This window comes from Tiliqua scincoides, chromosome 7, assembly GCF_035046505.1.
Source record: "Tiliqua scincoides isolate rTilSci1 chromosome 7, rTilSci1.hap2, whole genome shotgun sequence".
Classification (NCBI taxonomy): Eukaryota; Metazoa; Chordata; class Lepidosauria; order Squamata; family Scincidae; genus Tiliqua; species Tiliqua scincoides.
Window position 1 is genome coordinate 51,546,510 of NC_089827.1, and position 443,013 is coordinate 51,989,522.

Here is a 443,013-nt window from a genome sequence, read left to right on the forward strand (position 1 = left end):
TAAACTGGCCCTTGGTGTCAGTGCTCTTGTTTTTCACAGGGGATCTTTAACATTAATGAAACATGCTCAGGCCTATAGGTCCCTCATCCAGACCTGGTCATATGCTGTAATAAGGAATGCTGAATGAGAATGTGCGTTGACATCTGTATTTTAAAAACATATACAGTCCATTCAGTGGGACCCAAATGAGGACTGCAGTATAAATGAAGATGTACATCAACTTCTCTCCCTAGCTGAATTTAGGGAATGATCTACTTTTGGTACTTGGACACTGACCTTTCTGTAGCTTGCATCAATAGGGAGCTAGTTTGAATTGGAGCAGCAATGCCAAAAGGAGATGCTTTAAATTCACATGGATGTAAAAAGAAGTGACATTTTGCTCACTGTGTCATTCCATCAGCTGGGCTCAACTGGAAGCTAAATGACCCACCTGCATGTATCATAATTTTTTTCACAACTTTCTCCTAAACCAAATGAAGATTAAAGCTATTAAGAGAGCGCATGTATATCCATAACCAACTGTGCAACCAAATTTGAATAATTTCATGTTTATCTGAATATTTCAATGTTTATTAATTTTGGTGTGAAGATTTTAAAAATGCTGCCATTTTTGGCATAGCATCAATAGTTTAACCACAATTTATGCTACATAGTTATATTAGGAAACATGTACGTAGGATAGGCACAAACACAAAATTTAAGGTAACTTTAAAAAGTTCTGATACCCCCAAAAAAGCGAAAATTATGGTTGGAATCAGTGCCACTGAAGTATATAAGAAACATAAAAAATTCAACTTAAACCATTTTTGTGTTACAGTGTTATGCTTGTAGAATGCCCTTCTGAGAAGGGAACCAAAGCATTGTGTGGTCAAAACCCTAGAACAGCCATTTTCAACCACTGTGCCATGGTACACTAGTGTGCTATGAGTGGTCCACAGGTGTACTACAGGAATTTGGGGGAAGATCATTTATCAGTAGGGCCAATGGAGATGCGATCCCCCCACTGGCAGCATGGTGTGCCATGTAAACCTGATCAGTCAAAAACCTGATGGTGTGCATTGACAATTTTAGTGCCTTGTCAGTGTGCCACAAGATGTAAAAGGTTGAAAATTGCTGCCCTAGAACAATATCCATAATTAGGAGCAATTGATAACATAAGCAATCTTTCTCAAATATACTTTGGTGCCTCTAAACTAGCAGTTGAGCGATGACCGAGGCCATAATTACAGAAAGCTCTAGCTTATCTTCATCACACAGTTTTAATTAGGAGGTCAGATTAAAATATCCAGCTGATGCAGATCTTAATAAGTCATTCATAAGCATACATCTCAGATTATTATATGAAATTTATTACAGATAAATCATGCATGGAAATATAGGCATATGAAACTGGAAAAAATGAGTCCAGTAAAATCCATATTTTATATTTGCTCTGAATTTACTATGTTCCCTTCTTATATAGACTCATGCCAGTGTAACTTTATGTAAAAAGCACTCCATTGCATGCTCAGTGCAATATTGGCCTGACAGCTTTAATATATTTCACAATTAACAAGGCTGGTTTGCCACTAAATATGCTCTCCGAAGGGAACCTTCTCCCTAAGCCACTCTCAATTCCTTGTTGAATGTATTGTTATGTTTGTGTTGAATTCACATATGAAATGTCAGTAGGGTTGCAACAGTTGGTTGAATGGTAAACCTCCAGAAAGAACACCTTCATTGACTAAAGTTTCCCCTAGTTAAAATAGCTGCAGCTTTAAACAATATATTGAACAAAAATACTTCCATAAAATCTGCAGAAGGCATGCACTATCTTGGAATAGACATTCCTTCCTGTGTGTGAAAGAGGGGGAATTCCTCTTCTCAATTGATACTTACTAGGTATGCACCATCTGAAAACAAAGCCATGGGTGCGGGGGTGTTCTAGAACAGAAGCCCTGCAGTTATGGGGGCATGCCTTTCTCTTTAGAATTATGGGCCTTTCAAATACTCAGATTTAATCAACTCGCATCCCAATCCTATCTGTGTGATATGTTGGCAGACTCTGAGGTCTGCTGTCACTGAGGTCTGCAGAGCACTGCCACCAATGCAAAGCACTGCCCTTGTGCTGCCAGGAGCACCCTGCAAATCAGCCCCCAGGTCAGTTTTGTTGGTGGAGCTAACTAGCAGCTGCCAAAACCTATACTCCCATCCGAGGCGTGGCATGCCCTTTCCGTCTAACAGATCTATGCCAGCAAAAGAACTGGCATAGATCTGAGTAGGTCCATAGGGCAGCAGGCAGTGACCGGAGAAGTAAGTAAAAATTTTCTTCATTTACCTTTCTGTTGGCATGTGGGATGCAGCGGCTGCTGAATAGGCAGCCCTGCATATCAGCATGGGATAGGATTGGGCCATAAAACTTATATGACTGATCAACTAAGATTTCCTTTACTGGGTGACAGACTTAATACTTTGGTATGTGGGTTGTGCCTCATTATCCACTGGAGTTCTTTTCCAGAATCCCAGTGGATAAGAAAATCAGTGGATACCAAATCAGTGGAAAACTATTTAAGAAGGTCTATTTAAAGCTATAAGGCCCACTCCCAGGTTTCCTGCTCCTCTGTTGTTGAGCTAGAATGCATTGGTATAGACACTATATCGCATTCAGTCACTAGATGAGGTAAATAATGGAATGAAATTATAATTATTTAACAGCATGATGGTATGAAATGGGATTTTGGTGCTTTTTTCCTTGTTACAAGGCATTTAAAAGTGGACCTCGGTATCAGTGGTAAGTCAAATCAGTGGATACTGAGGTCCCACCTATACACTGTAGTTAAACATGCAATGTATTATGCAACCCACCCACCTCCCTGCCTATACTTGGACCAGACTCAGGGCAATCCTATCCAACTTTCCAGTGCTAATGCAGCCCCAAAGTAAGGGAACAAACATTCCCTTACCTTGAGGAGACCTCTGTGACTGGCCCCCACTGGATGCCCCATTGGCACAGCTGCATCAGCTCTACCTGTGATTATATGACTACCACCTAGCACTAGAAATGCTGGGGTGAATAGAAATTGCTGTAGAAGGTAGTTTCAGGTTCTGTTCTAATTCTTAGTTACAGTGTACTGAAGATCAGTGCCATCACCAAGTTGCTGGGGATTCTGGGACAAAACTCTGTACTGGATCACCTATAGCACCTGTTACCTACACATTCATAGTGCTTTGGGCACTATTGCTGTGTCTGATATTGAAGATTCAAGGGCCAGCCTAACCACGTGGGCCCTCTAATGGGCATGGGCTCTTGGCCAGTGTCTGACCCAGCTGCCTGCTGATACCACCCTTGCTTTGAGTGCTGTTGGAGGGTGAAAAAACACCAAAACTGCAATCCTAAGATACTCCTGAGGGTTTGTCAGGCCCTAATGTAAATTAGAGGATTCTTCTGGTTGCACCTGCTTGTATTTCCTGTCCATAGCCTCCAGGAACAGGAACATCTTGGAAAGCTGGTATATGAAGAGAACAGGAATACTCTGGCTGTGTCTATTTTTTTTTTTTCATAACAGTTCTTCCGACCCTTAGGGAGGGCACTCCTTCATTTTATAAAGCCTGCACAATTTTAATAGTGTCCTCTGTAAGTCAAGAAAAATGCCTGGGGAAGCAGCAAAACCAGCTCTGCATCTGTTTCAGTAGTTTTCAGACCACGTTCTGGAAAAGTCAAATCAGTCAGGGCAGGCGTGTTTCACTGAAGGCAACTTGCCCATCACTACTGATCTTTCCTTGCATTGCACTACCCAAGTTGAATATGGGGTGTGTTCTAGAGTCTCCTTCTAACTTGCATGGGGCTAAACAGGGCCCTATCTGAACTTTGTGTATGGGGTTTAGAATATGCCTCCAAATCCTCTTATATGCAGGGGCTCCTTAGCAGACAAATTGCAATGGAAAGGGGTTCTTTTTCTTGTGTGCATGCTGATCTGTACTATGACTGTAACTGCTGGGTTCTGTTCTAATAGTTTCACACCAGCTTTGCAGCTTCCCTTGTGCAATTTTCTAAAACCCGATCATTGGATTTAGGATCAGTCTACATTAGTACTTCCCAAACTTTTTAGCACCAGGACTCACTTTTAAAAATGGCAATCTATTATGATCCACTAGTCAAAAAAGAGATCTAGAAAGAAATTAACAATATTTAATAAATTATTAATTAATATTTGGGGTCCTGTGCTCCTGAGGCTGTTGGAGATCTTACATAAAGAATGTGCACATAGGCTTTTGCTTGGCTCTCCCTAGAAATAGAGTTCAAGGACCCTTCCCCCAAACCTTTACAGTCATTACAGCATACTCAGAAGGTTAAACTAGAGAACAAGATGTGCAGTTAGGGACTTCCAGGCCAGACACACGATTTACGGCAAGCCAATTACTAGAGAAAATAAGAAAATGTGGCATTTTCATTTGGGGGTATGGAGATTACTTAGTTACTGCCAGCTAACAATTTTCTTTTCCAAACTCGGCAAGGGTGCTTGCAAAGTGGTTTTTTAATGTTTCAAAACCTTTCTGCAACCCCCTAAAAATCAGCTTGTGACCCACTGGTGGGTCCTGACCCTCAGTTTGGGGAACACTGCTTTGGGAAACACTATACTTGCCAAGTATAGTGGTAAACAGCATGTGGTTTTATGGACTATACCAGTGGTATCAAACATAAGGCCTGAGGAATGGAACAGCCGCACACACAAACCAAATTCTAAAAACTCATATATTGCCTTAAAATGGAAGAAGCCCAGTATTAATCTTAAGACTGGTTTAAGACAAAACCAAGCACAAGTTACCTGAAGACTCTCTCTAATAGCCTGCGTGGGCCTAGGATTGTTCAGGACCATGAGTGAGTCATATAGGTCTGACCACTTCACAGGCTTCTGTAGCAAAACTGAAACTGTTTCTCTAGTTCTCTCACATGGCCTTTTCATCCTGAGCTCTTTTGGGCTTGCCTCTTAACACATACAGAACACTGTTGGTCATTCTATTTAGAAGGCAGCGTCAGTAGTGGCAGGATCCAACGTGGAGCATTCATGTGCCCCCCCCCCACAGTCCCCCACTCATCATGCAGCTGCTGAGCATGTGGTGAGCCAAGTGTGATGACACCACAGTCAACTGTTTCCATCTTGGGCCATAGGGTCAGATTTGCTCACAGGAGCAGACGCTCCACTTGTCACACTGGCCTCCTAAACTGCGAGATCCTGGCTGCAGCAGTGGGCAATCCACTTGCTCTCCCTGCATGGGGGGCCCCCTAAAGTGCAGGGCTCAATTCAATGAAATAGCATAAATTGGCTTAAGGCCAGCACTGTAAGAAGGCAGCGAAAGATGGTTGGCTATGAAACATAATAAAAACTGACCAATGTGGACTGCACTAGTCCATGAAGGCTTATGCTGAAATACAATGAGTTCTACAACTAAGTTGAGAACTCTTCCCTAAGACCTTGGAAAGTTGCTCTTGGACAAACCAGAAAGCACCCTGATTCCTTATCACCTCTTCAGTCAAAGATGTTGGCTGCTTGGTGTGTTTCCCTCCATGGCCAGCTCAAGATCTTCTGATGCCTAAGGTGGCATGCCAAATGCTGCCCCCCCTTTACCAGATGCTCCTTGCACTCTCCAGCATTCTACCTCAGCACTCTCCCTCCACATTTCCTCTTCCTTCTCCTCCTTTTCTAATCCAAGGTGTGGAAGGAGGAGGAGTGGCTCAGTGAAGGCAAGTAGGCAGACAGAGACGGGCATCTCCTCCACCACACTGCTAACTGAGGCAACTGCTTCAGTTGGCATCATTGATGGGCCAGCCATGCTTCCCTCCTGTTCATCCATATTCTCAAATCTCCTCGGCATCTCTTCTCTGTGTCTTGCCATTGGTACATGAAAACCAGAGGAAGTACTTGAAATCTAGGTGATGTGCAAGATCTTGTACAAATAGGAGGCCTGATTTTAGTTAAGTGTGGGAAGGCAAAGTAGCAGAACTTGAAATGGATGTGCTATTTGTAGGCACTGGGCCCACCTGGAGAAGCCAGAAGCAATAAAGGAACATGAGAAGGTGGTGTTTTGTAGTGACTGCTAAATATTCAGGTCACAAGAGGTTTCTTGTTTGCTAGGACCTTGAACCTCAGCTGGCTTCTGAGGGAGTGGCTGTAGCACAGGGACAGGCAGATCTAGCAGCTGCTTTCCATCAACTAGTTTTGGCTTGAGGCCCACCACTTGCTTATCATTGTGTTTTTTTTTGCAGCATCCTCTGTTTTACAGTCACTTGCTTCATTGTCTAGAACAGGGGTGCCCAAACCCCAGCCCTGGGGCCATTTGCGGCCCTCAAGGCCTCCCAATGCGGCCCTCAGGGAGCCCCCAGTCTCCAATGAGCCTCTGGCCCTCTGGAGCTTTGTTGGAGCCCACACTGGCCCAACGCAACTGCTCTCAGAGTGAGGGCGACTGTTTGACCTCTCAAGTTAGCTGTGGGCTGAGGGCTCCCTCCACTGCTTGTTGTTTCACATCTGTGATGCAGTAGCGGCAGCAAAGGAAAGGCCAGCCTTGCTTTGTGCAAGGCCTTTTATAGGCCTTGAGCTATTGCAAGACCTTCATTCATTCATAGAAGTTCATCTTTAATATATTCATTTATGTAAACATATGTAAATTTATTCAAATTTTAAATGTAAATTAATTCTTCCCCCCCCCCCCGGCCCCTGACACAGTGTCAGAGAGACAACGTGGCCCTCCTGCCAAAAACTTTGGACACCCCTGGTCTAGAACTTGACTATTTTCTTTACCGTTGTCACCATGAAGAGTACAAGTGGACTGGTACAAACCATTTTTTTTCTGGAGATGTATGCAGCACAAAGTTCTGCCCAGTGCCCAGCACGTAAGGGAAATAAAGACTACCCTGAATTTAGCAAGTCTGATTATTGAACCTTAGCCAACTTCTCCTAGCCAATTGGAAGAAAGCCTCAGGTTAACCAACAGTTGACTATGCTTTATGAACTGAAGAAGCCACAGGGAGAGCTTAGAACAGAATAATAATAATAATGAAAGCTTGCAGGAGTGGTAAAACCCTTCAGCCACAAGGCTAAATGGTCTATATTGAGACACCTTAGAAAAAAATGTAGAAGAGAGCAATATAGATTCATGGTGTCACTGTAGTGGAAATGAACAAGTTCATTTATGTGTTAATAAATGAACATAGTGATCTGGAATTTCAGGGTTGCAGAAGCAAGCACACAAACAGGCACTGGTAGTTCCAAAATAATAACAGTCTAGAGTACATGGCAGCTTACTGTGGGTCAAACTGAAACTGCTCATATTCAGCTCTCCCAAAATAGCATAGATAAATACAATGAACAGACTCACAAAAAGGTCAGGATCATGGGTCTGAAACATGGTCAAGCTCAGAACTTAGATACAGGATCACTATCAAAGGGAAAGCAAAGAAAAATACACAAGCCAATCTGGCAAATGGCTAGACCAGTAACCAGTCATTTGGCAGGAGAAGAAACGGCTAGTAGTGCACCTGGGAGCCATCAGAAATCATTGGGGAACTGCAGCATCCTAATACTGCAGCTTTAATTTATACTGCATCTTGCACTGAAATAAATTAAGCAGTGCCAATACCCACCAAGTTATTCTTGAGCAAGGAAAATGTCAGTGCCTACCTTTCTCAACCAGGATAATTCCACAGTTGTAGCCAATTGAAAGAAATGACTGGGAAAATATTTTTTATTATGACAGAGTCAAGAGGGCAGTGAGTACGATCAGGTAAAATCAGTGGTCCTTAAAAAAATCCTAGGGAATAATGTTTTGGGACCAGCTGAATGCTGCACATAAATGTTTAACCCCTCAGGTAGGCTGATCCTACAATTTGGCTTCATTTCCTGCAGTACCTTTCCTAGCTAGATTTCATCTTGGCTTCTGTTTTTGTTCTACATGTAATTTTATACCTAGTCTTTGGGAATACTAATTTTAGGAATGCACCCAGTTTACTTTTCATACTGCTTTTAAAGGCTACAGTTAGCGGTCGTCTAAAGCAGCTTGAATCAAGTGCATATTGACAACCATTTGCCCAAGTTGCACTAGAGGCTCCAAGTGCTTGCAGAGAGTGTCTATCCAGAATCACAGTGCGGATTCTGAGCCAACAGGTCCACCACTGATATGGTATTCTCCGTTAGACAGCTGCAAGAGAAATGCAGGGAACAATGACAGCCACTCTTTATAGCCTTCATAGATCTCACAAAGGCTTTCGACCTGGTCAGCAGGGACGGCCTCTTCAAGATTCTCCCCAAGTTCGGATGTCCACCCAGACTCCTCAGCATCATTAGGTCTTTCCATGAGGACATGAAGGGCACTGTAGTCTTTGATGGCTCAACATCAGACCCTTTTGACATCCAAAGCGGAGTGAAGCAGGTCTGTGTTCTTGCGCCGACCTTGTTTGGGATTTTCTTCACTGTCCTACTGAAGCAGGCCTTTGGAACTGCAACAGAAGGCATCTATCTCCGTACCAGATCAAACAGAAAGCTCTTCAACCTCTCCAGACTGAGAGCAAAGTCCAAAGTCCAGCTGAAATGTCTGTGTGACTTACTCTTTGCCGAAGATGCAGCTGTCACCGCCCACTCAGCCAAAGATCTTCAGCAGCTCATGAATCATTTTAGCAAGGCCTGCCAAGTCTTTGGACTAACAATCAGCCTGAAGAAAACACAGGTCATGGTTCAGGATGTGGACTCACCTCCCTGCATTACAATCTCTGCGCATGAACTGGAGGTTGTCCATGACTTTGTGTACCTTGGCTCAACGATTTCCAACACTTTCTCTCAATACCAAGCTAAACAAATGCGCCGGTAAAGCAGCTACCACGTTTTCCAGACTCACAAAGAGAGTATGGTCCAACAAGAAGCTGACAGGTCTACAGGTCTACAGAGTCTAGTGATCCAGGTCTACAGAGCTTGCATCTTGAGTACACTTCTGTACTGCAGTGAGTCATGAACTCTTCGCACGCGACAGGAGAGGAAGCTGAACGCTTTCCACATGGGCTGCCTCCGATGCATCCTTGGTATCACCTGGCAGGACAAAGTTCCAAACAGCACAGTCCTGGAATGAGCTGGAATCCCTAGCATGTATGCACTGCTGAAACAGAGACGCCTGCGTTGGCTTGGTCATGTCATGAGAATGGCCAGATCGCAGAGGATCTCCTCTATGGAGAACTTGTGCAGGGACAGTGCCCTACAGGTAGACCACAGCTGCAATACAAGGATATCTGCAAGAGGGATCTGAAAGCCTTAGAATTGGACCTCAACAGATGGGAAAACAGATTGGCCTCTGAGCATCCCGCTTGGAGGCAGGCTGTGCAGCATTTCCTCTCCCAGTTTGAAGAGGCACTTGACCAATGGACTGAGGCAAGGAGGCAAAGGCCACAGCCAGGGAGATAGACCAGGGACAGACTGCACTTGTTCCCAGTGTGGAAGAGATTGTCACTCCCGAATCAGCCTATTCAGCGACACTAGACACCGTTCCAGAACCACCATTCAGAGCGCAATACCATAGTCTTTCGAGACTGAAGGTTGCCAACAATAAAGGATATGAATGAGTGTGGGGATGGGCAAAGCATTGTACAGTATTTATTTTGTAAACACTTATACAATATAGAGACACTGTTATTCCAAACAACTACTGATTAGATTTCCAGACAACAGAAAATATAATTGCAGGGTTGCCATCATTTTTTTTTACTTGTCTCTGTCCTTGTTGCAATATCTTGATCACTTGCAAGTGATAACCCTTACCACTGTGCCATGAGAAATCTTCTGTGGCTGATTTCTGCAGATCTAGTTGATGTTAAAAGCATAAGAGCCTATTCTTTTTTGCCTCTGGTAACCTTAAACTGATGCTTATTGAACATTCAGTTCCAGCTGTGAGAGCTTAAAAATGTTACCTGACTTTTCTGATGTCCTACCCCACAAAGAGGTGCACAATTCAGTAAAGATCAAATTCTGAATTATTTCTTTCTATATGATACATAATCTGACTTTCAGACAGCCCATTGTTTCAGGGCACAAGACCTTAACTTTCTTCAGGTTTACTCCCTTACCTAAAAGTACAATTTATCATTCTTATACCAAGTTCCCTTCTTTTGCCAGCAGGATATCCTTTTGCTGAAATGAGGCAGTAATTCTAAAGTGCTTGCAAACTACCATGTGAGTAAACCATCTTGTACATAACATCTCAGTACAACCATCTTGTACTGAGAGGTTTAAAGGCATAAGATACAAAATTTACAATGAAATGTATTTAAGTGTTCATACTAATTTGAGATACCCAATATTTGTTTTTTCTTTTTCTATCATGCTTAATTTTCAAATTTCAGTTAAAAGGTGTATCATAAGACATTTGAAGGATACAATTATTGTGTTATAGATGGCCTTGTAGTTTGATTCATTAAAGTTTTAGAGAAAATTCAAAGCAACATATTTTTTTCACCTCTGTATAAATTGCCATTAGTTGACTTAGAGATTATACAACATTATACAACAAAATATGAACATTTTGTTCAAGACAAAAACTGAGCAACTCCCTGGTTTGAATCTTGCCTCCACAGAAGCGAGAAGGATCTCTGTGTACATAGGAAAATCCTAATAGGATAATAAATTATGCTTTACATATTTCCTTCTTCAGATTGGATCAGCCATTATGAGTTGTTTACCTGGGGCAGAAGTGAGAGTTTTCATGCCTATTTTTCTCTGCTGGCTATTTTATCATTATTTAACTAGTTTTTTTATGGATTGCTTCTAAACTGGCATTATGAACCATCTTGAGGTTCATTTAATAGAAAGGCAGGGTATACATATTTTAATACATTTACAAATAAGCAAACTATTTTTGTGGGTTCAAGATGTGTTTTTTGTTTGAATGGTGGTTTTCAGTGCCCATATGACAAAAATTGTTCTTGCAACTGTGAAGAGTGTTTGAAAAACAAGGTCTGCATCAGGGGTCGGCATCATTGGACTGCTGCCAATGACCTACTACTAATTCCTGAGGCCACCTCCATGTTCGTAATCTTTGTGTAGTGGTAGCAGAGCAATTTTCTTGAGGCTTAGGGCCCAATCCTACCCAATTTGCCAGTGCAGGTGCAGCTGTGCCAATGGGGCATGCATTGCATCCTGTGATGTGGAGGCAGTCACAGAAGCCTACTCAAAGTATGGAAACATCTGTTCCCTTACCTGGGGCTGCATTGTGGCTGCACCAGTGCTGGAAAGTTGGATAGGATTGGGCTCTTACTCAGGTATATGGGAGGCATGTCCAGCCGTTTGCTAAAAGCTGTAGTCCAGACCCTTTGGCCATTGAAACCTGAAACCAACTGTGTTTGAAATTGACAACGTACCTGGGACTTCGGTTTGATGAGAAAGTCATGCAGAATATAAATCTTTTAAAGAAAAAAATATTTGAAGTCATTTATGCAGGTCTGCTGTTAAAATTCAAAAATTTTACTTGCCCTATATTGCCATGAGCTATATGTAGAGATGGAAGGGAAAAAAACTATTTTAGAAGTTAATTAAAAACTAATTAATTTAAAGTTAATTAAAAACTAATTAAATTAATTTAAAAACTATTTTAAAGTTAGAAGTGCAGAAAATGGTGTTATGTGTTTTCATTCAAAATTTACATTATAATTATAAATTATAATCACTTTAAATATGCACTGGGTAGGTGATATAGTGTCAGCAGTTGCAGCCACAGAGCCCAATCCTGAGCTTGGCGGCGCCTGTGTGCACTGTCGCAAAAATGCCATAAGGCACATCAGCGACAGTTACCGCCGGGCTACTGCCTGTGCTAGCCCAGCACCGGTCACTACTGGGCTAGTGCCAGGCTAGTGCGGGGTGGGTGGCCATCCTCCACCACTTGGCGGTCTCACGGACCGCTGAGCCACGGTATGCTAAGCAGGGGCGGGGAGGGGAGTGGGGAGAGGCTGGCGGGCAGCGGGGAGAGAGCGGGCAGGAGGCATGCTGGGGGAAGGGAGCAGGGAGACAGGAGGCAGGTTGATCCAAGGAGTTCGTGTCTGGCTCAGCACCCTAAATGAACGCCTTTACCTTACCACCAACCTTTTAGTCGGTGGTAAAGTGAGGAGCCCCATTGCAGGGCTGCTTCCCTTATCCTCCCGCGGTAAGGCTGAAGCACGTAGGATATGGCAGCAACCATCCTTGGTGCTGCTGCAGCTGCACACCCTGGGCAGCTCAGGATTGGGCTGATAGTCATTACACACACACACCCCTTCATTAAATACTAAATAAAAACCAAATTAAAACAGTTTTAAGTTTTTGTAGCTGGTTTTTTTTGTTTTGTTACAGAAATAAGAAGTGCAAAAAGCAATGTTATGTGTTTTTATTTCATTGTCCCAGTTTCCTCCGATCTCTACCTATATATGAGTTTAAATTGCTCTTTGAATCCCAGCCAAGGTCATAAAGTTTTTTGTTAAAAATAAAAATCACAGGCTTGATAATTTCATCAATTACACCTGCTCAGCTATCAGCTAAGTTAATGGTAGTTATACATAGCACACAACCAACCCCTGTCAAAACTTACATATGGATGTTTGCTTCCAAATTATGTCCTAAATTTTAGAACTGCTGCAAATCTCTCATTAAGTTCATCTCATTATGTTGGTAACTTCAAATTTGTTTCTGAATGTCAACCCGCACAAGTGTCTGGAAGCCTGATAATAAAATCTGATTAATGGTGATTGTATGCTACAATCAAATAGTCTCAGACTATAGAGCTATGGGCAGGCGGAGGAGTACGTAGGGGTCTTGGGGAAGGGGACTGAGGTTATGGAGAAACTGGTACAGTATCTACGAGACATTTAAATTAAGTATATTACTTATGGATTGTATCCAAACTGAGTGTGACAAGTTCTAGTGATTTCATCTTTCAGGTTAAAAATGATTTTACAATAATTAAAACAACATTAGATAGCATGTTGAAAAGTGTGTTCCAGATTTAGGGCCATCATTTCAACAAATTGTGGGTGTAGCTTGTCAGCCTCAAAATGGCTCCCCTAGTGGGCTTTTGCTCCTTACTTTCCACAGGGAAACCTCACCTATTGGTAAGTAGTCTGAAGCTACTATAGATCCTACAGCGGGGTCGGGAGAGAAAGCTTAGGCAGGTCTTGCAATGGCAGCCATCAGTGCTGGTCACACTTGCTGTTCTTGCTGTTCTACTATGCTCATATGAACAAAGTATTGTCTCTTAATTAATTTCCCCAGATATATTTGCATAACCTACATTGCAGAGTTCCTTGTTTCACTGCACCTTGCTTAAATGCCTGCTGTTCACACAATTGCTCACACAAAGGAACCTGTCTGGGAAGAAATAACTGGCTTCCCTTTAGCTGAAACTGCTTTGAATTTCTTGGTAAAAATAGGTAGGAACTGTTGTTTCACTGAGCATATCTACCTCTTGAGTGTGTCAGCAAACCCTAATAAGGGATGGCTGCAAGTTAACTCACATGGGATACACCAAAGATGTGCCAGAGCCACAGCACCAAGATTTGAGTTGAGTTCCAAGTCTCCACCCCCTTGACTTGAGTTGCCCAGGAGTTATAATGGCAGCCAACTTGTCCAGAGCCATTTTTCAAGTCACTTTGCCTCGAGTGAGTCTTTTTGAAACGTGAGTCAAGCCATGAAAGCAGTAAAACAAAACAAAACAAAACAAAAAACAAGCAAGCACCAGCTTGGGATGGGATCGAGTCAGGTGATTCAAGTCTGAGTGACAAAAAGACATGTTTTTTGCTGACTCATTTACACTCTAGTTGCCCATGTCGATAATTCAGGCACTGACTCGAGTCTGAGGCCACTGACTCAGCACTTAGTCCCCATGAATACAGACTCAAGTCGGTCTGTGTCTGGGTGTGCTGGGTTACTTTTTTGTGGCATGAAAGACCTTGTGGGGCCATCATTCAGATTGGGTGGGCAGCAGGGAAATTCCAGCCAAGGGCAGGAAAGGGTTAATGTTTTATTTTTGCGGGGTGAGGCAGGAGCAGGCTCTTTTCCTTCTCTGAAGGAAACAATGATCATTGGACGAAGGATGGGTGGTCTGATTTTTTTCTTTGGATGCAGTAGGGCAGAAGGAGAAGCCCAAGGGGTTCTTGCCTTAGAATTGGCTAGAAAAGGCCAGGGAGAGGGAGGCGGTTTGTAGCGATCACACTTTCCAGCTACATGGCTCCTGTGGGCTCCATTGTTACTTGGGAGGAGGAAGCCTCATTGAACAACTGGCAGGAATGGGACTACTTCTGAGTAGAGCTGCAAAGGTTAGGGTCATACTGGTAAGCTTCCCAGCTGCTGCATGTGACCTCAACCCTCTTGCCGCTTCTGTCCCCACTCTCACGGTTCATCCCACCCCCTCCTGCCTTGTTTATAGTTGGGATGGGGCATCAGAGGGCTGTTTAAAGAGAATTGCTCTGCGCACACACACAACCCAGCAGCAGCCCCATTTTTTTCAACAGAGCCACGGCTGACTTAAAGGGAAAAACTCATGACTTGAGTCTTTTTGAGTCACGAAAACGCTCTGGGAAACTCAGAAAGTCTTGTTTTTGGACTTGTTTTTGAGTTGAGTCATGGGGGGGTGGAGACTTGTCTCAACTCAAGTCATGCTGCATTGGACTTGCCCATCCTTGGCAAGCACACACATAAAACAGAGCCGCAAGCACTCACAAAAGTGCACCTTGACTCAATTCTATTTGAGTCTTTTCTTTTTTAGGGTAAAGTTCCCAAGTCAGTGCTCAAGTTTTTGACATGCATGACTCAAGCCCAAATGAGTTGTGAAAAACATGTGTTTTCACGATTCATGTCCGAGTCATCCGAGTTGCAGCCCATTCCTGGGATACACTCAATATATGTTCATATGTACATCCCAACATGCCATCTTGTAACTATTTTATTAGTCTTGTTGGCTTTTTGGAAAATTTCTGTTCTGCCCTTCGACATTACTGGTGCCAGCAGGGCAATATATAAGTGACTCCTAGGGCTAGCTATAATCTGCAGGGATTCCTATGATAGTATAAAAAGTATGTGCATAGAGAAAAGTGACTGAGTAGTTATGTCGTAGATTATTATAGTGATAAAAGTCGAGACCATTTTTAGATTATTTTGTCTTGATCTGCTTTTGGATTGAGTGGTGAAAAATGAAGTGGCTGCTATTTGGAACACTTTGAAGGCTTTGAGATATTTGAGAGAATTACCGTATTTTTCGCTCCATAAGACGCACCTGACCATAAGACACACCTATTTTTTAGAGGAGGAAAACAGGAAAAAAAATATTCTGAACCAAATAGTGTAATAAAATATTTAATAAACTATAGCAGAATAACATTTGAACCGTGTAAAGTGAACAGCAGTCAACAGTGGCATTAAGAACCATTATCACTGTCATTAACAAATGGAGAGACTTAAAGGTTTGAGTACTCTAGTTTTCTGGAAACCCCAAGAACTCATCATCGAGTTAGAATTTATGAGCTCATTTGCTCACAATCACTGACATCACTTTCTTCGCTGTCTTCATATAAGATACCATCTTCACTTCCATCTAAGGCATTGCTAATGCCACATTTTTTGAATGACTGTACAAGGATCTCCTCCTTTACTGAGTCCCATGATGTTTTCACCCATTTTTTCAGAAGTCCTCCAGGACATTTGGACCACACCTTTTCTACCCATATTCTCATTCCATTTTCATCCATCCATCCTGGCATGAAGATCCCCCCCTTCTTAGGGTGAATGTGAGCATAAACTGGCATAAAGATTCCCCCCTCCTTAGGGTGAATGTGAGCATAAACTGGCATGAAGATCCTCCCCCTTCTTAGGGTGAATGTGAGCATAAACTGGCATGAAGATCCTCACCCTTCTTAGGGTGAATGTGAGCATAAACTGGCATGAAGTATAACATAACGTGCACTCTTTTTTGCAGTATTCGCTCCATAAGATGCACACACTCTCCCCCCCCTTTTTTGGGGGGAAAAAGTGCATCTTATGGAGCGAAAAATACGGTAAGCAACAGTGTTATAAATGGTATCCATTCTGTTCTATGGGTTGAAATAGAAGATCTGATTAATTATCACAAGGGCAGTGTGGCAGCAGTTTAATGAATGATGGAATGTGATGGCTGGTGTCACAGTGGCTGATTCTATTACTGCTTTTGCTCAAGCCGTGCCTTTTGGGTTTTGAACATAAGCTGGATGGAGTGTTAGCTTTACTAAATTATTTTATTTCTTTGCAAAGGTTGCAGGCTTACTGCCCATTATCTTCTTAGATGGATATTCAAAAGTAGCCTCATTTGCATAGTCCGATGCATCACTTACAATACTGCCAGAGGAAGGGAAACTAATAATCCTCACCAACTAAGATCAGTCAGAAAAAAGCCTAATAGCATGGCTGAAAGAGCTTATTGTTAGCACTGATTGACTGCCTCCCCTGCTCTCAGCTATGATGTTACATCCTTGGTACATCAGATTAGAAATCCCTAAGAGAGCCAGTTAATTTGTGGTTTTCAGCAGGTATGCCTCCAATGGGATGGCTTGGTGCTTAAAAAACAAAAACAAAAACTCAGTTGCACTACTTATCAATCAGAAGAAGATAACTACAACTCAGTGAGCAGTTTTTAGGAGATGGGGCTATAGGTCAGTGGGAAAGCATGTGCTTTGCATGCACAGGGTCACAGGTTTTAATCCCTGGCCTCTGCAGGTGGGACAGGGCAAGACGCTTATCTGAAACTCTGGAGTGTTGCTGCTAGCCAGTGGACAATGTTGAGTTGGATGAGCCAATGGTCTGACTCACATAAGGCAGCTTTATAGGTCCTAGATGATAACTTGCTTGATTTGTAGCATTGATTGGGACTAATATACCCTTGGCAGAATATTCAAGCATGTAGAATGTGGCAAGGCAGTTCTGCAATTATAATTGACCTTCCTTCCAATCCATCCAGGATACCTGCCTTTCACTTTTTCTTCAGGCAGCCCTCCGGCAAAAATATCTTTTTTCCCCCAAAGGCCCTAGCAAATATTCACATTCTTCTTCATTTTCACTTACACTGGATGAGGAAGAAATAGTTAGCAGTGGTAACAAAGGTGGGATTAGGGTGACCCAGATGCAGAGGAAGTTAGGGCTAAAGAGTCAAGCAGAGGGTCCTTTTAAGCAACATCCAGTCTTCTCACCCATGTTTGACAAAGCTGGGCCAAAATGCTCGTGTTCTATACAAGTGTTATATCACAAGCCTTGTGCTTTTATCTCTGGTTATCCTACAGGGAATTTAGATACTGTCTTCCCGAATAAGTCCAAAGTGTGATCTTACCCACTTGCATGGGTTTTCAACAGACACCTCTATTGGATTAAATCTCAGCATTAGATGGATTAGATCACTGGTTCTCAGCCTGTGGTATGGGTACCACCAGTGGTACTTGAAGTGGTGCCTGGTGGGACCTCTGGACACTTTCTGCCTGGCAGCAAGACTCGCGACATGACAAACAATAGTAGGAGGCTTGGCTCAGCAGGCAGAGCTCCGAAGCATGTTTTTCAGGCATTCGAGAAGCCCTCCCGACCACCCAGAGCCTTCTACTGGTGTTTGTAGGGTCACATTTGGTCTTCCAACCCAGATGTTACTGGCAATGACATCATCAACAGTTACTTCTGATGGTACTTCTAATATGTGGACCATGCAAAGCAGTACAGCAGGGGACAAATGTTGAGAAATGCTGGATTAGATCCCTTGCTTATTAGGCTTGATCCCCTGATTATTTCAAGCAGTATGGAACAGAGGAAGGAAGTGGTGCTGGAGTTCAAGGTAAGGGCAGACACTGGATTGTTGTGCTCTACTTCACTTCACCCCTCATCTCCCCCCCCCCCGCTGCTTTCCTAAGCTGCAGGGAGAGAGAAGAGGAGACAGTGATGACGGTAGTGGTGTTGGCAGCAGAAGCTTTTTCTTCTTCCTTCAGTGCCACCACCCCAATCCTGTTCCTGCTCACTCTCAGTGAGCAAGAAGAGTTTGGAGAGCTGAGTAAAGTGGCTTGGTGGGTGACAGACTTAAGGGGGGCAGCAAGCAGATGTGGGCACAGAGCACCCCTCATCAGATGACTGTCCCCCCAAACTTGCCACTTGATATGGCTGCTTCTGTTGGCCTTATTAGGGGGTAGCCCTGACCCTGGCCATGAAGCAAACACTGGGCTCCTGATGCCTTACCAGGAGCAGCCCAGCCATGGGGCTGACCAAAGCACCTGCTTTTGAGCCTTGAGTTGGGGAAAGTAGTGACCTGGCAAGGGTTACCTTTTACCCCTTGTCTCCATGTCTGGCCATGTCTGTCCAGATACATCACTTGGCCACTGTCCTATTCTCTTTTCCCTTTTTTACTAAGGAAGCAAGCAAGAAGATTGGGGGGGGGGGGCTTATGGAGGGCCACCAAGAGCAGGTTTGGGCTCCTGTGGAAAAATAATTGTGGGGCCCCCAGTAAGGGTGGACCAGCTAAAAACTTTATACAAGACAAAACCTAATGCAACATAGTCAGGCCCCAGGTCGCCTTCTGAACTGCTGGGTCCTGGTAATTTGTACTGCCCCCCCCCATCAGCCCTGAACTGACCTTCTCTTCTGACATCTCTGCCAAGAATCACAGCTGCAGAACTGGAAGAGAAGGTAGTGGTCTCTGTAATCCTGTTCCTGTTAGCATTCCTGCCAGGAGCATCATTGGAAACATGCCCACTTCTTACATCTTCTCCCTTTATTGTCTGTTCAAGATAACCTGGCTGAGGGAGGATCTTTTCCATGATTCCACCCCTATCATGCTGATCAGTTTCAAATACAAGCCAAAGGGAGGAGAGGTAAGGGGGGGCATGGTACTATGGTGTGTGTGCGTGCGTGTGCGTGCGTGTGCGCGCATGCGCGCGCATGCAGTAGCATAACTAATGAATGTGTAGCCCAGTGCAGAGCTCAAAATGATGCCCCAGAAGTGATGTCACAACCGGAAGTGACATCACACCCGGGCTTCTTAAAAAGTGCGAATTGGGGGAAAACCTGCCTCCTCCATATTAACACCTTATTGGTTCCATGCTGTATAATAACATCTCATTGGCTCTCAGAACAATCAGTCTCATAAGTCAGTTTTGGGTTAAAGAAATCCACTTTTTATTCCTTAAGGCATTTGAATTTTCATTTTCTGGTTAATTGACCATAACTTTTGATAGAATACAGATATTCTAATGTGGTTTGTTTCATTGCATTCTGCATTAAATTACCTTTCCAATTATATATAACATGATGGTATTATTTGTACATACCAAGATTTTCACAATTTTGGCCACTGGTGTCAAGCTCACCTTGTTGCCCCCTAAAGCTTGTTGCCCAGTGTGACTGTTACCCCCTTCGCCCCCTTAGCTATGTCACTCTGTGTGTGTGTGTGTGTGTGTGTGTGTGTGTGTGTGTGTACATGCAGTAGCATGCATCCAAATAGCACAGAGGGGCAATGAAATTGGGCTGCCTCAGGCAGCAGGCAAACAGCAGCCATCCTGTCTCTTACTAAAATCACTGGTCCTGCCTCTGCTACAGTGGAGCATACAGCTGTGTAGACTTCAGTACCTTCATTTTCCATGCACCTCTCACTAGAGTTGTTTAGCACTCCTGAGGCATTCCTTTTGGGCAATAAGCTGGAAATTGAATTAAAATTGTGATTCTACACCTTTTAAATATAGTGTTATAATGCTCTTCCCTGGGGGTTAAGACGTCCACTCACAAACACTGTTCAAGCAAAGGTCCTCGCAATTTGAAATAAAACTGTGTGGTTTGCAAGTTCAGTCAATTTTATTGCTTCTAATAAAAGGGAGCTAAGGGATTACTAAGCAGTGCTGACACCAGCCTCTGGCAGGACCTCCCCATCTTGCTCATACGTGCATGTGTATTTACACTGCCCCCTGGAGTGGTTGGATTCTGCACCACCTGGATACGATCTCCACCACCTGGAGGGAGTAATCTCTGACTGTTCTTCCCTTTTCCTTTCTCATCATTGAGATTGAGAGGAGCCATGTCTGGATGCTCAGTGTCATCTTCCACCCTCTGTGAATGGGCTTTCTCAGAGAATCAGGGGCTGCCAAGGAAACCCAATTGTGGGTGGAGAGGATTCTGCCTGCTGCACTGGGGGGGGGGGACTTCAGGGGTTGGATGGCTGGATCCTCAGGGCTAGTGCCTGATTTGCCTGAACTCTGCTAGTGAGTTATTGCCCCATAATAGCCTTTTTATGACACTTGCACTGTATCAGTTTCTATTGGATGGCATGTGTCTTCCACTTATTTCCTCTCTCTTTTTTTCTTTTCATGGAAAAAAATTCTATCTTGCCAATTTAAAAAGTAAAGAAAAATATCAAGAGGAAATCACTAAACAAAGATTACCCACCCTTGGAATAGAAACTGACATGGGGCAAGTCACAGGCAGACTATTCGATCAACTGCTCACTAACCCATTTGCCAGGATGAACAGAAAACAATGGAACAGACCAAAGCTGCAAAGAGGACATGTCTAATTTAAAGGCAAGAAAAAGCCTTAGTGTAGTGCTTTGTTCACACTGACAGACTGGAGCTGCAGTTGAATTTTATTATGAAAAAACATCCTTCAATCAGGCCAGTAAGAATATGGGAAGGGAATCCAGAAAATACTAGATATCAAGGATTTGGAAATATCATTTAGATGCCCTGGAAAAAAAGGGAAGGTGAACCAAAGATAGCAATTCCAGAGAAAAGGTATAGAGGCACTTCAGGAAAGGAAAAAGGCCAGGATCAAGTCTGCTGAACCTGACACAGTGCTTTCTCCCATTAAATGGGAGAAAAAATGGCAGTGGTGGACATGTGTTATGCTGAATAGAGTCTAAAGATGAGCCCTCTTTAAGGCTGTACCTAGATTTTTGTATCCCCTGGTGCCGGCCATGTGCCTGTGAAATATTCAGGGGCATTTATGGAATATTGTGGAACCCATTGTGCATCGCTCCTGTGCAATACACTATAGCATTACAGCACTCTATGAATTCCAGCTGTGGGGTTGTGGCTTCACCAATTTGCTCAAGAGTCTATATTGAAAAAATGGAAGTTATGCATACTAATGAAGAAGCATCTATGAGAAAAAACCTGGGGGGGGGGGATGATTAGTATTGTGGTTCTGCCTGATCTTTATTCCTTTGATGTGAATGTGATGGGACTAGTTTGTGAATGTGATGGGACTAGTTATCCCCTGGGAGCTGGGGATAAGAATAGGCCCTCCGTTTGGCTGTACTTGTCGTAAGAGGCGACTAAACAGCCACTGGGTAGATGAGGCTTGTCAGACTGGGAAGGCAGCTCATCTGAGAGAAGGAAAACTCTGATCCCAAACCTCCACCGCCTTGTGGCTACATCCAGTTATGGAAAAGGCTTCAGGAGTCAACCTCGAGGCAAAATCCAGAGCTGGAGTCCCTGAGGCAGTTCATGGCTGAACACAGTCACGTTCTGGCAACTCCTGCGATGTCACTGGAACCAACTGTATTGGCTTCTGCCTTTCCATTGGACCATTTCAGCGATGTGGAGAGGGGGGATTTGCTGCATGGATAACAGTCTATCCTCCATATCTACCTTACCCAGGCTTCGCGCACTGGAGAGGACACTCCATTCCAGAACACTATTCAGAGCGCGATACCATAGTCTTCCAAGACTGAAGGATGCCAACAAGTTTGTTCAATGGGTTCACTACTCCCAAGTGGGGAACTGGGTTTGTATTATGTGGGTTCTTCTTTCTGTTGTAATATGTCTGTTTTTAATTGCTAGCAGAATTGTGCAAGATGTAAACAGAAAGTTTTCATGGCACCTTACCTTGATGCCTTTAAAAGGGCATTGGACAAATTTATGGAGGAAAAGTCAGTCACAGGTTGCAAGTCATGATGACAGTAGGCATCCTCAGAGTTTTAGAGGTAGCCTATCTCTGAATGCCCAGTGCAAGGGAGTGGCAACAGGATACAGGTGTCTTGAGTGCTTCCAGAGGCATCGGGTGGGTCACGGTGAGATACAAGAAGCTGGACCAGATGGGCCCTTGGCCTGATCCAGCAGGGCTCTTCTTATGTTCTTACATGAGTGTGGGTTACACTAACCCAGTAACCCTGTGACTTAGATTCGGCTGAGAGCCTATTGAGCTTCATGGCTGAGTTGGGTTTTGAACCTGAGTCTTTCTGGCCAACGTCTAGCACATTGCAGACTAACTCACCTCAGTTATTCTAGCAAACACCTTTGCAGCAAAAGTCTGTTAATGTGTCATCCTTGCCATGGATTGGTAAAGTACAGGTGGGATTTGATTTCATCTGACAGATTTAGAGCTCCTCACCTGATTCTGAAGCTTTTATTTTTTCTCTCTCTCAGAGAAACAATTTCTCCCCAAGAATTCTGCATTAAACTCAGCTTGTGATCCCCAGAATGATGCTTGAGGGAAGAAATGCAGCCCATAAGCATTGTGGCCCAAAGTTTGGGCTCTTTTGAGTTGTGCATCTGTAATGGAAGATCAGAAGATCATCAGGTGGGTGATGTGGTGTTGACAGGAATTCCCATGTTTTGACAGCTGGTTGACAGCTCTGGGAAGGGCAGGGCTGGCTCCACAGCTGTAATCAATCAAGGCCAATGGAGACCTGGATGGACACCTGAGCTTCATTTGGCCTTGATGGGACTTTGAATGAGCTAACGAGGTAGCTCACAGCTGAGCTGCATTTGGATAATGGGACATACAGGAATAAAAGGCAGCTTCAGAAAGTGCAAAGCCCAACGGGACCCTGATCCTGACTCAAGATGCTACCTGACCAAGAGCTACCCTGACCCCAGACCTACAGGACCCCAGACCTATGGGAGAAGGGAACTGCCAGGACCCTGCTGAAGGAGACATTCTGCTGAAGAGAACCAGAGGAGGGACTCTGCTACAGGGAAGACTGGACTGTGCTTTGGAGACTGGATTGGACTTGGACTGGAGGCTTTGGACCTTTACCCACTGAGTTAAGTGGAGTTTTGGGGAGGGAAAGCCTCTGGACAAGAGGAAGTGCAGGGAGTGTATGTGTTTGTAGCAATAAATTCTTGTTAATTGCTCAAACTGATAAGGAGTTGTGTTCATTTCTTTGCACAACACAGCTGTTGTTCTTGGAAAAGGAGGATGTTAATTAGCCCAAAAGCAGGCAAATGGAGTTGGAATATTTGGATGGGACAGCATCCCTGATCTGTAGTGCAACCATATATGACCTCTTAACTCTCCCTAGTGACATCTATGTATAGTGTCTGCCTTCTCGTGGTGCAGTTCACTCTTCTGTGCAATCTGTGCTGCTCCTGATCAGTGTGATTAGTTTCAGGCCTGTTTAATACCCTTACTACCTCACAGTTCCAGTTATATTGCCAGCTTAAAGACAGTAAGTGGAGTATCGGACACACTAACCCTCCTTGTAGCATAAGGCTGATAGCTACAATTGACTTCAAGAGTCTCGTGAAGATTAAAGGTTCTCTTTGCCACTGACAGCCCATTCCTAATTGTCCCCCATGCCAATTCAGTGGCACCAGCATCTGCTGCAGCTGCACTGCATCCCATGGGGGGATTTTGACTGCTGGGGATTTCAGGGGTAAGGGAACATTTGTCCTGGGGTAAGCTCCAGCAGCCTCAACAGGTCAACTTGGACCTGTACTAGCTATATAGCCATGACGATCTGTGTTGGTGGGTCACACCCACCGAGGGGTTTAGGATACTGCAGCCACCAGCATTGCTGATCCCATCTTCCTCCTGGCTCCAATCCACCCACCCACCCACCCACCCCATGACTGCCATTCCCTGCCCTGTTCCACCCCTGCGCTGGACTTACCTATTCCGGCAGCATCCCTGTGTGGCACCATTGGGAAGGCTCTGGCCTTCCTGCCGGCACTACTAGAAGGCATATTGTTGCAAAGTGTTTTACAGCGCTTTTGCTACAGTGCATGCCAGTGGTGCGCGCACTTTGCCAGCACAAGGCAAGGATAGGATTGGGCCAAAATGTAGTTGCTTCGCTGGTGGTGGGTCACTCAGTACTAGGGTATTTGCATCCTGGACAATTGTGTCCTGGTCAAATGCATCCGTCATTGGCATCATTGGCATCACATTCAAATCTGGTTTTTCTTTTTTGTGTCCTGGTCATTTGCATCTCACTATAACTGGGCAACAAACCCCATTTTACATATCCCAACCCTAAACCATGCCTTTTTATTTTAAAAACTAAAAGGTATATCTAATATAAATACCCATATATCAGGATGCAAATGTCCAATTCCGGGACACCATTGTCCAGGGTGCAATGGTCCTGTCGCTTTACAAGGTGCAATGCAATGTCACTGTGGTAAATATCCCGGTAGTCTCATATCACAGTACTGTGTATATGGAGTTAAGGCTCAGCTCAGTACTGTTCCCCATTTCCATGCATGAGTGAAAATTGGAAGCACCTTAAATGTCATCTTAAAATTGAAGGTTTTAAAAATATATATTTGACTACAATCAGTTCTGATAGTAAACCCATTCCTCTGCATTTGAGTACTGTGACTCTGACAGTGAGCTCACTCCACTTTTATCAGAAGGTTTTATTAAAACACTAGCACTGAAATGCAGTTTGAGGGTTTTGTTTCAAGTGCCAACCGTTTTGGAGCCATAGTGTTGCAAAGGAGAAAGTAGATCCCCTCCCCTCACTCAAACACACTCTGCCACTCTAGTGCTCTCCTCATACTAAGCCTCTAGGCATCTGTGGACGTATTCATCAGGTTACATTATTCATTTAAGTTATAAGAATTGGAATTGGCAGATTGGTAGATCGTGTTTCTTAAAGTACATGAAACTCCATTTAAGTCACCAGCTGTGTAAAGTGGATAAACCACAATCCATTCCCATACTCTAAATAGTTTGCTACTGGTATGTAGGGGTGGGGTGGGATTTGGGATTCTCACAGGGCTTCCAAAGGGGAGAAATCTACTACTTACATGTACACCCTCTCTCTCCAGCCCATTTCCTCCTTGGTAAACAAAACTCTTAGGCTTAATCCCCAAACTGCTTCTTGATTTACCAGGGCAAATTGGGGATGGGGGAAAATGGCATATTCTCAAAAGAAAACTCTGGAAAAGATACTGGGTATGCTTCTGAAACATATGTGCATACTTCTTTTGGATCCCAGCCCAGGGTTATAAAAGACAGTGACAGCAAACAAGAAGCTGATCTGCTATAGCTCTGATCAGCCAGTTAATGCATCAAATTATTTTCTGTGCTCACAGGCTGCCTTGTTCTTGCTTTGTTTTCCTTGTATCTATTGCTACAAACCCAAATCTAACTTCCACTGCACTTCTGTGGCCTGTTTGTCAGACTTGTGGCTTAATCATACAATCCATTTTGCCACCTAACAAGTGTTTAGGAGAGGTATTTATTTTAGGTGTTTATACCCCATCTCAGCACTTCCCAGACTTACCCAGTTTGTGATGCCCTGGAAACTGGGAAAGAAGAGGTGATGATGCAAAACGCATCACACAGTGACACCACTGCCACTTACTTGTGGGTTTTGAGGCTGTAATAAACCTCAAAATACCAGGAAGAGTGTCAGAGTGGAGGGAGGTTTTTGCATGGTCTCCCTGCTGGGCAGCGGGAGGTTTGCAAAGCCGTGACAAGTGCCTTGTGTGTGTCAGTGTAGCACACGTGAAGCCCTGGACATCTAAGACCTGTTATTGCTCAATTTTGAGTGACTGAACGCCACTTGTCCCTCTAAGAAAAGTTTAGCGTAACAATCCAGTTTAATCCGATTTCACTTTGGCTGACTTTAAAATGAGAAATTAATCATAAGATGCCTTATGAGACAGAAATTTTCAAAGCCCATTTTGAAATGGGAAAAGAGATGGCTTTGTGTGTCTCCCAAGGGAGAGAATTCCACAACTCTGGAGCCATCACTGAAATGCCCCTGTCTCTGGTACCAGCCAGTTGGAGCCAATTGGGTCATAGAGCAGAGCCTGTGAAGCTGATCTTAGGGTAGATTCCAATAGACATAGGCAGCCCTCAAAATAACCTGGTCTCAGACCATTTAGGACTTTACTGTTTAGTGCTAGAATTTTAAATTGAATTAAAAACCCGTTCTTCTTCTTCTTCTTCTTCCTCCTCCTCCTCCTCCTCCTCCTGTGTGGTGGCGGGGTCCACTATCAGTCTAATCATTGTAAAATTACTGTAATATGTGCAGATCATCATGCTCCTACTAGCATCTGATAGCTGCATTTCTCATCAACTGATGTTTCCAATCAGTCTTTAAAGTCAGCGGCATGTAGAAAGAATTACAACAGTCTAGTCTGAACTAGTGCGTGAGTAAAAAACGGATTCTGTATCAATAGTGTGGATGCCCTGACAGAAGATGTCATGTCGTCACAGCAGTGCAGAGCAATGCTACCACACAGGCAGCAGCTTCTTTTGCCAGAAATAATGTTGTAGCATTGTACAACACAATTGCATGATGCAATATTAAGAATAAGAAGACAAAATAGTATTAAGAATAAGGTGGACAGAATAAACATAAGAAGATCCCTCCTGGATCAGACCAGGACACCATCTAGTTCAACTTTCTGTATGATCTTCTAGAGACCTGGGGTGGGGGCAGGAGGGTAAAATCCCTGTCGCTTGGGCTACTAGGGGGCCTGGGCCATGACAAAACAAACTATAAAGTATAAAACAATTTTATTACAAAAGAAATTTGGGCACCTCAATTCAGCCTATCCAGGGCTGCATTTCCACTACAGTTTTAATCTACTTTTAGTGTACTTCTATTACCCCAGTACATTCTGGAGATAGTACATTCCTGTACATTCTATGAATGGGGGGAAGCAGTAAGGCATTTGCCATGGGCCTTATGCCAGCTCACAGCTTTCCTGCCTACCAGATACCTCTGGAAGCACAACTCGAAAAGTGCGTTGAACACTGCCAGTGGATCAGGAATAGCCAGCTCAGACATGCCCTCTATGGGAGGGGCCTTCAGCCAGTGTCTTGTGCTTCTTCCATAGTACAGGTTATACCAACCTCTTTCAGATTTTGTTGTTTTGGTGGGAGAAGGGAGTTGTCTCTAGCTGCATTTATTCCCCCGTTTTACTGCAGTGGTCTCTATCCTCTGTTTTCCATAGTTCTGACCAAATTATGATACATAAGAAACAATTTGACAGTAGTGTAATGTTCCTCCAGATGTGCTTCCTAGATGCTCCCACTGAGTCTGTTTGCTGACTGGCTGTGTTTGTCATTTGAAATGCTTGACTATATTCTTTCTAGCACTGATCAAAATAAACTTTAGGAAACTAATACTATTTAGATTAGTTGCATTCATCTTCTGCTAATACAGCTTGGAGTGTCTGGTATAGATGAATTATATCAATACTACCTCCTGTGGAACTGTGGATGTATTCCTGGAAAATAAAGCACTGTGTGAAAGAGCACTACAGGAGGTAATTATAACACTGTTCTAATGTAGATGTGTTCACAGTGCTGTTCTCTGAGTAATTGGCCACTGCTAGTGTCACTTCTCCTACACAGCAGTTATGGAAGATGACAGGAGGAGCTCTTCCCAGGAGGATGAACTGGGTTTTGACTAGGGACATGTGGTGTGGGGATAGCAGGTTAGGCAGAAAGAAGCACCCTACCATACAGAAAACTGCAGCAGCAGAAATTAGACCCCATGCAGAGTCTGAAAATAGGCAGAGTGTATGTGCAGTCACAGAGGAGGCTGCAGCTATTTTCTATAGACTACAATAGGGTGGTTCTGCCTCACCTGTCACTCCCTCACCACACATCCCTGGTTGTGACTCATCCTTGAGAACTACAGGCTACTTCTTGAAGAAGGTATCTAGGTTAGGTTGCCTTGTTTTACTGTTTCATGTGTGAAGCATTTCCTGGGAGCAAGTGGTTTGCCCTGTGCTAGCCAGAACACACCACTCTCATTGGTACAACACTAGCCACACAGCTTCGGTTGGCTGAAAGCACAGCTGTAATTTTCTGTACCAGACTTTTGAATGGTTTATGGATTTTGACCTTTTACTCTTTTATAATAAACAGTTACACCTACAATGAAGAGTGCTATAACTAGACAACATTATAAAAAGCAGTGTTATAAGAGGTATTATTGACTTAATGATGAATACAAATGTTGAAAACATGTTCCTTAGGATTGTTTATCAGGAAATATTTTCCTTGAATGTTTCTATCCCTGTATTCTACCTCTTTTTTGTTACTTTGATCTTAAAAATAAAGTAAAAATTAAAAAAAAATCCCCAAGCAACACAAATTATTGTTGGAGTCCTCCTGACCCTTTCCACTAATTCCACTTGTTTCAGTGTGACAGAGGTAGCATCCATTTTGTTATGAATTTATGAACCGAATACAGTATTTTTTAAAAAATGGTAAGACATTTCATGTTCAGTGATCACAGCTGACAGCCCAGTCCTGAGCTGCCCGGGGCACCCAGCCTTGGCGGCACCGAAAACAGCTGCTGCTGGATCCTGCATGCCTTGGGCTATCGCAGGTGGCACCTCGGGAGAAGGGGACTTTCTGCAATGGGGCTACTCACTTTACCACCAACCACAAGGTCGGTGATAAAGTAAAGCCATTCGTGTAGTGCGCCAAGCCCTGCACAAACAGACAGGATCCAGTGGAGCAGAGCTCCACCGAACCCGCCTCCTGCCTCCCTGTTCCCTCTCCCGTCATGCCTCCTCCCGCCCTCTCTCCACCCCCCGGCCTCCCCCTCTCCCTCCCCAGAATGTCTCCTCCCCGCCCCCACTTACCATGCTGCAGCTCCGCGGTCTGTAAGCCCGGCGCTAGCCCAGCAGCAGCCGGCGCTGGGTTAACACGGGCAGTAGCCCGGCGGTGAGGCTCACAGACGTGCCTTACATCACGTTTGTGATAATGCACAGCAGCACAAAGCCACAGCACCGAGCCCAGGATTGGGCTCTGAGTATTCAAGAGGCTCTATACTGGAAAAGACCCTGAGTAGTCTTATGAGCGCAAGTAAGCTTTACCCATCACAGAATTTACCAGGGATCGAAAGTCACCTAGGTAACAACAAAAGGTATGGGTAGGGCATGTTGCAGCAGAAGAGGCTAGAGACAGGGTGACGCTTGTCTTATTTTACTTATAGTCCAGAAAGAAACAGAAGAAGGGGGAGGTTTAATGGCAACAGGAAACAGAGTCTTGGCCCTTATAGTTTCCTTCATCCACCTCCCCCCTTTTGTGGTCTGCACTCATGGCCATATATATATATATATATATATATATATATATATATATGAAAAATGGAAATATATAAATATATATAAAAAATTTCCCTCATGTCCATTTAATTGCAATGTTATGGTCAGAAACTCTTCAAAGTCATTTTTCTAAAGCCTATCACTCACTGCAAGTTTTTCATGTTCTGCAGCATATCCCAGGAAAGGTACAACGGAAAGGGTCAGTGATGGGTGGGTGAACGTGGTTTTGAAGAATTGCCAAAACCCACTTCCTGGTGTTTGTTTGCCTGCCTGCTATGGTGAGGGAGGCATGGCCTTGTTGCAAACTTGCCTCAGAATGCATAGGGCGATTTAAAAGGCAAGCTGAAGTCACTCTATTAATTGATCTATTTGTGTATAAGTAAACTAGTCTACCATTTGTGGGGTGTTGTAAAAAAAAATGACACTGCATGGTTATTGGAATACATTGGTCCAGGTGGTCATCAGAATACAATGAATATAAGAATGGTCATTGGCAGTGGCGTAGCTAATGATTGTGTAGCCCGGTGCCAAGCTCAAAATGTTGCCCTGGAAGTGATGTCACAACCGGAAGTGACATCATGCCCAGGCTTTTAAAAAAGTGAAAAATTGGGAGGAACCCACCTCCTCCCCCCAGCAGTTTGCCACCCACTTGCTCTGCTGCCTCCCCCTGTTAGTGGCATAGCTAAGGCATCTATCTGCTACCTGGGGTCAAGGAAGATTTATAGCCTCCCCCAAACAAAATCAAATTTAATTAAGTAAATAAAAAGTGTGCCCCTGATTGGTTCAAGACACTTGAACCATGGTTCATGATAATATGTCATTGCTACATGTCAATAACATAATAACATGTCATTGGCTTTCAGAACAATCAGATTCATAGGTCAGTTTTGAGTTAAGCAAATCCACTTTTTGTTCCATAAGGCGGTTGTGTTTTCATTTTCTGGTTAATTGGCCATAACTTTTGGCAGAATACAGATATTCCAGTGCAGTTTGTTTCACTGCTTTCTGCATTAAATTACCTTTCCAATGATATATAACATGATGGTATTATTCATACATACCAAGATTTTCACAATTTTGGTCACTTGTGTCAAGCTCACCTTGTTGCACCCCCCCGGTGCAACTGCTACCCCCTGCACCTCCTTAGCTACGCCACTGGTCATTGGAATACACAATTAAACCGACTGATTGGTTGCTTGTACAGTGACTATCCCCAAATGCTGAATATTCTCCTTCTGTTTGACAGCAGAAATGCATTGAGAAGGCTGAGAGAAATGTGTGAAACATCAGGATTTCCAGTGCATTTTGTGTCATTCTATTTAGTATATTTCCCATGTGAGCCTTTTTTAACCCAGAGCTGAATAGTGTGAAGTCAAATAGGGGTGCCCACTGGTCTCCAAAAGCACGACCAAATGGTGCCCCAGGTGAAGAGTGCCTTCAGGGCTCCCTCCATTGGTTTTTTTCACTACTTTCTTTTCTTATTGCATTTCATGACTTTGATGCACAATCTGCACACATCATGATAAAGTTGCACACCAGGATTCTGTACATCTCTCCTTATTCATGCTACATGTGGGAAAACATAAACCACACGTATGTTTTGTATGGAAGCTTTTTAAGAGTAACTGAAATGCTCGATGCGGCCCCCCCCAAGCCCTGTACCCTAAATGGTCACTTGGTTTACTTACCACAAAAGCTGGCCCTGCTCCCAGTGCCCAGTGTCTGAGTACAGCCCCAGTGAGCACCCATACTATTCTTTTCGGTGGCAGTCATAATAATAACACCACCTCCGGTTCAGTTAGTGTTGCGTACCAGAATCTCTGAACACATTCCACCCTCCTTGTTTTCAGATACGTGCTCCTGCGCCATCTGGGCTCACTCCTTCCCATGGATCGATGCGGGAGCTCACCTGCCAGCCAGCTCTATCCGATTCTTCTACGTACAGTGTATAAGCCATTAAATAAGGGGCGCAAAAGCTCCTCACCTGCAGAGGAGATGCAAGCGCTCCCCCCTCTGGGTCTGCTTGCTGGCTTGTTGCTCTATCAGAACTGGAAACCAGTGGGGGGGGGGGGAGGAAGAGTCTTGCAAGAATCTGCAGCTGCTGCAGCCTCTGGGTTTCTAATTTTTACTACCTGCTCCACAAACTCGCAAGCCTGCCTGGAATTTTTTTTTTTTTTAGGCTTGTCTTTGCGACGACAATCACTGCCCCATTCATTCCTTGAAGTGTGTCCAGCCTATTTTGGATCAGCTAAATTTATCCTGCGGCGGGCACTTCTTTTTCTTCCTTTCCAACAGCAGAGTAAAACAAAAATCACCGACCTGGGATTAAGAGCCTGACAAAGCAACCACCACCCCATCACCACCCAGTTCCTGCCTCTAAAACACCCCAAGGCGAGTTGAGGAGAGCAGCCTGTGGATCCCCATTACGAATGCTCCAAAAAGTGAAGCTTGGCCATTGCAGCTGCTGGGGAGGAGGAGGAAGAAGGTGGCTGTGAAATTAGCATGAGCCATTCCCATTGGTTCTAGTGTGGGGGTGTTTTTGCATATCTCCTCCCACTCTCTCTCCCCCTTTCGCTGTCTGCTTTGGGTTTGCGGGTTAGTGCAGTGCAGGCAGGAGTCAGAGAGGCGAGGAGGGCTGGTGCGCTTGGGACTTGGAGAGCTCGCTCGCTGCGCTTGAGGCTTTGGGGGTGCCTCTCTGATCCGTATGCGTGCCAAATAAGGAGCTTGGGAGAGAGCAAGAGCGAGCGCGAGAGCAGGAAGGCAGCTCCTGAGTATCTTTCCCCACTGCTGCACTTCTTTCTTTCTTTCTTTCTTTCTTTCTTTCTTCATCCCTCCCTCCCAAAGTTTCCTGCTTGGTGCAGCATGAAGTGCAGCGATGGCAAGGCGAGGTAAGTCGGTGGTGAGGACGCTGGAAGACCTGACTCTCGACTCGGGTTATGGTGGCGCGGCAGACTCCCTCCGGTCCTCCAACCTGTCCCTGTGCTGCTCCGATTCCCCCCCGACGGCTCAGCCCTATGGAGGAAACGGCTGGCAGCATCTAGCAGACTCCATGCACAGTAGACACAACAGCTTGGACACCGTCAACACCGTCCTAGTGGAAGACTCCGAGGTGCTGGACTGCTTCGGGCAGCACTGCTCCAGGCTGCTGCCTGACCTTGAGGAGGTCCCCTGGAGCTTCGGCGAGGTGGAGGCTCTGCTCCTGCTGCAGCGCAAGGAGGCCAGGGGGCTGGTGGGCAGCGCCAGCAGCGCGGCCAGCTCCGCCACCCTCAGCAGTGGGGGCGGCGGGGGCGGCAGCCCCCCTCCCAAGGATGCCCTGGCCAGGCTCTCCACCCTGGCCAGCCGGGCTCTCGTCCGCCTGGCCAGGGAGGCGCAGAGGCTGAGCTTGCGCTTCGCCAAGTGCACCAAGTACGAGATCCAGAGCGCCATGGAGATCGTGCTGGGCTGGAGCCTGGCCGCCAGCTGCACGGCTGCCGCCCTGGGCGCCCTGTCCCTCTACAACATGAGCAGCAGCGGGGACGACCGCTTCAGCCGGGGCAAGTCTGCGCGCTGCGGGCTCACCTTCTCGGTGGGCAAGTTCTACCGCTGGATGGTGGACAGCAGGGTGGCCGTGCGCATCCACGAGCACGCGGCCATCTACCTGACCGCCTGCATGGAGAACCTCTTCCGAGAGATCTACTCCCGGGTGCTGCAGCTCGGCACCCACCACCACCACCATCACCACCACCAACACCACCCCCAGGTACAGCCAGCACCGCCACCAAACCCCCAGCAGCAGCAGCTGCCACCGCCTCCACCACCGCCTCCTCCAACACACCACCACCGGGGTCCGGGCTCCAGCAGCGGGTCTGGCACGAACGTGGCGGCCACGGCCACTTCTCTTCCTCCTCCTCCTCCTCCTCCGCCTGCTGCTGGAGCCGCCGCAGACAACAAGGACCGGGAGAGCAGCAGCGGCAGCAGCAACGCCACCACCTGCGAGGCGCCCAAGTTCACGGCGGAGTCCCTGGAGCACACGGTCAACAACGACTCGGAGCTGTGGGGGCTGCTGCAGCCCTACCAGCATCTCATCTGCGGGAAGAACGCCAGCGGTGAGTCAGGCAGGCTGCGCAGGGCCCTGCCCACCTGTTGTTGTCGCCAGTGCCAGCCAGCCAGCCAGCCAGGGAAGGAGGGAGCGCTGGCTGGCTGGCATGCGCCTCTGCCACCCCAGAGGAGGTGTGGGTGCCCTGCTGCACCTCCAAGGGCCGGGAGCGAAAGGGCTCTCCTGCCCCAGAAGGGGGCGTGGGCCTTCTGTTTGGCAGAGAAGCAAACCCAGCGCATCCTCTGAGTGCAGAGAGATCCAGGCTGTCTCACACTGGAACAAGTGTGTTTGCCACCAGCAGGCTGCAGCCCTCTTGGCCAACTCCGTCCAACTGGGCAAGCTTAACTTCAGAATGAGTTTGCCCAGGGTTGGACTACACAATCCCCTTGCGTAAGCATGAATGACACCTCTGGGGGAATGCCGGAGAGCCCACTCAGAAGTAAATCCCATTTTAGTCAATGGGGCTTACTCCCAGGAAAGTATGCATAGGGTTGCAGAGTTCACTGATTTTGATATTTGGTGTTTTTTTTAAGTGATGGTAGTGTTTTGATGGGTCTTGTTTTTCTCTTTGTAGGGTTGGTTTTACATCTGTGTTGCTAGTGCTAAAGGAAAATGAAGAAATAGATTGGCTTGACTCAGGGCCCAATCCTGTTCAACTTTCCAGCAAGGATGCAACCATGTCAGTGGGGTGAGCACTGCATCTTGTGGTGGAGAGGCAGTCACAGAGGTCTCCTCAAGGTAAGGGGACATTTGTTCCCTTAACTTAGGGCTGTATTGTGGTTGCATCAGCACTGGAAAATTGGATAGGATTGCGCCCTCAATTTCTAGTTTCCCCATACCAATAGAGTTACCAGTATAAGCTATTGGGGCTTTGTGTTGACCCCCCCCTTTCCCCCCCTGGGAGGGCTTCTATGCTGCATAACAGGCAACAATTCATCTGCTGAATTTCTGCCTATCACTGACTCCCCTGGCAGGGAAAAGGTGCACCAGCTGAATTTCTGTCTGACATGAAACAGTTAAATTAAAAATTGGCAACCCTTGTGATGATGGCTACCTACTGTTTGCCCACCAATAGTGTTTATGGTGGCTACTGTTATTAGCAATGTTGGAGCAGGCAGTTCTTATTGCTCTGTTTTTGGTAGAGAGAGGTATCCCCTGGCTGGCTTTGGATAAGGGTCTATGCTACAGAAGGCGTAGTTATTGTATGGTGCTGCATCCTCTGTCCACTGATTGTGTCATCTTTGGGGACAGCTGTACTGCAAGCCTGAGACCCATTTTCAGTAGAAAAATGTGCCCTGCAGTGTTGCTGTGGAGGTGTAAGGTTGTGCAATATGCCTACATATACTGCCCACTGCTGGGGGTTGTATGCAGTGCCCAGCCATCTTTTGCACAACCCTGAAGCAGGGTATATTCTGTGCCTTCCTCTTACGTCAGACATTACTTTTTTAAAATATCTGCTTGTGTTGTTTATATCGTTGTTGTGCTTTAGTGCTAAGGTGAGAATTGCACACCTGAATACTCCGGAAAGATTGCATCTTGCTCTGCTTGTGATGCAGACTCTGAGAATTGATTTATACTGCACATTGTACAGTTGCACTGTACCCTTGTAGTCCAGCTTTAGTGTGGCAGGTGGCTGCATCCCATGCCCACCTGCAAGGCAGGTAGTGAGTCAGGAAAGTTTTTCATAATGGATACAATACTCAGGAGAGCTAGGAACTCTGGGCAAATGAAATGACTCCATTCTGTGCTCACCTTGCCACCCCTGATGAGAAGTATTTTTCTCTCTTATCTCACATTTTCCTCCTGTGTTTCTTGCACCCTTTTGTTGACATGGTCTGTTTAAAATCCCCAACCCAAATCAGACTGTTAGATTTGTTTTTCTGATTTTTCATCTCAGTCTCCCTCAAGGCCTCAAGATGTTTCATGGGCAGCTCTTGGGGAAGTTGAGTTGCATCCCCTTGGACTTTAAATTCTTGCCATGTGTGCCACAGCCAACCAGAAGCAGCCCACGTGATATGAGGGTATCAACCCTCAGCTTCTTGGGGCCCTCTCATAAATGTCTTCATTTGTTTCAAACTAGCATTAGCTATCACTGAGGAATTTTGACATCACCACTACTCTAGTTGATTCATAGTAATCTCTCTTTGCAAGTGACATAATTGCAGATATACTGCATACTCCCTCTGTCCACAGCTTCCCCTATTGCAATGCTTGCCTTGCTACTCTACCAGCTGGGAAAGATCTTTCCTTGTTCCTAGAGGTACAGCTCTGTCATAACCAGTGTGGATGGAGGACCAATCATATGTTTCAAGTACAGCACATGTCGCATAGCACATAATGAGTGACATATGGAGGTAAATCCATCTTCCTGTGAATCTAAACATGGAATTCATCTACTTTCAGAACTGCATTGCAGCTATTCACCAGTGTGCAAACATAACACAAGAGGTGAATAGTTGTCTCCCAAACTGCCAGACAAAAACCGCTTCAGTACATAATTAATTTGTGCAGTTCATTGCCACAAGATGTGGTGATAGCCACTGACTGTGATGGCTTTACAGGGGGGGTTGACGTGTTAGTGAAGGAGCAGTTTATCAGTGGCTGATAGCCATGGCAGCTGAGCAGAATTTCAGAGACAGAGAATGTTTAGAGACAGTGTGCTATTGAATATCAGAAGCAGAGTAGCAGCAGCCTGGGAGAGCTATTGTTTTCCTATCCTACCTGTGAGTCTCTTGGAGGTAGCTGATTAGTCACTGTGAAACAGGATGCTCAGCTAGATGGGCCTTTTGTTCTGATCCAGCAGAGCTCTTTTAATGTTTTCTAAAGTGGACTCCAGCTTCCTTTCTTCTCCTCTTTGGTGGCTTAGGTCTCTTGCATAGAGTTGTGGCTGCTTCCAGGTTTGGGCCTGGGGAAGTTGTGAATAAGCACAACCTGCTGCCTTGCCATTCCAGCTTGCTGGTTCCCTCTTCATTCGGGGATGTGGGCTGCAACACTTACCTGAGAGTGAGCCCCATTCAACACAGTGGAACTTGTTTCTGAGTAAACTTGCATAGGATTGTGTTGTAGGTGGCTTTTGGGAGGAATCATTCTTAGAATTAACCTTCCAGCCTCGTCATTCTAAATGTCAAGGCTTTTGTCTTTTTACCTCAACACTATTTTAGTGGAACATGAAAAGTCTGAGAATCTGGAATTGACATCAACCTCTCTTAAACTGTGACCCCCTTCTCAAGCCACTTTTTTTCCACTAATCCTCAGACATCTGTGTGCGAAGCACTGTGCTGTAGGATCTCCATAAGGCTTTAATCATACAGAGCTGAGGGGGAGAGAGAGATGGGGAGCCAGAGTTTTCCTTGTGCGTCTCCCAAAATGTGCACAATTTTATTAAAGACTGGAGGCAGTGGAGGGGGAGGGGATTTCAGACATTCCTGTATTTTGCTTGTCTGTAGGTATGTGGTGGGGGTGATAAGGTCTAAAAACCATATGTAGTTTCTCCCTCCTCCTCAGGTCTGCAGCTACGATAGATTGGGGGGGGTGAAAGAGTGGGAACTGGGGAGATAGATTGAGAGGGACATCTCTGGGCATCATTTACAATAAACATCTGCAGTGAACTTCACAATGGAGTGTTTGGCTGAGTGGCTTTGTTTTGTCTCTCCCCCCTCCCACCCCATGTGTGTATTTTTGTAAAGACTTCTCATATGCTTGAGCTCCATGTTATATACACACACTTCAAAGGCCTTCATTTTTCCACAGGAAATGGTAGAAGTGTAACTGAAGCTGAGAGAAAGAGAGAGGGAGAGAGAGAACTTTGTTATATATGCAGTGGTTTGGCTAGCCACAGCCTGCACGGTGGGAGCTGTGAAACGTAGCCTTTTGCTGGGGCGATTCCATTCATGTCGCTGCTTGTTTACTGAAAGCTTGAGGCAGAAGATGCAACCAAGATGATGCATCAGCTTCCCTGGGATCAGTTTTACAAGGTCTCCAACCAAACTCAAATTCTTCTCTGCTGGCAAATCTAGAGATCCTCAGAAGGGAAAGTGCAAGTGTGCATTTATGATGTTATACAGAGAACATGCACAGCACAGGTAAAATGGAGCAGGGCTGCAGTGTGTTGTTAATGTTCAGCAGACTCCAACTCTGCCTGCGTATTATGTGTCTCTCTTTGCTGAGAGATGCATACTCTGTTATAAGCTCGGAGGCGAAACCAACATCAAAACAAGCTGAGAGCCTGCTGAAATCCAAAGAATCAAATTGAAGCAGCTTTTCAAGAAGCTCTCTTGCTCTGTTCCCTGTGAGATGTTGCCTTTTTATTTTAAGACACTTTTAAAGGACACAAAGTGATATTTTATAAGGAAAGGATAGAACTACAGCCCATAGCGCTGTATGAAACAAAAGTCACAAAGGAAAACAGATGAATTTTTTTTCCTTTTAGACTCTTGTTTCATACTATTTAGATGCATTTCTAAGGTTTGTGTAGCTGCACATATGGGCAGTACAACCTAAATCACAAAGGCTGAGCATGGGCAGTTATTCTTCTGTTCATCTTTTGTTGCCCTTGCCTCTCCCATTGTTGACATGTAGTAAAAGCTCCCTGGAGCATTTGCCCCTATTTATTATATCCTGTTGTTACATGGAACTTTTATTTTAAAAATGGACTAGTGATCAGATACCAAACTAGTTAGACAAGAATCAGAAACCAAGAGCTATGCTAGTGGCCAGGCTAAGTGAATCTGTGTTGCTAACTGGTCAGATAAATTGCTCAGGGCTCAAGCCTGGAGCCACTGTTACATAAAGTCAGTCAGGCCACTGTAGGATTCTTAGGTCCCCTGGGCTGAGGAATTGCAGTACCAGCTCCAGCCATTATAAAGGTGGTGTTGCAGTACAGCAGAGACCAGGCCATTAACTCCTTCTGCCTGGGAGCTCACTTGGTGGTGCAGGAAATAAGGTGCCTGAGTCCAGATACTAAGAAAATTTAGCCCTGTACACAATTGGTTCATCTAGTTTATGTTTTTAATCTTCTCCCATTTAAGTGAATGGCTGCAATTCATTCTTATGGAGAAAAATGAAGTGCTACACACTTGTCCACCACCATCCTTGCTAATTGGTAGCCTGGTCATTATGGAGAGTGAATGGTCTCTGGAGTAGATGGGACTGAGAGGTATGAAGGAAGTGGAACTGAGGAGAGAACTGGAATGTTTTGTCGTTTGCTGCAAGGATATTTGATGGCCTTTAAATAGTATGAAAAATCAATATATCACACTAAAAATTAGTCAAGTAGGAAGCATGTCTTCCACTGACCACTGTGAGCATCCTATATATTTCAGCTGTAACTAATTGATTGATTGATTGATTGATTAAATTCTCAGGACTGTGCTAGTTGCTGTAAGAACATAAGAAGAGCCTTGCTGGATCAGGCCAAAGGCCCATCTAGTCCAGCTTCCTGTATTTCAGTGGCCCACCAAATGCCTCAGGAAGAACACAAGACAACAAGAGACCTGCATCCTAATGCCACTCCCTTGCATCTGGCATTCTGAGATAGCTTACTTCTAAAATCAGGAGATTACAAGCCACGATGGGTATGTGCAATCTGTGATGGATGTTTCCTCCAGAAATCTGTCCAAGCCCCTTTTAAAGGCATCTAGACCAAATGCCATCATCACATCCTGAGGCAAGGAGTTCCACAGATTAATTTCACACTGGGTAAATAAATATTTTCTGTACAACACACAGAACTGACCCAGATCAAGCTGAAGCAGTTTACTGCTGTTACAACATATAGCTGTGTCCAGAGTTAAACCCCCCCATTCCTGTATAACTAAAGAATATCACTTTTTGTTTCTGTATTGCTTGCTTCCTTCTGCTTATCCTTGAAACAGCTTGATTTTCACACACCATAAAGATGTGTCCTCCAAGCTCCAGGTAGTTCCTGCTTTTGGCATTCTGTTCAAACCATTTGGCAGTTAAAATAAGATTCTTCCTGTATAAAGGTATGACATGGTCACTCATTCATGGAATCAGTGCTGAATTGAAAGAGCAGGCCATGGTACCTTGACAAAATGCTGAAAAGGTATGCTTGGAAAAAGATATCTGTGAATCAGAAGAATTGAAGGAAGGAGGAATAGGATGCAAAGGAAGTAGTGTAGGAAAAAGCACCTCCAGTTTCCTGGGTGAATGTATTGTGGAAAAAGTGGTGGTGGAGACTGGAACATATTCATTTAGAAAGTCATTTTTATCCCACCTTTCCATCCTGCAATGATGCCTGCTAGGCTGAGACCCCTTAAACACCTCTTGTGTTTCAGAGTTCTCATCTTGGTGGATCCTGGATGGAAGAGTTCTTAAAGAGAGGATGAATTAGAAGCTGTCGGAGACAGAATACTAATATGCCTCTTGACTTATTTCTGCAATTTTGTAGGTGTATGAAAATTAGAGCTCATATAGGAGACAGTGCCAGTGTCATGCGTATAAATTTTATAAATGCGTACAGTTTGCTCAGAGAATTGGAGAGCAAAAGGTATTTTAACAAACATATCACTGTCACCAGACTACGGAAGGAATTGCTCTGTCTTGACAGAAGCTTGTAAAGCATATTCTTATAGAGATCTAGAATAGAAAATGCTGGGAAACTGGTTCTGACCATCATTACACTTAGAAAGATGCTTCAAATATTTGACCTAAATCTAATTTCCTGTAGCTTAGATCCCTTTCTTCTTTGTTCTACCCAGCTGGTAAAGAATCAGGAGGGCAGATAAACACAGGCCAACACACATTTTGGTTCCTTAAACGTTACATCAATTCCTGGGTATATTTGGGGTGCCGATTCCAAAAATGGCATCTGTTTTGCTCTATCATGTCTAGTTTTGGAGATATAGTATAGCCTCATTAGTGAATGGTTCAAGCAGCTTCCTCAGGAAGCTTTATATGAAGCTTTATTTGAAGGTATGCTTTATATGAAGGTATGTTCTGTAGACAAGTGAATGTGAATGGTGGTTTTACAAGTAGGCTACCTCAGAATGCCAGATGAAAGGGAGTGGCAATAGAATGCAGGTATCTTGTTGTTGAGGCATCTGGTGGGCCACTGTGACATACAGGAAGCTGGACTAGATGGGCCTTTGGCCTGATCCAGCAGGGCTCTTCTTACGTTCTTATGAGGTTGTTACTGGGTGTGCTTTTAAACATGTGTTAACATGTGTGCACAAGGGAAAATTATCTCATGTACTAGGATCCAGTGTAGTAGCCAATGGCATAGCTAAAAGTTTCAGTGGGGAATGAAGAGGGAGGCAAGAGTGAAAGGTACAACAGACAAACTTTTGCTGTGGGGATAATTGAACAGTAATAAGGAAGGGAAATATAGCAATTAGACAAAAATCACACACACAGAAAGAAGATGATGGAAATACTCAGCATGTTATCAGTTGCCTGAACGTGAGATGAGCAAGGAAATGGGGGAATTTGTGGGTCAATAGCTTGGCTGCGCCAAGAACTAAGATTACCTGTCTGTTCCTGTTGGTTAGGGTGTGATACATTGCAGGAACTGTGGGGCAAGTGTGTCAAGTCCTGGTGAATCCCCTGTTTGAAAGTGGAGTTTGAAAAAGCCCAAAAAACTAAGTTTTTGCTCTAATCGCTATACTAACGGGCTCTTCATCAACCTTTTCTTATTGCATCCACCTGTGTTTGGCATTATGTTTACTAAACAACACAACTCTATCTTGTGGTAACTGAATAATTTTTGTTCAGGATGCTGAAAATGTAATGCCTTTTTAAAACTTTAGATAATGCTGACAAGAAAAAAAAAACCAACAGTGGAAGAGGCATATAAGATTAAAAAACAAGGAGGGTAGATTTCAGTCTTAAATTGAGCTTGCATAGAGGTGAAATGAGCTCATGTGCTACTGTTTCTTCTGACTGGAGAAGGGGTTTTCAAACTTTCTCCCTTCAAAATATCCATTTGTCTGCCATGAAACCCTAGTGGCATTATGACATATTCTATGGTGGAACCTTGGTCCATACAAAATCCTATCTAGGTCTGTTGGGATTCCCATACAAACTGTAGAACAGTGCAGATAATAATTGAACATAGATATGAGTAAATGAGGATTGGGATCCTGTTTGCTTGCCCACCTCCTATCTCATGTGTTCAAAGTTCTCCTCTATTCATATGGGGACTTGATGCGTGTATTTGTGTAATGGCCCAATCCTATGGGGGTCTTATGGTGGCAGATCTTGTTACCTGTCACCATAAAGCCTGGGACGCTGGTGCAAAAACGGTGCTGCTGTGATGTGCTTCAGGGCCTCCAGCACAAATGGCCACATGAAAGAAGCTCCCGGGCGCCCTGCCAGAGCAGGTAGGCTGTGAGTGGGGGTGGTTTGGGGCAGGAAACAGACTGGGTAGGGGATGAAAAGAGGCAGATCTTGGCAGCAGTGGCTCATGCCATGATCCTATCCCCCTTTTCCAACCCTGAAATGCCCCCAAGTCTCCTCAGACTTATGTCAGCAAAGTAGCTGGTGCAGTATTGGAGGTCAAGTGGCCTATGGGGAGGGAAGTAAGGAAAAATTTTACTTGCTTTTCTAGGGTTGGCTGCTTCCCCTCTACATGAACCAGAAATAATCAGGTCAGGTGGAAGGATGAACATGAGGTGGCAGAACAAGAACTGATTCAAAAAATTTAATTGCATGAACTAAGGTCTCAACAGGGGCTATGAACCTCTCATTATAAAACCTGATGGAACAAATAAAGGTGAATCATTTTATAAAGATACTAGCAAGGCAGTTCTTTTTAAAACGCTAACAGTTGCATCATACTTGCTGAATTGTAATCTTTGGATGAAGCGAACTGGATGGAATCTCACGCTTTTATAACAAAACATGTTTGTCTTTAAGGCTCCAACAATACCAAATTATTCTCTTATTTAATATCCATAAGACAAACTGGGTGGAAAAGCAGCAGAATTTGTCGGTAGAACACTGAGATAATACATTGTACTGTAGCACTTCAGGCTACAGGTGAGGGATATCACTTCTGAATGCTCCCATTTGCTTATCTCCTTGTAAGCAGAAAATTAGCACAGCAGGGAGAGGGGTGTCCTTCTCTCTCCCCCTGAATATGTTAGCTTTCTAGTTACATATAGTAAGTATGGGGAGAGAGATTTCAAAATGGTACTTCCTACCTTTAGTCTGAAGCAATGCAAGATGGATGGACAAAACATGATTCTCAGTCTGGAGAACATGAGGAACAGAAAAGAGTGTTCCTGCAAGCCATGGGGGAGGGGGCAGTTCCAGTCTGCATGTAGTAACTGGTATTTGTGATGTGTGTTCTTTAGCTATGTTAATAAATGAAGCTGGAGTTTGCATCCACAGGATCCAGTCTGAAGTATATTACACCATATATGCCTAACAAAGGTTTGTTGTATGTTGTTGTTATATTACACCATAGGGAGTTATTGAAGAGATATAATTTCCTATACCCTATAGAGGTCTACAGCAGTGTTTCTTAACCAGTGGTACACATACCACCTGTGGTATTTGAGGTGGAATCCGGTGGTAAACACAGTAGTGAGATCAGCGATGCAACACAACAAGCAGTGGTAGGAGGCTTGGTGGGCAAAGCTTCAGGGCATGATTTTCACATGCTCCAAAAAAGCCCTCCCCTCCTTTCTTAGCCTCTTACTGATGTTTGCTGCATCATGCCTGGCCTCCCAACCCAGAAGTTGCTAGCAATGACATCATCACTATTTACTTCTGATGGTACTTCCAAAGTGGACCATGCAAAGTGGTACAGTGGAGGACATATGAGAAACACTGGTATACAGTAATGATGGCATGTGGAGGATCTGATAACTATGCACCAGATACAAGGTGTATACTGTATTTCACATCTCCTTCCAGGTAATGATTTGGAGAATGTGCACCCTTCTTCTCCAGTTCTGTGCAGCAAGAGAGTGGGGCTTATCCTTGTTTCAAACCAGCAGTGAAAAGAATCTTACCTGTTCTTGTTCTTTTTGAATGTTTCCTTTGGTCCTGTAGGGGCAGTGAAGTGAAACTAATAATAATGGACAGTTTCATTCTACAGCTGCCGCTGAGACCCCCAAGGAACAGCTGTATGCAGTAAGAACAGAAAAAGGAGCAGTTTTCTTGAAAGAAAGAAATTGAGATTTGATACAAGTGAACTAGGATGACACTGTGTGGATTGAGCTGACTTGTGGTGAAACAGGGACATGACTCATGAGGTTGTGGTTCATATCTTGAAACTTGGTGAAAAATCCAGCTCTGGTCATGTGGATAAACACAAGTAGTTGTGTGTTTCTGCATGCGCTCAGACACACACTCTGAAAATCGCACATTCTACTTTACTTATAAGAGGATTTCCCACCTGAGGCTGTCTGTGAAGAAAACTACATGTTACATCAGGTGAAGGGTAGAGAAGGTGTCTTCTTGCTTTTTGGCAGTGCCAACAATGTGCATACAGAAAGGAGCAGTGCTTGGGTAGTTCATTTCAGAGAAATAGAGGAATGGTTTATTATAAGTTTGGGGATGAATTTAAAAATCCCCGGTCTTCATGACAACAGAAGGAAAGATTGCCTCAGGCAGGCAGACTGTGCAGCTTTTTCCAGCCCTTAGAGAATGATGACATTGGAAGCTAGCAGAACCTCTAGGGCTATGTTTCCACATCACATAATCAAAGTGTAAGTGAGCCACTGTTATTAGGATGTAGTCAAGCGCTTCTGAAAATGCCAGCTAGGTTAACCCTGCAAGTCTCATACAGCCAGGCCTTTCCTTGAAGGAGTTCAAAACATTCGTGCACCAAGACACAGATTCTCAATATCTGAAACTTATGAAATGCCCATAAAATGATGGGCATGTGTGTGGAAATGTATTAGCATATGACATGGGCCATAGCCAAGTGGGTGGATGAGTACTGTTTCTGTTTCTCTTCACTTCTGATTTTGCTCTATGTTCCTTTCCATTTGCTCTTACTTTTCCCTCTCTGTCTCTTGAGATGCTCACCATTGCCCTGACTTCCCTCAAGTTGTGTTTCCAGACAGTAAGTGTGCTGGTTGTTGCCCACTTCCTGTAAAGTGCCCGTTTCGTTTCTTGATCCTTTGCTTTGAAGCCATAGTAGTCTTTGTCCCTCCTCCCATACATACCCCAGTGCAGGCAAAACAGCTCAGAAGCAGTTAGATGGACCTGTGGAGGTGTGAGATGATGTTGTGAGATTTTTGTCTTGGCAGCCTCACCGCAATAGTTGATAATATATTGTGTATAAGGCATGAAAACAAGGTTTGTTTGTTTGTTTGACTGACCCAGTGCTTGAAGAGGCTTCGTAATTTTAGCAAAGTTAGCATAAAATAGGCAGAAACAGGCTACTGCAGTATATATCGAGTGCGTTCTTTGCTTTGAAGTCAAAAGACAATTGGCTTAATTTTGAGCAAGTGGATTTTTTTTAGTGTTATCTGCTCCTCTTTTCTGATTTCAGTTCTTTCTTGACTTTCTTAGCAGGTGTAAAATGCACAGTTCAAGTATGTCCTTTCAGGGCAGCATTACATATTACATTTAGTACTGAGAAGCCCCCCAGGACCTTCTGAAACACCGATTTGAAGGCTTGGGAGACTCTCAAGGGATGGTGCAGGGTAGTTGACAGAAAATTTGGCTCTCCCTTGCAGGAGCAGAAAAAGTTTCTTTTTAAAAACTTTTTAAAAGTTTTTAAAAGTGGGGCTTTTAAAAGTGATCCAGTGGGGCTGTTCTTATGTTCTTATGTTAAAAAGACGTTGTCAGCATTTCCCCATTTTACTTGGGACAGCTTTACTTAGGGACTGCCCCTAGTAAATAGAGACAATTGAAGGATATTGAGCCAAACCCTGGCATATCTCACTTCAGTAGACCGTAGGGGTCATAGACTTAGAATTGCAGCAATATCTGTCAAAGCTGAATTCAAATCTCTTGTGCCACTTGGATTTCATGAGTTTGTCTTTAAATACTTCTCTGCTTTTACCAGAGCTATAAAGAGAAGAGGTGGGTGATTTGTGGAGAATAAAACCTGCTGAGCCACTTGCAGTGAAGAGCAGATTGGCAAACACTTGAGGAGTTGTGCAATGCTTCCTTTGGTGCAAGATTGCAGAGTTTTCAACAGCACTGAAAAGCTGAAAAATACAGAATAGTTGCTTGTGAATCTTGGACAATATTAAGAGACTGACTGGAAGAGAAGATTTTTACATTATGGAGTCTTGTTTTTTGTGTCAACACATGTTGCAATGGAGAGAAAAATCATTGGCTGAAGCTGATTTATTTTTATGGTTTATTTTGTACATTACTCAGACAAAAAGCAAGCAGATGTGCTAAGCATTCAATCCTCTGCACACCTACCTGCAAGTAAACCCTACTGAACACAAGTTGACTCTCTTCTAAGGGTGTATGCATAGGACTGGAATGCACAAATTGCAGTTATTGAATCTGAAGTGTAGCTTTATTGAATCTGAGGCGTAAAAGATAATTGGTACAACAGACGATGCAAAACTTTACAAAAGTTTTGTCCTGTGCTTGAATTGAGAGGTGGGACAGGAACAAGGTTGAAAACCCGAATCGGTCCTTGCTTTTTCATCATTAGAATGAAATGCCACTTTTCTAGGGTTGAATTTTCCAAAATGTAGTTCCCATTACACAACTGTAGGGAGAGCAAAGGGTGTGTGTCTCTGTGTGTAAAATAAGGCATAAAAAATAAATGCTTAAATTAAGATTTACCCCCCAAATTCAAAAACAATAAATTTGAGCTCAATAATTCCTTAATAATAGAAACACTCTTTCTTGAAATTTTAAATATATATTCAGATAACTAACCCAGCTAATTAGCTAACTCGGCTAATTGAATGGGCAAATAACTACTAAAAATTGAAATAATAATAATAATAATAATAATAATAATAATAATAATAATAATACAGGTATTTATATACCGCCTTTCTTGGTCTTTATTCAAGACTTTATTCAAGGCGGTTTACATAGGCAGGCTTATTAAATCCCCGTAGGGATTTTTACAATTTGAAAGAATGTTCTATCTTACAAGAACCACAACATTCAGGTGTTACTTTCTTGATCTGGTTTAACATTCTGGCCTCCATCCTCCCACGCTCAGAGCAGATGGAATAACTCAGCTCAGCTTGCCAGCTGCTTCAAGGTCGCACGGTTCCGGTGGCCTCGAACTGGCAACCTTCGGATGTTATCTTCGGGCAAATGGAGGCTCTACCCTCTGGACCAGACCTCCTAATTAAAGTAGACATGCAGTAGACATTATTGTAAATACTAATTGAAGTAGACATTGTCCCTCCCATTGCATAGAATTGTCTCTCCCCCTGACTCCGCCCAGCTTCCAGCACTTGCTACAAAAGCGGGCACAGACCAGCCCCAGCCTTCGCCCGTACTTCTAATTACCACTACTTTTGCAGTGGGTTCCTGCCATAGTGCTTGCTTGTGGCGGCAACTTGGGGAGGAAAGAAATGAGTTGCAGGACACTGCTGATACCAGTACCCAGGGCGACCGCCTCAGTTGCCCTGCCCAAGGGACTGGCCCGGTCTTATAAGTGGGGAGGAGTGAGCTTCTTTTTTTATTGCAGCAGAAAGGAGACCCCACCACTGTCTTCTCAGAGACTATCACGCAGACAAACAGTACAGACAAGGACAATCAAAATGACCAGGGGCCTTTCTTAGGAGGAAAGGTGTCAACATCTGAAGCTTTTTTAATTTCGAAAAAATCAGTTGGAGGTAGACATGATAGAGGTTTATATCATGGTCTTTCCCAGCACTTGATATGTGAGGGCTTTTTATTTGGAGTTTGAACAGGCGTTTGAGCCATGCGATATCTCACTGAACTATGGTCCCTCCCCAATGATACAGCTGGGTTATGCATGGCCAACAAGCAGCAGAAGTTCCACAGGCAGCAAGAGCTTGTGTCACTCTTAGAAGGAGGCAAGGGCTGTGGAACGCAGCCAGGCTTATTCTCATCAGCACTGTGCTACTGCCTCCTTTCTTGTTCAGATAGACCAGGAGCAAAACCATCCTCAGTCTGTGGGATAGTTAAGGGTTTGCATTGCACTCTTTCATACTTTGGATTTGACTGACTTGTTTCTTTTTAATCCAAGGCATTCAGGGCAGCATACAAGGTTGTCCCCATACTCCCTACCTATTTTGTCTTACCCTGCCTTGTGAAGTTGTTTGGGATGAGAGTCAGTGACTAGCTCAAGGTCACCCAGTGAGCTTTGTGACTGTGTGGACATTGGAACCTTGGTCTCTTGAGTCTGCTGCTGTAACTACTACTACACCATATTGGCTCTCCTTCTGGCATTAAAAAAAATTGTCCACTGTGAAGCTAGACTCTGAATTAATCCAAAGCATGTCTTCTAGCTGATGGATTTGTTTGTTTGTTTTGCACAGAGTTAATTGTGAAACCTCTAATATTATTTTTACACCTTAGAAAGGAATAAAGAACCAGATCATAACTTTAACTGAGAGAAAGCTCCTGCTGATCTCACATCAGTGGGCCCTGAGCTTGTCTTCTTATCTTAAACAGAGAAATAACAAGGAATACATTTATAACACAGTGTTTTATCATCGCCCTTTATACTGCACTTTGAAAACTGATCAGTCAGTTTCCGAACAGAATTCAGGTGGCACAGATCTGCTAGAGGGTAACTTTTTTTCTTCCTTTAATGTTGAAATAATAGCTGGACCTTTACTTTTAATTTGGTCTAAAAGCAGTCAGGCGACACATTTAGCCACATTATGGGAGGACATTTTTGTAGCATTATATTCTGACTTTGTGCACAGCAACCTGGCATGAAACTCTGATGCTCTCTGAGGATCAAATGTTTGTTTCCGGCCTTTTGTTTCTTTGTTTCAAAATTCAGAAGGAGACTGAATGAGATAATAACACCTCATATGCTTATAAAAGAGACTTGTGTATGGGCAACAAAGACTGCCATCCTGCGGAAGCCCACCAGGAAGTTAATCCCATTGAACTCAGTTGGATGTATCTCTGAATAAACATGCATACAATTGCACTGCACAACTACCTGTTTCTGCATGTGACTGGCAAATGGGGATATGAACTTTTACATCAAGGCTTAAATGTTACCAAGTTTATTGTTAATTCCTGAGCATAGATTTGTGCAATGTGATATTGATTCAGTTCCATTATTTTATTCTTTAACTATTTCAAGTCTAACCCCAGTGAGCACATTTTCTATTCACAACTAGTCCTGTTAACATAGAATAGTATTAGTATTACCCTACCCCACAGATTTTTCCCTTTCTATGGGAAATATTTCATTATGTTAGTTTTATGTAGTCTGCTCGTAGGCAGAATTGTACAACTAGGTTCTGTATTGTATTTAAGTAGGTGACCTTCAACCTTTTTAATGCCACAATCACAACAAATAAATAAATAATGAGACTGCTGATCCTGTCTCCCTACTGGGACCTGATCCCCCCCGCCCCTGCCTACCCCATTTCCCCCATCACTTGTCTGTTCACAACAACCCAGTGAGGTAGCAACCTGAGCAGGGCTGGCTTAGGAGCTGCAGGACAAGACAGCGAGAAGTGGCTGTGCAGGATTATATCAGGAACGCACTTTTGATCTGTTGGCATCCTTCAGTCTCGGAAGATTATGGTATTGTGCTCTGAATGGTGGTTCTGGAACAGTGTCCTCTCCAGTGCACGAAGCCTGGGTAATGTAGATATGGAGGATAGACTGTTTCCCATGCAGCAAATCCTCCAGATCGCTGAAATGGTCCAATGGAAAGGCAGAAGCCGTTATGGTTGGTTCCAGCGGCGTCGCAGGAGTTGCCAGAGCGTGACTGTATACAGCCGCGAACTGCCTTAGGGACTCCGGCTCCGGATTTTGCCTCGAGGTTGTCTCCTGAAGCCTTTTCCATAACTGGATGTAGCCACAAGGCAGTGGAGGTTTGGGATCAGAGTTTTCCTTCTCTCAGATGAGCTGCCTTTCCAGTCTGACGAGCCTCATCTACCCGGTGGCTGTTTAGTCACCTCTTATGACAAGTACAGCCAAACTGAGGGCCTATTCTTGTCCCCAGCCCCCAGGGGTAGATATGGCAATACCATTATTGGATTGGATCTAAGCCCTCTCTTGCACAGGCTTGCTGTGCAGGGGGGTTGCTGCGATCCCCCGAATAAGGTTTCACGACCCCATTAGGGTCGCAACTCACAAGATGAAGAACAGTGATTTAAGCCATGAATTGTCAGTGTTAAATCTGGAGCTTGTTTGAGAAGCTATTGTCTAGCTCTGTAATTACTGTACACTTAGAGTTGCTGGGCCATCCATCCGGTGTGCTTCACACCTGCATCTGCTACACAGTGCTGACTGTGATACTTTTGTTTGCAACAAGGCCAAAGCATAACCTTGAAAGTGGTTATGAACTGATATGAATCAAGTTCAAGTTTATTAGGTTGATCAGCACATAAGCCATACACCAATTTATCTAAAATCTTAAAACCAGAGTTTAAAACCACATAGAAACAGAATTTGGCTATATATCCACAACACACTCTTTGCAAAGACTCCTTAACAGTAATTTCAATCTTAAAGAGTTTGAAAGCATAGAAAATTTATGTGTCCATTTCTTTAAGAATCGATCTCTCCCTGCTGTATATTTTGGGCATCGGAAAAAGATATGCACCGGGGTGTCTAATTCAGTTAAGGGACAATCACAATAATGCTGCTCAGGAGGGATCCTTTGAAAACGACCCTTCATTTGTGCAGTTGGTAAAGCATTACATTGTGCAATCATATAAGCACGCCTCAACTTGGGAACCGTCATGATATGAATCAAAAATACGAAGGTCAGACATGCTTTAGCACTTATGCATGAAAGCCTGAAAGGTGTTTTGCATGTTCCAGCACGATCAAACACACAATAGGTGCAAAAAAGGGTAACCTAAATGATCAGGGAGTTGGAGCTCCTTACTTTGGAGGAAAGGCAACCATATTTGGGGCTTCACGGTTTGGAAAATAAAGACAACTAAGGAAGGACATGATAGAGGTGTATATAATTATGCATAATGTGGAGAGAATTAATAGACATTTTTTTCCTTCTCTCATATCACTGGAACTAGGGGTCACCAATGGAACTGATTGACAGGAGATGTAGAGCAGACAAGAGGAGGAACTTCTCCACACAACATGCCATTCACTTGTTGTGATAATAAGTAGTGATGATAACTGGCGTAAGAGCCCAATTCTGTTGTTCCCCCCTCCCAATGCAGCAGTGCCAAAATGGCTCCCGCTGAATCCTGTAGTCGGGGGCAATCCAGGAGGTCTCCTCTGGGTAAAAGAAGAATCATAAGCCTTCACTGCATGAGGTGGGGGGGTTCTACTTAAATCTGCACTAACTAAATAGCTGGCACAGGTTCCTGTAGACCCTGATGTGGGATCAGGTCCGGAAGGCAGTTAGGACTCGGGGGCTGTCTCTGATAGCAAATCCACCCCCTTCTTGGAGCTGTCACCACCCCATTCCACCCACCCCCATCATATCCTCATTCTGCCCTCCCTCATTCTGCCCTCCCACTAGTCCTCTTGCCTCCCCTCCCATCTTACCAGGATTGGTGAGTGGCTCCAGATCTTCTGGTGCTAACAAGAAGGCTCCAGCCTTCCCACCAGCATCTCCGGCATCAGGCTGAGTAGCGCAGTTCTGGAGCTCCTTTTATGTCTAGTGCTGACTGCTTTACGGTGGTCAACATCAGTGAAAGAGGTGCAACGACAACAACCGGTAAGCACAGGATTGGGCCATTTGTTAACTTTAAAAGGGGATTCAGCACATTCATGGAGAACAGGGCTGCCAATGATGGCTATGATGCTGTATGATGGCTGTATGCTACCTCCAGGTTGAGAGGCAATATGCCTTAGAATAGCAGTAATTGGGGAGGAACGGGAAGAAAGGAGTATGCCTTTATCTCCTGTTTGTAGGTTTCCCAGTGGCATCTGGCTCTCCAGTGTGGGAAACAGGATGTTGGACCCAACTTTGGTCTGTTCCAGCAAGGATCATCTTGCATTCTGAATACCTTAAACTAGCCTCCAAAGGAAAGTTTAAGAAGTCTGGGACTTTGAACAAACAGTAATCTGTGACTTGTTGCAGCTACCTGGAGCAAGATAAAGACTTTCAATAAGACCTGCCTTGAGAAGTGTTCAGATGAAGTGATGGAAGTTATAAAAGCAAAGGTAGTGGCCTAATTTTTAAAGAACTCTAGTCAGTAAGGAAAGCCGTATGACACTGTACAGAAAGGTAATGAACTGACCAGTATCAAGAAATACAGTGTTTGGCTTTTCTTCATGTATGACTGGAGTTCCTTGGAAAAACTTGTTGCACTGCTGCCTGCCACCAATGTTGTCCCTCCAGCAAGGTGATCACAGACAAGGACAAGCACAGTACATAAATTCCCATCTAAAGCATAACTTGAAATGGGCGTTTCTTATACAGTGATCAGTGCACTGCCAGCAACAAACTTGATATGCACTCTATATAGAAAGAAGAGCTAATCTCGCCCATAGACTCCTTTAGCAAGTACAAGGCACCTGAAAAGGATGGTATGCTGGTAGAGAGCAGCCTCTGTGATACTTGCAGGAAATGTGATGTCTCCAATATACAGGGGGCACCTGTATCTGCACATCCAGTATCCATGGTTTTAGTTAACTGCATGGCCTCTGCTCATGCCCCCTTTGAAAGCAAGGGGATCTTTGCTCCCCTTGCTCCTGGAGGGTGGGGAGGCATCCCCCCAAATCCGCGGATCCTCGTATCTGTGAGTTCCGTGGAATGCAGTCCCCGTGAATACAGGGGCACACCTGTAGCTACAAATTGCAGGGAGCCACAAACAATTGACAGCACCACCCTGAAGTGGTTGTTGTCAGATGTATGCTTTTAAGAACCACTTATTACATTTCTGGCCACCACTATCAAGAAGATCCCTGTAAAAGAGCCATTGTTCATCCTCGGCGATTTCAATGCTGGAGTTGGTGCTGATAACAGTTCGTGGCCCACTTGCTTATGTCAGTTCGGCACTGGGAAGATGAACGAAAATGGCCAACGCCTGCTAGAGTTTTGCTGTCTTCACGGTCTCTGTGTCAGCAACACGTTCTTCAACACAAAGCCCCAACAGAGTCTCCTGGAGACACCCAAGATCAAAGCACTGGCACCAGCTCGACCTGATTCTCACCAGACGCTCCAGCCTTCCCAGCATCAAGATTACACGCAGCTATCAGGGTGCTGCTTGCGACACCGACCATTCCCTGGTGTGCAGCAGAGTGAAACTGCAAACAAAGCGACTGTACCACACAAAAAAGGAAGGAAGACCTCGCATTGATACCAGCAAGACCCGGGATCAGAGAAAAGTGGAGGAATTTGCACGAGCGCTTGAGGAATCTCTTCCAGGCCCGGTCGATGCAAACGCATCCAACAGATGGGAACATTTCAAGAATGCCGTTTACAACAACGCCTTGTCCGTATTTGGCAAGAAGACCAACAAGACGGCAGACTGGTTTGAAGCCCACTCTGAGGAGTTGACACTAGTCATTGAGGAAAAGAGGAGAGCTCAAGCAGCATACAAGGCCTGTCCCAGTGAGCGCAACCTGCAGGTCCTCCGAGCTGCTCGCAGCAAAGTCCAGCAGACTGCCAGGAGATGTGCTAACGACTACTGCCTCCAGCTCTGTTCCCAGATACAGATAGCAGCTGACACGGGCAACATCAAGGGGATGTATGATGGTATCAAGCAGGCCCTAGGTCCAACACAGAAGAAAATTGCCCCTCTGAAATCTGCAGCAGGCGAGGTCATCCAGGATCGGATGCAGCAGATGGAACGCTGGGTGCAGCACTACTCTGAGCTATATTCCAGAGAAAATGTAGTCACCGAAGAAGCGCTGAACAACACCGAGTGCCTGCCTGTGCTGGAGGAGCTTGACAGTGAACCAACCCTAGAAGAACTTCACGTGGCCCTGGACTCCCTTGCCTTTGGCAAGGCACCTGGAAAAGACAGCATCCCTGCTGAAGTCCTAAAGTGCTGCAAAGAGATCATCATCGCTGAGCTGCATGAAATTCTCTGTCTCTGCTGGAGAGAAGGTGGAGTACCTCAAGACGTGAGGGATGCAAACATCATCATGCTGTACAAGAACAAGGGCGACGGGTGACTGCAATAACTACCGTGGCATCTCTCTCCTTAGCATTGTAGGAAAGTTGTTTGCCCGAGTTGCACTAAAGAGGCTCCAGGTACTTGCAGAGAGCGTTTATCCAGAATCACAGTGCGGATTCCGAGCCAACAGGTCCACCACTGATATGGTATTCTCCCTTAGACAACTGCAGGAGAAATGCAGGGAACAGCGACAGCCACTCTTTATAGCCTTCATAGATCTCACGAAGGCCTTTGACCTGGTCAGCAGGGATGGCCTCTTCAAGATTCTCCCCAGGATCGGACGTCCACCCAGGCTCCTCAGCATCATCAGATCCTTCCACAAGGACATGAAGGGCACTGTTGTCTTCGATGGCTCCAGATCAGACCCCTTTGACATCCGAAGCGGCATGAAGCAGGGCTGTTTTCTTGCACCAACCTTATTTGGGATTTTCTTCGCTGTCCTTCTGAAGCATGCCTTTGGAACCGCAACAGAAGGCATCTATCTCCGGACCAGATCAGATGGAAAGCTCTTCAGCCTCTCCAGACTGAGAGCAAAGTCCAAAGTCCAGCTGAAATGTCTGCGTGACTTCCTCTTTGCCGACGATGCAGCTGTCACTACCCACTCTGCCAAAGATCTCCAGCAGCTCATGGATCATTTTAGCAAGGCCTGCCAAGATTTTGGACTGACGATCAGCCTTAAGAAAACACAGGTCATGGTTCAGGATGTGGACTCACCTCCCTGCATTACAATCTCTGCGCATGAACTGGAGGTTGTCCATGACTTTGTGTACCTTGGCTCAACGATCTCTGACACTCTTTCTCTCAATACCGAACTACACAAACGCATCGGTAAAGCAGCTACCACGTTTTCCAGACTCACAAAGAGAGTCTGGTCCAACAAGAAGTTGACGGAACATACCAAGATCCAGGTCTACAGAGCTTGCGTCCTGAGTATACTTCTGTACTGCAGCGAGTCATGGACTCTTCGCTCACAACAGGAGAGGAAACTGAACGCTTTCCACATGCGCTGCCTCCGACACATTCTCGGCATCACCTGGCAGGACAAAGTTCCAAACAACACAGTCCTGGAACGAGCTGTAATCCCTAGCATGTATGCACTGCTGAAACAGAGACGCCTGCGTTGGCTCGGTCATGTCGTGAGAATGGATGATGGCCGGATCCCAAAGGATCTCCTCTATGGAGAACTCGTGCAAGGAAAGCGCCCTACAGGTAGACCACAGCTGCGATACAAGGACATCTGCAAGAGGGATCTGAAGGCCTTAGGAGTGGACCTCAACAAATGGGAAACCCTGGCCTCTGAGCAGCCCGCTTGGAGGCAGGCTGTGCAGCATGGCCTTTCCCAGTTTGAAGAGACACTTGGCCAACAGTCTGAGGCTAAGAGGCAAAGAAGGAAGGCCCATAGCCAGGGAGACAGACCAGGGTCAGACTGCACTTGCTCCCGTTGTGGAAGGGATTGTCACTCTTGAATTGGCCTTTTCAGCCACACTAGACGATGTTCCAAAACCACCTTTCAGAGCGAGATACCATAGTCTCTCGAGACTGAAGGTTGCCAACAACAGGCAGCATGATACAGGTACATGTATGAAATTTCCTAAGATGCTTGAGAATGGAATGTCCAATGTGTCATCATATCTCAATGGCCTCTTACTCCTGGAGGGAAGTAGTTATTCCAAGGACAGGCATAATGCTAACATGCTTATATTGTATAAGAACAATGGTGACTGTGGTAAAATTATGTGGCAAAGCCCAGAGGAATATATATGCAGCATTCTACAATTGTTGGCTGGTTTCCCTTGGGAATCCACAGTTGTGGTTGTTTGCAAGGCTACTCCCCCCCCCACTTCCCTCTCTTGCACCAGAGTAAGAGATGGAAGTGAGGGGGTCTGATGTTCGCCACCCTGGATGCCTCAACTGAGCTCAACCAATGATGCCCCCTGCTCTGAAGCAGGAAAGCTCTTCTGTTTGGGTATGCTCAGCCAGCGCATCCATGGGAACCTTGGCCAAGCATGACCAATTCCCCCCACCCCTTCCTGCTTCCCTTTTCTGGACATACTTCCTCTCCTAGAACTGAAGAGGAAGGCATGGAGCTAGACTGTGCTCTGCCAGGGCAAATGTATCTATTATTATTATTATTATTATTATTATTATTATTATTATTGATAATGATAATGATAATGATAATTGGCCTTATTATTATTATTATTATTATTATTATTATTATTATTATTATTAATAATAATAATAATAATAATAATAATAATAATAATAATAATAAGGCCAGGCTGTGCAGCATGGCCTTTCCCAGTTTGAAGAGACACTTTGCCAGCAGTCTGAGGCAAAGAGGCAAAGAAGGAAGGCCCATAGCCAGGGAGACAGACCAGGGACAGACTGCACGTGCTCCCAGTGTGGAAGGGATTGTCACTCCCGGATTGGCCTTCTGAGCCACACTAGACGCTGTGCCAGAACCACCTTTCAGAGCGCGATACCATAGTCTTTCGAGACTGAAGGTTGCCAATATATATACGTATTATTATTAACAGTATTTATATACCGCTTTTCAACAAAAAAGTTCACAAAGCGGTTTACAGAGAAAAATCAAATAACTAATGGCTCCCCATTCCAATAGGGCTCACAATCTAAAAAGATGCAAAAGAACACCAGTAGGCAGCCACTAGAAAAGACATTGCTGGGGTGAGGAGGGCCAGTTACTCTCCCCCTGCTAAAAAAAAAAAAAGAGGAGCACCCACTTGAAAAAGTGCCTCTTACTCAGTTAGCAGAGGTTAGCAAAGGAAATAATTCCCTTTTCCCCTCTCAAACATCCTGATCCACCCACCCACCTCCTTCAGGATGTGGTGTGTGTCTTTATGGAGCAGCTACATTGGGGAAAGGATAGGATTGAGCTGAGGAAAGCAGCCTTCATTATCTTCAGTCCATCAATCAAGGCCATAGTTATGGTTATTTTATAAGATCAATTTGCAGGAGTTAACTTTACCCAGTGGTTACCCTATCACAAGACTATGCTTAATAGGATTTTTGCTCAGGATCAAGCATTTATAATATCAAAACAGAAACAAAAAAAGAAAGAATTATGATTTAATTAGCTAAGGTTTAAGTGACTGCTGCACAAATATTCCAATGTGGTCAGCAGAGTTGGTGGGGCTGAGAAGTAAGGTGGGAAACATGATAGGAATGAAATAGCAAATTAAGCAGTTACTCAGAAAAGGTGAATGATGACTGAGTCACAGTAGTAGCGATTTAGAGGATAGACTAAATCAGGATATATAAAATGAAGTTATGAGACTGAGTAACAAATGAATGGGAGGGTGGGTTGTTCGATACAAGAAGGCAAGGTAAAGGAAACTATTGGAGCGATAACAACAAAGCCCTTCCTGAACTTTCCTCTCCTGCTCTGGAACAGGAAAGGACAGGGCTTAACTATGTTCAGCAGAAATTTTCAGGGTACCTCTGTTGAGCACAGTCAGTTTGCTCACCCCACTTGCCAGAGGGTACCAACTTGCTTGCCATGTTGAGCAGGGCACCTGAAATTCTGGAGGCCTGTGTGTGTATGGGTCTGGACTTGATGGAGAAGTGGGTACACCTGCATCCGAAAGAAACCTCTGAGCCAAGGAAGATCACTGATCTCACAGACACTTCCATCTTAGCAAAGCAACACATTTTCCTTTTCATAGTGATCATTTATTGTTTTTCCTTCTGTTGCATGCACTGCATGTGTGATACTTTCAGAAATAAAGTGATGCTTGAAATTCAGGTTTCTCTTTTCAGGATGATCTTTAGTGACTTTACTTTTTTGTTGCATTGCGAATGCCTCTATTGGAGGAGGATAGTCTCTGAAGTGATATGCACTTAATCTTTCACAAAATGAATGACTGGCACTAGGCATAAGTACTTATTATAACAAAACTTTAGTATCTCAGTCATCTGTAGCAATTTTCAGATGGATGCTTTCCTCACCCCGTAAGTGTGCCCTTCCTATCAAATGGCACAATAACCTGTTGCTGTCAAAACTGCTTGCAAAATTTCCCTCCCAAGTATTCATAGTTTTAATAGACTCACTGCCTGAGGGCAAGGTATACACTATAAGCTAGTTAGACATGTGCATTGTACAAAGGTAACATGGTGCTGGATGGAGAACAAGACTGAATGTGGCTCATGTTGAAGTGATCGACTGAATGCTGTAGTTAAACTCAGGGCAGAATGAAAGTATAGAAAATCTGCCAATCTATAGGGGAATCTATAGAGTTCCAATCTATAGGGGAAGGTGACACCGCTACTGGCCAAAATTGTGAAATCTTGGTATTTTTGAATAATACCATCATCTTATATATCATTCAATGCAGAATTTCATGCAGAATGCAATGAAACAAACCACATTTGTAAATATTTGCATTCTGTATAAAAAGTTATAGAAACATGACCAGAAAAGGAAAACAACTGCTTTATGTAACAAAAGTGGATTTTCTTAACTCAAAGCTAACCAATGTGTCTGGTTGTTCTGAGAGCCAATGAGGTTTTATTATGATACAGTTGGGAACCAATGAAGTGTTAGTATGAGTCAGCTCTCATTTCCTTATATCAGAGCCAATACTAGAACTCTTTATTAAGTTGTGTGAGTTCCATTAAGTTGGCCACTGGTTTTTTGTAGATTGCTGATTTGTTGTGTGACCTGTACTGTTATACATATAAATGAATAAAGTTAATGGGGATGACACAAACCCAGATGATGCCACTGCATTTAGGCTGTGTGTATGATATTGTAATTTATTCTGTATGGTATGGTATGGGAGGAATAATGCAATGAGTTCTCATACCAGGTGACACAGACCCTAGTGACACTATTGTTTGTAGCCCACAGTACAACTTGGGCTCTGCGGATGTTTCTGTTGAATAATTTTTTAAAATATAAATGTAAGTTACATATGCAACAAATGGATGGCATTGTAACCTTTTCCAGTTTACTTTTCAAATGGCTTTAATGTTAGAGAAAAGCCAAATTTCTGTGCCTTGGAGCAGAGCAGATAATGGAAACTAAATGGAAATTAAACTGTGCTTGTTCCAGCTGTTTTATGTAAGAAGACACTGCAGGAGGAAAGAACATTCTCTTTCCAGTCTTGTGAAATTGCTGGACGATCCTCTGCCCAGGTGGACCTGTTTAAGAATTGAAGGTGGAGCAAAGGCTAAAGGGCCTATACTCCTCTTATAGAGCTTTTTCTTGTGTTTGTTCAGTAGTCAGAAAGGCAGCATAAGAAGCCAGCTAGGACAAAAATAAAATCTGCACTCCATAATTCTGTCTGTGATCATACTGAATTCTTGCTAAGATGATTGACCATGTGGAGGAAGCCCTGAACCTGAGGACCAGGGGAAACTACAAATTCTAACCAGATCCTGTCTTTTCTGGTCTGCTGAATCTGCTTATTGGAAATTTAGCAAAATCTTTCTGCTTTAAGCAGTATTAATTATATGATCTCCCAGTGTGTGGCAGGGAGAATGTCTAAAGAGCACCCCTGTGAGAAATTAAAGTGTGTCATGAGTTTGTTAAGAAGTAATGTGATCACGAACATGTTCTTCCACTTCCAAAAAAAACCTTCCATCACAGCAGTTAAGTATCATATTGTACCTTATTAACAATAGGTCGGAAGTAGGATTAGCAGTCTGAAAGCCAGTGAAGGCCTTTTCTCTCTTTTAAATTAGCAAGCAAGGGGTAGGGGCATGATTGAGAGAGGTTACTGTGGTGGGGCAGTTCTAAAGCTCCTGAACTTGCCTGCTGCAGTTCTACTCATTTTTGTGGGTACCCAGACCACAGTTTTCTGTTTGTTTTTTAAAAAACAAATTCACTGGAACCACATTACACATTTGGGCAGACATCACTTGGCCCTATACACATTTTGGCTGGATTTTCCTATGCAGTTGTTGATGGAATTTTACAGTTTTGTTCTTTCAAACTTTCAGTAAGGGTTTTTTCCCTCTCACACTATTGTTTTTTCCATGCAAGATTTAATCCTCAGCTTGGATGATGTTTTATCTAAAAATAAAATAAATTATATCTGCTAGAAGTCATATATGGGCATGCCTCTGTATCTTCAGGGTTGCATTTCGGAACCTTCTGTGGTTACCTGAAACCGCTGACATGGGTGAATGGAGCTCCTCCTGGAGCTGAGAGGAGTTTCTCTCTCCTTGCCTCCAGAGGGTCCTCTGAGCCCAGCAGAGGCTGCGGATGTCTGTCCGCGGCTTCTGCCGGGCTCATACTGAGCACTAGAGCTCAAACCACATGACTTCTGGGTTCACAGAGCCCTCCAGGGCTTCCCCAGGCCTCCTAATGCCTTATAAGGCATTAAACGGTCACTTCTGGTTTCTCAGTGAAACCAGAAGTCACTTGTTTTGAGCTCTAGCATTCAGTCTGAGCCCGGCAGAGGCCATAAACAGATGTCTGTGGCGTCTGCTGAGCTCAGGGGACCTTCTGAAGGCGAGGGGTGTGGAGCTCGCCTCTGGAGGGGGCATGTGGGGTTTGCATGTGGGGGGGGCCATGGACTCAATTAGCAGATAATTGAATCTGCGTATGCAGGATCTGCAGATACAGGGGCCTCCTGTATTTGCTATTGTTTTCCTACTATTTACTTCTTGTCCAATCTGCATTTAGTTTATTGATTGTTGCTTTGGTGCATATGAATGAAAATTCGGTATTGCTACAGAAAGTCTAGGCTCATTGTTTTTTGAACAGAGCTAGTATTTGCCAAATATACAATGCTGCATACCATACATTGCATGGCATGTTACTAATTATTCCACAGAGGCAGCAAGCAACCCCATTCCATACATTCTGTCTTTCCATTTGTTATTAATTCAAATCCCTGCTGCTTCTGGATTCAGACATTCTTTGTATACCCACAGGACAGGAGGCTGATAGGAGAAGATTCCAGCTGCATTTTCCTTCCTTCCTTCCCAGCACCCTGGTTCAGTTCCGACTTCTGTCACTTTGAACAATTTGCAAAAAAAGGCGTGGAAGCCTAGACAAAGAAAATTACTCGGAGTTTTGATTCATAATATTGATCCAAAGGAAACTCAGGAACAAAAGGCCCAATCTTAAATAGGTATTTTTGCCAACTTTCACCAGCCTTTGTTTCTCTGCCTTTAATAAGGTTACCAACCCTGATTTACCTATTTCTGGAGAATTCCCCCCCATGTGATGTTGGAAATTCTTAGGATTGCTTTCAGTAGCCACTGTTACTTCATCACACTGCACATAATTAGCCTGTGGAATTCATTGCCACAGGTTATGGTGATGGTCAAAATTTGGATGGCTTTAAAGGGGGATTGGACAAATTCATGCTGGACAGGTCTATCAATGGCTATTAGACTTGATGGCTAATGGCTACCTCCAGATCTAGCATCAGTATCTCTCAATACCAGCTGCTGGGGGACAGTGACAGGAAAGAGGTATGCCTTTTTCTTCTGCTTGTGGACTACCCAGAGGTAGCTGGTGGGCTATTGTGGGAAACAGAACACTGAAGTATAATCCTAATTCAGCGGTGTTGTTTTTATGTTCTTATAGAGATTGATGCTGATTCCTTAATTCAGTCTTGGAGGGCTTGGTCTTTAACAGCTGTTTGATCTGTAGTAATTAGCATGTTATAAAACTTATCTTCATGAGAAGCTTCGTCTTCTGATTTTTGCTGATCGACCTGCTGTTAAAGGCAGAAGAGCGAGCCAGGATTTTACGGATGCATTGGCAGCCATAATCATAACTGAAAGAAAGTGTAGGAAATAAAGAAATGTGTGAATAAAGGGTTTGTTCTCAAAGGCGGCCTGCAAAAGATTTGAATTATAAATGTTGGGGTGCTCTTCATTCTAACTAGAAGAATGGAGAGGCTGATGTGATTCATGGAAAGAAAGAGAGGTTAAAATGAAAGTAACTAAAAAGGGACTCTAGCAGCAGATGAAAAAGAGAAGACAACATCTCCCAGTCCAGGAACAGGCTAAAGTTTTCAGGCTAAATCTAGGACTCAGATCCCAACTCACTAGTGTCATTGGAGTGACCAAGTAACTATGAGGAGCAGAGACTAATCTGTACTAAGTTGTCCATGGTCACTCCAGTGGCAACTAGTGAGTTAGGATCTGAGTCCTAGATTTAGCCTGAATGCTCATATGAAGCTGCCTTTATATGGAACCAGACTATCGGTCAGTGAAAGTCAGTACAGAATTGTCTGCATTGACTGGTAGTGACTTTTCAGGGTTTCAGACTGGGGTTTCCCCAGCTCTGTCTGTGGATGTTAGAAACTGAGCCTGGGACGTTCCCCATGCAAAGCAAGTAACCCAGATTCCCGCCTTCAGAGATTGGGAAGATGGTGATTGGACAACAGTCCTTTCTGCTTGTGGCCACCACCTTAGGTGCACACTTTCCAGGGACGTTTTCCTAATGTCTGCTTTGTTGCCATTTTAAACACCAAAGACTTAAAAAAAAATTATTCTGGGTGTTTTAACTGAGTTTTAGATCCAAGTATATTTAATGCTCCAATTTTATGTTTGTGCTGCTACTGTTTTGTCATTGTTTTTATTGACTGTTCTTTGTATTTTTATATTGTTTGCTGCTTTGGGGACATATGGGTTGAAAAACAGAATATAAATTATATAAATAAACTAAGAAAAGGAGGGCAGCACTCATGTATCTCTTCCCATTGTGCAAGGCGAACTGTGTGTGACTCATAGAACCAAACTAGACGTACATGCAAGTGTATGTAAGAGGCATGCTCCAAACTGGAAGTACAGGCTGCCCTTGTTATCTATGGACTCATAATTTGTGGATTCTGAACTTGCAGAGGAGGGCCCACCTGGATCTTCAAAAGGCTACCAGAGCACAGCTCCAGTCACCTTTGGAGGTTTTCAGGTGGATTTGGATTTCACTCAAAATCCATGGATTCAATACAGAGGGCCAACCTTCTTTTTGTGTTTAAAAACAACTACAAGGGCAGTGATGCTGTGTAGCATTTCAGTGTGGGATTTTCCCCCCTCAACCTGTTTTCCAACAGAAATTCTTCTAAGTGGTTTTTGCAGAAAATAGTTGTGCACTGGGAGTAGGGGAGTTGACCTCCGCATGTGCCGCATTCCCACTCAGGATTAAACACCACTAAGGAGAGGCTCTTCCATTTTGGTGCAGTTCTTTTCATCATATATTTGTGTGCACCTGGTTTTATCCTTCAAACTATAAGAACCCTATCCTCTTATGTGTTTGACTACCCTAATCTCCTGATTCTTGTTCATTTAATTTGTTGAAATTAATTTAAAAGTTCCACCAGCTGAGGATCCATCCACCACCAAATATATTGAGCCTTACAAAATTAAATTGTGAAGAGTTGGCAACTCTGTATCATAGAAATAGACATCTGGGAAGCAAATAATGATTAGCATAATTCATTCAATACGATATTGAAAAGCGTTTCTATTACAAGAGGTCCTGTGCCCATCCAGAGCTGACTGGAGGACTGGAGCATGAGTGTCATTTTAACTGCTCTGTTCTTTCTTCCATTTAAAGGGTGGAACAAAGGAGACAAGCATCAGTCAGTCATTAAGAAGCTCCCACGCATATTGCAAACACTCTGCAACACATATCAGAATGACTAAAACCTGCCTATTATCGTGTAATTTTCCACTATAAACAGTAATTGTCCCAGGAGAACATGGCTGTATTTTCTCCCTCTTTTGAAGACACATTCTCTCTCTCTCTCTCTCTCTCTCTCTCTGTCTTTTAAAAGATTTTGACACGTGAGACTGTGAATTTTTTTTTCTTTTCAAATAAAATTCTTGGAAGTACAGAATAATTTATAAAACTATATTTTGAAATGTTTCCCTAAAGTAAAAGAGACAAGATGCAATGAAGAATCTTACTCCTTTAATGATTGTCTGCAAAAGGGAATTTTGTCATGTAAGAAAAATCTTTGTAACTGGCCACCCTATCTGAATTCAAATGTGCAAATGTATGTGAAATTAAATATCTAATAATTTTCCTGTCCTTTATAGGGTGGACTCGGGGCAGGTGGAAGGGGAGTAGGGGACGGGTCTTGGACCCAGCTGTTATGCTGGAGCCCAACCCCATTCCGTGAGCAATGTGGAGTGGCTTCAAGTCACTCCACTCTCCTCTGACTTATGCCACCTCTGGAGGTGGAGCAAGTCCGAGAACACCCATTGGGGCTGTGTTGGCTTACCTGCCTTTGGCAAGGGGAAACTCTTACCAAGGGGAAGAGTTTCCCCTTGCCTCTGGCTGAGCCACTTCAGGCCCCAATCTTGTGCTAGATACAGCGCAGTCCTCCTGGCCTGTTTGTTCCCACATAAGATAAGATTGCACTGCACGTTGTATAAACCACTCTGGAAATACACATATTGAGGGGAAGGATATAAACAAATAATATTAATTGTCCATGAAAATGGTTGAACCTTAAAAATGAAAGGGGAAAAAATTGTTACAAAAAAACCTGATCTGCTTAAAGGGGTCAAAACCTTTTTCCAAACAATTTTTTAAAAAAGAACAAATATTCCCATTTGTTGTTCTTTTGATTTACAGCTACTGAATCAAGACATGTCTAGCTTTTGTAAAGAATAATTCTATTTCATGTAAGTCATAGGAGCTATAGAAATGAACCCTGGAGTTATAATTTCTAATGTCAAGCTTTGACAGTGCAATCAATATTTTTGTTATCAACAATCCACAGTAAACGAAAGGATGATATGTGGATACAGTCTCTAGCTGTGTAGATTAGCTGCCAGCTATCATGAAGTACATAGACCCAGTGCAAGCTTGTTTATATATAGGCAATTTCTGTGGTTTTTTAAATGTATGGTGTATTATTATATATTAATGCCTTGACTGATAACAGTGGACCCTTTTGACATTAAAACATTCTGTATAATTTGAGGGGATCATTTATTTATTTATTTATACAGGTATTTATATACCGCCTTTCTTTGGTCCTCAGATTTCTCCTCAGACTTTAATCCAAGGCGGTTTACATAGGCTCATTGTTCTAAACCTATGTTGTTCTAAACCTCAATAGGGATTTTTACAATTGAATAGGATCATACTGTAAATTTTTTAAAGATCAACTGATTTCTTGAAGAGCCACAGCCAGTCAGTACGGATAATACCCAGCTTGATGGATATTGATGGTTTGACTCTGTGCAAGGCAATATTATATATATTTATTTTTCTCAGTTTTATACTGTCTTCCCTCCAAGGGTCTTAGGGTGGTGTACATGCTTCTTTTCATCCCTTTGTCCTCACAACAACCCTGTGAGGTAGTCCAGGCTGAGTGATAGGTGACTGGTTCAAAGTCACCCAGGAAGCTTCATGCTGAGCAGGGGTTTTGAACCTGGATCTTCCAGGTCTAAGTCCAACTCCAGAACCACTGCGCCATCCTAGCTAGCTTTGCTTCACAGTTGCTTCACAGCACAATGAGCTTCTTTTCAATTTGTTATCCACTCAACACCCCCAGAAACCCTTTCCATCATTTCTGTTGTCTAAGCAAATGCCACTCATTGTACAGTTGTGGAGTGATTTGTTTTCCCTAAGTGTATCACATTACATTTATCTTAATGAAATCTTGTCCTATTTGAATTTGCCCACCTCTCCCTTAGATCTCCAAATCATTTTGTGCTTTCAGTCTTTCTGCCAGTACATTGGCAAATCCCTCTGGTTTAGTGTTATCTATAGATTTGATCAAAGAACAATGTACTTTTTCCTCTGGGCTGTTAATGAAGGCATTGAACAGAAGTTATAACAAACACTGGATCCACTCTTCTGCTTTGAGGTCATTTAACCAGCTTTGCAGGGGAATATTTTTAACTAGAGAATATCTAATATGCTGAACACTTGGGAAATCCTGGAAATGAGTTGGGCCGGCACATGTTCCTTGCGCTGGCCCAGGAGGGTTGCAAATGTGCCATAAGGCATGTTTGCGCCTCCTCAGGAGGAAGCTCTGTTGGTGCATGGAGATGCACTGACACACAGATGCTGAATCCAGCCTCTGTGGCGGCTTCCTTGCCGAGGCTTGTGTTGGCCCAGCTGGGCCAATGCAAGCAGCAAAGGCGGAAGGAGGCGTTCCTGGGCGGGGGTAGGGCGGGCAGGTGGGGAGCAGGATGCAGGGCTGGAATCTGGCAGTTATGCCAGATCCCAAGCATTTTTTTTCTAAACTATGCATTTTTTTCATTAGCTGATTTTTATTCATGCTTTAGAAGATTTGTTGTCTTAGAAGTCTTATTTTTTAAAGTAATATTACAGTTGATAGGCTGCTAAGTCTTGAAGGTTGAGATGGGTAACTATGATCTAAATAATACATTTTCATATGAATTAAATTGATACATTAAAGACAGATAAAGTGAAAGAATGGCAATTTGAGATTAGCTTGAGACATATCTGGGTCATGGTCATATATTGTGTCATGCCAGTATGTCACTGATTTTATTTGAGTTTCACAATGGGAGAAAATTAGCTCATTAATTTCAAAGAGCCATTCTTTCACTTTATTACTGATTCTTTCCCTTGTTCTCATAGATTGTGAATTGCATCTAATATGTGAGAGTTGTACATGTAGCCCTCTCATCCTACCCTTCACTGACTAGAAGGGAGACTAAGGGCTCCTTTGTAAGTTACTTGACCAGTTTGGGAGCTGCTGCAATGTGTTCCCCTTCTACGTCACTTTGGTAATGTCGGAAGATCAAGGGCCTTAGGACAAGCCTAGAATGTGGCTTCTTCATGCACCAGCATTGGACTTTTTTATAGGAGGTACAACACTGACATAAGTAAATACTTTTTGCATGCACTTCTTGTTGCCAGCGTAGCACAGATGGGGCATGCTCTGGGAGCCAGCAGCAGTGGGGAGGCATTCCAGGGCTGGGGGAAAGTGGGGAGGGGGTGAAACTAGGGAGGGAGAGGGCTGGCAAGAGGGCAGTTCAGGTCTGGGAGGGGGGCAGGGATAGCAGCAGAAGCTGTTGCCAGATCCTGCCCTCCCTCCTGTGCCTCAAAGCCCTACATATACCTACTCAGTTCTGTGCCAATGATTGAGCTGGCACAGATCTGAGTAGGCCCATAGGGCCTGCCAGGCTCAACACAGGGTAAGATGTTCCCTTATCCCAAGGAGATGTCCAGCTGCCTCCCTGCCTCCACAGTTTACAGCAGCAGCCGTTTCAGTGCTGCTGTACTGTAGGACTGGCAGCCTGGTTAGAATTGGGCTGCCCATCACCCTGTTCTGACAAGCAGGGTGTCTGTGATTCTTCAAAAGCCTCCTGCTAAAAGCACATCTAAAATGATTATCAAGTTGCTGAATCCATACATTATGAGCAAAGTGTGTGCATGTATGCCTGCTGATGGCAAAAATTAATATACTTTTTGTCAGTTAGAGCTATCACTGGAAGTTTATGGGTTGGCTAAGTGCATTGCTTTTTGCCACAGGTAAAAGACAGGTAATTTGTGTTGATGGAGTCTCAAGTCCCATGCCTTATTTACCTATTGATTTGCTTGTTGCCTCAGCATCTTCACACTCCACTCCTTGTCAGTGCAAATGACCTTGTGCCAATAAATGACCCAGTGATGGCAATGTGCAGTAGAATTTGTGATTCCCGGACTGAGAAACCCTGTCAACCAATAGCATGGTGTTTGAAAGGTTTGCCATTTAGTTAATGTCAGTCTGTAAGGTACCAGGAACACTGATGGCACAAGTATCAACAAAGAATGCTGTTCAGGCTTCTGTTACTATCCTGTTCAAATGTAGAAACCACAAGACCTGCTCTGCTGGAAGATGGAGAGACATAAAAAGTACTGTTCATTAACCAGGGAGATATAAAGGTGCTTTAGACATCAGACTGCTGAGTGAGACTATGAAGGTGAGATCCCTTGGAATGTTCTGGAAGACATGTACCATGAGGATAGGGTTTACCGCTAATAAAATTAGTGGTAGTCTTTCATCTATTTTGGAAGACAGAATTTTGCTGTTCTGTAGCAAAACTTTCCAAGGTTTAAAGGCTGGATACAAAGGTGTTCATATTGCAGAAAGAACTATGTTCCCCGCTTCCCCTATTTCTCTATTTCTTCCCTTCCTCCAAGAGGCCTCCTCCTCCAGTATATAGCCTTTGCCTTTCCTTCCTTCTGCCATAGTTTCTCCATCTGTGGCACTGCTTCTTTAGCTAATCCAGTGAATTATCTTACCCATCTAGCAGTTGGCAGTGGAAGTGGTAGAGACAGCTGCTATTTTGAGTTTGCAAATCACAGTTTTGATTTGGCACATTTTCATGGTCTTTTCCTTTCACTTTCCACCCCTTTTCTCCATAGCTTCCTTGGTACCAGGTTTTGATGAATATACTACTGTGTAGGGTTGCATGCTCTCTCATTGCTCTTCAGTGCTCCTTTGCTACTCTTTGCACATTTCCCTTATATGTGTCTCTTCTTCTTATTGAATTCAGTAGAGGTCCTGATTAATACATTCTACTTTCAAGAGACATCAATTAATTATATAGACAGCTTTGATCTATGTAAAATAGTTCTAGGATCCCAGGCTTCTGTTTTTAATGGTGTAAATCACAAATGCTATACATGCACACAGAGCAATATAGGTATAGGCAGTTGTCAGCTCTATTATGACAAGAATGTTTTTTTAAAAATAGGATGAAAGGAGGGGGAAGCTTGAGAAATCTTTGCAAGATAGTGCAGCAGCCGCAATTGCGCAAAGCCATAAATGCTCCCTCTCCCTAGCACACTAAAGAGAGAGGTGCAGGAGAGTGAGAATTGCCACATTGGATGTTTAGTAGAAAATTAGTGTTGAAGAAAACCAGTTTAAAACTCTTGTCATGGAGAAATTGGCACTAACTTTCATGCAAAACAAACAAAAACAGGCTGGAATGAAACTCTTTTCAGGAATAATTTGGGTGGCATCTGCTATTCATGACACACACACGCAGAGTGAGAAAAAAGACAACTGCCTGTAGTACTCGTATATGGACATATTCTTGTTCCTTTCCTTTAAGACAATGTCTTAAATTGTCACTAACTTGGATGGTTTCTGAGCCACAGTTTGCAACTCCTCTCCACTAGAGATTGTTGTAAACTAGGACATTGAGACATGAGACATTGGCTAGATCAGCCCCCAACCTACCTAGGGTGATTCCCTGAACCCTCCAGCACCAGTGAGCTGCTACAGATTATCTTTCATTCACTAATAGTGCTGCTGTCACATGTCTCCAATATGTCTGAGGGGTAGTTCAGGGTTTTGCTCCACCGTCTCCAGCAAGTTGCAGATTTCCTCCACCGATTGCAAGTTCTAAGCTATTCTGCAATTATTATGCTGAGTACGAAGGTGTCATTTTCAGCATAGACAGACATCCACTGATTTTGTAGTTGCAAATGAAGACTTATTTTATGAATAAGCAGCTCAGCTTAAAAGGCCAGCAAACTCCATGTAAAGATGTGCATGCATTTGGGGGAGGCAGGGAAAGAGCTAGGATTCATTCACTGATGACATTAACCTTTTGATCTTGCTAAATGCTTTTGATATAGTTTTGTAAATTGCAGAGCGTTATGTAAAAGTGCTTAATAATGTACCAGTAATTAGCCTGGATTTGTTGGCTTGACTTTTGAAATTCAGAAACCTCTTATAGGAAAAAAACAACCCCTCAATAATTGTTTTGTTTTAAGCATTCCAGTATGCAAAATTTTAAAAATTTAATGCATTTATCCTTTCAAAACACATTAATATTTTTTTCTAAACATATTAATGGGTGAGTTACTTGGAATATTGAAACATGATTTTTGTGGCAAGGAAAAAATTGGAGCTGCCAAGGTTGTCCATGTGTTATTTATACATAACTTGGGAGAAGTAGTTCCAATTTATACCACAATAACAATCTCATTTTCTGGTGCTGTACAATTAGGAGAGATTTAAGGCCCGAGGCATCAAAACTTGGAAGCAGCAATGGTATGCTAAGAGGTTAGCTCAATGGACAAAGGTCAGCAATACTGGGATTAACAAAGCCATGTACAAACATCCCTTCATTTGTGGGGAGCAGATAGCTGGGAGATATCATGAAAAGACTGAGGTGTAGTCATGTAGAGATCCAGCCTGAAGACACTAATGCAGAAAAACAGAACAATACAATATTACAGTATTGCAAAACAAGCACATGAAACATTTTCCAAGTTCCTGCTGTGGTGTGCTTTTTTTTTTTTTAAAAGCCCATGAGTACAATAAGGAGGTTTCCCCAGCCGATGCAATAAACCACTATTAATTTGACAGTGCATTTAAGGTTCACAAATAATTACATAAGATAACAGTTTAAAACAGGCCTGTACAAAGCCCAGGAGTCCTGTTTGGCAATGGTGGTCTAACAGAGACTCAATAAACCTCATTTAGCGTTTGTTGCCTGAATCTGCAAAAAGTAGAGGGGGCGGATTGTAAAGCCCATGGGAGGCCACAGTGGGCCAGTCCAGATACAAACCATAGTTTGCTAAACTGTGAATGCAGTTGGAGGCTTTTCAAACCCACACACTTCCTCTTTCCCCCTTTCTCTGTCTACACTGCTGCAGAGCTGTGATGCAGACATCCTGGTGTGTTTAAACCACAACTCTGCGTGTTTTAGGGATGCAGGAGCTGTGGTTTTAACTGTAGTTTAGAAATTAGAATATGAAAGTGGAAAAGGGCTGACCTCCAAGGGGACTGAAAACAGTCCCCAGCTGTGCAGCTAACCAACTTTTCCACATTTAGTAAGATCCAGCTTACTACCAGCTTTCCTAACAAACTTTTAATTAATTGTTTTGATTCATTTGCTGACTTTTGTTTGTAATGGGGTTTTGTACATGGGGGCTGTTTTCAAACCTTACTGTAAACATTTGGATAAAGCATGTCATTTGCTCCTCCCTCCACACATTCACATAATATCCAAAATAGGCTGGTAAATGGGCTGGAAGTGCAATAAGATAAATTGTGATTTCTCCAAAGGAATGTGTATCCTTTGCATTTTTGCCCTGAACAAAAGAGAGCTTCACTAAATTATAGTGGAAAGAGAAGTCTGACCACACAGATGCTGGAAGGGTTTTCCCCCTCTAACCATGAGAAGTCCTTTCCTTGCTTCTATTGATGTGTCTGTTTTATGTGTGTATTATGTAGGCAGCCACCGAGCAGTATACATAATGTGAGAAGCTTTCCTAAGAGAGAAGAATTACTACAGTATAATTTCGTGTTTAAACCTGCAATCTTTTCTTATACATTTTATGGAAATACCAATGCAAGATGTCTGTGGATATGACAAGGGCTATACAGTGTTGTAATCACTTTGCACTTTTCCGGTCAGAAGGGAATAAAAAAGTGGAAAGAATCTACAATTGAAGAGTCTGTTTAAGAGAAAATCAGAATGTATCCCTGAAAGTTTAAAACAAATCACACAATCTTTCTCCTTATTGATATATTCAGTGCATCCATTAAAATTACCACAGTTGCTTACAATCTTTTGGTTCTGCTTTTGTTAGCAGTCTTCTCCAAAAAAAACATGGAAGAGATGTCCCCCAAGCTATTTAGCATCTCTATGAAGCTGCTGGAAGTCTTTACCAGGATTTGGAGTTTGGTATCATCAGTATACTAATGATACTTGATGCTATTTCTATGTTTGTCATCAGAGGCCATGCTTCCTACTGTATAACTTGCTGATAGACAGTAGTGGAGAAGTGGAACAGGGCTTTCTTGGTAGTGGCACTTAAATCTGTGGTTCCCAAACTTTTTAACAGTGCGACCCACCTGAAAAGAAAGTTTCACTTTAATCGCCCTGCAAGGCTCTGAGGCTATAATGGTGATTGGGCAGCAGTGCTCCCCACAATTAGCAGGCTGTTTAACCCTTGATGCATGTAGCCTAATCTATACTGTCAGTTTCATGAACCACCAAAATTGGGTTGTGACTCACTCACTGGTGGGCCACGGACCCACAGTTTGGGAACCACTGGTTTGTAATACACTTTGGAGGTCTGGCTGGCCCAAATGCTGCCAGTTTTTAGAAGGGCAGTGAACAAATATTTGTTTTGTCTAGTTCTTCTTTGATTCTGCTCTTCTTAATTCTGCTCAAAAACTTCTGTTTTTGTTTGTTCTCCTATCTCGACTCTGACTTTGAATTCCTAAATTGATTCTTACTTGTTTGCTTCCTTTTTTTTTTACTTTCTTGTAATTATTAATTGTTTGCTTTGACAAATATTTTGTAGTATTTTCCATATATTGTGTATACATACATACAGTGTGTATACATTCATATACATACATCTGTGTGTGTGTGTGCACGCATGTGAAAAGGCTTTGAGTGGAAAAATATCCAGCAGCGAGAAGGTATAAATCACTCACCCACTTGCTTTCCTACTTAAAATTGCAGCCTTGTGGGGCTGCTATTTAAGAAAATAAAACATCAGGCTTCGTTATATGCATTTACATGTAGTGTGTATCTGGTCCCTGATTCTGCTGTTTCCAACTCCTGTGTTTGTATTTTGTTTTTAAACCTAACCCAAGAAAATAGAAATTTTTAAAGCTCTTTAAGGAGCCTGTAAACTCAGTTCCTGTTCAAGTTAATGTGTGAATTGGGCAGCCAAATCCTCAAGGTACATTTGAAAAAGATAATCAAGTACAACATCCCAATATTATGTTTATGTGTTGCCATAAGGATGCAATTTAGAAATTGATGTGCAAGGGAATTGTGGTCCCCACAATTGTGGGAATCACCAGGGGAAGGTCTGTGTCAATAGGAAGATGAGGATAGGAAACATTTTCAGTGCCAGAAGTCCCCCCTCTGACTATATATCTATCCTTGTGGAATGTATTTCCTGTTCATTTTTCCCCCAATTAATCCATTTGTCTGATGACAACACTTTTATACCAGCAAAGAGACTGTTGTCTTTCACAGCAACTTCATTTGTCCTCATCCTTAAAGCACTAGGAAGTTGATTGCCTAATCTTGTCTTTATGCTTCTTGAGACAACATTTTGAACCATGTTCCCTTAACATCTTTCCAGCCTATTGTATCAAAAGTGTCTCAGTCATTTCCTCAATGTGTTAAGTTGTACAGTCTCTGGCCAGGCATCTTTTCTGCTGGTGTCAGAGGCTAGTCACATTGGTCAGGGGCTGAAAGCTTGAAAACACCCTCCTGTCTGCCCTGAGGCTCTTACCTCTCACCAGTGTTTATTGCATTGCATCTGGCCTCCCAACCTGAAGTAGCTGGTGATGTCGTAATCTAAAGCAAGCCTAGGGAGCTAAACAATTGCCTTAGTTGGTTCAAAAGCCAGAGCTGCTTTCTCAGACAGAGTGGCACACTGTGAAGTGGCCCATGAGAACGATGGTCCAACTTGATTGAATTTAGCTATGAAGTCAGAGGCAGTCCTGGGGCTTTATCCAACAGGGGCTGCCTCCAACTTTGATGCCCCTACCCCTAACCCAGAAGTAATTGTGGTGACGTCATCACATCGTTGCAGTCACTTCTGGAACTGCACCAGGAGTTGAACCCACTTCCTGCCCAATTCTGCACCGCTCTGAGTTATTCCCCTTCCTCTCCTCTGAGTAGAGGAAAGATGCAACTCGGAGTGGCACGGAATCGTGCCAGAAGTGCACTCTGGATGCACTTCTTTGCCACTCTGGTCAGCCCCCCTCCTTTATAGGAGGCCCAGAATGGCAAGAAATAGTGCGAAAAGTAGCTGCAACTCCCAGTACAATGCCACTCTGGACTGTATCGTTCCTCTCCTGGGGCAGACAAAAGTGGTGAGGAATTGCGCCCAGAGTGGACTTGCAACTTGCAGCCTCTCTCAGCTCAATTCTGGGTTTCTGTCATCAAGAGGAGGTTTTCTTAAAAACAACAACACAAAAAGCAGAAGAAAGCCTGCATTGCTACTGACGTCTTTCTCTTTAAAAGAATAAAAAAAGATAAAGAACAGATAGCGAGGGGGACTGAGGCTAGAGGTGCCACCTTCGCAGATGTGACACCTGAGGCATTTGCCACCCTTGGCCCCCTAGGTACTCCACTGCATGAAGTTGGTGAGGAGCGCTAAGGTTGGGGATCCTGAAATCAGGCGAGGTCCCACAGAGATTATACAGAGGAAATAGAAATCAGCAAAAACTGGAGTCACTGAGATGTAAAGTTTTAAACAGAATGCTGCAAGGCAATGGGAGTCATCTTAATACATGCAGTCCATAAATATGCTGTGTGAAGGGATTTCAGTGGCCATGAGCGGCGCTTGTCAGTTCTTTCAACCCAGTCTCAGAAAAGAGCTATTTGTGTATGGTTGTGTGGCATTTTTAGGCCGTCACAACTAATCTATGCTTGTCATATTTAAAAAATTTTAGGAATAGAAAAATAAACAATTATCTCTGTGTTTCTACCCTTTAATTCTGCTGCATCTGACTGTCAATGTAAATTCTGAAGGGGGTTGGGGTAAAAATATCAAATAAGTGTTTGTTTGGACAAATGTTGCTCTTCTAAACCTTTGTAGTTTTCTTTGATTATCTCCTAAAAGTGTGTTTGTTCCAGCTAACTCACTCCTTCAGTGATTTCATTATCACTTGGAACGTGATGGAAAGGATGTTCAAATCCCTGAAGTTCTCCCTTCTAGAGTGACTGAGCAATAATTTATATAACCTTGGAAAAAAGTGTCCTATAGTTTTATTTCATTTACTGTGAGGCAGAATGAAAAAAAAACATATGAAAAGTACAACTGAATCTCTTCTTTAGAAAGTGATTAGTACAAAACTCTCCATATTTTCACAGATATGGCCTTTCTTTCAGTTGAGCCAGTTATCTGTCAACACAATCCTAGCATATCTACTCAGAAATAAGTCCTGCTGTGTTCAGTGAGGCTTGCTCCCAGGAAAGTGTGTATAGGATTGCAGACTAACAGCTCAATCACCAGCTGGCTGCCCATGCACTGCCCTGGGAATGACTGTTGCAAAAGTGCCGTAAAGCACTTTGCTTCTGGCAGAGGCCAGTATCTGTCATTCTCCACATCGGCAGGTGCAAAAGACAAGTGCCCAGTGGTAAGTGCTGCTCGGTGGGACAGGGAAAGGTGGGGAGTGGGCAGAACTGGGCGAAGGGAGAGAGGGAAAGAGGGTGGATTGGGCCCAAGAGGAGGGGCAAATCCTATACCCTCTCCCGAGCTGCGGAGACCCACACAAGTCTCCTTGGTTCCGCACTAGCTGAAAAGCTGGCGCAGATCAGAGTACTCAGCAGAGCTCTACACAGGGTAAGGGAACATCAGTTGCCACAGACACCTCCGGCAGCTTCTGCAGGATACAGCAGCAGCTATTTCGGTGCTACAGTACTGTGCACACACCAGCCCACAGGATTGGACTCTAAGTGTGTTGAAGCTGACTCCACCACTATGCAAATATATTCTTGCTTGTGCTGGTTCTGGAAACTACTTTTTAGAGTTAACTAAACTCTGATATTGCTTCTGGAGATCTTTATATTTTGCAGTGTAAGGATAATTGCATGGCTATAACTTTTCATCCCAGAGTTGAAAAGCTTTGTGATTTAGAGGGTGGGTGTGGAAACTGCTGTCATTGTATGCAGACCTGCCAGGATAGCCCCAGCTTGTGGGAATCCATGATGTTGAAAGAAATACTCTTCGTGTCACAGAAGAAAGCAAGTTGCTGGAATGTGTTGGGTGTACAAAGGCACATTATTCACATCACATGCCATTATGTTACCTTTATAACACATCTCTTTGGAGTACATCTCCATTTTTCTTTCTCTTTTGCTCTGAGTGGAACCCCCTTTTTCCTTTTTTTCATTTTCTGTGTTGCAATATTCATGCACCTGTGAAAATATAATGTTGCCGAAAATATAATGACCTGGGTGTGGTGGGGCTTTACTACAGCATAGGGCTCTAATATTATTTGCCAAGGCTCTTATATGTCATAGCCTGTACAAGGAACAGGTGTATTTGCATTAGGAAATGCTCCAAATGATCTTAAAATAAATTTTTCTAGAAATTAGAGTATCTAGCTTTTCATAACATTTTCTGTCAGCTTTCGTTTTTCTATTTCTAGGTATTCCCCACGATCAGTGAATACTTCTGCCTTTTAGTTGTGCTGGTTTTCTGTCTAGAGGGCTTTTATTTATGTATCCTTCTCCTCTGACACCATTATCTTGAGACATGAGTAGTCCTCAGGATGCCTTGCCTTGAGTTGGTGGGGGAATCTTCTTACTTAGATCTTCTTGTTTAATCACGAATCTTCTGCCAAATGTTAAAGAAGTGGGATAAAATTCTGCCTGGGATAGTGTAGTAGTCTATCTACATTGTAGTCATTCCTTCTCCTTAAGAAAATCTTGGAATTGTGGTTGTGGTGGGAAGGGGACACAAACTACAGTTTCCAAGATTGGGAGGGGGGACCCAAGATAAACTAGACTAAAATGAGTATAAATGTGTTGCATTGATATACTTTCACTCTATTTCTTTTTCCTTCTTCCTTGTATCTCTTTTGTTCATGTTCTTCTGCAAAAGTAAAAGGAAAATGCTATGGTTCAAGTGAGGCTGTGACCTACCTCTGAGTCCCAACCCACTAAGGGTTTAATCCAAATGAATCCTCTCATAAGGTTGGGTCAGACTCATGCTTTTCTGGGCTATGCTTCTGTTCAATATTGTATTTTTCCCATATCTTTTATTTAAAACTGAAATTAGACTCATGTGGCTTTCCATTTGTTTAATGAGAATTAATTTTGATCTTTGGAAATAAAAATGAAGGAGCATGTACATCTAACAGTTTGATATTATGGACAAAGGCTTGCTCTGAATAACTTACATCAACCCATTCCATTGGGGCAGAATTTGCCAAAGCAGTGGCCTATCCTTCTCCCTTGCCAGTGCAGCCATGAGGAAAAGGCATGCACTGTATCTGGAAGGATGAAGCGGGATCCCCCTTTGCCCTCTCTAAGCCTCCTGCAATGGGTCACCTCAGACTTGTGCCAGCTATTTCGCTGGCACATGTCCAAGGAAATAGAGAGGCAGGGAGTCTGCAGGTGGAGCGTGCTATTGCTGCTGGATCCACCACCTCCTGCAGCCTCCCACCCCTGTTCCTCAACTCCCCGCACCCAGTTTTGCCCCTCCTCACTCGTACCACCCTCCCCAACCCCCTCCAACCTCCTGTGCTGGCTTACCTGCTCTGGCAGGTGACCAGTGCAGGGTGACACACAGAAGAAGGCTCTGGCCTTTTCTGCCAGTGCTCCAGCAGTGTGTACCACTAGAGTGCACTTTATGGCAACCAGTTTTGGCCAAACACTAGTTCTGCTAGTGGGGAAGCCCACTGGGCTGCCCATTTCATATCTAGCTTGCACTGTTTGATGAGTGTGTATATTAGAAGAATTGACAGAAACACGCTTACGCTTTTTTTGGTTAAATCTTTTGCAGGCAGCATGGTTTGGGCTCTTTTAAGAGCTTGAATGTTAACATTTCTCTTTTTTTAAATTGTGATTTCTAAAAACAATCCTGTGTGCAAAACAAGGGTGTATTTCTGTTTGGGATTTTGTTGCTATTTTAAGCCACATGAGCAGAGCCAAGGACATTTGTCAGTGGACTCCTAAAATGAGGTTCTTTGATAGCATAAATAGCGGAAGAAATGGAAATTTCAGCTTCTACTTCATGTTCAGAACAAAATAGTCTTATTTTTTCTCCCTGAAATCCTTCTCTTGTTTTTATCTTCTTTGGGCCAGCCTCCAGAGATAATACAGTCAGATTATTGACCATGATATACCCTACATGGAGCTCTGCAGATTTTTTTTTATCAAGAGCAATGCTCCAAATACCTTAGAGCAGTTTCACCTTTCTAAAGAGTTGAAATTATAATAAAGCTTTTCCTGTTAATAATAATAATAATAATAATAATACAGGTATTTATATACCGCCTTTCTTGGTCTTTATTCAAGACTTTATTCAAGGCGGTTTACATAGGCAGGCTGATTAAATCCCCGTAGGGATTTTTACAATTGAAAGAAGGTTCTATCTTTCAAGAACCACAACAGTCCAGATGTTTCACTCTGATCTGGTTTCACATTCTGGCCTCCATCCTCCCACGCTCAGAGCAGATGGAATAGCTCGGCTTCAGCTTGTCAGGTGCTTCAAGGTCGCACGGTGCCGGTGGCCTCGAACTGGCAACCTTGTGGATGTTATCTTCAGGCAAATGGAGGCTCTACCCTCTGGACCAGACCTCCTGCCCTCCTCTAGACCAGACCTCCTGTTAACCAATCAGATTCTACTATCTGGAACGTTTTTCTAACCAATGCTTGCAAAATTTGGTTGCTGTTATGGTTACAACCACTACATGAGTTTAGGGTTCATCCTATTCAACTTTCTAGCTCCAACACAGTGGAGGCATGTGCTGCATCCTGGGGTGGGGAAGGCAGTCACAAGACCTTCATCATGGTAAGGAAACATTTGTTTCCTTATCTTGAGGCTGCATTGTGGCTAGAAAGTCACATCAGTGCTGGAAAGTTGGATTGGATTGGCCCTTTGGTTTAATAGTTCTGGATATTAACAATATTCAGCTGGATCATTCTTGTTTAGAAAATATTGTGACAGAAAGTAAGATTCAGTGTTATTGCAATCTGAATTCAGGTTGAATTCCATGTGATATACTTCCAAGTAGACATGTGTAGCATTATTGCACTGAATATTGATTATGATTCTTTTGCAGTAGAAATATACAAAAAGAAAAGTGCATTCAACAAAGAAAAAATTAACCAGTTTATGCTCCATTATAAGCACATGGTTTTACAACTGGACTTATTGTAAATATAAAATATAAGTGAAAGAGTTGAACAGATAAATACAAGCTAAGACATGTCTTAAGGCGAGGGTGTCCAAACTTTTTGGCAGGAGGGCCAAATCATCTCTCTGACACTGTGCTGGGGGTTGGGAAAAAAATAATTAATTTACATTTAAAATTTGAATAAATTTATGTACATTTACACAAATGAGTATATTAGAGTTGGAACTTTTACGAATGAATGAAGGTCCCACAATAGCTTAAGGCCTATAAAAGACCATGCATAAAGCAAGGCTGGCCTTTCCTTTAGCTGCTGCTTCAGACGTGAAACAGCAAACAGCGGAGGGAGCCCTCAGCCCACAGCTCGCGTGAGAGGTCAAACAGGGGGCTCTTGCGCTGAGAGTAGTTGCATTGGGTCAGCACAGGCTCCAGCAAGTCTCTGGAGGGCCAGAGGCTCATTGGAGACTAGGAGCTCTCTGCAGTCTGAATTGGGGGTCCCCAAGGGTCACAAATGACCCCCAGGCCATGGTTTGGGCACCCCTGTTAAGGTATAATTATGAAACAGTCATATCTTAATATATAGCTGTGCACATACAGTATATTGTGAAGGAGTATGCTCTTTTTCTTCTGAGAGTTCAGTGCATCTAGATAATTCATGTACAAGTGTGGTATTTATTGGTTTCTGAATGCTTAATTTACATTAACAGCTCATGAGCAGCACAGAAGCAAATAACACAGTAAATGTTGAACATAAAACTAGCAAATGGGATGCAATTCTCCAAACTTGTACCAACTTGCCAAATGAGTTGCACCCTGTAAATGTTTTCTGTTAACCCTCTTGTCATCTTAAAGCATTTTAATATTATTTGCCAGTTGAACTCAGGTTGTTTTGTATCAACATTAAAAAAACAACACTAAAGTGCGTTGGCTTAAACACAGTGGTAATGACATCTTTGTCATAAGAGAGTTCACATTAAACTCACTTATATGTACTATGTCCTGACATCAGAACATCATATTGACATAACTAACTGTTCACCTGAGCATCTTACTCAAATCACTGGGAGGAATAGTTTGTGGCTATTATGGAATATGCAATGAATTTGCTAATCATAGTATTGAGCTTCCTAGTAGGAAGTTGCAGCCTGAAATAGGCCCAGTTTAGAGATCCCTATATCCTTTTCTGTAAGTGTATGATGGATCCCTACACTTCAAAGATTCATAAATGAGTTTTCTATTAATATCTGTGCATCAAGGCACAGTCTGAAGCTATCACAAAGGGCTTTGGTGGCAACGGCACCCCGTTTGTTGAATATCCTTCCTAAAATGGTATGCCTGGTGTTGAGCCTGTATTCAGTTTGGTGCCTGGTGAATATCTTATTTTTTGGCCCAGTCTTTAATGTGTTGAGTATTTGCTTGGTTTTGTCTCCTGAACTTGTTTGTATTGTTATTGTTTTCATATTGATATATTTATTGGGCTTGCTGTTTGCTTTTATTATTGTTAGCTTTTCTGGAAGTCTTACTGATGGATGGGATAGAAATCCAGTACAAACAAATATAGGCAGACAGACTAACTCCCCCCTCCCTGCCTCATCCATCCACATTACTGAACCCTGACTCTACTACTATTCTACTACTACTATTACTGTACTATTACTAGTACAGTAATAGTAATACTGTACTATTCTTGTGGTCTTTAGTGAAATTGACACTGTTTTTGCTTCTCACACTGAGCTAAAAAGCAAAGCATGTCATTCCAAGAGGTTAAAAATTCAACGTACTGTTCTAAGAGTTCTGTTCACTTCCACATACACATTCATACATGTGTGCCTAATTTTTAAAAGAGCTTAAACATTAAGTGAGTGAAATATAAGATCTTGGCCTCAGTTACTTTTATTAGATTATAGGAACCGCTTTACAAGTTTTTCTTGGGGCTTTTTACATTACTGTAGCAAATACGTTTAAAGTTTTGTCCCAAATTAAACCACAAACATCACTAAATTGTTAGAAATTCTCCCTTTCCATATCTTTCATATCAAAACAGATCTTCGAGATGACTCAGCCAACTTCTATCATAAGATAGGCATTCATGCTGCTGCCACACCCTCCCATCCAGAAGGGTTTGGTTTCTTATTTATTTATTTTTTTACTTCGTGAACTCTTGACAGTGCATTCCTAAGGGAAGCACACTGCCTTTTGGAGCCAGTTGGTAGACGTTGACAGAATGCTTTGAACTAGTAATTCCTTCAAGTGCATATTTCCCTTGAGTCATCATACGCTATCTATGAATCTGTTAAATGCAGATTTACCGCACGCACCACAGTCCTTTTCCAGACCGGGGACTCCTGTGGCTACTATTTAGCAAAAATAAAATAAAAGCAAGGGCTATACTACCAGATTTCTGGGCCTGTTCTTAAAGTTGTAGATTCCAATGTTTGTCATCCAGTGACTGCTGTGAGCTTGTGGAATGTTCAAGAATCTGCAACCAGGATGATGGCTGCACTACGTAGGAAAATATCAGAAATGGAGGTTCTATGAGAATTGCTCATGGAATGGTACTTGTAAAAATTCCTTTGGAAAATGAGATTGATGTTCATCCTGCCTATGTAAACTTTCTTGAGTCTATGAGAAAGCTGGTATATAAATACCATAGAACAGTGTTTCCCAAACTGTGGGTCAGGACGCACCAGTGGGTCGTGAGCTGATTTTTGGTGGGTTGCGAAAAGTTCTTGAAAATTTGCAAGCAACCTGGTCCAGTTTGCCGAAGAAAATCATTAGCTGCTTCATAATCTTCATAACCCCAAATTAAAATATCACATTTTCCAATATTCTCTAGTATTTGGCATGCCATAGATAACGTGTTAATCCAAATTTCAGACTTTTGTCTGACCTGTAAGTCCCCATCTACATAGCTTGCTATCCAGTTCAGCCTTCTGGGTAACCTAGAATGATTGTAAAGCGGTGGTTCTCAACCTTTAGTGGCTCTTGGACCACTGAGAAAAAAATTGGAATTGTCGTGGACCACATGCAATCCCCCAGCGCACAAAAATACAATTAAATTTATAATAATTAGAGAAGATTTATTAGATTTCTTTATTATAAAAAAGATGTGTGGGTTGCTGCTTTTGTTGCCGACTGTGGGCAGTCTGTTCTCCACCCTATTTGGTGATCCGTGAAGTATCTCCTTAGCGAGCGCTCCCCATGGACTACTTGAGAGGGAGGAGAATGGACTGCCCACAGCCACAGCTAACATTTCAGTTCCAACTGCAACTATGGGCAGTCTGTTCTCTGCCCTCTCTGATGGTCCATGGGGGAACGCTCACTCTGCAAGACGCTGGAAGTGATTGAAGGCTATTTTTTTCTGAGACCTCAAAGACTATTTCTCAGAGTCTAACGGACTACTGGTGGTCCACGAACCACAGGTTGGAAACCAGTGCTGTAAAGGTTTGGGAGAACAATCCTTGAACTCCACTTTGCATTCAAAAAAGATACTCTTAAGATCAGTGCAATGAAGGCATAGTCATTATTCTCTTATAGCATAGTAAATAGATCTTTAAAAAAAATGAAAACCATGTCTAAAGGAAGCATTCGGTGTTGGAGGAAGATCATCAGTTACTAAATATTTATTCATATGGATAGTTCAAGGCTGTTTGTATGATATTCAAACACACACTGAATACCCAACTTTCCCCATATGTCTATTTGTTTAAATAATTTATATTCTGCCCAAAACAGAAGGTTAACTGAAGTGTTTAGGGTCATGTGTCTAGTTTAACCCTCCATTAATGTTGGCAACCTTCAGTCTGGAAAAACTATGGTATCGCGCTCTGAATGGTGGTTCTGGAACAGCGTCTAGTGTAGCTGAAAAGGCCAATTCGGGAGTGACAATCCCTTCCACACTGGGAGCAAGCGCAGTCTGTCCCTGGTCTGTCTCCCTGGCTATGGGCCTTCCTTCTTTGCCTCTTTGCCTCAGTCTGTTGGCCAAGTGTCTCTTCAAACTGGGAAAGGCCATGCTGCACAGCCTGCCTCCAAGCGGGCCGCTCAGAAACCCTCCATTAGTGGGAAACAAGTGGGAAACCCATTAGTGGCTATGTTATACCACCTTTCAATTTCTAATTTGAATATTGATTCAAGGGTAAACAGAGGTTGAGTTGAAAGAGAAGACTGAAAATCCTGGTAAAACCTGGAGCTCTTGACTTGCCTCTTTTTCATCTCTGGATAAGTTATCATGCAAACAGTAGCAAGTTTTGTTATCTCAGCTATGAAGAGGTGATGGGAATTCTCCTTCAAACACAGAATGACCTGTAAATGGCTGGAGCAAGCAGTTGAAACAAGCTGAAATTCTATGTCATATTATATTAGAATCAAAGACTCCAGTGTCACTTAGTGGAGCTTCACTTTCATGCTACGTTATATTTTTATACTATTGTTGACTTTGTTGGTGATCATGCTTTTAACTATTTTTTATATTCAGTAAGCTGCCTTGAATATTCCCCCTTTGGGAGGGGAAAGGCACGCTACAAATATTTTAAATGAATAAATAATTTTAGTAAGTTGTTTATTTTTAGTTGTCCATGGGCAGGGTTGGATCTGTTGCTCCCCTGCAGCTGCACTTATCCCTGCTGATTCAAATGCCTTAGATCAGCGGTTCTCAAACTATTAGCACTGGGACCCACCTTTTAGAATGAGAATCTGTCAGGACCCACTGGAAGTAATGTCATGACCCAGAAGTGACATCATCAAGCAGGAACATTTTTAGCAATCTTAGGCTGCAATGCTACCTACACTTACCCAGGAGTAAGTCCCATTGACTATCATTGTTAAAAGCATATACATAGTAGCCTGTTAAAAGTACAAATGTGTAACATTTCCCCAAATGCAGTCACATACCAAGGTAGCATCAAGAATAATATATGAAAAATAGTATTGAAATGAATGGGGTCCCCCCCCCTGAAATTGGTTCGCGGCCCACCTAGTGAGTCCCAACCCACAGTTTGAGAAACACAGCCTTAGATTGAAGTGTATTTTTTCCTGTGTATTCCTCCTTCTTTTTGCCAGCTTTCTTGTCTCGTTCGTCTCTGAAGGGTCATCAATCAGGGTTTCCTTCTCCTCAGTATTCCTTTCCCCCCTGCTTAAATAGCCTGGCACAACCTGAAAAAGCATAGGCAGTCAAGTTTCAGTCTTGAGAGAGAAGTGCCGCGTGTGAGGCTTCTGTGGGAGAGGACTTGGCAATCGTGCTGGCCATGGTGCTCTCATAACCTAATCCTCTCACAGCACAAGGTTGTGTGGAGAATAACAGCCCAATCCTGAGCTTCCCAGCATGTGGGCCTGCAGCAGTGCCAAAAATGGCTGCCGCTGCATCCTGCTCCCTCAGCGGGCAGCGCTGGCGGCTCCTCTGGAGAAGGAGAAGGAAGGCGGCTCCTCGTCCCCTTCCCCCAGGAAAGGCAAGTACCCCGTGATGGGGCTACTCAGTGCTACAGTGACCCAAGGGTCAGCGTAGAATTAAGAGCCTCTGTGTTGTGCAGGCGGCCCGACACAGGCTCAATATCTGGTGAAGCTTTGCTCCTGTGGTCCTGCCTCCCTTCCTCAGCATGCCTCCTCCCCGCCCTCCCTCTGCTTCCCCCTGACCCGGAACGCTTCCTCCCCACCTCCCCCACACCCCCACCTACCTCTCGGCTGCCCAGCAATCCATGTGACCGCCGAGCGGCAGAGCTCCGGTGCTCTACTGGCACTAATCCAGTGCTGGCCTATGCAGAGCTAGCACCAGCACTGAGGGCCACAAACGTGTCTTATGGCACATTTGTGACCGTGCACGTTGGCAGTGAGCCAGTGCACACTGCATAGGATTCGGTCCTAAGTGAGTTAACTAGCAGTTAACTAGTTAACAGGTTAATGGTGCTCTCTAGCAGTGTCTTAAAGGACTTGTAGTCCCATCACCACTCTCTTCCTTGCTGTCCCTTGCAGCTGTGGAGGGATGGACCCCCTCCATCCTCCAATAAACCCACCTTGTGAGGCAGTAACAGCCAGGTCTGGGCAGCATCCTGGACATTAATTTTTTTCAAAATTTATATCTTCTGCTATCCTGGGGGCGGGATATGACTTTAAGATGGTAAATTGGAAGACCCCCATTTATTAACACACAAAAAACCCCAAGAACCTTCAGTCAAAACTTTAGGCATATACTGAGGGGCAGTTGTTCAGTGGTGGGGTGCAAGTTTTGCATGCATGTTTTACTTCTGCCATCTTCAGCTAGGGCTAGGAAGACTCCTGTTTCAAACCCGGAAGAGCCACTACAGTTGGTATACTGAGCTAGATGGACCAACAACCTGACTCTAGAAAGCAGCTTTGTATGATGCACCTTCCACAACTGAAGCACATGGGGCTGCAAACTAGAGGCATAATGCCTGAGTTTGTAAGAGGGGACCTGCATGGCAGCTAAAGGAATGGGGTTTAGATTAGGAAGGGTATTGGTGATTTTCTGTCTTATCTTTTTCAATATATATCCTATGTGCAATGTCAGGACAGGAATCTTCATTAAGTATGCTTAGAACACTTTTTGGTATACTCAGTGTTTTACTGTGTTTAACTCACGTATTCTCCCCACAACCCTGTGCTGTGAGAGGATTAGGTTAAGAGAGAGCATTTGCCCAAGGCTGTCTAACTGAGAAGACATTGAAACTTGGATCTCTAATGTTTAGACACTCTCAATGGTCGCATTGTAGTTGCGCGATATACTTGTCCTAAGCCTCAATAGGCAGGGTTCAGAAGTCTCTGCAGATTAACAGAGAGGCTGGATTCTGTAGGCTGGCATCTTAAACATCAGCCAGGCCCAGAGTCCATCTACAGCTTTTTCTGCCCCCTCCTCCTAGAGCAGTGATATCGAACCTTTTGGGTTTGATGTGTCAAAAATTTGGAGAATGCCTAAGTTGACTCTACTGGTGTATCAACCACTCACCCACCCCCACACCCCGGAAAAAAAGAGAAACAATTCTTTACATATTCATTTGTTAAAAAAAAAATTATCATTTGTTACGTATTATATAAAGAAATGTCAAATTACAAAAATGAAACATGAGTAAAACAAACTCAGTTGTTGTTAGGTGAATACTGGTGTGTCACCCAAAATGTTGTGGCATGTCACCTTTGATATGTGTGTCATAGGTTCGCCATCATTGCACTAGAGGAAAGGGCCTGGAACCTCAACTGTGTCATTAACTGCAACCGTGTCTGCTGTATAACAAGCTCTGCCCTGATGTATCACTATTATCTTATCTCTGTGTGTATTTAATTGTAAGCTGCTAGGTTGAAAAGCGTTGAATAAATATAATAGATAAGTGACACTTCTGTTGTGGATCTCCTCTTCCAGGAAGGGTGACCAGACTCATTTTATTTCACAAATTTAGGACACCAGCACTACATCCATACACCACTGCTGCACACATGCAGAGAGGGTGGTTGTTTAGCTAATCAGCAGCCTGAAGGTGTTGCTTTGAAGTTTGGCATGATGAGGCTTTCTGAGACAAGGCTGTAATCCTTCCCACCCATGCCCTTTCCCTGCTGTATAAATCCTGCTCCCAGTGCCTCTGTTAGCTGCCAGAGGGGGCAGGGAGAGACAAAAACAGCCTGTGTACCTTTTTATTTTTTGTCCATACCTCACGGAGCTAACAGTGGTTTGGGGGGAGCAATTTATCCTGGGGTAAGGCTATGGGAAGAAGAGTTTTAAAATTAAAACTCTCTCAGAACTCGACATCCTTAGCTTCAAAGCAATGGGCTACTAATGAGCAAAAAACCAGCAGAAATTCTACTCATATCTGGTTTGGCCCTTAGAAAGTAGGCCAAAGCGTCTTATTCTGGAAGAATAAATGCTTTAAGTTGTCTTCTGCTGTGTTTAATTGTGGTTTATATTTATCACTGACCTTGGTTTTGTAGGCCTCTCTGTGGAATGCTTGGTCAAAAAGTGGCATAGAAATTGAATTAATGAAGTTTAGGCAGGCAGGCAGGCAGGCAGGCATGTGCTTGATTCACACCTTACTGGAAATTTTCCCCGTGTCCTTCTCATGCCATGTGATGCATGTGGAGCCAGTAGCATGGATCAGTAGCAGGTGGAGCCATCCAGCAATGTTGAAATGATGAGGAGTCACATCATTGATCCTGGATGCAGATGTTAGTGGAGTTGCATGACACAATCTCTCAGTGAAACACATCCTAAGTTGCCACCAATAATATATGAATCACCTGTACCCAAAGGTGAGAGCCTTTGATCTCACCTGATCAGTGAGATCAAGCTCTGCATCCCTCTCTAGATCCTCTGGCAGCAAACTCTTTTTTTTTTTAATTTGCAACCAGCAAACACAGGTGAGATCAAGCTCTGCAGCCCTGACCCAGAAATCATTGAGAAATCCATCAAAGTGGAACTGAGATGCAATTTTGCCCTCAGCTGAATGAACAATGTTCTCATATAGGCTGTATAGTTTTCATATTGTTCCAGATGTTTCATATACAATGTAGCAGCTGTGAGAAGTTGGCAGTAGCTAACTTGTGCATATACCTGGAGAACAATGAATAAATATCTCGCCCTGTTGTCTCTTGTTAATGAATGAGTCCTGAGAATAGAGAGATTAATTTTCAGAGCAGATGAGTTTAGAGTCCAAATCTTTCTGGCTGTCATTTTTTCCCCAGCATTTTCATATACAAAAAAGAGGTAGTTAAACAGGCATTTGAGATTAACAGAAGCCCTGTGTATCAGTATAATTTTTCATATTAACAACATTAACCTTTTGCTAAAGAAGAAGCAAAGCTATTTAGCACCTCAAGATATTGACTCTGTCCTTGACACAACATAGGCATAATTAGCTATGAAATTAGACATGACATTGGAGAGAGCATTTTGGCACTTGGAAAAGTCAGCAGTGGCATTGGATGCAGTTTTGTCTGAAGCTTTTGCAGAGTGACGTAAAGCAACCAAATCCTCCCTTGAGGCTTAATCTCAAACGGAGCAATGATCCTCACCAGTATACAGTGCTGTAGGAAACTCAGACAGAATACTAATGATGGAGAGATGCAGAACAGAACCTTAGTTCTTGGAGGGGGGACCCCCAAAAAACAAATCAAGAACATCATCAACATGAATTTATTCAACTGAAGTTTTGTTGGTGATGTTAATAATTTACACGTGTGGGCGATATCATCACATACAATAGCGATGTGCTCCAAAGGCTCCTGTTGTGATTAAATATGCATGAAACTGCTGGATGAGATTTCAGCGTAATTAGTGTGAGGAAAGGACCGGTGCCATCAATATGTAGACTCGCTCACCATAGGTCGGCATTCACTCCTGTGTTGTAGGGTTTTGTTGGGGGATAATTCTTCCCCAGCATCCTCCAATTGAAATGATGTTGTTTTTAAAAGCTAAGCTTTGTTGGCTCTTTTGATGTAGTTGTACAGGGGAAGATGGATCGTGCAAAGCGATAGAAATGTCATCAGTGCAGAGACAGGTTTATAATCATTAACCTAGCGCAGTGGGAGAATGAACTTGTTCAAAGGCATGCCCTCAGTTCCATGGAAAATTCCTGTTCTGTTTATGACAATGGCCAGAAGTCCTTAAACAGAGCTGTTTAAGCAGATGCGACAGCATGCAGTCTTAGCAAGTGTCGTGCTTTGGCTAACAGTCAGGACAGGCTGTGGTAGGGAAGTCCAGTTCAGGCAAGGGTAGCAAGAAGTGAAGAACTTAAGGCTGGAAGATCTATCAAAGATGGACCAGGGATGAGTGCAGAGTTACAGTCTAGCACAGGACAGTGGGCAGGAGGTGTAGACAAGGCCAGGTAGGGATCAAGTGCCGAGTGAAACACTTAACTACTGGTGGCTGAGGGAGGTGAGGTGAGGTAAGGTAAGGCAGCTGTGCTGCTTTGATGAGTTGCTCAAGACTATGGGGTTGGCCAGAGACAAGGGTTTTATAGAGCAAAGAGATCAGATTTTCAAGCTGATGTTCAGCCTTGCATTGTACCCCAGAAGATGCCCTTGATCAGTGAAGATTTACAAGTCGTGACTCGTTAGCCATTGGGGGTTCCATTCTGGAACCCCCACTGGACTAAAAAAAAATCAGTGGATACCAAAGCAGTGGAAAAATAACTTTAAAGACCCACTTTCAGGTTTTTTGCTCCTCTACTTTTGCCCCAGAATGCATCAGTATAGACGTTAACCACATTCAACCACTAGACGGAATGTAGAGGAATGAAATTATAATTATTTAATAGTAGTTGGATTGGCTTACTATTGGATAAATAATTGTATTTTGGTACTTTTTCCTTGTTACAAGGCATTTAAAGGTGGACTTCGGTATCAATGGCAAGTCAAATCAGTTGATCGCAAGGTTCTACCCATATTCCCTTTCCCTTCCTAACGAACAGGATGTGAGTGGAGCAGAAGGTCAGGTGTTGGAGACTAGCTGCTGGGAGACCCCATCCAAGACTATTCCCCCCTCCCCCGCACCATACTTAAAAGTGCTGCTAGCGACAAGTGGCAAGCATAATTAAAATAAATAGAAATTACATTATAACAGTGCTTGATGGAGGGTGGCCCCTCACCCCTGATCCTGACTCCTCTGGGTAGGTTCTGATGCTTACTGAATTTCTGCACATATTCTTGTCCCCATTGATTTCAGCAATAGAGAGTCAATCTGTATCTGGCCACCATTAGCACAGGCTTGTAAAAAGCTGCTTACCTGCCCTCCTGTAGCAAGTAAGAATCCTTCCAGATGGCTAGACAGGAACACTTTTGTTTGGAATGGCTTTAATGTGGGTTGAAGGCTGCTTCTGCTCAGGGCCCAGGTGGTCCCCATGTGTACTGTTTTGAGTTCCATGGAGGAAAGCTATTGGTTTGGGAGTTGGACGTAGACCTTGGAGATCTAGGTTCAAATCTCTGCTCAGCTACAAAGCTTCTTGGGTGACCTTGGGCCAGTCAATGTCTATCAGCCTCATCTACCTCACAGGATTGTAGTGATGACAAAAGGAGGAAAGGAAGCATGTACATGACCCTGAGTTCCTTGTAAGAAGGGCAGTATAAAAATGTCACATGTCACAAATATATATATATATGTTTTCCTTTTGCACTAATGAAAATCCTGCATGTAGAAACTCAGCAAATTAGGGAGAACCCTGTGCTAAACCTTTCTTCCCATGTGCTCATTTACTACATTTACTACATTCAGGGCACAATCCTGGATCATCCTTGATCCGGTGCAAGTCCCTTGTGTCAGTCCAGGAGTGTCGCAGACATGCCATAAGGCATGTTTGCGCCTCCTTTAGAGTCAGGGAGGCTTGCGCAAGGATACGGGCCAGTCTTCCCATGCCTCTTCCCTGAGTTTGGCTGTTGGGTTGTGCCAGCTGAAAGCAGCTGGCAGAGGGGGCAGGGTTGGGGAGGGTGGAACAAAGGCATTCCAGGACAGGAGGAGGGAGGACGGCGGGCAGATGTGTAGGAGGAACTCATTTATCTTTTCAGAATTTTCCCATTTCTCCTTGGGAGGATCCCTGAAATTTATTTCAGATTTCACATTATCAAAATGTTGGAGCTAATCCTTGTGAAAGTTTGGAGTGCCTGTTCTTTCAGTGCATATGTGTAGATCAGTGTTTCTCAATCAGTGGTACGTGTACCATCAGTGGCACTTGAGGTGGTGTCTGGTGGTATTTGCAGGACCCCTGTACACCTGCTGCCAGGCAGCAAGACCAGATATGCGACACAGCAAACAGCAGTAGTCGTCTCCAAAGCTAGCTTTTCTGTGTTCGAAAAAGCCTTCTCATTGACCCTGAGCCTTTTACTGGTGTTTGTCGCAGCACATCTGGCCTCCCAACCCGGAAGTAACTGGTGATGTTGATGTCATCATGGTGGTACTTCCAATAGGTGGACCATGTGAAGCGATACAGCAGGGGACAAACGTTGAGAAACACTGGTGTAGGTGAAACGTTAGTCTTAAAGGTGTTATAGTTGTATGAAAGAGTGATGGTAATGATGATGTTATAATGCCACCTATGCGCATGGTGCTTAAAAGAAATTAAAGAAAAGGCAATTTAAGAAGGAATTTAAAGATGGTAAGAAGGAAAATTGTGCAGGTTTTTAAGCGGCAGTTCAAGGTGTGAGGGGCAGCAAGGGAAGAAAGGATGGAGCTGTTTGAGGGAACAGGAGATCTTCAGATGGTTGAGGATGGAAGAACTGGTGGACCAGTCTTGGAAAGGCAGTTAATCAGGCTACAAGAGCCGAGAGGTAGTGAGGGGCAGGGACAAGGAAAACTTTGAAGTATGCTGGCTATTCCTGATTATTTTGTCTGGAGTAAAACAATATGACAATTTGTTTCCTCTTCTGTCAAGCTTTTGGTTAGTGTGACATTTTTGGCTCTGATTTTTTTTTTTTAAATGACCGCTGTAATTGCTTTGTAATTTATATTATTTAGTTTTATTATGTTATTTTTTAATTGCATACTATGAACAGTTTTGAATTCCGATGGAACGGGAAAGGTGGGATATAAATCTTTTAAATAAAATCTTGTACAGTTATGTGCTTTCATAGGTGTTGTTTTTTTTTAGGAAACATCTGTTTCTCTATAGGAAAACACACTAGCAGCAGTTGTATTCATCTTCCTTGGCAAGTCAGTGGGAGACAAACCTAAACAACCTTCAAGATTCTGAGGTCACAGTATCAGTGCTTTGATGTATCTGTGTAGTGAGGATTTGTGTTTGTTTCATGGGAGCTTTGTTGGATTAATAAATGTACGTTTGTGGAATCATCTGAAGATTTTTTAAAAAAATCTCCTTTTTCATTGTTTTTTAATTATTTGCAATGGTTTGGCTGCTACTGCATGGAAAAATAAACATTCTTTAAATGTAAGGCAGTGTCCCAATAGTCTGCCCATTGTCTACCGCTCCCTGTAAAGTAATAAAGCAGTGTGTTTTTTTTGCAGCTGTTGCCATTGGAAATATCATCCTGCCTTGGTACAGGTCCCCAGGACAATCCTGCAACCTTTAATTGTTAGGAGTTGCAAGAAAGGATTCTGGATGAAGTGACAGGCCATCACAAACTGCAGCTTTTCTCAGATGGGACAATGCTAAGCTCTGAATAGTTACGTTCATGTATGAAGCGAGATGTCATAACTTTGTGCTTAGAGTGCAGAGTATAGTATATTATCAAAATGCTGTGGCCTTCTGGGGCATTACGTTGAGGCATCCATTCCCTGTATCTGTGTCCTTGAACCACATGGCAAAAAATGAATTTATCAACTAGATCACCCATGTCAAAAAGTCATGCATGCATGCAATTACTTCTTGGGTAGTGCTGCTTTCACCAACTGTTCCCATTTTACAATTTAATGTGCAGAGTGCTTTGTCTGTACTTTTGTTTGTTCTCCCAATGATGATTTCCAGAAGAAAATTACTGTAGCGCCAAAAATTGTCTCAGTTCAGACATCATGTAGAGTGAAAATTGGATCCTGGTTTTGTATAATATTCCCTAACCTGAGATTGTATCCCAGCTTCAAATCTTGGTTTATTTGCCAACCAAGATCACCTGCTTTGACTATCACAGCAAATCCTGTCTTGTCCTAGGCCAGGACTGAAAATAGAGTCCTTCCCCCCATGCTCAAATGGGAAGGGAGAATGTGTTGTAGGTTAGGAGGCATGGTTCAAAGCCAAGATTCAGTCCTGGCTACGTGCAGTCTTGAATCAAGTCAGTGTTACTCTCTGATAAGTCCAAGGGTGTTTGCCTTTTTCCAGAGAGTGTAGACCAGGGGTGCTCAATAGGTGGATCGCGATCTACCGGTAGATCGCGAGGCAAAATGAGTAGATCGCAGAGTGCCAACCCCCCCCCCTTCAGGTGCCTCTGGGAGGAAACGCCTGGAGTAAGGCCCATTGTACTCAATGGGCCTTACTCCCAGGTAAGTGTGGCTAGGATTGCAGCCTCACAGCCTAATCCTAGGCATGTCTACTCAGGAGTAAGTCCTGTTATACTCAGTGGGGCTCAAGGTACACCAACATACATTGTACACATAAATGTTATATGTTATGATGGCGCGAACATTGTAAAAAAAACTCTGGTAGATCTCCGGGCCTTGCTGGGTTTCAAAGTAGCTCTCGAGCCAAAAAAGTGTGAGCACCCCTGGTGTAGACACTTTCATTTCCATTTTAGTTGTGATTGCTTGAGACTACAAGGTAGAAATTTAACCAACCCCCACCCTTGTCGTTAATAACTTAACTAGGGTTTGAAGACAGGGTTCTCAGATCAAAGTACATCATGCTAACTGTTAGGTCATACTATAAACATGTTTAGTAATTACAGGAGTAAGGGCCCAATTCTGCAAGGCAGGCACACCAGTCAAGCGCCCATAGCACCTGCTATGGAGATTGCTGTTGTGAAAGTGCTGTAAGGCACTTCATGATGGCTTGGTAGGAGGAGATGGCAGCATGAAGCCTGTGCAGGCCCATGCAGCCATGTTGTGTGGCAGAAGAGTCCCCAGGGTGCACAGAGAGGTAAGCCCCACCCTGAGTGGTATGGAGATGTTCCAGGGTGGGGGAGGGCAGGGCAAGGCAGGGAGGGGGTGGAACCAGGCAGGAGAGGCAGGGATGGGGGTAGAGGATGGGTGGATCAGGCTCAGGAGAGGACCAGGAATGGTGGCAGAGCTCCTGCTGGATCCTATCCTGCTTTGCGGCCCTGATCCACTGACACAAGGCCACTCGAATTTGCACTAGTGGTTTTGCTGGTGCAGATAATGCATAGTCTCACAGCAGCTGCTGGGGCGTTTTCCCCGAGGCAAGGGGACAAATGTCCCCCTACCTTGAAGAAACCTCCAGCAGCCCCATCTCCTGCACTGAATACAGCGGTGGCTGTTTTGGTAGCACTGTATAGCATCACACCTTTGTTCTTGTACAGCGTGATGATGTTTGATCCCTCATGTCTTGAGTTACTCCACCTTCTCTCCAGCAGAGACAGAGGATTTCATGCAGCTCAGTGACAATGATCTCTTTGCAGCACTTTAGGACTTCAGCAGGGATGCTGTCTTTTCCTGGTGCCTTGCCAAAGGCAAGGGAGTCCAGGGCCCCGTGAAGTTCTTCTAGGGTTGGTTCACTGTCAAGCTCCTCCAACACAGGCAGGCACTCAATGTTGTTCAGCACTTCTTCGGTGACTACATTTTCTCTGGAATATAGCTCAGAGTAGTGCTGCACCCAGCGTTCCATCTGCTGCGCCCGATCCTGGATGACCTCGCCTGCTGCAGACTTCAGAGGGGCAGTTTTCTTCTGTGTTGGACATAGGGCCTGCTTGATACCATCATACATCCCCTTGATGTTGCCCGTGTCAGCTGCTATCTGTATCTGGGAACAGAGCTGGAGCCAGTAGTCGTTAGCACATCTCCTGGCAGTCTGCTGGACTTTGCTGCGAGCAGCTCGGAGGACCTGCAGGTTGCGCTCACTGGGACAGGCCTTGTATGCTGCTTGAGCTCTCCTCTTTTCCTCAATGACTGGTGTCAACTCCTCAGAGTGGGCTTCAAACCAGTCTGCTGTCTTGTTGGTCTTCTTGCCGAATATGGATAAGGCGGTGTTGTAAACGGTATTCTTGAAATGTTCCCATCTGTTGGATGCGTTTGCGTCGGCTGGGCCTGGAAGAGATTCCTCAAGTGCTCGTGCAAATTCCTCCACTTTTCTCTGATCCCGGATCTTGCTGGTATCAATGCGAGGTCTTCCTTCCTTTTTTGTGTGGTACAGTCGCTTTGCTTGCAGTTTCACTCTGCTGCACACCAGGGAGTGGTCAGTGTCACAGGCAGCACCGTGATAACTGTGTGTGATCTTGATGCTGGGAAGGCTGGAGTGTCTGGAGAGAATCAGGTCGAGCTGGTGCCAGTGCTTTAATCTTGGGTGTCTCCAAGAGACTCTATGTTGGGGCTTTGTGTTGAAGAACGTGTTGCTGACACAGAGACCGTGATGATAGCAAAACTCTAGCAGGCGTTGGCCATTTTCGTTCATCTTCCCAGTGCCGAACTGACCTAAGCAAGTGGGCCATGAACTGTTATCAGCACCAACTCTAGCATTGAAATCACCGAGGATGAACAATAGCTCTTTTACAGGGATCGTCTTGATAGTGGTGGCCAGGTCATCGTAGAATTTGTCTTTGGCTTCTGCTGGAGACGACAGAGTTGGTGCATAAACACTGATGAGTGTGACAGGTCCTGCTGATGACTGGAGCTGCAGGGACAAAATTCTTTCACTTCCCACAGTAGGTGGGATGATGGATTCCAGCAGGGTATTTCTGACCGCAAAGCCAACGCCATGTTCCCTGGTTTCGTTTGGTGGTTTTCCCTGCCAGAAAAATGAGAAATTTCTCTCCTTGACAGATCCAGAATCTGGCAGCCTTTTCTCTTGAAGGGCGACGATGTCCATCTGCAGTCTGCTCAGCTCCATGTTGATGACAGCTGTTTTGCGTGCATTGTCTATTTCTTGCAGGTCCACAGCTAGGTCCACAGCTGCGATACAAGGACATCTGCAAGAGGGATCTGAAGGCCTTAGGAGTGGACCTCAACAAGTGGGAAACCCTGGCCTCTGAGCAGCCCGCTTGGAGACAGGCTGTGCAGCATGGCCTTTCCCAGTTTGAAGAGACACTTGGCCAACAGTCTGAAGCAAAGAAGCAAAGAAGGAAGGCCCATAGCCAGGGAGACAGACCAGGGACAGACTGCACTTGCTCCCGGTGTGGAAGGGATTGTCACTCCCGGATTGGCCTTTTCAGCCACACTAGACGCTGTGCCAGAACCACCTTTCAGAGCGCGATACCATAGTCTTTCGAGACTGAAGGTTGCCAGTACAATAGCATCACAGGCGGTTGGTTAGGATTGGGCTGTAAAACCCATGAAAGTTCCTCTGGGAACAGTGCAGCCCAACAGTGTCTCCGGACCACACTTCCTTGTTGCATTTCATTTCGCTTTAGGTCGAACTAGACATGTGGCCGACAGTGTCAATAAGCATCACATGAAGAAAAAGAAGCCCCAAAATATATGCGTAGAATCACCCCGAGTACTGTTAAATGTGTAAGCGTATTCTTGGTTTGACACTTTGGATAGATGGCAGAAAAGGCCTGACCATTCACCTTCGCAATTTGTGTACATGGCTGGAGATTAGAATGATCAATAGTGACAACAGTTCGCTAGGGGAAAATGGTCATGAAATGTACTAGCTTTTTGCTAAGGGAATTTAATTACTTTGGACTAGCAACAGGTTTTTAGAGAGGCAGTCCAAAGCCAAATAAATTGCTACATTGAAAATGGATCTGTAAGAAAATGGTCTGTAAGAAAAGACTGTCCATATTTTGCAAATTACAGTGCTAAGCATTAATTGATAGAGATATAAAAAAAATATAGCAATTAGTTTATTGTGGAGTGCTGAATATACAGAAGAGCCAAGAGAGATGACAAGTTCTGCATAACATCTTTTATAGTGTTCTTCAGCAAAGGGAATATGTAAATCATTTTTTCGTTTAATTTTTAGCTTTTGGGCTATTCAAAGACTCAGAGCAGGGTAAACTATGAAACTAACTCCCATGCCTCAAAATGAGAAGTACGGTTTCCAAAGGGGAGCACTGGTACACAGGGCTTGTATATTTAATAACGTAGCTGCAGCAGTTGGAGGCACCTCTTCAAAGAACTGAGTAGGAGAAACAGATATCTACAGTCTTTTAGTTACGTTCTTGTGATAAGAAAACTATCTGGATGGTATGTGACTATCTAGTAAATATTATTTATCCTTTGATCTTGCCAGAGCAGGGTGATCTCATGGCAAAATCCAGGTTATCATGGATAGGGTCTGAGAGTTGTAGGTTTACAAAACATTTGCAGTTTAGTGGAGTTTCCCACCAAAGCTGGAGGCTGTTTTTGATTAACCAATTATCCTGAGCCCCTTGAGGAAGATTTTGAGGACTCTGAGTGGGAAGAGAGGATAATGTGGGTGGATGAATATACAAGTTTGTTCACTGCAGAGCTGTCCAAAGGCAGCGTTTGGGCTATAACCAACCTACTGTATAATGCAAATTTCAAGGATCATGTGAAATGTGTTGAAATCAGACATAAAATCACACCTGTCTTTTTGTAAGGCAGGAAGCACAATTTTCAGAAGCTACATCTGATACTGGATGCTACAGGAATTTTTCAGAAGCACTTTGTTGAAGCTAAACTACACTAGGTCTGGTCAGAGCATGGATGGATGGCCACCTGGAAACTCCGCTTAAACAGCCTTGGAAAAAAGATGGCGTACATATTTAATTAATAAATAAATAACATTAAAGTAATATGAAATAAGTGTTTGTTGGCATACTCACCTCTCTTTATAAGTACTCTCACAACACAGATTTACGTACTGCACATTAAGATCATTCCTCTTTATCCATAAGGATTTTTGATATAAGGTTCGGGAATAGTGTGCGGAGGAGGATGGGCAGCCCAATCCTAAAGGTGCTACTGCCGCCGGGTACAGCGGCACCAAAACGGCTACTGCTGCATCCTGCGGCCCCACAGCAGCTGCTGGAGGGCAGCTGCTTCTCCTTGGGGGAAGCCCCAAGCCCCGCAGTGGGGCTTCCCAAATCTGCACTGGCTATTTTGCCCAAGCAGACTTGAGAGACTCCATGTTGGGCCTTCTGGCCTGACATGGATTTCAGGATCCAGTGGAGGAAGAGCAGGGCTCTGCAGGTCCCACCCTCTCGCACCCTGGTTCCTGCCCCCCCGGAATGCCTCCCCCCGCCCCTGAGGCCATTACCACCATTCAGAGCTCTCACCTAGTACCAGGAGGCATCCAGCCAACACTTGGCTCAGCGCCAACTGGTGCTGCACTGGCACTGGCTCGGTGCAGGGTGTTGTGGGTGAGCCTTACAGCATATTTGTGACACCCAGCACTGGTGGTACACACGTACAGCAGGCACTAAAGAGCTCAGGATTGGGCTCCAAGTGTCTCACAGAGTTAAGGTCCACCTCCCATTTTACCCATTGGCTACATCGCCTCCACTTTGAATTCCAGGATCGGAGAAGGGGACAAATTTTCCTCTTGTACCCAAGAAGGAGTTGCAGGAGGTTGGACTGAATTTTGGATTTCCCCCCTGGTAGGACAGAGGTCTGGAACCTGGTGCATGCCAAACCCAGTCATATTGTTCTCAGGGGAATTCAGGCAAAAAAGACACACAGTACACAAAATGACATGTCTGCTTGGTAATGTAACCTTTCTGCAAATTGCACTGATGTCAAAGTTACTTAGACAAGTTTATTTTCTTTTGAAAATGCTGTGGCTTTCCTCATGTGAAAGCCACAGCAAGTCGCATGTGAAACACATGGGGAAAAAGAAGGGAGTGAAGGGAGCTCAATCATCACAGCTGTGCATACGTTGTCCACAATAATCCAAATGCTGCACTCAGAGAACTATGTAGGTAAATTAATGTGGCTTGTTTAGTGTATTCTGCTTCAAAGGCACAGCTCTTCCAATAACTTGGAACTTGTTAACAAGAATTGGGATGGCAGAGACTAAGAGAAGTGGAGAAGGAAATAATTGGGAGGATTGAATTGGAGCATGAGAGGGTATAACATTTGAGGGGAAGTTCCATATCCTGCCTTTGGACCACTTTGGACCACCCCACCGACACCACTCAAAGATATGTTATTTCTGTCTCTCAGGCATAAAACCAAAGCTTTGAAAAAGCTCTGTTCATAAAACTTCCTTCAAGCTGTAGCTTGAAGTTGACCTGAAATTCTCAGGATGCCAAATGTAAAGCCCCTGCTAACTGGGTAATGAGGCACCTTTTAAAGGGTGTCATACATAGCAAAGGGAAGCAACTGTTCTTCTTCACCCAGCATGGCATCTTGCTGGGTGATAATCCAGCATGACACCCAGCATGGCATCTTCACAACAGCATGGCTGTTGCCCGTGTCTCTCCGGCATCTCTTTTTAGACCTCAAGTTCTCTGAGGATAGGGAACCATTTATTGATTTTATTTTGCTGTGTCCATTGCTTTGTGCACTACTTTTGCTGAAAAGTGGTGTCTAAATACTATAACAACAATAATAACTTTATTTATTATAGAGTTGCAGAAATTGTGTAGCCCCTGCCTTTGACTGAGTGAGAGAAAGTCAGAAATGATTTCCTGCATGATTTTTTTGTTCAGCTGAGTAGGATCTCTTTTGGAGATAAAGGGATTTATTTTACGCCTGCGTTTGTAATATACCTGTTTTAGGACATGCCTTATATTGTCAAGGATGCCCAAGGTGATTTTAGGGGATTGTCATCTACTGTCTTTTGCTACCCTGGCAGGTCACTTACTGTGAATTCAAAGCTTAATGTATCTCTATATACAACAACAACAACAACAGGTATTTATATACCGCCTTTCTTGGTCTTTATTCAAGACTTTATTCAAGGCGGTTTACATAGGCAGGCTTTATTAAATCCCTATTAAATAGGGATTTTTACAATTTCAAAGAAGGTTCTTTCTTTCAAGAACGACTACATTCAAGGTGTTTCATTCCAATCTGGCTTCACATTCTGGCTTCCATCCTCCCACGCTCAGAGCAGATGGAATTGCTCGGCTTCAGCTTGTCAGCTGCTCCAAGGTCGCACGGTGCCGGTGGCCTCGAACTGGCGACCTTGTGGATGTTATCTTCAGGCAGACGGAGGCTCTACCCTCTAGACCAGACCTCCTGCCCATATATAACCAGATTATCTATAACCATACTACCCTGAATGCACCCGATCTCATCTGATCTCAGAAGCTAACTAGGGTCAGACGTGGTTTGTACTTAGATATAACCAGATCGTGACCTCGATGTTACTTTCACTCAGTTATCTTGAGTTGAAAGAGAAATTAAGCAAGGACTGCATTTTCTAGAAATTCTTTCCTTTGCCTTTAACTCCAATCAGCTTCCTATTAACTCTTTGATAATATAAACCAGTGGTTCTCACACAATTAGCATTGGGGCCCACTTTTTAGAATGAGAATCTGTCAGGACCCACTGGAAGTAATGTCATGATTGGAAGTGACATTATCAAGCAGGAACATTTTTAACAATCCTAGGCTGCAATCCTACTCACGTTTACCTAGGAGTAAGCCCCATTTACTATCATTGATAAAAGAATATATATAGATTGTTAAAAGTACAGGTCTGTAACATTTCCCCAAATGCAGTCACATACTACGGTAGCATCAAGTCTAATATATTAAACATAAAATATTGAAATGAATGGGGACCCACCTGAAATTGGTTTGCGACTATGGGTCCCAACCCATAGTTTGAGAAAAACAGGTATAAACAACTTTGCAGATTGAAGAGGGGTTAAAGGTTATCTCTGGATAACTGATCGACTAAATATTTGATTGCTAAATTTCTAAACAAGCCCTTACACATTTGTTTACATTTATATACATATTGTACTCCAACATTAACTGTGTTCTCTAGTCTTCATCTATATAGGTGGGACATGTATCAACACTACAGTCCTACAAACTACTCAGATACCCAGTGTTGTATGGAAGGGAGGTAAACAAAAAAAGAAAAATGCTTCTGGATGACAGTTCAGGATGCTGCTTAGTGCCCTCTGTGTCTTGGGACCCTCTGTGTTTTGTCAAGCCCTTTGTGTCTTGGGACCAGGGTGTTACCTGAAAGCATTACCTGAAGGTGCGAGTTAAGAAATGACACGGACAACCGGAGGCAGCTTAACTGTTTACTGCATCAGGACCAACACCTAGCAAAGCTACTCAGGGTGTGGCCCTGAACAAAGACACTGGCTTGCTTTTATACTTTTAGTCACATGGTTATGTGAGTGTGCTTTGTGCTTGCGATATGGTTGATCCTGCTTAAACTCACCCCTATGGTCAAAATGTGAACACTGCAACTGGGACATACATTCCTTTATGTGAGTGTGTAAAAGGGAGGGGGAATAGGTAGGAAAAAACAAATTTTAATTTCCCCCTTTTTACTCTCAGGCTTCAATGGCACCCGATGAACAGCCTCTTATATCAATCTGCTCATACACTCTGTTCATCATTTGAGGTCCTGCTTTACATCTTCCTGGCTGATTGAGGTATGGTTGGTGGTGACTTGCGATAGGGCCATCTTAGTGGCAGCCATCAGATGGTGGAATTCCCTCCCCCAGGAGACCCAGCTGGCCCTCCCCCCACCCAAATTTTATGGGCAGTGAAAACTTTTCTGTTTCATTTGGCTTTCTTTTGTAGATTTTTTTCTTCCACTGTTAATTGTATGTTTTTTGCTCGGTGTTCTGATGTGATTATTCTTGACAGTTGTTTTGATTTTACTGTTAGATTATTAAAGTATTGCACGCTGCCTTGATGGTATCTTCAGTGGAACTGAAAGGTGGCCTAACAAAGTTTTAAATACTACATTATTTATGGCACTTGGGTTCTTTATAAGGTAGTAGGAAACCATCTGTGTTGATTGCATCTAAATTTGACATGTTACAAGATTACTTTGGGACTATTTGTTCTTGTTTGGTCTGGCCTAGGAGCAGAGGCAAAACTCTTCTGAAATAAGGTATTGGCGCTTGTTTCACTACTGTTAATTTAGCCTACAAACTAGAAAATAGCAGTTAAGGAGTGTCAAACTAGAAAAGAACATGTTACATAATTGACAGCATCCTAAGAACAACATCCAGCCTTGGAGGGAAGGGAGCATATCTGATGTTTCCTTCTTTATGGTTCTGACTCAGAGATCCATCCCTGCTCATGACATAAATTGATCATTATTGCAATCCTCCAGGCTTCAGGAGAATTTAAACACATTCTTAACTAAACAGATTTGTTTTTGCAAAACTGTGGGCCCAATCCTATCCAGCTTTTCAGTGCCGATACAGCCATGTCAACAGGGCATGTGCTGCATCCTGCAATGGGGAGAAAGTCACAGAAGCCTCCTCAAGGAAATTTAACCTTTGTTCCCTTACTTTGGGGCTGCAATGCAGCTGCATTGGCACTGGAACCTTCGATAGGATTGGGCCGAGAGATGGGCAAGAGCATACGTTAAAAAAAAATTCTTGGTGCTTGTGTTTTTCTTTCTTAATGTAGGTTGAGCTGCCAACATTGTCATTCCAGTTTACTAGCTGCTTATTTTCATCTCTCATTAAAAACAAAATCTGATTTAATATTTTTTATTCTGAAGGTGTACCATGAATAAAAATCCTCGCACGGGTGAGACCCCTAAAATTCTGGCTAGAATGCAAAGTGATTATCACCTTGGCTTTGCATTCTCTTTACATTCTTTCTAGCAGGTGAAGGGAGGAATCACTTTCCTGAGAGAAAAAACCTTTCTAGGTGCCTGGAGAGAGAGAGAGAAAGAGAGAGAGAGATTGATTGTATTTATTTATTTATACAGGTATTTTTATACTGCCTTTCTTTGGTCATCAGATTTCTCCTCAGACTTTAATCTGAGGATTCATCATACAATTTTAATCATACAATACTTTAATTGTATGCCTGCTTGCTTGCTGCCACGCTTCTCCAGTGGGATCTCCATGTCCCAACAAGGACATTGTTTTTTAAGTTGATTTCATTTAACGTGATTTTTGGCATCCTTGGAGTTCTGGGAACGGAACCCTCATGGATGCCAAGACTCAGCCTGTAATACTAATGGTATTGATTGAATACAATCAGTGTTACAAATACACATAAACGAAGAATAGAGTTGTTAGTAGTGGTAGTTGTAGTGACCATGCAGAATGTTTAATTATACCTACCGCTATGATTGAAGTTTCGTAGACCTCTGGTGGAAGAGATGTATCGCCATACTTGTGACTGGTTATTGTTTGTCATGTGGCACCAGGATTTTTCACACCTGTAAAGGAGAGTATGCGCAACCAGTGCTTCTGATGAACACTGGTGGTATATCATCATGGTTAATTTTACCACTGGTCTCAAATGAAGTGTCTCCTATCAGTTACTATTTCTATTTAATGTACTCTTTCACTATTTCCTTTCCAACAATGAGCATTAGTTGTGCCTTTATGCACATTAAAAAAGATATGTGTTTTTTTCAGACAGAATGCTTTCCATTTTTCATGGACAGGCTCCTTAAAAGTGTCTTGGGCTTAGCTGGCAGACTTTAAAAAAAAATGCTTGCTAGCCACAACCTATAATTACATCTTAGGTAGTTCATTCTGCCTTACCAGGATGTCAAAATGCTGTCTTTTGTTGAAATCTGTGTTTCAACAGGCTGGCATATTAAGAAGAATTTAGCAGCAAGTGATCAATGCAGTTAGAAAAAAAGTAATAGCACATGCTAAAAGAAGCTAAGAATTGGATTTTTAAAAGGGTAGTAGAAAGAGCATACTGAGAGTTGGGTATAATTATCTGTAACTACATGGGGATGGAAAATGATGGAGAGCAAGGATGCACAATCTGTGCAAATGAATAGCAAGGGTTTTGTGAAAAAACAACCTGAGACGGGATAGAGAGAATTATGATGTCAGGAAAGAAACAGTGGTAGAACTTACATTGGTAGTGGGAGGTACAAGGCAATACATGACTCATAGTAGGATGGATTACTTCAGGCTCCTTGCGTTTCTGAATCTTCTGCATTATCCCCCACTTTGCCGCTATTTTGCAGAAAAATCTGACCTGATGTAAAGTGATTATTTATTCATTGACCTTTCCTAACAATGCTATTGCAAATTAAGCAAAACAATCTTTACAAAAGCTAAGAAGCTACAATATACTGCAACCAGAGAGCCATTTAAGCTTTGCAAGCCATCATCTGCAAGTTGATTAGGGTTTCCCAACCCCCCTCCCTCTGTGTCCTCACACAAAAACACTTAAATCTAGGATTGTGTCTTAATATATGTTCAAGTGAGGTGCTTCTGATCACCACAACCAATCATGGCAGATCCATTCATTAAATTCAGAGCTGACTCACAGCCTAATCCTGAGCTGCCTGGGGTATGGGGCTGCAGCAGCACTGAAAATGGCAGCTGCCGCATCCTGCACACTTTGGGCAAGAAGACTTTTGACAATGGGGCTACTCAATTCACCGCCAAACAAAAGGTCGGTGGTGAATCAAGAGCCTCCGTGTTGGGGAGTGAGCCCAACATGGAGACTTTGGATCTGGTGAAGTGTTGCTCCACCTGTCCTGCTTCCCTCCCTCCCTGCCAGGACACACTGTGTGTTGATGCCAGCATTTTAGGAGTGCTGCCACAATCAGCAGTATGGGAGGACCACTGCCAGACCCAGGAAAGTCAGTCTGATGATAGCTAGGAGGTGATAGGGTCAAACTGGGAGAAGGGGTGAATCAAGATCAGGAGAGAGGCTGTATTGGCAGCAGCGTAACTGCTAATATCCTATCCCCCTTCCAAGTCTCACTTTGCCTTCTAATACAGTTCTGAGTAGATCTGAAAGCCATGCAGGCGGCAGAGGCTTTCCCCTGGGCAGAGGAACAAATATTCCTTTACTTGGAGGAAACCTCTGGGGCTTGAAACTCCCCTGTGGGGTACAGCACATGCCCCGTTGGCATGGCTGCAACAATACAGGAGGAGTTAGGTAGGATTGGACTACAAGTCTGAAATAATGAAACCACTTATTCTGGAACTGCATAATTTCTTTCTGTGGGTGACCATCAGAGTAAGTAGTAGGAATATGGGAGATTATATATAGTTTAAGATTAAGGGAAACATTATTTGTATGTAAGACATCCAGTAATGGAAGTGTATGGACTGAGAATTACTGATTTATTCAGAACACTTGGCTTAATCAAATTTCATTTAGAAGGAAAAGAATGAAGACATTGGAAGATTAGGTGACAATAGTGTAAATTTGTGCCAAAAACAAAAATTGTATCCTTCTATTCTGAGTGGAAATCTGCAGTACAGATTTAGCCATAATTAAATCTTATGTTTTGCAGAATGAATGAATACAAATCACTCATTTAAGTTATCAAGGCTGATTACTTCTCATGCATGGTTTTCCTCTGAAAAGATTTCTAATAGCATCTTTTCATTCTGTCACTGCAAATCTGCAGTTTTCAGTTTGCACAAACAGATGTTCAGAAATCTGCTGATCTTCTTCCTTTCCAACTCCAGCACCTGTTTGATTTAAATGTCATATCTCAACTTGGTGTGCTTTTAGATGTAATGTTTTGCAGATGATTGGCACTCTGGCCCAGAGCACCAACCACTTGTATTGTGTACATTCCTAGTGCTAATCCCCATGTTGATCACTGTTGTTCCACAGTTTACAAAGATCAATAGGAGTGGTACAGCTATTATAGCTCCCTAACAATAATTGTAGCTCTGTACTCCTTCAACAGGAAGTACATCACCTTTGGCATATACCGTTTTGTGATTTCTGTTCCATGCTCTTGACTTATAATGATCTGTTGATAAGCACTTGTGCACTAGGTAGAGATGATGATAGAGCTGAACTATTTCTCTGACTGGGAGCTTTCCATTGAAGATCTGCTTCTGTTTCATAGCCCGTGTCTTTTTGTCTTGTGCTTTAGGCGCATAGTGTGCATAATTATAAGGTCTGCAGTTCTTTATTATTTAGTTTTTCAGCAACTAGAGTGGGTGTTCACTGAAACTTACTCCTCCACTGTAAAACTGAATTTGCAATGTATCTGGCCTAGTTATGTAAGTGATCGGAATCCCTCTGAATCCTTTATAGTTGCTGTGTCATCAGCAATGTAATTGTGATGTAGCTGGTTTCTCCAAAGTAATTTGAAAAAAGTTGCAGACAGGAAAAAAAAGAAGAGAAGGATATTGAAAATTTGGTGCATAAATGGAACGCTTTTTGCTCTTTGTCGGGGGGGGGAGGCAGGAATAGAAGGTAAGAAAATGGTAACTAATATCCACATCACAGCTGGCCTGCTGGAAATAAAACCTAGAAATAAAAGAGCTGCACCAATGCATAGCATAGAGGAAAATGTCTAAAAGTGCTATAGAATATTTGCAGTTTTATTTTCAAGAAAATGACTCGATGCCTTTCAGGCTTGCAGTTCATTTTCCTTTAAAGGCCAAACTGCACATTACGATAAATGAACATGTCCTATAGGCCCCAATATCCTTGAATTTTCTTTATTCAACTGGAGCTGGACAGAGGAGGCAATCTCAACTGGGCTGAAAGTATGGGTGAATGGGGTTTTGACCCTTTGCTTCTACTTTGGTCATGTTCTGAACCAAACTCCCCCAGCTGCTATTTGGCACCAATAGGAGCTTCCCTTCTGGGATAAATAGCAACCATAGTGGTTAGTGGGACTGTGACAGGGACAGAGTTAAAGTGACCCTTCCTCATGGTTGGCATGAGGAAAGACTATGTCTCGAAAGACTCGAAAGACTATGTCTCGAAAGACTATGGTATAAGCCTACAGCACCCGGTATTCCCAGGCGGTCTCCCATCTAAGTACTAACCAGGCCTGACCCTGCTTAGCTTCCGAGATCAGATGAGATCGGGAGATAGTGCTGTGCTTCCAGTCCTGCTGCCCCCAGCTCTTGTTTAGGAAAAAAGTTAAGCATATCAGGACAATGACATGCTTACCAAAAAGCATCCAGCCTTGTGCTTTCACACAGGCGTAATAGCTCTGAGCTGGCAAGAGCTGGACAGACAGCTGAATCAGTGCTTTTGTGTCAACACTGTCTGGATGGCTTTTTTGTGCTTTCATGTCGATTTGATTGCACTTTTCTGATTTATTTTTTTCTGAATTCTGTGCAGACACACAACTCAGCCAGATGTATCCTCTGCAGGTTTGATGTTCAAATTCTGGTGCTGGCTCTTTTGGCTGGACTTCTCTTTATATAGTTTGAACCAAGGGATAGTTCTGAAAGGCACTGAGGGATTGGGTGTTCTTCCTGTACTTAAGGCACACAACCATGTATGGGATGTTCCTTCTTGAGTGCAGAACTGTCGACAAAGCTCTGAAGCTTCTGAGGTCAGCTCTGCGCATACACAGAACTCCACTACGCATGTATGCACAGACAACCACTCACAGGTAAGCAACCAATCCTTAACTGGTTGAGTTGTTGTAAGGATTAAATCACGGAAGTGCACATTGCACATGCAGAAAATGTTATACAAATGCTAATTATTATTATTCACGAAGATTCCATGAGCTGTTGGTTTGTGGAGAAATAGGGGTGGGCCACGTGCTGTCCCCTCTGCATAAACTGACTGCTGCTAGCTTGAGAATTGTGCACAGGGCTCTGGTCTCTCTGGAAAGACTTGCACAAGGAAAATACCCTTAAAAAAATATCCAGAAACTCAAAGCATGTTGGACCATTTTCTAAAAGAAATAGAAAACCAATCCAGTACTACATTTGGATATTTTCCTCTTGTTCTTGTGGTTGGAAATGAAGCAGTCTTCCCAAATCCGCAGTGTTGCTTGTTTGCAGTTGAAAAGTCAGAAATCTGCATTTCTAACTTTCTAGCTCAGTGCCCAAATCAGTATAGGCATACTAACAGCAGACAGCTTTGACAGAATCACCTAGAAGGATTTCTGCAGTGAGATACAAGCCTAATTTCCTCTCTTGGGAGAAGATGCTGACATATCTTCAGCTGGGCTTGCACAATTAAGGGGGGAAAAAAACTTGTTTGGGGGCAAGGAAGCCTTGCCTATTCACCCTCAAGATAACTACAGTATAAAGATTCTGTGCAGTGACTGTGTAATGCAGAAGGCCTGGAGTATAGAAACCTGAAGGAATGATCAGAATGAAACAGATGGCTGCACTGGACAAGAGGCTTATAAAAGGTCTTAGATCAGCTATAGATTTTCTGGGTCGGATAGCCAGACACTAAGAATTTGTTTGGACAGTACAAGATTTTACTGCTATGTCCACCGCATGTTCTTCATCCTCTATGAATAATACCCAGGAACATAAGCACATATACTGTTGTGATGGCTCAGAAAGGATTCCAGTCTCCCCCACCATTTCGCCTGTTGCTGTTTTTCCTGCACAGCACCTGCTTTCAACTACCTGTTAATCAGGAAGCCAACAAACGTGTCCTTCGCCTATCTGCTAATCTCTGCACCAGTGTGCACAGCAGCAGTGTGATGGTCTTGTGCCAGATTCTGACATTGCCTGTTGCCACATGGGAAATCTTAGTTGGTTTCCCTTGTTTGGCTGATGCCAAGGAACCCTGAAGCCTTGAATGTGGAGGAACCAAATCTCTGCAACTCCCAAGTGTGTATAATACCACAGTCCCAAACATATGTTTACTCATATAAATGGTTGGCAACCTCCAGTCTCGAAAGACTATGGTATAAGCCTACAACACCCGGTATTCCCAGGCGGTCTCCCATCCAAGTACTAACCAGGCCCGACTCTGCTTAGCTTCCGAGATCAGATGAGATGGGGCATGGGCAGGGTCTTCTACAAGTGCCACCTCTACCCCAAGTAGATTTGTACTTATTTTGAGTACTTAAGCTTGGGATTCCAGTCCAAGGATGTTTCTGTATTAAGCTTGAGTATACGTGTGTGAGAAGATCAGGTAGGCATGATACAGGCATGGTATGCAGAATTCATCCCTGCTGTCCATTCATGCTGAATCTTGGTTTGTGCTGAGCTCCTGCTGGGGTGGTGGCAGGGCTGGTACCGGCTGGGGACTTACTTCCATCAGGAGGTCCAACTGGTCGTGCTGGACCCTGAGCTCTTAGTGCCAGTGGCAGCAGTAGTACCCAGTCCACCAGCAAGTAGCAGGTAGGGGTCCCAATAGCCTGGTGCTGGCACTTGTTCCCACCCATGATTCAGGCTGATGAATGGCAAACATAAAACTAGAATGAGGGGTGCCAACATAGGTTGTCCACACCATATTGAGCTGTGCCCATGCCACATTGCATCTGTGTACACCACTAAATCTGGTGCCACATTGTACCTATGTTCTGGAGCAATTACTCCTGATTTTCCAACTATGTACTAGATTGGTACTGCAGAAACATGTGTCCTCAATAACAGTGACAATATCATCCTTTGCAACAGCATTGCAGTTTGTTTTTTTTAACAGAAGAGCACTGAGCATCTTGGCACCTGAACCCCATGATGCCCCCCAACTACTGCATCTTGGTCAGACGGTTGCTGCTTTGCTGCTTGAGTTGCTGCTTTGCAAGCTGGACTCCAGCTGCATATCTTTAAACCCCCCCAATGCAGCAGAGAAGGAGGCAGTCATGGTTACTCCTGCCAGTTGCTTTTCCCATCATTCCCTCCCCACCTCCTGCTACCACTTCCTGGGAAACCTGCTTGTCACCGCAACTTGGAAGCAAGGGAAAATTCTCAGGAAGCTTTGCCTAGCAGAATCAGGAGATTTAGGTGTGCTTTGCTGAGGTTGTTAAACCCTGTTTCTGATATATCTGTGGGAGCATTGGTAGGGATACTCATGAATACTAGGTGTCAGGGATCAGACTGGCTAGAAAGTTTTTACCTTCTCTTTGTTGGAAGGATGAAAGAACACCTGCACAATATCAGGGCATATGTGTTCATCCCCACCAGTAAGGGGAACCATTACCAATTTTGTTCCTGGTTTAAAGGCATCTGTGTTGCTGTCTCCTACTTTGATTAAACTTCTCATTATCTTTCTATTCTTGCCTTGTTGTTTCATATCTCCCAGCCCAAGCAGCCACGACCAGTTTCTCTTGTTTATTGTGATATGTCAGCTCCACGGTGAATGCGAAGTTTTTTTTCCACTGTTCTGCTAACTCTTCCAGTTTTCTAGGTAAAGATATATTTTTCTAATATTGAAGTGCATTCAACAATATTCCCTTCCTCCCAGCAGTGTGTTGTGGTACAGCTCAGGCACTGCTTTATAACCTCAGTAAGAACTGGCCTTCTGAACTAGGTATCAGGTGGTCAGGATGCAAGGTGACTTCCCTAAAGGTGACTTTTTTTTTGTTTTTGCTTTTTTAATTTTGAAAAATGGGGGTAATGCCACCCTGAAATACAGGGTGACTTGGCAATTTGTAAGCAACTCAGAACACAATCCTAAGTTGCAGCTTTGCTGGTGCAGTGGACATTGCGCCAGCAGAAGGTGTCACAAATGTAAGGCACATTGTAACACCCGGTGAGTAAGCAGTGCCAGTGGGGAGGCCTGCACCGCCCTGCTGATGCTGCATCCAAAGGATCAGCTGCTAGAGGAGGTGAGTGGAGCACTGGGTGGCACGAGGGTAAAATGGAGATGAGGGGTGTTTTGGGCCAGGGGAAGGCAGAATGCGGAACCGGATCAGGCCCTGGAGGGGGGCAGGATCAGTGGAACAAACCTCTGCTATATTGTAACCCTCGTCCTGAACTCCTGATGTTATACTGGACCACTTGGACCTGTGCCTGTGGTTTAGCAGGCACAGATCCAAGTAGCTGGGTCAGTAGGCTGGACCATTACTCAGGGTAAGGGGAAAATATCCCATTACCCTGAGGAGACCTCCAGACTGCTCCTGATGAATGCTGGCTATGTGGCCCCACTATTAGGAGTGGGCTGTGATATCACTAGGATTTATGCCACTGCTGTAAAGGGTTCATCTTTATTAGGGAATATGTATCAAAGGTGCTAGATTCTTAGATGAAAAGTGTTGTAGAAACTTCGGATAGCTCATGTTCTTAATTAGACTCATGTACTATGCACAGGGATCTAGGGCTCTTGGCCTAGATAGAAAAATAATCAAAGGTACATTACATGAATTTTTTTTTAAAAGACACTTCTCTCCTGTTTTTGTTTCTTGATCTGCTTCCCCCCTCCCCAATTTTATGCTGGGTTTTGGCTCTTGATTTTAATATGTAGATGATGTTAAGGATGGTTCTTATTATATTTAAAAACATAGGTGAGCTGTTAGTCACAAAGGAGCTGTAGCATGCATGAATATGTAATACATGAATGATAGTGCATGTCCGGGTAGATGGGACTCGTCAGCCTAGGAAGGCAGCTCATCTAAGAGAAGGAAACTCTGACCTCAAACCTCCACTGCCTTGTGGCTACATCCAGTTCTGGAAAAGGCTTCAGGAGTCAACCTCGAGGCAAAATCAGGAGCCGGAGTCCCTTAGGCAGTTCATGGCTGAACACAGTCACGTTCTGGCAACTCCTGCGACGCCGCTGGAACCAACCGTATTGGCTTCTGCCTTTCCATTGGACCATTCCAGCGACGTGGAGAGGGGGGATTTGCTGCATGGGTAACAGCCTATCCTCCATACCTTCTTTACCCAGGCTTCGCGCACTGGAGAGGACACTCCAACTTCGCCATACGGCGTCGGCACAACACGGGAAGCAGCAGTTTACCGGTTATAAGTCTTTGCTCGATTGGCGTAGAGCATGACGCCAGGGGCTGCTTCCGACGGTGGGAGAGATCATTGCATCTCATTGGGCAGCTACCGCCCGCCTTAAGCTGGGCAGTCCCCAGCCAGTAAGGTGTTGCCTCGCCACGGTCCGTTAACCTCATGGGGTGCGTGGGGTTTAGGGTGAAAACCGACAAGCGGATCGACAACTCTGCACCATGCAACAGAAAACAGAAAACTACTGCCCTAAAGCTGGGCACCTGGAACATTAGGACAATGACACCTGGCTTCTCTGATGACCTGCAAGAAATAGACGACGCACGCAAAACAGCTGTCATCGACATGGAGCTGAGCAGACTGCAGATGGACATCGTCACCCTTCAAGAGACTAGGCTGCCAGATTCCGGATCTGTCAAGGAGAGAAATTTCTCATTTTTCTGGCAGGGAAAACCACCAAACGAAACCAGGGAACATGGCGTTGGCTTTGCGGTCAGAAATACCCTGCTGAAATCCATCATCCCACCTACTGTGGGAAGTGAAAGAATTTTGTCCCTGCAGCTCCAGTCATCAGCAGGACCTATCACTCTCATCAGTGCTTATGCACCGACTCTGTCGTCTCCAGCAGAAGCCAAAGACAAATTCTATGATGACCTGGCCACCACTGTCAAGAAAATCCCTGTAAAAGAGCCATTGTTCATCCTCGGCGATTTCAATGCTAGAGTTGGTGCTGATAACAGTTCATGGCCCACTTGCTTAGGTCAGTTTGGCACTGGGAGGATGAACGAAAATGGCCAACGCCTGCTAGAGTTTTGCTGTCATCACGGTCTCTGTGTCAGCAACACATTCTTCAACACAAAGCCCCAACATAGAGTCTCTTGGAGACATCCAAGATCAAAGCACTGGCACCAGCTCGACCTGATCCTCACCAGACGCTCCAGCCTTCCCAGCATCAAGATCACACGCAGTTATCATGGTGCTGCCTGCGACACTGACCACTCCCTGGTGTGCAGCAGAGTGAAACTGCAAACAAAGCGACTGTATCACACAAAAAAGGAAGGAAGACCTCGCATTGATACCAGCAAGACCCGGGATCAGAGAAAAGTGGAGGAATTTGCACAAGCGCTTGAGGAATCTCTTCCAGGCCCGGCCGACGCAAACGCATCCAACAGATGGGAACATTTCAAGAATACCGTTTACAACACCGCCTTGTCCATATTCGGCAAGAAGACCAACAAGGTGGCAGACTGGTTTGAAGCCCACTCTGAGGAGTTGACACCAGTCATTGAGGAAAAGAGGAGAGCTCAAGCAGCATACAAGGCCTGTCCCAGTGAGCGCAACCTGCAGGTCCTCCGAACTGCTCGCAGCAAAGTCCAACAGACTGCCAGGAGATGTGCTAACGACTACTGGCTCCAGCTCTGTTCCCAGATACAGATAGCAGCTGACACGGGCAACATCAAGGGGATGTATGATGGTATCAAGCAGGCCCTAGGTCCAACACAGAAGAAAATTGCCCCTCTGAAGTCTGCCACAGGCGAGGTCATCCAGGATCGGGCGCAGCAGATGGAACGCTGGGTGCAGCACTACTCTGAGCTATATTCCAGAGAAAATGTAGTCACCGAAGAAGCACTGAACAACATTGAGTGCCTGCCTGTGCTGGAAGAGCTTGACAGTGAACCAACCCTAGAAGAACTTCACGTGGCCCTGGACTCCCTTGCCTTTGGCAAAGCACCTGGAAAAGACAGCATCCCTGCTGAAGTCCTAAAATGCTGCAAAGAGATCATCGTCACTGAGCTGCATGAAATCCTCTGTCTCTGCTGGAGAGAAGGTGGAGTACCTCAAGACATGAGGGATGCGAACATCATCACGCTGTACAAGAACAAAGGTGACAGGGGTGACTGCAACAACTACCGCGGCATCTCTCTCCTTAGCGTTGTAGGAAAGCTGTTTGCCCGAGTTGTACTAAAGAGGCTCCAGGTACTTGCAGAGAGCGTCTATCCAGAATCGCAGTGTGGATTCCGAGCCAACAGGTCCACCACTGATATGGTATTCTCCCTTAGACAACTGCAGGAGAAATGCAGGGAACAACGACAGCCACTCTTTATAGCCTTCATAGATCTCACAAAGGCTTTCGACCTGGTCAGCAGAGACGGCCTCTTCAAGATTCTCCCCAAGATTGGATGTCCACCCAGGCTCCTCAGCATCATCAGATCTTTCCACAAGGACATGAAGGGCACTGTTGTCTTTGATGGCTCCACATCAGACCCTTTTGACATCCGAAGCGGAGTGAAGCAGGGCTGTGTTCTTGCACCAACCTTGTTTGGGATTTTCTTCGCTGTCCTGCTGAAGCAGGCCTTTGGAACTGCAACAGAAGGCATCTATCTCCGGACCAGATCTGACGGAAAGCTCTTCAACCTCTCCAGACTGAGAGCAAAATCCAAAGTCCAGCTGAAATGTCTGCGTGACTTCCTCTTTGCCGACGATGCAGCTGTCACTACCCACTCTGCCAAAGATCTCCAGCAGCTCATGGATTGTTTTAGCAAGGCCTGCCAAGATTTTGGACTGACAATCAGCCTGAAGAAAACACAGGTCATGGTTCAGGATGTGGACTCACCTCCCTGCATTACAATCTCTGAGCATGAACTGGAGGTTGTCCATGACTTTGTGTACCTTGGCTCAACGATCTCCGACACTCATTCTCTCGATACCGAGCTAAACAAGCGCATCGGTAAAGCAGCTACCACGTTTTCCAGACTCACAAAGAGAGTCTGGTCCAACAAGAAGCTGACGGAACATACCAAGATCCAGGTCTACAGAGCTTGCGTCCTGAGTACACTTCTGTACTGCAGCGAGTCATGGACTCTTCACTCACAACAGGAGAGGAAACTGAGCGCTTTCCACATGCGCTGCCTCCGACGCATCCTCGGCATCACCTGGCAGGACAAAGTTCCAAACAACACAGTCCTGGAACGTGCTGGAATCCCTAGCATGTATTCAGTGCTGAAACAGAGACGCCTGCGTTGGCTTGGTCATGTCGTGAGAATGGATGATGGCCGGATCCCAAAGGATCTCCTCTATGGAGAACTCGTGCAAGGAAAGCACCCTACAGGTAGACCACAGCTGCGATACAAGGACATCTACAAGAGGGATCTGAAGGCCTTAGGGATGGACCTCAACAAGTGGGAAACCCTGGCCTCTGAGCGGCCCGCTTGGAGGCAGGCTGTGCAGCATGGCCTTTCCCAGTTTGAAGAGACACTTTGCCAACAGTCTGAGGCTAAGAGGCAAAGGAGGAAGGCCCATAGCCAGGGAGACAGACCAGGGACAGACTGCACTTGCTCCCGGTGTGGAAGGGATTGTCACTCCCGGATTGGCCTTTTCAGCCACACTAGACGCTGTGCCAGAACCACCTTTCAGAGCGCGATACCATAGTCTTTCGAGACTGAAGGTTGCCAATATATAGTGCATGTGCACTTTTCAGAAAGAGGGGTCAGGTGAAATGCAAAATTGAAACATAGGGAAAAATAGCAGTATTTATGGTGAAGCCCACTGTGGGTCAAGGTAGCCCATAAGTTCCAATCTGTTTTGAGCGGATGGCTTGAGCTGTTCTAAGCTGTTCCTCACATGCTAATCAGAGCGCAAGCCTGATTTATTTTCCATAAGGACCATGTGTCATAATAAATGGACTGGACCATGTCAAGGAGTACATGGAAGGATAAGGCTGGGGAAGAGTTCTGCAAATCAAAAGCTTCAGTGTGGGAGAGGAGTGCAGGTTTCCAGCCTACCGTACAGGTTGGAAGCAGCACATTGACAATTTCAAGTTATCACCACAGCTCAAATTAAGGAGTATCTATGCACATCCACAGTTATTTCCCTCTGTAGTTATGCTTATTGATTCCATGTCCTGTGGAGACTCAACTGCTGGGAGAGGTGTTTATGAAGTGGTGTTGGTTGAGTGAGGCCCACCTTGTATTATTTTTCTGCAGCTCTGAATTTTCAGTCTGTGCAGGAACCATGTGGTCTGAATTTGGTAAGCACTACACAATGACATCCATACATTTTTAACTTCAAGAATAAGATAGAGTGTCTGGTTATCAACCTTCAGTCTTAAAAGACTATGGTATAAGCCTACAGCACCCGGTATTCCTAGGCGGTCTCCCATCCAAGTACTAACCAGGCCTGACCCTGCTTAGCTTCCGAGATCAGATGAGATTGGGCATCTGCAGGGTAACAGAATGCCTAATAGGATAATTAGGAGAAAAGGGGGCTTAGACAAACTTTCTCCAGCTATCCTTGCTGTAGCAATGACTGATATGACACTATTGACCATTCCTGGGTTAGATGGGAATGAAGTTATAAACAAATTAACAAAGTGAAAGTCATTATCAGGAAAGCATTCAGCTATGACCTTGAGCAAAAATTTAATTGGAATTGAACTCTATTATGAATGATGCTTCTGGGTCATTTTGTAGGAGCAAATTATCTTGTGTAAAATTTGATGCCTTTTTGTCATTTGTATGATACTCCTTAGGCACACTGTGGGGTTAGAGGAGCTTCATGGGGAAGATGGAAGAGAGGAAAAGCCTATCACTTGGTTTATGAAAAAATAGACATGAGGTTTCTGGGAGAATTAACTTCAGGAAGGAGGCTAGGATTCAGTGGCTGCCACTGCCTCAAAACTTCCTGGAACCAATGAACTCTTCCTTCACCCCCATTGCCTCCCCATTCTACCCTCCCCAACCCCCATCACCACCTCATTCAGCCCTCCCCTGCTCTCCTTCTGTCTCCCTCACTCCATCCCACCTTCCCCATTGTCCTACCTGTCTTGGTGGGTCCAGGAGGATCCTCTGGTGCACGTGGGATGGCTCTTGCCTTCACACCAGGCAGTGTGCAACTCTGACTCCATCCGCTGTTGGAGTGATCTGCCAGCACTGAAGCACAGTAGGATTGGGCTGCCAGCATGTTTAACAGAATTAACTTCTGTGCTGTGACTTGTAAAGCATTTGAAGAAAAGTATCCTGTAAAAAGGCATCCAGAAATCCTGGCTGTCCTTGGCAGCCAAGATTTCCAGTTGCCACTGAACTTTCCTTGAGTTCTCTGACATACACTGAGGATGCAGGTCTCATTTCTGACTTCTTAGTGCTGTCAGAGCCATTCAGAATATGTTCAAAGCTCAAGGTCAGAACAATTCCATTTCTTCAGTGCAGGCTGAGTTGTTAAATTTCACTGCTCAGATTGATGGGAAAGTGTTATTTTTTTTTTTTTAGTAGATCACAGATTAGAGAGCTAAAAATATTTGTCTTAATTTTTTTAAACATTGTATTGTGGAAATATAAGATGGTCCTTCCCCCCCAGAGAGAGAGAGAGAGAGAGAGAGAGAGGCTGATTTGCAACACCCTATAAAACAGCTACAACCAATTTGTTCAGCCGCAGATAGAGCTCCATTTCCAAAATTGCTCTGGTGCCTGCACAGCCAGAGTTCAGTCCGGTCCAGACTGATTAGACTACTTCGGGCTCAATCCTAACTAGGCTTTGCAAAGTCATAAAGGTATATGCAACAGCATACATGTCTTTACACATCACAAACAGCGCAATGCCAGTGGCTATTTCAGGGATCCCACAGCAAATGGCAGCGGTGGTCCCAGCAGGCTGCCAGAAAGGGTGCCTGAGGCAAGTAAGCTGTCACAGGAAGCAGGTGATGGGCAGGGGGGCAGAACAGGAAGGGGAGGAACAGGGGAGTTTCTGGTCAGGGAGTAGGGACAGTGGAAGGTGGAACGGATGAGGGAGAGGGTAATGATTCCCGGTGGCAGTGACTTGCACCGGATCCTAACCCTGTTCCCTCTCGCTTATTCTCCTTGGTCCTGTGCCAGCAAAATGGCTGGTGAAGATCTGAAGAGACCCATTTGGGCAGCAGAGGCTTGCCCTGGGGCAGGGGTGCCCAAACCCTGGCCCAGGGGCCATTTGCTACCCTCAGGGACCCCTAATCTGGCCCGCAGGGAGCCCTCAGACTCCAATGAGCCTGTGGTCCTCCAGAGATTTGCTGGAGCCTATGTTGACCTGACACAACTGCTCTCAGCATGAGGGTGACTGTTCAACCTTTTGCTTGAGCTGCGGGCCGAGAGCTCCCTCTACTGCTTGCTGTTTCATGTCTGTGAAGCAGCAGTAGCAGCAAAGGAAAGGCTGGCCTTGCTTTGTGCAAGGCCTTTAATAGCCCTGAGCTACTGTGAGATCTTCATTCATTTGTATAAGCTCCACCTCTAATATATTCATTTATGTAAATTTATTCAGATTTGAAATGTAAATTAATTCTTTTTTTCCTGGCCCCCAACACAGTGTCAGAGAGATAATGTGGCCCTCCTGCCAAAAAGTTTGGACACCCCTGCCCTAGGGTAAGGGAACAAGGGTTCCCTTACCCCAAGGGTTCCCTTACTCCAAGAGGACGTCCATGACTGACCTCCTGCAGGTTACAGTGCGCACTCCACTGGCGTGGCTGCATCAATGTGTGCGTGTGGGGGGGGGAAGTTATGATTGGTCTTTCACTTCTTAAGGTTGCCACCTCTTACCAGGAACACTGGGAGCTGCTCTGTAAATCTGTGGTTCCTGCGTAGCTCTTTCTAACCACTTCCTCTGTGCTTTAATCTCTCTCAGTCCTACACAGCAGATGAAGGAAGTGCACAAAAGAGTGAGCAGGATTCAGGAGATGCCATTAAGGAGTGATGGCTGCCTCTCCTTCTGCTTCAAATGGCTATTTAAAGGGCAATAGCCAGTGTCTGGGACAGCAGGTGGCAAATTTTATTCATGAACAGATAATCTGTTGCTTTATATGTGACTGAACTTTACACCCACAATTTCACACAGTGGCAAATCCCTGTGTATGGATGAAGAAAAGGGAGGGAAACTTCTCCCCCCCCCCTCCAGACAGGACCTGCCTAGTGTGATTGCACCCTAACAATATGAATTGCAGACCAAGCCCTTGACCTATTTGTCCATATTTTTCTTATTAAATTTGACAAGCCATTAATAGGTTGAGGTTGAGTTGTTGCAGTGACCCTGTTTTTTAGCTAATAGCAAGAGGAAAAAGCATCTCCAAGCTGTTCATTTGCTGTCCTTGCACACCCCTTCTAGTCTGTGAGGGAGCAGAAAGTGCCTGCAGCGATTCCCTGCTCAGTCCTCACCCCATTAGCTGTTGGATTCTAATGTGGGGCTCATTAGCATAGAAAGGTCCTCACTCTTTGGAGGCCTTTTTTAATAGTAATTCATGACCTAAGGGAGGCTGTTGGCAAACAAGACAGGCCCTCTTAGGGTCAGAGGAGTAAGCCAATTGAGGAGCTAAGCTTTTCAAAACAAAAAATGCAAATTCCCCCAGAAGGAGGGAGAAAAATCAATTGCTGCTGGCTGGACTAATGAAATTCCTCAGGGAGATGCCAGCTGCAGTTGATATATGCAAAATAAATAATGGTGCTGCTTCAGAACCAGGTCTGTTTAAAAAAGACCCACGTACATACCTTTTAGCACTGGACTCCTTGGAAGATTGTTTTGGAGGGAAAAGTAAGGATCCATAATTTTATATTCATCCCTTAAGGATGCTGGATACAGATTCTGAGAGAACTTCTGTACTTGTAAGACTTGCTGAAACAGGTGAAAAGAAAGAGAAAAGAAAAACCAGAAATAGGTGGTGATACATAGAAAATACAAATACAACCTGACTGGGGAGAAACAGAAGGAATACCTGCATAAACCTGCTCACTTTGCAACCTATTAAAGGTATAGGAGCCTTCTCTACCTCTGGATCTGGCAACCCAACCAATAAATTACCTTTATTGTATTGCTTGTTTTTGCTGGTCCAGTGTGTTGGTGTAACCTTTTTCAGTTTTGAAAATACTTGCATCTTATTTGATATATTTGAACAAAAAAATTGCAGATCATTTATCCCCCCTCTCTTTTTAATACTGAAGAGAGACATGCTTTTGATGGAAAGACTCTGCCTTTGAAAGCCTACATAGTTTGAACCATTGGAGATATTTTCACACTGGTTGATGTATCAGACAAGCAACTTCTAGTCCATACCCAGGGCCGGCCCAGCCATGAAGTAGGCTGATGCAGTTTAAGGGGACAACAATATCTCTTTAGATAAAACTGGAAGTCTCACACTTCCTGGTTGCAAAAACTGTGACGGAACATGGTAAGGGGCTTTTCTCACTGCATCAGAGATGGCAGCAGACCTGGGATGGTGTGGTATTGAGCAGCATCCCCAGTTGTGCTGACTCTAAGCATACCTCCCAATTTCACAAATGAAAATAGTTGTCATATCAAGGATCATTACCCAAGCCCCTCTTCGTGTTACAAATGGCTGAGGGTTCTGTTCTGCCCTCTGTATACTATCTTCATTTAATCTGCAATCACTTCTCCTTCACCAATTTAAATAACAGGATGCTGTTTGCTCATTTGTTGTGAGGCTTTAAAAACACCAACATAATTGTTCCATAATAGTTTATCAGTAGTTCAAAATGTACCCTGTTTGCTGCAGTGTGCCAGTGGCAGGTCATGCAGTGCTTGGGGCCTTAGTATTTGCATGTGTTGTTGCTGGAGACAATGCATCTGCTTCCCACAACTCTGACAATTCTAGCTAAACGTTTTTCATAAGGCATCCCCAAAAGGCAAAAAGAGAGACAAAATAGGGGCAGGGTTTACCAGATCAGAAAACGGTAATACTTGCTGGTAAATAGGAACTGGGGCTATAACTAGCCCTTACACAGCCATGGGGGGAACGTCGCGGCATTGTAAGCCCAGTAAATTCCTAGATGAGGGAAGAAGAAAGAGGTTTTTTTCCCCCAACCTGATGTAATGTTAGAAGTTCCTAGGGATGCTGTTACAGTCTCCAGGATTGCTTTCAGAAGTAAATCAGGGAATTGATGCTGATTACTGGAGACACCAGGCCAATCCTAGAGGGTTGGAAACCCTTGCAGGGTTGTTGTAAGGATTGCATCAAGATAATCCATGTGAAGAGCTATGTGCGCTCAGAAAGTACTACACAAATGTTAAGTATTATTATTTTTATTATACTGCCACTTGATTGCTTACTACTTGCTAAATCGTGACTGAACTGACAGCCCAATCCTGAGCTGCCTGGAGCACAGGGCTGCCAGGGTGCCAAAAATGGCTGCCGCGGCATCTTGAGCACAGCTGGGCAGCTGCCGGTGGCTCTGCGGGGGAAAGGGATAGTCAGCATCCCCTGGGTAAGGTAAGTAGCTCCACAATGGAGCCACTTGACTCTGTGGCAGCTCTGAAGCTGCTGCAGAATCAAAAAGTTCCATGTCAGGCCGCACGACCTGACATGGAGCTTGGGATCTGGTGAAGCTGAGCTCCACCAGTCCTGCCCTTCTCCTGCCCTCCTCCTTCCCCCTGCAGAGCCCCTCCCTGCCCTCTCCCACCAAGGAACACCCCCTCCCCCACGCCCCCACCTACCTCTCCGCCACCCCACAGTTTCAGCTAACACTGAGCGGTGGAGCATCAGTTGCTAGCTCTGGTGCTGGGCTGGCGCTATGCCCTGCAAACATGCCTTATGACATTTTTGCAACAGTGCACACCAGTGATAAGTGGGCATGCAGAGCTCAGGATTGGGCTCTGACTCAGCTGAATAGAATTGTGTTTGAGATGATGTGATGTGATATTGAAGTTGGGTGTTTGATCCGTGATGGCTCATTCAAACAAGCAAGCTGTCACTTGAAGCCACACAGTTGTAAAATGTTTAATGTGGATGTGTGAATCGGCCCCCTACTTATTCTGTATTGATATTCAAAATGTTGACATTTGCGTTGCATCAGTTTGGGTTAATTTCATGAGATACAGTGTTTGTGTGTGAATGGATGGGTGAATTGATAGAGTGACAGTCCTCCTTTGAGGCAGGGGAGGTATTCATCATAGGAACTTAATCCATTTTTGCTCAGCCCACTAGTGTACACATTTGGTCCCTGTCATGTATATGCAACATTGAGCATAAATGGCTTAATGGGGACATGAGGCATTACTAAGTCTTCACATGGGAACAGTATGCATTCTTTTCAAAGCTCCAAAGCACCAAAAGATGAAATAAGAAAGAAACTCCCTGATTCTGAATGAGATCTTATTCTCATTCAGTGGGAAGGAAACACTTCGCAGATATTTCACCTGGAATGCCTATATTTTGTCATGTGAAAATGCCAGAATTAAGTTTTGACTTCAATTGGTAAATGCAGTTTACAGAAAGAAATTAATCATGAGCCACATACTAAAAGGTGATATGTATAATCTACCAAGGTAGCTTTCTTACAGAATTTTTAAGGATGCATACACCTCTTTCTTTTCCTTTTTTAAACCAAAGACTGCTCAGAAGATTGCTTTCCAAGCACAGTACCCAAGTGACTGTGGATAGATAGTGCTGAGAAATTCAGTACTTGGGGGAGAGTATATTGGTTTGGGTGAGTCATCCATTGCTGAAAAACTGGATGACACATTATTGCAGTAACAGATTTGAGAGAGCAAGTTTTGTTTCCTTAAGACACAGGCTGCAATAGAACATATCCTTTTCTTTTGCAATGGGGGCCTGCAGTATGACAACACTCAGTCAACCCCAACAGGTGCTGTAAAGACACATATCAAATACACATTTAATGGGGCTGCCTCTATTCTGGTCTTAAAAGGTCTTGTGTATTTTCTTGTCATTCCTTTGTTTACTATACTTTGCTGTGAGATGTCACAACCTGCTTTCCATGACCTTTCATTTTAGGTATTATTCTGAAATCAAGGAGAGTATTTGTAGAATTCTGACCTTAGGGTGGGTTGGGACAATCCATTGTCTCATTCAGGTGGTCAGTGCTAACACCAGGGTTTGGGGTATTTCGGGTCATACCCAGATCTGGGAATCTCTAGTGCTTGTGTGTGTGCTCCCCTCCCCCATAGAGCAATCTCAGAAGGTACCTTATGGATACTGAGAGGCATCTTCCAAGATTGTTCTTCTCAATTTCCTGGACCTGGTCAGGGGAATGAAAGAAGCTATCTCGGGTGGGGGGGATGCTTTCCCTCAACACTCTGGCAGTGCCAAAGAGGAGACAACTTCCACCATTGCTCCACCTTTGCTCCACCATTGCTACACCTGATCATTTCCACCTGGAAATGATCCTGGATCCTGCTGCATAAAAAGCAGATATTCTGCCACTGAACTATCCCACTACCACTGAGCTATGGCCCAATTTGAGGTCATATCTCCTGTCCAAATCCAAGACTCTTTCCTGTTGGTCTTTCTGACTCCCAGAATATGATCGCCGTGATTGATTTAACTCATGGCCTTAAACACTGTGACCCCCAAATCTGGAGGAGCCAGTACTTCTCATACATTCTAGCTGTCATGTATGTGCTTTCTGCGCCAGTACATGCTTAATGATGTGCCAGCTGTGCCTTATCACAGATGGGATAGAGATGGGAAGAGAGGAAACCTATTTGGAAATTTAGCACCTTATGGTAGGAGAATAACCAGTCTTATTAGCCTGTCCAAACTTGTCAGAAAAACAGTACCCACAAAGGGCAGTTCCTCAGATGATATGAAGATTAGAATGAAATAGTGAGTGAATTGGTGCAGCAGCACTTTCAAGCTTTGAAAGAGACATTCTGGATGCAGAAATAAATTGCTTCTCTTAACATCGAAGGGTGCAATCAGTCATTGCCCATCTTGGAATGCTTGAGAAGTTGATTCTGATGCCCAGACACAGTGCCTGTCTTGGCAGTACCATAAACAACATGTGGAGGATGACTGAGAGCATTGCAAGTTGAAGGTTAGGAAAACCTTGTCTAAATTTCGTTGCAGCTGCTACTGCTACTAGATATTTTTTTGGTTGTAGTAGAGTGCTCAAGCTCTTTAGGAGTGACACAATCTGCAGTGATGTCACTAGGGGGTGCTGCCCACACTGTCTTATGCGCACAGTGGGGTGATGTTCAAGAGAGGGTGATATCTAGTGACCAAAATGGCGGTTTGTAGGAATAATACCATCATGTTATATACCATTTGATGCATAATTTACAGCAGAATTGCAATGAAACAACTGGAGTGAAATATCTCAACTCTGTCAAAAGTTATGGCCAAAAAACAAAAATGCAACTGTCTTACATAACTAAAAAGTACATTTCATTAATTCAAAACAGACCAAGGAGACTGATTGTTCGAAGAGCAAATGAAATGTTATTATGACACAGCATGGAACCACTAAGGTGTGAGTAAGGTGATACCCTTGGGGGGGGGGAGAGGTGGCACTACTATTGACCAAAATCGCTAAAACTGTGGTTTCTAGGAATAATGCCATCATGTTATATACCATTCAGTGTGTAATTTACAGAAGAATGCAATGAAACAAACCACTTTGAAATATCTCTATCAAAAGGTATGACTAAGGAAAGGCCTTATAATGCTATATTGCCATTTTTAGAGGCATCTCCTCAGTAACTGCATGTTTGTTCATAAGTAGAGGTGGGAGAAAATGGTTTTATTTCTTCTTGAATTTCAGTGTTTTCGAAAAGTTAGAAGTGCAGAAAGTGGCGCTATGTGTTTTTATTCAAAATTTACAAAATTTCCCCATGGCTTATAGAATGATTAAAAAAAAAAAAAAGATTCACAACCCAGAAGTGGGTTGCGATCTTTTTTTTTTACATTCTACAAGCCTCAGAGAGCCCTGCAGAGGACTCCACAGGGCTTCCTGCACCCAGCAGCCTTAGTGCTGGAAAGTTGGTTAGGATTGCACCCAAAATGAACAGAAGAATAGACTTTTTCAGTCAAATGGCACAAATGTGTTTCAAAGGTGGTATAGCAAAATTTGTGGTGGATTTTGAGGGTTAATAACCAATTTCACGAGTCAACTATCAAATTTAATATTTGAGTTTCCAATGCAAGCTCTGATCATGTAAATTAAATTTATAGTATCTGGACCTTAGACTTCAGTGACACAGATTTGCAGGTGTATTTTGAATTAAGAGAGTTTATTTAATGGCTACTATAAATGCTACTTATTCTAGAATACAGCATTTTTGTGGATACTTTAGAATTCACTTTGTAGAATAAAACAATACAAAACAAAACCAAAAAAACAAAAACAAAAACCCACAGTCTTTTTAGTAGTACCACAAATGTCAATTCCCATATTAATGTAGAATTTTAAAAATGAAATCAATGCAGGTTTATTATTGTAGTTTTTAAACTCTGTCATGTTGTTGTGGTTCTACTGTTTAGTTGGGGTGGATGGTTTATTTTGTTTGAAGGAAGAGCTTCTTTTGATTCGGTCTGCGTATTGGAGTGTGGTGTTCCATCAGCATATATTGCTGGTTTGGAACAATGCCTTCTGTATAACTTTGGGGGGTGGAGGTTGTTTGGGGAGCTTCAACTACCAATAACTCATTTCTAAAAAGACAGTTTTAAAGGCTGCTGTAAATTCTCTGCCTGTTGGCATTTCAGACTTGAAAAAAGATTGAACATGGAGTTTTATTAACTGTAGCCATAGTAATTTCAGATGCTGGTTATGCTGGAAGCTTTTTTGACACTTTATATTCGTAATGTTCTGAGTGTGTCCAAGGCAATGTGATCTATAGCTTTTAATTAGCTAATGGGTTGAATCCCTCAATAAAAATTCTAACTGCATCCAATCTTTTTAGAATAGAAACTGTTTTCCTTAATTTGAAATAGGGCTGCAAAAGTTTCAGGCTAAAGCTCCAAAGGGATGCCAGACCTCTCTACTGACACAAATAGCATAGTGAATTTAGAAAAAAGGACCTTATTTTATTATAAACTATCTCACAGCCCAATCCTATCCCCCCCCCGCCACAGGCAACTTGTGCCGGTGCTATCCCCTCCAATAACCTCCGGCACACCCCTTTTCTCTCCTCAAAATTTTACCAGCGAAGGAGCTGGTGCAGGTTTGAAGAGACCTATTGCTAGTCAAGGGGCTCACAGATTATTTAACCCCACACAGATTCTAACTTTTCAGGTTATTATCTTCTGCTTGTCAAGCAGAGAGATTTTTTTGTGATGGTGAAAGAGCAGAGTTACATTAGTTAAGCGGAAAATTCAGCTTTCATCTCTGGAATCAGAGATTGGGCAGGAGTGACACGCATTTACTGGCTTCTAGCTACTTCTCATTGGTCAACGGCGCAAAGTCATTTCATCTCACTGTTTACCATGCAATGTGCTTGACAGCCTCTCTCTCAGGGGGAGGACGGACTGATGCGCTAGAAAAGAAGGAGGAACAGGACAGGAGTGCCCTCTGAGGGGAGCCTGCAGGGAGGAATGTACAGGCCAGCTGCTTGTTTAGCTAATTTCAGTGCTATCTGACCTAACATTTCATCTCGTGTTATTTTGTTAAAAAGGTGGAATAGTATGGCTACATAGATTACAAGAAAACAGTCGACATTTGAGTTAACACCTAGGTAATAGCATATTCTTAGTCACTTTATCTGCAGCATTGTTTTAAAGTGTCAGTTCCTACATATACATCAGATATAAAGTGCAAGTCTACAACTTTTCATGATGTTCAGATATTTTCAGTCACTGTATCTGCAGCATTTTTAAAGTGTCATTTTCAACATATCTAGTGTATATGGTTTCATCCAGTCTTTTCACAGAAACTTAAAGCCACACTGTTATATTTAATGTTTACCCTTATTTTGTGTATCAAGCCCTTTAAGTGCATATAATGCCATTTTCATCTAATAAGAGACATATTCCAAATACGTCTAGATACAAGATACAAATGCTGGACGGATGCAGTAATTAGGGGATTGTCCACACAAACCTGAGGCATCATGCTCCAACTTCTTTGTGGTTTGTGCAACCTTTTAAAAAAGTACATTCATACAATAGATCAGGGGTGTGAAACTCGTTTCATATAGTGGACTGAATAGCATTCATGGCATCTGCTGAGGGCCTGAAGTGACATCATTATGCAGGAAGTGACATCATTAAGCACATGTTGGCCAGAAATACGCACTTTGTTATCCCATAGAAACTCATTAGCTGCAAATGATGGAAGGGAAAATGTGCAGAACTTTTCATAATTTCAAGATACAAGAGAGCTCATTTATCAAGCTGGGAGAGCCTAATTATAACGGGGTCCAGATAAATTGCTTCTGGGGTTCACATTTGGCCCATGGGCCTTATGTTTGACACCCCTGCTGTAGGTAGCTTGGAACCCAGGTATCTGAATGACAGGGATGGGAACGTGAGACAGTGATTCAGACTCACGTCGCGAAAATGCACATTTTTTGGTGACTCATTGACTTGTAAGTTGCATGCATGGAAGACTCTGTAAAACACTCAAATCAAGGGTCCCCTGACTCGGCACTCATACCCACACTTGCAGACTTGAGTCTGCCTGTGCCTGGGTGTGCTCGCTTACTGTTTTCACAGAGTGAAAATCCTAGTGGCGCCAGCATTCAGACCGGGCGAGCAGCAGGGAGTTCCAGCTTGAAGGCAGGGAAGGGTTAATGTTTTCCTCTTGCAATGAATAGAAGGATGGAGGCAGGAGCAGGTCTCTGACAGGAAGGAAGGAACTGTTGGACGAAGGAGAAGGAGCCCAAGGGGGTTCTTGCCTTTCAATTGGCTGCAGAACCCCAGGGAGGGAGAGAAAGGTGGCAGGGAAGTTAGAGGGGACGGAGGCAGTTTGTAGCAATCACACTTTCCTCCTCATGGCTGTTATTTGAGCAGAGGAAGTCTCATTGAATGATCGGCTACAGTGGGACTACTTCTGAGTAGAGCTACCAAGGATCAGGTTGTCCTGGTAAGCCTTGCAGCTGCTGCACGTGACTATCCTCCCTCTTGCCACTTCTGTCCCCACTCTCTCGCAGTCCCTCCCATTCCCTCCCACCCTTTTTACAAGTGGGATGGGGCAGCAGGGGAGTCTTTAAAGTGAACCTCCCACATAAGAACATAAGAACAGCCCCACTGGATCAGGCCATAGGCCCATCTAGTCCAGCTTCCTGTATCTCACAGCAGCCCACCAACTGCCCCAGGGAGCACACCAGATAACAAGAGACCTCATCCTGGTGCCCTTCCTTGCATCTGGCATTCTGATACATAGCCCATTTCTAAAATCAGGAGGTTGCACATACACATCATGGCTTGTAACCTGTAATGGATTTTTCCTCCAGAAACTTGTCCAGTCCCCTTTTAAAGGCATCCAGGCCAGATGCCATCACCACATCCTGCGGCAAGGAGTTCCACAGACCGACCACACGCTGAGTAAAGAAATATTTTCTTTTGTCTGTCCTAACTCTCCCAACACTCAATTTTAGTGGATGTCCCCTGGTTCTGGTGTTATGTGAGAGTGTAAAGAGCATCTCTCTATCCACTTTATCCTTCATGTGCATAATTTTGTATGTCTCAATCATATCCCCCCTCAGGCGTCTCTTTTCTATGCTGAAGAGGCCCTTCCTTTCCTCATAAGGAAGGTGCCCCAGCCCAGTAATCATCTTAGTCGCTCTCTTTTGCACCTTTTCCATTTCCACTATGACCTTTTTGAGATGTAGTGACCAGAACTGAACGCAATACTCCAGGTGTGGCCTTACCATCGATTTGTACAAGAGCATTATAATATTGTTTTGTTCTCAATACCTTTCCTAATGATCCCAAGCATAGAATTCGCCTTCTTTACAGCCTCCGCACATTGGGTCGACACTTTCATCGACCTGTCCACCACCACCCCAAGATCTCTCTCCTGATCTGTCACAGACAGCTCAGAACCCATCAGCCTATATGTGAAGTTTTGATTTTTTGCCCCAATGTGCATGACTTTACACTTACTTACATTGAAACGCATCTGCCTTTTTGCTGCCCATTCTGCCAGTTTGGAGAAGTCCTTCACAATCACCTCTGGTCTTTACCACTCGGAAAAGTTTGGTATCGTCCACAAACTTAGCCACCTCACTGCTCTACCCTGTCTCCAGGTCATTTATGAAGAGGTGGAAAAGCACCGGTCCCAGGATAGATCCTTGGGATCACCGCTTTTCACCTCTCTCCATTGTGAAAAATGCCCATTGACACCCACTCTCTGTTTCCTGGTCTTCAACCAGTTCCCAGTCCAGGTGAGGACCTGTCCTCTAATTCCCTGAGTGTGGAATTCTTTTTCCACACTTTTCAAATAATTCTAAAAGGTTCGTTAGGCAAGAGTTACCCTTACAGAAGCCATGCTGATTCTCCCTCAGCAAGGCTTCTTCGTCTATGTGTTTTGAGATTCTATCTTTGATAAGGCATTCCACCACCTTACCCAGAATAGATGTTAGGCTGACCGGCCTATAGTTCCCCTGGTCCCCCCTCCTTCCTTTTTAAAAAATTGGTGTGACATTTGCTATCCTGCAATCCTCTGGCACCATGACTGTTTTGAGGGACAAGTTACATATTTTAGTTAAGAGATCAGCAACTTCATTCTTCTGTTCCTTAATAACTCTTGGGTGGATGCCATCTTGGCCCAGTGACTTATTGATCTTTAATTTATCAATGAGGTCTGAAACATCTTCTCTTTTAACCTCTATCTGACATAATTCTTTGGTCAGGAGGGGCCGTTCGGGCAGCGGTATTAGCCCAAGGTCTTCTGCTGTGAAGACAGATGCAAAGAACTCATTTAATTTCTCTGCCATCTCTCCTTTTATCTCCCCTTTGCCTCCCTCACCATCCAGAGGGCCAACCGCTTCTCTGGCGGGTTTCTTGCTTCTAACATATTTGAAGAAGCTTTTATTATTCCCCTGAATGTAGCTGGCCATGTGTTCCTCATAGTCTCTCTTGGCCTCCCGTATCACCTTCTTACATTTCTTTTGCCACAGTTTATGTTCCTTTTTATCCTCCTCATTAGGGCAAGACTTCCATTTACAGAAGGAAGCTTCCTTGCCCTTCACAGCCTCTCTAACTTGGCTGGTTAGCCATGCGGGCACCCTCATGGACTTAGTTGAGCCCTTCTTCCTTTGTGATATACACCACTGCAGGGCCTCTATTACTGTTGTTTTAAGCAGCCTCCATGCACTCTGGAGAGATTGGACTCTTTTTACCTTCCCTTTCAACCTCCTAACCAGCCTCCTCATTTGAGGGAAGTCTGCTTGTCGGAAGTCAAGGGCTTTTGTGAGAGATTCGCCCTGTATTCTTCCCCCAACGTGCATGTCAAAACGGATCTCAGCATGATCACTGTTCCCCAATGGCTCAGTAACATTGACATCTCCAACCAGGTCCTGAGTACCGCACAATATTAAATCCAGAGTCACCTGTCCTCTGGTGGGCTCCATGACTAGTTGCTCTAAGGCACAGTCATTTAGCATGTCAAGGAATCCTTTTTGTGACCAGAACACAAATTGACCCAGTCAATATGAGGATAATTGAAATCCCCATGATTACAACCCTGTCCCTCCTTGTCACCTCTCTAATGTGTTTCCTCATTCCGGTCCCCTTCCGGTTTCTGGTCTGGAGGATGATAGTACGTTCCCAGTATTACATTACTCCTCAGGCCAGGTAATTTAACCCACAGAGATTCTATGGTGGAGTCAGACCTGCCTTCAATCTCTACTTTGCTGGATTCTATCCCTTCCTTAATGTAAACGGCCACCGCATCTCCAACATGCGGCTCCCTGTCCCTCCTGTAGAGTTCATAGCCCGGGATTGCGGTATCCCACTGATTTTCCGCATTCCACCAGGTTTCCGTTATGCCCGCTATGTCAATGTTTTCCCTAGTCACCAGACATTCCAGTTCTCCGTCTTTGCTCAGAGTCTTCAGGTATTTGCATAAAAGCATTTGTACATGAAATGCCCCAGGATGGGCTTATTGGCTCCTTTGTCCCTGCATCCTCTCATTGTGCCAAACCATCTATCACATCACACATACACAGAACCTGGCAGCAGCTTTGTTTTCTCCTCAGTGGGCTTTTTAAGGGGGGGGGGGCTCAACTTGAATCCTTTAGAGTTGCAAAGGGTGACTCAGCAGAAAGTGCTCCTGTTATTACTCTTTTTCGAATCAAGAAGTCACGGGGGGGGGGTGTCTCTAGACTCAACTTGAGTCAAGTCCCGCTGGATTTTCCCATTCCTGCTGAATGACTACCTGACAGTAGCGGAGCGAGGGGGGTGGACCTGTAAGTGCTGGACGGCTCAGAAACTTGCTATGTAAGCTTCCCCTCCCTTTGCTCTCGGAGCCTGTCTGGGGGTGAACGCAATGTGGATGCGATGCCTGCATTACTCTTGCTCCTCTGAATGGTCCCAGGAGCAAGGTGGAGGGGCAGCTTACAGAGTCTCAGAGCTGTGCGAGACTTACAACTCTGCCCGCCTCCGCACAGTAATTGCCACCTGATTTCACCTGCTCAAATACTAAGATCATCTAAGGCACTTCTCCTAGTGGTACTCTTGCAGAGGGTAGTTGGTGACTGGAGAAAATGTCTTCTCTACTTGATGTGAAATATTTTGTGATTTTGTGTAGGCACTGGGTAAAGATTTATTTACTCAGACTTAACGTATGAACGTTTGTAAGGTAAGGGAACATTAATACTGCTTTTGTATTTTGACCGTTGTAGTCTGCCCTGGACGTTTTCTAAACTGAACTTAGAAATGAAATGTAAATATAGGTATTTCATTTCTTGATATGATACATAGAAAGTATCATGCCTTCTACAGAGTCGGATCATTGATCCATCAAACTTAGCACTGGTTATACTGACTGGCAGCAGCAGCTCTCCAGGGGTTTGGCCAGGGGTCTTTCCTGAAATATTTCAGCCATTCTCTTCTGAAGAGCACAAAAAGTCAGCATCGCATTGATCCCCACTCACCTGGGGGCATTAAATTCTTCTAGGCAAAAATCTTGTCAAATTGATTGTTCAACTGTCCTATGACTCATATAAGTATGCAGTATGTAGGTGCACAGATTAGAAAGTTGGAGAGGAAAGGGTTATTTTCCCTGAAAATATATAATATTATATAATAATATATTTTATATTATTATATAATATATAATAACCCTGAAAGGGTTATTTTCCATTCTCCCCAAGCAATGGAATAAGTCCTGACCCAAGCTTTCATATGAACCCAGAACCATGGCAGTGGTGGTTTCTATTCCTTTGAATTTTGTTGCCATAAATACCAATCTGGGAGGTGGGGAGAGCATTGCTAGGGAATGTGCTGCCACAAGATGTGGTGACAACCACCAGCTTAGATGTCTTTAAAGAGAATTAGAAGATTCATAGAGGACAAGTCTATCAATGGTTACCAGTCATGATGGTATACTGCTCTCTTCATGTTCAGAGGTAGTGTGTCACTGAATATAATTTTCTGGAGGGCAATTGTGAGGAAGGGCTGTTTCCTTTATGTCATAAGAACATAAGAACATAAGAACAGCCCCACTGGATCAGGCCATAGGCCCATCTAGTCCAGCTTCCTGTATCTCACAGCGGCCCACCAAATGCCCCAGGGAGCACACCAGATAACAAGAGACCTCATCCTGGTGCCCTCCCTTGCATCTGGCATTCTGACTTAACCCATTCCTAAAATCAGGAGGTTGCGCATACTCATCATGGCTTGTACCCCATAATGGATTTTTCCTCCAGAAACTCGTCCAATCCCCTTTTAAAGGCGTCTAGGCTAGATGCCAGCACCACATCCTGTGGCAAGGAGTTCCACAGACCAACCACACACTGAGTAAAGAAATATTTTCTTTTGTCTGTCCTAACCCGCCCAACACTCAATTTTAGTGTATGTCCCCTGGTTCTGGTATTATGTGAGAGTGTAAAGAGCATCTCCCTATCCACTCTGTCCATCCCCTGCATAATTTTGTATGTCTCAATCATGTCCCCCCTCAAGCGTCTCTTTTCTAGGCTGAAGAGGCCCAAACGCCGTAGCCTTTCCTCATAAGGAAGGTGGCCCAGCCCCGTAATCATCTTAGTCGCTCTCTTTTGCACCTTTTCCATTTCCACTATGTCTTTTTTGAGATGCGGCGACCAGAACTGGACACAATACTCCAGGTGTGGCCTTACCATAGATTTGTCCCGCTTGTGAGCTTCTCAGAAACAGTTGGTTAGCCTCTGTGGGATACAGGATGCTGGACTAGATACATTTTTGGTCTCTTTCAGCAGGGCTCTTCTTATGAGAAAATTTAGTATCAGATCAGATGGGATTTTTAGAGCAGGGGAGGAACTTCCCAGCAGGTCTAATTATAGCAAAATGCACTTCTGATGTGTTTGTCTATACCTTTGCAGTTCAGGTTTGGTGCCATGCTATAAACAGATTTGTTTGGTAACTGTTCTTATTTCTGAATTGTTTTCTTACTCCTGAAGCTTTGCATAGTGATGATCAGAAGAGCCTCATTTCCATTATTAGTTCTGTCATCAGCTGTTTCCTTTCATCTTTGACTTCACACTTTTGAAGCAGTGCTTTAAAAAAAAATCAAACTGTGTGTGTTGTTGACTTGAGTTTTAGGAAATGACAGGTCGATGGAAATAGCAGAGGGTGTATGAGGTTGGGCTTGGAGTATGTGAAACGGTCTTTCCATTTATTACATAGTAATGTTAAAGGTCACCTACAGTGACTTAAATCAGCGACATAATATTTTGTGCTTGAAATGCCTTCAGGTATGACTGGTAAGTGCATGTTCAGCACATTTAGTAATACGTTAAGACAAGAGTGATTTTGGTGGAAGGTCTTGACCTCCACACTGACTTCCTCTGAATTCTCTGTGATACTCTTGTGGTTTGGTATTGCTGATGCCAGCATGTTCACCTTCATAATGTTGCATGCTATAAGACCAACACCTCTTGCTTCCCTGAGATTCAGAGGTGTTAAATCTGTCTCTTCTTATTGTGCCTCCTTCCAGTGCAATATCTAGCAGTATGTGCAGCTTTAAGCCTTACACAACTTTGAAAAGGTAGTTTTGTTTTTTGAAGTACTGTAGTCGCTTTTCTACGTCTATGTAAATGAGCATATTATTAAACAAGCATATTAGCTGATTTTCACAGATGCATGGTACCCAACAAACCCATAGGCTGTGTTGGGATTTCTCTGGCACTTCTAAAAACCAGACTTGATAAGGCATATTAACCTTAAGAACAATAGATCTTTGTATTTAAGGACACATTCAAATGTTCAAAAGTGCTTCACATGCATTATATCTGTAATTCTTACAGCACTTCAAGAGGGCCATCTAACACTCATTGCCCTTTGAAGAAGCAGGGAGAGAACCAAGCAAAGTCTTGGTTTGCTACTCTACCTACTCTATACCTATACCTACTCTAACTTCAGCCTGACTGGTTTTTAATTAAAATGGAAGGCTAGTGGGTCTGTTGCATCTTCTCAATATTCTGAGCCTCTTTGGGGACTTTGGTTGGAAAGCAGGACAGGAATCTACAAAATAAATAAAGTAAGCCCTGTAAGGCAGATCCCTGTAGTAATTATGCACAAGCACTGGCCTTAGAAATGCTTTAGTATATTTGGCAACATAGCAGACACATCCGCTATGTATGCAAAGCACACTTTGCTAGCCTTGGTAATATACTGAGTGTCTAAAGCCCAGTGCCTGTAAACAACAGAATGTTATGAAGAAGCGCTTATATCTAGGAATGTGTATTGCGGTTAGCTAGAGTCAGTCAGTCCTAGCTAGTTGTAACTAGAAGTTTTATCAGTATTGCCTCATGTGTTTGAGACTCAATAAAAAAGGCTTGTTGGGGGCTAAGCGGGAGCTTCTTCTTCAGCTCCAGCTCTCCCCCTGCATCTACATTTGAATTCATGCCTGCCGTCTCTTCATTCATTGCTCCTGCTCCTTGCTGCTCCAGTTCTGACTTTCAACCCTTCAGTGCTCTCTGCACTCCCTCAAGCAACAAGGCCCTAAGCCTTGTGTGCATCCCAAGTAGCGTAAAACTGCTACAGATCCCCAAGAAGTAAACTTATTTCTATATTCCAAAAGGGCAAACGTTCTGAGAAACTGATAAGCTTTAGATCCTTATTTTTCAATTGTCTAAAATTGCATTTACTTCATTCATATATAATTTATGTAAATAGTTTTAAACAGATTCGGTCACCTGCATTTGTGTACTGTCTGTAATGATTCCCTGGCTCACATTTCTGATCACATTTCTGGCTACTTACTTTCATGGTTCATCATGGTTTTAGGTCTGCTGGGTGTCTTATCTGCCCCTACTGGTCATCCTTCTTTGTTGCTCAGAGCTTTCTAGTCTCCTTACACTACAGTAATGGGTTCTCTGCCTTTCTTCCAGCATCTGAAAAAATAACAGAAAGCATGCGTGCCCAGATGATACAGGGCAAAAGAAAGTCCTTTCATCTGCAGTTGCTTTTGAAGCAAGAGTGCGTATTCTTACAAAGTGTGGCTTTAGGTCATAGCTACTCTTATAAGCCACTTTGGGAAAATGGTTTGGTGGGGAAGTGGGATAGATAGATAGATAGATAGATAGATAGATAGATAGATAGATAGATAGATAGATAGATAGATAGATACTTTATTTACAGTCATCCGACCAGCTCGTGAAGTGGGATAGAGATGATGATGATGATGATGAAGAAGAAGAAGAAGAAGATGATGATGATGATAAAAAAATACCATCACCTACCAACAAATCAGATCTTTGTGAAGCTAAGAAATGTTGGCTGCCTGGGATTGCAACAAGAGCAGGAAGTTTGTGCCTGAGGCATTACAGCGATCTAGAGATGGCCCATTCAGTCATTCCCACCTGCCTTATGTTCAGGGAACGCATGAGGGGGAAGTGATAAAGCACATGCTGGCCCTTGACATCCATGAGTTCATCATTCGTATGCAACACGTAGGGCTCTTCTTCCCTAGTCTTTCACCATTTCCAGGTGCATGGAGGAGTCCTATGTGCATACATCTGTACATGTGTATATCACCTTTCCACTAACATCTGTAGATGTCAGGGGACATAACCAGTTCTACCATCAGGGGTGGGGCCAGCATACAAGCCCTGTTTCCCTTTCACACCTTCCTTGAAGGTGTGAAAGCAGGTGAATGGCCTTATAGTTGGAAAGCTGTTGAATGAGCTGCCCTCATGTAGTGTTTGCCCTGAGTATAAGGAATGAGGTGAATTAGGAACTTAATAAAAAATCCAACAAATAAAGCTTTTAGTTTAACTTGCTCTTATTTCTGCAATTGGTTAGCACAACCAACCAATTAATCAGAGGCTAACATGAGTTGGAAGCAAGCAAAAGCGTTCCTTGTCAATTAGGGACCCATAGCATCCTCTTAGGATTCTTCAGGGGTGAAGTGGTGAGGCCAGTGAAAGCATAGTCATTATTTCAGGTATGTAGAGGTGGAAAGAGTTCAGAATTCCCTACAAGCTAATGGTGATCTGTAGGTGACCTGAGAGAGGAAGCAAGCAGATGTGTTTACCGCCATGGTAATAATAGCTGAACTATCGATAGCTGTGATGGTGTTAACAAGTCCCAAGAATGTGTGTTGCAACAGTGTCCTGATTGTAATACCAATTATTTCATTTAAAGCATGTTTCGTAAGCTTGGTACTGCATGACTTTCCCATTTTATTCCCTACCCTCTTCCTTTTTTCTTGGGTAGTGACTTTCCCCTGCTTTGTCCATTTATCCAACTGCTGTTGTTGGTCATCCAATTGCAGTCAGAGTAACAAGATCTGAGAAAAGGATATTTAAATATCTGCATTTAAAGTAAGCACACATGGTGTCATGTGCATGGCAGTATTGGAGGAGGTGACATTGGATTCAGTTTACAACAACTTCTTACAGTTGTTTGTTGTTCATACAGTTGTTCCTATAGTGCATTGTAACAGTGCAGAGAATGGTGACTACACGATCAGTGTACACTGTCGCTTTTTGTGTATCAGATGACACACTTGGAATCTGAACAAAAAGTACGTACTTCCTTAGAGTATCCTGTTTGTCCTGCTTTGCATTCTGCTTTTTCTTGCAAGCATCAAACCAAGTGTATGGGAGAAGCTGTTATCTGGATTTTTGCCCACACTTGCTCCATGAATCATAGAGAGATTCATATTTATCACGCCTGCCAAATCCATAAAGTTTTAATGTATAAGCAGAATTTTCTTCCACAGCGGTGTAGATTTTGGCTGTACTAGTGGTGGGCTTACTTAACTGGCTTTGGATCTTTTTTTTTTTTAAAGATGCTTTACAGCCCAATCCTAACTAAATTCCCATGCAGCGGCACCAGCACAGACTATGCTGCATCCCGCAGGGGGAATTTGTTCCCTTGCCCTGGTAAGCCCCAACAGCCACAATGGGTCAACTTGGACCTGCACCAATGATATCGCTGGCACAAGTCCAAATTGGTCCATGCAGTCAGATCAGAACAAATCTTCCACCACTGTCACTCAAGTCTACCCTGTTGCTTTACCATCTGCAATTCCTTAGTAAACCAAGGAGCTGCTATGAGACTGTGACAGGGTAGTGATTGTTCAGGAGTGATATGCTCCACTGCCCTGGCCATTTCCCTATTCCAGAGAACATCCAGGGCTTCAGGTGAGTTGCTTGACCCCCAGAAAATCCTCCACGGCCCTCAGAAAACCCTCAGGATCCATTAAGTTGCATGGGCGGACCATGCAACCCGGTCCCTCACCTCTACAGATGTTAGACATTGGGATAAGCCGAAACCTTACCAGGAAGTGGTTTAGTGGGTTTAGGCCATCAGGCCCCTCCCAGAAACATTTCCCTCCACCCTTCTCACTCCTACTCCACAACCACCCACCCTCACCCCCTTCTCACAGAAGTTCAGACTTCACTCTCTTACCTCCCCTACACCAAACTCCACAGCAAGATTTTTGGAGAGCCTTTTAAATTGCCTGAGAGCCTTTTAAATTGCCTGAGGCTGACCCAGGATTTTATGCCTTTAAAGCATATGCTCATCTAAAGTTTTTCTCTGTAATATATATATGTATATATAAGCAATTGCAAATGAAGGAATGGCCATTGTGACTTATTTGCCAGGTCAAGCTACGTGGCATCTGACTTTGTTGACAATGGTTCTGTGGCAGAGGATGTTAAATTGCAAAGATCTTTGCTTTGGCTCAGTGGTTGAAAATTCAGTGTGCCCTGAAGCAGATGCTTTAAAGCAGGTGTGGTGTGTCACTTTCGGTACAGTTGGCATATTGAAACCCTAAATGAGTTAGCAGATGGTAGCGTATAGCCACATGTAGTATAGCTTTGTGCTTCTAGACACGTGTAATATTGCTTTATGTTTCAATCTGCAAACATTGCATTTTAGTTATATTGTTCATGCTATTAATTGTTATGCTATGACAATGAACTAGTGATACAGAAAATAATAATCCATAATAACAAATATTTGTATTGTTGAATGCCTGCAGTTGGCAGCCAGAACTCTAAATTACCATAGCAAAGATAGTATCCCATGCATAACAGGTAATATGATTTATTTTTAAGACCATTTAGGAGAGTGGCCCTCACCATTTATTGTGGCATAGAATTAACAGTGTGCTGTGCACTTCCATTTGTATGTCTTGAATCTCTTGCCAGTCAGTTTGATTGGATGACCCTGAGTTCTAGTGTTATGGAGATGGGGACAAATGTTTCTTTATTCACTTTCTTCAAATCATGCACAGTTTCCTAAACATCAGTCATGCCTCCCCTTACTGGCTTCTAAATCCTCTCAATCTACTCTAAATGTTTTCTTACCTCAGTGGAAATTTAGAGTGAAACAAGTTTAAGGTTTATGAAATGTTGAAATGTTAGGCTAAGTATCAAGAAGGGTGGATTCTCATGTCTCCAGTGTAGTTTCATGCCTCTTGGCACCTCTAGAGGCTCTGTGCAAACTACAAGGATGCTCCCTCCCCTAGGAGAAAGCAGTCCCAAGGACTGTGCACAGAACTACAAATAAGCCTTTAATTTGAAACTGCCTTTTACATTTTGTATGAATAAGCTTATTATAATAACCCATTTACTATGCACCAGTCTCTCCAGCTGCTCTGGAGCAACATTGAAGCATGTTGTTATTTTGACCACCTTGTCAAAGAGAGCATCTGTTTTAAATTAATTAGGTTCAAGGTTTTTTTTGTTTTTAATTAAGAGGCTTCTCAGTCGTTTTCCTTTGCTTTCTTCCCAATCCTCTAATTCTTTGTGTGTGCTGATTAAGAGGAAGTAAATCACCTGACAAATAAAAAGCATTGTCACATTGGAGTCGAACTACAGTGCATCATGCCTGAGACCAGCAGATTTGCCCTCCATCTTTTGACAGCATAGCTGCCAAAAAAGAAAAAAGAAAGAAAAGAACAACACCACAGCCTGCTTTTACTGCAGTAAAAAAGTAAGCAAAACAGCATGGCATGTTTTTTGGTGAGAGGGAAGAGGGCAGGAACCAAAGCAAAAATAAGGAAATCTGTGTATTTCAAAACCTAGTCAAATTGGCAACTCTGCTCTCATCAAGAATCTGCGAAACAGTCCATGTATGTTCCCCCTCCCGAAGGTCATGGGGATATGGGAAAGTGATATGGGAAATGGGCTTCCTCTCAACCTGTCCTCAAATGCAACCCCCTTCCTTCTCATCCTGTTCAGTTTTTGCTTTCTTATTGAGAGTGTCCTTCTGCTGAAGTTAATAGATATGCACTGGCTTCAGGATTGTCAGAGCTGAACTGTAGGCAGCCATCAAGGGTAAGTGGAGTCATACCAGGTATAGAGCCAAAGAGTGTCAAACCAGAGAACAAGCTGGGAGTCAGAACAAATTGAGGGCACAATCCTAACCAAATTTCCAGCCCTGAGGTAAGGAACAAACATTCCCTTACCTTGGGGAGACCTCCATGACTGCCAGGAGGTCAACTGAAGGATGCAGCACACGCCCCCTTGGCACAGCTATACCAGTGCTGGAAAGTTGGTTAGGATTTGGGCCTAAGAGAGAGTATTGTTGCTCAGCCAGAACAGGTAATATTTATAGCCCTTCCCGTGGAGGAATGATTGCCTGCATGGGTGGAGTGTTAATAGTACCTTTAACTCTTCACTGCCTAAGGAGATTCTCCAACTAACAGCTTTGCAATAGAGCTCTGGGTTCCTGATTCTGGCGGCTCCACAGAAGGACAAAGCGGGAAGGGGAATTTGGTTTGTGCAGTTTATTTTTTCAGCAAACATGCAGTGTCTCTCATGACTCCGGGTTTCCTTGGCTGAACTCACCCTCATCCCCTGTACAGTAGACCTGAAGTTGCTGGCTGTACATGCATCAGGGAATGTGAGATCTGAAATGAAGTCAAAAGGATTTCAAGAACGGACTGTCCCTCTGATTCCTGATATTAATCTCAGATCCAGAATTTTGAAAATGTGGACAAAACATTAGAAATACTATGGAATATTGTGGAGTCAGTGGATATGGTGGGTTTCTTTCACTACGTGGGAGTATTTTTGGGGTTACTGCATGGATTGGAGGTCCATATAGCATTCCTCAATACAAAGTTAAGGTCTTAGAAAAAGTTTCTTTTTTCATATCCTCCTAAGTTATACAGATATAGCCCTGTGGAGTGTGGCAGAGGAAGGAGGAGCAATTATTTAAAATACTTTTAATCTTTCTTTAATTAGAAGACATGCTAATTTAAAAGGCCCAAGAGTGATCCCGCAGATGTCGGCTTACTGTGAGATATTAATTGGTATAAGGAGCTAATGTGCTAAGCTGAATATCTGAATTGTTGTGCATGTACATACAGTATTAACATTTCAGCCAACTTGACCTATATACAGTTCATGCAGTGCATTGTTCCCTGCATCCCCTATGCTGATATTGGGCAAGTCTTCTTTAGAAACTAACAAACAACCCTGCAATTCATAATCTCTTCTTTTCCTCCTCTAAAGACCATATCCCTTCTGAACCCTTTTGAAAAACAACATTCTATTATTGCAGCATTGTTGAGAGGGGGACTAATTAGGATACATCCAAACAGTATAGCATCAGAGCCAGATGCTCATACAAAAGTTGTGCCCCTTGCTTTGAAAATGCAACCAGCCTATTAATTGCTTGTGTAGCAAACAGCAACAGCAAAAGTTATTCTGGCACAGTCAGTGATGTGTAGAATTCAAATGCCCCAGCCAGTGGCATAGCTGGTTATTTGACGCCCAGGGCCCATACATTTCTGTCAGCCCCCCTTATCACAAAATTAATTTGTCAGTGGGTAAGGGTGCCCGCCAGGATGGGAAGTGAAATTGGGCACCAGTCGGAATGGGAGCCCAGGTCGACCCGGCAGGTAGATCTGGGCTCCAGGTCCAGACAGGAGCTGAGGTTTACCTTGGCTCCAGAGGGCAGTCAGAATGGGAGCCCAGATCTACCCAGCAAACCTTGGCCACAAAGGTCAAAGTTCAACCAGGAGACCAGGTCTACCTGCATGGTTGACCTGGGCTCTGGAGTTAAGGTACTACTCATGCCCCTAAATACAAACACTGGACCTTGTTAGCACCTTATTGGCTCCATGCTGTGACATAATAACATCTCATTTGCTCTTTGAATGATCAGTCTCATTGGTCCATTTTGAGTTAAGGAAATTGTACTTTTTGTTAAGTAAGAAAAATTTCATTTTTGTTTTCTGTTTTTTTGGCCATAACTTTTGATTGAATGGAGATAATTCACTCTGGTTTGTTTTGTTGCATTCTTCTGTAAATCACACATTGAATGGAATATAACATTATGATATTATTCCTAATGACCATGGTTTTAGCAATTTTGTAACTAGTGGTGTCTCACACCCTCTGCAAACCGCCCCCCCGCCAACTACACCACTGACCCCAGCCTAGGTTGAACTGAATGTATTCCCCCGCCTCTTAAATTTTGTTCCAAGCTAGCTGAAGAAAAAAATCAACAAATTTTGTATAGATGGCAGCTTGCTAAAATGAGGCCCAAGATGGTTGTGACATAGAGACTGAAGAAGATGTTTACTTCCCTGGAAGATTATCTTTCTTAGACAGATGGAGGAACACAGGAGTGAGCAAGTCTGTATGTCTCTTAGTATAATTTATTTATTAATACAAATGACTCCAATATGTTCCTTGTCATTTTTTTCCTTCTTCAACAAGCACAAGACCCGCTAGGTAACTCAGTACAGATATAAAAGAACAGGGTATATGAAATCTGAGCCCATAGATCCCCCAATTTTCATTCCTTTGTCCTGGGTGTGTGTTTGTATGCATGTTTACTTGTTGGCATAATGGGAATTGAGAGTGTGACTGTCTTTTCTAAACAGGGAGCATTGAAGAGGTATGTGAGTGAGAAGGAATTTCATGTTCCCACTGTGCTGCATAGCCTTACCTGCAGAAAGCACTCTAGAGAGACATGTTCCTGGATGTTTCACCTCCCTTGGTACACCTACTTGGTATTCCCAGTGGTACCTTAAAACTAGACATTGAGTGCACAGCAACATCCTTAACAGCACTGGGAACTCATTCGTACACAGCAGGGAATGACAATATAGTCAGAGTAAGCCGAGTTCTACTATGGAAGAATGAAAAGTTTTGTACTTGGGATATAATCTTATGCATATAGATTTATCTTTCTTATTTAATAATATTTTCATGCATCGTATTTTGAATAGTTAAAATGACTTTTCTCTGTTGTATCTGCCAGGAGATGTTTTATCATGCTCTGATGAGCTCATTTCATTCTGAAGATCAGAGCTCCAATCTCTTGTCATTCAAGAATTACTTCTGCACCTGACAAGATAACAACCTTTTTAAAATCAGGAGAAAATAGAGGAGAAAAACTTTCTTAGATATGGACAGGATGGTTATCCTGAAATAACCATCTTTTTGTTTCTTGCAGTCAGGAATTGCAATTCTCTGAATATTTTATGGGGGGGATTTAACTTTTGTTAAAGAAATATATTGTAGCAAACATATGCCTTTAATAGAGGGCATGTTCCTTTGTAATTTGAACTTAATTGCTTAGCATGTACCATCAGTGAAGTTACATTCTGACCCATTTTGAATTGGGAAATTGGAAAAATTAAAGGCTGCTATGAAAATACTGTTGGTGAAGACTTAGGGCCCAGTCCTTTCCAATTTTCCAGTGTTAGTTCAGCTGTACCAATGGGGCATGCACTACATCCTGTGGTGGGGAGGCAGACACAGAGGCCTCCTCAAGGTATGAGAACATTTGCTCCCTTACCATGAGGCTGCATTGCGACTGCACCAGTGCTAGAAAGTTGGATAGGATTGGGCTCTCAATGAGCAGACAAGGAAAAATGAGAAAAAACAGTAATCTGGTTTCTTGCTTTGGTTTGCATCAGTAATAATTCTTTCAGCTTAAGCAAAGTTTACTTTAGGAGTTAGGATATCAGGGAAGAAAGAACCAAGCAGGTATATTAGAATTCTCATCCCCTCCTTTAAGTGGATTCTGGTATACATTATGAATGAAGCGAAATTGTTGGGCTAAGGGGTGTGTATTACTTTTTTACTCCCTGCGTTGTGTTTTCAACCTCCTGTGGTCTACCAGTATGGTGAAATAGTCATCAGAATTTTAGGTTTCAAGGTCTTTGTTTTGTAGTCGCTCCTCCAGCAATGCACACTGTGACATGGACTGAATGAACATTTTTGCAAGTGTTAGTGTCTGCACAAATCATGTTAAGCCCATGTTCCGGAGGTAATGAAAAGACTGTGACATATGGTTGCATAAAATCTACATTGCTGATTTGTGGTGAATAAATTAAGGTTGGGTGTGCAATTTGAGGGGAAAATAAAATCAAGAAGACACATGCATTGCAAAATAGTAAAGATGTAGACTGTTATCATGGGGGAAGGGTAACTACTAACAGGGTGTCAAGTACAGCTATCCACTTTGGGAGAGGTGAGGTTTAGTTAGGGGTGTTAATATGTGTTGTTGAGTGCAAGGGCACCATTGTATTAATGGCAAGACAGCCGGCAAGAATAGGTACTTTTCCTATTCCTATTCCAGATTCCCAGTGGAATCTGTGTGCACAAACGTTCTCAGAATTTCACAAACGCTCTCGGAATATTTCTCCAAACTCAAAGACACAAAAGAATATCGTGAACTGACATCAAGAGTTCTTCCAGCAGTGGCCTCTCTGATAGAGACCTCAAGCCAGAACTGCTTCGGAGGTTCCACAGATTCTGGAAGCATAATCTGAAAGGGAACACACTGTAGACTTCTCTCAGGAGGAGAAAGATGTTTTGCGAAATACTGAAGTCAGGATTGTTAATTCAGACTTTGTGGAGTCTGAATCAGACAACCAAGCACTCAAAGCTGCCTACTCTCCATAGGTATGTCTTCCATTCAGAGCAGATTTTCAAGCCAAAATATTCATGGCACCTTCACCGGAGGGGTGATGTAGTCCTCAGGTCTATTTCGAATTTTGCCAGGCGAGTACCTCTTGTCCCTAGGAGCTCTTCCAGGTCATATAGAACCTTATTCTAACTTGCTGCCTGGAAAGCAGATGAGAAAACAGAGTCTTTTTCTGACCCACTAATCCAGGGCTTTTCAAACTGTCACGACGCTGCAGCCTGCGGGCCCTGGCCCCTGCCCCCTTAAGGGGTGGGGGCAGCCTGGAGGCAGAGAGGAGGCAATGGCGTGATCCCCAGGACCTACAGCAGGACTACAGCGACCTACAGCAGGACTCCCTGCAGCAGTGAAAGTAGATGTGGAGTGAATGCGCTCCACTTCCGAGGCAGGGCGCAATCGCTCCGCATCTACTTTCACTGCTGCGGTGAGCCCTGCTGCAGGTCGCGCTGGGCTCCCCACACCCCCAGGAAGCTACAGGGGCTTGGGTACGTGTACCCAAGCCCCTGCAGCCCACCTGAGCAGTGCGATCCTGGGGATCACACCGCTGCCTTCCCCTGCTGCCTCCCCCCTCCCGCCCACGCAAGAACTTAGTGGCTCTCAAACTCTCCCAGAGAGTTTGAGAACCACTGCACTAATCTGTTAAAAAAAAGCAAAAACAAACAAAACCTCTTCCCTGCTTTATCTGGTTTTTTGCTGCCAGTCACCTGCTGCCCCAGACTGTTTCCCTTCAGTATTTGACAACCTGTGTGGCTCACAGTCTAACAAACAGAGTAAGAATACAAATGAAATCCTCTGCAATAGCAGGAGAATGCTGTTATTTTTATGCCTTGTTGGGCGCTTCCTGAAAGCAACTGGCTGATCGTTGAAAAAAACAGAACACTGGACTAGGCAGACTTTTGGTCTGCTCCATATGGGCTCCTATCTTGCAAGATGTTATTTCATATAAAGAGTTATTGACCCACACAATAAGATTCCCAGATGTTTTCAGTAGAGGTGATGAAGATGGAGTTCAGGTTGAACACCCTGGTGTTTAGATATTGAGAAATTTTGTCTGATATTTGGTGAAACAGCTACTGCAGCTGAATCTTTAAGATACACCAAGATGCATTCTTGGTGGCAACACTCTTCATGTAGAAAATTGTCAATGCTTAAGCATTTTTTCTTAGAGCATGTGAATTTCAGTCTTCCCTTACAATGAAGGTGCCTTTTCATGAAACATTTTAAATGATTGCTCCGAAAACCCTGCTCTCTGCATGTGGTACACTGGGATTGTGTAAGATAGAATGTGGGAAGATAACTATTGTTGGCCAGTGTTAGACTAGATTAACTGATTTTGTCATTTCACAGGCAAAAATGCTATATGTGGCTGCCCCACTATCAACTACCAGGAAATAATCTGAAATCAGATGTGCATGCAGTGCTTTTGTAGGAAAAAAAATGTGAACCCGTTCAGAAGATCACCACACATGTCTTTTCACTGTGTTTGGGGGAGGGAAAGACAAACTATTTTCTGTCATTTCCTGGTAAAGTGCTAGTGCTAACACATCCCAACTTGAGTGGAATGCTCCTGATTTACCACGACAAACTGAAACTACAATCAACCTCAGGGCATCAACAGGTTGCACTGCCAGATAATGAAGCATTGAGGATCAGGAATGGTTTTAGAATTCCCCATTTAGGTAGCAAAGATTAAAAGTATCAAGTCCGCAATGCATCTAAAGTCCTGGGGGAACAGTCTGCTTCAGAAAATGGCTTGACTTTTGCAGGAAAGAAGAAAAGGTTACAAAAGGAACACTTTATCGAATGCCTTGATGGTTGAGCTGTGTGGTCCAGTCTTTCACCTTTTCTCCTTCTTTCCCGAAAATTGCAGGCTAACTAAAACAAGCTAAAAACAACTTTTAAAGGCACAGAGCTAAAACACTTAAAAAAAGAAAAGAAAAAACCAACTCAAAGTGAATGGCTTCTTTTTTATGAACAGCAGGAATTGCATATATGATCATTCAGGGCAAAAACTGCATTTATCTTGCATACCATCTGATAGATAAAAAAAATCTGGAAGGCAGATTTTGAAGCTTTCTTAGCTTCAAAGGTAAAGAAGTGTTTTACCACACAATTTTATGCATGTCTACTCAGAAGTAAGTCCCGTTGTATTCATTGGAAGTTACTGCCAGGAAAGATGTATAGAATTGTGCTCTTTTACTCTTTCTCAGCATGGTATGTCTCAAGTATGTTGCACAAAAGTACATTTGTGTTTTATACCTATAAACATTTGTTCTCTTGCCCCAGTGTGAGCCCCTGCTGGACTGGAAGGTTTGTTTCACTGCAGCAGTGATATTGCTGGTGCCAGTCTGTGTGGACCTCAGAAGGCGGATCAGGCTCAGGAGTGGTTTAGGGTTTGGTTGGCACCGCTACCACTGAACCCGCCCTTTTGTGGGCCCGATGCATCTCCTTGGCCCATTGCCACCCCATTTCACCCACCCCTCCCTCCCTCCCTCTATACGGTCTTACCTGCAGAAGTGGGCAGTAAGTGTCCACTGCCATGAGGAGCCTGCCACTCATCGCTCCTGGTAGCGGCCAGCATTCTTGCTCCAGCAGGTTGCATTTTGTGACTGCCGGAAAGCACATTGTGCTGCCAAAATGCTTGTTCCAGTGACACAACATGAATAGAATTGGGCTGTTAAGTTACAGTTCACATTCTAGGCAACCAAGAGATCTTAGGATTGGGTTCCATTCTAGTTTGCTAGAAAAGAATTCTCTGAAATTGGGTTTGGGTTCATAAGAACATAAGAACAGCCCCACTGGATCAGGCCACAGGCCCATCTAGTCCAGCTTCCTGTATCTCACAGCGGCCCACCAAATGCCCCAGGGAGCACACCAGATAACAAGAGACCTCATCCTGGTGCCCTCCCTTGCATCTGGCATTCTGACATAACCCATTTCTAAAATCAGGAGGTTGCGCATACACATCATGGCTTGTACCCCATAATGGATTTTTCCTCCAGAAACTCGTCCAATCCCTTTTTAAAGGCGTCTAGGCTAGACGCCAGCACCACATCCTGTAGCAAGGAGTTCCACAGACCGACCACACGCTGAGTAAATAAATATTTTCTTTTGTCTGTCCTAACCCGCCCAACACTCAATTTTAGTGGATGTCCCCTGGTTCTGGTATTATGTGAGAGTGTAAAGAGCATCTCCCTATCCACTCTGTCCATTCCCTGCATAATTTTGTATGTCTCAATCATGTCCTCCCTCAGGCGTCTCTTTTCTAGGCTGAAGAGGCCCAAACGCCGTAGCCTTTCCTCATAAGGAAGGTGCCCCAGCCCCGTAATCATCTTAGTCGCTCTCTTTTGCACCTTTTCCATTTCCACTATGTCTTTTTTGAGATGCGGCGACCAGAACTGGACACAATACTCCAGGTGTGGCCTTACCATAGATTTGTACAACGGCATTATAATACTAGCCGTTTTGTTCTCAATACCCTTCCTAATGATCCCAGGCATAGAATTGGCCTTCTTCACTGCCGCCGCACATTGGGTCAACACTTTCATCGACCTGTCCACCACCACCCCAAGATCTCTCTCCTGATCTGTCACAGACAGCTCAGAACCCATCAGCCTATATCTAAAGTTTTGATTTTTTGCCCCAATGTGCATGACTTTACACTTACTGACACTGAAGCGCATCTGCCATTTTGCTGCCCATTCTGCCAGTCTGGAGAGATCCTACTGGAGCTCCTCACAATCACTTCTGGTCTTCACCACTCGGAAAAGTTTGGTGTCGTCTGCAAACTTAGCCACTTCACTGCTCAACCCTGTCTCCAGGTCATTTATGAAGAGGTTGAAAAGCACCAGTCCCAGGACAGATCCCTGGGGCACACCACTTTTCACCTCTCTCCATTGTGAAAATTGCCCATTGACACCCACTCTCTGCTTCCTGGCCTCCAACTAGTTCTCAATCCACGAGAGGACCTGTCCTCTAATTCCCTGATTGTGGAGTTTTTTCAGCTCAGCTCTCTACAAAGAACCTAGCTTTTGAAATCCAGCCTGATTCCTTAATCTCAGTTAACAACTCCATTGACATTTACCTGCAGTGTCTATCCCAGAAGACCACTGCAACCCCCAAATGCATTCTCTTAGAAATATCTCCTAGAAAGTCAGGCATCCGTTCCTCCATCTGCACATTTGTTGTGTGAAGTTAGTGCTGAAGTTTGCACAGCCTGTTTTGTGGTTTACAAGAAGCACAGATGGCTAAATATTGATCCGCTCTATCTACAGATGACACTAACAGCATAATCCTATATGTTTATCCAGAAATGAGTTCCACTATGTTCAGTGGGTCTCACTCCCAGGTATGTGTGCATAAGATTGCAGCCTAAGATGTATTTTAGGTGCTTGAGAAAAGAAAAGAAAAAACACAACAAAAGCCTGATTGTATTACATTTTGACTCTGCCCACCAGTCATGTCTCAAGACTATGGCTCAACATATTGATAAGGTTTCAGGATTAACACATGACAAAACTCTCTATCTAATTAATTCCTTCATTAGCTCCAATGCAATCATTAGCAATCCTCCATATAGTTAGTATATAGGCTATTTAGATCTCATGGGATAATGATCCTGTACCCAGGACTTTAGCTATATAACTTAGGCTGCAATCCTAACCTCACTTTCCTGGGAGTAAGTTCCATTGAACACAATAGGACTTATGAATAGACCTGGTTAAGATTGTGCCCTAAGCCTCTCTGTTTCTCAACATTATATTTTAAAGTTATGAAAATACAGGCAGAAGCAATAGAATGCTTTTGTGTGGTTATGTAAAACAGAAAATATTTCAGATTTTAGAAGCTCCGTTCACTCTGCCAGATTGCACCATGTAAAATTCATCTAGAACCAAGAAAACACTATGGATCCCATTTGGGATCAGCTATATAATAATCATAATTAGTCATTTGTTTCTGGATGCCTGCTCACTTCCTGGAGAGAGGAAGAGAAGGTTGAATTATATTCTGTCAAGACAGAATAAAACCCTTACATCTGTGGGATCTTTTGGCAAGAATTGCATTCCTGTTAAACACATGGGTCTTCACTCTCTCACTGACAATCACTGACTGTGGAGGGGAGAAATATCTCTGAGAGATGCTGCAACAGAAAAGTGACTGTGGGAAACAGAAAGCAACATTCACTAGGAAATTCTTCTGAGCAAGCCCCTGAAATTAAAGGGAGACACACAAGAGCACTTAGTGACAGTAGTTCCATTTCTCCCCCAATTTGGCTCTGGCCACAACAAGGTTCCACAGTTCAATTCACTATCCCATGACACTCTGATGAAGGTGACAAGAGGAGCCCTACCATCCCCTCCAGCTTGGAGCTGGGGAAGCTATAAGGGTTGTTTGTCTCTGTGCATTTCACCGGCAGGGGACAACGACTCCAAACTGGAGTGGAAAGTTAGGGCTGACTAGTTTATCAGCAAGTGGCAGAGATGCTTGGAGTCCCTCTGTTGACTGCCTTCAAAACCCCTAGCCTTTTTCTACGGTTCCTGAGGGGAAGGTTAGGGTTGGCCATTTTGGCAGTGGGAAGCTGCAGCTCTTGGAGTGCCTTTGCCCAGACTTTCCCTCCTGCTTGAAGTTCAGAGCTGGTTGGCATGTTCATCTCTGCAGTGGTGTTTGGATTTTGAGCTCCTCCAAAGTCCAGCACAGATGTTAAGCTGCTGCAGAAGATTGTTCCTTATCTCAAGTGGAGGCATACTGGCAGTTAGCCCCATAGAATACAATTGGAGCTGACTACTGAGCAAACATGCATAGAATTGCACTGACAGAGAGGGTTAGGGTTAGGAAGATCACATAGTTTGATTTGGCTATCAGAATGTGTGGAATCCTGATGATCAGTCTTGGATTTTCTGACAGAACTGTTTGATTTCTATTTCTTTAGGGCTTCCTCCTACCCCATTTGCCCCGATTGGCTTTCTGCCCTATCCTTGCTTCCCTTTCCAGTCCATTTTTTGCTCCTGTCCTCTGCTGTATAGTATTTTGATGTTGACTCTGGTGTAGGGTAACCAGATACAATGGAGGACAGAGTGCCTATACCAGGGGTGCGCACACTTTTTTGGCTCGAGAGCTACTTTGAAACCCAGCAAGGCCCGGAGATCTACCAGAGTTTTTTTTTACAATGTTTGCGCCATCATAACATATTTATGTGTACAATGTATGTTGGTGTACCTTGAGCCCCACTGAGTATAACAGGACTTACTCCTGACTAGACATGCCTAGGATTAGGCTATGAGACTGCAATCCTAGCCACACTTACCTGGGAGTAAGCCCCATTGAGTACAATGGGCCTTACTCCCGGCGTTTCCTCCCAGAGGCACCTGAAAGGGGGGGGGGTCGGCACTCCGCGATCTACTCATTTTGCCTCGCGATCTACCGGTAGATCGCGATCCACCTATTGAGCACCCCTGGCCTATACCTTTAACCATTATATAGAAGAGGGGATTTTGGCAGGTGCAGCTCAAGGTGGAAGGGTTTAAAAAGATGCATCTGCCAAATTCCCTCTTCTGTTCAATGCTTAAAGGTATAGGCACTCTGTCCTCCACTGTATCTGGTCACCCTGTGTCTGGTTCAGCTACCTGACTGCAGGTAATTGTTTAGTTAGTCCCATAATGCAGGAGAGACTAGACGTATTTGCACCTGCTACCATATTGCTACAAACTCAACTCTGAGTCATAATTTACTAGCACAGCAACTCTTAGGACAGAATGCTTAATGTATAACATCCACCAGTTAAAGTGAAATCTGAATCTAAAGTAAAACATTTTGTGCCTATACCATTTTCAAGCCACCATGCAGTATCTAATTCTGCCCTTCCGTACTGTGCTACTTTTATTTGCACTCAAGACTGGGTCCAAATAGAATTTTATGTAAAAAAAAAAAAATTCTCAGTCAGAGAAACTTCAGGTTCATGGGGTAATTCTAGCAATTTAGCATAATGCAATGGCGATCTGCCTAAAGATAGGTATTCTATCAGAAAAGTTCACTATATGAGAGCAGACAAATATTAGACTCTAGTTCAGGCTAATTGAATTGATATTTGGAGAAAGCTAAATCCCTCAGTACAATATTACATCTTTTATTCAGAAGTACTTAATTCTCATTCATGATGAGATTTTTATTTAAACAAGACCGGCCCATCCGTGAGGCCATAGTGTAGGCTATTTAACAAGGAAGCTTCTTGAACAGTATCTATGCAACTGGACATGATAAGGTAAAACCGATGCTATTTTTGAAATCAGCACTCCGGATACACCCAGGAGAAGGTCTAAGTTTTAAAACAGTAAAATGTGTGCTGGCCTGTGTAATCAAGACATCATGTGGATATGGTCAGTTATGACGTGGTTAAATACAGATTATGTACAGATAATGAGCAAAAAGAAACAAATAGAATTTGGAGATGAGATACTTTGAGCCCAAATACGTCCCTCTCCTGCCAATGCAATGGCACCAAAATGACTGCCCCTCCATCCTGTGGTGGTGAGGAAAGGTGAGGTATACCTTTCCAGTCCAGGAGGTATCTTCTGCATAAGGCTGAGGTTCTCAAACTGGGGTGTCACAATGCCTCTGCCTGTGAGCCTTAGCCCCTGGCACCTTAAGGAACAGGGGAAGGGGGAAGGCAGCGACGCAATCCGCAGAATTGTGTCGCTAATGGGGGCAAAGGGTTTTTTTTTAACTTACAGGGGGCTGGCACGGAGTCCTAGAAGTGTGGGGAGCCCTGCAGAGTCATCTACAGGGCTCCCCAAGTCATAGAATACTGAAAATAAGCGATTGGAAGCCACTTCAGGTTTGTGATCACAAAACCGGAAGTGGTTTCTGATCGCTTATTTTCAGTATTCTAAGACTTGGGGAGTCCTTCAAAGGGCTCTGTAGGGCTCCCTGGACCTGCTGGACCTTGTGTCAGCCCTCTGTAAGTAAGCCCCCCTTCGCCCCCATTAGCGACGCGATCCTGGGAATCATGTTGCTGCCCCCCCCCCCGCAAAGACTTAACTTGGGAGTTTTACTCTCGAGAAGTTTGAGAACCTGTAATAGCTTAATAGCCAATGCAGGTCTGCATGGACCCTCACTGTGGGATTGGGTCTGGGAAAGGGGTTAGGATTCGGCAGCTAACTGCTGCCGCCAAATCTGCCCCCTTTCCATACTTGATCTGCCCAGCCCATCACCATCACTACCCCATTTCGCCCTGCCCCCTGCCCCACCAACAATCACTGCCCCTGCCTCCTCCGCCAACTCCATCATAATCTCTGGAGCATGCAGGAATTCTCTGCCATTTCCCCTGGTGCTGACTGCTTTACTGTGCTTTACGGTGCTTTACGGCTGCTTTACGGTGCTCTTCTACTGGTGCTTTACGGTAGTCAGCACCAGTGGAAGAGGAGCACAGCCATGTCTGGTGAGTATAGGATTGGGCTGTTAGAGATGTTATTGGTCATTGTGGATTTAATGTATGGGGAAAAAATCAACATGTAAAGGTCTCTTTCTCCATTATTAGTCAGAGAGGCCTTTGTAATATCCCCACATATTTTTAATGAAATAAAAAGATATTTGACTTTGGGACTTGTTGGGGGCTGCAGCAAATTCTAAAGGTTTTATTTCAGAATTGTGCAATTTTTTCCTGGGTACATTAGACAAAGGAAAATAAAATTATATGTGTTAAACTGGGAGAAGGACCTGGAAGTGGAAATAACCAAGGAGAACTATGCTGCTCGATGACAAAAAAACACATCCATTTCCTTCCTTAATCTCACAGTTAATGATAAGATTTTGAACAGATGGTATGAAATGCCCATGCAGATTCGACACATATGTAAAAAGGGTTATAGAACTTGTTGGAAAAAAATGTGTGTGTGTGGGGGGGGGGGGGTCTCTTAAACACATGTGGTGGTCTTGTAAATTTTAGAAAAAAGAGTGGAGCAGATTAAAAAGATCACAGGCCATGATAGCCCCTAAACCTAAAATTAATCTTGCTAGTGGTTGTTTAAAAATTATGGAAATGTATATGTAACAAGATCTTTTAATTTTATTTGTGAATAGCAACAAAATTACTTATGGCATGATATTGGGAAAAATATTGGCCTCTCCCAAGAGGCATGCAAATGAGGGTACATAGCTATTATGCAAAATCTAATGACTCTTTTGCAGATAGCTCACTGTCCTTGGGAAAAAAGTAAATGTATTGATAATTGGTCCTTTTTTCTATGTTATAAAGAAATGGCTAGAATGGTTTAAGAGACATGTTCTAAAGAGCGAAGATTCTTATTCTGGTTGTTCATAGTGCAGTGCTTCTCAATGTTTGTCCTCTTCTGCACCACTTCATATGGTCCACCTATTTGAAGTACCACTGTAAGTAACTGGCAATGACATCATCACCAGTTACTTCTGGGTTGGGAGGTCAGATACGATGCAACGCGACAAACACCAGTTACAGGCTCAGGATAGATGGGAGGGCTTTTTTGAGCGTGCAAAAGCATGCTTTGAAGTTCTGCCCACTGAGCCAAGCTTCCTACTGCTGCTTGTTGTGTCACATTCATAAGAATATAAGAACAGCCCCACTGGATCAGGCCATAGGCCCATCTAGTCCAGCTTCCTGTATCTCACAGCGGCCCACCAAATCCCCCAGGGAGCACACCAGATAACAGACACCAGATAACACCAGATTTCACTGCTGGGCAGTAGGTGTCCAGGGGTTCAGCAAGTATCACCAAGCATCATCCCAACCAGTGGTGGTACCCGTACCACTGGTTGAGAAACACTGGCATCGTGGATTGTATTAAATTATCTGACACATGTAAGCCTTTGGGGCGATGGGATTAGAAGGATTAATATTGTTGTTGCTGCTGTAATTGTGTTCCTTTTATGTTTGCAAGCATATTTTTCAGAAGAAAAATCAATAAAATTGTAAATGCATAAAAAATGGAAAGCAGCATTTAAATTGACTGCAGTATTGCAAGCACAATTCACAGGTTGTCAAAAATTATGTAAACAAATGCATTGATTCTCGAATGGGAAGTTCAGCAAGTTTTAAAAACAGAGGCCAAGGCAATGTTGGTCTGTTAGGTATGTTTACTCAGAAGTAAATCCTGCTGTGTTCATTGGGTCTTATTCCAAAGTAAATTTGCTTAGAATAGCAGCCCTAGAAAAATAAAGGGCTTGACAGAGTGGCACATGAAATTTTTTTGACACTGAATAGGTGCAAACCATATGGAATCCAGATGTTCCCTATGTTTTCTGTAAGGTAGCAAATCCAGAGTTAGTGAAAAAGGAATTTCAGACTAAACAAATGGAAAACTCTGATACTGAAGACAACAGGACTTTGAAGAACAGGCATCATTTCTCACCTTGCCTCCCTCATGCCTCTGAGAGCCAGATTACCCATGATGTTGGACTTTCATGATTGGAGTTCCCAGTGTAATTTTCTTCTTGAAATAACAGCCAGGGGCCAATTTGGAGTGAGCCTACGGCATGGTTTGGGGAGGGGTTTCAGCCCTTCCCACAATGCATCAATTTCCTAATGCCTGCCTATGGTTTCTATTACCCAGGGAGGGGAAAATATACGGGCACAGTCATTATACCTGTAGCTTTCCCCCTTCGTGGCCATTAGTGGCATCATGAGGACTGCAGCCATGACACTAAGAGAAGAAGGGCACAATCCAAACTGCTGTAAAGCATGTTTGCTCCTCCTCGGGAGGAAGCCAGGCCGGCGCTCTGGGAAGTGCCGGCCTGCGGAGGCTGACGGAAGCCTCCCCCCAGCTCAGATGAGCCAATGCAAGGACCAAAGGTAGGTGTGGGGGGCGGGAAGGAGGAGGGAGGGAGATGTTCCTGGGCAGGGGGAGGGAGGGTGATGGGCGGCCCCGGGGGCAGACGGGGAGCAGGAGGCAGGGCTGAGATCTAGCAGCGATGCCAGATCCCAACCCCCATTCCCAGGGAGTTCGGAGCAGCTTCAAGCCGCTCCACTCTCCTCTGCCTTGTGCCACTTCAGGAGGTGGCGCAAGTCCAAGGAGACTCATTGGCGCCAGCAGCCCTTACCCAGGGGTAAGGGGGAAAGTTTCACCTTGCCTCTGGCTAAGCCGCTTCTAGCCGCAATCCTGCGCTGAATACAGCGCTTGAATGTTCCAGCACAAGTTAGGACTGCGCCTAGTTGGTTCCCCCCTTTTCCAGCACTGTGGTCCTGATCTGAATTAGCCTTATGACCACCACTACCCTGGCTGCTTTTACAAAAACAAAACTTAAGTTGAAGTTCCAGTCATAAAGCTCCAATATCATATGTAGCCTCCAGATTCAGAAGTTATTTTTTGTATAAATACACACCAATGATCCTGCTCTTGGTAGGCAAGTGAAATGCTGCTTTGCTTCTCTACCATTTTGTTAGCTTTTTATAGAAAATTGTCAGCCAAAGACAATAAGGAGGACAATAAAGAATAACAGCAAAAAAAAAAAATTGCCTCATCACTTCTCACAGTGAGTTTGCAAAGTGTATTTCAATCTGTTTGTCTGCCAGCCTGTCCTCTTTTCTTTGTGTTTTCCCACAGCTTCTGCTAAATAAATCCTTCAAGAGGTATTGTCTTCAAATGATGAGTGCTAATTGTTCACTCCTTTCAATGACTGGTAATTTGCATTGCAATATTCAAGCGCTCTGCAAAGCGTGTTACAGCTTGGTGAGCCCAAGTCTGAAATTCAACTACTTATATTATCACCAACAACAATCCAAACATAGAGCCCAATCCTATCTGGGCCTTGGGCTGCCGGAACCCGCTTTCCAACAATGCTAAGCCCTTTGCAGTAGTGCAAGGTCCATTGCATCATTGGGCACTTCCAGACCACTGTAGAAAATGTGTATACGGGTGGTGCACATGCCAGTGGCTCCAGGAGGCTGTTGGTGCCAGTAAGTTGGTTTGGTGATGTTCTAGTCGAGGAGGCGGAGGAATGGATTTCAGCAACAGTGACTTGCATCAGGATCCCTCTCCTTGCCAGGCTGCTGCGTCCCCTTTCTCTCCTTGGACTTGCTGCTCCTTGGACTTGCTGCGTCCCCTTTCCCTCCTTGGACTATCTGGAGCATCCAGATAGGCTTTAAAAAAAACACCTTGCATATTCATGTTTGAAGGCCTTAATGAATACAGGACACAATCCTAACCAGGTCTACTCCGAAGTAAGTCCTATTTTGTTCTACATAGCTGGCATGGATCTGTGGAGACCCATAGGTGTTCAAAAGGCCTACCCAAAAGTAAGTAAAAAAATATTTACTTGTCTCTTGTTAGCCTTCTGGTTGCCTCTCCATCATTGGATGCAGCACATGCTCTGTTAACACAACTGCATCATGGACAATGTTTAGGGGATAGGATTGGGTCAAAGTTAAGCAATTTTTAGCTCTATTGAAATAAGTGGAAGAGGCTTAATAATATGTAGGAGAGACTTAAGCTTGTTTTCCCCATATAAATAAATCAGTGGAGCTTAATGTTAATGGTTAAATTTGACCGGAATGTATTGTACTACAGTTTCTTTCTACCTGATAGCTTTAGAAGTGATTCAATAAATTAATGGGGGACAGGTCTATCAATGGGAACTAGTCTTGGGGCCAAATTCTATCCAACTTGCCAGCACTGATGCAGCTGTGGCAACAGGGCGTGCGTCATATTCTGCAGAGAGAGCAGTCACGGAGGCCTTCTCAAGGAAAGGGAAAGTTTGTTCCCTTATCTCCAGGTTGCTTTGTAACTGCATTGGTGCTGGAAAGTTGGATAGGATTGGGCCCTTGAAGTTTGTATGGTTTCTCCAGGTTAGAGGCAATATGCCTCTGAATACCAGTTGATCATGATAGAAAAGGGCTATTTTGTTGAACAGCCCAATCCCCTCCTTCGTTGGTTGAGCTGCACCAAAATCACACGCACTATAGACAGCGGGAGGGTGGGCAGATTGGGAGGCTTTGGAAGGGAAAGGGGGATTTAAAGACTCCCGCGCAGCAATGGGTCTCCTTGGAGCTGCGCCAGTGATTTTGCTAGCGCAATCTGAGGAAAGAAAGTGCAGGCTGCCTCCAGAGGGGATAGAATCTGCCTCATCATCGCTTCTCGTTCCTCTCCCTCCCTGCTCCGTTTCACCCTGTCCATGCCTCGTTCTGGCACTAATGAGTCTCACGAGAGGTGTGACTTCTTAGTGCAGTTGCTCTGGCCATTCTTCTAACAACATCTTGCCCTTCTTGCTCTCCAAATAGAACGGCCTGAATCAGAATACCCTGATAACATTCAAAGGATTAGGTGGATGGCTTTTCTGGTAAAGAAACTATTTCTGTACCCAGCGTGTAATTAATCTGTGGAACTCTTTGCCACAGGATGTGGTGATGGCATCTGGCCTAAATGCCTTTAAAAGGGGATTGGACAATTTTATGGAGGAAAATTCCATTACAGTTTCCAAGCCATGATGGTTGTACTTCCTGGTTCTAGAAGCGGGCAATCTCTGAAAGCTAAATGCAAGGGAGTGGCAACAAGGTGCAGTTATCTTGTTGTCTTGGGTGCTCTTTGAAGCATCTGGTGGTCCGCTGTGAGATCCAGGAAACTGGACTAGATAGGCCATTGGCCTGATCCAGCAGGGCTCTTATGTTCTTATATTGGTGACAGCATTGCTCTTGGCAGTGTCCTTAGTAGTGACAGAGGTCTTGGTGATGGTTCTAGGTGTGGTGACACCTCTGGACACAAGGTCTTAGGCAGCTGTATGGCGAGGTAGGGGTAGAAGGTTTAAAAAATTCTGGAGATGCCCAAAAAAATGTGTTGGGAGATCATAGCTGATCTGTTGTTTTATATGATATTGGCATCAACTCATCAGTGTACCATGTGGTTTGCATGCGGAAATTCCTAGTTTCAATTCCTGGCACTCCAGGTAGGACTGAAAAATATACCTGTTTGAAACTCTGCTGCCAGACAGAGAATACAATACTGCTATATTGATGTGACTTGGCATCAAATAGTTTCTTATGTTAGTATCCAGATAGGCTTTGTGCAGGGTCACTTTAAAAAAACAACACCTTGCATATGTTTGAAGGCCTTAACGAATACAGGGCACAAGCCTAACCAGGTCTACTCAGAAGTAAGTCCTATTTTGTTCTACAGGGCTTACTTTCAGGAAAGTGTGGTTAGGATTGCAGCCACAGTGTACTCCACCTGGTAGAGCCATACTACTTAGTACCAGCTGAGGTTTTGTCCCATGGGCAATATATATTTCTCCTTCCATACAAAACGACGTTATTGCAAGAAATCTTGGTTGGCTGCAAAAGGAGACTGAAATAACATTCCAGATATTTCAGCAACTGATAAGGGTGTGGACAACTAATTTGGAGAATGAAATTCTTTGTAGCAAAAAGAAAAAGTGTTAATGAAAGACATGGTTCTTCTGTTTGAGAATTAATGACACAGTTTATAAATGTCACCCCTGTCAGCATCCTCATAAATTTGAAGCAAATCTCTGTGTAGACTTCTGGGCATTAATATTTGGAAGGTTCTTGGAAGCTTGGTGCTACTTATTACAGCAAAGAACCTTTAAATTGACCTTAAAGTGTGTGATATAATGAGATGGCTTTTCATTAGAAGAATACATTCTAAACGCCAGCAAAGCAGAGGGAGAGATGTATTTTCAGCATTTCCCCCCCCCCATTTTTTACCAGTTATTCAGCTGCCCTACTTACAAGAGAGAAAGCTTTTGCCTTGGTTAAATGGCAGCTCACAGAAGCGCCTTTTGTGATTGCCTTCAGACACCTTGGCAATACAAAGCATACATCTCGAGAATGGAAGATAATTTTTGCTACCCCAAAAGAAGTTTGGCCATTTCTTCAAATTCACAAGGAGTACTGGCAGAAATGAAAAGGAGCACCCCCCCCCACACACACACACAGAGCCAACAACAACACTGATTGAAGTTGGGCAGAATGTAGCAAAGAGGTGCTTCATCTCTGCCGTGAAGGCTCCACAACCAAACATAAGAAGAGCCCCACTGGATCAGGCCATAAGCCCATCGAGTCCAGCTTCCTGTATCTCACAGTGGCCACCAGATGCCCCAGGGAGCACACAAGACAACAAGAGACCTGCATCCTGGTGCCCTCCCCTGCATCTGGCATTCTGACGTAACCCATTTCTAAAATCAGGAGGTGGCACATACCCATCATGTCTTGTAGCCTGTAATGGATTTTTCCTCTAGAAACTTGTCCAATCCCCCTTTAAAGGCATCTAGGCCAGATGCCATCACCACTTCCTGTGGCAAGGAGTTCCACAGACCAACCACACATTGAGTAAATAAATATTTTCTTTTGTCTGTCCTAACTCTCCCAACACTCAATTTTAGTGGATGTCCCCTGGTTCTGGTGTTATGTGAGAGGGTAAAGAGCATCTCTCTATCCACTCTATCCTTCCCGTGCATAATTTTGTAAGTCTCAATCATGTCCCCTGTCAGGCGCCTCTTTTCTAGGCTGAAGAGACCCAAACACCATAGCTTTTCCTCCTAAGGAAGGTGCCCCAGCCCAGTAATCATCTTAGTCACTCTCTTTTGCATCTTTTCCATTTCCACTATGTCCTTTTTGAGATGCGGTGACCAGAACTGGACACAATACTCCAGGTGTGGCCTTACCATCAATTTGTACAACGGCATTATAATATTAGCCGTTTTGTTCTCAATACCCTTCCTAATGATCCCAAGCATAGAATTGGCCTTCTTTGCTGCCACCGCACATTGGGTCAACACTTTCATCGACCTGTCCACCACCACCCCAAGATCTCTCTCCTGATCTGTCACAGACAGCTCAGAACCCATCAACCTATTTGTGAAGTTTTGATTTTTTGCCCCAATGTGCATGACTTTACACTTACTTACATTGAAACGCATCTGCCATTTTGCTGCCCATTCTGCCAGTTTGGAGAGATCCTTTTGGAGCTCCTCACAATCGCTTCTGATCTTCACCACTCGGAAAAGTTTGGTGTCTGCAAACATAGCCACCTTGCTGCTCTACCCTGTCTCCAGGTCATTTATGAACAGGTTGAAAAGCACTGGTCCCAGCACAGATCCTTGGGGCACAACTGCTTTTCACCTCTCTCCATTGTGAAAATTGTTCATTGACACCCACTCTCTGTTTTCTGATCTTCAGCCAGTTCCCATTCCATAAGAGGACCTGCCCTCTAATTCCCTGACTGGTATGTAGAGATGTTAGGTTGGACCAAGACATTATATGTTACTAAAACTAGCCACCCTATTTCCTTGTCTCCTCTTTTCCTCACCAGTGACTATTGCAAAATACATGACATGATGACCTCGTAGCTCATGTTTCCTTGTTCTCACAGGTAGTTGCCAATGGAGAGAAGCAGGGTTAGGGACATTTTCCAGCCATGTGACATTGTGAACACAACCCAGCGCAGTTAGATGCACTAAGGGACCAGTTGTATGCTGAGTCAGCACCAGTAGCTTGCGCACTGCCCCAGCAACTGCTGCTGTGCGAGTGCTGTAAGGCACTCATGGCTAGTTGTAAGCCAGCTGCACCAGCAGAGAGGCCAGCACAGGAAGGAAATGCTGCCAGAGTGCCAGTCGATGTTGCCCCACTGGGCAGCAGGGAGGGGTTTTGGGGTGGGGGAAGGTTGGGGAGGGAGGAACTGAATGGAGGGAGGGGGACAGGGGAGGATGGGCCCAGGAGGGGGGGCAGGATGGTGGCAAAGTCTGCCACTGAATCCTATGCCCCTTCTCACCCCTGGAAGCTTGACTCGGGCCTCCTTGGTTCTATGCCTGCTAAATATAGCAGGTGTGGATAGGAGGAGACCGATTGCCAAGAGCGGAACTTGACATGGGGTAAGGGAACAAATGTTCCCTTACCACAGGGAGACTCCAGTGGCTGCCCCTACATTTGTGATGCATTTATTGCAGTTGTTTGTTGCAGTTGTTCAGCTGTTTGTACCTATAAATAAATACCAAGTGAACCAATGACAATAGGGGTTGTAGTTGTTTTCTTTCCCCAAAGGCACTGTATTTCCATTTCTAGGTCTTTATATGTATTTTGTGATCTATTCCAATTTTTTCTCCTCAATTAAATTATCTCCTAGAATCGCCACATCAATAAGCAACATTTGTTTCTTCTCAAACACATTTATCTGGTGTGTTCTATTCCAATTCTTTATCTGTCTGGATTTTGAAGTCCAACAAAATTTTGACCTGTTCAATTCTACCACCTTTTCAGGCTTATATTCCCACCATTTCTTTAGTGATGTTATCTCATATTTCTTGCACAAATACCTGTGGAGCATAGCAGCAACTTTATTCTGGTGTTTTTTGTAGTCATTCTGTCCAATTTTGCTGCACTCACTTACAGTGTGATCAATTGTTTCACCTTTTTCTTTACAGAGTCTACACTTTGCATCATTCAAGATCATTATTATTATCTGTGATCTAGATCAAGATCATTATTATTAACTGTGATCTAGATTCACAGTTCAGTCAGTATACTACATCAACTCTCATCCGCTTATGGTAACTTTCTAAATTTTAACATCATGGAAACCTCTTGCAAAAAGATAATATACTTTCAAAATGATTTCAAAGTCAAATTGTGCTATTAGAAGTTCTTGTATTTTTGAATTGTAGAACAAAGCTAGAAGGGGCTTTTAACTCCCTCAAAGTTCATGTTAGACATCCACTCCAGTGGGTAGCCCCTTTACTTTGTGAATCACTTTAAAGTATTCCTTAGGTGTTTGCACAATTTTGTGCAACATTCAGTCCAAAAAAGATCAAACACTGCAAGGAGACTGATTTGTCCTGCTCCTTTGGGTTTCCACATAAGAGAGGCTATCATATATATTATGACTACTGGTGTTTGTACAGACATGTAATGTAAGAATAAGAGTTCATGCTATGCTAACTAAAGTATATAGTTGTTCTTTCATTTGAGGCAGATTGGATATCATATTGCCTATATTACGACACGCTTAGTAAAACGGGGTATATAATAGCCCTATTATTTATTTTTTATTTTAATTATTTTTACCTGGCTTTTAAGCACAAGGCAATAAAGTAGCTTACAACAAAGAAAGTCCAATAAATATATCATATAAATAAATTGAAATATAGACTTAAAACAACATCAAAAATACAGTGAAAACAGAACTTACTTCAAGAAGCAAAAGCCTTTTAAGAATACAGGTGTGCCCCAGTATCCACAGGGGATCCATTCTGGACCCCCCTGCAGATACTGGGGGTCTGTGGATACTGTGAACGCCCCCATCCCCTGTGTCCCCCATGCCTATTACACCATTTGAAACACTTACTGGGGTGAAAATCAACTCAATTTTCACCCGTTTTTGAAGCAATATAATGGGAATGAGTGGGGGTGAAGGCAACCCCCCCCCCAAGCTGGGGAGCAAAATTGGGCACCAGGAGAATGCACACTGGGTGGGGCACTGGTGAAATTGGCTAGAACGGGAGCCCAGGTCTACCCAGAAGGTAGATTTGGGCTCCAAATCCAGGTGGGAGCCCAGGTCTACCAGCTGGGTAGACCTGGGCTCCCATTCCAGCCAACAGCTCAAAATCCAGGCAGGAGCCCAGTTCTACCCGCCCAGCAAACCTTGGCCATGGAGACCATAAGTTAAATCAGGAGCCCAGGTCTACCTTCCTGGTAGTGCTCATGGTGCCCCCCCCAAACACGAACACTGGATCCACCCCTGGTTATAGCGTACCTCTGTAGGAATTGTATTTACCTTAGATCTACACTACCATGACTTAAATTGCACAAATAAGACTTATAATTCCAGTAAAAGAAAAGTAGCAAGTCAGGAAGAAACTAGATTAATTTAAAATGAATGTTCTCTAACACAGATAACACTTTGGATTTGTCACTCTTGACTGCATCTCATTAATGATTTTTAAAAATATTTCATACAGTATTTTATTTGTTCTGATTATCAATATTTCTCTTAAGATTTGACCATGGAATTCTATCCATCTTAAAAAGAAAAGAAAAACTTGTAGTAGCAAGACTGAATGAGCTTTCCTTTAACGGAAAAAGTGATAAAGGAGAGTGCCAAAATTTAAGCAAAAGCAGATGACTATGATAGATTGTTTGGAAGGAAATATAAAGAAGCACTACTTCGAAACTCTGACTAAGTAGCTCAGAGTTACTTAAGGAGCAACACACAATAATTTTACCAACAGGAGTGTTTGTGAAGCAAACTTTTAAAACTAACAGACCTCTCTGCTAAAGTGCTTTAATTTACTCCTGCATAGTGCTAGATGGGTTGATTAAACTCATACTTGTTTAGAATAGTGTTTTTCCTCTTTATTTAGTGGTTGTCATCAAGTTACATGAGGACTTTACAGGCATCAGAGTCTGAACTGACTGCACAACTATCTCTAATTTGTCTGGCGACATTGCCCCAGCAAGCACTGCAGTTGTTGGGAAATCAGTTTCCAGTTTTCAAACCACTATCTGAACTTGTTGGGAAACTAGCAGTTTGTTCCCAAGCAAGTGTAGATATTGTGTCTGTTTTTACAGTGTGCTTGTGCTTCCACTATCATAAGCACCTATTGGTAGTGTCTAATACAACCATTTTCAACCAGTGTGCTGTGGTACACTGGTGTGCTGCGAATGGTCTGCTGGTGTGCTGCGCGAGTTTGGTGAGGGTCATTTATTAGTAGAGCCACTGGGGGATGTGAGCCCCCCACCAACAGCATGGTGTGCCTTATCAATTGCCAAAAAACCGATGGTGTGCCTTGACAATTTTAGCACCTTGTTGGTGTGCCACAAGACAAAAAAGGTTGAAAACCACTGGTCTAATACATTGCTATCAAGTATGTATCAAGGTCTCACAAGGTCTCACAATGAGACCTTTCCCCTACCTTTTCTTTTCCTTTTATTTTATTTCCTTTCTTTCATTATTAGATGTGCCCTCACCTTTTTGGTCTTTGTGTCCACACCTGTTACAGTTTGAAAGAAAAAACACATACACACCCAAGCACAGCTATCGTTTTCCCTCTTCTCTTACATAAAAACATGGACTGCGTCCAGTGGATAACACTACAAAGCCCATGACAGAATTATCATCACTGCCCCAAATAGACACCCAAACCAGTGTATTTTAAAATTCCTCACTTGCCGTCCAATCCTAAGCTCCCCGGAGCTGCTGGGTGCAGAGGTGCCAAAATGGCTACTGCTGTATCCAGTGAGGCTACCGAACATCTCCCTGGGGGAAGGGGACTTTGTGGGGGAGGAAAGCTGCATCCTGCAATGGGGCTACTCACATCTGCACCAGCTATTTTGCTAGCGCAGACGAGAGAAGCCATGTCAGGCTTTGTACCCTGACATGGGGGATAGGATCTGGCAGAGAAGGCCTCCTCCAGTCCCACTCCCTCCTAGGCCAGTCTCTCCCTGTCCTACCCTGCTTCCCACCCAGGAACACCTCTTCCTCCCCAAAACTGCACTGCCACTCAGTGGTGCTGCTTACTGCCAACAGCTCCTCCTCCTCATGGTGCTCTCTCCTCTCCATCGTAAACTTGTCGTAAAAATTAACATCGTTAATGCCGTAAAATTTCTTTACAGCATATTTGCAACACCCACCACTGGCAGTACAAGTGTACTGCCCTTAAGATTGGGCTCTAAATCACGTTCATGTCTATATTAATACAACAAGGAAATTGCTATTATTGCGCTGACTTGAGGACTGTTGCTTTAAATATTTGTTTCCAACTCAAACCCTACAAAGTCAAAAGAAGCAAGTTAGAGATATTTTTAACATTTGCTTATTGTTCATTGCAAATCTCATTAATGTGCATGGCTCATAGGCAAATCTAGATGTGAGAGCATATTCAAATTTGCCAAGCTGAAAGGAGTCGCTCCTTCTTCTGGATGTATTGAGACATTAGAGGGAAAAGAAGGTGTATTTCTTGATTTGCCTGACTGTGATAGGATTTGTCTGAATGCTGTTGGGTATAAAGACAAGTTCAAGTTTATTTCTTCATCTGCATTTGCAATTCTAGATACATTTTTCAGCCAGACATTGAAAGGCAAAGATATATTTCCCCCCAGATAGTCAAATTTAGTTTTTCTGTTTCATTTTTGATTGCATCTAGCTCTGATGAAATTTAACTTCGTCTATAATTATATTATTTTATATTTATTTATAAATGTCCCTGTTCAAAAATAGATTTTTGTCAGATCTAGATTTGCAAAGCAGATCTAGAAATACCATCTTCTTCAGGGTATTTTGAGAGATTTACATATAAGGAGGGAAAGGAACTAGGTAATGCCATGGCAAATTGTGAAATAAATTTGCTTCAATTTTGACTTTGATCAGATTTTCTGGTCAGCATCTTGCAACAGCTAGATTTCGCTAGATCAGGCATATCAAGAAATGCCCTATTCAGTTCCTGGAATTCTCTATAATGTAGGAGTTGAAACACATCTTTCATGCCAATTTTCATGTCTTATAATTTTGACTGTCCTTGTGGTGAAGGGCATTTTCACATGTGAGGCTTTAAATAGTTTTTGCATGAATCAGTCTAAAACACAAAGTAAAAGCTTTGGCTAGAATGTAAATTTGATGGACAAATGGCTCCCTTCTGCTTGGAATTATAATTAATTGCAGGTGAAACTTCTTGAGCTTTCATTTTATCCCATCTGCTTTCTAATATTCACATGTGGCATGCACACCACAAGAGAGACTCACTGGAACTTTAAAGCAGCTACCATGTTTTCCAGACTCACAAAGAGAGTCTGGTCCAACAAGAAGCTGATGGAACATACCAAGATCCGAGTCTACAGAGCTTGTGTCTTGAGTACACTTCTGTACTGCAGCGAGTCATGGACTCTTCGCTCACAACAGGAGAGGAAACTGAATGCTTTCCACATGCGCTGTCTCCGACGCATCCTTGGCATCACCTGGCAGGACAAAGTTCCAAACAACACAGTCCTGGAACGAGCTGGAATCCCTAGCATGTATGCACTGCAGTAACAGAGATGCCTGCGTTGGCTCAGTCATGTTGTGAGAATGGATGATGGCCGGATCCCAGAGGATCTCCTCTATGGAGAACTTGTGCAAGGAAAGCGCCCTACAGGTAGACCACAGCTGCGATACAAGGACATCTGCAAGAGGGATCTGAAGCCTTAGGAGTGGACCTCAACAGTTGGAAAACTCTGGCCTCTGAGCGGCCTGCTTGGAGGCAGGCTGTGCAGCATGGCCTTTCCCAGTTTGAAGAGACACTTGGCCAACAGTCTGAGGCAAAGAGGCAAAGAAGGAAGGCCCATAGCCAGGGAGACAGACCAGGGACAGACTGCATTTGCTCCCGTTGTGGAAGGGATTGTCACTCCCGAATTGGCCTTTTCAGCCACACTAGACGCTGTGCCAGAACCACCATTCAGAGCGCGATACCATAGTCTTTCGAGACTGAAGGTTGCCAACAACAAGAAAGGAAAATGGGAGAAGTGGAAGTGGGGAGTAGAGGAATATGATTTAGCTACTTTTTCTGGTGTAACACAGTGATTGACTGTGTAATAGTCGTTAATTGCTCTCAAGATGTATGTTACTGTGCATATATGCGGTAAACATCGTTAATGTTGCTTCCGTTATTACAGCTGTACATCTCACTTTATGTTCTTTTCAAGCAAGATGTTTAATCCTCCTGCAATAAAACAAAGGCACCAATGTACTTATCAAATAGAAGCATTATACCACTTCAAATTATCAAACAAACCGTGATACCATCTCCAAAGTACTCAGCTACTCCCCCTTGTCTCTAAAGCCAGAATATAGTAGTAAAAGCACCATTACTAGAGACAGTGCTTATTGTAGCATTGGGTGATACTAGTATCTCTTGAAGGTTAGCACTGTGCTGCAACAGCAAACACTTTCCTTGGGGAATGTGCTTCTGCTGCTCTAGAAAATGGAAATGAAAAGAAGGAAGCTCCCGATACTGTAGGGAGGCGTGGAGGGATAGTAATACACAAAGAATGTTTCCCAGCCACTGGGAGAAGCGAAAAGCAGGGAGTCAAGCAGGTTTAGGCCTGAGAGTGAGCTGGTGTTGTGTGCAGGTTATCATATGTGCCATTTGTGGAATGTACACCTTATGGCATGTATATTACAAAATGATACCAAGATCCAGGTCTACAGAGCTTGCGTCCTGAGTACACTTCTGTACTGCAGCGAGTCATGGACTCTTCGCTCACAACAGGAGAGGAAACTGAGCGCTTTCCACATTAGGAAGGGTATTGAGAACAAAACGGTTAGTATTATAATGCCGTTGTACAAATCGATGGTAAGGCCACACCTGGAGTATTGTGTCCAGTTCTGGTCGCCGCATCTCAAAAAAGACATAGTGGAAATGGAAAAGGTGCAAAAGAGAGCGACTAAGATGATTACGGGGCTGGGGCACCTTCCTTATGAGGAAAGGCTACGGCGTTTGGGCCTCTTCAGCCTAGAAAAGAGACGCTTGAGGGGGGACATGATTGAGACATACAAAATTATGCAGGGGATGGACAGAGTGGATAGGGAGATGCTCTTTACACTCTCACATAATACCAGAACCAGGGGACATCCACTAAAATTGAGTGTTGGGCGGGTTAGGACAGACAAAAGAAAATATTTCTTTACTCAGCGTGTGGTCGGTCTGTGGAACTCCTTGCCACAGGATGTGGTGCTGGCGTCTGGCCTGGACGCCTTTAAAAGGGGATTGGACGAGTTTCTGGAGGAAAAATCCATTATGGGGTACAAGCCATGATGTGTATGCGCAACCTCCTGATTTTAGGAATGGGTTAAGTCAGAATGCCAGATGTAGGGGAGAGCACCAGGATGAGGTCTCTTGTTATCTGGTGTGCTCCCTGGGGCATTTGGTGGGCCGCTGTGAGATACAGGAAGCTGGACTAGATGGGCCTATGGCCTGATCCAGTGGGGCTGTTCTTATGTTCTTATGTTCTTATGTTCTTATGCGCTGCCTCCGACGCATCCTCGGCATCACCTGGCAGGACAAAGTTCCAAACAACACAGTCCTGGAACGTGCTGGAATCCCTAGCATGTATTCACTGCTGAAACAGAGACACCTGCGTTGGCTTGGTCATGTCGTGAGAATGGATGATGGCCGGATCCCAAAGGATCTCCTCTATGGAGAACTTGTGCAAGGAAAGCGCCCTACAGGTAGACCACAGCTGCGATACAAGGACATCTGCAAGAGGGATCTGAAGGCCTTAGGGATGGACCTCAACAAGTGGGAAACCCTGGCCTCTGAGCGGCCTGCTTGGAGGCAGGCTGTGCAGCATGGCGTTTCCCAGTTTGAAGAGACACTTTGCCAACAGTCTGAGGCTAAGAGGCAAAGAAGGAAGGCCCATAGCCAGGGAGACAGACCAGGGACAGACTGCACTTGTTCCCGGTGTGGAAGGGATTGTCACTCCCGAATTGGCCTTTTCAGCCACACTAGACGCTGTGCCAGAACCATCTTTCAGAGCATGATACCATAGTCTTTCGAGACTAAAGGTTGCCAATACAATTACAAAATGATGCACAGGTGAAGTTGACACACAGGATTCACACACGTTCCTAAACAAAGGTGACTTTCGCACATAGGAGATACTGTATATGAAGCAGTACTTAGAGCATGGGCTTACCAGAGATTGAATTGGGTCTGGCGTGCACAATTCATTGCACTCTGTTCTCATTGATCACATTAGATTATATTGCTTGCAGTTTCTCTCTTTCTTACATTTTTATTTATCTAATTCATGTTCTGCTCTTTCTTGAGAAAGGTCAGAGCAGCTTGCAGGAGGGGGCTGCCTGCAGCCTCCCATCCAAACACAAATCATGCCACTTTAAATTTCACCATTGATTTTGACCCCAATCAATGGTGCCACTATCTGAAACACTGCCTAATGCTGTCTCGAGCCCACTGCCTCTGCGCTCAGCTGTGTTTCCTATAATGATTACAGGGACTATGCAGAGCCCTAACAAAGCTGCATGGGGGGGGCAGCTCCAGAGCACTTGGCAGTGACATCATCATCATCATCATCATCATCATCATCATCATCATTATCATCACTGAGTACTGGAGTGCTGAAAAAGAAGCTTCGCAGTGTTCTGATTCTCAATTCAAGGCCACACGGCCTTACAGACCTCTTGCAATGTGCCTCTGTTGCAACTTGCCCCTCATTGGATGGGCTGGTCCTGACCCCAAAAGGCTCCAAAACCAATCACTAGACCAACAGCAGATAGAGAGAATCATGGTCTGTGCAACCCACAAGAAAGTACCCCAAACTCATAGCACAGTCGGTTTCCATATAAATGTCTTTAAGGAACAATGCAGTACCAATGGGATGCAGATGAAGATCTGACAAATTAGGACCAAGGTAAAAAAAAAATAGAGTTATGTGCATTTTTAAGAATAGTTCCCACTACTTATGGCAGGCTGATGTTTACAGTGAACAGTGTGGTATGTCTTTTTTGCAGTAGGAGCTGGCTCTGTCAAACAAGTTGGCAGAATTCTCACTGAATTAATAATTCTCTCCTGTATACATAGACAACCCTTTGGACTCTTGTTTAGGTTTAAAAGAGGCATTTATTTTCCTGACTATCTGGTGTAGCTGAAAGACATGTCAAATTACTGCTTCCCTTTGTTTCCATGATGTGCAGAAAGAGAAAGTTAATATCACCCTTCTTTGTGTATTATCCTACCATGTTTCTTCTCCTCAGTTTTATCTTATTTGAATTTCTGCATGCAAGTGAAAAGTGTGTTTTCCTGTCTCCATGTTGGTGTTTTTCATAAGATATCCTTCTGTGCTGACATTCTAGTTATGTGCTTTTGTAACACCACTTCAGTCATAATTGCGTTCATCCATGAAAAACCTTCACCCTGCATGTTTCTCAGGGTCCAGGAGAAATCTCAGAAAGTCTTTTCAGCTCACTTTTCCTGTCACTCTTCAGCCATTACCCACCTATATTCGTCATATTTTCCCCTTTACTTTTCCCCTCTGCTGAATACAGTCTTGGCGTTTTTATGCTGCTCTATGAAAATATTTTCATATTGTCATTCATTTGAATTGCAGGTTTCTTGTCATTTTAATCAACTTTCTGGAAGCTAGAAAGAAATGTGTGTGTGTGAGCTGTTGGGATCCCAAAGTCTTCTAGCAGAGCAGATGCTTCCAATCATGCAAAACAAAAACCTTCTCCCTTTCAGTATATCTACCCAAGTGTTTCTCCAACTCTTTATAACTGAGACTGGAGGATAGTTGTTTTTTCCCTTGATCAAAACTGGAGGCTAATTGTATTCTTTACACTAAAAATGCATCTGTATATTTTCGTGATGAATTTCCAGGACAGGTCTCCTCCTTGCAACTGAAAGATTCCTCAGTTAATATTGCCTGCTGTCTTCTCCTTTGCCTAATCAGTCAGGGCTTAGAGATGGGACAGTACTTTGGGCAATGGTGATAGGATTCCAGGACTGGTCTAGATTAGAGCCCCAGGAATTAGTATCAATCTCCAGGTAACTACTGAGAGCGGTGCTGGAGATTTTAACAGGTTCTCCTTATCTTAATGATATTAATGGCCCAATTCTGTGTGCATGATTCTGTGGTGGATCTCATGGTCTGCCATCTCATCCTGTGGGCTGCTGGCACAGCAGCAGCTCCACAGAGGTGCCACCAGCGCAAAGTCCAGGAGGCTGTGTGCAAGCAACAGCAGCCCACAGAACCTCCACTGTACCAGGTAAGTTGGTGACAGGGGCAGATCAGGATGGGGAAGTGGGCCAAGCCCAGGGGTAGATCAAGCAAGGATCTCAGTTGTGGCATCATTTGCAAGATCTGGAGCCCCTGGCCCAAGTCTGACACGCCCCTTTGGACCCACCAGATTTTGGCCAGCAAAAAAGCTGGCATAGATCTGAGTAGGTCCAGTGAGACTAGGGAGCAATGGAGGAATCAAGTTTAAAAACTTTTTACTTACTTCTCTGCTGTTGCCTGGAACCCAGCTAGCCTGTGGGATGCAGCAGAAGCTGTGTTAGTGTGGCTTCACCCCACAGACTGGCCAGGGATGGGATTGGGCTGTATGTCATGTTGTGGAGAAGAAGAAAAAAACCCTGCAGGAATAGCTTCAGTCAGAGATGGCAACCCTAAATGGTAATGTTTATGGAATCCCTCTGCACCTGTCCACCATAGCATGGGCTGAATCAGGGAATCCTAATACAGGTTGGGCATCCCTTATCTAGAATTCCAAAATACAGAGTATTCCGAAATATGAAACTTTTTTTAAAGTTCCAACATGTCTTCTTTTTTTTTTTTAACTTTTTTGCCTAAAGAAATAAAATTACAAACTGTGTTTCATGAACAAACTTTGTTTCTTGCACAAAATTATTAAAAATGTTATATAAAGTATAATGAGTCTATGTGTATCGGGGGTATATGAAGCATAAATGAATTTTGTGTTTAGACTTGGGCCCCGTCTCCAAGATCTCTCATGTATGTGCAAGTATTCAGAAATACAGAAAAATCCAGAAGCACCAAAAGTGCTTCTGGTCCCAAGCACTTCGAATAAGGGATGCCCAACTTGTGTTCCCATCCATCTTGGAAAAATGTCACTGCCTATAAATTGGTTGGGATGGGGAGAGAATGCTACATAGAGCAGTGTCTTAATTTTCCAAGGCACACTAACTCTTCTTCAGGCATGCAGTGGGAATGTTTCTGGTCCACCCAGATAAGTTGTCACTCACTCCATTCCATACTGTAAGGCAGCTGCTTGACTTCCAGCACCAACATCTTAATTTAGGGAGTCGGGGCTAGAGACATATAGGAACATAGCCTCCCAAATAAGGCAGGTGTTCTCTGCTTCCCTCTTTGCCTGCATATTCCTTCTCTATCTTAAACCTCTTTAGCTAGTGTCAGTAAGAAGCTGGAGAACTGCACAAGGACAATTGGGCTGAGTAAAGACAGAAGAATAGGGAAAGGAGAAGGAAGGAGGCATTTATGAACAGCATTTAGCAAGCCAGGTACCAGTTTTTTATAGGCACAATTTGTCCCAGTGGCTGATAGCTGTCAATCAATAAGACAAAGTTACTATCAGTTACGTTAGTATAGATTCTACTTAGAGTTTCTGGGAGTCAGATGCCAAAACATACTGTTCCTAGAACCATAGTGACATCTGTGTGTGTGTGGTCAGTGTGCTGTGTCAGCATCAATGGGGGAAATCTATTGATAGCAAGGTTCTGTGGGGCATGTTTTGATTATGAGGAAGGAGGTTCAAGTTCAGGGCCACTGCATTTCGACAGAAAAGATAGACATGTTCTACAAGGCAGGTAAAAATAGTGTGCTGCAATGTCTCAGAGCCTCCAGATGTGTTGGGTACCTCCTAAAAATAACTTCAATGACACTTTCTTCTGCCAGTGGTCCTTGTAGGCAAGGATGAAAATAACCTGGGGGAACTATTTGTGAGACTTTGGAAGAACTAAAATAGAAACAGTGCTGTCTGTAATACCAAAATATCATTTGCCAGGTCCTGTAATAAGTACAAAACACAACATTGACTGGCTTTGCCTTACATACTACATTACAATGTACTTTGCATCTCTTTCCTCCCCCCGACCCTCCTGGTTAAAATCAGACATGGAGCTCTTGCTGATGTTTGAAATTCAAAAGGATAATTTGGTTATAAATGTACATACCAAGTTTCACTATGGTATCTCACATCAGTTTGTTTTCCTAACCTGGCTTTGAATGCACATATGTGGGCAGGGCCTAGGAGAGGGGAGTAAAGGGGGAAATTTCCTGGGATCTTACATTTTCCTATCTACTCAGACTTATTGCCTGCATGGGATGCTGGGGATACTACCAAGACTGTGTGGCTGCAGCTACTGCACCTATTGGCAAGCCATATATGCTGGACCAAGGAATGCATACATGACACTCCTTAACAGTGTCAAATCTGGGAGGAAACTGGTCTGTTACAATAGCTCTTCTGCTTGTGGATCCACTTTGCGTGAAGGAGTGTGTAGGAGCTCAGGGACACAGCTTCAGGACTACAGCTGCTGCAGAAGCACGTTTTGGTACGCATAGGACACTTTCCATTCTAGTGTGAGCCTAAATATGATGATGCTAATTTTCTGCATGATTTTCTATATTGAAAAGATTTTAGAGAGACTTAGAAGTGCGTTTGCTTTTCCGTATTACTGTACCTAGCTACCGATGCCACGTGGGTGGGTAGACCTGGGCTCCAAAGACTTTTCCAGCTGTCTCCACCTTCCCCCCACCCTGTTTTGACCCTCCCTGCCTCCATTCTGCTCATCCGTCACCAACCTCCCCCACTCTGTTTCACTCCCTTTGCAAAGGGGTGCCCAAAAAACTTTGTACTCCCTGATAAAATTCCTCTCAGTGGCCCCGTATGTGGGGCTGGGGTAATGCTGGAATTTAAAAAGAGAAGGAGGGGAGCATGATAGATAAGTGGTTCCCAAAGTCCTCCTTAGGAGGAGGGAACCAGATAACTATTTGCTGGGGCAGGGGGATTGCATCAATGTGATCCCCAGGATCATGCTGCTACTGGGGACGAGAGGGCTTTTTTTTCACTTACCTCCAGCCAACACTGGAGTCCTGGGAGGTCCTGGCACTTTAGGTTTTGTTGTGAAACTGGAAGTGCTCATTTTTTCTTTTTTTCACAATTATAGAGGCTTGGGGAGACCTGTAGAGGGCACCCCAGACTCCCTGGATTTCCCAGGACCCCTCCCATCCCTGGCAGCAGTGTGATCCTGGAGATTGCCTCAGTACATCCTTTGGTGGTGTTTTCACATAGGTGTGATAGTACTGGGCCAGCAAGAACCAGATGCTTCAATGATTGTGCATTTTTACCCAAGTACAGAACCTTGGAACTTAGCCTATACTTAAGTAGGGGAGTCGTGTTACAGTGTGGTAGGATTTTTCTCTCTTTCATGCTAATGAACAATTTATCTCCTTCCACTAATTGGAGCATAGCTGAAATGGCAAAACATTTTTATCTTTGAATAGAATTAGAAATAAAGGGAGCTGATTGAAGCACTTGCTGGTTTCTTAATCATTGATGTATCTGCTATTACAGGATGCTTTATTCTGGGCAGGTTTCAAAGGTTTGTCAATCAAACACATTCTTGGAGTTCATGGCACTTTTTAAATTCAGTGGAAAGGACTGCCTGTTTAACCCATGCCCACAAACAAAATCTTCTGTTTGCAGTGGATGAATTAAGTCCTGTTACTGAGTAAATCTTAAGGCATTGCAAGGCAAATGGGGGCAGGCATTATAATACAGATGGGAGTTTTTTCTTTTGCCAGCTGTGATGAACAAATACCAGTTTGTGCTGTTGTAATGCAATCATAACAGAAAACCCCACAGGTTTTATATTTATATGAAAGAGACAGAGAGAGAGTCTTATTCCAGGCATCTGTCAGCTGTGAGGAGCATTTAATAAATGCACTGTAAGCAGTTACTGGGTAGTATATGGCAATTCTCCTACTGCTGGAAAGAAGTGATTTAGCCACAGAATTCACACACTGTTGCGATCCAGTTTGGACTACTGTGACACACTCTATATAGGACTGCTTTTAAAGACTGCCTGGAAACTCCAGTTGGTGTTGAATGCAGCAGCTAATGTATGATGTAGGCAGGTTGCCTGGAACATATAACACTAATTCTCCAGCAACTGCATTAGTCATCGGTGGGTTTTTAGCTCCAAGTCAAAGGACTGGTTTTAACCTTTAAAGCCCAAAATTGTTTAGGTCCAGGAGTCTTTAAGGAGTGCCATCTTCCCTAAGGAACTATCATCCCATTAACATCTTCCTCACTGTCCAATTCTATTGAGCTCTTACTTCAGCTGACCATATGATCTGCCACCATGATGCAGCACTGCAAACGTGGCATCACTGCCACATCCTACAAAACCACCAGTAGAAACAACCAGTGGCTCTGTGCATGCACCAGCAGCTCCTGGATGCTGTACTAGAGCAGCTAGGAATGGGCCATTAGAGACCCTTCTCTGGGTTCCTGATTGCCAGAGGTATAGTGCCTGGTTATTCAGGACGATGTAGTCATCTTAGTGATGACATCACAATTTTTGAACTCCCTGCCTCAGGAATTATGCCACATTCCTGCCCTTCTGGCATTGCTTTGCCAAAACAGTGATCTGGAGGACTTCTTGATGGTGTTACGCAGTGGCTGCATTTAACGCCCCATGATTATTCTGATGCTGCAGCTCTGTTATTTGTAGAAGCTGTTCTGATTGTTGGTTTAAGATTGTGTTGTGGTTTTAAGAACATTGTCATTGTGGACTCTTGAATCATAGGCACTATTTTATACTTTTATGTATTCTCTCTGTATTTTTAACAATATTGTAAGCCATCTTGGATGCCTTTTTTGGGGGGGGAAAGGCAGGACATAAATCAAATGAATGAATCATTTAATGAAATAATGATTTATTGACACAAATTTCTGAAATAAAATTCAAAACAACAAACTGGACTGCCCCATCCATGTGGTGAAGTAAGAGGGATTGCTTCAGACAGCGGATGGGTGCAAGCTACACTCTGCACCCACCGACCTCTTCCACAGCCACCCTACCTTGCCCCACTTCCTTCCTCTGTCTTCATGCTGCTGCTCTGTTTTAAAATAGAACAGCAGAGCAGTCAGAATAGGGAAATCAGGAGAAGCACTGTCCCACTTCCCAAAAAAGAACTAAGCATCCCTTTTTGGAAATGGGGCAATTCTTCTCTTGACTTCCTTATTCCGAACTGCTCTGCTGTCCTATTTCAAAACAGAGTGGCAGAAAAGAAGACCGTGGAAGAGAAAGGTAAGAAGAGCTGGAGGAGGAGGAGGAAGTTGCCATGTCACCCAGGAATTCCTGCCACAACTGAGCTGCTTCTTCTCCTTTCTCAGGTCATCTGAGCTGGTCAGGCAGAGCGAATCCAGCCGACACCAAGGCAGTTGTAGACCTGCCCCTCATTGCATCCCAGGTGCAAGTCCGCGATGCCGCCCCCTTCATCACGCCCACCCACCCAGATACCTACACAGTGCAACAGAGCCTCACACAGCATTGAGGATGACTCGGAAAGCCTTCTGAAGCTGCCCACATGGTCTTAGTACTTCTGGGAAATCAGAAGTACTGCTTAAGACCATATCAGAAGCCTCATAAGGCTTTCCAAGCAGTCCTGAACACCACGCAGGGCTTCTCCTGCTCGCAGAACAGCTCCGGAGGGCAGGCAGAGGTGGCGCAGCAGGCTGAGGCAGCAGTGCAGCGGGTGTGGTGGTGCCACTCCCACAAGGTCCACAGGTGCGGCGCCTGGAGCTTCCCCCCCCCCACTTGCCTTCACTGTGCAGAGAAGGCAACAGTGGTGGGGTAAAAAGGGGGACCAAATTAGCACATATCTTCAGGTGCTCAGAGCTTGTGTGTGTGTGTGTGTGTGTGTGTGTGTGTGTGTGTGTGTGTGTGTGTGTGTGTTGCCTGGTGCTGAGTGTCCTGGCATGTACACTCTGGCAGGTGACATTGGAATCTGAGAGTGGGGCAGCGTTCAGGTGCCATTTTGTGTGGCAGATCAGCTTGGGGCACTCCTGACAGCAAATAGGATGTTTAGTGTTCTCTTCTGTTCACAGATACCACAGGTATCTAAATATTGGTAAGAGCTTTAATGCTGGTTTAGGATACTGAGACGTAGATCACAACAAATCATGCTGTTGTGCCAGTTATGTGAGCATTGTGATTTATCCTTACTGGCTATGTTAACTGTGGGCAGTTTCTGGACATTTAGAAAAATCCCAGTTTTTTGGTTGTGGGAATATGCAAGGAACATGTGCCAAACAAAATCTTTGCATGAATTTTGAAACAAATCCGCTTCTAACCAATCTTTATGTTTCCTCTGGGAAGGAAGATTACCCAGGAAATTACATACCAATATTTCTGGAGGGATTCACTCCTTGGGTTGATGTATAAATTCACTTAAAACCAAAGCACTTTTTTTAATTACGCACAGAATGGGCACAAGCTGAATGTTATCTGCTAAAGTAGGTGTCGTCTAGGGCAGATCCTAAGCACTTACACAGTCTTTAAGAACCTCTGTACTGCGAACAACCTCAGCTGTCTGTGCTGATTGCTGAGGGTGCTATAAGAGGAGGGCGGGGAATGGTTCACTTTGGCCCTTCCAGAGTGTTTGACAAACTTCCAATAAATCCTTCTTGAGTGTAGTTATGGGCCTGAGGTGATTCAGACCCTGTCTATAGTATGTAGTTAAATATCTTAGGGTACAATCCTAACTGCACAATTCTAAGTCCCTTATGCCGGCCTGGGAGGGTCGCAAACACACTATAAAGCAAGTTTGCGTCTCCTTCAGGGAAGGCCATGCTGGTGCATAAAAGTGTGCTGGCCCGTGGAGGCCCAATCAGCAGGCGGGCCTGTGGACGGGCTGTCGGGTGGGGAGCAGGAGGTAGGACCAAGATCCGGCAGTTATGCTAGACCCTAGCCCCATTCTTGGGAGGGATGGAGTGGTTCCAGGCCATTCTGCTCAGATCTGTGCCACCTCTTTAGGTGGTACAGACCTGAGTAGACCAATTGGGGTCACTGTGGCTGTACCCGGTGTAAGGGGAATTTTTTCCCCTTGCTCCAGGCTGAGCCTTAACCAGTCTGAAACTTGTGCTGAGTACAGCACAGGCCCACTGATCTACCTGTTCCAGTGCAAGTTAGGATTGCGCTGCCTGGATCTTATTTTTTTTCCAAAGAATTACAGCACCACAGTTGCAAATAGTTTCAGGTATGAAGCAATATACAGTAAGTAAGTATGGGGAATGGATTTGCTGAGGAGACTTTTTTTTTTTTTTTTGGCCTTAACATACTTCTCCATATGCTCAAGAGACGGAAATTCAAAATTATTTTCAAAACACAGCAGGTCAGTGGTTCATAAGTGTTACCCACATAAATTTACAAGTCATTGTTCCAAGTCATGCTTAGTCACTTGTTGGTTGTACAGTTGTGGTTTACTGTGTTCTTTTTATTGGGCCGTTTGTTTTTTTTTTACCATCATTGCCTTCTTTGTGATTCTCATTATGCTGTATTTCTCAACAGGAAATTGTCAGTTTCAGTGTGACCAAGGTAGGACGTTTATGACAGAAATGTAGTATAGATGTAACCAAGTTGTTTCATCTCAAACAAGCATAAGATGTTTAGATGGTTGTTCCTAAAACAATAGTTTTGCACTGTTCAGTTCATTGAGTGAACTTAGTCATCTCTGAAATTTGCTTCAGAGATCAGGAGCAAATGGCAACTCACAATACTCCTTTCCATTCTCTCTTAACTTGTTTAGAGTTATTTTTTTTTCCACTCCCTCCCTTTCATATAACATGAAAGATTGGGTGCAAGTCATGGTTAACACAAGGCATGGCTCTCTCATAAACTGAAGATTGAAACCATGGTTTGTTTGCAAACCATGGTTTCAAGCAATCCAGTTTATACTGACCACAGTTTGCATCTGTGTGTATATAATGCAGAACCATGGTTAATGATAACCATGATAACCAGTGATAACCATGGTTAATGACCTGGGGGCTGGGGATAAGAATAGGCCCTCAGTTTGACTGTACTTGTCGTAAGAGGCGACTAAACAGCCACTGGGTAGATGGGACTCTTCAGCCTGGGAAGGCAGCTCATCTGAGAGAAGGAAAATTCTGATCCCAAACCTCCACTGCCTTGTGGCTACATCCAGTTATGGAAAAGGCTTCAGGAGTCAACCTCGAGGCAAAATCTGGAGCCGGAGTCCCTGAGGCAGTTCATGGCTGAACACAGTCACGTTCTGGCAACTCCTGCGATGCTGCTGGAACCAACCGTATTGGCTTCTGTCTTTCCATTGGACCATTTCAGCGACGTGGAGAGGGGGGATTTGCTGCATGGGAAACAGTCTATCCTCCATATCTACTTTACCCAGGCTTCGAGCACTGGAGAGGACCCTCTGTTCCAGAACCACCATTCAGAGCGCGATACCATAGTCTTCTGAGACTCAAGGATGCCAGCATGTTAATGATAGGAAGGAAAGGTGCATTATTAAGAATATTGTCAAGAATTATTAAGAATATTTATATACCACTTTTCAACAGAGTATTTCACAAAGTGGTTTACATAGAAATAAATCAATAAATGGTTACCTGTTCCCAAAAGGCTCACACTCTTAAATAAAGTACAGATGAGACATCATCAACAACCACTGGAAAAGACACCATGCTGAGGTGAAGAGGGACAGTTGCTCTCCTCCCTGCTAAATATAAGAGGACACAACTTTGAGAGGTGCCTTTTTACCCAGTTGGTTGGCAACCTTCAGTCTCGAAAGACTATGGTATAAGCCTACAGCACCCAGTAGTCCTAGGCAGTCTCCCATCCAAGTACTTTACCCAGTTAGCAGGGGTGTAATAAACAGAGGTTAGAACCTGTTTGTATGAAGTTGGCTAGAATTCAAACTACAGGTTCCCTCTAGAACCGTTTAAGTTTTTTAAAAAATGCAGGAAGTGCAGGATGGTTTGAAATTCTCTTGCAGATGACCAGAAGAAAGGGAGAGGAGGTGAGCAGTTCCAACATGTATGTAAGGGCAAACTCCTAGCCATTCAATGTGGGGAGTTGGAGCTGCAACACAATTTGAGGGAAAGATTGCTACCAAAGTGTCATTTTGTAAATAAATCCAGTGGCATTTGAGGAGCTGCGTTGTCTCTAATTCAGTTCTGCCCTAATTCTCGCAGGGTGCCTGGTTACTGGAAAGAAGGGTCCCTAATCCTTCAAGAAAGTGCTTCCCAATCTTCGGCATCCTGTGCTGCCCCCATACGCTGCAAACGCAGCACATGGCTCCTGAAAGTGACTGGTGATGATGTCATCACCTGTTATTTCTGGGTTTGGAGACAGCATGGGATGCTACAAATGGAGGTAAGAGGCTCAAGGCGGGCAGGAAGGCCTTTCCCAGGATACAAAAACCATGCACGGGAGTTCAGGCTGCTAGGCTGAGCTACCTACTGCCATTCGTAGCATCCCGCACAGTCTTGCTTCTGGCCAAACTGTAGCCCACAACACCCCAAGGTGTGCCTCACTACCCTGCAGGGCATCATGACACAGTTTGGGAACCCCTACCTCAAGGCCTTGCAGAGAGTGTAGGAGATCTATAAGTAGTATTTCTATTCAAAGGAATCCTGCTCCTGATCAGGAAGATTCTGCTTAACTAAAAGACAATTGCTACAAAGTATCGCTGAACTGGGAGCCTGTTCTAAAGAGAAGCAGGACTCTACTAGAGAGCACCACCACCTATTTCTAGCATACCAGATGGACAGATAGTAAGTACACGAGCCTTGCAAGTTAGTCCATATAAGTTCCTAGTCCACATGTGTCTAGAAATACTTTGGTTATTTATGACACATTACTGGCAAAGGAGGGGGAAAAAAGAGTTACAGAATTATCCTTCCTAGTCATCTAGACAAGGGGTGCCCAAACCCCGGCCCGGGGCTACTTGTGGCTCTCGGGGACTCCCAGTCCAGCCCACAGGGAGGTCCCAATCTCCAATGAGCTTCTGGCCCTCCGGAGACTTGCTGGAGCCCATGCTGACCCAGCGCAACTACTCTCAGCATGAGGGTGACTGTTCACTTGCATGAGCTGTGGGATGAGGGCTCCCTCCACTGCTTGCTGTTTCACCGGGGGAGGGGGGGGATGCAGCAGTGGCAGTGAAGGAAAGGCCAGGCTTTCTTTGTACAAGACCTTTTATAGGCCTTGAGGTATTTCAAGACCTTCATTTATTCATATAAGTTCCACCTCTAATATATTCATTTATGCAAATTTATGTAAATTTATTCAAATTGGAAATGTGAATTATTTCTTCTCCCCCCACCCCCAGCCCCTCACACAGTGTCAAAGAGATGATGTGGCCCTCCTGCCAAAAACATCCCTGATCTAGACCAATGTTTCTCAACCAGTGGTATCGGATGCCACCAGTGGTACTTGAGGTGGTGACTGGTGATACTTGCAGGACCCCTGGACACTTACCATCCAGCACAGAGATCAGGAATGTGATGCGACAAACAACAGTAGGAGACTTGGCAGGCAGGAAGCTGGACTAGATGGGCCTATGGCCTGATCCAGTGGGGCTGTTCTTATGTTCTTAATGCATGCTTTTCCACGCTTGAAAAAACCTTCCCATCCACCTGAACCTCTTACTGGTTTTTATCACATTGCATCTGTCACATTCCAACCCAGAAGGAACTGGCAATGTTGTCATCGCCAGTTACTTCTGGTGGTACTTTGAATAGGTGGACTATGTGAAGTGGTACAGTAGGGGACAAGGCTTGAGAAACACTGATCTAGAGATATTGCATACCCTCCACACTTGATCCAGAGAATTGTTCTTTAGATGCCTAGATTACATTATGATAAGACTGGTATACATGCTGCAAAGTATAAAGTGCGTATACTATAAGCTAGAATGTTTCACTTGAGTTCTGGTTCACTGGTACTGCGGTTCACTGGAGCAGCACAGAGACCCTGAAGATCCGAGCAGGGAGTATTCTTCCCAAATGAATAAGGTACAGTCAGACCATTGGTTCATCCAGGTCATCACACTGTCTACACTGGCAGTAGCTTTCATAACAGGAGTCTTTCCAACCCTCCCTGGAAGGAATCAAGCTGATAGGCACAAGCCTAGAGTTCAGGGAGCATCTACTACTCGGTTACAGGACAAACAAAAGAATGAACATTTATTAGCATAATTTCCCAGTGACACATGAAAACAGATTCTGCAGCTAGAGTTTATAGAGATGTTGTGTGGAATTCTTTGATTCAGAATGACAGGCAAAAATACAGCAATAATAACCAGGGAAACAGAATTTTCCCTCTTCCTGATTCATGCTACAATAGCCTGAGATTTCTGCCTCCTTGTCAGTTTAAATGGGGTGTCAGAAGCAGAAAAAAATATACAAATTAAGATTGTATTGAAATAAGAAAGACTTTGATCTGAGAGCAGGCATATGCAGTGATAATAACTTCTTCAAGGTTGCCAGGCTTTTCAATAGGTCTGCTTCCATCATATAGTTTTGCAACAAGAGTCAGGTTGTAGTCCCTGGATTCTGATAGACGTCGTCTTACATTCTGGCCCCTGGTGAACCGAAGTGCTTCTCTTACTCATGCTTTTGTTCTCACAAACATGGGAAGTGGGGGAACTAAAATATACCTACTTAAGGGATGATTCACATAACTTTCTGGATTTCTTTCAGTCTCGGCAGCTTTTTCTGATAGTCATCTATCTCTTTATGACAAAACTGGGCATGCTGTGACTCAGTAAGGCAAACTGATCACCAAGCATGTATTGTGCACCCTGTGCGGTGTTCAACAGCCTCTCTGTTTTTGCAGTTCCAGGCAGACACCAAATCTAGGAAGTTAATGATGGGCCACCACACATAATTCATGAAGTGGTTGTCCATGCTGCGCAGGCTTGCTTGTGGATTTAACAGCATAATTCATAAGTGAGTAAGGTTGCAAACCTTTGTATACTTTCCTGGGAGTAAGCTCCATTGCATATAATGGGACTTATTTCTGAGTAAACATGCATAAGCTTGTGCAGTGAGTCTATTCTTTAATTATTCTTATTAGTCACATTTGTATGCACCCCTTCCTCTAAAAAGCCCAGGGTGTCATACATCAGGTTTATAACTTATCTTTACAGCAACCCTGTAAAATGGGATAATCTCTAGCCCAGAGACTATATGTCTTTCAGAAGTCTCATGAATTTATCGTACTGTTTTGCACTGTATAGTTGCATGCACAGTTGGCACCAGAAATATCCCCTCCTGCAGCTTGAGCATAAAGGGGTAGCATTAATTTCACTTTTCTCCCTCAGAGGTCAGTAGAAACTTAGTAGATATCCTGCATTGCAGTTATGGCACCAGAAAAAAAAGTTGGGTGGACATAGGAGTTGGGTAAGGGGAGGCTTTATGCCACATGTTAGACTCTTGTCTGATGGAAGTTCTATTGATTGAAACTGAGTGAATTTCCAAGTGAGCATGCTTAAGATTTCAGGCTAATTTAAATTTCTGATTTAGCAAGAGGTTCTGCTGCGAAGGGATGATGGGGAGGTACTTCTGTGGGGCTGGTTGCCTCTGGCCTTCTCCGGCACTACCTATGTTTCAGAAAATATGAACGTGTGTTAAGGTATATCTCACAGTTGTCTGCAAAGTACAGGAATTCTATCTGATGCATAGTTTCAGCAGATAAAATGTTGCCAAAGTGATTGTCTGAAGGCAAGATTTTTGAAAAATACTGAAGCTAATGAAGGACTATACTGGAGTGACCTGGCAAAACTAGGCTTGTGTGTGGCTTGTTCAGTTCTTACTAATGGTTTGCAATCCTAATCCAGCCAACACAGTCCACAGATCCTTATCTTCTGACAGTAGTGTGATAACTGTAAGGCAGGAATGCTTTCATCTTCTGTTTAAACCCGAACTATACACATTGCCTGCATTGCCATGTGCAACCAACTTTCTCACAGGCAGCAATACTGACATTTTCATCAGGTAAAGGTCAGGGATTTAACAGGCCAAGGAAAATGAATTGCTCCTTCTTGATCAAAACCAAGAATGGGGGACATTAATGAGAAGAAAGGGTATGTGAGAGGAGGAGCTGAATTTGTTTTGTGGTGTATTTTGGGGTTTCTCTTTTCTGCTATGGAAGTTAGACCCAGTCTCGCATCATCTTAAGATGTTGTGTGTAGGAAAGTAGCTGGAAGTGGTGATTTTTTTGTAATTTGGACATAAAGATGTATTCACACAGGTATTTGGCTCACCATTTTCTTAGGCATACATGCAGGATGAATCATGTAAGGATCAGAGTGCAACTCTGAGCCCTCTGGTAAAATGTGTCTTCTCTGTGCAGAAGATCCTAGATTTAGTCCTTGGTATATGTAGATCAAAAGGGATCTTGTGCATGTTGGCTGGAAAAATCTCTCCTTTAAGACTCTGCAGAGACACTATCAGTTCAAGAATGGACCAGCAGTCTGACTCAGGCAGCTTCATGTCTTCAACAACTCCCTTTAGAAATTTTCTCTTTCAAAAAAAAAATAAAAAAAAAATTAAAAGCTGTGCTTGCTGAGATTTTAAAACCACAGTGAACATTTTTCTTTTTCTTCTCTTTCAACTCCAGGTGTTCCTTGCCTGCCAGAAACTCTGAATCTTCACAAAGACCAGCAAAGGTCAAATAAACCAGGGGAAGTCCAGATGTTTAGCCAATCAGAGTTACGGACCATTGAGCAATCTTTACTTGCAACGCGTGTGGGAAGTATTGCAGAGCTCAGTAAGTGCAAAATCATTTCTAGCCTTTTTCTTGGTAACATCTATGAGTGATTACATTCTAGCTTACACACACATTGAGGTTTGGGAAGGCTGTAGAAGGAACCTGCTGTGACAGGAAGGTATAGAGCAACTTTGTACACTGCTGGATAAGTGGTTTGTAACATAAGTTTGAGTAATGGTTAACCACTTAGCAACATAAAAAGTCCAAGCCCAGGATATAGCCAGACATTTTAAAGTTCCTGTCAGGTGGCTATGAGTGTTAGGGCCTAACCAGACATTAGCAAATACACTTGTGGTGGGGGTGGGAGGAGATACAACTTGGATGTGTGACTTAAGCGGGGAAACAGTTAGTTGGGAAAGCCTATGTGTGTCTATCCTCAGGGCAGGATTCGGGACCAGATGACCTAGGCAACTGCCTCGGGCACTGGACATTCCTGTTTTTTCTTAAGTTAAGAATATCTAAGAGTCAAGAAGATAAATTGGTAATTATCTTATATGGCATTAATAAATACAAATTTACAGATCCATATGTGTAAATATGTGCAAATTGTCTTATAAGAAAGGGGATAAATCATACATTGCAACAAACTTTTGAAAGGGGCTACAAATGCAATAAAAAAGTAAGGTATTCCAGAGTTGAATAAATGAGAGGATGGATGCTGAAGATGTTCATCACCCGGAATGCTACTTGCTTTAAGGCTGTCCCTGTATGTTTGCCTAGTTTCTCTACTCAAAATTTCCATCTTCCAAAGCTGCTTTTCATAGTTACTTGAGTTTGCACACACCATGTAACTTGAGTTTGTAGCACCATGTTGCCCCTTGGCCTCTACTGTTGATTAACTCAAATTTGTTTATTTATTGCAATTTTATCCTAGTCTTCTGTTGTCTGTTACACTTATATTAAGTGTACATGGATGCCAGGTGAGCATGACTTCGACCAGTTCCACAGCCCTTTATGTGGCTAATGGCAAGGAGGCCTGAGAGAAGAGGTCAGACTTAGGCTCATTAGAGCAATCCCACCTGCCCCCCCCCTTGCTGGCTGACCTGAGGCTAATCTGTGGGTTTCCCCTTTAAATGGTGAAAGATAGAACAGAAATTCTGGACTCCAACACACACAGCAAATCAAGGGAGAAGGGATAGAAACACCAAGCATGTCATCAATTTGACTACAGACAAAACATAGATAATGTGGTGCCAATGGTCTGGGACGCCAAAGGCTAAGGTTACCTGCCCATATCTGCTGTTATGATGCTTGCATGCACTCTAGTTGTCACCCCTGCTGCCCTTGTTGTGTGCAGTTATCCATTTAACTAGGAAACTACCGGTCAAGAAGTAGATGGCACCTGGAACTACTGTCTTATTCTTATTCCAAGATTCCACCTGGACTTTGACAGAACGACTGGCAATCAGAACCTAAGAATTATCTGGTTCCATTAGCCTTCCAGAGCAGACTGTCGATCCATCACCACTGCAGAAGTTACAGAGAGCTGCATACCTAACCTTGCTGATGTATTCATGACAAAGCAGTCAATAATAGCTCCACCAGCCACGGATTGCTCCCATATTGTCCAGTACATAAAACCTGATCTAAAATGTGACTTTATAAGACCAAACACAGTAATAGGGCTAATACACAATTGCTTCCTTTGTGCCAAACCTCATGCTACATGTGTTTATTAAAAAGCAGCATTGGAAGAGATGGGATAGTCAGTGGAGACATGCGGGGAGCACTTTCCTGCCACAACTGCCAAAATATGATTTCACATTACATGTTTGCAAGGATATGCTTATGTGGAGTGGAGAAATGGGGAGCAATTTGGAAAGTTTGGAAAATTTGTGGCTGATTTGATATTAGTTTGTGGTCAGATTCTTATTTTTTTAAAAAAACAAGACACCAGAAAATGGACCACGTGCCAGGTGAAAGATAAACTGTCCTATTCCACCTCTGTATAAGCAGAAACAAAATAGAATATCTGAGTAGCCTGTTACCTTTTTTGCTGCCCCTTCTAATTGCCATTGAAGGCCTCCTAAGGACTCCCTTCATCACTGAGCCACCTATTCACTGATGTGCTGATTCTACATTTCTTAAAATAGGCAAATGAATTGGCATGTTTTGTCAGAAGCTGCTGTCTCCTGAAGTGCTGATAATAGCACTGCTATTCAGTCCAAAGCATTCAGAATGTATTTGGATGCTCTGTGTTCTTGGAGTGTTTGTGTTCCTGCAAGCATGTTAATCAAATGAACTGGGCAGGGGGAAGAGGAAGCAGGAATTAATGGAGCTCATTTCTTTCCATGTTGTATCCTCTTGGAAGCTCTGATCTTGTTTGAACTGGTCCGCTCTTGTGCCTTCAAGGAAAAATCCGTACAGGGAAACTTAGCAATGAAAAGTTTTCCTAGCATTTTATAATTAAGGATATTTACTGATTTAAAATGATACATTCTTGAGGTGGTTTATATAGGAAAAGAATAAGGCATGGAGATAAAGTGATAGGAAAAGGCACTTGCTGAATTAGATACCTGCAATAAATGTTGCAGCATGCAATATTTACAAAATGATAATATGGGTTTATAAAATGAAGTAGGTGTAATTCCTGATTCTTATCCCTGAGGAACTCTGGCATGAGACCCACAGCCCAATCCTGACTAGATTCCCCAACAGCACAATGAATGTTCTGCAGACAGAGTCAGCAGGATTCAGGCAGAAGTGCCTGGTTCCTGCTGGAAGTTGCATAGTGGTGTTTCTTGCTCTGGGACTTCTGGCCAGCATAGTGACTTCTGTTGCTAGTGGCCATACATGTGGGCCAGTGGTCAGGCCATCTGCTAGTGAAAGGTGAAATTAATGTGAAAAAATAAATTAGGGTGCAGTGGGGGTGGGTGGCAGAAGGAACAGGGTTAGGAGGAGGAGGAATGGTTCCAGGGTGGAGTGGGGAAGGAGGTGGAACTAGGGAAGGAGAGAGCAGGTTTGGTGACATGACTGTGGCCAAATCCTATCCCCCTCCATTTCTGCCACCTTTATATGTCTCGGTCATGCACCAGCAAAATAGCTGGCACAGGACTGAGGAGTCCCATAGAGACTTTAGTTTTCCCCAGGACAAATGAAAACAAAAGTTCACTTACCCCAAAGAGACCTCTCAAACTACCCCCCCCCATCATAGGATGCAGTAGCACCTCCTTGGCACGCCTGCATCAGCGGGGTGGGGTGGGGGGAATATAGGTTGGATTGGGTTGCCAAACACTTAGCAAGATTTTTGGACTCCTTTCCCAGGGTTAACACCCTGGCTCTTTGAAGTCAACAGTATCGTCTCTGAACTTGGGCCCCCTTCAGATACAAAGTATCTGAACCTCCAAAACTTACCAGCAGCCATGGTGAATGAAAGGGGAAGCCACACTTCTACAATTGCAAATAAGATATGTTTTTCTTAACTCTAATTTTGCAAGCAATATGCAGTTGCAATATAGCAGTGAATTTCCTCACCCTCCATTCCCTTCTGTGTTATGAATGCTATTTTTTGTTCTTTTATTTTCCTTTCATGAAAAGATTTTCCTGTTTCTGTGGTGTTTTGCTTTACGTTTAAGTCCATGTTGGATATCCCTAGGTGATACTGTGGCAGTTGAAATGAAAGGCTACCACTCAAGTGGAAACAAGAATTCTATTGTATGTGCCAGTGCATTTATTTCATGTGACCGCAAGCCTGAAAGCCAAGCAAATGGTGAAGGAGAATGCCACTTCCTTTACTTTCTCATTGCAAGAAAAAGGACAGAATATTCTAAGAAATAGAGCTAACAGCTGTGCATGCAGCTTTGCAAAACCCGTGATTGGTGATCCTCTCTCACTACAATACTTTGTTCTCTAATGCAGTGGTTCTCACACTTTTAGCACCAGGACCCACTTTTTAGATTGAGAATTTGCCAGGATCCACTGGAAGTGATGTCATGACCGGAAGTGTTGTCATCAAGCAAGACAATTTTTAGCAGTCCTAGGCTGTAATCACCACACTTACCCAGGTGTAAGTCCCATTGACTGTCATTGCTAAAAGCATATACATAGCAGCCTGTTCAAAGTACAGATCTGTAACATTTCCCCAAATGCAGTCACGTACCATGGCAGCATCAAGTCTAATATATAAAAATAAAATATTGAAATGAATGGGGACCCACCTGACATTGGCTCACAACCTGCCTAGTGGGTCCCAACACTGCTCAAGAAACACTGCTCTAATGAATGACTCTAATGTCACTAGACTTTAATGAGTCTTCAGGTTCATTCTCCAGTTTTATTTTGTTTTATTTTGCTTGTTTCATATGTGGATTAGTTGTTTATAATATAAACCAGTTCACTTACAGCATTCCCCCCCCCCCCACACACACACAGACATACAGGTAGCTCTCAATGTACATGAGGGTTATATTTCTGCAAGATGGCATGCAATCAAACACACGTAAATGAAAACCACTTTGGGTTTAGGGGAATGGTCAGTGAGCACTCACTTTAAGGAATAGTGTTTACAGAGGAAGCAGGAGAAAAACACTGGCTAAAATTACAAGAAGCCTCTTAGCAGTAACTGATTAGCAGCTAATCAACTCCTTTGCTTCCTAGCATTCAATGGGAAGCTTATCTTATTCATGCAGACTCTCAGTTTATTCAGGAAGTCATGGGCTGCAAGTGGTGGTTAGCATCCTGAACCTCTTCCAGTTATGCCCACAGTTGTCACAATCTGCACACCAAAACTTCACAAAAACAAATATAAAAAAATCCCACAACCCCACTCCTGCCAGCTCATTCAATACACACAAGGCAGAAGGAGATTATAGGAGCCAAAGACATATGTAACTTTAAGGGTATCCCTTTCTTGCATTTGCTGTTATTCAGGGAGGAGCAGCAGGCTTTGCATCAAAGGCATTTTCATTAAAGAGGACTTGAGGAATGCAAATGATTCAGGAGAATCAGTATCACATGCACAACAATAAACCCACTTTGCAGTTTATACTGGTGCCAGCCACACAAATTAAGAGCAAATTAAGATTTCAGAGAGAGATGGAGATCCATTTGAGTGAACATAAGTTAACAGTACCATGGTATAACTGGCTGTTAAACACCTTGCTTTCCTAGCTCCCCTGAAGATGGTAGAACACAGGGAGCCATCAATCAGCATTTTTATCTTGTCAGTGGAGTTGAGAGGGAGGAAGGGTGCACTCACTCTCAGTTACTGTGTGGCTATATAACCACCCAATCCTAACTGAATTCACACATAGTGATATAGTGGCACCAGAGTGGGCTACACAGCATTCTGTGGGGGAATTTTGCATGCTGGAGGCCTCCTCATGGTAAGCCCCAGCGGCTCCTATGGGTCAACGCAGACCTGCACCAGCTATATCGCTGCCACAAGTCCAAGTTGATCTGTGTAAGTAGATTGGACCCAGGAAGGGGGAGAGGATAAACTGATCTCCCATCGCCACCTCCCCTTTCCCCATTCCACCCCCTCTCTGCCCTCCCCTCCCCGGACTTACCTTGTCTGGCGGCATCCCTGTGGCTGCTGATGCCAGTGAGAACGCTCTAAGACTTCCTGCTCGTGTGCTTACTAGAAGCGCTGTCACAAAGCACTTTACGGTACTTTTGCAACAGCGCATGCTGGCAAAACACAGGCCCAGGAAAGGAGTGGACCATAAATAAACGGGGATGCAGAATGTCCTAATCCGTGCAGCTTATTTTATTTTTATTTTAATACCTTATTTATTTTTATTTTATTTTAATACCCTTTAAAGTAAAGATTTAAATTTTAATATTTTAATATAAATTTAATAGTTCATACTTTTAAATATTGTCCTGTAATCTTTTGAGAAAGATAGATAGGATCCAAGTTTGACAATGAATGAATGTTAGAATGAGAAACTGGAACACTGGTCAGACCTGGGTCCTTTTAGTCCAGTGTTGTCTGTGTGAATTGAAGCTCTGGGGTCTTGGACAGTTACCCTTCGCAGCCCTACCTGAGGATTCCAGAAATTGAACCTCAGACCTTCTACATGCAAAGCAGTTGTCCTTTCACTGAGCCACAGCTGCTTCTCCACTGCTGGGGCACCTTTGTGAAAGTCACCCTGAGAATCTCTCTCTTAAACTACCAGTACACACAAGCTCTCTCACATTTCAGTTTTGTAGCACAATGTCCTCCTGATCAGCAAAATTTCCCCCATCATACCGCTGAGGATGAAGCTTCTCCTCACAGCTGCTGACCCCTGCTATATTCTTGTCAGTTCTAGTGAGCCTAGTTTGCTTTTCTCTAGTAGCAGAGAAGGGGGACTTCCTTCTATCACACTAAACATTTAAACAAGGTGTTAAATGTGGGTTTGGAAGCAAAGGTGCTTTTCTGACAGGGTGACCAGATGTCCTCTTTTTCCAGGACATGCCTTCTTTTTTAGCTTTGTATCCTGGAAAAGAACTTAAATGTCCTCCTTTTCTCTGCAAGTGGGCCCCTGCAGGGGAGTGTATAGCCTATTTGTAATTAAAAATTATATGTGATATAGTCTTAATAAATAATATAGGGTTTAAATTAACCACATGAAATCAATATATGAGTGTTTTTAGATTTTATGTCACGTCCTATATTTTTCTTTGATGTCCTACATGTCCTGGTAACCATACCACTTCGAAGTGCCCATAGATATGCTTCTTCATATTAAAATAAAATGCAAATAGAAAGCCAATATGTTAGAAAGATGAGTTATAGCCTAGACTTCTCCCGAACCTGACCCCTTTTTGGACCCAATCCACCCATCCCTGCTCCCGTTGACTCCCCATTCCACCGCCTCCTTATGCGCTCCTCTGCCCCATTCAGCCTTTCCCCCACGCTGTCCCACCTCCTCTGCCAACTTGCGTGCCTTGCTGGGTCCAGGGGGGATTTGCCTATGCATTCAGAAAGGCTCCAGCCTTCCCCCGGCAGTGCATGCTTGCACATGCTGTTGGAGTGCATTTTACAACTGCTGTAAGGCAGTTGACTCTGGTGGAATGCTCTATTCCTTTTTTGCCATTCACTGCAGAACCGAATCCTAGCTGCTGTATCCAATACTGAATTTCTTTGCCTTGGGACAGTCTTCTTTCATAATTCTTCTTATGTTGTCTTAACTGTGCACTTAATAGATTATTTTTTTCCTGGTCATTGAATGATGAATACTGATTTCATTCATGCTTTCCATATTTCTGTTCTTATTGGAAGTAGCAATCAAAGCAGCAGATGTGCATCAAGAAAAGATATACAGAAATAATAATTTACTCTTTGTACTTCAGTATTTCATTTGGTATATGCTCCATTCTTGATTGGGGACCTGCTGTTGCTAGGCAACCCATAATAGGAACTGGTCCCTGCTTCAGATCACTTGGGTACTAAACAAACCAGACTAAAGGTAGGAAGGGAAACAGAGGCAGGAAAGGGTGGATTTGGAATAATAACCAGGACTCTTCGGGCCCCAGCCATTGTTTTCCAACAGTGTAGTGTTGCATCTCAGTAATGAAAAAACCTATGCACTTATAACTGTCTACCACCTCACAACTTTAGGATATAGATTAGTGTTCATAATGTCTGTTTTGGAAAATGTTTCCAAAATAGGTGCTATCACAAGCAAAGCATATAAAGGCAGAACCCCTAGTTGTTTGTTCCTTAGACACTGCACTTGAATATGAAGGCTTCTTTTGTGGTCAATAGCTACTGACAGACCTGTCCTTCCATTAATTTGCCTAGTCTTTTAAAGCCATTAAACAAGTGGCAATCACCACATCTTGTAGCAGGGAAGCATCTTGTAGAGGAAGAAAAATTCAGTCACTCCACTTTCTCCACACCATGCATAATTTTATAATCTATCATTTCATCCCCCCTTTGTCATTTTACCCCCTTTTATGATCCTTCTCTCTTGTATTATCCAGTGTCTATTGTATGAAATTGCATGCACAAAAATTGTATTATGTATTGATTAATCCAGATAACCATCATACTCTTATTCCATGCTCTTATATATATTTAGTTCCATAATTCATAGTGAGTGTTAGGTCCCCATTTCACCCTGAAGCTTTCTTTTTAACCAGTCTGATTATAAATATAGAGGAGCAGTTAAAGGATTTTAAAAGATAATTAACTCGTACCAAGTAATCTCTGGTATGCAGGCTTACATGGAGAATAGTAGCTCCTTATTTTCCTTAATGTTTTCTATATTTTGCTGAAAGTTGGGTAATGAAATGTTTCTAGAAAATGTTGTATGCCTGCAGGGATTTGTTATGCAATGGCAAACACATCCGTTTGGATCTGATTTTGCAGGGTGATTGCACACAGAACCCATTCCCTCTATTTCAATGTAGTGAGAATTATAATCATCTGAGAGATGTAGGGTTCATTCTGATCATAGTCATTTCCTGACAGCACAAAAAAAAGGAAAATTCTTTTTTCAAAAATGAAAGCTTTGAGTCGTGATAATATTGTAAAGCAAGCAAAAAATGGCAATACTCTGAAATCATGGTCTCTGCAGATTTTTTCTCCGTACCAGCGGTCAACTTCTGTCTTCGGTTTTAAGACTGGTGTGTTTTTTGGACAGTTGGTCTCTGCCTTTAGTTATTTTTGCAGATTATTGCATCCAAGGCAGCAGGTTTTTTTGTACCCATCAGGCTGCTCTATTGCAGTGTGTAGACTTTGGTAAACCTACTGGAAAACCTTGCCATTCTATTCAGGTATTTAACCTGATCCCCTGAGCAATGGTAGAGTAAAGCATAGTACGCATGTAATGGAAAAAGAAGGAAGGAATCAAACTGCATGGGGAAAAAACTTGTTTCTAATAGTGGTGAAACTGACTAGCCCAGATCATGAGGCTTAAGGGCTAGTCAATCTTGGTTCTGAATTCTTAATATGGATAAATAGTAACACAGTTTAGAGGTAGTGCTGGCTGTATACCTTGCACTCCACTGAGGTCTTTCTGTGTGCAGTATTTTTCCTCTTTGATTTCTTATTAATTTCCAGCATGAGCTCTCCATTCTTCTGATTCTTTTCTTCTTATTAAACCTAAAACCTCATCAAATATAGCCTTAGTCACTTTGGTGCTTAAGCCAAGAAGTCCAAGTGGTGTATACCCATGATCATTACAATAATAAATTAAGACCACAGCCCTATGAGTACGTACCTGGGTGTAAGCTCCATTGAACTCATTGGGACTTATCTTTGAGTAAACACGTACATTACTGGGCTGTAAATAATTTGCTTTCTGTTCAATGGTACTCCAGAATCTGAGTTCCTCTTAGCACAGCCAGTTCTGAATCTTTTGTTCCTTCACACATCTTTATCCCTTCTTCCCACACACACACACACACACACACACACACACAAAATTCTTTTCTCCACCCAGTTGATTCTGATCTCCTTAATAGCCTCTTTGCGAGGAGATGGTCATAAGACCAAATCAGACTCCTGCTCAAAATCCTGGAGATGGATTGTAGCCAGTGGACTTTGTCCCTTGTCCCTCATACTTGCTTAACTATTATATTAGTGTCACAATTATTCTGAAGCTCATTGCAACTGCACATATGTTCCTGTTAAATACCAGGAAATATCAGTTATGCAATCATAGCTCTCGAAAGATGATTAGTGGAGGTATAGCGGAAAAGAAGAGAGTTTCTGCTTCTTGAAAGAGAGGCGGAATATGAGCATATGCTTTCCGTCACAAGGAAAACAAATACTGTGTGCTGGAATGAATTGCTTGCCAGGAGCAACATGTTGGAATGTGTCTGGCTCTTTTTGCCAAAGGAAGTCATCTGATTCAGAAACTGTGGCTTTTGATTTGGTAGAACATATGCTCCATCTGCAATACTGCTATTTCCTAGTGAGAAAAAGAGCAACAGCCATTTCAGTTGATGAGGGCATCTTTAAAATATGCGTAAGTGTAGGAGACTATATTTTGCTGCTAGACTGCTGACCAAAGCTCTTTTTTCCCCCGGATCACAAAACAGTTATATTTTACCAACTTGACTAGCTCCCAGTTTGTTTCCAGGCGCAAATCAAAGTGCTGGCTTTAATCTTTAAAACCCTAAATTGGGATCCGACAGTCTAAATCAGCCATTATTAACAGGAGCCTTATGGCCCCCTGGGGAGCCCTGGCACATTTGAAGGGGGCCACAGACTGAAAACTGTGAGACAGGGATTTTATGTTATCTGTTTTATGTTATTTGTGTTGTATTCTTGTTTGACAGGGTGGCCTTGGTACCTGAGAAGATCTCCTAAAGGGCTGTTGCAAAAGGGGGGGGGGGGTTGAAAATGACTGGTCTAAAGAACTGCCTCTATGAACCTGCCTGTAAATGTCAGCCCCTAGTAGAGGCCATGCACCACCACCATGTTAGATACAGTTGGTGGGCCCAGATACTTGAACTCACTGCTGCAAAACATGCTGTAAGGGTATATCAGTCTGTACACCTTTGTGTTTTATTGGAGCAACTACCACCCACTTTGCTAGCCAGGAAAGCCTCTCTGGAAAAATTCACAAGTGGCCGCATCTCGATCTACCATTCTATTCAGGCCTGCAAACAATATCACAATTCTTGGAGCTTCCTGACTTTGAGATAAACAGAATGATTTGGGGTCACTCTGAGTGCTCCTGGTTTCCCCTCACCAACTTCATTGACAATTGAATCAAGAGCCTTATGCTAATCAAAACACAGGTCTCCTGAGTGATCAAAGAGCACCCAGTCATGCCCCTCCCAAGGGATGACGAAATAGGTCATGAGCATCTCCTTGGCAATCAGAAACCCATTAAGAACTAACTCTGAACAAAAGGGTGGTCCAGAGCAACCGCCTCTGACAACAGACTCTGTTAGTCTATGGCAGTGGTCTCCAAACATTTTGGCCAGAGGGCCACATCAAATATCTGGCATGGTATTGAGGGCCAGAAAAATAATTTAAATATAAAATTTAAATACATAAATTTGAGATGGAACTTAGATGAGTGAATAAATGAATGAATGGGCTCATTCATTCAACCTCTCTGGCCCTCAGAACACCCTCCAGACACAATCAGAGCACAGTTCTGGTCATGTTCAGTTGAGTGGGCCAGAGGCTTTCAGGGGACAAGAGGTTGGCTGCTGGCCATAGAGGCTTGCCATGGGCTGCATCTGGCCCCCAGGCCAGGGTTTGGAGACCCCTGGTCTATGGCAAAAATTCTTCTAAAAGGTGTGGCTATTGACCACCAATATATGCATTTTCCTTCCCCCTAATGTGGTGTGTCTGGGAGTGGCTGTAAACACTACCATCTCATCAGCAACCAAGGAATCATTGTAGCTCTCCCACAACAGATATTTGCTTCTCCTTCTAGTCCCCTTCTCTTGCCTTCCTCCCCATGCTTTTCTTCTGAACTGAACAAGCTGCAGCTCAGCACACCTGGAAAGGTGCCATCTTCTCTCTTGACTGCTGCATTCAGTCAACTTCTTCTACCTGTATCCTGGAACTCTCTGTTTTGAATGTTCTTGTTATGGTAGAGCACAATTTCTGATGGGCTCCAGCAAATCTTAGAAGATCAGATAACCACAAACAGAAAAGAGGGGAATAAATTCTGCATAAACACCCTTAAATAAAATCAGCACTATATGCACTTATCTTATCCTATATGCACTTATCTTTAAGTAAGCCCCACCGAATTCAATGGAGCTTACTTCAGAGTAGACTTGAATTGCGTTGTGCTGTTAGTCTGGCTTCCTTTTTCATGATAATAGACTTGCAGCTGAATCCAGGCCCCTCAGAATGTTCAGTCCCAAGTAAAGTGTCCCTAGTTCTCGCTTAAGTTCAGTTTGTGTGTAAATGGTACAGAAGGTTCACTGTCCTGGATAAAGTCTTCAAAACAACCTAACTCTGCTTGCTTTTGTTTATGTGATTGCTGCCTGTGTATTTAATGATAGCCATTTATACAGAAAAGGGAGCTCAGATCTATCAACGGCTACTAGTCTTGGTGGCCATGTGCCACCTTCAGTTCAGTGGCAGTCTGCCTCTGAATACCAGTTGCAGAGGAGCAATGGAGGGGAGGGGAAGCATTCCTTTCTCTCCTGCTCAGGGCTTTGTAACAGTATCTTGTAGGCCATCATGGGAAACAGAATGCTGGACTGGATCTAGCAGGGCTTTGTTAATATTCTTAAGGATATACGTATATTCTTAAGAAGATATGGCAACCACAGCAGTGATCCTTCTTCTTTTGCAGGTGACCTGGTATCTCGAGCCATGCATCATCTGCAGCCGCTCAGCTCAAAGCAACACAGCAACAGCACTCCCATGCACCACAAGCAAGGGTCACTGTACTGGGAACCAGAAGCGCTGTACACGCTCTGCTATTTTATGCATTGCCCACAGATGGAATGGGAGAACCCAAATGTGGAACCTTCCAAGGTCACACTGCAGACAGAAAGGTAATGCCTGTTTCATGAATAGATCAGCCCTTTCTAATTTGTTATCAAATGCAGGCTAGGCATTTGAGTCTTCTCTGCTCTGTTTTGATTACGATTACTTTTCTGGTTGGAATAAATTTTGCCTGCCATTAAATGCTCTGTGGCTGACCCAGAATATATCAAAAGTGACACCCAGTGGCTACATGCTGCAGAGTGGTTCCAGATGTGTATTTTGGAGTGATCTTCCTCCTCTGATCCCACTCCCTTTGTCTCTTGGCTGCTCTGTGTTTTGGAAAGGAAAATTAGTGGTTCTGTTTGTTACTTAACAGGTTTGGTTTTAAGTGTGTTTTTTACGAATTTATTGGGTTTCAGTAGCTGTAATTTGGGAAATAGAGACTGAATCAAAGATCATATGTAAAGGACATACTGCTGAATATACACTGTATTGTGCAGTAGCCATGTTGACTGCTTACTAGTAATGCCTGTTGACATTCAGAAGCAAATTGGAACATACTCATCTCTTGGACCACCTTAAGACATTCTTTTGGAATAAGAGAGAATCTTTTGGAAGCCACTGAAGAGTCTTAGTCTTTCACTATAAGACTCACATATAACCCAGAATGGCTAGAAGAAAATTGTGATTACAGTGGGCCCTCCTCATATGCAGGCTTGGCAACTGAGGGTTGACTGCAGTACTACAGGACAGTATTGGGCACTCTTGGAAGCCACTTCCTGGTCATGCCAAGGCCTGCGATCCACTCCATTGGCCCTTGCGTGCATCCAAATGCATCGGGGAAGTGTTTCCCAAACTGTGTGAAAGGCTTCTACTAAGCCACAGTCCTTGGAGTGTTCTGATTTTGAGATAAACAGGACAATTTAGGGTTGCAATGAGAGTGCCTCTTCTTTCCCTTAACCAACTTCTTTTACAACTCAGTCCAGAGCCCTCTGCTAATTGATACCCCCCAAAAAGTGTCTGGTCACCCCTTTCCCAAGATGCAACCAAATAGGAAATGGCCATCGCTATGAGGGATTGATGATAAAAACCCATCAAGAGCTGTTTTGCCCAAATTCTCCCTATCCTGCCGACTATGCCAGTTTGTCTTGCAATCCTGCCTGACTACTGCCAATTTGTCCCGTCCAAATATTCCAATTCCCTTCTAATGCCCACTTTTTGGCTGATTAACACCATCCTTTTCCAAGAACAACAGCTGTGGTGTGCAAAGAAATGCAGAACTCCTTATCAGTTGAGCAATTCACAAGATTTTATTGCTACAAACACATACACTCCCTGCAAGTCCTCTTGTCCAGAGGCTTTCCCTCCCCAAAACCCCACTTAACTCAGTGGATAAAGGTCTGAAGCCTCCAGTCCAAGTTCAATCCAGTCTCCAAAGCACAGTCCAGTCTTCCCAATCCAGTGTTCTGCAGCAGAGTCCCTCCTCTCCAGCAGTGTCCTCTCCAGCAGAGTGTCTCCTCCAGCAGTCCTCTCTTCTGGATCCTCCAGCAGAGTCCTGGCAGTCCCCTTCTCCCATAGGTCTGGGTCAGGTAGTTCTGGGTCAGGTTCCCTCTGGGTCAGGGGTACCATCTGGTCAGCTCTTTGGTCCTTCCGAAGCTACCTTTTATCCTGAAGCCCCTTGTTAAGTCCAAATGCAGCTCAGCTGTGAGCTACCTCGTTAGCTCATTCAAAGTCCCATCAAGGTCAAATGAAACTCAGGTGTCCATCCAGGTCTCCATTGGCCTTGATTGATTACAGCTGTGGAGCCAGCCCTGCCCTTCCCAGAGCTGTCAACCAGCTGTCAAAACATGGGAATTCCTGTCAACACCACATCATCCACCTGATGATCTTCTGATCTTCCATTACAAGAGCCATCCTCAAAAGGATGGTCCAGGATAAGCTCATCTAACAAAAGTCCCTATGGCCAAAAATACTCTAGAGGCTCTGACCATAGAAGCCCAAAGCATGCATTTCCCCTTCCACCTACGTGGTCTGCCTGCAATGTGACCTCAATACTGGTGCTACTCGTGCACCATTCTCTCATCAAGCCACCCCAGAATCTCCATGCCAACCCCAATTAAACCCCAAAAAGATTAACATAGGCCAACACACATTTTGCAGTCTTAGATCTATTCCTGGGTATGTTTGGGCCGCTGATTCAAAAAATGACATCAGTTTTGCCCCATCATGTCTAGTTTCTGAGATACTGCATAGCTTTGTTAGCGAATGGTTCAAGCAGCTTCCTCATGAGGAAGCCTATGCCATGGCTTCTTCACAAGGAAGCTCCTTGAACCATTCACTAAAGAGTCTATGCTGTATCCCCAGAACTACATGCGATAGGGCAAGACTGAATCGGCACGCCAAATTCATATGAAACCACCATAAATTTTGCAAAAATCTTTCTCTCAAATTCACAGGCCTAGGTAATTAATCTTTTCCTGTTCCTTTTACTTCTCCTTTCTTTCTTCCCTGGGCCTCTCTCCTTGAATCCAGAGAATCTGTGATGGCACCCATTGAGCTGCTTTACAATCCCTCACTGCCTTCCCTTGAAAGCTCCTTGACTGCCTTGCCTCATTTCCTGTTTCTCTATTTTTATCCATTTGAACCTATCCTGAGCCTACCTTTGGAGCTGGCCATCCAGCCCCAATTAACAAAGGACAAGTCTATCAATGGCCATTAGTCATGATGACTATGCACTACAAAAGAGTTCAGCAGCAGTTTCTGAGGAGCAGAAGTGGGAGAGAAGTACTCTTTCCTTTCTGTCCTATTGGGGCTGTGTGGAAAACAGAATGCTGGACTAGCTGGGCTTTTGGCCTGATCAAGTCTAATGTTTCTTACGCTCCTGCATAAAGAACTCTAGAGAGGTTATCTTTAAAATTAGCATTGGAACTATTTTAGTGTACGGTATTTATTTCAGGGTTTGGGCAAGAAGTGGTTAACTTTTCTTGGAAGGCAGAGCGGGGTAGAGTGATGCTTTGTACTTCTGGCTCTGCTGTGCTGAGCAGGAGAAATGTTCAGAGAAGCTAGGGATCGTCTTACAGCGCCTCCTGTATTTTACTGATCAATGGCAAAAGTATAGCTGATGAGGTGACTCTTAGCCAGGAGCAGGAAAGAAATGAAGAGCTTGAGATTTCATTCAGGAATGTCATTGAAGAACATGCAGTGGAAATGGAGCAAGAACAAACTAGGATGAGATGGAATAAGCCAGGATTTTGTTGTTACCTACAGCACCAATCCTGGTCTGCTAAACAAACCATGGTTAAAATAAACCATGGCTTTCTGTGACAACTGAAGCAGCCCAATGTTTCTTTTCAGAGTACTGTTGTTTTCAGAAGGCTAATAAAACATCTTGGGCTAACAAGAGCTGCAACATCTCCAAACATTTTCCTCTGAACCTATTGCAAGCCCTTCTCCTCCACCCACAATAGCAAGGAAAACTCCTGATTTTCTCAGAGGCAGAGGGGGAAGGAGCAGGAAAGAAGTGATTATGTCCCACTTCCTGCCACTTTTCAAGATTTATGTATCTTTGGGCGCAATCCTGACCCGGGATTGGGCCGACGCAAATCCCTTGCACCAGCCCAAGAGGGTCGCAAACATGCCATAAGGCACATTTATGGCTCCTCAAGTGGAAGTCTAGAGGGGGCTGACATAAGCCTCCGTACTGGCTTGCTCTCGGACACTTGTGTCACCGCGGCTGGGCCGATGCAAGGGCAAAAGGTGGGCAGGGGGAAAAGCAGGGAAGAGGCGGGGGGGAAATGTTCCTGCGCAGGGGAAGGGTGGAGGTGGGGAGTGGGAGGCAGGGCTGGGATCTGGCAGTTATGCCGGATCCCAGCCCCCATTCCCAGGGAGAACGGAGCGGTTTCAGGCCTCAGGAGGTGACGCAAGTCCGAGGAGACCCATGGGTGCCAGCAGCCCTTATCTGGAGGTAAGGGGAAATATTTCCCATTACCTCTGGCTGAGCTGCTTATAGCCACTATCCTGCTCTGGATATAGCACAAGCCTCCCGGCTTGCCTGTTCCAGCACAGGATAGGATTGCACCCTTTGATGGGTTGCAGCTTGGCAATTCTACACTGGAGGAAACCGGAACTGGCAAGGTAGAAGTGAGGGTGCACCAGGCAAATGTAGTAGTGAGAGAAGCAGAAAGGTGAATCTACAATGATTCACATAAGGCTATGCAGAAGAAATGTCCTTAGTTTGCATTTATTGCATTTCTCCAGATTACCCTTTAAAAAGTGTCAGTGGAGGGCTTTGTTTGCATAAGCAGCATTCAGACATAACACCAAACCATGATTCATGTTAAGAGCATGAACAATCTTGAGCTCATACACTCCATATACCAATTTTAATAAAAAAATATTTCACAGAGTTACATAGCAAATACTAGATGTTTCCCTGTCCCCAAAGTAACTTATGTTCCCATCCAAACTTGACAAACCATGAATAGCACAAATGAGAGTTTGTCCACAAACCAGGGTCTCAAATCATGATATTTTCCTGGTTTGAGATCCTGGTTTGTGCAAACTATAGTTTGCCAGGTTTTGACAAAGCAGCAAACTGTGGTTTGCCTCACACCAGGAATGGCTGCTTTTGCTCTCCTTTCCTTGTGTATAAAGAAAGATGAGAGTGCAGAGCCTCGAGGTTGCTGATATTCATAATGCCAAATCAAGGTTTGGCACTGCACTCAAATGCAGCCACAGTCTCATTGATTTACATTGATGCACATTTCAGTTTGCACTTTGTGAACCACCACAGTGTTTGGGTGTTAAAAAAAAACACCCCAAAACAACCCAAATCAAGCTAGTTTTAAATTTTGCAAGCATCTACCCCTCACCCTAATCTAGTTATACCTCTATGCTTATTACTGTTAATTTAATAGTTAGCATTTATGGAGCAGTTGGAATAGGGATTATAATAAAAACAGAGAAAGGCCTGTTCCTTTTTAAGCCGTCTGTAACCAATTCTCTTTTTCTGGAAAACCGCTTTAGGAACTGTGGTAATGTGGTAAAGGCCAGAGTAAGCTTTCTGTATTGTTGCCAGGATCTTGTGGTTGACTTTGGAACACCCAAAGATTCCTTCTCCTGCCTAATCAGATGTGCCTTGGCATTTTGCACCAGAAATCTCAAGTGCAAAGGATATTGCAGAGGCCCAGCTATTTCCAGAGGACTGAGTTATGTAATAGCAATCTGCTTTGTTGTTGTTGTTGTTCCAGTTCTCCTGCTGCCTCACAAAAGTAACGTGGTTTCCATTAGTACTTCCAGGTTTTTTCTTTATATTTTTATTTCTACTAAAAGGATACCAATGATATTCCCCTTTATAACCCATTCTTTCTAGAGCGTAGTGATCTATTACTTACATTTCTCTGTATGAATAGAACTGCTCCTTTTTTACTTGTTTTCTGGGCATCTGCAAAAAGAGTAGAATTATTTTTAGTTATAGTTTTTCTAAGCTCTTTGCTTTTAATTTGCTTGGGTTCCAGCTGTTTTCTTCTTATCTGATTCTAATTAATTTTGCTTTTATGTTTAGTGTTTTTTTGTTTTTTTAAATGAAGCAGCTAGGTTATTTTCTTTTGCTGGCTGTTTTAACATGACTTTCTGCTGTTGAACAATGGGACTGCTTTTGACCCTCTGAGAATTCTTGTGGCATGGAGAAGTCCTTGGCTGCTGCCTGTATGCTTGTCTGGCTGCGTTCAAGCATACTCTAGTGACAGTGCTGAAAGCCATTTTGCTCCTTTATAATCATAATTTTTGTGTTCTAAGGAAAGCTCTTTAAAAAAGGTCCATCCATCCATCCATCCAGGAATTTGTCTCTCTCCTTTCTGCCCCCCAAAGGGCCCTTATGCTCTGCTCTTCCTGTTTATTTTAAACAGGAAGAAATGGGCAAAGAGAAAGAGCAAGGAGTTAGTGCCAAAGAAAAAAGTAAGAGAATAGGCTCCATCTCCCTCTCCCCACCTGACTGCTTTCTTAAGCAACTGGGAGGATGAGCAGATGGCAATGGTAGTATAATGTGCATTTTTTTCTTCTTCTTCCTAGCATAGGAGGAAGAGGTGGACTGTGTTGGCCTGATCCCTTTCCTGCTCACTTGACTGGGAAGAGGATTGGACCAAGTTGGCTTGGTGAGCAGCGAGCATATGTAGGGTGCACGGTCCCCTTCATCAGCTTGCCATTCTCTCTCCCAATTCAATGCTTATTGCAAACCTTTCACTCGTCTGATCTCGGAAGCTAAGCAGGATCAGGCCTGGTTAGTACTTGGATGAGAGGCCACCTGGGAATACTGGGTGCTGTAGGCTTATACGATAGTCTTTCGAGACTGAAGGTTGCCAACCAACCAGCCTTTATCATGGGCAGGCCAACCCTGCAAAGGACCATCAAAGCAGCTTTCAATTCTTTCAAAAAATAGGACAATATAGAACAACGATATTATAATGTACAAAACAGCAGCATCAAACTAGAAACGATGACGCACTGAAAGGTACAACTTTTGAAATATCAATAACGTTTGGTTGAAAATAATATTTAAAATACTTTTCATTCATGCTCCGAAAAGGGTGGAAATTGGAATTTAAACTGTTCACATTCCATGCGAGGCAAGCAGTAACGACTTTGTACACTCTCATATATTAGCAGGCTTTTCAAATTAAGCTTCATGCACCTGGCTTCATGTAGCCTCTTCTTCCCAGCTTGCTGGCAGACATCACACAAAATCTCATGCTGTTCTTGTGAGTTCTTGCACTAATAGCATGAAATTTTGCATGATGTTGACCCGGCGAGCTGTGAAGAAGAGGCCACGCAGCGTCCCTGTGAGTGCAAAGGGTGCCACAGCCCCAATGAGTTTGGGAACGGCTGTTTTTCCCTATTGACCATCCAGTGTATTATTCCCTTTTGATACATATAGATAATTTCCATGTATTATGCCCTACAAATTGGTTGGTATTAAGCAAAAGTTATGTCATCCCTCCTTGAACTGCTTGCATTTATCTTTACATGAAAATGTGTTTTCTGTTGCTTCAACACAGACAGTGACTTTCTTTTATCTTGCTCCAGTGGGATCAGGATAATTAATAACCCAGTACTATGCAAGTGGCTCGATGGTGGAGTGTGCACTTTGCCAGCATACCAGGCCTTTGCACTGTTGCAAAAGCACCGTAAAGCATTTTGTGGCAGCGCACCTTTTAGCAGTGTCGGTGAGAAGGCCCAAAGCCTTCCCACTGGCACTGGCTTGTGGAGGGATGCCTGTTGGAGCAGATAAGACCAGCATAAGGATGAGGGAGGGTGGGGAGGGGTAGAACAAAGCAGGGGGAGGGATGCGATTGGTGGTGTGGTGTGGCGTGGCGGGTGCTATATCCTTTCTCCCTTTCCTGGCCTGATCCACTAACATGAATCAACACAGACTGTCACCTGTGATATGACCTATTGCTGCTGCTAAGGCTTACCACAGGGCACAGGGGAAAATGTTCCCTTCCCTCAAGGAGACCTCCAGTAGCTGAATTTTCTTGTGGGATGTAGCATAGCGCGTGCCAGCGTTGCTACATTGACATGAGGGAATTTAGGTAGGAATGAGCTGTAAATCAAAGTAAATTTCTTTCATTTTTCTTCTGAAGTTTGCTAACCTAGTAAAGCTTCTAAAGTGATTGCTGAGGTTTCAGCTGTGAAGCACAGGGGCTCTGCTTGCTAATTTGTATGGTGTTCCTTTTTTCTAAGAAGTCTCTCATCCACCTTTTATGCAACAGCTATATTGACAAGACCCCCAATACCACCAAACTTGCTGTATATGATTTCTTTTCCTATTAACATATTCCTGAAAATATGGTTTAGTAGCTTGGCCATTTCAATACCAACAGTAATTCTGTTCAGCGGCATAGCATGACTTCTCTCCAGTGTTTTCTTTTTTTGCATTTTTTTGTTCATCCTCTCTTGGTCAAAACATTCATTCAACCATTTTTGCTGTCTTTTGTCTTTTCCCTTGAAGCCTTAAGTGACTGGAGAAAGTGTCTCTTGCCAACACTGTCCCGCCTTTCTATTTTCAGCCTGACTTGTTCCTTTGTGTGTGCATGTGGTGTGGATAGGATATTGAATGTTGATCCATTCCACACATAGTCACAGAATTTAGTGTGGGGTTTTTTTTTTGGGGGGGGGGGTATTGTGTTATCAATGCACAGTATGAAATGAGGGAATAACCAACAGTTAAGAAGTAAAAGGCCAGGTGAGAAAAGTGTGGTGAGGTGAGAAAAGTATGCAGGAACATTCAATTAACAACTACCATCAGTGAATGGCATACCTACATGACTATGACAGTTTAAAACTTGTATCTCATCAGTATTATTCACTCTGGTCAGGAGTGCATGAACACATGAAACTGTCTTTTCCTGAGTTAGAACGCTGGTCCATCATGCTTAGTTTTGTAGGCACTGGCAACAGTTCTCCAGCATTTCTGACAGGGGTCTTTCCTAAACATAAGAACATAAGAACAGCCCCACTGGATCAGGCCATAGGCCCATCTAGTCCAGCTTCCTGTATCTCACAGTGGCCCACCAAATGCCCCAGGGAGCACACCAGATAACAAGAGACCTCATCCTGGTGCCCTCCCTTGCATCTGGCATTCTGACATAACCCATTTCTAAAATCAGGAGGTTGCGCATACACATCATGGCTTGTACCCCATAATGGATTTTTCCTCCAGAAACTTGTCCAATCCCCTTTTAAAGGCGTCTAGGCTAGACACCAGCACCACATCCTGTGGCAAGGAGTTCCACAGACCGACCACACGCTGAGTAAATAAATATTTTCTTTTGTCTGTCCTAACCCGCCCAACACTCAATTTTAGTGGATGTCCCCTGGTTCTGGTATTATGTGAGAGTGTAAAGAGCATCTCCCTATCCACTCTGTCTATCCCCTGCATAATTTTGTATGTCTCAATCATGTCCCCCCTCAGGCATCTCTTTTCTAGGCTGAAGAGGCCCAAACGCCGTAGGCTTTCCTCATAAGGAAGGTGCCCCAGCCCTGTAATCATCTTAGTCGCTCTCTTTTGCACCTTTTCCATTTCCACTATGTCTTTTTTGAGATGCGGCGACCAGAACTGGACACAATACTCCTAATAGTATTGTGTCCTAATAGGACACAAATAGTCCTAATTGGAGATCCCAGGAGTTGAACCATGCTTTGCTGTACACACCCCATTGCATGATGAGGCACCATAAAGCATGTTAGCAGTTGTTATATCTGCTGTTTTGTATGAGAGTAGATTTGTATAACTAGCCTATATAACAAAATATTACAGTTAAGCAGTTAATATTCATGGTTGTCCCATTACTTACATTTGTAAGACTATGACTGATCCTCCCCTGGTAGCTAAATTCTAAGAAAACTAAGACTTGGCAATCTGGTTGCTTTCAGACTGCTTACTATCAGTATTATTATTATTATTATTATTATTATTATTATTATTATTACTTTGTATGCATTCCATCTAATGCCAGTGTGTAGCTCCATAAAGTATACAAGATGCCCCTTTGATTGCAATCTAGTGGAGGACTATGGAAATTACTTCTGAGTAAACATGTACAATCCACATTACCTTGACTGTGATTGTATGTTTTTTCTTAAGCTGTGAATGCAGCTGTGCTCTAGTGTGTCTGCTATGTCATCTTCGAGATACTTTGAAATATCTATTTTAGAGATACTTCAAGCAACCCTATCCTTTTGATGTCATATGCAGTTCTAGGAAGCGTTCTATAATTCAGAACACTTCCATTCCATAGACTAGACATTTTTTTCATTCTTTCATGTATAGCCAATTTATGGGCTGCTTTTCCACCATGGCACCCAGGGCACTGCTTCATAAAATCTCATGGATAGGCCAATTAACTCCTTTATTCCCATCTCTTCCAGAGATGACCCTCATCTCATGCGAAGAGTTGATGTTCTTCAGTTTAAGTTCCTTGTTCTTGAAAAGCCATTGGCTTTTGTGTCTCATTTTAAAATCCAAGATTTGAAAAGTTGGTAAAACAAGACTAAATGGATTATTGCGTTGACAGCCATGAAGTTCCTAGGGTTAGCTTTAAAATTATGGCAGTTTCCTCAGAACTGGCTGTAGCCTTATCAAGGACGATGTCATTTGGAGACACCAGTAGAACTGCAAATACTGGAAGTGGAGGTAGCAGATGTGGAATTCTGAAACCCAGAAGGAATTGGCATGGCCTTGAGGCAGCTGCTGATTAATAAAATTGATTAACAACATTAACTCTAAAGGTTAATTATAACAAGGTGGGCTGCACTTCTATCAGAAAACAAGATGCACACCCTAAAATGTGAAGTGATAAATGTGTTAAAGACTTTTGTACCCAATTATATAGTTTCTGATCCAGAGTGTCTGATTAAGGGCACAATCCTAACCAGATCTGCTCAGAAGTAAGTTCTGTTTTGTTCAATGGGGAAAGCATGGTTAGGGGAAAGCATGGTTCAGTGGGGAAAGCATGGTTTCTCAGGAAAGCATGGTTAGGATTGCAGCCTTAGTTTTGTAATAAGCCTCTTCATATGCACTAACCGCCCACTAGCACAGCAAGCTTTTCAAGCAAGAGAAATTGTTCTGAAGGTCTATATAACATTTGTGTGCTGTAATTTTAAAAGTTTCTTGTTGGCAAATCTCATTCCACAGCTTTTCAGATATTCCTTTGTGTAGCATAATGTCTTGCTTGTTGAATTATGAAAATGCACTCAGGTTATAAATCTTTCAATTTATAACTATAAACAAAACCTGATTAACAGCCCAATCCTACCTAAATCCCAGCACAGTGATGAAGTTGCACCGGTGCAGGCTATGCTGCACCCTGTGGGAGATTTTTGGCTACTGGAGATCTGCTTGGGGTAGATTTGTCCCCTTGCCCTTGGGTAAGCCCTGCAGCTGCAGCGGGTCAACTCAGATCTGTGCAAGTGATATCACTGCAGGTGAGGCATGCAGGAGATCCACCTGGGAGGAAAGTTTGTTTACAGTGTGCACCGCCACCACCAATGCCACTCCTTTCTTGGACCCGATCCACCCACCCTGTTCCCGTTGCCATCCCATTCTGCCCTTCCCCATGAACTGTGTTCATCCCCATCCCCACCCCACCGCTCTTCCCCACCCATATGCTGGACTTATCTGCTCTGGTAGATCTTCATTGTAGAAATTATGCAGGGGATGGACAGAGTGGATAGGGAGATGCTCTTTACACTCTCACATAATACCAGAACCAGGGGACATCCACTAAAATTGAGTGTTGGGAGAGTTAGGACAGACAAAAGAAAATATTTCTTTACTCAGCGCGTGGTCGGTCTGTGGAACTCCTTGCCACAGGATGTGGTGCTGGCGTCTAGCCTAGACGCCTTTAAAAGGGGATTGGATGAGTTTCTGGAGGAAAAATCCATTATGGGGTACAAGCCATGATGTGTATGCACAACCTCCTGATTTTAGGAATGGGTTAAGTCAGAATGCCAGATGTAGGGGAGGGCACCAGGATGAGGTCTCTTGTTATCTGGTGTGCTCCCTGGGGCATTTGGTGGGCCGCTGTGAGATACAGGAAGCTGGACTAGATGGGCCTATGGCCTGATCCAGTGGGGCTGTTCTTATGTTCTTATGCTCCACTGGCATGTGTGGGAAGGCTCCGGCTTTCCCATCAGTGCACCTGGGCATTGTGCTGTTGCAAAGCACTTTCTGGCACTTTTGTGACTCCCTGTACCGGCAGAACCCGTGTTACACCGGCACCAGCCCTCATTAGGATTAAGCCATAATTCTTAGAACGTCAGTATTTCGAAAACAAAAAAAATAGGTAGGGCCTGAGGTGCAATAAAATGCAGCATATTGGACGTTTGGGTCACATTTTTCATCCTTCTTTAGCAGTCAATTTTTCATGTTTTCCTATAGCTTTACAGGAGCATTAGTAGCCTGAGAAATTATTAAAAAAAGAAATTGTTTTCAAGGCTCTAACAGTGACAGAAAATGGAGAATGGAAAATACTGTATATCACATTGACTTGCTATTTAGGGCTGGATTGGCCTTGTCATGAAGTGACCTGAAACGGTTGCGTGAAGTGGACTCTTGGAGGGGCAGTGAACAAATGAGCCCCCGCCCATCTGTCCATCACTTTCCCCAGCCTGCCACTCCACTGAGTGCACCAATCACCTTTTTACTTACTGGGAGCAAAGTGGAGGAGAATTGGAGCAGCCGCCTTCTCCCTCCAGAGCTGCTTACCAAGGCACACAGAGCCTTGTGGGACTCCCAGCATCGCTTGAAAAGCGCAATTTTAAATAATACTTCCAGTTTCCTGATGAAACTGGAAGTAGTGCTTAAGATCATGCAGGTAGCTTCAGAAGGCTTTTCACACCCTGCCGAGTGCCACACAGGGCTTCACCTGCCAGTAGAACGGATCTGATGGGCAGGCTGGGCGGCGCAGCAGATGGAGGCAGCTGTGGCAGGGGCACTGTGAGTGTGGCCCCTGGGACTCCCCCCCCCCCGGTCCCTGCCCCAGGTTCACCACCGAGAACAGGGGTGCTATTTTAATTTGTTGAAATAGCGAAGGGTATATAAGAGCAAGAAAAAAAGTGTCACTTAGAAGTGTTTATACCAAACTATGTGCAGTGAGGAATAGGGAGGAAGGCAGAAAAGTCCAAGTGTTTTCCCTCCTGCTAATTAACATGGGGAATGGTTCATTCAGAAGTTCTGCACAAGATTTACTGAGATAGACCAGAGCTGCCCACAAGAGCAAAGTGCTCTTGCCATGTAATCCAGTGAACTCTGTTTTGAGATGGGTCCTTATAGCACATTCTGAAAGCAGCTTCATGATCTAAACTGGAAGTACAGGAAACCACCCACCCAAATGCAGAGACCTTCTCATGATGCAGTCCACCTGATTTGTGACAGTTGCTTGAGGACCCAGTCCTGACAACCCATAGTGCTGGTGCTGAGCTCCAGCACAGGCGCTTGGTGTTATAAATGTGCCATGAAACACATTTATGGCACCGTGGAGGCAGGAGTGTCAGTGCCAGGCCTAGTACCAGGAGGATGCTGGCTGGCAGTGCAAGTATTCAGGATGGGGGGAGGTATTCCAGGATGAGGGGAGGGCAGAACGGGGGAAGGGGCTGGAGCAGGAGGGGCTAGGACCAGCGGAGGTCTCCTTTGCTAGTTCCTATCCTCCATGTTGGACTGAGAAGCCTGACGTGGAGTTTCTCAAGTCAAAATAGCTGGCACAGATTTGAGAAGCCCCATTGCGAGGCCTGGGGCTTTCCTTAGGGGAAGGTGACAAAGTCCTCTTTTCCCAAGGAAACCTCTGGTGGTTTCCCTTTGCCCATGGGATACAGCAGTAGACATTTTGGCGCCATGTTCCTCCAGACACTGGGAACCATAGGTTTGGGCTGCCCGTGTGTCTAGGCAGGGTGAGTTGTGTGGGACAGACCTGTGATCAATTACCAGTACTTCTCTCCACATTTGGATGCACCCTAAGACCGGAGGTGAACTCAAAGGTATTTTGTGACTTGGCATTTAGTCTGCTTATGTATCTTTTTTTGGTCTGTGTGCTGGAGAGAGCTTTTTAAGAGAATCTGTATGTATTTCATTTATATATCACTCCTAATTATGAGTGATACCAGCAGTTTAAATACATACACACAGTCATTTAGAGAAGCTGACTTATTTGTTTGTTATTTTGTGTATTTGTATCCTACCTTTTGGCCCTTGCAAGTGCACCCAAGGTGGTTGTGGTCATGGGGTTTTTCTCTTTCTCTCCCTGGGGGGACGGGACGGGATGACTCTGCTTCAAAGAGATTGTCATGTTGCATACTGATGCACCAGTGAGGGACTTGATGTTTATACTGTACTGGTGTACAACTTAGTCTTTTATTTTCACTCGTATGGGCATCCAAATAACATACAAATGACAGTCAACAGTGAGATGGGCCTCTCAGAGGAGGGATTCCCACAATCTGAGTGTCACAACTGACATGATCTTGCCATGTATCCTCACAAAACAATCCACTGAGCGCACAAAAGCATAAAGGAGGGCCTTGATAGATGATGGAAGTGAGTAGGAAGATCCCTGTACTTTTAGACCAGGTTCTGGTACATCTTCAATAAAGTCTCTATTCTAGTTGAGGTCTACACGCTTTATGATCCACTAAACTTTGCCTGATAGGCCTGATTTAAAAACATTTATTTATTTATTTATTTATTTATTTATTTATTTATTTATTTATTAGATTTGTATTCCGCCTTTTTGTATTTGTATTCCGCCAATTATGTCATATGCATTCCACGTGTAATGAATGAATGATAGTCACGTTTTAGGGAAGGAGGGTAACCTTGCTGCTGGCCCTTTTATAAAAGAAGGTTGGATTATTTGTGCTTCAACACATAAAAATGGGAATGAAAAGGCCAGATAGAGAGGATTTGTCTCAAATCTAAAACTTGATTTATTCTCAAGGCAAAATTTCATTGTAAAGCCTCTCTCTCTCTCTCTGTCTGTCTGTCTCTCATGCACACACTCATCAGTCTACCTAACAAAAGGAATGATTTTCTAGCAGCCACAATAAATGTTATTTTTTTTTTCCAGACAGCAGAATGCATGTGGTAGAGAGATCTCTGCTCCTGATGTGTAGGCCCATTCCACCATCATTCTCTCTTCTTTTCAAGTAGAGAGTTAAATGTTAAGGCAGTGTTTCTCAGACCTTTCGAACTCAGCCCCCTTCTTCTAACTTTGTGCTCCAACCTAACATCTTTTCCGGTAATGCAGAGATCTTGCCTGCAGTCTTGTGTATATAGTCTGCTTCTGTACGGTCTGGTTCTGTGGACTTCCCAAATCAGGTTGGGAGAACAAGGATATGGGGAAGCAGTGCCAGTCAAACCCACATATACAGGGTCAGTCAGGGTCTTCTGCTCGATGGGCATTTACCATGATTTGCCTGCTGGGGAAGAGGAATCTGCCCAAGGATTAAATCCTTCTCTTGACCTTTACAACTTCCCTTCAGATATTTCATTTCTCCTAGTGGAACACACCCAAGTTTGAAATCCACTGTTAGCATCACAACCTAGCACGTAGGAGCTGTTATGCTGCACTAATGTTATAGACCAGTGGTTCCCAAACCAGTGGGTCCCAACCCAATTTTTGGTGGGTCACGAAACTAGCAATTAAGCTAGACTATGACTAGACAGGATAATTAAATTAGATTATGTGCATCAAGGTTAAACAATCTGCTACTTGGGGGAAGTACTATGACCTAATGACCTTTATAGCCACTGAGGCTTGAATGGTTGGTAAAGCTTTTTTTTCAGGTGGGTCCCAATGCTAAAAAGTTTGGGAACAACTGTCTTAAGGCCCAATCCTATCCAATTTTCCAGTCCTGGTGCAATTGTGCCAGTGGAGTGCACTCTCCATCTGTGAGCAGTCACTTGGACCTCCTCAAAGTATGGGAACATGTGTTCCTTTACCATGTGGCTGCATTGTGGCTACACCAAAGCTAGAGAGTTGAATAGGATCAGGCCCTTAGACACTAACCAATAGCCACCCATAATGTGATGTCAGGGGTAGCCCAAATCCACCCCAAATGTAGCTGCTTGTACCAAATATCCCTTTGTAATTCCCAAATACCATTCATGTATCCCTAGGACACAATACCATGAGCAGTGTGCACTATCCCCACGCAGTGCAAACCATCCCAAACATCATCATCACCCTGATCCTCCATTGCTTTCTGTAAAGTGGCTTGGCCAGGATAATCCTGGGAATGGAACCTCTCTACTTCCAGAACTTTGCTTGTCACTTTACAAAAAGTGGCAGTGGAGTTGGAGCAGGAGAAGGTATGCCCTCTTGTCCTCTTTGTCCTCTTGCATGCTCTCCAAGCGTGCATCAATGGGCAGATGGTAGGCAAGGAGTTAGCAGTTGAGTATGAGACATCTTCTGCCAGCTTGTCATTTCCACCATCCAGCTCCCTGACTTGATAGGTTGAACCAACCTCACGGCTGGAGAATAGGCTGGAGAATCTCCAATAGGTATTTTGAAACTTGCGCAACTAGTGGCATTGCCTGCTGGAGAAAGAAGCATTTTCAACTCTATATCACTAACTTGTCTCCAGCAATTCTGATTATTTCTTGTTCATTGTTTTCTTGGTTGAAACAAAACGTCAAGATCTTGGAAGCTTTCAAACTTCCTTTTTTACCTTGGAAATGTTCTTTTCATTCTTTCCCTTTTCCACCGTCAGGCATAGCCTTGTTCTATTTGCTTGTTCATCTGTCATTCATGAATTCCTTAGAATGTAAAATTTAAAGAGTCCCAGACAAGTCCTGTTTATCTCTTTGGTCGCAAGCATTCACACTAACAGATAGATGCCTCTGTAATGGGACATGGGCTTTCTTTTCAAACTCTATCTCTTTTTTAAAAGGCAAGTTTTTAAAAAGGCATCCAGAAACTATTTTTCTAAAGGCACTCTTCCAGCACTGACTACCACCACCATCAGTACAAATTAAGTGGTCCATGAAGCAGTCTTCTTGTGGAAGCCTGGAAGGGTACTTTCTTATCTGTACTTTCTGGATTTGGTAGCCAGTTCTTGGGTTGTGGCAAGTCCTCAAAGGCAGCTAATCTTTAGTATAAAATAGTGATAGACATTTAACAGGTGGCAAAACAGGCATTTAACAGGTGGCATTTGGGATTTTGTTTTCAAAAAGGTAAAAACAAAAAGACTATTTGTGAGCTGTTGTAATGTTTGTGAACATTCCATAGCCTCTCATGGGTTCAGCCACAACTGAGAAGAAGTGGTGTTTCAGTGACAGGCTAATGTTTAACCTATGCATGCTGTTCTGATAGAAACTGACTATAGTGCAGAGAAATCTTGCTGAGTGATTCAAATAATCTGCTGTTTTGCCTCAGGGGTACTGAGTGAGGACCCCAACACATGCTACACTTTAGCCAAGATAACAATTGTTCCAATCATGGCTGTAATGTAGGAATTCCTCTGATCAGCCAATTTGTGGGCAATCACAGAAAAAGGCAACCAAAATCTTTAAGGGATTAGAGTCCCATGAGGAAAAGCTAAAACATTTGGGACAGTTAGTTTAGGAACAAGTTGACAAGAGTAGAAGTTTATAGATGACATGGTAGAAGTTTATAAGTAATATGCATATTGTGGAGAAATAATGCTACTTCTCAGGGCTAGTTCTCTAAGAAAAGTGATTATCAACAGATTAGAGACAAACAAAAGAGAATGCTTCACAGAACACAACTTATGGAACTCACTGCCACAAGATATGGTGATAGCCACCAACTTGGCTTTAAAAAGTTGAACAAATTAACATGGTCAGGTCTATCAATGGCTTTAACTGTGGTTATATGATTCTTCACATTCAGAGGCAGCTTGCCACTGAATGCCAGTAGCTGGGGAACAACAGCAACTGTGAACATTGGGTTAGCTGCTGTGGGAAGCAGGATGTTGAACTAGATGGACTTTTTTATCTGACCCAGCAGGGCTCTTTAATTCCATACTCTAATGTCCGTGAGAAACCTTTTCAGGTCATTATTTTGTGGAATCCTAAATATGTCTTTGTTTAATGACCTGAGCATACCTTCCTTGGAACTCTGCAGTCTTTTCTCCTGCTGTATATATGAGGGCAAAAGGAGCACCCTCCAGTCTAGACTACAAAGAAGATTGCTTGAGGCAACCTGTGACTCTCTTCCTTCCTTTGGTGATGTTTTTGTAGGTGAAAAATAAATCAATAGCCGGTTGGAACAGACAGAGAGAAAATCCACTCCTGTCAAACTTTCCAGTTTCTTAATTGTGTCGCAAAACAAAACCTGATCTAGCCAGTTTAAAACTTGCTAAGTAGTCATAGTGAGGAGGTCTGGGGGAATCCTAAAAATCTGACCTAAATGAGATAGGTAATGAGCCCCTCTGCTTTGTGGAATTTTGTGATTATGATGAGAATTAGCTGAGAATGTCTCTTGCATATGCCCAATTGAAATGAATGAAAATTGCTGGAAAACATTTCAGTCTCTCTCTCTCTCTCTCTCTCTCTCTCTCTCTGTGTGTGTGTGTGTGTGTGTGAGAGAGAGAGAGAGAGAGAGAGAGAGAGAGAGAGAGCTACATTTACAAGATTTTGTTCTAATTTTGATTTCTTTCATGGCCCCAGCCCAGTTGTACACTTAACACTTCCATGCAGGCCACAGATGTAGAAGGTTCTAGCTTTGATATAAACAAGGAACCCTTCAGTCCCTTCCTGCAGCTGTTACACTCAGCATATGAGCCAGTAAAGGGCAAGTAAAGAGGGGACGTTCATACTCCAAACTCTCTATTTCTGAACTTTAGAGTGCACTCCAAACACGCTCTTGGGTTGGCACAAGTTCCTTGCACCAACCCAGAAGTGTCGCAAAAGTGCTATAAGGCACTTTTGCAGGCTGTGCTAGCAGAAGGGTGCAAGCCGGCCTGCTCCTACTGGATTCAGACTGGCACAGGTAAGTTTGCACTGGTCTGGGGAGGACAGAGTGGGAGTCTCGGGAGGGAGAAGGGGAGAGTGTAACATTTTGAGGAGGGGGAGGGTGGGCAGCATGTGGGCCAGTGGGCAGACTGGGCCTGGGAAGGGTGTGGGACTGGCCTCCCACACTTATGCCAAATCCTAACACCCCTCCAGAGCAGTCTAGGGTTACACCAGGCTTTGCACTAGCGATTCCACTGGTGTAGATCCCATTAGTCCCATTGAGATGCCTCGGGCATTACTCAGGGTAAGGGGGCATGGGTTCCCTTACTTCGAGTTGTGCTCCTTCTGCTTTCAAACTTGCACTGGATACAGTGCAGGCCAGCCAGAACTGCCTGTTCCAGCACAAGTTAGGTTTAGGCTGCCTGTTACATCATTAGTTATAACTGGAAAGTCTCTTAAAATATGTCAGAAGTTTTATATGCACACAGTGAGATCTTTATTGTCCTTCTATAACTGTACTATTTGTCCCTCCTATGCCACACCACAAGAGGTTTTTAAATGGTGTGTGTGGGTAGGCAGATGCCCATTTTGAGTCCACAAAATTTGGGTGTCTTCAGACTGAAATAACCGAATTATTCTAGCCCTACACCTTCCACTTAAATCTGTATGTATTTTCTGTGGCATCAGGTGCAGTTTTCATGAGGGACTAAAGTGCTTGCTTCCCTGACAGGGTAGGAAGGGCTACAATTTTGGAATAACTGTAAAGAGCCCTCCATATGAATGCATTTCACCATTCGTGGCCAATGGCTGTCATTCTGAAAATAACTTATTCTACTTTATTTTTTCTTGATTGCAGTTGAAAAGGAAAGATGTCAGTTACGCATAAAAAATGGTAACAGGGTCACCCTTCTTGATATATCAGATGAATATAAGTTTAATGTTTCTGGTGAACTTTTGACATTATATTCATTTAAATATTAAAATCTCATCACGTAGTTTTTAAGCTTCTCTTCCCTTGTATTTAAGGGATTTTTGGCGAAGAGACATATTTCTGATTGTAAAAAAAATTTAGTAGCTGTTTCTCTTGTGACTGGGGTCTTATGATTTTCTAAAAACTCAGATTGACAGTGATGTGTTCAAATCCAAATGGGAATACATATGAACTTGGAAAGAACACAGATCTATCTGAGATAGTACTTTAGGAAAACCAATTCAACCTTCCCACTATAGGAGAAACTCTGATATTTGGCTTGAATCTGCCTGGAGCTTCCTGAGATGATTTTCAGTGTTCCTGATTTATACATACATATATTGCATTTGATTATCGGAGAAAATAGCCTCTTTGCTTTGTTCTTTCTAGGCCGTTCATAGTGCTGCCACCCTTGATGGAATGGATCAGAGTTGCACTGGCTCACGCAGGGCACCGTCGCAGTTTCTCTGTGGATAGCGATGATGTACGGCAAGCAGCCAGGCTTTTGCTACCAGGAGTTGACTGTGAACCTCGGCAGTTAAAGTAAGTGTGCAAAGAAATGATTTGAGAAAGCAGTTGCTCTGGTTTAACAGGCAGGGCCAAGGGTTCAATTACATACTCGGTATACAGATTATACAAGTTGCAGATTTTTCTTTTCTTTTTTCCTATTTAGCTTATGAAATCAGCAGCTGTATTTCTTTTATACGGCTGTGCCAGCCAGTTTCAGCATCTGCAAGACCTGTGAGCCTACAGGTTTAAATAGCTGGATCAAGCCCCAAGTCTTTCTGTTGTGAATGCCTTTCGCGTATCCCCTTCTTTGCCATCGGACGCTGTTGCCTTAACAAGGGATTGAAGTGCTCATCTAATTAACTCTGTCTCACTGTGCTTCTCTGCCAAATTCCGAGGTGCTATTTTAAAAGGCTGCAAAACTGGCTTCTGTCCCTTCCTTGTTGCAGTTGTGGTTTAAATAGCGTATATTCGCACCGAGAGATGCTTCCAGCTTCTGTAAGATTCTGCTTTTCATGTCGATGTCAGATTTGTGAAAAATGAGAGTGCACTGTTCAAGGTTTTAAGTCCTGGTTTTAACAGAATAAGTAAGGAGCAGTATTGTGTATCTAGTGATTTTGTAATGCCTCTGTAAATATGTTTGTTTTGACTCTGTTCATTTGACCAAAAGCTTCTTCCAGCTTCATCTGTGTGGTTATACAAAGCATTGGATGCATCCTTCATTGTGGGATACATTTCTGTGTTTGCTGTTTATATGGGATAAGTTGTGTTTTGAGACTGTCAAGACAGAAATTAGTAATCTAGTTACTTAGGCGCTTCAGAGCACAGGAGAGCCAGCGGTTTTCATGCTCTTCCTTAGGGACCAGTGAATTCAAACCCAAGTGCACATACTATTTCTTTCAGCAAGCAGCTGCAAAAGATGTCCTCATTATATGAGAAAAGGATTGCATGCATATCCCTTGCTACAGCAGCCTACGCATTAGCAGGTTGCTTGCTGCATTGCTAAAGCAGTCTGTGCTTCTCGTGCTGTTTAGAAGAATAAGAAATTGTGTATGCAACGAGCTATGGCAGCAGCATGGCATCCTTGATTAACTTTCCAACAGTGTTATCAGAAGAGGTATCTCAGATTAGTGAGGGGCTCCTTTTTCAGTGCTGTGTCTCCAAAAGTCACAGTGAATGGTCCTTGTTTCCTGAATGCCTTCCCTTAATTTTGTCATTTTACTGTGGCAACTATATTGGGGACAGCTTCTTGCTGCTCTGGTCTTTGCAGACTTCTAGGCATATCATAGTGGATCCAGTACATTGTTTTGTTTTGTTCAACAAACGCTGTTTTATTAAAAGATATAAAAATACTTACATGCTGCTTTTCAACCAGAGTAGTTCACAGAGCTGTTTTCTTACAGACAATCCTATGCATGTCTACTGAGAAGTAAGCTCCTTTGAGTTTAAAGGGACAAGAGCAAATAGGATGGCAGTCTGAAGTTGCAACAATTAGCCAATTAATTGGTTAGATGAACTTTTTGATTGACTAAAATGTTCCTGTGCTTATTTTTTTAAAAACAGGTTAATTGTTCTATTAGTGTAAGAATTAACAAAAACTATGAATGGCAGGTACTGTCTTAGAAGAAGACAGTGGTGGACCTGGGGAACAGCAGGGGGCAAAAGCCCCAAGTTCCATGCTCACTGCGCCACTTCCACCTGTTGCACTGCCCCGTCTGCCCGTCATAGTCATTCCATGGGCAGGCAAAGCCCCATGTGGCGCTTGGCAGGGCATTAAAAGCCTTCTCACGTGGTCTTAAGCAGCACTTCCGGTTTCGTTGGGAAACCAAAAGTATAGTTTAAAACTGCGCAAGAAGCCTCTGAAAGCTTTCTGAGTTGTGCTGGGAGTTGCACGAAGCTCTGTGAGCCTCAGTGAGTATCCCGGAGAGGGGGTGGTGGTGGCATGTTGGGGGGCGACGTTTCACAAACCTACCCCGGGGCACAATGGGGGCAGATCCGTTACTAGAAGAAGCAGTCCTCATTCTCTTGCACATGAGGGAAAACCTCTTCTAAAAATGCCTGCTGCAGTACAGACAAGTAAAAGGCACCTTTTTCTCCAAGTGTTGTTCCATACATATGGAAGATTATACCACTATTATTTATTTGACTAATATTCATACAGTTTATTGACTAGGATTTCTTTTATTGGGCGCTGACTCTAAGACCAAAGGCTTCTGTATTTCAAATATTGCTTAGTAGCCTCTACATTTAGTTGGATTGTTTTAGTTCTGGCTTTCTGTTGAGAAGGGCCAACAACCACGGGGGTGGGCCTGTGGAATCATGGTTCTTGCAGGGTCATTTCAGAACTCCTTTCCTAATTTTCACTTTTTGTTTTCTTTAAGGTACGTTTCTTGCTCTTTTATTTACAGGGTAAGGAAAAATATGCTGGCTTTATTCTACTAATTGCTCAGTGCAGAGCAACCCTGCTCTTGATATCCAATATTCTGGCCAGTGAGTGCAAAGGCAGAAGAGTGATTGACAAGTCACATTTCTAGAGAATATTGTTTGAGTTATAGATTATACATCACATCAATTACATTAAAGTTATAAAAAAAATCTCACCAAGGATAAGCAGTTTTGTTTGGGAATCGAACATGGGCAGTTCTCAATCTCGCAGTCTTAATTAGCACATTTCTGATATAGTGCAATTTGCAAATTAAGACCGGAAGTGTGATTTGCATGGGCTTGTTTTTGAAACGGTGCGGTTAATCTTCCGCACTTCTGCATGAACCAAGATTCACCCCAGATTTGGTGCTTCTTAAGCTGTAGACCAATTGTATCAATCCCCTCCTTTTTTTTGTTTCTAAGGTCCCCTGCCCAAGCTTCTTCAGATTTTCTCATCCCCGAAGACCAGGCATGTCTTCATTATTTCTCTTGCCAGCGGGTCCTTAGTCAAGTAGACACACTCCCAACCTGTTTCACTCCCCGCACAGAGCTACCCTATAACATAAGAGAAGACTCAAACCCAGCTAATATTCCATGAACTGCTTTCTTTTCCATCGCTGCAAGAAACAAGTGAACTCTGACTGTTGGGGAGCTGGAAAATATCCCACGTGGTGCCTCTAACAATCATTTATTGCTTCTTCCTGTATTAACAAGTTCCCCTTTGCTACCTGTCTCCACCTGCCAGACCAGAGGTGCCCAAACCCCAGCCCTGGGGCCACTTGCTGCCCTCGAGGCCTCTCAATGCGGTCCTCAGGGAGCCCCTAGTCTAAAATGAGCCTCTGGCCCTCCAGAGATTTGTTGGAGCCCACACTGTCCCAATGCAACTGCTCTCAGTGTGAGGGCGACTATTTGACCTCTTGCATGAGCTGTGGGATGAGGGCTCCCTCCACTGCTTGCTGTTTCACATCTGTGATGCAGCAGTGGCAGCGAAGGAAAGGCCAGCCTTGCTTTGTGCAAGGCCTTTTATAGGCCTTGAGCTATTGCTAGACCTTCATTCCTTCATATAAGTTCATCTTTAATATATTCATTTATGTAAACTTATGTAAATTTTTTCAAATTTTAAATGTAAATTAATTCTCCCCCCCCCCGGCCCCGACACAGCGTCAGAGAGACAATGTGGCCCTCCTGCCAAAAACTTTGGACACCCCTGTGCCAGACCTATCATAGTCTCACCTTGTGTCTTCTCACCTTCAGAGTCCTCCCATGTCTCTGGGATGGTTATCCCAGCCGCCATACAACACTCCATACATTTACCAGCAAAGCATTTCTTGATCAGCTTGGAAGCAGCCCTTCTCATTCTCTCCTAGGTACTTTCCACTTGCAGCTTCCTTCTCCCAGATGAGTGTGTCAGTCAGCAGAGAAGATGGCTTCTCATTGGTTCTGAAGGCAAAACAGGGACAATTCCAATGTGAATGTTCAAATTGCAGGGCACTTTTTTCTCAAGGCTGCTGAGCTGAGAAAGGAACCAAGCCATGCCTGCTGAACTCAGGCAATGGCGGGGGGGGGAGTGCAACTGTGTAGAGCAGGGGTGTCCAAACATTTTGGCAGGAGGGCCACATCTTCTCTCTGACACTGTGTCGGGGGTCAAGGAAAAAAAGAATTAATTTACATTTAAAATTTGAATAAATTTACATAAATGAATTTATTAGAGATAGAACTTGAATGAATGAATGAAGGTCTTGCAGTAGCTCAAGGCCTTGCACAAATAAAAGGCCTTGCACAAATCAAGGCCAGGCTTTCCTTTGTTGCCGCTGTTGCATCACAGACATGAAACAGCAAGTATTGGAGGGAGCCCTTGTCCCAAGCTCAGGTGAGAGGTCAAGCAGTTGTCCTCATGCTGAGAGCAGTTGTGTTGGGCCAGTACGGGCTCCAGCAAGTCTCCAGAGGGTCAGAGGCTCACTGGAGACTGGGGGCTCCCCGAGGGCCTGATTGGGAGCCCCCGTGGGCCACAAATGGCCCCCGGGCCGGGGTTTGGGCACCCCTGGTGTAGAGCATGAGAATTTTTCCTTAAGGGTGATTTTTGACTGTGGCAACCACAAGCAAGCTTCCCTAACCCATACCAATCCCATTGTTTCTTATGGGAAAATCCATTTTTAATTTACGCATTTTTGATATATGCACCATTTTCCAGGGGTGTAACCCCCACATAAATTCAGAGCTGCCTGTAGTTGCCTTTGCAGAATTTCGTTGGCAGTATGCTTCATTTAGGAGAACTGTTTGGTTGCGAATCTTTCGGAAGAGCTGGGGCCCTCACAAAAATCTAGCACAACGGCTGCATAAGCTCTCAGGATTCACAGAACCAATCACAGAATCCAGTAAGCGTCCCCTGCTGTTTATGGAACCGTTTGCCACAGTGGAGCTTTCAAATTTGGCCCAAACTGTGTCTGGGACAGATTTCAGCAGCAATGCAGTTAAAATGTAAATGAGGGTGTTTTTCATCAGGAAAAACATTTTGTATTTGGGATTACACATTTTCAGCCCTTAGAAGTACTAAGCATGGATCCCGATAGATACTGCAACTTTTTAAAGACTTCCAATGGCATTTTGGATATGTATAGTGAATGTTTGAAAGTTGTGGTTCATTGGTATCCACATATTAATGTTGGCAGTCCTACGAACATTTTGGTAATGTCTTCATTCACTAAGGTATGTCCTCACTTGTTGACTATTTGCTGATTAATGTTGGCAATCTTATTTAGGTGACAATTGACAGTTACTAGTGTATCTCCAAGTTTTTAGACATCCACAACATTCATCTGAGATTATCAGTATTCAGATGTGAATGTTGGCAATTGCCGAATTCAGACATTCACTGTAATAGGTACATATATAAATTTTTACCCCTGATAAAAGTCAAGAGTAAATCAGCTATTTTCAACCACTGTACCGTAGAACACTGGTGTGCCATAAATGGTATGCAGGTGTGCTGCAGGAGTTTGGCGAAAGGTCATTTATTAGTAGATTCACTGGAGGATGTGAGCCCCCCACCTAAAGCATGGTGTGCCTTGTCAATTGTCAAAAAACTGATGGTGTGCCTTGACAATTTTCGTACCTTGTCAGTGTGTCATGAGACAAAAAAAGGTTGAAAATTACTGGTTTAAATCATACATAGTTTTATCAACTTTTAGAGCAAATGCTACATACAGTACTTTGTTACCTTTATCTGTGGAGTTATTGCTACATATTGATAAGTGCTCCTCACTTTTACCCCTAAGTTCAAGGCTCATGTCTTACTGGCTCATGTTTCATTTGATGGAATGTTTGTTCCCAGGGCATATCTGCATAGAGCTGTTTCTTCAGAACCTACTCTAAGCCAAAGGGCAACTGATACATATTCTTCCACGTTCTGCCGGATGCAAGGTTGTGGACTTCCCAAAGGTCCTGCACCTCTGGTTGCAGTTTGCTTGATTCTTATATCACAGGCCGTGACACCACAGGACATCCATCCACCTTCATCATTTGCTTCCTTCCTTTGATTGTGGTTCAATACTAGATTGCAGTACTGAAAGTTCCTTTGCAGACCATCTTTAATTTTCAGTAAGCCCAGGTTTAGATCGCCACTCAACTGTGAAACTGACTGCATAGGATTAGGCAAAGAATCATCCTTCAGCATGGTGCACTCTGCCTTATATAATTGTTTTGTGGAGTACAATGGAACATTGAGATCCTTGTCTTAACATTACCTTGTATTCTTAGAAAGTATAGTTTTAAGAAACCGAAGACCTCCAGTGGTAACTACTATAACTGCAGCCATATAAGCATGTCCTGATATGTAAGTCTCAATCTCCAAATTGTTACAGGCAAAAAGAAAAAGTCCTTAGTTTTCAAAGATTTCATAGTATGCTAGCAAATGAGCTCTGTCTAGAATCCTATTGTACCAAAACATTTGCAAAATGTTAATTAAAGAAAATATCTATTTTCCTAGTGCGCAGACATAGCATTGTCACATTCACATGAAGATAGGATTTGTTTGTGTATTTTTGCTAAGAGATTGGTCCTGTTTTATCCAATTAAGAGAAATGCATGTGTAGTGAGTGCTAAAGCAATTTAATGAGAGGTGATGTCCAACTGTGTTTTGAAGAAATCTAAGTGTCATTAGAAGCACCAGGGAATGCTTTTCAAAACAAGAATATTACAGTGATCTGCTACGAAAATAACTTATCTTTTAAGCAATGTTATATGCTATTAAAAATTGTCTATATAAGGTTTTGCAGGATTTGCCAGTCAGGTAGGTTGGGCATTTAAAGCACAGGAGGCAGGGCTGGTAACATACTCCACCGTGATAGGTTTTCCTTGAAATATATCAACCCTGGAAGGTCTAGTACTTCCACTTTCCCCCTCTCAGATCTGATTCAAGTTGTATGTGAAAGGACAGAGAGAGAGAGAGAGAGAGAGAGAGAGAGAGAGAGAGAGAGAGACTGATCCCAGTGTCAAGGTTTCAAAGCCTTGTTGTCCCCTGAGTAAGGGAGGCTTCTCTTCTTACTCATAGTCTCTAGCAGAATGGTTGCTTTGCTAACTGTGAGCCCAATCCTAAACAGTGTGCGCCGTCTCACTGCCGGCGCGCACTGTCACAAATGTACAGTAAAACATATTTGCAAACCCTCAGTGCTGGCCCAGTGTGGAGCTAACCCAGCTGTCACAGTATTGAGTAGCCCCATTGCGGGGCTGCTTCCTTTACTCCGGGGAAGGTGATGAATGTCCCCTTCTCCCGAGGAGGTGGTGACTGCCTGGGGTGCACTGAATGCCACAGCAGCTGTTTTCACCACCGTGGCAGCCCCGCGCTCCAGGCAGCTCAGGATTGGGCTTTCTGTCCTGCAGTGGTTCAAGAACCCAGTCCTTTCTGTTCTCCAAGACTTGAATCTCCCCTCTGAGTAGATGGTAGGGGAATTATAAAATTCCTACATGGAAAACACTTGAGTGAACCCCTTGGGTACGGTATAGTGTCTGATATTCAGACAAAGGGCTAGATTTTGAGTGTGTGCATACCATGTACATCCTTGAAAACCATGACCTGATGCATCTTCCTAGTATGTATATATACATACAAAAAAAAGAAAAAAAAGAAACCACATATGTATGATAGTTGCACTTTTAAGATCCATACACAGATTTCCTGAACATTGCTCCTTTTTGTGAAGGAATATTGTAATGTGTGGAACTGAAAGAAACTGGAATTTCAAACATCAGATTTCCTGGGGGAGAAAGCATTGATAATGCTACTTTTCCTTACAAAACGCTAGATGAGCTGGAGAAGCAGGACCTCTTCACAGAACTCAATAACAGCGTGATATATTGTTTCCATCTAATTAGATAGAGCACCCCTTCCATATGCTTCTCTCCTTGAGTGTCCTTGTCTTCATCCCAAATTTTGACTAATCCTCTAATGCCAGCCATGACTGCTGCAATTATTAGGTATAAAAATGCCAGCCCAGCATGTGGCTGCAAACAAACTCCTTGACGAAACTCAGCAGTCCCTTGGTGGAGATGATTCCAGAGGATGAAGAGGATTTGAATACTTATAAAGCCACGTACAGGTTTCCTGATGGAAATCTCATCCTCTGTTGCTAACCTGGCATCCAATAGTAGTAATGAGGAATTACTGAAGTGTTAGCTCTTCTCCCCCTCATTTCCCTTTAGTATTAGGAATGAAATACCTTCTAATGTTATAGAATATATCCCTTACCTCTTTCAAACCTGAATAGAGTGGGCCCTTGGTATCGGTGGGGGATCCATTCTAGGACCCACCAAATTTGCAGATACCAAATTCCTTGAATAATAAAATCTGCAAGGGAGGGCAGCACGGTGTTGCAATTATTTACCTGGAGGCGCTCTGGAGTTCATGTGTGGCCTCCTCAGAAGCCTCCAGTTCTTGACCAGAAGTTACTTCCAGTTTGTGGCCATCCTGCACAAAAGAACACCTCCTGAATGTGACCAGAAGCCGCTTCCATTTTCATCCATGAGATGCTCAGAGGTCCTTTAACTGTGGGCTCAACATCTGCAGATACTCAAACCCATGGATGCTGAGCCTCCAGATAAGAAGGGCCCACTGTATTCAAGTTATCTACATATTCTGAGGAGCTGACATAACTGCAACAGAGAAGGTCTATGATCATGTTTCCCAATGTTTGACTGGTGTTTCTTAAAAGAAGCTGTGGGAGGAGGGATTGAACTGGCCCTTGATACTAGGGGGTTGGGTGGGTAAGCCTTTCTGCTCTGCCATTTTTCCAATCTAACAGCACTACCCTGCAGATGCCTGATCTCATCTGATCTCGGAAGCTAAGCAGGGTCAGGCCTAGTTAGTACTTGGATGGGAGACAACCTGGGAATACCGGGTGCTGTAGGCTTATACCATAGTCTTTCGAGACTGAAGGTTGCCAACCAGCGCAATTCCTATCTCGGGCAGCTTTGTCAGGTGCAGCAGCACCAAATGGCTACTGCTGAATCCAGCGATACCACTGGGGCTGCCGGAGGCCTCCTCAGTGGAAGGGGACAAAAGTCCCCTTCCCTTGAGTAAGGGCACAAAGGCTGTAATGGTTTTCCTTCATTCTGTGCCAGCCATTTTGCCAGCACAGACTTGAGGAGCCCTGTGTAAGCTGGAAGGCTCGACACAGAGTTCTAGATCCAGCAGAGCAGAGCTCCACCGGTCCCACCCGCTCTTGACCCACATTCCTTTCCAGCTCCTCATTTCATCACCAAACTCAGGCCTTTGGAAAGAAAACATTTCTCCCATTACCCTTCCTCCCATTACAGATGAAGAGGCCTGATCATATATTAAACAATAATTCTTTGCAAATGAACTATATCAGTGCTTTGAGTTCAAAGTGTTTTGCATACATTATGTCTGTAATCCTTATAACAAGTCTGTAATGTAGGACAGTATTATTATCCCTGCAGAGCAAATGTGAAGATGGTGAAGCTAAGAAAAACAGGGGCTTCCATAAGACTACTATGAGTTCATATCCAAGCTGTGATGTGACCCACAGACTTCCAACTCAAAAGTGTAGAAGATCCACAATGTAGACGTGGCCAGCATCTCCTAAGTATTCAGTCATCTCCATAATAAGAATCCATTTCACACATTATGCGCACAATTCATTCCCAGCTCACAGGTGAGGGGAATCTTATAAAGCAGGGCTTTTCAAACTGGGGTGTCGCGACGCCCCAGCCTGTGGGCCCTGGCCCCTGCCCCCTTAAGAGACAGGGGCAGCCTGGAGGCAGGGAGGAGGCAGCGGTGCGATCCCCAGGATCGTGCTGCTCAGGGGGAGCCAAGCCCCTGCAGCCTCCCGTGTACCCAAGCCCCTGCAGCCTTCCAGGGGTGCGGGGAGCCTGGCGCGACCTGCAGCAGGGCTCCCTGCAGCAGTGAAAGTAGATGCGGGGCGATCGCACTCCACTTCCTTCGAGGCGCGATCGCTCTGCATCTGCTTTCACTGTGTATGTGTACCCAAACCCCTGCAGCCCCTCTGAGCGGCGCGATCCTGGGGATTGTGGTGCTGCCTTCCCCCGCCCCTGCTGCCTCCCCCCTCCCGCCCACGCAAGAGCTTAGTGGCTCTCAAACTCTCCCAAAGAGTTTGAGAACCACTGTTATAAAGTATAATAATAATAATAATAATAATAATAATAATACAGGTATTTATATACCGCCTTTCTTGGTCACCAGATTTCTCCTCAGACTTTAATTCAAGGCGGTTTACATAGGCAGGCTATACTAAATCCCAGTAGGGATTTTTACAATTGAAGAAGGTTCTGTCTTTCAAGAACCACAACATTTCAGATGGATCTTTAATGATCTGGTATCACATTCTGGCCTCCATTTTCCTCCCACACAGGCTGACAGCGGCCAAAGAGCAGGTGGAATAACTCAGCATAACTCGGCTAGGCTTGTCAGCTGCTTCAAGGTCTCGCCGTTCACAGTGTCGGTGGCCTCGAACTGGCAACCTTCGGATGTTATCTTCAGGCAAACGGAGGCTCTACCCTCTAGACCAGACCTCCTGCCCTCCTGGCAAAAGTATGAAGGAGGAGTTAAAGGGCTACATGAGCCTTACAGTTATCCCATCTTCTTTACACAAGTACACACATGAGGGATGGGGGTGGTTTATGCTTTATTTACTTTTGTTTAAATACTGCATGCGTAAACATGCTTATCGGTGTGTGCTTCAGTCAAGTATATCTGCGAGGTATCCTGGTTGACTGCAGCTCTCCACTACACGTATGCGTAGTAGGAATATGGAAGCATGTTTGCCACTATGTAATGTGTGAAGTGACTCTTATAGCCCAATCCTAATGGGGCCCTACGCTGCTGGAACTAGTGTTCTGGAAGTTTAAAGTTCTTTATGGCTGTTGCTGCGAGCAGCAACAATAGGGTGCCAGTGGTTTGTCTGCATTCCCTGGTGCTGGTAAGTCAGCATGGAAAGGTGGTGGAGGGGGGTGAGCTGAATGGGTCGAGGAGGGGAGGAACATGAAGGAGATTGGGCTGGGGTGGAGGGCAGATCAAGACTAGGAAGTGGCACCACTGATATTCTATCAATCTTCCTGGCCTTGATCTGTCTTCCCAGTCCACTTGGACTTGTGCCAGCTAAATCACTGGCGCAGGTCCAACTAGACCTTATGCAAATGGCAGAAGCTTACCCCTGGGCAAGGGAACAAATTTTTCTTGAGACCTCTGGGACTGCCCCTCCCATGTTGACTGGGGGGGGGATTTAGTTAGGATTGATCTGTTAGTCTGATCCAGATATCTTGCTACAAACATTGGACTTTTTTTCATATGCAAATATTCTGTTGTCTCTAGTGTTATAATGAAGAACTTATGATTTATTTGTTTTGTTTCTGTTTTTACAAGTGCTATTTGATCAAAAGAGACCTTTTTTTAGTGTGGTGAAATTTATATCACAAAGGAAGCATCTGTATACTGCTGAACAACTCCTCAGCATAAACAACTCCTCAGAACAATACTTTCCAATCCTAATTATATCCCTACACAGCGATGCAGCATGGGCATCCCACAGAGGATTTTTGGCTGATGGAGTCTAGTTGGGGTAAGGGGCATTTGACCCTTGCCCCCAGGGAAAGCCCCAACAGCCACAACAGCTCAACTCAGATAATAAGGCACCAATAATATTGCTGGTGCAAGTTTGAGTTGATCTATGCAGGTGGATCAGGCACGGGAAAGAGGTCAGGATTCAGTGTGCACTGCCACTGCCAAACACGCCCCCATCCCAGGGCCCATCTCCCCACTCTGTCCTTCCCAACTTTCCCTACCCCCCCACTTCATACCACCCCCTGCCCTGAGTTTACCTGCTCTGATGGACCTCCATCACTCTGCTGGCACGTGTGGGAAGACTCCAACCTGCCTGCTGGCACACCAGCTCCATGCACTGCCACAAAGTGCTTTACAGCACTTCTGCAGCAGCTAGCACCAGCGGAACACGTGTTCCTCTGGCCCTTCTCTTGGTAGGATTGGACCATAACAATGCAAGCCATTTGTATTGGCAACCTTCAGTCTCGAAAGACTATGGTATCGCGCTCTGAAAGGTGGTTCTGGCACAGCGTCTAGTGTGGCTGAAAAGGCCAATCCGGGAGTGACAATCCCTTCCACACCAGGAGCAAGTGCAGTCTGTCCCTGGTCTGTCTCCCTGGCTATGGGCCTTCCTTCTTTGCCTCTTAGCCTCAGACTGTTGGCAAAGTGTCTCTTCAAACTGGGAAAGGCCATGCTGCACAGCCTGCCTCCAAGCGGGCCGCTCAGAGGCCAGGGTTTCCCACTTGTTGAGGTCCATCCCTAAGGCCTTCAGATCCCTCTTGCAGATGTCCTTGTATCGCAGCTGTGGTCTACCTGTAGGGCGCTTTCCTTGCACGAGTTCTCCATAGAGGAGATCCTTTGGGATCCGGCCATCATCCATTCTCACGACATGACCAAGCCAACGCAGGCGTCTCTGTTTCAGCAGTGAATACATGCTAGGGATTCCAGCACGTTCCAGGACTGTGTTGTTTGGAACTTTGTCCTGCCAGGTGATGCCGAGGATGCGTCGGAGGCAGCGCATGTGGAAAGCGCTCAGTTTCCTCACCTGTTGTGAGCGAAGAGTCCATGACTCGCTGCAGTACAGAAGTGTACTCAGGACGCAAGCTCTGTAGACCTGGATCTTGGTATGTTCCGTCAGCTTCTTGCAAGCCATATGCAAGTCTATTTGTTGCAGGTTCAGGCAAGGATGGAAGCAGACACCAGGAGGTTTCAAAGAAAAAAAAGCTTTTATTCTTTCAGCTTTTATTCTTTTATTCTTTCAGAGCTTTTATTCCTCTGCTGGTCACAGAGGAATAGCTTCCAAAGTCTGTGAAACCGATTCTCTGGGGGGTGTGAGTTGATATACAAACAAACTTCATTGTAAAGCATTGGTCAGATTTCTGATTGGCAAAATGCAAATTGCAGAGCCTTGGATACATTCTTGATTGGCAAACAGCATATCACTTGAGGCTTTTGTCTCTGCCTACACATCCCACTACTCAAATTCCGCGCTGCATGCTCTACCATATATGGCACTTAAAAAATGTGAAATCTTTCTAGCTGCAAAAAGTTCCATTTCCTCCGACCTCCTGCCCATTTGCAGTGAAGCTGGCTGTTTCCTGTTTTTGAGGTACTAGCTGCAACACAACTTGCAAAACAACTTCTTGTGGTCAAAGCTTGTGTCTGCAACACCACTTCCTCTTTAACACAGACACAAAGAGGCATTCAAGGGGCATCTTCTAAAATGTCCTGTTGACCCAAGCAGCTAAGTATAGGGCCTACTTTGGCAAAAGCACCCTGCTTATGCTAACAGCTAGGCCCAAACGGGGGCCTGAATGGGTTCAAACACTCTAAATTCTGGGGGGTTTCCTCACATATTGAGAAGGTAAGTCATATTCATTTCAATAGGATTTACTCCCAGGTAAGTGTGTATAGGATTGCAGTTTAAAATTATTGATAATTTTCTGATACCTGTGCTAGCAGCAACTTCTTGCAATATAAACAATCTCATAGACTGCTGACAAGTGTCTACAGACACAAAAGGAACCTTCTTTTTCCATGTTAATATTTTTGGCTTGGTTGCTATAATTACAAGTGCAGCATTATTTCATACTTTTCCTAGTTTGCTTTATTCCAAAACCTGGAGTTGTGTGCTGACAACACAAAGTATTAGTCCTGTGAGTACACCACAGTTAATTGTGGAACAGATTCCCCAGTGCACAGAGTAGGCATTTCTCTGGCTAAGAGCTAAATCAGTCCTCTAAGAGAAATTATTTTGGTTTGTACAGGACTGTTAATTTTCTGCAAATATGTGATCTGAATATTTAACACAGAATTTGATTGATTTGCTAGGTGGCTACACTTTTTGCATATAGATGCCAGTTAAAACTCACTGCAGACACTCGCCTATAAGTTGACCCCACAGATAAGTCGAGGGCAAGTTTTGAGCCAACAATCATGGAATTTTCCATGACCCTTGGATAAGTTGGGGGTTAAACTCAGGGGGGTGTCTATAGTCAGACTATAGTTTTGTCTGATTTTACCAGAAGCCAGATCCTGAAAAATAACCTACCACTAATTGTTACCTAAGAACTGTAGTCTCTAATTTATTAAAAATACAGTAAAAGATCATAAGATACATTTTTATTCTTTTTTAAATTCCGGTCTTCACCACCTTTTTGCAAACACTATCAGAGTAAGTGCACTGTAAACAACATACCAGTGGTTCCCAACCTGGTATTCATGTACTCCCAGGGACACTCAACAGGACCTTTAGGGGTACTTGAAAAGAATGGAATAATGGCAGAAAAAGGCAGGTCGTGCTCCAGAATGCCTTGCAAAGAGCAGCAAAGCAGGAAGGGAGGTAGCTAGCTGGCTGTGAAAGCCCCACCAGTAGCTAGTTTTTGGTCATCAATTCATATATGAACCAGTGATTGAAAACCAGCACAGTAAAAAAGCTGAAACATAATATGGAAAGTGATCAATCACCAGAATTTCTCAGCACACTTCTGGTGCAAAACAGTGCAAAAGCAGAGTCTTCTGTTCTTCAAACAGATAAAAAGAGAAATATGTGATGAATACATGAAGTCTGGGCTTTCATATGGAGGAGATGAGGGCTTGTCTTACTAACTACAAACATTTTGCTAATAGGAAGGGTACAATTTATGGAAATGGGCTGCCAAGGGATATGCAAGTGAAAAAGGTTGAACCATGAATCAGATCCACCTTTAAGGTGTCTGGTGTGTTAAGCCAGAAGCTCTACGTACAACATACAACCCATAACACATAACTGAAAGTGTGCAATTCAATTCACAGCAGAGAGATGCGGCTGCATATATTTGCAACCCTTTTTACTCAGAAGTAGACCCACTGCTTTCCATGGGTGTTATTCTTAAGTCATGGTGCACTGAATTGTAGCCTGGGAAGGAGGGTCCTATCCTGGTGTTTCAAAAAACAGACCTGCTTTGCAAGCATTTGCAAAGCAGAAGGAGATTAAAAGGTTAACCTTGGCTGGAATTTCCCAGCTGCCATAGAAACAGTCTCTGCCCTGCCTGCCTGCTCCTTGAGAGAAACCAAACTGTTCCCAATGGAAAGGCTCTGCCCTCTGATTGACCCTGAGATAAGACAAAGTGATAATTTGAGCTTGATTACTTGCCAAAAATTTCAGGTACTATATGTGAGTATCTACAGTATTTTTTTATCCAGGAATATTCAATTCTTGCTATTGCTATGCTGAATTTTGTATAATAGTTTGGGTGTTGTATTTTGTGTTTTTTTTAAATTGTGGTTTGCTTTAATGTTTGTTTGCTTTTAAAGCCACCTTGGAAATATCTTGATCAAAATGCACAACAGAAATATTTTAAATTAGATATCCTAGCATTTGAATTAATAAGAACTTCAGGTTTCTTTAAAGGAAAAAGAAAGCAAACTTTTTGGGTATGTTAGTGGCAGCCAAGGTGTGCATAGAGCTGCACAAGCTGTGGTCCTGATGGTATTTCACACATGCACGACATCCATTGATCCACAGCCCTATCCATGTCTGCAGCAAAAGGCTAGACAAAGGGGAGTGTCTGCAAAAGACTTCATTGTTCAGAGATACACCTAGGTATTCCTCATGACTGACTGACATACATGAACAACCCTCAGTGCCTTATTGCTTGATGACTTGCAGCTGAACACATGAACTGTCTCCATTGAAAAGATTGTGTAAGAAGTTATGTGTAAGTTGTCTGGGCTGTTTGAATTGTGATAGCTCTTTCACATATGCAAGTCATCCATTAGCAATAGTCATTAACTGACTATGATTAATGCATGGGTGACCTCAACCTTACCCATATCTGTCTCCCTGAAATAATAATCATCCTGCACAAATTTAAACATATGGAAAACAAAGCATGCAGATTTGGCACAGACTTGTGCAACAGGAGAAAAGTGCTAAAGTTGTAGCAGTGTATAATTTACCCTGAGCTGAACACTCAATGTTTCTGGTTGGGTGTAGAATTGAGTCCTTTGGCACACTGTGTGTATGGCGCAAGAAAATTATGCCTGCGAGAAACAGTCCACAATTGCCATCACAGGAAAAGGGATGAAATTTATTAGTGAACAAAAATCTCATAGGTAGTTGAAATTAATGGATCAGGTCTGGTAATGGGAGGCAGGCAGGCAGTTTGCCTTTGATTCATTATTTTTTTCCCCCATTTGTATCTGTCCTTCCACTGAGCTGAGGGTGATACACTTTGGGCTGCATATCTGCTCTAACTGTTCCTATTTAACACAGACCATCCCTTCCTGGTACCTGTCTCTGGTTAATCTGTACCCTGATTTTTCTTTGGGGGAGATGTTGGGGATGCCCTTAAATAGAGGGCACCAGCTTCTTTTCCACCATTCATAACTGCTAAGCCGAACCATAAACATTGCTGCAAGTATTTGAGTTGCAGCTGTTCCATAGCTGTTCCTTACAAATCGTCTTAGGGCCTATACAACTTTCCAGCACTGATATTGTCACAATGCTGCTCTGAGGTAAGGGAACATTTCCGTTGAGGGGATCTCTGTAACTGCTCCCCCACAGCAGGGTGCAGAGCAGTAGCGTAACGGGGGGGGGGAGACATTTCCCTTCAAACGAGGCTTAGAAATGCCAGCAAATCTTACCAGGTTCACCCTCAGATTCAGGAAACTGTGGTACTTATATTAAATAAGAGGTGAGCATTATAAGATGCCCTGAATTCTTCCTTGGTTTTGTTTACAGTATCAGCCACAGAAGAACGACTGCTTTATCCATGCAGCCCTTCAATTCAGAGGCATCTCTAGGTTAGCTTCACACGATGGGAGAGCTCATTGTGACACCCCATGATGGCCATCCTCTTGTACCAGACAATACAGAATGTGGGGCTCAGAATGACAAAAGGAAAAAAACGAAACAAAACCTGATGCCTCAGTGGCTTCCATGGCCCTCATAATGCCTTTTAAAGGCTTGAAAACGTCAATTTTGATTTTGCTGAAAAAACAGGAAGTGACTCTTTTTTGTTTGTAATAATCATTCTGAGCCCCACAGAGGCCACAGGCGGACATGTGCAGCTCCCCTTGTCTCTGGGGTGTGTGTGGGAGGGTGCGTGGAGGACTCCATGAATAAGTGTAACCGGGTTCTGTGGTTGCGGCCCCCACAGTACAGATATTTCCACGCAGTAGTTTCTTTTTTTTTATATATATAATGCTTTATTTATTTATTACAGATACAGGTAAGGAAAATTGGATAGACTTAGGGCTAGGACTACATAGGTTACACACGAGGGTGGTGGCCATCGATTACAACAAACATTAATCCAAACGAAATTAATAATCAATACAAAAATTATCATATTCTTTAACCCAACTGGTTAATACTTTAACATTCCATATTTTTCCTCTAACCTTATCTATCCCATCATTTAAAAAAACACTTCAAACTTTTACTTATACACTCTTCTTACCACTAAACTAGTCTCTAAAATAAAATCTTTCTTATCTGATTCTTAATTTCTAATATGACATCTAAAAAAGAAGTCTCCGATTACCATGGTATTACCTCCTTCAATATCTCTTATAACATGTTATACATCATTTTCCATAACTATCCAATCAAAAAAGGCTTCAAATTTTTACTTATAGACTCTTCTTACCACTAAACTAACCTCTAAAATACAATCTCTTATCTGATTCTTAATTTCTAATATCACATCTAAAAACAAATATCTCCAATTACAATAATATTATACTTCGCTTATCCACCACATATTTATTAACCCAAAATACAGGTTTAATATTTTCTCCAAAATAAATTGACATCTATAATTTATTTTATTTACCTTTTTTATAAAATAACCCTTTTATTTGTCTTAATACCACTATATTTTACACAATACTTATATTCCAAAATTGCATTTCCATCTAATTTATTTCATATATTTACCACTTTAATTTTCACAATACTTATATTCCAAATTCCCTTTTCATCCACTTTAGTTTAATCTAATTAATAAAATATTTATCTTAATACCACTTAATTTCCACAATATTTATATTTCAAATTTTCATTTACATCTATTTTAATTTAATATGTTTAAAAAAAAAAAATTCTATTTATTATTCAACCATTTCGCCCTTCTTCTTATTGTTTACTTTATACTCTATCTTATTGGTGTTCCCTCTTAGTCCTCCTACTGGTTCTTCCACTTCTTCTTTTTCTTCTTTTTCTTCTTAAGTCCCCCCTCTGTTTTTCTTTCTTCTTTTTCATTCTGTTATTCTTGAATTCAATCCATAAATTCTTCCTCTTCTTGAGACAGCTTGCTCTCTGAACATTTCGTCTTTTTTCTTCCTTAAGATTCCCAGTTATTATAACAATTGCTTCTTCCATCTCGTGTCCCGTTTCAAAATACTCCACTTCTTTAACTTCACCTGACATCTGATCCATTCTTTTTTCTTCTCTATTGTTTATAATCTGTTCCCGCGAGTTTACAAGGGAGGAGCTTATTTGCCCAATTTGTTCAGAGAGTTCTCTGACTTGTTGCTCCATTTCTCTTCTAAAATCCATCAGAAAGTCCACCAACAAGGCCTGGCTTTCATGATCATCTTTTAGATTTTCAAAAGCCATTTTTATCAACACCAACTCGAGCCACTTCCTGCAGGGCTACTTTCTAATTTTGTGTCCAGGGCTACTTTCCAAATTTTTATATCCAAAAAAAAGTCAATCAAATCCACAGTCAAATTAGGTTAGTATGCCTTTAAATGACAAAAAAAAAAAAAATTCAAGCCTCTTGCTGAGAAACCGAAACCGAAACCAGCAGTGTCCAGGCTTAAATAAAGGCTTTTTGCTGGGAAAATGAAGGTAGACTTTATTTCCTTCGTTGAAGATTACTTATTTCTCTTCGGTACATACCATTAAAAAATATATAATCTTGTGCTTACTCCAGCAGGGGAAATACCAATTCACCTATTCCCCCCCCCCTCCGGGTGGCTAATGGCCAGCATGAATAATCTTGAATTATCCCCTCCTCCTCCAGACTTCTTAGTTCTCAGTAAAACTTTTTAACGAGCCAAGTTCACTCACTCTTAATAGCTTTTTTCACTGCGATGTTGTTGTATCTAGGCCGTGGGAGGACGGGTTTTCAGCTCTCCGAGCTTCTCAAAGATGTCGCCCTGGATAGATATGCTTCAGCACAGAGCAAAACAGAGAGAAATCCTTGAAATTGCCTGTTTCTAAGGTCCCCCCGTTCAAGCTCTCAGCTCTTCGTACCGTCTTCCTGGCACCGAAGCGTGCCTTAGTTGTTTAGGCACATGAAAACATATCTATTTCGAAGTCTCTTCGGGAACCCCCAAAGTTCACTGCAACTTCGCTGAAAGTTAGCTCCGCCCCCCTCCACGCAGTAGTTTCATTGCATTCTGCAGTATATATATTGGCAACCTTCAGTCTCGAAAGACTATGGTATCGCGCTCTGAAAGGTGGTTCTGACACAGCGTCTAGTGTGGCTGAAAAGGCCAATCCGGGAATGACAATCCCTTCCACACCGGGAGCAAGTGCAGTCTGTCCCTGGTCTGTCTCCCTGGCTATGGGCCTTCCTTCTTTGCCTCTTTGCCTCAGACTGTTGGCAAAGTGTCTCTTCAAACTGGGAAAGGCCATGCTGCACAGCCTGCCTCCAAGCGGGCCGCTCAGAGGCCAGGGTTTCCCACTTGTTGAGGTCCATCCCTAAGGCCTTCAGATCCCTCTTGCAGATGTCCTTGTATCGCAGGTGTGGTCTACCTGTAGGGCGCTTTCCTTGCACGAGTTCTCCATAGAGGAGATTCTTTGGGATCCGGCTATCATCCATTCTCACGACATGACCAAGCCAACGCAGGCGTCTCTGTTTCAGCAGTGAATACATGCTAGGGATTCCAGTAAATCTGCAGTAAATCACACAATAAATGATATATAACACGATGGTATTATTTGAAAATACCAAGATGTCACTATTTTGACCAGTAGTAGTGTCACACACACACACCCCTGAAGGTGTCACCTGGTGTGATCCTCACCCTCGCACCTCCCTAGTGATGCCATTGCCCCAATTCCCTTCCCTTCTTTTAAAGAACAATTAGGCTAAATCCTAAAACACTTTCCTGGGAGTAAATCCCATTAAAATAAATGGGGCTTGTTTTTAAATAGACAGAAATAATTTGGTTACTTGACTGGGGCAGCTACTAGTGGAATCATTACTCCAACCACAGGAAGGTGCCTTATCTCTATCTCCTTCCCAGTGCACTGGTAGTGTGCCAAGTGGCCCTGGTAGCGCTTGGGAAATGTATTTTTTTTTTCTATACTACTGCAATAGAAGGAAGGGAAGGTGGTTGGGATGCCAGTGTCAGAGTCCAAAATCAAATCAGCTTGGAATATAAATTTGGTACAGGAGTTCACCTTATTTTCTGAACCGGTCTAACTTGAGCTGGAGAGTGGTGAATTTGCACTATTTGTAAAAGAAATTAAGAAACTCCTTACACATTTATTTCAAAACACTAAAAGAATCATTTGCATTAAAGTGCTGAAACCAAACTTGGTATCTGTGGCTTTTTGCAGGCTCAATGGCCACAGACAAATCATAGTTTAAATAAGGTGTCCTCTGTGATAGAGGCGTCTCCAGTTCCTTGATATGTCATCAGTCTTTTTTTGCCAAGGTAAATGTGTTTCTTACAAAGGACTGAAGTTATCTTTTGGAAAGAAGGCTTTAGCAGGCAACCAGCCTTATGTGTATGTTGTGGTATTTCAAAATCTGCTAGCAGACTCCAGGAGTGGATCTGTACATCTGGATAGTTGCATTTGCTCTGGCCAACTTTCTAACTTCTGCTTGCCTTGACGTTTCAACTGCACTTGTAGAAATAGTTCTTCTTTTGCACATTCAGTTTCATACTTCAGTACTTTAACAGGCACTCTTGTAAATGTGCAATCCTGCGTTTACCTTCCTCAACCATTTCTTGTAGGCCTTTCAGTGATAATCATCTTTTTCTACCTGATTATTGCCATTCGTGGTAGCAGTTCTCAAACTTTGCTTTCTACAGTCAAAATCAAAAGTATTCAACATCCTCTCTGCAGATTAAAATCCAGTAATCACAATGATCTTGTGAAAGTGCTCTCTCATAGTAAAACTGCAAATTAATGTGTCTAAACACAGGTTGTATAAAAGAACCTTCAAGAGGCAGAAACTGCTAATTGTATAGTGTGGAGATGTATTAAAAACAGCCATTTGGGTGCTTTGGCTTGGGACCATAGAACTAGCCCTCCCTGGCCTGGCACAATGTACCTGTCTTAAATTGTACCTGTCTTAAATTGAAACTATTAGTTCTGGAGGGAAAAGACAACCCATACTGTATCTGTCTTTCTTTGCTCTCTGTGGCTAATATCAGCCTGCCTGGGAATTTAAGGAGGGAAATTGCACAGGGGAAAAGTAAAAACTTGCCCCCCAGGGTCATGGACCCAGTTCAAATTGCTCCATAGTGCTAGGAGAAAGGATGTTTCATTCTCTCCATGCCACGTTCCTAGTCTAAGGATATCATTCAAAGACAAAATGTTCCAGTGATTAAATGAATGGTGAAAGTCTCTTTTTTTTTTAATCATTCCCTAATGTAGCTATTTCTCAATTCGCAGAATTGACGACTGCTTCTGTGCATGTCGGAAATTGGATGCAGTAGCCACAGAAGCAAAATTCAAGCAGGACCTGGGATTCCGAATGTTGACCTGTGGCCGAACTGATCTGGTCAAACAGGCCATATCTTTGCTGGGGCCTGATGGAATTAACAGCATGAGTGAACAGGTACAAAAACTGAAGCCTCTAATGAAAGAATTAAAATAGCCTCCCATGGTTTGTTGTTCATATGCATGGGGTTCTTAACCTGATGCGTTTTCTCAGCTGTTCTTTCTTACAAAACTAAAACTAGGTCTTATACATGCAGAATGGGGTGGTAAGAGTACACTGTAACATTTCAGATCACAAGGGAAGGATACCACTTTTAAATGCTTTCTCATGGCATAAAAATACCTCCTTAGGAAGATAAAACTAGCATATCAGGGAAGAGTTCTAAGCCAACTCTTTGCATGTAAATAAAAAAAATGAGCACAATTCTGAGTTCTCTTTCATCTGGATTGTAAATTAATATAGTCACTTTATTCTGCCACTTATATAGACTAGCCCTAACAGTCAGGATGGACATAACAGTTTGGTTAGACATAATGCAAAACCATAGTTTGTTTGGCTAATCCAGGGGTGTCCAGACTTTTTGGCATGAGGGCCACATCATCTCTGTGACGTCATGTTGGGGGCCAGGAAAAAAAAGAATTAATTTACATTTCAAATTTGAATAAATTTACATAAATGAATATATTAGAGATGGAACTTATATGAATGAATGAAGGCCTTGCAATAGCTCAAGGCCTATGAAAGGCCTTGCACAAAGCATGGCCAGCCTTTGCTGTTGCTGCAGCATCACAGATATGAAACAGAAAGCAGTGGAGGGAGCCCTCGTCCCACAGCTCACCCGAAAGGTCGAACAGTTGGCCGTCATGCTGAGAGTAGTTGCATCAGGCCAACGTGGGCTCCAGCAAGTCTCTGGAGGGCCAGAGGCTCAATGGAGACTGGGGACTCCCTGAGGGCCGGATTGGGAGTCCTCAAAGGCTGCAAGTGGCCCCAGGGCCAGGGTTTGGGCACCCCTGGGCTAATCCAATGCTCACATTACATTGAAACTCAAGCCTTGCCACAAACTGTGGTTTCTTGGGGGTCAGCCAACCAGGATTTGGAACCATGGTTTAAAGTTGATACGCAAAAACTGTTGCATGGTTGAAAGAAAGCAAGACTCAGTATTAGGAATGAAGGTTTGCAGGCTCTTTATTCAAATTGCATGCAATTGGCCCATGGGACCCATGTTCATTGGAGACTGGGGGCTCCCTGAGGGCCGCACTGAGAGGCCTTGAGGGCCGCAAATGGCCCCACGGCCAGGGTTTGGGCACCCCTGATAGAGACACTGATAGAGACACCCCTGATAGAGACACTAGCAGCAGCTGTGGGGCCTCTCTGCTATACCAAGGCTTTTGTCTTTTATTGTCTCTTAAGACTTTTCTAAAATCAAGCAACTTTGGTCTCCAATGGCCTACTTCTATGATTATTATATGATTATTATGTGTCCTTATATGTGGGTTACAGGTTACCTTGTCCCTATATTGCATATATGTGCTTTTACTCTAAAAGTATAAAAGTGTAAAGTTACAGAGGTTTCCTAGTGGATGCATGCATAAATCAGTGAGTGAGTGTCTTTGCCAAGACACGAGGCTCATCTCTCCTGGTGCTTGTTATCTCAGCTATTCCTGAGTGTAAACATAGCCTTTGAGGCCTCAAGTCCAGCTTTAGCTGGCTTTTAATCAGACTCACAAAATGATTCTTTATTAACACCAAGCAGCTTTTACCATTGTGTGTTGCTATACTTTAGCAATGCAGGCTTTTACATATGGGCTACAGTTTGGGGGCAAGGGCTACCGTGTGTTAAAACCACAGGTCATTCTAACTGTGGTTTGCTGTTGTGTCTGAATTCACAAACCACTGACAAACCACAAGTAAGGCCACTGTCCTGCCTCATGAGGAATGCTGTACTTTAGAAACAGGAGTTGATCCACCTCCAGAGGCTGTAAGTTGAGGCACAGTGGAGATGAGATGGAATTTTCAAATTTATGAAGCTAAGTCCTGAGCAAATGGGAAGCAGAAGCAGACAAGCAGCATAGCTTGCCTGTGATATGACTGGAAACTTTAAACCATGATACAGATGTGCAAAAATTTTGGTTTCATGTTCCATCCCAACATGATTAAGCATTTTCTAAGGTGTGAATTGGAATCTGGATTGATTGTTTACTTCCATGAGGGCAATCCTGAGAGGATTAATACTTCCCATTTGCATCTACCTCTCTCTTCCAAACATTCATCTCTGTTGAATTTTAGAAAGAGTTTTTTCTGTTCCTCCCATGCCATACTTAACTATCTTTTCCTTGCTGCATCTGTGCCTAGTGCCATTGTCAAAGTAACACTAATCACAAGGGATATGTTGATCAGCTGCAGTGGGCATTTCAAATTAATACAAATTGCAGCCAAGGGTCTCTGTAGTGAAGGGTCAGCTAATCTAGTTTTCCTCCAAACAGGGCAGCATTTCCCTAGAGCTAGCAACTTTCAACAGTGCTGTCTGGCATTTCATTTAAAATTAAGTCACTATGTACCATGAACGAGCGTAGAAAAGCATCTTGTTCTCCAACCGTTAACAATATTGGCAGTGAGTATAAAGTGCCGGAATCTAACCTGTCAGAAAGAAGCTCATTAAATTGCCAAAGGAATGTGTTCATGAAATAAAGGCCTAGTGTTCATAGTTTTTTACAAGAAGGGAAGGAAGTATAGCCCTGACTGTGTAAAAGGCAGAGGGATTTAAATGTTTGTCGTGGTGAAGACAGGGTTATATTCATTTAAAAAAAACAACAACCTTACAAAGGACTTTTGTAAAAAGTGTTTGTCAGCCTATATATGCATTGGAACACTGGAAGCTGCCTTAGACTTCGTCAGAGCAATGGTCTATCTAGCTCAACAGTTTCTTGACATTGACTGGCAGCAGGTCTCCAAAATTTCAGAAGAGAGTCTTTCCCAGCCTTATCTGGAAATGCTGGGGGTTGAACCTGGGACCCTCTGCATGCAAAGCAGGTGTTCCACTGCTGAGCTGTGGCCCCCTTCCTCTAAAAACAGTCCTCTGGTTCAGATGCTTATCTAAGCCAGGGGTCTCCAACCATTTTGGCCAGAGGGCCACATCAAATATTTGGCACGGTGTAGAAGGCCGGAAAAAATTTAAATATAAAATTTATATAAATAAATTAGAGATGGAACTTAGATGAGTGAATATGAATGGGTTCATTCATTCAACCTCTCTGGCCCTTAGAACACCCTCCAGTGCAACCAAAGCACAGCTCCAATCATGTTCGGCCAAGTGGGCCAGAGGCTTTCAGGGAACAAGAGGCTGGCTGCGGGCCGAATAGAGGTTCACTGCGGGTTGCATCTGGCTCCCGGGCTAGGGTTTGGAGACCCCTGATCTAAGCCAAAGATCCTGTTTCTGTGGCAGAGGAACAGGTGTGTGCATTCTCCTTCCATTACACTCATAGTGTGATTAATGGTCCACATGAAAGTTCATATTTGCATAGTCCCAAATCAGCCTTCTAACCCTCCTCCTACACCCTTTCTGAGTTGAATTTGGGGGTCTTAGAGTGCCCATGTCACATAGGATGTGATGAGCATAGTGGAGGGAGGCTTCTCTGCCAACCTGGGGACAGGGTCTTCAGCCCAGTCAAAGCATTTGAATCAGGCCCATTTTTTATGATTATGAAAATACATACCAAAATTATAGCAACAGGTATTCCCCCTCCCCGTGTCTATGACAGATATGTTTCCCACCCCCACCTCTGCAGATATGGCAGCCGCAGATAAAAGGAAACCCTTAAAAGTGGTTCAAAAATCCCCCCCATTGCACGCCTCCTCCATCATGCAAATTACTTATCTGCTTGTGATTGCAGCCTTCCTGTCATTCTTCTTGGGTCTCTCTGGCTCTTTGCTGACTGCAAAATGGAAGCAAAAAGCACTCCCAGGAAGCGAGGCAGAGGGCTGAAAAGAATGCAGTGCTAAACTCTTGGAACTCCATAAGCATCTTGTTCTTTTCAACCCTCTCCATCGCTTCCTGTGAGTGCTTCCTGCTTCCATTTTGCAGCTTTCCTCCTTAAAATAGTACAGCTGCAATCCTAAACATACGAGTATTTATTTGGAAGTTTCATTGAGATGAATGGGGCTTCCTTCCATATGAACAGGGTTAGAATTGGGTTGCCAGGAGCTTTTATAATCAATGTGAGAGGTTTGATGCAATATATGTCTGCTATATTTCTGTTAAGAGAACATATTTGAAGCATGGTCCTTTAAATAAAATCATTCTGTTGGAAATTTATCATCCTTTTGAACATTGATGTTTATACAGGGCATGACTCCCTTGATGTATGCTTGTGTGAGGGGTGATGAGGCCATGGTCCAGATGCTGTTGGATGCTGGAGCAGATTTAAATGCTGAGGTGAGGCTATCCTTATGATTACATATGTTTTATTTCTATCTTTATGAGCTCGATAAAGTTCCAGACAACTTCAGGAATCCAGGGTCAAGGAAGCTAACGTTTGAAATTGAATGTGGATGGTGGATTTTACCAGAACAACTTGGTATTAAAGTAAAATGTACTTAAGAGGTCTGTTCTTTTCACAAATCTTTTCGCCACTATCATAATATATTCCATTAAACTGTCAACTTGGGACTGTCATATCTTTCACACAGCATGTCTATTGAAAATCCAAAATTTCTCCAGTATTAATAAATCAGTTTAAAATCAATAAACTGCCAAAATCAAATTTCATTAAGGGAAAATTAAATTTGGATAATTCTTCTAGATTCATGAACTGAAGTTGAAAAGGATATATGTGAGTTTCACTGGGAATATTAAGTAGGCTCATGTGGATAAACCATTAAAGTTTTATAAATTTTCAAGGGAAAAGCTTTCTGGGAGTGACTGGAAATGTTGCCTTTCTTAGGAAAAACCACTGTTTCTCAGCCATCACCTGAAAATTTGGAAAATGTTTGTGGGTCCTCTTACAAAAACAAGGAAACTTTTAACTTCTGTCAGTGCTCCCCCTGGTGCTCCACCACTCCTGATGTTAAAGAGAAAAACAAAAAAAACCCTGATTTATAATATAATTTGATACAAATTCTCATTTTTCTGTCTATACTGAAAACGTACGAAGGTTGTGCCTACCCATCCAATATGAGTTTGTAACATGTCAGTATATTAAAAAATAATGTATTGTCATCAAGAATCATATTTCTAGTTGGTTAAAAACATAAATATGTTAAGTTGTCTGATTCTCCTATATTTCATCCATTTATTTTGAGAGATGTGGGAGCTGTCTTACTGATTTGCATAGGTTTTTACAAAAGTTACACATAATCCTTTATCTGTTTACCCAAGAGTAGGTCCCACTGCATTCAGTGGGGCTTACTTTTGGGTAAATGTATACCGTGGGCTCTTGATATCAACGAGGGATCCATTCCAGGATACCCCTCCCATGGATAATTAAATCTGTGGCTGACTGGTGCTGCATCACAGTAACTTATCTGAGAGCTGCACCCTGCCCACTGGGTGTTGCACCTGCCCCCTGCCTCCTCAGAAGCCTCCCAGACACTACCAGAAGTCACTTCTGGTTTGGGCCAGCAACTTCTGGTTATGTACAGGAGATGCTCTGAGGCATGGCGAGGCCGTGCACAGCCTCCCCACACCTTAGAACACCTGCAGATGCGACCAGAAGTTGCCATTGCGAACCAGAAGTTACTTCTGGTCATGTCTGGGAGGCCTTCTGAAGCCCTCCAGCCACTGGCTTGGCATCTATGGATGCTCAAATCTGTGGGTGCCATAGAAAAGGAAGGCCCATTATATAGGCTTGCAGGCTGAGTAATTTAAGTAAAAGTATGTTACACCTAGAGCTGATCCATGATACCTTCAGAGTTTAATGTACGTGTAGTACGGTTTCTGGAAACAATTAAATTGAATGAGCTCCTCCACTATTGCTGGAATTGTAAAAGCACTACATAACCCTAACCCAGTATCTATTTTTCAGTCTGTATGGCCTACAGATGGGACTGGAAATGCATGCTGAATATGAACGTAGAGTAAAAGTAAAATAATAATGATAAAAACCTTGGTTTAACCATATTTAGGTGCTCATTATGAAACTTGCCTCTTTTGGAAACACATGTATTATTATTATTATTATTATTATTATTATTATTATTATTATTATTATTATTATTATTATCAACAACAACAACAACAACAACAACAACAACAACAACAACAGTATTTATATACCGCTTTTCAACTAAAATTTCACAAAGCGGTTTACAGAGAAAAATCAAATAATTAATGGCTCCCTGTCCCAAAAGGGCTCACAATCTACTATATGATTAAAATAAAATAAAGATGCTTAGGAATCTTAATGTTACAGGAATTTCAATACTGGGCTTCAATCACTAGTCTGAATCTGTTTTTTCAGTCAGCAGTTGGAAGCTAGTATTGGCTGACTGTATTTGGAGTATGTGAAATCAATTGCTAACTTGAGTTCTCAAGACGTTTTCACAAATGATGCTAAGAAGTCTTCTAGAATGGGTCACTTGAAGTTGCTGTCAGTGTGATATAGAACGCAGAGAGCTATTTAAAAATAGAGTGTATATTCTTGCAACAGTAGACTTTACCATTCAAATTACACGTGCAGGAAAATGCTAAATGCAATTTTAAAGGCATTGCTTGTCAAACTTGCCTTAGGCTTGATTTGCATGACCAGTAAATCCAATTATCGCAAGCTAGCTTGACTGTGTGTGTAACAGCTGTCACATATTAGCTATCCCAGAGCCCTTATGTCATGCATGAGAACAATCACGTGGGGATTTAGGTAAGATTGGCCTGTTTGTCGTCCAGAATGCAGAAGTCACCTCAGACTTTCAACCCAGTGCTGTCCCCCCCCCCATTTCCACCCAAAAATGCTGCCAGGATTTCTGCACACCCAGGGAGTTTGCGGAGGGATGATTGGCAGAGTGGACTGAGGAACTGGTGCGGATTATGCATCAAAAGAAACCCTGGATTGCATTGAATATGTCACAAATCTTACTTGATTTGAGTCATGGATGTAGTTTCCCACAGAATAGCTGTGTGTTTGGCCTTGGTCTGATTAGTTTTATTGAGGGTCTGGAGTGGATTGAAATGCAGAGTAAGAAATTGTTTCTGCTACTGAAGTTATCTTTACCACAGACACAAAATACGTGTAACTCTCTGGCACTTCTTGCTTTTGTGCTGAACAAGCATGAGAGCCATAAAGACAAAAATATTTTCCTAATATTATGCTGTCCAGTCAATTTCCTTGCTTACCATCAAACATTACAAACTGGCCCCGTTTGGAGCACTCAGAATGGATGTTGAAATTCAGGGATATACTTTGTTATATGTGGAAGAAAAATGCATGATTGGGTTGGCAGCTGTGCTGGCACACTCATGAGCAATCAGTGATAGTTATTCATCTCCACAGTTGTTCTCATGAATTCTGAACTCCTACTGTGTTTGGGAAGTATAGGGCAGATTGTTGAGGTATGGATGATGATGGGATTGCTTTACTGTCAAGTGATCAGTGACATAGAAAATAATCGATGGGACAGGACAGTGTGAACTTCATCCAGATCCACTGGAGTTAATTAAGGGCACAATCCTAACCAACTTTCCAGCACTGGCATAGCTGTGCCAATGGGACATGTGGGTCATCCTGCAGTTGGGTGGCACTCACGGAGCCCTCCTCAAAGTAAGGGAATGCTTGTTCCCTTCCCTCTGAGCTGCATTGCCCTTATGTCAGTGCTGGAAAGTGGTTTAGGATTGCGCCCTAAAAGGTTCTTGTGCTGATTTAAAGGTTTTAGGGCAGATCTATGGCAAGAGTGGCATTTAAATGTTTGAGTCTAAAGTTATGATTTTCAAACAATACATCTTTTGTTTCTATGTTGACTTGTTTTTTGAGAAACTCATACACATCTGCCATGGGATCCCTGTATGTTGCAGAAAATTATGGTATGTGCAGTTCATAAAGGGCTGCTACTCAGGTCTCTTGAGCCTCTCCATTGGTTCATATGAACCAACATTCTCATGCTCCCTCGAACATACCTACCACTGCTTAAAAACTTAACTTTGCAAGTGAAGATAGATATAGTAGTGGGCAAGTTGGTTTTTGTTCATCATTCTTAATCTTCTCTTCAGGAGACAATAAACTTCAAAGGAAACTGGTTCTTCTGGAAGGACATAGTAATAATCTGGAAGGACTGAGTAATAACTTCTAGGGGTGTAGCATGTTAGTCAGTCACAGCAAAAATAACAGATAGTCTTGTGGCACCTTGAAACAATCATGTGTATTGTAGCACAAGCTATTGTGGACTACACTCCCATGCCCTCAGATGCAGTGTTAAGAAGTGTTATTCTCAACTGGCAGGAAATGGGCAGTGAGTCTGTGGGTGCAATCCTAACTTGCACTGGAAACAGGCAGGCCGGTGGGCCTGCGCTGCATCCAGCGCAAGTTTGGGGCCAAAAGCAGTGCAACCCAAGGCAAGGGGAAACCTTTCCCCTTTCCCCCATGTCATGCTGCAGCGACTTCAATAGGTCTACTTAGATCTGCGCCACCTGACGAGCTGCCCGGAGCCGCACCATGCTGCCCGGGAACTGCTGAATCCTGGCCCCGTCTCCCGCTCCCCATCTGCCCCCGAAAATGCCAGCCGCCTGCCCTCCCCAGCCCCAAAACGCCTCTGTTAGCACCGGTAAATTGGCAGCAGAGCAGGTCGTGGTTGGGGAGGGCAGGAGGATTTTGGGGGCAGGAAGGGGGGAAGGGAGTGGATCCTATCCCCTCTTTCCCAGGCCATTCTGCCCATTTTCTCTCCTTGGACATACATGAGCAAAATGGCTGGCAAAGGTCTGAGGTGACCCATAGGCAATTGGGCAGACTACTAAGGGGGTAAGTAAAAAATATTTTTACTTACCTCCTGCTGGTTGTCCACTTGCCCCCACCACCACTGTATATAGCGCACTCTCTGCCAGTGTGAATGCACTGACACCAATGGTGGGGGATAGGATTGGGTAGTAAGGCTGCAATCCTATTCACCCATTCCTGGGAGTAAACTCCATTGACTTTTGATGAGACCTGAATAGGATTGTGCTGTAAGATGCATAAGTGAACTGATGAAGCAGTTCATGAACCATATGCTACAATAAATATGTAGTCTTTTTAAGGTGGCACCAGATGCTTTGTTGTTTTTGCTGGTCTACGTAATTTGTTAACTCTCACCCTAACCAGTTACTTGAATGGTTTAACAATAATCTGTTACAATATTGTAGCTGTAACTGATGTAGACCTCAAAGTTGAAGACACTGCAGAATACTGAAGAAGTATATTGTCTCACTCAGTAAAATTTGGACTAGATTAAAATATATATATTTACAGAGCTAGTAATGTTCTAGAAGGCTTTTTGCATGCTGGCTTCCTTTCCTGTGAATCTAATGGCCAAACTCGATGAGCACCTAATTGTGCTCCATGTCCAGATGGAAAGTTTGTTTATAAATAGTAAGTGGGAGGGCTTCAAAACACAGCCAAACTGCAGGGTGGGATAGGGGGACTTCAGAATGCTGCCACTGCCATGGTATTGATCCTGATGGTTTAGTTAGTCCTGATCCTCACCTGTTTAGTTGGGGGGGAACCCCATTGACTTTCATTGGAAGTTTTTTCCCCAACTAAAAATAGCATGGGGAAAAAATCAAGATCAAAACCATGGCAGAGACTGAGTACTAATGCCCCCTCCTACCTGCTGCGGTTCCATTACATTTCACAGCCCTCCCTTGCTATTAAAAAAACAAAAGTAACCCCCCCCCCAATCACACTGCACAATTAGGCGCATGTCTAGTTTGGCTGTAAGCGTGCCTGGCGCTCTGGCAAGTTTGTTTTATTGCAAGTAGCTTTTCTTGAGAGCCACTTATAAAAGGAAATTACTTTATCTGTTTATAGGTTGTCAGTACTCCTCATAAATATCCATCCGTCCACCCTGAGACCCGCCATTGGACTGCTCTGACATTTGCTGTGTTGCATGGACATATTCCTGTAGTTCAGGTATTGCTGTCTTTCCCTTTGCACCATCTCACATTTTCTTTCTCATTTTTAGGTTTTTATTGGCACTCACCCCATATTTGGCAACATTCTCATATTGGTCCCACCTGCTTCTCTTTTGTTTGCTCGATAGATCTACATATATATAATACCACTATTATATATAACCACAGTTAAGCCAATATGAGGCTTAAATAGGGGAATTTTAAAATTATACCAATAATGTTCAGTCAAATTCTTTTTGTTTCTTCTTGGCCATCTTTTGAATGTATCCATTTATTTATTTATTTTTACTTTTTCAAATGTTAATGAAAATATTGTTAATCTTTTTTCCACCCCCTGTATTCTAAATTGTATATATTTTTAAAGCCAAAAGCTGAGCTGGGCCATACATAATAGGTGAGAATAGTGTCAGGTATGAACGAAGAAAAATGGAGACATTTTTCTCTCAGAATACTAGAATTTGGGATCAGCCAAAGAATTTTATTGATCAAAGCTTCAGAACAAATCCACGGAAGAGTTCCCTCATGCAGTGCATATTTAACTAGTGAAATTCATAGCTGCAAGATGTGGTTATTGCCACAAGCTTAAAAGACATTAAAAGTGATTAGATATGTGAGAGGATGGTTCTGTCAATAGCTTTTAAGTCACAATAGCTAAAAATGGATTCTCTGCATTCAAGGACACTATATATCCAATTACCAGGCGCTGGTAATCAAAGAATGATTATCTCCATCTTGCTTGGCTTGTGAACTTTAGATGAGATCTGACTTCTTGCTTTGAGGAAGGAAATTCTTATGCTTATTGTCCCTTTGAGGGCATGTCCACATTTCATTGTTTGGGGATGAGTGGATGTGCTCGTACAACACATCCAGCATCTGTGGTCCATACTTCTTCATCCTCTCCTGTTTCCCTGTTAGTCCATACAGATGATGGGTTAGCCTGCTTCAGTACTAGCTTAGGGTGTGCGATCTGCCAGTGGTCTGATCAGTGCAGCTCATACAGCTTTCCAATATGATTTTTTTTCTGCCACTCTCACTTTTAGCAACTGAATTCCCCTACGGGGCTATAGTTTCCGTTTTCAAGCACACAGTGTTTCCATTGTTCCCAGAGAAGTGTGATAACTTCCAATAGCATTGTTGCTCTGAAAGCAAAGTTGGAACAGTATCCACTTCAAGCAAATTACATACACCAGACTGAGTCTTGGTTAGTTAGCAAAGTGGGTGGGCTGCAAAGCAAATTCAACACATTTTAAGTTGAAGTCTTAAGTAAAGTTACCTTGGAGTAAGCCCCAGTGAATTCAGTGAGGCTTTCTGAGTAAACATGCATAGAACTGCAGAGCCAGGCGAGTTCCCACTGAATTTTTACACGGCTTCTTTAAACTCTACAGCTTGCAAAGCCTTTGTAGAATGAAAAGATGCCTGGAGTGAAGCATGGGGGCACAGATCCCCTCTGCCTGTTCCCCCCACCCCAAGTAATATATGTTCCTGATTCTTTGCCCAAGCAATCTTACAGTCGAAACCTATGCTTTTCCCCACCATAGCAAGTAGCCATACCAAAACAGGCTAAGCTGCATACTGTGGTGGGGGACTAATTAGGAGACTTGGAAGGGCAAAGGGAAAATAATTTCCCTTAACCTTCTGTAAGCTCCTCGACCATCAAATGATCTTCTTAGACCTGTGCCAGCTCTTTAGCTAATGCAACTCTGAGCAGACCAAGGGGGCATATCTACACTCTCCAGAGGAGATAGCATTAGACGTGAATTGGCTGTGCTGGGTGCCACCCCCTCTCACCTCTGACATACCCCTTGTTCTGTCTACTCTGCCAACTTACCACTGTTGGTGAACCTTCTTTCTGCTGCCATACATGGGGCCTCCGTGGCATCTCCGGCAGGCGTCCTGAAGCGCACGACTGTGTGTGCTTCCGGATTGCCTTTTGTGATGCTTGGAAAGCATAATCCACCTCCAAAATACTAGTTCCATTAGCAGTGACGCTGCATAAGATTGAGCGGTTAGTCTGGTAAGGTCTTTTTAGTTTGGTTTTTCTTCCTTTGCAGAGTGAATATTTATACTTCTGAGTCTGAATTTTTGGAATGGTTGAAAATTGAGCAGTTACAACAATCTCACTTATTATTTGCTCGCAGAAGGTCCTGGGTTCAGTCCCTGAAATCAGCAGTGAAAATAATCTCAGATAGGAGGTCTGGGAAAGATCCCTTCTGGACACTTTGGGGAGGTGCTCTTACTCCGAGTAAACAATACTTACTGGGAGAGATTATCTGAGCCAGCTGGAGGCAGCTTCATACGTCTGACTGAAATGGCCATCAGCATGTACTGCTGTTGCTCTTGAAATGCAGCCTGACCACACTGTAGGCACTGTGAATTGTGTGAATGGCCCACATATGTTTAAAGGGCCAGTTTTTCCTACAATAAAGTGGAAGCAGGCGAAGCCACAAGTCTGAAAAAGATAAAGTATGAATTGACTCTTGCTTGCCAGCTGAACAAGCAAGGCCTTTTTTCACAGGCCTAGATTTTGATAGGCCCAAAGTGAAAGAGTTTGCTTAATCCCTTTATCGCTGACACAGATTATGATTTGGTATATCACTGCTCAGTTCACTTTAGAGCTGTTTGTGATGGCGCCTCCATTACTTTTTATGCCTGTGACACGGTGCTCAAGCGAAAAATTCCCCATAGGTATGGGGACCATGGAATATGTTGTAGTTTTCAAAAATTTAAAGATCCTCCCTATCACCCCTTGTCACTATTTGTGTCAGTTTGGTTTAGCAACCCCTTGCAAAAGCATATATCCTCCAAAGTTCCACTGATTGGAGTTCCCATGCTATCCCCCAATAAAATATTTTTGATGCCCAGAACATATAATTTCATTTATTACATGCAATTTCATTGTATGGTTATGTTAAAAAAGTGATGAGGTGGTGCTCCTGGCAATTCTCAGGAAGGGCAGTTGCCACAGTGGCCTAGCCTGCAGAGCATTCAGCGTAAGAGCAGTAGGTAGCAGAACTCTTGGGAGCCCAAGAGAAAGCTGGTTAAAGCAAACACCAAGCCAGCTATTGATGTAATCACTAGGTCTTTCCCTGGAAAGGGGGAAATCGAGTATTGTCATTTGGAACACTAGAAGGGAGGGAGAACAGGAGGTCAAGTTAAGGTCCTTCTTGAGTAATGTTAGAAGCAATGTGAGTGGAGCTTTGTGGCTGCCTATATACCCACAACTGTTTCGAAGGCCCAGCCTCACTGTTTCTGCCCTAGGGCCTCTGCTCTGTAGTACTCCTCCCTGAGTGGTGGTGTAGAGCAACTTCTACAGGGAGCCAAGGAAATGCACAGATTGGTTCTGACTGATGCCAAGGAACAAACTCCAAGATATCTATGGTGGGCAAGCAACCACCTGAACATCACATCACGTCCATCCGATACCTCCCCTTGTTGCTCATGATTGCAACTTGAGTATCCTTGCCCTCTTCCCCCTTGATGTACGATATACTGCATAAGCAGGTCCCACACCGAAAACTGGGCTGATAAAAACAGCCGATATAGAAAATGTGCCTGGCAGTAATGTGAGTTGGCCCTGCATTCTGCATCAGATGAGCCTTCAAGTTCCTGCTGACAGATTCAAGACAGCGGTCTAAATGTTGGGTTTTCTTCATAGCTATTGCTGGATGCAGGAGCCAAAGTAGAAGGTTCTTTGGAGCAGGGTGATGAAAACTATTCGGAAACACCTTTGCAACTTGCAGCTGCTGCTGGTAAGCGTGGTCTTATCACACTATATAATAATTGCCTAACTAAGAAGGTGTGATTTACGTGGATGAAATATGCATTTGTTTGCTTTAAAAGCAGTCCTCTCTTTTATTGATTTATAGGAAATTTTGAACTGGTTAGTTTGCTTTTGGAAAGAGGAGCTGACCCCATGATTGGAACCATGTATAGGAATGGGATTTCCATGACCCCTCAGGGTGATATGAACTCCTTCAGCCAGGCTGCTGCACATGGACACAGGTAGATTTGGAACAGCACTGTGAGCTGAGTGGTTAAAGTGATCTGTCAGCCTGGGATGGTGTAAAACAATGCAACATGTGTGACCATGTTATTTATTCATGTAAATTTATTTATTTAAAAGATTCATACCCATAACATAGTGTGTGTAAATGTCACATATATTATCAAATGCTACCAAATGCTGACTTTAAGGGGGAAAAACAAGGTTAGGATTATGATAGATCTGTCCATGACTGTGATAACAAAATAGAATCTTTATCATTGTGGAAAGTATTTTTGAGTACTAAACGCTGGGGATAAACAGTGGGGTAGGGTTGTACCTTTGTGCCCTGATCTCAGAAGCAACTGACTGACTACTACTGAAAATAGAATGCTGAACTAGATGGATATTTGGGGGGGGGGTCTCCTCTTGTATTCTTGAATACTTCGTGTATACTTGTAGAATGCCTGTGAAGGCAGGTATATATTCCTTTCCCTTCAGAAAATGGAAGTGAAGATATTAGCCACAATCCCATCATTCATAACTTTCTCAAACAGCAGTTCCCGGGGTACCCATGGCTGGCCCTTCCACAACACTGACCAGAAGTCTTATATTGAGTGACATGTTGGAGAGGGCAGTGAACTTACAATCCTCCCATCTGTCTGCTGTCCTTCAGCTCCCATCTGTCTTCCAGCTCGCCATCAACAGAGCCACTCTGTTTGGATGCAAGTAAGCTGGAAGAGGATGGGGCAGTGGTACCCCTCTTCTCCCTTCAGTGCCACTGGAGGAAGAAGCAGAGAGAAACCCTTGCACAGCCACTGCCTAACGCTCCCTGCTCACTCAGGGCCCAATCCTATCCAATTTTCAGTGCCAGTGTAGCTGTACCAATGGGGTATGCACTGCATCCTGTGGTAAGGAGGCAGTCACAGAGGCTTCCTCAATGTGTGGGAACATTTGTTCCTTTACCTTGGAGCTGCATTGCGGCTGCACCGGTGCTGGAAAGTTGAGTAGGGTTGGGCCCTCAGCTGCTTACAAAATCAGCTAGGTGAGCAGAGAGAGGCACAATGCAAGCCCAGCATGCTCCACTCTTCCTGTTTATTTTAAACAGGAACATGTGGCATAAGGATGCAATGTGGGAGCCCCAGGTAAGGAGATGGGTGTAGGAGCAAAGACAGGGGCAGGATTGTACTGCCTTCCTTCCCCCTCACCTGCTAAATGGGTGAGGAGGGAGCCAAGGTGGTAGTGTGTGTTCTCACCAGGGAGGGCAGGCAGGTACTTTTGTGCCTTCCATCAGGAAGCACTTTAGCTCAATTTGGAATGAGTATACCTTCCTGGATGGTATTTTTATGCTTGAGAAGTTATGGAAATCTGAGATAATTCCAAAGAGAGTTCATAGACATGCAGAGGCACCATTGGTTATAGAGTCCTTGCCGTTACAAAAGAAAGTGAGAGGGAAAAATCCAAGAGCTCTTCAGTTTGAACATAAGAACAGCCCCACTGGATCAGGCCATAGGCCCATCTAGTCCAGCTTCCTGTATTGAAGGACTGGTGGGACCCCAGGCAAACACAGAACTGCAGATTGGGGAAAGCTGCTAGGGAGTCGGAAGTGGGGAAGAAATAAAGAATCATCGCACTGGAAGCTGAAGCTAAGGGTCACACTGAACATGACCCTAAACATAGCATTGATGTGTCCATGCCTCCCTTTATTAAACAGTGCATGGGGGAGCAACTCTGTGGTCCACAATTGTAATTGTGGTTCCATGTGGCAGGAGCAAAAGTAGATGAGATTGCTGAACTACGATTGCAGCCTGACTGCAGAGAAATGGCAGAAGCAACCTGACCTTTCCTCTTCCCCTGCCCCATGAGAGGCATGTGCTTCTCTTCTGCTGTACCCAAGTTTCCACCCACTGGGGAAACAGCATTCTCACCATCCTTCCCCCTTGCACATGCTACTCTCTCAGATATCAACCCTCACATTTCAGATCTGTGCACATCTGCAAAACATGTAACCCTCTGTGTACCTGAGAGATAACAGAGTTACCTTTTGGCCCCTCATCTGAAAGCCATTGTGTTTGAATGCAGACTAAATTTGGGATTCTCGGGAATCCAGGTTATGTGCCTGATGCCCAGTTTTGTTCCAAATTCTCTTCAGAACTCAGAAAATTTGACAACTTTAGCTATACTGAAACTTTACTACAGCTTTACATTATTTGGGGGTGAAGACAGATACCACATTTGTAGAGCCATGGGCCCAGTTGGAAGCATTCGTTCTGTTTCCAGGACTGAACAAGCTGAAACTGCAAATTTACAATATACAGAAAAGATTTTTTTTTTATTATAAAAACTGTAATTAGTGGCAATTGGTTATCATCTGTAATGTCACCAAGGCACCTTTCCTAACTCAGAGCATTTTATCAAATGTTTTAATTTATTTAAAAGGTGAAGGGAGAATGTTTATGTAGATGTGGCACTTTTAAAAATGGAGGCACATGAAGTATGGGGAGAGGGAAAGAATGATGACAGACCCAGTGTTTAACTTGCTAGAGCATGTGTCTGTCATGCAATTTTCAAAGCCTGAAGGAAACCAGGTTCCTGGGCAAAGAATCTACTAGATTCTACCAGGGCATCCACCAGGGCAAAGAATCCACTAGAACTTCTCTTGGAATACTATGTCCATCTTTATCTTGAGGACTTTTTATGGTGGTTATCATCTAGGTCAGGGGTGTCAAATTCATGGCACCTGCTGAGGGCCAGAAGTGACGTCATTAAGTAGGAACTGATATCCTTAAGCAGGTGATGGTCAGAAATAAGCATTTTTTTCACTTAGAAACTCAGCTTCAAATGATAGAAGAGAAATTATACAAATCTTGATCATATTTTCAAGATATGGAAGAGCCTAATTATTACACAGGCTGCCCTTTTAGTAGTGCTCCTTCTGCCAATGCATCACTTCAAAGCTCAGCAGCTGAGAAAAGCTGGTGCTGGGAGAGCCCAATTATCATGGAGGCCAGATAAAGAGCTTCTGTGGCCTTATGACTGACACCCCTTATCTAAGTTTTCATAGGTCTCTCTGCCTTTATTACTTGGCATAATATAACACACGCCTCATCTTAATTAATAGGAGATATTTCTTCCCTCAATTAATGTGTCACAAACATGCACGCACATACTCACACACGCACGCACACACAGAAATATGCACACATGTTCTTCAGCCCATTTGCTCTGGATACATTGCTTATTCTATCCCCCACAGGACTGAACATGCGCAGCTAGCAAGATGTAAGCGTTTAAGGTAGGTGGGAGGTAAGGGAGAAGATGCACACTGGGCTTGATTAATAATTGACTCTAAAAAGTTCATCAATTGGGAGTGATTTCATTAAACTTTAATAATGGAGTCACCCAGGTGTATACCTGCTGATGAACAGCAACTTGAGTCTGTTTTGGAAGCTGGACCTTGCAGCTGCAGGCCCACCCCAAGTAAATTATATTATGCAAAGCATTGCTTGAAAGCTGGTTTGCTAAAAGATCTAGTTAGATGAACTAACTAGATTTAGATTTAGCTAGATGACTAGTAGCTCCAGCTTCGATGTTAACAGTTCCAACCTGGTGGCCTTTCCTCCTCTCTGTTTGCCTTGTGATTGACAGAAATGTGTTTCGTAAGCTGCTTGCTCAGCCAGAGAAGGAGAAGAGTGATATCCTGTCCCTGGAGGAGATACTGGCTGAAGGAACAGACTTGGCAGACAGTGCTCCAGCTCCTTTATGTGCTAGCCGAAACAGCAAGGCAAGACTGAAAGCTCTGAAAGAGGCGATGTATCACAGTGCTGAACATGGATATGTGGATGTAACCATTGACATCAGGAGCATAGGTCAGTTCTGGCTTCCTCTGTGCTTTACCTCCCAGGAGGGATGACTGTCAGAAATGGACTTTGATGGGAGAAGCCTCTGTCACTTGTGCTGATGATTTCTGATTCTTTCCCGAGTTCTTGTCAAGGCAAAAATCCAGTGACTTTTAAAATGTGTCTAAGAATACAGCAGAGGATTTGAATATTAAAAAGAAACTAACACCACAGCTAGATTTTTAATTCCTCGAGCTTTATAAGCCTCATGGATTCTTGTACTGTATTTTAATCTCACAATTTTAGTTTTGGGACTGGACTCACCACTATGCTAAAAATGCTGTTTAATAGATACCTGCTCAAACTGAAACACCAGCTTAAGTGCTATTGCCAGGAACATCTTTTTCACTGTATTTATATCAGTGCCTTCATTTTTTCTTTCTTTTTTCCTACCAAGGAGTTCTTATTCCTGTGATTTTCTATCTGCCTTTTCTTGTCCCAGCAGTTTCTGTGCTGTACTTAATGCATTAGTAGTTCACACAGAATCACAGTCTAGCACAGGAATTTCTTTCAAGTTGGTCTGTCAATTATATAAGTTTCAACTAATTAATCCCATTAGTTCTCATTATGTAATAAATTGATTAATTGATCTGCCTATATTTGCACATCTTTAGAGAAGAACAGTCCTCTTTGTTTTTAAATAGTACACACTTGGGTCACAAGAGGCACATCTTAGAAGAGGCATTCCCACCCTGGGCAGGAGAGAAGGAGAAGTGTGAGGGGTTCTAAAGAAAGTTGAGAAATGGTATCCTGAAAAGAGAGCATATGTGTTGGAAGGGAATCCAGAACTGGGTGTCTGTGTCAGGAATCTGCCACAGGATATTTAAGACATATGCAAATATTTTGGATCTTCTTTATTTTAAACAGGTGTCCCATGGACTCTCCACACATGGCTAGAGTCCTTGCGAACTGCTTTTCAACAGCACAGAAGGCCTCTCATCCAGTGCTTACTGAAAGAATTTAAATCTATTCAGGAGGAAGAATACACTGAAGAACTCGTCACACAAGGGTTGCCTTTGATGTTTGAGATCTTGAAGGCAAGCAAAGTAGGTGACTTAGTGGCATTGTTGTACCACAAATAAAAGACTGTACAGTGTTGTTGTTAAAATATTTAGGGCACAATCCTAACCAACTTTCCAGTACTGACATAGTTGTGCCTTTGGGGCGGGCACTGCATCCTGCAGTGGGGTGGCAGTTAAGGAGGCCTCCTCAAAGTAAGGACAGGTTCTTTACATTACCTTGGGGCTACATTGCAGCCAACTCAGTGCTAGAAAGTTGGTTAGGATTGCGCCCTTACTGTACTACTTTTCAAAAGTAGTTTGCAAAGCAATTATGTAAAACTCATGTTGTGATATGATGCAGTGATATTATCTTGATCATTGAAGTTTACATGCAGTGGCTGAGTTCAAGCATAACAGGAAATATTGGTTTCCAATTATGTGAATGAGCCTCCATGAACCACATATCCTCTCTTCCTCTTTTGTACATGAAAGGAGGAGAGAAGCCCAATCCTAGTTGGCATTGGTGCAACAGGACCTCATGGCCTATGCACTGAAATTGGGCATGTTGGAGGTCTCCTTAGGGTAAGGGAACATTTGTTCCCTTCCCCCATGTCAAGCCCCAGCCTGCCCAATGGGGCTATTCAGATCTTTGCCAGGAAAATTGCTGGTGCAAGTCCAGGTAGCCCCCTGTAGGGCTGTCAGGCCCCGAACAGGGGTTAGGATATGGCAGAGGCCTGCTCTGACTTCCCCGCCCCTCTCCTGGGCCTAAACCACACCCTCCTTGCCCTCCTGCCACCCTCCCTTGCCTCCATCCCACCCTTCTCTGCCCCTGTACCACCTGGTGCAGAACTCACCTGCCCCCAGCAGCTCTAAGTCTGGATTCAGTGTCTTCTACCGAATCAGTTAGTCTATGTAGGTCAGTATAGTCAGTGGTTCTCCAGGGTTTCAGTTTTCTACCTTACATGGAGAGATTGAACTGGAGACCTTCTGCATGCAGAGTATGAGCTCTAACCACTAAGCCACAATCCTTCTCAGTATTTTTAAACAGTTAAACAGTTTAAACATAACCTGGGAACTTCAGGCACAAAAAGCACATGATTCTTTTGACAGTGCTACTTGCATCTGGCTAGGCTTTTCACATTGCCCTGGAGTTATTATTATTTTTTTTTCTGGCAGGCTTCCCAAGAAAGGAAACATTTGTTGAGACTTGCTGGAACCAGGTGGCATTACTTTAGGACTCATTTGTCTCTTCCTGGTCTGACATCCATGGATTAGTTTCTGTTCCTAAATCTAAACTTTCATTGTTCAAAGCACAATTAAAAATACCTTTCAAAAGAGACTTGGCATTACACCCAGTTGCTCCCAAAAGGACAACTGATGTATCATCTTTGATGAATTGTGCTCTGGAGTTCAAGGGCCTTAGTATAGCTTCAGCTAAAATGTGAACCTATTTTATAAAGCTATCCCTTGCTTTTAGCTGTTATCTCCAACCTGTTGAGGTTTCCTGGTTCATACAGGTTGACTAATATTATATATTCTTCTTAGAATGTAGTTTTATACACGTTTACCTGAAATAGTCTCTTCAAGCTCATTCGAACTTTGGAGTAGTGGGAGGCTGGACGCACAGATGGAATCCCTCAGGGCTAGAAGGATGTATATTGAGTTTAAGAAGCATGGGCCACAGGTTGCCATGAGAGCTAGATTCTGGGAAACAGCAACTGTACCCCAGGGAGTCCGCCTCACACCTTTTGAGAGGGCCACACCGCTGTTTCTTGCAGTATGGTTCCCATTACAGTCTTGGGCTCAGTTTTAATTTATAGATAACTGGTGTGTTAAAAGGTGTCCAAAAATCACTTTTCTCTCAGAAGTGTTTTTCAAGAGTTTTCTTTATGTGCAAAGCTGACTTAAGTAGCCACGTGAGTATCTAGCAGAGTACCCCAATTGTCAGTTACAGGCTCCATAAGATATTGATAAAAGAAATTAGAATATTTACAAAAGGTTTGGTTTTTCAGGTCCCTGTGGCCATGTGCTGGTCAGATAAGTCCTGAGTGACTCTTCTAATCTACAAATGATATTGTGTTTAGCTTGTATTTTGTATTTGTTTTAGAATGAAGTAATTAGTCAACAACTGGCTGTCATTTTCACTCACTGCTACGGACCCTACCCTATTCCAAAGCTTATTGAAATCAAGCGCAAACAGACCTCACGTTTAGGTAAGTCTGTTGTGGGTTGACCACATGTAGCATCCTCTGTTTGGCAGAGGTCTTGTGCAGCACACATATATTTTTGTAGGGTTGGGCCACTGTAAGAAACCAAAACTTTTGCCCATACAGTGGGCTGAATAGTATTCATGGCACCGACTCAGAGCTGGGAAAGACATCATTAAGCAGGAACTGATGTTATTCAGCAGATGTTGACAGAAATAAGCACTTTGTTACCACATAGCTGCATTCATTAGCTGCAAATGAATTCATTAGTGACAAATGATAGAAGAGAAAATATGCAGATATTGATCATATTTTCAAGATGTGGGAGAGCCCAATTATCACCTTTCTGCTGTGCTGGTTCTGCCAAGGCATCACCTTGCAGCTCAGCAACTGACAAGTGTCTGGAGAGTGACACCTAGGCAGAAGCAGCACTGCTGAAAGAGTGGCCCAAGTGATAATTAGGCTCTCCCAGTGCCTCAAGAGCATCTCTCTCACCTCTCTTGGTCTGCACCTTCCCCCATAGCGTTCGTTTCCTTCTGAGACCTCCTTCTGTCTCTCCCTCCCATAGCCTCAACAGAAGTAGCATTGCTGAAAGGGCAGTGCTGAGAGAGCCCAAATCACATGGACCAGATCAACAGTTTCAGCAAGCCTTACGTTTGATGCCTGTGATCTAGCAAGGGGAGTAGGCAGCAAGCCTCAGGGAAGATAGGATTCCATTTCTTGTTTTTGTAATGAATACTGTGCAAACATCCTATGAAGATATTAGAGTTTTCCCTTTTCTTTTTGTAATTACCTTGTACTTATCATGAATCTAAAAGAGGAGGCAGGATGTGTAAGGAACAACATTCATAATGAACAAAGCAAATGAAGATGTTTGTCTTGCATGTTCTATCCACCACTCTCATTGCAATCAATGAAGAGAGTTGACTACAGATGAGGTTCTATTTTGGGTCTTTTTCTTAGCTGTGGCACCACTCTATTGACCAAGCAGAGCAAATTAAAGTAATTGTCCATTGCTAATTAATGCACTAATGGTCCAGAATCTTGCTTTGCCTTGGAAACTGCACCAGATTTAAAGCTCCCTTAATCTGCCATGGTGGAAAGTTAAATGGTAGAAAAGGAATCTGCTCTCTGAGAATGTTCTTAGATAACAGCTAGAATAGCTGTAGAAGAGTAGGAAGTGAGCATTTATTCGAAATTCATCTTTTCCCAGAAAGTTTGCATGTACGACAAATGTCAGTTACAGGTGTGCGCCACTTAACGACGGGGACACGTTCTCCTATCCCTGTTGTTATGCAATTACGTCATTAAGTGAACAGTCCAATCTATTGCCTTTGTTGTGTAGACAGACACTCCCTGCCAGACACAAGCTGGCTGCACAGGCTACTGGAGATAGATTGCCTCTTCTTTGCATTAAAAGCCTCTGCAAAGAGGCAGACACTCTGCTGCAGGCTATGGAAGACACGATTGCCTCATTACAAGCATCTTTATTGTGCTTTGACCACTGTCATATATGCGGCCCATTGTTAAGTGAATGGTTGTTAAGGGTGTACACTGTACTGTACTTTCAAGAAAGATAACGCATTTCAGTGCTTTTGAGGGTAATGTGTAAGATTGGCAGAATATTAGACACTTCACAATAACTCCAAAGTATATGCTGTGCATTTCCCATGACTGTTGTAGTTTACCATGAAACCAGGAACAAACCTGCCAGTGTTTTAATTTCCTTCTAATTCATACTTCTTCCTACTCATTTTCTTTTTCTGATTCCAGATCCACATTTTCTTAACAATAAGGAAATGTCAGATGTTACATTCCTTGTAGAAGGAAGACCTTTTTATGCACACAGAGTGTTACTGTTCACTGCATCCCCAAGGTAAATGTATATTTGTATTTATAGATTAACAAGGCAAAACTATTTTTAATATTGGAGGGAGTGGAAATACAAGATAGGAAGATTTTCTAGGTTGCACTTCAAGAAGTTGCAATAAAAGTTATATTTCAACAGTATGAATGCTTCATAAGCTAGCTAGATAGGTTCCCAATGGATTGTATCCTTGATCAACAGAAATCAAAATGCTTTGATCTGAAAATATGACTAGATTTCAAAACGTCTGATGCAAACTTAAGAATAGGCTTCTAAAGTATGGTGGATTTCATCTTCATTCTCCAACCCTTTCTTTAGGTGGGGCACTTCCAGGTGGGCTCTTTGTAATGCCAGCCAGTCTTTGCTTTTCAGCTTTCAGACATATGCAGGCTTGCAAGGATCATTCCACATCACAGCAGCTGTTGGCCAGCCAAATCAATATCTTCCTGCCCCTGGTTTAATGATAGTCTTCCCAAAGACAGGAATAACTATTGCAATGTGTATATCGTAGTGGCAGCCATCTCTCTAGTTCCTCTTTTCCTCTGTGTTTAGTACTTGTACCTTGGCATCACAGTGTTCTACAGTTCTCTGCCATTATTGGCCAAGGGACAGTCAGGGTAACACACAACACTGTGACATCAGGAGACTGATAAATTGTGTTTGGCATTATCGTTTATCCACCTGCCATGTCAGCAGCAGACAAAGACAGATACTGATAGGTAGATACAGAGACCTATTCAAAAGTCGGAAAACTACATCTCAGGACATTTTTCCCCCGTTTGGCACTCAGATCCTTAAACGTTTGTGCCAGTGAATTAGTCTGCAACATCAAAGCAACATCCTTGTAATGCTAATATAGGAACATAAGAACAGTCCCTCTGGATCAGGCCATAGGCCCATCTGGTCCAGCTTCCTGTGCCTCACAGTGGCCCACCAGATGCCTCAGGAAGCACACAAGTCAACAAGAGACCTGCATCCTGGTGCTCTCCCTTGCATCTGGCATTCTGAAGTAACCCGCTTCTAAAATCAGGAGGTTGTACATACACATCATGGCTTATAAACTGTGATGGACTTTTCCTCCAGAAATTTGTCCAATCCTCTTTTAAAAGCATCCGGGCCAGATGCCGTCACCACATCCTGTGGCAAGGAGTTCCACAGACTAACTACAGGCTGATACATGTACATACATGATACTACAGGCTGATACATGTACTGCCACATTGCACATGCATGTAGTGCCACATGTATGTGCAGGCTGGGAGTGTTTAATCTAAGAATGTATTTGTTGGTGCACTGTTTTCAGAATCTGTCTTGTTATGTATTTTTGACAACAATCTTTGCCTTTATTAATTTTTGCCTAGGTTCAAAGCCCTGTTGTCCAGCAAACCTGTGACTGATAGCACTTGTATTGAGATCAGTTATGTGAAGTATCCCATTTTCCAGGTAAAATTGAGTGCTAGGAGGTCTCTCTAGTTAGCTCAACACGGTGATTGGTTCCCATAACTACTGTACTCATAACTACTGTTAACTTGTATTGTAAGTCATAAGGGATGGATAACTAACTGCTCTTAAGTAGCAACATTTGAATTATATTATCAGTTGGGGGCAGAGTCCGTTCCAAGTTTGGGCCCCATCTATCTAGGTGGCTTCCCTGGCTCTCCCCTTTCTTTGGTAGTGGGTGTTGCAATTGGTTTGTTTCCACTGATAGAAAAAATAAGTGTGTCCTAGCTGACAACTGCTGGCTGCCAGTCACTATGTTTTTCCCCTTACAGTAGCACATTGCTACATAGCAAGTTGGAAGGTAAAAAAATATGACTTTTTGCAGTTGGTGTCTGCTGACTCAAACAACTTTGTTGCTGTTGTTTATCCTGTGCTGCAACACTTGCCATCCAGGTAAAGGGAGGGGGCCACTGCAGTGATAGTCACTGGTTTCTTACTGAGCCCAGTCCTCCCCAGACCATGAGTCACATATGGCCCCCTCCCATGTTTATGAGCCCTGGCAACTTCCTACGGGTACCACATGCTCTTTCTTGCCTGGACTGATTGGAGCCAAATCACATATGGCTTGCATGTGTGCCTTTTTTAGCCCATTTGTGTAATCTATATTGTAGGATAGCATTTATGTAGAATTTGTTCAGAATTAATTAAATTGGTATTCTGCACAAAGATAATTCAACTCTGCAGAGAAAAGCAGAATTTTGGGCCCCTAAATTATGCAGAACAATCAAACCCAGAGAGTCAGTTTATGTAGACTCTAAAGTTCCACCTCCTGACTACTCAGAGCCCATGTTGGCTTCAGAAATTTTTTCACCAGGTTAGATCACACATTTTCCAAGCTCTTTTTGCAAATTCTTTGATCATAATTTCTTTTATAAAACAGAAGGGAATGCTGAGATTCTGCTTCCAGTTTCAGTATTTTTGTGATGATGATGGGCTACCTTTTATTCCTTGCTTGTCCCTAGTATGCATTCACAAGGCTTACTAAATGTTACAGGCACAGCTCTTCCTTTTGTCACAGAATGGATTTGGTCCCCACTGACGACACACTTCTGTGTGTGAATTCCCACTAGTTCCCTTACTTGTCTGCATAGCAGAAGTAAATTGTAGTGATTTCAATCTAGGGACTGATCTCTTCCTGAGCCAAGAGCTGATGCTAACCAAGGGCTCCTCCATTATATCTAAGTTTTCAAGAGATCCTCTTGGCTTGGTATTAACTTGTTGTGATATTCTGGCATGCTTTAAATGGGATAAATTAACAAGCATTTCAAATACATAGTCAATAAAACTATCCTGTGTGCTTCTTTGATAAGGATTACACTGCTGAAGAGTTACCAGCTTTTTTTATTTTTCTGACAAGGCTCCTGTGCCTTTCACTTCAAGGAAGTTCTTTTTCTTTCAGCTTATTATGCAGTATCTCTACTATGGAGGTGCAGAGTCACTTCTCATTAAAAACAATGAAATAATGGAGGTAAGAGGCATTTTGCATCAACAATTAAGTGCTTATTCACTGCTGTAGGTGTGCAAAGAAATAGTCAGAGAAAAAATAGATTTCCCAAGGCTATTGTTTTTGTTATTCCCCAAGCTATTTATTTTTGTAGTCTTGGGGAAGGAAAGGGTGTGATTCTTCATTAAATTGCACAAAAATAGTGCAGCAAATATACAACAGGAGAGGCACTCAGCAAGGAAAAGTCCATTCACCAAATCAGCACAACTCAAACCATTTAGAATTTCTCTAGCTGCATAAGAATAATAGTTTTCCAGAGAGTTTGAAGGCACTATGGTGGAGCTATCATTGCCCTGAAGTACAACTTCATTTTTCTAACCCCAACGATCTCTTGGTTGAACAGGTTTTGCAGGGTTTGAAGCATTACAAAAGCCTGTAAAAGCGTTTTGACCACAGACCGTCATGGAACAGAAAAAAATGACATGCATTTGCAAAGCAGCAACAGATTATGTGCTTTTCTGCTTTATGAATGTAGACTAAATGCACTTTCCAGTTTATGTGTTTTCCTCATTGAAGATTAGCATTCAATATGACCCAGTTCTAGTGTCCCATTTATTGACAATACGATTTCATGGTTTGGTCTCATAACATCATTTTCCTCTTTGTAGTAGCCAAAGATAAAATGAACTTAGAAAAGGATCTTAATAATACAGTGCAGCAATTTACCATAATTCAGCTGAGCTCTGTTTTTGAACATCATATACAGTGTACAAAAAAGAACAGGTAATGGTCAGTAAGAGAAACAGTGTTACTTTAAACATCCCTTTACCTCCAAATAATATATCCTTCTGCTTTTCAGCTTCTATCTGCTGCTAAATTTTTTCAGCTTGAAGCATTGCAGCGACACTGTGAGATCATTTGTGCAAAAAGTATCAACACAGAAAATTGTGTGGATATTTATAATCATGCCAAGGTAAGACATAATTGCTTGTACTTATGCACTCATATACAGGTGGAGCCTGTTTATCTGCAGATTTTATATCCATGGATCTGGCTTAAAGCGAGTCCCCTGGACCCATGTTGAACCAGACTTGGCTCCACCTGAATCTGCCAAAGAAGACCAGAGTTCTCCTGGCCTCCCAATGCTTTATAAGGCATTAAAAATGTCTCTTTCAGGTTCCCTCCAAAGCTGGAAGTAGCTTTTTTTTTTGGGCCTTTCAGACATTCTGAAGCTCACAGAGTCCACAGGTGGACACTTGTGGCCTCTGTGGGCCTCATAAAGCCCTCCGGAGGTGAGTGGAATAGAGCTCTGGTCCCCTTTGGACAGTTTAAGGAGCTAAAAACCACGGATTTGCTTATCCGTGGTTTTTTGTATCCGCAGGGGATCTGAGAACGGATCACTTGTGGATACTGAGGCCCCACCTGTATTTTTCTGTCTCCACTCTTTGTAGAGGTGGTGGTCAAGTGGCACTTTGCTTAGGAATGTACTCCAGTTATGTTATTGAGGGCGCAATCCTAACCAGCAGTTATGCTGGTATAGGTGGCCCTGGAGGGTCGCAAACGTACCGTAAAGCACGTTTGCGCCTCCTTAGGCGGGAGCTGAGTTGGCACATTCAGATGCGCTGATGTGCGGACAGAGGCAGAAGCCTCCTGCACCGCTGCTTGTGTCAGTGCGAGTGCATCGACATAAGCGGCAAAGATAGGGCGTGGGGAGGGGGCGGGAGGGGGCGTTACTGGGTGGGGGGAGGGTGGGGAGGGCAGGGCCAGGAGCGGGCGCGTGGGGAGCCGGGGCGGGGCTGGGACCCGGCGGTTGTGCCGGATCCCAACCCCTGTCCCCAGGCGAGCGGAGCGGCTTCAAGACCTCCGGAGTTGGTGCAGGTTTGAGGAGACCCATAGGGGCGCACAGCTCTTACCCACGGGTAAGGGGAAGAGCTTCCCCTTGCCTGTGGCTAAGCCGCAATCCCACGTTGGATGCAACGCAAGCCTCCTGGCTTGCCTGCTCCAGTGCGGGTTAGGATTGCGCCCTAAGTCATATTCAATTTCCTAAGAGCACAAGTTATGAATCAGAAAACCCCTTGTAAAACTTCACCTTAGCTGTGAACACACTGTCTTAGGTGACTTGAGGCAAAATGCTGTAGTCTCAGTTCATTAGAACTGTCTTATTAGAACTGGCATAGATAAGGAGACCCATTCATGTCTACCATTAGCATGTGAGGGCCTATTGCATCTTTCAGTGCCAGCACAGGAACCATATGTAAACCGCTTTGTGAACTTTTAGTTGAAAAGCGGTATATAAATACTGTTAATAATAATAATAATAATAATAATATGTGCAGGGTCAATTGCATGGATCGTTCCCAAGGTGGAATTGCCCTCCTTTACAAATGCTTTCTGCAGTGTGTGCAGGAAGACAGAGGTACACATTTGTAATAGGTAATTTAGCCTTTATTCTAAAAGAAACTTGATTGATTGAGGGCACAATCCTAACCCCTTATGTCAGTAGTTCCCAGCACTGGCATAGCGGCACCAATGGGACATATGCTGCATCCTGCTGGAAAGCACTGACATAAGGGGTTAGGATTGCGCCCTGAGCCTGTGTAGCATTCGCTCATGTCCTTTCCCAATTTTAATAGTCCTCAGACTTGATATTGCTGTCTAATTTGTGTGTATGCAAATGCATTCTTGAATGATTAGGCAGCCAGATTCAGATTTCTCCCTGTGAACCTTGACTTGGAAAATTAGAGCCTTAGCATTTCGAAGGATAAAATTTTTATTTTACTTTAATTGAGCAGCAGATTCTCCATGTAAAATCACAAGCTGGTTCGCAGAGTCCCAGCCATGTCACAAGCTGTTTGCTTTTTGTCATGATGGATCTGCTGTTTAAGAAATGCCCAAAATCTCATTGTATGTGCAGAACCAGTTGCACAGTCTTTTGGATTCCAGGCTGTTACTTGATTTAAATTGTTTCTATCATTTTCCTCCTCCTTCAGTTTCTGGGAGTCACAGAACTAGCTTCCTATTGTGAAGGTTACTTTCTTAAAAATATGATGGTTTTAATTGAGAATGAAGCTTTCAAACAGCTTCTGTATGACAAGAATGGAGACTCATCTGGCCAAAATGTACTACAAGATTTACAGAGGACGTTGGCATCACGGATCCAGTCAATTCATTTGTCATCTTCAAAAGGCTCCATTGTATAAAGTTCAGGAAGGATCTGTTCTTCAGAAAAGATGCTGCAAGTGGAATTTTGCTGTTGCTGTTTCTTAAATGAATATACAATGTTCTTTTTTTCCTACTGGAGTATTACATTGCGGTTGTGGGCCAAAGGTGCTGTCACTTACTTGAATCTTCTCGTCAGCAAGAGGTTGTAGTCGATGTGGCTCCTGTGCATTTTTGGAACTACAAGGATGTATTGCTATTCTGTGAATTGCTGTTTCAGTCATGAACACAGAAGTTGGAGCTAACGCCAACCAAAGACAGTCAAAGCACCCATAAACAGTGGAAGCCCCTAATGGAGCAAGGATGCCATCGAACAATTATTTGACAAAACCAACATGTCAAGTTGTTTTTGTTACAGTGTCATACTTTTTGTGAGACCTGTACTGTCTCTCTCCCACAATCAACTGTATTATGCACTTAAGAAGCATAAGACATGATAGTTGTTCTTTAGCAAAGTCAAACAACTGGTAAGACTGTTATAAATGAGGAAAAATAACAATTGGCAAAAATAAAAATTGGCAAAATGTTTATCAGTGGGAACTTTTTAAAATTGTTCATAAAAATGGGGTGGCCTTGTAGTTTAAAAGTATTTCTTACGCTCCAAAATTCATTTTCAGCAGTTATATTTGCGAATGTATGTAACATGTTTAGTTGGGGGAGTTGTTTAAAAAAAATTTTTAATGGGAAAATGTACACTGTGTAAACATACATCTGCAAAGGTTAGGCTCATTTGCTTTACTTTGAAGTGGTATAATCTTGCCCAAATGGCTCTGGTTACACCAAAGATGTGCATTACTGAGGACTATAATACAGTAGTTTGGGGTGTGAGAAAATCTGCATGCTAACTGTGGTTTGAGGTTTAAAACAGAAACAAAATTCAACATGCATTTGCATGGTAATGGTTCCTGTGAAATGTTATGTTTGTGCTTCATTTTGCCAAGAAAACAAAATGCAATGTTAGTTCTTTGTCAAGCTCCATTTGTGGAATTATCATATTTTGGGGTTTATTTTCTAGGTGCGCACATAATTCCCACAGAGAAGAATTTTAAAGAGAACGATTTCTAATTGTTATTATGCAAGAGAGATAATACTGGGTCTTTATTCAAGGGAAATGTTGGTATTTTGCTACTGGGAAAGGATATGATGAAGAGGATTTATTTTAATTATATATTAAATATGTACTATAGGCTGATTTCTTGCCGTATGTTGAGAATGTGTAGATTATGTGCTTACAGAGGTCTGTAACAAGCCTCATGTTATATTTAGCAACATATTTTTAGCAAGAGAAACCTATTAAGTGCCACACTTACTCTTGACAATTTACATTTGATCAGACAGTTTCCTAAAGGGACTGCAGTAAAGGTTCCATTAGGATCTTTACCAGACTTTTTGCTTGGCAAAACTGTGTTGATTTATCTGCCTGCCCTTGGGGAAGTCCATGGCCAGTTTGTAGACTTTAGAACTGCTCATGATGACAGTGCAAAGTAAATCCTAGGTTTTTTATAAGGTGCTACTTCACATTTACAGATTTTTGAAATGTTCAGAAAACCAGTTTTTGTATTAGATGACAACAGAATAAGGGGCTGTTCTATGACTCTGAACTGCAAATCCTCTTTGCTCCATTTAAAATGTAAACAATTCCTGCACCAATACTGCAAAATTGCCTAAACTATCTGTAATGTTACAGAGACACAGCATAGCAATTTAAGAATGAAGCAAAATCTTTTTCCATCTGATAATGTCATCTGCTATTACAACTTAGAACATGTCTCTAACGGTGGCTTGCCTTTCTGTGAATGTTGCATTGCTTAGGCAGGCAAGAAACTGACCAACGTTACTGCTGTTTCCAAGAGTGCTTCCATTATTATTTCCTGTGCTTCCTTGGTCACTGAAAACAGTGGTACCCAGCTAATGTGTTCCAGCTATGATGGTTGACAGCTTCGTAGGTATTGGGAACAATGCAGTAGAAAGGACGGGAAATCCAACGCTACCTAAATCCCTGCATGGTGAAGCAGCAGCACCAGTGTTACTTTGTGCAGGCAGATCAGGCCTGGGAAATGGGTTTTGATTTGGCCTGATCTGCTCCCTCCCCGTCCTCCCACCACCCCATTCCACCACTTGCACTGGGCTTACCTGCTCTGGTGAACCTCCTGACATCTGCTGGTGAATGCAGGAAGGCTCAGGTCTTCCCACCAGCACACTGTCTTATAGCGCTGCCACAAAGCACTTTACAGCTGCTTTGAGACAGTGGAACGTTCTGATTGGGCCATAAGGGTGTTTTCAAAGTGACTCCAAAAGCCTGAAATGTGTCATTTGTGAAATGATGTTAATGGGGGATTGGAAGCAGGCCATTTTTAAGCTGAGTGCATATTTCATCCAGTGTAGCTTTTTGAGCATTGTTGAACTGCAGAAAGCCACTTTTTAAGCAGCATTTGTGAAAACAGCCAAAGGCATAGATTAAGATTTTCATGTTAGCTGGGCTGGCCCATGAGTACCAAAGATAAAAAATAAAATAGATCTATAGGTGGTCCTCCTTTATAGAAAATATAGAAATCCTTGACTCTATATTATGGCCATTGCACAAAGTTGGGTTGCAGATGGCAAAGCAAACCACTTCTTACAGCAGCACATTCTGCTTTCGATTGTCCTTCCAGAGTTTTCTTCATGTTCTTCCACTAAAGGCAAGGCTCTCCACTTATAAAACAACAACACAGAAAGAGGTCTGAAATTTTCCACAAATCTCTGATCTTTATACTGCATGCGACCAGTCAGTCAGTCTGAATTTGCTACTAGACATCTTGGTCTACCATCATGGGACAACTTAGAATACTTCTTTCCCTGCTTCTGCCAAATGTCTGTGTAAATGTTCATCTCCCTTAACAATCACGAGGAAAGAAACGAAGAATCATTAAGAAAGATGATTCCTAAAAGGTGAGGCCTTTGAACACAATTCCAGAGAAGTGAACATCACAGAGTAGTAGAAAAATCATTTAGACAAAGCAAAAATGCTACCATAAAAAGAGAAGCCCTCCATAAAAAGAGGGCTCCAATTAACCCCTGCTAATTGGGTAAGAGGCACTTTTTCAAGTGGGTGCTCCTTTTTTTAGCAGGGGGAGAGTAACTGGCCCATCTCACCCCAGCAGTGTCTGTTCTAGTGGCTGTCTGCTGGTATTCTTTTGCATCTTTTTAGATTGTGAGCCCTTTTGGGACAGGGAGCCATTTAGTTATTTGATTTTTCTCTGTAAACCGCTTTGTGAACTTTTAGTTGAAAAGCGGTATATAAATACTGTTAATAAATACTGTTAATAAGGACCCAAGGAGCCCTCCATCAGCCCAAGGACCCTTGTAGGCTAGGACCATGTTTCACACAATGATCAACCGAGGGCCCAATCCTATCCAACTTTCCAGCACTGCCACTTGGGTGTGTGCTGCATCTTGTGGTGGCGAGGCAGTCACAAACGTTTGTTCCCTTATCTAGGGGCTTCATTGCAACTGCATCAGTGCTGGAAAGTTGAATAGGATTTGGTCGCAAATGATTTTGGGAAGCTGACAAACATAGCATGAGGCAACAGCCCTCCCCTGATATGCCCAGCACCTAATATTCAGAGGCACACAGACCCTACCATAATAGCCATATCCTCCATGAATCTATCTAATCTCACTTAATTTTGTTCATTTGTTCAACCATCCTGTTTAAATAAGAACTACTGTACGTCCAAATCTAGTGCAATTATATTAGGAACACTTTCTTCAAAAGATACCCTGTGGAACTTTACTATGCCTTTCTCTCCCCACAAGTGTCCAAGGATTATTTCCAAGTATCTGGCTGTGCTGTAACTGTGCTTAGTAGTTCCTCCTGTCAATACATGTTCATCAGCCCTTCTGACTCCATTGCAGTTAAACTTGCCACCTTTTCTTCTGGCAAACCTTGTGCCTGGATGGAGGCACATAGATAAGAAAAGCCATACCTTTTGAATGTTCGCCTGCTACACATTTGGTAAAAGCACATAGGCTCTGTGCCTCTCCTGTCACTTCCATAGTCTGTTTCTTGCAGCGCGTCTACCATTCACATTACTACAGCACTTGAAATGTCTATGCACTGTTCAGAAATTTAAGTCAACAACAACATTTTTATATGACCCACTTACTCTTTGTCCCAGGTTGCCTCATAAGCAAAGAGTCATCATTCAGAATCCTGTCTTAAGAAAGCGACCCGAGACTAAGGGAAGGACATCATATACACGTGGGCATTGTGCTGCAAGACGTAGCAGATGGGAGTGGTTGCAGAGTCTGAGAAACTGGAGTCTGAGAGAGAATAATACTTCTGGTGGTTTTAGGGATTAAGGGGCTGCAGACAAAATGCCAAACTAAATGGATAGAAGACCTTGATGATTGGTAGTTATAGATTTCCTTGAAGTTGAATGGAGAGCACAGAGGGATGGAATAGCAACATGGAGCTCGCTGTTCCTCAGATGGCTAAACCTCATCCCTTTTTTCTATTTTCCTCTGTTATTTGAAGTAGCAAGTTGGCTTGTTCTCACAACATCAGATCTCTCTATGAAATGAAATGAAATGATGTGATCTGTCTTTTATTACCCATTTAAACGTTTCTGTTGTGGAAGTGAATTTGCCTGAATGTATCTGTCACGTTACTGGATTCATTCATTCATTCATTGATTCATTCAGCTTCCTTTTCATTTCAGCTCATATGCAGCGTTTATGTTGAACCATCCATTGCTTGGTGGGATCATGTTTTTCTTATCGCTTTTGAAAGCTGGGTGGATGGGACGAGGTCTTGAACAATTCTCTAAGAATGTGTAGGTATGTGCATGCATGTGCTGAGTCTGTTCATGTGTCACCTTCACAGGAGCATGCCTTACATTTTAAGTGTACACATGCAAGAATGAAGTGTGAATTGCAACAAACGTGTGGCATAAGGTAGCCATGTCTGGCTGCAGCTCCCTGTTGAGTGTGCACTCAGTGCCTAACACATGTTTATTTGTGTAATGTTTGTAAGTCTCCAACCAGCTACAATCCATTAAGCCCCATGTTTGAATCCCAGCAATATTTATTCACCCTGCCACCCTTTTGGGGTGGATAAATTAAAATAGCAAAAGATTTATTATTCAGGGCACCAAAATGAATCTTAGTGTTTATTTTCCATTGAACCATTACAGTTTTTTTTTAATTCACAGCCAAGTGTGTATTCCTTTCTCTGTGCAGTGTTTTGTGTTTTGGCTGGCCTCAAGCCACAAGCCCATTTCAATTGTGCCACTTCAGCGTAAATAGCCTGTGAACTGCAGCTGTTCTGTTTTGCAACAGTACGGTTAAGTGTGGCAGTTTAGGAGTCCCATTAAGTTTCCCCACAATAAAAGTACTATGTTAAGGTAAAACAAATCTCATAATCCCATTTGTTTTATCAGAAACCTGAGACAAGCTAACCATCAGAGAATGCATGCCTTCAGGTGTTGGCGTGGGGAGCTCAGAAGATGGTATCTCTTCTTCTTTGGAGCACCAAATTATTATCCTGGCATAGCTACTGCAGGAGGTGACACATTGCAAGGCCTTGTCACATTAAAAAAAAGCAAAACTGTTTTGACTGGAATAGGTTAAAGCTGTCAAACAGAAGGCCTTCATTGCCAAATTCCAGTTGAAGTAGTTACACCATACTCAGCAAAATTTCACAGAGATTGTCTTCATTTCCTGCTGTGGAGTGCTGTGGGACATTAAACCCTTATTGTGGGCTGTCTTCCAAATGGGATTTTCAGTCTTTTTAAAAGACACAGGAGAGCTGTGGTGTTCAGTTTCCAGGGAATTCTGCAGCGCACAAATGTATGGTGCTATGACATGTGGTATTCTGTCTGTCTGTGGCATTCTGTTGGTTTTTAGGGTATTCCATTATGGAGTTCATGACTCTCTGGAGATATTCTGTTTCCTGGAGCTGTATAGAGCAATACTGTGAGTGTTTTCGGAGTATTCTGTGAAACTGAGTATATTCTATTCTGTTGGGTACTATGGAACCACAGATTGTCAAATTCTGTGACTTGTCTGGTTTCTTTTATTCCACAGTCGTTGAAGGACCTCTTTGATGATGTGTGCGTCTGTGGAATTTTCTGTGGAGAAAATGACTGACAGCTGGAGTGTTGTTCTTGTTTAGAAATTTTATGGCACTATTTGAGAAAGATCTAAGGTGTCCTGGGGTATGCAGTATCTATAATGGGTGAGGGCCCAATCCTATCCAGGGCCGGTGTAGCGGTGCCAATGGGGCATGCACTGCATCTTGTGGTGGGGCAGCAGTCACAGAGGCCTCCTTAAGGTATGGGAGCATTTGTTCCCTTACCCTGGAGCTGCATTGTGGCTGCACCGGGAATGGAAAATTGGATAGGACTGGGCCCTGAGATCTAATAAAGGGTTTTGATTCTGTGTAAACTTTATTTATTGTAGCCTTAGCTTTCATGGACTAATCATGTAGGCTGTCATCTGTGAATGCTTATGCGTATACATTTGTTTGTTTTTAAAGTGCCAAAGTGATGTTAGGAGACTAACATCATAGATATCACTTCTGGGGGATCAATCCAGAAACTAGGGGCCGATGGAGCCTATTTTGCAGTGCAATACTTTGCATTCCTTAATTCAAAGGAATTCAACATTAAGGCAAAATGTTGGCAAATGACTTTAATCTGCAAATCCCAGAAATAAGCTAGCCACCTCCCAACACAGTCCTGATTTTTGCTGTGCTTACTTATAGACAGATATAGTTGTTAAACCATGCTGGGGGACAGTGACTTGGATTTGGATATGGAAGACCTGGTCTGAAGTTTCACCTCTGCCGTGGGCTCATGCTGTTTCCTTTGACAATACACTGTCTCTTAGCCTCAATTCCTCCAAATAGGAATAGTCACTTACCTCACGAACTACTTGCACATATTTGGGATACAGTCAGTCATGAATATTTGGGTGCTGAAATACCACCAAAACTACCCAACTTTGGTCATGTAGAAGAACCACAGTGTATGGTTCCCACCTTGGCTGGGATGACTGGAATTGGGTGTTGTCCAAAGTGGTCAGGTCAGGGGAAAGGACTGGGTGCTCGGCTCTCAGGCACTCTTGCCACTGTTTGACAGTTTTCCAGGGCTAACACTCACAATAGTAATTCAGTATGTCTAACACAGTGGTAGACCAGCCTTCTGGCAAGTGTGATATAAGTTCCAAATATGAGGTGGTGCAATCATTAGTGAATGTGAAGCCTCCCTTCCTCCTCCTGCTTAGACTTTGATGCGGTTTTGTCTGTGGCCTAATGAGGTGAAGGGTTTACACCAATGAGGTGTGGAAGAAACAGGGAAGATTGTAGACATGGCTCTATGCTATAACCAAATCTGTGGTCCCTCCTGCTCCAGTAGGTGTGCTACAACTTCCTGCTACCCAAAAGAAGACGAAGTGTGGAAGAACTGCCATAGCAGTTGGCCACCCCATGGCTAAAGGAGCAGACACTTTGCATTCAGAAAGTCCCAGGTTCAATCCCTGGCATCTCCAAGTAGGCCTTGAAACTCTGAAGAGTTGCCACCAGTCAGTGTAGAAAATCCCAATCTAGACAGGTCAATGGTCAGTCTTTGAATAAGGCAGCTTCACATGTTCATATGATGGTCCTGAATTGTAGGGCTCTTCGGTGATGAGTTGCAATACACTGTAGTAGCTAAAGAGCTATGGATGGCCTCTTCAGTCAGCTAATCCCCTGGAATCCAGCTTCTGGACACACACTAAGGATGTGGTCTTTGTGTGTGTGTGTGTGTGTGTGTGTGTGTGTGTGTGTGTGTGTGTGTGTTTTAATTGCAAAGACATATTGTAAGTGGCTGGAACAGAGGTGGTGGTCACGGTGGTCATTTAAGAGGCCACTTGCTTTTGGATAAGATAGCTAAGTACAGTGGTGCCTCGCAAGACGACTGCCTCGCGCAACAAAAAACTCGCAAGACGAAAGCGTTTTGCAAATTTTTTTGGTGACTCGCAAGACGAATTTTTCTATGGCCGTGCTTCGCAATACAAATAGTTTGTTTGTTTGCAGTTTGCAGTGATGCCTCGCAAGACGAAATTTTCACAATACGAAATGACTCACGGAATGAATTAATTTCGTCTTGCGAGGCACCACTGTAATTTCTTTATTTACAAATGTGTAGACAGAGCAGGTATGATGGGTTACAGAAATAGACAGCATGGGATTCATAGTAACCTGTGTTCTGAAGCAGCAGCAGCAGCAGCAAGTAGCTTCTCCCAGAAATCTCTTTGCAACTTTGCTAGCTCCAAACCTGTGGGTTTCATCTGTCTGCACCCTGTGCTCAGACTGAACAAACTAGTTTCACAGCTTCTTGCCACTATATAGACACATGTGAACTGACCGTCTGATTGCTAGAATTGTGGCACTGGTTGCCTAATAATTAGCACCCCTTCTTAGAGATCTGTCAAGCCATACCAAAAGCTAAAGGGAAATTTTGAATAATAGGAGAGCATGTCTTATAAACAGCTGTCTGTTTGGATCATTTTTGGAGGTCACCAACCTCACCTTCATTTTTGGAGCACATAGGTATGGCTTCTAGAAAGCATGAAATTGTGTTTTCTAGTGAGACTTCCTCTCAGTGACAGCTGGCTTGCCCTGATGATAAGCATTCATTGACCACATTCCCAAAAGATCTATGTTTGCACAATACTTTGTATCTGTAAACATTAAAATATAAATTTAAATATAAAATATTGTGGGAGTTTTGATGAGACATGAGGAGCAAGAAAAGCACTGGGATTCCTGGAAAGCTGTGAAGTCAAATTATCATGCAGAAGTGTTTGTAACAAGCCTTTGGTTTTCAGTAAGAAGCCAAGAAATTGGTTAAAAACTTTCCCCATTTTAAAACATCTGAATGGAAGAGGACAATAAAGAGATGTAAGAAAGTGTGCCAGTCTGATACCTGCTGTCACCACATGTCAAAGTTTCCTGTCCTAGGAAAGTACATGATTTCAGGAAAGCAGCATCATGAATGCAGCTGGAGATGGCTTTGAATTTTTCTTGCAGCCCCTCACAGAGTTAAATAGGCAAGCCAATTTCAAACTGGAAAAATGACTTGCCTCTCCTGCTACATACGAGGCAGCAGCCAAGCCATCAAATGCACCTCCAGCTGTATGTGCGTGTATAATTGCTTGTCACTTTCTAGGACTGCAGCAGACTTAGAGGACAGCCAATTCCTTGTTACGTATCTCAGCTAGGAAATACTACCAAAGTCCATTTGAACTTGAAGAACCTTACTTATTGTTGAAAACTACTAAAGAAGTATCCCCTTTGTGATGCTTAAAGACACACTGCTGGGGTGAAGAAGGACAGCTACTCTCCCCCCCCCCCCACTAAATATAAGAGGAGCACCACTTGAAAAAGTGCTTCTTTGCTCAGTTAGCATATGGGTTAAGTAAGTCCCATTCTGCTTAGTGAGGCTTACTCTCAGGAAAGTATGCATAGGATTGCAACCTAAATGAAGTAAAAACATAAAAACAAAGGCCCATATCCACAGATACCATCATAACAATCTTTTTTCTTTGAATACCAACTTGTCTTCATACAGACATTTTGGACCAATTCTAGTTAGCAAGGTCATTTTGTTGATGAATTCAATCCATATTGGCAGTTCTTCACTTTTTGCAGGAGGAGGGACATGGGTCCACATTACACCCAGAGATGTACCACTACTATTTGTTCTTTTTCACACAAAATCCTGCACCTTATTTTAAAAGGTACAGGCTTTTCTTTGATTGGTTTGGAGAGAAATCTCACAGAATTCCCTTTCTTGGTCACCAACCTGCCCCTCACCTTCATTTTTGGAGCATATTTTCCCCCCCCCCACCACTCATCACACAGTGGATCAAATTTATTAGTGTGTGTGAGAGAGGAGAGGGCAGAGAGAGATGACTGCAAGTGTGCGGACAGTCTTCATTAAGGAAAACAAATCCTACAAGGCTGTCATTCTAAGACAATGAAGTGTGTATGGAAAACATACATAATTTTTTTTTGGGGGGGAAGGTGCACAATGAAAGATAAATGTGATTTTAAGAAGTTGAATTTCAGAATGCTGGTCTACAAGAATTTTAGGACATTTGCTGATGCATTAAATGCCTAGGAGGGGTATAATTATGACTGTAAACATAATCAAGCCTAGTGTGGCATTATTCTGGAGTTTTCAGGGTTATATTGGCATGGCAGGCAGATGAGGGTCAGGGTATGCCATAAAACGGCTGCTAGTATATGAGGAAGTAGTATGGAAATTAAAGATGGGGAGAAAGGCAAAGGAAAGTGATCTCTATTCCTAAAGTAACAAAAAGAGGCTTGAATAGAGGATGAATCTGGACTCTAAAAATCACATGTAGAATGCATTTGCCTCTAAAGTGCTCTCTGACACCAAAGCCTAAACATTTGGACTGGCATATCTGACTTGAGCAGCTCTGATATAATGTTATGATAACACCAGTTGAACAAGTAGGACAGTGTTCTGCAATAGCAGGTCTTACAAGCCTTCCTGTGTAACAAGTTTTAGAATCTGGCTTGCTAGATTATGATCTTGGGGGGTGGGGTGGGAGTGGGAAGTCCACTGAAACTTATAAAGCTTGCTTTTAAGTAAATATGTTTAGCATTCAGGCACACAAGTTATTGGGCAGTAAATATCCACTGCACAGAAGGCAGGTGAGTATACAGTAATACCTCTCATTATGCTGCCTCCTTTAACACTGGTTCGTTGCAGCACTCTTTGCCCTGGTATGATTGACAGCTATTCTACCAAATGGGCACAGTGCATTCTGGAAACACAGGGCCAAATCAGTGACATCTACCTGCCTCATGACATCACTGAATTCCTATAGCGCAGTTTCACACAGCGCTCACCTTTCCGGAATGGACCCCATTGCACTGTGAATGGTATTACTGTATGTGGGCTGTTTGCAAGATTGTGCTTTACGTAAATAGACTTTTATGGATATTGTAATAAAACAAGATCTCTGCGCTAAGGAAATTAACAAGTAGAAATTAACAAGTAGAAATGGCAATCAATTTTTTCTAGTTGTGCCTGAGAATCAGAAAAGACATATAGTACTGTGCACAGAATGTCAGGCCCAGCATTTTAGTATTTGTTGGTATTGAGTTTTCTTTTTTTTTTTAAATCTATCAAAACAAAGCCTTTGCTTTTGATATAATATATTCAGCAGACAGCATGAAGTGAATCACATCTGTTCAATCACGCAATCAGATGCTGAATGTCTTGGGTCATTTTCTAAAGCTATTTTCTAGGTGCTCACCTTGGAATATTTTAAACTCCAGTCTCTTTGCTGTTGCTCATTCTTTCCAATCCTCCGAATAAAATTGGGATCCATGTTTTGCCAAATGTAATTTAGCAAATCCATTTTGCACGTTGTACTGAACTCATAGCAATGTTTGAGACAAGCAAGTTGTGGTTTTAATTGCATTTACCCCAAAAGGAGCTAATCTGATTTGCTCTTCAAGCATCAGATCATTTGTTCTTTTCCTGGGGGTAGTGCTCCAGCTCTGCGTGACTTGACTGATCAAAGCTGGTAGCTAAAAGAAGAGAGATGAGACAGGTTAAATATCAATACTATATAATGATGAAAAGGTGAATTCCATATAGATGTTCCTATTATATACTCCAGTGGTCTTCAAGCTTTTTTGTGCCATGACCCCAAAACATAAACAGACTGGGGACCCACTGCCAATCCTACCCCCCTCCCAGTCCACCCACGCCTAGCTCCTGCCCACCCTGTTTCCCATTACCTCTCTGTCTTCACAACATGCCTTTGAGGCAGCAGCCTCAGCAAGACAGGCTTGAGGAGCTGCAGGGTAAGACAGCAAGAAGAGGCTGTGAAGGATTTTATCAAGCACTCAGTTTTGATAATGATATTGGATTGAATCCAAGCCTTCTCTTGCACAGACTTTGAAAGCTTGCTGCAACCTCCCCTCCCCCCCACAAATGAAGCTTTACGACCCCATTGGGTTCACAACTCACAAGTTGAAGAACACTGATTTTACTTGATTTTAAGGGAACATGGCTAATAGAGGTGTTTTTCAACATTTTTGATTTTTTGCAGATTTAGTTTTTCCCCCAAGGAGGAAAAGAGCAGAAAGGAGTGTTATATAATTTCAAAGGTGCATTTTTATAAATTAGAATTAAATTACATTAGCTTTAAAAGTGTACTAGGTAGATGATATAGGTGGTATAGTGTCAGAAGATGCAGCTACCCATGCACTCTTCATTCCAGCCCAACCAGCCTACCTTGACCAATATGTAGAGGTGTTAAAAAATTGTTATATTTTTTCCACAGATTTTGTATTGTTTTTTACAAGAATGAGAAGTGCAAAAAGCAGTGTTTTTATTTCATTATCACCGAAAAATCACACCTCTACAAATAGTTGAACAAAATACATAATCAGTATGTATATCCTCTCTGAAATTTGCAGATTTACATGAATTAGCAATTCAAATTAGAAATACAAGTTTGAAAATGCCTGTTGTACAACTTTGGCCTGGAATGATCTTTTCTGGGACCTGACAAATTGCCAACCCATAAATCTCAGTCTTCTCTGCCACCATTCATGCACCAAAGGCCAGTTTACACCATGTCCTTTCTTGAGATGACAGCCCACACCAACTTGTTTTGCTTATAGATTCTAGGAGTAAATTGAAATTCAATTGAGTTCAATGAATGACAACATCTCAGTGGCAAGATTGGAAAATCTTGATTCTCAATATTTTTTCATCCTAGAAGAAGAGGCCTTTTAAGAATTACTTTAGCTGTGTGCAAACCACACAACTGGTACACAAATTATCCAACCAGGTGGGTGTGATATGGATGTTCTTTACCATGGAATCAGAATACTTCATTCCTAGTGGGATGCTGATTCTGTCAAGACCTGTGCAGTCAGCCATATGGCTGAATCATTTAAATATTACCCCAGAACTGCGCATGAAAAAAAAGCTTTCCACGTGGCAGGGTAATGTTTAAAGGGCCTCTGAGTGGTCATGTGAACAAAACAGGAGGATTGTTATATCTTTTGGATGTTGTCCAGAGTTCCATAGCAAAACACACTGACCAAAGAAAGTCAGCAAGAGAGTGTGGCTGAAACATCAAGGAATTCCTTGCTGGTATAGGCCATTAGATTTCAAACTTTTCAAACCTTGCTCTGAAATCCATGTTTATGTTTATTTTTAAAAAATCCATCCTCCTCTCTCCATCGAGCTTTTGTTTTTCTGCTCTGTCTCTAGCTTTCCTTCTCACTTCAAGTTAAAGAAACAAAAGAAAATGATTATGGTGCTGTTGGTGCAGCTCTCCTCAGGTCAGGATGCAACAGATTTCGCAAATCCCCACCCACTGATTCTGTCTCCTTGTGGGCTGCAAGGGCTATGGCTCCTAGATCTTTTGGGGAGGGGGGTGGAAATCACTTATATTGTGAGTAAACAGTTAAAGGTACAGAACAAGGCTGAGTGTGTTAAGTCTGTGCTTGTTTTCCCGACCTGCACCCCACAGAAATGAGGACATTGTTAAAATTCTGGTCGTATTATGGAAAATTAGTGGAAATCACTCATTTCTACATCATATTATGGAAATCACTCTCAAGTTGTGAGTAAACACTTAAAGGTACAGAACGAGGCTGTTAATGCTGTGTGCGTATTAAGTCTTTGTGTGTTTTCCCAACCTTACCCCTCAAAAAAATTCTTAAAATTTTTTCAATTCTTAAGATTGTCAAAATTCTAGACATATTGTGGAAAATGAATGGGCAATACTGGGGCAAAAAAGAAAGTGGATTACAACAGGATTTTCTGCATACACCTTACACCAATTCAACATGTATGTTTGGGGGGGGTGGTTCTTCTTTCAGGATATTATGATGGGGTGTGTGCATGCGTGCATGTGTAAGGCAGAGAGAGGGAAACAAGTTATTAAAATGCTTAAGAAAACAATGGCACTTGTTTTATATTAGAGCATATTAGGGTACTAGTATGACTTTAGATCTAATTAGCATGTTAGATCTAGCATCTGTTTATCTGATCCATTTGCTAATTGATATTTAGATTATCATATGAACAGCAAATGTCTGTTTCTTTGAGCACTTACCTAGCACAAGAAAGCATAACACTTGATAATCTGGTTTGTTTGTTTTTAATATTACCGGTTGAGGCAAAAACTAATTTGCTTTACTTCGGTATCAGCATTTCAGTAAGTTGTATTTAGTCTGTAAAGTTCATAGCCACCAAAGTGTGTACACACACACACACCCAACCCAACAGTTAGCTTTATTGAAATCAGTTCCTTCTTACACAAAAAACAGTTTGGTGGCAGTTCGCACCAGTTCACACATGCAAACCAATAGAGCTGCATTAGAGGTGACCATAATCCACTGAGTCCAATATAGTATGTAGAAAAAGTATTGAGGACATCTCAGGGTGTTGTTGCTTCACAACGATTGCACTGGCCAACAGAAGGCTGTACTGTATTTGTATTCTGTGAATGGTCTTGCAGCATGCAAACTGGTTAAGCTTATAGAGCTGGACTCAACTAAGTTAGCCCTGTCTGTCTGAGGTTCCAGCATTCTGGCTTAATTGCTGTGTAGATCATGGCTTTTGTGACTTTGCAATAAAATAAGGCAAAGGTCTAATCCTTGGTTAGGATTAGAACATACCAGGGTAAATAAAATAGTACATGTTGCATCTTGATTTTTTTTTCTTCATAAAAGAAAGGCTTGTTTTTACGTATTATGTATGTATTATGTACGTATGCACATTTAGAAAATGGAGCATTTCAACTCATGCTCTATTTGTACTGGGTTTGGTTGCTGATGGTGCTGTGCACTGTTGCTTTAGGGGATCCAGGTCCTTGAGATTGTGACTCTAAAGCTGTGACTCTAAAGCTGTGGTTTCCAAATGTTCTGCTTTTAGGGAACTCCTTTCACATGGACATGTTCTAGGTCGATGTTCTAGGACACACACTAGTTTATGTCTGATCTCACTGTCATGCCATGTCAACTGAGAGAACACCCGGAACACACCTAGCACTCCCCTGAAACTCCAGATTGTGGGGGGAAAGTGTCTAGTCATGGGGTGGGCAATCCTGTCTCTCACCAAAGCTTGTCTGTCATTAATTTATGCACTGACCGAAGAACCTCTCATACATTTCCAAGGAGATGCAGACTCTGCAGAACGAGGTTTGAAAACCACTGCTTTAAAGGGTGCTAGAACCTGAGCACAAGACACGTGAAATTGGGCAAAAAGAGGGTATGTGGCGTGACAATGTCTCACTTCAAACGATCCAGGGACTATGGGTCAGAACTCATATTGGCTTTGGAGATGGATAATTATGTCCCTAACTCCTCCTGCCCCACTCCCAGCCAATGGTTAAGTGCCTCCTTTACAGTGATCTAAGGTAGAAATTGAAGAGTTTATATTGGGTGGTCTGTATTGGTAGAAAATACTCCAGATCCTATTTTTGGACTCGTCTTTAATAAGGACCAGGTGGGGTGGGATGGGATATGAGCAATGTTCAGCATAACATGGAAGGGACCACAAAGAAACAACAAAATACAGTGTATGTATATATCTATAGCCTAATGTTTCTGTATTTGAATGGTTTTGGTAAAGTCAAAAAGTGATTGTTCCTACTCTGTGTTTACAGCTCTGAAATTCTTTGCATGAATTCTGGCATCGGAAATTCTTTAATAAGAACGGTATCTATATCTATATATACACACATCTATCTATATTGTTAGCCTGCAAAAACATTCTTGTCAGACAGCCATGTTTTGTGCAAATTGTATATTACTGTTGTGAGCAACATTGGAATATGACCTTTAATTAGTTGTTGGCATTAAAATATGTTTTTATGGATAATAAACTTGTCAGTGTGTTGGGGTGGGTGGAACTCCACGTGCATTAACTATGGTATAAATGATATCACAAGCCAGTTAGAGGGAAAGAGAGAATTCATATTAATTGGGGCCAGCAAGTGCCTCTCTGCTGCGGCACACAGGCTCATGTGCTGTTGCAAAGTGATTTTCATGACAGCTGTAAGGCAGTTGCTGCTGGCGGAATCTGTGTTCTGCTGTCAGCTGGCCTGGATTGGACTGGGCCATAAGTGACTTTTTCTATTTTCCATAAGCTGGTCCCGGGGTGTGTGTGATTTTGATCAGGGCCATGGTATGAGGAGAGAGTTTTTTTAAAATCCCTTTCCATGTATTCCAATTCCCAAATTTAAATTATGCCCTCCCTGTACAAAGCTGTTGCTGGTCATGGAGAGGGAAACTTACTGGCACACTTGTCCCAATAAATTTTCCCCTCTGTTACTGATGGTAGCTTTGTGAGATGTGATCTGGATTAGGCTATGATGCAGGAGGAAAGACTTACAGCGCAATCCTAAACCAACTTTCATGCACCAATGCCGCTATGCTAGTGGGGTGTGCGCTGTTTCTGTGGTGGTGGAGCCATCTCTGTGGCCTCCTAAAGGTAAGGGCTGCATTGCAGCTGTTTAGACGCTAGAGCAGGGGTGTCAAACTTGCTTCATACCGAGGGCCGAATAGCATTCATGATGCCTGCTGAGGGCCAGAAGTGATGTCATTAGGCAGGAATTGATGTCATTAAACTGGTCATAATAAAAAATAAGCACTTTTTTCTTACTTAGGAACTCATTAGCTACAAACAACAGAAGAGAAAATACTCAAATCTTGATCATATTTCAAGATATGAGAGAGCCCCATTTTCACGTGGGCTGCCCTTTCAGCAGTAACACCACAGCACTGCTCAGCAGATGAGAGCCTACGGGCCAGATAAAAAGCTTCTGTGGGCCGCATCCACCCCCCAGGCCTTATGTTTGACACCCCTGCACTAGAGAGTTGGTTAGGACAGGGCTGTGAGAACCCCACCACATGCACTGTGGCTCTCATTGAAATCTAAGCACTCTACTTCTAAAGCATTTGCCAGTTCTCTTGGCTCATTCCATGTTTCTTATCTGGTCTTCACTGTTAACCCAGATCCACTTTATAGGATAGCTCTGTCCACCAGTATTTAACAAGGGAAATCAGGTACACTTTTGCAATCAGTACTTTCTAAAATAGTTTGCCATGCATACAATCCTTTCTTTTCTTTCAGCTTTGGCCCCTTATTTACTGTCTCAACACTGAGAAATAAATTAGTGAGAAGAATGACTTTCCCAAAGCTGCACAGTGGACTTCATGGAGTGCACGGGGATTTAATGTTGAGTTCCAGGACTTCAGCCACTGTTGCATGCTTTATGTTCAGCAAAGAACTGTTTTACAGTCCAGTACCAAATTAACCAAGTGAGCAAGACACACTGGATGTCTTGCCAAGGAATTTTGGAGAGACTCATTCCAAATTATTTCTCTGCACATCAAAGGTACTTTTTTTAGAGAGTACACTCTGAAAATTCTACATTTTTCTTTTCAAAATTTCAAATCTTTGCACTGCATGTGCTATGGTGACTGGGCCAAAGATCCCTGGGACTGGGTCTGTGCTAGGTGACTGCAACCAAATCTAGCAGTCTCAGAACTTCTTTGAGAGGACTAAAAAAAAAAAAACCTGGTGGTTTAGACCAGGGGTCTCCAAACTATGGTCTGGAGCTACATCTGGTCTGCCATAAGATTTTATCTTATGCAGCAATAAGGTTATTTCTCAGCCATTTTCCAATAGAAAAGTGAATCAGAAAGAAAACAAAAAAGCCTATCTACAACTTTGACACAAACAAAATAACCACATAGCCCTCCTCTTTTCCAGCATACCATCTTCCCATATTTTCAATTACATTTGTTCTAGTTGTTACAGTTGTTCACGACCCACCAGAAATCGGCTCACGACCACCCTAGTGGGTCCCGACCCACAGTTTGAGAACTGCTGCATTTGAAAATGTGTTTTTTTCAGTACCTTTGGTTTGAGAGAAAAATCCCTACAAACAGAAGTCTTCCCCATTAGGGAGAACATTCCAGCCCAGCCCAGCTCACTCCCCACCGGCTTCTTTTCTACTTTATGGCTTGTTTGTTTGTAAAGCACAGGAGCCTTCAAAAAAGCCTCACCCCCCCCCCAAAAAAAATTGCCATTTGCAGGGCTTCACTCCATTCTATCACCCCATCCTGTTACATGTGTAGAGCAAACTAGAACTTCACTGGGTTTATTTCCACAGGTCTAGAATTTTGCCACGATGGCACAAGCCTGATCAATCACCTGCTCCTGAGGAGTGTGATGTTGGAAGAGTAGGAGGTTAGAAACAGGAATGCTTAGAGCAAGCGCCAACTTAAAGCCCAGCTGGCCATGAATCTGCCTAGCTAGGGTTACCATATACAAAGTGGGAAAGAGTGCCTATACCTTTAACCATTGTATAGAAGAGGAAATGTGGGCAGGTGCAGCTCAAAAAGCTGCACTCTGCCTTCCATTGTATTTGGTCAACCTGTCTAAGGCCAGTCAGTATCATCCAAATGCCAGAAAATCAAATTTGGAAAGCATGTCTAAAATGCCTTCTAAAAATGAGGACTGGGTTCCAGAAATGATGCAGGATTAAACCCCGTCTCTCCTTGTCACAATCCAGATCAGGACCCTTGAAGCCTCAATAGCTCTTTGGTTTTCTCTGTGATTTTTCTGTTCAAAATCAGCAATAGGGGGGACCGAAATCAAGATTAGGACTGCACCAGGGCCACCAGGAGAAATTTTATCTGGGGTATGAAGTGTCTTTTGGGCCCCTTCCCAAAAGGGAGGGATGAAACAGAGTGGGGGAGAGTGGTGATGAACAGGAGTGGGGAGGGGGTAAAACAGGGCAGGGGGAGGGTGATGTCAGCCAGAAACGGCTTTGAAGCCCAGATCTACTGGACTTCCCAATGCAGAGCCCAGGTCTAACTGCCCACATGGTGTCAGCAGGTAAATACAGTAATATGGAAAGCCAAACACACTCCTAAGTCTCTAAAACCTTTTAAATATAGAAAATCATTGCAGAAAATTAGCATCATCCTATTTAGGCTCACACTAGAAAGGAAAGTGTCCTGTTTGTACAAAAACATACTTCTGCTGCAGCTGTAGCTCCGCAGCTGTGCCCCTGAGCTCCCATACACTCCTTCATGGCAAGCAGATCCACAAGCCAGAGCTACTCTAGCAGGCCAGTTTCCTCCCAGATTTGACACTGTGCATGAATTCCTCAGCCCAGCACATATGGCCTTCGGTAGTAGTAGCAGCAGCTGCTGCGCATCTAGCACTGCATTCAGGCAGTGAGTTCAGGTGAGGCAGGAAAATATAAGATCTCAGGTAAGTTCTGGGCCACCTTTGTTGGCTCCTGGGTTCCCTTTTTGACCCTGGGCCCAAGTACAAATCAGGGACGTGTGGTGGGTGGGGAGGCAGGTGAGGCAGAACCTCCCCACTGAAGTCCTTTGAAAAGCAGTGCCACCACTGTGTGGGGTGGTGGGGGGAGAGGCAGGTGAGGCAGAGCCTCCCCACCAGGTCCTCCGAAAAGCTTGTGGGGGGGGCGTGCTTTTCGGAGGACCCTGGTGGGGAGGCTCTGCCTCACCTGCCTCCCCACCCACCTTGCACATCCCTGCCAGATACAATGGAGGACATGAAGTGAGAGAACAGCAGGAGCTCCACTATTGCTCTGGCACCACTCTGAAGGGCGCCCAGTCCCAGGGATGCTAAAATCCTGCATGAGCCTAGCCAAAGGAAAAAAATGGGTTTTTTTGGAGATAACCCGGAAGTTCCCATCCAGATCAGGCGACGGTCGACTCTTGCATGTTTCTATCTCTATGTTATGGAATGGAAGCGCGTCCGTTGGTGGCGTCGTTACGCTCGCGCGTGCGACGCCTATCCGACATCTGCGGGCGTGTGTGTGACGTCATGGGGCGCTGGGGCACTGTGATAGGGCGACGGTGTGGGACGGGAGGCGGGGCTAAGGTGGACCGGAAGAGACTTGCACGTGTTGGGGTGTCTCGCGCCCTGGAACCATGAGCTGCCCCGTGACCTGCGCTGCCTGGGTTCCCAGAGGCGTTGCCAAGGAGACGCCTGACAAGGTGAGGCTCGGCTGGGGACCTCTGGCAGCCCCTCCCTTGAAGTGGATGCTCTGAGCGCCGGAGGAGGGGGGCTGCTGCTGCTGCTGCTGCTGCGCCCCATCCCATGTATGTCTACTTAGAAGTAAGTCCCATTGTAGCCAATGGGGCCTACTCCCAGGTACGTGTGGACAGGTCTGCAGCCTCAGAGCCCAAGCCTATGCACGTCTATGCAGAAGCAAGTCCCATTATAGTCAATGGGGCTTACTCCCAGGAAAGTGTGTGGCTGAGAAAGAACCCAACTTATTGCTGCATTTTCAGGAAAGTGGCAGGCTCTGACATCACAGTGATGTCACATCCTGTCTGATGATGCCACTCCTGACCATGACATCACTTCCGGTGGGTCCTGGACAGATTGTCCTTCTGAAAAGTGGGTCACAGTACTCAAAAGTTTGACAACCGCTGCAATACTGGGAAATCCTAGTGCAGTGTTTCTCAATCTACAGGTGCCACCAGTGGTGCTTGATGTGGTGTCTGGTGGTACTCATGGGACCCCTGGACGCCTGCTGCCCAGCAGTGAGACCTGGAACGCGACACAACAAACATCAGTAGGAGACTCAGCACGGCACAGGAGGCAGATCTCCAAAGTGTGCTTTTTCCACACTCAGAAAAGGCCTCCCATCCCCCTGAGCCTCTTATTAGTGTTTGTTCCATCACATCTGGCCTCTGTCCCTGAAGTAACTGGCGATGATGTTATCACTAATTACTTCCAGGGGTACTTCAATTATTATTATTATTATTATTATTATTATTAAACAGTATTTATATACCACTTTTCAACTAAAAGTTCACAAAGCAGTTTACAGAGAAAAATCAAATAACTAAATGGCTCCCTGTCCCAAAAGGGCTCACAATCTAAAAAGATGCAAATGAATACCAGCAGACAGCCACTAGAACAGACAGTGCTGGGGTGCGGTGGGCCAGTTACTCTCCCCCTGCTAAAAAAAGGAGCACCCACTTGAAAAAGTGCCTCTTAGGGAGACCGTGCAAAGTAATGGGGGATAAACGTTGAGAAACGCTGGAGTAGTCCACAAGCTTCTTGGCCTGGATGTAACACAAAACAGCAACACAAACAATAACACAGCAGATGGAGAAGAAGAGAAAAGGCTTCTGCTGCCTTAATGTGGATGGAAGCTCCAAGCTGCCATTTGGAATAATTTGTAATTGCAGCCAGTCGTAGCTCCAGGACCCTTAGATGAAACTGAGTTTTTTCTGTGCAGACTTAATTAAATGAAAATTTGCTACGTACAGAAACTGTCTCGGATTGCACAAAAGGCTGACAGGACAGAGAACGAATTGGTTTTCCTTTGAAATCGCAAGTGCTTGCAGTTATTTGGGTCTATATCTAGTATGAATTGAAACACGTGGAGCCTTGTAAGGCAGAGTCCTAAAACATGCAATTATGCTGCTGTTGCTTTTGGATCTTTTTCTAGTGCGCCAGCATGACTCTTTGCAATCTGTATCCTTATTGATTGTACAATATCTCTTGCCCGCCAAGCTTTGACTATGTATTTGACATATCCATCCACACCCTCCTTTCCCTTTCAGTCAGATTGCTAGATGTGCTTGAATGGAACACTTGTAACAGCTGCATAGAATGCTAAAGACATTTGTGACTTCAGAACTTTGCAATACCAGTTTGTTTCCAGAATGTCACTGTTGGAAGTGTTGATCTGAGGACACTACTTTGTGGCTGTTTATTCTTTAATGATCTACAGAGCTGGGTTTAAAAAATGGAAGAGATGGATTTCGTATTCTGCCTCATCTGTCAAGTTTTTGACGTGTCAAACATGTCTGGTAGTCCGTATAATTTTTAATTGTAATTTTGACTTGGTTTGAGTTAGTGCTTGTGTGTGTATTTGCTTTGCAGGTCCAGCTTGATAGAGAAGAATTGAAACGTTTGATCTCTGAAGCCAAGGAAAGTTTGCAGTAAGTCTTGGATAACTTGGAACTTGAATATTTATTTATTAAGAATGTTTGTTTGCTTTCGACAAAAAAGAAATTCCCAAATGAATGTGGGAGAAGTTGGTATTGTGCATAGCATGTGAAGAGTAACTGGGAGCAAACCCTACCACACACCACAGTTCCTGTTTTATTTAAAGTGAGCTTGTGAGGAAAGACTGAAGTAAGGGTGTGGGGGCTGGATCATTGCCTCCTGATCTGCTTCACACTTGCTTAAAAGCCAGCAGGAAACAGATCAAAGAGGCTCCATCCATGGTGGGCTGGAGGGATGTGGCAACCAAGTCGGTGGGCTGCTCAGGACAAGCTGTGTCATTCGTGCCATCTATGGGTTGACCCTGGCTGTGCGTCTCTGGCAATGAGATTGCTGTTCTGCTACTCCATGGCTGTGCACTGAATGAATCATCAGGGAAGCAAATGCAAGATGTGTCAACTGAATCCTGTGCATGCTGCTTTGTACTTCATTATATTTCTGTTCAGATCTTCATTTAAGGAGCTATTTTATTCTCACAGCAGTGCTGTGAGGTAGGTTAAACTGAGAAATAGTAACCTGTGTGGCTGAGTGGATTTTTCCAGTCCCAAGTCTGACATTCTAAATACTTGGGAATACAGTACATCCCACTGAGATCAGTAGCATTTGTTCTTTTTTAAGCATGCATACAATTGCAGTCTCAGGGGAACAGGAAAGATTTGGAATTGTGCAAGTGTCTCTGGGTGGGTGACCAGCCATATATTGGTGCCATTCAGTTGTGCAAAGTTAGTAACAAATGGTTTCCACTGTATTTTTCTGACATAGGGAAACAGATGCCAGTGATGATGATGATGAACAGGGTGGGGCTGCTGGAGATGGCATGGAGGTTGCTGATGCCACCCAGGCAGCGTGTGCTGCTCCTGGAGATGAGGGCTATGAAGAGGATGAAAGGCTGAATGACGATGAGCTGGCAGAATACGATTTGGACAATTATGATGAAGAAAATACAGGTAGCACTCTCTTTTTCTGTGTTCCCCAGTATCCACCAAAAAATGTTCTGTAAGCTTTCATATAAATAAAGACTTCTCAAATTTACTTTGGATTTAGGAGCAAGACAAATTTTTCAAGTTTCTGTGTTTTCATGCTAGCAAAAAAAAAATCTCACGGTAACAGTGAATGGTTTAAATTACAGTTTACATAAAAACAAACATTAAAAAGCATAATTTTAACTCCCTGTGATAGTAGGAGCACATTTGCAAATTTTGGAATTTGAAGAGACCCAGAAGACCTGGAGTCCATTCCTCCATATACTAACTGCCCAGAACCATAGACCTGTGCAAACAAGTAGCTCTGTGGAATAATTGCTGGTGGCTACTAAACACTGTCTTTGTTGAAACTGGTGCATTTTGACCAAAAATTATTTTGCAAATAAATTGGTGCTTGTAAAGTTGCATTGTTACATAAATTTGGCTGATCTATTACAATCTATTGATCAAGTGAAACTGAAACTGTGGTTTTGCAGGTACTGAGAGTCTTGGAAAGACCCTAGCGGGCCTTACAGTGTTCGGAAGCAGTGAAAATGATCCTTACATCACTCTTAAAGACACTGTGAGTATTAAAGCATTCTTCTCCTGTCTTACAAGACCAGATTTTATTTATTTATTTATTTAGCATATGGCATATAATACATGGACTTGTATATCAATTAGACTAGATCAAATGTCAATGTCCAGTTCATCCAGCCATTAAAGGACAGAGTTACCTTCATTGAAAAAGTCAGACCATGGGCCAATATATGCCCTCAGTTTGCACCCAGTCACAATGTGGTATATGGTTTGGCGGGAGAACCAGAGATGAGTTCAGATGAACAGCAAAGGTGCTGATAGGAGGTGAGACCATGAAGGCTACTGAGCAATCTGCTTTTGAGCACAGATTTGGATGGCAGGCTGTTCTCAAATGTTTGAGAAGTTTTCTTAAAATGATTGCTGGTGTGTTAACGGTTGTATTCTTCTTTTGCTCTCATTTACAACCCCTTATGGAATTCTTTATTCTTCACGTACCTTTTTAAAGGTTCCCCATGTCTCTCACCTAAATTTGTATACAGGAGTGCCCCTATGGATAGCTGAAACAGTGGGTACTGTCCCCTTGGTTTGGGGGCTGGCCCCCCCTCTGGAGGCAAGGGAACTCCACTGTCCTCACCTCCAGAGAGGAGTCTGAGCTCAGCAGAGGCTGATGACATTTGTCCCCAGCCCCTGCTGGGCTCTGACTAAACTTTAGAGCTCAAAACATGTGACTTCTGGTTTCATGGAGAAACTGGAAGTCACATTTTTTAATACCTTATGTTAAGGCATATTAAGCTCTAAAGCTCAGTCTGAACTTGATAAGGCTGGAGACAGACGACTTTGGATACGGGATCTGCAGATTCCAGTGTACTCAGTGTAAGCAGCCCAAAATATAGTATGGGGAGGCCTCATGGCTCCCCATACTATATTTTGGGCTGCTTACACTGAGTTAAGGTGGGAGAACGGTTCTACCTTTGTATTCATGTTTGCTCAGAAGAAAATCTTGAGTTCAAGTAAGTGTGCATAGAATTGCAACCCAGTTCATTTTTTTTAAGGTGTGTGATAATCGAAGCAACAGAGAGATGTGCATCTTGCTTGAGGTTCCCATTTGGGATGTTGCATATCCCCAGTTCCATTGCCAAGTTTCATTTCCAGTATTATGTTGGAATACTTATTTACTCTGTAAACTCGTAAAAGCATAGCTGGGCTCCAGCAACCCCCAACTAGTTCTGTGTTGCTTAAAGAGCAAGCTTCTTGTGCTGTGTTGCAGACCACTTGCAACATGGCAAGGGAAACCCCTATTCAAAAAAGAAAAGTCTGCAATCCCACTGGCTGTGCCCAGGATGTTTGGTGCCCCTAAAGTGACTCTTTTGACTTGCACTCTGCCTACAGTAGTGTTATGACAGTAATGAGCATTCTGGATGCCAGATGTTTGAAAGCTAGGTTGAGAAATAGCTCTGTTATAATATTCTGTCTTGTGTTCATTTTTCCCCTTGTTCTTTAGGAGCAATATGAACAAGAAGATTTTGTGATTAAGCCAAGTGACAATCTTGTTGTATGTGGCAAAGTTGATAAGGACCACTGCAGCCTAGAAGTTCATGGTGAGTAAGCCCTTCTTGTTTTAAAGCGAGTCTAGAAAATACTTGGCTTAACCACTGTCATCTATGTGATTTTGGAACTTAGATGCTTCTGTTGTCACTCCTGAACTGATAGGGTCTTCAGCCCACCATGCTTGAATTAATGGTTAAAGCGTTTTATAGATGTGACATAAACACTGTCCTAAGTACCTATAAGCCATTTTACATGATTAGCAGACTTTGTGTGGCTTGGATGGTCATACGTTTGCAGTCCTGGCCCGAAGCAAACATTCTGTGATGCTGAAAAATTCTATATCTTAACACCTTTCAAATTTGGTTGATGAAATCATTGTAATATTGTTAAATCTTATTCTATGCAGCGGGGCAAGGGCGTGTCAGTGGTGGTGCCAGTAGGGGTAGGGAAATGTTGACTAGTGAACTTGCACTTCATTTGCATAAGGAAAATTGGTTTTTGTGTTTGTTTTTTAGTTTATAATCAGGAAGAAGACTCCTTTTACGTCCATCATGATCTTATCTTGTCAGCATACCCTTTAAGTGCAGAGTGGCTCAACTTTGATCCTAACCCCGATGATTCTGCAGGTGAATGAATTGCAAATTGAGGATGTATAAATTTCAGAGTGGCACCGGACAGCAAGCCTAGCACATCTGAACTCCAGTTTGGTCAAGGCTGATTGGCCCTCCCTACTCTGGCAAGTGTCCCTTCCACAGAGAGGGGTGAATGAGGCTCCGAAAACCCTTGGAGAATGCCAGTGAGGAGAACCCTTTTTGTTTGTGTTTAGCTCTGCATGTGTTTGCTCAAGTATACACAGAGCTATTGGAGAAGAGGAGGACATATACAGGGAGGAACAGGCAAAGTCCAGCATGACTTTTTTCTCCCCTGTGTCTCATGTTAGCAGTAGCAGCAGCAGCAACTTTAGAGCTGTTTGATTTCTCTTCTTCTTAAAGGCTTTTCAGCCTCTTCTAGCAGCAGCAGGAGGTTTTGAGGAGATGGGGACAAAGGTTTGGTTTTTGTCAATTGCAGTTGACAATCATGAATCCCAGCATTTACCTGGTCCCTCTCTGCCACCTTCATTCCTTGCTTGGCAGGACTCCCTCCAGCAGCAGCACATGAACCACTTAACTGTCCTGCCCAGTCCTGTCCACCCCTAACTTTCCTCATATTGTCCTTCTCTGCAGCAGCACCTAGAAGTGTGGTTACTCCCATGCAAGTGTATAAGATCAGCTCAAGGCTTTGCAAGTAATCCTGGTGAATATTTGTGATCCCTTGGTCAGACTGTTTCTACCAGACCAGCATAATACTCTGTTAGCTTGTACAAACTGACAGTTGGTCATCCAGAGAAGTTATGATGGTTCCTTCAAATAGCTTTAGAAGTGTGTCTGTACATGATGGCACACTCCTCTTTAAATGCATTAAATGCTGGAATATTGGGTTTAGAAGTGGGGAAATCCTGATTCCTCACTTGGGTATGAAATTAACTGGGTGTCCCTGCACAAGTTACTCTATCTTGGCCTAACCAAACAAAAATGGAACTAGCTGTTCTTATTTTTAAAATTCATTTGAGCATTTATACCCTGTTCTTCAGGCAGGCCTCTCAAAGCAGTTTTCCTAAAAGTAGTAAAATAATAAACATCATTTAAAAAATAATGCATTAAAACATCAAAGACAAGGAGCATAAAAGCTTTTTACACATCAGAGCTTTTCATTCTACTCTCCTACCTGTATCACATTTGTGCTTTTGTTGTACTTTCAAACATAATTTGTTAGTCTTAAATTTTTATTTTAGGAAACTACAATTTTTAAAAATGCAAAGAATTAGGCGATGGTTTATTCTTTTCAAGCCTTGCTGTTTTCATTAAAATAGGTTATTTTGTACTATATTAGATGAACAGGTGGTCCAATGTAAATTTGTCTGCTCAAGTAAGGAAATGACATGAGCCAAGCAATGGTCATGAATTCTGCATGATATGATTACTGTTGCATGTTCCTCTTTCAGGAAACTATATTGCTGTGGGTACCATGAACCCCGTTATTGAAGTGTGGGACCTTGACATAGTGGATTGTTTAGAACCAGTCTTTTCTCTTGGGAACAAGAAAGAAAAAAAGAAAAAAAAGAAAGGAAAGAAGGTAATTAAGAAGAGAAGTGTTAATGATTTTAAGTTGTAGTATATCTAGGCAAGAACCAAAGAATGATGCATCCTGTTTCTGTCAAAATAGTACACTTGCAAACCTTTTACTGTATCTGGTGGTTACAGATTTAATGGAGAGGGTTTTTTTTTAACCCATTGGTAACAAGACAATCTGGGAAGGTGAATTGAACAGATTTGGGACACATTGAAAAAGTGTGTATGATTCATTGAGAGTTTCTCTTTTGCATGGCCTGTTTAATCCAAGAGAAGTGGATCAGATGTATTTTATTAGTGTTTTGTTCTGTAGAGGTTCTCAGTGTTTATAGATATTTAAATGAACTGTATGTTTGAGTTGTATTTTGTAAATAGCAACTGCTGGGGGTGGTGGGTATGATTCAGTGGGAGACTGCTATGGGGCAAAGGGTTATGTTCCCCCATAGTATGATCTTGATCTGGCTCTTTCACTGTACCCCAAGCTGCCGTTTTCCAAAAAGCCAAACACAGGGCCAAAATATGGTTGAAATCATGTGTGGTTTGGTCCAAAGTTTGCCAATATGAAAAGGTGGGCAGCATCTTTTCAATTCAGTGGATGAGCTCAGCAGGAAGAAAACAAGATAGCAAACTAGTTGATCCCAAACTGTCCAATAAGGACGACGTGATCTCACACTCTCTAAATCTCGCTTGTGAATGGGCCTGCCAGTAGAAGGTGTGGGCAACATGGGATAAATGGGCAGAGGATTTAAGAGAAGTAGGCCAAGAGGGTGTAACTAGAGTTTAATATATGACTTCAGGCTTTCATGACAATGCAGTCGCCTGAAATATATGGTTTTCCTTGTTTGGCCATGTAAAGGCAGATCAGAATCAAGAGGCTAATCAAGCAGGCATTTTTTTAAAATACCTGTGAAAGCTAGAAATAATTCTTGCATATTTTTATATACAGAGTGTATCTAAAGAAGACACTCAAGAAGGGCATACTGATGCAGTTCTTGACCTTTCATGGAATAAACAACTCAGGTAAAACAACATTTAATGCAGTTGTATTGGATCTAGCCATACCTTGTCTTAGTTTACATCAAGATTGCATTACTGCATGCTCTCTCTGGAGCTGCGGAAGAGGTTCCAGCTAGGGCTGGGAAAGTCTTCCTTTCTGACTGCCACTACTAGTCGGTGGAATCAATACTAAAGTAGATGGTCCAGTGACCTGACTCAGTATAAGGCAGCTTCCCTTATGTCTGGAAGCAGAACTCTGATCAGAGCCAGCTCAAAGTAGCTTCTAGGAAATAATAGAAATCTGGAATTTCTAACATGAATTGATACTGTGAAACTATTCATATTTTGATGTTGTTGTTGTTGTTGGTACTCCTTCATGGGACTGCAGTCAGCTTCTACTCTAGTTTCATTGCTTTCAGAGACACAGATTCCAGTCTTGCCAGTTTCATCTGAATTTCATGTGGCTTTTCAAGAATTACAAGGGCCGTTAGAAGCTACATCACTGTTAACTGTTGGTGTCAAGCTGTTGTAACAGGTGGATGAAATATAACCTATATCCAAATGCTTCCCAAATGGCCAGTGCCTGGAGATTATAGTCATCAGGGCTCTACTTTCTTTTGAGATGGAGTTCTAATGGCTGTTGGGAGGTTGGGAAGTGGCAGGTCAGTTGTTGGAACTGACAGGTGGAGACTACCAGGCAGATCTTCACTCTTCGTCCAGGCTCAGAAAAGAAACGGAGTTGAGGACCATTGCAATTTTATTTTATCCTTTCTGCCTGGTTTTATGCCTTTTGTAGTTTGCCTACTGTCTACTGTGCAGATTGTTAAGAGTTTGGAGGACGAGTCTGCCATGACTTAGCCCAATCCTACCTAAATCCCCTTGCAGCAGTGCCAGCACAGCTTCCCATACATCCTGTAGGGGATTTTTGGCTGCTGGAGGTCTCCCCAGAGTAAGGGGATGTTTTTCTCCTTGCCCCAGGTAAGCTCCAGCAGCTACCATGGGGCAACTCAGACCTGCACCAGCTCAATCACTGGCACATCCATGTAGCTCTGAAAAGGCAGATTAGGCCCTGGAAAGGGCTTGGTATTCAGCGTGTGCAGCTACTGCTGATCCCACCACCCCTCCCAGGCCTGATTCTCCCATTCTTCCCACCCTTTTCCCCTTTCTGCCCTCCCACCAGCCACATTCAACCCCTTGCATGGACTTACCTGCTCTGGTGAGTCTCCTCTGACCCATAGCATGCAGGAGGCTACTGTAGTCTCCCCACTGGTGGGCTTGCAGTACACTTTGTTAGAGGCTGCTTTGCAGCAGCCATAAAACTGCCTCCTCTCATATAACAATAGTTATGCCAGTAAGGAAGGTCGTTAGGACAGGGTCATGTATTCCACATTCCTATTAAGCCAGAGTGCTTAGATCAAGCAGAAGACTGTCTGAAGTTTTCACCAATCTTGAGTTACATTTTTAAGCAGTCTTTATATGTTTCAAGCACTAATGGAAGTCACTAGTCACTTACAGTTTCACTCATTTCTTTATGTAACTGAACCTTCTGTTTAAAAACCAGCCCAGTGTTATCTCTTTCTAAACAGCTGTTCTTTTTGCACTTAAAGTTTTGTACCCTCTGGCTGTAGGCCGTGTTGTGATGAGACAAATGGGTTGGATGTATGTGTGTTTGCTCTGGGCCTACATTTTGTTCGTTTGTTTTCTTTCAGATCTGTGCTGGCAAGTGCATCCGCTGATCACTCTGTAATTCTTTGGGACATGTCTACAGGCAAGCCAGCAGCGAATCTTTCTTTTCACACAGACAAGGTATGTTTTCAGAGGGGCAGCCAGTTTAGGCCATTGTAGCAAAAATGTCCAAGAGTCATTTGGCACCTTAAAAGTCTAGCAAATATACTCTGGTACTGTATAAATTTTGGTGAACCAGAATCCGTTCTGTTCATTGTTGGTGACGCAACTTTGGCTTTTGGTTTCTGCCTTTGTCATTGTGTTATAAAATGATGTGTTTAAACCTTTTTTAAATTTAGTGAGCTGTCTTGGAACACCTCTTTACTAATTGCGGAGGAAATGCAAGGTGCTACTATTAAAAATGTGCATAGTTTTGCCAGTGCTACCAAATATTTATTATTTACATACCACTTTTCCTCAAAAGTTCACAAATCATTTAACGTGGCAAAAGAAACAAAAAGAGGATTTCCTGTCCCTAAAGGGCTCATGATCTTTAAAAAGATGCAGAAGGGACATCAGCAAACAACCACTGGGAGGATTACATGTTGGGGAGAATAGGGACAGTTGCTCTCCCCCTTCCAAATATAAGGCAGCCCCCCTTAAAGGTTGCTTCTTAGTATGGTTAGGAGGGGTGTAGTTGTTTTACTTGTAACTAAGGGCCCAATGCTATCCAACTTTCCAGCTCCGGTACAGTCGCAATACAGCCATGAGGTAAGGGAACAAGAGTTCCCATACATTGAGGAGGCCTCTGTGAATGCCTCCCCGCCCTAGAATGCAGTGCACGCCCCATGGACACAGCTGCACCAGCACTGGAAAGTTGGATAGGATTGGGCCCTATGTTGCCAACATCATCATTCTATTTTTTTTCTCCTAGCAGGTGTCTTGTGCTTTTAACATCTGTATGTTAGGGAGAAATTTAGTGGGTGAATCACTTTTTAACATATTGATGCCGTGATGGACCAAACATCACCAGCTCAATTTACTCCAGTTTTGCAGCTGTTAAAAAGCAAAATGCTGCCTGAATAAAGTATTAAAATAATGAAATAAACCCCTGCTAACTGAGTAAGAGGCACTTTTTCAAGTGGGTTCTCCTCTTTTATTTAGTAGGGGAAGAGTAACTGCCCTCCTCACCCCTGCAGTGTCTTTTCTAGTGGCTGTCTGCTGGTGTTCTTTTGCATCTTTTTTGATTGTGAGCCCTATTGGGACAGGAAGCCATTAGTTATTTGAATTTTCTCTGTAAACCACTTTGTGAACTTTTTTTCTAAAGTGGTATATAAATACTGTTAATAAATAAAAATAATTTTGCAACCCTAGGTGATAGCTATTGAAATCTTACAGAACAGCATCCAGCTCTGTTATGGGTGCAGCCAGGTGATGATTTGACAGTGGCAGCTTGCAGTACCATTGGTGTTCTTCCTCTGCTTCTACCCTTCCCCTCTTCAGAGGCCCTCATGGCATTCTCATGGCTGAGCTTTCCAATTCGAGGCTTAAACAAGAAACAATCAGAAAAAGCCTGAAGTGGTTGAAGGAACATTAGTTTTATTCCTCTTGAGTTTCTGTGTGTGAATTGAATCACCTTCAAGAGGGTATGGTATGAGAGTCTGGCAGAGGAGGGATTTAAGAGCTGTGTGAAACCTATCTAGAGTTCAGAGAGAAATTAAAAATTATGATTGAATTTGAATGCCTCTGAGCTAATCTGCCCTCCAAAGTTGAAGCAATTGTTTAGATTTCCAAGTTCAGATTCTCATCTGAATTTCAGGTGTTCTGAGCTTTCTTGAACAGGGAAGTTCTGATAGAGGAAGAAGATAGAAAGGATGGCACAGCTCCTGTGCCGTGAGTATTCCTCTTATTTCCCACAATATAGACTCCAAGTAAAATATCGTTTAAACTTTTTCACACTTTGGTTTCAAATCCAGCTACAGTGAGTAGGAACTGGTACCAGCAGCCCAGTGCTGTAAATCGAGGTAGCTGGTAGACCATGGCCAACTTCTCTAGGCATGGCTCTCTCCGGATCTCCTTATAGCAAAGAAAAAAGGGCTGTAGGAATACCATCTTTTTAATAGCAGACTTAAAAGTTCAGCACACTTTTTTTTGGCAATAAACTGAAACACATAAGAACAGCCCCACTGGATCAGGCCATAGGCCCATCTAGTCCAGCTTCCTGTATCTCACAGCGGCCCACCAAATGCCCCATGGAGCACACCAGATAACAAGAGACCTGCATCCTGGTGCCCTCCCTTGCATCTGGCATTCTGACATAGCCCATTCTAAAATCAGGAGGTTGCACATACACATCATGGCTTATAACCCATAATGGATTTTTCCTCCAGAAACTTGTCCAATCCTCTTTTAAAGGCATCCAGGTCAGATGCCGTCGCCACATCCTGCGGCAAGGAGTTCCACAGACCAACCACACACTGAGTAAAGAAATATTTTCTTTTGTCTTTCCTAGCTCTCCCAACACTCAATTTTAGTGGATGTCCCCTGGTTCCGGTGTTATGTGAGAGGGTAAAGAGCATCTCTCTATCCACTTTATCCTTCCCATGAATAATTTTATATCTCAATCATGTCCCCTCTCAGGCGTCTCTTTTCTAGGCTGAAGAGGCCCAAACGCTGTAGCCTTTCTTCATAAGGAAGGTGCCCCGGCCCAGTAATCATCTTAGTCGCTCTCTTTTGCACCTTTTCCATTTCTACTATGTCTTTTTTGAGATGTGGCGACCAGAACTGAATACTCCAGGTGTGGCCTTACCATCGATTTGTACAACGGCATTATAATATTAGCTGTTTTGTTCTCAATACCTTTTCTAATGATCCCAAGCATAGAATTGGCCTTCTTCACTGCCGCCGCACATTGGGTCGACACTTTCATCGACCTGTCCACGTCCACCCCAAGATCTCTCTTCCGATCTGTCACAGACAGCGCAGAACCCATTAGCCTATATGTGAAGTTTTGATTGTGCTGTTTGCCCCATATCAGCAAATTTTTTATCAAATCTATATTTTACATCCTGATGGGTGCCTGGCTTTTTGTCTAAAGCTAGCAGGTAACCACATTTACAGACAGGTGTGTGTTTGTGGAAATATGCCTCATATGGTGGATTTTATATCAAAAGCAATTATATAAACTGTGAAACTGAGTTTCAGTGTAAATATGTCTCAAATCTAATGTTCCTTGCAGGTGCAGACGCTGCAGTTTCATCCATTTGAAACACAAACTCTCATTTCTGGTTCCTACGACAAGTAAGGAAGGGCTAATTTTCTTTCACCCCTTCATGACTAAAAGAAGAGTTGTACGGTGGTTGCAGGAGGAAGAAACAAATAATAAATGTGGTATAAAATCTTATCTTGCTTCAGTGTAAGAATTCTATTCTAGGTCCAGTTCGGAATTTTGTGAATGCTGCGGCATTGACTTGGGGCCCAGTCTCATCCAGCTTTCCGGCAGTGATGCAGCTATGCCAATGGGGCGTGTGCTGCATCCTGCAGCAGGGGGGCAGTCATGGAAGACTCCTCAAGGCAAGGGGATGTTTGTTCCCTCGGAGCTGCACTGAGGCTGAATCAGTGCTGGAACGTTGGATATGATTAGGCCCTTTCTCTCCCTATTGTAATTTTGACTTAAGATTTAGTGCAAACTGAGGAATGTTTGTATAAGTGTAGTGGTCTGCAGGCTGACCACTTCCCTGGGTTCTGATATGAGGCAGCCAACTTGCTGAAGCTACACTGGGTTTGTTTTGGTCAGTGACAGAATGGGAGACTAAATATTTGGAACCTCATGTACACTGTCTCAGGTGACAGCATGAAAGAAAGGTGGGGTATAAATGTTCTTGCCTTGGCATCTTCTAGGCTAGTTGCGTGATTTTTCCTGGTTAATGGGGGTTTGCATGAAAGACAAAGCTTCCCTATCTTGTGTGTTTGTGGTAGTGGTTAAATAGCTTGCCTTAGAATGAATGAATAAAATGAATTTTAAGTCTCACTTTGTTGAAATGTTGTGATGTGTATTTCAGATCAGCTGTTTTATATGACTGTCGAAATCCACAAGAAAACCGTAGAATCTGGCGCTTCAGTGGGCAGGTTGAAAGAGTGACTTGGAATCATTTTTCACCTTATCACTTCTTAGTAAGTATGTGGCTCCGTGGTGTCTTGGGCCTCCCACTCCCTTCTTAATTCAGATATGTATAGCCTATTAAAAAGTTCTTGAAACTAAATGTATGGTGTCGTAAGTGGGGTAGTCTAAGAAACACATGAAATTGCAGACTTGCGATATGGTCTGTAGCGATACCCTATTTGTCTTGGTTGGCAGCAGTTTCTTTTGAAGGGACATTATTGCTGCTTATAAAGCACCTCTGAGTTTGGCAAGTCAGATGGCACCACATGAGGCGCAGAGAGGCTGGGTTTGGCCCAAAGGCCTTATTTAGCCCCATTGGTAGCTTCTGTGTACAAACAGCACTTGCCATGTTTTCTGTAGGCCAGCACAGAAGATGGATTTGTGTATTGTCTGGATGCTCGTTCAGATAAACCTGTCTTCACACTGAAAGCTCATGATGAAGAAGTATCTGGTAAACCTTGTCTTTTTTTTTTTCCTCTCCTCTGGCCCAAAGGCTGGGTCTGCTCTAGGCCGAATAACATTATAAAGTATGAATTGTTTGCCTTTCTTGGGGTGTATGTGCAGTATAGGTGACAGACATGCATTTGTCACTCTGCAGTGGTTGACGTGGCTCTGGGCAAATAAAACATGAGATGTGCACATCCTGTCTTGCTCATGATCCTAATTATTGAAAGAGAACATAGGATATTTCTTTGCTTTTCAAGATCCCTGGTTTTTAACCAGTGGAAGGGGAAGTAATTCTTGGTTCTGTTGCTATTGGTGGTCCCAGGATTTTGGAGGCCTTCAGATGAGTCATCCATGCTGTGCTCTCTTCCTGAACGAGATGGATGGATGTAAACCAAAAATTCCACCATGCAGCCTCTAGGGTGTTCTGTACGTGGTGAGAATGGGGGTGTTGTTGGAGCTGTAGGTCCTTTGCCAGTCTGAAGCTTGTCATAAAGGAGGCAAGAGAAAAATAAGACAGATGGAACCTAGGGATGAAAATGCATCACTTTGGAGATGGGTTTAGTAGGGTATAGGGACTGAGGGCCACAGTAGACCTGCATGTAAGCAGTAACATGGCCTGTTGCTAGTGGCTTTCCCCCCTAAATAGTGACTGGGACGGAACTGCAAAACAGAGGGAACTGGAGTGGGGTGGCTTTCAATTGTAGTTTTCTCTATATTTTAATATAACATGTTTGGGAGAAGCAATTGGGAGCAAAACTGATACTGGGACAGACCCTGAATCTACCCTCCCCCCATGAGTCCATGCTGTATCGCATCCCCTGGGTTGCTATGGGGAGGGGTTTCATACAGCCATGTTACAAGTTTACAGATATATCTAATGTGGCCCTGAGTGGAAATGCAAACAACTTCACAGAAGAGGTGGGCTTTGAGGAAGGATTTGATGGCAGCAATAAAGCATTGTGCAGATATTCTGGGGTGGCAGTTCCAAGAGTAAGTGGTAGTAAAGGTATTGGTGTTTAAAGGGATCCGAAGACTTTCCTGAGGCAGTTTGGAGCTGGAGGAACAAAGGTCATGGGGTCAGAAAGTATTAAGATGTAAAAGCAAATATGAACAGGGATAGGCAGAGAGCTTGAAAAAACTGACCTTGTCCATTGGCTTCTTTTTGTAATATGGGACATATGGAGAGCCCAGCTGGATCAGACCAAAGGCCCATCTAGTCCAGCTTCCTGTATCTCACAGTGGCCTACCACATGACTCAGAGAGCATACAAGACAGCAAGAGACCTGCATCCTGTTGCCCTCCCTTGCACTTGGGGTTTGGGTATAAGCTCCTTGTGTGAATTATCTTTTTGACTAATATTTAAATGGTTGAAATATGTTTGTTTTGCAGGATTACAGTTAAGCAGTCAAATCAAAGGATGCCTTGTGACATCATCTGCAGACAAATATGTAAAAATTTGGGACATATTAGGAGACAAACCCAGTCTGGTCCATTCCAGGGATATGAAAATGGTGATTATTAGCATCTTTCGGGGGGGGGGGGGGAATACATACACACCCAAATTCAGCGCAGGGGATGGGAGAGAGGGGAAGAACATGGTGGAGACTGGGGTAGGGAGGAGGGCAGATTGAGGCTGGGAATGGGACAGTACTAGTGAACTGAAACCGTTGGAAATGGGTGGGCTCCACCTGCCTTGCACACAAAAATTCACTCAAAAATGTCCTATAAGCTAATGTTGTATAAACATATGTAGTGAATGGAGCACTTTCAGAACACTATATTATTAAAATATAAATATATTATACATTAAAAATGATGTTATTTAAAGTTTACGCAAGCATTTTATACATTATGATACTCTTTGAATGGACCAGTGCAGTCGTGTCAAACTTATTTCATCCTGGGGGCCACATTGGATTAATGGTGCCTGCTGTGGGCTGAACTCCAACTGTGGCACCCGGAAGTGACCTGAACCCAGGAAGTGATGTCACTTGAGACATCACTTCCTGTTTTTTTTATAAAGCTGAGGCTTCCCCCTCACTCTGCTACCTCACACCACCCCAGACCCCATTCTACCATCAAACTGCTTCAGCACACCCCAGACCCCATTCTACCACCAGACTGCCTCATTCCACCCTAGACCCCATTCTACCCCCCAAGCAGCCTCTGCCTGCCAGCCAGTGAAGGCCGCTGGTCACTCCCTCAGCCCCCACCAACCTGCCACTGTAGTCACAGCTGGAGGAAGATCCGGAGGTTGGAGACACCATGCACGGTGCCTCCAGCCCTCAGAGGCCCTCTCTGGCCACAACCAAAGCCTGGGCGAGCTCTGGTCGCACCCAGAGTTCCACGGCTGCCGCACGTGTTACCTGCAGCCCTCAGAGGCCCCCTCTGGCCATGACTGAAGCCAGGGCGCAGTCTGATTGCACCCAGAGCGGCTTCCAGGGCTGGGGATGCCGCGTGCAGCACCTCTGGCCCTCAGAGGCCCCTTCTGGCCGCCACTGAAGCCTGGGCGCGCCTGAAGGGAGTTTGAGGGCTGGGGATGCTGCGTGCGACGCCTCCGGCCCTCAGAGGCCCCCTCAGGCTGTGACCAAAGCCTGGGCACGTTCCAGCCGCACCTAGAGGGAGTTCCAGGTCTCAGGACGCGGCGTGCAACATTTCCGGCTCGCAGAATGACGTTTTGAGGCCACATAAGACCTTGAGAGGTCATTTCCGGGTGTTCTGAAAACCTGGAAGTGACCTTTCAGGGCCTTATGGGGCCTCAGAATGTCATTCTGAGGGTTGAGGATGCTGTGCTTGGCATTCATAGCCCTCAGCATTTTCCTCCGGCTGCGTCTGGAGCAGCGCTCCGGTTGCGGTTGGAGTGAGTGGGGGTGGGGCAGCTCCAGAACTGCAGAGCACAGGGGCCGCCTGAAATGGGGCCATATGTTTGACACCCCTGGACTAGTGTAACAGGAGATGATATAGACAACTGCTGCCTGTAATAAATCTATATCTTAGTTCATACTTTAATTAAAAAATGGAAATTGACATTATTATGAGATGTAGTTATTAATTCAGCAGAATATTACAAAGAATTTCATGTTTGAATGTCTTCTGTTCTTAGGGTGCCCTCTTCTGCGTAGCAAGCTGTCCAGATTTACCATTTGTCTATGCTTTTGGAGGAGAGAGACAAGGATTGCGGACCTGGGATATAAGCAGCATTTCTGCAGGTGCTCCTTCCACAATTGTGCTTCTCTCTAACACAATTCCAGCTAATATTAAGCACATGAAAAACTGTCTCTTCGGAACTTCCCCATTTTTACTGTGTCTGAGAAATTACCTGTTCTATAAATTTCAGCAGGCCCTTGCTGTTAGCAGCCAAGACTGATCCAGAGGGCCTTGATTTATGTGCTTCTGAACCTCTGCAAGGAGTATCCTTATCTTCCTCTCCTTTGTTGCTATGGTAGAAGCTACTTCAAAATTTTCCTTAACACTATTCCAGGCTTATTACACATGTAGGCTAGGGTGGTGTGTGCCTCTGTGCTGCCTGAATCGTCCACCCACTGCTGCCTGTGTGGACATGCAGGATCCTCCTGTGGAAGGCGGGGTGGGCAAATGAGCAGGTGCACTTTCATCCCCTCTCCTTCCTGTTACTTACAAAGGTCGCCGCATCCTTCTTTATCTGTGCGCCTTTCATTTGAAATGAACAGGTGCCAGGGTGCCTGGCCCATGCTCAGTACAAATAGAAGAAGAGTGGAGCAAAGGAACTGCATGCAGTGATCTTCATAAGTGCAAGGAAGAGGTGGGTGGGCTCTAAGTCCCACTAACTAGGCAGATTTGGAGCTGTGGCAGCTTTTTTTTGTACTTCTTCCTCCAACAGCACTGGAGCAAGAAGGCTGCTTCTGCAACAATTCTCTTCCAACTTGTTCCCAGCAAGTCAGAAAAAGATCAGTGTGCCTAGTGGAGTAGGCTGGAGAGGGTGGTAGACAAATGGGTGGGGTCTCTGCTCTCCTTCTGAGAGTCCTGCTCCAAGCAAGTACTTCAAGTTTCCTCATGATTGGGTCACCCCTGCACATAGGGCTGAGCTGCAGCAAAAATGTAGAATCAGAAAGAAAATACATGATCTTATTTTGGTTTAGAATGACTTGTAGGCCTGTGCTTGTTGATGGCTAGAATTCCTGTAGTAGGCTAAATCCACAACTTAAGTAGCTTATGACTTACGTACAAAACTCTTGACCAGTGATTTTCAACCTTTTTCATCTCATGGCACACTGACAAGGCACACCATGCTGCCAGTGGAGGCTAACATCTCCCATTGGCCCTATTAATAAATGACCTTCCCTCAAATTCCTGTGGTACACCTGTGGACCACTCACGGCACACCAGTGTGCCACAGCACAGTGGTTGAAAATGGCTGCTCTAGACCCTAACCTGTACTTAAGTAGAAACATTTCTTCCTAGCCTAGTGCTGCTGCAACTGAATGCACCACAGACATGCGGTGCTTGCATGAAAGCAACAACACAGCTGTCCATAACTTGGAAAGTCAATGTAATTCCAAATGCTTGCTTGCAGGCAAAAATACGATTCTTAGGTGTCCACTGAGCCACACAGAAGGGTGTTGTAATTACAATTGCAACACAGAAGGGTGCAGTTATAAGAATTTTTTTGGCCTCAGTTTTTAATCACATTAATCATAATTACAGTAAAAGATTTAGATGGTAAGATTGTTTGCTTTTTAAAGAAAATAGTTGGTAGCTGCAGGAAGCCTTGATCAACCCTGGCTTTAACCATCCCTTCTCACCTTTCCTACTTGGTCATGGTAAAAGTTGGCTGGGAGTTGCTGTTCGTGAAGTCATCTCCATTCAGGGCCTGCTTCTTCTGATACAGTATTAACACTCCCCTTTACCAAATTAACATTAGCCACACTGACAGTTTCCTTCACCTGTTCCCTCTTCAGGAATCCCCAGATTTTCAGTTTTATTGAGCTGCTATTTTTTCTCCATTACCACAACTTTGCCAATGTCTTCAGCATTGTACCTTTTCAAAACCCTGATTAAGCTTGTTTATAACTTGGGAACCTTGTGGAGTTATGGCTGCAGCACTTAGTTCTTGTTTTGTTTTACAGTGAATGATGTTTTTGGAAACCGGGAGAGGCTCATAGTTGCCAAGTCAAGTTCTCAAGCAAAGAACTCTGCCAGTAGCAGCAACACAGCAGCTGAAATGGAATCATGATATAATTTGCTATAGTTGTACTGTATACCTATAAACATTTTGAAAAATGCTAGGTGGATCAGGTTTTTTTCACTCTCCACTTCCTTGTCTGTCTAAATGGATTAACTAACAAAAGGATGACTTGTATAAGCTTTTTGTTGAGCTGTAGGAAGAAATATGCTAAAAAATAGTGCCAGTGGATGTTTTCTATAAGCATGTAATGTTTTCCTTCTTTCAAATAGTCACACCAGTTCTTAAAGAAAACCCAAGAATGGTGGCAGCAGAATACCGATAGACCACATGTGAGGACATCTGTCCTAATGAGATGGTCCTGGCAGCATGGGACAGCTCAAGGTTTAGCAAATTCATATTGCTGCAGAACTGAAGCTGATGGGGATTTGTGCATAATAGATGTAGACCAGTTATGGGGCAGTGAGGTTACTATTTAATAAAGATGAAGATGAGCAGACTAGGGTGATTGAATGGTGGTTAAACTAAGCTCATGGAAGTTACAGGCTGGCTTAATAGTTGCTGCTCCCAAAGGGAAAATACGAGGGTCACCCAGAAAGTAATGCACCACATTTTTTTTCTCAGCCTACAGTAATGGTACGAATGCAAAACTTTAGATATACATTATTTGAATTTTCAGGAGTGCGCACACAAATTTTTGGTTTCTTCAGACAGATAGCGTAGCTGCAGCAGTGTTTCGAAATGGCGTCTGTAAGTGATGTACGTTACAAGCAGTGTGTCGTCATTGAATTTCTCACTGCGGAGAAAGAAACTGTTGGGAACATTCACAAATGTTTGTGTACAGTTTATGGAGAATCTGCAGTCGACAGAAGTACGGTTAGTCGCTGGGCACAGAGGGTGAGGCCATTAGAAGGCAGTTCGGCAGAGCTCCAAGATTTGCAGCGTTTGGGGCGGCCATCCACGGCTGTAGATTCCTTCTGAGGCAAAGTGGTCCCAAGAAAGATTTGATACACACATTGAAAAGAGCACTATTTTAATTTTTTTCCATAATGAAGCGGACATTAGATATCTTCATTCCATAAATACATTAGCAGCAAGATCCCTCTCCCAACAATGAGTACCAGTTATATTACACAAATACCGTCTGTTGCACTCACTTCATAGTTTCTGACTTATGCTATAACCTTGTCTGCATTCCAAACAAAGCCTGCCTCTCTCACTGAGAACATCCCATACCCTTGCAGTCTCACTGTCTGGAAATGCTTAGTCATTTCAACTGTCTAAGCAACTAATTCCTCTTGTACCCAGGGCCCAATCCTATTCAGCTTTCCAGTGCTGATGCAGCAGTGCCAATGGGGTATATGCCTCATCCAGTGAGGTGGGATAGTCAGAGTCCAGGCTGCATTGCAGCTGCATCAACACTGGAAAGTTGGGTGGGATCTCAAACTGACAGTAGTTGCCAGTGACTGTTCCAAACAGCTGACAACCTCAAATGCAGAACTGTATTCTCAGAGTCATGCGTGACACATCAACCAAGTTTCTCAAGTGAACAATTCTAACAGATAAAAATGACTAGCATACTGATGATCTCATTGGTTTAAGCTTCTGGAGAACGCTTTGAAAAGTGCATATTTAATAATCCATTTTCATTAAAAGGTGATCTTTAGTCACTGACAAAGAGGATCCTCTGACAAGCATTGAGTCATTAATTTACAATTTTAGGAAGCAATCCATTTTTATGTGGCAAGAGAGTGTCAATTGTCACAAATAATGTTCAGCCTAGTTTTCACACCTGACAGAGTTTATCAGTTCTTCTTCTGAATCATCCTCCTCTTCATCCTCCTCTTCCTCTTCCTGGGCTGAGAGACTAGACTTGGGTCCTTTACAAATTTTTAGATGGCGTGTGAGGTGATACTTCGTTAAATAAGCCTTGGAACACTTCTCACAGACATAGTCCCGTTTTCCTTCATGGGAGTTTATGTGTTTCTTCAGGTGGTTTGTCCGCAAAAACGATTTTTCACACTGGGGACACTTCATCTGACGTTCTCTAAACAGAAGGGCGAAAGCAGCATTAGCACTTATAGAGCAGGTGTGGCCAAACTGTGGCTCACAAACCACATGTGGCTCTGACATATAATGTGCAGCTCTCAGAAATATGCTAGCTGATCTCCTTTTTGCATCACAATTAATATAAAAAGTAAATAAAAAATTCTCAAGCTTTGTAATTATTTACCAGGTATAAACAGAGAGTCCACTGGACTAAAACATAAGTTTAATGTTCCTAGTGAGTAAATGTTTCTTAAATATTGCGGCTCTCAAACATCTGAATTTTATTGTATGTAGCTCTTAAGCAAGTGGTGACAAAGAGTGCATTTCTGACAAAGGCTTTTTAAAGTCTGGAAGCTTTAAAGTCTGAACAATTTGTTTCAACAACATAGGCTGGATGCATTTAATATACAGGTGACCTGGCCCCACACAAAAGACACATGGAGTAGTGTTAAATTGGTGCCATACCAGAATCCAGAGTACCCACTGAACAGGTAAGAGTTTCATTATTCTCAAGGGTTCTGTTCCCAGAACTCACACTGATGGCAAAAAACAGGCACTAATCAATTTAAAAAACAAAGTCCTTTTGCTCCAGTGATTTAAAACCAGTTTGCTGACCTTTTGAAATGCAGGCAGAGGCAATCAGTCTCCCTTCAGGCACTTAGGCTTCACTAGGAGGCAGCAATCCCTCCCTTCACCAGGAGCCCCAGTGAGGGGGAATGAATGGAAGTGAATCACTGCCATTTAGCTTCATTCAGGTGCTTGGGAGAAGGAGGGATTTGCCTTGTGCCTGGAGAGAGAATGATTGATGGATTGTCAGCTGACTGCCCTCTCTCCCATTAATGAGGCTATTGTTAAAGGACTTTGACCTAAGCAAGTGGGCCATGAACTGTTATCAGCACCAACTCTAGCATTGAAATCGCCGAGGATGAACAATGGCTCTTTTACAGGGATTTTCTTGACAGCGGTGGCCAGGTCATCATAGAATTTGTCTTTGGCTTCTGCTGGAGACGACAGAGTCGGTGCATAAGCACTGATGAGAGTGATAGGTCCTGCTGATGACTGGAGCTGCAGGGACAAAATTCTTTCACTTCCCACAGTAGGTGGGATGATGGATTTCAGCAGGGTATTTCTGACCGCAAAGCCAACGCCATGTTCCCTGGTTTCGTTTGGTGGTTTTCCCTGCCAGAAAAATGAGAAATTTCTCTCCTTGACAGATCCGGAATCTGGCAGCCTAGTCTCTTGAAGGGCGACGATGTCCATCTGCAGTCTGCTCAGCTCCATGTCGATGACAGCTGTTTTGCGTGTGTCGTCTATTTCTTGCAGGTCATCAGAGAAGCCAGGTGTCATTGTCCTAACGTTCCAGGTGCCCAGCTTTAGGGCAGTAGTTTTCTGTTTTCTGTTGCATGGTGCAGAGTTGTCGATCCGCTTGTCGGTTTTCACCCTAAACCCCACGCACCCCATGAGGTTAACGGACCGTGGCGAGGCAACACCTTACTGGCTGGGGACTGCCCAGCTTAAGGCTGGCGGTAGCTGCCCAATGAGATGCAATGATCTCTCCCACCGTCGGAAGCAGACCCTGGCGTCATGCTCTACGCCAATCGAGCAAAGACTTATAACCGGTAAACTGCTGCTTCCCGTGTTGTGCCGACGCCGTATGGCGAAGTTGGAGTGTCCTCTCCAGTGCGCGAAGCCTGGGTAAAGAAGGTATGGAGGATAGGCTGTTACCCATGCAGCAAATCCCCCCTCTCCACGTCGCTGGAATGGTCCAATGGAAAGGCAGAAGCCAATACGGTTGGTTCCAGCGGCGTCGCAGGAGTTGCCAGAACGTGACTGTGTTCAGCCATGAACTGCCTAAGGGACTCCGGCTCCTGATTTTGCCTCGAGGTTGACTCCTGAAGCCTTTTCCAGAACTGGATGTAGCCACAAGGCAGTGGAGGTTTGAGGTCAGAGTTTCCTTCTCTTAGATGAGCTGCCTTCCTAGGCTGACGAGTCCCATCTACCCGGTGCTTAGGTCAGTTTGGCACTGGGAGGATGAACGAAAATGGCCAACGCCTGCTAGAGTTTTGCTGTCATCACGGTCTCTGTGTCAGCAACACGTTCTTCAACACAAAGCCCCAACATAGAGTCTCTTGGAGACATCCAAGATCAAAGCACTGGCACCAGCTCGACCTGATCCTCACCAGACGCTCCAGCCTTCCCAGCATCAAGATCACACGCAGTTATCATGGTGCTGCCTGCGACACTGACCACTCCCTGGTGTGCAGCAGAGTGAAACTGCAAACAAAGCGACTGTATCACACGAAAAAGGAAGGAAGACCTCGCATTGATACCAGCAAGACCCGGGATCAGAGAAAAGTGGAGGAATTTGCACAAGCGCTTGAGGAATCTCTTCCAGGCCCGGCCGACGCAAACGCATCCAACAGATGGGAACATTTCAAGAATACCGTTTACAACACCGCCTTGTCCATATTCGGCAAGAAGACCAACAAGGCGGCAGACTGGTTTGAAGCCCACTCTGAGGAGTTGACACCAGTCATTGAGGAAAAGAGGAGAGCTCAAGCAGCATACAAGGCCTATCCCAGTGAGCGCAACCTGCAGGTCCTCCAAACTGCTCGCATCAAAGTCCAACAGACTGCCAGGAGATGTGCTAACGACTACTGGCTCCAGCTCTGTTCCCAGATACAGATAGCAGCTGACACGGGCAACATCAAGGGGATGTATGATGGTATCAAGCAGGCCCTAGGTCCAACACAGAAGAAAATTGCCCCTCTGAAGTCTGCCACAGGCGAGGTCATCCAGGATCGGGCACAGCAGATGGAACGCTGGGTGCAGCACTACTCTGAGCTATATTCCAGAGAAAATGTAGTCACCGAAGAAGCACTGAACAACATTGAGTGCCTGCCTGTGCTGGAAGAGCTTGACAGTGAACCAACCCTAGAAGAACTTCACGTGGCCCTGGACTCCCTTGCCTTTGGCAAGGCACCTGGAAAAGACAGCATCCCTGCTGAAGTCCTAAAATGCTGCAAAGAGATCATCGTCACTGAGCTGCATGAAATCCTCTGTCTCTGCTGGAGAGAAGGTGGAGTACCTCAAGACATGAGGGATGCAAACATCATCACGCTGTACAAGAACAAAGGTGACAGGGGTGACTGCAACAACTACCGCGGCATCTCTCTCCTTAGCGTTGTAGGAAAGCTGTTTGCCCGAGTTGTACTAAAGAGGCTCCAGGTACTTGCAGAGAGCGTCTATCCAGAATCGCAGTGTGGATTCCGAGCCAACAGGTCCACCACTGATATGGTATTCTCCCTTAGACAACTGCAGGAGAAATGCAGGGAACAACGACAGCCACTCTTTATAGCCTTCATAGATCTCACAAAGGCTTTCGACCTGGTCAGCAGAGACGGCCTCTTCAAGATTCTCCCCAAGATCGGATGTCCACCCAGGCTCCTCAGCATCATCAGATCTTTCCACAAGGACATGAAGGGCACTGTTGTCTTCGATGGCTCCACATCAGACCCTTTTGACATCCGAAGCGGAGTGAAGCAGGGCTGTGTTCTTGCACCAACCTTGTTTGGGATTTTCTTCGCTGTCCTGCTGAAGCAGGCCTTTGGAACTGCAACAGAAGGCATCTATCTCCGGACCAGATCAGACGGAAAGCTCTTCAACCTCTCCAGACTGAGAGCAAAATCCAAAGTCCAGCTGAAATGTCTGCGTGACTTCCTCTTTGCCGACGATGCAGCTGTCACTACCCACTCTGCCAAAGATCTCCAGCAGCTCATGGATTGTTTTAGCAAGGCCTGCCAAGATTTTGGACTGACAATCAGCCTGAAGAAAACACAGGTCATGGTTCAGGATGTGGACTCACCTCCCTGCATTACAATCTCTGAGCATGAACTGGAGGTTGTCCATGACTTTGTGTACCTTGGCTCAACGATCTCCGACACTCATTCTCTCGATACCGAGCTAAACAAGCGCATTGGTAAAGCAGCTACCACGTTTTCCAGACTCACAAAGAGAGTCTGGTCCAACAAGAAGCTGACGGAACATACCAAGATCCAGGTCTACAGAGCTTGCGTCCTGAGTACACTTCTGTACTGCAGCGAGTCATGGACTCTTCGCTCACAACAGGAGAGGAAATTGAGCGCTTTCCACATGCGCTGCCTCCGACGCATCCTCGGCATCACCTGGCAGGACAAAGTTCCAAACAACACAGTCCTGGAACGTGCTGGAATCCCTAGCATGTATTCACTGCTGAAACAGAGACGCCTGCGTTGGCTTGGTCATGTCGTGAGAATGGATGATGGCCGGATCCCAAGGGATCTCCTCTATGGAGAACTCGTGCAAGGAAAGCGCCCTACAGGTAGACCACAGCTGCGATACAAGGACATCTGCAAGAGGGATCTGAAGGCCTTAGGGATGGACCTCAACAAGTGGGAAACCCTGGCCTCTGAGCGGCCCGCTTGGAAGCAGGCTGTGCAGCATGGCCTTTCCCAGTTTGAAGAGACACTTTGCCAACAGTCTGAGGCTAAGAGGCAAAGAAGGAAGGCCCATAGCCAGGGAGACAGACCAGGGACAGACTGCACTTGCTCCCGGTGTGGAAGGGATTGTCACTCCCGGATTGGCCTTTTCAGCCACACTAGACGCTGTGCCAGAACCACCTTTCAGAGCGCGATACCATAGTCTTTCGAGACTGAAGGTTGCCAATACATATGTTAAAGGACTTTAATTTAAAGGGTACTTCTCATCACACTGAGATAGAAAAACCTGTGGATAATTAGGTTATACCTGTAATCACTTGTATGACTGTCTCTCTACAACAGTAAAAAGCAGTTTTTAAAGGGATGCATTTTTCCTCTTCTCCAGGGATCAGCACATTCCTTCCCATTTGCAGTGGCCACTCATGTTGAGTCAAATTCATGTATAAAAAAAATCTGTGTATGACAAGGTTGGACCTGTACTGCTGTTCCCAGCAATTGTTCGGGAACAAGAAGTATCATACAGGTTGAGCCTATTTATCCACAGATTTTATATCCACTGATCTGGCTCAACAGGAGGCCCCCAGACTCACACTGAGCTATACTTGGCCCAACCTGAACCCTTTGAAAGGTGCCGCTGGTCACCTCCAGAAGGCTTTCTGAAGCCCAGAGGCTGTGTGACAACCTCTGTGGGCTTCAGAATGGCTTTCAGGCTGAAAAACACCACTTCTAGTTTCCCTCGGGAAACGCCTTAAAAGGCATAAAAAATTGCTTCCAGTTTCCCCGAGGGAAACCAGAAGAGACTTTTTTGGCCATTCTGAAGCCCACAGAGGGCACAAGTGAAAGTGCATGGCCTCTGCAGCCTTCAGAAGTCCTCTGGAAGCAACATGCTTAGCTAGGATGGGTTTGAAAATAAGTGTGCAGTGCAATCCTACACATGTTTACTCAGAAGTAGGTCTCATAGGTTTAATGGGTTTACTCCTACGCAGATGTGCATAAAATGCAGCCATACTAAACAGAACACAAGGCCTTCCAAAAACAGTCAAGGGGGCCTTCGATGCAAGGCAGACATCCTTTCAGCATTCAGTTGTGTGCTGCGGTTGACAAGAAAGCTTCTAAGCATCTGCTTGAGAGGGTGCTACATGTGCTCTCCCAACTCCTCCCTCCCCCTTCAACCTTCCCATGTGTGTCCTTGCTCGCAAGGTTGTAAAAAAAAACTGGGGGGGATGGACTTCAAACCAAGCAACCTTTCCCTTCAAGCATTCAGTCCCATCAAACCATTGAAAGGCAGAGAAGTTCAGAATGATTCCAGTATTAAATGCAGCAAAGCAAGCAACAACACTGAATTAAACAAGCAAACCCAGAAGAAACTCAGTTAATTAAGGAGCCTGGGGTGTGTACATGTGAATATGGAAGAGAAATATTTAACGTAACTTCAGGAGAGTCTCACTTTTTGGTCACCAAAAAAAGTGCAGAGGTTCTATCCATCCTTCTGCCCTGATCTGCACCACCCTCTTCCAGGAGATGCCGTGGAGGGTGTCCCGTGCAGTAACCAAAAGGGTGAAAAAGAGCCTGGTCCTTTTCTCACCAAGCCCTAATGTCTCTCTACAGAGACCTCCCAGTTGATCCCCACCTCTCAAATCTAGTGATGAAAAGGGACTAAAGGTGGCTCCTGGGGGGGGGGGGGAAGAGGGAGACTGTGCACTTGTGCATGAAAGAAACAGGAATTGGCTAGTGGATTTCAAAGTGGCGAAGGAGAAAGCCCAGATAAACTTATCAAGAAAGCAAGAGAGCACAAGTTGTCTCTTCTTCAACCGCCCAACCACCCCTGCTCCACCTTGAAGCTAGATTAATGAGCGAGCTTGCGGAGCACCTTCCCCCTCCCCCATTTTCTGCACCATCTAATAATAGTCCCCGACTCCTCCCTCCACACTTCCCTGTGTGTGCCCTCATTCCCTTGCTCTCAAGCAGCAGCTGCTGCTTGCAAGAACTGCACACAGCAGAAAAAGGCGCAAAGGCTTGTGCAGTGGGTTTAAAGCCTGTGTTTCCATTGGAGGTTTGCCGCATGCTTCTGTGACTCACTAAAAATCAGGTGGTGACGCACTGATAGGCCACAACCCACAGTTAAGGAACCGCTACTCTAGATAACCTGGACTATCAAATGATCGACTTCCTAAAAATTACTCACTGTGTATGGGTGAGTACATGCTGCTTGAGATCCTGTCGCCGCAAGAAGAGTCTGTCACAGTAATCACACTTGAGGTTTTTCTCCCCAGTATGGATAACCATGTGTGACTCTAGATGAGCCTTCTGAGTAAATGACTTCTCACACTGAGTACAGCGGTAGTTCTTCTGACCTAGAATTGGACGTAAGCAAATTATGAGACATCTTTTACCCTCCTCTTCACCTCATTGTAAACATGGGTTTAAAAAAGCCAACCATCAATGTTTGCTATTATTTCCATACATTCCCTATGCAATTGCGCCTTCAAAGTAAAATTTAACTTTCAATGCATTACACTGCAAGTTCCTGGCAGGAATGAGAGAAAATAGAGGCCAGGAGGTGCTGGGCATAAAGTGTCTTGGAAAGACGAGAACTTGGCTTCAAAGGGAACTATTGCTACTGGTATTCCAATGACCTGCTCAGCGTCTTCAAGGAAGACAATAAAGAAACCATTGTCTTTTCTGTTCTGCACAAATAACCAAAACAAGGCTTTTGGGCGCAAAATGCAGGAGATTAACACTTAGAAATTTTGCAGCAGAAATTTTGTTCACTTCTTGTCCTATTATTAACTTGGATGGGATCAGAGAAGATAAAGTGGGAGCAAGAGTAGGCCTAGCTCAACTTTGCAATAAAGACATTGTGAAGTGTCTGCTTAGTTGTTCCTCTAACTTTTACTAAAAAAAGAACTTAACCAAAGCACCTGGAACCAACTGTATGGTAAGCTATTAAAAAATGAAACTCTACATAACCATAAGGTAATTTAAGCTGAATTTAAGATGCAACTGGCTCGTATAATCTTTAACATATTGTAATACAGTTCCTGGGAATAGTCCATTTTGTCTTCCATCGGAAGACTGGTGGTGTTTGTTACTCCAAGTACTCAAAGATGGTATCTGTTTCAAGTTTCTCACAGGAAGAGAGCCTCACTTTTGCCTATACTTACCAGTGTGTATTTTGAGGTGAGTACGTAGATTGCTGGGGTCACTGAAGGCTTTGCTACAGAAATCACACTTGTGTGGCTTCATGCCCATGTGGCCCATGAAGTGAACATGAAGTTTAGAAGGCGAGATGAAAGCTTGAGGACACATGGAGCATTTCCACTTTCTTTCTTTACTGTGACCTGATCCATGGCTGTTGGCATGTCCCCCCTGACTAGGAAGGTGGCTTTGAATGTGACTGCTCAAGTGGGCCTTGAATTCGGTGAAGGAAGCACACTCTTTCCCACACTGACAAGTGTGCACATCAGGCTGCTCAGGAACACCTTTAAACATAAAGGTAAACATAATTACACTAACCCTCAAATATTTGTTGGTTTATTATTTAATGTGGTTCCCTTTTTAAGGTGACTCATTTTCCCTCATGCAGTATAAAATAAAGCAAACAATTTGCCTGTATGATTGCAGGATTGTGCTAACCATTTTGCCTCAAGACCCATACATTCAGTAGCATAGGTCATAATAATGTGAGAAAATTGGTGGATTAACAGCCCAATCCTAACTTAGATTTGAGCTGGTGCAGGCCTCCCTGTACCAGCCCCAAGTGACAAAAACATGCTGTAAGGATTGGCCAGGCCGGATTCAGACCCTGTGGCAGCCAAGATACGTGTGCACCAGGTGGTGCCGGGGCTGGGAGAGGGTGACAGGAAGGCCTTCTGGAGGCAGGGAGAGGGCATTTGGGGCAGGGGGAGGATTGGGCCCCTGAGGGAGGCATGTTTGGCAGTGACAGCGCATGCCGTATCCTGACCCCTGTTCCTGTGTCAGGCAGCCCTACATGGGATTCTCAGATGTGCAACCCTAAATAGCTTGTGCGGATCCAAGCAGCTCCACAAGACAAGCTAGGGCTCAACATGGGGTAAGAGGAAAAATATCCCCTTACCCCAAGGTGACCTCCATTCTGTGTTGGATAAAGTGCAGGCCATGCAGCCTGGCTGTACCAGTGCAGGTTAGGATTGCACTCTTAAGTGCTTTCTGGTGCAGCTGTTAGTAGGAACTAAAAGCACCAATCCTGACTAAAAAAGTCTCAAAATATAGATACAGTGAATTTATGGTCAAGAATGATCCAGTGAGACTTCCAATGTAATAAAGTCCCGCTCAGATAGAATCTAGTTTCCATTATTGGTTTGAGTGACCTTGGGTAAGCCCCAGATTACATCTGTTTCTTAGCCTGTTCAGAAAACAGTATGGAGCTAAAGCCATTCATTCAGAGCTTTAATAGAAAAAATAAAAATAAAACAGAAGCCAAATAAGGCTAAAAGATTAATTCAAAATAAATGTGCCCAACTATTTACCAATCTGTCGAGCATAATCACGACTGTAATAAAAAAGAAGCTCTTGCTCTGGAGAGATTTCACGGGAACTGCAGAAGTAAATTTTGCCATCATTGGGGTAAGCTACCAGATTCTGTTCTTCTCTGTTCCTATTCCACACAGGAAAAATCCTGTCACAACTTCAACAATTAAATGTTATTCATATAATCTTAGTTTAATTTATATCACATCCAGCCAATATTCATGGAACAAGCATTCTCGGCAGAGGCAATTAAAAATACAACAGTAAGGAACTGCTGCTTTTCCAGTTAGAAACATCCACATTTTCCTTCAGATGAAAAAGGACCCATTTAAGAACTCCAAGACATTAGAAAACTGTATACAGGTCCAACCTTGTTATACACGGACTTTTTATACACGAATTTGACTCAACAGGAATGGCCACTGCAAATGAGAAGGAATGTGCAGATTGCTGGAGAAAGGGAAAAATGCATCCCTTTAGAACCACAGTTTTAAAAACTGCTTTTCTTATTGTTATAGAGAGATAGTCATGTATGCGATTACAGGTATAACCTAATTATTCACGGATTTTTCATCCATGGAAAAATCCATGGATTTTTCTATCTCAATGCCCTTTAAATTAAAGAGAAGGGCCCTTTAAATTAAAGGAGAACAGTCATTTAACAATAGCCTCCTTAATGTGAGAGATGGCAGCTAGCTGACAATCCATCAATCATTCTTGCTCCTTCACTCCAAGGTAAGCAACCCCTCCCTGCCCCCTGACCAGTGAAAGAAAGATAATCACTTTGTATTGGTGAAGGGAGAGGTCCGTGGCTCAGAGTGGAGCCTTTCAAAGCACCTAGAGAGAGACTGATTGATGGAATGTCTGCCTAATAACTCTATCTTGCATCACAAAGGCAAGCAAGGCTGTTTTTAAAATCACTGAGCAAAGGGATATTGTTTTTAAAATGGATTTGCTTTAATCCAATTTTTGAGTTTTTCCAAGGGAACCCTCCTGAATAATGACTCAGGGCCCAACCTATCCAATTTCCCAGTGCGGTGCTGCTGTGCCAATGGGGCATGCGCTGCATCTAGTGGTGTGGCAGCAGTCATAGAGGCCTCCTTAAGGTATGGGAACTTTTTTTCCTTACCTTGTGGCTGTATTGCAGCTGCACCAGTGCTGGAAAATTGGACAGGACTGGGCCCTCAACCTGTATTTCCCTGCTTGTCTTCAGAAAAGTGAACAATCTCCACCCAGGAGGTAGGTTCTTTCAAAAGGCAGGCTTCAATGGGGGCCAAATTAGAGGTATTCTGTTTCTAGCATGAATTCAGATTCCAAGGCCTGGCAGAATGCTTACCCTTAGGCTAGCATCTGGTTTTTATTTTTGTAAACCAGGCAATGAAAGCATAAAGAAGCTGTCAAATGTGCTGAGCCTCCCCCCCCCCCCCCAACTACAATGCCAGGAGTGCCATGCCATACTTAATTCTCCAGTCTCCTCTTCAGGAAACACATCTCTCTCTTCCCACTAAAGGTCCTGGTCAACATCCACTATGCATAAACTAGGAGAGCTCACAATCATTTCAGTTAAAGTGTTGATAACATTAGACAGAAAAACCATGAGGAATCTACCCTATTTTCCTGTTTCTTGAATCACAAAGGTGGGTGGCTGTAGCACATTAGGGATTCATCAGGGTTTATATGAGGGCACTCTGCTTGATAATACACAGAGCAGTGGAGAAAACTTATTCCATTTACTTTATTCCTAAAATATACATAGAAAAGTAACAAAAAACCATTTTAGATTAAATGACAAAATCTGACTAAGTGACAAAATCTGGAGTAAGATTTCCCTCCCTCTCTCTCATACTATCATTACTTCTTTGCTAATACAGCTAATGCCCTGGTTTGTCATTCTCCTTCCTCACCTGGCTTTCCGCACAAACATCATCCAATTACATTCATTCTCATCTGTTGTGATAATATAGAACTCCAGGATGTTGTTATGATACATCTGCCAAGATAAAACAGAGGGTGATTTCAGATGCTTGAACATATCTTCACGCAGAATACATCAGCAGCTACATGGAGGGAGCTACATTTGATCAGAGCATCTCTGATGGCAGCCACCATTTCTCCGTGACAATTCAAAAGAACCCAGTAACATGTGGTGAGATTAAGTGGCTGAACTGGTCCAGAGAGTCAAAATAAAGTATGACAATGTATTTTTGGATGACCCCTCCCCATTTAATTTGTTATGTAAACTGCTTTGTGAACATTTTTACAAACTGAAAAGCAAATATATACTTTTTAAAAAATCACCATCTTTAAATCAACCACCTTTTGTGTTCGAAGAGGAATTGCTTTTCTAGCCAAAAACTTTACCCTATAGGAGACCACCAGCTGAACCTGTGATTATTGAGCTTCCTTTGATCCCCCATCTGCTCTGTGATGGTATTGTCCTATAGACCAGGAGCACCAATTTTTATTAAGAACATAGGAGTTTATTGGCAAAACAGCCTGTAAAAATCTACTTTTCCCATGTTTCTAGTTTCAGCAGTACTGACCAGCTCCTGTCTTTTCAATTCCACTTTCTCCCTGGCTGGTGGAGGACTTATGTAAATCAGCAGTTACTGCCACCAAGTCCCTTGAATGACCACTTTCAAGAAGTCAGCCTGAGTTTCTAATCTGTTCTTTTGTTTTGCAAAAAGCAGCCAATTAGTCTTAAGCACTCAGATTTAGGCAAGGCACTGTATTCAGTCCTCCCAGGAAAATAAACACAGCATCAGATCTGTTTGAGAATGTTTATTTAAGGCAAAATAACCAACAAACAAAAAAAGAGCAAAGCCCTCTTGAATTGAAAAAGATTATAAGGAATAAAATACAACAATTAAAAATAAGAAAGCTCTGCCTTATCTCTCTGCCTCATATTTAACTTCTACAGCTGGATCCAGGTGAACAGTTCTCTGGCTGCCAGTCCATGGTGTAGTTAAGGACTGTTTGCAGTGAGCCCCCTCCAGTGGTGGACTCATAGCAGGCAAGCTCCCATAGCAGACAAAATGGAACAGGAAAAGGAGGGGCTTCACACCTCTTCTTTTATTCCTTTCTATCCAGGTTGTCCAACAAAGAAAATTGGTGCACTCCATAAGCTAGGTGCCAGGGAGCACATAGGTGTCTTCTTCCCAAAAGAAGGACTGTCACCTTTTGGGGCTCTGGCCAGATAACCAGAGTTTTATGGTTGTTGCCCTTCCGCCCATAGTTGCCTGCAGCTGGTTTCTTCAAGAAACACCATGCCAGGGCTCTTTGACACAGCAACCCCAGCTATCTAAAATGAGCTTTCTTTGCCATTTGTCTCCAGCCAAAAATCTGTTGACTTTAAAGCTGTCAGGGAGAGCTATGACAGGTGTCGCTGGTCTGAACCCTCTCTAGGCAGCATCCATTGCCTAAATCTCTCATAATTTTGAGATGTAATATCCTAGAATTCTGAACGCTAAGTTCTAACTATCCTCTATTTATGCTCTCCAATTCCCATATCATTACAGCAGTGGTTCTGAAACTCTCTGGGAGTTTGGGAACCTCTGAAAGTCTTTGCAGGAGAGGAAGGAATGCAGCGACGCAATCCCAAGGATTGCGCCATTGCTAGGGGCAACAGGGGCTTCATTTTACTCACCAGCAGCAGCCTCTGGGAGTGTGGGGAGCTGCAAGGAAGTCTCCACGGGGCTCCCAAGCCTTGGAAAAATCTAAAAATAAAGATTGTGACCCACTTTGATTGCGAAACCGGAAGTGGCTCACAATCTTTATTTTTAGATTTTCCAAGGCTTGGGGAGCCCTGCGGAGTAAAGGCAGAGCTCCTCAGACTGGGGTGTCATGATGCCCCAGTTTGAGAACCTCTTCATTAGAATTTCCCTTAAGGGAAGCCCTGAGGTAGGGTTAAAAGAGATTTCCCTGAAACACTTTTGAAATCACCAGTACTGCAAGACAGCATGGCCAGGCAGACAGGCTGTTTTGTGCATCACTTGTCTCCTTCAACTGGCATTGCAAAGACAACAGATCAGAATCAGCCCATCTGCTGAGATTAGCACAAGCCAGCCCATTGGCCATCCTAACCTACGTTTCAAGGTCAAGTAGGGCTGGCCAAGTGGTCATGCAACACCCAACAGACCTCCCATAACCAAGGCTACTTAACAAGGCAGCTCATACGTGTTCTGATCTGGATCACTCAGAATATGTATCTGTGCATAGCCAGTTCTATTTGCTGTTGGTTGACAGTCAAGCTTTGTTCCAGGTCTTGAGGACCACCAGTTGCATGTTATTAAAAGGCTTTTGGAAATTCTCCACACAACTGGCAGGGGGGCTTCTGAAGGTCATCTCTCTGCAGCTGGCTTGTATCTTCATAGTGGCAGCATGGTCTACTGTTCAGACCCTTAGCCAGGGACAGATCTGGAGAGAGGAGGCACCAGTTCCACCTTCTCCTGACCACAGAACCCAAGAAAGGTTTTAACTATTAGAGTTCCTAACAGGGCTTCAATTTCCATACCTCTTTTGAAAACAGGAAAGGGGGCAGCTGTGAAAGCCAACAGTAGTCAACCAGGATTTGGTCTCCAGTGTAAAGAACTGTACTTGTTCAGTATTCTTAAACACTTTGGATAGGGAAAAAGATGACAAGTTTCTCTGGAGCACTTTCTAACTGAGACTGGGAGCATAACATTGTTTTGACTGACACCTAATTCAGGATTCCTAGATACTTTCATATCTACATGAAAGCAGGGCTTTTCAACATTTTTTGGTTTTTTTGTATGTACCATTTTTGTGGGTGCCACCTACCTTCCTCATCTGTCTTTCACTCTTTACCATTCTTCCTCAAATGGTATCTCCTTTAAGCCATTTCTGCCCAATGTTGCATATACGCAACAGGGATAAAATGTGTACCTGTGGGCTGGGCAGAAATGGGTTAAAAGGCTAGGTAGCTACACAGTCTCATCTTGCCTGCTGGTGCACCTCCACCCTAGCCATTTTCATTTCCAGAAGGGTCAGGCCAGTGCCATGCGATAATCATAGTAGTGAGGTCATGTACCACCTGTCGTGTGAAGTACCAGTAGTGATAAAGCATTGCCATTCACAAAGCAGCATTGCACTTTTGTTGTGCATGTAAGGAAGGCCAAATTCAAGCAGATGTTTTTGCACAAAAATGCATTAATAAAACATGACAACACACACTGACCTTCCAAATGTGATTAGCTGCTTTGTCTGTCCAATCAGCTACTTCCATAGAGTGACTCTGTTGTCCAATGAGTGGTCCAAAGCAAGTCCGAACAGGAATAGTTTCTTGAGCCCACACACCTGCCATCAGTGTGAAAAAAAACAATAATCCACTGACGACTCCATCAAGAACTATAATTAGTGAAGTTCAACAACAACAAATACGCAACATTTACAATACAGGGCTCCAAGGGCTACTGCTAAGCATCAGGCCATGACAGCTTCTACAAAATAGGATATTCACAGAAACAGCTACTATCACATAACACTCTCAGGAGTAAGCTCAATTTTAATCAATACATGATATTTCTTTTCTGGTAGCAAGTAATTTACTTTCAGATGATCTGTGAAATTGAGGTCCTGACCTCCTGCATTCATTAAAGATTTCATGGTTTTTCCTGCAAAAATAGAAAATTCTCATTTCAGAAACTGCAGAAGCAGCCAGCAATTTAGCAAGACTCTCAGATTGCTAAATTTGTCACATTTAAAACAAAACAAAAGGTTCTTATGTTCATAATTTGTGGTTCTCCCATGTGTCTCCTTGGTGTCTCCTGCTGTCTTCTCAGATGCCTACCAGTGTCATATTAGTTACCAGTCTAGTCACCAAAGAGGCTACTCTCATCCCATGATCTCTTTTACAATCCTGATCAGTTGCCCTTCTACACTGCTACAATCACTGTTGCCTATCATCCTAGCCTTGCACTTGCTTATTGGCTCCACTAATCTCCATTGTCTGCAACCTGAAGTCACCCATCCTTAAGTTCCTATGCAGCCTGAATTTTCACTTTTTGTTAGCCTTTTTAGCTGTCACTGCACTTCATTGAATGGAGGGGTTTTTTTTTCTTCCTGTACCCTAGATACATACAGGCACCTGCTTTCATGTTCAGGAATGCATGCACTAGACACATGCCGAATCTTTTGCCTCTTCATGGTATGTGCAAAGCATAGAAGCTGCTGCTAAGAACAGATGGATGTTCTGTAAACATCTCCGGCTGGGCTTCTTGGTTGCATTTCAACCTCAAAATGGCTTAAAGCAGTGGGTTTCAAACTTCTTCCTCAGGGAATCTTGGAATTTCTCAAAGATAAACACTAAAAGTAGATAAGCTTTGCTTAAAGACAGCTTCTCCACCATTACCTGTCCTCTTCTGTAGTATAATGTTAGGTGCATTCTAGGACACTCTCAGTTCAAGAAGGGTGACAATGAAGGCCCACTAGGCTTTGGTCAGTGTCCCAAATGGTGCATTCAGATGAGGCATATTAACAAGATACCTCAGAATCCTTTACATGCTGGGGGTTTGCAGAAGACACACAAAGGTTCCTCAGCAGAACAGGAGATGCAGAGGAACAGGAGTTTAAAAATCCATGGCTTAATGCTTTTCAAGATCACTGCTTAACTCAGAAGTTATGACATTGAAACAGCATTCTTTTAAACAACTGACATTTTGAGTTTCATGGAAACAGAAGATAGAAAGCAAAACAAAAAACTGCCATTATTTGAGCTAAATTGGAAACAAACTTTGTATATTATCATGGAATTTACATTTAACACACTAATTTTCTTAGTTATCGAATACAACCAGGAATTTTCTTTGTATGCCTTAGGACTAACCTCTCTAATGGACTCTGAGTTTCACTGCCAAAGTTTTAGCTAGTGACCATACCCACGAAGGAATATTGAGTTATCTGGTTGATAACTGACAATACTGCCCATCTGAAGAGATAAGATGACAATTCTCTATTAGCACAAGCTAATGTTGCTTTGCCAACACCAATAATATGCCACAGAGAATAACCTATTAAGATCTTTGCTTTTAGCTAAAACCCTACACATTTTACAGCTGCAAGAGTCAGACTCTTCCAAGTATCAACTGCGACCTCCAAAGTTCCACATTTGTTTCCTTAATGAACTACGAGGCTCTTTCATTTCAAGAGAATATTTACAATTTTAGTTGCTGTCCTATATAAAAATATGCAAAGGCAGTCCAGGCAGCAAGCCATTGCTCCACCCATTAATCATTTAATAATTAGCACTGGGGTATGGCAAATGCAACTCCCGCTGTTCTATGGCCACAAAACACTTTTGTGTTGTATAGGAACATAGAAGATTACTTTATATGGAGCCCCATCAATCTTAGTATTGTCTACATCAACTGGGAGCAGCTCTCCAAGGTTCCAGACAAGAATTCTCTGCCCTACCTGATGCTATGGCTTTAACCTAGAGCCTTCTGCATGCAAAGCAGATGCTCTTCCATTGAGCTGCAGCCCCTCCTCAGAGTATACCTATCCACAGAGGTGTTTTTGTTGATAACTAAATCAAAACACAAAACATCACATTTTTTAAAACACCTCAGTACATAGGTAATGAGTAAAAAATACTGAAATTTTGTATTCAGTTGTGAAATAAAAACACAACACACCACATTGTCATTTTAATTCAACAAATTTTTGAAAAAAACAAAAAAAAATTTCAAACACTTATATGTTTTATCCAGATCCACATACTGCCTTTTCTTTTTCACACTTATCTAACTATACTGTGAATGCATGGAGTTTTTCCTTTCAGTCGCTTTATGAAAGTCTACATTTAGCACGATCCTTACCAGCTTCCGTTCCCATAATAGACTGGCGAATAACAAGCTGTTTCGGAACAGAAAGCCTGGCTCGGCTCTCTATCGGGGTGTCTGAAATGAAGGTCACAGGCCCGTGATCTGGGCAATCAGATGGGTATGCCTTGTCACAGAGCGTGCACCCTGCGGATGAGGAAAAGGGACATGGGATCAAACAAATGTTCCTTTGTCTTTTCATAGAATGTCAACCAAGGTGACGGTGCTTCAAACAAATACAAAAACCAAATAGCAAAGCATTTCTGCAAAGAATCTGCTATCACGCAGCCTGGCATTCAGAACACTGGAAGAGAATGAAGCTGCTGTTCATTTAGTCCCCACCTGTTTCTTGTAATTTTTAGCGAGAAAGTCTATATTTTCTGGATGCAAGGGATTTTCAAGGCAATTTTGAGTATATGCGATTTTAGCATTACGCGCAACTATGGAACACAATGCTCAAGTAAAATGATGGGTAACTGTACATTGTAAAAAAACCAATATGCTAAAAGGAAACAAACCTTGAGCCCCGATTTGAACCAACAGTCAATAAACCTGAATTATAATCAGTGTTAACAGCTTGGAAATAGCTGCTCACCTAGTTGCCTGTAATTAGGTCATGCCCGGGAGGCATTCTGAGGCGTGAGAAGGATGCACACGGCCTCCCCTCACCTTAGAATGCCTCCCAGGCACTTTGGAGAGGCACTTCCAGTTGCCAGTGTGGGGCCTCCAGCAGATTTAATTATCCACAGAATTGGGTATTCATATGAGATCTGGGAACAGATCCCCATAGATACCAAGGATCCACTGTAAAAGTTGCCTTTTAGTAAACAGACAAGGAAATGTTACAGAAAGTGGGTGAGTGAGCTGTCTCCAAGGATACAAATGGCATATCCAGCAGTCTAGTAAGCATTTTCATGGGTTAGCAATTTGGGAGCCCATATCTGCAAGGCTGCAATATGGAGATGAAAGTGTGATGGAGAGCAGGTGCTTCATTCTTGGTAGCAAGTGGAGGAGATACATTTTCCTGCATCTATATTCACCACTGGGAATTTGGTGAACTTTAAAAACAGAAATCTAGTGTTTTAATAGTGAGCCTGCATACAAACACCCCATCTATTTCCACCATGAAAGCTCAGAGGAAAGTTTCTTCAGATTTCAATTTAAAGGAACTATGTAGAGCTATGACTGGGTGGTCCTTCCATCAAAGTCACAGATCCCTTTTCTCCAGGCAGATTTTCAAGTACATAAAAAAACCCTCACCAAATAAATGTTAATCAGATACACATGCAACATACTTGGAAAAAACAAAAGCCCATCCAAAGCAGAGAGAGGGACAAAGATGAAGTGTAGATTCACTTTTACTCTTTTATGCACAGCCACTGCTGAGTGACACCGGATGCTTGCCCTGCAACTAGAAAGTCTGCCTCTCACTCCTGTTTCTAAGGACTTCTGTACGCAACTTAAACCGAAAGTGTTGTAGTCTGTAGCATGCACAGAGAAGTAATAATGACTCAGGACCACCCAACTCAAATATTTGGGTTTCTTAAAATGTTTATTATGCAGAGTGCAAATTTTAACCTCAATTCTCCCTGATTTTGTAAAATTCTTTACAGTTCAAATGGACCTCACCCCAAAAGGTTTACTGCAAGAATCCTTCTACCTCTCCTCAAAATAACTGCAATGATAATGTAACCAAAGGTTGAGGAAAGCATAGAGGCACACACTTACATATGGTAAACAAGGTAGCCATGTTTTCTTTGTTTGAATTGGAGTCTTCCATCTGCAGTGATGATGGTACAAAGGCAAGATTGTCTGAGGAGACATCCACATGATTTTGTCCCATGGCTACTTCCTGGTTTATGGAGGACACTGTCACAGGCTCCAAACTGAGACCCACCTCATGTAAAGAGACAGATTCCAAGGACGCAAGGTTGTGCGAGGTAGAAAGTGCAACACTCACAGAATTACTACTCATAGCCACTGTATGAATTGAATCACTCAGTGTTCTGTCAGATATCCCATTAACACGGCCTGCAATGTGGTCAGGTTCCATAACAGGAAGTTCCAAACTGCTACTATGAATGGGGATGACACCCCCATGCCCAACAGTATCTGTAGCTAAGGTGCTGCCCACAGCATCTACAGCTAAAGGTTCATGATTTTGGTTGCCACTGGCAATCTGTGCATGATCTCCAGCTACATCACTCATTGTAAGTTCCTCAGCTATCCTGTCAGTGGAGATCGGACTGGTAACCCTTGAAACACTCTCCATTGTGATCGTTGTATCCAAAGCAACATCGTGACTATCACTGGGATGTAAATTCTGGGTGCTGTGCACATTCACTGAGCGGGAATCCATGGAGACTATGCCTGGTTCAAGACCCACTGTTCCATTCGACTGGAAGGGATCCAGACTGGAAGGATTGTTGGAGACAGATAAAGCTGGACTGCTATCAACATTTATGTTGTTGGGGTGGATGTATTGAGGTGGAGGTCTGTCAGCTAAATACGATAAAAGACCTGTGGAAGGGAAGAGAGAGTAAAAAAAGAGAACAAGAGAAAAGTGCCAGTTTGCAATGGCTAGTTTCAAACTCTGAGTACAACTGCAACTTATTTATAGATATAAAATGTTCTCAGTAGTTTTAGAATTCTAGTGCCTGTTCCTCTTTAAACCCAGAGAACATTAATTTTGATTTTTTTTTACATTAAATTAATGTCTTGTAACGAACAATTGTAAACAGTTTCAACATGTCTGTACTAAGAAAAAGAAAGAATTTATGTCTAATTCTTTTAGAAGTGTAGCTTCTAAAATTGTAGATAATAAGTGTAGCTTAATGTAGCTTGTAGATAAGAAGTGTAGCTTAGCACATATACTTATTGCTAACATGTATATCCCATTGTCCATAGGCATTGAGTAACAATGTCGGCTCACAATAAGATGATGAAGACTGCAATTCTAACCACACTTCCCTGAGAGTAAACCTCACTGAACAAAATAGGACATACTTCTGAGTAGACCTGGTTAGGATTGTGCCCTAAGTTATTCATACTTATACAACCCTTGATCACCTCCCCATCAACATGACCCTATCATTAAAAGAACACACACACACACACACACACACACACACACACACACACACACACACAGATTTAGATCAACCTCTCAGCCCACTACGCACCAGGTAGAATGTGTCTGAAGTAGCTGCTGTCCAAGTGAGGGTAAGGCGGTGGAGGTAGCGTATAATTTCTCTCAGGTATTCCACACATCACTCCTCGATCCCCAATGCCCATTGGAAGCATCAGAGACAGAGCAGAAGGTAAGGAGGGCCCCAAATTCGGAATTGCAACTGGTAATCCTACCAGAAACAAAAAACACAAAATAACATGAAACATAAATTGGCTACATGATACTAATGGGCAAAAGAAATGCAGGAAAAGGCAGACACAAAAAGAATAAAACGAAAAAAATTATCAGAACTTTTGGTTTCCGAAATAGGACAAATGGTACTTGAAATATGTATTATTCTATCTTAAAAGGTTCTCAGGGTTGTTACATGTGTTATAACCAGTGGCGTAGCTAGTGGACCACCCTAGGTACCAGCCTTCGGACACCACAAGGGTGATCAAAATTGCTAAAATCGCAGTGGTTAGGAAGAACACCATCATGCTATAAACCACTGGATGCGGAATTTACAGCAGAATGCAATGCAAAAAACTGGAGTGAAATGTCTCCATTCTATCTCACATTGTGGGCAAAAAATCAGAAAAACAAAAATGCATGGAGCCCTACGAAAAGTGAAACTGGGCCATACCGCACATTCACTTGTGAGTAAGCAAACTTGCCTTAGTCCATGGGAAAGGGCAGGCTGAGAGGAATCCAACAACACCAAAATGGTCCCAATCCGATGAACGCAGCCCCCCCAAAATACCCAAGAAGGAAGTCCCCTCAGACAACGAATATATAGAGCCCTAAGGAAAGCAAAACTAAGCCACACGGTTGTGTTTACTCATGAGTAAGCAAACCTGCTTTGGCTCGTGGTCAAGTGAGACAAAGGGGAATACAAGGGTAGCAGTATTATCCCCATCAGATGAAAGTGGAGCTCAACAAATGCTCCAGAAAGCAGCCCCCTTCCCAAAAGAATAAAACAGAGGCTTGAGCTAGTAAGGTGATTTTTTTTCTTTTTTTGACTTGTAAAGCTAGGTGGGTCCCAATAGTGATATGGTTTAAATATAAGAACTTACATTGAACTGGGCACTGAGTAGGACTGAAAACCTCACTGATTTTTGTGTGGGGAGGGGATGTTATTGCAGGCAGGCTACAGAGAAAATTCACTTGGTGGAACAGGGCTGGCTTCCCTTTATTTAATTTTCTGGTAATTATTATTCATTTCATGTCATGACTATTACTATCTCTCAGTCTCACCTACCTCACAGGATTGTTGTAAGGGCAAAATAAGGGAAGGAACCATGCACACCACCCTAAGCTCCTTAGAGGAGAGGTGGTATTAAAATGTGAATTGATTGATTGATTATGTAGTATGGGGGTGACAAATATTTATGGGCTCCGGATGTCAAATGACCCAGCTATGCCACTGGTTACAACAGAATTCTACATTCTACCACAGGTTGTCCATGTAATTTTTGTAACATTAGAAGGGTATTCTTAAGTCTGGAACAGTAAAATCATCAAGCAGTAAACATCGGTTTACAAAAAGTAAAATCAAGCTGCCAAAGCTTGATGCCCAAGTACAATGTAAAAATTGAACTGAAGGAATCAAAGCAAGACAGTGTTCCCTCATGCATAAAAATACAGGATGTCCAATGTTTCATAAAGCTGATACTGGTCATATACCCACCCCCAATACGAGAAGCATAGAAATCAGAAAAAAACCAGACGAGTCAGTTCTCCCTGATTTATTACAATACCTGGTGCTGGTATGGCATTGTGTGGTGGTGAGGAAGCCAGACCCAAGTGGCTTCCTGAGACAGTGAGGGCACTGCTCACCGAAGAAGCCGTTAGCTGTTCCATCCCTACAGGGCTCAGATTCATTTCATTCATCCTAGAAGAAAGAACCAGTTAAAAGTATGCAAATATCTTCCAGCCAAGCAAGTTTTCAGCCTTGCTCCTTATCAGGTCAAAAATTCTGAACTTTTAAACATGCACAGAAAAGCAGGACACCAAGAGAAGAAACCTGAATACATCCAATGAAAATTGGATTAAGAAATGTGGTATATAAATACAGTAAAAATATAAAATCTTTCCCATACCATTGCAAATGGTATGGTAGATGCTTCTGCCTCAAGGTTATACAATAGATTACACTACTGTTAGGGTGCAATCCTATACCCTCTTTCCAGAGTGTAAATCCCATTGAACACAATGCAACTTTACTTCTGAGTAAGCATGTATAGGATTACATTGTTAAATATCTAGGTTTTTACTTGAAGTTCTGAAATATTTCAATCTTTGCCGTTATGAGTGTCAATCAAAACTAATTCTATCAATGGAAAACACAGGACATTTCTGAGCACAGAATACAATTCATAAATATTTTAAATCATTATACCAGACTCAACCATTCAAACTGAACACTATACATCTGAGCTCTAAACTCCTCTGAATGTTACAAACTGAGCTTGAGGTCCTAGAGATGGCTTAACAAGGAGTTCTATATTTCAGGCAACAATTTCCATTTTGAAAGCGCTGCCTGCCCTTTCAAATATCTAGCAAAAGCTAACCGTCACTACGAATAAATTCAATGATAAATAATGTGATGTTTCAGGTACCACAAGTTGCTCAAAGTTAAGTAAGGGTGAAATCCTAACTCGCCTGAGGGTTGCAAATGTGCTGCAAGGCATGCTTGTGTCTCCTCGAAAGTCGGCTGGGTCGGTGCAGGGATGTGTGCCAGTCCATGGAGACTGAATCCGAGCTTGGCCAACACAAGGGTCTGGGGAGGAGGCAGGGGCAGGTTCCAGGGTGGGGAGAAGACGGTCCCAGGCAGGCAGGGAGCAGGAGGCAGGGCTGGGACCCAGCAGATATGCCAGAACCGTGTCCCCATTCCTGAGCAGTACAAAGTGGCTGCAAGCCGCTCTGCTCTCCTCAGACTTATGCCACCTCAGGAGGTGGCGCAAGTCCAAGGAGACCCATTGGGGCTGCAGTGGCTTACCGGGGAGTAAGCAGAAGAGTTTCCCCTTGCCTCTGGCTGAGCCACTTTTGGCCCCTATCCTGTGCGGGAAACAGCGCAGGCCTCTTGGCCTGCCTGTTCCAGCACAAGATAGGATTGCACTATAAATGTATTAGTGCAGTGGTTCTCAAACTGGTGGGTCACGACCCACCAGTTCATGTAAAACTTCCCCCCGTCCCTTTAAGGGGCTAAGAGGGGGTGCTTGTGCCTTACTTTGCATGATGCTGGGCTGCAGGCTCCGTTTTGCAGGAGGTGCTTTGTGCCTGCTTCTTTTGCAGGCTCCAAGCGTCGGGGAGTACAGTGCAGGGCTGCCTGCACCTCCTGCAGCCCAGTATCATCCAAAGTAAGGCACAAGCACCCCCCTCACCCCCCTTGTGATGCGATCCTGGGGATTGCGCTGCTGCCCTAGGCCCTCCCACACAAGAACTTACTGAGGGAGTAAAGCTCCCTCATAGTTTGAGAAACGATGTATTAGTGGATGCAATGGCAACCAGGTGTCAAATATTTCTGATAAAAATCCAATCAATTTTGACTGAAATTGAATTAGTACTTGGTTTTATACTGTTATACTCTACATTTGCAAATAAAAGGCCTTAGGACTATTCTGTGTCAAATCATCACACTTAATATTTTTCTACCTCACATTCTTAGATTTTGATAAAACTTGTCACATCTAATGATCCTATGTAGTTATTGAACAAATGCATTTTTCTAAACTTTTAAACTCAAAGAAAAAATAGATTTAAATCTAAAATTTCAAAATTTTATCAAAAATGGTATGCTAGTGAGACTTTAACTAGCTGTACCTCAGACACCTCTTGTAATATAGAGCTAGAAGCGGTATCCTTCTGAAGCTCCTTTAATGAGTTTTCATATTACATACAATTCAATGGGTTTAATATTTTTTAAAAGTCCAGTTTAAAATCGGTTCTCTCAAAAATGGACATTTTTAAAATTTTGAAAAAATTTCAAAATTAGTTCATACTTGTGTGTAACTAGCTACAAAAATTTGGGAGGATGATGGGATCATAACCTATGAGAGATAACACATATGTATGATCAAGACAAGAACAGTGGAATTGAAATTTTCAAATTAACTTTTTTTATACACCATACAATCCTCACAATCTATATATCCCTTGCCAGTTAACTGATGCAAAACTTTTCCCTTTGCCTCAAAACTTTTCTACCCATACATAATCTCAGCACAAAACTATTTCTTGTACACCATACAGAACCAGATGGAACCAAGTAAGTAGATTTCACAAATGAACTACAGTACTGTACAGGGACCTTGGTATCTGCTGTGGTTTGGTTTTGGTTAAACACTTTAAATAAAAGCAGATAAAACACAAGTCAGTCAAGCAGTCAATTAGAACTGCTATTTTGCAACTTGGTCCTAGAAAAGTGACCCCTCCCTTTGCCCTGGCTAGTGCAGGGGTGTCCAAAATTTTTGGCAGAAGGGCCACATCAGCTCTCTGACACTGTGTCAGAAAAAAAAAGAATTAATTTACATTTAAAATTTGAATAAATTTACATAAGTTTACATAAATGAATATATTAAAGATGAACTTATAGGAACGAATGAAGGTCTTGCAATAGCTCAATGCCTATAAAAGGCTTTGCACAAAGCAAGGTTGGCCTTTCGTTTGCTGCCGCTGCTGCATCACAGATGTGAAAGAACAAGCAGTGGAGGGAGCTCTCATCCCACAGCTCACACGAGAGGTCAAACAGTCGCCCTCACGCTGAGAGAAGTTGCATTGGGCCAGTGCGGGCTTCAACAAACCTCCAGAGGGCCAGAGGCTCATTGGAGACTGGGGGCTCCCTGAGGGCCGCACTGAGAGGCCTTGAGGGCTGCAAGTGGACCCAGGGCTGGGGTTTGGGCACCCCTGGGCTAGTGATTAATCACTTCCGCATTCCACTGTTCAGTGAAGCAGGGGGAGGGGAAGAAATCACTTTTTTCAAGCAAGCTACAGAACACCTAATAGCCTGACTCCCTAGAAAAGCAGTTTTTAGAACAGGGATTGTAAAAGGAAGTTTTTATCCCTTCTCCAGGGATTAGCAGGGTTCTTATCTGCAGTGGCCATTAGTTTTAAGTCTAATCCATGAATTAATTTATACACGGATTTGACTCAACAGGAATGGCCCCTGCAAATGAGAAAGAATGTGCTGATCCTTGGAGAAGGGGAAAAATGCATCCCTTTAAAATCAGTTTAAAAAACTGAACAGTCCTTTAACAATAGCCTCCTTAATGAGAGAACGAGAGAGGGCAGCAGGCTCTCCATCAATCCTTCTCTCTCCTTCCCTCCCTTCTCCCCAGCATGTGAAAGAAAGGTGATCATTTTGCATTGGTGAAGGGAGGGGCTGAGTGAAGCCTTTCTAAGCACTTTGAGAGAGATTGATTGTTGGATTGTCATCTTAATGACTCTTATCTTACACCACAAAGGTCAGCAAGGCTGTTTTTAAATCACAGGAGCAAAGAAACTTTGTTTTTTAAATTGATTTGCTATAGTGCTGGTTTTTTTGCCAGTGTTTGGAACCAAATCCATGTGAATAATTAGTCTCAACCTGTATAGCAGTAAGACAGAATCCAATCCTATCCATATCTACTCAGAAGTAAATCCCATTGTACCAATGGTGCTTACTTCCAGAGTGGACATGACTGCAGCCTAAGCCATTCTGATTGGTGGAAAATTCTGCAAAATATTTTAAAATTTCAAAACATATAGGTCAGCTTTCAGAGTCAGACAGATGTCCTTAAGGAAAAAAGAGACACGTCACTGCCCTAGTTCACAACTAAATTTGCCAGGGCAGGGAGACAAGAGAGGAAAGAGAAGGAAAAGTCATGGATAACAAAAACAAAGACACTAGAGGACACTACTTGCCTGTGGGGCTTTGACTGTACAACATGCATAGCAGGAAGCAATTGTCACATGAACTAATGGATGCTGCCTTCTATTGAATCAGGCTTTTAGTCCATCTTCTAACAATAATGTTAGAAGACAATAACAATAACAATCTACACTGACTGGCTGTGGCTTTCCAGGCAGGAAAAATTCCAAATTCTGTCTGAAGGGATTGGATATGGGGCCTTCTTCAGGCTTGCAAAGTGGGTGTTCCATCACAGAGCTTTGGCCCTTTCTCAAAATGACATCTTATAGTCACAGAATTAACATTTTCACAAAATTCAGTATGCATTAGCAACGTTTTGAGATCCAAGTCTCAAACCACTACTATGTATGCTGCTGACTGGTCACTCTTGTTGACTTGTAATTTTGTGGCACCACAACAGGCAGAATACATGTGCCTATCTCTTTCTGCTTTACCACATGTAAACGCACTTTCCACATGCAAACAGGCCAGTGATTCCTAAATATCGGATAGCTGTGGCACACTTTTTTTCTTAACGCTTCACTCTAGCATCCCAAAAGTTATATGTTAAGTCTGAAAGAGTAAGAATTATTCAGAGTCCAGATCTAGTGTTTCTGTGTTTCTATGCTGGGCATACCTCCAGCCTGAAAAGACACCAACCAAAAGCAGCAATTCACAGAGATGCACCAGGGAGCCTCCTTCAAGAGGAAGTAATTCTGCTGCACAAAAGAGTGATTCAGGTCCCAAACCTATCCAACTTTCCAGCATCAGTGCAGCTGCAATGCAGTCCTGAGGTAAGGGAACAAATGTTTCCTTACACTGTGAAGGCCTCCACAACTACCTTCCCCTTACAAGATGCAGAGCACACCCCATTGGCACAGCTACACCAGTGCTGGAAAGATGGATAGGATTTGGCCCTCAGGTTGCAAACCTGTACACGCTTTCCTGGGAGTAAGCCTCATTGAACTCAGTTGGACTTCTGGGTAAACATGAATAGGATTGTACTATCCATGTTCCAAACAATACCCAAAACAAAGACATGACTGACTTACCATGCCCCCCTCCCTGAGGCTTACTAAAAGGAGAGCAGAGAGCAGAGCAGGAAATTCTATGGAGATGCTGCAGGCAGCCTCCTTTACCAACAGATACTTTAGGCACAGAGTTTTTGCATATTTATTTCTCATTGCACATCAGCAGTTACTCACAAAGTGCACAGTTTGGGAATGATTGCAGCTGGCAAAGGTAACATCAGAAGAGACTCCCAAGCCAGTCCTACCCCACAACTGTCCAAACCTTCATGCTTTGCTCTGAGGAATAATTACCCAAGACTGCTCATTGGTATGATAATTTGGTTAGGCCTAAATCAGTGGCACTCGTACCACTGGTGATACTTCAAGGAGGTGTCCACTGGTACTTGCAAGATCCCCAGACCCTTGCTGCTCAGCAGCAAGTCCAGCAATGCAACAGTAGGAGGCTCAGCTTGGTGGGCCAAGCCTCAGCAAGCACTTTTCACATGCTTGAAAAGCCCTTCCGTCTCTGCCTCTTACTGGTGTTTGTCATGCTGTGTCTGGCCTCTTAATCTGGAAGTAACTAGCAATTACATCACTGCCAATTACTTCCAATGGTACTTCCAATAGGTGGACCATGCACAGTAGTACAGCAGGGGACAAATGCAGAGAAACACTGGTCTAGATTAAGGATCATGTCAACTGGACGTTCAATGGCAGATCTGTTTGACAGACTTTGCTAATGAAATAGCTATACTGTACTATATATTGGGGGGTGTATAAACTGGGGGGGCTCCCATCGCCTTGCTGTGGCATGGCTAGTCCTGAGCACAATGACAGCCAAGGTGTCAAATTGGGAGGGGGGGGCAGGAGGCAAAACAACAAGAAAGCCAGAAGGGGTAGCTTCAGTGACGAAAGGGAAAGCACTCTGCAAGTGCTCGGAGAATGTCATGGTGAAGTGGACCATGCTCAAAGTGGAGGGGTCAAACTCAAAAGGGAAGCACTCTGCACACGCCCAGAGGATGTCATGGTGACAGGGACCCCAGGCATTGCTCAAGGAGGAGGGGATGACTGCAAAAGGGAAAGCACTCTGCACATGCTCAGAGGACGTCTTGGCAACAGGGACTCCAGACATTGCTCAAAGTGCAGGGAACAACCTTGAAAGGCGAACGGGAAAGCACCCTGCACATGCTCAGAGGACGTCCTGGCGACGGGGGCGGGAGGCGCTGCTCACAGCTGGGGGGACGACCTCGAGAGGTGGCCGGGACCCCCGCCGCGTCCTCTCACCTGGGGTGCATCAGCCTGGCAGGGGCGGGAGAGGGAGGCGGCGGCGCGCTCCTCATGGGGCCCGCCCTCTGGCAGCCGGGAGCCGCACCTCTCCGCCCGTGGTAGGCAGCATTCGGCCGGGCGGCAGCACCGCCGGCGGCAGCCGCCTTCCTGCCGCCTCAGGCCGGGTCCCGAAGCCGGCGGCGGCGGCCATTCCCACCCAGCCGCCTCATCAGCAGTCGCGGAGGGGCGGGGCTCGAGAACGGGGGCTCTCCGCCCGCCAACGCCCTCCAGGGAACCAGGAAGCGCGCGCTCACAGCGCCCGGAACGGAGGCGGGGGGAGGCCACGACCGGAACGGCGGCTACTTCCGCCCTAGAGCGGAAGCGACCCCGCTCGCGCAGCCGCTCTTCCCGCCTCCGCTCTATCCGCCCCCCGCCCCTCCCGTTGACCGTTACAGCCCAGGGCGCGCGCATGCGCAGGAGGCAGTCCAGTCGCAGGCACGTCTCCGTGGGAGAGTGGACAGCACTGGAGCCTCAGGCTGCCCTACCTCCACACTCCTCTGGGAGTAGCCCCACTGAGCACAATGGGCTTACTTCTGAGGAGACAGGCAGGGGATGGGGCTCTGAGGCTGCAGTCCTGTCCACACTTTCCTGGGAGTAAGGCCCCTTGACTATCATGGGCTTACTTCTGAGTAGACATGCATGGGATGGGGCTCTGAGGCTGCAGTCCTGTACACATTTACCTTACCTCGGAGTAGACTTGCATAGGAACAGGCTCTTCCTGCAAAAAGGGCTTCACTTGCTGCACATTTGCATGTCATTCTAGATCAGGGATTGGCACCACCATGTTGTACAGTGAACCTTGGCAGAATTACTGGACTTATAAGGCAATCCTATGCATGTCTACTTAGACGTAAGTCCCACTGTATACAATGGAACTTACGCCCAGAAAGGAGTATTTAGGTTTGCACCTTTATTGATGGACACTGGGGGTCCATATTTCAGCCTCTAAGTAACTTTTTAATACTCCAGCCTCTAAGTAACTTTTTTTAAAAATGCATCATGAGCTTGTGAAGTGATAGGAGTCACACATCACCAACGTGCCATCACCACGTGTGAAGTGCCATCATCATCACGTGTGAAGTGATAGGAGTCACACATCACCAACGTGATTAGGCATCAGGCACTACCTAATAGATGGTCTGAGTACTGTCCACATCCATCTCAAACCATGGAGAGGTACTACCCTCATTTTGGACGGTATTGAGCCAGATGAGCAATAGTCTGACTTGGTTGAAAGCAGCTTCATTTCATATCCATTCACTGGAATGGATCACATGCTCAGGTGTTCATAGCATCTGGCAGATATCCCTTGGCTGGCTTTCTTTCTCTTTCCTTCCCTGTCTCTTCTTCCTCCCTCCCCTTGGGTTCTTTTCGTTCCCTCTTCCTCCCACCGCACTCCCCCAGGCTGCAACCGTATGCACAGTTACCCCGGGGTAAGCCCCACTGAGCACAATGGGGCTTACCCCCAACAAGGCAACACACTGCTTGCACTCCAAGCACCTGAAGAGCGACCGGGAGCTCTTCCTTTCGTTCTCTTCCCCCACCCCGGGGGCTGCTGCTGCTACAGCTCACTGCGCCTTACTTCTGGTGGCAACGGAGCACCTCCACCTGGCTGTCCTCCCCTCCAGGACTGGCGCCTTCCTTGGGCGCTGGCCGCAGCCGCGGCTCCTTCATGCAGCAGCTCCTTCGGCTTCCCGCGCTCCTGGCTTTCGAAAGGCTGGAGAAGGAAGCGGGAACGCTGCGCCCAGCCTCCTCCCTTGCCAAAGGCGGGGAGCAGGAGCGCTCCTTCGGCTTGGGCACCTTCAGCGCGCACGCACTGCAGGCATGAGGCCCCCACCCTTGCCTGACTTGTGCTGTGTGCACCTGGGGCAGGGACTAAAATCTACTCAGGCTGCAATCCTAACCACGCTTTCCTGAGAGTAAGCCCAATTGAACAAAATGGGACTTACTTCTGAGTAGACCTGGTTAGGCTTGTGCCCTCAGTCACCTGTGAGTCAGCCGACTGAACTCAGCGGAGCCTACATTTGAATAGTCATGCCTAGGACTGCACTGTTAGCATCTATCTATCTATCTATCTATCTATCTATCTATCTATCTATCTAGGGTGACCAGATGTCATAACTGCAGAAGAGAGTGAGGCACCCCAAAATGTAGGACATCCAAGAAAAATGTAGGACGTGACAAAATAAAAACTAAAACCACCTGTGCTGTATATTGATTTCATGTGATTTGTATTGGCAACCTTCAGTCTCGAAAGACTATGGTATCGCGCTCTGAAAGGTGGTTCTGGCACAGCGTCTAGTGTGGCTGAAAAGGCCAATCCGGGAGTGACAATCCCTTCCACACCGGGAGCAAGTGCAGTCTGTCCCTGGTCTGTCTCCCTGGCTATGGGCCTTCCTTCTTTGCCTCTTAGCCTCAGACTGTTGGCAAAGTGTCTCTTCAAACTGGGAAACGCCATGCTGCACAGCCTGCCTCCAAGCGGGCCGCTCAGAGGCCAGGGTTTCCCACTTGTTGAGGTCCATCCCTAAGGCCTTCAGATCCCTCTTGCAGATGTCCTTGTATCGCAGCTGTGGTCTACCTGTAGGGCGCTTTCCTTGCACGAGTTCTCCATAGAGGAGATCCTTTGGGATCCGGCCATCATCCATTCTCACGACATGACCAAGCCAATGCAGGCGTCTCTGTTTCAGCAGTGAATACATGCTAGGGATTCCAGCACGTTCCAGGACTGTGTTGTTTGGAACTTTGTCCTGCCAGGTGATGCCGAGGATGCGTCGGAGGCAGCGCATGTGGAAAGCGCTCAGTTTCCTCTCCTGTTGTGAGCGAAGAGTCCATGACTCGCTGCAGTACAGAAGTGTACTCAGGACGCAAGCTCTGTAGACCTGGATCTTGGTATGTTCCGTCAGCTTCTTGTTGGACCAGACTCTCTTTGTGAGTCTGGAAAACGTGGTAGCTGCTTTACCGATGCACTTGTTTAGCTTGGTATCGAGAGAATGAGTGTTGGAGATCGTTGAGCCAAGGTACACAAAGTCATGGACAACCTCCAGTTCATGCTCAGAGATTGTAATGCAGGGAGGTGAGTCCACATCCTGAACCATGACCTGTGTTTTCTTCAGGCTGATTGTCAGTCCAAAATCTTGGCAGGCCTTGCTAAAACGATCCATGAGCTGCTGGAGATCTTTGGCAGAGTGGGTAGTGACAGCTGCATTGTCGGCAAAGAGGAAGTCACGCAGACATTTCAGCTGGACTTTGGATTTTGCTCTCAGTCTGGAGAGGTTGAAGAGCTTTCCGTCTGATCTGGTCCGGAGATAGATGCCTTCTGTTGCAGTTCCAAAGGCCTGCTTCAGCAGGACAGCGAAGAAAATCCCAAACAAGGTTGGTGCAAGAACACAGCCCTACTTCACTCCGCTTCGGATGTCAAAAGGGTCTGATGTGGAGCCATCAAAGACAACAGTGCCCTTCATGTCCTTGTGGAAAGATCTGATGATGCTGAGGAGCCTGGGTGGACATCCAATCTTGGGGAGAATCTTGAAGAGGCCGTCTCTGCTGACCAGGTCGAAAGCCTTTGTGAGATCTATGAAGGCTATAAAGAGTGGCTGTCGTTGTTCCCTGCATTTCTCCTGCAGTTGTCTAAGGGAGAATACCATATCAGTGGTGGACCTGTTGGCTCGGAATCCACACTGCGATTCTGGATAGACGCTCTCTGCAAGTACCTGGAGCCTCTTTAGTACAACTCGGGCAAACAGTTTTCATGTGATAAAACATTATATTACGTATTACTAAATTTAAAACTATTTTACATATAATTTATTAAAATTACAGTCCTGCAGGGGCCTGCTCACAGGGAAAAGGAGGGCATTTAAGTTTTTTCCAGGACACAAGGCTGTAAAAGATGACATGTCCTGGAAAAAGAGGACATTATCTACCTATCTGGTTAGCATTTAATTGAACTCATAAAAGTGTTTTGTGTTTTTTTTTAAAAAAAGAAATAACGGTATTAGTGAATAGATGAATGAGTCAGGAATAAACCAGCTTGGGAAATGATTAAAAAGGAATAGTTTTAACAGTTCAGTATCTGGAAAAGCAAGAGTTACTAAAAAATAAAGACATCCACTGATTGATGACTGCAATTCCACCATTTTAAGTACACTTTCTATACATGCCTATGAACAAAAATGATCCCAGGGAGGAGAGGTTGGAACAATTCCTGCTATGTCAAACTCAGTAGCATGGGCTAACATTGTAGAATGTACACACTGAAGAGCCACTACACCTGTAGAAGTGTGAAAAGTCAGTTGCAATTCTGGAAGTTGCTGAAAGGGGAAAAGCAACCATGGGAGTAGTGGCCAGAGCCCCTTGTTTGGAAGCACCCCAGGTTGCACACACTTCTCTTAAACTAATTCACACCTTTCACCGGGAGTGTGACTAAGAGCCAGCAATCTCCCCAAAACATGGTTTTGCTCTTTCGTTATCTGATCAAGGACGTCACTGAAGTTTCAAAAGAAAGGGCTAGAGGAAGATGCCTGTGCAGGAAGAGACTTGTAGGCATTTGGCTGTCTACCCCTCTACCTTTTGATCTTCTTAGGAAGCAGAGATAATATCAAAACATCTCTATAGCTCAACTGATGCATTCATTACAAAGCTATCAATTTCCTTTTATGGTAGATAATCCTTCAACATCACCATGCAAAGAAAATGTCATCTAGTTTGTCTTCCCAGTCCAGAAATAGTCCAGTTCTGCAGTGAGTCTTGCTGATTTCTTCTTTATAGGCATAACCTCCTCAGAGGAAGGGCGGTACAAGAATGTGAAAATAAGATAAATACTGTAAATAAGTCCTTCTAGGACCTGAAGCATTCTGCCAAATGCTGCCCCCCCCCCACCTGATGATGTGCCAGCCTCTGTTCCTCATGCTCCCTGGATTGGAAAAGGAGGGGGGGTAAAGCAGAGGAGGAAGTATGAGAGAGAGAGGAGAATGGTGAGCTAAAATGTCTGCACTGTAGTCATTTGCTCTCCTCACCTCTACACGTCCTCTTCCACTTCATCCTCCTCTCTCTTTTCCAATCCAGATGGAGGAGAGTGGACAAATGGAGGTGGGCACCCCTTCCCCTGCCGCTGCCTGAGGAAACCACCTCTGTCATGATGGATGGGCTGGCCCTATCTATAGTATAACTTTGAGGAGGCTTTTAAAAACAAATTCACACTATGGGGATGGTGAATGTATCCAAAGAGACAATGCACTACCCAAACATAACCTTCTGCATACAAGTAAAGAAATGTACAGATGAAAACTAAAAAATATTAATAGTAATTAAATCTGGTTTGTGGCTGCTATTATTACGTTTAGCAGAAGCTGCAGAAAATGGCATACAGGCTTGATGCTGCCTGGTGCATTTAACACTTGCAATCCCACCCCCTGTATCCAACCCACACCACTGCACCAGTTCAGGGGATGGAGATGGATGAGCCCACACCACTGAGCCAGTTCAGCCCCAATTAGGTTGGGGAAAACTACTTGTGTGCGTTCCCCCCAGCAACCTGGCATGCTAGACATCCCCACATAGTGAAGTTGGGAGCAGAACCCCCAAGCCAACCCCTCAGGTTCCAGAAGGTCCTGATTGGAGGACTTTGTAACAATGTTATAAAGTACTATAAGGCCCTATTGATCTGCTGAATTCAGTGGCTGGGAAACAGAGTGCTTTGGTTCCTACATTCCCTCAGGTTGCCCTGGTTCATGAGGCTGCTATGGCAAAATGAAATAGGTACACATTAGCTCAGTAAATAAATGCCACAATAAATGCCACAATATCCCTAAGTGAGGCTGCAACGCTATGCACATTTTCCTGAGAGAAGGCCCTATTGAAAAGAGATTCCAGTTGGATATCAGCAAAACATTTCTGAATGTAATGGTGGTTCGGCTGTGGAACAGATTGCCAAGGGAGGTGATGGATTCTCCTTTATTGGAAATCTTCAAGCAGAGGTTTAGGAGGCACCTGCTGGAGATGCTTTCGGAAGGTTTTCCTGTTACAGGGAATTGGACTCAATGACCTTTTAGGTCCCTTCCAACTTCCATTGATTCTATTAAAACAATGGGACTTACTTTTGAATAGACAAGCATAGGCTTGTGCTCAAAGTATCCTTTGTAGTTACAAGAAACAGAATCCTATGCGCATTTAGAGATTCAGGCCTATGTGTATTCCAGCCTTATCTGATGCAACGTGCAACCACAAGAGAGCACTCTTTCCTTTGATACTCTCTCTCTCTCTCTCTCTCTCTCTCTCACACACACACACACACACACACACACACACACACACACACACACAAACAGGGCCAAGCTAGTCAGAATCAGATATGGTATAACTCAGTCTGCAAACTTCTCCATGAGTGGCTTCATTTATCAACAGAGAAGCGGAAACAACAAAGATTGCCTTTGCCCTTTGGATTTTGGTTGGAAAGCTCTTGGCTAATTTTTTTTTTTCAGCTGATAGGAGATCCTTGGTTCTTAAGGAGGAGGAGCCTTGGCAACACTTGGTAGATGCCTGTAAACTTTTCAAGTTACCCATCCTTTTGGAGGCAGGCAATATCAAAGGGCACTATGGATTACAATACATGAGGAGTGTTTACAGCCTGGAAGATTATTTATGTTTGGTTTTTACCTCTATAGTCATACATCCAAGCCAGGAGAAAAGGAATACAGGAACCCTCTCATTATCTTTTGAAATATGAAGATCAGAGGAAAAACCTAGGTTTAAAGTGTGGAGTGATGATCCTAGAAACTTGCTTATAAATTAGAAGGCACCCTGCTTCTGTAATAACAGATCCAAGAGCAGAGCTGTGATTCCAACGGCAGAGTGGGATCCAGGAGCCATCGTTGCTATCGCACACCTCGGGCAGAAATATCTAGTGCTCTGTGATCTTCCTCAAGATAGACCATATTGGAAAGCAGAGCATGTGGTCCGTTAGACTTTTCTATTGATGGATTAATTCCACAGAGCTCCTTTTGGAAGTCAATGTTGCATTGCTGCAAAATGGGAAGCAGTCAAGATGATGGGCTGTTGAACAGAATCTCATTCTCAGGACCAGCATCCCTTGGTACCAACCACGCAAGTCCTCATGGGCTAACACTCCGAGAACCATTCAGTGTTCCTTTCCACTTTGAGGCATCATACTGGGACCACCAAGCCTACAATGGATATTCAGGACACTTTTCCTATTTACCCTTTTCTGGGTATGTAGGAGTCTATGACTATTCTTTTGAGCCTGCCTTCATCCGAAAGAGGAACGAAAGGGAGAGGCAACGGGTTCGCTGTGTGAATGAGGGTTATGCACGCTTACGAGATCATCTTCCCAAGGAGCTGGCTGACAAGCGTCTCAGCAAAGTGGAGACCCTGAGAGCTGCCATCACTTACATCAACCACCTTCAGAATTTGCTGGACTATCCTTTAGATAAGAAAACAGTTCCGACTGCAGAGGCTCCGGCTGCTTCTGGTCTTAGTTTAAGAAGGGAATGTAACAGTGATGGAGAGTCTAAAACCTCACTAGCTTCTTCCCCATACAGTGAGTTTGAGGAAGTTTGCAGTTAGGAAATATCAGCTTCTGAAATTGACACCCTTGGGACCAACTTCTGGTTTTTAAGCCAGACTATTTTAAAGTGTATGAGATTTTTTTTCCCCCAGGACAAAATTAGTCCCAACAAAGGCATGAAAAGGTATCTCCATGATTTGAACTGACTTTTTCCTCTATTGTAATTCACTCTGGGCAATCTTCAGATGCTTATATGAGAAAAAAAATCTTATTGTTGCTTAGGTTATCTTATTTATGATATTAACAATCATTGGGTAATTGTGACTGGAATAGTGTGTGTGTGTGTGTGTGTGTGTGTGTGTGTGTGTGTGTGTGTGTGTGTGTGTGTGTGTTTTAATCTAAAAACCGACATCACTTTTTGTGATCTTTGTGTCGGTCAGAGAAAACAATAAAACCTGATGCATTTGTTTTAAGGATATCATTTTTGGGTCATTCCTGTTAGGATGTTCGTATGATATTTAGTGGAGAAATGCTGCTGCAATGAAAATTAGAAATCAAATGTTTGTATTTGTGTTTGATAAAATAAAAACATGGCAATAAAAAAAGAAAATTAGAAATAAAAAAATTAAATTAAAAAATTAAAATTTGAAAATTAGTAAAACGGTCTTTCCAAATAAAATTGGACATTTGCAGCCAAACTAGAGAAGGTTAATTGTGCTTAAGACCCATTTCAATAAATGATCTAAGTAATTCATGTCTTGTTCAGCCCTGTTGATTTCTGTAGAAGTTAAGCAAAACTTACTCACCAGGTTGGGTCCTTTGCATCTAGGAAGACTGGGGTTGGAAAATATGCATAGAAGTTCACAATGTGAATGAGGTGAGGTGATAATGATATGGTTAGGGTGCAACATTCGAAGTGATTAACCGGCATTAGATTATTTTAAAACATTTGACTAAAAGGTGTTCCCAATAAATTAGGCAGCAGATTTTTTTCCAAGCACTGTTGTTAATAGGAGAACCATAAAAGTACAGATGACAAGCACCACTGCTTGCGCTTACAAAAATGGCAATGCAAGGCTTCAGAGATGGTGGCTCATTCAATATATTTGTGCATCATCTCAAAACAAAGAAGTATTCTTCTTGCTTCAGAACTAATTATTTGTACTCCCACAATCTCACAATCAACTCCCAAATTGAATTGAATCAGTTGAGTAACAGCACAATTCCATGTATACCTACTCAGAAGTAAACCCCAATGAATTCAGCTGGACCTAATCACAGGTAAGTGGGTATAGGATTGCAGCCAGAAACTCACACAATTCATCAGCTCAAATTTCTGTTATCAAGTGACAGCCCTAAATGTTATCCTTACGGTCTGACTCTTATAAGTGATAACTGAAGATCTGTTAACAGGCCAACAAGTTGTGTGCGGAAACTGCCTCCTTGAGAATCAATGGGCATTCTGCCATGAGCTTCAATTTAACCATAAGTTGATCTTTGGCAGCTAAGGAGCTGAAAAGAGGTCCACTATGCTTCTGTTATTTATTTGTGCCTTGCTCATTAATAACCAATTTTATTTGTGCATAGAAAAGTCAGTTACTATGGCACCAGTTTGATGCTAATGTGTGTGTGTGAGAGAGATGTCTACATACTCACCCATAGTCAGAGTGGAAGAAGGAAAATAACATACAACAACGTTCTGTCTGAATAGCCTCATAGGTAACACCCAAAATGTATGCATGATGTAAAGTCTGAACAAACAGGGCAGCTATTCATTCATGAATGCACTGATGGGGCAAGAGGGTGTTCTATGTATGACAGAAAATGAATTTGGATAAGGAAAAATTCTGGATAGATCAGATTTTATTCAAGGGCTTCTACACAAAATCTACTACATCTGTCTGAGAATATGACCATTTTGTATTATTAGGAATTATTTGCTACAATATGCTTAATTCAGCATCCTACAGGGTTTGGAATCACCTGCAGAATGGTCTCTGGAGGAGGAGTGCAGTGTCAGGTAAGCATCAGGTGCTGCCTCTCCCCCAAAGCCACCAATGAGAAAGGCTACTACCTCTCACGGTTGGAGAGACCAGCCAAAGTCTAACCCCATGTTAGGGGGCAGGGGTTCAAGAAACTCTCAGAAAAATGCAATGGGCTCCATTCTTCCCCTTCTTTCTATCCTCACATATTTAGGTCAGAATTGCAAACCAGAGTCAAACCATGGTTTTCAATTCTAGATTGGAAGGCAAGCACAATTCATTGTTTGCTAATTCAGGTGTAACAACAAAGTATGGTTTACACTAAAGAGGAAGTAAATAATTGAACCTGGGCATATGAGGGAAAACACATGAGCCTAAGACCAGGCCATACAATACTAAACTATAGTCTAGTGTTGCATGAGAATTGGCTGTGTGGTCAGAGCGGCCAAATTGTCATTTGGGAGACAAGTGTTGCTTGCAGCCCTTTTTGTATGAAGCTCTGTGCAGTTTAGGAAGGAGACTTGCACTTTTTCTTCCAGTGTTGTCCCAAGCTACATAAAGGAATCACGGTGGCAGGAGAAGGACGCCAGCCACACACAAAGGAACAGTGGGAATAGCGCTCCATTTCCACTTACTTGAGGCAGGAGTGGCATTACCTCCTTTTCATGAGGCAAGGCAGGAGAAAGCAAGCAGCCTTTTGGCTAATGGGTTGCCAAAGAGGTGGAGCGTCCAGGACCTTTGCTGTGTACTGTTGGAAAGGGAACCAGGCAACCAGTTTGTACCCTAATCCTTTCCCCTGCCACTTGCATTAATGCAGCCACGCCTTGGAGGTGCACGTTGCATCCCGTGGTAGGGTTGGCAACCAGGAGGCCTCCTCAAAGTATTTTATTTTCCACTTTTTAAAACAAGGTCTTTACATTTGCCCCTTCTTTGCTGAGGCCACTGTAGCTCCCATATAAGGTGGGAGTGATGTGGCATCCTTGTGTGTGCACATGTCTCCCTATGGCTAGCGGAGATGCCTGTTGCTGTTGCTCATTCCCAGGGGCTAGCAGGAGGGCAACCCCTCAACATTCATTCCTCATTGACGCTGCACCTTTCCCTCCCCTGACTCTGTTCACCCTGGCACTGCTTCTGTGGCCCCTAGCTTTGGGGCCGTGTGGATGAGGCGATTGGTTCCTTGGACATAACACCAGTGACACACGAATGCAAAACCAATGACAAACAGATGAAATACTGATGACACACGGATGTATCACCAACACCGCATGGATGTAACACTAATGGCACACATGCCAATGTCAGGAAGCTGCTCTGTGGGTAATGGGCTGTGTCAAGGTTTCCATGGACACCATTGGTGTTGCTAGGACTGGCGTACATTGCCTGGATAAGCTTAGGATGTGATGGATGTTGCACCAGCGTTCATATGACATGGTCACAGCATCCAAATAGGACTGGATCATTAAAGATAAAAATCCTTCAACATGTGCGATTTTAATAACAGTTTTTATTATGATTCTAGACTCACCAGCAGAAGCAAATTGCTAAACATAACTGTGAGCAGAATGGTTATTGGAGATGGGTCATAATTCTACATGATTATAGAGGCCAGGTAATACCATATCTCTGTGGAAATGTTGGCAACCTTCAGTCTCGAAAGACTCTGGTATCGCACTCTGAATGGTGGTTCTGGCACAGCGTCTAGTGTGGCTGAAAAGGCCAATTTGGGAGTGACAATCCCTTCCACACTGGGAGCAAGTATAGTGTGTCCCTGGTCTGTCTCCCTGGCTATGGGCCTTCCTTCTTTGGCTTTTTGCCTCAGTCTGTTGAAAAAGTGTCTCTTCAAACTGGGAAAGGCCATGCTGCACAGCCTGCCTCCAAGCGGGACGCTCAGAGACCAAGGTTTCCCATCTGTTGAGGTTCAGTCCTAAGGCTTTCAGATCCCTCTTGCAGATATCCTTGTAGCGCAGCTATGGTCTAAAATATCTCTGTAGTAGTCACATTTTCACTGCAGCATAGAAGCTGTAGTTCAGTGTTGCAGTAAACTCGTAAACACTGTAGTAAACAATGTTTAAAACCCACTTGCAGGATCTTAGGGGACGTTCTGCCTCTTAGTGAGTGAGCAGAACCTTATAACAATTCAGAGAATGATTCATCTCCTGAACATTTGCACTGTAAATGCTCTGTTCTTTGATATCGCTTGAAAAGAGATGAGCACTTGATGGGAAACTGGTAATTTACAAGTGAAGCGAGGATGAGCAGAAAACAAAACTGGGGAAATGGAGGTTGGACAAGATGTAACATGCTGTGTTCTGGGAGCTGGTTCTCTTTGATTTCTCCTGGGGCTCTGCTGAGTCACTAGTCATGGGCACAGTCCAGCAAAAGTCAACTGCGACTAACCCCATTGAAATCAATGGAACAATTTAATCATGACTGTGATGACAGAATTTATAATTTAGAGAAGCTCTCTTAAGTGGAACACGTTATTTGCGGACATGCCCTAAACTCACGTGCAGGTTGTAAGAGCAGAAGAATAGACTGCTGTACAAATTCTGGAGACTCTTGGTGGACTGAAGGTGTGCTTCAGTGGCACAGCTAAGGGGGGCAGGAGAGTACATTGTCCCAGCTACCACACCTTGAGGGGGTGCCAACCTGCACCATCAACAACAGACTTGAGGTGAAAAAGTGACCTCTAAAGGCATTAAAAGTGCACTTCTGGGTTTCACAAAATCCAGAAGTGCTTTTCTAAGGTTTCCAGGAGACCTTTTGAGGGCCACAAAGGAGAAGACAAATCTAGAAGGAGGTTCTGTGTAGGCACTTTTACTCTCTCTCACCAGGGAGGAAGGCAGGAGGAAGCTTGTCCTCTGAGGAACTTTGGGCTCATGTGTGTGTCATGTTACTTGTTACTCTTTCTTGTGAAACACTACAAGAGCTGCCCCCCTTCTTTGTGCCAAAATGCTAGACAAGAGGCTGCTCTTTTCTTGATTCTTGAGAGGCTCAGACCACCTCCCAGACTCCAGGGGTATTAAATTTGACACAGGGATATTAAAATTTTTCGCCCCAGGTGCGAGATGGCTTAGCTATGCCACTGAATGGGATGATCTCTCTAATTTACATTGAACAACCTGCATTGAAAAGGTGGAAGAGTGGCTGTTAAATGGACCGAGAAAGCCTTACAAGATTCACCAACATACCTCCTTCATAGGATCACTTGAGAAGTTTACATAAAAGGTTGATGGGCAGATGATAAAGAGCTTCAAAACGATTACTTTATTTTAATACCTAATACATACACAACATGCGCTGGTGGGAGGCGGGGTTTACAGGGCTTGTCTTTCCAATATGCCAAAACAGACACATGAAATTTTAGCAGGTGGAATGTCTGCTTTTTGCATCATATCACCCTATTGGTTCTCCATGGAGAGGTGTGTACTGATCTTCGAGGGGAACAGTTTTACACCCATGTTAACAATGCAACTGACAATTTACACATTTTTAAATATTACCACAATATACATATGCATAAATACATAATCACATTTATCATCATCATCATCATCATCATCAAGGACTTCTATACCACCATTCTGTCCAACTCTCACAATGAGCGAGAGTCTTACAGACCCAAGGCAGTTCACATAGACCTGTTATCAAGCTCTATTTTTTTTTTTTTTACAAATCCACATTTTTTCCACATAATTTCCAGGTGTATTCCATCACCTGTGTGGATAATGTGGTCATCATTCTTTTTGCTGACACACTGCACTAAGCTTCCAGCAGGAGTAGCCACAAATCCACCAGGTGTTATTCATTCTTGGCAGCTGACCTCCACACTCCTTGAGTGAGGCATTGACAGACCCTGCACAGAGACTCCTAAGTCATAGCAGGACTCATCTTTCTTCCCACAGTGAGGCTTTTTTCTTACCTGAGAATAGTAAACCAACCAGAAAACTCAATCTATGATGAAGAGAAACCACAGCTGCTGCAGCTCTGCAATGGCAGGACATGTCCATCACGAGCACGAACACGATGCTACCTTGCAATCAATGAGCAAGAGCCACTATGGCAGTTTCTAGACCAGACTGAGGGCCCAATCCTAAGCTTTGTGCACCAGCTTGAACTGCTAGCACGCACTGTTGCAAACGTGCCATAAGGTGTGTTTGCGGGCCCTAGCGCTGGTGCTCCACCGGTGCACTGGTTGGTGCTGGGCTAGTGCCGATGCAGCACTGGAGCTCTGTTGCTCTGTGGTCGCACAGACCACCAGGCAGTGGAGTGGTAGGTGGGAGCGTGGGGAGAGGCAGGGAGAGGGTAGGGAGGAGGCATGCCTGGGGATGGAGTGGGGTGGGAGAGAGGTGGGACTGGTGGAGCAAAGCTGGCCGCCCAACATGGAGGCTCTTGATTCTATGCCGATCTGTGGGTCACTGTAGTACTGAGTAGCCCCATTGCAGGGCTACTCGGTTTACTCAGGGAGAGGACAAAAGTCCCCTTCTCCCGAGGAGGCAGCAGCAGCAACAATGTTTGGCACCACTGCAGCCCTGCACACTGGACAGCTCAGGAAATGGAAAAGGTGCAAAAGAGAGCGACTAAGATGATTACGGGGCTGGGGCACCTTCCTTATGAGGAAAGGCTACGGCGTCTGGGCCTCTTCAGCCTAGAAAAGAGGCGCCTGAGGGGGGACATGATTGAGACATACAAAATTATGCAGGGGATGGACAGAGTGGATAGGGAGATGCTCTTTACACTCTCACATAATACCAGAACCAGGGGACATCCACTAAAATTGAGTGTTGGGAGGGTTAGGACAGACAAATGAAAATATTTCTTTACTCAGCGTGTGGTCGGTCTGTTGAACTCCTTGCCACAGGATGTGGTGCTGGCGTCTAGCCTAGACGCCTTTAAAAAGGGATTGGACAAGTTTCTGGAGGAAAAATCCATTATGGGGTACAAGCCTTGATGTGTATGCGCAACCTCCTGATTTTAGGAATGGGCTATGTCAGAATGCCAGATGCAAGGGAGGGCACCAGGATGAGGTCTCTTGTTATCTGGAGTGCTCCCTGGGGCATTTGGTGGGCCGCTGTGAGATACAGGAAGCTGGACTAGATGGGCCTATGGCCTGATCCAGTGGGGCTGTTCTTATGTAGGATTGGGCTGTTAGACTCTCCTTGGAAGAAATCTCTGACATGACAAAGAGCCTAGCCTTAATTGGCTCAGGGGACCTTTGTGATGAAAACACAGCAGACTTCACTCTTATCCTCACAACAACCTTGTGTGCTTAGTGAGATGGAGGGAGAATGAATGGCCCAAGGTCACCCAGGAAGTATCACAGCTGAGTTGGGACTTGAACTCAAGTTTTCCCAGTTCTGGCCCCCTCTAACCATTACATCACATTGGCTTGTATCATAGGGTTCATTTGTCTGTGATGGGGAAAGTGGATCCAGTTCACTGTAGCATCCAAAGCAAAAGGTCATGCATCTCTTTCCTCGTGTGGTTGCTTCTGTTTCCATCATTGCTTCCACACAGGCACATGTGTAAAGACTTCAACTCATATGGTCCTGCTTTCTGGTGTGTTTCCAAACCATGTAAACTATGGACTGACCCAACCTTCAGAGATCTGAGAACAATCCCAGGGGCTGTGGTAAGGAAACTATGCCTGAATCAGTACATATAAAAGGGGACTTTCATTTTTAGAATTGTACATTTTAGAATTGGAATGGTGTCTGTATACCTGACTGGCTTTCTGCTCTTGTGGGCCCAGCCTAGCATTCAGTGCAGGAAGTACAAATGCTATGATGTGTCTTGGTCCACTCATGTAGCTTGGCAGGCAGTAAGTGCACAGGCCTGCCTCCATTTTCTCTTTCCCTCATTGGCCACCACAACCGGGAATTACAACCACTATATAGTCACAAAAGTTTGGGAACCACTGTAATAAGGGGTTAGTATGAGTCAGCTCTTATTTCCATGTATCATAATACAGTTACCCCTGCTAACTGGGTAAAGAGGCGCTTTTTCAAGCGGTGCTCCTCATATATTTAGCAGGGAGAACAACTGCCTCCTTCATCCCAGGACAGTGTCTTTTCTAACGGCTGTTTGCTGGTGTTCTTCTGCATCTTTTTAAGATTGTGAGCTCTTTTGGGACAGGGAGCCATTTCTTTTTTTTTATTTTTGCTATAACCCTCTTTGTGAACTTTTTTGTTGAAAAGCAGTACAGAGAAATATTTCTAATAATATGGTTGCTTGGCAACCTTCAGTCTCGAAAGACTATGGTATAAGCCTACAGCACCCGGTATTCCCAGGTGGTCTCCCATCCAAGTACTAACCAGGCCTGACTCTGCTTAGCTTCCAAGATCAGACAAGATTGGGCATGTGCAGGGTAATAGTTTAATATTCTTAATAACAATAATAACAATAATAATAATCAGAGCTAATACTTGTGTGAGTGTAACATAAGAACAGCCCCACTGGATCAGGTCATAGGCCCATCTAGTCCAACTTCCTGTATCTCACAGCAGCCCACCAAATGCCCCAGCAAGCACACCAGATAACAAGAGACCTGCATCCTGGTGCCCTCCCTTGCATCTGGCATTCTGATACATAGGCCATTTCTAAAATCAGGAGGTTGCACATACACATCAAGGCTTGTAACCCATAATGGATTTTTCCTCCAGAAACTTGTCCAATCCCCTTTTAAAGGCATCCAGGCCAGATGCCGTCACCACATCCTGTGGCAAGGAGTTCCACAGACCAACCACAGGCTGAGTAAAGAAATGTTTTCTTTTGTCTGTCCTAACTCTCCCAACACTCAATTTTAGTGGATGTTCCCTGGTTCTGGTGTTGTGTGAGAGTGTAAAGAGTAGCTCTCTATCCACTTTATCCTTCCCATGCATGATTTTGTATGTCTCAATCGTGTCCCCCCTCAGGCGGCTCTTTTCTAGGCTGAAGAGGCCCAAACGCCTTTCCTCAAAGAAGGTGCCCCAGCCCAGCAATCATCTTAGTCGCTCTCTTTTGCACCTTTTTCATTTCCACTATGTCCTTTTTGAGATGTGGCGACCAATGAGATGTGGTCACTTTGTCCTTTTTGAGATGTGGATGCAATACTCCAGGTGTGGCCTTACCATCGATTTGTACAACAGCATTATAATATTAGCCGTTTTGTTCTCAATACCTTTTCTAATGATCCCAGGCATAGAATTGGCTTTCTTCACTGCCGCCACACATTGGGTCGACACTTTAATTGACCTGTCCACCACCACCCCAAGATCTCTCTCCTGATCTGTCACAGACAGCTCAGAACCCATCAGCCTATATGTGAAGTTTTGATTTTTTGCCCCAATGTGCATGACTTTACACTTACACTGAAACGCAGCTGCCATTTTGCTGCCCATTTGACCAGTTTGGAGAGGTCCTTCTGGAGCGCCTCACAATCACTTCTGGTCTTCACCACTCAGAAAAGTTTGGTGTCATCTGCAAACTTAGCCACCTCACTGCTCACTACTTTTCACCTCTCTCCATTGTGAAAATTGCCCATTGATACCCACTCTCTGTTTTCTGGTCTTCAGCCAGTTCTCAATCCATGAGAGAACCTACCCTCTAATTCCCTGACTATGGAGTTTTTTCAGCAGCCTTTGGTGAGGGACTGTGTTGAACGCCTTCTGAAAGTCCAGATATATAATGTCCACTGGTTCTCCCGCATCCACATGCCCGATGACCTTTTCAAAGAATTCTAAAAGGTTCGTGAGGCAAGACTTACCCTTACAGAAGCCATGCTGATTCTCCCTCAGCAAGGCTTGTTCGTCTATGTGGTTTGAGATTCTATCTTTGATGAGGCATTCCATCATCTTACCTGGTATAGATGTTAGGCTGACCAGCCTATAGTTTCCCAGGTCCCCCTTCCTTCCCTTTTTAAAGATCAGCGTGACATTTGCTATCCTCCAATCCTCTGGCACTGTGGCCGTTTTGAGGGACAAGTTGCATATTTTAGTCAAGAGCTCAGCAACTTCATTCTTCAATTCCTTAATAACTCTTGGGTGGATGCCATCAGGGCCCAGTGACTTATTGATCTTTAATTTGTCAATGAGGTCTGAAACATCTTCTCTTTTAACCTCTATCTGACTTAATTCCTTAGTCAGGAGGGGTTGTTTGGGCAGCGGTATCTGCCCGAGGTCTTCTGTTGTGAAGACAGATGCAAAGAACTCATTTAATTTCTCTGCCATCTCTCCTTTTATCTCCCCTTTCCCTCCCTCACCATCCAGAGGGCCAACTGTTTCTCTGACAGATTTCCTGCTTCTAACGTATTTGAAGCAGCTTTTATTATTCCCCTTAATGTTGCTGGCCATGTGTTCCTTGAGTGTCATCAAGTTGGCCACTGGTTTTTTGTTGGTTACTGATTTGTTGGGTGACTTGTCCTTTTTTTCCACTTTCCCTCCCTACTTTTCAAGAAAAAAAAGGTGAAAAAGCCGTTGACTGTTCAGGGCGGCACACAACCGTGCTGATCACACCATAACCTGGAAGTAATTGGTGATGATGTCATCACAGCACTTACTTCTGGACTTTATCATATGGGGGACTGTAAAAAATTAAAATGCCCCTGGGTGCCAGATTCTTTACCTATGCCTCTGGTATGTTTTTCCTCATTCACTGCCTATATTAATTCTATCCCCAAAACTTTATGTGGTGTGTCAGAAGAGATGAATGAGAGCAGAATAGCCTGGAAGCCCTGCCCGGGCTGCTATCTCACCTCGTCTGATCTTGGAAGCTAAGCAGGGTCAGGCCTGGTTAGTACTTGGATGGGAGACCGCTTGGGAATACTGGGTGCTGTAGGCTTATACCATAGTCTTTCGAGACTGAAGGTTGCCAACCAGCCTGGAAGCCATTTCTGAGATTACAACTCATAACAATGGAGAAGGGAGATGTAAGGATCACTCCCAAGCAAGTGCAGAAGGTTTATGTAGGCAGTATTGAAGATAATTAAAAATGTGGATATCCACCAGGAAGGCTGCAGTTGTTAGGGGATGTTGCAAAGCATTAAAAATTATGATTTATTATTTCATATGGCACCATCCACACAGAAAAATATGTTAAATGGGACATAGTTGTGACTAATTTTGCTTGATTGTGCCTTATAGGTTAACTTACCTAAATGTAAAATGGGCAGAAGATCAAGAAAACAGAACATCTCCCTAATATGGATTACCCAGCCAAGTCAGCAAAGGTTTAAAATAAAAGGTGCATTTTGAAATCTGGCCTGTGATGCCTCTGTCTAGACAAAGGGTTGTTTCAAAGTCTGCAGAGCATATTATTACCAAACCTTACAAACAGATAGTGATCCAACTTGTCACTCACTGAATTAATGTTTTAATGAAAACGTAGACCAGGATATGTCTCCCCACGCACCATGATTTCTGGTTAACTTAAAAAAAACAACACGGATATTCTTCGGCATATGCTCAACTATTTTATCAGCCTTAAGCACACTTTAATCTTTCTATCAAGCATGGGTAAAGAAAAATTCCCATTAAATTACAAATCTACTAGCGCTTTGATACTATCGCTATTTTTAAGATGGATAATCCTACCCATGAGATTGTTTTGAAACCCTTAATGGCTTATTTAGTTGAATTTTTCCCCCAGTAATAACTAGATTAAGTTCCTTTCAAGTTACATTACTTAGTGTCAATAAACGGCCAAAGAAAAACAGAAGGAACCATAATAAAGTACACAAAAGTAATCAGTCACTTGATATCTCTTTAGAACTAGGGAACGAGGACTGCATGTTTCAAAAGGGAGGGTTTTTTTTGCATTTGCAAGGAACATCTGCTCCGGGAAAACTAAAACAAAAGTTTTAAGCATATTAAAATGCAAATCAGGATTACTGTCATCCAGAATCATTTTGCAATAGTTTCTGTATTAGTAATTTGCAATGATCTAGAGTTCTGCTGAAGGATCTGGAAGTCCCCCAAACAGTAGGAAATCTACTTTTGAAATCTAGACATTGTGCACACGAGCAAAAACTGCAGAAATCTTATGGATTGAGAGAAGGGGTTTAGAGAGTAGGAGGTGCAACCAAGTTTTTGGTGGGTCCAGGGACATGGCTCAGGGTAAAAATGAAGTGGAATTCACCTGAAATATACAGCTTAAAAACCAGGTAAGTCTTTGCAGGGGGCAGGAGTGGCCATGAAAATGGAAGTGGGTCGGGAGTAGAGTTTAGAGCTGTTCAGCTGTTCTGAGGTGCGGGAAGGCCTGCAGAGGTCACCATTGGCTCATCAGACTCTCCGCATGGCCATAGTGACCCCCTTGTAAGTCTAGAAAACCCTTTTGTCCCCAGTGGCAGTGCGATCACAGTGACAGAGCTTACCTGGCCGGGGTGTCGCAATGCCACAGTTTGGGAACCTCTACTTAAAACAAAAACAAGGTGGGACAGAACAATCCATCCAAAGTTAAGTACTCTGGTATTTCATGAATGAAAGTAGAGACCAAATTTCTACTTCGTAGAATTTCTAACACCTCATTCTCATCCCAAGAATCATAGAATCTTAAAATCAGAGTTGCAAGGGCTATACCATCAAGTCCTACCCCCTCCCACTGGAGGCTGTCCACAATTATAACACTCCCAATAGATGGGTATACAGCCTCTGCTTAAGGATCTCCGATGATGCCTACCTCCTTCTAATCAAAGGCAAACTGTTGCACTTCAAAACAGTTCATATCATTAGAAAGTTCTTCCTAACATTTAGTCAAAATTCCCTTCTTTTAATTAAAACCCATTTGTCCTTGAGGCAACCAGAACAAATCTGCTCCAATCTCCACAACAGCCTCTGAGATAGTTATGACAGTATGTCTTAATCCCTAATTCTTCAACTAAACAGGTCCAACTCCTTCACCTCGTCCTAATAGAGCATGGTCTCCAGCCTCTCACAATCCTAGTCACCCTCCTCTGGACCCACTCCAATTTGTCAATATATCTCTTAAACTGCAGCAACAATATTCCAGGTGGGGTTTGACTAAAGCAGAATGCAACAGTACCATGACAGCTCGCTATCTCGAAACAATACTTCACACAATACACATATATAGGGTCTCCAAACTACAGCCCGGGGGCCACATCCAGCCAGCAGCAACTTTTTTTTGTCAGAGCATCTCCTAATGGTTGCCATTTTAACCCTTGATATATCATTTCTCAGTTTTAAGCATGGCATTGTTTCTTTGTAATTGTCACATTTTGTTCTGAATCATATCATGCCAATTACAAAAAAGATCCAAACTTATTCATTCATTTAAATGTCATTCATTCATAAACAAAACAGATTTTTTTTGGCCCTTGAAAATAAACGATGTGGCTGTCAAACCAAAAAGTTTGGAGACCCCTAAATAATACATCTGAACACAATAATGAATGAAGCTACCGCTTACTATTAGATTTGCTGTTGCCTGCTTTATTGCAACTGATATGGATTTTTGCAGTATTTTTTTACCCTTGCAATATGTCGTGAGCTTTTCTAAGAAATGGAAAGGTGGGATGCAGGTTTACTAAATAAATATGGCAACCAAGTATTGGTTCGTATTAATATTTTAAAATGTTTAATATTTTTATATTAAACATTACTATGAAAACCATGCTCATGCTTGCAAGCTTGCAGTCATGATAAATAATCTTCTTTACCTGCCATACATTGCTTTCATTCATCCTACAATGGTCTGCTCTGCACCAGTTTCTCGAGGTGTGTCAGTGAATTGACTGTGATTTCCTTGTTTAAAAACTCTAATTTCTGGCCTTACTATGGATCTGGTTGTACTGAATGTAGAATAGCTGCAACTCAAACATATTCAGCAATATTTACTGAAAGGCGGAGAGGAAGGGGATAGAATACAACAGGCAGCCCAATCTTATCTTCCGGCGGTGGATCTTCTGATCTGCCACTATGAACTGTGATAGCATCGTCACCATTGTGTGCTTTGGGACTGCTGGTGCAAATGGTCAGGGCCCCGCATGCACAACAGTGGCTCCCAGATGCCCCTCCCAGAGCAGATAGGTCAGCGGTGGGGGTGGTTCCGGAGAGGATTGCATGCAGTTTGGGGCAAAGAGTGGGCCGGGCAAGGGGAGAATCATGGGGCAGGACCTTGGGGGTAGCAGTGCACACCAGATTTGATCCCCCTTCCTCTCCCATCCCCATCCCGAGACTTCTTAGACTTATGCCAGTAGAATAGCCGACATAGGTTGGAAAGACCCATTGGAGGCCAGACAGCCTACAGGGAGGTGAGTAAGAAAAAGCTTTACTTGCCTCTACTGAACCACATGGTCCCCGTTCCCCATTCCCCACCCCCGCACAGCATGCAGTGTGTGCTCCTTCAGTGGCCCTGCATGCCATGGACTGGCAAGGGATACGATGGTCTTTAATACACTATATTCTACTGTACATATGCTCTCTACACAATATTTTTGTTAGAAGCCATCTCCAATAGGAACAAAAAGGCAATGATTTGCTGGGGTTAGGCAAAAGTGAAGAGGGAGAGTTGATACGCGATTTTAAGACCTATTAATTTCAACAAAAGAACTAGACATGTACTTAAATCCCTACCACTGAAGTCTTTTGAACTTGAAATTGACTCCCACTACCTGAACTGGGATCAGAGGAGAGGGCTAGAGCAGAAGAGAAAGTGTGGAGGAAGTGGCTAGTATTATCTCCTCTATACTTCCTCTGCTCTATCCTTCCCAGTCCAGGCACTGGGTTTGGGACATGGGTCTCATGTGACCATTACACAGGCACGTGAGACCCTGCACCTGCCATCCTTCTTGTCACACAATTTTACATGCCTTAAGAACCCTCTTCTATTTAGGAGATGGCGGTCCTAGTGTCAGGCGAGTGACCAAAGGATGAGGCCAGGCTGCACCGGGGAGGGGGCGCTTCTGCCTGCCTGTCATTCACCCTCATACCACAGCAACATGCAGTGCAGCCATTTGGGTACCCCTGTCTCAACCTGGCAAACTTCTACTCCTTTTTCAGTGAGTTGAGGCCAAGCTCCCCCCACCCCTCACATACTTTTTGCTCCTAACCAGGCGAGTAGCGGACAGGAGAGCTGGATAGCAACTTCTGTGCGCCACACACTGCCAGATGAACCATGCTGTTCTTCGTGGAGCAGAACAAAATGAATGTTATGATTTTTTACCCTCTAGAAGACAAATATATGTTGCCTATATATTTTATTACAGGGCTCTTGCCACCCACAAACACATCCTTCACCTCTTCCTAAAGTGGAACATGAAAGTAATCATTTGGAGTTTTATAATTGTTATCTTTCAAGTTTCCACTGATTATTACGAGGGATTTGTCTAAGCGCCTGAACCATTGGATATGGTTTCATGGTGCAGAAAAATGTTTTGTGTTGCCTTAGAGCTCAGAGACCATAATAGCTTTTACAGAGAAGTCTTTTCATCCTAAACAGATTCCCTTTCAGGAACAGCCACAGAAATGGCTCAGAAGTTGCGACTGCCTATCCCCCTTCCATGATCCACCATGATCCACCTTCCTGGGTCCACTCTGACTTGCACCAATTAAATTGCTGGCGTAGGACTGAGTAGATTCATTAAAGAGTACAGGCTCACCCATCAGGCAACAGAACAAATGTTCTTTTACCTGGAGCAGACCTCCGAGACTGCCGTCTCCCACAGGACACAGAACACACTCTGGTGGCACATCTGTATCTGCTGGGGGCAGAGGTTTTAAATAGGATTGGGTGGTAAGACAAGCCAGTGCCCCCTTACATATGCATAGGGGCTTTAGCGTTAGGGTGAAGGGTTCCTCTTCACCATACATGCCATGATAGGGAGATGTAGTATTTCTTTACTTTCAGCAAAGGTGGCCAGCAGTCACTGCAGATGGGCTGTTTTCAACAGCATGCCTATAATACCTACAACATGTGTTCTGGCCCTTAGTGCAGTCCTCTAGAGGCAGTGTTGGGTTTGGGAACTGATACTTTGGCTTCCAGTCGCTTCTTAGCCATATGTTCATGGACTGTTGTGGGAATACACACAAATGTGCAAGTTTGAGGAGAGAAAGGGGGTGGGGAGGCTGATGGAGGAGATACTATTTGGCGCACACCACCACCACCAGATCCACCCCTTCCTCAGCCTCCCCACCCGATTTCTACCCTCTCCTACCGCTACCTTACTTGCTCTGGTGGCTGTGGCAGGGCCTGGCAATGTATAGGAAGCACTGCTGCCTTTTGTGGCAGCACTCCCAAAATGGCAATCCTGCATAGAATTGGGCTGTTAATGACATTACCCTGCATGGGGGGGGGGAGGAATTTCCAGGAATAGCATCAGCTAGGGCTGGCAACCCTACAGAGCAATGGGAGGACAAAGAACGGTGCTACTAGTGACTGGAGATAGGTGCCACAACCTTCCCTGTGCAATCTGAGAATCAGATCAATGAGTCTATGTCAAAGGGGCTAGAAGTAGGGGAAGGAAGCTGGAAAGCCCTTGATCAGAGATCAGAGCAGAAATAACTCCGATCACATTTCAGCATGAGCTGGATTTTAATCATTTTCTATTGCTTTCTGGTTTCTGAAAACTTCAAATGAAGTTACGTGAGAACCAAAACATTTGTGTTTTGAAAACACACATCCTTCCGTGGCATCCTCAGGCTGGAGCGGATCACCACAGCCTTCCATTAATAGTTACAAGACAGGAAACAAGACAAGATCTTTGTCGAGAAGCACACAGGCCTGATTCTTCAGGAAAGCACATGCACCATTGCTTTTCCTGCAGGAATTTCAAGCTTTGTTCACTGTTACAGTTTCATTCACCATTACTCCAGTGCCAGGGGAGAACCAGGGCAGAGGCCTGTACTGGGGTCCCATGGCATCCACTGCCCACCCCCAACGGCACATTTGATGCAACCCCTAACACTGAAGATTCTGGCGTCAGCCTGGTCAGGTGCTTCCTCTGACATGCGTGGGCCCTTGCCCAGAGCCCTGCCTGGCCAATCTCTGACTCCACCCCTGAGCTGTAGCTGCTTTCTTGGAAATGTAGGTAGCCAGAGACAGAACTGATGCCAGGTTACACTGGGACCTGGAGCACTTGATGCCTGTGGTCTGCATTCACATAGGCCCCCATGGCTTCCCCCTGAGCAGTGTCCTTCTCAACCCAGTGTGGCTTTCCTTCTGTCTCTTCTTCCAACCTCCCTGCAGTTTCCCTCCTGCCCACCCACTGAGCTGTGTATTGAGTCTGGGAGGGTAGTTCTTCCCTCTCCTCATAAGCTGGAAGAGGAGAAGGAACTTTGTCACTGCCAGCTGTGCTAGCTTGCTCCTAGGGATCTTCTGCTCAAAGGGAATAAGCTGCTTGCCCAGGAACCCTCCTTTCCTATCTGATCAAGGGATCATTTCTCCCATGGACCTCTTTACACAGGGTAAACCTGGCACCCACATGCAGGCAATTCTGCAGCAGCCCGCAGAACATCTAGAGCAGGGGTTAGCAACGTACAGCCCACAGGCCATATCTGGCCCACCACCTAAAGTTATCCAGCCTGTGTGGAGCTCAGCTTGGGAAGCAAAGCCTCCCACCCAATTTGCTGTGCACAAAGCAAGGCATGGCAGAGCCGCATGTCTAGGCTTGTAGAACCTCTGTACCACACCAAGAAAGCCAAGTGGCCAAGTCAGTGGCTCACAACCCAGAAGTAGGTGGCAGTGACCATGTTAAATTCATTACATCACTGCCAGTTGCTTCCACATTCTGGGAAGTCACCACCCCAGGAGTCACCATCCCACATGGCAGATGAAGTCACTATGCCACTGCTCCCTTGTTAGTTTTTAGATTGTAAGCTGCTAGGGGCAGGAACCTGACTTTATTACTCTGTCTAGAGCACCATGTACACTGATGCTACTATGTAAATAAATACGATACTCTACCTGGATTTATATGCCTGAATAGGGCTTATATTGTTTGTCTATTTATGAACATTAACTGAAGAGTGGTGAAGACCAGAAGTGACTGTGAGGAGCTCCAGAAGGATCTCTCCAGACTGGCAGAATGGGCAGCAAAATGGCAGATGCGCTTCAATGTCAGTAAGTGTAAAGTCATGCACATTGGGGCAAAAAATCAAAACTTCACATATAGGCTGATGGGTTCTGAGCTGTCTGTGACAGATCAGGAGAGAGATCTTGGGGTGGTGGTGGACAGGTTGATGACAGGACAGGACACCCAATGTGCGGCAGCAGTGAAGAAAGTCAATTCTATGCTTGGGATCATTAGAAAAGGTATTGAGAACAAAACAGCTAATATTATAATGCCGTTGTACAAATCGATGGTAAGGCCACACCTGGAGTATTGCGTCCAGTTCTGGTCACCACATCTCAAAAAAGACATACTGGAAATGGAAAAGGTGCAAAAGAGAGCAACTAAGATGATTACGGGGCTGGGGCACCTTCCTTATGAGGAAGGGCTACGGCGTTTGGGCCTCTTCAGCCTAGAAAAGAGGCGCCTGAGGGGGGACATGATTGAGACATACAAATTTATGCAGGAGATGGACAGAGTGGATAGAGAGATGCTCTTTACACTCTCACATAACACCAGAACCAGGGGACAGCCACTAAAATTGAGTGTTGGGAGAGTTAGAACAGACAAAAGAAAATATTTCCTTACTCAGCGTGTGGTCGGTCTGTGGAACTCCTTGCCACAGGATGTGGTGATGGTGTCTGGCCTGGACGCCTTTAAAAGGGGATTGGACAAGTTTCTGGAGGAAAAATCCATTACGGGTTACCAGCCATGATGTGTATGTGCAACCTCCTGATTTTAGAAATGGTCTATGTCAGAAATCCAGATTTAAGGGAGGGCACCAGGATGAGGTCTCTTGTTATCTGGTGTGCTCCCTGGTGCATTTGGTGGGTCGCTGTGAGATACAGGAAGCTGGACTAGATGGGCCTATGGCCTGATCCAGTGGGGCTGTTCTTATGTGAGTAGATGTAGGAACTGCAGCTTGGAGATGTTTTTCAGGTGGACAGGATCTGCTCGTGCTTAGTGGAACTGCAACTGCCTCACTTTCACACCAAGTATGAACCCAGTTTTGATGAAAAGATTGCACTACTGCTGAGAAGGATATGAAATGAGAAGGGTGAGCATACACTCACCTTGCCCACTGCATACTGTTGGACATTGCACACATCCTAAAAGAGAATACTGTATATGTCGTTCAGATCTCTTGCTTTATAAAACTCACTCTTCGGCCTCTTCCCCTCATCAGTGAGTCATTCAAGGTATTTTCTTAATCCCCACCTGACTCTGGTAGCAAACTATAACACCACTGAAAGGTGTTCATTTATCCCCACCCAAAGCCATGAAAATACTGACAGAAGAAACTAATCTGATATGCCAAGGAGGAAAGACCTGATGTTGAGGAAGATCTTCAACTTGGCTTTGAATTCTCAACACATCAAATGGAAATTTCCCTTTTTGAAGTGAGTTTTCTTTTCATCTCTCTTTCTCTCTCAAATAAAAAGCCCAAGGAATAAGAAGAGAGTTTTCTTTCATTTGTGAATTAATTATCTCCATTTACTGTCTCAAGTTGACTATCTACTAACACTTCCTCCACACTAGAATGTTAATGGGATAATCATGAGAAATGCTTCTACCCACTGCTGGGTTCACATGGTAGTTCAGCAAGTGATCTGGTTTGAGCCATTTTTGTGCCTTGTTGTAACTTCTGACCAGCATGGTTCCTATCCTGGAAATAAGTACTGTACTGTGCACAAACATGTGCAAATAAACATAGTATATGGTTATGTTCATATTGACGCAAGAGTTCAGTTAACCATGATTTGGCATGCCACCAGTCCATGGGCTGCAGTCCTACTAGTAGTTTACTATCCCTCTACTGCTGAATTGTGGGGTGACACCAGGAGTCACCTAGGTTGGGCACTGGTAAAGCATTGATGCCCATCAGAGGGCAGACTTAACTAGGCCAACCCCTGAACCCTCAAAAAGGTGACAGTGGTAGCTCCCCAAACAGCCTTTTAGGGGTTACAATGGCAGGGATGCCATGGCAGGTTCGAGGCAGGTCTATGCTCCACAGCCCCCGAAAATTGAGGCTGGACATGCTCTAGACCAAGTATGCACTGGACCAGTTGAATTATTGATCGAAGGTTAAGCAAGAGTTTGCTGGTTTGCCCGAGATACTTGAAAGAAACAATCTGGGAGTGGAATGTAACTACCTTTGTCCTCTTAGGCACAAAAAGTTAGACAGAAGGTCCATTTAAAGACAGCGGCATCCTCTGCATTTCTAATGGTGTTATCCTCACTTATTTCTTGTTTTCTCTTCAACAGTTCCTGGGTTTAGCCAGCTGGGAAGTTCCTACACTTTTCTCTACAAATACGAGAGCTAGAAATTTTTTTTTTTTAAGAAGATTAAAATAAAAGTAGGAGACCTTAATATATTGGGATGGGGCAATGCTCTCTGGGTCACCCAATCTAAAAGAGGGTTCGTGTTTGTATATTATGATGCGTATATATAGAAATAAGGTCTGAATAGCTCTATTGTAAGGCTGCACAAGCAAGGCGTCTACAAATGCAGTTACCTGCAAAAAATCTCAATTTCGTGACCACTTGCTCCTAGATATTCAGCATGGTCTTCTTCATACTAGGGGAGCAGGTATCTCTCACTTCATGTTGGACTGAAGAGATATAGAGATCTCATCCTTCCCCCAAGTGGTTTGCCATGCACAGGCTGGGGACAGCAGGAAAATGTCCTGCCCCCTTCCCCACTATCCCCCATCTCTGGCCCTCTGTTTGCTCATCTGCGAAACCATCTTCTTTTTGCACACTCTCCTTGGAGACCAAGCGAGAAGTGCATGGTGGAGCATATAACTTCCTCCAGTGCTGCTGCCAAGAGAAGGGAGAGTGGGGGTTCATTACTAAAGAACAGGGTCTACAGGAGCGCCTGTCTAATTGCTAGAGGCTGGTTCTCAGTTCATGGAATTCAAATAGATATACAGTAATTATCTCTTGGATGAGGTTCAGGTCTTAGAGGAACTGCCAGGTCTTTCATGAGAGAATGAATCCCTCCCAAGGAGAAACCATAGAAGAAAAAGAAAATAAAATAGGTGGGTTTCATTTCCTCATTTGGGTGTTGTCCCCAAATTCTGTCTAAAATAATGCATGCCCCACATGTTGGTATGTATATGACAAAAATGTTTTATGTTTGAACTACCTGTTCTAATTCTTTTTATAGCCTGATTAAACAGGTCGTGCTCTCTCTCAAAGAAGAGAATAGGAGGGAGAGGGAGAAAGTCTCATTACATAATATATCTTTTGCTAAAGGAATATCAGAGATGTTATTTATATCAGATGCATTTGGTTGGCAACCTTCAGTCTCGAAAGACTATGGTATAAGCCTACAGCACCTGGTATTCCCATGCGGTCTTCCATCCAAGTACTAACCAGGCCTGACCCTGCTTAGCTTCTGAGATCATGGTATAAGCCTACAGCACCTGGTATTCCCATGCGGTCTTCCATCCAAGTACTAACCAGGCCTGACCCTGCTTAGCTTCTGAGATCATGGTATAAGCCTACAGCACCTGGTATTCCCAGGCCAGATGCATTAAAAAAAACCTGAATATATTTGTACAAGACTGAGTGCTTTTCCTGCCAACAAAAAATATGGTCATGATTTAGCCAAAGTCCAAGACTTCCAAGTTCAATTGACTTCAGTGATAGGGATTTAAGTACATGCTTAGTTCTTCTGTTGACACCAACAGGTCTTAAAATCATGTGTCAACTCTCCCTGTTCACTGTTGCCTATCCCTAGCAAATCATTGCCTTTTTGTTCCTATTGGAGATGACTTCTAACAAAAATATTGTTTAGTGAGCCCTGGTTTACATCAATTTATTTAGACTATTTATATACTACTCTTCAACCAAAAGTTCACAAAGCAGTTTAAAATAAAATAGCAAAATAAGGAAGTGGTTCCCTGTCTCTAAAGGGCTCACAATATAAAATCATACTCTAAACACACCAACCAGAGCAAAGTTTTCTGGAATGCTCAATAAATCGGCTTCTTAGCATCCTTTGAGGTTTACCTTTGTTGCTTTGGAAATGAGTGTTGACCAGTGGAGTTTTAAAAATGGTTTTAGCAGTCTGAATAATGCCAGAAGCTTTGGGTCCATGCCATACCCTAATCCACTACCGGAAAAGGACAAGGCAAAATACCAGCTACAGTCCGGGCTCTCTGTGCATCTGAAGCCTTCCGGCTGAAGCCTAGTACACATGTACCAGCATGCTTGGGGCTGGCTATTGCTTTGAAGAGAGCAGGGAGCTAGTTAAGCATGTTTATATTGTAGAAGAACAAAGGAATGGTGCAGCTGCCTTTGTCAAGGAGGAATAAAGAGTGCACATTCCTCAAGGCCTGCAGCAGGACCACCAGCTGAGGGGCAGGCCTATGTGAATGTGGGAAAGGACACTAGAATTAGAGGGCCCTAAATGTAGGGGCACAAGGGTGTCCTGATCCATGGGCAGCCATGCTCTATAAAGGCAGCAGCTGGACCCAGAAAAAAAGGCAGCCAGTGGATATAGCAACAGATTTTCTCTTCTGACACTCTCGCTTTCTCAAAACGTGACGTCATCCCTTCAAAATGCCAAGGAAATACTTAGAAAACACACTTCTTTACTAAAGGAACAATTAATGTCATGAGTAGTCACACTATACACAAAACTGTAGTGTGAAGAGCAACTACAAGGGAGAGTGGCAGGGACAATCACATCAAGTTTCCTTCCCTTAGTGGAGGGAACAAGTCAGAAAGGATGTTTACAAAATGAATGATATTTATACTAAGAGTGGAATATGAGCAATTTTAACATACTGCATTTGGAAAAGAGCATCATGGATGACGTCTAGGACTCTGACCTGGTCACAACAGGCCAAGAGATATGAGAAACTGCAAGAGTCTGGGGGAAGCTCCTATATGATCCAGGCCCAACTTTTACATTGCCATCACTGGCGCTCTAAAGTACAATGCTCATACCATTCATCCTGTTCGAGCAACATGGATGCACCTTTGAGCACGTTGGTTAGAGACCAATATTGCAGCTTTTTTTTCAATTTAAGTTTTACAAGATGGAAATAATTACACTGGCCTGCAAAAGCAAGGGTCAGAAAAACTTTTAAAAAAAATTTATAGTAGTTTTATATAAATTTGGGGTGCCGATTCCAAACATTGTATCGGTTTTTGCCCTATCTCATCTAGTTTCAGAGATGCAGCATGGTCTTGTCAGTAAATGGATCAAGCAGCTTCCTCGTGAGGAAGCCATGGATTAGACTTCCTCACGAGGAAGCTGCTTGAACCATTCCATTTTTGGAATCAGCATCCCAAATATATTCAGGAATAAGTCTAACTTTTAAGACAGCAAAATGTGTATTGGCCTGTGTTATCAGTGCCTAGAGAGGTATGTCTTACAGTCAGGAATTCATATGAGCCTAGCGCAGGACCAATGTCTTCAAGAGTCAGAATGTGCAGCCTGTCAAATTTGGAGGGCTTGTGAACTTCACACATATGAGCCTGTAATCGACATCACTAAAGACAGCAGTGTTGAGGCAGGAGAAGGGTGGAGTGCTTCAACTGCATCATGCCAATGTCCTAAAGGATGTATTTTATATAGTCTTTACTAACAGCTTTTTTTGTGGCCAATGTCTCAGCATTATTATATTTTATTAGCCCTTTTAAGTCAATTCCAAACCTCTGCTGACATCAGCAACCATCAGTTAAAGAACATTTCCTAGAGCAGTGGTTCTCAAACTTTTAGCACCAGGACCCACTTTTTAGAATGAGAATTGGTCAGGACCCATCAAAAGTGATGTCAAGACCAGAAGTGACATCAACAAGCAGGAAAATTTTTTAACAATCCTAGACTGCAATCTTACCTAGGAGTAAATCCCATTGACTATCATTGTTAAAAGCATATACATAGTAGTCTGTTCAAAGTACAGCCCCAATACAGTCACATACCATAGTAGCATCAAGTCTAATATATATACAGCCCAAGTACAGTATATATTTGCCACATTCCTGGTCCAAGCTTTGCTTAGAGAATTATACCCACTTTAAGCCAATTAGCTCCCCTTCTTTCCCCAACAATGACCCTATTTCTGTCCTGTAGCACTGCTAGAATCTACCACCATGGCAGCTCACCTAACCTGCAGAGGTCCTTCACCCTCCCCTCTCCTGCCAGCAGCTCCTCCCACCAGAACAGCAGTACCTTGGTCCTCAGTAGGTCATGGCAGCCACACACCAGTGCCTCCAGCAGTCTGTTCCAGTAGTCTCCAAAGTCCATTCACCCTCAGCAGAGTCCATCAGCAGTTCCATTAGCACCTCAGCCCATCCATCCCTCAAGCCAGCCTCCAACTTTCCTCCTTCTACTACTCACACCAAACTCTCATTTCATCAGGTGTTTTTATGCCTGAGGGCTCTATGGCCTTCAAGTGGCTGCAACTGTGCAGCATGCTCCCTGTTGAATGCCCAGGCCATACCCTTAAAGGGGCCACTGCGGACACCACATCCTACCTCCTGGCAAGATTTTCCACGATTCCAATGCATATATATATATACACACACACACAGCCCAAATACCATACTACATACCACAGTAGCATCAAGTCATATATATAAAATAAAATATTGAAATGAATGGGGACCCACCTGAAATTGGCTCTCGACCCACAGTTTGAGAAATGCTGTCCTAGAGGAATACATAACACAGGCCTACAAAATTGAGGGTCAGAAAAGTTTTTCCTAAACTTTATGGTGCTTTGATATGAATTTGGGGTGCTGTTTCCAAAAATGGCATCCATTTTGCCCTATCACATCTTGTTTTGGAGATATAGCATAGCCTCATTAGTGAATGGTTCAAGCAGCTTCCTCATGAGGAAGCCATGGTGTAGTCTTCCTCATGAGGAAGCTGCTTGAACCATTCACGAAAGAGGCCATGCCGTGTCTCCAAAACTAGATGTGATAGGGCAAAACAGATGTCATTTTTGGAATCGGCACCCCAAATATACCTAGGAATTGGTGTAACATTTAAGGAAGCAAAGCGTGTGTTGATGCGGCTTGCATTAGCTCTCCTATGGAAGACGGTTCTACAGCTTTTATACCTCTCCAATAGCTGAATTTTGTCTAAGTGCCCTCTGCTGGCTGCACAAGGGAGTGAACATCTCTTGACAGTTCCTTGGAAGGAACCAGTGGCAAGATCACTCCAGTGGAAAAACCCCTCTGGGCCTGGGAGAACTGGAGCAACCAACAGCCAATGGCTAATAGTCCCTCCCTAGGCAAGGTGCTTGAGTGGGGACTTGCACTTGAATTCAACACATTCTTGTATGGAACTGGGTATTGAGTGGCTTTCTGAGTGGCTTCAGGCCTGGTTTTGGCACAGAACTATTAAGTTACTATAGTGCCCCAACGTGGGCTCAGGAGCAGGCTAGTGTGTGCAGGCCCGCACAGGCTTACTTCTCCACTGTTTTGGGGCTCCTGTGCCCTGCCTGCAGACCCAGGACAGCCAGATTCTGCGCCTGGACCCTGTGCTGTGTCCCCTTTCCTGCCACTGCTCTGTCCTGCCTGCCAGGAGGCTGCTGCTCCTTACCTCCCCTGAGTCCCTCAGCTAGGTGTGACAGGGAGAATTTCTGCAGTGACTTTTGGAAGCTCTGCAGCCTAGGCTACAATCCTAACCACACTTTCCTGACAGTAAGCCCCATTGAACAAAATAGGACTTAGTTCTGAGTAGACCTGGTTAGGCTTGTGTCCCTAGTGTATGATCCTCCCCCACTGTGGGCTCTGGATTCGGCTAGTGTGTGCAGTCCCGCATAGCCCTTGGTCCCACTCCCTGGAGACAAAAACTTCCACTGGTTATCTTCTGGGATGGACCCCACCAGTGCGCAGCCGGACCTCTCTGGTCCTTGCCCCAAGCCTAGATCCTAGTGGTGCTAGTAACCTTAAGGGGCCAAGCACTGGTACTGTTGTATCCCCTATTCTGTCCTAGATGCTATGGCTCAGACCCACGTTTTCCAGTAGCTCAAGGGCTTGGTTGATAGCAAGCTAGCCTCACAGGGTCTGTGTACTTTCTCTAAACAACTGGTAAAGACCAAGGTTAGGAAAGGGAAAGCAAGCTTCAAGCAGCACACATCAAGTGTTTGATGAACCCTATCCCTTCCTACTCTCCTTCACAATGTTCAGACTAATCTGATTCCCCAGATTCAGAGCTGCCCATTCCTCAGAAAAAGACCAGACAGTCTAAGAAGGCTGGTCACATTGTGTTGAATGGTGAGGATGCGGAGAGTGTGAAAGCTGACACCCACCACCTCTTTCCAGGGGAAGTCTTTTTCCCCCAGAATATTGGATAAGGTTATTAAGGGCACAATCCTAACCTACTTTCCAGCACCAACATAAGGGTAATGGAACTTCGAGGTAAGGGAACAAACATTGGCATACCTTGAGGAGGCCTCCATGACTGCCCCCCAACTGCAAGATGAAGCACATGCCCCACTGGTACAGCTATGCCAGTGCTAGAAAGTTGGTTAGGACTCCTAAGTCACTGAGTCACTAAGTCAACTCCTAAGTCACTGAGCCTTAAGCCTGAGAATGAGAGCCCAGTGCTGCATCTCTAACTTCTTACTCAATCCAGACTGGCCCTCACAACTAACCCCAAACTTAGTCATAGGTCAGTACCTTTGTTACTGTATGCAGATGACATGGCGCTGATCTCTCAGACACCTGTCGTGCTGAAACACCTGATAGCCAGTTGTATTCAATATCTTTCTGTCAATGACCTTCAATTTAATGACACCAAATCTAAAATCTTAGTGTTTGAGAAATCCTGGAAACACCATTCTTGGGTTTTTCACGGCGATTCAACAGGTTAAGATGTTTAAGTACCTGGGATTGAACTTTCACTACAAATTGTCATGGGTCCCTCAACGTATTTCATCCAAACTTCATCCAAACTGCCAAACTTTTATCCCAGGCCATTTTACACTTCTTTTTCGAGAAGCAATTCATTCCAGCAGCTCTGTGCATTTTTAATGCTAAAATTTCAGCCCAACTCCTCTATGGGATTCAAATTTGGCTGTCGGCCTTCAACCTGGAGGTTGAGAGAATCCTTCCAACCTTTTTATATAAGGTTTTTGGCTTAGCCCACTGTGTTCCTTATGCAGCATTGTGTTTGGAGGCCAGGCAATATAGACTTGAGTATTTAGCTTGGGCCAGATTTATTAAGTTCTGGCTCAGTATTTGCTTCAATGCAGGGCAAGCTCCTCTTATTCAAGCTTTACTCTCCGATTCCTGGCAGTCTATGGGTTTCTGTTGTTTTATCTTTAAAATCGTTGTCGGTCTCCTGCTGGACACTTTGGGCAATGACACTCTGAACAGGACCACTATGAGTATTTTGTGCAGATTATGGGTACACTGAAAACCAGGAAATTAATGCAGCTGCTAATAAGACCTGCTCCCCCTTCAGCTGCAGTTACCTTTGGTCCTTGGCTGTTGTTCCAAATTCCTGCATTTGTTAAATGATCCTCAGAAGTATGTTTTTAAATCCACTTCTAGATGGCCTGTCTTGGGCAAGGGATGTTAAAATCTTATGTTTGCTTCTTGCCTCTACTGATGTGTCAGTTATAAGTCAAATGGCAATTTTTTTGCTTGATATTCTAAAAAGATGCAGAATTAATTCTGCCATTGACCTTAACAATTCCACTTTTTAGACAGAGAGTCTGCTTATATTGCCTTTTCCCTGTACGTTTGCATGTTTGACTTTTCGTTTGTTTTGTTTGCTTGTCAATGCCTAATAAAGGTTTTTGAATTGAATTGAAACTTTAACTGTCCTTTAAAAGAATGACAACCTTTTACAGCAACTTTTCTGCATTTGCTTTTTTTTATTGACAAGTTTCAAGACCTCAACCATTCAGTCTGTCCCAGGAAGCCATTGCCAAAATTTAAGGCAAAAGCAAAATAATAAGCTGACTTTGCCTGTCACACTTGATGCCATCAGGATGACATATAGCAACCATCATTGTTACCTGATAGGATGGCAGCTGTGGTTGGATCTTCTCCTTTCCTACTCCACACCAGAAGGTAAGATGACTTGAGGGACCCTCTGTTGTCAAATTTTGAACTGTCACGGGAAAGTTCAGGAGCTTTGAGGCACACACTCCTCTCCCTCACTCCTCTAAATAGAAAAATGGCAGTTTGCCATTTCAGAGAGTAAAATAGCATAGCTACCCACATGGAAATTTACTCAGGAGGTGTACCTACCTTAAAACAGCAAGACCGGTGGGAAAGTACTCCAGCATGTTTCAAGAGGCTCAATGTTTCTTAATGCTGTTTATGAATGGACTGTGATCAGAATGACTAGATGCAAACAGTAGGAGCCCTGTATCATTAACAGATGTTCAATTACAGCTATGCCCTCACTCTTTCTGCACAAAGATACAAAAGTGACAAATCTTTTGTGGGATTTGGTTGCCCTAATCACACAGGAAAGTTGGATTTACTTTAGAAGGACATCTATATGTTCTTAAACAAAAACAAGTGCAGAAAGACTCTGGGGTACCACATGGCATGAGGTGCACACAGAACCAGTGGTTTCTGGTATATCCAGGGACATATCATAGGGGAAAATAGCTATGCCCTCAGTCAATAGCATCCTAGTGAATGAAGAAGGCTGTGCTGATGGGTACAACTATCCAATCAGAAATTTTACAGTAGTATACTTGTGTCAGTTCACAAGTCACATAATAACTATTATAACAAGTAACCCACAGTGCAAAAAATGGCCTCTGTAGAAAGCAAAGTTCAGTAAATAGAAATATTTCAGGGGAGGGAAGGGGAGGTCTTTAAGAGAACTTCTCAAACTTAAGTCCAACAAACAAAACACAGGCCACTGGCTCAGGTATGAAGTATTTATTCAGCCTACATAAAGTTGGTCAGAATCTCCCCATCATCAGTGTGGAGAGCACAGCCATTCATTAAGGGCAAAAACATTCTGCCAGAATAATTGAGATTTCTGCTACAAGAAATCAAATCCGTTTCAGACATTACTCTGTGAAATAAAAAGGCAACATGAGGGTTATTGCCTTTTTCATAACAAAGAACATTTCGTAGACACGCCTTCCTTTTGGGATTTCTAATAACAAAGAGCCTGTCAGCCTGCATTCTCAATCCAGATGGAAATGTTTACCCCAAGCACTCTGGATAGGAAGAGGTCTTAGACAAGGGTAGTGAAAGACTTCTCTAGCCCTTGATAACGGCAATGGGTCTCAGTTTAATGGCTTTCTTGCTGATGCCAGCTGCATGGCAAGTGTTGACCACATCTGTTACATTCTTATAAGATTCAGGTGCCTAGGATAAAGGAGACGTGTTAGAGTTAACCGTATCCTGTGAGACTTCTAAAATATTATTTATAAAGATGCCTAATTTAATTTCTACCCCACTTCATTCAAAATTGTTCTAGGCAGCTTACCCTACACAAGGATCAAAACCAAAGTAAATATTTATAATACACAATGCTAGAACAGTTTTTTTTCCTACATTCAATTTAATTACAAAAAATGTAAGCAAAGTCATTCATGATACAAGGCCAACAAACTCAGATGAGCTCTCCAGTTGAGTTCTTATAGGAGTAATAATAACTTGCATTGCTTTCTGAGAGCCCAATCTTATCCAATTTACCAGTGCCAGTGCAGCCATGCCAATGGGCGTGCACTGCATCCTGTGGCGGGGAGGCAGTCCCAGAGGCCTCCTCACGGTATTGGAACATTTGTTCCCTTACAAATTGTGCTGCATTGTGGCTGCACTGGTGCTGGAAAACTGAATGGGACTGGGCCCTAAAAACCCAACTGGGGGCTGAGGGTTTCTTATGGTAAAAAATTCCTCAACGTAGAAACCACCCCTGAAAAAGTTCTTCTTCACCCTCCTATTGGACTCCGGCTGGTCATTAAAGAGATAGGGAACCACTGGAACCATCTTCTTAAAAAACAAGCAAAAAAAAAAAAAGACCCCAAACCCACAAACACTCCTAACAGTTTATTAACAGAAGTAATCCAAGAACAAGTGACCACAGTAAGTAAATCCATTCACCTGTTATCAAATGAGAACCACAATGGGTAAAAGAGAAGCTCCTACAATGACCCGAGAAACAGATTATCCCCAAATGAGATTGAAGGGAGGTGGAGGAGAGACGGGAAAAATTCTCTTTCAGGCTAAAGTGAATTGGAGCTCTTAGTTTGGCAGGTTCTGATAAAATGTTCTACCCATCCTTGATGGAGGCTAACAGTTGACTGCATGAGAAGTCATCCTTGACAGCAACCCTTCCTCAAAGGAAAGCTTTTAGACAACTTACCTCTTCCATGACCAGTTTAGGGGAAGCAACACGGATTGCAATCCCCATGTCTGCCAACTTGTCCAATACGTCCTGGAAATCCAAGTTGCGTCGAGACTTGGCGCGGGACAATGCACGGCCCTGAAGGACAATTTGTTGTGTCATTTGCTACCATAGTATTCACTGGAAGCAAATACTGACAACATGTGTAAAGAAAATGGAGCATTCCAGAGTCCCAAATAACCTGGCCATTTTCTTCTAACAAGTGAAACACCTTGGTGAAGGCTTGATGTCTTGTATACCTGAGTTACATAGCTGCCCTCACCTAAGCTTTCTGGACCCCTGCATGGCCCTCCCACATCATTTATACTGAGACCACAGCTGCCAGGGACTCTGGATCCTATTCCTCCCCCTCTCAGTGAGATCAACCCACACTTCAGGAAATGAATCGGTTACAAGCCTACAAACAATGAGAGGGGCCAATCAACCAACATTAAGGGTCCTGGTACTCTTCCCAACTCTGCAAATGCAGCTTGTCACATCACAGTATTGGAGCTCAAAAACCTGTACTTGTTAACATTTCATCATCTATAGACCTCTTAAAAGAGACTCAGCGTGTTCTGAAGGAACAGCCTACCTTCTCAATAAGACAAAACCGTTCATGCCCTGCACCATTACTATTCCCAGCTGGGGAAAGGCAACATTTAAAGCACTGAACACAAAATCAAGATACTTTACAAGGCATACATAGGTATGAAACAAGAAGCATTTACTACAGAGGTTCGTGCAAATGTTGTACACTACAGTCCTACTGGCATATCACTAAGCCTCAAACAATTCTGTAGCAAGGAGCATTAGGGTTAGTTTACAAAAGGACACAAGTGGCTTGGCTACTTACCGCTCCATGGCAGGTAGTTCCAAAGGTTTCAGTCATGCCTTGTTCTGTACCAGTAAGGACATAGCTACAAGTTCCCATTGTTCCACCAATCAGCACTGGCTGGCCAGTCAACTGCAGATATGAAAAACAGAAAGCTGCCAAAATTAAAACAAAACCTCAACTTCTAACAAATCAACAAGGTATTCATGAAGGAGTGTCAATTCTCAGTAATCCACTAATCCAAACATTAAGAAAAGTCCTGATGGATCAGGCCAGAGACCAATCTAGTCCAGCCTCCCATTTCCCACATTGGCCCACCAGCTGTGATGCCCAAAATCTGGGCAGAAAAGCATACTTCTCTCCTGCAGCTGGTAATTCTGGGGTAGACTGCTGCTAAACCTGGAGGTAGTGATTTGGCTATCATGACTGGTAGCCACTGATGGACCTGTCCTCTATGAAGTTTTCAGATAACCAGTTCTGTGACTATTACCGTGTCCTGGGGCAGCAAACTCCAGACTACTTAATTAGGTCAAATTTCCATCAGTGAATAAAGGAAGTCTTGGACAGATGGCATATAAAATTCCCGAGCAAAAAATGTGCCTGGAAGCTGCGACTCAGCACATAAATTGTAGGTGGCCGCTAAAAAACAGGATGAAGAGGACAGGGCAGCTCAAAGATTGTACAGGCACAAATGAGCAATAATAGTGTTAACAATGCCGCACAAACACTAGTCACCCCCACCCCAGTGCATGAACATAGCCTATTAGGTGAAGGAGCCTAGTACCAACACAAGGAGGTGACTATTTCATGTAAGAAAGATGATGCAGTGAACTCATACTTGATAATCAACAGCAATGAGAGGGTGGTGTGGAGGGAAAGCTCGAGTTGATCCTTTCCTGTGCACCAGCAGGGTTCGTTCTTTCCCATCCACCACGTGCTGCTCTACTTTGGCAATGTTGTGAGAGACATCGTAGATCACGTGCATATCCAGATCATCAGGGGTGGTGTTGAAGACTTTGGCAAAGGCCTAAGAGAAAGAACAGACATGGAAGGAGGTCCTCTGGAAAATACTGGAGGCCTGGTGCATCCCAGGTGGGGGAATATAACTGAGTAGTTTATGGAAACCGATACTTTGGTCACACAGGTTATATTTGTTACCTTTCTCCACCCAACAGGTTATGTTTAATATATCTTCAGGTTTCCTGTACCCCTAAAGGTGTGTTTTAAAGTTCTGACTTATTTAGCTGTTCATATAATTATCAAAACCAGGAAAAAAAAAACCCTCACCATTTATCCCATTCGTAAACTGATGAACTCACACTTTGACACAGAGGTTGTATGAATGGGCCCAGCATCTTTGCCGTCAGCCACTCCAGAGTCCACCTGCAACCTCTTCTCCTCTCTAACTCTGGAGAAGACAGCCTGGAATTACATCACTAATTGCTGCAGACTAGAAGCCTCACAGAGCAATGAAAAGGATGCTTCTGTGGGCTGACCTCTTTAGCATCAGCCAGCCCATGCATCCATCTACAGCTAAACTCCCACAAAAATCTCCATTGAAAATTTTGCATTTCTTAAATTTCTAGCTGCTCTGCTGCCCTGCCTGAAAAGCAGGGTATACATAACTAGGGGGTGGGCGTACCTAGCTCTGAACATTCCTCCAGGCTGCCCTTAAGCACCTCCTCTCCTTGAAGTCCTCACAGTACTCTCAGTTCATGAAATTCATTCACAGCATTCTCAATTCACAGCACTCTAAATTCACTTGGAGAGGCTGCTTTTGAAAATAGGTGCCAGTCCCTCAGAGGTGAGCCTTGGCTGTGAAACGATCCCTTAGAAGGAAGGAAGCCATTGAGCAGTGGGCACCAGATTGCCAGACTTGTTGACAGAAAGAACAACTGCAAGTTTAGTCAACAAGAAGGTGTATCACTTCTAAGCAAGTCACCAAAGAATTTGAGAGAAGACCATTATAACGAAGAGCCCAATCCTGAGGTCCGCGGCACGGCTCCGTGCCACGAACTTCAGTTGCAAATGTGCCATAAGGCACGTTTGTGGGGCTCACAGCTGGCACTGGGCTAGTGCGCGGTGGTTGCCTGGGTTCCACGGCTCGGTGGTCTCCTGGACCGCCAGGCTGCGGAGCGGGAGGCGGTTGCGTGGCTGGGTGTGTGGGGGAGGTGTTCCGGGGAGGGGGGAGTCATGCCAGGGGGTGGGCAGGAGGCGTGGCGGGGGAGGGAGAGAGGCGGATCCGCGGAGCTGAGCTCTGCAGGATCCAAAGCGCTTGTGCAGGGCTGCGTGCCCTACAAGAGTGCCTTTACTTTAGCACCTACCTTTTGGTCAACGCTAAAGTGAGTAGCCCCATTGCGGGGCTGCTTCCCTTACTTGGGGGAAGGGGACGAAATTCCCCTTCTGCAGAGGAGCCTCCTGCGGTAGCGCGGGAGGCGCAGGATCCGGCGGCAGCACTCCACGGAGCTGCCGGACCTGGGTGCTGCAGGCCAACACTCAATTTTTGTTCCATATGTAGAAAAAAAGCAACCACATTAATTCATAACACAAGCCAGGTAAGGTCTACTGAAGCCCACAGAACTGATGAGTGTTGGTTAAATTCAGTTTTAGAATAAACTAGCTGTATCTTTCTGAAAATGTGAAAGCAAAAGGATGAAACTGAATTTCTGTTAGCATTGGCTCGTCTCCTTTAAAACCAATGGTCTCTCTGAAGGTTCTCAGCAGAGGAAAACTCCAAGCTGAACCCCATTCTGATCAGTTATCAAGATTTAAACAAACCTCACCATTCAGCACAGTCTTCACCTACCTGTCTAGTGAGGAAAGTCATGGAGGAACGATTGACCCAGGCATAATTGCCAGCTGCAGCCATCCCCTTCAAGTAATCCTGCCCCTCTTGGGAAGCAATCCTGGCACAAGCCAGTTGGCGGTCATTCACAATGATCTTGTCCCGCTTCATAGCTTTCTCCATAGCCACCAGGGCATCTGAAAGAAAGAGGGCCAACCTTATCACAACCAGTGCAACCCTTGCAAAAGCTTGGCCAGCTGGATTAGCAGGCCCAGAAATTAAAGTTGCCTGCAGACGCCCCAAATGCCTTCCATGAAGTCTCTGTATTACTCCCCTTTTTCTGAAGTCAGAAATGAGTCTGCAGAATACTGTGAGAAGCACAGCAACCTATTAAAGTTTCCCTAATTTCCAAAGAGATGAGCCTCCATTATACCCGTAGCGACTTGGTGGCCCAGGCCTCTGCTGCCACTGTGGATCATCACACATATTTGGCCTTTGTGATCTATGCCCATCTTCTTGGCAGCATACTCATTATAAATGTCATCCACAACCTGGATCTCAGCGTAATGGTTTCCTGCACCCAACGTGCCCAGCTGTAAAACAAAACAGAAGGAGCTAGCGAACGGCGTGAACAAATGTTGGAAGGAAGGAAAATGGAGAAACTGCAGTTCCCATTAGAAAGGCTAGGCAAATAGTCACGTTCTTGTGATATTATAAACAAACTGCTCAGAGAAAGGATTCAATGTGAAGCTAAATGTCTATTTGAGCACTGGCTGAACTGAACCAAAAAGTTCTCATTCACCACTTAAAACGATAAGAAAATATTTATTGCATCAGATGTGCAGCACAGCGCAATTCATGTTTATTCAAAAGTAAGCCCCACTAAACACAGTGGAACTTTATTCCTTGGTAAGTGTATGTAGGGTTCAAGCCTAAATGTCCCTGTAGTCAAGCACTTTCAATTCCCAGCATAATCAGCCAAATGACCCTAGAAAGCTAACACACAGAGAGGGAGATAACTTTCCCCAGTATACTGCCTCTGTAGAGGTAGGTTCTGCTTGCAGCTAGTATTCTTCATTAAAGTCTCCGATCTTTTTAAAAACTTTCTAAGATGGTGCTTCCACCTTGAGGGGGAAGAAGCACTCAGGATTGGGGAGATCCAACCTGACCAAGAACAGGATCATTCAGTGCTGGTACTAGATACATCCACACTTCTGGTATCCACACTTCTGGTTGTTGTGTGACTTAAGAAAACTGGTTACCTGGGGCAAACCTCTTTTCTTAGCCCTGGCAGAGACTTTATTTGGATCGGCTTGAAGCATCCTTCCATATTCTTCACAATGCTCTTTATCCTCAGCCCAGGCATAGCCTTCTCGTAGGGACCAGTCTACCCCCATCTCCAGTGCCTCCTCCAAATCCCTGCAGGGGAAGAGAGCAAGAGAATTTTGTTAAAGAAATGACAGGCAAAATACAGGATGAAACATACCAATGGTTCACTGTTGCATCTCTCCACACTGCCACAGGGACACACACACTCACAAGAGAATTAAGTCTAATTCTGGACATAGTGGTGACTGTAGGTCTCTTCTCAGTTTATTTTCATACCAGCCTGTACACCTTTGTAGCTAGAGTCAGAATAGAGGCCAGTGTGTTCCAAGTATGTGTGCCTCTCTTCCCCCCCCCCCCACAAGGGTACTGGAGTCTTGACTTCTTCACTACAAGGGAAAGAGGAGCTCCGGGACCTCTTACCTCTACTGCCTATCAGAAATTAGGGTCAGGAATTCCTCTACTGGTCAGGAATTGTGGTAAAGCGAGGGTGTTATGAGAAATGTTATCAGATGTACTGTTGACTTTAGAAAAGACAGAAAGTAGCTGAAGCTATGAAAAACCTCAGTCTGCAAATGGTTAGATGCTTGTGGGAGACTAGGCTGGGCCACTCCTGGCCCCTAGGGAAAGCTTTACTTGTCCCAGTCAGGGTTTCCATCCCCTCCCAGTGGTTGCTCAGTAGCAAGTGGCAGCAGAGTTAGGCTGCAATCCTAACCACACTTTCCTGAAAGTAAGCCCCATTGAACTAAATAGGACTTACTTCTGAGTAGACCTGATTAAAATTGTGCCCCTAGCCTCAGAGCCCTCTTGGCGCAAGGGACAAATCTATGACAAATGCTAAACTGGACAGAATGCCAGGACTGTCCTGGGCAAACCTGGACATATGGTCACTCTAGTTATTAACAACTGTGCTATTAACAACGAAGTAGCTTTCTCCTTCCTCTCAGCTCCTTATCAACAAGGCCTCTTCAAAATGAAGCAGACCACCCTTTCTCAGTCTGGACACGCTGTGGGGAAAACAAAGCAATTCTTACTTGGCATTCATGGGGATGACCCCTTTAGATCCCACACCAACAGGAATATGGTCAAACATAGACTGGGCAAGTTGCTCCTTCACTGGCTGGACATCACACTCATCAAGGTTGGTACGCAGCAGCCGTACACCACAGTTGATGTCAAACCCGACACCACCTGTACAAATAGAACAAAACAACCCTTCAAAACTCAACTAAGAAGCAATTGCTAGTACTGTACTAAGACCAGATAGTCATCATGTAGACAAATCTGCTGTAAGAGCAGCTACTTTCATTTGTTTTCAGCAACCTGTCCTATACAGATGTGCCCCTGTATCCATGGGGGTTCCATTCTGAAATGCCCCTTCACCCTCCGGAGCCAAGGGGAGCTGTTCTCCCCTTGCCACTGGAGGGTATTCAGCCCAGCAGAAGACATGTGCATCCACCCTTGGCCTCTGCTGGGCTCAGAATGACTGAAAAAAAATGAAAAACGCTACTTCTGGCTTCTACTTGAAAACCTGAAGTGATGTTTTTAATGCCTTATAAGGCACTGGAAGGCCCGGGGAAACCCTGGAAGGGCCTGGGGGCCCCTCCCACGAATAAGTGAATCCGTGGAAACAGGGGGAACCCCCTATACTTTCCTAATGCTGACAAATAAAATTAGAGTTCCCTTAACTATCTTAGAGCCCAATCCTATGCATGTCTACTCAGAAGTAAGACCCATTAGAATCAATGGGGCTTACTCCCAGGAAAGTGTGGATAGGACTGGGCTGTTAAGTAGGAAGGACCAGCAACTATTCTGCAGTATTTCAGAAGGTACAGCTTACAAAAATATAGTGTTTCTTGGAACATGGCATCAAGAAGGCCAAAATAGTGACTAATATTGCAAACTTCATAAGGGTCGTTTCAAAACAACGCATATTACTATGAGTATGCATGCACAAACATATGTACATATCATGCCACAAGTGCACTTGTACAAATGTCATCTGTACAAGGTCTCCAGAGCTGAAAAAGTTTACTGCAGTATCTCTTACACTTCTCCTAAGAGTGTAGCAGGTATGAAATTGAGAAAGGCAAAGAAACTGCAGACCTTAGTTCACAGATGATTTAAAGAACACTTGATTCCATATGGACTACCCTGCTTTCAGACCAGCAAGGAAGCATTGTTTGAAGTCCCTGCAAAATAAGCTTGTTTGCCCTCACCACTGCTGTTGTTTCCAATAGCAGAAAGCATTTTAGAAAAGCATTTTTCAATTGGCTAATGGTCACATCTGTGCTTTTATTCTGCTTGTGTGTTTTAATTTTTGGTTGATTTTGTTTTTTTAATTGGATTATTAGCTCTACACTATGTCAAAATTTCAAGTAAATACATATAGTCAAATGTTGGACCCGTTTAAATAATAAACTAATAAAGAACTCAATAAAGGTGAATGGAAATGTGCTTTCAAAAGAAGGGGTTGTCATAACTCTTAATGCATAGTATCAACAAACCTGAAGAGGCATGGGAATATTGAGCAATAAGCTGATCTCCTTTTAGAAGCCTACACTTTGGCAAAAGCTAGCAGGATCTTGGATACAACTCAGTGCTCTACAGAGGACTGAATATGTTATTTAGGAACTATGGATTAACACACAATGCTGTGTGGATCACAGCAAGTATACCTGCATCTGCATAAATGGGATATTGGGAAGTGCATTTTGCCTTCCTATCTGGTTTTTATACACTCACAGGTTTGGAGAATGCTATGTAGTTCTCTCCCTGCATAGAAGATACCACATTGAAAATGTCCCATACCTGGTGATACCACTGCTTCTGGGTCATTCATATCAAAGGCAGCCATATTACCAATGGCAAACCCATAGCCAGAATGGACATCAGGAAGCCCTATAGATCTCTGAAAGAAAAAAAAAGCAAACAAAAAGGCAACTAGCCTCAACATGAGAATGATATAGGAATCTACAACACTGAGAGTCGATTTCCATAACTTTGCCACACACCAGTACAAAGCATGCACAAGCCCCAAATCTTTTGTTTCTAGCAGAGACATCTGCACATAAAGGACAGTTTGCAAATGTAAATAAAGCTGGCCCTCTGTAACCTGGACCCCACCCTTCCATATATACCAAAACCCAAGTATGGGGGCCGTTAGAGGACCTAGAGATATGGACAGTAAGTGCCTTCTGGTCATGTCCGGCAGGCTTTAAAAAGGCACTTCCAGTTTTTCAGCTGAAACCAGAAGAACCTTTAAAAGTCTTCAAGGAGGCCTTTTGAGACTCTTCCGGTTGCATGCAGGAGGTACAGTGAGGCCCTCCTGATGTGGGTCAGGGACTGCATTGACTCAAATCCATGGGTCCCCAACCTGTGGATAAGGAGGGCCCACTGTATTAGTAAGAACAAATTGCAGACAGGTTTATTTCAAAAATAAGAACTGAGGTAAGCTGGTTGCTGTTTTGCCCTTCATTACTCGAGATTAACCATGATGATGGCTCAGTGTTATGGCAACATCTTAGAACAAGGGAATTGTTATTCTTGCCTCTGATACCCCACCACAAGCTGGGATTCAAGTATGCAAACTCCTACACAGCTTCTGTTCTTTCTATGCAGCTCCTGTTCTGAAAGATAAAGGGATAAATCTTCAAAGGAGTCACTCACATGAACAATGCCAGGCAGTGCAGCTACATTTCCAATTTGCTTCATGGCTGGCAAGAAGCCTCCAGCACCTGAAAAAGAAGAACGATTAAAGCAAAATGCATGCCCTTTTCTACACAATTGTGATTGATCGCAACATCCCACAATAACTGCATTTACCTTCTGGAAGTCTACTACATCTGTATGATACTCACAGCTTCAGTGTGAAAGACAAGACAACCTAGCTTAGATACTAAATTACATATGATTAAGAAAACTGATACTAAAAATCAAGATACTAAATTACATTCAACCAAGAAAACTGATACTATAGATCAATGAGTTAAGGGATTTATGGCTTCTTTTTAATATGTTTAACCACCCTTTAAGAACATCACAAAAATTGCTAATAAAAATAAGCAAGCAGAATTTTAAGCAGTATAGCAAATCATTTTCATGTTCCACTTCTTAAACAAAATTTTGACAAATGGCATATTGATATACATGATGTAAACATGACATATGTTTACATTTAGCCCCTTAACTAGCTTGCATAATTGAAGATTCGCCTTATGATGCCTGATCATGAAAACAGTTGTAAATATTAATTGTATTGATTGAATATATGCCAAGTCTGGATTCATCTAAAGAAAGGAGAGTTAGGTGCAATCCTAACCAACTTTCCAGCACTGGCATAGCTGTACCAGTGGGGCATGTACTGCATCTTGCAGTTGGGGGGCAGTTACGGAGGCCTCCTCAAGGTATGGCAATGTTTGTCCCCTTACCGTCAAGCAGTATTGTCCTTATGTCAGTGCGGGAAAATGGGTTAGAATTGTGCCCTTAATCTGGGAACCAGAGTAAGATTCCAATGGAACAGAAATTCAGTGGGGGATTGGATGATAACACACATACCTCCACCTCGGCAGGCATTCCTTAATTCTTCAAACATTAACTTTTCTAAAGGGTCATTCACATAGAACACACCTTCCACCTAGAGACAAAAGAATAAGAAAAAGAATAAGGTTTTAAAAAAGAGTTTTTAAAACTCACCTTTCTAAGCATTTTGCAGGGGCCATAATTGCAAGTTAGTGACCAATGCACTTCATATTTAGAGTTGGGGCTGCTGTTCTTTTAAAAAGAATTTCTGCTTTACTGAATTAATAAAGAACACCTATAACTTGCAACCAAGAATATGACAGAATAAGAGCTTAGATCAGGGGTCTCCAAACTTTTTGGCCAGAGGGCCGCATCAAAAATCTGGTGTGGTGTGGAGGGCCAAAAAAAATTTAAATATAAAATTTAAATAAATAAATTAGAGATGGAACTTAGATGAGTGAATAAATGAATGAATGGGCTCATTCATTCAACCTCCCTGGCCCTCAGAACACCCTCCAGACAGAGCACAGTTCTGGTCATGTTCAGCTGAGTGGGCCACAGGCTTTCAGAGGACAGAGGTTGGCTGTGGGTCAGAAAAAGGTTTGCTGCGGGCCGCATCTGGCCCCGGGCCGGGGTTTAGAGACCCCTGGCTTAGATGAACTAATTTTCATAAACCGCCTTACTGTATTTTTCCCAATACTGCATTGCATATAACCCAAATGTAGACAGAATCCACTAGACCAGTGGTTCCCAAAGTTTACTCGTGGCTCCCTTGACCTATTGGGCCATTGGCTACCGCTTCTCATTAGGACAGTGGTTTTCAGACTCTCATGGAGAGTTTGAGCCACTGTAAGTGCTTGCAGGGGTGGGGGGGAGGCAGCGCGGCGGGTGGAAGGCAGCGGCGCAGCTCAGGGGGCTGCAGGGGCTTGGGTGCACTTACCCAAAGAGGGTAAGCCTCCTTGGGTGCGGGGAGCCTGGTGCAACTTTTGACAGGGTTCCCCGCAGCAGCGAAAGTAAAAGCGGAGCAATCGCGCCCCACCTTTGCTAAAGCGGAAGTGGAGCGCGTTCGCTCCGCTTTCACTGCTGCAGGAAGCCCTGCCAAAGGTCGCACCAGGCTCCACGCACCCTGGGGAGGCTGCAGGAGGCTTGGGTAAGTGCACCCCAGCCCCTGCAGCCCCCTAAGTGGCGCGATCCTGGGGATCGTGCTGCTGCATCCTCCCTGCCTCCAGACTGCCCCCGCCCCTTAAGGGGGCAGAGGCCAGGACCCACAGGTTAGGGCGTTATGATGCCCCCAGTTTGAAAAGCCCTGCTACAATGCTATACACTGTATAGGGTGACAGGTTTTTCCACAGCTCCCCTGGCCAATTTCTGCGGCTCCCCAGGGAGAGAGCACAGTTATGCATATTTTGTAAGTAGAAGGCTTTCAGATCAGTCCTGAAATATCCAGGTAAGGCCAAAAAGAGGCCTCTGCCTGAAATTCCAGAGATCTGCTCCTAACCAGCATGGAGCTAGATGGACAAATGGCCCAACTCAATAAAAGGCAACTTCCATTTTGGTCCTATACAACACAGGTGCATAAGGATCATGCCTTGGAGGGGGGGGAATCCAATTCTTTTTCCAGTTGATCGAGCAACCCAATCAGTCCTTTATGAGAAGGACTTTTCTTCTTCATGAGATGGTCTTTTACCAGGACATGTCTTCTTTTTTAGCCTCGTGTCCTGGAAAAGAATTTAAATGTCCCCCTTTTCCCTGGCAGCTGGTTTCCCTGGTGAGCTGGCAGTGCACAGCCTTCCTGTTATTAATAAATTATATGTAAAATAGTCTCAAATTTAATAATAATATAGTGTTTAAATTAACCACATAAAATCAATACATGATAGCTTTTATTTTGTCATGTCCTACATTCTCATTGGATATTCCACATTTTGGAGTGCCTGGTCCTCTTTTGTGGTTATGATATCTGGTTACCCTGCTTGGGCTTAAGCCTGTCGGCCACCATCGCATCCTTAAGAACATAAATAGAGCCCTACTAGATCAGGCCGAACGCCCATCTAGCCCAGCTTCCTGTATCTCACAGCTGCCCCTCAGATGCTTCAGGGAGTACCCAAGACAAGAGACCTGCATCCTGGTCAGTGGTGTCACTAGGATTCGCGTCACCTGGTGCGGGAGGCCTGCGCAGCACCCCATGCAGTGGGCGGGGCAACACCCCAGGTGGTGGGCGTGGTGATGTACCATTGCCCCAGCCCCACTGGTTTTTTGGCAGTACCTTTTGATAGAACACAGATAATTCAATGTGGTTTGTTTCACTGCATTCTGCATGAAATTACGCATTGATTGATATATAACATGATGGGATTATTCCTCCAAATTCTGATTTTAGTGATTTTGGAAACTTGTGGAGTCTCACACACACCCGTGTCAACTTGCTAACACCTTATTGCAGCAGTTCTCGTACTTTTAGCACTGGGACCCACTCCTCAGGTCCTCCTCCTCAGGTGTTTTTGGGGCTGCATTCATTGGATCAGGACCATTCTGACCTTGGAGTCCTCTCAGCCTGCACTTTCCGACGGACTATGGCAAGTACTCGCAAGTAAACGCGCAATACGGCTCACTTTCACTTTCCATAGAGCTCCGTGCATTTTTCCCTTCCGGTTTTTTGGCCATAACTTTTGAACGAAAGGTGCTATCTCAATGGGGTTTTTTGCATTGTGTTCTGCTGGTCATTCCGCATCCAACGGTGTATGGCATGACATGGTAGCTCATAAAGGCACGATTTTAGCGCATCACCCCCGGGTGTGTCACCTGGTGCGGCCCGCACCCCCCTAGCGACGCCACTGATCCTGGTGCCCTCCCTTCCATCTGGCATTTGGAGGCAGCCTACTTCTAAAACGCAAGAGGCTGCACATGCCCATCATGGATTATAACCTGTGATGCACTTTTCTTCCAGAAATCTGTCCAATCTCCTTTTAAAGGCATCCAGGTCAGGGGCCACCACCACATCCTGTGGCAAAGAGTTCCACATACTCATTACAGGATAAAGAAATACTTCTGTCCTAATTCTCTCAACACTCAAGTTCAGTGGCCATCCCCTGGTTCTGGTGTTGTGTGAGAGAGATAAGGACATCCCAATATCCACTGTACCTACCACCATATTATGTGGCAAGGAGTTCCACAGACACTGCCCCCTGGTTCTTGTGTTCTGTGAGAGGGATAAGGACATCCCAATATCCACTGTATCTACCATCATATCCTGTGGCAGGGAGTTCCACAGACACTGCCCCCTGGTTCTGGTGTTGTGTGAGAGGGATAAGGACATCCCAATATCCACTGTACCTACCACCATATCCTGTGGCAGGGAGTTCCGCAGACACTGTCCCCTGGCTCTGGCGTTGTGGGAGGGGAAGGGGCCCCCTTCAGCGGGTGAGGGACCGGCACTCTGCACATGCCCAGGGGCACTCACCTGCATGTTGGGCACGAAGCCCTTCTTGATCCTCCAACAGTTCTTGTCCAGCTTGTCCAGGAACTGCAGCTCATCGTTGTAGCTGCGGCTCATGTTGCCGGCGGGGATGGCGAGCCCAGCCCGCCCCACCGCCTCTCCCGGGCTCCCAACACCCGGCCGCGGAGCAGCGGGGCCTCTCCAATGCCAGGTGGCGGCCGGGAAGCTCTCTCACTCCGAAAAGACCAGCGAGAGGGCAGTCCTAGACGGACCCAAAGGGTTTGTACGGCAGCCGCCGAAGCTCAAACTTCATCGGCTCGAGCCCCGTACGACTGTCCTCGCGCGCCACCTAGTGGCTGAACAAAGCGACGAGCTCGTGATGAGCCATGTACGACTGTTCTCGCGCGCCACCTAGCGCCCGAATGAAGCAATGACCTGAAGAAAGCTGGTGCGGAGCCAGCAGGATTTGAAAGCTTGCTGTGGGTGAGCTTTCTTTTGGCCACGTTTTCTCAGCTGCTTTTATTGACCTTATGAGATGGTGCTGCTTTTTCTTGCTTTTCATTGCCATGTTATGGCTGTAAATTACCTTGGCTGCTCCACTGCGGGGAGAAAGGCAGGCCAGAAGCTGAATGATTGAATGAATTTCAAAAACCTGCAAGCTTCTATCAATCAATCAAATTCCGTAAATGTTCAATTAAAACAGATTGAAAAACTCTGAAAAACCTGCAAGCATTCATATACATTATCAATCAGTGAAACAATTAATTAATTAATTAAATTCTGTACATGTTCAATTAAAGAAAATTAAGAAACTGAAAAACCTGCAAGCATTCATTTATCGTTAATTAATTAATGATCAATGAATGCTTGCAAGTGTTTCAAAGTTCTTCAGTTTCCTTTAATTGAACATTTACAGAAGGAAAACAAAATAGCCAAGCAGATATCACGGTAAGAGCATCTCTGAAGGCAAGAAAGAGGAACGTGAAGTAGAATTAGTATGATGCATACGCGCAACCCGTTCTCCTCTCTAGTGAGATTGGATTTGGTGAATTCACTAGGGGCAGGACTATTAATTTGTCGCAGAGACGTTGTAAGACACTGTGAGCCCCTGAGATAAACTGGGAGATCCACTGAGCCAGGATGGTGTAGTGGTTCTGGCGTTAGAGTTAGTTCAAATCGTGAATCTTCTTGGGTGATCTTGGGCCAGTCACTATCAACCTCACCTACCTCACAGGGTTGTTGTGAGAAGGAATGAAGGAACCATGTATACCACACTGAGCTTCTTGGAGGATGGCTGGTATAAAAATGTGAAAAATAAATGAATAAAATTGTATTACTGATGGATTTTAATTATTCATTTTCCTAGCTGATCTTGGTTGAAAAGAGTGGATGGGTCATGGATAAACCGGTAGTAACTAAGAACAAGGCTGGCCCATTCTTGAGACCAACTGAACCAGCTGCCTCAGGTAGCAGACTGGCATGGGACACCCACTTCTATCCACCAGCTGGCCTCCACACACCGCTTCCTGCACTGGAAAAAGAAGAGGTGGATAAAATGGAACTGTGGAGAACCAGAAAGTAGTGGACTAGAGTGTTAGAGGAGCAGAAGCTGAAGCATCACTGGGTAATGGGTGCAGCATCTGGTATACCATCTCAAGTGGCAGAAGATCTTTGGCTGGCTCTGACAAAGAACAACAAAGCTTTTCATTATTCGGCATGTCTACTCAGAAGCAAGTCCCACTGTGTTCAATAGAACACAGGAAAGTGTGTACAGGATTGTAGCCTTAATTAACAAAAACAAAAACATGTCCAATCCATTAGCATCACTTTTTCAATTGATCAAAAGGTTTTAATCAATCTGTTTTATCAGCTCAGCACTGTAGATATTGTCTTCCTCCTGAAGCAGATGGGTTTGCTCTGGGTCCTTCAGCTGAATGCTGATTTCTATTGTCATTCAGATCTGTAGCCAAAATATTGGGCAGAAAGTTCTGCCTAAGGCCGGCAGTTGTTTTCCAGAGTCCTCAGGCCTCTTGGTCTAATTGTTGCGGGTAGCAGGATGAGAAGAACTGACCAGTGATGGATAGAGAGGATTTGGGTGTGCACACTGACAGACCAATCCTAATGCTGGGCAGCACTGGTGGCCCACACACTGCCCCAACAATGTCACAAACATGCCATTAGGCACTTTGCAGCAGCCAAGAGGGGAAAGGAGCCGGCAAGGAGGCCAGCACCAGTTGGCGCTGAGTCTCTGCACCAGTTGGGGGCCTGCTGGGACCTGGGAGTTGTAAGTTACTTGCTGAGTAGCAAAGAGGAGTTCCTGGGCAGGTGGGCAGGCGGGGGAGGACAAGTGGGGCAGTTTAGGTCCAGGAGGTGGGAAGAGACAGCAATTTGGATGGTGCTCTTGCTTATTTCAGCAACGATTTGTATTGCTTCATCAATGAAATCAATATCAGCTCCACTTATGCGTGATTGGACTAGTCAGATTTGAGTTAGTGCATGCTTTACAAAACACACCGTAGAGGAGATGGACAAAGAAGATCACAAACAAATTAACTGAAAAGCGAGTTTTATTTATGTTCTTCTGGAATACCAATTTTTAAAGATAACATTGAACTGTATGGTTTATTCTCATTATGTAGTATTTTTGATGTCTTGTAACAATTATATTAATTTTTTAAAAAGAGCAAGAGAAGATGCAGTGTAAGCAGGCTTTAACATTTCCCCATGAATCTATTATACTGTAAAAGCGGGTCTGGGAGCTAGACCATGTGACCTAACATTGCAGGCTGTTAGAAGCAATACTGAATCACACACTTATTACCGTATTTTTCGCTCCATAAGACACACCTGACCATAAGACGCACCTAGTTTTTAGAGGAGGAAAACAAGGAAAAAAATATTCTGAACCAAATAGTGTAATAAAATATTTAATAAACTATAACAGAATAACATTTGAACCATGTAAACAGCAGTCAACAGTGGCATTAAGAACCATTATCACTGTCATTAACAAATGGAGAGACTTAAAGGTTTGAGTACTCTAGTTTTCTGGAAACCCCAAGAACTCATCATCGCTAGAGAGTCAGAATTTATGAAGCTCACAAAAGCAGGTGCACACAAATAGGGGATCACATTATCTTTCAGCTACAATGATGTTCTGCCAAATCCCAATCCACTGGGCCTTGTACCCGCTTAAGGCTGATCAGTCCCCCTTGTGCAACTCACCAGTGCAGCAAGCAAAAGTGAGTCCAGTTCCAGTCCACAGATGCCAAGTAAATCAGTCCCATCAATCAGAGTTGCCAAATCAGAGTCCAGAACCAATAAGCCAAATTACAGTCCAAGGTCAGTCAAATCCATCAGGGTATCCAAGTCTAGTCACAATCCACAGTCAGATTCCAAATTCAATAAACCCAGTCAGTCTCCTCCCCTACCTCCAACCTGCACTCCTTCAAAACCCACAAACCCTTTCTGCCTCTGGTACTCCTTATATCCCAGAGGGCCCTATTGCCTTCCAGTGGCTGCAGCTATGCAGCACACTCTGCTGGATGCCCAGGCCTTACCCTTAAAGGGGCCACTGCTGACACCACATCTACCTCCTCGCCAGTTCTTCCGTGATTCCAATACAAATGAACAAGTGGAAAGTCCAACCACAACTTGAATTCTCAAGACACAACAAACCTCTGGATTTATGGTGAGAACCGACCCTTACCTGGGGCTTGTGCAATAAGCAAACACTGGCATTCTGACCAAGGAGACAGTTTTTTCTTTGTGATGGGGGGGGGTTACATTCAGATGCTGGATGAGGTGAGTGAAAGCGCCCCTCCCCTGCTGTGTGAGTGTGTGGGGGGGGCAGAGCATCTGTGTGTGTAAGAGAAGGGGGCAGCCTGTGTGTGTGAGAGAGGGGGGAAAGTGTGTGTGTTGCAGAGAAGTTGTGATGCTCCAGGCTTGGGGTGGGGGGAAAGAGAGGCTGTGATGCTCCAGGCTTGGGGGGGGAGAGAGGCTTTCCTGGGAGTAAGCCCCCCTGACTCTAATGGGACTTACTTCAGAGTAGGCATGCACAGGATTGGGCAGTGAGACTGCCAGCCCACCTACGCTTTCCTGGGAGTGAGCCCCAGTGACTCTGAGACTTACTTCTGAGTAGCCTCTGACTGGGAAGCAGAGCAGAGCGAGCAGGCGGGGCCAGGGCTGGGGCGGAGTTTTTTTTGTTTTTTTGTTTGCAGTATTCGCTCCATAAGACTTTTTTTGGGGGGAAAAAGTGCATCTTATGGAGCGAAAAATGCGGTACTTTAAATGTTGCTCTTAGGTCTTACTTCAGTGCCTGCTAGAAACATGGATATATGAGATATGCTTTGGTATCATGATCTTGCAGTCCCTCAGCTCCCCAAAAGACTAGGAATGTAGAGTTACAGCATTCCAAGCCTCATTCTATTTGGTAGAATGAGTGAGCTTCCCTGCAGCCCTGTTCCTGATTTTATATGGGAGTTAATCAGAATCATCTGTGATGCGCAGTCAGTGATGTTCTGTTCCAAGCCTGGGGTTGCTTCTCTCTCCCAGCACCATCATCAAAAGCAGAGCATCCCGCTGCACCACCTGAGTCCACCACCCAGTGCCACTTCTGCTCACACCACCTCCATGCACCCTTCCAATGGAGGGCAGGTTGGTGAACAAGTGGAGTTCTTATGAAGATTGGTGCATGAAGCCTCCTTGGTTTGTGCCTCTTCTGCTTGAAATGAACAGAAGAGGGGTGGAATGGGGAGGTTGCAGGCAGTGACCTTTGTAAGTGCAGGGAAGGGGCAAGCAGTCTTCAAATCACCCCCCCCCCCACTTCTTTCTGCAGCAGCCTTGGAGGAAGAAGGAGGCTGCTGCTGTTGTGATCCTCTTCCAACTTGCTCCCAGCAAGTTGACAGAGGATCAGATTGCCCAGGAGAGTGGCAGGTTGGAGAGGGCAGCGGACAGAGGGGCTGGGGGCTCATCTGTGTGCTGCCTCTCTAAGACTGCTGCTCTATATGAACACTTCATGTGGCCTCATGGCTGGGCCACCTCAACCATAATTATTCCCAAGTGATCTGCATCAAACTTCTAAACAACTGGTTGACCCAATGAAAGTTACCACTTCACTTATTCTATATTCTTTGAAAGCTGCTTTGGCACAAGTTCTAAATCATTCATTCCTGGGGCATCTAGAAATCTGTGGCTCCAGGAACAGTCTTGGAGTTACATACATCCTTTGAGAAGGAAAAGGGTTTCTTCTTCAGAATGGAATTTCTTCTAAGTGAAGACCTTTCTGGTAATTCCAAGTGTACTTTTATTTTACATTTTGAAGTCTGTAGAAATCAGCACGTAGCCCTGAGTAGATACACAAACATTCAAAATATATGTTACAGGGTACTCACAGCTTGGTTATCGCTAGTATTCCTTCTGGGATATTGTGAATACACAACAAATCCAAAAAAGGAGGCAATCCAGTATACATTGATACTGTACAATTGCCATTAAGTACAATGAAGTGTGTGTGTGTGGGGGGGTTCAGTTACAGTGCTTAGTGGATTGTTCTGAAAAGGGATATAAATCATATACAGTGGACCCCCCAGTTTACGATGATAATCTGTTCCAGAGACACCACTATATTCTGAAAATATTGTAATGTGAACCCCATAATGTCTTTTTTTGGGTGTAATTTGTTCCAAGACCTTGGAAGTTTCTTCCATAAAAGTAAGCTATTCCCTCTCTATTCCCTTATCTATCACCCATGAGGTCCTGTTGGTGGCAAAAGTGAGCTCATTGTAAAGTGAAAAATGTATGGTGAATCTTGTTTTACTATGGAGAATCCATTGCAGAGTGACTTGATTGTAAAGTGAACCTATTTTAAAGTAGGGGTCAGCTGCATGTGATCCTACTTATAAAAATGCACAATCAAACAATGGAATTCAGTATGGGGCTATGCAGATAAAGGGGTTGAGCTATGCAAAACATATCTTGTGCTATAAAGCAACACATTCACAAGGGGAGTGTCTATGTAGTGGCTTTCTACAGTACTAGTTGGGAACTTTAATGCTTAAATAAAAAGCAAGGCTTTGCATATATAAGTTTCTGGAGGATAAATCCATTATGGGTTACAAGCCATGATGTGTATGTACAACCTCCTGATTTTAGAAATGGGCTATGTCAGAATGCCAGATGCAAGGGAGGGCACCAGGATGCAGGTCTCTTGTTATGTGCTCCCTGGGGCATTTGGTGGGCCGCTGTGAGATACAGGAAGCTGGGCTAGAAGGGCCTATGGCCTGATCCAGTGGGGCTGTTCTTATGTTCTTATATATAAAAAGTACACTTACACACACAGGAATCATCCTGGCTTCCATCCTCCTTCTGTCCCTACCTGGTTGGCTTCTTCTCTTCCTGCCCACCTGTTTTCTGTGGTCAGCTGGTGAGATCAGGTCCTCCCCTCCCAGCACTGGAGGCTGGACTAGGATGTGGAGCTGCTGTTGCTCCCAAGGGTCTTCTACATGCAGGGGAGCAGAGCCCTGAGAGCCAACCTGAAAATCTAGCATTGTGCTATGACTCTCAGTTTTCTTAATTCTAGGTGCAACTTGCATATAGACTTTAGAAAATCAGGAGTCATAGCATGACTAGATTTTGGATCAGCCCTGGCCTGTGTACTTCCAGCTCAGAGTAGGCCTGCCCTCTGGCATAGCCACTGCTCAATATGTGTGTGTGTTTTCACAGAGAGGAAACCCTGGAGACTGTGAGTTTGGCAGCCAGAGGATCTGCTAAACACCAATTTTCTGACAAGTCCCAGCTGGCATCAGTATTCATATATCACCCTAATAAGGGTGTTTTGCGTGCTTTCTAGGCAATAGGACAGGTAGATACAGCCACAACAGAATCTCACCTGATGGACTTTAACAGCAGATTCCATAAGTATAAATTTGTCCAGGTTAGGCAGAGGAAATCCTTTCTTCAGCAAACCTTAAATAAAAAAGGAAGAATTATCTAAACATCTCTTAGTAAATAATAATCTCAGGCCTTGCAGTAGTGACTGCATTAACACTTTAATTCATTATTTTAATTTTGAAGTTGATCATAAATGGTCTTAATGCTTAAATAAGGACATATGAAACGTCATTTCATTTTTGGGTTCAGTGGTCCAATGAAGCAGGACAATAAGATTATAGTACTCTGGTTTTACATATGGAAGACTGAGGGCCCAATCCTAACTGCACGCTATGCTGGCAGAACATGTGTTCTGCTGGCACAGCATACTTTGCTGCTGTTGCAAATGCAACTCTGCCGGAGAGCATGGCCTGACAGCTGCTGAAAGCAGCAAGCGGCTGGGACCATGTGGCAATAGATGGCAACAGATATCTGCCACCTGATTATAAGGCTACACTGGAGCTGGGAGGGAGGTGGGGAGGGGTGTTATTTTGGTGTGCAGTGAGATCAGGTAAAGTTTTGGCAGGGGTGGACCAGGGTGGTTTGGGGCAGGCGGGAGAGGATCTCAGCAGCTGCCAAGATCCCAGGTCCCCAGCCAAAGCCAGAAAAATATCTGGCGTAGATCTGAGTAGGTTCATTAGGGTCCATGGAGTGACTGAGGAGGTAATTAAGAAATGTCTTTCACCTCCACCATTGCCTGGTCCCAGCCACCCTGCAGGATGAAGCATGTTTCAGCAATGCTGCATCACACAGGCCAGCCCTGGTTAGGATTGGGCTGTCAATTGGTCAGTTTCCACAATCAAAGCCTCTGACTAGTCAGTGATATCCTACCATGGGTCCTGCTATGCACAGAACAGGACATAAGTTTGCTGATTTACTCTGGAAGTGAATATAAACTAAACCCAAGGAAGAAAACAAAAACAGTGCCATTATTTCATTAGCTGTGGTATTTGGACATGTATATATAGCCTTAGGTTGCAATCCCATACACAGGTGTCTATCCCACTGAACTTAACAGAGCTTACGTCTGAGAAGACAATCATAGGACTGCACTGTAGCTCTCCTTGCAGATCTGCTCATATTGCAATTCACATGATGAAGTAGCCTACAATCTTACTTTAATACCTATCACTTGTCTCAAACAATCTGATGACACAGCAGTGAAAATAATAAATATATAACTATTCATTTTCATTATCCAGCCTGAGGAAGATTTTTATAATCCCACAGGATCAAGTTCATTAAAAATGACACCCCCCACATCATGCTTACCATTGACCATTTGAAATACACCATTTTGTAAAACATAAGACAGGAAGTTCTCCAAAAGCGAAACCTGCAATATTGGAGAATTTTGACTCAGTGACAGCATGAGGGCACAAATAAATGTGGCATTTACTCCAACGAGAAGGCTGCTGATAGAGATTTTTAACTAGTAGGTGCCTATGCTATCATTTGTAACTGGGATTTTATAATTTGGCAAACCTGCATTATGCAGGATTTTATAGCACTTTGTATAATATGCATTTTTCCCAATATCTCCTCTACATTGGTAGCTATGTCCATAACCTAGATCCTGATTGCCACCTCAATTCACAAACCACTGAAAGGAGATACAGTATTTTAAAAATGAAGCTTCAGCTTTCCTGTTGCTTGCGATAGTGCAAGTTCCAACCTGTAATGCTCTGTTTATACTGCTGATTTCAGGTTTAACGGAATACGCTAGATGGAGAAGAAAAAACTTCTGTGAATCATGACACGCTTATGGGAAGACAATGGAAAGTAAAGAAAAATTTATGGTAAAGGACAGAAAAGATGGTAATTAATTACTGGGGAAAAAAAGAGCTACAACTGATGTATAACATCAGTGTGACATTTGAAGAAAAGTCAGATGCTACAGGAATGTATTTGGGGACATAATGGCTCAATCTTTTGCAACCTATACTTAATACTGGGTTTTTCTTAACTCTTCTTTTTTAAGAGCTGAAACTTACCCTGAAGAAGCCAACATTGGAACGAGCCAAGGAGAAATGGAAACTGAAAGGAAAGTACAAGGTTTATGGACAAAGGATGAGCACTTGAGGTTGGTTTCATCTACAGCAATACAACTGATAGCCCAATCCTAAAATGTGCTGGCAGAGTCACATGGCCTCTGCTGTATCCAGCACAGCTTTGGAGCAGGTGGAGGTCTCTTTTGGGTAAGAGAATACTTTCCCCCTCATGCTGAGTAATGCCCCAACCTGTTTTAAGGGGCTACTCAGATCTGTGCCTGCTAAATAGCAGGTGCAAGTTCAAGCAGCCTCACATAAAACCAGGAGACACAGGACAGGGGTTAGGATACGGTAGAGGCCTGCTCTGCCAATCCTGCCCCCTCCCGGATATGATCTGCCCTATTATGCCCTCCCCTTGCCCAGAAACTCCTTCCTCCTCCTCTTCACCCTTCCATCACCCTCCCCCCCCCATGCTGCCTGGTGCACCCCTTATCTCCACAGCCAGCGTGACCGCCCAGGTAAGCATGAAATCCCCCAGGTCGCTGCAATGCCACGATCACTGCAGTGCTGTTGGGGGACCTATTCCTGGGCCACTCCCCTTAAGAGGAAATGGTCAATTTCCAAATCAAGTTCAGTGGATCACGACCCATCAGTTTGGGAACCACTGTTTGATTCCTTTTTCTCTTTGGGTTGTTTTTAATTATCCTGCTGCTGCTATTTTGGTGATATTAATTGTTTTTCATTACACAGGCCTACAAAATTGAGGGTCAGAAAAGTTTTTCCCAAACTTTATGGTGGTTTGATATGAATTTGGGATGCCAATTCCAAAAATGGCATCCGTTTTGCCCCATCATGTCTAGTTTTGTATAGCCTCATTAGTGAAGGGTTCAAGCAGCTTCCTCATGAGGAAGCCATGGTGTATATGCTTCCTCATGAGGAAGCTGCTTGAACCATTCACTAAAGAGGCTATGCCGTGTCTCCAAAAATAGACGTGATAGGGCAAAACAGATGCCATTTTTGGAATCGGCACCCCAAATATACTCAGGAATTGGTGTAACGTTTAAGGAAGCAAAATGTGTGTTGGGCTGTGTTATCATCATCATCATTATTTATTTTCACACAGTCATGTTTTTGACTGGATTTTGTATATATCCACCTATCAAGTCCTTCCCAAGGACCTAGGATAGGCAGCTATTTTTTGTTTTTATATGGTTGTGTAACAAATATTGTTGTAGTATGCATACTGTTCCTAGTAAGGCAGCCTTTTGTAATTGACTGATGGGTGCTTGTGCTTATTCAGAGGGCGTTCAAGTGCTTTTCTAGGTGTTTCCAGGTGATAGCACCAAAGGCCCCTATGACTATTGATATTACTCTTGTTTTCTTGAGCCAATAGTCTTAAAGTTTCTATTAGCAGGACTTTATCTTCTATTCTACTGTTGCCTGGTATTGCAATGTTTACTGTCCAGAACTTTCTTATCCTTCTTGTCAATGATGGTTGTGTCTGGTGTGTTGTGTAGCAGATGCTTGTTGGTTTGTATTCTAAAATTCCAGAGCACTTTGGTTTCTTCATTCTCTACTACTTTTATGACTGGGAGTGTTGGGAGAGTTAGGACAGACAAAAGAAAATATTTCTTTATCCAGCGTGTAATTAGTTTGGATTTCAAGATCTTCTTCACCCTCCTAATATATTAATTACTAATCTTCCTTTTAACTTTTGCATGTTTAATTGTTTCTGCCTAAAGAATGCCTAAATACTTGTAGTGATCCTCTTCTTCCAAACGCTTGATGTTGTTTCCATATGGTGTTTCAATTCCTTTGGTTCTTACCACTTTTCCTGTTGATAGTTAGGGTTGTGCATATGTCTAATCCAAACTCCATTACTATATATCGGCTATATATTTGGACAGCGTCTAAAAGCGTTTCTATTCCAGATGGTAATTTTCCATATAGCTTTAGATAGTAGTAGTAGTTGTTGTTGTTAAACAAAAACTCCTCAATTGGTCTTTGGGGATATAATGGGTTAAAAATTCAGTGTTACCTGTCCAGACATAAAGCTGGCAACAGCTTCTTTTCAAATATGGTCAGTCTGGCATGAGTATTGGCTGTCTGTGAAAAAAGAAAGATTTGTTTACCACGAGCTACTCATACACTCTTTTTCAACCAAGCAAAAAACCAAGGCCCTTTTGTGAGGTAAAATGGGAAATATATTTGCCTGCTCGGTCTATCCCTTTTCCCTCCCTTATTCAAACAGTCTCTGTTTGGTTTTCCCTTGGTCATAGCAGAATCTGATTCTGACATACTTGATATCAGAACTTCTTCCACTCACCCCTTTTAACAACACAATCCTATGCCTATTTACTCAGAAGTAAGCCCCACTAAGTTAAATGGCACTCACTCCCAGTACATGTGCAGCTTTAAAATCACTATTTGTTTAAATAACAAAAGGAAACATTAAAAACAGAAAAGAAGAAGAAGAAAAGATAGGGAGTCTAAGGAAGGAAAAAACAGGTGGTAATGTGGATAGGGTTGTAGTGTTTGGATATCAGACGACAGAGGAGCTGGCATCATAGCTCTCCCTGGACCAAGTGATAGAGCCACTGAAAGTTCTCAAAGAAGACAGCATATTGTGTCTTGTGCTCAGGCATAAATTAGAATTTGTTGCTTTAAGGTGCCAGGTTTTGGTGATGACTCAAAATGCAGAAAGAAAGGCCTATGGACTGGATATTCTCTGTGAAATATGGTACTTACTATGTTCAAGGTGAACAGCAGCGACTGGGTGGTTGAGTTTGGAAGGGCAACTAACACATCCATGGAACCAGCAAACTGAAGAATAAAACGTCCTGGGTGCAGCATGACCACAGGTGCAGCAGTAGCAACTAGATTCATTATTACCGGATGTGGTTCTGCATATCTCTTGGCAATCTGTAGAGTTTCAAGGCAACAGAGAGCTTGAGAGCAGCTTTAGATTGTAAAATAGACATGCAAAAGGTAATTCATTCTTCATTAGAGCTTAAGGCAGGAGCCAAGTATCACAGTAGCTCCTTTTAGGTTTTACACAAAAAAAGTTTTTGGATATAAAGGCACTTACCATGGGAATGAGGCTGCTGAAAGTATCTGTAGTAAACCTGAAGTAAGCAGAAAGCTGTGGAAAATATAAAACGTTAGGCTATTCATTGACAGTTTTACAGTGTGTTTTTGCTTAAATAAACAAATACAGTCAGTTCTCATTTTCTGCTAGGGTTAGGGTCCTGGAAAAACCTAGTGGATAGCGAATTTGCAGCTAACAAACCGTTGATCCTATGGGATCCTATGGGATCAATGAGGTTAGGTACAAGGGATATCCTGGGGAGGAAGGAGCATCATCAGAAGAATCCATCAGAGACCCTCAGGAAACCAGAAGAGTGCATGTGCCAAAATATCTCTGAATGCTGCAGAGACCTGCCAGAGGCTGCAAGGACCTTCATAATGGTGCCTGCAAACAGCACAGACCTCTTTAAAATGACCTGCGGAAGCTTCCACTGGCCATTTTAAAGGGATCCACGCAGGTCACAGGTGCCATTTTGAAGGTCCCTGCAATCTCTGGAAGGTATCTGCATAGGAGATAATAAGAAGAGAGGTGCAGATAATGAGAGAAGGTAGCAATTCCGCCCCTCACGGATCAGCGAATTCGCAGATAGTGAATTTGCATATAAAGAAAACTGACTCTACTGTATGAATCTGGTTTTCTTATTAGCTTAAACTGGTTTTTGTAGCAGCAACTGTTACCCTGCACATGCCTGATCTCATCTGATCTTGGAAGCTAAGCAGAGTCAGGACTGGTTAGTACTTGGATGGGAGACCACCTGGGAATACCGAGTGCTGTAGGCCTATACCATAGTCTTTCAAGACTGAAGGTTGCCAACAATACCATACAAACTGGTTTTTATGTTTGCAAAGGGAGCTCGGTTGTGGCTTCATACCAGCAAACCTCCGTTTAACTTGAAACTACTGGTAATATCAAATAGCATGACCATAACCTTAGTACAGAGAACTCCTGATTTAATGGAGCTCGATTTAACACACTTCAGACATTTTCTGCTTCATTAAGAACTAGTCATAAACATTATACAGATGCCGCTGACATAAATGCATTGGGATTTAACAGACTTTTGGAATTAATGGATACCCCTTCCCCCATGAGTCTATTAAATTGAGGGTCCACTGTAAGTCTGCAGGTAATTCCTTCATATCATCTTCTTGCTCAGAATCACTTTTTTTGTTGTTCTTTTCATCAATTTGTCATGAGTGAGTGAGAATTTTGAAGAAGAGTTCTACAATCTGAAAGCCACATTGGTCATTGTGAATACTGTTTGGTCCTAACAGTAATTGTTTTCACTAACAAATGGAGGTGAAGAAATTATTAATGGCAATGATTTCTGCAAGTGTTCCAATCAGACCTCCAAGACCTATAAGTGGTCCAAGACCTCCTGGCACTTGGGGCAGCAAATGCTGCCCTCCCCTTAACTGATTATATGCCAGCCTCTGCATCTCCTGCTCTCTGAATTGGAAAAGGAAGAGGAAGCTGGAGCAGAGGCACAGTGACAGACCATGCACTATGTTGCATGCACAAGTCCCGTTCAATCCCTGGCTTTGCAAGGTAGGCCAGAGAAAAAATCCTGTTTGAAACCATGGAGAGCTGCTGCAAATCTGTGTGGACAATATGGACCTAGATGGACCAATGGTCTCATTCAATATAAAGCAGCTTCCTATGGATAAATGTGAAGGAGAGAAGAACGGCGGGCTAGAGTGGTGAACGCGGGTTGAATAATATTCATGGCACTAAATGAGGGCTGGAAGTGATGTTATTAACCAGGTGGTGACCAGAAACAAGCAGTTTTTTTCTCACTTAGGAACTCATTAGCTGAAAAAGACAGAAAAGAAAATATGCAGATCTTGATCATATTTGCAAGATATGGAAAACCTAATTATCATGTGGGCAACCCTTTTAGCAATGCTGTTTCTCCCGGTGTGACGCTTCACATCTCAATAGCTGAGAATGGTGTTGATGGTGGTGCTAGGAAAACTTAACTATCACGTGGGTCAGATAAAGACTTTTTGTGGGTTGCATGCAGCCAGAAGGCCATGTTTGACACCTGTGCTCTAGCCTACCACTTTCTGCTCCTCTGCATTTCCTCTTCTGCCGAGAAGACTGGGAGGAAGAGGAGCAGAGGAGGGAAATGTTAGCAGTATAGACCCGAGCAAGGAAAAGGCTTCCATTAACCTCAGATATGTAAAGTTTCTTTATAACACCACATCCTTCAACTTGCACTCACCTCCTTTGCAACAGGGACATTAAAGGCCCCAGAAGTGAAATAAGCTAGCGAAGCAGTCTGAAAGAAATATTCTGAGACTCCGACATACATCATGGAGTCATTCACGTCTGGGAGCATGAAAGAGGCTGGTTTGAAGGGAGGCATTGTGTCTGTGTCATTACCAACTGGGTAGACTGTCCCCTGCAAAGAAAATTGCATGTCTGAAACATATCATCGTTCTCAAGCAATAGTATTTTAAAAACTAGAGAGAATTGTTTTTAAAAAACAAGTTTTTAAATTGTTTTAAAAAAACTAGAGACAATTAAAAATTGTCAAGGATTCCCATCATCAGAGGTCAAATCTGTTGAAATGAAAGTATAATGGTTGAATCATTGACATAGCTATCTGATAATTAGATATTTAGATAGGCAATCCTACTTTTTAAAAAATTGATCATTCAGATGCTTAACAAAAACAGTTTCTGCAGAAATATTATGGACCAATATGCCGAAGTGATTTATGTGAGGTGGCTGATTCAAATTTGTGCTGAGGAGAGAGAGAGAGAGAGACACAATACATTGTGCTAGTTAATTTTCATGAAGAACAAAGACATCTTGATATAGTTCTAGAAAACTGGCATTAAAAAGGGTTATGTTACCTTTAAATCCAGGTCAATGTGTGTCATGTAGACAGTTGGAGAGTCTGTCAGTGAGTTCTCTATTTGTGCAAATTGATCAATCTGGATTAAGGCTGTTGGGATGGGGAAAAAATAGTCACGACTAGATAAACTGCCTTTCTGATTCTACAAAGGATAGACAAGATCCAGAATAGTTCTAATGGTTTTTTTTTTCTTACAGCAGTGTTAGTAGAGTACAAATACATTAAATTTTCAAGCTGTTTAGAAATGCCTTCTTCTAAATGCCTGTTTAGGATGAATTCTTTTGGCATCCTTGATGTAGCTATCTAACAGTTTGTTTTCTCAAGCAGTGTCGGATGAAAATGGTCACAATACCTAGATGATTGGTAGAAGTATATGCCATGCAGCCCAATCCTGTACATGCTTTCTCAGGAGTAATAAGTTGTAATGAGTTACAGTCCAGTCCTGTGCCCCAGTGGTGCCCAGTGGTACAGCAGTGCTGAAATGGCCACCACTGCATCCTATGGGACTGTGGCAGCAGCCAGAGTTTCCTTGGGGTAAGGGAATGCTTTATCATTTTGGTGAAAAATAGCAAAGATAGAGGCCACATGGAGTTGGGTGTTACTGTGAGATTCTTGTGCACAAAGGCTAAAATGTGGCTGAATGAAACTGTATGCACACTTACCTAGAAGCAAATCCCATGAAGGGCCCAATCCTATGGCAGCAGCCAGCACGCTGCCTTGGAAAGCACTGTCATGCGAGTGCCATAAGACATATCGCCGCCAGTGTTAAGCCCACAACACTGGCGCTGAGTGGCTGAGTGGCAGGTTGGAAGGCAAACTGCTGGGAAAGGGGGGTTCACTGACACCTGTGCATACCTGCTCACTACTTTCTCCAGCCTCTGCCTGCACAGCTTCACATTCACTATGATTCTGATCCCTGAGCACTTTCCTGAACAGGACCACTGCCATTCCTTCCCCTGCTGTAAAGGGGAGAGAGGATGCTGGAAGGATAAAAGTTACATTCCCAGGATCTTCCCAACACTTTACAAGAAGCACAGTGGAGAATGATGTTGGTGAAGATGGTGAGGGGCATGCGGGCAAAATGTGTGTGCGGTGTACTTGCAGGCACACTAGTGTGCGACGCTGATGTACAAAGTGTGAGCAGCGCACTGGCTTGGGACACTCCTGGGTTTCCCATTTGTTGCACATAATCTTCAAGGCTTTACTTCCATTGGAGAAATGTTGCATTTTCCCAAGCATTTCAAACGCTAACATTTTTTCCCCAGGAAAATGCAATACCATCCTCTAAGGTAGCTCATTCATTGATACTGCGATAGGTGCATCGAATGTGGGTGCAAGTGTCACAGACACTTATTGGTTATTTCCTGTGACATAACTGGTGAAGAGGGATACCACGTCTTTCTCTAGGTCAGCACCTATCATAGCACCAGAACATCTGTGATATTTTGTAAAAAAACAAAACAGAAAAACACTTAGCACCTTAAAGAAATCCTTGGCAAGTTGTGTGCTTTTCTTCTCCTATATTAGAATGCAGATCCAGCCAGTCTTTTAAAAAGAAACTGAACAGCAGTGTGACTATTTCCCAACAGTAACACTATCCTTCCCTAATCTGTTATGCACTGATAAGATGTTGCATTCATGCCACTACAAAATATGTGCAGCAATATCAATGTAAGGGTTCACCGATGTTAAAGCAGCAGGATGATGCCTCTATTCCTGCTTCCTCTCAGACCCAATCAAAATGATATGATGGCCACACTATTAAAAATAAAAAAATCACGCAGTATAATCATAAATTAGGTGGATTGCTGAAATTGAAAATGAAGGCAATCACAGCTAAACGATTCATGAGGTCAAATGAATAACCACCTGACCTCAAAGAAGGAACATCATTTAAACTGGGTCTGAGACAAAGAACCAACTGTTGTGGAGCACCTGGGGCTCTTGCCAGGCTGTGGCTTGGGGAGGCTGCAGCTGCAGCAGCGACCCTGTTGCCAAGGTGATGGGGACACTAGAGATGGGACTCTCATGGGAGGAGACCTCGTGCTTGAGATTGGCAGGGCATGTGAGTTGAAAACCAGTGGGGAAAGTATTGATGAGAGGCAAGGAACAGTGCCAGAAAAGGGTGAATCAGGAGGCAGCCACTGAAAGAGACTGGGGTGGAGTACAAGAAACCTCCTTCCCTGTCATGAACTGAGGCACTGGGAAGGGGCCAAAGAAGGAAAAAAACATCTCCACACTCCCCGCTCCCCCATTTTTCCTCTATCCCCTTTTGGGCTGCAATCTTATACACACTTACCTGTGAGTAGGGTCCACTGAACACAATGGGACTTACTTCTGAATAGACATGCATAGGATTGCACTGTTAGTCTTGTATTTTTCCCCTTTCTCTTTGTCCTGCCAGGCAGTGGTTGTTGCAATCATGTAAAAGTTGGCATTTCATATTTTTTGATTCTTGAGCTGGAAGGACTCGAGGCAAATCACCAAGAAAGCAACCCTTGTGGCTTACCTGGATGCTCTCTGAATTCCACGCTCATCCTTTGGATCTCATCCTTGATATATGGACACAACTGGAATAAACACAGGCAACAATTGTTGTTCTGGTCAGAACTTACTTTTCAGGTTGGCAAAAAGTCACATCTGCTTGCGAACCTATAGTACCATGTTTTTACATTTATTGCTAGCTTCATCCTGAAGACTAGGATAACAGTTATTTTAAAACATAGTGCCATCCATGTACAAGGCACTTTACAGTGACTGAGAAGGCAGATCTCTTCCTTAACTGTCTTATATACACAAGGGTGACAGAAGAAAAAGGGAAAGGAAAAGGAGGCCAGAGTAAACAGAGAAAGAACATGCAATTATTTCAGTTTTAATATTCAGTTACAGCGTGTGGGGGACCAAGGATATGGAAAAAAACACAAGCTGAATAATTTGCCCTGCCACCGAAGCCAGCTGAAACAAACAAAAAATTAACATGTCTCTGAAAGATATTTAGGCATGGGCTTTGGCAGATTTCCAAGGGAATTACTGCCCAGTTCTATCCCCAGCGGCTCCACTGGGTGCAAAATGGTTACTGCTGCATCCTGCAGCACTGCCACGGCCACCAGAGATCTCCTCAGGAGAAGAGGACTTTCGTGCCCTTCCCCCAGGGAAAGCCCCAGGCCCCACAATGGGGCTTCTCAAGTCTGTGCCGGCTATTTTGCAGGTGCAGACTCGAGAGATTCCATGTCGGGCTTTGCAGCCCAACATGGAGGATAGGATATGGCAGAGTAGGGCTCTGCCGGTCCCACCTCCTCCTGTCCCGGTTCCTCCCTCCATCCCATCCTCTCCCTGCCCCATTCCACCCACTTTCTGCCTCCCCCCCCAAAAAAAATACTCACGGCAAGCCGGTGCAGCAGGAGCACTAGCCATCCATCCATGTGGCACTTAGGCTCAGCGCTGACTACCGCTGGCCCAACGCTGGTAGCCCCTCCTCTCTGGGTGCTGTGAATGTGCCTTACAGCATGTTTCTGACACCCAGTGCCAGTGTTAGGCCCAGTTAGGATTGGGCCCTATGTCTCCAAGAGAACCTCTCAAAAAGCTGGTTCAGTCATTTAAAAGCACTTTCCACATAACCTGTCAAACTTCTCCAGAAATGTATTTGCAGAGACAGTGAAATATGTCACCAATGAATTCCTCAAACATAGCTACAGCTGCCAGGAACTGATACAGCCCCTGGAAAAATGTCTCCAGGAGGTTGTCTAGGACCCATTGTGTGAAAAAATGTTTAATTGTCTGACCTGAAGGTGTCCCTGAAATTCTAATTATATGTGACTCTTTGGCGACAGACATAACCTGATGTAAGTATTAAGAGTAAAGAAAAGTATGTCATCTTGTGAACCAAAGCCACGTCACTGAATATGAGTGAAATAAAATTTCATCTTCTATTTCACTGCGATCCCTTCCCCTATATTTTGATTACCTGTGTAGGAAAAAATGTGTTATATAAAACGGTCCTGTGGATGCTTTCAGATATGACACAAAAAACACATTCTGCAGACCTATGTCTGGAGAGCATGTGTGAAACCTACATTAGCTTGATTGGAAATAGCTTTCTTCTACTTTCTGTCCTGCACAAACAATACTCACGCATGCACTCAAACAACACAGGAGAAGCTTGAAGGCGCTTCTAGGGGCAAGCTACAAGTTACATCTGCATGAAATAAAGCCTTGGCACTTTTCTGTTTTTCTCCCCCCCCCCCCAGAAGTGAAAAGCAGCTTTAGAGGGGTCCGTTTTGAGCAGGGGAATGGAGGGGAGGAAAGACATTCTTCATACTCTATGGCAGCGATTTTCAACCTTTTCCATCACATGGCACACTGACAAGGCACTGAAATTGTCAAGGCACACCATCAGGTTTTTGATAATTGCCAAGGCACACCATGCTGCCTGTGGGGGGCTCACATCCCATTGGCCCTACTAATAAATGACCTTCCCCCAAATTCCTGTGGCACACCCGTGGACCACTTGTGGCACACCAATGTGCCACAGCACAGTGGTTGAAAATGGCTGCTCTATGGAGTAATTCTTGAAGACTTACAGCATTGTTCAAGCTATCAAGGGTAGGGTTCTTCAGAAAACTAGCAAAGTATCTGTATATCCAGCTGGAAAAAAATGCAGAAATAAAAAAATAATCTTATAATCTTACAATTATTAAACGCAGCAAGGGCCCAATCCTATCCAACTTTGCAGCCCCAGTGCAGCTGTAATGCAGCTGTAATGTTCCCTTATCTTGTGCTCCATAACTAACCTCCTACCACAGGATTCAGCGCAAACCCCACTGGCATAGTTACATCAGGGCTGGAAGGTTGAATAAGATTTGGCCCCAAGTCATTTACAGAGTGTGTTAAATCTTAACATCTTGGATGTTAGCTGTCTCTCTGATATGATAATTTTGTATACACAGCCTTTATGATGGGGACAATTCAAATGTTTGGTTTTGCCCACGAGCAATGCCACAGGTGGGACCTTCCAGGGCACATGCTGGGGATCACAGGGGCCCACCCAAATGATGACCTCCTGTGCAACTCATGGCAGTGCGAAAAGTCTTCTTTGAAAACTAGAGATGCATTTTGGCTCTAGCATATAACCACACATGCTCAGGGACATGTGCCTCTATGTGCACCCAAATATATATAGATTCTATGAGTCTTTGGACCATTGGCTTATGGCACACTCCAAAGAAAACTGACGTTTACCAAGGATGAGAGTGCAATCCTAAGCACTTGTTGGTGCCGTAAGGTACATTTGCACCTACTTAGGAGTCAGGGAGTCCAGTACAAGAGGACCAAACAGGAGGGCGAACAAGGAGGGTAAACAGGGGCATTTTGGGGTGGGTAGCGGGTGGGCAGCCCAGGCCTGTGGGGGTGGGTGGGACCAGTCTCTGGCACCTAAACCAGATCCTAATCCCCCTCTCAAGCAGCCCGGCATTACACTGGGATACTTGGATCTGCGCCAGCGATTTTGCTGTCGCAGATTCAAGCAGCCAATTGAGGTGACTGCTGCATGACGCAGCATAAGGGGAAGTAAATCCCTTTACTCTGAGTTGCATTGGATCCACCTCCTACCCTGCACTGGATACAGCACAGGTCGGCCAGCCGGCCTGCCTGTTCCAGCGCAGGATAGGATTGGGCTGCCTGAGATATTGGTGCAAACACTGTAATTCCAGGAGATAAATATACCAATTTATATTTAAATATAAAAGGGAGGGGAAATTAAGAGCATTATGCAATAAACTAAACAAGCAGTTATTAAAAAGGCAAGATAAAATACATTGCATCCTATCAACAGAGGATATCAAGACATTAGAGAGAGTAGCTCTTTTTTTTTAAGTTGGTAGTAAGACATTGAGGAATGAGCTTGACTGATTCTGCAACCTGTTGTTATTAAGATTTTTATTATCTGTTGCTATTCCTCCCCACAGTTTTTTGTCTCTTGTATGTTTGTTTGTCTTATGCCAATAAAGAGTTTGAATTGAACAAAAAGGCAATATATCTAATTAACACACCTATATAATAAACCTAAAACTTAAGCAGATAAAACCTAAGCAATGCCCTGTGAAGACAAATAGGACGGTTATGGACAAAGTGCAGCCACTAGGACATTTCTTGAAGTCTTCTTCTAATAAACAAAGAAGGGAAGAGAAGAGGAAAATGTCCTTTTTGACTCTGCTTTAAGTCCTTTTTGACTCTGCCTGTCTAAACTTTGGTCAAGAGGACTTGAGTCTGCCCTGGGTGCAGACAGCCTGGTACTTTCCTGGGCTAGATATATGTGTCAAGCAGGGACATGTGGTGCAGGGGCGGCAAGTGAGTCAGAACTGCCCCGCTGTAGTCCATGGAAAAGCACCACAGTTTCCCTGCCTGCTTACAAGTGAAAGTAAGGAGAGCCTCCTCAGGTGTAAGTAGGCGGGGCAACTGCAGTGCATTTCCATGGACTATGTTGGGGCAGTTCTGCCTCACCTGCCACCCCTGCACCACACATCCCTGGTGTCAGGGCACACACACAGCAAGATTTTCATAAGTCTATATATATATATGACTTGCGTGTAGTTGTATGAAAATCGAGAGTTAAATGTGACTCAGGATTTTCAGAGGAGCATTTCAGTGCTGCTGTGAGTTACGTGACACCTCCCAAAAGAGTTGTTCTTAGAAGTCCTTTGAAGAGGGTCCTGGGAGCAATGCTACTGGTATCTGGGATGCACCCAAGAAGTGGGACCCCTGTTGCTTGAGAGCAACCCTATTTCGTTTTTGGGAGGAGAGGGAAATCCATGCGACTTCTCCCTCTTTCCTCCTTTCTTCAGGGGCCAATGCAGCCATGGAAAGGAAGGATACAGTGGGATAAGCCCCTTTCCTACCTGCCTGGTGGCCAGCAAGCTGCTGGCCAACCACAGCCTTCTCCACTGCAAAGCCAGCCCAGCACATGGTAAGCTGGTTAGGGCAGGAAAGTCTGGGACACACACATGAGCTTGGCAGTGGAGGGGTTGAAGACAAACCAGGAGGCAACAAGCATGCCTGCTTTGCATGCACAAGAACCCAAAACATGGGTGCCCCCCAGGGACAAATACATTTGGTGCTGACCTGGTTCCACCACCTGAGTACAGCAACAAATCCATCATTTGAGGCTTCTGGTTTTTTTTATTATTATTAATAATACATACATAAATATGTCACAATACATAATAATATAAATAAATACATAAACATAAATATATTAATATAAATACAAATATATCAACATAATATATTTAATATAAATATATTATAAATAATACATAAATATTTACATAACACTTTTTGGCAAAAGATTCACCAAGCAGTTTTTATAACAACATAAATAGTTTCCTGTCCCAAAGGCTCATATTATAGACACAAGGCACAAAGGAAATCCCAGCAAGGAACTACTGGAAAAGATGCTCTGCAGGGATGAATAGGGACAGCTATTTTCCCAGAAAAGTGAAAATGCTCCCCCACTTCCTACTTATAAATACAGTACATCTAAGACCAAATTGTATTGAGCTGCAGAGTTAAGCACATATCTAATCAGATTTAAATGTGCAAAAATACACATTTGACTTCCTATGCCTGTTTTTCAAATATTAGTACCTCAGTCCAGGACACATGGAATCCTAAAACAGGGGGATGCATATGGAAAAATAGGTGCCATTGACTAATTTTTTATATGTGATTAGAAAATTTGCTTGGACCTTACCTAGCTGCTTCGTCCAGCTGGATGTCAAGATCACCAATGGCTGCGTAACAGGTTTCAAGCGACAATGATGGGTGACCGGTTTCATCACGTGACACTGTGACAACAGCTGTGATATGGACTTTTGAAATGATGACAGTAGCTCTTCCAGAGTTTCTGCTGCCATGAATAAAACATAATCGACTCATCTCAACGTCTCAATGTCAGGTCTCAACGTAATGCCAGTACTACTAAGGTTCCATAGTTAAAGGGCCACTGATTTACAGCAGTCCTATGCTTCCCAGCGCCCGCCAGAGCAGCGGCACCAAAGTGGCTACTGCTGTATCCAGCAGGTGCCAAGAAGTGGCCAGGAAGCAGTAGCCACTTTGGTGCCACTGCTCCAGTGAGTGCTGGGAAGCATAGGATTCGGCTGTATAAATCAGTGACCCTTTAACTATGAACTTTCATCCCCTTCCCCTGAGGAAAGGCCCGGCCTCGGCAGTGGGTCTCCTTGCAATAACACTGGCACAGATCCGAACAGGCCCATAATGGGGGCTGCCGCACTACACGAGGCAAGGGGAAGTAAATCCCATTACTCCAAGTTCCACTGCGGCAACTTCCCACCCTAAGCTGTGTCAGGCCAATTGGATTGGGCTATGTGTGCTTTATTAGTCACACTTGTGTCCCACCCTATCGTAGAGGAGCTCAGGTTGGCTTACAGGGAGTCTTCTAATTTTAACCTTATAGCAATCTTATAAGTACAGTTAGGTTGGTGACCACTGCTTGTCTGAGACCACACAGTGAATGTCATGGCTGAGAGGGGATTTGAACCCAAGTCTCCCTGATTCACAGGCAGGACTCTAGCCACCATTCCACATGGGTTTTGATTGACTTATCAAAGTCCATCAAAGGAGTCCAACCACTCCTGGACTTAGCAATTGTTCTCACATGTGCTCTCTTTATTAATAACCCATTTATTTGCTATAACTCAATTGCTGGGTATAAAAACTCAAATGCAGCTTCAAAAAAGGGTCAGGAGGGATCTAAGACAAATAAGTAAAATAACTGTTGTGCTGAATTTTGGGATTCATTACTTTTTAGTGTCAGGACCCCAGCCTTAATTTATGGAGTGGGGAAGTGAACAAGTAAAGTCTGACATAAGCAGTTTCCATGAATAAATCTAGCTTGTCCAACGCACATTGGCTGCATAGAACACTCTGCTTTAGACCTCACAAGACTAGGTGGTCCCAGGAAGCAATTTTTTGTTGTAAGAAGTTCTCTATAAGTAACTGGAATAAGTTCTTTATCAGTTCTCAATATTATATATATATATATATATATATATATATATATATATATATATATATATATATATATATATATATATATATATTCATTTCGTTGCAGGAAGGCGCAAGCCCTGTCGCACATGTAGTTCTGCTCTCTGCATTGAAACCATATGCATATCCCAGCAAATGCTGAATGTACTTGGAACACTGCATATGCATATCCCAACATATCCCTGCAAATACTGAATGTACTTGGAACGCTGGATAAGATTATACGATTGCAAACTTTGGGCTAGTTGTGCATTAAAAATGATTGGGTCCTGGCGAAGCAGAATTGGATGTAGGATTGCTGTAAACTTTAATTATTTACTATGAACATAAATGGTGTTTGTACACAGCCAGGATAACAGTTCTGGAGTTGGACTTAAACCCAGCTTCAAATATACAGCTTCAAATTCCCACTCAGCCATGAAGCTTCCTGGGTGACCTTGGGCGGTCACTATCTCTCAGCCCAGCCTACTTCACAGGGTTGTTGCAAGGACAAAAGGTGGGGCGAAACTGTACACCACCCTGAGCTCCTTGGGGGAAGGGCAGTATAAAAATGTGAATAAATAAATAAATATGCCAAGGCACAACATTTATATAAGCTGCAAGCTAGAGCCAGCCCATTCATGAGGCCAACTAAAGTGGTGGCTTTAGGCAGCAGATTGGCAGAGGGGGAGGCCTCTCGATCTGCCTACTTGCCTCCACTGCTTGTCCTCCTCCTTTTACTCCTTAGATTGGAAAAGGAAGAGGGTGATAGAGAGGAAGAGGAAATGTGGAGAAGAGGAGAGTGTTGAGCTAGAATACTTGAGAGGGGAGAGGCAGAGGCTGGAGTATCTTTGGGTAAGTGGGGGGGGGTGTATTTTGCCTACCACCTCAGTAAGTGGGAGGTCTTGGGCCATCCCTGCTGCTAGCAGCATGGAAAATTATACCCTGTGAGAACCCTGTGAGAACTGCAATCTGTCACTCTCGAAGAGTACCCAAATGGATATTCAGAATGTATTAATGCCGCTGTGTGCTCAATCCTATCCAATTTTCCAGTGTCAGTGCAGCCTTGCCAGTGGGGCATGCGATGCACCCTGGGGTGGGGAGGCAGTCACAGAGGCCTCCTCAAGGTAAAGGAACATTTGTTCCCTTGGGGCTAGATTGTGGCTGCACTGGTGCTGGAAAGCTGGATAGGGCACTGTGTTAACTAGCAGGGAACTTGCATTGAGGAGCTAGCCAGAAGGACAAGCTTCAGTCCCTGGTTCCAGATTTATTTGAATCCTAGAAATATTAAAGATTTCAGAAGTTGGTTTTCAGAAATTGCACTTGATAAAAGACTATTTCCGACCTCCCCACCATCAATAATTATGCTCAGTATTATACTTACAACATCCAGGAATTTAGCCTCCAGACTCCACTTACGGTTGCTGTAATATCATCAAAGAGTACACGAAACCCAGCCCCAGGTATTAAAGACACAGTTGTTTTTGGAAATTCAACATTATCAACTGCTAGCCTGCAAAACACCAAGGCATGTTAGTTTCCATTGTATGAAATCCCAGGACAACAAATTCATCCAATACAGGCAGGGCTGGACTGGGTTGAAGGCAGATGGCTACTGACTGGTGGACCACTGGTCAATTTCTAGTGGGTTATCCAGTATCTGTTAGCTTTGGGGATTTTTTTTTTTTAAGAATGCTAGGCTGCTTGGGCCTTGATTTGACTGTACAAGGTTATTATGTCCTTAAAAAAGAACACATACTTATGTGATGATAACAGCTACCATGCTGTGAGAGAGCTATGTTGTGGCTTTCACGTTGCATCCCTAAGATGTAAACCAGCTCCAGCACACCACCCTACTAAATTGTACTGAACGCAGTTCACAAACATAAGATGTGTGATTTGAAGAGGCAATCTTTTAAAGCATTTTATGTTACATTAACCCTTTAGAAATATTAGACTATGAACATAGGAAGCTGGCTTATACTGAGAAAGATCATTAGTTCATCAGGCTCAGTGCTGTCTACACTCTCCAAGATTTCAGGCAAGGGTCTTTCCCAGTCCTCCCTGGAGCCTGCAGATGACAAATATTGAACCTGGCACCTTCTGCAAACACAGTATGTGCTAGACCCCCCCCCCCATGGTTCCCACATTTCTTCAAAGTAAAGAGCATGAGAATATTTATCAAGCACATTTCTATCTTTCAGTTGTGTTACATGGAGTCTGTGTTTCAAGGAGGTTGGGAGGAGGGGGTCTGCTTCAAAATCACTTTTATTGTTCACTTACTCTGATAGTGTGTAGCTGAAACTTATTGCTTTATATTGCATCAGGCCATTCCAGTCTGGAAAAACGTCTCCCTTTAATTTGTGCTTCAGGAGTTCTGTTCCAAACGGCTTGCCTACAAGAGCACAAAAGCTATGTAACTTGCCTCTGATTTGGCTGAAAACATTTTGGAATACAGAAAAAGTAGATGATTGTGTTTTAAAGACTGCCCCCCTTTCCCCTGCTCTTTCAGTTGGCAAATCTTGTTTTATATTTGGAACATTTCTCCAAATCTCAGGCACTGAAGTGTCTCTTTTTCTTATGGCCCAATCCGATCCTCCTCCCCTACCGGCGTAACTAGCATTACTCTGGTGCAGGCTACGCTACGGCAGTTGCAAACCACCCTCCTCCAATGAGTGCTGCAGGCCTGCTGGCAGGGAGTCCACAACAGCCACCCATGCACCGACAGACCCACAGAGACCTGCCAGAGTAGTTAAGCCTGCACAAATGGTTGGAGGGAGGTGGGGAGGGGAGGGGCGGAATGTGGCAGCGATGGGGGGAGGGTAGATCAGGCCCGGGAAGGGAGCGGGATTGGCAGTGGCAGTGCATGCTGAATCCCAGCCCCCTTCCTGAGCCTGATCCGCCTTCCCAGGTCAACGCAGACTTGTGCCAGTGATTGAGCTGGTGCAGGTGGGAGTTGACACATAGGAGCTGCTGGGGCTTACCCCAGGGCAAGGGGACGAGTGCTCCCTTGCTCCAAGCAGACCTCCAGCAGCCAAAAATTCCCTGCAGAATACAGTGGTAGCTGTGCCGGGGCCGCTGCAGTGCCACCCGAGAATTTAGATAGGATTGGGCTGGATCATGAAGAAGAAGGCCTCTTTTTAAGTTGTTCCATTACAATTTACAGTAAAACACTGAAAACAAATTCAAATTATATGAAGAATTCCAAGTTGCAGCATGGCATAGAGAGTACGTCTGCAGGAATACCACCGAACCAGAGAACACAGGCCTTCCCCTGTAAATGCTACAAATAAGCCATAATTTTGCAGCCTGGAAAAAGTGAATGATGACAGGGTCAGGCGGACCTCCCTTCTTCTTGTCTTTGGTTCCTTTTTCTGTGAACAATCAGTGATAACCCAATAGAATCACAGTTCTGACAGTTAATGTCTCAAACTCACCACTGTCCAGCCCTTCCTGTGTGATCCTCACTTTGATGCCAGGGTTTGCAGTAAGGCCAAGGTGGAGCAAGCTCCATTGGAGCAAAAAGCCATAAAACTTCATTTCTCTTTTTTCCTTCTTTGAAGTAATCTGTTAAAATGCATGTGACTGAATATCATAAATCAGGCCCTTAAAAAAGTATGATGCGGATGGCAATCCTATACAAACTTTCCTGGGAATAAGCACCATTAAATGCAGTTGGACTTACTTTTGAGTAGATATGCAAGGGATTGCACTGTTAATAACACAACCACCACCACTTCTCCATACCTGTGTATAATTTGGACTAGGAGAGGTTGGGCACATAGGGCCCAATTCTATCCAACTTTCCAGCGCCAGTGTAGCCACAATGCAGCGCTCAGGTAAGGGAACAAATGTTCCCATAGCTTAAGGAGGCCTCTGTGATTGCCTCCCCACCACAGGATGCAGTGCATGCCCCATTGGCACGGCTGCACAGGCACTGGAAAATTGGGTAGGATTGGGCCCTTAGATAGCGCCCAATATATACACTGTGTTGAGCACTCTGTTTACTATTAGGTGAAGGCAGGAATAAATAAATAAATAAATAAATTTTTTTTTTGTGAGTCAGTCACACTCACTGACTGTGATCATTTACTTGCAACATTACAGTCACATAAATCACACAAGCTGGTAGTCCAATGGTTACATTAGATCCATCAAGCATCTCAACTGCCCCACTGAATTAATTCTTCATTTTGGTGTGCTGGGTGTGGGGCAATGCCCATGCCAGGTTGTTAAGTGCCCTGATGGTATGTCCTGCACTGGACCCCCCCCTCCCATCGTATCCCCTGATGGTATATTGGATGCTACCACTGCCACCAGTTCTGAGAGTTCAGGGAACATAAATTTATATTAAATAAGTATATATACTTATAAATATTTAATAATTCTTAATATGAAGCTTCCCCAGCCTGAAAGTTAAAGCTGCAATCCTACGCATGCTTTCCTGGGAGTCAGCCCCATTGAACTCAATGGACTTACTTCTGAGTAGACACACATAGGTTTAGGCTGACTGTCTCTGTCTCTCTCGCTTTTGGTCTCACATGCATGCAAACTCACAAAAATGATGCTTTTTCAAAAGATGGTTACTGTCCAGCAGTCAAGGCAGAATCATGCCACCGGCAGTCATGTTATCCCTTTTATCTTCAAAGCACTTGGCAAATACCAATTAATAACAGAACAGTAAACTGCACACCCAGGTACATTGCCTGGCTGGTTCATTCCAAGTGCTTTCAGATGTCTACAATGAATTACAACTATTTGTTTTTCATTTTGCCTCCCAGGCTTGGATTTTTGCCAGACAATAGGAATACTTCAGTGGCTCATAACGAACTAGCCTAATATAAAACTAATGAGTGATTATGTTAAGTGTGATTAAACTATTCTAGGCTGCAATCCCAAGAGCACTTACTTGGGAGTAAGCCCTGTTGAATGCAGTGGGGCTTTGCTTCTGAACAAACATTCATAGGATTGCATGGTCAACACGCTTACTATAGATTTATTACTGTTCTTGTTATTTTACAAAATTCATTCACATTTGATGCCTGCCTGCCATTAATGGGCAAAAGGCAAGCTGTAGCCAGTACACAGCTTTCCACATGGTTGTTCAAAGCAGACCCCTAAACACATTTATAATCAACCTCAGCAATACCCCTTTAGATGTAAGCTACTGGAAGAAAACAGTCATGGCTTATATGTTCCAGATTTGCTGACCCCCTTTGAAAAAGGTCTTATTTCTCAAATAAGCTACAATAAGTACAGTCTTTCAAATCAAGAGTTCCCTTGTCCCATTTTCAGTTGTTTTTGCCAACCAGTTAAGAAAATAGCCATCAGATCAGGTAGGCATCCTTACCTCAGTTTTGTCCAGCTGAAAATCACAGAGAGAGCCTCATATGATTTCCTCCTCTACAGACACAAGTAAGTGCCTTATCTACAACACTCTGAAAACTTTCAGAATGAATGTTGTGATCTGGCTACTGTGAGAAATCTTGCATTATGTACCATGCTTGAGCTAAACATTAACTATTCTGTATTACGCATACAATTGATCTGACGGTCATCTGGCAGCTACTTCCAGTTAACAGGATAAAAAAAAGCAACTCTTTTGTTTCCATTTTTGTTGATCCCCAAGATCTATTGCCAGTCATGGGTATCTTGGCTTGACCCTTCCCAATCTGTTGGATGCTTTATGGCCCTTTTGAAGACCCTGTTAGATAAAACTTTTCATAACTGGCTCTCTTTCAAACCAGACCAAGAATGAACCCTCTAAAACACCTTCATTCACTGTTGTGGGCAGATATTCTAGTAAAACAAGTTGAATTCTTTCTGTTTTGCAGTGATCTGGACAACTACCTCTGATGCAAAAGTCATATTCTGAAAAGTCCATTGAGGTTAGAGTTGAGTGCAATAAGCAGCGTGTAGCCCTCCAGGATTTCAGAGACACATCCTGCCTAGCCCTAGCTGGGATCAGGGATTGAACCTAGAACCTTCTGTATGCAAGATATGCACTTAAGAACATAAGAAAAGCCCCACTGGATCAGGCCATAGGCCCATCTAGTCTCACAGCGGCCCACCAAATGCCCCAGGGAGCACACCAGATAACAAGAGACCTTATCCTGGTGCCCTCCCTTGCATCTGGCATTCTGACATAGCCCATTTCTAAAATCAGGAGGTTGTACAAACACATCATGGCTTGTACCCCATAATGGATTTTTCCTCCAGAAACATGTCCAATCCCCTTTTAAAGGTGTCCAGGCCAGACGCCATCACCACATCCTGTGGCAAGGAGTTCCACAGACCAACCACACACTGAGTAAAGGAAAATTTTCTTTTGTCTGTTCTAACTCTCCCAACACTCAATTTTAGTGGATGTCCCCTGGTTCTGGTGTTATGTGAGAGTGTAAAGAGCATCTCTCTATCCACTCTGCATAATTTTGTATGTCTCAATCATGTCCCCCCTCAGGCGCCTTTTTTCTAAGCTAAAGAGGCCCAAACGCCATAGCCTTTCCTCATAAGGAAGGTGCCCCAGCCCAGTAAACATCTTAATCGCTCTCTTTTGCACCTTTTCCATTTCCACTATGAATTTTTTGAGATGCGGCGACCAGAACTGGATACAATACTCCAGGTTTGGCCTTACCATCGATTTGTACAATGGCATTATAAAATTAACCGTTTTGTTTTCAATACCTTTTCTAATGATCCCAAGCATAGAATTGGCCTTCTTCACTGCTGCCGCACATTGGGTCGACACTTTCATCGACCTGTCCACCACCATCCCAAGATCTCTCTCCTGATCTGTCACAGACAGCTCAGAACCCATCAGCCTATATGTAAAGTTTTGTTTTTTTGCCCCAATGTACATGACCTTACACTTACTGACATTGAAGCGCATCTGCCATTTTACTGCCCATTCTGCCAGTCTGGAGAGATCCTTCTGGAGCTCCTCACAATCACTTCTGGTCTTCACCACTCAGAAAAGTTTGGTGTCGTCTGCAAACCTAGCCACCTCACTGCTCAACCCTGTCTCCAGGTCATTTATGAAGAGGTTGAAGAGCACCGGTCCCAGGACAGATCCTTGGAGCACACCGCTTTTCACTTCTCTCCATTGTGAAAATTGCCCATTGACACCCACTCTCTGTTTCCTGGTCTTCAACCAGTTCTCAATCCATGAGAGAACCTGTCCTCTAATTCCCTGACTATGGAGTTTTCTTAGTAGCCTTTGGTGAGGGACCGTATCGAACACCTTCTGAAAGTCCAGATATATAATGTCCACGGGTTCTCCCGCATCCACATGCCTGTTGACCTTTTCAAAGAATTCTATAAGGTTCGTGAGGCAAGACTTACCCTTACAGAAGCCATGCTGACGCTCCCTCAGCAAGGCCTGTTCGTCTATGTGTTTTGAGATTCTATCTTTGATGAGGCATTCCACCATCTTACCCGGTATAGATGTTAGGCTGACCAGCCTATAGTTTCCCGGGTCCCTCCTCTCCCATTTTAAAGATAGGCATGACATTTGCTATCCTCCAATCTTCTGGCACCATGGCTATTTTGAGGGACAAGTTGCATATTTTAGTCAAGAGCTCAGCAACTTCATTCTTCAATTCCTTAATAACTCTTGGGTGGATGCCATCAGGGCCCGGTGACTTATTGATCTTTAATTTATCAATGAGGTCTGAAGCATCTTCTCTTTTAACCTCTATCTGACTTAACTCCTCCATTAGGAGGGGCCGTTCGGGGAGCGGTATCTGCCCGAGGTCTTCTGTTGTGAAGACAGATGCAAAGAACTCATTTAATTTCTCTGCCATCTCGAAGTCTCCTTTTATCTCCCCTTTCCCTCCCTCACCATCCAGAGGGCCAACCGCTTCTCTGGCGGTTTTCTTGCTTCTAACATATTTGAAGCTTTTATTATTCCCCTTAATAACTCTCACTTTATCTCTAAGCTACAGCACCTTTAGATAGGTGCTGGCCAGTAACATGGTTTTAAAGACAGAGTGGTTTTTGTGTAATTTTTTTCCTCCATTTTATTTTTCTGGATATTGTTGACATACTGCTTTTATACTGTACTGTAGAGAACAGGTAGACTGAAATTTTGAAAACATCCTGTGTATGTCTTTCCTCCATTTTTCTTAGGGAGGCCCATGTCAGGATGGTATTGCAGATTCATAGGTACAATGACTAGAGGTGTTTGTTTCCCATCAGTATGATCGGATTATGACCTAAGTCTTTTTGAACACAATGGAATTACTTCTGAGAAAATAATTAACACTGTTTTCAAACACCTCTAATCAATAACATATTCAGACAGGGCAGAACACCACCCAGTAAAAGCATGAGCGGCCCCTCAGATGGTTTAGGTAGATTTAGCTATATAGAGCAAGTTCTACCTACCCACCCCCAAAAGAGGGGTTATATCCATGTGATTAAAAGGCAAGTGTTCCAGATTTTAGAGGAAGCCAGTCACACATGGAGCATTGCCCAATGGTTGTGCTCTATGGATCTACCCATGTGGGCTGTGAATGAACAGAACAGAATTTTCTTCCAGGGAGAGGATTTTCCCAAGGACTGGTATACTGAAACAGCACACCTGAGTCCTGCAATGTCCATGGGGACTCAGTTGAGCTCTATTATGATTGCTGCTATCAAAATGGTATTATGCATCAGCCATAATACCAGAACAAAATGATAGCAACAAACCATAACAGTGCTGCTGGGTATATCACCTGTGAGCCATTGCTAATGGAAGGGGTTGTCTCAAAGGACCTGCACAAAATATAGCTGTGGTCGTGTATGAAATCAGGCCACTTAATAACCAAGCACAGAAGCCTCTATGAATGGCTTCTACTGATTTTTTTAGAAAGCAAATTACATGAGACCCTCACTATTCAGTTGATTCATTCATTCTCTGCACGTATTCCTTTCAGCCTAAATGTTTACTGCTTCTGCTTGTTGCTTCATCACCCATTTGATTATAAATGGAAGTCTTGGGACAGAGATAAAGCATTCCTTTGTCTTTGTATAACACTCTTGCACACAATGAGTCCCTGATCCTGGTTCAGGCTTCTAAAACATTTGTACAATGACAAATGATAAGACAATCACAGAGCTTCAATGGATGTGTAACAAATGGGAACTTCCCATCATGAGATGCAATCTTAGGGTCAAAGTAGGTATGCTCACTAATCTACTTGTTGCTTCAGAGGTGTGCTTCATCCCAGAAGTACATCTTATGTTAAAATTTCTGCACTGAGCTCTGCATTTGTGACCCTGGTCTGGACCAGGATGTCAAGTGGGGAGTGCAGGAAGTTCACTCTTCTCCATACAAAATTTTGAAGTAAAAAATCATCCTCCTGAAGTGTTGTGTTGTCACTGAAGTGATTTCCTCAATGTGTGATTGTAGTTTGTTCTAACAAACCAGTTAAAATGAACTAATTCCCCAAGTTCAGACATACTGGAAAACAGTGGTTTATATTAAAGCAAAAGCAAAGGCTTTAACTCTCCCTGTGATAATTAGGTTTAGAATTATCATCTGAACCGACCCAATAACCAGGGCACACCCATCTATAAGCCGACTGAGGTGAGAATCTTTGCTTGGGATCATTAGAAAAGGTATTGAGAACAAAACAGCTAATATTATAATGCTGTTGTACAAATCGATGGTAAGGCCACACCCGGAGTATCGCATCCAGTTCTGGTCGCCACATCTCAAAAAGGACATAGTGGAAAAGGAAAAGGTGCAAAAGAGAGCAATTAAGATGATTACTGGGCTGGGGCACCTTCCTTATGAGGAAAGGCTATGGCGTTTGGGCCTCTTCAGTCTAGCAAAGAGGCGCTTGAGGGGGAACATGATTGAGACATACAAAATTATGCATGGGAAGGATAAAGTGGATAGAGAGATGCTCTTTACACTCTCACATAACACCAGAACCAGGGGACATCCACTAAAATTGAGTGTTGGGAGAGTTAGGACAGACAAAAGAAAATATTTCTTTACTCAGTGTGTGGTTGGTCTGCGGAACTCCTTGCCACAGGATGCGGTGATGGCATCTGGCCTGGACGCCTTTAAAAGGGGATTGGACAAGTTTCTGGAGGAAAAATCCATTACAGGTTACAAGCCACAATGCGTATGTGCAACCTCCTGATTTTAGAAATGGGCTATGTATCAGAATGCCAGATGCAAGGGAGGGCACCAGGATGAGGTCTCTTGTTATCTGGTGTGCTCCCTGGGGTATTTGGTGGGCCGCCGTGAGATACAGGAAGCTGGACTAGATAGGCCTATGGCCTGATCCAGTGGGGCTGTTCTTATGTTCTTATGAGGGCACTCCAAGTGCTCAATTTGTAGGAAGTAGCTGCTTCTGTCTGCCCACCTGTCTCCACTACTTCTCCCACTCTAGCCCACCCCTCTCCTTACCGCCAAACTTCCTCTTCTGCTGTCTTCCTTTCTAAATACAGCCAGTGGGAGCAGGGACATTGGTGGCAACCCACACCTATGGGGTCAGAAAGCAGCTGATAGTTCATGGCCTTAGGCACCGGGAGGTCTTGAGGCAACCCTGCTGATATCTCAACAATGAGATGCATTTTCTTTCAACATGGTGCGCAGTATGTTAGTCCTTTGCGGTAGCCTGTGTGCTTGCTTTAACATATGCTCATAAAGCACATGTTTTTACGGTCATCATAAGCCGACTTTGTTCCTGTTATGGGGGGAAAGATGGAATAAAAATCTTTTAAATAAATAGTACATACCACAAAACTGTATGGTCAAAGGTACCTAAGAATAATTTCTGAGTTCCTTTCATATCTGGGAAAACTGTTTTTATTTCTTGTTGCAGGGTCTTCATTCCAACTTCTATAATTTCTTTGGAGGTCAGGTGAATGGCAACCAGGGAAAGAATTTTTCTGTAGTGGCACCCTAGTTACGGAATGCTTTCCCTTGAGAAGTGTTTCTCAACCAGCAGTATAGGTAGCACCAGTGGTACTTGATGTGGTGTCTGGTGGTACCCACAGGACCCTTGGACACTGCCACCTGGCAGCGAGACCAAGAACATGACACAACAAATAACAACAGGAGGCCCGGCTTATGGGGCAGAGCTCCAAAGCATGATTTTCAGCACTCCAAAAAGCTCTCCCATAAACCCTGAGCCTCTTACTGATGATCACATCTGACCTCCCAACTCAGAAGTAACTGGCAATGTCATCACTGCTACTTCCAGTGGTACTGTGAATAGGTGGACTTTGTGAAGTGGTATGGCAGAGGACAAACGTTGAGAGGAGAGAGTTGAGTGGTTGAGTTGAGTTGAGTGGTATGGCAGAGGACAAACGTTGAGAGGAGAGAGGAGAAACGTTGAGAGGCAGAGGAGAGAGATTTTGGGGTGGTGGTGGACAGGTCGATGAAAGTGTCGACCCAATGTGCGGCGGCAGTGAAGAAGGCCAATTCTATGCTTGGGATCATTAGGAAGGGTATTGAGAACAAAACGGCTAGTATTATAATGCCGTTGTACAAATCTATGGTAAGGCCACACCTGGAGTATTGTGACCAGTTCTGGTTGCCGCATCTCAAAAAAGACATAGTGGAAGTGGAAAAGGTGCAAAAGAGAGCGACTAAGATGATTACGGGGCTGGGGCACCTTCCTTATGAGGAAAGGCTACGGCTTTTGGGCCTCTTCAGCCTAGAAAAGAGACGCCTGAGGGGGGACATGATTGAGACATACAAAATTATGCAGGGGATGGACAGAGTGGATAGGGAGATGCTCTTTACACTCTCACATAATACCAGAACCAGGGGACATCCACTAAAATTAAGTGTTGGGAGAGTTAGGACAGACAAAATAAAATATTTCTTTACTCAGCGTGTGGTCGGTCTGTGGAACTCCTTGCCACAGGATGTGGTGATGGCGTCTAGCCTAGACGCCTTTAAAAGGGGATTGGACAAGTTTCTGGAGGAAAAATCCATTATGGGGTACAAGCCATGATGTGTATGCGCAACCTCCTGATTTTAGAAATGGGTTATGTCAGAATGCCAGATGCAAGGGAGGGCACCAGGATGAGGTCTCTTGTTATCTGGTGTGCTCCCTGGGGCATTTGGTGGGCCGCTGTGAGATACAGGAAGCTGGGCTAGATGGGCCTATGGCCTGATCTAGTGGGGCTGTTCTTATGTTCTTATGTTGACAAACACTGCCCTAGAGTTATTCAGCTGGAGCTTGCTCTAATGAGTTTTGAACATCAGGTTAAGACCTCTTTATTTAATCAGACTTTTAATTACCGTAATACTAACTTGATGGGTTTTGTCTATTGCAGTAATTCGCAAACTCTCCTGGAGTCTTAGAACCTGGGGTAAGTGCTTGCGGGGGTAGGGACTGGGATGGGGGGATGTCCCAATGGCGCTTTAGTGATCGTGGTGCCATGGGCACCCAGGCGCATTTACACTTACCTGGGGGGGACTATGCAGCCCCCTGGAGGTTCCTGGAGGCTCACAGCCCCCTCTGCAAACCTCCCCTCCATTTGCAGAAAAAAATAATGAATATAAATTCTTCTATCTGCAGCTTAGAGTATAACAGGAAGTTTCATAAGGGGCTTTTTTCTTTTTCTAACTCTTCAAAGTATTTATTTTCTTGTTACCAATTTTACTAAGTTATAAGAATTTTGAACCCTGACTTACACAGTTTATTGTATGAAGAACACAATTTAACTTGTCCGCATTTTAGGACACCACCTTAATTTTTGCCCATTCATTTTGTTCCCACTATTTGTTTCAGGGGTTTGTTTTTTGGTCTCCTTCCAAACTCCCTGGCTGGTTTTGTTGGACAGAGGGAGTACACTGGGAAACAACTGCCAGATTCAATTGCATCAGACAATGAAATGAGTTAACTTTTCTAGAACATTAAAACTCAGCTTGGCAAAATATACTTCTCTAATTGCAATGGAGATAAAAATAATTGAAACCTCAATAGTCCCTGGGAACATATTAGGATGAATGCTGAATGACAAAAAGAGCGTATGGGGAAAGGTTCTTGGCCATTTTGTACAGTCATCAACATCATGATCCTTATCCAGGGGTGTCCAAACATTTTGGCAGGAAGGCCACATCATCTCTCTGACACTGTGTTGGGGGGGGGGCAGGAAAAAAAGAATTAATTTACATTTAAATTTGAATAAATTTACATACATGAATATATTAGAAATGGAACTTATATGAAAGAATGAAGGTCTTACAGTAGCGCAAGGCCTTGCACAAAGCAAAGCCAGCCTTTCCTTCACTGCCATTGCTGCATCACAGATGTGAAACAGCAAGTAGTGGAGGGAGCCCTAATCCCGCAGCTCAGGTGAGAGGTGGAACAGTTGTCCTCACACTGAGAGCAGTTGCATTGGGCCAGCATGGGCTCCAGCAAGTCTCCAGAGGCCCAGAGGCTCATTGGAGACTGGGGCTCCCTGTGGGCCGGATTGGGAGCCCACGAGGGTCACAAGTGGCCCCAGGGCCGGGTTTTGGGCACCCCGTTCTAGATGAGGGATAGACAAGTGACATCAGAGATTATTTTATACAGCCCTTGAATGCCTACCTGCAGTTACAGAGCGAGGGCTAGCAGACCATTGCAGCAGGAGTTCTCTCAGGGCCCAATCCTATCCAATTTTCCAGTGCCCCTGCAGCTGTGCCAAAGGGGCATGCACTGCATCCTGTGGTGGGGAGGAAATCAGAGCGGCACCCTCAAGGTGTGGGAACATTTGTTTCCTTACCTCAAGGCTGCATTGTGGTTGCACCAGTGCTGAAAAGTTAGATAGGATTTGGGCTCTCAGTTCTTTATCATTTGGATTTGGAAAACGAGTAGCAGAAGCATGCTGACTCACATAAGCTTTGCAGTTCTATAATTGACTTTAAAACAATATTTGCAGATTGATTACTCTCTTGTTCAGTGCTTTTCTAGTTGCATTACCACCTATTGCAGGGGTGTCAAACATAAGGCTTTCTAGATTGTAATAATGCAATCCTATGCACACTCAGAAATGTCCTATTTATATTGAATGCGCTTAATCCCAGATAAGTGTTCAGAGGATCCACCCTAAATAAATGTACAATATAGCCTGAAATTAATATCAAGAATTATTTACCATGAAAACGTGTTTGTTCATTCCCTGCTGTATCACGAACTCCATGTCTCCTTAATATAAGGCTTGTGTATGCATTTTGGTAAACAGATTCCTCTTTTTGGCTCCACTCAATGGGAAACTCCAGCCTACGGAGTCTTACCCACTGCTGTATGGCAAAATTATCTAGCCAGAGATCAACCCACACAACTTATACTGGGATGGCATGAATTTAGATGTGTCCAAATATGGTCGATTGGGCATCATGTCAATGAAACAAAGGGAGAGCAGGTTCACTCCAGAGCAAATAGCAGAGATAGGTAAACTACCAGCAACTGTTGAGCATTTTCCAAAAGCTTTTTTCCAGACCTTCTTATTTGGGTTTAGTACCTTTTGATGATCTGGGTTACATTTCAATGGCTGGGAATTTACTACATGTTTTAGGATGTTTTTGTTTCTATTCTTAGGTTTTACAGCTCCCAAACCTATAATCTGAATGTAGAATATACGTACATCTGTGGGATTTCACATTTGATTTTTTTAAAATGGCTCTCTTGTTTTCACATAGACACAGCAGCATAACAAAAAGCAGCATAACAAAAAAACTTTTTTTTAAAAAAGGAGCAGACTGTCAGAGACACTTTTAGGGACCTGAAAATAGCATCTGCCTGATTTTTTTTATTCATGGATTATAACATACCTCTAACACTAGAAATGTGACAGACTGGAAATTAAAATAAATGGATAGTGTAACACCTGAAGCAATGGTCTTTGAAAGTGTTGTGAAATTCCTTAGGAGCTCAGAGCCCAGTCTTATGCAGGTCTACTCAGAAGTAAGTCCCATGAGAGTCAATGGGGCTTACTCCCAGGAAAGTGTGGATAGGATTGGGCTGTCAGTCCTTAATGCACCCAGGAATGCTTTTTTATAGAAAGTGATGGGGGGGGGGGGAAAGCTGTAGATATTACTGAAATTTTAACTCTTGGGTGATATTCTTGTCTTTTTTTTGTATGTATTTTATTATTTGATTGTAAATTGTCTTAAACAAATCAGAGTCAGACTATAAATTTATACATTTATACATAAATAGGTATTTCTTTACCTAACACATAAGTAGTATTTGGAACTCCCTACCACAGGATGTCATGATGGCACCTGGCTTTGATGCCTTTAAAAGGGGATTGGGCAGATTTATGGAGGAAAAGTCCATCATAGATAACAAGTCTCATGATGACTGTATGCAATCTCTGGGTTTTAGAGACAGCCTATCCCTGAATGCCAGAATCAAGGGAGCAGCAACAGGATGCAGGTATCTTGCTATCTTGCATGCAATCTCTGTATGCAATCTCTGGTCCCATAGGCACCAGGTGGGCCATAGTGAAATACAAGAACTTGGACTAGATAGCATCTGGGCTTATCCACCAATGTTTTTACAGCTCTTCAGTAAAAAACATTGGGCACAACCTTATGAGGTCTACTCAGAAGTAAGTCCTATTTTGTTCAATAGGGCTTACTCTCAGGAAAGTGTGGTTAGAATTGCAGTCATTGTGACTTAGGATAGCCCTGATAAAATCATGTGGCTGAGAGAAGCTGTTAGCAACTAACAAAAGAACATACAAAGAGCCCCACTGGATGAGGCCAGGGGGCCTATTCTAGTCCAGCTTCCTGTATCTCATAGTGGCCCACCAGTTGCCTCCAGGAGCACACAGGACAACAAAAGACCTGCATCCTGGTGCCCTCCCTTGCATCTGGCATTTTGAGGCAGCCTACCTCTAAAATCAGGAGGTTGCATATACCCATCATGGCTTGAAACCTGTGATCAGCTTTTCCTCCAGAAATCTGTCCAATCCCCTTTAAAAGGCATCCAGGCCAGATGCCGTCACCACATCCTGTGGCAAGGAGTTCCACAGACTAATTACATGCTGGGTAAAGAAATATTTTCTTTAGTCTGTTTTAACTCTCTGACAGTTTTAGTGGATGTTCGCACCTTCTGTCCCATGTAGTGGACCAAGAGCCCAATCTATGCACATCTGCTCAGTAGTAAGCCCCATGATAGTCATGGGGCTTACTCCCAGGAAAGTGTGGACAAGACTGCAGCCTCAGAGCCCCATCCCATGCCTGTCTACTCAGAAGTAAGCCCATGATAGTCAATGGGGCTTACTCCCAGGAAAGTGTGGACAGGCCTCTAGCACCCCAGTCGAACGTTCAGAACGCCCTAACTCTTCGAACGCCGTGCGCGCGTGTACAGTGACAGGTTTGCGCGTGCGCGGCGCACAGGTCTGCAAGAAGAGCCACGAAGTCATCGATCGGAGCAACCTCCCTCCCCTCCCAAGACGGAAGGCGGCGGCAAAGAAAACAGAATCATCGATCGACAGACACGCAGTTGCGCTGTCTCCATCTGCGCACGCGCGGCGAGGGGGCGGGGCTCGCGCCGCCACGGGGTCGAAGCGGGCGGGGCGACTGAGGTGGCCCAAAACAACAACAACGAGGGCGGCGATACCCAGAAGCCCTCGCGTGCGCCGCTCCTGCAGCCGTCCAGGGCCCTGCTCAGCCCCCGAGGCGCACGGGAGGAGAAGTGCCGCCATCATGAAGTTGCGAGTGCGGCTGCAGAAGCGAACGAGCCCGCTGGCGTTGCCAGGGGAGGAGCCCACGCTGGGAGACCTGCGCGCGCACCTCGTCCAGACCCTCCTGCCCGCCTGGGGGCACAGGTAACGTGTGAACGTGCCCGGGTAGGGCAGACACGTATACTGCGTCTGCTCAGGTCGGGGCTGCGGGGGAGCATGTGGGGCAGTGCTTAGCTGGCTGGGGTGCTAGGGGTTCCCCTCCAGCCTTGCTGCTGCTGGCTGACGCTGCCCTCCCCTCCACACTTACCTGGGAGTAAGCCTCATTGACTAGAGTGGGGCTTACTTCTGAGTAGAAGTGCATGGGATTGGGCTGTGAAGCTGCCATCCTCTCCTCACTTTCCTGGGAGTAAGCCCCATAGACTGTACTAGGACTTACTTCTGAGTTGACATGCATAGGATTGGGCTCTGAGGCTGCCAACAGATTTGCAGGAGAGCCCTCCCTGTAGCTATGCATGTCTACTCAGAAGTAAGTCCCATCATAGTCAGTGGGGCTTACTCCCAGGTAAGGGTGTCGATCGGATTGTAGCCTCAGTTTTCCTGGGCAGTCTAAATGGAATGAGTGCGATTTAGCTTCATGGCATTTGTCAGCCATTTAGTTCTTGGACTTTGTAAACCGCTTTGTGAACTTCTTGTTGAAAAACGGTGTACAGATACTGTTAATAATAGTAGCCTCTGTAGTAATTGTGCAGGCTTTATAGTGAAGGAAGAAAGGCAAGGAAAGTTTCCCTGTCTCCTTTAAACACTCTAATGCAGTGGCCCTCAAGCCTTTACATGCCACAACTCCAGTCAATCAATCAATTGATGCAGGATGGGACTGGGCACCGGGTCCCACCCTCCTGCCAGAACCCTGTTTGCCTACCCCTGCCCCTGCCCCATCAGCACCCACTCCCTGCCCCCCTTATGCCCTCCTAGTGCTGTTCTCTGTATCCAAGTATTCTTATTAGGGAGAGCACGAAGTTACCATGAAGCCTGGCACTAGTGAAAGCACATTTGCCAGGTATCTGAGCTGGGCTGGAATACAATCTCCTGGTACCTGAAATGGTGCCTCAGATGCCTCCCCCTTTAGCTGGTGGTACTCTAGTGCAGTGGTCTTTAACCCTTTTCATTCCTATAAGTTGCTATGACCCCACAACTGAGGCTTTGTGATCACATTGGGGGACCCCAAGGTTGAAGAACATTGATCTATTATACTTAACTGCCTTCTGAGTCAAGACTGATTCTCAAAGAAACTTACAGCCATTAAAAACCAATGCAAGTTTTCTACAGTATTTTAAGTGCCAAGATTTCTTTGTGATGGCATGTGCAGTGCTGACAGTATCGTTTGTTGAGATCTTAAATGCCAGGGAAAGTAGGTGGATTCAGATGACTTGATTTCCTCCCACTCACCACTCTGCAAACCCTACTTGCCTGTGTAAGTGGATTTTCTGAAGAAGGCTGTCATGAGCTCCACAAAAGCGGTTGGTGGTACCAAGCACTGATGCATAGAAGACTGTAGAAGATGCACAAAAGATGCATTCATCCAAGAAATATAGAGTCTTGGTGTGTTTGCATTTTCATAGTCTTCAAGAAAATACAGTATTGTATGTCAGTTCAAGCCATAGAAACACGAATATTTAGCTTGGTATCAGTGCCTTAGAATTAAGCAGTCTACTTTGGCTTTAAAAGCAATCTTTTCACCTTGAATAAAATGTAATAGGCTCCTCTGAAGGTGAGCTATATAATCCAGGCATGCTCTAATCATTTTTGTGTCAGACCATATTTAAAAGGCTGTTATGCTTCTTACCTATCTGCACCTTGGGATCATTTTAATCTCTTGGGATAAAAGTTCTTTTCCGTAACAGTCAGTGGTATGTGCTTGGGGTGGGGAGATACAGATTTTATTCCAGCAACTCAGCTGTTATCTAACACTCCATGCACCTGTTAAATACACAGTTCAGTTTCAGACTTTATATGATTCTCTGCTATAATGAAGAGTGGTATAGGACACTTCACAATTTCAGTAATTTGAGTATTTCTAAGTGTCCTTTGAATGGTGAAGCATCTTCTGGATTCCTGAGTTTCAGAATGCATAATTGGAAAAAGTGATTTGCAGCTTGATTCTATGCAGTAGGTAGAAGCAAGTTGGGAGTAACTCACACTGAGAACTAGAAGGATGTTCTACTCAAGTAAGTGTACATGGGACTGTTGAGCTCTGATCCAGTGCTCCACTGTCTAAAGATAACCAGGTTGGCCTTAGCCCACTGAGTGCTTATTGAGCTGTTAAAGAAAGGATAAGGACTGTCCAAGCTGGCCCTGTAGTTCACAAGGCTTTGTATTTCATAGCTGACAGTTGGCACTTGAGAAAACTAAAAACCAGGAACAAGAGATTGCATGTCCAGTTTCTGTTTTGGCTGTAGCCAAGAAATGAAACAAAGAGTCCGTTCTGTGACAAAATTCTGTCTCTGCTTATCATAGCAAACTTAGGCTTTGTTTGCATAATGAAAGTAGTACCTATTGCAGTCTTAACCATATTCAGTAAATTGAAAAGTATCTGAGTTTCTCTTGGATGCAGTGTAATTCAGTCATCATGGGATAATTAGTGTGTGAAAATGTGATTCTGAGAACCTTTTTTATAAAGTTTGAAATTCTTTTTTATGTTAAAGTTAAGTTTAGGTGTATGTTGGGTAAAGTGATTTGTAGCTTGTGGAGTAGAAGAAGCTGCCAACATCTGGCTTTGAAATAGTTTAATTGCAATGTCTCAATTTTGTTTTTTTAAAAATATTTTACATACAGTATAATATTGGAACAAAAGTTTGCTCTTCAGTTGTGTCATTGGTCTAATCCTTTCTTATTTTTAACTAAACTTTTAAATATAGTTGGATAAGGGAGCTTCAGTATTTTTCTTGCAATCCATAAATAGCCCAGCATATATTCCTGGTAGCTTTACTTTCTTCAATATTTTGAAATACATTAGCTGCTGTTAATATTTTAAAACACCTTCTCTTAAACTCCTTTTAATCTGTTAAGTCTATTTCAGATGAGATGATGTCTAAATCTAAGTAGGGAGGACTGATTCATGTGCCAAATGCTACCTCACACAAAGGTCTTGTTCAGATGCAGCAACAAACTGTGGTTATATGTATGAAGAGGTGTGTGTCTTAGATTTGTACACTCCCTCCTCCTTTGTGTGAAAGGGGACGAATTTTAAAGCTTCCATTTACAGTTTGTCACAAACTGCAGTTTCTCTCTCTCTCCCCCTCCCCCTTCCTTCCATTTGGGGGGTGTCTGAATATTTGTGTACTCCATGGTTGAAAGGTAGATGAGAATCTGAGCTTGGTGTTTTAACTCTGGCTTGTACAAACCATAGTTTCCTGTCTTCAGATGAAAGAGCAATAGGGTTTATAACATTTTGTTATGAAATGTAAATGGAAACTTCAAACTCTTTAAACTTGTATGTGAAAGATATGGGGAGAAAACTTAAATTCCAATACTCTGACTGGTTTGACTGCACTCTCCTTCAAACTAAACAGGATGATTCTGACTGCCTGTGTCCTTTCTGTGGGCTAAAGTTAGCATACGAAATATAGACGACTGTTTACTGACACATTGGCATTAGTGTGTGTAGGTTTATATTGCTCCCACTTACTTGCATTATGGTAGTCATGTAGCTGATGGAGTCAGTACTTACTGTTTGACATCACTTGCTGTAATTGGAGAGTATACTTTCAAAGCAGTATATACCAGGACCGTATGCTGCTAATCTTTTTATTATTATTATTTTGCAGTTCTGATACCCAGTTTGCAATAACACTGAACAACAAAGACTTCCTTACTGGAGATCAAGAAACCCTAGCATCACTTGGGATTGTTTCAGGAGACTTGATATGCGTGGTATTGGAAGATGCTAATGCAGCACCCAGTTTACCTTCACCTTCCTCCCTGCCTTCACTACAGAATAATCATGAACTATCCACTTCGTCTGTATCCCATAGCCAGACCAGGAACCCAGATAGCGAAAGACACAATGGACACACAGAAGGCTGTAATGTCCAAAGTGACATTCGGTTGAGTGACAATACGGTAAATCTATAAGAAATCCCCCCCCCAAATCCTGACTGCATTTTATCTCTCCAGGTACTGTGCCTAGAGTGGAAAGAACACCATATTTCTTCCTGAAAGCCATCATTTCATTTGCTATTCACTTGGTCAGTTTGCGTAACCAGGTATAACTTTTTGAATCGTCTCTTGTTCTGTTGCTGTCCTTTTAAGGCAGGATCCAGCCAAGAGTCTGCTTCAGAGACTGCCTCTGTTGACTTTGATCTCCAAGAACATGCGAATTCTTATCCTTTGGAACCCATGCTTTGCTGTGAAGCTACAGATGGGCAAGTGCCACACTCACTTCAGACCCTCTATCACTCTGCAGAGTGTACCAGTGCCAACGATGCCTTGATAGTTTTGATCCATCTTCTCATGATGGAGACAGGATATGTACCTCAGGTATTCAAGAAAGTGAAAGACCCTCCCGCTGAAATTGAATGGAAATGTTATAAGAACCTTTCTGTGTGTTTTAGATGATGCTACTTGGGTCTGGTGCAAACGTAATGCTAGCTCTTTACAAACTGTAATTCACAGGTCATGGGCCAGTCTCCTAAATTAAATGCCTCCCTCTTCCTCCTGCCCTCTGAAGTGATTCCCTCTCAATTCCCTTTCTGGAGTTAATTATAGTTTTTGTAGCCTTGCGACCATGGTTTGTAAACCCTCTTAAACTGTGGTTTTGGTACCTGATTTATTGATGGTTCCCTCCTTACATTAACTGAGGAAGTGAGAAGTATCAAAAGTATCAAAAGTGAGGCTTTGATTTGATGGAATTTGCTATACTGAAGATATATAGTATTTAATTTTTATTCTGTTATTTTATTTTTGTATTTTTTGAAATAGTCCTCCCTCTATCCCTGCATCTAATATTTGCTTGGAAGTTTAGTTAATCTTAAAGTATCTTTCAGCCCATAAGGCAAAGAAAACTTCGGTACTCTAGTGAGCATTGTGCATGAGTTTTAGAGGCTGTATTGAAGTAGATTTGTGTTGTACTGTATAAGATGATGCAGTATAAAATGTATTTCAGTCATTTCCCTGTACAGCAAATGTTTCTATTGTCTATTACCCATTTTGAGCATGCAGAATTTAAGTCCCTGGTCAGCCACTAGTTTTATGTAAGTGCCACTTTGAGGAAGAGATGACAATCCTTTCAACTGCTTCTCGTTTATTTCTAGGGGACAGAAGCAAAGGCAACATCAATGCCTGAGAAATGGAGGAACAAAGGTGTTTATAAACTACAGTATACTCACCCCCTTTGTGAAAATGGCTCTGCTGTCCTGACTTGTGTGCCTTTGGGGGAACTTATTGTTGTCAATGGTAAGATTGTTTAGAATTGAAATTATTCTGCTTGAGTGCTGACTTGTAATGGTTAGACTTTGATTTCCATATTAATTTTTACATTTCTTTATCACTAGCGGAAGCCTAGAATGGGTTTCTGTAAAGTCTGTTGAGGCGACTGTACAGAAAACTGGTATGCTTGCCTTAATACAAGGCAGGAACCCAAAGCATTAATGGCCTTCTACCTTCTATGTGCAACAGACCATCTAAGCCAGTGTTTCTCAAACTGTGCTTCTAGGAGCCCTGGGGCTCCCTTCAGGGGCTCCACAAGCACACCATAAATGACCACCATCGCCCTATCTGGTTTGTGCTAGCACTCTAGGGCTCCCTGCAATTCCATGCATGTGCCAATCTTCCTGAGACTCCTTTTAAGGGTGTTAGAAGTTCCAGAGACCAAAATGTTTGAGAACTGTTGGTCTAAAGAAGTCTGGTCATTCCAATAGAAGGATTTTGCTCATTAAAAAAAAAAAAAATCTATTTTCTGTGGCATTTGCCTTGGGGGAACCAATATGATACAGGATGTGTAGTTTCTTGCCAGCTGATCAAACAGATTCCTGTGACTGTTTTCAAATGTTCAGATATGGGCTAGTGAATGTACTTTCCCTTCTGTATGTGATTAAAATGTTTGTGTGATCCACATCTAGAGTGCTGTTGCAAAACTTTGGGAAGAGAGACAAGCAGTGTTGGGACTATGAGTGAAATATTATTCACACTTTAACATTTGAGGTCACTAGCTTTTCACAATTGTGAGAGTTAAAACAAACCATTGAAGATGATTCTTGCTATCTGAACTTCCAGCAAGGCATGAGACTAAATCTCACCAAAGGGTCTTGGAGGCGGCTGTTTCTCCATTCCTGGATGTACTTTTAAAAATCTCTTTTCCGCCCACCCCCTCACGTCTTCTATTGAATTTCCATTTTTTTCTAATGGAAGTCTCCTTTCATTAGATGAACATTAGGAAGATTGTTGTTTCTGAGATAATTGGTCCTTGGCGAAGTAATAAAAGTGGTAGGTTTCTGTCCAGATGCTGCTGCCCATTTGTGTCCATCTAGGCTGGCACAAACTGATTCAGACCAGTGTTCTTTTCTGCTACAGTTTATTCTATGCAACATGCAAAATCCAGTTGCCATTCTGATTTCCCCTGTGATCTCAGAGAAGGAAATGGGCAACAGCATGGTACAGAATGTGAACTATCATAACAAATAAGAAGCGAACAAAGCGGTCTTTCATTAAGTCTTAATATCTTTTTTGGTTTGTGTTTTGCAGCAATGTTAAAGATCTCCAGTGACATTAGAAGCGTGAAGAGATTGCAGCTTCTGCCAACGTCCTTCATTTGCTTTCAGGACTTAGGTACTCTCTGTGTAATATGACTTCTGAAATGGTTGGGCTCTGTCTTTTTATTTATTTATTTATAGAATTTATATCCTGCTCTTCTGTCCCAGTAAAGGGCACTCAAGGTGGCTAACAAAAGAAGTAATATAAAAACATAAAATATATAAATATGTATAAAAATTAAACATTTAAAAACAATAAAACTTGGAACCCAAAATTAAAGTGAATAAAATAATAAAAAGCCATGTCCCCTTATGTCAGCATTAAAAGGCTTGTTTAAATAAAAAGGTCTTAAACCCCTGCTGAAAGGACTCTAAAGAGGGAGCTGTTCTCAGTTCCAGGGGGAGGGAGCTCCACAGATGGGGACCCACCACGAAGAAGGCCCTCTTTCTTACCACCATCCCCCTCACCTCCACTGATGGCGGCACAGTAAGAAGGGGACTAAGGAGCTGCTGTGAGAAGCTGCTAGGGACCTGTGAAGAAGGCGGCATTAATTTTGACAACGAGTAGCTTTGAGCTAATGGTAGATGAAGTGGGTAACACCTGGCAAAGGTCAGTGGATAGCAGGCATTTTTAGAACTGGTAATTGTGCATCTTATGAGCTAATGGAAACCGTATTAGATCCTCGGACTGCGCAGGTTCCTGACAAGGTCCTTGAAAAATAGATCCTATAGAAACAAATCACTACCCCACCCCCAAAAGAACTCCAGACATTGTTCCCTCCTGAATAAGTGTTGGAAAGGCTGGAAAGAGCAGGAAAGAAGTGATGCAGCATAGTAGCCCATGAAAAGGGAAGTGACCATGCAGGAGAGGGCTGGAATTTGAAAGATACTGAAGCACCATCTTCTAAACAGTGGCGGCAAAATTCATATACTTCTGTACAGTCCAAATGCTATCCAGTGTACAGGGGAGACCCATATCCACGGATTCCACATCCGTGAATTCAGTTATCTGTGAATCGGATCTGGGTCCCCCTGTGTCCCTACTGCGCACCCTCCCTGGAGATCCTTGGCCTCTGCTGGGCTCAGACCGACCTTTAGAGCCCCCAAAAGGTGATTTCTGGTTTCACAGAGAAACCAGAAGTCATGTTTTTAATGCCTTATAAAAACATCATTTCTGGTTTCTCCATGAAACTGGAAGTTGTGTTTTGAACTCTAAAGCTTGGTCTGAGCCCAGCAGAGGCTGGGGACGGAGTCGTCTGTTCTGCTGAGCTCAGAAGCCCCTCCGGAGGTGAGGGGAGTAGTTCCCCTCGCCTCCAGAAGGGAGGTGATGGCTCTTCAGGTCATGGGGACAGGTGTTTGCTTGTATCTGCAGTTTCAGTTATCCATGGGGGTGGGGGGTTCTGAACGGAACCCCCATGAATAAGGGGGCCTGCATGTACCTCCACAATTTTGAAGGCAAAAGGCTAGGCTTAATTTTTTTTTAATTTTTAAACAGGAACAGAAAAATCTTAGACATGTCTTTTAAATTGTAAAAGATAAACAGCTTTGATTATGTTTCTAAGGCTGCCTAATATAATACGGAAAGGAGTATTAAAGTTCAGTGGGAGAGCCTGCATGATTGACATGGGTGGCTGAGGAAAGAAATATAACCAGTGAGTGGCTAACGTAGTTCCCCCGCTTCATGTCTTGCATCTGTTGCCAATATTACTTTTTAATGCTGCTTGTGTTTGTACAGTTTTCTTCTAGAGACTGAGCAGTGTTGTCCTCTAATGGAAAACTTAAGAGATCCTTGGAGCGTTTGGACTTTACAGTGGTGTAAACTGGCTTGCTTCTCATTTAGATTGAGAACTTTGATTTACCAGTTAATGATGACAGTGGAATGATGGATTTTGTTGAATGAGCTTGTAACAAGCCAGACAATGTCTTTGCATGTTGCAAAGAGAATTGGCTATTCTTTATGCTACCAAGCCTTTCTAGAAATGCTGTTCTTAATACATAGTTTGATATGAAGAGGACACTTTTAACACGGCTATGACGTCATGCCTCATACAGTCAGGTTTTCTGATAAAACGTTGCCCAAGGCCTGGTAATCTAAAAAATGCAGGCCAGAGTAGATAATGTCAGGGATGCCATTTGGCTCTGCTTTTTAATAGCAGTTGGAATTGGAGGCCCTGATTGGATTGGGACTGTGATATAGGGGGAGGGCAGCTTGCTGCATTCATGATTTGGATTGTGGGCCTTCCATAGCTACTGTTTATGTTAGCACTTTTTTTCTTAAAGCAGGTAAGGCCAAACATGATTGATATTGCGTCATCTTTGCCCTGCATACCAGTGGGTGGTTTTTTTATAGAAATTAAGGGATGTGGTTGTCGTGTCCTCGGCCTCAGCTTCTGAGCTCTATGTGTCATTTAAAAGCTCATTTGCACAAAGCACCTATACCCAAGCATATGTAGATCCTGTAGGTATTATCTATTCTTTTTTACTTATAAAAACCTACATGTATAGACTCTGCTAATGGAGCATATGTGGAAGTGAGGGGTTGCATGCATGAATATCAGTGCATGCAACACTGTTTTTTTTCTGCTCCCCCCACTCCGCATTGACTTCTGTAATACCTGAGCAGAACTACTGCAGATCTTGTCTCCAAGCCAGTCTGTTGGCCTGTGTTTAAAGTCTAGTATTGTAACAGCATATAATTGGTCAGCAGAGGGAACCACAGCATGAAAAAAATTGAAGGCAGAGTGGAACAGCATTCCTTTTCAAGTAGGACTTTACATACACAGCTCAAGTTTTAAATGTCTAAGATTCCTGGGAGTATTGTGTCAATAATAGCACAGATTAACTGAGCATCCTACCTCCTTATTTCCCTGTGAAAAGCTCTTGGGCTTAAAGCCAAAACTAACTTTCTGTTGAGATGCATCACTACCGTTTAACCTTGTAAATAAGACCATAGATTACTAGTTTATGCAAACTCCTACTCATTTGTTGAGACATAACCATTGTGACATATCAACAATCTGAAAAAACGAAAACCAATAGTGCTTTGCCAATTGCTCGCCAGTTATTTGTACCTGTCAAAGGAAATTAGTCAAATGACCATTTACAAACCTACTATTATTGGATTTGTAAATCACCTTTCTCCCCGAGAAAGCGCCCAAGGCGATTATAACTTAGTTGATGTGAAAACTTTACTCTTTGGTTTTTTGTTAAAGCAAATGTCGCAGGAGTATACAAGGATCTTCAGAAGCTGTCTCGTCTCTTCAAAGATCAGCTGGTATATCCTCTTTTGGCTGCTGCCCGGCAAGGTAGGAAAATCACTGAAGGAACCGTAGTGCAGATGGGTCCTCTGTGAAAACTTGGTTGCTATGTGCTAGCCAAAGCTGTGCTTGCTTGGCTACAACCTTGAGAATATCTGAGAAGGTGATAGAAATTCTTGGACTTCTCTGTTGGCTTCTGTGCTCCCCATAGTTTTTACATGAATCTACCAGATTTGGCACTGGGCCTCAACATTGAGCTTGGTTCTTCAAGGCTTAAAGTCCCTGCATCTGCTCCAAGCTGTGTTGTCTGCAGCTGCCTTGGCCTACAAGGCAGTGTCATGGACACTATAGGTCTGTAATGTGCTCTCACGTGGGAGTGCAGGCTGAATGTGGTGGTGTCCTTAGATTTCACTTTCAGTTGTGTGTATTTATTACTGTGAACCAAGCTTGAGCTTAAAAGTAGATTTATTTTTTCTGATCAATATATAATTCTTCCCCCTCTTTTAAAATGAGGCTGGCCCCAGCATTGTTTCAGACTTAGGGCCCAATCCTATCCCAACTTTCCAGCACCAGTGCAACCGCAATGCAGCCCTGAGATAATGGAACAAACATTCCCATACCTTGAGGTGGCCTCTGTGACTGCACCCGCAACACAGGAAGCAGTGCATACCCAATTGGCACAGCAGCACCAGCTCTGGAAAATTAGATAGGATTGGGCCCTAAGATTGTTATTGAGGTATATCGAGAACAGTGGTATAAGGCATAAAAATGTTTTCTGTGAGAAATATGCGGTTACAGCCTAAGTCTTACTGAACGGAATAGCTTACTTATGAGTAAAATAAATAACAGTTTTTAAGCACTTCTTCATTCAAAGTTTTGTTCACAGATATAACAGCTTTCTTTAGCTGCATAATCTGTATCTTATCTGAGAGAAGTCTGAGATTATATAACCTTTTATAATATTAGGAAATGGGACCAAGTTAATAATGCATCACAGATAATGACAATTTCACCTCTCATTTTGTATTCTTAGCTTTGAACCTACCAGATGTTTTTGGCTTGGTGGTCCTTCCACTGGAACTGAAATTCCGGATATTCCGACTTCTGGATGTCCGCTCACTCATCTCTTTGTCTGCTGTTTGCCGTGATCTTTATACTGCCTCAAACGACCAACTACTGTGGAGATTCATATACCTGAGGGATTTTAGAGGTGACTGTACTATAGATTGTGTCTAACCGCTTGGGTGAATTGAGAGGTTTTGTACTAAACCCAATTATCTTGAGCAGAGTTGCTTAGCTTCTCTTCAAGAAAGCAAGCTGTGGATTGAATGCAAGGGAACAGCTTTTTTGAAGATTTGGTTTTGGTAGAGGTTATACATTTAGAAGTTGTGGTCAAATCTTAAACTGCAATTGCTTGTACTGTACAGTATTGCTTTCTACATTCATATAAAAATGTAATATGGAATGTTATATCACTGTCTGAATTCTTTGCAGATCCTGTTGCCAGGCCTCGAGACACAGACTGGAAAGAAGTAGGTGGTTGTCAGATATGCGCTCTCTCTCTCTCTCTCTCTCTCTCTCTGTGTTAAAGATAAGGTGCCATCTGGAGAGTCGCACTAAGTGCAGATTAGGTTCTAACAGTTCAGTCCTATGCATGCCTAGTCAAAGGCAAGTCTCATTGAATTCAAAGGGGCTTACATCCCTGTAAGTTTGTAAGACTTGCATCCTAAGCTGACTGAAACTGCTATTGATGTAGGAGGCAAGTTGTCCTTCTCTTTAAAATTTGGGCTTTAAAAGCTAATGAGCATCGGTTCATCCTTGATTCCAATTTCTCCAATATTGGTAGAATCAAGCAAAGCTAAATTCTCATCTAGAATTCTGTAGACGTCAAAGTGTATCTTTAAATGATTGATAGGAGCTCAAAGGACAGCAAGCCCAGTTGCACACCTTCTTCTAAATTAGGTCATCTTCGTAAGATGTACAGAAGACATTATTTTTTGTTGGGAGGCCAGCTGATACTTTGATTATTGTGTGGTCTTAGGAAGTGCAGTAGGCATTCAGAATTCTAGATGGATATGTTAAAGAGTTTTATTTAAATGATGAGCAATTCTAGATTTCAGACGAAGCTTTTTTTATTTTTTCTGCAGCTGTACAAGAGGAAATTAAAGCAGAAGAAGGATGCCCTGAGGTGGAGACATACGATGTTTTTGCCACCGCCTCCCCTGCCCATCCCATTTCATCCTAACCCATTATATCCAAATCCTTTTCCTCCTAATCCTCTTTATCCCCCAATGATGATTGGTGGTGAATTTGATGAGAGGCCAACACTTCCTTATGTTGGAGACCCCATCAACTCCCTCATTCCTGGCCCAGGGGAGGTCCAAGGTCCATTCAGGCCACACTTTGATCCGTTTGTGTCGTTTCAAGAACCCAATCCCACACTCCCAGGAAGAGCCAGTTGCAATGACAGATTCCCTCCTAGAACCAGTCGGGGACGCCCAATTGATAGTCGCCGTGCATTCATATGATGGCTCCTACCACCACTTTAAACCTTCTGTTCCTGGGCTTGCTTTTCAACTGTAGGATATTTCAGCTACAAGGCTCTGCTTTACTGCCTGATGGCGATACATGTGTACTGTGACTCTTGACTCCAAGGACTGGGCCCAAACATTCAGTGCAAAAAAAACTAGTGCTGCCTCCCATAGAATTGGAGCTCTTTCCAAAAGAACTCTGTGGGACACATTCTTCCTTTTTGACATAATTTGCTTCTTAGAAAGCAAACAGTGGCTGACCTTTGCTGCATCAGATAAAGAGCACTTTAAGCACACACATTATGTTGGTCTTATTCTTTAAATGTGTCTGTTAAATGCCTGTAGTAATGATGTTGCCTCAGTGAAAAGCCCAGGCTCCAGTGTCAAATGTGGTCTAGACTAGAACAGATTCTCTCATGAAGAGACATTTAATCAGGGTGGCTACAGAGGAATCTGATTCTTTTTCTCAAACATGTTCTATTGCTTGATGAGGTTTTCATTTTATTTTTATTACTTGAAAAGCAGTTTCAGTATTGGAGACTTCAATGCACAAAGAGTACAGAATTAAAACCTTTTTGTTACACTTGAAAGAATAAAACATTAAACAGTTCATTCTACAAACAGTTGAGCAATAAACATGCTACAGTTCAATGCAAAATCTGACCAAAAACCATGAGTATGAATGCCAAAAACATTGACAGAATATGCTGCCTTTTTGCCTTGGATGGTCCTTTTCCAAGTTGCAAGAGAAGGTAAGTGCATTGTAGAATGAAATGACAAAACCTACTGTACAATCAAATAAGAAGAATGCTTTAACTCTAATGGAGGATGGCCCAAGTGAGATCAAGACTTGGTTTTGCAAACTGGCTTATGGTTCCATTACATCCGTGTAAAGATACGTAGTCATCCTCTTTTGTATCTTATATATGCATGATTGACACCATGCATGTGTAGTTCTTGGGGGGGGGGAAATAACATATACCACTCTAAATGTTGATATAGTCAGTCAACTGAATAGTTGTGCTCAAAACACGAGTAACATATTAGAAGGCATCTCCTTACTTAACATGAATTTCCTCCCAAATGACTGTGATTCATGGTCTCTTTGTTGGATACTCTCCTATCCACTGTGTGAGAGAATTAATTACAGCTGTCATTCCTAGATGGGTTTTCCTAATTTTGTACTTCCAGCTACAATCTCAGTAGCCCACCATTTGGATTTCGATTTAATCCAGTTGCATCTGTTTTGATAGGCTTCACTTAGTCCCAGGAATTTTGTTTTTAATTGGATTGTGTATGGGGCTACACATAATTCTATTGGGGCTGAACATGGAAAAACAACCCTTCCGTACGGTTGCAGCTGGGAGTACCCTTCTTCAAACTGAAGATTTTTGGCTGTGTACAAGAATATGTCCCAACTTCCTTAAATGCTTGACGTAAGGATGGGATTTATAGCTATATTTTGCTTGCGTGTCGTTTTCTTAGACTTGTCCAAACAATTTACAAGTTCCATTTTTTTAATGGTCCAACAACTATAAGTATGATGCAGTACTAAACTTTCCCAAAAACATGTTTCTTTTCGAAGTGGGTGTTGATATTAGTTCTTGTATAGGTTTAATGAGTCGTATAACTGGATTATTATAACTTATATACACTTATATACATCCAGAGTATAACTGGATTATTATAAATGCAAATAGATGCTTGGGGCCCAATCCAATTCAGCTTTCTAGCACCAATGCCAATAGGGTGCGCACTGCATCCTGTGGTGAGGGGACAGTGATGGATGCCTCAAGGTAAGGGAACATTTGTTCCCTTACCTCTGGGTTGCATTGCAGCTACATTGGCGCTGGAAAGTTGGATAGCTTATAACCAGCTGATAACTAGTGAAGGTGCACTAACCTAAATTATTATAATTGGAACAGATCTAAAGAATGACTTGTATAGCTAGTGCAGCTCTAATGTGCACCACTGAATGCATGTTCCATTCTAAATTATCCTTTTAAGAGATGTCTGGTGTAGTAGTAGGTTTAAGTCGACCTCATCCGCTGTTTAGACTGTGAGGGTAGATTACATTTGACTCTTTTTCTCCCTAGCAGCCCTGTTGTGCTGGTGTTAGCCTTTTCACTGGCAAATTAGACTGGTGGCCAGGGGAGGTATTTATCACTTCTATAGCACTCCCCAGTATAGAAAGGGCTAAGTAATTGTTTTATCCCTATGAGGTAGGATAAACTGAGAGTGACTTGCTTAAGGCCACTCAGTTTTATGTTTGAGCAGGGACTTGAACATAGATCTCCTGTATCCAAATCCCAACACTTTCTGGCTCTTTGATGCCCTGATGCAGGGGAAGCACTGTAGTAAGTTCCTGGAATGGCTTGGGCATTTCTGGTTTCAAGCTGACCAGTAATAATTATGCATTTGAGGTCACAATTCCATGCAGCTCAGGTAGGTGTGTAGAATAGTCATATTGCTGTTTTATAGAACATATACCAAGTTAGAGATGGACAGATGGTTTTGTTAGAAAGACATCACAAAGAAACAACCTCAGGTTGGATGACTAAAAATTCAGTCTAGGATAACGATGCATGGTCAGGACGAGCAACACAAAGCTATGACTCCTTTTAATGGAAGGCGTCCAAAATGCACCCTTCCACATTTCAAAGGCTGAATTCTCTACACCAAAGTATCAGTACAATCTAAATTGCTGCTAAAAATTATTTTGGTTGATTTAGACTGCCTAATGCAATGTGCATGGTAGACTTTGTAGGTTTCATACAAGCAGTGCTAGTATTGGGGTCTGTGAGCTTAGCTATCTGGTAATACTTTTCTTGAGAGTGCCAAATTCAACTCTAAAACATGTTTTAAAAAAAAATCTTGC

The 443,013-nt window shown here is 43.6% G+C and overlaps 7 protein-coding genes and 2 pseudogenes across 9 annotated transcripts; 5 read left to right on the forward strand and 4 right to left on the reverse strand.

Moving 5' to 3' along the window:
- Positions 1-32,144: 32,144 nt before the first annotated feature.
- On the forward strand, positions 32,145-266,226 carry ABTB3 (ankyrin repeat and BTB domain containing 3). 3 transcript variants are annotated; one of them, XM_066633516.1, is made up of 18 exons: positions 32,145-32,494; positions 32,543-33,354; positions 182,932-183,081; positions 195,288-195,492; positions 215,251-215,403; positions 236,991-237,156; positions 241,382-241,471; positions 247,023-247,124; positions 250,782-250,875; positions 250,993-251,128; positions 254,757-254,977; positions 255,875-256,053; positions 258,116-258,221; positions 259,989-260,091; positions 261,444-261,525; positions 262,982-263,050; positions 263,886-263,999; positions 266,017-266,226. In XM_066633516.1, the coding sequence occupies exons 1-18, from the start codon at positions 32,145-32,147 to the stop codon at positions 266,224-266,226; spliced, it is 3,342 nt and encodes a 1,113-aa protein (XP_066489613.1). The 3 variants fall into 3 exon arrangements, with proteins under 3 accessions (XP_066489613.1, XP_066489612.1, XP_066489614.1); XM_066633515.1 differs by having other exon boundaries at positions 32,145-33,354; XM_066633517.1 differs by lacking the exons at positions 250,993-251,128; positions 254,757-254,977.
- LOC136658029 (5S ribosomal RNA) lies at positions 114,639-114,761 on the reverse strand (annotated as a pseudogene).
- Positions 224,080-224,195, forward strand: LOC136658008 (5S ribosomal RNA; annotated as a pseudogene).
- A 19,981-nt stretch (positions 266,227-286,207) lies between the features above and the next one.
- PWP1 (PWP1 homolog, endonuclein) lies at positions 286,208-306,740 on the forward strand. Its single transcript, XM_066633904.1, has 15 exons — positions 286,208-286,322; positions 288,229-288,287; positions 289,114-289,298; positions 289,811-289,896; positions 291,355-291,451; positions 291,917-292,027; positions 293,443-293,573; positions 294,516-294,589; positions 296,275-296,371; positions 299,469-299,530; positions 300,292-300,403; positions 300,753-300,843; positions 302,229-302,350; positions 303,943-304,048; positions 305,945-306,740. The coding sequence occupies exons 1-15, from the start codon at positions 286,257-286,259 to the stop codon at positions 306,049-306,051; spliced, it is 1,506 nt and encodes a 501-aa protein (XP_066490001.1). The 5' UTR covers positions 286,208-286,256; the 3' UTR covers positions 306,052-306,740.
- Positions 306,741-307,016: 276 nt separating this feature from the next.
- On the reverse strand, positions 307,017-336,551 carry PRDM4 (PR/SET domain 4). The gene is made up of 11 exons (XM_066634274.1): positions 336,228-336,551; positions 329,804-329,937; positions 328,057-328,233; positions 326,603-327,394; positions 324,872-325,021; positions 322,234-322,352; positions 318,941-319,026; positions 317,036-317,163; positions 315,692-316,009; positions 314,713-314,881; positions 307,017-308,047 (listed from the first exon to the last, which is right to left on the reverse strand). Exons 1-11 carry the CDS (start codon positions 336,281-336,283, stop codon positions 307,780-307,782), a joined length of 2,397 nt encoding a protein of 798 aa, XP_066490371.1. The 5' UTR covers positions 336,284-336,551; the 3' UTR covers positions 307,017-307,779.
- A 6,744-nt stretch (positions 336,552-343,295) lies between these two features.
- On the forward strand, positions 343,296-343,850 carry ASCL4 (achaete-scute family bHLH transcription factor 4). The gene has a single exon (XM_066634460.1). It carries the CDS (start codon positions 343,296-343,298, stop codon positions 343,848-343,850), a length of 555 nt encoding a protein of 184 aa, XP_066490557.1.
- Positions 343,851-372,678: 28,828 nt separating this feature from the next.
- RTCB (RNA 2',3'-cyclic phosphate and 5'-OH ligase) lies at positions 372,679-387,304 on the reverse strand. The gene is made up of 12 exons (XM_066633659.1): positions 387,080-387,304; positions 383,656-383,734; positions 382,768-382,835; positions 381,910-382,009; positions 380,133-380,289; positions 379,035-379,191; positions 378,206-378,365; positions 377,794-377,969; positions 375,826-376,014; positions 375,009-375,119; positions 374,132-374,251; positions 372,679-373,131 (listed from the first exon to the last, which is right to left on the reverse strand). The coding sequence occupies exons 1-12, from the start codon at positions 387,170-387,172 to the stop codon at positions 373,024-373,026; spliced, it is 1,518 nt and encodes a 505-aa protein (XP_066489756.1). The 5' UTR covers positions 387,173-387,304; the 3' UTR covers positions 372,679-373,023.
- A 5,061-nt stretch (positions 387,305-392,365) lies between these two features.
- BPIFC (BPI fold containing family C) lies at positions 392,366-409,859 on the reverse strand. The gene is made up of 13 exons (XM_066634461.1): positions 409,675-409,859; positions 406,508-406,571; positions 404,437-404,497; positions 402,783-402,886; positions 401,926-402,069; positions 401,289-401,468; positions 399,065-399,118; positions 398,725-398,898; positions 398,015-398,082; positions 395,980-396,022; positions 395,258-395,321; positions 393,945-394,021; positions 392,366-392,401 (listed from the first exon to the last, which is right to left on the reverse strand). The coding sequence occupies exons 1-13, from the start codon at positions 409,857-409,859 to the stop codon at positions 392,366-392,368; spliced, it is 1,254 nt and encodes a 417-aa protein (XP_066490558.1).
- Positions 409,860-427,533: 17,674 nt separating this feature from the next.
- On the forward strand, positions 427,534-440,431 carry FBXO7 (F-box protein 7). Its single transcript, XM_066633692.1, has 9 exons — positions 427,534-427,745; positions 431,426-431,720; positions 431,910-432,137; positions 432,911-433,052; positions 434,340-434,423; positions 437,560-437,652; positions 438,638-438,814; positions 439,099-439,136; positions 439,752-440,431. The coding sequence occupies exons 1-9, from the start codon at positions 427,624-427,626 to the stop codon at positions 440,130-440,132; spliced, it is 1,560 nt and encodes a 519-aa protein (XP_066489789.1). The 5' UTR covers positions 427,534-427,623; the 3' UTR covers positions 440,133-440,431.
- The last annotated feature ends 2,582 nt before the right edge of the window (positions 440,432-443,013 follow it).

Coding starts and splice junctions, on each gene's coding strand:
- FBXO7 (XM_066633692.1), top strand. CDS start 427,624: ATGAAGTTGCGAGTGCGGCTGCAGAAGCGAACGAGCCCGCTGGCGTTG. Junction 427,746..431,425: donor CTGCCCGCCTGGGGGCACAG/GTAACGTGTGAA, acceptor ATTATTTTGCAG/TTCTGATACCCAGTTTGCAA. Junction 438,815..439,098: donor ATACCTGAGGGATTTTAGAG/GTGACTGTACTA, acceptor AATTCTTTGCAG/ATCCTGTTGCCAGGCCTCGA.
- ASCL4 (XM_066634460.1), top strand. CDS start 343,296: ATGGGAAGCAGTCAAGATGATGGGCTGTTGAACAGAATCTCATTCTCA.
- BPIFC (XM_066634461.1), bottom strand. CDS start 409,859: ATGAGTCGATTATGTTTTATTCATGGCAGCAGAAACTCTGGAAGAGCT. Junction 399,119..401,288: donor ATGTCCCTGTTGCAAAGGAG/GTGAGTGCAAGT, acceptor TATTTTCCACAG/CTTTCTGCTTACTTCAGGTT. Junction 392,402..393,944: donor CTGCTGTTAAAGTCCATCAG/GTGAGATTCTGT, acceptor GTATCTACTCAG/GGCTACGTGCTGATTTCTAC.
- ABTB3 (XM_066633515.1), top strand. CDS start 32,145: ATGGCAAGGCGAGGTAAGTCGGTGGTGAGGACGCTGGAAGACCTGACT. Junction 33,355..182,931: donor CTGCGGGAAGAACGCCAGCG/GTGAGTCAGGCA, acceptor TTTCAACTCCAG/GTGTTCCTTGCCTGCCAGAA. Junction 195,493..215,250: donor GTCACACTGCAGACAGAAAG/GTAATGCCTGTT, acceptor TGTTCTTTCTAG/GCCGTTCATAGTGCTGCCAC.
- PRDM4 (XM_066634274.1), bottom strand. CDS start 336,283: ATGAGGAGCGCGCCGCCGCCTCCCTCTCCCGCCCCTGCCAGGCTGATG. Junction 316,010..317,035: donor TGATTATGCTCGACAGATTG/GTAAATAGTTGG, acceptor TTATGTTTAAAG/GTGTTCCTGAGCAGCCTGAT. Junction 314,882..315,691: donor TCACCTCAAAATACACACTG/GTAAGTATAGGC, acceptor GTCCAATTCTAG/GTCAGAAGAACTACCGCTGT.
- RTCB (XM_066633659.1), bottom strand. CDS start 387,172: ATGAGCCGCAGCTACAACGATGAGCTGCAGTTCCTGGACAAGCTGGAC. Junction 382,010..382,767: donor CACTGCCTGGCATTGTTCAT/GTGAGTGACTCC, acceptor TTTTTCTTTCAG/AGATCTATAGGGCTTCCTGA. Junction 380,290..381,909: donor AGAAGCAGTGGTATCACCAG/GTATGGGACATT, acceptor CTATTTGTACAG/GTGGTGTCGGGTTTGACATC.
- PWP1 (XM_066633904.1), top strand. CDS start 286,257: ATGAGCTGCCCCGTGACCTGCGCTGCCTGGGTTCCCAGAGGCGTTGCC. Junction 296,372..299,468: donor TTTCTTTTCACACAGACAAG/GTATGTTTTCAG, acceptor TGTTCCTTGCAG/GTGCAGACGCTGCAGTTTCA. Junction 302,351..303,942: donor ATTCCAGGGATATGAAAATG/GTGATTATTAGC, acceptor TTCTGTTCTTAG/GGTGCCCTCTTCTGCGTAGC.